We start from the raw sequence: 576,716 nt of genomic DNA on the forward strand, positions 1-576,716 counted from the left end.
CTGTAATAGTAAAGTTGCGTTGATTAAGACAGTGGAATAGTAAAGCCATTTTTATATAGACTCTAAACTATGTGGATTGTGGTGATTTGGATCCTGAATACGCTTAGGAAAATTTAGCCAATCTCATTAATTATCAGGGAAATGCAATAAGAACACCAATAAGATCAATTTAATTTGTAGAAATTAAAAATGTTTATAACATCCCATGTTATATATATATATATATAACATCCCATTATATATATATAAAATGTTGAAGGAGAGTACATTTATATAGTCTTTTTTTTCCATGCATGGAATTTGACATTATTGATTAAAATATAAAATGTGCAAATGGTATGACAGGCACTTCCATTTTAATTATCTACTCTAATAAAATGTATTCTTTTGCAAAACATTTGTGTTAAGAATGTTGAATGCATCAATTCTTTGTCAATAACTGGAAACAATTGAAGTGGGGAATGGTTAAACAAACCCTAAGACTTACATAATATAAAATTTATATCCTATCGAGGAAGGTCTATGTATCAGACATGGGAAAGTCTTTACAACACATTGTTCAAGTGAAGGACAGGAAGACGACAGTTTGGTCTGGTTCCAAAACTTTTCTTTCTTTCTCCTTCAAAATTAAAATAGATTATGGAATTTTAAGGAATGCCAAAAAGAATAGAGTATACTACAGCAAGCCTCCATGTACCCACCACCCAACTTGAAATAAATTGAACCTTACCAACTTTGTTTTCACTTCCTGTTCATCTTTCTCTCCTCTAGGAGTACTTACTACCTCAATTTTAGCCATCATCCTTTCCATGCATTGCTTCACACCTTTAGTACCTGTGTATTTTTATCTAAACAGCTATATAACATTGTTTTGCTTGCTTGTAAGCTTTACTTAAAATTTTGAACTTTACATCAAGTTAAATAATATTATACTGTATGTGTTCTTCAACTTGGTTTTTCCACTCATAATGGTGCTAGTATGACATCCATTTTGATACATGTAGCCTCCAATTTCTTCAGTTTCACTGCCGTATAGAGTTTCATCTCATTGATTTATTATGAATTAATGATCGATTCTCTTACTGATGGACACTTAGACTGTCTCCACTTTTTACTATTACTAACCACGCCAGAATTTATATTTTTAATCTCCTATGGTACATTTCAAGAGTTTCTGTAGGGCGACAGATGGCAAACTATAGGCCTCAGGTCAAATCAAGCCCCCAGTCCAAGAATCATTTTTCCATTTTTAAATGGTTAGAATAGAATCAAAAGAAGAATACTATTTTATGACAAGTAAAAATTATATGAAGGGCGGGCCAAGGCAGCTCAGTAGGCAGAGCTCTCTCCCCTCTGTGCTGGAGACCCGGATTCGATTCCTGGTGCCTTCCCCTGCAAAAAAAATAATATATATGTGTGTGTGTGTGTGTATTCCAATTTCAGTGTCCATAAATACTGTTTATTGGTATGCTACCACATTATTTATGTATTGTCTAGGGCTGCTTTTGCCCTAAAACAACTGAGTTTGGTAGTTGTAACAGAGACCATGTGGCCTATGTGATGGCTTAAAGTATGTACTCCAATTCAGACCTGCTCTTGATCTTGATCATGTTCCTGTGGGTGTAAACCCACTAGGTGGGATCTCTTGAAGTTGTTATTTTAGTTAAAATGTGGTTCAAATGAATGAGGGTGGGCCTTAATCCAGATTACTGATGTCCTTTATAAGCAAATGAAATTCAGACGTAGAAAAAGCTATGGGGGGGAGCCAGGAGCCAGAAGGTGAAAGTCAATAGAACCCAGAGGAAAGAAGAGAGGACATCACTATGCAGGCCAAGGAACACCAAGGACTGCTGGCAGCCAGGACCAGAATCTTACACACTTTGGGGAGAAAACACCACCTTGCTGATGCCTTGATTTTGGACATCTAGCCTCAAAACTATGAGCTGATAAATTCCCATTGTGTAAGCCAACCCATTGTGTGGCATTTTTCATAACAGAATACACAGCCTCCCAAACATAAAATATTTACCATCTAACCCTTTATGGGAAAAGGGCTATCTCTGCTCTAAGGATCTAAGTAGAAGAGAAATTGTTAGACCATAAAATAAGCAAATCCTTAGCTTTACTAGATTTAGACAAATTATTTTTCAAAGAGGTTTTTAATATAGTATGTGAATTCCATCCTTGCTGTTAAGGATGGGCAACTGATAGCCATCACTTGGTATTCTTAGATTTTTCAGTGCTTACTTATCTAATTAGCATGCAAAGATATCTTTTCTGGTCAAATTTCCATTTATCTCCTTACTGTTAATATTGAGCACCTTTTCATATGTTTATAGCCTGTTTTAGTTCACAAGCTACCACAATGCAATGTACCTGAAACAGAATGGGTTTTAAAAAAGTGGAATTTATTAAATTGCAAGTTTACAGTTCTAAAGCCATGAAAATGTCCAAATTAAGGCAAGACTATAAAAATATCCAAATTAAGGCATCCAGGGGAATATACTTTGGTTCAAGAAGGCCAGTGATGTTCGGGGTTTCTCTCTTAACTGGAAAGGCACATGGCTACATCTGCTAGCTTTCCCTCCAGGCTTCTTCAATGGCTTCCCCATTCCCAATGGACAGAAGGGCTTCTGTCCATTGTTTTGGTTCTGTCAGTTCTAAAGCTTTTTCCAAAATGGTCTCCTCTTAAAGGGCTCCAATAAGCAACCCCACCTTGAATGGGTGGAGACACGTCTCCTTGGAAATCATCTAATCAAAGTCTACCAACCTACAATTGGGTGAGTCACATCTCCATGGAAACAATAAAAAAGAACCCCCCAGCAATGTTGAATGAGGATTAGAGGACATGGCTTTTCTGGGGTACATAATAACTTCAAACCAGCAGATAGGCTATTAAGATTTCCTCTTTTCTGAATTGTCTATTCATGTCTTTTTCTCAGTTTTCTATTGAATTATTTATACTTTTCTTTTTGATATGTAGAAGCTTTTTATAAAATTGAGTTACTTAACTTAATATCAGTTATCTCCTAATGTGTGGCTTGCCTTTTCACTTTTATGATTTTTTAATGTCTTTTAAGTTTTTTGTTGTTGTTGTTGTTGTCTTTAAGTTTTAACAGATTGACTTTATCAATCTTTTCCCTTCCCTGTCCTGAGCATCACAAACATCTTTTCTTATATTATTTTCTCAAAGTTCTTAAGTTTTCCTTTTTACATTTAAATTTTAGGTGACCTGGAGTTGATTTTTCTGTATGATGTAAAGCAGGAATCACAATACTTTAAGCTATTTAGCTAGAAGGTATTGCTGATGTTATCAGGGCCTCTTGAAAAGGAAACTCTTATCTTTCGAGATGGAATAATAGTCCCACAAGTCATTTTGCTTCTTTTTCTCTTAATAAGGAACCTACTTAGAAGATTTAATTAAATTGCTTGGGGGGGAAATGAAATGAGAATGTCCTTTGGTTAATAAGCATCTATAAATTCTCCTGGTTCTTTTTTTTAATAGTAGCAACTAACATTTATTGAACATCATATTAGTTTTCAACGTAGTACAAATCTGATGGCTGAAAACAACACAAATTTATTATTTTATAGTTCCAGAGATCAGAAATCTGAAATGGGTTTCACTGGGTTAAAATCAAGGTGTCAGCAAGGCTGTAATACTCGGGAGTCTTTAGGGAGGGCTCCACTTCCTTGCCTTTTTCACATTCTAAATGCTGCCTGCATTCCTTGGTGCATGGCCCTTTTCCATCTTCAAGGCCAGCAATGGCCAGTCAAGCCTTTCTCATGCTGCATCATCTGACACTTCTCTTCTATAGGCAAATCTCCATCTTTCACATTCTCCGCCTCACCTCCCTTTTCTAGTTCTGAGGACCTATTTCCTTTTTGTTACCCCATACACTTAAGGCATCAACTTTAAGTTGTCTGATAAATGTATATATTACTTTCCTTCATTAACCTGATATGGAGGAAAGAGTACCAGACTAAAAATTAGGAACACCTGGATCCAAATCCCAGTTCTAATATTTTCTAGCTGTCTGATCTTAAGCAAGTAACTTAATTTGTCTCTATTTCCAATGTGTGAAAGGTGAATTAAAATACCTATGTCGTGGCAGCTTCTGCCACATTGCCATCACTCTCTAATGCCAGCACCACCTCTAGCTTACTGAGTTTCAGCTTGCGAAAGCTGCTGGAATGCAATATATCAGAAATGGGTTGGCCTTTACAATGGGGATTTATTAGTTTATTAATTTACAGTCCTTAGGCCATGTAAATATCTAACTCAAGGCATCAACAGGATGATACCTGGACTCTGAAGGTAGGCTGCTGGCATCTGGGACACTTCTGTCACATGGTAAGGCACATGGCCAGCATCTGCTAGTCCTTCACTCCTGGGTTTTGTTGCTTTCAGCTTCTGGTTCCAGTGGCTTCCTCTCTGAGCTCTCATGGGTCCTGTCTTAGCTTCTCCAGGGCTTCTTCTCTATGAACTTCTCTTAATTTCATGTCTTATAAAGAACTCCAGTAAAAGGATTAAGACCCACCATGGGACAACTGCTCAACTGAAATAACCTAATCAAAAGATCCCACCTGCTTGCAGACACTGCCACCCACTGCCACAGTCCCCAGCCTGTAGCCGTGGTCAGTCCCACCATGTTCCTTGACATTGCCTTTGACCGCATCTCCTTTGAGCTGTTTGGAGACAAAGTTCCAAAGACACAGAAACTTTTCATGCTCTGAGCACTGGAGAGAAAGGATTTGATTGTAAAAGTTCCTGCTTTCACAGAATTATTCCTGGTATTATGTACCAGAGTGGTGACTTCATATGCCATATTGGCACTGATGACAAGCCCATCCTCTATGGGGAGAAGTTTAATGATGAGAACTTCATCCTGAAGTATATCGGTCCTGGCATCTTGTCCATGGCCAATGCTGGACCCAACACAAACGGTTCCCAGTTTTTCATCTGCACTGCTAAGACTGCGTGGCTAGAGGCAAGCACGTGGTCTTTGGCAAGGTGAAAGAGGGGGCATAGATATTGCAGAAGTCATGAAGCACTTTGGGTCCAGGAATGGCCAGACCAGCAAGAGGATCACCATTGCTGACTGTGAACAAATCTAATAAAATTGATTTGTGTTTTGTCTTAACCTCCAGACCCATTCTTTCTGTAGCTCAGGAGAGCATCCCACCTCCCCTGGTCTGCCTCAGGAGCCTATCATTGTGCTCTCATTGCAGTTCTTTGGGTTCTACATTATCCTCCCCTCCCAAATCTAGCTGGATTGCAAAGTTATGTTTATGATTATGAAATAAAAACTTTAAACAAACAAAAGATCCCACCTGCACCTGAACCCACAGGAATGGATTAAAATAACGTGGACTTTTCTGGGGTACATAACAGCTTCAAACCACCACACAGCGAAATAAGGTGGGTAAGGAAGGAGGTCTTTATACTGTAGCCTGTACAAAGCTGACTGCCACAATCAACCAGTGCTAAAGCACTCAGAAAACAACTGGCTACCACAGTGGCTTGTTAGAGTGCACCCTCTACTGGGAGGGTGGTAGTGAACAAACCTCATTGTGACAAGCCTGGTACTGTGATACTCCCTGAAATTAGTTATCAAAAGTCCACTGAACTTCTGGTTCGCAAACTTTCCTTCCAGTATCTGGTGTGAGAAATTACTCAAGACTTCAAAATGGAGCCGCGCTTCCAGAGTGCAGCTATTGGTGCTTTGCAGGAGGCAAGTGAAGCCTATCTGGTGAGTCATTTTGTTTTGAAGACACTAATCTACATGCTATCTAAACCAAATGTGTAAGGATCATGACAAAAGACATCCGGCTAAAGGAATGTAAATAGATTAGTGGTTATGTAGGGTTGGGGAGGGATGGAGGGATTGAGAGGTGACAGCTAAAGGATATGGTTAGAAACTATAGCACAATGTTAATAGAAGTGGCAAGAGTGAATTTTCTTGTTTTGTTCTTGATCTTATGGGGAAGCATAGAGTCATTCTCCATTAAGTATGTTGTTGGCTGTAGGGTTTTGGTACCTTTGTTAAAGGTAACAAGGAGAGGAAAGTTGCTGAGTTTTTGCTTTTCTTTTTAACCCTGAATAAATGTTAGAATTTTTCAGGTGTTTTTCCTGTATCTACTGAGATACTTATATGGTTTGTTTTTATTTTTTAATCTAATGTGGTGAATTATATGGCTTGATTTCTTAATGTTAAAGCAACTTTGCATTGCTTGATAAATCCCAACTGGTCATGACATTATTATTTTTATATGTAATTATATTTGAATTGCTAACATTGTGTTAAGAATTTTGGCATCTATGTTCTTGAGGGATATTGATCTTTAGTTTTCTTGTAATGTCTTTGTTTTTGACATCAGGATAATTCTGGATTTACAAGAAGAGTTAGGAAGTACTGCTACTTTCTTGATTTTCTGGAAGAGTTTGTGTAGAAACTTTATTCCTTAAAAACTTAAACTTTATTCCTTAAAAACTTTATTCCTTAAAGTTTTGTTGTTGTTGTTGTTGTTTTGCTTGGGCAGGCACCGGGAATCAAACCCCAGTCTCCGGCATGCAGCAAGAATTCTGCCACTGAGCTACCATTGCACCCCTCTGCTCCTTAAAGTTTTGATAGAATTCACCAATGAAGTTGTCTGGGACTGGAGTTTTCTTTGTAAGAAGGTTAACTACAAATTCAATTTTAAAATTGATACAGGCTAAGCAAGGTATCATTTCTTCTTGAGATGGGTTCTGGTAGTTTTTATCCTTTAAGAAAATTACCCATTTCATATAAATTGTTTAACTTATTGCCAAAAAGTTTTACATTACTCTTTTATTATCCTTGTAGTATTTGTAGGATTTGTAATATGCCTCTTTTCTCATTCCTAATATTGATAATTTTTGACATGTCTCTTTTTTCTTTAATCAATCTGGCTAGAGTTTTATCAACTTTATTGATTTTCATAAAGAACCACCTTGTGGTTTCATTGATTTTCTCTATTGTTTTTTTTTTTGTTTGTTTGTTTGTTTGCTGTTTCACTGATTTCTACTCTAATTACTACTATTTCCTGTTGTCTTTTTCTAGTTTTTTAAGGTGGAAGCTGAGGTTGTCGATTTGAGACTTCTTTTCTAACAGGCATTCAATGCTATTCATTTCCCTTTAAGCACTGCTTTAGATGCATCCCACAAATTTCCATATACTATTTTCATTCAGTTCAACATACTTCGTAATTTCACTTTTGACCTTTTTGGCCAATGTGTATTACTAATTTTCAAAAATCTGTAGATTTTTCCCAATATATTTCTGTTACTGATTTCTAATTTAAATCCAGCGTGCTCAGAAAATATATTTTACATCACTTAAATCTTTACATCACATAAACTTGTTTTATGGTCCAGAATATGCTCTATATTGTTAAATCTTCTTTGTCCATTTGTAAAAGTATACTCTATTCTTGCTGGATATAGTATGCTATATATGTCAATTAAGTCAAATAGGTTGATATTGTTGTTCAGGTCTTCTACATCTTTATTGATTTCCTGTCCATTTAGTCTATTAATTATTAAGACAGGGTGCTGTAATATCCTACTATAGTTAAGGACTTTTTCATATCTTGTTGCAATTTTGTCAGTTTTTGCTTCTTCTGTTTTGAAGCACTATTATGTTTTAACAGGATGTAAGAAAGAAAGCCAGAAAAAATCTTGGGGCATATAATAACATAGATCCTGGGTAAATTTGATAATACACCTTGGGATTATTTTATATTCTAGTATTGGGAACATCTGGCCCACATGCTGACTCTTATTAGAGTGATTTATGGTTCTATATAGGTTACAGCATTTTTTTTTATTAATTAACGGAAAAAAAGAAATTAACCCAACATTTAGAAATCATACCATTCTACGTATGCAATCAGTAATTCTTAACATCATCACATACATGCATGATCATCGTTTCTTAGTACATTTGCATCAGTTTAGAAGAACTAGAAACACAACAGAAAAAGATATAGAATGTTAATATAGAGAAAAGAAATAAAAGTAATAATAACAGTAAAAAAACAAACAAACAAACAAAAAAAACCTATAGCTCAGATGCAGCTTCATTCAGTGTTTTAACATGATTACTTTACAATTAGGTATTATCGTGCTGTCCATTTTTGAGTTTTTGTATCTAGTACTGTTGCACAGTCTGTATCCCTTCAGCTTCAATTACCCATTGTCTTACCCTGTTTCTAACTCCTGCTGGACTCTGTTACCAAAGACATATTCCAAGTTTATTCTCAAATGTCTGTTCACATCAGTGGGACCATACAGTATATGTCCTTTAGTTTTTGGCTGGACTCACTCAGCATAATGTTCTCTAGGTCCATCCATGTTATTACATGCTTCATAAGTTTATCCTGTCTTAAAGCTGCATAATATTCCATCATATGTATATACCATAGTTTGTTTAGCCATTCTTCTGTTGATGGACATTTTGGCTGTTTCCATCTCTTTGCAATTGTAAATAACGCTGCTATAAACATTGGTGTGCAAATGTCCGTTTGTGTCTTTGCCCTTAAGTCCTTTGAATAGATACCCAGCAATGGTATTGCTGGGTCGTATGGTAATTCTATATTCAGCTTTTTGAGGAACCACCAAACTGCCTTCCACAGTTTTGACATTCCCACCAACAGTGGATAAGTGTGCCTCTTTCTCCGCATCTTCTCCAGCACTTGTCATTTTCTGTTTTGTTGATAATGGCCATTCTGGTGGGTGTGAGATGATATCTCATTGTGGTTTTGATTTGCATTTCTCTAATGGCCAGGGACATTGAGCATCTCTTCATGTGCCTTTTGGTCATTTGTATTTCCTCTTCTGGTAGGTGTCTGTTCAAGTCTTTTTCCCATTTTGTAATTGGGTTGGCTGTCTTTTTGTTGTTGAGTTGAACAATCTCTTTATAAATTCTGGATACTAGACCTTTATCTGATATGTCATTTCCAAATATTGTCTCCCATTGTGTACTGTGTCTTTCTACTTTCTTGATGAAGTCCTTTGATGCACAAAAGTGTTTAATTTTGAGGAGCTCCCATTTATTTATTTCCTTCTTCAGTGCTCTTGCTTTAGGTTTAAGGTCCATAAAACTGCCTCCAGTTGTAAGTTTCATAAGATATCTCCCTACATTTTCCTCTAACTGTTTTATGGTCTTAGACCTAATGTTTAGATCTTTGATCCATTTTGAGTTAACTTTTGTATAGGGTGTGAGATACGGGTCTTCTTTCATTCTTTTGCATATGGATATCCAGTTCTCTAGGCACCATTTATTGAAGAGACTGTTCTGTCCCAGGTGAGTTGGCTTGACTGCCTTATCAAAGATCAAATGTCCATAGATAAGAGGGTCTATATCTGAGCACTCTATTCAATTCCATTGGTCGATATATCTATCTTTATGCCAATACCATGCTGTTTTGACCACTGTGGCTTCATAATATGCCTTAAAGTCAGGCAGCGCGAGACCTCCAGCTTCGTTTTTTTCCCTCAAGATGTTTTTAGCAATTCAGGGCATCCTGCCCTTCCAGATAAATTTGCTTATTGGTTTTTCTATTTCTGAAAAATAAGTTGTTGGGATTTTGATTGGCATTGCATTGAATCTGTAGATCAATTTAGGTAGGATTGACATCTTAACTATATTTAGTCTTCCAATCCATGAACACGGTATGCCCTTCCATCTATTTAGTTCTTCTGTGATTTCTTTTAACAGTTTTTTGTAGTTTTCTTTATATAGGTTTTTTGTCTCTTTAGTTAAATTTATTCCTAGGTATTTTATTCTTTTAGTTGCAATTGTAAATGGGATTCATTTCTTGATTTCCCCCTCAGCTTCTTCATTACTAGTGTATAGAAATGCTACAGATTTTTGAATGTTGATCTTGTAACCTGCTACTCTGCTGTACTCATTTATTAGCTCTAGTAGTTTTGTTGTGGATTTTTCCGGGTTTTCGACGTATAGTATCATATCGTCTGCAAACAGTGATAGTTTTACTTCTTCCTTTCCAATTTTGATGCCTTGTATTTCTTTTCTTGTCTAATTGCTCTGGCTAGAACCTCCAACACAATGTTGAATAATAGTGGTGATAATGAACATCCTTGTCTTGTTCCTGATCTTAGGGGGAAAGTTTTCAATTTTTCCCCATTGAGGATGATATTAGCTGTGGGTTTTTCGGGTATTCCCTCTATCATTTTAAGGAAGTTCCCTTGTATTCCTATCTTTTGAAGTGTTTTCAACAGGAAAGGATGTTGAATCTTGTCAAATGCCTTCTCTGCATCAATTGAGATGATCATGTGATTTTTCTGCTTTGATTTGTTGATATGGTGTATTACATTAATTGATTTTCTTATGTTGAACCATCCTTGCATACCTGGGATGAATCCTACTTGGTCATGATGTATAATTCTTTTAATGTGTTGTTGGATACGATTTGCTAGAATTTTGTTGAGGATTTTTGCCTCTATATTCATTAGAGCGATTGATCTGTAGTTTTCTTTTTTTGTAATATCTTTGCCTGGTTTTGGTATGAGGGTGATGTTGGCTTCATAGAATGAATTAGGTAGTTTTCCCTCCACTTCGATTTATTTGAAGAGTTTGAGGAGAGTTGGTACTAATTCTTTCTGGAATGTTTGATAAAATTCACATGTGAAGCCGTCTGGTCATGGACTTTTCTTTTTAGGAAGCTTTTGAATGACTAATTCAATATCTTTACTTGTGATTGGTTTGTTGAGGTCACCTATTTGTTCTTGAGTCAAAGTTGGTTGTTCATGTCTTTCCAGGAACCCGTCCATTTCATCTAAATTGTTGTATTTATTAGCATAAAGTTGTTCATAGTATCCTGTTATTACCTCCTTTATTTCTGTGAGGTCAGTGGTTATGTCTCCTCTTCCATTTCTGATCTTATTTATTTGCATCCTCTCTCTTCTTCTTTTTGTCAATCTTGCAAGGGCCCATAAATCTTATTGATTTTCTCATAGAACCAACTTCTGGTCTTATTGATTTTCTCTATTGTTTTCATGTTTTCAATTTCATTTATTTCTGCTCTAATCTTTGTTATTTCTTTCCTTTTGCTTGCTTTGGGATTAGTTTGCTGTTCTTTCTCCAGTTCTTCCAAGTGGACAGTTAATTCCTGAATTTTTGCCTTTTCTTCTTTTCTGATATATGTATTTAGGGCAATAAATTTCCCTCTTAGCACTGCCTTTGCTGAGTCCCATAAGTTTTGATATGTTGTGGTTTCATTTTCATTCGCCTCGAGATATTTACTAATTTCTCTTGCAATTTCTTCTTTGACCCACTCATTGTTTAAGAGTGTGTTGTTGAGCCTCCATGTATTTGTGAATTTTCTGACACTCTGCCTATTATTGATTTCCAACTTCATTCCTTTATGATCCGAGAAAGTGTTGTGTATGATTTCAATCTTTAAAAATTTTTTAAGACTTGCTTTGTGGCCCAGCATGTGGTCTATCTTTGAGAATGATCCATGAGCCCTTGAGAAAAAGGTGTATCCTGCTGTTGCGGGATGTAATGTCCTATAAATGTCTGTTAAGTCTAGCTCATTTATAGTAATATTCAGATTCTCTATTTCTTTATTGATCCTCTGTCTAGATGTTCTGTCCATTGATGAGAGTGGCGAATTGAAGTCTCCAACTATTATGGTATATGTGTCTATTTCCCTTTTCAGTGTTTGCAGTGTATTCCTCACGTATTTTGGGGCATTCTGGTTTGGTGCATAAATATTTATGATTGTTATGTCTTCTTGTTTAATTGTTCCTTTTATTAGTAGATAGTGTCCTTCTTTGTCTCTTTTAACTGTTTTACATTTGAAGTCTAATTTGTTGGATATTAGTATAGCCACTCCTGCTCTTTTCTGGTTTGTTTGCATGAAATATCTTTTCCAAACCTTTCACTTTCAACCTATGTTTATCTTTGGGTCTAAGATGTGTTTCCTGTAGACAGCATATAGAAGGATCCTTTTTTTAATCCATTCTGCCAGTCTATGTCTTTTGATTGGGGAATTCAGTCCATTAACATTTAGTGTTATTACTGTTTGGATAATATTTTCCTCTACCATTTTGCCTTTTGTATTATATATATCATATCTGACTTTCCTTCTTTCTACACTCTTCTCCATACCTCTCTCTTCTGTCTTTTCGTATCTGACTCTAGTGCTCCCTTTAGTATTTCTTGCAGAGCTGGTCTCTTGGTCACAAATTCTCTCAATGACTTTTTGTCTGAGAATGTTTTAATTTCTCCCTCATTTTTGAAGGACAATTTTGCTGGATATAGGAGTCTTGGTTGGCAGTTTTTCTCTTTTAATAATTTAAATATATCATCCCACTGTCTTCTAGCTTCCATGGCTTCTGCTGAGAAATCTACACATAGTCTTATTGGGTTTCTCTTGTATGTGATGGATTGTTTTTCTCTTGCTGCTTTTAAGATCCTCTCTTTCTCTTTGACCTCTGACATTCTAACTGTAAGTGTCTTGGAGAGTGCCTATTTGGGTCTAATGTCTTTGTGGTGCACTGTACTTCTTGGATCTGTAATTTTAGGTCTTTCATAAGAGTTGGGAAATTTTCAGTGATAATTTCTTCCATTAGTTTTTCTCCTCCTTTTCCCTTCTCTTCTCCTTCTGGGACACCCACAACACGTATATTTGTGCGCTTCATATTGTCATTCAGTTCCCTGATCCCCTGCTCAAGTTTTTCCATTCTTTTCCCTATAGTTTCTGTTTCTTTTTGGAATTCAGATGTTCCATCCTCCAAATCACTAATTCTATCTTCTGTCTCTTTAAATCTATCATTGTACGTATCCATTGTTTTTTCCATCTTTTCTACTTTACCCTTCACTCCCATAAGTTCTGTGATTTGTTTTTTCAGATTTTCTATTTCTTCTTTTTGTTCAGCCCATGTCTTCTTCATGTCCTCCCTCAATTTATCGATTTGGTTTTTGAAGAGGTTTTCCATTTCTGTTCGTATATTCAGCATTAGTTGTCTCAGCTCCTGTATCTCATTTGAACTATTGGTTTGTTCCTTTGACTGGGCCATATTTTCAATTTTCTGAGCATGACCCGTTATCTTCTGCTGGCGTCTGGGCATTTAGTCAGATTTCCCTGGGTGTTGTACCCAACAGGTTGAAAGATTTTTCTGTGAAATCTCTGGGTTCTGTTTTTCTTATCCTGCCCAGTAGGTGGCGCTCGTGGCACACGTTTGTCTGCAGGTTCCACCAGTAAAAGCTGGTGTGGGTCCTTTAACTTTGGAAAACTCTCGCCTGGGGGAGGTTCGCCAGCCGAAGCGGCTTGGAAGATTGCCAGCCGGCCCGGGGGTCCGAACGCGGGGAGCGTCGCCGGCCGCCACAGCCCGGGAGAGCGCCCAACCGAATTTCCTAGTCAGCCCAGGGTGCCAAGTGTGGCGGGCGGGCGCCAGCCACCGCAGCCCGGGAGAGTGCACCATTCCCAGCCGGACCGGGGAGTCACGTGTTTGGAAGGGACCCCCCCGGTCACCGTTCTCCGCGGTCTGGGGATTTCCGACCCAACTCTCTCAGTTGGTCCGGGGGCCTCTCGTAGTGGGGGCGCCAGCCGCCACGGCCCAAGGGGACCGCCTTCCCAATTCTGCCAGCTGGCCTGGGAACGAGGAAGGGAGGGACTCTGGCCGCTTGCCGTCCCGCCCAGGAAAGCCCGCACCCCTCAGCGATCTCACCGGAGCTGATTCTCCCAGACAGTCAGCCATTCCAGGATGGGGTACACCGTCCCTTTGATCTCCGTCGTGACTCTGGGAGCTGCTCTGTATCATCTCCACTCCCCCAGTAGCTGTTCTGGCGGAGGAAAGGTGAGGGTGGAAAGGCTGTGAGGCCGGTGGCGGAGGAGCCGGTGAAGGTGGAAGAGGGCACGGTGGTGGTTGGAGAGCCGCCAGAGCAGGAAGAGGAAAGGAAGGATAAGATGGCGGATGGAGCGCCGCCGGAGCAGAAGGGGAAAGAGAAGGGCAAGATGGTGGCAGGAGCGCCGCCGGTGGAGAAAGAGGGAGAGGAGGTCTGGCTGGCGGTGGGAGCGCCGCCGGCGGAGAAAGAGGGAGAGGAGGTCTGGCTGGCGGTGGGAGCGCCGCCGGCGGAGAAAGAGGGAGAGGAGTGCTGGCTGGCGGCGGGAGCACCGCCGACGGAGAAAGAGCATACAGCATCTATTTATATAAAAATATAATGCATCAGGACAAAAAAAATCAAAAAAATTTTCAAAAATATTAGGTTCACTCACATAGAGTTGTTGATATTTGCCTATGACCTGCAAAAACGGTCATTTCTTATGAAGCAAGGATGTTAGTTCATTATCGTATTGTTCAGAACAGTGAAACATTTGGACCTCTCTAGATTTTTTTCATTTTAGCATTGTTCAGAATAGTGACCAATTGGGGACAATCTAAAGGCCAAACAATCAGGTTACATCCAAATCATGGAATAATTGCAGGCATTAAAATAAACTTTGGGTGAGATTTTTAAAGAACTCCTTCCTTCTGTTCTCATCCAGTCTCGTGGTATTAACTTCTATTTATATAGGCTAGCAAATCTAAAATTAATATCTGAAGTTCTGATATTGCTCTCAAAATCCATATTTGGACACTCATGTCCCTATTTATTATCTCCCCTTGGATATTTAATCAAAGTTTGAAATTCAACATGTCTTCTGACTATCTCTAAAACCCATTCTCTCCACGCTCTTCTCCATTTCAGTTCATGACAATTCTAACTTCATCCCTGTGGTTGCTCAGGCCCAAATCCTTGGAGTCATACTTGTCTCTTCCTTTGCTAATGCCCCACATTCATTCTATCAGCAAATCCTCTGACTCTACCTTCAAAATATAGCCAGCATGCAACACTTTTGACATTCTCCATTGCTGTTAATGTTGTGATCTTCTTTCCCTTACAGTACAACTTCCTTCTAATTTTATTAACTACTATTAATATTTCAAAGGATGGTGATGAAAATTGCACACATCTGGGCCAAATTCAATTGAACATGCTAGATAATACCTGCTCAAAAACAATGCATCATGAAGTTTGGAGACGTCTACCTTATCTCCTCATCATTTATTCTTTTTTCCTGCTCTCCCCTCCTTTGCTTCCTCCTTAACTGACTATAAGAAACTAGACCTTTTGGCAGTTATCAACTGCTTCACAGCTTCAATTCTACTCTTCATTGCCTACTCCGCAATAATGGAGCTAGACATCGTAAATATATTTTTCTTTGCCAGCTGGCAACAATGTTTACCTTTGTCAGTAGAATATACTGGAGAAGCACTGGAGGAAGAAGGCATGTCTCTGGTTCTGCTGTTCTCCAATCAGTCAAGCAAGTTGCTGTTGGCAGTATGCAGCTCCTGCAGCAACTAGCTCTCATGGTACTCAGCAGCCAGTGGTATGTGGCACCCCTATTAGGTGACATTGCAGACAAGTTTCACTAGTGTAGCACCTCTCCATGGAAGACCTCACTGGCAACCCTTTCAAGGACTTCCCAGCAAGTTCTGGTGTATAGTACCTCCTCATGGATGCTTTCGCTTGCACCCTGGAGAGCAGATTCCAAACAAGCACCACAGATGCAACTGTTCAGTAAACTTCTTTGCCATCTGTCATGGTTACGTTCATGTGTCAACTTAGCCAAGTGGTGGTACCTGTTTGTCTGGTTGAACAAGTGCTGGCCTGTGTTGCGATGAGGACATTTCATAGAATTAAATCATGATCATGTCAGCTACATCCACAGCTGATTCCATTTGTAATCAGCCAAAGGGGAGTGTCTTCTGCAATGAGTAATGCTTAATCTGATCACTGGAAGCCTTTTAAGGAGGATTCAGAAGAGACAGGCTCCTTCTGTTTTGGCTGGCGAGCTTCTCCTGTGGAGTTAGTCCAGACCCTCCATTGGAATTGTCGGCTTCACAGCCTGCCCTGTGGATTTTGGACTCTGCGCTCCTGTGATCACGTGAGACACTTTTATAAATTTTATATTTGTGAGTGTTCCCTGTTGATTCTGTTTCTCCACAGAACCCTAACTAATACACCATCTAATGAGCCATGGTTGTACCTTCTTCAAGTTTGGATCCCAGCCTTAGAGAGGAGGGGACATTTCCAGATTTGTCTTGCCTCAGCCCTAGATTGGTGACTGTTTTTTTGTTTTTGTTTTGTGCTTGTTCTTAATATATGCTATTACTGTATTCCTTAGGGTTCTTTTTATTCCTTAGTAGCCAATCCTCCTTGACTTCTATTTCTCCTATTTGTTATTATGCAATATAACATACATACAAAAAAGCAATAAATATCCAAGTACATTTTAACGAAAGTTATAAACAGATTTTAAAGTTTGGTATGGATTACAGTTCCATGATTTTTCAGTTTTTCTTCTAGCTGCTCCAAGACAGTAGAGACCAAAAGAAAAATCAACATAATGATTCAGCAGTCATACCCATTTCTTAAATCCTATTTTATCTATTATACTCTTCCTTCTCTTTAAATAACATATATACATAAAAGCCATAAATTTCAAAGTACATTGCAACAATTAGTTGTAGAACAGATTTCAGAGTTTGGTATGGGTTACAATTCTACAATTTTAGGTTTTTATTTTTAGCTGCTCTAAGGTACTGAAGGCTAAAAGAAATATCAGCATAATAATGATTCAGCACTTATACTCCAACATCAATTTGATCTTTCTCCCACTCTTTAGGGGTATTTGGGCTATGCCTATTCTAACTTTTTCATGTTGAAAGGGGCTGTCAATAATATGGGGTAGGGGATGAATTCATTGATGTTCAAAAAGGCTGGCCCCTCTGCATTTCAGGACTTATCTGGCTCAGGGACCCATTTGGAGGTTGTAGGTTTCTGGAAAGTTACCCTAGTGCATGGGACCTTTGTAGAGTCTTATATAATGTACTAGGCATTCTTTAGGATTGGCAGGAATGGTTTTGGTTGGGGTTTGACAAGTTATAATAGGTAGAAATGTCTAACTGAAGCATGCATAAGAGTGATCTCCAGAGTAGCCTTTCAACTGTATTTGAACTCTCTCAGCCACTGATACCTTATTTGTCACACTTCTTTTCCCTCTTTTGGTCAGGATGGTATTGTTGATCCCACGGTGCCAGAGACAGGCTTATCCTTGGGGGTCATCTTCCACACCACATGGGAGACTTTCACCCCTAGATGTCATGTCTCATGTAGTGGGGAGGGCACTGGTTTCACTTGCAGATTTGGGCTTAGGGAGAGAAAGGCCACATCTGAGCAACAAAAGAGGTCCTCCAGAGGTGACTGTTAGGCATAGGTAGGCTAAGCTTCTCTGCTACATAAATAAGCTTCACAAGAGCAAGTCTCAAGATCAAGGGCTTGGTCTATTGATTTGGGTTTCCCTAATGGTTGACACAATAGCTGGGGTTTCCCTGGTGGTAAAGTTTAATAGTTCTATAATTTCTCTCCCATCCTTCAAGGGACTTTGCCAATACTTTTTGATGATCTGCTTAATATACTCTGGGATGTATCCAGGCATTTCATTAAGCTGTTCAGGATTAAAGGCTCTCATTCTTATTCTGGGCTCCCTGTGTTTAAATTGTTTAAACGATCTATCCAGACAAGTTGAGTTAAATTATGTGCTTCAGGAAACCTAGGTTCTGGACATAATAAAACTTTGTTCCTTTGGCCTCAAAGAGTAGGTGAAGTTCTAAAATACAGGCAATGTCTTCCTTATCCCTGTATTCCAAATTACCTTAATCCTGATCTGATCAACTTCATTCTTATCTCTAAATACCAGGTTATACATATACATTACATTATACATTGGCTCCTCAAAATTCAGAGATGACAATTATCACTCTGGACCGAATGTGACTGCTCTAAGAGATTGCAATCTAGGCCCAGTGTTCTTATCAGTATTTTCCAAATGAGATCATACAATATTTGCTCTTTTGTTTCTGGCTTATTTTGTCTCACCAAATACCCCACAGGTTCATTCACATCATTGCATGCCCCACAACTTCGTTTCTTTTTGTAGCAGCACCTTGTTCAATCTGATGTTTACATCATAGTTTGCCAATCTACTTCTCAGTCAGTGCATCTTTCAGCCACCTCTATCTACTGGGTCCAATTTCTTATAGTTAATTCTTTATATTAAACCACCCCTGTTCAAACTGCTGTACGGTTTTTGCCACCTGATTGGACCCTGATGGATATATCATTACATAGTGAAAAAAAAGATATATTTATTTAATGCTTACTGAGTAATGGTTATATTCAAGGTTATCTTAAAACCAGGTATGCTGTTTTAAGAATATTTACATTTTTCTGTGGATGCATACACACGTGCATGTGCACATATTCACATAAAATGTTTACTGCTCATATGTGGTTCTCAACTGATTTGTTCTGTGGGAGAGCAGTCTCAAAAAAAAATCCCTTTACTTCTTCTGATGGCAACAATTCATAATCTGATTAATTATGGGGTTTAAAGAGTATGGGTACATCAGGCAGAGAATGCTAGGAGGCCTTTCCCAATTAGGGCCACCCAGCAGTAAGGAAAAGTTTTAGCTAAGATAACATAGTAGCTGAAACATACAGCCACAGATTTAGCTAAAGCATCTGGAGATGACTTAAGATCTAGAGAGGGACAAATTAGTATTAACTGCATTGCGGGAAGTTCAGGAGCCATTATATCATCAAATGGCATGCAAATGAATTAGGATGCTGTCTGGAAAATCAATCTGGACATTCCCCACAAACAACAAGCACATTAACCAGTAACCCTTTCCTTTCATGGAGGAAACTTCAATCCAATCCTTGCAATGAGAAGATAGCTTCAATAAACACATTATGCATCTGTACTTAACTCCAACTCCTGCTTTTGATCAGACTTTCAGATAAGACCATGCTGACAGATCTCTTTAAAATTAAAAAAAATTATGATCGCTTATTTCAAGTGGGCCTTAAGTACTGCCTAGCAATCGTACTGTGTTTCCTTAGTTCACTCACTCTTACATGGCAATTTCATATTTTTTTCCTTTCTCTTCAAATCTCCAGCCTCTTCTCCCTGATGCTCAGGTGATGAATTTTTGTGCTCCCCAGAGAAAAAGGAAAAAATTCCAAGAGGACTTCCATAACCTTCCACCACTGCCTGTGCTCTCATACTCTGTTTCTCTTCTATAACCATGGCTGCTGTGTCTGTACCACTAGCTAAGCCAACCTTCCAATTCTGCAATAAATCCCATCTCCTCAGGGCTGCTGCTTTAAAAATTTTCCTCTTTTGGATCATTCCCAACAGTATCTAAGCATTCTGCTAGTCCTCATCTTAAACCTCAAACCCCCTTTTCTTCAAATATCTCCTCATTTCTCTCTTTTATTTATTTATTTTTAACATTTTTTATTGTGAAATACATATACAAAAAACTGATAAATTTCAAAGTACAATTTAACAAGTAGTTGTAGAACAAATTTCAATGTATGGTTATTGGTTACAGTTCCACTATATTAGGAATTTCCTTCTAGCTGCTTTAAGACACTGGGGACTATAAATAAATATCAATATGATTCAGTAGTCATAATCATTTGTTAAATTCTATCTTCTCTGACCCCTCCTTCTCTTTTGATCTCTCTCTTAATCTTCAGGAATATTTGGTCAATGACCATTTTAACTTCTTCATGTTGAAAAGGCGTGTTGACGTTATGGGGTGGGGGGATGCAACTGGTTGATGCTTTTGGAGATACTGGTAACTCTGGGTTTCAGGGCTTATCTGGCCTAGGAACCCTCTGGAGGTTTTAGGTTTCTGAAAAATAAACTTAGTGAGTGAAACTTTTTATAGAGTCTCAGATAGAGCTCAGGGTATTCTTTAGGGTTTACAGGAAAACTGTTGGTTGGGGTGTGGCATACCATGGGAATTAGCAATATCTCACTGGAGCTTGCGTAAGAGTAACCTCCAGAATAGCCTCTTCACACTATTTGAAATCTCTTAGCCAATGATAGTTTATTTGGTTACATTTCTTTTCTTCCTTTTGGTAGATAGGCATTGTTGATCCTATGGTGCCAGGGCCAGGCTCATCCTTGGAAGTCATGTCCCACATTGCCAGGGAGACTTACACCCCAGGACATCATGTCCTATTTAGTGTCTCTCCTTAATTTGTAACAAAAATCTTCAAAGGAATTGTCTACACTCATTATCTCTAGTTTCCCTTTTCCAATTCTCTAGTGAATCCATTTCAATCAGGTTTTCACTCTTACTATTCCATTGAAACTACTCTTATTAAGGTTACCAGTGATCTCCATAATCCAAAAGTAATTTCTCATACCACATCTTACTTGATCAGGAATATTTGACAGTTGATCTCTTTCTTCTCCTTGAAACACTTTCTTCACTTGACTGCCTGAAAATCACCATTCAGATTCCCTTCCTACCACACTGGCCATTTTTACTGTTTACTTTTCCTTCATCTCCCACCTCTACCGACAATTTCATTAAAGGCAACTCAATTTTCAGGAAGTCTTACCTGGATAATCAATTTATAATTTCAGTCCACTACCAGTAGCCCCAAATATATTTTCAATCCCTCTTTTTTGCTTATCTTATTATCTAACTAACTATATTGCTTATCATGCTTATTGAGTATTTCCTCCTTATATTAGCATATAAATTTCATGAGGGCTGAAATTAGATTTGTGCGTGTTTGAACAGCAATTTGACCAGCACCTAAAACAACAGTTAACTCACACTGGATAATTAATCCATGTTCATTTGTTGAATGAATCTTTGCCTTTGACTTTTACTATAGGGAATATAATGTAATTACTTCATACTGTGCCAGTTTGAAGCTATTACGTGCCCCAGAAAAATTATGTCCTTTAATCCTCATTCAGTAATGCTGAGTGAGGTGGCTTGCTGGAGCCCTTTAAGAGGGAACCATTTTGGAAAAAGCTTTAGAGCCAGTGGAGCCCACAGGAGGTTGTACTGGTTAGTAAGCTGCTGGAATGCAATATACCAGAACTGGAACAGCTTTTAAAAAGGCTAATTTATTAAGTTGCAAGTTTACAGTTCTAAGGCCATGAGAATATCCTAATTAAGGCAAAGCTTTAAAAATGTCCAAACTAAGGCATCCAGGTAAAGATTCCTTGGTTTTTCCAAAATGATTCCCTCTTAAAAGACTCCAGTAAGCAACCCCACCTTGAAGGGGTGGAGACACATCTCCATGGAAACAATAAAAAAGACCCCACCCAGCAAGATTGAAAGAGGATTAAAGGACATGGCTTTTCTGGGGTACACAAAAGATTAAAAATGGTAGAGTTGAAAAAAGAAAACTTCCCTGTGGAAAATGTTTGAAACAAGGAGCTGGGAGAGAAAACTAGCAGATGTTGTTACATGCCCTCTGAGCCAAGAGAAAAATCCCGAATATCATGTCTTCTTGAGCCAAGGTATTTTTCCCTGGTTGTCTTAGTTTGGACATTTTGACAACCTTAGAACTGTAAACTTGCAACCTAATATATTCCCCTTTTAAAAGCCATTCCATTTCTGGCATATTGCATTCTGGCAGCCTTCACAAACTAAAACAGATTTTGGTACTGGAAAAGTGGGGTGCTGTTGCAGTTTGCAAATATCAAATATGTTGGAATGGTTTTTTAAATGGATAAGGGGAAGATTTGGAAGAGGTATGAGGAACTTGATAGGGAAGGCCTAGAATGCTTTGAAGAGACTGTTGGTAGAAAATGTAGGCTCTAAAGATACCTATATAAGGCCTTAGACAGAAATAATGCATGCGTTTTTGCAAATTGGAAGGGAGGTGACCCTTGTTTCAAAATGACAGATAATTTGGCCAAATTGAGTACTTTCTGTTGGATGAAAGTTAGATTTTTTTATTTATTAATTTTCAAATTTTTTAAAAATATAACAAACGCAAACATTCTTAACATATGATTATTCTGTTCTACATATATAATCAGCAATTCACAGTATCATGACATAGTTGTATATTTCTTATCATGATCATTTCTTAGAACATTTGCATCAATTCATAAAAAGAAATAAAAACAGGAAAAAATTCATACGTACCATACCCCTTACCCCTCCCTTTCATTGATCCTTAGCATTTGAATCTATTAATTTATTTTAACATTTGTTCTCCTATTATTTATTTTTATTCCGTATGTTTTACTCATCTGTCAATAAGGTAGATAAAAGGAACATCAGACACAAGGTTTTCACAATTACACAGTCACTTTGTGAAAGCTACATCATTGTACAATCATCTTCAAGAAAAATGGCTACTGGAACACAGCTCTACATTTTCAGGCAGTTCCCTCCAGCCTCTCTGTTATACCTTAATTAAAAAGGTGATATCTAATTAATGCATAAGAATAATCTCCAGGATAACCTCTCGACTCTGTTTGAAATCTCTCAGTCATTGACACTTTATTTTGTCTCATTTCTCTTTTGCCCCTTTTGGTTGAGAAGGTTTTCTCAATCCCTTGGTGCTGAGTCCCAGCTCATTCTAGGATTTCTATCCCACGTTGCCAGAAAGGTCCACACCTCTGGGTGTCATGTCGCACATAGAGAGGGGGAGGACAGTGAGTATTCTTGTTGTGTTGGCTGGAAGAGAGAGGCTACATGTGAGCAACAAATGAGGTTCTCTTGGGGGTGACTCAGACCTAATTTTAAGTAGGCTTGACCCATCCTTTGCGGGGTTAAGTTTCATGTGAACAAACCTGAGGATTGGGTACTCAGCCTATTGCTTTGGTTGTCCCCATTGCTTGTGAGAATATCAAGGATTCTCCACTTGGGGAAGTTGAATTTTCCCCCTCTCTCACCATTCCCCCAAGGGGACTTAGAAAATACTTTTTTATTCACTGTTCAAATCACTCTGGGATTTATTGGGGCATCACTCTGGAAAAATCTACAAAATCTTATGCTCTACTCAAGATTCCATGTACTTATGGTGTTCAATTAAGCTGTCCACATAAGTTATAATAGGAACTACCTAGTCAAAATATAAATTTTGAACCAAATAAACATTTTTTGCTTTAGTCTCACACATAAGTTAAAATTTTAAAATATTAATTGCCATCTATTTTCAACACCCTGCAGTATTGGCATTCCTTTGTTCTTCCTCATGCAAAAACATTTTTAAATTTGTACATTTAGTCACTATCGTTATACACTCTAGGCATTCCTATATTATACCAGTTCAGTCTCAAAGTTAGATTTTAAAGGTGATGAGCCAGGATACTTAGCTGAAGAAATTTCCAAACTAAATGTGAAAAAGGCAGCCTGGCTTCTCCTTGCAACTTATAGTAAAATGTGACAGGAAAAAGATAAGGTGAGCATTGAACTCTTGGTTAAAATGAAAACAGAAATTGATGGTCTCGAAAATTCTGGGCTTCCAGAAAGTGAGACCTCAGAGAATAGTGCCCCATATGAGACCAAACATGAGGCAGTCAGCCATTTAAAAATAAAAAACAAAAACCAGGATTTGAGATGGAGTTATCCACATTTGTGGAAAGTCCTTTTTTTTTTTTTTAATTTTTTTATTAATCAAAAAAAAGAAAAGAAATTAACACAACATTTAGAAATCATTCCATTCTACAAATGCACTCAGTAATTCTTAGTATCATCACATAGATGTATGAACATCATTTCTTAGTACATTTGCATCGATTTAGGAAAAGAACTAGCAAAACAGCAGAAAAAGATATAGAATGTTAATATAGAGAAGAGAATTAAAATAATAATACTAATAATAGATATATATATAAAAAGGAAAAAGAAAAAAACAAAAACAAAAGATACAAACACACAAACAAACAAACAAAAAACCATATTTCAGGTGCAGCTTCATTCAGTGTTCCAACCTAGTTACATTACACTTAGGTATTATTGTGCTGTCCATTTTTGAGTTTTTGTACCTAGTCCTGTTGCACAGTCTGTATCCCTTCAGCTCCAATTACCCATTATCTTACCCTGTTTGTAACTCCTGCTGGTCTCTGTTACCAATGATATATTCCAAGCTGATTCTCGAATGTCGGTTCACATCAGTGGGACCTTACAGTATTTGTCCTTTAGTTTTGGGCTAGACTCACTCAGCATAATGTTCTCTAGGTCCATCCATGTTATTACATGCTTCATAAATTTAGTCTGTCTTAAAGCTGCATAATATTCCATCGTAGGTATACGCCACAGTTTGTTTAGCCACTCGTCTGTTGATGAACATTTTGGCTGTTTCCATCTCTTTGCAATTGTAGATAATGCTGCTATAAACACTGGTGTGCAAATGTCTGTCTGTGTCTTTGCCCTTAAGTCCCTTGAGTAGATACCTAGCAGTGGTATTGCTGGGTCGTAATCCATTCTGCCATTCTATGTCTTTTGATTGGGAAATTCAGTCCATTAACTTTTAGTATTATTACTGTTTGGATAATATTTTTCTCTACCATTTTGGCTTTTGTATTATATATATCATATCTGATTTTCCTTCTTTCTACACTTTACTCCATACCTCTCTCTTCTGTCTTTTCGTATCTGACTCTAGTGCTCCCTTTAGTATTTCTTGCAGAGCTGGTCTCTTGGTCACAAATTCTCTCAGTAACTTTTTGTCTATAAATGTTTTAATTTCTCCTTCATTTTTGAAGGACAATTTTGCTGGATATAGGAGTCTTGGTTGGCAGTTTTTCTCTTTTAGTAATTTAAATATATCATCCCACTGTCTTCTAGCTTCCATGGTTTCTGCTGAGAAATCTACACATAGTCTTATTGGGTTTCCCTTGTATGTGACAGATTGTTTTTCTCTTGCTGCTTTCAAGATCCTCTCTTTCTCTTTGACCTCTGACATTCTAACTAGTAAGTGTCTTGGAGAACGCCTGTTTGGGTCTGTTCTCTTTGGGGTGCGCTGCACTTCTTGGATCTGCAAATTTAGGTCTTTCTTAAGAGTTGGGAAATTTTCAGTGATAATTTCTTCCATTAGTTTTTCTCCTCCTTTTCCCTTCTCTTCTCCTTCTGGGACACCCACAACACGTATATTTGTGCGCTTCATATTGTCATTCAGTTCCCTGATCCCCTGCTCAAGTTTTTCCATTCTTTTCCCTATAGTTTCTGTTTCTTTTTGGAATTCAGATGTTCCATCCTCCAAATCACTAATTCTATCTTCTGTCTCTTTAAATCTATCATTGTACATATCCATTGTTTTTTCCATCTTTTCTACTTTATCCTTCACTCCCATAAGTTCTGTGATTTGTTTTTTCAGATTTTCTATTTCTTCTTTTTGTTCAGCCCATGTCTTCTTCATGTCCTCCCTCAATTTATTGATTTGGTTTTTGAAGAGTTTTTCCATTTCTGTTCGTATATTCAGCATTAGTTGTCTCAGCTCCTGTATCTCATTTGAACTATTGGTTTGTTCCTTTGACTGGGCCATATCTTCAATTTTCCGAGCGTCATCCATTATTTTCTGCTGGTGTCTGGGCATTTGATCAGATTTCCCTGGGTGTGGGACCCAGCTGGTTGAAAGCTTTTTGTGAAATCTCTGGGCTCTGTTTTTCTTTTCCTGCCCAGTAGGTGGCGCTCGTGGTGCTCGTCTGTCTGCACAGCAGTCGGCTGGGAAACCGCATGTGGAGGCGGGGGTCGCTGGCCGCCGCGGCTTGGGAGAGTGCCGGTCCTAATTGCCCAGCTGGCCCGAAATGCCAAGCGTGACGGGAGGGCCCCGCTATCCAACGTTCCCAGTCAGACCGGGGAGCCACGTGCGTGGAGGGGACCCCAGTCACCAGCCGCCCGACCGGGAAAACGCGCGCCCCTCGGGTATCTCACCACAGCAGATTCTCCCTGCCCGTTCAGCTGTTCCAGAATGGGGTACGCTGTCTTTTTGGTCTCTGTCGTGACTCCGGGAGCTGTTTCGTATTGTTTCTGTTTCTTTAGTTGCTTTTCTGGAGGAGGAACTAAGACCCGCACGTCTTACTAAGCCGCCATCTTCTCCGGAAGTCCTGTGGAAAGTCCTTTTGTCTGATGGGCATGAATACTGGCATACTGCATAGAAAACTAATAAGAGTGTTGTGGGATTTGTATAAATGGAACCACTTTAAGTCTGGAATAAAAGGGGCAGAAGATGGACAAATTGGAGGAAAAAATAACTGGAGAGGCAGAACTATGGAAGCTAAGGTCTGAAGTCAAGAAACCTCGGGCCAGGAGAGTGAACACACCCAAGCACTTGGAGAGGGTGAGTTACCCTCAAAGGCAGAGGGTGGGCCTTCCATCTCATTGCAGTGGAAGAGTTTTGCTGCCTCAGGCCTTGGAGTGGGTGGAGCACATTCCTTGGGGTTTGGGGAGGGCCTGGCTGCCACCACACTTCAGGGTTGAGTTTGTGCCCTGGAGATGGCAGAGAGCCCAGGTGTGGCCCCAATGCTTGGAGAGGGTATAGCTGAGAAAAAGGTGGTCCCCCCAATGTTCCCTCAAGGTTGTATTTGGAGAGAGCTGGGCCACTGCTTAGGCCCTTGGAAGGGGTGGGACTGCTTCTTTCTAAAACCCTCAGGATAAATGACTTCCAGCCTTCGAAATCTAATACAATTTGCCCTGAAGGGTTTTGGAACTGTTTGGGTCCAATGACCCCTGTTTTCCTTCAAATTTCTCCTTGTAGAAATGGGAACATCTATCCTATGATTGTTCCTCCTTTGTAGGTTTGCAGCAGATAGCTTGTTCTGAGTTTTACAGGTCCACAGCCAGAGGAGAATTTTGCCTTAGGAAAAACCATGCCTGTAGCTGACTTTGATGAGATTTTGTACTGTTTCTGACTTGTATTTTATTTATATTATCACTGAAATGGCTTAAGGCTTTCTGATATTATATGGAATGAATGTATTTTTGCATTTGGTAATAACATGTCTTCCAAAGTTTGAATCTGTTGTACCCACGGAAAAGCCAAATTCTTTAATCCTCATTCAATATTGCTGGATGGAATCTTTTTTATTGTTTTCATGGAGATGTGACCTACCTAATTATGGGTGGTAACTTTTGACTAGATAGTTTCCACGGAGATGCATCTCTACCCATTCAAGGTGAGGTTGCTTACTGGGGCCCTTTAAGAGAGAACCATTTTGGCAGTGCATTACTTAATTTAAGTTGTATGAGCAGTTTAGTTGAACACCATAAGTACACGGAATCTTGAATAGGGCAAGAGATTTTGTTGGTTTGCTCAGGTTAATGTGATGCCCTGATATTTCCCAGAGTAATTTGGACAGTGAATAAAGAAGTATTTGCAAAGTCCCCTGTGGGGACTGGGGAGAAAGGAGGGAATTCAACTTACCCATTTGGAGAATTTTTGATACTCTCACAGGCAGTGGGGACAACCAAATCGATAGGCTGATCCCTCAATCTTGGGGATCACCCCTATGAAACTTATTCCTGCAAAGGATAGGGTAAGCATACTTAAAATTAGGCCAAGTGTCTCCCCCAGAGAACCTCTTTTGTGATTCAGATGTGACCTCTCTAAGCCAACTTGGCAAGTGAACTCACTCCTATGAGGGACATGACTCCCAGGAGTGTAAATTTCCCTGGCATCCTCTTAACATGAGCCAGGACCTGGTATCTTGACCAAAAGGCAGAGAGAAATGAGACAAAATAAAGTGCCAGTGGCTGACAGATTTCAAACAGAGTCAAGGGTTTATCCTGGAGGTTATTCTTGTGTATTATATAGATATTCCTTTTTAGTTTATGGGGAATGGCTGGAGGGAAGTACCCGAGACTGCTGAGCCGTGTTCCAGTAGCCTTGATTCTTGAAGATGATTGTATAAAGATAAAAGTTTTACAATATGACTGTGTTTGTGAGAACCTTGTGTCTAATGCTCCTTTTAACCAGGATATGGACAGATGAGTAAAAAAATATGGATAAAAAATAAATGAATAATGGGGGGATAAGGGGTAAAATAAATTGGGTAGATTGAAAAAAAAAAGACAGAGCCATTTTGGAAAAACCAGAGAGCCCACAGCCAGAGACCTTTGGAGATGAAGAAAGAAAATGGCCCCCAGGGAAAAATGTTTGAAACAAGAAGCGAAGAGAGAAAGCAAGTTGTTGTCACCATATGCCTTCCCAGCTGAGAGAGAAACCCTAAACATTATCGGTCATATTGAGCCAAGGTGACTTCCCCTGGATGCCTTAGTTTGGGCATTTTCTGGCCTTAGAACTGTAAACTTGCAACTTAATAAATTCCTCTAAGCCATTTCATTTTGGCAGCTTTTATAAACTAAAATACATACTGACTATCACTAATGGATTGAGAATATAAGTCTTTAGTTTGTCTTTTATTATGGTATCTTTGGATCGCAAGAAATTCTTAATTTTAACACAGATTTATCACACTTACCTTTATGAATTGAGTGCTTAAAGAAATCCTTCCCATTCCCCAGTTCATAAATTCACTGTATAGTTTCTTCTAAAAATCGTTTGCATTTCACATTTAAGTCATTTTAGTTTCACAGACTGCTCAAGCAAATGGGAATTTGCTTAAACAATGCAAATTTATTTGCTCAGTTTTGAGGCCAGGAAAATGGCCAAACAAGGCATCAACAAAGTGATGCTTTCTCCCTGAAGACTGTGGTGTTCTCGTGCTGGTTGTCACTAATTCTTCATTCCTTTGTCATATGGCAAGGCATATAGCGGGATCTTCTGGTCTCTTCCAGGTTCTGTGTCAGTTTCTTGCTGTCTATGGCTTTCTCCTCTCTCTCAGTATTCATTCTGTTTATAAAAGGACTCCAGTAATAGAGTCCTTTACTGATTGTGGTGGGTCACATCTTAACTGAAGTATCCTTGTCAAAAGGTCCTACTTAGAATGGTTTCACATCCCCAGGAATGGATTAAACTTAAGAATGTGTTTTTCTGGGGTACATACAGCTCCAAACCATCACTCCAACCTCTGGACATGTTCTTTCTACATGCAAAAATAATATTCATTCCATCATCCCCAAAGCCTTAAGTCATTTCAGTAAAAATGCTAGTTATGAGATCTCATCAAAATCAGTTATGAGTGTGGTCTGTCCTGGGGCACAATTCCTCTCTGTGGATCCTAGAAAACAAGTTATCTGCTTCAGTATACAAAAGAGGGAAAGGCATAAGATAAACATTCCCATTCCCATAGGGAGAAACTGGAAGGAAACAGGGGTCATGGGTTCCAAACAATTCTGAAAACTTGCAGGGCATAGCTTTCAAGATTTCAAGGTCTGAGTCATTTATGGAACCATGTTTTGTTTCAATTCACGCCATCAGATATCAAGGTCTGAGAGATATTTATGGACCATGTTTTGTTCTCCAAGCCTGGTAAAGCCTCATCCCTTCCAAGTGCTTGCACACTGGATATGCTCTCCCTGAAGGCTCCACCCTCTCCAAGCATCAGGATGGCGGCCAGACTCTCCACAATTCCCAGCGGTCCACACTCTGAGCACTGGGGTGCCAGCTCTTTTCCTGTCAGTAATCCTTTGTTCCTTTGCTCTGCCTTCCAGAGCAGAAGGCCCACCCTCTCCAAGTGCCAGGGCAGACTCAACCTCTCTATACACGTGGGTGGACTTGCTCTCTTGGCACAAGATGTCTTCGGTCCAGACCTCAGGCTCCATGGTTCGATGCTTGAAGTATTTTTTCCTTCAATTTGTTCCTTTTAATCCAGGTTGGCAGTGGCACCATTCATACAGATTACACACAAAAAACTTGCTTTACAGGTAGTACACAAGAATCCAAACCATCAGGCAAAAGAACTTTCTATATCTCTTTCCAGGATAACTACATTTCCAATTCTGACTTCCCCTGAAATGGCTGTCTGGAACCATGTTCAGTTAAACCCTCACACAGTGCATGATTCTCTGGTGATTCACTTTCAGATAGCTCAAAATTTCTCAAACCATCAATTTCTGGTTATTTGTGTGCAGGAGTTCAGTCTTCAACTCACCCCTTTCCTCTTGCATTTTACTACAAGCTGCCAGAAGCTAGGCTGCACTCTTTATACTTAGCTTAGATCTCCAAGTTCATCAACTTTCAAATTCTGCCTTCCATCAGACACCAGAACTCAATTTTGCCAAATTCTCTGTAAGTTTAAAATGAAGATTGCCTTTCCTACAGTTTTTAGTAACATGGTCACCATTTTCTTCTAAGGCCTCACTGGAAGTACCTTTACCATCCATATTTCTACCAATATTCTCTTCAAAGTAATCTAGGCCTTTCTATCAAGTGCCTCACAATTCTTCCAGCTTCTACCCATTACCCAATTCCAAAGGAGTTTCCACATTTTTTGGTATTTGCAATAGCATCCCATTCTCCTGATACCAAAATTGTTTAGTTTCTAGGCTGCTCAAGCAAATAACATGAAATGGTTCAGCTTACACAATGGAAACTTTTTTGCTCACAGACTTATCAAGGCAATGTATTCTCCGTTAAGACTGTGGTATCCTGGGATTGGCTGCTGTTGATTCTTGGCTCCTCTGTCAGATGGCAAGCACATAGCAGCATTTTCTGGTCTCTTCAGCTTCTTGCTTCCTGTGGCTTTTTCTCTCTCTGTGTTCATTTTGTTTAAATAGGATTCCATCCTGATTGAGGTGGATCACACTTTGTGATGGCTTGAAGCTGTATGTACTCCAGAAAAGATCATGTTCTTTTAATTCATTGCTGTGAGTATAGACCTATTGTGGGTGGGACCTTTTGATTATTTCAGCTGAGGAATACCCAAAGGTGGATCTTAATCTTCTTACTGGAGTCCTTAATAAGAGGTTAAAACACAGAGCTCAGAGAAGCACACAGAAAAACAAAACAAAACAAAACCAGAGAAGGTGAGAGGACACACAGAAAACAGAGAAGAAGCCACTGAAGCCAGAAGCTGAACAAACAAAACCCGGGAAAGAATGACCAACAGATGTTGGCTATGTGCATCACCATGTGACAGAGTAGTCCAGATATTGTCTGATGATGCCTTGATTTGGACATTCTCATAGTTCAGAACTGTAAACTTGTAAGTTAATAAATCCCCACTGTAAAAGCTAACCAATTTCTGGTATATTGCATTTCATCAGCTTTAGAAAACCAAAACACAACTTAAGTAGCCTTAATAAAAGGTCCTACTTACAATGGGTTTACACCCACAGGAATGGATTAACTTCAAGAACATGTTTTTCTGGGGGTACATACACTTACAAACCACCTCAGTCATTAAGCCACCAAGAACTGACCTTTGCTGTATGGTATGAAATAAAAGGACAAACATTTTTTTTTTACCCTTTTAGATAACCAGTTGCACAGAAAACTGTATTTTTACTACATAATGGATTTGATTTTATCTTTCTACTTTCTGAAGTTACTTGTCCTTGACCACTCAGAATTAAGATTCTACAATAATGAAGCAAAAACAAAGTATCAATCCCACGGTTTTATTTGTAAAGAACAAAGCATGAAAAGTCATATTTAAATGTACTCCAAAATCTGAAAAACCCACATCAGTTTTAATGATATGTATGTTAAAGTGCTTGATATCACAATACTCTTTAAAATTTATACTATGTTCAGATGAGGGGAAAAAAAATCCAGTTCAATGCATTTTGTTAACAATACAAAGAAAAACTATATAATTTAAATGTTTTTTAAAAAGATACACAGGGTACATTTGTACATGGTTCAAGCATAACATGGAAGATTTTTTTCTATATTTTTCACACCCTCATTTGAGTGACAACAGGAGCTACTTACCATACCTCTCCACTGTCAACAAGATTTGGTGTTTGGAGTGAAGACTGGATCCACACACAAAAGTTTTCATGTAACTGGACCAAGCATGATTCCCTCCCACATAACCCAAGGATACCTTGGATCCCTTCAAATGGGGAGAAATTTGATTTGATGAATTTTTTTTACTCTAGTATTAACAGTTCAATGTGATACTTCTGAAGCCAATCTTTAATTTGTCCTTGAATGGGCAAACAAACAGTCAAGCTCTAATGACTTTCTGGAGGATGAGATTCTCTTGGATTCTTCTGATCATACTGTATCAGCATTCAATCTCTCTTAAAAAATTTTGAATTCAATTTGATTCAGGAGATATATAAATATATATTAACAGGAATAAGGGACTTACTAGTTAATTATTCTTTTTTTTGTCTCCTATGTATGTTAAATTGTAATGTAACAAATACTATATAAGAGGGACTTCAAAAGACACAGACAACTTGGAAATAGAATTCATTTGAAAAAGGAAGAGAAGGGTTCAAGACACCATTCTCAATCAATAATACTGAAAAATAACTGGCTAAGGTTTGGATTGTCCTTTCAATGTGATGAAAAGGATAGACTAGTTTCTGTAAACCTCACAGAGAAAATACTCACAGTTACCTAAATGAAAATAATCTGAAAACATAGCAGAAAGAAGGTATTTTATTATGAAGAGCTACACTCCCAAAGTTGTTACATCAATATTTCCATGGGGATCTAAGGTTGTCCTCTTCATTGCCTGTTGCTTCATGTTTCAAAATTATCTTAGGGGGTCAACATATACTACATACAAACTGTCATGGTCTCAGCCCTTCTTTCACTTACATTCATATACAGCAGTCTTTTAGTGCTAAAAAAGGGAAATATTAGCAAGTTGGTATTTCCCCTATATCATTCATATGGTACGAAAGTGGTCCAGTAAAATGATTTGAAAAACAATAAAGACCTGTTAAAGGAAGTACCACAGAGTCACAAAAAGTATACAATGCATGAAACATTCAAAATGAATTTTAGAGGGAAATCACAAATATTTGCAAGTTTCAGGTTGTTTCTTATATCAAATTTTCATCTTAATAGGAACAAGGGTGGGGAGAGGTCAGAGGTTTTACTTTTGCTCCCCGTAGCCTATTTTTTTCCAGCTAGGTCCCCACTTTATTCTACTATCCCCAATACTGAGCCTCAGTCATTTTTAAGATGCTAATGACCCCCAACTAGGGCAAAACTTTAGGATCTCACACATAACACCAACATAAGTGTAATGCCACTGCGTTGTAAAGGTTGAGATTAGGGGTTTCAGGCCATCTGAAAAACACTTGTAAAATACATTTTTCAAGAGTTAGTATTTTTGGCAATTTAATCTTTAAACGATTTCTTCTCAAGCTATTATTATCTGAAAATACTAATCATGGTCCCGGGCATTTATTTTGAGAAAAAATGCTAATTAAAAATGGATTTTTATTTACTTTAAACTTATGAGTTGTAATTATAAAGCAATTACTAATGTTAAAATTTAACATAGCAGAACGGATACCTCTAAGTGGCTATGGTCCTTCCAAAAGTCACCTTGAAAGACCTTGTATGTTTATTCTAAGGATTCTGCTAGTGCTGCTCAAAATATTTTAGTATTGGTTTAGAGACAGTTTTAAGCCAGGAAAGAACTAAGTTTTATTTCTTTATATTCGTATCTCTTATGTGACCCCAACTCCATTATTCCTCAGTCTAAGCATCCTTTTTATTCATCAGACTTGGATCCTAGGATCTCATGCTTTTCCAAACACTGAATTTATTCTGAAAGGCCAAGATTTACCACCACTGGAAATATTCAAAAGAATGGGCTGTAAGCCATTCAAGTAGTTCACAGAGAGTTCCCCACAAGCTGAGAGAGTACTGAAGATATCACTGGAATAAAGTCTATGGGTTCCCAAGAAGACTATTTTACAGGGCCTTAGCTTGCAGGAGGATATGCCAATTCTGGTGTGTTTATTTCTTATAAAATCAGTCATTTCACTGTTAAAGTAAAACTACACAAAAATGGGATGATACTTTAGGTATAACTTTTTTTGTGTATTTGTTTTTAAAAGTAATGGTTTTATTTACAGGCTCCAAATCACCCAATTTTGCTCCCAGTTTTTAGAAGAGATGAAATTCTGAAAACTTGAAAGCAATGTTAAAAGTAGAATATTAATCCTTATTCCTACCTGTTCAGCTGACTTAGCATCTGTAGAGGTGAATGAATAAATATCTAAAGGATAAATTCTCCTGCAGCCTGGTATAAGAAAACATGAATTCTAGACTCTGTGTTGTCAATGACCAGCTGTGGGGATAGGGTAATAATCTCTCTGATATTAATTCCTCTCATCCATAAAACGAGAAAGTTGTACTTGATGACTTGACTCTAGCATACCAATCTGTTACCTCTCTGGTCCCCAGAGTTTATCAGAAGCATGGCCTTATGGAAAAGATAACAAGAACAAACTCTGGTTTGGATCATTCTATAGTTTCTGATCAATGAAACATAATAGAAGCCTGTTGTAAAACAGGTTCTGGAGCTCTCCATAACAGACTTCCCATGTCATTGGAATAGCTATACCACTGTAGACACACCTTAGTCTCAGGTAAACACATCTCTGGTAAACCTGGGTCACCCAGAATAGTCTTCTTAAACAACTCAACAGGTTTCTAATGCAGCTTTCAGCTCACCTTTCCCTCTTTGAGGTGTACTAAGTCACACAATGTTAAAGGCGGCTGTTTCTTGACTCTCCTGACTAAATTCAATGTTTGATAAAGGGAGTGAGGCACTTGTTTCATTAGTTTCTTTCTCCTGGAAAGGGAGACTACACTGTTGGCTAAAGCCCAGGACCCTAAGTTGCACAAAGATCTTGGGAGGCCATGGCTTTGCTTCTCAGCCACAACTGGGAATAAAACCCAGGAGCACTGTCGAAGCAATTTCACCATTAACAACGTGCAAATGCCGAATTAGAGTTACAGGATCTATAAAAGATGAAGACTTAAGTAACTAGCTAACACCACATTTATTTTAACCTCCTTTAAAAGAATACCAAACTGGAATGTTACTCACAGTTTTGGTCTTTCAGAATTGTTACCCATTGTTTTGCTTTTAGTTTGTGAGTTAGTGCTACAGTGGCTTTTAAATTCTATGGGCCAGTTGTTTTATATTATTACCCCTTCTCACAAAGGAACATATAAAGTGTGCGTTGAAATATCCAGAAAGAGTTTATTCTTTCTCTCTCCTTCTGTTATTTGCATTATCATGGTTAAATACTTTCACAAAAACATTAGAAGCCACACAGGGCTCTTTTCCTTCTTATGCATTCCTACTATTTCCTGAGAGGGGGATGGGCATGGGGCAGAGGGAGAGGTGACTAGAACCCAAGAAAGACAAGATGTAGGGTTATCCTTAAGAGGTACAGTACCACTGCAGAGTTTAGATGGCCAAACTGAAAGTGCAGAATCAAATTGCTTTGTGTTTGCAGCTCTTAGGACTATTAGGCCAACACTTTGAAATTCACATCTCCCCAAAGTACCTCAAATAATAAGAATAAAAATGCTGAGAATGAAGTTAGGCTAGGTTAATCCTTCCAAAGAATAAAGAAGTTATAATCCCACAATGTAACACACTTTGCAGGGCTCTGTGTGTTCTCTTTCCAGTTCTGTTAAGCTCCTGGGGTCCATATTCAAAATACTTGAATTATAGCTTCATCTTGTGGCAACTGAAAAATTTTCCAAGTCTTTTTCCAAAAGACCAGAAAAATGGCTGACAATTCAATGCATGAAACAATTTGTAACTGAAAAGATACCAATGAGGATGATCCCATACAGCAGGTAGAGCCGTTTACATTTACAACACAAAGGACCGGACACCAGGTTGAATGGCTACCACATAAAAATGCATTCTGGGTTCCTTTGTAACACCTGGAAGAAAAAAAGCCCGACTTGTATTTACATGTTTTCTGGCTTCTCCCTGACTAGCACCACTCTTTCTCCCCAACCCCCAGTGGTTTTAATCTACTTATTTTAAGTCATGGGAATATTCAATCTAAGAAAAGTATCTTATTAGAGTAATATAATTTCTTAAAGAAGATAGCATATTTACACACATCTAACACATGAAAATACTCTATTTTATACTAAATTCCAGGTTCAAATGAACTACAATACAGCATTTTGCCTTGTCTGTTGTGTGAGGATTGTCCAGATTGGGGGATATGGTGGGCTCCCCTGCAGTGACTCACTGCTGCATCAGACAAGTCCAATCAGGCCCCACACGCAGTTGTTTACTGGGGGCAGTCCAGGAGCAAGTGGGCTGGACTGAGTTTCTACCCAATCGGGCTACACATCTACTCCTTTGATAAGGGATCCTTCTAACACTATGGCGAAGTCCTGAATGGTCTGCAGGATACGGATGAGGGAGTTGACAGTCATGCGGTCTCGCAGGAGGGCGCTCTCCTCATACATTCGGGTAATGGCAGGACACTCGGCTAATAATGGAATCCACTGTGGCAGCAGGCGATCCCTACAGACACAAAGAGAAACAACTCCTGAGCACTGACTGCTGCACTGTAGAACAATGTTCATTTTGGTCTTTTCAACTGGGCCTAAGGCATGGGAAGATTTGGGGGCTGGATGGTGCAAACTCTAGCCAAGCTCTGTAAGCAGTAAAGAGCAAACCAAAGCCAAAAAGTTGGATTTTTACTACTTAAAACAGACAGTAATGAGACAGTCTAAGCTAATGGCAAAACTCATCAGATTTTAAAGGTAGGTCTCTACTTTGATTTTAAAAAGAGGCAGAAGGCCATTTTTTTTTTTAAATTTCTTTTTGTTCTTGGAGTGTTATTCAGATATCTGTGACAGCACATGCCAAAATATAATGAACTTTTGGGAAGAAAGACTACATTAAGTATTAGGGATTATCTGAAATCTGTTCTACAATTAATTGTGGTACTGTGCTTTGAAATTTATTGCTTTTTTATATATGTTATTTTTTATAAAAAAGAAAAAAGTCATTGTGATGATAAAAAATAATTATTCCTTCTAGCTTCCTATATTCTGGAGCAGCTAGAAGGAAAAATCTGAGAGGATGGTATGGTAGCCCATGACAAACACTGGGATCTGTCTTGTAACTATTTGTTGAAGAGTACTTTGAAAACTATTGCTTTTTTCTTTTTTTGCTTTGTATGTAAGTTATATTATACAATAAAAAAAGTTAAAAAACAAAACAAAACCCAAACATATGGATTAGCACTTTGCAGTGGAAACATATGCATCCCATGGGTCTCTCCTATGCAAGCTTCAGTTAGACATTGCTACCTAGCATAACCTGCCAAACCCCAACTAAAACCATTCCAGCCAATCCTAAAGAACACCTAGGATATAAGATTCTACAAAAGTTCCATGAACTAGGGTAACTTTCCAGAAACCTACAGCCTCCAGGTGGACCAGGTAAGTCCTGAAACTTAGAGGACCTAGCCTCTCCAAAACATCAGCTAGTTCCATCCCCCTACTCTATATCATTGACAGCCCCTTCCAACATGAAAAAGTTAGAATGGGCATAGTCCAAATATGCCTAAAGAGTGATGGAGGTAGGGTTTAACAAACAAGTATTACTGCTGAATCATTACATTGATATTTCTTTTAGTCTCCAATATCTTAGAGCAGCTAGAAGTAAAAACCTAAAATTGTGCAATTGTAACCCATACCAAACATAACCAGTTGTTGCAATATGCTTTGAAATTTACTGCTTTTTTGTATATATGTTATTTTTCACAAAAAAGAAAAAAAAAGTCAATTATGGTGATAAATGCACAGCTATCTGATGATATTGTGAACCACCAATTGTACACTTTGGATGAAACCTGGCATGTGAATATATATCAATAAAAATAAATAATTAAAAATATTAAGAATTAGCATTAAAAAAAAAAAAACCAAAACTCATACAACATTACAAGGTAAGGAACAAAACCAAAACAGAAAAACATTTTAAGTAGAATTTATAAACCAGAAGAGGGTCTGCAATGGTTTAATAAATCATAACAGTAAAGAGATAAGGTTCATGCTCAAAAGAACACCTGAAATTGTGTCTCTCTTAAGAAAAAATGTATAATTTAGTTCTGTAAACCAGCTATTTCATAAAATCTTGTACTTTCAATGTTCCTTGAATTAAACCCTGACAGAGTTATCGTCACTAACAATCTAAGACATTCTTATGGAGCAGCTTTGATATGCCTTTCATGAGGGCAGCCTTAACTAAGATATTCTGAATCTCACACTGGGACTCTAATGGCTTAGAAGAAAACAATCACTACATAGATAACTTTAAAAAAATCTTCTAAAGCTCTATGTTTTATTCCCTACAATTCTGAGGAATTGTTTTAAAAATTAATGATCTGTACACTCTCATTTGTCATTTAAAAAAATAAAGGGGTACTAAAGAGCACACTTATATAGCAAGAATTCCATGCTATTCAATTTAAAGCAATGCAGTGGTATCCATACACTATACAAAGTCTACACAGTAAATACATATGTGTTGGTCTGACTAATTAGCTACCAACTAACCTACCTCAGAAGCCGGTATAATGTCATTGTTGAGAGCTTAGGCTGCAGATTGAGAATGGATGTGAATCCTGGCTCTGTATCTTTCTAGTTCTGTGACCTTGGGGTAGTTTTGTAACTTATTTGTACCTTGATTCTTCTCAGCTATTAAATTGGGATATTGGTTGTTATTTCACGTAGTGGTAGTGGTGCTGTGGTAGGAGGATTAAATGGGATAATGTATGTGAAGTGTTTAGCACAGTGCCCAACACACAGCAAGTATCTTACAAAAATAGCTTCATAAAACTTGAAATGAAAGAAACCCAAGGGCAAACTTTGCAAGGGGTATGATCTAGCATAATTCTTTCTGAATTCTTGCTCTACATGTTACAAAGATAGGGAAAGTTAAGAATTGGTTTCATACCGTGTCCCAAGGCAAACTAAAATCTGGAATTTGCCATCCTTCCCAATGTTCCTGGGTGCAGTATTAATAGCATTTACATAGTGGCAGAAGGTTTTACAGGATGACTTCTGAATAAGGACATCATCTTCATTGTCTAATATCTGGTCAGTGGTTTCAAAATAAGCAACCGCTCTCTCTGGAAAAGGAAATCAGAATCACATTACAATACACAGCATCACTTCAAATATAGAAAGATTTGTCAATCTGTTTATTCTAGAAACACTATAATGGTGCTTTTCATTATATTCAGTCCTGAAGCCAAAAGCATTACTTTATCATTGGTTTCAGAATGAATTCCAGAGGTCCATGTTTCATGGTAGAATAATATGCTTTTCCAAGAGTTATTTGCTAATCTAGACTGCATTCTATTCTCTTTAAAATACCTTCATGAAATGGAAATTGGCCAAAACAAAGTAAGTAAATAATTAAAATAAAAATAAACTCTGTTAAACTTGGAACCTTCTAGGAGTAATTAGCAAAGAGAGGGTAACCACTGAGATGGTGGTCTCTGTTCTAGTTACAGAATAGCTGAGCAAAGCATTTCAACAAGATCAGGACAGTGGAAGTGAATCCGTAAAAAAAAAGAAGAAATACATATAACATATCAGAAGCACGGCAATAAGATGCTAGGCAGTCCAGAAGGAAAAAATAATCACTTCTGGGAGGCTAACCTTGTCAACTCTCCTCTCTTTACTGAAAAATTCTGGCTTAGCAGTCAATAGTAGTGCTGTCCAATAGAACATCCTGTGAGGAAGGAAATGTTCTATGTCCATTTGGCTACTGCACATTTGAAATGTGGGCCTGTGAGACTGAGGGAATAATTTTAAATGTAAACTTATTTAAATAGCCACATGTGGCTAGTGGCTAGCATAATGAACAGAATAGGGCTGGAGCAACCCTTTTTAACTTACTTTATATCATGCCACTGCTGAGCTCAAAGCCTTCCAATGTTTCCTATTTCACTTAGAATAAAAGCCAAAGTCCATCCAATGGCCTAGACAGTCCTATACAATTTGGCCCAGGAGCTAAATCTCCCCATTTCTTCCTGTTCTCTCTCTCCCTCACTCTACTCCAGTCACACTGGCCTCCCTGCTGTTCCATGAAAAGGCCAGACTTCCTACCTTGAAGTCTTCGCACTGGATATCCTCTTGGTCTTGAGTGCCTTCTCTCAGATATCCTCCTGGCTTACTCCCTCACCTCCTTAAGGTCTTTGCTCAAATATCACCTTCTCAACAAAGCCTATTCTAACTACCCTATTTAAAGGAGCACTACCTTAATAGGAGAACTCAATAACATTCTTTCATCAATTGTATAGAAGGTACCATGCTAATGCCAAGTGATAATAATAGGGAAAACTATGCGTGTGTCTGTGTGTGGGGGGTATATGGGAACACTGTTTTCTGCATGATTTTTCTGTAAATCTATAACTTCTCTAATAAAAACAGAAATAAATTTTAAAAAAGAACCTCCACTCCATTTCCCTTTACCTTGCTCTGATTTTTCCAAATCAGTGATCACCTTCTAACACACTATATAAATTGCATTTTTTGGTGTATTGTTTGCCCCCCATCCCTAATAAGAATGTAAATTTGTCAACCATAGGGATTTCTATCTGCTTTGTTTACTGAAATATATACTCTGAATCTAGAATAGTGTTTGGAATATCATGGATACTCTAAATTTGAGTAAGTAAAACCAAGGATGGTACTTATTTGACAGCTATTTTTAAAAACATACTTCCTTATCACTAATCTTTCTAATCTTTATTTACTCAAATTCGGTTTTTGACTTTTCTAAGAAACATTTCCGTGACCTTATATAATGTAGATCTGCTTTATTTACCTATAAAGTCCCAGATGAAGACATTCTTGTGAAAGATACGGGCAGATTTGAACCCATGGTGGAAAACTTGTTCAAGTGCTGCAACCAGGCCATTTTCTCCACACAGCAATACTGTTAGGCTTCCTCTCTGTGGGATATAATACAGTGCTGAAGAATAATCTGTTGTGTCTGTGTTTAAGAAAAACACTAGAGAAACAAGTACTGAGGATAAGCTATATGCAGCATGTTTTCAAAGTTATTAGAAGCTTACAAAAGAAGATTAAAGTACTCCTTATTGTCCTTGCATCACATATAAAATCAGCTTTAAAAGTACCACTACATAGCATTTTATGGCCCATTTTACCTCTTTTTCAGGTTTGTGAAAATGTTTCACAATATTGTTCACAGCTTCCCCAATTCCTTCTTGGATCTGTCCAGCATTGGGTTCTATAAGATAATGAACAGTGGCTGAATTATTATGCAAGGGAAATAAACCAAAGTACCTACAGGATATAAACTGTGTCTGCCTATGCAGGAAAACACTTTGCCAAAGGGCTCCATGAAACATGCCTCTGGCAAGTTTGGACAAATGGACTCCAAGAGACTCCCAGATTTAAGTCCAGCCTTATTACTTGCTATCTATACCCTTGGCCAAGAGCCTAACTTACTCAGAGTCTGAGTTTCCTCACCAGTAAGGGGGATATATGATGGGGTGACTAGGAAAAATGAACGAGGTATTAGGTATAAACCACCTGGTATGGGGCCTGCCACAAAGTGCTCCACCTGCAGCATCTCTCCTCAGATGCCTTCTTATCCTACCCATGTGTGAGCCCCTGAAAGGACATAGGCCAAGGCTTCTGAGGCTCTGAACTGCCAACCTGGACTTTGAGCTGTTGCTGTTTTGTTTAAAATGAAAAGGAAAATGACAGGTTTAGTGGAGGAAACCTGGCCCAGGACTCCTCCCCTTCCAAGCCGGTCAGTCATTTTCAGCACTAGCTTAACCAGGCTCCCTTCCTGAGGGAGAGCTTTGTGGGTTGCCTGAATGGGACCCAAACCACCTTGCCCCTAAACCCCAAGGATAGCTAAAAAAAAAAAGATGGCAAACTCAGGTTTCCTCTAAGGCCAGAAATAAGTTACATGAGAAAAACAATAAATTTTGTTATTTTCTTGTGACCAAATATTAATCTTCTTCACATATCACACTATTTATGTCTAATTATACATACTAGTTGTGGTAGTTAGATTCAGTTGTCAGCTTGGCCAGGTGAAGGCACCTAGTTCTGCTGCTGTGGACATAAGCCAAAGATACGTGAACCCCATCTGTTGCTCATTACATCTGCGGTCAGCTAGGAGGTGTGCCTGCCACAATGAATGATGTTTGATTTAATTGGCTGGTGCTAAAATGAGAGAGGTCAATGTAGCACAGCCCAAGCATACCTCATTTCAACACTCGCAGGTCAGCCCAGGCCTTTGGAGGTGAGGAAAGAAAATACGCTGGGAAAATTGTTGGAACCCAGAAGCCTGGAGAGAAGGCCAGCAGAGATCACCCTGAGCCTGCCCACGTAAGAAAGAACCTCAGGACTTCCGGAGAAGATGGCAGCTTAGTAAGACGCGCGGGTTTTAGTTCCTCCTCCAGAACAGCTACTAGAGAAGTAGAAACGATTCAGAACAGCTCCCGGAGCCACGACAGAGACCAAGAAGACAGCGTACCCCATTCTGGAACGGCTGACTGGCTGGGAGAAACCGCTGCAGTGAGATCGCCAAGGGGTGCGGGCTTCCCCGGTCCGGGGCGGCAGGCGGCCGGGGTCCCTCCCTCCCTCCTTCCCGGGCTGGCTGGGAGAATTGGACAGGCGATTCCCTCAAGCCTTGGTGGCTGGTGCCCCACCCCCCCACGCGCGGCCCCCTGGATCAGCTGGGAGAATTGGATCGGAGATCCCCAAGCCGCGGAGAACGGCGACCGGGGTGCCTTCCAAACACGTGGCTTCCTGGTCCGGCTGGGAATGGTGGATAGACACTTCCCCAAGCCGCGGCGGCTGGCGCCTCCCCGCCAAGCTTGGTGCCACGGGCCGGCTGGGAAATTTGGACAGGCGCTCCCCCAAGCCACGGAGGCCGGCGACCCTCACCGCACGGGGATCCCCAGGGTGGCTGGGAGATTCAGACTGGCACTCCCCCAAGCCGCTTCCGCTGGCGAACCCCCCTACAGCGAGAGTTTTCCAAAGTTAAAGGGGCCACAGCATCTTTTACTGGTGGAACCCGCAGAGAGATGAGCACCACAAACGCCAACTACTGGGCAGGATAAGAAAAACAGAGCCCAGAGATTTCACAGAAAAATCTTTCAAACGGCGGGGTCTTACACCGAGGGAAGTCTGAGTAAATGCCCAGACGCCAGCAGAAGATAACGGATCACACTCAGAAAATTGAAAATATGGCCCAGTCAAAGGAACAAACCAATAGTTCAAATGAGATACAGGAGCTGAGACAACTAATGCTGAATATACGAACAGAAATGGAAAACCTCTTCAAAAACCAAATCGATAAATTGAGGGAGGACATGAAGAAGACATGGACTGTACAAAAAGAAGAAACAGAAAAACTGAAAAAACAAATCACAGAACTTATGGGAGTGAAGGACAAAGTAGAAAAGCTGGAAAAAACAATGGATACCTACAATGGTAGATTAAAGAGACAGAAGCTAGAATTAGTGAATTAGAGGATGGAACATCTGAATTCCAAAAAGAAACAGAAACTATAGGGAAAAGAATGGAAAAATTTGAACAGAGGATCAGGGAACTGGATGACAATATGAAGCGCACAAATATACGTGTTGTGGGTGTCCCAGAAGGAGAAGAGAAGGGAAAAGGAGGAGAAAAACTAATGGAAGAAATTATCACTGAAAATTTCCCAACTCTTATGAAAGACCTAAAATTACAGATCCAAGAAGTACAGCGCACCGCAAAGAGAACAGACCCAAATAGGCGCTCTCCAAGACACTTACTAGTTAGAATGTCAGAGGTCAAAGAGAAAGAGAGGATCTTGAAAGTAGCAAGAGAAAAACAATCCATCACATACAATGGAAACCCATTAAGACTATATGTAGATTTCTAGCAGAAACCATGGAAGCTAGAAGACAGTGGGATGATATATTTAAATTACTAAAAGAGAAAAACTGCCAACCAAGACTCCTATATCCTGCAAAATTGTCCTTCAAAAATGAGGGAGAAATTAAAACATTCTCAGACAAAAAGTCACTGAGAGAATTTGTGACCAAGAGACCAGCTCTGCAAGAAATACTAACGGGAGCACTAGAGTCAGATACGAAAAGACAGAAGAGAGAGGTGTGGAGAAGAGTGTAGAAAGAAGGAAAGTCAGATATGATATATATAATACAAAAGGCAAAATGGTAGAGGAAAATATTATCCAAACAGTAATAACAATAAATGTTAATGGACTGAACTCCCCAATCAAAAGACATAGACTGGCAGAATGGATTAAAAAACAGGATCTTTCTATATGCTGTCTACAGGAAACACATCTTAGACCCAAAGATAAACATAGGTTGAAAGTGAAAGGTTGGGAAAAGATATTTCATGCAAATAACAACCAGAAAAGAGCAGGAGTAGCTATACTAATATCCAACAAATTAGACTTCAAATGTAAAAGAGTTAAAAGAGACAAAGAAGGATACTATATACTAATAAAAGGAAAAATTAAACAAGAAGACATAACAATCATAAATATTTATGCACCGAACCAGAATGCCCCAAAATACGTGAGGAATACACTGCAAACACTGAAAAGGGAAATAGACACATATACCATAATAGTTGTAGACTTCAATTCCCCACTCTCATCAATGGACAGAACATCTAGACAGAGGATCAATAAAGAAATAGAGAATCTGAATATTACTATAAATGAGCTAGATTTTAACAGACATTTATAGGACATTACATTCCACAACAGCAGGATACACCTTTTTCTCAAGGGCTCATGGATCATTCTCAAAGATAGACCATATGCTGGGTCACAAAGCAAGTCTTAACAAATTTAAACAGACTGAAATCATACACAACACTTTCTCGGATCATAAAGGAATGAAGTTGGAAATCAATAATAGACGGAGTGCCAGAAAATTCACAAATACGTGGAGGCTTAACAACACACTCTTAAACAACGAGTGGGCCAAAGAAGAAATTGCAAGAGAAATTAGTAAATACCTTGAGGCGAATGAAAATGAAAACACAACATATCAAAACCTATGGGATGCAGCAAAGGCAGTGTTAAGAGGGAAATTTATTGCCCTAAATGCCTATATCAGAAAAGAAGAAAAGGCAAAAATTCAGGAATTAACTATCCACTTGGAAGAACTGGAGAAAGAACAGCAAACTAACCCCAAAGCAAGCAAAAGGAAAGAAATAACAAAGATTAGAGCAGAAATAAATGAAATTGAAAACATGAAAACAATAGAGAAAATCAATAATACCAGAAGTTGGTTCTATGAGAAAATCAATAAGATTGATGGGCCCTTAGCAAGATTGACAAAAAGAAGAAGAGAGAGGACGCAAATAAATAAGATCAGAAATGGAAGAGGAGACATAACCACTGACCTCACAGAAATAAAGGAGGTAATAACAGGATACTATGAACAACTTTACGCTAATAAATACAACAATTTAGATTAAATGGACGGGTTCCTGGAACGACATGAACAACCAACTTTGACTCTAGAAGAAATAGATGACCTCAACAAACCAATCACAAGTAAAGAAACTGAATCAGTCATTCAAAAGCTTCCTAAAAAGAAAAGTCCAGGACCAGATGGCTTCACACGTGAATTTTATCAAACATTCCAGAAAGAATTAGTAACAACTCTCCTCAAACTCTTCAAAAAAATCGAAGCGGAGGGAAAGCTACCTAATTCATTCTATGAAGCCAACATCACCCTCATACCAAAACCTCAAAAAGCTGAATATAGAATTGCCATATGACCCAGCAATACCATTGCTAGGTATCTACTCAAAGGACTTAAGGGCAAAGACACAAACGGACATTTGTACACCAATGTTTATAGCAGCGTTATTTACAATTGCAAAGAGATGGAAACAGCCAAAATGTCCATCAACAGACGAGTGGCTAAACAACTGTGGTATATACATACGATGGAATATTATGCAGCTTTAAGACAGAATAAACTTATGAAGCATGTAATAACATGGATGGACCTAGAGAACATTATGCTGAGTGAGTCTAGTCAAAAACTAAAGGACAAATACTGTATAGTTCCACTGATGTGAACCGACATTCGAGAATAAACTTGGAATATGTCATTGGTAACAGAGACCAGCAGGAATTAGAAACAGGGTAAGATAATGGGTAATTGGAGCTGAAGGGATACAGACTGTGCAACAGGACTAGATACAAAAACTCAAAAACGGACAGCACAATAATACCTAATTGTAAAGTAATCATGTTAAAACACTGAATGAAGCTTCATCTGAGCTATAGGTTTTTTTTTGTTTGTTTGTCTGTTTGTTTGTGTCTTTTTTTCACTATTATTATTATTTTCATTTTTTTCTCTATATTAACATTCTATATCTTTTTCTGTTGTTTTGCTAGTTCTTTTCCTAAATCGATGCAAATTTACTAAGAAATGATGATCATGCATATATGTGATGATGTTAAGAATTACTGATTGCATATGTAGAATGGAATGATTTCTAAATATTGTGTTAATTTCTTTTTAAAAAAAAGAAAGAACCTCAGATGAAAGTTAGCCACCTTTCCTCTGAAGAACTAATGAAATAAATCCCCTCTTATTAAAAGCCAATCCATCTCTGGTGTGTTGCTTTCTGGCACCTAGCAAACTAGAACACTAGTGTTTATAAGAATCTATGATTCATACTGGTGGAGAATTTCTTACACAAAACAATTCTTCAGATAAAACTCAAGTAAGTTTTTCCTATACTGAGGTATACAAATTGTTAAAATGGAAACCTCTTATGACTGATGTTAAGACCTCTTCTGTTCCTAGTAGCTTCTTTATTTCACTTTTACCTTTTTCTGAATGTTATTTTTTCTTTTAAACATGAAGATCTATTTTGAAAACTTTTATTCATTCTGAAAGATCCCTGTACTGATGAACAATATTTTGAAAATGACTTAAAACTTTTAGTTCTCTGAAAATGACCTGGCACACACAGTGAGAAAATACTGTTATCCATCCCTGGGTCCTAGATTATTTGACATTTTCTGCTTATTGAGTAAGGAAAGAAAATATGAGCAAAAATGGGGGATAAGGCCTCTCAAAATAGTAATACTTCAAGAAATTGGACTGATTGGAAAGTTGTAATAATTTGGATGACTGAGCTAAAATCTACTTTAAGTCAGCATAACTAATGTAATAATTTACATAAAATGAAACTCACCAATTTAAAAATTATATTTATTTTTTTAACTTATGAAACATAACCACACACAAACATAAACATTCTTACCATATGATCATTCCATTCTTGTTACATAATCAGTAATTCACAATATCATCACATAGCTGTATATTCCTTATCATAATCATTTCTTAGAACATTTGCATCAATTCAGAAAAAGAAATAAAAAGAAAACAGAAAAAAATTCATATATACCATACCCCTTATCCCTCCCTTTCATTGATCACTAGCATTTCAATCTACTAAATTTGTTTTAACAATTGTTCCCCCTATTATTTATTTATTTTTAATCCATATGTTTTACTCATCTGTCCATAAGGTAGATAAAAGGAGCATCAGACACAAGATTTTCACAATCACACAATCACATTGTGAAAGCTATATCATTATACAATCATCTTCAAGAAACATGGCTACTAGAACACAGCTGTACAGTTTCAGGCACTTTAGCCTGTCTAATAACACCTTAAACTAAAAAGGGGATATCTATATAATGCATAAGAATAGCCTCCAGGATAACTTTTTGACTCTGAAATCTCTCAGTCACCGACATTTTATTTTGTCTCATTTCTCTCTTCCCCCTTTTGATCGACAAGGTTTTCTCAATTCGTTGATGCTGAGTCCAGGCTCATTCTAGGATTTCTGTTCCACATTGCCAGGGAGGTTTACACCCCTGGCAGTCATGTCCCATGAACAGAGGGGGAGGGCAGTGAGTTTGCTTGCTGTGTAGGCTGAGAGATAGGCCACGTCTGAGCAACAAAAGAGGTTCTCTGGGGGTGACTCAGGCCTAATTTTAAGTAGGCTGAGCCTATCCTTTGTGGAGTTAAAAACACTAATTTTTTTTTTCACACATCTAAGAATACTTTTAATTTCATTTTCTTGAAATATATACGATCCACAAAGCCCCACTCAAATGTCACCCATCTTGATAGCTCTTTCTGCGTCTCTTTCCCCAGAAGAATTGTTTGCCCCCTCTGTGTATTTTTTTTTATTAATTAAAGAAAAAAAGAAATTAACACAACATTTAGAAATCATTCCATTCTACATATGCAATCAGTAATTCTTAACATCACATAGATGCATGATCATCATTTCTTAGTACATTTGCATCGATTTAGGAAAAGAACTAGCAAAATAACAGAAAAAGATATAGAATGTTAATATAGAGAAAAAAATGAAAATAATAATAAAAGTGAAAAAAAAAGACACAAACAAACAGACAAACAAAAAAAAAACCTATAGCTCAGATGAAGCTTCATTCAGTGTTTTAACATGATTACTTTACAATTAGGTATTATTGTGCTGTCCATTTTTGAGTTTTTGTATCTAGTCCTATTGCACAGTCTGTATCCCTTCAGCTCCAATTACCCATTATCTTACCCTGTTTCTAATTCCTGCTGGTCTCTGTTACCAATGACATATTCTAAGTTTATTCTCGAATGTCGGTTCACAACAGTGGGACCATACAGTATTTGTCCTTTAGTTTTTGGCTGGACTCACTCAGCATAATGTTCTCTAGGTTCATCCATGTTATTACATGCTTCATAAGTTTATTCTGTCTTAAAGCTGCACAATATTCCATCGTATGTATATACCACAGTTTGTTTAGCCACTCGTCTGTTGATAGACATTTTGGCTGTTTCCATCTCTTTGCAATTGTAAATAACGCTGCTATAAACATTGGTGTACAAATGTCCGTTTGTGTCTTTGCCCTTAAGTCCTTTGAGTAGATACCTAGCAATGGTATTGCTGGGTCGTATGGCAATTCTATATTCAGCTCTTTGAGAAACCGCCAAACTGCCTTTCACAGTGGTTGCACCATTTGACATTCCCACCAACAGTGGATAAGTGTGCCTCTTTCACCGCATCCTCTCCAGCACTTGTCATTTTCTGTTTTGTTGATAATGGCCATTCTGATGGGCATGAGATGATATCTCATTGTGGTTTTGATTTGCATTTCTCTAATGGCCAGGGACATTGAGCATCTCTTCATGTGCCTTTTGGTCATTTGTATTTCCTCTTCTGAGAGGTGTCTGTTCAAGTCTTTTTCCCATTTTGTAATTGGGTTGGCTGTCTTTTTGTTGTTGAGTTGGACAATCTCTTTATAAATTCTGGATACTAGACCTTTATCTGATGTGTCGTTTCCAAATATTGTCTCCCATTGTGTAGGCTGTCTTTCTACTTTCTTTCTTTTTTTTTTTATTAATTAAAAAAATCAACTAACACAACATTTAGAAATCATTCCATCCTACATATGCAATCAGTAATTCTTAATATCATCACATAGATGTATGATCATCATTTCTTAGTACATATGCATCGATTTAGAAAAAGAAATAGCAAGACAACATAAAAAAATAAAATGATAATATAGAGAAAAAATAAAAATAAAAATAAGAATACAAAAATATATAAGAAAAAAACAAAAAAAACTATAGCTCAGATGCAGTTGCATTCAGTGTTTTAACATAATTACATTACAATTAGGTAGTATTGTGCTGTCCATTTTTTTTTTTTTTTTAGAAATCATACCATTCTACATATGCAATCAGTAATTCTTAACATCATCACATAGATGCATGATCATCGTTTCTTAGTACATTTGCATCGGTTTAGAAGAACTAGCAATATAACCGAAAAAGATATAGAATGTTAATATAGAGAAAAAAAATAAAAGTAATAATAGTAAGAACAAAACAAAACAAAACAAAAACCTATAGCTCAGATGCAGCTTCATTCAGTGTTTTAACATGATTACTTTACAATTAGGTATTATTGTGCTGTCCATTTTTGAGTTTTTGTATCTAGTCCTATTGCACAGTCTGTATCCCATCAGCTCCAATTACCCATTATCTTACCCTGTTTCTAACTCCTGCTGAACTCTGTTACCAATGACATATTCCAAGTTTATTCTCGAGTGTCGATTCACATCATTGGAACCATACAGTATTTGTCTTTTAGTTTCTGGCTAGACTCACTCAGCATAATGTTCTCTAGGTCCATCCATGTTATTACATGCTTCATAAGTTTATCCTGCCTTAAAGCTGCATAATATTCCATCGTATGAATATACCACAGTTTGTTTAGCCACTCGTCTGTTGATGGACATTCTGGCTGTTTCCATCTCTTTGCAATTGTAAATAACGCTGCTATAAACATTGGTGTGCAAATGTCTGTTTGAGTTTTTGCCCTTAATTCCTTTGAGTAGATTCCCAGCAATGGTATTGCTGGGTCGTATGGCAATTCTATATTCAGCTTTTTGAGGAACCGCCAAACTGCCTTCCATAGTGGTTGCACCATTTGACATTCCCACCAACAGTGGATAAGTGTGCCTCTTTCTCCGCATCTTCTCCAGCACTTGTCATTTTCTGTTTTGTTGATAATGGCCATTCTGGTGGGTGTGAGATGATATCTCATTGTGGTTTTGATTTGCATTTCTCTAATGGCCAGGGACATTGAGCATCTCTTCATGTGCCTTTTGGTCATTTGTATTTCCTCTTCTGGTAGGTGTCTGTTCAAGTCTTTTCCCCATTTTGTAATTGGGTTGGCTGTCTTTTTGTTGTTGAGTTGAACAATCTCTTTATAAATTCTGGACACTAGACCTTTATCTGATATGTCATTTCCAAATATTGTCTCCCATTGTGTACTGTGTCTTTCTACTTTCTTGATGAAGTCCTTTGATGCACAAAAGTGTTTAATTGTGAGGAGCTCCCATTTATTTATTTCCTTCTTCAGTGCTCTTGCTTTAGGTTTAAGGTCCATAAAACCGCCTCCAATTGTAAATTTCATAAGATATCTCCCTACATTTTCCTCTAACTGTTTTATGGTCTTAGACCTAATGTTTAGATCTTTGATCCATTTTGAGTTAACTTTTGTATAGGGTGTGAGATACGGGTCTTCTTTCATTCTTTTGCATATGGATATCCAGTTCTCTAGGCACCATTTATTGAAGAGACTGTTCTGTCCCAGGTGAGTTGGCTTGACTGCCTTATCAAAGATCAAATGTCCATAGTTGAGAGGGTCTATATCTGAGCACTCTATTCGATTCCATTGGTCGATATATCTATCTTTATGCCAATACCATGCTGTTTTGACCACTGTGGCTTCATAATATGCCTTAAAGTCAGGCAGTGCGAGACCTCCAGCTTCGTTTTTTTCCTCAAGATGTTTTTAGCAATTCGGGGCACCCTGCCCTTCCAGATAAATTTGCTTATTGGTTTTTCTATTTCTGAAAAATAAGTTGTTGGGATTTTGATTGGTATTGCATTGAATCTGTAAATAAATTTAGGTAGGATTGACATCTTAACTAAATTTAGTGTTCCAATCCATGAGCACGGTATGCCCTTCCATCTATTTAGGTCTTCTGTGATTTCTTTTAACAGTTTTTTGTAGGTTTCTTTATATAGGTTTTTTGTCTCTTTAGTTAAATTTATTCCTAGGTGTTTTATTCTTTTAGTTGCAATTGTAAATGGGATTCGTTTCTTGATTTCCCCCTCCGCTTGTTCATTGCTAGTGTATAGAAATGCTACAGATTTTTGAATGTTGATCTTGTAACCTGCTACTTTGCTGTACTCATTTATTAGCTCTAGTAGTTTTGTTGTGGATTTTTCCAGGTTTTCGACGTATAGTATCATATCGTCTGCAAATAGTGATAGTTTTACTTCTTCCTTTCCAATTTTGATGCCTTGTATTTCTTTTTCTTGTCTAATTGCTCTGGCTAGAACCTCCTACACAATGTTGAATAACAGTGGTGATAATGGACATCCTTGTCTTGTTCCTGATCTTAGGGGGAAAGTTTTCAATTTTTCCCGATTGAGGATGATATTAGCTGTGGGTTTTTCAGATATTCCCTCTATCATTTTAAGGAAGTTCCCTTGTATTCCTATCTTTTGAAGTGTTTTCAACAGGAAAGGATGTGGAATCTTTTCAAATGCCTTTCTGCATCAATTGAGATGATCATGTGATTTTTCTGCTTTGATTTGTTGATATGGTGTATTACATTAATTGATTTTCGTATGTTGAACTATCCTTGCACACCTGGGATGAATCCTACTTGGTCATGATGTATAATTCTTTTAATGTGTTGTTGGATACGATTTGTAGAATTTTACTGCGGATTTTTGCATGTATATTCATTAGAGAGATTGGCCTTTAGTTTTCTTTTTTTTGTAATATCTTTGCCTGGTTTTGGTATGAGGGTGATGTTGGCTTCATAGAATGAATTAGGTAGCTTTCCCTTCGCTTCGATTTTTTTGAAGAGTTTGAGGAGAGTTGTTACTAATTCTTTCTGGAATGTTTGATAAAATTCACATGTGAAGCCGTCTGGTCCTGGACTTTTCTTTTTAGGAAGCTTTTGAATGACTGATTCAATTTCTTTACTTGCGATTGGTTTGTTGAGGTCATCTATTTCTTCTAGAGTCAAAGTTGGTTGTTCATGTCTTTCCAGGAACCCGTCCATAATCTAAATTGTTGTATTTATTAGCGTAAAGTTGTTCATAGTATCCTGTTATTACCTCCTTTATTTCTGTGAGGTCAGTGGTTATGTCTCCTCTTCCATTTCTGATCTTATTTATTTGCGTCCTCTCTCTTCTTCTTTTTGTCAATCTTGCTAAGGGCCCATCAATCTTATTGATTTTCTCATAGAACCAGCTTCTGGTATTATTGATTTTCTCTATTGTTTTCATGTTTTCAATTTCATTTATTTCTGCTCTAATCTTTGTTATTTCTTTCCTTTTGCTTGCTTTGGGGATTGTTTGCTGTTCTTTCTCCAGTTCTTCCAAGTGGACATTTAATTCCTGAATTTTTGCCTTTTCTTCTTTTCTGATATAGGCATTTAGGGCAATAAATTTCCCTCTTAGCACTGCCTTTGCTGCGTCCCATAGGGTTTGATATGTTGTGTTTTCGTTTTCATTCGCCTCGAGGTATTTACTAATTTCTCTTGCAATTTCTTCTTTGACCCACTCATTGTTTAAGAGTGTGTTGTTGAGCCTCCACGTATTTGTGAATTTTCTGGCACTCCGTCTATTATTGATTTCCAACTTCATTCCTTTATGATCCGAGAAAGTGTTGTGTATGATTTCAATCTGTTTAAATTTGTTAAGACTTGCTTTGTGACCCAGCATATGGTCTATCTTTGAGAATGATCCATGAGCCCTTGAGAAAAAGGTGTATCCTGCTGTTGTGGAATGTAATGTCCTATAAATGTCTGTTAAGTCTAGCTCAATTATAGTAATATTCACATTCTCTATTTCTTTATTGATCCTCTGTCTAGATGTTCTGTCCATTGATGAGAGTGGCGAATTGAAGTCTACAACTATTATGGTATATGTGTCTATTTCCCTTTTCAGTGTTTGCAGTGTATTCCTTACGTATTTTGGGGCATTCTGGTTCGGTGCATAAATATTTATGATTGTTATGTCTTCTTGTTTAATTGTTCCTTTTATTAGTATATAGTATCCTTCTTTGTCTCTTTTAACTCTTTTACATTTGAAGTCTAATTTGTTGGATATTAATATAGCTACTCCTACTCTTTTCTGGTTGTTATTTGCATGAAATATCTTTTCCCAACCTTTCACTTTCAACCTATGTTCATCTTTGGGTCTAAGATGTGTTTCCTGTAGACAGCATATAGAAGGATCCTTTTTTTAATCCATTCTGCCAGTCTATGTCTTTTGATTGGGGAATTCAGTCATTAACATTTAGTGTTATTACTGTTTGGATAATATTTTCTTCTACCATTTTGTCTTTTGTATTATGTACATCATATCTGATTTTCCTTCTTTCTACACTCTTCTCCATACCTCTCTCTTCTGTCTTTTCGTAACTGACTCTAGTGCTCCGTTTAATATTTCTTGCAGAGCTGGTCTCTTGGTCACAAATTCTCTCAGTGACTTTTTGTCTGAGAATGTTTTAATTTCTCCCTCATTTTTGAAGGACAATTTTTCTGGATATAGGAGTCTTGGTTGGCAGTTTTTCTCTTTTAGTAATTTAAATATATCATCCCACTGTCTTCTAGCTTCCATGGTTTCTGCTGAGAAATCTACTCATAGTCTTAATGGGTTTCCCTTGTATGTGATGGATTGTTTTTCTCTTGCTGCTTTCAAGATCCTCTCTTTCTCTTTGACCTCTGACATTCTAACTAGTAAGTGTCTTGGAGAGCGCCTATTTGGGTCTATTCTCTTTGTGGTGCACTGTACTTCTTGGATTTGTAATTTTAGGTCTTTCATAAGAGTTGGGAAATTTTCAGTGATAATTTCTTCCATTAGTTTTTCTCCTCCTTTTCCCTTCTCTTCTCCTTCTGGGATACCCACAACACGTATATTTGTGCGCTTCATATTGTCATCCAGTTCCCTGATCCTCTGTTCAAATTTTTCCATTCTTTTCCCGATAGTTTCTGTTTCTTTTTGGAATTCAGATATTCCATCCTCCAAATCACTAATTCTATCTTCTGTCTCTTTAAATCTATCATTGTAGGTATCCATTGTTTTTTCCAGCTTTTCTACTTTGTCCTTCACTCCCATAAGTTCTGTGATTTGTTTTTTCAGTTTTTCTGTTTCTTCTTTTTGTACAGCCCATGTCTTCTTCATGTCCTCCCTGAATTTATCGATTTGGTTTTTGAAGAGGTTTTCCATTTCTGTTCGTATATTCAGCATTAGTTGTCTCAGCTCCTGTATCTCATTTGAACTATTGGTTTGTTCCTTTGACTGGGCCATATTTTCAATTTTCTGAGCGTGATCCGTTATCTTCTGCTGGCGTCTGGGCATTTAGTTAGATTTCCCTGGGTGTTGGACCCAACAGGTTGAAAGATTTTTCTGTGAAATCTCTGGGTTCTGTTTTTCTATCCTGCCCAGTAGGTGGCGCCCGTGGCACTCGTTTGTCTGCGGGTCCCACCAGTAAAAGGTGCTGTGGGTCCTTTAACTTTGGAAAACTCTCGCTGTGGGGGGGGGTTCGCCAGCCGAAGCGGCTTGGTGGAGTGCCAATCTGAATCTCCCAGCCGGCCTGGGGACCCCAACACGGGGAGGGTCGCTGGCCGCCGCAGCCCAGGTCAGCGCCTGTCCGAATCTCCTAGCCTGCCCAGGGCGCCAAGCGTGGCGGGAGGGCGCCAGCCGCCGCGGCCCTGGGGAATGCACTGTTCCCAGCCGAACCGGGAAGCCACGTGTTTGGAAGGGACCCCGGTCACCGTTCTCCGCGGCCTGGGGATCTCCCACCCAACTCTCTCAGTTGGTCAGGGGGGCCGCGTGTGGGGGGGGCACCAGCCGCTGCGGCTTTAGGGGACTGCCTGTCCAATTCTCCCAGCTGGCCCGGGAAGGAGGGAGGGAGGGGCTCCGGCTGCCTGCCGCCCCGGCCCGGGGAAGCCCATGCCCCTCGGCGATCTCACTGGAGCGGGTTCTCCCAGCCAGTCGGCCGTTCTAGAATGGGGTATGCTTTCTTCTTGATCTCTGTCGTGGCTCCGGGAGCTTTTCTGTATTGTTTCTACTCCCCTAGTAGCTGTTCTGGAGGAGGAACTAAGACCCGCGCGTCTTACTAAGCCGCCATCTTCTCCGGAAGTCCAAAAACACTAATTTTAAGGGTGCAATTTGTTAAACTTGCCAAATGTATAGTTAAGTAACTACCAGCACAATCATGATAGAGAACATTCATCAACCCAGCATGTTCCCTTATGCCCCTGCATTAGTCAATCCCTCAAACGAGTTCCCAATCCCTGGTAACCACTAATCTGCTTTCTATTATTATTCTTTTGTCTTTTCTAGAATTTAACATAAATGGAACCATACAGTATGTAGGCTTTTGTGTGTGGTTCTTTCACTTAGCATAATGAATGATCCAGTTTGTTCATTTTATGTGCTGCAATGATCCCATTGAAGAGAATATATCACAATCTGTTTATCCACTTACCAGTTGATGGGTATTTGGGTTGTTTCCATTTTTGGCTATTATGAATGAAGCTACTATGAATGTCTGAGACCAGTCCTTGAAACATAGCCATCCTATGTTTTCAATTCTTTTGAGTAAATAAATATCTAGAGTTAGGACTTCTGGGTCAAGTATATGTTAAGTGTACGTATATCTTTATAAGAAACTTCCACAGACCAATGAAATAGAATTGAAAATCCAGGAACAGACTCACCCATCTATGGCCAACTGATTTTCAACAAGGGTGACAAGAACATGCAATGGGGAAAGAAAAGTCTCTCCAACAATGGTGCTGGGAAAACTGGATGTCCACATACAAAGGAATGAAGCTGGGCTTTTACCTTGTAACCATATACTAAACTTTACTCTAAAAGGATATCAATGGCCTAAATACAAGTGCTGAATGATAAAACTCTTAGAAGATAATATAGGAGCTATCTTCATGACCTGGAATTTGGCAATGACACAAAAAGCATGAGCAATAACAAGAAACAATAGATAAATTGGACTCCATCAAAATTAAAAACTATTGTAGATCAAAGGACATTACTGAGAAAGTAAAAAGACAACCTACAGAAAGGGAAAAAATAGTTGCCATATACTAGATAAGGGCCTAATATCCAGTACTTATGAAGAATTCCTTAAAACTCAACAAGACAAACAACCCAGTTTAATAATGGATAAAGGACTTCAACAGATATTTTTTCCAAAAAGGATGTACAAATGGACAAAAAAAAAAAAAACACATGAAAGTATGCTCAACGTCATTAGCCATTAGGGAACTGAAACTCAAAAGGACAATGCCACTTCGCTCCCATAAGGGTGGCGATTGTTAAAGAAAAAAACAAAACTCCAAAACAGAAAACAACAAAAGCGTTGGTGAGGATGTGGAGAAATTGGAACCCTAGTGTACCACTGGTGGGAATATAAAATTGAAGAAAGCAATATGACGACTCCTTAAAAAGCTAAATATGAAATTACTGTACGATCTGGGAATTCTACTTTTACATATATACCAAAGAAAGTAAAAACAGGGACTATCAAAAGATAGTTGTAATCAAATTTCAAAGCAGCTTTATTCACAATTGTTAAGTGGTGGAAACAACCCAAGTGTCTATCAACAGATGAAAGGATAAACAACATGTGGCATATTCACACATTTAAATATTAACTGACTATAAGAAGGAATGAAGTGCTGAGGCAGGTTGAAACATGAATGAACCTTAAAAGCACTATGCTGAGTGAAATAAGCATGGCCCTTAAGGACAAATATTGCATGATGTCACTTATATGAGATGTCTAGAAGTAGCAAATTTGCAGAGACAGAAAGTAGATTGCAGGTTGCCGGGGGAAAAGGTGGAGTTTTTGCTTGGAGGGTAAAGAATATATTTAAACAAAAATTAACAAATAAAGGAGAGAAAATACACCTGCCAGACAGTTTTTTATTTTGCATCTCCACTAGCAATGTATGAGCATTCCACTGCTTGCCATCTTCACCAATATTTGGTATTACTAGTCTCCTTAATTTCCTGTGGGTATGTGGTGTGAAGTGTATTTCTGAATGTAGCAGGGATTATGAATTAGGGGAACAGTTTCAGGAAGAATGAAGAGGGATTTTTAGACTGTATCATCCTAACACTTACTATTACTGTATTATGAGCTGACAGATGGATAGAGACCAATAATTTTTAGAGAAACTGCTTTGTTAGTAAACTGACGGCCTCTATTAGGTAGGTTTTGTTATTCTTCTTATGGTTATTATCTGTATCTAAAATAAAACCACTTCTTTTGTAAATGTCCAGGATTTTTCACTATGGGAGCATTAATTTCTTATGGCTGCTATAACAAATGTCCACAAATCGGTGGTTTAGAACAACAGAAATTTATTCTCTCACAGTTCTAGGCCAGAAATCAGAAACCAGTATCATAGGCCAAACTCTGTCTGGACCAGGCTCAAGGGGAGAATCTGTTTCTTGCCTCTTTCATGGTGGCTGATGACATTCCTTGGCTTGTGGCTACATCACTCCAAACTCTGCCTCCACACTGCTTTCTACTTTGTGTGTGTGTCTAATCTCCCTCTGGGTCCCTCTTAAAAGGATATATGAGATTGCATATGGACAATTCACCTCAAGATCCTTAATTCAATCACATTTGCAAAGAACCCCCCTCCCCCTTTTCCAAATAAGGTAACATTAAAAGTTCCAGGAACTAGGACATGATAACTTGGAGAACATTATTCAGCCTACTAAAGCCCTCCTTGGTATGGATTAAAAGTTTATTGTACTATTAAAAATTGCATGAAAACATGTATTCTAGCCATAAAACTCACTCCTTTATATTATTTAGTTTTTTTGCTCCTTAGGAAGGGGTGGGGTAGGGTTTAAATCTCTTATAATCAGAGGCTCTGGATGGCCATATGTGGTTATCTGTGAGTATTATAAAATATAACTCCTATTCCTCCTCTAAATTCAGGCAAAATATTATTTATTCACATATTCATAGTTTAATTAAAATACAACACAGAATTTTTGAGATATTAACATAATTTTTCAGGCTTCTGATTATTTGCCTTTATTTTTTCCCTCCTTTATTCCTTCCTTACCTGAAAAAGTCACTTCTCCCAAATTAATTTCCCTCCGCTTTCTTCTTTTTAATCCTCTTACCTCAACTAATCAATGTAACAGTTCTGTAAAATGGCCACAAGAAGCTTGTAGCATTTGAGGAACAATTGAAAAATTTAAAAATCAACAACTTACTGGTAGCTTTTCCTGTCAGTGAAGTAATGCTTAATCTTCTGGCTGTGGTTGGTGATTTTTGTTGGGGTGGAGTACGACATTGCTTTACCAGATCCTCATCTGATGCTGATGTCATTAATTCTCCTATAAGAATTCTCTCCAGGCTTCCGTCATCAATGCCTTTTCCTAGCCACCGCCCACAAGGGAACCTGGGAAGACAGGAAGAAACGTGTAAATCACAATTTTTACTAGTTCTAATCAGAGTTTGAGAAATGGCTCTATGGGTGAAGCCCATCATTTTAGTACCTATAGGTGTTTAAATTAAGAACAATTTCATTTTAGTACCTATGAGGTGTTTTTAATTAAAAATTTCAAACATACAGAAAAATAGCAAGAACAATAAAGTAAACACCCATCTTCTTAACACGTAGATTTAACATTTTCTCTTGTTCTTCATTTTTACTAAAGTATTTTAAAGTCAGTCACAGACATCAGGACATTTCACCACTAAAAACACTTCAGATGACAATCTAAAAAATAAGGACTTTCTTCAATATAGCCAGAAATCATCACACCCAACAACATTAAAAACAATTCTTTAATATTTCTTTATACTTTGTCTTTATTAAAGTTACATGGCTAGTTTTGGAAAGAATATCTTCAAACTAGAAATTTCTGTGGGAGTTAAGTTAGAGGTGAAAAGAGGATAATGCTCCCATTAGGAGTGCTGGCTCTAACTAGTAGAATCCAAGAGATAATTTCTTACTGAAATTATTTTAAGGTTCCTTATCTTTTCTTTCTTTTTTTTGTCAGAGTTATATCTGAGTATTACAACACACGTGGACTTAAAAAACAGATTTTAACATTATATTTCTGGCAATTTTGTATTACATAAACAAAACAAACACAAAAAACAACCCCCAAACTATCATATATTTATTTTAGGCAATGAGAAAGCTTTAGAAGGAAAATAATTCTCAACCCTTTCTTTTTGTCTAAAGAGACTCAAAATTCTGAGCTTCCAAGGATATTTACTTACCTGTATGTATGTCCTGTGATCTCATTTCTGACCATGACACAATCCACTAGCCATTTGGCTAAGAGTCCTGAGTTATCATGACCAATCTGAACAGTGGTCAGCTTCCCCAAGTTCTGGCACTGTAAGAAAAGGACCACAGGTTAATGAATTGTGATCTCTTCTTTCTATGTTTCAGCTTTAGCAGGGGAATTCTGATTCTAATTTAACAACTGCAGAGGCCTGACTCTGAATAAAATATTCTATTCTGACTGAGAAATTTATCTACACGTATTTCTTGTTCTCAGGGAGCCCCCATCCAATGAGATAGGAGACATAGCAAATGAGTTAGACTGTACAAGGTGCTAGACTGACTAGAAACAAACAAGCGCTATAAGAATACTATGCTTGTTTTAAACTGGGGGACCAGGGCTTATCACAGAGACAGTGATCTGCACCTTGAAGGATGAAAAGAAATTCAAGAGGCGGGCAGAGGATGCTCTTTAGATTCCGTTACATAGAAGCCAAGAAAACAACTTAAGAAAGAAAAGAAATCCCACAGCCACTGATATTTTCTGTTTTTTAATAAAAACCTTAAGTAGAATTGACCTCAAACTTCACCTACAAGAAATCTTTGAAGCTATCTAAAATTAAATACAAAATTTAGTTATCACCGTCCTTGCTGGACCTTTTGTGGACAGTAAAGAAGACAATAATAAAGTAAAAAAATATTACTTAAATCTTGACTTTTAAATTCTGATAATTAAAAGATCACAGATTCCAACTACGTGACACTTGTGGATATGACACCAGAGCTATGAGTTCTTTATTTGTCCCCTTAAACTTTTTATTCTGAGATAATTTCAAATTTACAAGGGAAATTGCAAAAATAATATAAAACCCATTCAGAAAACTCCAATGTACCCAACATACCCAACCCCAACCCCAACCTCAAATAACCAGATGCACACGTTTTAACATTTTGCCACATTTGTTGTATCATTCTATCTATTCATCTATCTACTTTCCAAACACTTGAGAGTAGGTTGTGTACAGCATGCTCCCTTGAACACTTCCAAGCATATTTCCTAAGAACAAGGAAATTTACTCATGAAACCACCTTAAGTACAATTATCAAGTTCAAGAACTTTAACATTGCTATATGTTCCAATATATATATATATATATTTAACTATCTACATGAGTTATATTAGGAAATACTCTAGTCAAAATCTAAATTTTGTAACAAACATTTTTTGCTTTAGTCTCACACATAAGGTGACATTTTAAAGTATTAATTATCATCTATTTTCAGCACCCTGCAGTAATGACATTCCTTTGTTCTTTCTCATGCCAAAACATTTTTAAAATTTGTACATTGTACATTTCACTATTATTATACGCTCTAGGCATTCCTAGATTATACCATCTCGATCTTTAACATCTATCTTTCTTTCTGATTTCATTTATGTCCCCAGCCCTCCTCCCTCTATCATTCTCACATGCAGCTTCATTCAGTGTTTTAACATAATTACATTATAGTTAGGTAGTATTGTGCTGTCCATTTCTGAGTTTCTGCATCCAGTCCTGTTGCGCAGTCTGTATCCCTTCAGCTCCAATTACCCACTATCTTACCCTATTTCTATCTCCTGATGGTCTCTGTTACCAACGACATATTCCAAGTTTATTTACTAAAGTCGGTTCATATCAGTGAGACCATACAGTATTTGTCCTTTAGTTTTTGGCTAGTCTGACTCAGCCTAATGTTCTCTAGGTCCATCCATGTTGTTACATACTTCATAAGTTTATTCTGTCTTAGAGCTGCATAATATTCCATCATATGTATATACCACAGTTTGTTTAGCCACTCGTCTGCTGATGGACATTTTGGCTGTTTCCATCTCTTTGCAATTGTAAATAATGCTGCTATAAACACTGGAGTGCAAATGTCCGTTTCTGTCTTTGCCCTTAAGTCCTCTGAGTAGATACCTAGCAATGGTATTGCTGGGTCATATGGCAATTCTATATTCAGCTTTTTGAGGAACCGCCAAACTGCCTTCCACAGTGGTTGCACCATTTGACATAAACAGTGGATAAGTGTGCCTCTTTCTCCACATCCTCTCCAGCACCTGTCATTTTCTGTTTTGTTGATAATGGCCATTCTGGTGGGTGTGAGATGATATTTCATTGTGGTTTTGATTTGCATTTCTCTAATGGCCAGGGACATTGAGCATATCTTCATGTGCCTTTTGGCCATTTGTATTTCCTCTTCTGAGAGGTGTCTGTTCAAGTCTTTTTCCCATTTTGTAATTGGATTGGCTGTCTTTCCAGTATTTTTATATACCCCAATAATGTCCTGTTGGACAATTTCCTTTCCATCATTAGATATGGCACAGTACCATGTATTGCATTTAATTGTACTCTTTTTGTGGAAACATATATACAACATAAACTTTCCCATCTCAACCACTCTCAAGCATGCCAGTTAATGGAATTAATCACATTCATAATGTTGTATAAACCTTATCATCATCCGTTATCAGAACTTTCTCATTAACTCAAACAGAAACCCCACACCCATTTTGCATTGACTCCTTATTCTCCCTCCTCCTGGCCCCTGGTTTCCAGGAATTTCATCTACGTATATCATACAATATCTGTCACTTTGTGTCCGACATTTCACTCAACATGCTTTCTTCAAGGTTCATTCATGCTGTTGCATGTATCAGAACTTCATACCTCGTTTAAGGCTGAATAATATTGCATTGTATGTCTATACCATATTTTGTTGATCTACTCATCTGCTGATGGACATTGGGGGTACTTCCCTTTTGGTTACTGTGCATAATCATGCTATGAACATTGGTGTGCAAATATGGGTTTGAGTTCCTGCTTTCAATTCTTTGGGGTATATACTTAGTAGAGGGATTGCCAGGTCACATGGTAGTTCTATGCTTAACTTTTTGAGGAAATGCCAAACTGTTTTCCACAATGCCTGCACCATTTTACATTCTCACCAACAATGGACAAAGGTTCTTATTTTTCTGCATCCTTGTAAGCACTTATTTTCTATTTAAAAAAAATTTGAATAAGGATATTCACTTAAGTAATTATCTTATATACAGTTGTCAAGTTCAAGAAATTTAACATGGTTATAAAATTCACATTCTATGTTACAATTTTTTATGTCCCAATAATGTCCTTTTTAAAAAAAAATATTTTTATTGACAAAACAACATAAAACACATTCTTTTTTTTTTTCTCAGCCTTCCAATTTATTTAAAAATATTTAGGGTGGGCCATGGTGGCTCAGCAGGCAAGAACGCTTGCCTGCCATGCCAGAGGACCCGGGTTCAATTTCCGGTGCTTGCCCGTGTAAAAAAAAAAAAAAAAAAATTATTTGGCATTAGAATAGAGATGGATTTTAGGGAAAGAGTAAAACAGAAATTGTGTACAGTATGAACAAAGTAAAACCACTAACCACAGACATTCCCCAGTTTCTGAGTAGACCACGTTCATAAACACAAACATTATTAACATACAAATATTCCAGACATGGTGTACAATCCATGGCTCACAATATCATCACATAGTTGTATATTCATCACTACAATCATTTTTCAGAACATTTGTATCACTCCAGAAAAAGAAATAAAAAGAAAAATGAAAAAAACTCAAAGAAAAAAACTTATACATACAGTAATGTCCTTTCGCACCTTTTCTCCTCCAGTCTTAGATACCATCCACACTTATTACACAAGTTTTTTTATTTTTTAATTGGGGAAACATACATACAACTTAAATCTTCCCATTCCAACTTCTCCCAAGCATACCTACCATTCAGTGGAATTAATTGTATTCACAATACAGCAGTACCCTCACCACCATCCATTACTAGAACTTTCCCTTTACCCCAATATACAATCATTTTATATGAACTCACCATTGTCCCTGCCCCCCACCCCTGGCAACCTGTAATCTACCATCTATGTCTATGACTTTGCATATTCTCTAATGTTTTCTTTGTGGTTTCATGGGGCTTAAATTCATCATCCCAAATCTTTAACAATCTTATTTGCTTTGATATCAACTTATCCAATAGCATACATACGTTATGTTCCTATATCCTCTGTCCCCTACCTTATGAAGTTCTCATCACAAATTACATATTATTTATACATCATGAGTCCAAAACTACTGATTTACTATATTTTATGCATTTGCCTTTTAGATCCTGTAGGAAGTAAAATGAGGAGTTACAAATTAAAAATACAACAGAATTGATATTTACATCTATCCATTTCATTATCTTTACCAGAGATCTTTATTTCTTCATGTGGCTTCATTCAATTGTCCTGTGTCTTTTCCTTTCAACTTGCAGAACTCCCTTTAGTATTTCTTGTAGGGCCAGTCTGGTGGTGACAAGGCTTCAACTTTTGTTTATCTGGGAATTTCTTAATCCCTCCCTTACTTTTGAAACAATTTTGGTGGATATATAATTCTTGATTGGCAATTTTTTGCTTTCAGCACTTCTATTTGGTTTTATCCTGCCTAGAGTCTACTGTGCATCTTGAATGTGTATATTTGCGTTTTTCATTAAATTTGGGGTATTTTCACAGCCATTATTTCTTTGAATATTCTCTCTAATCCTTTCTCTTTCTTCTACTTCTGGGACTCTCACATTGTGTATACTGGTACTCTTAATGTTGTCCCACAGTTCCTCAAACTCTATTTACTTTTTTTGTCCTTTCTGCTCCTCAGGCTGAATGATTTCAATAGTCATATATTGAAGTTCACTGATTCTTTCTTCTGCTGGATCAATCTGCTGCTGAACCCCACTAAGGATTTTTTAATTTGTTACATGTGGTCTCCAGCTCTTTTTGGTTTCTTCTCACATTTTCCAACTCTCTATTGAGTACTCATTTATCATTTATGTGATATCCTTTAGTTCTTTCTTCATGCTTTTCTTTAGCTCCTTGAGCATATAGAGGATCATTAAAAAAACAACAACTTTGTCTGGTATGTCTCAGGTCTCGTCCTCCTTATCAATGGTTTCTAATGCTTTAATCTTTGCCTGGGTCATTGCCTCCTGTTTCTTTGTATGTTGTATAATCGTTTGCTGAAATATGGACATTTTGGTACTTTAATGTGTTATCTCTGGAATTTAGACTCTGAGGTATCTGTTCCTTAAACTTGTATCCAGATAGTGTGATGACAGAGATTTCCTTAAATGTCAGGAGTTAACCAAAAAAGGAAAAAAAGGGAAACTCTTTCTCCCTAGTCCTTGTATGTTGACCTGTGTGAGTGCTCTATTTCTGGGCAGTGCATTTGGCCCTAAGAATTCCCCAATTTGTCCCCTCTTCTCTAGGATAGTTTCCTCACAGTGTTGGTAACTGCACAGCATGACTTACAGCCAGCAATCTCTCTTGTCCCAGGCAGTCACTTGACTGCTCTCCCACAGAGAGAGAGCTCACCGGCTTTCTATAGGTAGGGCAAGCTCTGTGACAGTGAGTCCATCAGACCACTTCTGACAGACTGGGCCAGGCATACACACTTCTAACATGTACCTGAGATTTACTCTGCTTCCTCCACAACCAGGACCATGAATCTGTGCAGGTATGCAGGCCAATTCTGCACTGAGTGGGTAGGGAGTGGAGGCAGACAGTGTTCAAGGATATTCACTTTTAAGTGGCCTTTATCTTGATTCAGCACTTGTCCTATTACTACAATCCTTTAACTGTATTCGGGAGCTTTGAACAAGATGTTTCTGCTAGCTCTGGCTGGTTATTCAAAGCTTCGGTGGGGGATAGAGCTCTGAAACTTCTCACTCTTCCATCTTGATCGCCATTTTAAAGACAATAGCTATCCTAGTGGGTATGAAGTATAGCTCATTGCAGCTTTTTGGGTTTAAGTTTTGCAAGAATTTAATTTGTAAACAAATATAGAAAAATAAGCATTATAGCAACAAAATGCTTTTCTTGTTATAGAGCAATTTTAAAGACACTTCACAACAAGTATTCTTTTATATAAGGCTCTCAGCATTAAAGTTTATATTACTATGGAACTGAGATTTTAGTCTGGAGATTTAAGTGACAAATATTAAGATTCCTGCTGGTAAAGCACGACAAATTTCCGGTTGGTACTCGCTATTAGCCTAAATTACAATTGTAATTAGATCTTCCAAAGTGGTGATACAATGCATGCAAGGGAAACGACTGGGGTCTTCCCTGAATAAATCCTTACTATTAGCAGGGCTAAAATGGAAACAAAATGAAAGCTAGGAAAAGAACTACCATTGTCTTTAGTAGCCTGGTTATATGCAGATTTATAATAAAGCAAGTAAAGAGAACTGTAGAGATATTTTCTGAATTAAATGGTATTTGGCTAAGATGCTCAAGAAGAAGGAGAGTAAACACTTATGTTAATTATCAATTCTAAATAGCAATTTATTTGCCCATTACTACTGAAAACTTTATCTGAAGCTTCTACTCTAAGTGCAGTAGCTTGCTGCTTTAAAGTAGTTAATGTCTTCCATTTAGACTCATTTAAATTTTTGATAAGATCCTCTAAAGGAGAAATAATGCACATGAAATCAACACAACACTAACCTAGTAATGGTCTTCAAGCCCATCTTGAATTATCTGAGTAAGTACTGGCATTGAAAGTGATCTTTTTCCTAAGAAAGTCATATTACAAAATGGTACAAGACAATCTAAATTTTCTCCACCAAAATATAAGATGAAAAATCAGATTATAGCATATTTTCTGAGGAAAATTTTGTTCTGTTTCTTAGAGTTGTGTTTTTAGTCATTTTCCAAACTATAGTGTTTTAGAATATGAAGACTAAATTTAAATTTAAATTAAGAAGTAATGAGAATGAATGTATATGGTAAGTTTTAGTTGATGTTTAGCAATTTTTAGAGGAAATCATTTATAAGTGGAAAAATTAAGGCACAGAAAACTAAGCTCAGTTTTAAGACCGAGTCTAATAGTACAGGTAGAAAAAGAATCTAGGTCTCTGATTCTCATGGATGGCTGTAGTGTTTTCTTAAAACGGAAAAATAAACTTTATTTATTTTGATAGGCAATATTAATAAATAATTTTTGAAAAATATAACACAAGTTTCCCTGAAAATCTTTGGCATATGTCAGAGTTTATGCAGGCTGAGATCCTTAGGTATTTTCTCCCCCAAATACAAAAAGGCCAGGGGGCTAGCTTTTAAGTTAAACAAAAAAAGATAAATCTTAACTTCAAAATGACCTGGGTTTCATTCTGCTTTATTACATAAATTAATTATACAGCTTATAAGTTCTGTGAAACATAATAGAGGCCATTTCACCTCACAGATTCCACACACGCATTTCAGAGACATTTGTAAAATGACTAGAAGCTTACTCCACACTTTTGTAAAACACAACTTAAACTTTCTCAGTCTGATTTTTCATAATCCCAAATATTCAAAGATGGCAAATTTATTACAGTGGGTTGATTAATTCATATATCATATGTTATGAAGTTAGCTCCAAATTCAAGAATTTATCATATTCATAGTAGGTGAAAGTCATTTTTTACTGGCTGAGACATGAGCTGTGGAATTTATATAGCTCAGATTAGCATTTTTCCCTGTAAATTTGCTTTCAATAAAACTTCCAGTCTCAAAACTCTGTAAGAGCTCAGATAGGTTTGTGTAGTCATAATATACTAGTAGGGAACATAACATGAAAAAAAAGTTTTTTTACTGCTTGAATTCTAAGTGACAGTATGCCACTATAATTAAGGGGTTTCATCTAAATCTTTACTACACTGTAGGTACAGAAATATCTGGACATATTTTTGGAGAACTGACATTCTGCAAAATGCAGCAAACATTTTAGTTCATATATGAGAAAAGGAAGTATTCAAAAAAGTATTCGTTTCAAGTTATTGCAGGTTATTTGTAAGAATTTCTTCAAGTAAAATGTTTAAATTTAACCAACAGTAGTGTGTCAGTGTTTTTAAAATCATGATAAAGATCTCTCTGGTCATGTTGTCCATGGCAAATTACTATGATGGTGTATGTTTAAGGCAAGATGTGAATATATCATCAATCCCATGGCATTTTTTTTTTTTTTTTTACATGGGCAGGCACCGGGAATCGAACCCGGGTCCTCGGGCTTGGCAGGCAAGCAGTCTTACCTGCTGAGCCACCATGGCCTGCCCAATCCCATGGCATTTTGGTTTTCTTCTGGAGATTAAAGCTACTTTTCTTAGGATAAAAGCAGCAGCAAAACACAAACCAGTTGATCAAAAAGGCACTTCTGTCATAACTTCATTAATTTTCAGGACACATCAAGCAATAGTAGCTTTGCTATTCCTAGTTCTTTTAAGAATTACATCTCTATTCTTTGCCTTAAGTATGTCTGTAAAAGCTTGTTTTCTGTTAAGCCAGTTTACAAGCTACAGCTTGGTTGAGAGAATTTAATTGGTTGGTCCATTTATCAAGAGCAGTATATCGTGCACTACGCCTCTTCTGAGGAGCCAGTTCAAGGAGCTGGTTGACCTGATCAATTCAACAATGAATAGTGTTATCCAGTATGCACCGCATCAGCAAGTTTTCCACATCAATTACATCTATGTTTAACTCCTTAGAAATGAAAGGAATATGTATTCTTGTGTAATTAATTTTATGAGCACTTGTGTTCTGACGTTTTGCAAGTTATTCAATATGTTTCCTTATGAAAGGATGATCCATGATGTTGCTGTGATTTGTTTATAGAATCTTTCCAAATTCAGTGATGTCATTATTCTGATAGGCACTTACTACTTTTGTCACTGCTAGAATTTCCAGATCATTTTTTGCATGGCATGGCCTCCTGTGAGTCAAAATGGATTTATTCTCAATTTCATTAATATATTTGCTAAGACCAAATATTTTGAGTGCTTCGTCTGAGATTCCCTGATTCATCATAAATCTTGAACGCTTCATAAAAATCAGTGTGTGCCTTTTCAAATTCATTTCTCTCAAGGGTATTTTACCACCACATTCTCTGATGACTCCCATAATCAGTGAATGGATGAGGGATAGCAGACTTGATGTGAGGTGACTATTCATAGAGTGCTTTAAGTTTTTAATTATTTTTCTGTGCCATGTACATTTGAACTTCCAAAGCATATATTTCTAATAACTGCGTATCTTTTTTCAGACCATCTTCTCCATCATCAGTCTGGCAGGACTGATGTAATAGCATAACATTTTTTGAAGCTTTCCATATCCCCCTTGTTCTAAACATATTTTCCAACCTTTGTGTTTGTCTTAAACCATAGTCCATCATTAGCATCTTTCAAAGCTTCCAGTGTTGTTGCAGTAAATTCATCTATTTAAAAGTAGAGATATAATCAAGAGTAGAATTAATGGACTTTTTTCAGAATAATTTCTTGTGACTATGCTCTGAATATAGCATATAAACAATAGTTGTTTATATCTGTTTATCATTTCTGGAAAGTTTGTCAACTTAAAGTTAATCCTAATCATTTGTTTCAGTGCTTTAAATCCGCATTCTCCTTTCTCACCTTCAAGTTCCAAAACCTTTTGCAAACTGCTTAATGCTGCTTTTGGGTCATCTTTTTTCAATGCTTTGGAATCATAATACTGATTTTCCAAATCCACATTTGATTCAGTTACTATCTTCAGAATATTGCAGGCAGTAGTCCTCCTCCTCATCGCACATAAAATCATCCTCCATGTCAGATATCTTGGACAGGAAGCTTACCATGAAAAAAATTTTTAAAGCTATTTTCGAGTTTATTTGTTTAACTGCTCCATGTGCAGTATTAAGTCAAATTTCAGATTATAGAAATCCACTGTGATGACTAGTAATAGTATTACAAAAGATTAGCATTAAATAATAATTTGTTCAAGTACTAATGCATAGATTAAGAGATGCAAAGGCACTTTAGGCACATTCTAAACCAAACAATACCCTTAAAAGTCCACTTGAGAGCAGGCAACAGAGGCTCAGTGGTAGAATTCTCACCTGCCATGAGGGAGACCTGGCCCATGCACTTCCCAAAAAACAAACAAGTAAAACAAACAAACAAACAATTCAACAAATGGTGCTGCAATAACGGGATACTCACACGGAAGAACAATGAAATGTGACCCCCGCCATACAGCATACAAAAAAGAAAAAGTCCGCTTGAATACATAAAGGGATACCATGACAGAGGTGTCTGCAGGCACTGTCAGAGTGTCAGAGATTAATTTGCATGCCAACTAGTATGCAAACTCAAAGTGGTTCTGGAAGTTTTGTTAACAAATATTTGTCTGGTAAAACAAGAACAAAAATAGAATATTCATTCCTTAAAAATAAAATAGAATACAAGTCTGTCCAAATATTTAGAAGCCGCATCATAAAAATATTTTTTTAGAAATTTCATGGCTAATAGGTTGCTTCATCTATGCTGTCATGACTCTCTGAACCAAAAGTCCCTCCATCTTCAAAATATGAATAGTCATTTTCCTCTTCATCATACTTGTTCTGCAGTATTCTCTTCCTCCTCATTATCACCTTCTTTACTTTTCTCTTTGCTTCCTTCTTTTTCTTCATTTTCCTCATCTGATTTTTCGGCATCACCTCTCTTTTCCAATTCCTCAATTTTTTTCAACACATCTGCAAGATTAGTAAGTGAAGTGACTTTGCCTGTATCTTTGCTTTTTTGGATTTTGAGTCTTTTTTTGCATTTTTTCCTGGCATCATCTCTCTTGGGAGTCTCCTCCAATCTGCTCCTCAAGCTTCTTTGTATACCTTCATGTATCTTTTACTATATCTTTCAACACCTTGTTTTTCTTCAGGTGTTTCTATAAAAAAAGGCATATTGTTCATTGTTTCTTTCAACTCCTATTTCAAAGCCAGCATATAATCTTCACTTTCTCCTGTTTTTGGTAGCACTGGTATATAACCTGTATCAGGAAATAATGGGGGTGGTTTCAAAATTACATCAGGTAACTTTCTGCCTCTGGTAAATCCAATTGCCTCTATATTAAAGGTGTAAGCAGCACATCCTGTTTATTCCTAGCCTTCAGAACTGGTTACACCAGAGAAGTGGAAAATTCTGCTTACTATGTCTCCTGGCTCAGGCAAAACTGTGTAAACTAAAAAAGGCATATCTATAAAATGCATAAGAAGAACCTCCAGGATAATCTCTCGACTCTGAAATCTCTCAGCCACTGACACATTAATTTGTCTCGTTTCTCTCTTTCCCCTTTTGGTCGAGAAGATTTTCTCAATTCCTTGATGCTGAGTAAGCTCATTGTAAGATTTTAGGATTTCTGTCCCATGTTGTCAGGGAGGTTCACACCCTTGGGAGTCATGTCCCACTTAAGAGAGGGGAGGGTGGTGAGTTTACTTGCTGGGTTGGCTGAGAAAGAGATAGGCCACATGTGAGCAACAAATAAGGTTCTCTGGGGGTGACCCTTAGGCCTAATTTTAAGTAGGCTTGGTCTACCCTTTGCAGGAATAAGTTTCATATGAACAGACCCCAAGATTCAGGGCTTGGCCTATTGATTTAGTTGTTCCCACTGCTTGAGAGAATATCAGGAATTCTCTAAATGGGGAAGCTGAATTTTCTCCATTTCTCGCCATTCCTCCAAGAGGACTTTGCAAATACTTTTTTATTCACTGTTCAAATCAATTGTCTATCTTTCCTTCTGGTTTCATTTGTGCCCCCAGCCCTCCTCCCTCTATCATTCTCACATTCAGCTTCATTGAGTGTACTAACATTATTGTGTTTCAATTAGAAAGTATTGTGCTATCCATTTACGAATTTTTATAATCAGTCCTGTTGCACAATCTGCATCTCTTCAGCGCCAATTACCCAAACTCTACTCTATTTCTATCTCCTGATGGCCTCTGTTCTTAACTGACTCCTTGTAGTTTTGATTTGCATTTCCCTAATGGCTAATGATGGTGAACATCTTTGTATGTATTTATTGGTCATTTATGTATCTTCTTTGGAGAAATGTCTATTCAAATTCTTTGCCCATTTCAAAATTAGGTTGTCTTGTTGAGTTGTATTGATTCTTCATATATCCTGGATATTAAATCCTTATCAGACATACGGTTAGCACTTCTTTTCTCCTATTCTGTAGGTTGTCTTTTCACTTCCTTGATAACTTCCTTTGATGTGCAAAAGTTTTAAATTTGATGAAGTCCAGTATACCTACTTTTTCTTTTTTTGCTTATGCTTTTTAGTGTCTAGCTCAGAAATCTCTACTAAATCTAAGGTTATAAAGGATCCCCCTATGTTTTATTTTAAGTATTTTATAGTTTAAGCCTAATGTTTAGGCCCTTTGACCATCCAGAATTAATTTTTCTATATAGCATATGTACAAGTCCACTTTCATTCTTTTACATGTGGATACTCAGTTTTTCCCTAGCAACGTTTGTTGAAGAGACTGCTCTTCACCCAATGAAGGGACTTGGCATCCTCATAAAAATCAACTGGCCAAATGACTCTTGGAGATGAAACCAACCTTGGCATCATGGGGTTGAGAAAGCCTTCTTGACCAAAATGGGGATGAGAAATGAAACAAAGTTTCAGGAGCTGAAGAATTTCAAGAGTCAAGAGATTGTTCTGGAGGTTATTCTTAAACATCACATAAATATGTACACCCTTTTTCAGTTTTCGGTATATTGGAGTAGCTGAGGAAAATAACTGAAACTGTTGAACTATAATCCTTCAAGAATCCATGATTCTTAAAGATGATTGTATAACTATATAGCTTTTATGGTGTGACCATATGCTTGTGAAAATCTAGTTACTGACATTTCCTTTATCCAGTATATGGACAGATGAGGAAGAAAAGACAAAAAATAAACAATGTGGGGGGATGGGATGTGTGCTGGTTTGAAAGGATGTATGTCCCCTAGAAAAGCCTTGTTTTAATCTAAATCCCATTTCACAAAGGCAGAAAAATCCCTGTTCAATACTGTATGTTTGAAACTGATCAGATCATCTCCCTGGAGATGTGATTTAATCAAGTGTGGTTGTTAAACTGGATTAGGTGACGACCTGTCTCCACCCATTTGGGTGGGTCTTGATAAGTTTCTGGAGTCCTATAAAAGAGGAAACATTTTGGAGAATGAAGGAGATTCGGAGAGAGCAGAGAATGCTGCAGCAATAAGAGAGAAACTCTTACTGTGTTATGATGTCATATTTGCCATGTGCCCTTCCAGCAGAGAGAGAAACCCTGACTGTGTTCACCATGTGCCTTTCCACTTGAGAGAGAAACCCTGAACTTCATTGGCCTTTTTGAACCAAGGTATCTTTCCCTGGATGCCTTAAATTGAACATTTCTATAGACTTGTTTTAACTGGGACATTTTCTCAGCCTCAGAACTGTAAACTAGCAACTTACTAAATTCCCCTTTGTAAAAGCCATTCTGTTTCTGGTAATTTGCATTCTGGCAGCTAGCAAACTAGAACAGGATGTTTTGGATGTTCTTTCTCGCTTTTATTTTTATTGTTTTTGGAGTAATAAAATGTTCAAAAATCAATTGTGATGATGAACGCACAGATATTTGATGATACTGTGAACTAATGACTGTATGCTTTGGATTATTATATGGTATGTGAACATATAACTAAACAAAATTGCATTAAAAAATTCAATTGGACAGAGATATATGGGTTTATTTCTGTGTTCTCAACTTTATTCCACTGTCTATGGCTTTGGGTTATTTGGGGTTCCTTGTCCATCCATATGAATTTGATGATTAGCTCTTCCATTTCCACAAAAAAGGCTGTCAGAATTTTGATTGGGATTGTGTTAAATATATAATCACTTTTGGAAATACTGATATCTTAATGAGAATAACTCTTCCAATCCATAAGCATGTAATCTCTTTCCATTAATGTTAGGTTTTAGATGTCAGCTTGGCCAGATGAAGGTGCCTAGTTGTTCTGTTGCTGTGGACTTAAATCACCAGCATGTGAAATTAATCTATGGTTGATTGTATCTGCGGTCAACTAAGGGGAGTGCCTTCTGCAATGAGTGAAGTTTAATTTAATTAGTTGGTGGCTTAAAAGCAGAGGTCAGCACAGCTTGGAAAGACTCAGTACAGCCCCTCAGACTTCACCAGTAGCCCAGCAGACCTCATCTCAGAGCTCATAGGAGCTCAGAACCAGACATTTTGGAGATGCAGAAAGGAATCACCCTAGGGAAAGCTGTTTAAACCTAGAAACCAGGAAGAAGGCCTGCAGATGTCACTCTGCCTTCCCACGTGACAGAGGAACTCGGATGAAAGCTACCTGTCTTTCTTTTAAATTTGTAATTAAATCAATCCCCTTTATAAAAGCCAAATTCATCTCTGCTGTATTGTATTCCAGCAGCCTTGGCAAACTAACATAATTTATTTAGGTCTTCTTTAATTTCTTTCAGTAATGATTTGTAGTCATCTCCATGGTATTTATGTTCTCGGTTAAATTTATTCCTAGATATTTGTTCTTCTAGTTGCTATTATAAATGGAATAGATTTCCTCATTTCCTTTTTGGATTGTTTGTTGTTGGTGTATATAAACATCATGGACATCTGTCTATTAATCTTGTACCCCACAAGTTTGCTGAATTAATTAGCTCTAGTAGATTTCTTGTAAATTCCTCTGAATTTTCTCTATATGATCTTATCATCTGCAAATAGGCATATTTTACTCCCTTTCTAATTTGGATGCCTTTTTTTTTTTTTTTGCCTAACTGCTCTGGTTAGCACTCCCAGTACAATGCTGAACAGCAATGGTGATAGCAGGCATCTTTGCCTTGTTCCTGATCTTAGGGGCACATGGTGGTTTGAAGTTGTATGTGCCCCAGAAAATCATGTTCTTAAATCTAATTCATTCCTGTGGGTGTGGACCCACTTGTAAGTAGGACCTTTTGATGAAATTACTTCAGTTAAAGGGTGGTCCACCTCAATCGGGATTACTGGAATTACTATCCTATTACTGGAGTCCTCTATAAGTGGAATGAAATTCAGACACAGAGAGAGGAAGCCACAGAAAGAGAAGCCAGAAGCCGAATATCAGTGGAACCTGGAAGAGAAGGGAGAGACCAGAAGACTCCGACAGGTGCCTTGCCATTTGAAAAGCTAGGAACCAAGGATACCTGCAGCCAGCCCCAGAATGCCACAATCTTTGGGGAGAAAGCAATGCCTTGAGGATGTCTTGATTTTTTCCCCAGCCTAAACTGTGAGTGAATAAATTTCCACTGTTTAAATCAACCCATTTCATGGTATTTGCCTGAGGAGTCTAGGAAACTAAAACGGTAAAAGCTATAAATCTTTCATTTCTGAGCATGATGTTAGCTGTAGGTTTTTCATATACGCCTTCTGTTGTGTTAACGAACTATGAACTCTCAAATCGCTTGACTTCTTTGGATCTCAGTGAGAAGGTATCACAGGATCCAAATGAAGGAGGATGACATTTTGACTTAGTGATGGCAGCAAGATGAAAGAAGTAGGCATACTTAAGAGACAGTTTGTAAACAGCAGTCATGAGACTTATAGCCCAGTTTATATTCCATAATTTGTAGCCAAAGAAAAGACAAGGGTTTTAACATTTTATATCCAGGTGGCTGTGAGTCTGCTGGATAGATAAGGCCAAAATGGACTCTTGGGAGTATCATGACTCCGAGTGGAGATGACTATTCCTAGCCCCTCCAAGAAACAGGACAACAGGACATTCACTTAGTACCATCTTTCTCCTGAAACATGAGCAGGTATTTTCCTTCTTTCTGCATGCCAGGATCAAATGGCATGTCAGCTCAAACCACAGAAATGCTCCCCTAGGTGAGACCTGAAAACTGACTATAATGTTGAAAGGTATTTTTAAAAAACCATTCTATAAATGTCACCACGTTGTCTAAAAGCCATTAACCTGGGTGACAACTACAATTTCTTGTCCTTTTGCCAAAGGATGGCCAGGCTCAGGTAGGGAACATTTAAAAGTAAGAAGGAGAATCACTGTGGGGTAAGCATTTAATTGAACATTACTTACTTGCCAGATTCTGTGCTAGGTACTGGAATCATAGACTAGGGCCTGGCAAAGCCCAAAAGCACATCATTGTAAACAACAATTGAAACAACAATTAAAATATGAAACAAATTAGTACAGGCTTCTTAAGACAACTTGAGGCATGTAGTCACAAAAAAGATCTTGCATCTTTAGTGTTCCGTTATATTACTGATTCAAGGAAAAAAGAAAGAGTAAAATTGGAATCCCTCCATATAACTTATATATGACAATTTCTGCTAATAAAGTTATTACCTGAACCTACCTCAAAAGTCATTTCGAGGAGATTTTTGGGAATCTGCATCACTCCTGTGTCTCCTAGCTCTCCTGATACACAGATCCAAGGGTTAGATGTGATGATGGCATTGCTCAGTTTTTTGATTGGGATAATCACTGCCCTGTATGGAATCACTGAAAGAAAAATGCTTAAATTAATAAAAATTACAATAAAAATTTTCTGTTAATAAACCATTAATATATATGAAGGACTCTGTTGGCTTTCACAGATAATTTTTTTTATGATGTATGAAGATGTACTTACACAAAAAAGATGAGCAGATACCTCCTCCAGTTTAGAAAGATGAGGGTTAAAAAGCATAAGTTTACCCACACTTGTGATGATTTCCATGGCCTAAATTTCACCATTTATGTACAGAATGTATATCTGCATGGTGATATATGATATATTAAGTTTATAAGCAATTTCAGGCATCAGCACCAGAATACCTGAGGACATGTACATTTGCTATATAGTATTACTATTGCTTTAATGGCCACAATATACAAACTCAAGAATAATAAATTAGGGTACCTTCTTTCTGGGCACAAAAGGAAGTCTATAAACCACAACTTGGAAAGCTATTAAGTTGACTCATGTGCAAGAGGAACCCCAGAGAAAGGCTCAATATGTGGAAAGAAGCCCGTCTGAAACTTTTTGCCTCTGCAGGCTTTTCAAAAGGCACACCACTAGATGTCACTGTCTTACCACTGTCCTTTGCTCAAATGTGGAAGCACAATAAAATGAGATAATAAACATACCCTTTCTTTAAAAGAATGAGAATGATTCAAACATACTAGCACATTTTTATCCATCAGAGCCACACATTTTATTTATCAGGGTGGAATGAAAATCCTTTTTAGCATCTTAGGAATCTCACAAGAAGGGTATTGGAAGCTCTTCTTGAAAGACAGGATGAAAAACATTTACAGGACAGTGTGCCCAGACATAGCCTCACAACATGAACTCACAGTTCAGTGCGCTCTGAGATGAGGAAAATGAATAGGATTAATGATTCATTTCCCTAATTTTACATAAATAATTTTCTTTATGTTGGGTGACTAACCTTGCTTTCTGCTCTTTTATTTTGGCTGAAGGAAAGGAAAATGTCAGAGGAAAGGCCAAATATTCATGGTTTAGTAATCATCAGAATCAAATGGAAAACTGAAAGCAGAAGAGGTTAGTGTAAGACTATTTTAGATATCAGAGGCTTTTCTCATTTCTTGCATTGACAGGAATAGAAAAGCTACAGAAAAAGGTCTAGTTGGGGCCAGTAGTTCTGCGGCTGAAATGGTCCATAGATGCACAACAGTGATTTCATAAAGTAAAAAAAGAGCGATATTATTAATTCAGAATACTTCTTTTATTAAATTTCTGAATTCCTTAGTATAAAGAGTTGCTCAGAGGAGAGAAATCTGCACATAGGAAGAGGATCCTAGGACTCCTGAATTACTTTCCTTCTTTATTAAAATTGTATATATTTGAGACTCTTATAATTGCAGTGAACTAATAAAAGTAATAGTAGTTTGACAGGTATTGTAGGTCCACAGTAAATGAAGTATGGGAATGGGCACACGCTTATGGAATTCACTGGTCTTACCATGTTCCCCGTCATATTGAAGTGGCTAGATCGATGGAATGGTGGGATGGCCTTTTTTTTTCTTTTACTTTTTATTGAGATATATTATATATTCACATACCATATAATCATCCAAAGTTACAACCAGTGGTTTACAGTATTAACACATAGCTGTGATTCGCCATCACAATCTATTGTGTGATGAACATTTTCATTATTCAAAAAAAAAAAGAATAAAAATAGAAAAGAACACAAACATCCCATCCCCCTGTTGTCTATTTTTCTCATCTTTTTTTTTCTTACTCATTTGTCCATATATTGGATAAAGGGAGTGCCAGTCACAAGGTTTTCACAATCATAAGAACATACCTTAAAAGGTCTATAGTTATTTAATCTTCAAGAATCAAGGCGACTGGATTACAGTTCAGCAGTTTCAGGTATATCTCTCTAGCTACTCTGATATACCAAAAACCGAAAAGAGATATCCTTACATTGCATAAAAATATATTCTTATGTATATATTCTCAGAGAATGACCTCTCAACTCCATTTGAAATCTCTCAAGCCACTGAAACTTTATTTTGTTTCATTTCTCTTCTCCCTGGAATGGCCTTCTGAAGACTCAATTATGGTACCAAGTAAGTGGCAATACTTTGCTGGTGAGAGGCAGTGTTCTCCAGGAGGCTATATATGCTTGAAATCACCATCCATTTTATGGTGCTATTTCTCTCTGTAAGCTACGATTCATGGCTCCAGGAATCAATGAGTGGAAATGAGAGTGTCACCATTCATTACTACCCCTAGTGATCTAGTAAATTTTCTCTTCCTGTCTCTACCACCTTAGGCTTTGCTGGTCTACTAGTCTTAGTTACAAAAGGAGGAATGTTTCCAACAGGAGACACAACAATGATTCCATCAAGTTGTTATGACCACCATCTGACCACTGTGGGCTCCTCACACCTTTGAACCAACAGGCAAAGGATGGAGTGAATGATCCTGATTTTCAAGGGGAAATAGGACTGTAACTACATAACGAAGGTACAGAAGAGTCTGCCTGGAATACAGGAGATCCCTTAGGTTGTCTCCAGGTACTACCACTCTCTGTGATTGAAGTTAGTGGAAAACCGCAACAACCCAATCCAGGGAGGACTACTAATGAAGGTTTGGGTCACCCTACCACAAAAAACCATAACTAGCTGAGATGCTTGCTGAAAGTAAAGGGAATATGGAATGGGTAGTGGAAGTAGGGAGTCCAGGGAGGGCTACTAATGAAGGTTTGGGTCACCCTACCACAAAAAACCATAACTAGCTGAGATGCTTGCTGAAAGTAAAGGGAATATGGAATGGGTAGTGGAAGAAGATAATTCTAAATATGAGCTATAACCATGTGACCAGATACAGAAACAAGGACTGTTATGGTTATGTATATTTCTTCCTTGTTTTATTACAAATATGTCTGTATATATACATAAAGCAAATATTTTACTTTCTTCCCTATTTTATCCTTTACTATATGGCAAAAATTGTATTAACTTTATGTCATAGTATTAAAGAAACAATATATCAAGTTTAAGAGTGAATATTACCTAAGGACTCTTATCCTCTTCTGGGGAAAGAGTTAGTGTGTTTCTGGTTGTGTATAGGGCAGGTGAATTGTTAGGTGAAAGAATGACTAAGTTTTTTACTCAAAGATTAAGTATGGTTTAAAGAGATGTGTATGGCTGTGAAGCTGACAAGGGACAGATTGTGATAGTTAAGTTCTTGTGTCAACTTATCTGGGTTATGGTGTCCAGTTGTTTGCTCAAGCAAGCACCGGCCTGACTGTTACTGTGAAGGTATTCATGGATTTATTTACTGTTTTATTTATTTATTTTTGGTGTATGGGACCGGAATTGAACCTGAGTCCTCTGCATGGCAGGTGAGCATCCTAGCACTAAAACTACACGACACTAATGGATTTAAACATTAGTCAGTTGATTGCATCTGTGGCTGATTACATTTATAATCAACAATTGCCTTCAGCAATGAGAGGAGTCTCATCCAATCAGTTGAAGGCCTGAAAGGGAGACCTGATGATTTTAGCAGTTAGAAAGAAGAATTTCCATCTCTACTTCAGCCAGCCTGCTTCTCCTAGGCAATTCATTGAAATCTTCACTGGAGTTCCCAACTTGAGGCCTATCCTGTTGAATTTTGATTTGCCCATCCTCCTGGCTGCATGAGCCAATTTCTATAATAAACACCTTAAAATTTACATACATATAGACATATATAATTCTGTTGTTTGTTTCTCTAAAATAGCCCAATATCGATTCCAACTCCCCTTCTCCTTGTCTTCCTCTTATTACGGAGCCCACAAAGCTAAAACCTGCATAATTCTGGCAAGTGAAATGCTGGTGATTTTTTTTTTTGGATTTTGTAATATTATACTTTCCTAACATAGATGCTGTCCCTTTCTCTTTGGAGCTCCCTCCTTCTTCCTGCTGGAAGGCAGATTGAGGAGTGCAACCATCTTGTGACCGTGAGATGATCAGCAACTACTGAGGATAGTTGAGAGGAAAGGAACAAAGATCCTGGGTCTGGGCCGGCATTGTGGACTGCTTGCCTCCAGACTTCCGATCACATAAGAAAAATAAAACTACTAATTTGGTTAACACTGTTTTCAAATTTGTGATACTCGTGGCTGGACACAATATCTAAATGACACAAGTAAAAATTTTCCAAAGTAAGGAGGAAGGGCCTACTGCAAAAAAGAATTATTAATGGTGAAGAGAATAAATGTTATAAGTCAACAGTCTATCAATGATACATGATCATCATTTCTTCCCACTACAGACCAAAAATGCCCACCAAGATGCTGAATCAAGTTTTAAATGATGTTCAGCTATTTAAATTATTATATACTGAGTCATTGAATCTATTCATCTGAACGTCCTACTGGAATATTGGGTTTAATAAAATATTCCTTTCCATATTCATCCCAGGTAACATCTCCTATCACAGCTGGGTTTCCTGGGAAACTTGGAATCTCTGACCTTGAATCAGAGATTAGTGTGCAGAATATTTATTAGGGAGTGCTCCTAGGATTAGAATGTGGGGAAGGAAACAACATTGGTTGAGGGAGAAGTTTAGCTGTCATGCAGTCTCAATAAAATCCTCAGCTAACCTCTTGGAGAGCTTTGGGGCAGCCCTTTGATTACTTGTTGGATTCTGGCTTCCCTGGAAGAAGGCATCCCCTTGGGCAAGGTGGTCTGTTTTTGGTGAGACATTCTCAGCAAGGGTTGACTTCTGAGGGCTATCTGTTAACAGCACTCCCATCAGCTGGGGAATGTCCTTCACCAATAAATGGAGATCTGGGTTGCACACAGCCTCTATCTCACTGTACATCTCAATTTTAGAAATATAAACTCTTTTATTCCATTAGTCATCCGTGTAACTCTTTGCTTAAAAGTCAATTCTCCAGACTTACTGATAGTGGTGAAAACACTGGTGAAACAGAAATAGTCCACAGCATTGAGGGAAAGAAGATGGTAAAGAAACTGCTCTCTTTCTTCTTCACAACGTAGAAAAGCGTAACGCTTATAAAGTTTCCTAAGAAAGGGTAAGACAAGCACAAAAACCTTAGACACCTCCATTTAGACAAACTATGGATAGAAATGTTCATTTCAAAAGGATAGACAATTCACAAAATGAACAATAATTAGTACATAATACATGTATTCAGACTTGAGATCTTAAACTATTATGATATATAGAAATGTTTAGGGTAGAATGTTAAGGTAAAAAAAAGATGATGCTGAACTGCGAACACAATATAATCTTAACGAAGAGAATCTTCATAGAAGACAGTATAGAAGAAAATGTATATAATATTGAGTAAATATCTTTATGTAGTAGGACTATAAATGATTAACATTTTCTTCATTGTACTTGGGTCATAATGGGCATGGATCACTTTTTTTTTTGCGGGGGGGGGGGGGTGCATTGTCCGGGAATCGAACCTGGGTCTCCTGAATCGAAGGCAGGCATTCTAACCACTGAACTACAGGCATGGATCACTTTTATAGTCAGAAAAAGTAAAGTCAGTTTTAAGAGAACAAGGTCCATGATTACATTCTATATCAAACATACTCTTTGGACATTAATGCACCTCGTGTTAAGTAACCTAAGATGATATTTACAAATGGAAAACTGCACAAAGAATTGGGTTATAATGATTGGATTCCAATAGATTGTTTTATTAGTTTCCCAGGGCTGCCACAACAAAGTACTACAAATTTGGTGGCTCAAAACAATAGAAATTAATCTCTGGTAATTCTGGTAGTTCTGGAGGATAGAAGTCTGAACAAGGTGTCTGAGGATTTCAGAAGTCAGAAAGAAGAATTTCTGCCTCTATTTCAGCCTGCCACCTTTGCCTGGGAAATTCAATTTACCTTTATTGGAGTTTCCAGCTTGTAGTCTGCCCTACAGAATTTGGACTTGCCAGCCCCCACAGTCATGTAAACCAATAAATCTCATATGTATATACATATAATATAAACTTTTGGTTCTGCTTATCTGGAGAATCCTAATAGACTTTGGTGGGAAGAGTTACCCAACATTATCTGTTTCCTGGTAGAAGCACTCCTCTCCTTGGAACTAAGCAGAGCATAAGGTCACAGGGATAGGAAGCAAAAATTTTGTTCATGGATCACTAGCTTTTCCTTAGCTTCTGGTGACTTCTGGCAAATCCTGGCATTCCTTAGCCTGTTGCCCCATCATTCCAATCTCTGCCTCCCCCATCTTTACATGGCATTTTTTTTTTCTCTTTGAGCCTCCACTAGAACCTCCTTTAACTTTCATATATCTATACCACATATATATCTACCACATTAGAACTACTATTCTTAACATAAGCTCTTAGGCAACATTCTAAGATAAAGCATTTAACACTCATTCACTCTTTCAGACTTTATATGCCCTCAAAGATAACCATCTCTCAAAGATAATCTATGCTTTTTCTAGCAAGTGCCTCACTATTCTTCTCAGCCTCTCCTCATTACCCAAATCCAAAGCCACTTGCACATTTTAGGCATTCATTACACTCCCAGTACCAAAAACTGTATTAGCTTCCTAAGGCTGCCATAAACTTAGTGGTTAAAAAAATAGAAATTTATTCTGTTAGAAGTCTGTTAAAATATATTCTGCCAGAAGTCCAAAATCAAGGTGTTGGCAGGACCATATGATCTCTCTGAAGGCTTTAGGGGGGAATATCTTTCCCTGCCTCTTTCCAGCTTTTGGTGGTTGCTGGTAATCCTTGGTGTTCCTTGTTTTATAGACACATTGCTCCAATTTATGCCTCAGTCATCACTTGGTACTCTCACTGTGTGTGTGTCTGAGTCCAAATTTCCCTCTTCTAAGAATACCAGTCATTGGATTAGGACCCACCATAATGCAGTCTGATCTCATCTTAATTTCATCTGTAAAGACCTTTTTCCAAATAAGGTCACATTTACAGGTACTATGAGTTAGGATGTGGATGTACTGTATTGGAGGACACAATTCAATGCTGTTGTGGGTTACGTTGAGGCCTTTGTTAGATTTTCACTGGAGCTAAGGTTCTAGAGAAGTCCTTAGCCTTCAAATTAGCTCTAACGTACATATTATCTGGATCTTGCATTTCATCCAAGAGGGGTTTCTTGAGAGAGTGAAGGGAGACTAGCACAAGGTTAACAATTACTTGGAATTTACCTGATTTATTTTCTGGCACTAAGTTACTGAATGCAAGCACTGGCAAGACTCTCAGAAAAACCTGCTACTGTGGACCTTTTTTTTTTTTCCTTTTTGATCTTTACAACATGATATAAGGTAGTTCATTCTATTTTTCAGGTGCTACTGCCAGCTTGTATGGACTAGCTTTTTTTTTTTCTGATATGGGGAGCAATCTGGCCTTTGGCTGTGAAATTTCATGTGTCTTCCCAGACATGATCAACTATCATGTCAAGGCATATAGTTTCAAAGGCCCATGCCTTTTAGGAATGTAGAATGCATGTGCGCATGAATCAGTGATTCATGGCAAAGAAGCCAGTTCCTGTCAGCTTATGCAATTTGTTCTGGAAGTACATAGGTCATAGAAATAAAAATGCCTCAAGAGGAAATCTCTTACTTGGTGAGGAGCTGGTTAGAGAGCAACTGCTTGAGATGCTGGGATAAGAGCTTCTTTTCTAGAGACAATCTTATCCATGCACGAGCTCGTCCGACATCAGTCTTGATCTCACTCATATTTTGAATATGCCTACGGAATAGCAGCAACAGTAAAGATATAAATCCTAAGGATAACCATGAACTGGAAAAAAACTAAAGGGTTACAGTACTTGACATAGAAAAGTTATTTTATATACTTAAAGGCAACAATGGGTAATGCACAGTTTTGCTGATTAAATCTTCAAAGGTTCCATAGTAATCATGAGTTCAGTACCACATTAGAACTACTATTCTTAACATAAGCTCTTAGGCAACATCCTAAGATAAAGCATTTAACACTCATTCACTCTTTCAGACTTTATATGCCCTTGTTTTTAGCCCTACCAATATCTTTAAATTGGCACTAGGTTATTTCTGGTCCTCAGGAAGATAAAAGCAGAAAACAAGTTTTCTATTCTTTCAAGTTTTGCTCAATGTAATCGTTCTTCAGTTTAACTAGATACCTGCCACAACTGGATTAACAATTATTTTTAAATTTGCCACAGACAACAATATACAAAGTATAAAATCCTACTTTCTATGGCATTGATGAAGATAAGCTTTATTGCACTGATAAATTAAAAATTCTTAAAAATTTGCTTGACTTAGAAAACTGAATGGCCATAAAGAAAAATCATGTGGTCACACCACACTTGAATGTTACATACATGTGTAAATTAGTATCCAATGTAGAAGTCAATACTATACTCAGCAGGATTCAATTTATCTTCCTAAACGTTTCCTTCTTGAGGGAGGTGAGCAGGACTGAGAGGGCAAGCCTAAGAGACAGTAATTCTAAACTACTAAACTGAGTGATTGAAACGTCTTTATTTTTATGATTCACCATCTGTCCCTTCCTTTTTTTTTTTTTTATTATGCCCAGAAAGACCCATCGTGATAAATACTGTGATGAATCTTTTTCTCAGCTACTTCTATACATTCAAATAAGGAGTATCTTCCCTGCAATGTACACACATATTCTCTCCCTTTTCACACTGAAATCCTTGGATCTGAAGATGTATGCCTTCAACCCTCAGTGCTGATTTATGATCAAACTACCTTGAGAAATAAGATGTAAAGCATTATATTACATCACACAGATAAACTAAAACTGGGCTTAAAAATAAATCAGAATGAGGAAATAAAAGAAAATTTTGTTGATATTTTTATACAGCTTAGCCAACCTCACCTCACTTGTGGGAGTTTTTTTCGAAATTTAAGACAGACTTTTTATTTATTTTTTAAAATAATTTTATTGACAAATCTTCACAAACATATAGTCCATACATGGTATACAAAAAATGGATCACAATAACATGACATAGTTGCGTATTCTTCACCATAATCATTTTTTTTAATGAAACATAACCACATACAAACACAAACATTCTTATCATATGATCATTCCATTCTTGTTATATAATCAGTAACTCACAATATATCACATAGTTGTATATTCCCTCATCATGGTCATTTCTTAGAACATTTGCATCAATTCAGAAAAAGAAACAAAAAGAAAACAGAAAAAAATTCATATATACCATACCTCTTACCCCTCCGTTTCATTGATCACTAGCACTTTAAAAAAACATTTTTTAAACATTTTTATTGCGAAATATAACATGTATACAAAAACGTAATAAAAAAGAAAAAAGCGATACATTTCAAGGTATGTTTTAACAAGTAATTATAGAACAAATTTCAAAGTACGGTATCGGTTACAATTTCACCATTTAAAGTATTTCCTTTGAGCTGTGTTAAGACACTGGAGACTAAGAAGAAATATCAGTATAATGATTCAGTAGCTATACTCATTTGTTAAATCCTATCTTCTCTGTTGCAACTCCGCCTTCTCTTTTTTTTTAAATTTATTTTATTTAGTAAACATACCAACATACAAACACATTCTTACCATATGATCATACCATCTTACATATATGATCAGTCATTCACTATATCATCACGTAGTTCTCTATTCCTCATCATGACCATTTCTTAGAATATTTGCATCAATTCAGAAAAAGAAATAAAAAGAAAACAAAAAATTCATATATACCATACCCCTTACCCCTTCCTTTCACTGATCACTAGGATTTCAATCTACTAAATTTATTTTAACATTTGTTTCCCCTATTATTTATTTATTTTTAATCCATATGTTTTACTCATCTGTCCATAAGGTAGATAAAAGAAGCATCAGACACAAGGTTTTCGCAATCACACAGTCACACTGCGAAAGCTGCATCATTATACAATCATCTTAAAGAAACATGGCTACTGGAACACAGCTCTACATTTTCAGGCAGTTTCCTCCAGCCTCTCCATTACACCTTAACTAAAAAGGTGGTATCTATTTAATACGTAAGAATAACCCCCAGGATAAAGTTTTGACTCTGTTTGAAATCTCTCAGCCATTGACACTTTGTTTTGTCTCATTTTGCTCTTTCCCCTTTTGGTCGAGAAGGTTTTTTCAATCCCTTGGGGCTGAGTCCCAGCTCATTCTAGGATTTCTGTTCCACACTGCCAAGAAGGTCCACACCCCTGGGAGCCACGTCCCACGTAGACAGGAGGAGGGAAGTGAGTTTGCTTGTTGTGTTGGCTGAGAGATAGGTCACATCTGAGCAACAGAAGAGGTTCTCTTGGGAGTGACTCTTAGGCCTAATTTTCAGTAGGCTTAGTCTATTCTTTGCAGGGTTAAGTTTCATATGAACAAACCCCAAGATGGGGGCTCAGCCTATTGCTTTGGTTGTTCCCACTATTTGTGAGAATATCAAGAATTCTCCACTTGGGAAAGTTGAATTTTCCCCCTTCCTCACCATTCTCCCAAGGGGACTTTGCAAATACTTTTTAATTCACTGTTCAAATCACTCTGGGATTTATCAGGGCATCACTCTGGACAAACCAACAAAATCTCATGTCCTACTCAAGGTTCCATGTACTTATGATGTTCAATTAAGGTGTCTACATAAGTTATATTAGGAAATGCACTAGTCAAATATAAGTTTTGTAGCAAATACACATTTTTTGCCTTAGTCTCACACATAAGTTGAAATTTTAAAATATTAATTACCATCTATTTTCAGCACCCTGCAGTAATGACATTCCTTTGTTCTTCCTCATGCAAAAACATTTTTAAAATTTGTACATTTAGTCACTATCATTATACACTCTAGGCATTCCTAGATTATATTATCTCAGTCTTTATCGTCAATCTTTCCTTCTGATTTCATTTGTGCCCCCAGGTATCTGCCCTCTATCATTCTCACATTCAGCTTCATTCAGTGTTCTAACATTATTGTATTACAGTTAGGTAGTATTGTGCTATTTGTTTCTGAATTTTTACAATCAGTCCTGTTGTACAATCTGTATCCCTTCCACTCCAATTACCCAATATCTATCCTATTTCTAACTCCTGATGGTCTCTGTTACCAACTGAAATTCTCCAAGTTTATTCACTAATGTTAGTTCATATCAGTGAGACCATACAGTATTTGTCCTTTTGTTTTTGGCTAATCTCACTCAGCATAATGTCCTTAAGGTCTATTCATGTTGTTACAAACTTCATAACTTTTATTCTGTAAGACAGACTTTTTTTTTTTTTTTTACCTTTTTTTTTATTAATTAATGGAAAAAAGAAAAAAAGAAATTAACCCAACATTTAGAAATCATACCATTCTACATATGCAATCAGTAATTCTTAACATCATCACATAGATGCATGATCATCGTTTCTTAGTACATTTGCATTGGTTTAGAAGAACTAGCAACACAACAGAAAAAGATATAGAATGTTAATATAGAGAAAAAAAAATAAAAGTAATAGTAATAGTAAAAACAACAACAAAAAAATAACCAGACAGACAAAAACAAACAACAAACAAAACAACAACAACAACAAAAAAACCCTATAGCTCAGATGCAGCTTCATTCAGTGTTTTAACATGATTACTTTACAATTAGGTATTATTGTGTTGTCCATTTTAGAGTTTTTGTATCTAGTCCTGCTGCACAGTCTGTATCCCTTCAGCTCCAATTACCCATTATCTTACCCTGTTTCTAACTCCTGCTGGTCTCTGTTACCAATGACATATTCCAAGTTTATTCTCAAATATCGGTTCACATCAGTGGGACCATACAGTATTTGTCTTTTTGTTTTTGGCTAGACTCACTCAGCATAATGTTCTCTAGGTTCATCCATGTTATTACATGCTTCATAAGTTTATCCTGTCTTAAAGCTGCATAATATTCCATCGTATGTATATACCACAGTTTGTTTAGCCACTCATCTGTTGATGGACATTTTGGCTGTTTCCATCTCTTTGCAATTGTAAATAATGCTGCTATAAACATTGGTGTGCAAATGTCCGTTTGTGTCTTTGCCCTTAAGTCCTTTGAGTAGATACCTAGCAATGGTATTGCTGGGTCGTATGGCAATTCTATATTCAGCTTTTTGAGGAAACGCCAAACTGCCTTCCACAGTGGTTGCACCATTTGACATTCCCACCAACAGTGGATAAGTGTGCCTCTTTCTCCGCATCCTCTCCAGCACTTGTCATTTTCTGTTTTGTTGATAATGGCCATTCTGGTGGGTGTGAGATGATATCTCATTGTGGTTTTGATTTGCATTTCTCTAATGGCCAGGGACATTGAGCATCTCTTCATGTGCCTTTTGGCCATTTGTATTTCCTCTTCTGAGAGGTGTCTGTTCAAGTCTTTTTCCCATTTTGTAATTGGGTTGGCTGTTTTTTTGTTGTTGAGTTGAACAATCTCTCTATAAATTCTGGATACTAGACCTTTATCTGATATGTCATTTCCAAATATTGTGTAAGACAGACTTTTTACGTTGAAGGAATAATATCACTACATATGGTCCTGAGGGGAGAAAGCTGGTATCCATATGACACTCTTAAACTCTGGTTCTTACTGGCAGTGGTAGGGCACTTGACGAACCCAAGCTGACACATACCAGCATGAGCCTCTGATTCTTAACCCTACTGACATTTCACAAATGATGACACAGTCGACTGAAAGCAACAAGGGGAAAATGCTAAGTCATTAATCATTTCATTTTAAATAGTATTGACATGGTATCCCTGTGAGTGCAGTGCCAGGAATAATACCAAGTTGAATCAAAGTGTATTAACTGAAAATGAATCTAGATGAGGTTTAATAAATATTTATGGTGTATAATATTTCCCCTAAATATCCTTCCTACTCTCAAACATTAAAATCTACTGAAATTAGTTTTATCTTTGGACTCAAACAGTATCCTGAGACATGGTAGGTAAAGAATGGCAAAATGGAAAATAACTATAATTTGAAAACAGTAAGTAACAGAAACCAACATTCTCCCCCAAACAAACATCAAATCATCTGATTAAATATTTTTAAAGAAAATATCAAAGAAATCAGATAACCATCTTTTAAAAAATAGACAAAGTTGCAATTCTTCAGATCCACTTAAGAGGTGAAATTGTACCATGTTAACTTTAATGTCCTTTTTCATGTTTGTTCTTTTCTTCATTTCTAAAGGATACTTCCAATGGTTTAAGATACATTAAAGGTGGGGGTGGGGTGGGGGGAGAGAAGGCAGTGTGAAGTCAAATGAAATCACTTCAAACATTTGCCAAAAAAATTGGATAAAAATTCTTTAATTTTTTTGAGAAATAAAGTCTATAGTTTAAATTTACCTTTTCACTGAACTGAACCAACATATTTTGTTGAAATGAAACAAAGCCAAATTCATAAAGCAAACTGAAGTCATCAGCATTTCACATTTTGCTAACAGCTCTAAAAGTGGAGAGTTGCTCTCCTTAAGAATATGAGAGGTCGTCAGCTGGGAATCAGACGATTAATCCTTTCTTCTTCACATGAGAAATCAGAGTTTTATCATATGTTTTTTCAGTACTTTCCCTAAAATTCATGATCATTGTTAGGTTTTATTGTTTCTTCCATTATCACTCAAAGGAGGTATAGCAGTAAATCACTTCCATATTTAAGCTTTAAGTCTACCAATAACTGGGTTCACTGCCAACAACTATAAATATTCAATTCTTTATTAGTATACAAGTCATTCCAGTAGACTTAGGTTAGTACATGAATAACTACAACTAATTCAAATAAAGCAAATGAAAATGTTAGAGAGTCCTGATCAAGTGAAGCAGTATACAGCTTATATTTGAAAACCTGTAAAACTTACACACATACCTAATAGCACTAAGAGTAATATCAATTATTGAAAAAATAAGTGAGTGAATCACAGCCATAGAAATTATTTCATAAAATTATTAGTATGAATTTTTCCTTTATAGACAAATATTTATAATATACGCTTGTTTTTGTTTTTTTTTTTTTACCTCATATAACACTAAGCAGAAAACTAAACATTACTGCAGTTACTCCAAACACAGTACATTCTGTGCCCCAGGTAACCTGGCCCAAAATATTAAATTCTATAGATAGGCCAGGGTATTGAATATATGAACATATTAAAAGTTTTAAGAGAGGCAGATATTTCCACAAATGTATGTTAAATACACCAATATCAGTTCTATAAATCACAAGCAAAGTATCAGCAAAAATGGTTAGGTTATAACATTCCCAAATTTCCTAACACTTTAAACATTTCCAATTTATATTGTTTGATCAGTTAGTTTGGTTAGAATTTTAAACTAGTAAATGATTACCCTCCAGAGGATCTAATTTATAACATTGTGCAAATTCCCTAAGGAAGGTAACTTGAAAAATCTAAAATGCCATTCCAATTATTCTAATTAACATGAGATATTAAAAGAATCAGTTACTAAAGAAATACTCTAATATTATTCAATTTTTTCTTTATCATTTTTCTCTAAAACTATACACATAAATTTAAGATCCAAAATGCTTAAGAGTATGTCTTTGAAATAGGCTTATCACTAGAGTGCTTTTTGTATCAGAAGACATACCTTAAATGCTTCTGATAAGTAATTCTAACTTCAGATCACAATCCTTGGTTTGAAAATATGAAGCTCAATTTCAAAACATTTTACTGGTGCAGCTACTAAACAAAAAATAAAATCAGGGTGGAAACGTGTAGCAGCCGCAGCTATTAGAGTGGCAAAAAGATTCTATTTTTCCATAGAGACTCTGTGGCAATATAAAGCCAGAGTGAGTGACAACCAAAGTCCAGATAAAAAGATTGTTTAAAAATAGAATGTTCTCCAAAGCTCCTTGTGAGATGTCAATGAATCATTATAGTCTGAGTTAAGATCTTATAAATTTAAGGTTAAGTTAAGTAAGACAATGTTAGTTTACATACCTTCAACAGTCAGTGTTCAACTGATATCCATAATTTACAGAGATCCAAAGCTATGCTTACTACTCCATCATATCACCTCTCTCAATACCGGATATTCATTGTTTTACAGTTTTACTACTGTCAAGTAACAAGAAGCCTTTTCAGAGGAAGAGTTCAATCTTTTCTCATGATCCCTTGAAGTGCAGGTAAAAAAATATAAAATTAAACCAGACAGCTTTTCATGAAGATGGTGCCAAAAGTGAAGAAGAAAGTCCCTGCCCCTCTTAAAACCGAAGGCAAAGCAAAGGCTTTGAAAGCCGAGAAGGCAGTACTGAAAGGCATCCACAGCTACAGAAAAAAAAGATCCGCACTTCATCCATATTCTGCTGGCCCAAGATCCCGCGTTTCAAAAGACAAGCCAAATACCTTCGGAAGAGCGGCCCCTGGAGAAACAAGTTTGCCCACTATGCCATCATCAAGTCCCCCTGACGAATCAGTCGGCCATGAATAAGACTGAAGCCAACAACACACTTGTGTTCACTGTGGACATCAAAGCCAACAAGAATCAGATCAAACAGGCTGTGAAGGTTTATGACACTGACGTGGGGAAGCTCAACACTCTGATGAAGAGAAGAAGGCATATGTTCGACTGGCTCCTAACTACGACGCTTTGGATGTTGCTAACAAAATTGAGATCATCTGAACTGAGTCCAGCTGGCAAATTCAAAATATAAGTTTTTTGACCATAAAAAAAATTAAACAAAATATATTTTTGGTAAACTAACATAAATTACCAATGAAATAGTCATAGTGACAGCTTATAAACTAAGTCATCACAAAGTCTATAAAGTATATCCTCAGCATGTAAAAGAAATACAGATTATCTCAAGGTAAAAAAATACCGTGCTGGCTGCTAAAAAGCTCTTTGTTGCCTTAGGATGTAAAAATAATGCACAAAATCTTAGAAAACATTAATATGTTTCCCAAACTTTTAACATCATTTAAGCATGAATTGCACTGATGCAGCAGGATGCTTTTTCAGCGGCTTGGTTAAAGCTAAGAAATTAAAAAAAGGCAGAACATGTGAAAAATAAATGGGATAACCAAATTAATGCAAATGGAGATTAGCAATAAGAAGTGGGGAAGGTGACTATCCACTCCATTCTGATAATAATTCTGCTATATTTAAATATTAAGTTCTTTGCAGAAATGGAACTTTCATATTGGTATAAGATGATTTGTGAAAGCACACTGGAAAAAGTGGCCTCTGTGTGAACATCCAATGTTGAAGCCCCTTCCTGAAATGAGTGAACAAAGTTAATGACTTGTAGAGAGTTCTCTATTGGACTGTAAGGTTTTCAAGGCTGTCTCTTCTTCAAAAGCCATGTGTAGCAATTTTCTCACAAACTTTCCAGTTTAATTCAGAACTAAAATAGTGGAATTCCAAAGCACGATTCAAGAGGAACTCAATCTCCTTCTGTTGTGGCAACAGAGATTTACTTTGTTATGGAATCTGTAGCTGCTTCCTCAATGACTATATCAAATGACTCTGTGCTCTCATTTAAATCTGAGCCAGAAGCCAAATTGGGGTCCCTTGTTTCATCGAAAGCATCATTGAGTTTTCTGTTTGCAAGCTGACTAGAAGCATTCAACACGGTGACATATCAACAGAAAGGCTACAAGTCTACATTGTTCCTTAATATTTGCAATGTTTTATGAACACCCATATTGACATGAGTAGAAACTCAATGTAATTCTGTTTCATCAAATACATATGTTACATGGACAGTTTCTCCTATCTCATAGAAACCATATCTCTGAATTAAAACTGCAGAGTGTTTTAAAACATCATTCAACATTGTGGGCAAATCTGCAATAGGAACTACCCAAGGATCATGACCGCAAGATGTTTTTGGTAACCAATAATAACCTTGGAATATATCGGGAAGTTCCTGATATCTTGTATCTTTGTAAAAGTAAGAGAGATGGTGGGCCTTGTCCAGATATATGGTAAATTTACAGTTTAAACCAGACAGAAATGAATTCTGGATAGTAGGTCTAATATGTGGAGGGATGAAGCTGCTGATGGGCTGGATTTCACTGGTAAGAGAAGACACGGAAACAAGCAATATGCCATTTTTATCTAGACTTCTGAAAGTTGCACAGTCCAAACCAAGAAGGCTTTCATAACATGAGATCCAGAGAAAAACCTAACTGAGTTGGTCTGGCTTTGAAGTTTGCACAACTAGGTCTTTATTATGACTCAAAAACAATATTTGTTTTTCAGAATAAGTACATGATCAAATATGTCCATGCTTCTCTTTCATCAGTGTTCTGAACCTTTCCTAGTTCTATAAGAAAGCTGTTCAGAGAATCATATGACAATTTGTCAACTTCAAACATCAAGACCGCCTGACTTTTCAAGTTTGGTGAAAGATTTCCCATCATTAAAAGGGCAGTGAGAATTGAGTAAAAAAGGAATGTAATACACTTTGTATATCCTGCAGACAGGCTCAACTGCTTATCCGGGCTGTGTCAGCTGGATCTTCTTTATTATTCCTTTCGTTATCAGTTGCTGATAAAGCTTCTTGGCACAGGACTCCTACTTTCATCACCATTCCATGATAGGAACATCTTTTGTAGATCTAAAATATTCTTTAATCTGTTACAAATGGAACATTCTTCCATGATGAATGAAGTTGATTCAAATTTATTACTTGTCCCTTCTTATGGACAAAGCCCAATCGGCAATACACTAAAACAGCGCTCTTAACCAGTGTTAAGTCTCTCAAGGATATTCGCAAGCTCTGCAACATTAATATGCTCATCTATTGAAACAAATATTATATAGAATACCATTTCAAAATAATCACTTTGTACTTGATTCATCACAAAACCTTCAAGAGGAGGAATGATTATACAACTATTATCAGATACTGTACTTCCAGATAGATAAATCCTTTTGATACGTAAACTACCTACTACATTGTAATCTAGTGATCCAGAGAGTTGAAGACTTGAATCTATGATCTTATCATAGTGCATTTCCCTGGCAAAGTACATATCATTATGTTTTCTTCTGTGATTATCTAGTCTATACTACCCACCATGCCTCTAGGTGACTCCTAAGACTCAGAGTTTGTTGCTCTTTGCCTAGTTCCTCCAGGTGAGCAGTTTAGTCCTTGATTTCTACTTTCTTCTTTTTTAAACAGGTATTCAGGGCAATAAATTTCCCTTGCAGGACAGCCTTTGTCATATCCCATACATTCTTAAATGTTGCATTCTTTTTTTCATTTGTCTCCAGAGGTTTACTGATTTTCTAGCAATTTCTTCTTTGACTCACTGATTGTTTAAGAGGTTTTTGTTTAATCTCCATATATTTGTGAAAATTCTGGTTCTTGGTGATTACTGACTTCCAGTTTCATTCCACTGTGATCAGAGCAACTGCTTTGAATAATATCAGTATTTTAAAAGTTATAAAGACCTGTTTTGTGCCCCAGTATATGATCTATCCTGGAGAACATTCTATGAGCACTAGAGAAGAATGTATATCGTGGTGTTTTTGGGATATAATTATCTATATGTTTGTTAGTTCTAATTCATTTATCAAGTTGTTTTAGTTCTCTATTTCCTTGTTGATCCTCTGTCTGCTTGATTTATCTATAGAGAAGAGTGGTGTATTGAAATTTCCCACTATTATTATTGAAATGTCTATTGCTCCCTTTGGTTTTGCCAATGCTTGTCTCATGTACTTGGGAATTCCTTGACTGGGACTATAAACATTTACGATTGTTACTTCCTCTTGATGAATTGTCCCTTTTATTAATATATAATGTTCTTCCTTGTCTTTACATTTAAAGTTCTTCCTTGTCTTTACATTTACTTTACATTTAAAGTCTATTTTGTCTGATATTAGTATTAGTATAGCTACTCCTGCTTCTTTTAGTTACAGCTGGCATGGAGTATCTTTTTCCATCTTTACACTTTCAATCTATTTGTATTGTCTGGTTCTAAGTAAGTGTCTTCTAAGCAGCATATGGATGGATCATATTTTTTAATCTGTATTTTTTTAATTGGTGAGTTTAGTCCATTAACATTCTAAGTTATTACTGTTAAGGCATCTTACAGATTTTTTAAATCTACCATCTTATCCTCTGGTTTTTATTTGTCGTATCTATATATTCTTTTTACCTCTTTCTCTTTAAATCCTTTAAGTTCCCCTTTCTGATACTCTTCAATTCTGTGCCCTCCTCCAGACATCCCTAACCTGTCCTTTTTTTTTCAGCTGACAGAACTCCCTTTAGTATTTCTTGTAGGGGCTGGTCTTTTGTTGACAAGTTCTCTCAGCCTTCGTCTGTCTGGGAAAGTTTTAATCTCTCCCTCATTTTTAAAGGAGAACTTGGCTAGACAAATAATTCTCAGCCGGATGTTTTTCACTTTCAGGATCTTAAATATATCATACCATAGCCTTCTCACCTCTATGCTGTCTGTTGTTTAGTCTGAACTCAATCTTATATTGTTCCTCTTGTACGTGGTGAGTTGCTTTTCTCTTGCCTCTTTCAGGACTTTCTACTTCTCTTTAATATTTGACAGCTTGATTAGTATGTGCCTTGCAGTAGGACTATTTGGATTTATTCTGTGTGGGGTTTGTTAGGCTTCTTTGATTTGCATATTAATGTCTCTCATAAGGGTTGAGAGGTTTCCCCATTATCTCCTCAACTAATCCATCTAGCCCTTTACTTTTTGATTATCTTTCTGGGGCATCGATGATTCTTACATTTGTGTGCTTCATGTTGCCCATTATTTCCCTGAGATCCAATTAAAAATTTTCCATCTCTTTGGTCATTTGTTCTTTTGTGCATTCAAATTCAATTATCCTGTTTTCTAGTTTGCTTATTCTTTCTTCTGCCTCTTCAAATATGCTGTTGTGTAACTAATACATTTTTAATTTGGTCTATAGTATCCTTCATCTCTGCGATATCTGCTATTTTTCTATTTATTATTTCAAATTCTTCCTTATGCTCTTCTAGTGTCTTCATGAGCTCCTTTATTAGCCAACCCATTAAATTTATTTAGGAGAGTTGTAATAACATCTTTGATTAGTTGTTCCAAAGTCCTTGTCTCTTCAGGTGTGTTAATTTTGGTCATTTGGCTGGGCCATATCTGCCTGCATCTTCATATGCTTTGTGGTTTTCTGTTGGCTTTGAGGCATTTATCTTTTTCTTTTTAAATATGAATGATCATCTATTTTCAACACCCTGCAATATTGACATTCCTTTGTTCTTTCTCATACAGAAACATTTTTTAATTTGTATATTTAGTAGCTATCATTGTACACTCTAGGCATTCCTAGATTATACCATCTCAGTCTATACCATCTATCTTTCCTTCTAGTTTCATAAGTGCCCCTAGCCTTCCTCCTCTATCATTCTCAAATGATACATTCAGCTTCATTCAGTGTTCTTACATTATTGTGCTACCATCACGTAGTATCGTGCTAACCATTTCTGAATTTTTACAATGAGTCCTGTTGCACAATCTGTTTCCCTTCCGCTCCAATTACCCAATATCTACCCTATTTCTATCTCCTGATAACCTCTGTCCTTAACTGAAATTCTCCAAGTTCATTCATTAATATTAGTTCATATCAGTGAGACCATACAGTATTTGTCCTTTTGTTTCTGGCTACTCTCACTCAACATAACGTCCTCAAGGTCCATGCACGTTGTTACATGCTTCATGACTTTATTCTGTCTTACAGCTGCATAATATTCTATCGTATTTATATACCACAGCTTGTTTAGCCACTTGTCTGTTGACAGACATTTGGGCTGTTTCCATCTCTTGAAAATTGTAAGTAATGTTGCTTAAACATTGGTGTGCAAATGACATTTGTGTTCTTGTCCTCATGTCCTCTGAATAGATACCTGGCAATGGTATTGCTGGGCCATATGGCAATTCTATACTTAGCTTCCTGAGGAACCACCAAACTGCCTTCCACAGTGGTTGTACCATTTGCCATTCCCACCAACAGTGTTATCGATAAGTGTGTCTTTCTCCACATCCTCTCCAGCACTTGTCATTTTCTATTTATTGTTAATGGCCATTCTGGCGGATGTGACATGATATCTCATTGTGGTCTTGATTTGCATTTCCCTAATAGCCAGAGAAGTTGAGCATCTTTTCATATGCCTTTTAGCCATTCACATTTCCTCTTCTGAGAAGTGTGTGTTCATGTCTTTTGCACATTTTGTAACTGGGTTGTCTTTTTGTTGTTGAGATGAACAATCTCTTTATATATTCTGGATACTAGACTCTTATCTGATATGTTGTATTCAAATATTGTCTCTCAATGTGTAAGCTGCCTTTTTACTTTCTTGACAAAATTCTTTGATGCACAAAAGTTTTTAATTTTGAGGAATTCTCATTTATTAATTCCTTTCTTCAATGCTCATCCTTTGGGTGTATGATCTAGAAAAATCACCTCCTCTTACAAGTTTTATAAGACATTTTCCTACATTTTCTTCTAAAAGTTTAATGGTCTTCGATCTAATGTTTAGGTCTTTGATCCATTTTGAGTTAATTTTTGTATAGGGTGTGAGATATGGATCCTCTTTCATTCTTTTGCATGTGGATATCCAGTTCTCCAAGCATCGTTTGTTGAAGAGACTGTTCTGTTTCCAGGTGAATTGGCTTGACTGCCTTATCAAAGATCAAATGTCTATAGATGAGAGGATCTATATCTGAACATTCTATTTTATTCCATTGGTTAGTATATCTATCTTTAGGCTAGTAACTATGCTGTTTTGACCACAGTAGCTTTGTAATATGCTTTAAAGTCAGGTAGTGTGAGACGTCTGACTTCATTTTTCTTTCTCAGGATATTTTAAGCTATTCAGGGCACCCTGCCTTTCCAGATGATTTTGATTATTGGTTTTTCTATTTCTGCCAAGTAAGTTTTTGGGATTTTAATTGATATTGCATTGAAATTATAAATAAATTTAGGGAGAATTGTCATCTAAACTATATTTAGTCTTTCAATCCATGAACACGGTATGCCCTTCCATTTATTTAGGTCTTCTGTGATTTCTTTTAGCAATTTCTTGCAGTATTGTTTGTATAGGTCTTTTGTATCCTTAGTTAAATTTATTTCTAAATATTTTCTTCTTTTGGTTGCAATTGTAAATGGAATTTTTCTTCTTGATTTCCCCCTCAGATTGCACATTATTAGTGTATAGAAACAGTACAGATTTTTGAGTATCGATCTTGTAACCTGCCACTTTACTGTACTCATTTATTAGCTCTAGCAGTTCTGCTGTGGATTTTTCAGTGTTTTCAACATATAGTATCATATCATCTGCAAATAGTGGATGTTCTATTTTGATGCCTTGTATTTCTTTTTCTAGTCAACTGCTTTGGCTAGAACTTCCAACACAATGTTGAATAACAATGGTGACAGTGGACATCCTTGCCTTGTTCCAAATCTTAGAGGAAAGCTTTCAGCTTTTTCCCCATTGAGGATGATATTAGCTGTGGGTTTTTCATATATTCCCTTCATCATGTTGAGGAAGTTCCCTTCTATTCCTATCCTTTGAAGTGTTTCCAACAGGAAAGGAGGTTGAATTTTGTCAAATGCCTTTTTGGCATCAATCAAGATGTTATGTGGTTTTTCTGCTTTGATTTGTTGATATGGTGTATTACATTAATCGACCTTCTTATGTTGAACCATCCTTGCATACCTGGGATGACTCCTACTTGGTCATGATGTATAATTCTTTTAATGTGCTGCTGGATTCGATTTGCAAGAAATTTGTTGAGGATTTTTGCATCTATATTCATTAGAGAGATTGGACTGTAATTTTCTTTTCTTGCAGTAACTTTGTCTGGCTTTGGTATGAGGGTGATGTTGGCTTCATAGAATGAGTTAGGAAGCCTTCTCTCCTCTTCAATTCTTTTGAAGAGTTTGAGCAGGGTTGGTACTAATTCTTTCTGGAACGTTTGGTAGAATTCACATGTGAAGCCATCTGGTCCTGGACTTTTCTTTTTTGGGAGCTTCTTAATAACTGATTCAATTTCTTTACTTGTGATTTGTTTACTGACATTGTCTATTTCTTCTCAAGTCAGTGTTGGTTGTTCATGCCTTTCTAGGAAGTTGTCTACTTCATCTAGTTGTCTAGTTTATTAGCATAAAGTTGTTCATAGCATCCTGTCATTACTTCCTTTATTTCTGCGGGTCAGTGGTTGTCTCTTCTTCCATTTCTGATTTTATTTGCATCCTCTCTCTTTTTGTCAACCTTGCTAAGGGCCCATCAATTTTATTGATATTCCCATAGAACCAGCTTCTGGTCTTGCTGATTTTTCTCAACTGTTTTCATGTTCTCAGTTTCATTTACTTCTGCTCTAATCTTTGTTGTTTCTTTCCTTTTGCTTGCTTTGGGGTTAGTTTGCTGGTCTTTCTTTAGGTCTTCCGAGTGAACAGTTAGTTCTTCGATTTTTGCTTTCTTCTTTTTTTGAGATAGGCATTTAGGCAATAAATTTCCTTCTTAGCATTGCCTTTACTGCATCCCATAAATTTTGATATGTTGTTTTATTTTCATTTACCTTGAGAAATTTACTGATTTCTTTTGTAATTTCTTCCTTGACCCACTGATTGTTTAAGAGTGTGCTGCTGAGTCTCGATATATTTGTGAATTTTCTGGCCCTCTGCCTGTTATTGATTTCCAACTTCATTCCTTTAGGATTTGAGAAAGTGTTTTGTATGATTTCAATCTTAAAATTTATTGAGACTTCTTTTGTGACCCAGCATGTGTTCTATCCTTGAGAATGATCCATGAGTACTTGATAAAAAGGTGTATCCTGCCGTTGTGGGGCATAAGGTTCTATAAATGTTAAGTCTAGCACATTTATTGTATCATTCAAATTCTCTGTTTCCTTATTGATCCTCTGTCTAGATATTCTGGCCACTGATGAGAGCAGGGAATCGAAGTCTCCAATTATTATGGTAGATGTGTCTATTTCTCTTTTCAGTGTTTGCCTCATGTATTTTGGAGCACTCTGGCTTGGTGCAAAAATGCTTATGATTGTCATGTGTTCAATTGTTACTTTTATTAATACATAGTGTCTTTCTTTGTCTCCTTTAACTGTCTTACATTTGAAGTCTAATTTGTTGGATAATAGTATAGCTAATCCTGCTCTTTTCTGATTGTTTGCATGAAATATCTTTTCCCAACCTTTCACTTTTAACCTATGTTTGTCCTTGGGTCTAAAATGTATCTCCTGTAGACAGCATATAGATGGGTCCTGCTTTTTAATTCCTTCTGCCAATCTATGTCTTTTGATTGGGGAGTTTAAGTCATTAACATTTAGTGTTATTACTGTAAGGGTAGTACTTTCTTTACCATTTTGCCTTTTGGATTTTATATGTCAGATCTAATTTTTCTTCTTTTTACCTTTACTGATAGTCTTCATTTCTACACTCTTCTCCACAACTCTCTTCTGCTGTCTTTTCCTATTTGTCTCTAGTGCTCCCTTTAGTATTTCTTGCAGAGCTGGTTTCTTGGTCAAAATGTCTCAGTGACTTTTGTCTGAAAATGTTTTAACTTCTCCCTCATTTCTGAAGGACAATTTTGCTGGATATAGAATTCTTGGTTGGCAGTTTTTCTCTTTTAGTAATTTAAATACATCATCCCACCGTCTTCTTGCCTCCTATGCTTTCTGATAAGAAATCTATGCATTGTCTTATTGGCTGCCATTGTATGTGATGGATTGCTTTTCTCTTGCTGCTTTCAAAATTCTTTCTCTTTGACATCTGACATTCTGATTAGTAAGTGTCTTGGAGTATGTCTATTTGGACTATTCTGCTTGGGGTATGCTGCACTTCTTGGATCTGCAATTTTAAATCATAAGAGTTGGGAAATTTTCAGTGATAATATTCTCCATTAGTTTTCCTCCTCCTTTTCTCTTCTCTTCTCCTCTGGGATACCTACAACACGTATATTCATGTGCTTCATGTTGTCATTCAAGTCCCTGAGCCCCTGCTCATATTTTTCCATTTTTTCCCTGTATGTTCTTCTGCTTGTCGGACTTCAGATGTCCCATCCTCCAGTTCACTAATCCTATCTTCTGCCTCTGGAAATCTAACATTGTAGGTTGCCATTGTTTTTTTCATCTCTTCTACTGTGCCTTTCATTCCCATAAGCTCTGTGATTTGTTTTCTAGATTTTGATTTCTTCTTTTTGTTCATCCCTTGCCTTCTTTATAGCCTCCCTCAATTCACTGATTTGACTTTTTTTTTTTTTAAATGGGCAGGCACCGGGAATCAAACCCGGGTCCTCTGGCATGGCAGGCAAGCATTCGTGCCTGCTGAGCCACCGTGGCCTGCCCTCATTGATTTGATTTTTGATGAGATTTTCCATGTCTGTTCGAACATCCTGAATTAACTGTTTCAATTCCAGTATCTCATTTGAATTGTTGGTTTGGTCCTTAGACTGGCCCATATCTTCAATTTTCCTAGTATGATTCATTATTTTTGCTGGTGTCTAGGCATTTAATTTCCTTAATTAGTTTATTCTGGAGATTATTTTCACTTTTACCTAGGATTTTCTTGCTGGATGTCTTTGTCTTTTGTTTTTGACATTCAGTTCCGCTTATTCTAGACCTCTAGCTTAGGCTTTGTTTAACAGATCTTATTTTCTTGTTTCTTGCCCTGCCTGTATGGTGCCTTTTCTTTTTTTCCCTAGAGGGTCTACTTAGGTATTACAGAACCCAGTCAGATTTTCCCAGACCAGAGTGGCCTCCTCTCAGGAGGAAAGAGTCACCTGCATCAGTTTTCTCTGAGCATGAGACCTAACAGGTTGAGAGACTTTCCTATGAAGCCTCTAGACTCTGTGTTTTTCCTATCTTGCCTAGTATATGGTGCTTTTCTGCCTGAGGGTACCATCAGCATAAAGTGATGTGGTACCTTTAACTTCAGCAGACTCTCCCTGCTGGGGGTGTGGTTGAGACAGAGGAGAGTCTACAGGGTGGCTGTAGATGCTTCAATTTTCCAGTCCCTGGGGTCTGAATTCCTTGAGAGAGGGATTCCATCTGATATGCGCCCCACCCCCTCTTGGGGAAGGCACAGCCTCCAGGGAATTACCTTCTTTCATCTGACAAGCCTCTTGTCTCTCAGACAAGCTTAATACTGTACTTGCTTGGGCAGCTGGAACCTGAGAAGACTTGCAGTTATTAAAAAAAAAATTCTTTTCAGAGCAGGACCCCCATTTCTCAGGTTTTTTAATCAAGAGCTTAAGTTGGTATGTTGCTCTGTATATCTCCAGGTCCTATGTGTCCCCCCCGCCCCCACTTTTTTTAGGGTCCAGACCTTTTCAAGTATTTCGTGATGTCTGATCCAAAAAACTTGTTTTTTTTCTTTTTTCTTTTTTTCTCCATCAACCCCGCCCCCTCTGTACCGGGGCAAAAACTAAGTAACTTTAGCTTTTATTCGAGGTTTAGCTGAGCCGGGGGTTTATCTTTAGCAGTTAGGATTTGTTAATTAATCCCACAATTGGAGCTTGGTTGAGCTCAGCTCCCTGCAGTTAGTAAAGTCTCTTTTCTTTCCCCTCTGGGAACCGGCCTGGGGGGGAGGGGTGCTGGCCTCCATGGCTGGGGGAGTCACAATTCTGGGTGGGATTGTAGCTGGTCCAGTTTGTCTAGACTGGTGTATACTATGTGTCCGGTCACTGATGTGGCCCCAGCAGTTGTTCTGTACTGTTCCTGGCTATTTACTAGCTGCTCTGAAGGACGAACTAAATTCCACACCTTCTAAGCTGCCATCTTGGACTCTCTATCCATTTGAGTATCTTGATAGGATTATTTTGGTCATTGAAATCCCTCAGTTATCTAAGGTTTTGTAGTTGCTTGAGTTTGTGTTGAAGGTTTAGTTTCTGCACGTGCGGTTCATCAGGAATTACCCACCGAACCAAGGCCTGGACCTTATTCAAGTGATGTAACTCTACTTGAAAATCTGTTTTAAGCTAGACAGATAGCAGTTTGGCAGATAACACTTTCTGTTTCTTCCTAGTAGACGGAGTTTTTAGGCTTCCTCTTCTCCTGAGGCCTGTCTGGCCCTGACTGCTGCAGCTGGGTGAGCTGTACGGAGACCCAGTGCAACTAACTCCAGACAGGTCTGCTGGTGCCAGTGCGCACTGAAAGCTGCCAACCCCAAGGCTGGCCCAAGACTGGGGTGAGCAGTGTGTACCTCAATAGAGGTTTTTCTTGTGGGCCTGACATGTCTGACGACCCCCAGGCTCCTGCCTGGAATGATGCTGGGCTGTGGGACTAGGTATGTCAGCTGACCCTGTCCATAGCCAACATGGAAATTTTGGGGGAAGGTTTTGGGGATGCAGAGTGTGGGGTGTGGAGATGAAGTAGGCATGGTCAGGAGGTTGCATGGTGGTGCAGAGGTGGATTTCAGGTGTGCAGGGGTGTGGAACAGGTGGTACATGGGTGTGCTAGGCGGGCCGGGTCACAGGCACATGGTGGGGTGGGGTGTGCATGGGGACAGGGCATGGCGGGTGTGGTGCTTCCTCATGCCCACCTGTGTCCAGGTACCCTTACAACTCCAGGCCTCTATATGCAAAGGGGAGCATTAAATTCTGTGCACTAGTTAGATGATTTCTACAAGCAGGGAAAGCAAGTTTACTGGCTTCTGGGTTCCCCAAGAGAGCTTTGGACTGTGGAGCTTAGGGGCTGATATCCCAAGCTAGCTGTAGGGGCAGGAACTTTCCTGAGCACTGCCTCTTGTCCCTTGTGGAATCCTGACAGAGCCTATTCATCCCATTTTCTGTGTCTCAATTCCTCAGCTTTTTCATCCAGGACTTCCCTATACAGAGTAGAAGACCCTCTTAGGTCACCTGTAACCTGGAACTGATGACCTGGTTGTTTTTCTGTCACTTCTCTAGTTGCTCCTTGGAGAAGGGACTCAGCCCATATTATTCTGCCATTCCAAAGGTTTTTAATTTAGAAACATTTTTATGTACCTTGTCTTATCTGATCTCAAAATAACTGGTGAAAGAAAGATCATCATTATCTCACTTTTAAAGATGAGAAAACTGAGACTCATCCAGGCTAAGTGACTCACCTAAGGCAACACAGATAACATTATTTTAGAGATGTCATCATTTCTTACCAATCACTTCCTCTTGGCTCTCACATTCTCTTCTTAAAGAAGCCCCCCTTTTCATAGACCCAGAAAGAAACAATTCCAGGTACCACCATAACCTCAAAGCACAAGCCCCATCTATGCTCCTAATCTTTCAGCTAGAAGTGACTAGATTGAGAGAAACATATTTGATTTAAACTGACCAATGAGATTTTATCTCAGAAATTAGGAATTAGTACACTGGAAAACTGAGTTTGCTTTTGTTGAATGCTTGAAATAGAGGTGATGTTAAAGTCAGGGCTTGGGCAATCATGTGTACAATACAACAGAAAAGGAAAGAAAGAGAAAGAAAGGTTATTTCCTTCAAGTGAGACAGAAAGAGTAACTTTGGGACAAGACTGTTTCCAATCTAGTCTCAGTTCCTGTTCTTGGATTCTGGAAGATAACCTTATATACCTCTAATAAATTCAACCTTTTTGTTGAAGTTAGTATGAATGGGCTTCTGTAGCCTAAAACCAAAATGATTTTTGAGTAAGACAGTGGGAGTAACCTAAATTTGACTCCACAACTCTTGAATCCAAAACTGGTAATTACTTCATTGTATTACACTAATGATATTTATTAGAGGATTTAAGAAAGAGGCTACCGTTAAGTTCACATTATCTGCACAGACATAAAATTTCCTCAAACTATTTCTTCCTCAAACAAAGTCAGTTATAACTACTTAATTTTAGTGTAAAATAGAGATGCTTACAAGTAAATGTGCACACACTATTTATAAAAATATAAAAAGAGACTAGTCAATTTACTCTCAAGTAATTTATTCCAATCTTTAAATAGAACATTCCTGGGTCTGAGACATTCTATTCATTTGGTTACATATTTGGATGAGCTACTCACAATTTCCTAGCTCTTGTAATACTTCACTATGCCCCTCATAATTAATTACATTTTATCAATTTGAACAGCTACATGATATGTACATCACTACTCTGGAAAGAAACTGGTACTAACGATAACAACATCATGTCACTTCTCTTTTATAAATAGAGAACTAATTATGAAATACAACTATTACCGTCCCCAGCCTTTCTCTTTGGAAAAAAGGAAATCATTCTATAACTGAAAGTTTAGTGATACCTGGCATCTATGAAAGCATTGGGGAATTATCTGCGTGAGATACTAAGGCAAAGAGTATAGCCTTTAGACATGTCTGTCTTGAACTCATGTCAGCTGCTAAGTAATCCACTGTCAAGACTTTGACAACTAGTCGATTGTGATGATAGAAAAGTATTAAGCCCTCTAGCTTCCTATTTTCTGGAGAAGCTAGAAGGAAAAATATGAGAGGATTGTATGGTAGCCCATGACAAACTCTAGGATCTGTCCTGTAACCACTTGTTGAAGAGTACTTTGAAAACGATTGCTTTTTTATTCCTTTGCTTTGTATATATGTCATACTATACAATAAGAAAAGTTAAAATAATTAAATAACAAAGTAATGGGGATAAAGATGAAGGGTAAAATAAATTAGGTAGACTGAAATACTAGCAGTCAATAAGAGGGAGGGGTAAGGGGTATGGAATGTAGGAGTTTTTTCTTTTATTTCTGTTTTTGGAGTGATACAAATGTTCTAAAAATGATTATGGTGATGCATACACAATTATGTGATGATATTATGAGCCACTGATTATAAACTATGTATGGACTGTGCGTGTGTGAAGATTTGTCAATAATTTTTTTTTTAAATAATAAATAAATTGCTCTGGGCAAAACAAAACTGTTGTATTGCAGAGCCCAAAGTCTTTAACAATCTGCTATACTGCCTTTTACACACTGAAGAGAGTAAATCTAACCAGGAACCCCAAAACAATATTAAGGTAGGTAAAAGTAAAACAAGCAGGAAATTGGAAGGCACAGGGAAGCCTTACGTGATGTGACCACCTCCTAACTAGGTTTCAGATATCTGACCATTAGGAAACAGTTGTAAGGCTTTTTTAACAACCATAATCTGAAAGTGATGGCCACTGTGAAACCCCTGCAGGACATATGTGATTTCTAAGTTTCAGTTATTAAGAGAGGTGAAGATAATTTTCCCCTTATAGTTACAACTAGTCCTCTTATACTGACCATCAAGCTACACATGGACAACTACATTTCATCTATCAAAGAATAAAGACATTTAAGATATGAATATTTAAGCTGATTCAAGTAATAACAACCAGCAACACTTACTGAACTCCTTTTTAAAAAAATTTTTTATTAATTAAAAAAAAAAAATTACAGGAAGCACAAACATTCCCAACACATACACTCAGCAATCCACAATATCATCACATATTTGCATATTCATCATCATGATCATTTCCCACACATTTGCACCAATTCAGAAAAAGACATAAAAAGACAACAGAAAAATAAAACAAAAACAGGAAAAAAAATTTTACATACCGTACCCCTTACCCCTCGCTTTCATTGATCACTAGCATTTCAAACTAAATTTATTTTAACATTTGTTTCCCTATTATTTATTTTTATTCCATATATTCTACTCATCTGTTGACAAGGTAGATAAAAGGAGCATCAGACAAAAGGTTTTCACAATCACACAGTCACACTGTGAAAGCTATATCATTATACAATCATCATCAAGAAACATGGCTACTGGAACACAGCTCTACATTTTCAGGCAGTTCCCTCCAGCCTCTCCATTACATCTTGAATAACAAGACAACATCTACTTGATGCATAAGAATAAACTCCAGGATAACCTCTCGACTCTGTTTGGAATCTCTCAGCCATTGACACTTTGACTCATTTCCCTCTTCCCCCTTTTGGTCGAGAAGGTTTTCTCAATTCCTTAATGCTAAGTCTCAGCTCATTCTAGGGTTTTTCTCAATCCCTTGATGCTGAGTCTCCACTCATTCCAAGATCTCTGTCCCACATTGCCAGGAAGGTCCACACCCCAGGGAGTCATGTCCCACGTAGAGAGGGGTAGTAGGGTGGTGAGACTGCTCGTTGTGTTGGCTGGAGAGAGGGGCCACATCTGAGCAACAAAAGAGGCTCTCTTGGGGGTAACTCTTAGGCCTAAATTTTAAGTAGACTTGACCTATCCTTTGAGGGGTTAAGTTTCATATGAACAAACCCCAAGACTGGGGGCTCTGCTTAGAGCCTTGGTTGTCTGCACTGTTTGTGAGAATATCAAGAATTCAACATGGGGAAGTTGAATTTCTCCCCGTTCTCACCACTCCCTGAAGGGGGCCTTGCAGATATTTTTCCACTCCCTGATCAAATAACTCTGGGATTCATCGGGGCATCACTCTGGACAAACCAACAAAATCTCATGTCCTACCTGAGATTCCAAGGACTTACGGCATTCAATCAAACTATCTACATAAGTTATATTAGGAAATGTACTAGTCAAAATATTAACTTTGTAACAGATAAACATTTTTTGCTTTAGTCTCACACAGAAGGTGACATTTTAAAATATTACCATCTATTTTCAGTACCCTGCAATAATGACATTCCTTTGTTCTTCCTCATGCAAAAACATTTTTAAATTTGTACCTCGTACATTTCACTGTTGTTATACACTCCAGGCATTCCTAGATTATACCATCTCAATCCTTAACATCTATCTTTCTGATTTCAATATGTCCCCAGCCCTCCTCCCTCTATCATTCTCACATGCAGCTTCATTCAGTGTTTTGACATAATTATATTACAGTTAGGTAGTATTGTGCTGTCCATTTCTGAGTTTTTTTATCCAGTCCTGTTGCACAGTCTGTATCCCTTCAATTCCAATTACCCAATATCTTACCCTATTTCTATCTCCTGATGGTCTCTGTTACCAACAAAGTATTCCAAGTTTATTCACTAATGTCAGTTCATATCAAAGAGACCACACAGTATTTGTCCTTTAGTTTTTGGCTAGTCTCACTCAGCATAATGTTCTCAAGGTCCATACATGTTGTTACATACTTCATAAGTTTATTCTGTCTTAAAGCTGCATAATATTCCATCATATGTATATACCACAGTTTGTTTAGCCACTCATCTGTTGATGGACATTTTGGCTGTTTCCATCTCCTTGCAATTGTAAATAATGCTGCTATAAACATTGGTGTGCAAATGTCCGTTTGTGTCTTTGCCCTTATGTCCTCAGAGCAGATACCCAGCAATGGTATTGCTGGGTCACATGGCAATTCTATATTCAGCTTTTTGAGGAACCGCCAAACTGCCTTCCACAGTGGTTGCACCATTTGACATTCCCACCAACAGTGAATAAGTGTGCCGCTTTCTCCACATCCTCTCCAGCACTTGTCATTTTCTGTTTTGTTGATAATGGCCATTCCTGTGGGTGTGAGATGATATCTAATTGTGGTTTTGACTTGCATTTCTCTAATGGCCAGGGATGTTGATCATCTCTTCATGTGCCTTTTGGCCATTTGTATTTCCTCTTCTGAGAAGTGTCTGTTCAAGTCTTTTTCCCATTTTGTAATTGGATTGGCTGTCTTTTTGTTGTTGAGTTGAACAATCTCTTTATAAATTCTGGATACTAGACCTTTATCTGATATGTCGTTTCCAAATATTGTCTCCCATTTTGTAGGCTGTCTTTTTACTTTCTTGATGAAGTTCTTTGATGCACAAAAGTGTTTAATTTTGAGGAGCTCGCATTTATTTATTTCTTTCTTCAGTGCTCTTGCTTTAGGTTTAAGGTCCATAAAACCGCCTCCAATTGTAAGATTTATAAGATATTTCCCTACATTTTCCTCTAACTGTTTTATGGTCTTAGACCTGATGTTTAGATTTTTGATCCATTTTGAGTTAACTTTTGTATAGGGTGTGAGATACGGGTCCTCTTTCATTCTTTTGCATATGGATATCCAGTTCTCTAGGCACCATTTATTGAAGAGACTGTTCTGTCCCAAATGAGTTGGCTTGACTGCCTTATCAAAGATCAAATGTCCATAGATGAGAGGGTCTATATCTGAGCACTCTATTTGATTCCATTGGTTGATATACCTATCTTTATGCCAGTACCATGCTGTTTTGACCACTGTGGCTTCATAATATGCCTTAAAGTCAGGCAGCGTGAGACCTCCAGCTTTGTTTATTTTACTCAAGATACTTTTAGCAATTCGGGGCACCCTGCCCTTCCAGATAAATTTGCTTATTGGTTTTTCTATTTCTGAAAAGTTGTTGGGATTTTGATTGGTATTGTGTTGAATCTGTAAATCAATTTAGGTAGAATTGACATCTTAACTATATTTAGTCTTCCTATCCATGAACACGGTATGCCCTTCCATCTATTTAGGTCTTCTGTGATTTCTTATAACAGTTTCTTGTAGTTTTCTTTGTATAGGTCTTTTGTCTCCTTAGTTAAATTTATTCCTAAGTATTTAATCTTTTAGTTGCCATTGCAAATGGAATTTGTTTCTTGATTTCCCCCTCAGATTGTTCATTACTAGTGTATAGAAACACTACAGATTCTTGAATGTTGATCTTGTAACCTGCTCTAGTAGTTTTGCTGTGGATTTTTCAGGGTTTTCGACATATAGTATCATATCATCTGCAAACAGTGAGAGTTTTACTTCTTTCTTTCCAATTTTGATGCCTTGTATTTCTTTTTCTTGTCTAATTGCTCTGGCTAGAACTTCCAACACGATGTTGAATAACAGTGGTGATAGTGGACATCCTTGTCTTGTTCCTGATCTTAGGGGGAAAGTTTTCAGTTTTTCCCCATTGAGGACGATATTAGCTGTGGGTTTTTCATATATTCCCTTTATCATTTGAAGGAAATTCCCTTGTATTCCTATCCTTTGAAGTGTTTTCAACAGGAAAGCATGTTGAATTTTATCAAATGCTTTCTCAGCATCAATTGAGATGATCATGTGATTTTTCTGCTTTGATTTGTTGATATGGTGTATTACATTAATTGATTTTCTTATGTTGAATCATCCTTGCATACCTGGGATAAATCCTACTTGGTCATGATGTATAATTCTTTTAATGTGTTGCTGGATTCGATTTGCTAGAATTTTGTTGAGGATTTTTGCATCTACATTTATTAGAGAGATTGGTCTGTAGTTTTCCTTTTTTTGTAATATATTTGCCTGGTTTTGGTATGAGGGTGATGTTGGCTTCATAGAATGAATTAGGTAGGTTACCCTCCACTTCAAGTTTTTGGAAGAGTTTGAGCAGGACTGGTATTAATTCTTTCTGGAATGTTTGGTAGAATTCACATGTGAAGCCGTCTGGTCCTGGACTTTTCTTTTTGGGAAGCTTTTGAATGACTGATTCAATTTCTTTGCTTGTGATTGGTTTGTTGAGGTCATCTATTTGTTCTTGAGTCAAAGTTGGTTGTTCATGCCTTTCTAGGAAGTTCTCCATTTCATTTACACTGTTGTATTTATTAGCATAAAGTTGTTCATAGTATCCTGTTATTACCTTCTTTATTTCTGTGAGGTCAGTGGTTATGTCTCCTCTTCCATTTCTGATGTTATTTATTTGCATCCTCTCTCTTCTTCTTTTTGTCAGTCTTGCTAAGGGCCCATTAATCTTATTGATTTTCTCATAGAACCAACTTCCGGTTTTATTGATTTTCTCTACTGTTTTCATGTTCTCAATTTCATTTATTTCTGCTCTAATCTTTGTTATTTCTTTCCTTTTGCTTGCTTTGGGGTTAGTTTGCTGTTCTTTATCCAGTTCTTCCAAGTGGACAGATAATTCCTGAATTTTTGCCCTTTCTTCTTTTTTGATATAGGCATTTAGGGCAATAAATTTCCCTTTTAGCACTGCCTTTGCTGCGTCTCATAGGTTTTGATATGCTGTGTTTTCATTTTCATTTGCTTCGAGATATTTACTGATTTCTCTTGTAATTTCTTCCTTGACCCACAGGTTGTTTAAGAGTGTGCTGTTGAGCCTCCACGTATTTGTGAATTTTCTGGCACTCTGCCTATTACTGATTTCCAACTTCATTCCTTTATGATCTGAGAAAGTGTTGTGTATGATTTCAATCTTTTTAAATTTGTTGAGACTTGCTTTGTGGCCCAGTATATGGTCTATCTTTGAGAATGATCCATGAGCACTTGAGAAAAAGGTGTATCCTGCTGTTGTGGGGTGCAATGTCCTATAAATGTCTGTTAAGTCTAGCTCATTTATTCTAATATTCAAATTCTGTTTCTTTATTGATCTTCTGTCTAGATGTTCTGTCCATTGATGAGAGTAGGGAATTGAAGTCTCCAACTATTATGGTAGATGTGTCTATTTCCCTTTTCAGTGTTTGCAGTGTTTGCCTCACATATTTTGGGGCATTCTGATTCGGTGCATAAATATTTATGATTGTTATGTCTTCTTGTTTAATTGTTCCTTTTATTAGTAGATAGTATCCTATCCTTCTTTGTCTCTTTTAACTGTTTTACATTTGAAGTCTAATTTGTTGGATATTAGTATAGCTACTCCTGCTCTTTTCTGGTTGTTATTTGCATGAAATATCTTTTCCCAACCTTTCACTTTCAACCTATGTTTATCTTTGGGTCTAAGATGTGTTTCCTGTAGACAGCATATAGAACGATCCTCTTTTTTAACCCATTCTGCCAGTCTATGTCTTTTGATTGGGGAGTTCAGTCCATTAACATTTAGTGGTATTACTCTTTGGGTAGTACTTTCCTTTACCATTTTGCCTTTTGTATTTTATGTTGTATCTAATTTTCCTTCTTTCTACACTCTTCTCTACACCTCTCTCTTCTGTCTTTTCGTATCTGTCTGTAATGCTCCCTTTAGTATTTCTTGCAGAGCTGGTCTCTTGGTCACAAATTCTCTCAGTGATTTTTTGTCTGAAAATGTTTTAATTTCTCCCTCATTTTTGAAGGACAATTTTGCTGGGTATAGGATTCTTGGTTGGCAGTTTGTCTCCTTTAATAATTTAAATATATCATCCCACTGTCTTCTAGCTTCCATGGTTTCTGCTGAGAAATCTACACATAGTCTTATTGGGTTTCCCTTGTATGTGATGGATTGCTTTTCTCTTGCTGATTTCAAGATCCTCTCTTTCTCTTTGACCTCTGACATTCTGACTAGTAAATGTCTTGGAGAACGTCTATTTGGATCTATTCTCTTTGGGGTACACTGCACTTCTTGGATCTGTAATTTCAGGTCTTTGATAAGAGTTGGGAAATTTTCAGTGATAATTTCTTCCATTAGTTTGTCTCCTCCTTTTCACTTCTCTTCTCCTTCCGGGACACCCACAACACGTATATTTGTGCGCTTCATATTATCATTCAGTTCCCTGAGTCCCTGCTCATATTTTTCCATTTTTTTCCCTATAGTTTCTGTATCTTGTCGGATTTCAGAGGTTCCGTCCTCCAGTACACTAATCCTAACCTCTGTCTCTTGAAATCTACCATTGTAGGTTTCCATTGTTTTTTTCATCTCTTCTACTCTATCTTTCATCCCCATAAGTTCCGTGATTTGTTTTTCAGACTTCCCATTTCTTCTTTTTGTTCGTTCCTTGCCCTCTTCATATCCTCCCTCAGTTCACCGATTTAGTTTTTGATGAGGTTTTCCATGTCTGTTCGTATATTCTGAATTAGTTGTTTCAGCTCTTCTATCTCATTTTAACTATTGGTTTGTTCCTCTGACTGGGCCATATCTTCAATTTTCCTGGTGTGATTTGTTATTTTTTGCTGGCGTCTAGACATTTAATTACCTTAATTAGTTTTTTCTGGAAATCGCTTTCACTTCTCTTACCTAGGGTTTTCTTGCTAGATGAATTTGTTGTCTATCTGTTCTTTGACCTTCAGTTCAGCGTTTTCTGGACTTCAAGCTTAGGTTTTGTTTAACAGAGGATAATTTTTCAGTTCTTGTTTTCTTGTTTCTTGCCCCGCTTGTATGGTGCCTTTTCCCTCCCCACCCTTAGGAGGGTCTACATAGGTATTATAGACTCGAGCTGGGTTTTCCCAGACTAAACTGGCCTCCTATCAGGGGCAAGGAGTCACCTGCGTCAGTTTTCCCGGAGGGTGAGACCCAGCAAGTTAAAAGACTTTCCTTTGAAGTCTCTGGGCTCTGTTTTTCTTATCCTGCCCAGTATGTGGCGGTTGTCTGCCTGCGGGTTGCACCAGCAAAAGATGTTGCAGCACTTTTAACTTTGGAAGGCTCTCCCTGCTGGGGGAGTGGTGGAGACAGAGGAGAGATTGTAGGCTGGTTTTAATGGCTTCAAACTGCCAAGCCCTGGGATCTGAATTCCTTGAGAAAGGGATTCCACCTGAGTTGGGCTTCACCTCTCCTGGGGAAGACACAGGTGGGAGACAGCCCTGAAAACAGCCCGTTTCTGCCTATGCCTGGGGCAGTTGCAGCCCGAGAAGTCCTGCTGCTGAATCCAGAGGCTGCCAAGTCTCCGTAGAGACACAGCCACTAAAGCCTCCGTTTCCTCCCCTTTCCTCTTTTTCTGTGAGCCCAATGATTGACCTCTGCCTTGACCAGGTTTAGAGTCTCTTTCCTTTCCCTCTGGGACGCCGCCTGTGGGGGGAGCAGTGCTGGGCTCCGGCCACTGGCTGCCGTGGCTTGGGGAACTCACGGTTTTGGGGAGGCTTGCAGCTGGTCCCGACTGGGGTACGTGGTGTATCTGGTCACTGACGTGGCTCCGGGAGCTGTTCGGTACTGTTTCTGGTTATTTAGTGGTTGTTCTAGAGGACGAACTAAAACGCGCACATTGCTAAGCTGCCATCTTGGCCCCTCTTTACTGAAGTCTTATATGAGCCAAGTACTTCTCTAAATTTTTTACATGGAGTACATTCACTTAATTTTCAAAACTGTCCCATGAGATAGGCAGTTTCTATCTCTATTGGAAAAATGGAAAAAATGAGGCACAGAAGTTAGGAAAACTGTCTAAGCATCCACACCTAGTAAGTGGTGAAACCAGGATATGTTACCACTACACTGCACTATCCTGCCACTTATCAGAGGTATGCCTTTCAGCACCAAATACTTGACAAATCACATAAAAATCCATGATTCATATGAATAAAACACTCCATAAAATATAGTTATAAGTGTTATAGATGTTATGACATTTGCTTTAAACCCACACATTTTAAGAGTTGACTAAGTATCATACCTAATGTGTTTAAAATAAAAAGCCTCTGCATTCTTCATTCAGTAAATCTATTTTAGATATCTTGAAGCCTTGCAAAGATTTCTAAGACCAATAATTGAAAGTGAAAATTCTTAGATTTGTATTTGTTTTAAAATAAATCTCCCTGACAGCAATTTTTCTGCCAAGTAAACTGTCATTATTTTCATAAATATGTATTTTTTTTGGCTGTGAGCTGCAGGTATTTAAAGGCGCTCAGAAAAGCAGAAGAAAAGAAGTATTAAAACTCTTCTCAGCCTCATTTTCCCTTTGGATTGAATGTCAGGAAAAATATATATAATATTGTAAAAGTAAAATGAAATTATTCTAAAAATACTTTCTTCAGTATTCATAAGCAAAACACACACACAGCCATAATTATTTGAGCAATTTAGCTGAAAATCACAAATATTTCAAAGTTACACCACATGCTAATGCATACAACAAATACCTCATATCCTGGATAAGAGAGACCCTGAGTGTTGGCAGCATGACTCCTGAGTCAGATTTTCTTCTTTCTGGTCCGAGGGCAACTGTGCAGAAAAATATAAGCAAATATCAGAAAAATAACAGTAGGGATTTTAAAAATTGACAGGGTTCAGATTCTTTAAATAAATACTTCAAAATTACTTTGATGAGAACAAATTTTAAAGACAACAGAGAAGCTCAAGATTTTTCCCCCAATGTTGCTACTTTATTAATACAGTAAACCAGCTATTTTCCCTGTTGTTAATCTGGGACTGCATTTGGAAATTTAAAATGAATCATAAAAGCTGCATTAGAAATTAATGCAATACATGCAAATTCTGGCCATAAGGGTCAGTCAGTTTTTAAAATTATTCCTCCTAATATAGACAAATGCTAAAGCTCTGGATAATTACATGAAAGTAATACCTAAAAATCAAGTTACTATGTGAATCATCTCTGTGCTCATGAATCTCAATCACACTGTTTTACTATACTTTGGAAAGAGCATTTAAAAATCTAAGAGTTTGGGCTCTCTAGTCTGGTAAATTTCTACTTCAAAGCTCAGAATCCAAACTTTAGTATGTACGTTATGCAAATAAGTAACCTTCATTTGGAAACATAATGCCCACGAGTTATGGTTCTATGAAGTCTCAACAGTTAACATATGAAAGAAAGATTATTCTTTTATACAGCAATGGCTAAACAATTGTTATCAGCTAACATCGGAATGCACACTCTGACTTTAAATGAGAGTCTGTGGAGTTTTGTGCCCTTTCCTTATTTCCATTTTTTTCATCAATAAATGAAGACCAAATTGGAACAACACACTTCAATACACTGATATAATTAAAAATTAGGATATGTTTTTTGCTGGATATTAAACTTACTATTCTCTGTTTTTAGGGACATTCAACCTAGGGGGCTAGGAATCAATACTGGAGCACACAAATATATTTAGATGGCACTAAAGGAGGGATAGGCAGGGAACTTATTGGTGTATTAGGATCTGTATGTTCTCGGCACTTGGCTGAAAATGGCTAACCTAACACTTGGCAGGTGTAAGTACTGACTGCTCAAGTTAATAGATTGACATGGGGCTGCCAAGAGGAAGAGAATGTGGCCAGGCAGACCTAATGGTAATATTTTATTTTATTTTCAAAAAATAAAAAATATTTTAATTGGGATATCTTCATGCACATACAGTCCACCCAAAGTATACAACCAGTGGCTCACAATATCATCACATAGTTGTGTATTCATTACCATGATCATTTTTAGAACATTTGCATCACTCCAGAAAAAGAAATAAAAAGAAAAAAGAAAAAAACTCATACATCCCATACCCCTCTACCCCTCCCTCTCATTTACCACTAGTATTTTAATCTACGCAATTCTTTTCTACTCTTATTCTCTCCTTTTATTTATTTTTGTCTTTTTTTTTTTGGCGATTGTGAATGGTGCTGCTATAAACATCAGTGCTGCTATAAACATCAGTGTGAAAATCTGTTTGTGTCTGTCCTTATTTTCTTTCCTAATTTGTCTATACTCTAGATAAAGGGAGCATCAAACCTAGGTTTTCACAATCACATGGTAACATGTAAAAGCTATATAATTACACAATTGTCTTTAAGAATCAAGGCCATTGGAATACAATTCAACAGTTTCAGGTACTTCCCTCCAGCCATTACAATACACCATAAACTAAAAAGGGATAGCTATATAATGCATACAAATAACCTCCAGGATAATCTCTCAATGCTGAAATCTCTTAGCCACTGAAACTTTTTTTGTCTCACTTTTCTCTTCCCCCTTTTGGTCAAGAAGTCTTTCTCAATCCCATGATGCTGGATACTGGTTCATCCCTGAGAGTCCTGTCCCACAATGCCAAGGAGATTTACACCCCTGTAGTAGGGAGGGCAGTGAATTCATGTGCTGAGTTGGCTTGAAGAGAGGCCACATCTGAGCAACAAAAGAAGTTTGTTTTGTCGAGTTGACTCTTAGGCATAATTATAAGTAGCCTTAGCTTTTTCTTTGCAGGAATAAGCTTCATAGGGGGGCAAGTCCCAAGATTCAGCCTATTGAAGTGGTTGTCTCCACTGCTTGAGAGAAAATTAGGAATTCCTCAGGTAGAGAATTTTAATACTTATTCCTTTCACCCCAGTCCCTCCAAGGGACTTTGCAAATTAATGGCAGTACTTTTGAAAGTTTTCCATACCAGGTGGATAATAAACAGGCCATTTGCCTTGGCAATTTTGGAAGGGTGTTTGTTAGGACACTGAAAATACTGGTTGATTTTGATAACCATGGACACACACAAAATTGTTCCAGAGACTTGCAGAGAATGTGCTATGTTTGTCTTTCTGTCTGAGACTGTTACCACTTAAATTTTTTTTTTTTTTGGTACATGATTCAGGAATCAAACCTGAGTCTCCCACATGGAAGGTTAGCATTCTACCACTGAACTATTCATGTGCCCTTAAGTGTGCTATTAATAAAAGCACATCTCTCTTTATGTCGAGAAACTGAAACATGTCAGAGAATGGCTTTACACTCCAGATGATTAGACAGGGTAAAAGATGGCCACATAATGGTTAGATTGAGAAGGAAAAAAAAAAGATTATGAGGTGGTAGAAGGGAAATGAAACCATAAACAGCAAGTTAGCTAGAGGGAAACATAACAGAAGAAGGAACTGTGCCTCTGGACCAAGGAGCAGGTTAAGACTTTTAATAAAAAAGTTTCTGACATTTAAAGAGTCTGGAGAATCCACAAAAAGAGCATTCAAAGACATAAACATGTTCTGGGAATCCTGCTTTGGACTTGAGAAAAAGAGACTTGCACCGGGGGGTTAATATTGCTCCCAGCCCCGTGAACCTGTATTCTAGCCACACTTCACTGCTGTTTCTTAAATATGAGATCGTACTTTTTGGGGGAGGGGTGCATAGTCTGGGAATTGAACCCAGGTCTCCCGTAAGGAAGGGAGCATTCTACCGCTGAACCACCCGTGCACCCAGAATGTACTTGTGTCTCTATGCCTTTGTTAAAGCCTTCACCTCATTCTTTAATGCTTCTGTATATTTCACTCTGTTTATAGCCTATTTATCATTTTAGATTAAGAAGCAGTAGACTTTTGTTGCTCAGATGTGGCCTCACTCTCTCTAAGTCCAGCTCTGCAAGTGAAATCATTGCCCTTCCCACTACGTGGGACATGACATCCAGGGATGAAAGTCTCCCTAGCAGCGTGGGAGATAACTCCCAAGGATGAGTCTGGCCCTGGTACCATGAGATCAACAATGCCATCCTGACCAAAAGGGGGAAAAGAAGTGTAACAAAAAAAGTATTAGTGGCTGGGAGAGTTCAAATAGAACTGAGAGGCTACTCTGGAGGTTGTTCTTATGTAAATTTCAGTTAGACATTGCTACCTATCATAACTTGCCAACCCCCAACCAAAACCATTCCTGCCAATCCTAAGGAATATCTTGGGCATTATATAAGATTCTACAAAGGTTCTATGCACTAGGGTAACTTTTGAGAAAACTACAACTACCAGATGGGTCCCTGGATCAGACAAGTCTTGAAACCTAGAGGGGCTAGCCTTTCCAGAACATCAGCTAGTTCCATCTTCCTACCCTTATTATTATAATACAGTCCTTTCAACATGAAAAAGTTAGAATGGGCATAGACCAAATACCCCTAAAAAGTGGGAGAAAGATCAAAGGTGATGATGGAGTTTTACAGAGAAGGTAGGATTTAACAAACAAGTATGATTACTGAATCATTATACTGCTATTTCTTTTAGTCTCCAGTATCTTAGAGCAGTGAGGAGCTAAAACCTAAAACTGTGGAACTGTAACTCAGACCAAACTTTGAAATCTGTTCTACAACTAACTGTTGTGCTGTGCTTTGAAATTTATTGCTTTTTTGAATAGATGTTATTTTTCACACAAAAGAAAAAAAAAGTGATGATAAAAATATATATATATATTCCTTCTAGCCTCCAATGTTCTGGAGCATCCAGAAAGAAAAATCTGAGATAACGATATGGTAGCCAATGACAAACTCTGGGATCTGTCCTGTAACTACTTGTTTAAGAGTGCTTTGAAAACTATTGTCTTTTTCTTTCTTTGCTTTGTATATGTGTTATATAATAAAAAAAGTTAAAAGAAAAAAGAAGCAGTAGAGCTTAATGGATAAGAATTGGGGTTTTCTCAAACCCTACAGAAGTCAACAGAGCTCTCTGGCTTTGGGTGAATGACTGAACCTCTCTACAGTCTGTTTCATTATCTGTAAATAGGTGCAAGAAACAGCATGTACTTTATTATTATTATTTTGGTTCTTTATTTAATCAAGGTGACAAAGTTTGAAAGTAAACAGAGGAGTTCACATGATTTTAAAAAGACACTTTTTTAAAAGTGAGGAGGCATTGTCTAAAACAAGGAAGAAAATGGTCAACATACATATCAGTAAATATATTGGTCTGATAAGACAGAATCTTTGTCACCTAGGCAGATTACTTAGACGGTTAAAAACTTTTAAAGCTTCTCACTAAGAGCAAACAAATAATCATGTTGTGAACATTGTCATTTTAACAGAGTGAAAACCAAATTCTTGTTTTGCAAGAAGATACATCTGATAAGAAAACTTAAAAATCTTACAGAACTATAAAATCTTAGCCCAAGCACTCACAACCAATAAAATCCACTTCCAACAAGACTTCTGTAACTTTCTATATCCATTCATTTTGCCCTACACATTCCTGTTTCTCATTCTGCAACAATCAGTCATTTTATTTTAGGGGAAAAAGTTCTCTCTTTATACTTAAACATTTCTTGCATACTTTACATATTTAAATTACAAAAAAAGCTATTGAAATCAATCTTCAAGTCAACATCTTAAAAAACACAACACTTTTTTCCTTTTTGTGAAAAGTAACATATATACAAAAGCAATAAATTTCAAAACACAGCACAACAATTATCTGTAAAACAGATCTCAGAGTTTGGAATGGGTTACAATTCTACAACCGTAGATTTTACTTCTAACTGCTCCAAGATACTGGAAACTAAAAGAAATAGCACTACGATGATTCAGTAATCATATTCGTTTGTTAAGCCCTACCTTCTCTGCATAACTCTACCATAACTTCTGATTTTTCCCCACTCTTTAGGGGTATTTGGGCTATACGCATTCTAACTTTTTCATGTTGGAAGGGACTGTCAATAACATGGGATAGGGATAGAACCAGATGCTGCTCTGGAGAGGCTTGCCCCTCTGCATTTTAGGACTTGTCTGGTCCAGGGACCCATCTGGAGGTACTAGGTTTCTGGAAAGATACCCTAGTGCATGGAACTTTTGAAGAATCTTATATAATGCCCTAGATATTCCTTAGGATTGGCAGGAATGGTTTTGATTGGAGTTTGGCAAGTTATGATAGGTAGTAATGTCCAACTGAAGTTTGCCTAAGAGTGACCTCCAGAGTAGCTTCTTGACCCTTTTTGAATCCTCTTAGCCACTGATACATTATTTGTTTTACTTCTTTTCCCCCTTTATACCTTATTTTAATACAAAGCACTCAATAGTATCCAGCACAAAGTAAGTTCTCAATGAGTAAAATAAAACGAAATGAAGTGTAATTCAGCTTTAATTTTGCCTTTGTGTCCAGACTTTCCTTAATATCCTATCTTCCCTAGGCAAACTGTTGGATAAGTCATTCCCTCTCTCTAACAGGGCTTATAAAACTGATTTTTTTATCATATAACTTACTACTATTGAAGCTTGAATCATATCCTATTCTTGGAATATTAGAGGGCCTTGTAGACACCTCTCTTCCTCCCAGTAAGTGTATAGTCTATGGGCAGATATTTAATACTCCTTGTGGAAGATATATTAGGACCAGATGGTAGAACCTTAAATGCCACATTAGAACTAGAGAGAGGGTTGGGACTTTGAAAAGAAATTACATGCTTTTGATTGATTTTTAGTTATTAACTGGTGGGCAGTGTGGGAGTGTAGAAATGTGAGAAACAGAAATAGTGGAGATCAATTAGAAGCTATTCCTTATGAACAAAGAGCCAGCCAGAACAAAGAAGAGGAGAAATATGCAGTGGGAGAAACCACAGAACTTACTGGCTGATTGGATGCATGAGTGAACAAGATTGAAGAGTCAAAAATAATAGTATTATTGATAAAAATGTTTCAATATATATTATCAAATTATTATGACTTTCCATTGAATTTTTTAACCTCAACTTCACAAATGGAGAATCTGAGGCTTAAAGAGATTAACAAAACTGCCCAATCTTATTTATTTTAAGCAGCAGAGTGTTTATGTCATGTCCAATGGGTTTTCTACTATATTACAGATGACCTTCTAACCTCTAGCTTGACTGAGAGGAGGGTACTGATGTCATTAACATAAGTTGGTGAGAATGGAGAAAATTTGACAGGCACAAGAGGAAGAAGAGGTGTTGAGATAATGAGTTTGTTTTAGGACTGTAGAATTTGAGGTCCAAATGGGCCATCAAAGATGGACAGCTAGGAACTAGGGCTAGAGAGAGAGAGATTTGGAGATAGGCTGCTTATGTGATAGCTGGCTCATGGCATAGAATTAGGAAATGGTTTATTAGCGACTTTGGAGGAACAATTTAGAAGCCTGTGGGCAGAAAGTAGAGCAACGGTTAAGGAGTAAAGCCATTTCTTTCTATCTAGAGACCTAAAATCTAATATGTTTCTTTGGAGCCTACTCCAACTAGAAAAGACATCTATAAATTATTTAAAAGTATACTTCCATTACTATTCCTTAATTCAATACCTTCTATTACAATAGACCCCTTTCTCTTTCAATTTGGAGATCATGGTGTGCTGGTTTGAAATGATGTATGTCCCCTAGAAAAGCCATGTTTTAATCTAAATCCCATTTCATAAACGCAGAATAATCCCTATTCAACACTGTATGCCTGAATCTGTAATCTGATCATCTCCCTGGAGATGTGATTTAATCAAGAGTGGTTGTAAAACTGGATTAGGTGACTGACATGCCTCCACCCATTTGGATGGGTCTTGATAAGTTTCTGGAGTCCTATAAAAGAGGAAACATTTTGGAGAATGAAAAAGATTCAGAGAGAGCAGAGCAGAATGACACAGCCATGAGAAGCAGAGTCCACCAGCCAGCGACCTTTGGCGATGAAGGAGGAAAATGCTTCCTGGGGAGCTTCATGAAACAGGAAGCCAGGAGAGAAAGCTAGCAGATGACGCTGTGTTCGCCATGTGCCCTTCCAGATGAGAGAGGAACCCTCACTGTGTACTATGTGCCCTTCCACTTGAGAGAGAAACCCTGAACTTCATCAGCCTTTTTGAACCAAGGTATCTTTCCCTGGATGCCTTTGATTGGACATTTCTATAGACTTGTTTTAATTGGGACATTTTCTCGGCCTTAGAACTGTAAAGTAGCAACTTATTAAATTCCCCTTTTTTAAAAGCCATTCCATTTCTGGTATATTGCATTCTGGCAGCTAGCAAACTAGAACACATGGGATTAATACTTAGTCACAGGGATTCCCTTTGTATATCTGCCTGAGTCAATGTTATTACATAGACAGCAAGTTTATATAGGGTAGAGACTGTATACATTACTTTTATAGACTCCTGTACAGTCTATAGGCAGATATCTGATTAACAGAAAAATTTTGATGACGATAATGATGATTGAAGAATGACTCAAAACTCTTGGGCAACATTCAGAATAACATTTAAAGCAGTAGTTCTACCTTCTGCTCCCTTCCACCCAAAAACTCTTGCCCCCCACCAATTGATTAAAAAATCTATTTATGGTTTAATGGAACCTTGTTTGAAGGTTCAAGGATTAAGAACAAGACCTATCTCCAAGCTGGTCAACATTTTTCAAGGTAGAAACTTTTGGGTGATATGTCAAGAACGATTCTCTTTCTAGGACTAACAGCAGATTTTTTTTTTTTTATTTAGTACTGCATTAACATATACAACATAAAAATTCCTATTTTAACCACTTTTCAAGTATACAATTCAACGGCATCATTTACATTCACAATGTTGTACCACTATCATCATTCAATTCTAAAACAAAACTTTTTTTATTACCCCAAACAGACACTACACCCACAGAGTATTATTCTCCACTCACCCCACCACTCCTGGTAACTTGTAATCTACTTTCTGTCTTTATGAATTTGCATATTCTAGCTATTTCATATAATGAAATCATACAATATTTTTCTGTGTAGGACTAATAGCAGTCTGAGATATTTTCTCCACAATAGGTCTTCAAACTATTAGGTGCAGTGATTACCTAGGTCAAAATTAATACAATCTCTTCTGCTGTGGTCCTCTGAGACAGACCCTTTCCATTCCTCTGCAATCCTTAAAAATTTTAGACACTGACTCTAGTTTTGTGCTGCTTCTGAAATAGGTCAGTAATGATCTATCATCCAGTTATCTCATCTTGGTTCAATTCTAATATGAGCAGTGTTCAAACCCACTGTGACTATCTAAGGACTCTAAGCATCTTTCCTTATTATGGCAGTGCAGATCATATGGCCTTTAATTAGAAGCTTAATAATTGACAAACAAAAAAGTGTTCTTTGGGGGAAAAACATTTAAAAGCAGAAAAGTCAATGAACTGCTAATTTTGGCATAATTAGAAGACTGTATGGCTGCTCAAGAATTAACCTTTCATTTTTAAATGCTACATATTTTACCCTATTGTATTTATAAGTTCTAAACTTCCTGGGCTGAATCATCATAAGTGTTAGAGCAATTTTTTATAAAATTCATCCCTCAAAACAGACAATAAAATTTGATTTCAAAATGTCTATGGTTTATATTAACTCTAGTTAGGATCAATAAAGTATAACTTATGCTCATTCTTAATTCACTAGCCCTTCAATAACATTTGTCAGTGCAGCACAAATTGTGACTGTATAAGGCTCTGGCTCATTTTATATTTCTTAATCTTTACTTCAGAATTTTGCTGGTCCTATTACTGACTGATTGAAGGCTACTGCAAACAGTTGGGTCAAATGACCCACCACTCAACACTTGACCAGCCAAAGTTACCAAAGCTCATGCAACCCTAAGACTGAAGGCTGAACCTACTGAAATGGTTGTCCCCACTGCTTGCCGAGAACATCAGGAATTTTCCAGATGGGGAAATAAGACATTTTTACTTTTTCAGTAGGAAAAGGGGCAGAGAGAAACTGCTTTGAAGCTTTGTCTGAATCTTTATAACTATAGTTACAACCTGGGAAATGAGAACCTTCACATTCTAGTAAGAGGAGGCTCAGGGTAATGTACAATTAACAACTCATATTTCTTGCTGTCTCACTAAATGCATACATAAAGTTAGGTTCCCAATAACAAAAACCACATTTAAGGTAATGCTGCCCTCTGGGGAAAGTGAGGGACATGGAATTGGGGTGAGTACATAGTTACTTCAACTATATGCGCAATGCTTTGCTGGTGGTTAGTTTACAGTTTTTGAAAATATTATTCCTTATACATTTCTGAATGTCTGAAATAACCTATAATCTTAGAAAAGGTTCCTAAATTGCTGATTCAGTATAAAACTATATAAAACACTTTAACTCTATTAGGTGTCCACTGTTGCTTCTATTTTGAAAAGATGGTTATGTGACATAAAGAAAAGCAAGCTTCTTGTTATGAAAAATACACAGTAGGTTGAACATTAGCTTATAGAACCCTATATCACTTTAATTAGCTAAAGAATTATGATATTCCTAACATATAATGTCTCCTCATAAATTGAATAAATTTGTTTCTTGACAAATTTGAAGAATATTTGAGGAAATATTTCCCCTGAAAGATTATTAATGGTGGTCATAAGAAAAAAATCAGTATACACCACACCCTAATACTGATGACAGTAACATACTTGTATAGTCCTTTACAATTCATTGGGGGTTTTCACATCTATTATCTCATTTCATCACCATGACAGCCTTGACACAGTTAAACATGATTTTTTCTTTTTTATAGATAAGGAAGCTAAAGCTCAGAAAGGCTTGAATGAGTTTTCCTAGGTCTCATAGCTAGTAAATAGTATTGCTCCTTCTACTTTACTCCTCTACTGGCAAGATGGGTGAGTTTTAGCTTGAGAGAGAGAGAGAGAGAGAGACAGAGAGAGAGAGATAAGGCTATATAGTACTGTTACTTCACACAGTTCCACGGTGCCAGTTCTGTCGAAAATAATCAAAGAACTCTCACCTGGAGATTCTGCAAGGTGCTCTTGTTTCTCTTCTCTGTCCTGATATTGAATTAAATGTGACCACAAAGCTGACTTCCCCTGAAAGTATAAGGTAAATAAATTTTTCATTTCATAAGAAATAATAAAAGATAATTTCTCACCAAAACCATTCACATTAAATGGTCACAAGACCTGAGCGCTTCCATTCCTAGCTGTGTGACACTGTGAGTATCTCATTCCATGCTTTAGGAGGGTCATCCTCTGCCTCAGTGAGGATAATATGAGGCAATAGCCAGGGAACAAAAGGGAAGTAACTAAGCAAAAGGCCAGCAGTACAGGCACAAAGATTTCTGACTTCAGCTCAATCGTTACTTAGTTGTATGTAATTAGGCACTATCTCCACTGGTTGCATTAGTAAATGTAGAATTAAAAAGACTCTAAAAGCACAGGATATATTTGTGTATATCTATATGCAAAATATTTTAGATATATGGAATGATAATAAAAGAAGAAAAAAGGGCAAATGGACAAAGATAAAAAGAAGGGAAGAAATAAATATGCACATAACAGGAAAAATCAGATAGGAAGACTAGACAGACAAAAGCAAAGCATTTGAATTTTTCCATCTTTAATTACTAGATAACTTAAAATATAAAAGAACCGTTAATTCTGACTAATAGATTTTTCCCTGGACAGTAACAAAAGCAGACATTAAACAGAATCTATAGGAGATACAGCTTCTGCAACAAATGTAGCATTTTAACCTGTCCTGTTTATCAGGAAGGATCTCCAAACCACCTCCTGGTCATGGGCTGTTTTCTTTTTCTGTAATTAAAATGTTACAGAACATTTCTAGTCATCCTGTGACAAAAGAATATACCCTTTAATTTTTATATCTTTTTTTCTTATTGTATTTCTTAATAGGGATCCTACCCATTCATGTCACTAAGATCTCTTGAGATTATTACCTGCTTGATCTGTAAGCCATGGCTCCATATCCTTTCCAGTAAATCACAGAGGCTGGCAATCAAGGTGTTCTCCTCCAAGCCAGTTATGTTTGCTTCTCCATGGCCCAGCTCCACTGCTTCATGTCCCATCTTCTCCACCAACATACGCTTTGTCTGAAAACATCATGTGTGGTCACAGTGTTACCTCAGCAGTCAAACTAAAAACTAATATGTCAATTACTGGATTAGGAGACCTGGGTTCTTTCATTATAGTTCTAATGTAGATTTGCAATAATAGTAAGTACGTTTAGTATTTTAAATATTTTGTTAGAGAAATGGAGAGTAGCTAAAGAGAGAATAAGAAAATATTTGGAAAGTATATCCTTGTTGAAAAAAAAGTTACATACAATAGAATTTAGATTACTATCCTGAGCAATATTAGAGAATTATACCAGACCTAAAAATGTCCTGTCAGAACCCGGAACCCCATCCTGCCACTACAACTGTGCCCTCCCACTGCCTCCAGCCTGTTAACATATTAAAGATATTTGGGGTTAGTTGTGACTGCACTTAGGTAAAAACTACAATACAAACAGAAAGCTCTCTAATTTGTGCGTAAACCAGGACTCTTTTTTCCCTTTCTCCTTTCCTTCCTTCTCTCTTCAGGAACATGTACTAAAAAATGGAAAGGAAAAGGAAATCCATTTCAATTAATTCACATCACTTTTAGCAGCTCATAAAATATAAGGTGAGAGAATACCTAATTTCTTTAGGTAGGGGCCTTCTCTGTTTGACTCACCACTACATGCTGATGCTAAAAATCTTGCACTTCTTGACTATGCAGATAAGGAACTCAAGAAATAACTGTCAAATAAATTAATGAAATTGTTCGCTAAAATGATGCTTTGAGTTTCATCAAGGTGTTTGTAATGCTATCTCCAAAGAACACACATACCTGAAATGTATTATACACAAACCCACCACACAGCTAGTCTTCTTCCTTATTATATATATATATATATATATATATATATATATATACACACACACACATATATGTGTGTGAGCACAGATAAGGTTGCACACACACGTTGCCTTTCTAATAAGATGACATCATACCTAACACAATGGCTTAATATTTGCTCATGTTGGAGAGGAGGAGATTAATGAATGACTGAAAAGATAAGAAAAACTGTGCGGAGCTCTCATGTTACTAATTCTTTGGGCAACGGACAGCCCATGGAGGTCCAAGACCTAGGCACAGAGCACATGAGGTCTAGTCACAGAAGATTTCTTCTAGGGAAGCTACAGGTTCAAATGGGGGTTGGCTTTGCTCATCTTAGCCTCATATGTGGTGCTAAAATGAATAAACACTGCCTCACATCAGTGAGTATTACATACCTTCATTCTACATTCTTTTAATAAGCCTTCTACAAATTTCCAGTTGGTCTGTGCAATCACTGCAGGAGAAAGGTCTGACAATTTGGGTTGCCTCAGGTTTTTTCCTAAACTTCGTGCCTCTTGCATATATTTCTAAAAATAAGAGCATGTTAATGCATAAAAATAGATATTCTTCTCATTACATCAACCTTACACATACAAGTGCAGGGCAAAATAGGATGCAAAAAAAAAGCCATAAGTGTATATATGCAAAAGCAATTAAAAGTTTAGTATAAAAAAAGGTAGAAGATGTTCATACCACTCCTCAACTTGTCAACCCCTGTCAAAATAAGGGTGAAAGAAACCTACCAGGTTAAGTCTCATTCAAAATGAAATGTACATGATATATTTACAGTTAGTATTTCAAGTGCAGTTTCATCTAGTTTAGTTTTTTTAATGGGAATATCTGAGATCGTGATTAGTCAAGAGCATGGTTGGGATGAAAAAAATGTAGGTGTCTAGATTACAAGTCCAAGGTTCCGCAGAAACCTAGTGTTCTCAGATTTCTTGTTTTCTCCACCCTTTTTCCCACAGATCGAGACTCAAGGTACTTCTAGCCTCTTGGGCTGGATACCTTATATTTGCATCAGGACCAAAGGGCAGAACCTCCAAAATGTATAGGTATCTTAGGACCATTATCTAGAGGACCACTGCTCTAAATTATGTAGTAAAACTAGCAGTTTGTTGGGGAAGGAGAGATAGACCACAAGCAAGCACACCTTCCCACAGGCACATATGTGAATTACATCCTAACTATCTTAAGAGGAGACCTGATACTATAAGAAAAGATGCATAAAATCCTTTGCATTCTTTAAATGAAAGGAGTTCATACATGTAATATATTTCTCTTTTGGAAGAAAAGAAAAGTGCTAAATCTGGTATGAAAAAAAGAAAATATTACAGATTAGGGATTTGACAGATCAGTTTTACCTTCTGCTTCTCAACCATCCAGGTGAAAGGCAGCACTAGAAAACATCTTTCCAGTTAGTTATTTCTAAGGACACATTTACAAATCAAATGGACTCTTCATGCATTTAGTACCCATAGCAATTGTATAAACTTCTTTCTGCTTCTAATTTTTTTAAGAGGGGCAAGCAAAGAAGAGAAAACTGAGAATGAGATGACTATATCAAGAGAAATTAAATGCAATGAGATCTACAGAAACATCCTGGATGTTAGTTTTCAAATAAAAAAAAGCAGGAAATGAAAACAGTTTCAGAAAAATCCATCTGAGATATAGGGTAGGGGACCTATATAAGAATCATAATATTTGTATTTCCTGTAATTTCAGGTTATACTGATGTTATCTGTATATTACCAATCAGAGATAAAAGTCTGATAAAAATCTTAACTGTTAAATGTTAAAAGTGTTGTGTTTCTCCCCAAGACTCAACTCCACATCTTTAGAACTTCTGCTATGCAGAGAGAACTACTACAAGGCTCAGTTCTCAAGAAGAGCTGAATATCAAACTTGACTTAGGAAGAAACACACTCGCTAGAAGAAAAGGAGTGGTTAGGCAAAAGGCTGGGAAGAAAACTTTGGCATTTCTTTTTCTGAAAAAGATTTTTAAAAGTCAATAACTAGGGGCAATACTATGGTGGCTCAGTGGTAGAATTCTCGCCTTCCATGCCGGAGACCCAGGTTTGATTCCCGGTGCCTGTTCATGACAAAAAAAAAAAAAAAAAAAAAAGTCAATCACTGGATTCTGTTTTTTTTGTGGGGTGGAGGAGTTGCATGCACTGGGAATTGAATCCAGGTCTCCTGCATAGCAGGCAAGAATTCTACTGGATTTTGTTTTATAAACGAAAATAAGCTATAGTGGAGTTTCCTCTAACCATATTTATTGAGCACCCAGCACAGGTATTAATTAGCCAAGAGTAGGGCCACGTGAAAGTTCCTTTCTGAGCATCTCTGCTGGAGCCACCGAATCAGCAACATTCCATGCACATGCACAGAAAGGACACAGAGGGTTGCAACAGGTCAATCCTCACAGCAAGGAGTGAGGCCATGTCTACAAGTACAAAAACAGAGTAATATTTTTAAATTAAGAAGGTGGTAAAGATGTGATTTGCTTTGGGGCAATTGGAGGAAAAGGCCTAATTTAAGATGAAAAATGGACAAGAAAGAAAAATGTCCACGAAGAATGTTTTTTATAATAACATTTATCGTTTATAAGAGGAAGTAAACCCAATTTCTTCTAAAATGTCTGCTATACTCTTCTTTATTTCTTCAAAGGCAAAACAACAAACCATCAGGAGCCACCTATGAAAATATATCCTGTGATTCAATAAACAATGGCCCAATGCTCTTTAATACCAGGCTTTCTATGAGTTCTCTAATTAACACCCTATCCCTTTAACTGGGACCCAGTTTGCAAAGATAAGACCATAATAGAGTTAAATAAGTTTAAGCTAATGTGTCTAAAAGGGACAAATACGTAAGAAAGAGTCTTAAGTTACTTTTGCTGTCAGGTGAATAGCTGTTAAGTGCAACTGGATTGTGTGAAGAGTAGCTGGTTTAGTGTGCAGAGTACTGGCCTGGAAGTTAAGAGTCCTGGGCTTTATTTAGGTCCTTCTCAGTTCTCGTGTATCTTTTTACTTTGGGGAAGTCTCTCAGGCTTCAGTTACACCAAGTCAAACTAGAGAAGCTGACCTCTAAGGTCCTCTCAGCATTAAGATTCTATGTTTGATGACTCAGTTTTCGACCACCCACCTAAAATACAGATCGGGATGGATAAATTAAAATGTCTTGGAGATAGAACCCAGTAACAAAAAGCTGTATGACAATGGATCATTTCTGAAAAATGCTTTTTCTTTCTAACATGTGTCAGCACACACCATCATAAAGGTACCAAACACAAGAGGAAGAGGAGAGCAAAATGGAGAGGCTGAGAATTCACGTCACAAGGTGATGTGAGGCATTCTAGAGCTACATGCACTTACGCACGTGTAAAATTCAAGTAACACCAAAGACAGGATTTGGGAACATCTGTCAAAGCACTTTCGGGCAAAGGACATACCAGGCAGCACTCAGAGAAGGATTTTTTAGGAAGTCGTGCAGGAGGAGGTGGGCCCTGCTCCCACTCCCAGAAAGCCATGGAGTTCTGACAGACCAAAACTTCCCCGGAAGGCTAAGAGGATGGAGATGCGCCATTTACAAAACAGAAAAAAGAAAAAAAGGGGGGGGGGGGGGGATAGGGAAAAAGACACAAGCAAAACAAGCATGCATATAATAAAAGTTATGGCAAAAGGGAGGGGAAGAGAAGAAAATATGGTAACACAAATGAAAGCACGAAACAGGATATGCGTCAGTTCTTAAAAAAATGCTTAAAATCAGATATATATGAACATATTAACAAAAAAGCATTTCATTTTTGGAATGATGTTATTCTGCTGTATTGTGAGTTCAGAAAATAATCAACAGTACTCTAACTGCATTTTTCTTTTGATCCCAAGAAATAATAAAAACTTCCTTATAATTGTTCAAATGTGTAATTATGGTTTTATTTTCAAATAGTACAAATAAAGCAAGAGCATCTTAATTTAAAACAGATTTAAAATACTTTTTATTTTTTTCCCTTGGGCAGGCATTGGGAACTGAACCCAGGTCTCTGCAATGGCAGGCGAGAACTCTACCTGCTGAGCTACCATGGCCTGCCCTAAAATACTTCTAAAAACGGTGTTAGGAAGCCAAGGACAAAGCACAACCTAACACATCTTTACAAGAAATGGAAACATTTCTAAGTTTCAAGCATAATTTAAATGTAATGAATTCACCTAAATATTAGGTTAATGTTAATGCTTAAGTTTTTCTCTCTACAGGAAAATATACTGACCAAAAATTTATACTAAACTTAGCCTTTACTTGATGTGGTATACAGAAAGACTTGTTTTAAAACCTGATTTTAGAAGTACTGAAATTTAAAAAGCGGGGAAAAAAAAGTGCTTTCTGTTATAAGTCAGTACAAAAGGATTACTATTTTAAAACATAGCTGAACCATTTTTTTAAAGAACATGATGAACCTATACAACAACAGAACACCCGATGGGCTGAGTAAGCCTAATCACGGCTCTAGACAGACGGGCCTCCTGGGAAGCAGCCACATACCTCCCTCAAGTCATTGTCCAGTCCAATGTGCTCAGAATGCTGGCGAAGGCGTTCTTTCCTACGCTGTGAGGTGGCACTTCGACTTACCCAACGACTGAAAAAATAACCATACCCAAGATGGAGTAAGTTAAAATAAACAAACAAAACTGTGGTCATGAAAGGAGAAAGAATTAACTGTTCAACACAAAACTGACAACAGCTATTTTTCAGTCAATTCTTTGTTTATAAATATAAATATATAAATATAAAACAGCTTTATCGAGCTATAAACCATATACCATTCAAATTTACCCACTTAGGTACACAATTCACTAGTTTTTAGTATATTCAGAGTTGTGTACCATTACAATAGATACTTTTAAAAATCTGAGATTAAACCAATGTACAGTGTGAATTCACTGCTGACAAGTGTATATGTAATAATAAGATCTTAACTGAATCAGTCCTTGATTATACTAGACATACGTAGGAATGCCTTGACTTTCTCAAAATAAGTATGTGTGAAGAATTTTTAATATGGAAAATATGCTCAAAATCCATAAACATAGAACTTAAACAAAATTTCTTAAACTTAAAACAAAATTTAAGAAATTCCCAATTTCCTAAGGAAGAGCTTTCTAAACTTAAGATTCAAATTAAGTGAGTCCTCATCTGTAAACCATCAGGGTTGGACTAGATGACCACAAGGATTTCTTTGGCTCTAAAACTTTATGATCCTGTGGATGTAAAATGAGAGTCTATATTTATTTTTCAGTCTTTTGTAAAAACACTTACTACACAATTGTAATACAAAAATACAGAGAAAAAATAAATTTAAAATGAAGCCCAAACTCTTTTCCATAGTCTATAAAATTCTAAAATAACCAGGTCCCTGGTCTTCTCTCTTTGACTTCACCTGATAGCACTTTTCCCCTAACTGACCATGTACTAGCAAATGACCTCTATTCAGTTACTAAATGATTTCTTGACAAAATCCATACTGGTTTTATAAGGGGTTTCTCTGCTACTAAATTTTCTTCCCTGCTAAGGACAATAGAAGAGTATATGGATGACCTAGTCTTACAATTCTGGGATCCTCTGAACCCAAATAACCGCATCTCCACTCTATTCAGTCACAATCAGTCCCTGACATTGAATCAAGTGACCACAGAACTCCTCTACCTCACAAATCTTAAACTTAATCTTAAGCTGACTCCCATCTCTCATCACAATAGCTTTTCCATTCCTCAACTCGCACTTGAGACCCCTGGTACTTTCTTTCCTTACCCCTTGTGCTTTGCTTTTCCTTTTGAGGCTAAATCTGCGGAAAATCGCTTATTTATTTACTTTTTTTTTTGCATGGGCAGGCACCGGGAATTAAACCCAGGTCTCTGGCATAGTAGGCAAGAACTTTGCCACTGAGCCACCATGGCCCGCCCTGGAAAATCACTTATACCATTCCCAAACTAGTACCCTTTTCTCTTTCCTTCCTGTCTTATTTTTCCTACAAGGAACCTTTCCTTACTGCCTTCCCTGCCCCTACAAGGACCCAAACCTGGATCAATACTACCCTCTCAATTTCCGATTCTTAGAGCCACGTGGATTAGTTCTTGACTTCCCTCAAGATTACATGACTTTACCTGCCCTTTATCAATTCTCCCCCATTCCCCTCAAAGATTATTCCAAACCTTTCACTTAACTCAAATGCCTGTAATCAACCAATGACCTACCTACTTTCTGCCTTCTACCTAAATGATGCATACACTTAGACACTTTCATCTGAAACCAAAGAATAAAATTCATTAGTCACAACTCAGAACTATTCCTTCCACCTGTATGCCTAACCAAAAATCTGTTGCTTTTTTCAACCTGTTCCATTAGTCTCCCTATTTTCTGAATCTTCAATTTTTCTCTCTCAACCAAGTGTTTCCCTTCAGCTTACAAGAATGTTGGTCTCTCTCTTGACCCTCTGCAGTTATGTTTACATCTCTCTCTTCATTATTCTCACATGAAACTTAAAAAAAAAAGCTTAGATGGAAGGTATCTACTTACTTACCTTCAATTTTCAGTTCATCTCAAATCAGCAACTTTCCCTGAAAATACTCTTGATGAAGTCACTGATAGCTCTAACTACCAAATCCAATGGATATTAATCAATGTTTAGTTTACTCAAATTTTCTGCTGTGTTTAGTATGGCTGATTACTCATTCAGCCTTGAAACTCTAGCTGTTTTCGACTACTTCAATGTTTTTAGATAAATTTTTTCACCTTTGAGCCTTTGTAAGTGTCTACCCTTCTATTCATTTTTCAAATAGCTTACATGCCATTATCTTTCAGAAAGTATTCCACAACTCCTCCAAAACTAAATTAGCTAATCCTTTCGTATTCTGCAATTCCAGTACATATCATATTGTATTATAAGTACACAACTCTACTTTCAATGAAATCCTCTATCAAACAAACTCTTGAAAGACTGGCATCTTTGCAGAGTCTACCACAGCACCTGTCATTTCCATAAATTAAAAAAAGATTTTTTTTAAATACCAAAAAACACCAAATAAACGCAACCATTCTTATTTTGATCATTCCGTTCCACACATATAATCAGCAATTCACAATATTATCATATAGTTGCATATTCATTATCATGATCATTTCTTGGAAAATTTGCATCTATTCAGAAAAAGAAATAAAAGGAAAACAGATAAAAACTTATACATACCATACCCCTTACCCCTCCCTTTCATTGATCACTACCATTTCAAACTAAATTTATTTTAACACTTGTTCCCCCTATTATTTTTATTTCATATGTTATACTTGCTTGCTGACAAGGTAGATAAAAGGAGCATCAGATAAAAGGTTTTCACAATCACACAGTCACACTGTGAAAGCTATACCATCATTCAATCATCGTCAAGAAACATGGCTACTGGAACACAGCTCTACATTTTCAGGCAGTTCCCTCCAGCCTCTCCATTACATCTTGAATAACAAGGTGATAACTACTTAATGTGTAAGAATAACTTCCAGGATAACCTCTCACTCTGTTTGGAATCTCTCAGCCATTGACACTTTGTCTCATTTCACTTTTCCCCCTTTTGGTTGAGAAGGTTTTCTCAATCCCTTGATGCTGAGTCTCAGCTCATTCTAGGGTTTTTCTCAATCCCTTGATGCTGAGTCTCAGCTCATTCTAGGATTACTGTCCCATGTTGCCAGGAAGGTCCACACCCCTGGGAGTCATGTCCCATGTAGACAGGGGGAGGGTGGTGAGTTTGCTTGTTGTTTTGGCTGGAGAGAAAGACCACATCTGAGCAACAAAAGAGGTTCTCTTGGGGGTGACTCAGGCCAAATTTTAAGTAGCTTGATCTATCTTTTGTCGGGTTGTTTCATATGAACAAACCCCAATACTGGGTACTCAGCCAATAGTTATGTTGTTCACACTGCTTGTGAGAATATCAAGAATTCAACTTGGGGAAGTTGAATTTTTCCCCATTCTCACCATTCCCCGAAGGGGACTTTGCAAATACTTTTCCACTCACTGATTGAATCACTCTGGGATTCATTAGGACATCATTCTGGACAAATCAACAAAATCTCACGTCCTACCCAAGATTCCAAATACTTATGGTGTTCAATCAAGCTACCTACAGAAGTTATATTAGGAAATGCACTAGTCAAAATATAAATTTTGTACCAAATACACATTTTTTGCTTTAGTCTCATAAGTTGAAATTTTAAAATATTAATTACCATCTATTTTCAACACCCTGCAGTAATGACATTCCTTTGTTCTTCCTCATGCAAAAACATTTTTAAAATTCGTACGTTTAGTCACTATCATTATACACACTAGGCATTTCTAGATTATACCATCTCGGTCTTTATCATCTTTCTGATTTCATTTATGCCCCCAGCGCTCCTCCCTTGATGATTTTCACATTCAGCTTCACTCAGTGTTTTAACATAATTGTATGACAGTTAGGTAGCATTGTGCTGTTCCATTTCTGAGTTTTTATATTCAGTCCTGTTGCACAGTCTGTATCCCTTCAGCTCCAACTACCCAATATCTTACCCTATTTCTAACTTCTGATGGTCTCTGTTACCAATGAACTATTCCAAGTTTGTTCACTAATGTCAGTTCATATCAGTGAGACCATACAGTATTTGTCCTTTTGTTTTTGGCGAATCTCACTCAGCATAATGTCCTTAAGGTCCATCCATGTTGTTACACATTTCATAACTTTATTCTGTCTTATAACTGCATAATATACCATCGTATGTATATATAACAGTTTGTTTAGCCACTCATATGTTGATGGACATTTTGGCTGTTTCCATCTCCTTGCAATTGTAAATTATGCTGCTATAAACATTGCTGTGCAAATCTCCATTTGTGTCCTTACCCTCATGTCCTCTGAGTAGATACCTAGCAATGGTATGGCCGGGTCATATGGCAATTCTATATTTAGTTTTTTGAGGAACCGAAAACTGCCATCCATAGCAGTTGTACCATTTGACATTTCCACCAACAGTGGATAAGTGTGCCTCTTTCTCCACATCCTCTCCATCACTTGTCATTTTCTGTTTTATTGATAATGGCCATTCCTGTGGGTGTGGGATGATATCTCCTTGGGTTTTGATTTGCATTTCTCTAATAGCCAGGGAAGTTGAGCATCTCTTCATGTGCCTTTTGGTCATTTGTATTTCCTTTTCTGAAAAGTGTCTGTTCAAATCCTTTGCCCATTTTGTAATTGGGTTGGCTGTCTTTTTGTTGTTGAGTTGAACAATCACTTTACAAATTCTGGATACTAGACCTTTATCTGATATGTCGTTTCCAAATATTGTCTCCCATTGTGTAGGGAGACAAAGTCATCAAGACTTTGTTGATGAAGTTCTTTGATGCACAAAAAGTGTTTAATTTTGAGGAGTTCCCATCTATTTATTTTTTTCTTCAATGCTCTTGCTTTGGGCGTAAGGTCTAGAAACCCGCCTCCGAGTCTAAGATATTTCCCTACATTTTCTTCCAACAGTTTTACAGTCTTAGATATAATGTTTAGGTCTTTGATGCATTTTGAGTTAACTTTTGTATAGGATGTGAGATATGGGTCCTCTTTCATTCTCTTGCATATGGTTAACCAGTTCTCTAGGCACCATTTATTGAAGAGACTGTTCTGTCCCAGGTGAGTTGGCTTGACTCCCTTATTAAAGATCAATTGTCCATAGATGAAAGGGTCTATATCTGAACACTCTATTCAATTTCATTGGTCAACATATCTATCTTTATGCACGTACCATGCTGTTTTGGCCACTGTAGCTTCATAATATGCCTTAAAGTCAGGTAATGTGAGACCTCCGACTTCATTTTTTTTTTCTCAGGATACTTATAGCTATTCGGGGCACCCTGCCCTTCCAGATAAATTTGGTTATTGGTTTTTCTAGTTCTGAAAAGTAAGTTTTTGGGATTTTAATTGGTATTGTATTGAATTCGTATATCAATTTAGGTAGAATTGACATTTTACCCAAATTTAGTCTTCTAATCCATGAACACGGTATGCCCTTCCATCTATTTAGGTCTTCTGTGTTTTCTTTTAACAACTTCTTGTAGTTTTCTTTGTATAGGTCTTTTGTCTCTTTAGTTGAATTTATTCCTAAATATTTTCTTCTTTTGGTTGCAACTGTAAATGGAATTCATTTCTTGCTTTCTCCCTCAGACTATTCATTACCAGTGCAGAGAAACACTACAGATTTTTGAGTGTTGATCTTGTAACCTGCCACTTTGCTGTACTTATTAGCTCTAGTAGTTTTGTTGTGGAGTTTTCGACATATAGTATCATATCACCTGCAAACAGTTGAGAGTTTTACTTCTTCCTTTCCAATTTTGATGTCTTGTATTTCTTTCTCTTGTCTAATTGCTCTGGCACAATGTTGAACAACAGTGGTGATAGTGGACATCCTTGTCTTGTTCTTGATCTTAGGGGGAATGTTTTCAGTTTTTCTCCATTGAGGATGATGCTAGCTGTGGGTTTTTCATATACTCCTTTTATCATTTTGAGGAAGTTCCCTTCTATTCCTATCCTTTGAAGTGTTTTCAACAGGAAAGGATGTTGAATTTTGTCAAATGCCTTTTCTGTATCAATCAAGATGATCATGTGGCTCTTCTGCTTTGATTTGTTGATATGGTGTATTACATTAATTGATTTTTTTATGTTGAACCATCCTTGCATACCTGGGATGAATCCTACTTGGTCATGATGTATAATTCTTTTAATGTGTTGCTGGATTCGATTTGCTAGAATTTTGTTGAGCATTTTTGCATCTATATTCATTAGAGAGACTGGTCTGTAGTTTTCTTTCTTTGTAATATCTTTGTCTGGCTTCGGTATGAGTGTGATGTTGGCTTCTGTCATGGTTAGGGACGGGTGTCAACTTGGCCAAGTTGTGGTGCCTGTTCGTCTGGTTGGGCAAGCGCTGGCCTGTCTGTTGCAATGAGAACATTTCATAGGATTAGGTCATGATCACGTCAGCTACATCCATAGCTGATTCCATTTGTAATCAGCCGGGGGTGGGGGGTGGGAGTGTCTTCTGCAATTAGTGATGTTAAATGCAATCGTGGGAAGCCTTTTAGGGAGGACTTGGAGGAGACAGGTTCCATTCCTGCTTTGGCTGGTGAGCCTCTCCTGTGGAGTTCATCCAGGCCATCCATCGGAGTCATCGGCTTCGCAGCTTGCCCTGTGGATTTTGGACTCTGTGTTCCTACAGTCACGTGAGACACTTTCATAAATTTTATATTTGCAAGTGTTCCCTGTTGATTCTGTTTCTCTAGAGAACCCTAACTAATACATCTTGGTACCAGGAGTGGTTCTTAAGGAACAGAAACTTAAATATGGGTTTTTATGAATGGTTTTCTACTCTGACTGGACTCAGAGACACTAAGGACTCTGATTCCCGTAATCAGAATGACACTCCCAATCCATGGACTGAGTTGGCAAAGGAGATAGTCAAAATATCATCATTCGATTCTCCTAATGCTTCGCTTGTACGAAGCCAGACTCTGGGGGATAATGTTTTTGACACCTTACAGAGTTTTGTAGAAATAAGAGTTATAGAGATGTTGGTTGGTTGTTGTTAGATACACTGTCTACATTAAAGGGTGAAAGGGATGGGCTTAAGGCTTCAAACAAGAAGCTTAAGTGCCGTCTGAAAGACGTAGAGGTTTCTATGAGTATCCTGAAGGAAAATCTTATTTCCTGTAGCCGTAGACTTGAGATCTCTGAAAATCAGACTCAGAATCTTATTGGTAGAGTAGCAACTTTACAACGTAAACTGAAATCTCAGTCTTGTATGGTGTCTGCCGTTAAAGTGAGGGCATTGATTGGAAAGGAGTGGGACCCTGAAAAATGGGATGGTGACATATGGATTGATAATGATGTTGGGGGTGACGTTGAAACCCTAGACCATGCTGAGCCTTCTTTAGATAACCCTGTAATAGTCTGCCCTGAGGACATAGCCGCCCCACCTCCAGCCTGCCTTGAGGAATTGGCCACACAACCTCCTCCTGAAGGGATTAGCCCTAGAGTTATTAATCCTGTTTCACCAGATGAAACTGCAAATGAAAGCCCTGAAGAAAATGGCTTGGAAGATATTTCTAATTCTTTTCATGACCCACCCCTCATTTCTTCTAGACCGATAACTAGACTCAAGTCCCAACAGGCCCCTAAAGGTGAGGTACAAAGTATCACACATGAGGAGGTACATTATACTCCAAAAGAACTGTGTGAGTTTTCCAATTTATATAGACAGAAATGAGGGGAATATGTGTGGCAATGGATTTTAAGAGTGTGGGATAATGGTGGGAGGAATATAAGGCTGGATCAGGCTGAATTTATTGATATGGGCCCACTAAGCAGAGATTCTGCATTCAATGTTATAGCTAGAGCAGTTAGAAAAGATGTTAACAGCTTGTTTGGGTGGTTGGTTGAAACATGGATCAAAAGGTGGCCAACATTACCTGAGGTTGAAATGCCAGAACTGCCCTGGTATAATGTAGATGAGGGGATCCAGAGGCTTAGAGAGATTGGGATGTTCAAGTGGATTTATCATGCAAAGCCTGCTCTTACACCCCAGGAATGTCCAGAGGATGTACCTTTTACCAGAACAGTGAGAAATAAGTTTGTGAGACTAGCACCATCATCCCTCAAGAGCTCTGTGGTTGCACTTCTCTGTAGGTCAGATATTACTGTAGGAACTGCTGTCACTGAGCTGGAATCCTTAAACACAATGGGGATGACAGGATCCCAAGTTGGCAGAAGCCAGGTGGCAGCACTTAATCACCAAAGACAGGGTAGACGCGGCTATTATAATAGACAACAAACTCAAAGGAGGCATCAAAATTATATGACACGCAGAGATTTGTGGCATTGGCTAGTAAATCATGGGGTGCCTAGAAATACAATAGAAGGGCAGCCTACTAAATTCTTGTTGGAGCTGTATAAACAAAAGAGTTCTAGGTCAAGGGAACAGAAGTCTAACCTGAATTACAAAAACACAGAGTCATGGCCCCTTAATCAATTTCCAGACTTGAAACAGTTTACAGACCCTGAGCCCCTTGAATGAAGGGGAGGCCAGGTCCCTATGGGGGAGAAACCTGTTACACTGCCACAAATTTATACTGTTAACCTTCCTCTAAGTCTTCCCCAAGGAGACCGACGGCCTTTTACCAGGGTAACTGTGCATTGGGGAAAAGGAAATGATCAGATATTTCGGGGAGTATTAGACACTGGTTCAGAAGTGACATTAATTCCAGGGGACCCAAAACGTCACTCTGGACCACCAGTCAGAGTGGGGGCTTATGGAGGCCAAGTGATCAAAGGAGTTTTAGCTCAGGTCCGTCTCACAGTGGGTCCAGTGGGCCCCCGGACCCATCCTGTAGTTATTTCCCCAGTTCCAGAATGTATAATTGGCATAGACATACTGAGCAACTGGCAGAATCCCCACGTTGGTTCTCTAACTCGTGCAGTGAGGGCTATTATGGTGGGAAAGGCCAAGTGGAAGCCACTAGAACTGCCCCTACCAACCAAAATAGTAAATCAAAAGCAATACCGTATTCCTGGAGGGATTGCAGAGATTACTGCCACTCTTAAGGACTTGAAAGATGCAGGGGTGGTGATTTCCACCACATCTCCGTTCAACTCTCCTATTTGGCCTGTGCAGAAAACAGATGGGTCTTGGAGAATGACAGTGGATTATCGTAAACTCAACCAGTTGGTAACTCCAATTGCAGCTGCTGTTCCAGATGTAGTATCATTGCTTGAGCAAATCAATACATCCCCTGGTACCTGGTATGCAGCTATTGATCTGGCAAATGCTTTTTTCTCAATAGCTATTAGTAAGGACCACCAGAAACAGTTTGCTTTCAGCTGGCAAGGTCAGCAATATACTTTCACTGTCCTACCTCAGGGGTATATCAATTCTCCAGCCCTATGTCATAATCTTGTTCGCAGAGACCTTGATCGTTTCTCCCTCCCAAAAGACATCACACTGGTCCATTATATTGATGATATCATGTTGATTGGACCTAGTGAGCAAGAAGTAGCAACTACCCTAGATTTACTGGTAAGGCATTTGCATGTCAGAGGATGGGAGATAAATCCAACAAAAATACAGGGGCCTTCCACCTCAGTAAAATTTCTAGGTGTCCAGTGGTGTAGGGCATGTCGAGATATCCCTTCTAAGGTGAAGGATAAGTTGCTGCATCTGGCCCCTCCCACAACCAAAAAAGAGGCACAACACGTAGTTGGTCTTTTTGGATTTTGGCGACAACATATTCCTCATTTGGGTGTGCTACTCCGGCCCATTTATCGAGTGACCAGAAAAGCTGCTAATTTTGAGGGGGACCTGAACAAGAGGAGGCTCTGCGACAGGTCCAGGCTGCTGCGCAAGCTGCTCTGCCACTTGGGCCGTATGATCCACCAGATCCAATGGTGCTGGAAGTGTCAGTGGCAAATAGAGATGCTGTCTGGAGCCTTTGGCAGGCCCCTATAGGAGAATCACAATGCAGACCCTTAGGATTTTGGAACAAAGCCTTACCATCTGCTGAAGATAACTACTCTCCTTTTGAGAAACAGCTTTTGGCCTGCTACTGGGCCTTAGTAGAGACTGAACGCTTAACCATGGGCCACCAAGTTACCATGAGACCTGAGTTGCCTATCATGAGTTGGGTGTTGTCTGACCTACCAAGCCATAAAGTTGGGCGTACACAGCAGCACTCTTTTGTAAAGTGGAAATGGTATATACGAGATAGAGCCAGAGCAGGTCCTGAAGGCACAAGTAAGTTACATGAAGAAGTGGCACAAATGCCCATGGTTTCCACTCCTGCTGCCACATTACCTTCTCTTTCCCAGACCAGGGCTATGGCCTCTTGGGGAGTTCCTTACAGTGAATTGACTGAGGAAGAGAAAACTCGGGCCTGGTTTACAGATGGTTCAGCACGATATGCAGGTACCACCCGAAAGTGGACAGCTGCAGCATTACAACCCCTTTCTGGGGTGTCCTTGAAGGACAGTGGTGAGGGGAAATCCTCCCAGTGGGCAGAACTTCAAGCAGTGCACCTGGTTGTTCATTTTGCTTGGAAGGAAAACTGGCCAGAGGTGCGTTTGTATACTGACTCATGGGCTGTTGCTAATGGTTTGGCTGGATGGTCAGGGACTTGGAAAGACCATAATTGGAAAACTGGTGACAAAGAGGTCTGGGGAAGAAGTATGTGGATAGACCTTTCTGAGTGGGCCAAAAACATGAAGATATTTGTGTCCCATGTGAATGCACACCAGAGGGTAACTTCAGCAGAGGAAGATTTTAATAATCAAGTAGATAAGATGACCCGTTCTATGAATACCAGTCAGACTCTTTCCCCAGCAACTCCTGTTATTGCCCAATGGGCTCATGAACAAAGTGGCCATGGTGGTAGGGATGGAGGTTATGCATGGGCTCAGCAACATGGACTTCCACTCACCAAGGCTGACCTGGCTACAGCCACTGCTGAGTGCCCAATCTGCCAGCAGCAGAGACCCACACTCAGCCCCCGATATGGCACCATTCCCCGAGGTGACCAGCCAGCTACCTGGTGGCAGGTTGATTACATTGGACCACTCCCTTCATGGAAGGGGCAGCGATTTGTTCTAACTGGAATAGACACATACTCTGGATATGGGTTTGCTTTCCCTGCACGCAATGCTTCTGCCAAAACTACTATCCGTGGGCTTACAGAATGCCTTATCCATCGTCATGGTATTCCATATAGCATTGCTTCGGATCAAGGAACACTCTTCACAGCAAATGAAGTGCGGGAATGGGCACATGCTCATGGAATTCTCTGGTCTTACCATGTTCCCCATCATCCAGAAGCAGCTGGATTGATAGAACGGTGGAATGGCCTTTTGAAAACTCAATTACGGTGCCAACTAGGTGGCAAAAACTTGAAAGGCTGGGGTAATGTTCTCCAGGAAGCTGTGTATGCTCTGAATCAGCGTCCACTGTATGGTGCTGTTTCTCCCATAGCCAGGATCCATGGGTCCAGGAACCAAGGGGTGGAAATGGGTGTGGTGCCACTCACTATTACTCCTAGTGATCCACTAGGAAAATTTTTGCTTCCTGTCCCTGCTACCCTGAGTTCTGCTGGTCTACAGGTTTTAGTTCCAAAACGGGGTATGCTTTCTCCAGGAGAAACAACAGTGATACCACTGAACTGGAAGTTAAGATTGCCACCTGGTCACTTTGGGCTACTTATGCCTCTGGATCAACACACCAAGAAGGGGATTACATTATTGTTTGGGGTAACTGACCCTGACTATCAGAAGGAAGTAGGACTGCAACTACATAATGGAGGTAAAGAAGAGTTTTCTTGGAATATAGGAGATCCCCTGGGGCGTCTATTAGTACTACCATGCCCTGTGATTAAAATCAATGGAAAACTGCAACAACACAATCCAGGCAGGACCACTAATAGCTCTGAGACTTCAGGAATGAAGGTTTGCATCACCCCACCAGGCAAAGAACCACAGCCAGCTGAAGTGTTTGCTGAGGGGAAAGGGAACATGGAATGGGTAGTGGAAGAAGGTAGTGATAAATATGAACTTCGACCACGTGATCAGTTACAGAAACAAGGACTGTAATGCTGTTTTGTTCATGTTATACTGTTTAAGTTGTACGATATCAAGTTTAAGAGTGAATGTTGCCCAAGGATTTGCACCCTATTCTGGAGAGATTTAATGTGTTTCCAGTTGCATGCGGGACGGTTGAGTATTGTCAGGTCAAAGAAAAAATGTATGCTTATTTGTTTTCATTTGGAGATTGAGTATGGTCTAAGGTGATATATACATATATATATATATATAGGTGCCAAGTTGACAAGGGGTGGACTGTCATGGTTAGGGACGGGTGTCAACTTGGCCAAGTTGTGGTGCCTGTTCATCTGGTTGGGCAAGTGCTGGCCTGTCTGTTGCAATGAGGACATTTCATAGGATTAGGTCATGACCACGTCAGCTACATCCACAGCTGATTCCATTTGTAATCGGCCGGGGGGGGGGGGGGAGTGTCTTCTGCAATTAGTGATGTTAAATGCAATCGTGGGAAGTCTTTTAGGGAGGACTCGGAGGAGACAGGTTCCATTCCTGCTTTGGCTGGTGAGCCTCTACTGTGGAGTTCATCAGGCCATCCATCGGAGTCATCGGCTTCGCAGCTTGCCCTGTGGATTTTGGACTCTGCGTTCCTATGGTCACGTGAGACACTTTCATAAATTTTATATTTGCAAGTGTTCCCTGTTGATTCTGTTTCTCTAGAGAACCCTAACTAATACAGCTTCATAGAATGAGTTAGGTAGCTTTCTCTTCCTTCAATTTTTTTGAAGAGTTTGAGCAGGATTGGCATTAATTCTTTCTTGAATGTTTGGTAGAACTCACATGTGAAGCCATCTGGTTCTGGACTTTTCTTTTGGGGGAGCTTCTTAATGACTGATTCAATTTCTTTACTTGTGATTGGTTTGTTGAGGTCGTCTATTTCTTCTCAAGTCAAATTTGGCTGTTCATGCCTTTCTAGAAAGTTGTCCATTTCATCTATATTGTTGTATTTATTAGCATAAAGTTGTTCATAGTATCCTGTCATTACTTTCTTTATTTCTGTGGGGTCAGTGGTCATGTCTTCTCTTACATTTCTGATCTTATTTATTTGCATCCTCTCTCTTCTTCTTTTTGTCAATCTTGTTAAGGGTCTATCAATGTTACTGATTTTCTCATAGAACCAGCTTCTGGTTTTATTGATTTTCTCAATAGTTTTCACGTTCTCAATTTCATTTATTTCTGCTCTACTTTTGGTATTTCTTTTCTTTTGCTTGCTTTGGGGTTAGTTTGCTGTACTTTCTCTACTTCTTCCAAGTGGACAGTTAATTCCTCGATTTTTGTCCTTTTTTTTGATATAGGCATTTAGGGCAATAAATTTCCATCTTAGCACTGACTTTGTTGTGTCCCATAAGTTTTGATATGTTGTGTTTTCATTTTCATTTGCCTCAAGATATTTACCAATTTCTCTCGTAATTTCTTCCTTGACCCACTCGTTGTTAAAGAGTGTGTTGTTGAGCATCCACATATTTGTGAATTTTCTGGCACTCTGCCTATTATTGATTTCCAACTTCATTCCTTTATGATCTGAGAAAGTGTTTTGTATGATTTTAATCTTTTTAAATTTATTGAGACTTGCTTTGTGACCCAGCAAATGGTCTATCTTTGAGAATGATCCATGAGCGCTTGAGAAAAAGGCATATAGTGCTGTTGTGGGGTGTAATGTTCTATAAATGCCTGTTAAGTCTAGCTCATTTTTTGTATTATTCAAATTCTCTGTTTCTTTATTGGTCCTCTGTCTAGATGTTCTGGCCATTGATAAGAGAGGGGAATTGAAGTCTCCAACTGTTGTGGTAGATGTGTTTATTTCTCCTTTCAGTGTTTGCCACTTGTATTTTAGAGCATTTTGGTTCGGTGCATAAATATTTATGATTGTTATGCCTTCTTGCTGAACTGTTCCTGTTATTAATACATAGTATCCTTGTCTCTTTTAACTGTTTTACATTTGAAGTCTAATTTGCTGGATATTAGTATAGCTATTTCTGTTCTTTTCTGATTGTTATTTGCATGAAATATTTTTTCCCAACCTTTCACTTTCAACCTATGTTTATCCTTGGGTCCAAGATGTGTTTCCAGTAGGCAGCATATAGATGGGTCCTGTTTTTTAATGCATTCTGCCAGTCTATGTCTTCTGATTGGGGAGTTTAATCCATTAACAGTTAGTGTTATTACTATACGGATAGTACTTTCTTCTACCATTTTGGCTTTTGCATTTTATATGTCATGTCTAATTTTCCTTCTTTTTACCTTTACTAACAGTCTTCCTTTCTACACTTTTCTCCACACCTCTCTCTTCTGTCTTTTCGTATCTGTCTCTAGTCTAGTGCTCCCTTTAGTATTTCTTGCAGAGCTGGTCTCTTGGTCACAAATTCTCTCAGTGAGTTTTTTCCTGAAAATGTTTTAATTTCTCCCTCATTTTTGAAGGAAAATTTTGCTGGATATAGAATTCTTGGTTGGCAGCTTTTTTCTTTTAGTAAAATAAATATATCATCCCACTGTCTTCTCGTCTTCATGGTTTCTGTTGAGAAATCTATGCATAGCCTTATTGGGCTTCCCTTGTATGTGATGCGTTGCTTTTCTTTTGCTGCTTTCAAGATGCTCTTTCTCTTTGACCTCTGACATTCTGATTAGTAAGTGTCTTGGAGTACATCTATTTGGATCTATTCTCTTTGGGGAACACTGCACTTCTTGGATCTGTAATTTTAAGTCTTTCATACGAGTTGGGAAATTTTCAGTGATAATTTCCATCATTAGTTTTTCTCCTCCTTTTCCCTTCTCTTCACCTTTTGGGACACCTATAACATGTATATTTGTGCGCTTCATATTGTCATTCAGTTTCCTGAGTCCCTGCTCATATTTTTTCCATTTTTTCCCCTATATTTCTTTTGCTTGTCGGACTTCAGATGTTCCGTCCTCCAATTCACTAATCTTATCTTCTGCCTCTCGAAATCTAACATTGTATGTTTCCATTGTTTTTTTCATCTCTTCTACTGTGCCTTTCATTCCGATTAGTTCTGTGATTTGTTTTTTCAGACTTTTGATTTCTTCTTTTTGTTCATTCATTGCCTTCTTTATATCCTTCCTCAATTCATTGATTTGATTTTTAATGAGGTTTTCCATGTCTGTTCGTATATTCTGAATTAAGTGTTTCGACTCCTGTATCTCATTTGAATTGTTGGTTTGTTCCTTTGACTGGGTCATATCTTCAATTTTCCTAGTGTGATTTGTTTTTTTCTGCTGGTGTCTAGGCCATTAATTACCTTAATTAGTTTACTCTGGAGATTGTTTTCACTTCTTTTACCTAGGGTTTTCTTGTTGGGTGAATTTGTTGTCTGTCTGTTCTTTGACATTCAGTTCAGCTTTTTCTGGACCTCTAGCTTAGGTTTTGTTTGAAAGAGGAGAATTTTTCAGTTCTTATTTTCTTGTTTCTTGCCCTGCCTGCATGTTGCCTTTTTCTACCCACCCTTAGGAGGGTCTACTTAGGTATTATAGACCCCAGCCGGATTTTCCCAAACCAAACTGGCCTCCTGTCAGGAGGAAAGAGTCACCTGCATCAGTTTTCCCTGAGGGTGATACCCAGCAGGTTGACAGACTTTCCTGTGAAGTCTCTGGGCTCTGTTTTTCTTATCCTGCCCAGTATGTGGCACTTGTCTGCCTGCAGATCCCACCAGCATAAGATGATGCGGTACCTGTAACTCTGGCAGACTCTCCCTTCTGGGGGTGAGGTGGAGACAGAGGAGGGTTGTAGGCTGGTTTTAACGGCTTCAAAGTACCGAGCCCTGGTGTCTGAATTCCTTGAGGGAGGGATTCCACCTGATTTTGGCTTCACCCCTCCCCTGGCGAAGGCATAGGCTCCAGACAAGCCCTCAAACGAGCTTTTTTAATGCCTATGCCTGGGGTAGTTGCAGCCCGAGAAGCCCTGTAGCTCTATCCAAAGGCAGCCAAGCCTTTGTAGAAACACAACCACAAAAACCTCTGTTTCTTCACTTTTTTTTTCTTTTTCCATCAGCCCTGCCTCCTTGGCACCAGGGCAAAAATCAGTGACCTCTGCTTTGACCAGGTTCACCTGAGCTGGGGGGCCTATTTTTAGTTGCCAGAATTTCTTAATTAATTCCACAATTGGCATTTGGTTGTGCTCAGCCCCTACTGCTGGTGAAGTCACTTTCCTTTTCCCTCTGGGAAGCAACCTGTGGGAGAGGGGCGCCGGCTGCCATAGCTTGGAGAACTCACGGTTCTGGGAGGGCTCGTGCTGGTCCAGCTGGTCCAGACTGGGGTACGCTGTGTGTCCGGTCCCTGACGTGATCACAGGAGCTGTTCTGTACTGTTCTTGGTTATTTAGTAGCTATTCTGGAGGAGGAACTAAATTGCGCACTTGCTAAGCCATCTTGGCACCTCTCCCTCCATAAATGTTTTAAATAAATAGTGAGAGATACATTGTAACATTTTCAGTTATCACAGCACTTATGTAATAGTAAATTCTTTATTTCCTTTGTTTAAATACTCACATTTTGGCATATAAATGTTCCTAGATAGAAATGGATCTTTTATTCCATATGTATGTTTAGCGTATGACTTTTTCTAAAAAGCTTTTGAGTTAATAGCAGATTGTGCCAGTTTGAAAGTATTGCATATCCCTGAAAAGTCCTGTCCTTTAAGTCTGATTCAATGTTGTAGGGTGGAAACGATTTTGATTAAATTATCTCCGTAGAGATGGAGTGCTCTTATTTGTGGATGTGACCTCTTTTTTTTTTTTTTAATTTTTTTATTAATCAAAAAAAAGAAAAGAAATTAACACAACATTTAGAAATCATTCCATTCTACACATGCACTCAGTAATTCTTAGTATCATCACATAGATGTATGATCATCATTTCTTAGTACATTTGCATCGATTTAGGAAAAGAACTAGCAAAACAGCAGAAAAAGATATAGAATGCTAATATAGAGAAGAGAATTAAAATAATAATACTAATAAAAAATATATATATAAAAAGGAAAAAGAAAAAAAACAAAAAAAAAAGATACAAACAAACAAAAAACTATATTTCAGGTGCAGCTTCAGTGTTCCAACATAGTTACATTACACTTAGGTATTATTGTGCTGTCCATTTTTGAGTTTTTGTATTTAGTCCTGTTGCACAGTCTGTATCCCTTCAGCTCCAATTACCCATTATCTTACCCTGTTTCTAACTCCTGCTGGTCTCTGTTACCAATGATATATTCCAAGCTGATTCTCGAATGTCGGTTCACATCAGTGGGGCCATACAGTATTTGTCCTTTAGTTTTGGGCTAGACTCACTCAGCATAATGTTCTCTAGGTCCATGCATGTTATTACATGCTTCATAAGTTTAGTCTGTTTTAAAGCTGCATAATATTCCATTGTAGGTATACGCCACAGTTTGTTTAGCTACTCGTCTGTTGATGGACATTTTGGCTGTTTCCATCTCTTTGCAATTGTAGATAATGCTGCTATAAACAGTGGTGTGCAAATGTCCGTCTGTGTCTTTGCCCTTAAGTCCTTTGAGTAGATACCTAGCAGTGGTATTGCTGGGTCGTAATCCATTCTGCCAGTCTATGTCTTTTGATTGGGAAATTCGGTCCACTAACTTTTAGTGTTATTACTGTTTGGATAATATTTTCCTCTAACATTTTGCCTTTTGTATTATATATATCATATCTGATTTTCCTTCTTTCTACACTTTACTCCATACCTCTCTCTTCTGTCTTTTCGTATCTGAATCTAGTGCTCCCTTTAGTATTTCTTGCAGAACTGGTCTCTTGGTCACAAATTCTCTCAGTGACTTTTTGCTGAGAATGTTTTAATTTCTCCCTCATTTTTGAAGGACAATTTTGCTGGATATAGGAGTCTTGGTTGGCAGTTTTTCTCTTTTTGTAATTTAAATATATCATCCCACTGTCTTCTAGCTTCCATGGTTTCTGCTGAGAAATCTACACATAGTCTTACTGGGTTTTCCTTGTATGTGACAGATTGTTTTTCTCTTGCTGCTTTCAAGATCCTCCCTTTCTCTTTGACCTCTGACATTCTAACTAGTAAGTGTCTTGGAGAACACCTATTTGGGTCTATTCTCTTTGGGGTGCGCTGCACTTCTTGGATCTGTAAATTTAGGTCTTTCATAAGAGTTGGGAAATTTTCAGTGATAATTTCTTCCATTAGTTTTTCTCCTCCTTTTCCCTTCTCTTCTCCTTCTGGGACACCCACAACACGTATATTTGTGCGCTTCATATTGTCATTCAGTTCCCTGATCCCCTGCTCAAGTTTTTCCATCCTTTTCCCTATAGTTTCTGTTTCTTTTTGGAATTCAGATGTTCCATCCTCCAGTTCACTAATTGTAACTTCTGTCTCTTTAGATCTACCATTGTAGGTATCCATTGTTTTTTCCATTTTTTCTTCTTTGTCCTTCACTCCCATAAGTTCTGTGATTTGTTTTTTCAGATTTTCTATTTCTTCTTTTTGTTCAGCCCATGTCTTCTTCATGTCCTCCCTCAATTTATTGATTTGGTTTTTGAAGAGTTTTTCCATTTCTGTTCGTATATTCAGCATTAGTTGTCTCAGCTCCTGTATCTCATTTGAACTATTGGTTTGTTCCTTTGACTGGGCCATATCTTCAATTTTCCGAGCGTCATCCATTATTTTCTGCTGGTGTCTGGGCATTTCATCAGATTTCCCTGGGTGTGGGACCCGGTTGGTTGTAAGGTTTTTCTGTGAAATCTCTGGGCTTTGTTTTTCTTTTCCTGCCCAGTAGGTGGCGCTCGTGGCGCTCGTCTGTCTGCGGGTCCCACCACTAAAAGATGCTGTGGCTCCTTTAACTTGCCAATCCGAATCTCGCAGTCGACCCGGGAAACCGCGCGTGGGGGGGGGGTCGCCGGCCGCCGCAGCTTGGGGGAGTGCTGGTCCAAATTGCCCAGCTGGCCCGAGACGCCAAGCGTGGAGGGAGGGCCCCGCTATCCAACGTTTCCAGTCAGACCGGGGAGCCACGTGCGTGGAGGGGACCCCAGTCGCCAGCCGCCCCGGCCGGGAAAACACGCGCCCCTCGGGTATCTCACCGCAGCGGATTCTCCCTGCCCGTTCAGCCGTTCCAGAATGGGGTACGCTGTCTTTTTGTCTCTGTTGTGGCTCCGGGAGCTGTTTCGTATTGTTTCTGTTTCTTTAGTTGCTGTTCTGGAGGAGGAACTAAGACCCGCGCGTCTTACTAAGCCGCCATCTTCTCCGGAAGTCCGGATGTGACCTCTTGAGGAGATGGAGATATAACTTCACCCTTTCAGAGTGTGTCTTGATTAGTTTACTGGAGTCCTTTAAAAGAAGAAACATTTTGTAGCAAGCTCAAGAGAGCCAATGCAGATGTTTGGAGAACAGTTGCTTCAGAGCTGACAGAGACATGGGTATTTGGAGATGCTTGGAGTGCTGACAGAAAGAGCAGATGTCTATACACAGGCAGAGCCCAGCAGATGTTGCCATGTGCCTTCCCATGATATGCTAAGCAAGCCAGAACTCAGAGTTGCGTAGTGGAAGAACTAAATAAAGGCCCATAGATGCTTAAAGAGGAAACCACAGGAAACAGAGGCTGACAGCAACAGAGCCCAAAAGCAAGGGACCAGCAGATGCCAGCCAGATGTCTTCCCAGCTGACAGAAGTGTTTCAGATAGCATCAGCCTTTCTTGAAGGTAGGTAATTGTTGGTGCCTTAATTTGGACATTTTCACAGCCGTAGAATTCTAACTTGTGACATATTAAATTCCCTTTTTAAAAGCTGTTCCATTTCTGGGATATTGCATTCTGGCAGCTTAACAAACTAGTACACAGATCTTACAACTAACAGTGATTTAGAATCAAGGAAATGTACTAGGAACAAGCTAAATGCTCAATGACATGTGGTGCCAAACAGTGAAATATCATATAGTCATTAAAAAAGTCACATTTCTAAGAATATTAATAATATGACAGCGTGCTCATGACACAATAATGAATGAAAAAAGACGTAACACTGTATAAACAGTATTATACCTTTGTTAAAAAAAAAGTGTGGGTGCCCCTACCACCACCACCACTATAAATCCCAGGATCCATGCAATGGATGAATATAACAACAAATGTTAACATCTTATGGTGATGGGATAATAGGTGACTTTAAAATTACCCCATTTTCTAATACTCCAAATTTTCTAGTGAGCAGGTATTTTATATTAAGCTGTTTTAAAAAATTTCCCTTGTCTTGATCTATCATCCCCATGAATTATATATTCATGGATTATTGTAACAATATTTACTCTTGCATGTATCCTTGACAACACTGAGATAAACATAATTTCAAAATGAATCTATATTTTTGCCAGTCAGGAAAAGCTGCATTAAGTTATTGACAACAACTGCTATCCTTTTTCTTTATTTTTTATTTATAAAGTATCTAATTTACAAAAAGCTTAAAATGAGAAGGCTGCTTCTTTTATTGCTTTTTAAATAATTCATGCATGCCTTTGGTTTCAAGCTTCTGAATAATCTCATTTCAGTCTGCTGTTTAGAGGAACACTAAATAATTATAATAAAAATGGTGGCAAGGAAGATAGCTCCTCTTTAAAGTAGTTAAAAAAAAAAAGGAACAGGTTTATATCAGGAAAAAAATCTGCAAAGACCTAGTTACAGATCTTTTAAGCGGAATCCTTGGAAGTATCCCTAAGCAAAGGATCAATATAGACTGTCCAAAGTATACAAAGAGGATCAGGGTGACTGCAAAGGAGGATCCAGAAAAAATAAATTAAGAAGGTGAAACAGAATATAAACACCAGCTGATGAACTGATACAATAAATAAAGGGATGGAGCAGAATATAAATGGCAGAACATTTCCCTTGGCAAACAAAAGTAGAAAAGGCTTTAGGAAAAGAAAAGGACAAAGATTAACTTAATCTTTAGTTAAGTTAATTAGTTATTATCTAACATAATATAATTAGAATCTCACTATACACTCTGTGGGAAAAAACACCCTATTTGAATTTATTTTCAAAATAGAGAAAGGAGCAATTGCTTAAGAAAATTACTGTGAAGTCCATACAGTCTTGGTCTCATTAAGTAATTAATTTATTCTTTGCATTATTAAACCTGATTTACTGAACAAAATTTTCCAAAGATGACCACAGCTGCTGAAATACTAAAGACGGTTTATTTGCTTCTGCCTTCTAAACAGCATATTAAATTCTCTCTATCAGGATCATAGGGCAGCCCATGACAAACTGGTATCTGTCCTGTAACTACTTGTTGAAGAGTGCCTTGAAAACTATTGCTTTATTTCTTTGTTTTGTATACATGTAATACTATACAATAAAAAAAGTTAAAAAAAAAAAGTACTCCCCAAATAATCTTAAAGCAGGGACTGTGAAATGAGTTCTTAGCAATTATACTATTGATGGTAATATTTGTGGTGTTTTTTTTTGAAATGTTACATTTTATTGAATTCTAGAGCAGCTAATCTACCATGACCATCCCCTGCTGACCAATGACAGTAAAAATGGAAGAAAATATATGAAAGTTAAAGAGTCTACATCACTGTTAGCAATGTTGTAACTTTCATGTACTGGTGAGGCAGTTATAATACCCTAAAGAGTACAGTAACAAGTCATTCTTGTTCCAAACAACAAGAATGATTTCACTTGGCTTCTGAAGGGCATTTATTCACACTGATTGTACCCTCTGCTCTAGCAAGATTCTGGCCTACAGAGCCCTTGTCTCTTTCTCTAATGCTCAGCTTTGAAATACAGCAATCAACCTTAGAGGACAGGGAGGGCCGGCACTGGACAGCATGAGCCTCCACTGTGTGACCCACACTAGCAGATTCTACTCAGTTATGTAGTAATCTAAGAAGGGGGCTCCTTCTTTTCTGGGAGTAGGGCGTGTTTCTTTGCCCACTTGCAACTAAATTCTTTCTTCAGACTTATCATAGGTAAGAAAAAGATTACTTTTTTGGATAACAAATAAGCATTTGTGCCATCAACACAGACATGGTTGAAGTATTTTGCCTCCTAACATAATCCCTGCCAGCCCAGCCCTGAAGCCAGTGGAAACCATTCCTGCAGCCTTACCAGAGCCTGAGGCCCCTTACAGGCTTGTAAAGGGAAATCTGACCTCAACACAAGACTATACTTTATAATGGAAACAATATTATTTCTCCACTTATACACAATACTCTGTAATGTACCGGAAAAGTTGGATTTTGGAGTAACAGCACAATTTGTAACATTACAGCATTTTCAGATCATTTCACCTCACCATCTTCCTTGCTTTCATCTCATAGACCTTTACCACTGTTAGTGTACACAGATACACTAAGATGTACTGATGATGAAAAAAGACAAAGGAAAGAATCACAAGCCATAACAGAAGCCATCTGCATACAGTTCAGCCTGACTTTCCCCAAATAGACTCCATTACAATTTTAAACCACCTGCAAAGAGTGCAGATACACAAAACTAAAACAAGTATCCTTCTATGATTAGAATATTTAAGTATTCAGAATCTTTCCAGATGTTCCTTTGATGGAGTCCCTCTCCCCCACTAGAACTCAAACAGGAAGATTCTATGTTCCTGTGAATCCTGCAAGAATTTGTTTAATGGGTGTTCAGAGTTTTTGTTTTCTTATTATTCCTCTTCCTCCTCCTCCTCTTCATCATCATCTTCATCATGGCAGTGTGTAATTTCTTGGGGGGGCCAGTGGAAAGGGGTTGGGAGGTTAATCTCACTAATCGAGCTGTGTCAACTGGTGCCACTTATAGTCGGTGTCTTTGAAATCTACTGATGCGCAGTTCTGGGTGGCAAGGGGAGACTCCATCTCATTGATATCCACATGTGTGTGCTCCACAGTTGATTTGTGAGGTATCAAGACATGGGCAGCTCTGAAGAGGTAGCTGAATGGATAATGCAGCGGACTGATGAAAGATGCTGCATAGAGATCAGCATAGCATATCACCTGACTGGCAAAGAGGGTCTGCAGGGACCCAATGCGAAATAGGCTTCCCATCATCCCATAGCATATGTCCATGTCATGAGTTACTTTCTGAATATGTCTCTGGATAGAATTAATTTCGACGCTCACTGCTGCTGCTGTCAAGGTGCCTGTACAGTCCAGCCAAGAAAAAATCCAGGCTCTGAAGCTCCTCAAAAAGTGAACTCTAGTCAGTCCAGACATGCAGCTCCTGTGCAAGTTCAGGAATCACCAAGAAAGTTCGCCACCCTTGTCATTTCTTTGATTTAAAAATGTCCCCAAAAATGTGATCTCCGCTATACAAAATGTCCTTGCCTTTGGCTCCCAACAGATCACAGGGATTGTATCAGATGAACCTCCTGAGTAGACAATGCCATGCTGTAAGGGGCCTGTGTAGGTACCAATTTTCAGCCTGCCAGTTTTAGTATCCACTTGGCGTAATACTGCGCCTTCTCCAAAAAACAGTGGTTTCCATGCATCCACCAGGATCAAATCAAAGTAGGACTGCCATGGTTGATAGGAGCTCCCAGGCTTGGGGCCATGTAGGAAGTTAAACAGGTAAGTCATAATTTTATCTGTATATTTATAGTCACTGTTGGTGGCAAGAAATACTTTCCCTACTTCTTTCATCTGGCTCAGAAGCAAAGGCAGTTTTCTATCTTTCACTACATACTTCTCAAGATTTTCAACTGTCTTTCCCTTAAGGGAGCCCTTGTAATGAACCCAGTCAACAGCATCTCTTACATCCTGGAACATAAGTAGGACATGAGGAGGTCCCCATCTTTAAATCCTGTTTCACAGCCGGTATATCAAGGCCAATTAGTAAAAATCTACTAGGCAGGCCAACAGGTAGGTCTTTGGTAGAGTGAATAGTGTGTTCAGAATGTAAAATCTTTCAGTGTCATCTCGTTGGATAAATTTATTTGGATACTGCTCTCTAGTTTCTGGTCTCGTTTGAGCTGCTACCTGAGAACCCCTTATGAAGTTAAATCTGTGTGCACAGACCAAGAGGTTTCCATAGGCATCAACTTTCAGAAGATTTCCTATAATGTATATCAAAGACAAGCCCCCTGGTAGGGAATGTAGAATCATAAGCAAAGCTGAGTAGCTCTTGGGGATAGCCAATAGAAACTAATCTTTCCACAGTGAGTTCAAAGCCCAAGGACTCATACTCTGGGGACTTGTAAACAGCAAGTGTATAATCCATACTAAAACCAAAACACTATCTTTTCCATGGCTAAACTTTGGTTCACAAACACCCTTCATTCTCAAATGAAGAAGTCACAGTGATGGAAGAGGACGATGATAAGCTTCTCATTGATACTTTTTCAGGGCATGCTTATCTGTATTAGCAGGCATGTCTGCTGCAGTCTGTAACTGATCACTCCAGGAGGTTGTCATTTTATTTTAAATGTATGATGAATTCCGCACACTGCACCACAGCAATCCCAGTGCCAACTATATTTGTTGTTTTGAGACTATTGGTGTCTGTCTTATGGTACAAATAACTGGCTCTTTTAAGATTCAGATTCTTGGAGTGGTTTAGAAGCTCAATGAAGTTAAATAAAAACCCTGTGGTTTCCGCTGAAAAAAAAAATCTCTTTAGCAGGTGATCAACGATTTGCACAGTCTAGCTAGCATGGTTATAAAATTTACCTTGAAATTCATTTTAAGATCTTTTCTCTTTTAGATTATAATCTGCCTGAAAATATAAGGTTTGAGGCTTGGTATGGAAATGGGAAACTTTGAGATTTTATATAAGGTTTCAAGGTAAGAGGATATGATTGTAAGATTTTAAAATTCAAATAATCTCTCCCAAGTGTTCTCTACTTCCCTCCCCTGCTTTATTTTACATCATAAACTTTGATCTCTATCTGATTGCTACTTATTTTACATACTATATTTCTTTATTGTTTGTTTCCTTGTTTTTGAAAGCCGGGATTTTTGTTTTATTCATTACTAAGCTCTCAGTGGATAACAGTACAGTACCTCACATATTGATGGGGCTCCATAAATATCTTCTAATGAACGAATGAGTAATCTAATGCTATCAAAAGGAAATGGAAATTAGTAAAATCCAGCCTACTCACATCAAATATAGTCAAACAATCAGGATGCTTTACAGACGTAACAAAATATAAATAAGCTGATAATTAATCTGCTCTAATAGAAAATCCTCATCCATTTCTTGGGCAGAACATTGTGCCTTGCAAACTGGAAAGTTGGAGCCCCCATCATGGTCAACATTTCTTAGCACATTTTTTAAGTTCATGGTTTATAAAAGCAGGGACAGCTCTTCACCCAAGTGTTTTAGAAATACTGCAAATTGTTTAAGGTAAATGTTTCAGTCATTAGCTATTTCTTTCTGCCTGTAAGCAGCATATAATATTCTATCTGCCTTCCTCCTAAGATTTAACCACAAACACCTGCATTATTTAAATGGGGAGGTAGATTTCATTCTGAATACATAATTTTTCTATCTTTCTAGTGAATCATCCTTCACATATTGTTTTCACTGAAGATGAAACAGCGTATTTAAATAAAAGAGTTCAAAGTTTTTTTTTGAAACCTATTTTCTTTATTTATCGTAGTGTTCCTTTTCCAAATATTTAAAAGGATAATTGGTACTGGAAATTTCCAGACCTACAAAACAGTCTTTGAGAATGAAATGCTACGAAAGAACATGGTATAAAGTAATGAGTCCTAGGTTCTAATCCTAGCTCTGCCACTAACCCAAGCTCTGACTTCTACAGCATATAACAATAGCACAATCTTTCACGATTAGGCTAACTGATCTCAACCACTGCTTTATGTAGCTCTTCAAGAGGGAAGATAGCTCCTAAGCATGTATCTTGCTTCCCAAAGTATTAAACTATCTTCTTAATACTCTTTTTTAAAAACTTTTTTTATTAATTAAAAAAAATTAACAAACAAAATATTTAGATACCATTCCATTCTACATATACAATCAGTAATTCTTAATATCACATAGTTGCATATTCATCATTTCTTAGTACATTTGCATCGATTTAGAAAAAGAAATAAAAAGACAACAGAAAAAGAAACAAAATGATAACAGAGAAAAAAAAGACTATACATACCATACCTCTTACCCCTCGCTTTCATTTACCACTATTTCAAACTGAATTTATTTTTTTTTTTTTTTTTTTTTTTTTTTTTTTTTTTTAAAGGAAAGACAGAGAGAAGGAAGGAAGGATAGAAGGAAGGAAGGAAGGAAGAAAGGGAAACATCTTTAAACATTTTCTTGTTTTTATTGTATTCTGTTTCTCCGTATTTGTTACATGGGCTGGGGCCGGGAATCGAACCGAGGTCCTCCGGCATAGCAGGCAAGTACTTTGCCCGCTGAGCCACCGCGGCCCGCCCAAACTGAATTTATTTTAACATTTGTTCCCCCTATTATTTATTTTTATTCCATATGTTCTACTCTTCTGTTGATATAGTAGCTAAAGGGAGCATCAGACATAAGGTTTTCACATTCACAGACTCTCACTGTGAAAGCTATATCATTGTTCAATCATCATCAAGAAACATGGTTACTGGAACACAGCACTACATTTTCAGGCAATTCCCTCCAGCCTCTCTGCTACATCTTGAACAACAAGGTGATATTTACTTAATGCATAAGAATAACCTCCAGGATAACCTCTCAACTATGTTTGAAATCTCTCAGCCATTGACACTTTGTCTCATTTTACTCTTCCCCCTTTTGGTGGAGAAGTTTCTCTCAATCCCTTGATGTTAATTCTCGGCTCATTCTAGGTTTTTTCTCAGTCACTTGATGCTGAGTCTCAGCTCATTCCAGGATCTCTGTCCCACGTTGCCAGGAAGGTCCACACCCCTGGAAGTCATATCCCACGCAGAGAGGGGGAGGGTGGTGAGACTGCTTGTCGTGTTGGCTGGAGAGAGGGGCCACATCTGAGCAACAAAAGAGGCTCTCTTGGGGGTGACTCTTAGGCCTAAATTTTAAGTAGACTTGACCTATCCTGTGTGGGGTTAAGTTTCATGTGAACAAACCCCAAGACTGGGGGCTCAGCCTATAGCTTTGGTTGTCCACACTGCTTGTGAGGATATCAAGAATTCAACTTGGGGAAGTTGAATTTCTCCCCACTCTCACCATTCCCCGAAGGGGGCTTGCAAATACTTTTCCAGTCACTGGTCAAATCATTCTGGGATTCATTGGGGGATCACTCTGGACAAACCAACAAAATCTCATGTGCTACCTGATATTCCAAGTACTTATGACATTCAATCAAACTATCTACAAGAGTTATATTAGGAAATGCTCTAGTCAAAATCTAAATTTTGTAACAAATAAACATTTTTTGCTTTAATCTCACACATAAGGTGACATTTTAAAGTATTAATTATCATCTATTTTCAGCACCCTGCAGTAATGACATTCCTTTGTTCTTCCTCATGCCAAAACATTCTTAAAATTTGTACATTGTACATTTCACTATTATTATACACTCTAGGCATTCCTAGATTATACCATCTCGATCTTTAACATCTATCTTTCTTTCTGATTTCATTTATGTCCCCAGCTCTCCTCTCTCTATCATTCTCACATGCAGCTTCATTCAGTGTTTTAACATAATTACATTACAGTTAGGTAGTATTGTGCTGCCCATTTCTGAGTTTTTGTATCCAGTGCTGTTGCACAGTCTGTATCCCTTCAGCTCCAATTACCCACTATCTTACCCTATTTCTATCTCCTGATGGTCTCTGTTACCAACAAAGTATTCCAAGTTTATTCACTAATGTCAGTTCATATCAGTAAGACCATACAATATTTGTCCTTTAGTTTTTGGCTAGTCTCACTCAGTATAATGTTCTCAAGGTCCATTCATGTTGTTACATACTTCATAAGTTTATTCTGTCTTAGAGCTGCATAATATTCCATCATATGTATATACCACAGTTTGTTTAGCCACTCGTCTGCTGATGGACATTTTGGCTGTTTCCATCTCCTTGCAATTGTAAATAATGCTGCTATAAACATTGGTGTGCAAATGTCCATTTGTGTTTTTGTCCTTAAGTCCTCTGAGTAGATACCTAGCAATGGTATTGCTGGGTCATATGGCAATTCTATATTCAGCTTTTTGAGGAACCGCCAAACTGTCTTCCACAGTGGTTGCACCATTTGACATTCCCACCAACAGTGAATAAGTGTGCTTCTTTCTCCGCATCCTCTCCAGCACCTGTCATTTTCTGTTTTGTTGATAATGGCCATTCTGGTGGGTGTGAGATGATATCTCATTGTGGTTTTGACTTGCATTTCTCTAATGGCCAGGGATGTTGATCATCTCTTCATGTGCCTTTTGGCCATTTGTATTTCCTCTTCTGAGAAGTGTCTGTTCAAGTCTTTTTCCCATTTTGCAACTGGATTGGCTGTCTTTTTGTTGTTGAGTTGAACAATCTCTTTATAAATTCTGGATACTAGACCTTTATCTGCTATGTCGTTTCCAAATATTGTCTCCCATTGTGTAGGCTGTCTTTTTACTTTTTGGATGAAGTTCTTTGATGCACAAAAGTGTTCGATTTTGAGGAGCTCCCATTTATTTCTTTCTTTCTTCAGTGCTCTTGCTTTAGGTTTAAGGTCCATAAAACTGCCTCCAATTATAAGATTCATAAGATATCTCCCTACATTTTCCTCTAACTGTTTTATGGTCTTAGACCTAATGTTTAGATCTTTGATCCATTTTGAGTTAACTTTTGTATAGGGTGTGAGATACAGGTCCTCTTTCATTCTTTTGCATATGGATATCCAGTTCTCTAGGCACCATTTATTGAAGAGACTGTTCTGTCCCAGGTCAGTTGGTTTGACTGCCTTATCAAAGATCAAATGTCCATAGATGAGAGGGTCTATATCTGAGAACGCTATTTGATTCCATTGGTCGATATATCTATCTTTATGCCAGTACCATGTTGTTTTGACCATTGTGGCTTTATAATATGCCTTAAAGTCAGGCAGTGCGAGACCTCCAGCTTCGTTTTTTTTCCTCAAGATGTTTTTAGCAATTCGGGGCACCATGCCCTTCCAGATAAATTTGCTTATTGGTTCTTCTATTTCTGAAAAGTAAGTTGCTGGGATTTTGATTGGTATTACATTGAATCTACAAATCAATTTAGGTAGAATTGACATCTTAACTATATTTAGTCTTCCAATCCAAGAACACGGTATGCCTTCCATCTATTTAGGTCTTCTGTGATTTCTTTGAACAGTTTCTTGTAGTTTTCTTTGTATAGGTCTTTTGTCTCTTTAGTTAAATTTATTCCTAAGTATTTTATTCTTTTAGTTGCAATTGTAAATGGAATTCGTTTCTTGATTTTCCCCTCAGCTTGTTCATTACTAGTGTATAGAAACACTACAGATTTTTGAATGTTGATCTTGTAACCTGCCACTTTGCTGTACTCGTTTATTAGCTCTAGTAGTTTTGCTGTGGATTTTTCAGGGGTTTTGACGTATAGTATCATATCATCTGAAAACAGTGATAGTTTTACTTCTTTCTTTCCAATTTTGATGCCTTGTATTTCTTTTTCTTGCCTAATTGCTCTGGCTAGAACTTCCAACATGATGTTGAATAATAGTGGTGATAGTGGACATCCTTGTCTTGTTCCTCATCTTAGGGGGAAAGTTTTCAATTTTTCCCCATTGAGGATGATATTAGCTGTGGGTTTTTCATATATTCCCTCTATCATTTTAAGGAAGTTCCCTTGTATTCCTATCCTTTGAAGTGTTTTCAACAGGAGAGGATATTGAATGCCCTCTCTGCATCAATTGAGATAATCATGTGATTTTTCTGCTTTGATTTGTTGATATGGTGTATTACATTAATTGATTTTCTTATGTTGAATCATGCTTGCATACCTGGGATGAATCCTACTTGGTCATGATGTATAATTCTTTTAATGTGTTGCTGGATTCGATTTGCTAGAATTTTGTTGAGGAATTTTGCATGTATATTCGTTAGAGAGAGATTGGTCTGTAGCTTTCTTTTTTTGTAATATCTTTGCCTGGTTTTGGTATGAGGGTGATGTTGGCTTCATAGAATGAATTACGTAGCTTTCCCTCCACTTCAATTTTTTTTTAAGAGTTTGAGCATGGTTGGTACTAATTCTTTCTGTAATGTTTGGTAGAATTCACATGTGAAGCCATCTGGTCCTGGACTTTTCTTTTTGGGAAACTTTTTAATGACTGATTTAATTTCTTTACTTGTGATTGGTTTGTTGAGGTCATCTATTTCTTCTTGAGTTAAAGTTAGTTGTTCATGCCTTTCTAGGAACTTGTCCATTTCATCTAAATTGTTGTATTTGTTAGCATAAAGTTGTTCACAGTATCCTGTTATTACCTCCTTTATTTCTGTGAGGTCAGTGGTTATGTCTACTCTTCCATTTCTGATCTTATTTATTTGCATTCTCTCTCTTCTTATTTTTGTCAATCTTGCTAAGGGCCCATCAATCATTGATTTTCTCATAGAACCAACTTCTGGTCTTATTGATTTTCTCTATTGTTTTCATGTTCTCAATTTCATTTATTTCTGCTCTAATCTTTGTTATTTCTTTCCTTTTGCTTGCTTTGGGGTTAGTTTGCTGTTCTTTCTCCAGTTCTTCCAAGTGGACAGATAATTCACGAATTTTTGCCCTTTCTTCTTTTTTGATATAGGCATTTAGGGCAATAAATTTCCCTCTTAGCACTGCCTTTGCTGCATCTCATTAAGTTTTGATATGTTGTGTTTTCATTTTCATTCACCTCGAGATATTTACTGATTTCTCTTGTAATTTCTTCCTTGACCCACAGGTTGTTTAAGACTGTGTTGTTGAGCCTCCACGTATTTGTGAATTTTCTGGTACTCTGCCTATTACTGATTTCCAATTTCATTCCTTTATGATCTGAGAAAGTGTTGTGTATGATTTCAATCTTTCCAAATTTGTTGAGACTTGCTTTGTGGCCCAGCATATGGTCTATCTTTGAGAATGATCCATGAGCACTTGAGAAAAAAATGTATCCTGCTGTTCTGGGGTGTAATGTCCTATAAATGTCTGTTAAGTCTAGCTCATTTATTCTAATATTCAAATTCTCTGTTTCTTTATTGATCCTCTGGCTAGATGTTCTGTCCATTGATGAGAGTGGGGAATTGAAGTCTCCAACTATTATGGTAGATATGTCTATTTTCCTTTTCAGTATTTGCAGTGTTTGCTTCACGTATTTTGGGGCATTGTGGTTCGGTGTATAAATATTTATGATTGTTATGTCTTCTTGTTGAATTGTTCCTTTTATTAGTATATAGTATCCTTCTTTGTCTCTTTTAACTGTTTTACATTGAAGTCTAATTTGTTGGATATTAGTATAGCTACTCCTGCTCTTTTCTGGTTGTTATTTGCATGAAATATCTTTTCCCAACCTTTCACTTTCAACCTATGTTTATCTTTGGGTCTAAGATGTGTTTTCTGTAGACAGCATATAGAAGGATCCTGTTTTTTAATCCATTCTGCCAGTCTATGTCTTTTGATTGGGGAGTTCAGTCCATTAACATTTAGTGTTATTACTGTTTGGGTAGTACTTTCCTTTACCATTTTGCCTTTTGTATTTTGTATGTCATATCTAATTTTCCTTCTTTCTACACTCTTCTCTACACCTCTCTCTTCTGTTTTTTCGTATCTGTCTCTAGTGCTCCCTTTAATATTTCCTGCAGAGCTGGTCTCTTGGTCACAAATTCTCTCAGTGACTTTATGTCTGAAAATGTTTTAATTTCTCCCTCATTTTTGAAGGACAATTTTGCTGGATATAGAAGTCTTGGTTAGCAGTTTGTCTCTTTTAATAATTTAAATATATCATCCCACTGTCTTCTTGCCTCCATGGTTTCTTCTGAGAAATCTACACATAGTCTTATTGAGTTTCCCTTGTATGTGATGGATTGCTTTTCTCTTGCCGCTTTCAAGATCCTCTCTTTCTCTTTGACCTCTGACATTCTGACTAGTAAGTGTCTTGGAGAACGTCTCTTGGATCTATTCTCCTTGCAGTGCGCTGCACTTCTTGGATCTGTAATTTTAGGTCTTTCATTAAGAGTTGGGAAATTTTCAGTGATAATTTCTTCCATTATTTTTTCTCCCTCTTTTCCCTTCTCTTCTCCTTCCGGGACACCCACAACACGTATATTTGTGCGCTTCATATTATCAGTCAATTCCCTGAGTCCCTGCTCATATTTTTCCATTCTTTTCCTTATAGTTTCTGTTTCTTTTTGGATTTCTGAGGTTCCGTCCTCCAGTTCACTAATCCTAACCTCTGTCTCTTGAAATCTCCCATTGTAGGTTTCCATTGTTTTTTTCATCTCTTCTACTGTGTCTTTCATTCCCATAAATTCTGTGATTTGTTGTTTCAGACTTTCCATTTCTTCTTTTTGTTCATTCCTTGCCTTCTTCATGTCCTCCCTCAATTCATTGATTTGGTTTTTGATGAGGTTTTCCATTTCTGCTCGTATATTCTGAATTAGTTGTTTCAGCTCCTGTATCTCATTTGAATTATTGGTTTGTTCCTTTGACTGGGCCATATCTTCAATTTTCCTGGTGTCATTTGTTATTTTTTGCTGGCGTCTAGACATTTAATTACCTTAATTAGTTTATTCTGCAGATTGCTTTCACTTATCTTACCTAGGGTTTTCTTGCTAGATGAGTTTGTTGTCTAGCTGTTCTTTGACTTTCAGTTCAGCTTTTTCTGGGCCTCTAGCTTAAGTTTTGTTTAACAGAGGGTAATTTTTCAGTTCTTGTTTTCTTTTTCCTTGTCCTGCTTGTAAGGTGCCTTTTCCCTCCCCACCCTTAGGAGGGTCTAGGTAGGTATTACAGACTCCAGCTGGGTTTTCCCCGCTCTAAACTGGCCTCCTATCAGGGGGAAGGAGTCACCTGTGCCAGTTTTCCCTGAGGGTGAGACCCAATAGGTTGAAAGACTTTCCTGTGAAGTCTCTGGGCTCTGTTTTTCTTATCCTACCCAGTATGTGGCGCTTGTCTGTCTGCAGGTCCCACCAGCAAAAGATGTTGTGGCTCCTTTAACTTTGGAAGGCTCTCCCTGCTGGGGGCGTGGTGGAGACAGAGGAGAGGTTGTAGGCTGGTTTTAATGGCTTCAAATTGCCAAGCCCTGGGATATGAATTCCTTGAGAGAGGAATTCCATCTAAGTTGGGCTTCACCCTTCCCCTGGGGAAGGTAGAGATGGGAGATAGCCCTGAGAGCAGTCTGTTTCTGCCTATTCCTGGGGCAGTTGCAGCCCGAGTAGTCCCACCACTGAATGCAGAGGCAGCCAAGCCTCCATAGAAACAGCCACAAAAACCTATTTCGTCCCCTTTCCTCTTTTTCAGTTAGCCCAATAAGCGACCTCCACCTTGACCAGGTTCGCCTGAGCTGGGGGCCTATTTTTAGTAGTCAGAATTTGTTTATTAATGCCACAACTGGTGTTTGGTTGGACTCAGTCCCTGCTACTGTTAGAGTCTTTCTTCTTTCCCTCCGGGAAGCCACCTGTGGGGGAGGGGTGCCAGCCGCCATGGCTTGGGGAACTCACGGTTCTGGAGACTCGCAGCCAGTCCAGCTGGTCCAGACCAGGGTACGCTGTGTGTTTGGTCACTATCGTGGCTCCAGGAGCTGTTCTGTACTGTTTCTGGTTATTTAGCAGTTGTTCTGGAGGACGAACTAAAACGCGCACATTGCTAAGCCGCCATCTTGGCCCCTCCTCCCCTTCTTAATACTCTTTTTTTTTTTACATGGGCAGGCACCAGGAATCGAACCCAGGTCCTCTGGCATGGCAGGCATCTTCTTAATACTCTTAATACTTAAGAGTCTACTTGTTTAAGTCAGAGGTGAGGTCTCTGGGGACTCTTCCTTTCTGGAAGGATCTCATCAGATTGGTATAACAGGCTACTGCTAAACTACCTTATATTCAATGTTTCAGATTCTTCAAACTTTCTTGGGGACTACCAAGCACAATTTCTAACTCTGAAATTAACAAAAAGCATGTGTTATCCTGTGTATGTATATATTCAAGTGACAAGGACAAGTAGTATATGTGGTATAATAGTCCTAGGCTTGAATCCTTTTTACCACTTCCTAGCTATGTGACCTTGGTACAAAGTTGCTGAACCTCTCCAAACTTAATTTATAAAACGGGTATTACAATACATACTTGCATTAAGGATTAACAAGCTAATGTACTTAATGCTGTCATCAGAAAAGCAGGCACAGAGAATCAGTTTAATAATATTAGCTATTAATATTAGCAGCATTGTCTTCCTAACCAACTCTTTACTGGAACAGAAAAACCTCCACTGACAGGAAAGGTATATTTGAAGGCAGGAAAAAAAAAGGGCTAGAAGGGAGTGCAGTCATTACTTTCAATAAATCAGGATTAACTTTTCCAGATTTTTAAACTGAGATCTTATAAGGGGATGGAGATTTATAAATACAAGATTCTAAAAGGAAAATACAACCAATGTATACAGTGGTGTAACTGTTTTATGTAAATTCATAAATACTATTTTTTTCCCCTTTGATGTGCCTGCTATCATTAACTTTCTCACATTTGGATCTAAAATGAATCAATAATACCATTTCAAACATTTCAGAAACATATTTAAATAAATATCTTCAGCTAGTCTGCGAGAAAAATGGCAAGGGCTTCACTCCTTTCAGGTTGTTAAAAACACGACATTAACAAAACAAAACAAAAAACCTAAACTAAAAAATAACCAATTAAAAAAATTAAAATAAAAAGGAAAAATTGAAAAAAAATTACATTAACAATATAAACTTGAAAACAAGGATATAAATGCATCCCAAGAAATCAAGAATACCACTGCAGCTAGCTTAGTATAGTGCTTAATAAATTAAAAAAATCAAGCCTTAAAGATCACAAAGTAATCAGGGAAAGCAAGTTTAACATCACATATAAAAATAATTTTTTTTTCCCAATAGAATCCCAACAAGACTCTTGGGGAATAGTAACAAAAATTCTGTAACCATGTAGTTCAGATCATCTGGAAAGTAAAAACACTGTACCTTTGAGTCATCTTTCAAAAACCTTCATTCATATTACTTACATATTTAGTTTGGGCTATTTGGGTCAAAAGGCGTAATTCCACCTCTTTTATTCCCCTCACTGACTTTCTACTGCATTCTGAAAATTCAGATAAGTCAGTACCACTTCCATTTGGGGTACCAAGTTTCTTACTTCAGTCTATTCCATTTCTTTGTCATTGCCTGGCTTCTCTTCACTTCCTTTCCCTAAATCTCTTTAATAAGAATATCACAGATGTTGTTGAATGCCAGTTTTCTCTCATTTTCAAATGAGAAAATAGGCAAGTGATTCCAACTTCCTCAAGGTTCCTAAGCTGTTTAATGGTCAAGCATGAATTAAATTCCAGAACTTCTGACTTGAAATTCTAAGCTCTTTAATTCCAACTTATCATATTCCCTTTTAATACCCTCATTTGCTTCCTTCCTTGTAAACAACTTCATTATTCACTTGTTTATAAACACTTATAGACACCAAAAATCAAGAAACCCCTAAATTCTAATAATTTTGTTTTCAATTCTAACCTTATTCAGGAAGACAGTATTAACACTACATTTAAACAATTAATTTGAAGTGTGGTTATTTCCAACACCTGCTTATTTGAAAAAGAAAAAAAAAAGGCTACTAAAATATTTAGCCTTTAGATCTTTTTACAAGACAATTAAAAGTCAAATGCTCGAGAGTATTAAATTCATATTTCAAATGGATTAATTTGGTCTTTAAAAAATAGTAATTACATGGATGAGATATTTAATGGTTAAGCACTGCTCCATTAGAGTTGCAGGGCATCCCACTCTTCATTTAGTCCTCTAACCCACTACTCAAGTGAAGTATATGCTTACTTGTTATTGGTTGGTCCTGTTGCCAAGACATCAGACTGTAATTTTGGGAAGAACCCTTGCTCATATTTGCCTTGACCAATTTTCATATCAAGTAGATGAGGGTGAATTGCAGTGTGATCCATTTTCATCAGTCGTTGCTCAATTGATTGGGCTATAAATTAAATTTTTAACAAATCAGAGACATTTTATTGACTATAGCCTCCAAAAATAATGTTTCTACCACTCATGCACACACAGGGAACTCAATCTTTCTAATACTTGAAAATAGATTTTTACAAAGGCTCTTCAAAAAACAGCGTAATGAATAAGAATAAAAAGGTTAATTATAGCTAAATACTGGATGACTAATTTTTGTAAGTATTTTCTGCTGGGCAGTGGGATTAAAACAATCTATAATTCTGTATGAAACAGTTCTCTTTTAATGGTAAATTCAATATTCTTAAATAAAATAAGGTTCTAATTACAACATTAAAGAAAATGATGGCAAACCAAAATAGTTTCCTTGAGCTGAAACACAATGTAAAAGGACAGAAGCACACCTAGTAGTTTTATTACTTTATTTCTTTGTGCAAAGACCCATTGAATAGTCATGCTTCTATATCTGTAAAAGTAAGTAACTGTGAAATTTATTTTCCTACTTTTAGCAACTGTCACATTCTATTAGTAGGAGTTATTTAGGAATGTTTATTAGATCAAGTGGGGTAACAGAGAAAAATAAAATAAGCAGGCATTTAGAAAATTGTCCAGAGCATAAGAAGCTGGCCCTTTAAAGAATAAAACAGGTTAAAGATAAAAGATAGGAATTACTCAACATTTCTATTTTAAAATCACTAATAGTTAGGAATATTGAAGCACATAGAAACGTGAGCTATTTCTCTGGGAAAAAAACATGATCTTGAATGTTTTTATCGAAGAGAAAATATAATATGTGAGACTGTCTTTAATCCTTTGATTAGAGATTACTAAAAGGGGAGAACAAGCAGTAATTGTTGCTGTGTGATAAACAGAACACTGTGGGAACTTCTAATCTTGTGAATTAAAGGAATTAAAATGGGCTTTCCATAAATATTTCATGTCCCTTTTCAATACCAGTAGATGGAGTACTGTTGGTCATTCCCCATACATATTCTACACTTGGGGGGTAGGGTAGGGGTAGGAGGCAAGAGGTCTGTCCATGATATTCTCAATTCAGTCAAAAAAACATGCTTTATTCCATCTTATGTCAAATCAGTGATAATCCAAGCTAGCTGTGTTTGACAGCACTACTGAAGGATGTTTTGTAGAAGTCACTTTTGTCCTGTGTAAAGTTCCAAGTGCTAGATAGATACTTTGAATTTCCCTGATTCTTCTTCATAATCCACATGAATTAATCTAAACTTTCTTAAATTTTATTATATTTTTCATGTGTAACATCGTTTGCAACATAGTACATATGTTTTATGCTAGGCAAAGATGCCATGTTTTAATGTGAAATGATACTGGGTCTTTTAATTTTCAATGGATTCCCCCCCCCATCCCACCCCTGGCTCTCTACAATCCTACCTATACCATGTTTCTCAATATTTTAATCAACAGGTTGTTTAGGCAAAATAATGCCTAGGTTTCTGACATGAAATTTTCTGAAGTCCATGCGAATTTTAAGTTCTGCAAAATACAACAAAATTCCATCCCTGTCAACAGGTGCCTCTGTCTTCACCACAAAAAAAAAAGGAAAATTAGATTTGTTTTTTCGTTGGATTTAAATGACAGAGAAATCCACATGATATTGAGTTTTCATTTAGCTGACAGGCTTTTAAAAAAACACAAAAAACCATGATTCACCATGAATTACCCTAGAGTTATATTTAAAACTGCCATATGGAGCATAAAGAAACATTACACTTCAGTGATTTTATCACCAGTGAATAGTGAACATTCAGAAATTATTAAAGCCTCCTTCGAAAGGTCAGGGGCCCTGTGCTAACTTTTGGTAAGGAAAAAGAATCCTGAGTAACTATTAACTTGTCTTTCCTTACAGAAATCACAAGGTTCTGGTGCCACAATATCAATAGAAAATAGCCTGTGCCTAAAGAGGTCACTGGCAAATCAAAATTCTCATTGGTTAGAGGCTAAGCAAAAACAAAATAACCAAAGGAAAAAAACCACACAATAAAAATCCAATGTCAACAACAAACTCCAAACTGTTTTTTTTGGAGTGGGTAGGCGTAGTGTGTGGTGGAAGGACAACAATTTTATTAACTTGATAAAAGAAATAACCACATCATTAATGAGAAGTAGGCAGTCACAGCCAGCTGACTCCCTTTATTATTTTTTTTTAAAAGTCTTTGATAAATTCAGTTCTTTGGAGACTGCTATTTTAGTCTAATCTCATTTTCATATATGTTAAAACCACAATGATACATATTCAAGAGAATTACAGAATTTCTGTGATGACAGTACTCCAACTCAAACTCTCTGTGAGAGAGGCTGAAAGAAAATCCATTGCAACTGTAAAGATTTTTCTGGAGGCACATGTATAAATGGGCATAGCCAATTTCATTCATTCTACTAACATAGATAACTGCCCCTTCTGAAGAGGCTTCAAGGATCTACCTTATCTAAGAATACATGGGTGCATGGGTGGTTCAGTGGTAAAATGCTCACCTTACATGTGGGAGACCTGGGTTTGATTCCTGGACCATGTACCCCTGCCACCCCCCCCCCCCCCAAAAAAAAGGATACATGAAGAGGGTGATCCTGTAGAGTTAGGAGAGACCTTTAATGCTACATAAAAGACATCATTTATATATTACTTCTTTAAATATGCTAAACCTACAGCATGATCGTTCTTGGGGCTTTGATCTATTTGAGTGAAGTGCAAAAAGGCAAGTAAAAGTAACAGAGGCAGAGCAAAGAAGCTCCACATTTGCTGCCTTTTTCTGTAGAGAAAAATGTTTTCAAATAGCTTTTAAGTTTGAAGGAAAAGTAAACTAAAGGATGGGGTGCTCAGGTGATATCAGTTGCTTTGGCAACTAAAGAGTTAGGAACCAGGCATAAGTTAATAAAATTGTGTGGGTTGGTATATCTTTATGTTTCTTTATTGAATGAGCACTAACAAGATGCTAGGCTTCAAGTGCTGAAATTAGTCACATCTGAGTTCAAACCATGGCTTCATCTATCACTAGCTATGCAACCATAGGCAAGTAACTTAACTACAATTTTCTCAATGATAAAAAGAGGACAGTAATAAAAGAAAATAAATGTATGCCTCTGTTGTTGTTAAAGTCAAACGCATGCATAACACCTGGCAAAATATCTGGCACAAAATTAAGTATTCAGTAAATGTTGGCTTATTTAAGGGACTGTATTACACTGTCAGACAAGACTGGCAGACTCATAAAATTAACTGACAGAGGACAAAACTGGTGTTAGGGTTGGGAAAACTGCTAATATGATTGTAAGAATCCAGGAAATTAATTTCAATGGATGATGCTATTATAATTAATGGTATCACTAAGACAAAAATACTATTTGTGTTTGCTACTTTTTAATTTATATAAAGTACACAGCATCTCAGGTTTACTATTTTAAATGAATACTCACCTTTTATTGGATTAAGAGAAAAGAGGTGAGAAGTAAAAACGCAATGTAAATAGCAAGATAGGAAATTAACATTTTTTCATTAAGGGAATAAAAAGAATAAGACAAAAATCATAGCAACCTTCAACTTATTATTGCTTTCCTTCTTCTAACTAAGGAATAAGAAAGTCAAGAATGAGATGGACATTAATTCAGACACAGAAGGAAACAAACCAACAGAAAGCATCCCTAGATTTGGCACCAGGATTAACAAAGAAGTCTAACAACAATAATTAATTTTTTTTGGCATGTAAGGCCAACAATGTGTTAAAAAAAGAGATTACAGATTTTAATTTAATTTTAAAAGGTCTGGCAAACGTACCTGCTTCTTTCAAAGTGCTGCATTTCTGATATATAGATGTCCGCAAGGTGGGTGCCCTTACATTATACAGTCTTATTTTCTCAATCCGAGAGTCAAAGACCCGAAGCAAAGGATCTTTCTCTTCCCACTGAGACATAATTTTATTGTCAATAAAGGTGGCAAACATCTGTGTTTCAATGAAACGTGAAAGAAATGGCAGGTAAGGCTCAGGCTGGTCAGACAGAAAGGAAGCCTGTAATGAGATAATTAAGAAACTGTTAGTGCAAACAGACCAGCTCAATACTGTATGATGAATCTGAAAATTACATGTTGCTAAAATTATTCTTTTCTGAAACTTTAATCCTTAATTTTATAAAAAATTGATGCTTGAAATTAGGAAATCCTTAAAAATTCACTTTTCCTTCCCTCCTTCTAAATTTATGTACTGATCCTATCTTTCAAAATGGACTTAGATTTTGATCCTCATGACTATTATATAGAAAAGAGTGCATTAATGAAAGACGGTGGATAAATTGCTGTATGACCGTCAATCATCCACTTCACTTCCATTAAATTCTGATCCCTTTCCCCAGTGAGCTGTAATTTTTTCTGCCTTTTATTCCTGGTCTACGTGACATACCTCTAAGCTATAATGCAGAGAGGTGATTAAACGGTAATGATATATACATTGCCAATAACCTTAAAAAAACATGGAATTTGTGCTCGATGCGTATAACCTTTTGTTCTTCTTTCAAGCAGATGTTTTTGGAGGCCTCCACTCTTAGAGACTAACTGATGAGTATTAATTCAAGAGCAAACTCCTTTCAGACCTGTGCTGACACAATAGCCTGGGCTTTAACAACCAAAAAAAGAGAACTGCCTGAAAAACCATCAGCAAAGCTTTTGTAAAACACTGTATAAACCTGTTATAAGCTTGTCTGTGACATGGAATGGTTCAGTAAATTTAATCAGTTCCTAAACAAAAGTGCTCACTTTTCTCTCCCTTGTTCTCCAGGTCCTGTGTAGGAATTCTAGTCTCAGTTTGGCCCTAGTTGAAATTTAGAAGTTAATTACTATTTTGGTTGCTAGGGTTGGTTTAACTTTTTATTCTTTTAAGTAGGTGCAGTATGGCAAGTGGCTGGAAAGGGAAAGATGGAGGGGTAAGTTCTGATAAAGACTACTTTCCTTAATACTGATCAACTTTTTCCTAGCATGTATAGTTTTCATTCTGAAATTTCAGAGGCCTTTTAACTTTCTTAAGGAAATGACCTTATTCAATTTAAGTACCTCCATACTTTAAGTGTATTTATATAAATCGAAATAGCTAAAGAAAAATTTACAATATTCTCAAGAAATGAGCTCACCTTTTGAAAAGGCAATTCATAGATAAATGCTAATTTTTATTTTTATAGAACATTGCCCCATTTTTAATGGGTCAAATGTCTGGCTTTTGATATAGAGACCTTCATGGACTACAGCAAAGACTTGACTTGCAGGAATGATATGTTGATATTTCTGCAAAATTTCCTAGTGAAAAATAAGATTTTTACAAGCCCTCTGGAATCCAACATGAAATTTTCACTTCTCTTGGGGTTATATAAAAAGAATTCCATTTATAGTTTGAAGCTACATAAAGATTAAGTAGGAAGAAAGTACCAGTTCTCAATTTAGATAAGAATATGAACTGCCCTAAGGATAAATTGTGAGTATATACAGATTAGTTCCAAGTTAGATAAAACAAATGGAAAAAGGTCAAGCTTAGTAAGAAAGGAATTTAAGAGTAGTAATACATCTGGAGAAGTGAAAGATTCTTAATTTATTAAAGAAGTTTCCTCAAGCATAAAATGCATTAGCACTTAATTGCTCAAGGGGGTATATACCTTACACCAGAAAAAAATACCTGATGAAATCAGAAAACAGTTCTCTAGATTATCCAACTCTATATAAATTTTTAGTTAATACTTTTTTGTCAGATGTTCCAAGACTGTTAATTAGACTCCTAAGTGTATTAGACCCTTTGGGAGGTCTTTCGTGATAGAAAAATACAGTGAAAAGCCATAATTTGTTCTAACAGTAATATCATGCATAGGCAATCACAGAGGCAGGGGACTGAACTGTATCTTGGGGACCTGAAAGAGTTATGCATAACCCTAAATACCTTTGTCTGAAAAACAAATCTAGGGGTTACATCAAGAAAATCTGACCTGACAAAAAAAATACTCTATAGTGAACCTTACAAAAAAGCTTCAGGAAGGCAAGTGAAAGCTGGTGTCATGACTTTCTCTACCTAAAACTTTGGGAAAGAACTTGAGATTTACAGTCATAAAACCTAATTTATTTATTCATTCTGTCTTTTGATCCTAGAATGAGTTCAAAATTTGGATTCTGAATCTAAAGTTTTTGTTACTTTTACATGGACAGATTGTGACTTCAATTTAAGTTGAAGACAAGATATAAGGACAAGGATTTATTAGAAAAGGAACTGTCCTCATTTAACTAGAGACTTGATCATAATATAAGAGTAAAACCATTACAAGGTCAGATAGTGTTAATAGACTTGAAAAACTTGTAAAATCTGAGTGTTTCTATAATTTAAGCACCTTTGAAGTACTGAAAATTAAAAATGATATTAAAGGCAGTTTAACACACAATTCAATGGCTAGCTTAATGAATGGGTTGATTTGCCTTCTTGTGAAATTATTTTATCTAGTGCAAAATACTGGTAAAAAAAAATTCTTAATGGGAAGGAGAAATGTGTTTTTAAAAAGTTAGCAAAATTAATAACACAGCCCACTAAAAACCAAAATTAAAAAGGGAAATCACAGTTCTTTTTACTTTGTCAAAGTTCTGCATCTGTTCCCGGTTGGTGAGCCAGGATTCCATATCCTGGGCAGACTGAATCACAAAAGCTTCATAATCTGCAAACATCTGCGTAAAGCGGTTAGCAAAGACCTCTCGGAGCTGTACATTGAGCTTGTAGTCCCTTAGTTCTGCCTCTTCACACTGCACTTTTAAATCCTTTTCTTTTTCATCCAGAGAGGCAGAGAGGTCCATTTTTTCCACAGTCACACCGGTCCTCTTGGCTAAAGCCTGGAGGCGGGCTATGGTTTCATTGCCCTTCAGTAATTCATACATGCTGATGTTATTAGTGGAGACATTGCCATTTTTTTTGTCATTGACCAAGTCTTTCAGAACCAGATTCTTCAGTTTGGTGGCATTCTCACTGCAATGCAGGCTGCCCTCAGGAGGGATTCCAAATTGAAGAAGAACTTCAGAGAGTTCCTGGATAAAATCTAGCTTATTCGGGAATTGTGGAAATTCTTCAGGCAACTCAATAAAATGGTTGTCAATATCTACAAAACACAAATTAGCCTGAAAGAGAAAAAAGAAATGTAAAGGTTTTAAAATAAAGGAATTTTATATTCTATAATATTCTTGCCAGCTATTATAAACAAAAGCATAAATTATGATACTTTTTATGTTAACTATCTCAAGGATGAGAATATTTTACTTTTTAAAAATGAATCTCTTTCCTTTTTATTTTCATTTTTTAATGACTCTTTTTAAGGTATTTTTTCCTTTACTGATATTTCAATAGCATATTTAATATATATAAATAATCTTCTCTGGGTCTCAGCAATTTATTACAATCTAGACATAATTCTCTAATATTTGGTGCCATTAGGTATTCCTAAATGAGTAAAGACTCATAGTGCCTTTAAAAAAGAAGCCACCAGGTAAAATGCTAACTGAATGAGCATGAACTTTCTATGACATTTAAGTGTCCTAATATCATCTGTAATTTAGAATCAACAGTTCTAAATTTAGCAGTTGTAGCATTAAAAAACAATGGGATGAAATTGGCAATAATCAACCCAATTCAAAGATAATCCACAAATTTTCATTTTATCCAAAATTAACTTCAACCTCCTGGATAGCAAAACCACTTCAGAAGTCATTAGACAACAGCATGAGACAGAGAAAGGTTGTAGAAGCAAGTGCACGTAAGTAATGAACCAATGAATAATTAAGAGTTGACTCATAAGATATTTTTAGGTTGAGGAAAAGATGTGGCAGAAATCAGAGGAAAATTTTTTCTGTTTGCTTACATTCTAGATCTTGATCTACACCCATGGTGGCATAAAAAATGCTTAAATATTTGTCAAGTACTATATGGGAAATTCAAGGGGCCTGTATAAAGTTAGACTAACCCTCAGGTACTTCATTGTAGGTATAAAATCAATGGTTCACACTATCATTACATAGTTGTGTATTCATCACCATGATTATTTTTTGAACATATGCATCACTTCAGAAAAAGATATGAAAAGAAAAAAGAAAAAACTCAGATATCCTCTCATTGACCACTAGTATTTCAATCTACCCAACAGATTTTACTCCTTATGCTCTCTACTTTTTTAAACTGTAAAAAAAATTTTACTATTTTTTTTTAAATTGAGAAATCTTCACACACACACATTCTATACAAGGTGTACAATCGATGGCTCACAATATCATCACTTAGTTGTGTATTCATTACCGTAATCATTTTTTATAACATTTGCATCACTCCAGAAAAAGACCTAAGAAGAAAAAGAAAAAACTCATGCATTCCATACACCTTACCCCTCCCCTCTCATTGACCATTAGTGTTTCCATCTACTGAATTTATTTTACCCTTTGTCCTCCTATTATTTATTATCCATATTTGTTTACTCATCTCTCCGTACTCTGGATAAAAGGCGCATCAGACACAAGGTTTTCACAACACACAGTCACATTATAAAAGCTATATTGTTATGCAATTGTCTTCAACAATCAAGGCTACTAGAACACAGCTCAACAGTTTCAGGAATTCTATAGCCATACCCTCTTAATTAGAACAAGATTGTGAGTCAAAAGGAAGACTGGGTAGTTAGATTTTTTAGGGAAAAAGGTACAGCCCACCACATAAAATAATTCATATTACGTAAATGGCTGAACATGGGGCACTTTGGGTGTAGAAGTCAATAAGTAAAATAGATGCTTCACCCACTGCCCACACCCCTGTCCCCCAAGCCCACAAGGGCTGCCCACCCCCGTCCCCCAAGCCCACATTCATTCTATCCTTCTGATCCTAAATAGCAAGATGAGGTGAAATGGGGAGAGCACAGTTGGGTCTTTGCTTCTCCTTTAATCCTGCTTTGCATGCTAGATGTTGATGAACAAGTATATAGATTTTCCAAATAAAGCCAACCTAAAACTCCTCAAGGTTTCCCCAATTCCAAAATAGGTCATAAATGATTTTTAGAGCCTGAGTAACCTTGGAATTCAACTCTTTAATTTTGCAGATGAGGAAACCAAGGCCCAAGAATAATTAGATGACTTCCTGACACATGCTTTGGATGTGCATTCTGAAATGGCCTGGTGGCTTAAGGGATCCCCCCCAGCCCCATTTTCCTCATCTCTAATGGCAGTGGTTTTTCTTAAAAAAAGAACTGAAATAATTTTATCTTGTTGAAGACAGCAATGTTGCCTACAAGAGCTTTCTTTAAATTCACATCTTTATATATGTGTCTCTAGAAAGCAATATACTGAAAAGCTTAAAAAGAGAAAGTAGGTTGCCACTATTCAAATGGATAATGGATGATGCAGTATCTTTAAAAATGAAAGAAAAAAATTCATTAATTTGCTAATATGAATAAGTAACCAACAGTCCCTCAGCACTTAAATTATGCACTTTCTCTTTCATTAACACCTTCCTCCTGTTCTTTTCTATCCTTCTCCTCCTTCCCTCCAAAATGATACATTTTCTGAAATTTTAAAACATGTTATGATTATGTATTACTGCTGATGCTTCAGCACCACAGCTACTGGCCTGTCTTTGTGTTCCCATAAGAGCCTCTTATACCCTACGGTGACTACTTAGAGGGGGGTAAGTTGGGGCTCTGAGTATCATAAATTACATTAAGGAAATATGAATTTGTATTATGAAAATTTATTGTAGAAAACCAAAAATCCCTTTCTTTATAATAAGCAAAAACTCAATAAACTAAGACATTCTGATAAATCACCCCTTTAACACTATTAAATTTTAAAAATTATATTACAATGAAAAATATACCTGACATCTCAATTTTACATTGCTTTGGGATAAATATTTCAAATTTTCTATTGATCAATATTAATATTGCCCACAAGCATTCTTAATATGTAATTACTTTCAATTAAAAACAAAAAAACCTTCCTCAAAAATAAGGGAACATTAGAATGGGCTAGCCCAAATACCCCTAAAGACTGGGAGAAAGATCAAAGGTGATGGTGGAGTTATACTGAGAAGGTGGAGGTTAACAAATGAGTGATTGTTGAATCATTATATTGATTTTTTTTTTTTTTACTCTCCAGTATCTCAGAGCAGCTAGAAGTAAAAACCGAAAATTGGAGGATTTTAACCCATACCAAACTCTGAAATTTGTTCTACAACTAAGTGTTGTGATGTGCTTTGAAATTTATTGTTCTGTATATGTTATTTTTCATAAAAAAGAAAAAAAAAGTTGACTGTGATGATACAAAAAAGATAGTCCCCCCAAAAAAGGGAACAGGTGTGTGAAGTTTAACTCTGAGAAGCCTTCCTATGTCCCTACCCTAAAGTCGTTCTGATCTCCTCTGTATATTCTTAGTTAAGTCATTACTTTATTTTTTTTTCAGTTTTTAATGCAATTTTATTGAAATATATTCACATACCATTGAAACCTTCTGAAGTATACAATCACTGGTTCATAGTATCATATAATTATGCATACATCCCCATGATCAAATTTAGAACATTTTCATTAAACCAAAAAAGAAATAAAAATTAAAAAGAAAACCCTAATTCTCCCAGACTCTGGTGTGATGTATTTGTTACTTTGATAACAGAGTATTAGAATATTACTGCTAACTATAGTCCACAGTTTGCAACAGGTACATTTTTACCCATCTAACCCTCTATCATTAACTCCTTGTACAGTTTTAAATAATCACAGACGCTGTCCACTATAAGATTTACTATGTTATACATTCCCGTGCTTTATCCTACAACTTTTCTTCTGATGACATACATGACTCTAAACTTCCCCCTTCCACCACGCTCATACAAGACTCTGCACTGTTAATTATTCTCACAATAACACGCTATCCATTTTCAAACGTTTAAGTTCACCCTAGTTAAACATTCTGCACATATTATGCAACTGCTCCCCACTCTTTAGTCTTATTCTATCTCCTGGTAGCCTATATTCTGTATTTTATGTCTATAAGTTTACATATTATAATCAGCTCATATCCATGAGATCATATAATATTTGTACTTTTGTAACTGACATTTCACTTAACATAATATCCTCAAGGTTCATCCATATGGTTGCAAGCTTTGGGATTTCATTCCTTCTTACTGCTAAAAAATATTCCATTGTGTATATATATATGCTGTATTTTGCTTATCTATTCACCCATTGATGGACACTTGGAACTTTTCCATCTTTTGGAAATTGTGAATAATGCCACTATGAACAATGGTGTGCAAATGTCTGTTCACATCCCTGCTTTCAGATCTGAATATATCCTGAGTAGAGGCTTTGCCAGGTCATAAGGCAACTCTATACTTAGCTTCCTGCAGAAACTGCCAAACAAGTCATTACTCTTAACAACATATTTTTTTAAATCTGTATTACTAATATTTGTAAAAACTTTTTAGAAGGCTGGGATTATCTCTTATTTATCTTGATACCTCCCACTGTATTTGACCCAATAAGTAGTGCATGAGTCAACTATTTGGGGAATGAATAAATAAGGCTCACAGAGATAGTCATTTGGGGAGTCCTAAAAATGCAAGGAGGAAGAAGAAGAAGGGGACAAAGTAGCAGGGACAAAGTAGCCATGAATGTGAGGCCACGACAGCTTCTCTTCAGGCTTACTAAAGGATCTAGTTTCTCAGTGGCTAAAGTTAAGCCAGTGTGAGGGTAAGTGTGATGGTTAATTTTATCTGTTAACTTGGTAAGGCTATGGTGTCCAGATGCTTGGTCAAACACTAGTTTAGATGTTGCAGTGTAGGTATTTTGTAGATATGATTAACATCTACAGTCGGTTGACCTTATGTAAAGGACCGTACCTTTGATAATGTGGATGGGCCTCATCCAATCATTTGAAGGCCTTAAAAGCAGAAACTGAGATTTCCCAAAGAAAAGAAATTCTGCCTGAAGACTACATTAACTCTGCCTGAATTTCTAGCCTGCTGGCCTACATTACAAATTTCAGACTTACCAATCCCACAATTGAATGGGCCAATTTTGAAAAATAAGACACAAAGACATACACACACACACTATTGGTTCCCTATCACTGGACAACTCTGATACAGTAAGCCAGAGCTGAACATTTCAGACATTTCTTCACAATCTCAGGACAAGACAGATAGGAACCACCTATGCCTATGGAATTTTGGGGAAAATGAGAGGGTGGTTAATTTTAAGTCTATATAGTTACATGATTTAGCTAACTAAAATCATATCTTTTTAAAATAACCTTTTGTAAAGCTGTCATTTTTATAGCTATTCTAAAAGCTGTTACTATTTTTGACCATTATTTTATTTTAGAGTTTTCAGGTAAAGGGGGAGGGAAGTATCACTAGTGAGTGAATTTAAGTCACTTCTTAAAATTGGTATTTTGGTATTTTTATACCTACATGCCCCCTCCCAAATTATATGAAATAGATGATTTCATCTCACTGTAAATGATACCAGAGGTAGGTGATATATTGTTAGCTTTTGCTTCTAAAATAACAAGGTACTAATTTATAGCTTATACGCAGAACTATTTTCATAGCTGATTCAAGTATCTCATTATATATGTAATCTATGAGTTGATAAGTATATATTTATTAGTGTTTTTCATTTTATGAATGAAAAATTAAAAAATAAAAGATATTACTGTACGTATAAATTATACTGCATTTATAATTTTGTAATGATTTTCTAACTTTAGAGTCAGAGGAGGCACAAAGACATAGAGGCCCAAAAAGTTTCCTACTATGATATACCAACGTGGTGTTTAAAAAATTCTCAATAATTATTACTCATGCAAAAATGGAAAAACAGTATTTTTACACTGTTCTAGTTTGCTAGCTGTCAGAATGCAATATACCAGAAACAGAATGGCTTTTAAAAGGGGGAATTTAATAAGTTGCAAGTTACAGCTTTTAGGCCTATAAAAATGTCTAAACTAAAGCAAATCTCTAGAAATCTCCAATCTAAGGCATCCAGGGAAAGATACCTTGGTTCAAGAAGGCTGATGAAGCTAAGGGTTTCTTTCTCAAGTGGAAAGGCAGGTGGCAAACATAGTCAGGGTTTCTCTCTTGGCTGGAAGGGCCTATGATGAACATAGCTTCATCTGCTAGCTTTTTCTCCTGGTTTCCTGTTTCATGAAGCTTCCTGGGTGATATTTTCCTTCTTCATCTCCAAAGGTCACTGGCTGGTAGACTCTCTGCTTCTTGTGGTCATGTCGTTCTGCTCCCTCAGAATCTCTTGCTTTCTTAAAAATGTTTCCTCTTTCATAGGATTCCAGTAAACTAATCAAGACCCACCTAAAAAGGGTAGAGACACGTCTCTACCTAATCCTGTTTAAAACCACTCTTGATTGACTCACATCTCCAGGGAGGTAATCTAATTAAAGTTTCACACATACAGTACTGAATAGGGATTAGAAGAAACAGCTACTTTTACAAAATGGAATTAGCATCAAAATATGGCTTTTCTAGGGTACATACAGCCTTTCAAACTGGCACATTCTACCTTCTGGAGCCTAAAAAAGACATGTTTTTCTCATACACAAAATACATTAATTCCACCACAATATCAGAAATCCTTAAACCATTTCAGTAGCAACACAAATGAAATACAAAATTAGAAACACTATAATCTTCTATCAAAGTTAGTTACAGCATGGTCTGTTCTAAGACAAAATTATTCTCTGGCTCTGGACCTGTGAAACTCAGAACAAGTTATTTACTGCTAATATACAAAGGAGGAACAGTCATAGGATATATACACCCATTTCCATAAGGAGGAAGGAGCACAGGGGTCAACAGACCCAAACAGTTTCGAAAATCTGCAGGGCAAAGTCCATTAGATTTTGAAGTCTGAGAGTCATTTACTTTCGGGGCTTTAGAAAGCAGCATTCCCACCCTTTCCAAGGGCCTACGCGGAGGCCTGCCTCTCTCTGAACACAACCTTGAGGGACACTGGGAAGACCACCTTTTTCTCCACCCTCTTCAAGTATCGGGACTGCACCTGGGCTCTCTGCCATCTCCGGGGCACATGCTCAACCCTTCCATGTGGTGGCAGCCAGGCTCTCCCCAAACCCCAAGGAATGTGCTTCACCACTCCAAGACCTGAGGTGGCATGACTCTTAAACAGCAATGAGATGGAAGGGCCACCCTCTGCCTTCAGGGCAAACTCACCCTCTTCACGTGCTTGGACGGTCCACTCTCTTGGCCCGAGGCTTCTTTACTTCAGACACCAGCTTCCATGGTTTTTGCCTCTGAAGTTATTTTCCCTCCAGTGTGTCCCTTCTCTGTCCCTCTCAGTGCTGACTGGCAGTGGTTCTTTATACAGATTCCGCAACACTCTCATTGGCTTTCTTTGCAGTAGCTTCAGATTGTGCCCATCAGACATATGGAGTTTTCATAAATCCTTCCTGTATAACTCCATGTCCTATCCTGGCTTTCTCTGAAATGGCTGACTGGTTCTGCATTTGACCAAATCCTCACATGGGACACCACTCTCTGGGGTTTCCCCTCCTGAAAGCCCAGAATTTTCCAGAACATCAATTTCTGGTTTCTTTGTACTCAAGATTTCAGTTCTCAGCTTATCTCTTTCCTGTCACATTTCACCATAAGCTGTGAGGAGAAACCAGGCTGCACTTTCCACATTTAATTTGGAAATCTCTTCTGCTAAATATCCAAGTTCATGGCTTTTAATATCTGCTTTCTGGCCAAAGCCATTAGTCAATTTTGCAAGATTAGCTGCCATTTTAAAACAAGGATCACCTTCCTTCCAGTATGCAATAACATGTGCCTCATTTCTGTCTAAAGCCTCATCAATAGTATCTTTTGAGTCCACATTTCTACCAACAGTCCCTTCTAGGCTTTCTCTATGAAGCTCCTTACAACTCCTCCAAAATCTTCCCCTTATGCATTTAAAAAGCCATTCTAACATGTTTGGCATTTGCAAACCACAACAGCATCCCACTTCTGGTACCAAAATCTGTTTTAGTTTGCCAGCTGCCAGAATGCTATATACCAGAAACGGAATGGCTTTTAAAAGGGGGAATTTAATAAGTTGCAAGTTACAGCTTTTAGGCCTATAAAAATGTCCAAACTAAAGCAAGTCTCTAGAAATGTCCAACCTAAAAGATACCTTGGTTCAAGAAGGTCGATGAAGTTAAGGGCTTCTCTCTCAAGCAGAAAGGCACATGGCAAACACAGTCAGGGTTTCTGTCTCAGAAAGGGCCTATGGTGTACACAGTGTCATCTACTAGCTTTGTCTCCTGGCTTCCTGTTTCATGAAGCTCCCCGGGTGATGTTTTCCTTCTTCATCTCCAAAGGTCGCTGGCTGGTAGAGTCTCTGTTTCTCATGGCCATATTGTTCTGCTCTCTCAGAATCTCTTGTTTTCTTAAAAATGTTTCCTCTTTCATAGGATTCCAGTAAACTAATCAAGACCCACCTAAAATGGGTGGAGACACGTCTCTACCTAATCCTGTTTAACAACCACTCTTGATTGACTCACATCTCCAGGGAGATAATCTAGTTAAGGTTTCAAACATACAGTACTGAATAGGGATTAGAAGAAACAGCCGCCTTTACAAAATGGGATTAGGATTAAAACATGGCTTTTCTAGGGTACATACATCCTTTCAAACTGGAATATACACCTAAAGCAGATTGTCTTGTAAAATATCAACAAATTAGACTAGACACTCAACAAGAAAGGAAAACGTGTCAATGTTGAGAAAGCCTTCTTGACTAAAAGGGGAAAGAGAGAAATGAGACAAAACAAAGTTTCAGTGGCTAGAGAGATTTTAAACAGAGTCAAAATGTTAGCCTAGAGGTTATTCTTATGCATTATATAGATATCCCTTTTTAATTTATCGTGTATTGGAATGGCTAGAAGGAATACCTGAAACTGCTGAGATGTGTTCCAGTAGCCTTGATTCTTGAAGACGATTGTGTAAGGATATAGCTTTTATAATGTGACTGTGTAACTGTGGAAACCTTATGTCTGATGCTTCTTTTATCCAGGGTATGGACAGATGAGTAAAAAAAACATGGATAAAAATAAATAAATAGAGGGGATAAAGAGTAAAATTAATTGGGTAGATTGAAATACTAGTGGTCAATGAGGGGGAGGTGTAACAGATATGCGATGTATGAGTTTTCTCTTTTCTTTTTATTTTTTTCTGGAGTGATACAAATTTTCTAAAAATGATCATGGTGATGAATATACAATATATGATGATATTGTGACCCAAAGATTGTACACTATGTATGGACTGTATGTGTGTGAAGATTTGTCAATAAAAATATATTTTAAAAAAAAACAATGCTGAAGTCTTTAAAACAAAATGTATTGTTAGTCTATACTTTTCTATGAAAATTTAAAGGATTTATACTTCTTTGAACCAACCATATACTCAGACTAATTTAAAGAAAGATAAAACAAGAGAGTTCAAAGGAAAGAAAGGAGGTAAATCAGGGAGAAAAGAGCAGATCACGTACATAAACCCAAGAAAAGCAAGACAGTTTATACATATATTTTATATGACCTGAATAAAACTATTTCCCCATTAATAGAAATGTTAATTTTGGTAGTGGAAAACCTATCAGAATAAAAATAAGCAATGGATGACTACAGCAATCATTAATGGCTATAATATTCACATAGCTAAGGCTTAATATGTTATTTAAATTCACCTATTAAAATTAGAATCTCTATGGGAAACAAGAGCAAATAAAACGAAGCACAGCATGAGATATTTTACTAAGAAAGGTGCTAATTAAATAGCTAATCATGTAATGTAATTAACCACTTCATGTTTTTTAATAGACTGTGGTACACTCATCAATATTTAATTGGAAAGGTTTCACATTTTAATTGAGTATATTAACAACGGCTAAAATTTGGATTAAAAATATTTTCAAGAATTCTTTTTATTTTCCTCTTAAACAATATTTGAAAATACAGTATACAGAAAGCATAGTAACCTTATGATACCATATTAGCCAGTGGTTAGAATTTTTATCTCAACTACCTAGCCAAGTTTACATTTAGAACACAAGTTGAGAACTGGCCTTAGGTCTGAAAACAGGGATTATTAAAGTATTAGATATTTCCATTCTCCCTGGCTGATCGAAAGGAATTACTTCTTACTTGATGTCAAGATTTAGATTCACCTTAACTAATGCAATAATTTTACAGGTTGTTAAAATTTGAGCTGGCTTGTTTAAAAACAGAATTTATAACACAAGTGGGGAAAAGAAATGAATTGTTATTAGAGTAATAAAGGAGTGAAGTAATGTCACTAGTACTCCCTCTTCACAAATTTATACTTGTGAGAACTTGGCATTGTCCTGTTCTAAACCATGTTTAATTAATGGCCATGTGGTAGTCATCATCAGGAGTCAGGATCTGCATTCTATGGCTCAGGCTCTACTCTAGATTTGTTTGGGACATTCAGGACACTTGAAGGGACACAATTTGGACAGAAGCACTGCTAAAGAAAGTAGTAGCCTTGACCTATATCAATAAACAACAAATGCTTCATCATCCATTATAAATTTTACCTCTTGAGGAAGTTCTAGTTTGGAACGGTCAGTTCCTTCTTTTGACTGAAGGCCCATCAAATAAGGGACAGGAGCATCAAGAAAATGGAGCAGTGAAGCAGGGAGGATGGGTACATAAACATGCTGCCATTGAAACGGGAACAAAAGTGTGGTGATGCCTTCTGCCACAGTCATCAGGCGTTGATAATCTGTACAGAACAAGAAAAAATGGAGGGGGAGATTCCAAGTAAAAATATAAAGCACTGTATTAAGCTTAAACATATCAATCTCCAGAAAAAATTCCTGTATTAATAAATAAAATGTTCTTTATGAACATGCCAAAAACAGATCAGTTCTATTCCACCATAATTAAAAGTTATGTGGTTTCACTTGAATGGGTATGAAGTAAGTGGAAAACATCATCATATTCTTTGCTTCTTAGAATCACTGGTATGAGAACTTAATTCCCCTTAAAATGTAGAGGAATCAAGAACTAATAAAATTGTTCTTGGTAATTTTTGCTCTTACATTAAAAAATGTATAAGATGCAGTACATTGCTATTGATCACTTTTAGATACATGTATCTCGACATAATCCCTCAGTGCAGAGGCTCTTTTTTTTTTTTCTCTTGTATGTATGATCATGGCTATAAACTGCTGTTACACAGATTATATTTTCGTTAGTCTTCATTTTGTGGGCACAAAAAATCAAATAGATTTATGGATTCATAGTTAACACTTCCTATATTTAACCCCCAAAACAGAACTACCACCTCTAAGGACAAAGGGAAAATCCAGAAAATTAAAGGCTATGTTTCTTTGTTGGGTTTTATTTACATGAACTCATTTATTAAAACTAAAAACTAACCACAATATTAAAGTGTCCTCTAACACCACTCTGCCATGGATGCTTTCAACAAACATGTCTCAGACATATGTCTTAAATACTTAGAGGAAATTTGCCTCAGAATTTGGATTTTTAAAAAAATTTTGAAAGGCATTATTGTGCATATACCATGTATTATTTGTTTATTGGATTTGTTTGGACATTCAGGATACTTGAAGGGACACAATTTGGACTCATCCTAACTATGCATAAGTAAACCTCACAGCAATCAGAACTACTGTTTAGAAACAAAAATCACATTTATCATTTTATCCTCTCCACTAAAAATGTAAAGATTTTAAAGGCGAAACATAAGGCGGGGTTCCTAAGGCCCCTCAGAGTGGGCAAAACTTCCATAGCTTTTTGGAAGTGACAAGAGGATGAACATGCATTGTTGCCCCACAAGGAGGTTGTATTTCACATGTCACTACTGAAGTTTGAGGCGAAAAGAGCTTATTGAAAATTCAAAGAACATAACCTCTTACTCATTTAAATATTTTGTGATTTGACTGTATTCAAAATGCACACTATGTCCTATATGAGTGGGCTATGTAAGAAAATTAACTTATCTTTTCTTTGGTATATATTTGCTCATTTTTTACCATTATTAGTTTTACTGTGGGTATTTATAGGATTTTATTGTTGAAAAAATAGTCATATAAAAAACCATTAGGGTTTTTGGCTGGTACTGTCAATTAAAGATAGTTTTCTAAGACAATCTCTTCCTTTAAAAAGTCAATGTTTCTAACTCAGCTAGCTTCTTTAAACAAAAAAGAAAAACCTTAAAATTGAGGGGTTTTTGTTCGGTTTTGTTTTTTTTAAAGAGGACCTAGTCTGTATTTCAGAACTTCATCTACTGTATGAGACCAAAGGAAGAGAGGCTTATTTGTCCCAAACCTAAATTTTCTTAATATAATTGTAAACAGAGTACATGTCATTTTATTCATAGCATGGCATCTTAAAAGACTTCTACACAGAATATCTTTTGCCTCATACCACAACAATATAATGTAAATTGTATTGGTTGATTGACTGATTATTTAACAGGTAGTTTAAATTATGTTGTCAGGTACTTTTTTGGCACATGTAAAAGAGTTAGAAAATTCTTAAAATGCTGAAAAAAGAACAATAAACAAACAATAAATAAGAACTATGTTTTTAAAAACATTCAGTGGGAGAAAAAAATGACTTAATTGTCCTTAAATGATTTAAAGAAGAGGGGTATTCTTCCTCCTACCCCTTTCCCAACCCTGACCTGTGAATACCTTACTCAGGAATAAATTTTTAAGGAAAAGAAGGAATGACACTCACTCGATTAAGAAATAATCATTAGTCATTTGCTCTGCCAATGTCCTTCAGTCAAAATAGTATCAGGAACACTCCTACAGTTGAACAAGTTGGGTTAATTAATCACTGTAGTAAGGGAGAACACACGCCTTGGGCAATCATGGATTTTTTTTTTTATTAGAGAGTTGTGCATTTATAGAAGAATCATGCCTAAAATATAGATTTCCACACACACCACCGCTAATACCCTGCATTAGTGTGGATAATTTATTACAATTGATGGTAGCATATTTTTACAACTGCACTATTAAAGTCCGCAGTTTAACTTAGGAGTCATTGTTTGTGTACTGTAGTTCCACAGATATTTTTTTAACTGTACTATTACCATATGTATAATCTAAAATTTTTCCTTTTAATCATATTCGGGTATCTATTTCAGTACTGTTAACTGCATTCACAATGTTGTGCTACCACCACCATCATCCATTTCCAAAACATTCCATCATTCCAAACAGGAACCTGTACATTTTAAGCCTTAACTCCTGGTTCCCTATCCCCATCCCATTTCCTAGTAACCTATATCCTAGATTTTGACTCTGAGTTTGCTTACTCCAATTGTTTCAAATCAGTGAGATCATTCAGCATTTGTCCTTTTGTGTTGGGCTTATTTCACTCAACATGATGTCTTCAAGGTTTATCCATGCTGTCACGTTACCATGACTTCATTCCTTTTTTTAAAAATTTCTTTTATTGTATAATATAATATATATACAATGCAAAGAAAGAAAAATGCAACAGTTTTCAAAGCACTCTTCAACAAGTATTTACAGGACAGATCCCAGAGTCTGTCATGGGCTACCATATCAACCTCTCAGATTTTTCCTTCTAGCTGCTCCAGAACATAGGAGGCTAGAAGGCGTAAATATTTTTCTATCATCGCAATCAACTTTTTTCTTTTTTGTGAAAAATAACATATATACAAAAAAAGCGATAAATCTCAAAGCTCAGAACAACAATTACTTGTAGAATAGATTTCAGAGTTTGGTATGGGTTACAATTCCACAATTTTAGGTTTTTACTTCTAGCTGCTCTAAGATACTGAAAAGACTAAAAGAAATATCAATTTAAGATGCAGCAATCATATTCGCTTGTTAAACTCTACCTTCTCTATGTAACTCCACCATCACCTTTTGATCTTTCTATCCCACTCTTAAGGGGTATTTGGGCTATGCCCATTCTAACTTTTTCATGCTAGAAGGGGGATGTCAATAATATGGGGTAGGTAGATGGAACTAGCTGATGTTCTGGAGAGGCTGGGCCCTCTGCCATTTCAGGATATGTCTGGTCCAGGGACCCATCTGGAGGTTGTAGGTTTCTAGAAAGTTACCCTAGTACATGGAACCTTTGTAGAATCTTACGTATTGCCCTAGATGTTCTTTAGGATTGGCTGGAATGGTTTTGGTTGGGGTTTGGCAGGATTTCATTCCTTTTTATGGCTGAACAATATTCCACTGTATACACACCAATTTTTATTTATCCATTCTTCAGAGGATGAACACTGAGTTAATTCCATCTTTTGGCAATTGTGAATAATGACTCTGTGAACTTCAGTGTGCAAATAACAGTTTCAGTGCCTGCTTTCAATTCTTTTGGGCATATATCTAGTATTTGGAATTGCTGGGTCATATGGTAGTTGTATACTGAGTTGTCTGAGGAACCACCAGACCATCTTTTAGAGCAGCTGCACCATTTTACACTACCACCAGCAATGAAATAGGAACAGCAACGCTCCTATTTCTCTGCATCCTCTCCAACACTTGTTATTTTCCTTTTTTTTCAACAGCAGTCATTCTAATGGTTGTGAAATGGTATCTCATTGTGGTTTTATTGGGCAATCATGGAATTTTAAGTAAGAGGATTTAGGAAGAACTTATAATAGGATTTGGATTTTGGATGGGTAGTTTTGGGAAGGGTCTAAGGAAGTAAGACCTGCTTTGGATTGGGTGCCACTAGAAAGTGAGGTATCGCTGTAAGTCTGATATCCACAGAAAGCAGACTAAAGCAGAGATAGAGCTGTAACTGGTAAGGAAGTGACAGTCACTCATTTAGCCATGAAGGAGATTTTTTGGATTTTGTGGGTTGCACAGCGACTTTGATGGAAGTGGATTTTCTTGTGAAATTATGTATGTCCAATAGGAGAACATTATGTTTTACTTGTGAACATCAGATCAGTCTGCAATATCACTAAGGTCCAGCTGTGAGCGCCAAACCAATTCCTGGAACATCAGAATTTGCTTTTTTCCTTCCTCAGTTATAAGCTAGAACAGCTCAGGATTTTAAGCAGTCAATCCTGTGCCAGTTATCCATTTATTGCCTCTCAGATCTAAATTCACTCAGTGTTTACTCTACAGCAATGGATTGTACTCTTTTCTCTTGTAAGGTGAGAAAAATTCTACACTTTACCAGTAGAGGGCATTGGAGAGTTGCTTCAGGAGGAGGGGTCTTCTCTCCCTGGTTCTGCAGGATGGTGTTTTCCCTATTTTTGCTATTTCTTGCTCCTGCTGCATGGTTCGTCAGCAGTGTGGAGGTGTGAGAACATATGATGGAACACTGCTGTAGCCATATGCCCAGAGACAGAGCCCAGTAACCAAGTTCTCATGGCTCTCTAAACACAGACACTGCACACTCAGATCTTGCACCCAGTGTGATAACCCAACCACTTCTACATGCCTGCTCACAGCCAAGGCTTCCTTGTACCTGGGAGGTTTGTTTTCTGCTTGCCCAGTGACTGAGAAACATCTCTAGCCCAGGCAACATGGTGAACTTCTCCACCAGCCAAAAGGCTGTATCCACATTTTCTCCAATGAGGTATGAGCCCCAGCCTTGAGAAGCAGGCCCCCTTCCAAGTTTGTCCTTCTTTGGGTACCCTTTAGAGCTTTCTTTACATCTTCATGTTATTCTTCTGTCATATAGTCATTATTCTTTTTATTAAATTTCTCTGTTTAAATTACTGTGTGATTTCTGTCTTCTGAGTAGATTCAGACTGAAAGGTTTGGGGTTTTAATCAGCCAAATCCCCAAAAGCTTGGCTCCTTATATACTATCGATGGGGAAAATGTTCAGACTTAGAAAACACAGACATTCCTCAAGTAATAGAAACTGGCATCTCTGGCTCATTTCTTTCTTTGATTATGGAAAACAATACCATGTGAAGAGAAAATAAATTATACGTTTTAATTGCTTCTACTGGACACAAGCTGTGGGTATTCTATGTCTGTTTTTCCCAGTTCTAAACTCTCTTAGATTAGCTGAAATACCGCATAATTTTTAATAATCCAATTACTTAAGGAAACAAGTAAATTATTCTTAACTGAATCAAGAAAACAAAAGGTAGGGCTTTCTTCTTTAAACATGTTTTTTAATTAAGGAAAGTTTCCTTTGATACTCAAAGTAATAAATATTTAAAAGAAATTATTTCATATTTAAGATATGCCTTGGCATTGCCTATGAGGCTTTTCATGATTTGGCCCTTGCCTGTCTCATTTCTTACCACCCATTTGCAGTCTTATGATTTGCTTGCAGTTTTCACTGAATGTGGCATGTTTACACAGGACCCTGAACCTCTGAATATCCACCCTCTCCCTCTATACAGAATTTCCCTTTCCTACCCACTGCCTGGCTAAGTTCTAGTTTTTTCTTCAGGGAACTGTTCCATTGGAAAGTCATCCCTAAACACTTCTAACCATCACTAAAGTCCCTTCTACATACTTCTATAGTAGCCTACCTTTATGTCCGTCACAGCAACTAATAAATTACTATTATGTTATAATGATTTGCTTATGTGTCTCTTCTTCCTACAACACTGTCATTTCCTGGGCAGCAATGACTGTATTTTAAATATCAGCACTTGATACAGGGCCTATACACAATGGGTGGCCACTAAGTGTGTACTGAGGAGTTAAAATGTTAACATTGAAGGTGTGTAAAATTAAATAAAACTATTTGGACACTAAAAAATTACACTTGTCCACATTATACAATAAAACATACTGTAAAGGATTGGCATAAAGTTACAAATACACATCAGAAAAGGTGAAATACTAAGGCAAATTAAAAAAATTTTTTTACCATGAATGATGGGTAAAAAATGAGCTGCTTTTTGCTTATTGCACTGACAAATATTAAAAAAGAAAATCACAGAGTCATGGCCAGGTTCATGTGTCAGTGTGGCTAGGTGTTGGTGCCCATTTGTCTGGTTGGGCAAGTGCTGGCCTGTCTGTTGCTATGAAGACATTTCATAAAATTAAATCATGATCATGTCTTAAAAACCAAACCTAAGAACCACCCCATTCTTGGTACTAAACTGTACTAGCTAGGGTTCTCTAGAGAAACAGAATCAGCAGAAAATATCCGTAGATATAAAATTTATAAAAGTGTCTCACAACCATGGGAACGTAGAGTCCAAAATCCATAGGGCAGGCTGTGAAGCTGACGACTCGGATGAAGGGTCTGGATGAACTTCAAAGGAGAGTCTTCCTGGCCAAAGCAGGAAGAAAGACTGTCTCTTTTGAATCCTCCTTAAAAGCCTTTCAGTGATTAGATTAAACATCACTCATTGTAGAAGGCCCTCCCCTTTGCTGATTACAAATGCAATCAGCTGTGGATACAGCCGACATAATCATGATTTAATTCTAGGAAATGTCCTCATTGCAACAGACAGGCCAGCACGTGGCCAACCAGACAAATGGGCCCCCCAATCTGGCCAAGATGACACATGTACCTGACCATGACACACATTAAAGGTTTGGAGGAAAGGGCATCCTACTTTATGGCAGGATAAATTGTTAGAGCTTTTCTAGATAGTAATTTGGCAATATCTATCCAAAGCTTAAAAAGGTACAGATCACTTGACCTAACACTTCCAATTCTAGGAATTTATCAAGTAATATACAAAAACACATGTACATGGATACTTCTAAGTGCCATGTATAATAGTAAACTATTAGTAATGTGCTAAAATCTAACAAGCGGGATCAGATTAAAATAATTATGGCCAGTTATATAATGAAATATACTGCAGTTATTCAAAATAATACAAATCCACATTTATTAAAACAAAAATTTGCTTGCAGGCGGCAGGAAGCAGCTAGGTATCAAAAACTTGCGGAATCTTATCAATATGGAAATAATCTGTGGACAATGGAATAGTCTATAAGAATAAATAATTTGAATTTAACTTGCAAAGTTTTTTGAATTTGAAATTAGATGCCTTTTTTGTTTAGAAAAGTATATACATATGTTTCAAAGTCAAGTATGGCTTGCAAAATAGATAATGAACTAAATATTGTATAAACTGTTTTCTATATTAAAAGTTGTTTGATTTATAATTTTATAAGCAGTAAAAAGAACATTAATCACAACTGAGTGTCATGATATTCTGTAGAGCCTCCAAAAATCATTGGAAATAGAGAAAGGATGCATTTTGAATTTAAAAAAATATATAACCTCTATAGATAAAAGTATATATTTATAAGAATATAATTCTCTGACATCCATGACTACGTGTTAAAAGTAGTACTTCATTCATTTCATGAAGAGGTTAAGCTATTAACAAAATCTACTGCATTGTACATATCTATGCATGCATTAAGTATTTACATTATTTAAAGTAGATTAAATATAACAGGCAATTAAAAAAAAAAAACCCAGAAACATGAGTTTCATATTTTATATTATTAATAATAAAATTATTATGCTTAGCATTTGTCATATTCTGTAGTAACTGCCACAGTCAATCTGTTCATTTTTATTTTAGTTCAGTGATCTTTTTTAAAAAAATTTCTATTTATGGCAGTATGATGGTCTAGAGATCAGAAATTAAACTAAAATTTCTATATAAAATAATTCTAAAACACACTATTATGAGAATAGATGGATTTGTAAAATATAAAGAACAATATTAAAGGCCAGGAACAAAATGGAAACAATAGTCTAGTGCGTTAAAGCTGAAATTTCTGGCTGTTCTAGGGGCATTAACTGATCCAAGGTGGCTACAGCTTTGGTTTTATTCCCATACTTGCTGAAGATACAGGTGTAATATACATAAATTAAGTAAAAACTCTACAGTTCTAAATTAGAATTGAAAATAACAGAATGAATTCACAAATTATTTTACCTTAAGATTACATGTATGTGTGTGCTGTGATGAATATAAATATACACATCTATAAAAATACATATACACACATATGTCTATCCATACCTTAACTCTGCCAAATGAAGTACCTAGAGAAAATGGTGAATCCAGTAGCAGTAAGTACCAAGACTGTTGAAATATCATTTCCCAATCAAGAAATGTGGGCTTCTTGGAAAACTGGCTAATTCTAGGTCTGGGGCACAAAAAGAGCTTGGAATGTCCTGCCAACCAGATAGCAAGAAAGCTACTAATGAACATGACAGTCATATCAAAAGGATCAAGGAGCCAACTAGAAGAGGTTCCCAGTGGTCAAAGATGGGACAACTGGAGCTAAAATAAGGATACATACAATGAGGACACTTATAAAGTATGGCTAATTTCTTGAGTTCATAATGACATTCATTTTAAAAATGTCTAGCTTGTCACTTCCAGAGGATGACTGGGAACAAATTCATTATCTTGAAAATTAATAAATAAAAGGAAAGAATCAAGCATTCTCTTGCCTTTAACAAATAAACTGCACCACAGGGTAAACAAACAGATGAGTGCATCTCTACACAAAATTATTCCAGCTAATAAATGAAAAATAAATGATGGAATTAGAATGTCACCATTTTGAAAACTCCACTGTATGAATGGATCTACAGATTAAATATCAATGGCTGTTAACATAAAAAAAGAGAGACAATAAAAAAATATGTGCCTCTGCATGAAAGATCCAGACTGAATCTAAGTCTGATCAAGCATCTGGATCTAGCTGTCAAATCGTAAGAAATACAGAGAGCAAAGAACCATTTTGAATTGCTCTGTGAGTATGAAATCAACAAAACCCAGACTTTTTCGACAGATCAAATACTTGGGTTTTCTTATCGATAAAATTGATATGACATTACATAAATAGTAAGGAAAAAGAGTGAAGAGGGGAAAATCTGTAGATTAAAATAAACACAAAAGACGCATCATTTTTTTTTAATGGGCAAGAATAACTATCTCAGATTGCACATTTGAGTAATAAAACCATGAAGAAATATAAGAAAGTTTCTGTAAAAGTAAGGTCAGCTGTTTCTTTCAGAGGGAGGGAAGAGGCTGAATGTGGGAATGAACACAAAGAAGGGTGTCTAGGATGCTGTAAACTTCTATTTCTTGACCTGGGTTGTGGCTACAAGTACACAGACATACACTAAGTTATACACTTGTTTTGTGCGATTTTTGTATCTGGTTTATTTATAATGGAAATTTTTAAAATTAATATTTATACTAGTAATGAAAAATGTGAAGAACATAATAAACTGACAAGAGGTACAAGGCATTTATGAAAAAATTATAAAACTTTACTGAGACATTAAAGAAGAACCTGATAAATAGAGATTACCATTTTCAAGAAAAGGGAGACTCAATAGTTTATAGATGTCCATTCTCCCAAAGCTGGATTCAACTGAAACTCCAATAAAAGTAAGGTGAAAAGAATGGTCCTATCTGATATAAAGACTTATTTTAAAGCAATAGGAATTACAAAAATGTGGCTTAGTACAGGGACAGAAAATTAAGTCAGTAGAATAGTAGTGAGAAACCAGAAACAACCCCCCAACATTTCCGCCTGACACAGGTGGCACTGCAGAATGTTCTAACTGATGAACAGTACGAGGATTACAGGTTATATATATACATTTAAAAAAATAATAATCTGATTCCATCCTTACAACAAAAATTCTTACAGAGTTTTTATAGACTTAATGAAAACATTTTAAATGTTAGAACAAAATGTAGAATATTTTTATGATCTCAGAGTAGAGAAGGATTTCTTCAATATGACTGAAAGCTAAGTTATAAATGAAAATATTAGGTGTATTGTATTACATTAATAGTCAAAGTATTTGTTCATCATAAGACCCCAGAAGAAAATGAAGAGCCAGAAACCAGAAGGAAATATTTACTACACATTACTGACGGGATTAGTAGCTTGAATAAAAAGAAAAAGTAATAAGAAACATGTCTTAATAAGAAGATTCTGTTTCTATAAATTAAACACAGTAATATAAAAATATTGACCAAAGTTGGTTAAATTCTATAACGTTTAGGATACATGTCATGGAAACCCACTTTCTGTATCAAAATATCAGGTCTGCTTTTATGATTTACAAACTTCATAACCAAAAAGCCATGATGCTCACTTGAACATGAGTAACAGTTTGTGATTAGGACGCTGTAAACTATTTCAAGAAAATTTCAAATAGCTTCTACTTTCTGATACGGTTAATTAAATTCATGCAGACTTTTACAAAAGGGAGGGACAGAAAGGAGAGGAAGGAGGAGCAACGGAAAGGCATTTAGGAAGGCAGTGAGTAACTGTTTATTTCCATTGTGAAAAGCACAGGAGGTAAGCAAGGCCCCAGAATGTTCCTAAGACCTTAATTATTGGTATTAAAAGTTAGACCTTAGTGTTTAAATTTCCCTATCATTTATGCCTCTACTATTTCTTTGAAAAGAGGATCATACTCCAATCTTCATATTGCCCTCCTTTAGGTAATTTCAGTCTTCAGGAAAAAGTGCCTCTTTCTGATGTTGGGGTTACAGAAAACAGCTTTCACCTCCTGGGTGCATTCTCTACTTAAAGTTTTAGTTAATTACCACCGCAAAGTGACTATGATGCATATACTCTGTAAATAACAGACCAAATCTGTTTAAATGGGCTGTGAACCAGAATTTCAAATTAGTCTAGAAGAACATTTTCATAATTGAAATTCATCTACTTTGATTCACTTTGGATTATCATGATAATTGTTTGGCATTTGCAATGTTTTCAAACTTCAACAAGCAGATTCCGTAATAAAACAAGAAGTTCGAGCTAATCGAACACAGCAAAAAGAACCCAAAGGGCCTAGGGAAGATCATAAGCAGTGAGATCTACAGTACTATTTAAAAGAGGAAGTATGATAATAGAAGGTTTTTCCTTAAAAAAAAAAAAAAGCATGGCATACAGTACAACAGACCATTTTTTAGTTTCTTGACTGGGAACAAATGCCTTAACTACTTAATTTAACAAAGCTGTATGTGGACCCTCACAACTTAAGATAAGCATAACATGTAGAGGATTATGTGGGACTAAAAGAATTTTAATAATTACAATATCAGTTAGCATTTAATCGGGGCCAATTACACCCTGAATATTTTATACAGGCTTTCTTATTTAACCTTCACAATAAATCAGTTAAGGAAAAAGAAAAAACAGAAACAGTTATCCCCGATGAAGATGAGGAAATGGACAGTCAAGAAGGTTATGGAACACAATTACTAAGTGATAAGAGCAGAGATTTGAATCAAGGATTGTCATGACTTCAAAATCAACATTCTTTTGGGCCCAAAATACTTCTCTAGGCACAACATTAGGAAATTAAACTAAATGATCTTTGAGATCATAATAGTTAATATCAATCAATTAGTTAATAATACAACTGAGTGTATGAAGCGCCCAGCCCCTGTCTCTTCCATGAACTCCCTACCTCTAACCACTTCAGGGAAAAAAAGAAATAAGGAGAAAAAATTAAAGTTAAATCTTTCAGATACAAAAGGCAGAGCTACTGGTAATGATGAGCAGAAAATAAAAAATTTAGCCTGAATATTCAAGAAGAACCTCCTGAAAACAAATACCCAGTTACTGGAACATATTATCAAAGAATATCACACAGGATAAACTGAAGAAAATACAACTTCATGAAGGGCTGTCAACACACAAATAGTGTCAATATACACACAAGATGGGGAAGTACAAATATAGCCTACTTGGCTCAGCTTCACTTATAATTTAAAATAGAAGAAAACAAAAACAAAAAAGGAAAGTGGCAAAATAAGCTTGACAGTAGCAGCTGGAGATTGCACTACAATTCTGTCAGCCTAAACACAAGTTAGCAAACTGCCACTCAAAGAATCCATCGATATACAGGTATCATTTTGTATTTCCCTTTAACTGACTATCTATTAGGAGACAGCATCTCTATTTTCCCTGTGAATTCATATTCATTTTGGAACCAGTACTCTAGTAATAGGGACATTAGTACAGTAAATGAACAGGTAAAATTGAATCTATATTTTGATAATTTCTAAGTATGTGTTGGGAGAACTATGAAAGAAAGAGATCACAAAGATGACTTCTGGGATTAAACAAAATAAAACAAAACAAAACAAAAAAACCACACAGCACTGGCAGAAGTGTCAGACCTAGGAAAGTCATGTCTGTTTAGTGTCTGCATGTCTTTTCTCACTCAAATGAAATATTCCTGCAGGCAAAGATCCAAAGTTGACGGCTGCCTCAGGAAGCTGCAGAGCCAACAATTTTATTCACAGCTTTCCAATGTCAGCTGAGTTTTGATGTGAACCTTTACTAATCTGTAAAGAATGAGAGGTCTATATGTTCCTGGTAGTAATAGGATTCTCTCACTTTGTTTATGAAAAGAAATACATTTCTTTTGTGATAATTATGCATTATCGGGGGAAAAGGTGCCATTTCAATAAAAAATAAAAAAAAAAACCAAATTATCCAAGGTAGTGTGTTTATATTCCTTTCTGTTTTTCTCTACAGCCACAGACACCTTAAAGAGAAGCAATGTCTCAGCCTTTGGGCTCACTCATATATGCTCCTTTTACACAAAACAGAAAAGAACTCTGAACATTAATTATTTGGTTCTAACACTCCTGGAAATACAGGACTCAGAAGACAAGTTACCAGGAGCTTAAGCACCTGTTTTAAGAAAACTTAAATTCCAGGGAAGACCTACCTTGAGAATAGAGAAGGATCTGCATCTCTAAAAGAACACAGGTAAACACCTGTACCAGGTTCTCTAATCCCAGGAGCTCGCAGGCCTCCCGAAGAGGGTAATCAGAGAGGGGTAGTTCATTGGGCCCGGGTCTCTGGCAGATAACTGGTTCATAAACACCATAAAATTTCAGCGATCTCCCTGGAGGTGGAAGAGGAACTTCATAAAGGATATTATGTATGTAGCTCTCAAGTGGCAAGGGTGGTGGTTGCTGTGAGGTAACTGCCTTGTAAAGCTGGATGAGAAATTTCTTGCAGGCCTGCATGAAAGGCAGTGGTGTGATCAAGCATATACTCTTCGAAACATATAGGGTGTCTCTGCTGATGTCATAGGAGTTGTATCGCTGGAGTTTCAAAAGGGAAGTTGTATCTCCCTCATCAATACTGCTTGCCAGTGAGTCCATGCTGCAGGAGGATGAAGCATATACGTTGCTGTAGTGTTCAGCATTGTGCATCTGGTAGAGTGTTTGCATTGCCGTGCAGATTTGCTTACTGGTAACTTCTTCATAAAAAGTCAGAACAAAACCATAGGTACGAGAGCCATCTTCCCTGGTAATTATAAATGAGTGAAACTGAGGGTCTTTATTGTCAGTTTGTGTTCTGAAAGATAGCCCTTTAGGCATGCACAGCTGTGGAGGAAGTGAAAAAAGCATCAGAATGCAGCTCACAAATAACTTCAAACCAGAAAATTTTTAAAAAACATGTTTGTTTTTTAATGTAACAGGACTCAGAAGGACACATTTTATTTAGATTAAACATTATCAGCAGCCTTAAATTAGAAACATATTGTAAGTTCCTCATTTACATGTAAATAAATTTTTTCTTAATAGGGAACATACATACATGGAAAAAAAACCCTTTACTTTGTAGTATTTACTAGGAACAGGGAGATCCTGGATTTAGTCCCAGTATTCCTGTGACAACCTTGTGACTTTACCAAACCATGAAACTTCTCTGAGCTGCAGTTTCTTTATATACAAGTACTAAAATTAGTGACTTGAAGACAAACTGTACAAAGGCAATTTACATGTATTTAATATTTAAGAATTATTTTTATAGTAATAATGATAATGTTTTAGAAGAAAGGGTGACAGCTCATTTGATAAACGGGAAAAATGTTTAAGCCAAGAAAGTTAAATATCATCCCTGATATTTTGAACAATATATTTTATCCCAGAAAAATAAACGTTGAAAAAGGAAAGCTTTTTCAAATACTGAAGCAGAAGGGAAGAAATAAGACATTCTAGGTTATTCTCAGGAGAGACTATGCTCTGGTGTGAACTACACAGGATTAAGTCAAACTTGGGAACAAAATTATCTAAGGAGCTTAAGATGCCATATGTCAGACACTGAAAATACACACGAAATGTTTTAAATAAAAGAAATATTATAAATAAGGGAAAATATGAAGAATGCTGAGGAAAACAACTCATAATTCAACCATCCTCATAAAATAAGCATTAAATTTTACATACTCTTTCCAACTTCTCTATTGTATCTTATTATAATATAGAAATAATACTATTACTACATCACACAATGTACATTATTACATTACATTTTTCTATTTTTTCAGAGTTAAGAACCAATCTGGAACAAAATTTAGAAGCTCTTCCAAATACCTCTATTACCAAGAAAACACAATTTACCTTGAAAGTTACATGTACTTCATTCAAACCATCAACATGCATTTTAAGTGGCTATTATGAGCTCGGCCCCGCGATGGTGATATAATGGTGGGAACTGCAGGCAAGGCTCCTTTTACCCCTACAGAGCATCCAGCGCAGTGATGAAAACATGATTAAAAAATCATTAACCATAAAGTTTGGGAAGTGCTACAACAGGAAAAATACAAGCTGCTATGGAACAAATTTAATAAGAGGATGTAAGTTAGAAAAGAGGGTGCTACCAGAAAAAAATGAAGTCCAAGTTGAAACCTGAGGATGAGTTGGTGTTAGTGAGATGAACAGAAGGCAGAAGACGATTCCAGGCAGTGAAGACAACATGTGCAAAAGCCAAGAAGATAGAATACGAGAGTTTGAGGAAGTGAAAGAAATTCAATCTGGTTAGAGTACAGAATGGGTGTCCTGGCTGCGCCTCGTGGCCACTTTATACCACGGTCCTTCCCTCCTCTTTAAAATCCCTCAGCTTTGCAGCTCATGCCATAAGATTATTCCATCACACTTCGGATATTGTTTTTATCCAAATTTACTTCATGAGCAATTTCTTCCATGATTTTAAATATACACTGTCAACTACCAAATTTACTACTGCATGAACTTGACTCACTTTCTAAACTATTTTAAAGAACTATTTAACATTCCTTTCCTCAAAAATTACCACATCCCAAAGTGACATCCTAATCTCCTCCAAGCCTGCTTTTCCCCATATCGGTCTTCCCTGCAACTTCATCCATTTTGTTTTCTGAGGACAAAATTCTTTCAGTCATCTGTGACTTCTTTTTTTTCTCTTTCAACTCATTATCCCATCCATCAGCAAATATTATCAGTTCTACCTTCAAAAATATATTGAGAATCACATTACTTCTATCTTCACTCTTATCACCGTAATCTAAACCCCCTTCATCTCCTGCCCTGATGACTGTAATATCCTTCTAACCAGTCTCCCTGCTTTTGCCCTTGCCCCCGATAATCCATTCCCAGCATAGCAGCCAGAATGATTCTTCAAAAATAAGTTAGATCTTGTCGTATTTTTCAAAACTCTCAAACTGCCTCCCATCTCACTAAAAGTCAAAAGCTTTACAGTAGTCTCCTTGGTTTCAGCAACCTCTCTGCCCTTCTCTCCTATTAGTCTTTAGCTCACATACTCTGCTCCACCAATACCGGCCACAGTGCTGTCCACACCACTAACAAGCCTCTGCCAACATTTGTTACACCTCTGTCTAGAAGCATCTTCCTCCAGGTAGCCACATGGCTCACTACCGGTGGTAGACAGTATTTTCCAAAAGTGGCTCTAACAATAGTTTTAGCTCCACATGCTCTTCAAGACACCCCTCTTCCTGATCCTGGGTGGGCTTCTGAGAGTGCCTATACCAGGGGAGCAAACTTTTTTTGTAAAGAGCCCATATAGTAATATTAGGCTCAATAAGCCATATGTTCTTTGTCAAAACAACTCTGCCATTGTAGAAGGAAAGCAGCTGTGGATTACAAGTAAAAGAATGGGTATGGCAATGTTCACATAAAACAATATTTGAAAAAAATCAAGCAGTGAGCTGGATTTGGCTGGAGGGCCATAGTTACCTGGCCAAGGAAAAAGAATGTGATGGAAGTGACAATTGACATTTAGTGATTTCTGGGGCAAGGCGAAAAAGGCACTAACTAGAGCTTCCGCCTCTCTCTGGTCAGACATCCTGGGATCCCTCAGCAGCACATTAAGAAGTGTGGCTAACTGATGATATTTTATGGTCCTTGCGATGTAAGCTGTTTTTCCAATTCACATACCTTTTCTTGTGAAGCAAAACAGAGTACTGATGGCATTGTGAAATGCTTGGCTGGTAAATATCTCTCGGCATTTTGTCTCGCTCTCATCACCGAACTTAAAAATCCAGCATTTGATAAAGTAACTGACAGAAATTACTGTACCAACTGGTGTAGTAAGGAAAATGAAGGAAAGGAAAATATTCCTTCCTTCAATGATATGAGTTCATTTTTTAAAAAATAGCATGTATGTACATTAGAAAAACTATATATTAAAATTGGTAAGCTTTGACTGTTTCACCTGTTTTGATTTTTAGTTTATGAGGTGGGGTCAGAAAGAAGAGTAACAGATTTCAGTTTCGAAGTCTGATAAGTCAGAACATTTTATTTTTACATTCTAACATTGTGGATTACTGGGTATTCTATATGTATGAATACTGTGACATATTTTCCAACTTTGCCTAGGTACCATTGTACCTAAGAAAGGCCACCTGTTTTGATCTTCATTAGCATTGCCCTCACCTGGAAATTTGGAACAGTTCACAAAAAACTTCAGCAGTTTGCAAACTCAGTACCTGCAGAAATCATAGCTATTCACCAAAATACACAGATTAAGTGCAGGTGCATGATATTATGGAAACTGTTTGGTAAAACAAAACATAATTTACGCACAACTCCATTTTAAATAATCTTTATAGATGCAGCTTTGACTTTGAATGGAATTCCAGATAATGTGCTGTTGTACAATCACAAGATTCTAGAAAATGTGAATTACAGTAATTGTTTCTGCAAAAAAAAAAAAGAAGTTTGGCTAAACTGAGGATGCCATTCTGGAGTGACCACATGGAGAGATGGCACAGAGAAAGCCCCAGCTGAGCTCATCCACGAGATAAACATGAATGAGCAAGCCTTCAGATGTCTCTAGTTCTCAGCCTTCAAATTGCTCTAAATGGCACCAAACAGATTAGAAAGGGGTTGCCCCACCAATCCACACCCAAATCACAGATGTATAAGGAAAATAAAATAATTTTGTTTTAAATCAAGAGTCAGCAAACTACATCCTTGGATTAAATCAGTCTGCTACTTTTTTTTTAAGTCCTAGGAATGCAAGGTTGACTGAATATTTGAAAATAAATTAAGGTAGTATACTGTATCAACCAACCAAGGAAGAAAAACAGCATGATCACCTCAACAGATGCAGAAATGGCACTGACAAACTAACATCCTCTCATGACAATAAACAACAATGATGACACAGCAGCCAAGATTTATTGAGTACTAACCCCATGCCATTCTGTGCAAATGCTTTGCATTAGGAAAACTGCTTGAAAAAGTCACAGGTGAAAAATGGCAATTAGGAAGTGGACCTAGATGAATCTGCCACTGGAGCCCATGATTTTAAATGCTACATTCTGCTGAAACTGCAAGGTGTTTTCAGGGTTAAAATCTGGTAAAGTTCCCAAAACTCACTGCCGATAGTCAGATGAAATTTGTAAATTGTAAAGACTTTATTCATAGTCCAGTTCATTAAGCTTCTATCAAAAAGATGGAAAAGTAGGCATTTACTGAGAAACTGTCCTAATAAAAATTATCCTAAAAGAATACATGAAAAATATTTCTTAAGAACTGGACAGCTTGAACATATCACCTTGAACAATATTACAGAATTCTAGAAGTATTGAACTCACAATTAAATTATTTCTTATTTGGAAGTAATTGTGTCTGCAGTACTCTTTATGATGCCAGTATAACATAAGGCTGATAGAAATGACAATGGTCACTTTAATCCGAACCCATTCCTTAACTGGCTTGTCTGCCCCCTTGAAAGTTCTCATCTTAACAGTTACCTCCAGAAACCTTCCTTGTGGATTCCTGCAGCACTTGAACTTTAATATTATCATAGCATTTATTACATTGTACCATAATTGTAAGAATTGTTCCCATCTTCCACTAGACTATGCCTCGTTCAGCTCTGTATCTCCAGCATGCATTCTACCACTAAGCACAGAACTGGTAGTGTATGGATGAATAAATAAATGTACACGAGACTATGGTTTTATACTCTTGAAAAATGTGTACAGGATTTAGATGATCATATAATAACCCAGGTGTTTTCAATCTTTATTAAGCAAATCAATTACCCTGTTCATAACAAAATGTATGCAAATACCCAATATGTCAGAAAAAGATGTGAAGCTACTCTGGAGGAACGAGAGGTTAGCAGGGCCACCTGAGGGGAATGGATGAACCACAAGAAGAACTCTTGGAAATCCTCAGACTTCATAAAACAAGTTTCAAAACCACAGTTTTAATTTATTACAGAAGGAAGAAAGATAGTCAATGAAAATGAATATAGGAAAGAGACAATGTGTATTTTACACTTTCCGTGTTGGTTATTGTGTTGATTTTTCTTTTAATTAAGTCTTTGAGAGGCTCCTGACTTTGGATATGTTGATTAAAGACCTTCGGGGATGGGAAGGGGGTTGGGAGGAGAGTCTTCTCTGAACAAGAACAACTTGGATTAAATTTGAAAACACTGAGGCCCTTCTGAAATTCTATTGTTCACACAGCCTAATATATAAAACCTGTACAAGAACTGATCAGAAATGTCATCTGTAATGCCAGAGATTTAAGATGTCAAATATTTGAGTATGATAGTTTCACGTAACTAAAACATCCCTGGGTAACATCACTATTCTTATCATGATAGTTTACAGAGATGGGCTTCCGCAGATGAGTAAGCAACTTAAGCCCGGGAAGGGATCGGTTGTGCTTCTCCTGGCCTCACTGGTGAGGAAGTCTGCCACTTGTTTTTGTAAACAGTTTTACTGGAACACAGCTACATTCATTCAGTTATGCATTATCTATGGCTGCTTTTGCACTGCAAACAGCAGAGCTATGTAATTGTGACAAAAATCATATAGCCCACAATGCCTAAACTATTTACTATTTCTAGCACTTTTTTTGGGAAAAATTATAACCCTTGTTTGAAGCCACTAAATATTGGAGTGGCTTGTTATGCAACAAGAGATAACCAAAACCATTCCCTCACTTTCCTTAAGTGTCCATATAAATGCCAACTTGGGGAGGCTTTCCTTAACCTTTCTATAAAAAATGTTTTCTCCGCCTTTAAATATCACTAAAATGTCACTTTTCCTCTAAAAAGGCTTTATGGAATGTGGAAGCAATTAAAGTATTGTATTACTGTATACATACCTGCATGATATTTAGAGGACATTACTAGTATTCTTTAATTTTGTTACATCTCTAGATTGTAAACTATCCAAGGACTAGTACTACATTTAAATAACCTTAGACAGTCAAGAGTATCACATATGGAACTATCTGGGGCCATAATAAATGGTGATTGACAACAAGGCTATAAAACAAACTGTGAAGGTGAGCATTAGTCTCACAATGAAAATTCCTTTACAGTTCACATGACAATATAAGACTTGTTAGGAACTAAGGTAGCCTTACTTAATTTTTTTTCTATATGTTGACAAGCAAGTTATATATATTTGAGTAGATTAAGATACAGGCTTTGGTAAAACCCATGAACATGAACACTGGACTTGCTGGGGGAAAAATTACTTATTCCTATATTTTGGGGATAACTGCATAGGGAAAGGCATGTCAGGACTTTTTCAAAATTATACCTATAAATCAAAGCTGCTTTCATCACAAGAACAAGTCAATGAGATTCTCTGCTGATATTATGAATGACAATGTATCTGACACATTTACTATAGTCAGTAAAGACTGCAGAAGGGATGATTTGTGTCACCCTTGCTCCAAGCTAAGCTCAAATCTGTTTACCATAATGCATGGCACTTAAGTATTTGTTGAATAAATGAAAAAATGAAGGAACAAGGACACACACAAAAAAACAGCTAGAGTCGAGTGCCAGATTTAGTTCATCTCTTAATCTAGCCTCTAGTTCTTCTTTTACATCAAGTAGTCAATATAGCAATATAGTGCCCTTTCAACTCAATGGATTTCCTGATTAACTTGCCTAAAGCCACACACTCTCTACCCTCACACACTCTTGACCACTAACTTCTTTCACTTCCTTCATAGTGCTTAACAATACTTGGAATTATTTGTTTATATTTTTATTGTCTCCTACCTCTAAAATCGAAGAACACTGAAAGAGGCACTCTGGTTCTGTTTCCTGATGTACCCAAACACCTAAAACACTGCCTGATATAAAATATAAAATTAGAGATTATCTGTTCCTACAGTTCTCCAATCATGGCTATTCACTCCTCAATCACTAACTTTCACCAACGTCCCCCAACTACCAAACATTACAAATTTTCAATCACCCTTCTCCATAAGTATCCAATCACTGACCCGTACAGTCTACCACCTCTAAATCCTCTAATCCCTGCAAACCCCTGACTCATTCAGGCTTTTAGTCACAAAATCTTAAGAAGATCTGTCTCTGTAGATCTTTCTAAATACTGATTTCCTAAAACTATGGCACTCACCCACCTCACATATTCCCGCATTGTTATTCCACATAATCCTCCAAACACAACCTCCAGAGGTGTGGCATTAACCTCACCAATTCCCAAACCCCTGAAAAGAAAGGGGGGGAATATATATATATACACATAGTGCCCTGCAAAGTCAAGGTACAGACTTAATTTAACTGATAGGTTTTCCTGACACCATAAACCACAGAATTACAGCTCAAGCTGCTTTTGAATAGCCACTACATATTTCCTTAAGGGTCTGTATCTTTCTAGAGCACATACTCAAACACTTACAGGAAAAGCTTGCCAAAAATTGTACTCGAAGAGAAAAGTGACTTTCCATGCTATAGATAGCAGATGCACAAATTCTCCCTAAATTATCTTCCTGCAAAAAATAAAAAAATAAAAATAAAAAAACTTGAGAATTACATCTCTAATCCGGTAACCAAGAATTGGAAAATGCTATTGTTTTTTCATGTTTAAAAGAGAATTGTTATGTGAATTATTAGGAATTAAAAGTTCATTTTTCAGAAAACTTGAGATATATAGATCAAGATGTGCTCACACTGGCATTTAACAATATCTCGCTATCCCCTCACATTGCTATTTACTAGCAATATCTTCTCCCATCTCACCCTCCTACAACAAAACAATTAAAAATGAGAGTTATCATTGGTGACCAGATCATCTTGGCCAAAGTAGGCTCACTAACACTGTGTATCTCTCTAGGGTTAACTGATCAAATGTCTTTATAAACTCTGGTCTCCTTCAGTCAGTTTGGTTAGAATTTTAATAATTCTGTTTTCTATTTTCTATAGGTGTAAGACTATCCTGGCCTCTCCCTGATTATACACATAAAAATTATTCAGAAAACTCACAAACATTTGGTTAGTTTGTCAATCTGTCCATTCTTCATTACTATTCTCCCCTTCTTCCTTCCATCTATCTCTTCTCTCCTTTCTTCCTTCCTTTAATAAACATTTATTTTATGCTATGCACTGGATTACCTCTTGGGAACTCAAAAGACAAATATCACAAAAATCCCTTCTTTTGGGGAGCACACAGTAGGAAATACACACACATAAACCAATGGTTATGAAGTTATATGATTAGTGCTGCTCTGGAGTGTATTCAAGACGCTATAGAAATAGAGAAGAGAGAGCACCTAATTACTCTTGCTTAAGATACTTTAACAATGGAGGTGTCACTTGAACAGAAAGAAAACAGGACAGGGAGTATAGCTAGCAAGCATTTATTCAACAATTTGAGCCTCTACTATGTGCAAAACTAAGTATACAGTAATGAATAAGAGTGGCTGTTCATAGTCTTATGGTTCTTACTTTATAGAGGAGAGGTGATAACTAGCTGCATAATTATTTAATTGCAAATATAATAAGTACTACAGAAGGTATAAGATGTTAGAGAACCTAAGGGAACCTGAGTCTTGGGAGGATGGTGACAGGTGGTGGTCAAGGATGGTTTCATGGAGGAATTCATATTTAAAACGAAATCTGAGGGATCTACAAAAATCCACTTGGTGAAGGAGAAATGGAAGAGCCTTCTAGAAAGAAGAAACAGCAGAAAAAGAAGCTGTGAAAAATGGACTGAATAGGAGCAGGAGGCCAGTTAGATGATTACTGCAGGAGTCCACAGGTAAAAGAGACCACAACGGTCTAAACTAAAGTGAATATGTGGAAATAACAGAGAAGCAGATAGATAACTGATTGAATATAGGACAGTAAGAAAGTGAGAGCTTTCAAGAATGACATCCAAAATTGCTGCTTAGGCAACAGGGTGGAAGGTTGACTGAAGGAGGTGGGAAGACTATGAAATCAGATTTGGACATGCTGAGTTTGAGATGCTGTTGAAATATTCTAGATGTAATGTTAAGAAAGCAGGAATGCTTACTCAGCAATGGATAACAGCCTTATTCCTATATTTTATTGCAAACAATGAACTTGAAACTTGGATCAAAATAGGGGATTATTTTAATTCTATTATCAAATCTATTAATGTAACCCAGTAGTATCCATTTTAAATTCAACTGCTTGTTGAGTTTGCAAAAATTCTGCAGTTATTTTTTTCTTTGCATCTTGCAAGATGGGCACTGAATAGGTTTTTTTCAGTCAATCCTTCATCCTTTACTATTTGCTCATCATTCCACCCTACCTTCTTTTGTGATCAAAGTCAACAGTAAATTATATAAATTGTAAAGTTAGATTATAAAGAGCATTATAATTGTTAGTTATTATTCCTTTAACTACCTGGAATTTCATATATTAGAAGTTTCATTCAGGATAGATATACAAAATAGAATAATTGTATTTCGTATTGTTTATTTAAAAAGGGACCGATAATACTTTCTTCCTAACAATTTCTATGTTTAAGACATTATTAAGAATAAGATTATACAAAGTTATGAAACTAATGTACAGTTAGCCTAAAAGAGATCCCGAAAGATGGGGAAGGTGAGGGAACACAAGCTCTGTTTGCAATGTTTTGTTTTATTTAAGAGGAAAGACATAGATCTGAAGCAAACATGTCAGTGTTGACATGTAAGTTTAGGTGTGAGCATATGACTCCTTGTTGTACTGTTCTATTTTTTGGTACTTCAATTTCTTTTTTTCATAAAAACCTCTAAATCAGCAACCAGAAGTGACAGAAAAGTAACTGAGAGCCACTTTTGCCCATAACTTATATTTATTTTCTATTATATTTTCACTCATACAAATGGAATTTTTTTATTTAACAAAGTTCACTGCTTTGGGTGCTTAATTTGCATGTGAAAATACTGACCCTTATTTAAGGCTGGTTGTTAGAAGAAAGATTGATATTACAAAATGTGATGACTCAGAGAAGGTTTTTGCTAAAGGAAAGAACAAAGCTTTATACCTTTAGGTGGGAATAAACTGCAGCTTCATACAAATGTACTTACTAGTAAATAAAAGAAGAAACTAAGGGCTTTAAATCTCTGACTTAAATGCAGACTTGTTTAATGGGATGCTTTCCAGAAATTCTAATGGAGTGCCAGGAAATCCTTTTAGATTTGCAGCGATAAACAAACTGTTCTACAGTGCTCATGTGTTTATAGTTTCTGAGGGAAACTTTTGCTGCTGACATAAAATTACCTCAGAAGCAAGGGATGGAGAAAATATCAATGACAGATCAAGGAAGTTGATAATTGTCTTAAAGATTAATGTTCTGCAGATAAGGAAAAAGCTATTACCTATATCTTACTATTACTTCATTCAAATGATTAAAAAAAAAGAAAGGAAACTCATCAAGTGTAGTAGCATTGCTCCAAATGACTGTGGATTCACACTGTAGTAAGAATCTAATTTTGGAGATCATTCTGATTTTTTACTGATGAATTCATATTTTGAAATACCTTATTTAAGAAGATTAAGTATTATAATCTATTTATGTTCTTATCCATTTTCCATTGCTTCATTTAGACACTCTTTTCTTCAATCCCTTTCCATTAACTTGCTGGCATAAGCAGCTGATAATTTTTTTGTCTTTGCTGTTTGTTGACTATTTTAGTCAGTAGCTTGTTTGGGCTCCTCTAAGTCTCAGAAAGATAACTAACAGTTCTGTTCTAATTAATATCCATAGGGCTGTCTTCATCAAAGATGAAACAAGGTACCCACAACAGAAATTGGGATTTCTGATTATTTTGGTACAGTGTAACAATTTAGGAAGATAACTACCTGCCTGTGCTCTGGAAAGAATCAAAGTACTAACTGCCTCAAATATTTGTCCTCACAAAAAGTACCATGCTATTTTCTCCCTGATGCAAGCCACGACTGGAAAGAGTTTGCTGTGATGCAGAAATAACATGTAGGCTCTAAGGTGACTCACGTAATTTCTGGTATATGTCAAAACTGAGTTATCATAGTTTTTCTTTTGGGAAAGCAGCATGGTATGGGGAAAGAAATGAACTACAGAGTAAAAGTGATCTGGATTTAACCTCTAAGCTTTAGTGCATACCTCTGGCAAGCTATTTAACTTTTGTAAAATATGAGTACGAATCTTTACTGGGAACATATAAGTATATATATGAAAATTATACATGAAGTACCTAGCAGGCATTTACTAAATCTTACTTTCCTTCCCTTACAGTATCAGGTCAAAGTGGGTCCTTTGGCTCCACTTTTAAAATACTACTCAGAAAGATTTTATTCAAAAAAAGCATTATACCTGTCACAATGTTTCAGTTACCCTTTAATCACTTCTGGGTCAATCATGCCTGATTTCTGATCTGCTCATTTTGGGAACACCTGAGTTATATAATCACAGAGTTCATGGTGGTCCAAAACATTATCCAGCTTCTAAGCAGGACCCTTCTTAAAGATCTAAAAACTATGACCTACTTTATTTCTACAAACTCCTAAAGAGGATTTTAAATAAGCAATGGTAACTCATTATATTAATTCAAAATTTTATGAACAAGTTCCTACCATCTTACAGAATTATCTAGCTTATAGAATTGTTTAAAGGATTAAATTAAATGATAAAATGCAGACATCAAAATACAGTCACTTGCATTATCCTTCTAAAATAAAAGGGAGGGAAAAGAGTGAATGGAGAGAAAAGAAAGCACATACCATGTTCACTGCATCTTGATCAAAAGGGTTCCATTCTATATTCTGAGGATAGTGAGCCAGAACTTTGGATTTGAATGTTCTTCTCAAAGGACTCTGGTCAAAATTTTCACCTACAACAAGTAATTAATAATTAGTTACTATCTAGGATGCTTTCAAAAGCATGTCATGGTTTTGTTTTATTTTTTACACATATCGACTGATAATGTAGAAATCTGATTCAATTTCTACCTCCAAAAGTCTGAGTTTAAAAAGTAACAATGGACAATTGAAAAAAAACCATTAATAAGAGCTATGTATTTAAAACTTCAAAATCTTAATTGTAAAATCCTGGCTAGAAAATTGATACTAAAAATCAAAATATGCTAAAATATTCCCTCTTGTAATCTAATTATTAACCTAATTTCAATATGTGGCGATTAAAACATCTACACAGAAACATTTCATTCTTTAAATAAATTTATTTAATTAAGCCTGTATTTCATGTGAGCCTGAATTTTTACACATGGATAGAATACAATGAATGCTGTTATGCTAAAAAGGAAGCATTTTGCTTGAGTTTCCACAAAAATCTCTGATAAATGTAATTGCATCTCCAAGTTTTTACAGGCAACAGAATGAACAGAATTAGAAATATCATTGCTAAGTTATCTGGTTTAGTACAAAGAAAACATTAGATATACACCAACTTTTGTAAAGAAACAAGTTATTCTAAGCCAAATTCATTACCTGCCAAAACTTTTGAAAAATAAAATTAGGTTATACTTTTATTACTATATATAAGAAAGTTTAATAGTTGTCAGCTCTGTTTCTAACCTCTTGATAAAATTAATTCCCCCAAGTACTATTTTCCCAAAGGGTCTTAGTTTCATAAAATATTTTAATGTGGATGGACCTTAAATTCACAATGTTAAACATTGAGATTGAAAAATTAGAAGGTCTTAGGCCAATTTCATTGTTTCTTGCCTTTTCTACTTTTAAAATTCTAATCAAGTGCAAATAATAGGTGTTATATAAGAAGATAAATGTCATTTATCGGTATTTGTACAAGTAGGAACATCATAGAGAAACCTGATTTAACTACTCACACCAGTTTCCCATTTTGGACAAAAATAGAAAAAGATAGATGATAAAATGCCTTTAACTTGACAGGATCACAGAGGGAGGGAAAATTCGTCATTCTAAAATCTTGCTTAAGACTGTGCTATGAAACACACAGGTGCTTTCCTGAATAAAAGCACATAATTTAAATATACTTGCCAAACAACTAAACTACTATTTCTAATTAAAGCTCTGAGTTAATGATAATTTTTCTTTGGATTCCTCTTACTTATTTTGGCAAGTATTTTATATCTTTCTACTTCATACACTGATCTTATAAGACAGAGAGTCAAGTCCTTTTACCTCTAGAAGTAATCCCTGAGGAAAGTTTATAAATTTCTGCACCATACTCCTAGAGTACACAAATATAAAAAAAGTCAATGGAGTAACATGAAACTGTCCATGATAGCAGATTGAAAAACAGTCAGGGTTCAGAACTGTTAATTTTAGGGAGAGTAAATAATGTTCTCAAGCTGGTGGTAGATTCTCATGAGGACACTAAGAATACTTAGATTATTTACTTCTTTATTTAAAAATTTTCCAAAAAAAAGTTTTCACTTTATGTTGGAGAAGAAATAAAAATTGAAACAACAAAAATTACCTCCTGGTTCTAAAGGTCTATACTGGTGACTGTGCTATTTCCACAGTAACAGCGTATCCACAAAATAATACACAGCAATCAAGAAACCCTCTCCTTCATCTACCTTTAAATAACCGAAATGCTCATCTATTAATGTAAACAAAACATAAAACAAGGAGCAGGAAAAGCAGCACATGACCTAGAGTGTAACTTCTTTCAACTCTTACCTTTTAAGGAAGTCCTGCCTGTCTCTGGTTAAAAGAGTAATATTATCTTCATTCATAAATCAAGTTATTAATGCAAGAGGAGATAAATCAGAAAAGTCATGACTATGCCAGCCATTCTCATATAACTGTTGTGTTAACAAAGAACACCACCATTCTCCTGAGGCACAGGAAATCAATCAGAAGACAGAAAAGGAAAACCATATCCAGAGAGAAAGACTTTCACCAAAATCAAGACAAAACAAAAAAACCCAACAAAAATGATAACACAAATCTAACAAAACAAAAACAAAATCACCACCATCACTGCCAAAAAAAGGGGCAACAGGAAAGATCATTGCTATATATATATATATATATATATATATATACACACACACACACACACACATAGCTGTCTTGGCAAATATTATTTAGAGGAAAATTAGGAAAGAACCAACTATTTCAAAATTCTGATGCTACTGTTTAAGATTTTAGAATGAGTGGGGCCAGTGTTTAGGATTTAAAAATGTTGCAAGCACATATAGAGACTTAGTTTCAAGTAATATTGTCAAGTAACCTCCCAATTTAAGTTGAAACTAAGCTTTTCCTCTGAGAAACTAGGAACATCTGCCAAGAAAGCTAAAAGACAAATGAATAATTTCTGACAAGGCTTGAAGCAAATGACGTTTTTACAGAAATTAAGATCAGATTAGAGAACAGAAATAAAAATAATACCTTCAAATTTGTCCAAGATAAAATGAATAAAGAAACATTCACAATGGGCTTGGGGTGAATTAAAATAATAATTTCTAAACCCCCAACTTTTTCTTTCTTTGTTTTTTTTTTTTTTTACCTGAAGTCGTATTTGTAGCATCTTGGCTCTTGCCATGACGATCTGCTTCTAGCCATTGGTACAAAACTACATAATGTAACAGAAACAAAAAAGCTTTTATGAACAAAGAAACAAAAACAAACAAAAATGACTTTGAAGAATGGAAAATGAGAATAAAAAAATTAAAAGCCATTAAATGTGAGACATTAACACCAATGGAATGCACGTTAACAGCAATTAGTAATAAGAAAGCAAAGGTAATAGATAACTGTATTTTAATGTAATAAGTGAAGTATTTTAAAATATCTATAACAGTTTTTTGTATAGTAAAATACAAATGATTTTTTTCTTAATGCTAACTTTAAGGGAAACATCAGGAGAAAACTAATCCTTCTAAAGTCAGATACAACAAAGTATGATAGTAAGGCTAAATGACCAACCTTTAAAATTACATTCCAATCAATGCATATCTGTTAAAATGGCTAAAATCCAAACAATTGACTGTACAAAATGCTGACAAGGATTTGGAGCAATAACACTTCTAATTTATTGCTGGTGGGAATGCCAAATAGAACAGTCATTTTGAAGGACTGTTTGCCAATTTCTTACAAAGTGAAACATGATTTTTAGAGTCCAGGAGTAATGCTGTTACATATTTACCCAACTGCTTTGAAAACATGCTTACACAAAAACTTTCACATGAATGTTTATAGGAGCTTTATCCATAATTTTCAAACATTGGAAACAACTAAGATATCCTTTAACAGGTAAATGGATAAACTGTGGCACTTTTTTAAAAAGTGGTACTGGGTTATGTTTCAAACTATAAAATAAATATCCACGAACCCATACTGGTGGGAATATACATATATAATTTATAAATTACAAATGATAACTTATATTATACATAAATATAAATTCCAAATAATTTATGCACATACTCCACCCTCAAGAAGGTGAAAAGTAACTCCCTATTCTTCAGGTGTGGGCTGTGTATAGGGACTTTTTTCCAGAGTACACAACTGAAAAAGATGGGGGTGGGGCAGATTCACTTTACAGATGAGAAACCTGACAACCACACCTCAAATCCAGGTGATCAAGGTCACATTAACAGTCTTAAATCATATACACAGTATGTATCCTTGATCTGATGTAAAGGAAATGGTACTTTTCCTTAGTTATTTTCCTCTTAAAATCCATAATCCCTGTCTAATCATGAGAAAAAAATGAGACAAATTCCAACAGAAGGGAATTCTACAATATACCTGACCAGTAATCCTCAAAACTGCCAATGTCATCAAAAACAAGGAAAATCAGGCAGACTGAGAGAGCCAAAAGAAGCAGAGGGAGACATGACAACTAAATATACTGTAGTATCCTGGATGGGCTCTGTGATGGTTAGGTTCTGGTGTCAACTTAGCCAAATGATTATGTGCAGTTGTCTGGTCAGGTAAACAGGCCTGACCGTTGCTGCAAGGATATTTTGTGGCCGGTTGATTAAATCATCACCCAGCTGATTGCACCTGTGCTGATTACATCTGTGATCAACAAAGATGTGCCTCCCACAACAAGATAATCCAAATCCCCTGTGGAGTTCCTCCAGACCCTTCATTAAAGTCTCCAATCTCACAGTCTGCCTTACGGATTCTGGACTCTTCCATTCCCACAGTTGTGTGAGACACCTTTATAAATCTCATATTTACAGATCTCTCCTGTTGGTTTTATTTCTCTAGAGAGCCCTGACTAATACAGGATCCTAGATAGAAAAAGGACATTAGGTAAAAACTAAGAAAATCTAAATAAATTATGGACTTTAATAATGTATCAATATTGGTCCATTAATTATAATGAATGTACCATACTAATATGTTAATAACAGTGTGTGTGTTGGGGGTAGAGTATACAGTTAACTTTCATCTCAATTTTTCTATAAATCTAAAACTGCTCTAAAAAAATAAAGTCTATTAAACAAATTCTAATGTTTAAGTTAAAGATAAAAGCATTTATTATATTCAATCTTATATGTAATCTGCCTTTTGTAAATGTGCTCTATGCACAAATAAGCTGGAATTTGCTCGGCACTGAGCTCTCATTTAATGAACTCTCTTCTTAAGCACTACTAACTGGGAAGTGCCAACTCTTGGAGGAGCATTTACTACTGTAAGGACACAGTCTATAATTAAATTCACATTAGAGCTTTGTAACTTAGCAACTCAAAGGGTGTTATAACCTCTGGATATCTTTTTATAGGTTATTCAGATGCTTACATCTTTAAAGACACATCAGAGACTTTCCTTTATTGGTTAAAATAATGATAATGTAGAATACTGAGATGGTTTAGAGCTGTATGCAATCCCCAAAAAAACATGTTCTTAAACTTAATCTATTCTTATGTGTAGGAACCCACTGTAAGTATCATCTGCTGATGAGGCTACTTCAATTAAGGTGCAGCCCATCTCAATCAAGATGGGTCTTAATCCTATTACTGGAGTCCTTTATAAGCAGAATAAAATTCAGACAAGAGAGACAAACAATCAGAAGTTGAAAATCAACAGAACTAAAAGAGAAGGGTGAGGCCAGGAGAGGCTGCCACATGACAGAGGAGTCAAGAACCAAGAATACCACTCTTTTGTGAGAAAGCATCACCCAATGATGCCTTGATATGGGCTTTTTTCTGGCCTCAAAACCTGAGCCATTAAATTCCCACTGTTTAAGCCATCCCTTTTCATGGTATTTGCTTGAGCAGCTTATGAAACTAAAACAGGTAACAACAAGCCAGGGATCTTTCTTCTCCCCAAGGTTTGAATGATCCCAGGACAATAACAAGGCTACACTTGTATTTTATAGCTACATAGATACCGATATTGTGAAAGTTCTGTATCCCAAAGGAGGCTGTGAGGAGCTTTGCATGCTAACTCCCACCCCATTCCAAAGCAACAAGAACAAAAACAAGGGGCTGGGAAAATTGCCTACAGAACTCCTAAACCGGAACAGAGGAATTTATTCATTATAAATGCCCAAGGTCACCCCGAAATCATCCAGCAACCCCTAGAAATTATCTGGATTTCTAGGGACAGCCAGGCTGGTGAACGGATATACATTAAGGATGGATGGCTTAATATAGACCTTCTGAATAGACTCCAAACATAAATTCAGTATGTCCACAGTCAGTGCACTCCTCCGAAGACATACAGCAGTACAGAACACACTTCTGGGAAGCAAACTATTATTATCATTGGGACTAATATGAAATAACACCCATTAATACATAATACAAGTATCTTTTTCTTTATAGTAAAAAAGAGCATATTAGATCATGATACTAAAATCTCCCCATTTGGAAAAACAAGCATGAACTTTACAACTGACACTGACTGAGCATCACTCTTACCAAAATTAGACACAAAGTAATCCATTAACTAAGTATAAACTCTTAAATGTGTTCAGGGTTATCAATAGGCATAACTGTCAATAATTCAGATTATTTCTTATAGTCCTTGTTTCTGGTTCTATGAGAGAAAAATCAAACAGGAAAACAAGTATGAACACTATTGCAGGTCAATTTACTCCATTCGGTTACAGAGAATTTTATATAAGCAAAAATCATTTTAATAGATTTAGATGTTCATTATCTTATCTTTGCCTCTAGGTTACCAAAGCCAATTCACCACAGTTTAAATAATCCAGAGAGTTTCCAGTAAAATAAATGCATCTGTTTCATTCAAAGATATAATGTGAATCACCATTAGATAAAATATGGGTTTTAAAGTCTACTTTATAGCAAATATATTTTTAAAATAATGTATATGTAGACCAATATTTATAGCAGTGTTATTCATAACAGCCAAATTTCCATTAGCAGATGAATGGATAAACAAAATGTGATATATAAAATGGAACATTATTCTGCCTTAAAAAGGACACTACATGGATAAACTGTGAAGACATCATGTTGAGTGAAATAAATTAGAAACAAAGGCAAAGATATTATATGATTCCACTTATGTGAAATAGTAGCCTTGGCACTGCTCCAAAATGCAAAATATTCTTTGGAAAGGAGTCAGTCAATCAGTCCTGCTTTATTGTCTAGAGCCTGCACATATAACAAGTTTGAGTTTTTGCCAAATAACAGGAATAAGCAAAATGCTAAGAGTATTCCAGATCTTCTTCAATCTTCCTTGGTGTAAAATCCAGGAGCATGAGAGGCCAGAAGTTAGAAGTGGATTCTGTGAAAGCATTTCTATAAGAGACTTTTTGCACTTGAGCTGGAACTCAGTTCAATAACCCAGAGACTCTGTATCTGTGTGGCTTTCAGCCCCCATTCTGTGGAAGAGGTTGCATTTAAAATGAATCATGAATAACTAAAGGGCTCTAGACCAATTAGAATAACAAATGTATACAAAGTATAGGACTGGGAAATTAGAGTAGAAATGTAATCTGGCCTTGGATTAACTGGAGTTTTTAGGTCTAGGTTAAGGACTCTAGACGGAGCTCTTAAAGCATTGAAAGAATTCATTCATCAGCTCTAGTAGCTTAGTCATTAATTTTTCATGATTTTCTGTATGTAGGATCATGTCATTTGCAAACAGTGACAGTTTTACTTCTTCCTTTCCAATGTAGATGCCTTTTATTTATTTTTCTAGCCAAACCGCTCTGGCAAGAACTTCCAGTACAATGTTGTATAACAGTGTTGGCAGTGGGCATCCTTAGATCAGTATCCTTGTTCCTGATCTTAGTTTCTGATCTTAGAGGGAAAGCTTTCAGTCTTTTACCACTAAATAGAATGTTAGCTGTGGGCTTTTCATATATGCTGTTTATCATGTGGAGGAAGTTTCCTTCTATTCCTTGTTCTAAGTGTTTTTATCAAGTAGAGTTGCTGGATTTTGTCAAATGCCTTTTCTGCATCAACTGAGATGACAATGTTTTTTTTTTTCTTCATTGTGTTAATGTGGTGTATTAATTAATTTTTCTTATGTTGAACCAAGCTTGAATACCAGGATTAAACACCAACTGATCATGGAATATAATTCTCTTAATATGCTATTGGATTCAGTTTGCTAGTATTTTGTCAAAGATTTTTATATCTATATTCATAAAAGACATTGGTCTATAGTTTACTTGTGGTATCTTTATCTGGCTTTGACATGAGGGTGATGGTAGTACAACATTGTGAACATAATTAACAGCATTGAAATAGATATCTGAATATGATTAAATAAGGAAATGTTAGATTGTATATTTGGTAACAGAATAAAATGTAAAAAAAAACCATGTGTTACACTATACTGTGAACTCTAAGTTAAACCATGTTTATAGCTAAATAACAGTTAACAGTTAATAGTACAATTATAAAAATGTGCTATATCAATTGTGACAAACATTCTGCCTATGCAAGGGAGTAGTGGAGTCGTATATGAGAATCCTATACCTTATGCATGATTGTTCTGCAAACCCCATCTCTAATAAAGAATAAAAAAACCAAAAAATAAAATGAGGGGGAAAAAAAGGGAGAAGGACTTGGCAATACAGAAGTCACGAGTGACATTGGCAAAAGTGGCATGGATGAAAGTGTGATTGGAGTTGTCCCAAGAGAAAATGGAGAGGAAGAAGAGGCAAAACTCTTTTGAAGAGCTTTTGCTGGAAAGATAAGAGAAATGGACAGCATTAGGTACACAATCCAGGTAACCATATTTCCTATCACCAGTGCATCTTATCCTCTTTTATACATGGCACTGAAACTTTTCCAAACCATTCCTATCTTCTAAGTACCACTGGTTCTGTATCTGTAACAGACTGTGGGTGCTCACTGATATCAATGTTCTCCTCTCTGTTCCAGCCCCCCTGCATCTTGGAAGGGGCCATATGACTAGTTCTTGGTAAAGAAATGTGTACAGAAGTGATATGTGTCACCTCTTAGTTGAGACACATCAGGTGTCTTCTGCCATCCACCGGCTGAATACAAATGCAGATGAAGTCTTAGAAGATGAGATAGTCACACAATGTAAGAAGCGTGGGTTACTGAAGGACTGTAAAGTAGAGCCCTTACCCTCTGTAACAATTACCTATTTGTGTTTCTGCATTAACCTGAATTTTTTTCTATTAATTTTTAATTTTTTTTAAAAATAACAAACCAATGCAAACATTCTTAACTTTTGATCATCCCATTCTACATATATAATCAGTAATTCATAATATCATGACATAGTTGCATAATCATCATCATGATCATTTCTTAGAACATTTGCATCTATTCAGAAAAAGAAATAAAAAGAAAACAAAAAAATTCAACATACCAAACCCCTTACACTCCCTTTCATTGATCACCAGCATTTCAAACTAAATTTATTTTAACATTTGTTTCCCCTACTATTTATTTTTATTTCATGTTTTACTCGTCTGTCGAAAAGGTAGATAAAAGGAGCATCAGACACAAGGTTTTCACAATCACAGTCACACTGTGAAAGCTATATCATGAGACAATCATCTTCAAGAAACATGGCTACTCCATGTTTCTAGATGATGATTGAACAATGATATAGCTTTCACAATGAGACTCTGTAAATGTGAAAACCTTGTGTCTGATGTTCCTTTTAGCTACTATATCAACAGAAGAAAAAACATGGAATAAAAATAAATAATAGGGGGGAACAAATGTTAAAATAAATTTAGTTGGAAATGCTAGTGGTAAATGAAAGCGAGGGGTAAGGGGTATGGCATGTATAATCTTTTTTTTTCTCTATTATCGTTTTATTTCTTTTTCTGTTGTCTTTAATTCTTTTTCTGAATCGATGCAAATGTTCTAAGAAATGATGAATATGCAACTATGTCATGATATTAAGAATTACTGATTGTATATGTAGAATGGAATGATATGTTAATGTTTTGTTTGTTAATTTTTAATTAATAAAAAATAATAAAAAAAAAGAAACATGGCTACTGGAACACAGCTCTACATTTCAGGCAGTTCCCTGCAGCCTTTCCATTACATCTTGACTAACAAGGTGATATCTATTAAATGTGTAAGAATAACCTCCAGGATAACCTCTCAACTCTGTTTGGAATCTCTCAGCCACTGACACTTTATTTTGTCTCATTTCTCTCTTGCCCCTTTTGGTCGAGAAGGTTTTCTCATTCTCTTGATGCTGAATCTCAGCTCATTCTAGGATTTCTGTCCCACATTGCCAGGAAGGTCCACACCCCTGGGAGTCATGTCCCACATAGACAGGGGGAGGGTGGTGAGTTCGCTTGCTGTGTTCGCTGGAGAGAGAGGCCACATCTGAGCAACAAAAGAGGTTCTCTTGGGGGTGACTCGTAGGCCTAATTTTAAGTAGGCTTGACCTATCCTTCATGCCAGTACCATGCTGTTTTGACCACTGTAGCTTCATAATACGCCTTAAAGTCAGGTGGCCATGAGACCTCCGCTTTCATTTTTTTTCTCACGATACTTTTAGCTATTCAGGGCACCCTGCCCTTCCAGATGAATTTGGTTATTGGTTTTTCTATTTCTGAAAAGTAAGTTGTTGGGATTTTAATTGGTATTGCATTGAATCTGTAAATTAATTTAGGTAGAATTGACATCTTAACTATATTTAGTTCTCCAATTTCATTTTTTTTCTCAGGATACTTTTACTATTCAAGGCACCCTGCCCTTCCAGATGAATTTGGTTATTGGTTTTTCTATTTCTGAAAAGTAAGTGGTTGGGATTTTAATTGTTATTGTATTCAATCTGTAAATCAATTTAGGTAGAATTGACATCTCAACTATATTTAGTCTTCCAATCCATGAACACAGTATGCCCTTCCATCTATTTAGGTCTTCTGTGATTTCTTTTAACAATTTCTTGTAGTTTTCTTTGTATACGTCTTTCATATCTTTAGTTAAATTTATTCCTAAATATTTTATTCTTTTCATTGCAATTGTAAATGGAATTCTTTCCCTGATTTCCCCCTCAGACTGTTCATTACTAGTGTACAGAAACACGACAGATTTTTGAGTGTTAATCTTGTAACCTGCCACTTTGCTGTACTCATTTATTAGCTCTAGCAGTTCTGCTGTGGATTTTTCAGGTTTTTTGACAAATATCTGCAAACAGTGAGAGTTTTACTTCTTCCTTTCCAAATATGATGCCTTGTATTTCTTTCTTAGCTAATTGCTCTGGCTAGAAATTTGAACACAACGTTGAGTAACAATGGTGATACTGGACATCCTTGTCTTGTTTCTGATCTTATGGAGAAAGTTGCAGTTTTTCCCCATTGAGGATGATGTTAGCTATGGGCTGTTGATATATTCCCTTTATCATTCTGAGGAAGTTCCCTTCTATTCCTATCCTTTGAAGTGTTTTCAACAGGAAAGCATGCTGAATTTTGTCAAATGCCTTTTTTGCATCAATTGAGATGATCATGTGGTTTTTCTGCTTTGATTTGTTGATATGGTGTATTACATTAATTGATTTTCTTATGTTGAACCACCCTTTGCATACCTGGGATGAATCCTACTTGGTCATGATATATAATTCTTTTAATGTGTTGCTGGATTTGATTTGCTAGAATTTTGTTGAGGATTTTTGCATGTATATTCACTACAGAGATCGGTCTGTAGTTTTCTTTTTTTGCAATATCTTTGTCTGGCTTTGGTATGAGGGTGATGTTGGCTTCGTAGAATGAGTTAGGTAAGTTTTCCTCCTCTTCCATTTTTTTTGAAGAATTTGAGCAGTATTGGTACTAATTTTTCCTGGAATGTTTGGTAGAATTTCCATGTGAAGCCACCTGGTCCTGTAGTTTTCTTTTTGGCGAACTTCTTAATGACTGATTCAATTTCTTTACTTGTGATTGGTTTGTTAAGGTCGTCTATTTCTTCTCAAGTCAAAGTTGGCTGTTCATGCCTTTCTGGAAAGTTGTCCATTTCTACATTGTCATATTTATTAGCATAAAGTTGTTCATAGTATCCTCTCATTACTTCCTTTATTTCTGTGGGGTTAGTGGTTATGTCTCCTCTTCCATTTCTGATTTTATTTATTTCCATCTTCTCTCTTCTTTTTGTCAATATTGCTAAGGGTCCATCAATCTTACTGATTTTCTCACAGAACCAACTTCTGGTTTTGTTGATTGTCTGAATTGTTTTCATGCTCTCAAGTGCATTTATTTCTGCTCTAATCTTCATTATTTCTTCCCTTTTGCTTGCTTTGGGGTTAGTCTGTTGTTCTTTCTCTAGTTCTTCCAAGTGGACAGTTAATTCCTTGATTTTTGCTCTTTCCTCTTTTTGATATAGGTATTTAGGGCAATAAATTTCCCTCTAAGCACTGCCTTTGCTGCATCCCATAAGTTCTGATGTGTTTTCATTTTCATTTGCTTCAAGATATTTACTGATTTCTCTTGCAATTTCTTCCTTGACCCACTGGTTGTTTAAGGGTGTCTTGTTGAACCTCCATATATTTGGGAATTTTCTGGCAAAGAAAGTGTTTTGCATGATTTCAATCTTTTTAAATTTACTGAGACTTGCTTGGTGACCCAGCATATGGTCTATCCTTGAGAATGATCCCTGAGAAAAAGGTGTTGTTGTGAGTGTTGTGGGGTGTAATGTTCTATAAACATCCGTTAAGTGTAGCTCACTTATTGTAGTATTCAAATTCTCTGTTTCTGTATTGATCCTCTGTCTAGATGTTCTATCCATTGATGAGAGTGGGGAATTGAAGTCTCCAACTATTATGGAAGATGTGCCTATTTCTCTTTTCAGTGTTTGCCTCATGTATTTTGGGAGCATTCTGGCTGGGTGCATAAATACTTATGATTGCTATGTCTTCTGGTTGAACTGTTCCTTTTATTAATACATAGTATCCTTCTTTGTCTCTTTTAACCATTTTACATATGAAGTCTAATTTGTTGGACATTAGTATAGCTACTCTTGCTCTTTTCTGATTGTTATTTGCATGAAATATCTTTTCTCAACCTTTCACTTTCAACCTATTTTTATAACCTATGTTTATCCTTGGGTCTAAGATGTGTTTTCTGTAGACAGCATATAGATGGGTCCTGTTTTTTTTAATCAGTTCTGCCAGTGTATGTCTTTTGATAGGTGAGTTTAATCCATTACCATTTGGATTTTATGTCATATTTAATTTTTCTTCTTTTTACCCTTTACTCAGAGTCTTCATTTCTACACTCTTCTCCACACCTCTCTCTCCTGTCTTTTTGTTTCTGTCTCTAGTGCTCCCTTTAGTATTTCTTGCAGAGCCAGTCTCTTGGTCACAAATTCTCTCAGTGATTTTTTTGTCTGAAACTATTTTAATTTCTCCCTCATTTTTGAAGGACAATTTTGATGGATACAGAATTCTTGGTTGGCAGTTTTTCTCTTTTAGTAATTTAGATATATTATCCCACTATCTTCTTGCCTCCATGGTTTCTGCTGAGAAATCTACACATCGTCTTATTAGGTTTTCTTTGTATGTGACGGATTGCTTTTCTCTTGCTGCTTTCAAGATTGTCTCTTTCTCTTTGACCTCTGACATTCTGATTAGTAAGTGTCTTGGAGTATGTCTATTTGGTCTATTCTCTTTAGGGTACACTGTACTTCATGGATCTTTAATTTTAAGTCTTTCATAAGAGTTGGGAAATTTTCAGTGATAATTTCCTCCATTAGTTTGTCTCCTCCTCTTCCCTTCTCTTCTCCTTCTGGGACACCCACAACACGTATATTCATGCACTTCATATTGTAATTCAATTCCCTGAGTCCCTGCTCAGATTTTTTCATTCTTTTCCCTATATTTTCTTTTGCTTGTCGGATTTCAGATGTTCTGTTAACCTGAATTTTAATTTGTCATAGTTTTGACTATCTCATTATATTACCAACCTTTGACTAAATTGTCTTTCCTATTTTTTTGTAACTTTACACTTTACCTAGTATTGTGTTCAAATATAGTTCAAAGGAAGACTCTTCAATATAGAATAGAATTTGCTCCTTTTTAAAGGATGCTCTCTATCTTTCATAAAAAAGCCATGTACCAGCTACTAAGCTACTAGCAAAGCCACAATTCTAATACCATGACAGGACTGTCAGCTTTTCTAAACACATAACCTCCAAATTCAGTCAGCTATCATTGACATTATGCTGGTTCTATTAAAAAAGAAAAGCTAGGTTTTAATCCTGATTCGATTTTTGTTTGTGTTCTTTATCACCATCATGATATAATGTTAATCCTCTGCCTTCTGGATGTTTCTCTATCCCTTTCTGGGAATTTTACCTGTTTTTTTTTGTTGTTTATATGTTTTAAAGTAGTATTCATTCTGACTGTGTTAAGAGAGAATGCAAGTATAAATTAGTGAAACTTTGTTTACTGCCTATATGTTAACATTAAAAAATAAAACTATCTGACAATAGTCAAGATATAAGTATTATTGCTTTTCAGTCTATCTAGAATGATATTCTTCTTTTTTTAAAATGTTTTTATTGTTAAATATAACATATATACAAAGATAAGAAAGAAAAAGCAATGATTTTCAATGTATACTTCAACAAGTAGTTGCAGAACGGAATTCAGAGTTTCTTATGGATTACCATTCCACTATTTCAGATTTTCCCTTCTAGCTCCTCCAAAACACTGGAGCTAAAAGAAATGCATATTTTTAATTTTAGTGAAAAAAAAAAACAACTCATATATACAAAAAAAGCAATAAATTTCAAAGTACAGCACAACAATTAGTTGTAGACCAGATTTTAGAGTTTGGTATGGGTTACAATTCTGGAATTTAAGTTTTTACTTCTAACTTCTCCAAGATACTGGAGACTAAGATTTCACAATCACACTCTTTTGTTAAACCCTAAATTCTCTGCATAACTCCACCATCACCTTTGATCTTCCTCCCACCCTTTAGGGGCATTTGAGCTATGCCCATACTAACTTTTTCATGTTGGAAGGGGCTGTTAGTAATATGGGATGGGATCCATCTGGAGGTTGTAGGTTTCTGGAAAGTTACACTAGTGCATGGAACCTTTGTAGAACCTTATATAATGCCCTAGGTGTTCTTTAGGATTAGCAGGAATGGTTGTGGTTGTGGTTTGCCATGTTATGATAGGTAGCAATGTGTAACTAGAGCATGCATAAGAGTGACCTCCAGCATAGTATCTCGACTCTATTTGAACTCTCTCAGCCACTGATATCTTATTCGTTACACTTCTTTTACCCGTTTTGATTAGGATGGCATGGTGCCAGGGTCAGGTTCATCCCTGAGAGTTATCTCCCACACCACCAGGGAGACTTTCACCCTTGGATGTTATGTCCGATATAGGGGGAGGGCAATGATTTCACTTGCAGAGTTGGGCTTAGAGAGAGTGAAGCCACATCCGAGCAATGAAAGAAGTCCTCTGGAAGTAACTCTTAGGTATACCTATGAGTAGGCTAAGGTTCTCTGCTACATATACAAACTTCACAAGAGCAAGCCTCAAGATCAAGGGTTTGGTCTATTGATTTGGGTGTCCCTAATGTTTGACACAGTAATAGGGATTTCCCCTGAGGCAAAGTTTAATAGTTCCATATTTTTCTCCCATCGCTCAAAGTACTTTGTCAATAGCTTCTGATTATATGATTAATATACTCTGTGATGTATCTAGATATTATATTAAGCTATAGAGGATTAAAGGCCCTCATTCTTATTCTGGGTTCCCTGTGTTTGGACTGTTTAAATGATCTTGTCCAGACAGGTGAGTTAGATTATGTGCTATGGGAAATTAAGGTTCTGGACAAAATAAACCTTTCTTCCTTTGGTCTCAAAGAGTAGATGAAGTTCTAAAATGCAGACAATGTCTTCCTAACCCCTTTACAGAATGATATTCTTGCCCTTCTGTTCATAAAACATCAAATTCAGAAATACAGAAAACTCTACTGCAATTATTAGTCAAATCATTATCTATGATGGATAGATACAACGGACTACTGAGCAGTCACAAGAAGGAATGAAATGTGAGGCATGCAACTATATGAATGAACCTTAAGGACTCAGAAACAAAAAGACAAATATTATCATGCCTCACTCACATGGACTAACTATAACATAAAACTTGGTGAAATGAAGTCAGGAGCATGGGTTATCAGATTGGGGCCTACTGTAAAGGGTCCAAGATTGTAAGCTCTTACAGCAGTCACACATATTCAGGAGTTGTAACTGTTGTTTCTACATTCTGAGATACTGAGCTGTTTGTATTTAACCTGAAACTTCAGGTATGACATCTAAAACTCAAAGTTAGAGCTCTGAAGCTATGAAAGTCAAAAGTACCCCATACAGGAACTGTTTAAAAAGCTGAAAAGGGGATCAGACTTCAACTAGACATATGAAGAAAGATGATCTGATAGGACTAAGGTAGATTAGAATTCAGGGTAAAAAATACTACTGTCGATATTTTAAACTTCAACTTCTGTCTGAGCCCAAAGGGAGAAATGTTTATTTGGTGCAAAATTTATATTTGGGATAGTGCATTACCTAATTTAATTGTATGGTCAATTTAGCTGAACACCACAAGTACATGGAATTGTGAATAGGCGTGAGATTTGGTTGGGTTTCCAGGTAGTGCGATGCCTGGATATATCCCAGAGTGATCTGAACAATGAATAAAGTAGTATTTGCAAAGTCTCCTTAGGAGAATGGGGAGAAAAGAGGAAATATTCAACTTCCCCATTTGGAGAATTTCTGATAGGCTTGCAAGCAGCAGGGACAACTAGACCAATGGACCCCGCCCTCAATTTTGGGGTTCGCCCCTGTGAAACTTATTTCTACAAAGGAGAAGTTAAACCTAATTAAAATTATGTCTAAGAGCCACCTCCAGAGAACCTTGCTCAATGCGGTATATCTCTCTCTCTCTCTCAGCCAACAAGGCAAGTGAACTCATTGCCCTTCCCTCTAAGTAGGACATGACTCTCAGGGGTGTAAATCTCCCTGGCAATATGGGACAGAAATCCCGGGATATGCGGAGACCTGACATCAAGGGATTGGGAAAGCCTTCTTGACCAAAAGGGAGAAGAGAGAAATGAGACTACATAAAGTTTCAGTGGCTGAGAGATTTCAAACAGAGTCAAGAGGTTATCCTGTAGGTTATTCTTATGCAGTATATAGATATCCCTTTTTAATTTATGGTGTATTGGAGTAGCTGAAGGGAAGTATACGAAACTGCTGAACTGAAACTGTGTTCTAGTAGCCTTGATTCTTGAAGACTATTGTATAAGGACATAACTTTTACAATATGAATGTGTGATTGTGAAAACCTTGTGTCTGAAGTTCCTTTTATCCAGGGTATGGACAGATGAGTAAAAAAATAAGGATAAAAAAATAAATAATAGGGGGGATAAGGGATAAAATAAATTGGGTAGATGGAAAAAAAAAGAAAGCAGTTAATATTTAAGTGTGGATTTCAGAAGAAAGCTATGGACTAGAGATATAAAAATGGTAACAGCAGCCTATAAAATAACTGGGTGTCTGACATCAGAGCAGAAAAGAGTTACAGAAAATTTTATAACCTTGTCCATTCGAAGGTTAGATGAACCCATTATTTCTTTAAGGAAATAATAGGTCAAGAATCCCAAGATGTGCAGCTTTAGGACCACAATTTCACTTTAGTATTTCACTGGGGCATTCCAAGTTCCAAAAAAGAATGCAACAACCATCACACAAGAAAACACCCTACAAAAAATGCCCAATACAATATTATATGCATCTTATTAAGAATCTCTTGTATTACATTCTTTTTTTTTTTTTTTTTTTTTTTTTTTTTAAAGACAGAGAGAAGGAAGGAAGGATAGAAGGAAGGAAGGGAGGAAGAAAGGGAAACATCTTTTAAACATTTTCTTGTTTTATTGTATTTTGTTTCTCCGTTTTTGTTACATGGGCTGGGGCCGGGAATCGAACCGAGGTCCTCCGGCATAGCAGGCAAGCACTTTGCCCGCTGAGCCACCGCGGCCCGCCCTTGTATTACATTCTTAAAAGTAAAGAGATTAAAAACAGATATAGCCATATTTGCAATATTAATAGCTACTACTTTGAATTTTACCTACTGCCACCCATTAGTACATCTGTCCTTTATTCTATTATTGTCTACAAATAGAGGATCAATTGTAGATCTCTGCATTGTGGAAAACTAAACAACATAATAACTTAATTCCGTTTTAAAGGGATCTGAATACAGAGTAGAATTATACTAGTAATGCATCTGAGGAGAAACATAAAAAAATAATAATATATGGGTAAATTGCAGGATATCTGTGAAAAGCCTGAAATTGTATACATTTTGCATGTGCATACATTTTTCTAGAAAGAAGGTTCAAGACATTTTTTTTTTATTCTCAGTAGGATTTATGATCCCCAAATAGTCTAAACCTCTCAGGTTAAGGTAACATTGCTGAAGACCTGAAAATCAAAATAAACCACAATTCAGTGTGTCGGAACTGAGCAATTACTGGATTTTTAAAATATAACACACCGTCATGCCCTGTAAAAGCAACTTCACTGAAGGAGGAAATTTGTCAAGTTCAAGCCACATTCATACAAGATGAAAACTTTCTAGTGAAAATAAGCTCCAAATAATTTCTTCAACAAAATAAGTACACTTGAGCTTTAAACTTTAGGGGAAACCAAGCCTGGGATCTCAAGTTTAAGTTACCTCTGTCAAAGTCATCAGTGAGATCAATGACTAACTCCTGGGTTTCTAGTAATCGGCCAAAATTCAGTTCCTATTTTACTGAAGGCAACTAAAACAGTCATTTAAGTTATGAGAAATGGAAGAAAGATCTTAACCTATTAAGGGAAGAAGAGGCAGCTTAATCATTATTTTCAATTTCATTCAGTTTTATGCAGTCTTCAAAGAAATTCATGCTTTCCTGAGTTAAAAAGCTCCTAATACATTTAATATTAGACATAAAAGTTAGCTCAAAGTCTCTGCAGCTCCACACACACTACCAAACAAATACATAGTTCTTACTATGTGCTAAGAACTGTTTTTAGCATTTTATTTTTTAACTCATTTAATCTGTGCGTGTGTATGTACACACGTGCATGTGTGTGTTTTGGCTCTTAATGACCATGGTAAATTGATTTTTTTAAAAAAATTGAAACTAATGCTTATTTTCTGTCAGCCTCATTTCAGTTTTCTACTTATGAGCCTGCAAAAGAACAGCTAAAGCCCAAACAGAAGTCTGTACTTACTTATCAGTACCCGGAGCAGTGGGAGCTACAGACCGGTCTTCAGTTGCAAGCTGAGCCTCCCAATCTTCAGCCAGAAGTGGCTGAATGGGCACTAAAGGGCACCTATCCTCCTTCACATCAGCCTATGATCTGGGGTTAAAAAGCAGTGCATTCAGGAGCTAGAGCAGTACATTCATCCTAAAATTCCTCCTTGGCTTCAGCTTTTTCAGCAGCGGTCTGCTCTTCCTTTTCGTACTCCTCAGGATCTCTGGAGAAGTAGAGATCAAGTATGACTCCCATGGCTGTCATGAGAGGTAGTGTCACACCAGCATACAAAGTCCTGGGCCAGCATCTCTATCAGACACGCTGTGTGAGCTCCCTTCCGTTGCATGGGATGGCAATGTCGACACAGAGCAAAGGTGGGCAGGTTAACATAAGACATCTCTGTAAGAGGTCAACAGTCAGTCCTGGGATCAGTAGCCACCAGGTGATGTGGCTCAGGAAGGTTGCTTGGATCTGGTTAGTGAAGGTTCCAGAGATGAAGGGCCTGCATATAGGAGTAGCTCCCATGGCTGCAGCACACTTCAGCACAGCCCCCCTGCCCAATATTCCTGGAGGATATGACACTGACATCAGCCAGGATTTCAATGACAAAAATGGCATAAGCCATCAGCAGAAACTTCTCTCAGATTCCCTTCAGCTCTATGATGTAGATGCCATGAATTTTCCTTTTGTAGATGTATTGTTTCACCTGGAAGTCAAGATTAGTGCCACCTAAGTAGGGTCCTGCTGCAAGGAATGTGAGTACATCTTTCTCCATCTGCAGGGCATCAAGGGCTCTGGACATGGTGAAAGTTTCTCTTTAAGTTACACCGGGAACTCAGGACAGTGTCGTATGGACCCCTTTATGGGTGGTGTGGAAAGCAATAACTTGATTTTTGCTAATACTTGAACTCCCTCAACTGACAAGAATTACTAAGATCACATTTCAATTAACTAGATAGGTTTGCTTTGGGGTGATATCTGGAAGTACGACTCCATAAAAAGAGCCTTGGAATTCTAGAATTAGAGATACTATAGCTCTAAACAGCCTATTGTGGCTTTAATGAACCATGATTCTATTCTTTCCAGGATAAACTTAAGAATCTCATTCAATTCAAACTCTCTCAAATACTGAATGGACCCTGCAAATGCTTTGATGTTTCTAGCAGAAACTAACCTTGTATCTCCATTCCATAAACTATATTAGACAACTTGGAACTGGCCTGGAAATAAGACAGAGTAAGAAGTTAATTTTAAACTATCCACATTTGGAGACCATAAAGGTCTTCACACAAAGCTAACAGACAATTATTTCTCTCACTTAGGTAATATTTATAGAGTCACTTACTGCGCTGTATACTGGAAATAGAACAGAGGATAAAAAAAAACATGTCTACTCTTACAGAGAGTTTACAGTTTAGGGATAATACTAACATTAATCAAACACTGCAATTATGATGCATGGCTATAAACTGAGATAATGCTCAGACGAAAATAAAAACAGTGCAATTAATACTTATTAAAATAAATGGGGGCATGGTCTATCCTGAGTGAAAAAGTTCTTTGAGTGAGGGATGCTTAAACCAGGCCTTGAAGAAAATTAGGCATGACTAGGCATTAACTAATGAGGCAAAGACCAGTAGGGTGGGGGGTGGGGTGGATGGGAGGAGAAGGCAAGAAGCATTCCAGAAAGCAGAAACAGTAGATACAAGGCCATATAGTGGAACAGGCAGGAAGACTCCAGAAACAGAAATAAGCCCAATGTGTCTGTAATGTAAAGACAGAAGAAGGTGAAGTTCAAGGCTGGAGAGGTTGACATGGCTCTTGCAGAGCTGGTGAGCATGCTTAGGATAACATATTTCATCCCGATAAAAATGGGAAACCATTGAGTCAAGAAGAAAAAAGCAAAGGGGAGAGAGGTATGTGCCGATCTGAAAATATTGCATACCCCGGAAAAGCCATGTTCTTTAATCCTTATTCAATACTGCTGGATGGGATCTTTTCTATTGTCTCCATGGAGATGTGCCCCATCCAATTGTCGATGGTACATTTTAATTAGGTGGTTGCTATGGAGATGTGTCTCCACCCATTCAAGGTGGGGTCACTTACTAGCACCCTTTAAGAGGGAATCATTTTGGAAAAAACTTCAGAGCTAAGAAATCCCATACAGCCAGAGACCTCTGGAGATGTAGAAGGAAAATGCCCCCGGAGAAGCCTTATGAAATTTAGGAGAGAAAGCTAGCAGACGTCGCCACGTGCCTTCCCAGCTGACTGAAGTATCCAGAAGCCAAAGAACCCAGCAGATGCCAGCAATGTGCCTTCCCAGCTGACAGAGGTGTTCCAGATGATGTCAGCCTTTCTTGAGGGAAGGTAACCTCTTGTTGGTGCCTTAATTTGGAATTTTTCACAGTCTTAGAATTGTAAACTTGCAACTTAGTAAATTACCTTTCTAAAAGCTGTTCTGTTTCTGGTATATTGTATTCTGGCAGATTAACAAACTAAAACAGGTATAAAAAAATCCCACTTTGAAAAACTCATTCTGGCTACAGTGTGAAGAACAAATTGTAGTAGTGCCAGAATAGATATGGGAGACAATGAATTAGTAGGTTATGGTAGTACTGCACTAGGGAGGTGGAAAAGAGAGAGGGAGAGAAATGGATGGACTTGAAATCTATTTAGGAGATAAAATTGATGGGATTTCATGATAAAATTAGATAGAGGGATAGGGAAAAATGAGATATTCATGATGATTTATAGGTTTCTGGCTTTAACAACTAGCTAGATTATTGTACTAATTTAAAAGGAAACACTGAAAGAGGATCTCAGGTTATAATTTCCTTGGGTCTCAGTTTTCTGAGGCTTAATTCATGGATTGAGCTACATCACCTCCAAAATTCTTTCCTAAAGATTCTGAGCCTTGAAACTTCAATAAACCTTTGGATAATTATCCTCATGACCTGGATAAAGAAATGACATATGAATAACTCTATAGTAATTGTTAAATAATATTAAAATTTGAATGCATCAATTTACCCTTCTTCTCTGACATAAGAAACAGATTCGGTCTAGATAGGGAATAGAATCACCTTTCTAAAGAGAATAAACTGAGGACTGAAAAAGGACTTTTAGTACATAACACACAGATAACATTACAAATTCTGATTCATAAAGGTGCTAAAATACTATATAACGGTTCCATGCATTTTACCATAGAAAAAGGTAGTAGTTAGATAAGAAACATCTTAGTTTGCCAAGGCTGCTGTGACAAAAATTACACAATGGGTTAGCTAAAATAGCACGGTTTTAGAGACCAGATATTAGCCAGGCACACATTTTCCCTGAAGTCTGTAGCATTCTGGTCTGGCTCCTTGCGGTCCTTGGTGTTTCTTGGGTGCATCTCTGCCTCCTGTCACAAGGTAATGTCTCTCTCCTTGTGTCTGCTCCTCGGGTTTCCACTGACTTCTGCCTTCTATCTCTGGCTTTCTCTAGCTTCTGGCTAGTATATTTTTCCAGTTTCTGATTTCTACTGACTGTGTCCAAATACCTCCTATTTATAAGATAGCCAGTCATTTGGATTAAGACCCAATCCCGAGAGTGGGGCAAGATGGTGGCACAGTGAATTATGAAATTTAGTTTGTCCTCCAGAGCAGTTAGTACGTAGCCAAGAACTGTATAGAACAATTGTTAGGGCACCATCAGTGACCAGACATACATTGTATACCACTCTGGAATGGGGCAAACAGCTGAGATTCCACAGAGAACTGTAAGTCTCCCAAGCCACGGGCATGGCAGGCTGGTTCCCCAATGGGAAAGGAAACAGACTTTACTAGTAGCAAGGACTTAGTCCAACTAAGTTCCTACTGTGGAATTAACAAATTCCAACTGCTGAAAACTGGCTCTACACACAGATAAACCTGGAATAAGAACTAAAGGAATGGGGAGTTTCCTCACTGGCAGAGAGTGGACAGGGTTGACACAAAAAAAAGAGGTTTGTTGATTTGGATAGCACAAAATACTAGAAAACAACTAGACCCCAAGAAAAGGGGACACTTCAGGGACACATAGAGCCTGGAGACACAGAGTCATGCATCAATGCCAGCTCTTAACTGGCAAACCTGGGGAGCTGGGGTCCAGCTCTGAAAAGCCCCCTCCCCTTTTTGTTTACTTCTTAACAGTTCATTATATAGAACTGTAACCACTCTCAGACTATAGCACTGCCCATGGAAGGCTGGAATTAAGGCATGTCTGAGAGAAAACATAAATAGTCAAGTAAATGGGGAGGTGTATCTTCCTCCCAAAAAGGGGAGAGGAGCCAGCTCAAGTGGCAGCCCTATTTCAGGGAATTCAGGCCTCAGGGGGTGGAAAATAGAAGTGACCTAAGTCCTCCTTCTAGGCTTCTGTCTCAACCAAGCTTCTAGCAGGGAAAGGCTGCTGAAATTAAAGGCACCACATTACTTTATGTGAGTGGGACGCTGCAGGCAGACAAGCACCACAGGGTGGGCAGGATAGGAAAAGCAGATAGAGTCTAGAGGCTTCATAGGAAAGTCTGACAATCTGCTGGGTCTCTCCCTCAGGGAAACCTGATACTGGCTATTTATTCCTCCTGAGACGTGGACCTGTCTGCTCTGGAAAAATCTGACTGGAGTCAATCATAGGTGAGAAGACCCTCCTCAAAATAAGGTTCCATATGGTCAGGGTAAGAATCAGAAAAACAAGAGCTGAAAAATTGTGATCAAATAGAAGCTATGCTAGGGGTCCAGAATAAGTTAAATTGAATGACAGAGAAGAGATAGAGAAAAAAGCTAAGTACAAAACTGTATGTATAAAAGAGTGAAAATGACCTCTAGAATAAAGTAATTAAAGAAATCAAATACTTAGATGCCAACAAAAAATAACAAGTCATACTAGGAAAACCGAAGATATGGCCCAAAAGAACAAACCAACATTTCAAAGGAGATACAGGAGTTGAAACAACTAATTAAGGATGTTCAGAGAGACGTGCAAAATTGCATTAAAAAAATCAAATCAATGAGTTAAGGAAGATATGGCAAAGAGGTGAAGGACATAAAGACATTTGGTGAGCATAAGAACTCAGAAGTTTACAAAATCATAGAACTTAGGGGGAAAGAAAGGCACAATAGAAGAAATTTTAAAAAAACCAACAGAGACCTACAACATGAGATTTGAAGAGGCAGAAGAAAGGATTACTGAACCAGGGGATAGGACATCTGAAATCCTACACACAAAATAAAGACAGAGAATAGAATAGAAAAATATGAGCAGGATCACAGAGAACTGAATGACAACATGAAGCACATGAATATACATGTTATGGGTCTCCCAGAAGAAGAGACAGGAAGAGGGGAAGAAAAACTAATGGAGGAAATAATCACCGAAATTTTCCCATTCTTAAAAAGACATAAAATTACAAATTCAAGAAGTGCAGCATACCCTATATTCTATATTATAAGCTTCTGATTTTACCTTTACCGTGGTCATAAAAGTAGAATTATACAGTATCTATCTTTTTGTGTCTGGCTTATTTCACTCAGCATTATGTCCTCAGGGGTCATTCCATCTTGTCATGTGCTTCTTTAAGTCATTTTGTCTTACTGTTACATAATATTACATCGTGCGTACAGACCATATTTTGTTAATCCACTTGTCTGTTAATGGGCACTTGGATTGTTTCCATCTTTTGGCGATTGTGAATAATGCTGCTATGAGCATCAGTATGAAAATGTCTGTATCATGGCTTTCAGCTCTTCTGGGTATATACCAAGTAGTGGTATTGTCAGGTCATAGAGATATTTTTACAGACCTAGAACATGTAAACTTGCAACTTAATAAATTCCCCCTTTTAAAAGGCATTCCATTTCTGGTATATCACATTCCAGCAGCTAGCAAACTAGCATACCTACCAACACAGGTATACCTCTCTCTTCTCCACATGTTCTCTACCACTTGAATCCATTTATTTATTTATTTTTAATGTGCAGAATTCATATAGCATATAGTCTATCAAAACTGAACAATGTTTCACAGTATGCTCACTTAGCTGTAAAATCATCACTCTCAATTTTAGACAATTTTCACTGCTCCAAAGAGAAAAATAATAAATAAACATACTCACACAAAAGAGAAATCCAAAAATCCCCTTAACTTTTGTCACTCCCCAATTATTTACCCCTAGTATTGTTATGGTACCAGTGATGTATTCCTATCAAATATTGATCTGAGCATGCAATAGTTTCTCCCATATACCCCTTTTATTATTAACCCTTTGTACAAGTCTCATACTTTTGAAGTAGTTCATGCAAGAACTTATTTATAATTATACTAATTGGTAATATACATGGCTCTAAGCAACCTTTCAGTCATGTTCACTTTCAATATGGCACTATTACTCATAAATCCCCTAATGAACTATCATTACCTCTATCCATTCCTGTACTTTTAAGTCCAATCTCGTTAACTAGTCTGTACACATTAGGTAACTGTTCCCCCTTCTATAGCTCCTGTTTATTTCTAGATCCTCTATTTTCAACATGTTAAAACTCCTGAGCTTACATTTTTGAGGGGGTTCATATGAGTGAAACCATACACTATCCTTTTGTGTCTGACTTATTTCACTCAACATTATGTCCTCAAGATTCATCCATGTTGTCATATGTTTCACGACCTCATTTAATCTTACAGCTGCATAATATTCCATACATGTATATACAACAACATTTTGTTTATCCACTCATCTGTTGATGGACACTCGGGTTGTCTCTATCTTTTGGCAACTGTGGATAATGCTACTATGAACACGGTGTGCAAATGTCTGTTCATGACACTGCTTTCAGCATTTCTGAGTATGTACCGAGTAGTGGTACTGCCAAGGTCGTAGGGCAATGCAATTTTTAGTTTTCTGAGGAACTGCCCCTGCCTCCCACAGTGGCTATACACATAATACATTCCCACCAGCAGTGTATTAAGTGTTACAATTTCTCTACATTCTCTCCAACATTTGTAGTGTCCTCCTTTTTTAATGGTAGCTATACTTATAGGTGTAAGATGCTATTTCATTGTGGCTTTGATTTGCATTTCCTTTATAGATAATGAAGATGAGCATCTTTTCACGTGCTTTTTAGCCATTTGTATTTCCTCTTCGAAAAAATGTCTATTTATATCTTTTGCCATTTTATAACTGGTTGTTTGTTCTTTTGTTGCTTAGTTTTATGATTTCTCTATAAATACTAGATATCAAACCCTTATCAGATATATGTTTTCCAAATATGTTCTCTGATTGAGTTGGCTGTCTCCACCTTTTTAACAAAGTTCTTTGAGGCACAGAAGCTTTTGATTTTGAGGATTTCCCACTTACTTATTTTTTCTTTTGTTGCTTATGCTTTGGGTATAAGGCCTAAGAAGCTAATTCCTATTATAGGTCTTTCAGATGTTTCCTTATATTTTTTTCTAGAAGTTTTATGGTACTGATTCTTATATTTAGTTCTTTGTTCATTTTAATTTTTGTAAAGGGTTTGAGGTATGGGTTCTCTTTCATTCCTTTGGGTATGGTTATCCAGTTCTCCCAGTCCCATTTACTGAAAAGACTATTCTGTCCCAGTTCAATGGATTTGGGGGCCTTGTTGAAGATCAAACTGACCATTGATCTAGGAGTCTATTTACAAACTCTCACTGTGATTCCATTGATCAATAATTCTTTGTGCCAGTACCATGCTGTTTTGACCATTCTGGCTTTATAATGAGCTTTAAAATCAGGAAGTGTGAGTCCTCTCACTTCATTCTTTTTCTTTCAGTATATTTCTGGCTATTTGGGGTCTCTTTCCCTTCCAAATAAATTTGATAACTAGCTTTTCCAAGTCTACAAAGTAGGTTTTTTGAATTTTGATTGGTATTGTGTTGAATCTATAGATCAATTAGGGTAGAACTGACATCTTAAAGATATTTAGCCTTCTTATCATGAACACAGAATGTCTTTCACCTATTTAGAGCTTTGATTTCTTTTAGCAATGTTTTGTAGTTTTCAATGCACAGGCCCTTTACATTTCTTATTACATTTATTCCTAGATATTTGACTCTTTAGTTGCTATTGTGAGTGGTATTTTTTTCTTGATTGTCTCCTTAGGTCATTATTTGTGTACTGAAACATTACTGATCTTAGTGCATGCATTAATCTTGTTTCCTGCCACTTTGCCGAATTTATTAGCTCAAGAAACTTTGTATTAGATTTCTCAGGATTTTCCATGCACAGGATCATACCACCTGCAAATAATGAAAGGTTTACTTCTTCCTTTATGATTTGGGTGCCTTTTATTTCTTTCTCTTGCCTGACTGCTCTAGCTAGAAGTTCAAGTAAAATATTGAATAATAGTGTTGACAGTGTGCATCCTTGTCTCATTCCCAATCTCAAGGGAAAGGCTTTCAGCCTCTCACTGCTGAGTATTATGCTGGCTGTGGGTTTTTATCATATTGAGGAAGTCTCCTTCGATTCCTATCCATTGAAGCATTTTTATCAGAAAAGGATGCTGAACTCTGTCAAATGCTTTTTCAACATTCATCAAGATAATCATGATTTTTCTCTTTGGATTTGTTAATACGTTGTACTATTTTCATATGTTGAACCACCCTTGCATGCTGGGAATAAACCCCATATTGAATTCTTTTTAATATGCGGTTAGACTCAATTTGCAAGTATTGTATTGATAATTTTTGCATCTATATTCATTAGGGAGATTGGCCCGTAATTTTCCTTTCTTGTAGTATCTTTATCTGGTTTTGGTACTAGAGTGATGTTAGCTTCAAAGAATGAGTTACAAAGTGTTTCTTTTTCCTCAATCTTTTGGAAGAGTTTGGGTACACATGGTATTCTCTGTGGAATGTCTGGTAAAATTCCCCTGTGAAGCCATTTGGCCTGAGCTTTCCTTTGTAGGAAGACTTTTTTTTTTTTAAATCATTATTGATAAACGTAACATACAAACATACAAACATTCTGAACATACAAACATTCCATACATGGTGTACAATCAATGGCTCAAAATATTATCACATAGATGTACATTCATTACCATATTACATTTGTATCACTCCAGAAAAATAAAAAAAAACCTCATACATACCATACCCCTTACCCCTCCCTCTCATTGACCACCAGTATTTCAATCTACTCAATTTAAACCTTTATTTCCCCTATTATTTGTTTATTTTTGTCCCTATTTTTTACTCATCTGTCCATACCCTAGATAAAAGAAGCATCAGACACAAGGTTTGCACAATCACACAGTCACATCGTAAAAGCTGTATCATTATACAATTAACTTCAAGAAACAAGACTACTATAACACAGCTCTACGGTTTCAGGTGCTTCCCTCTAGCCACTCCAAATACACCATAAACTAAAAAGGGGATATCTAAATAATGTGTAAGAATAAACTCCAGGATAACCTCTTGATTCTTCCAATCATTGACATTTTATTTTTTCTCATTTTTTCTTCCCCCTTTTGGTCAAAAAGGTTTTCTCAACACCTTGATGCCAGGTCCCAGCTCATTTGATTTCTGTCCCACGCTGCCAGGGAGATGTATCCCCTGGGAGTCTTGTCCCACATGGGGGGAAGGGGGAGAGGGGCAGGGAAGGCAGTGATTTTACTAGCCGTGTAGGCTTACAGAGAGAAGACATATTTGAACAATAAAAGAAGTTCTCTGGGGGTGACTCTTAGGCCTAATTTTAAATAGGCTTAGCCTAACTGCAGAAAGACTTTTGATAACTGATTGATCTCTTTACTTACAATTGATTTGTTGAGGTCTTCTATTTCTTCAGTGTAGTTTGTTTGTGTATTTCTAGGAATGTGTCCATTTCATCTAAGTTGTCTAGTTTGTTGGCATATAGTTATTCATAGTATTCTCTTATGCTTCTATTTATTTCTTCAGGGTCCATGGTAATGACCCCCTCACCTTTCTGATTTTATTTGTATCCTCTTTCTTTTCTTCGATGTTAGCCTACCTAAGGGCCCATCAATTTTATTGATTTTCTCAAAGAACGAACTTTTGGTTTTATTGATTCTTTCTATTATTTTTTTCTTCTCCAATTCATTTCTTTCTGCTTTAGTCTTTATTATTTCTCTCCTTCTATTTGATTTGGGGTAGGTTTGCTCTCTGTCTAGCTCCTCCAGGTGAGCAGTTAAGTTCTGGATTTTTGTTCTTTTTTTCTTTTTTAAAAAAGGAATTTAGGGCAATAAATTTTTCCCTCACAGTTCTGCCTTCGCCGCATCCCACAGTCCTGATATGTTGTATTTTCATTTTCATTCATTTCCAGATAAATACTGATTTCTCTTACAATTCCTTCTTTGATCCACTGATTGTTTAAAGAGTGTGCTATTTAATCTTCATATTTTTATGATATTTGTTTCTTTGGTGGATATTGATTTGCAGCTTCATTCTACTGTGATCAAAAAAAGTGTTTTCAATAATTTCAATATTTTAAAATTTGCTAAGACCTGTTCTGTGCCCCAGCATATGATCTATCCTACAGAATGTTATATGAGTACTAGAAAAGAATGTACATCCTGCTGTTTTGGGGCACAACAATTTATATATGTCTGTTGGGTCTAGTTCCTTTAATACATTTTCGGTTCTCTATTTTCTTATTGCTCCTCTGTTTGGTTGTTCTATCTATAGAAGAGAGTAGTGTATTGAAGTCTGCCACTATTATTGTTGAAATGTCTATGGCTCCCTTCAGTTTTTTTTTGTTGTTGTTCCATCACATAGTTGTACATTCATCATCATGATCATTTCTTAGAACATTTGCATCAATTAAGAAAAAGATATAAAAAAGAAAACAGAAAAAAAATCATACATACCATATCCCTTACCCCTCCCTTTCATTGATGACTAGCATTTCAATCTACTAAATTTATTTTAACATTTGTTCCCCTTATTATTTATTTATTTTTAACCCGTATGATTTACTCATCTCTCCATAAGGTAGATAAAAGGAGCATCAGGCACAAGGTTTTCACAGGCACACAGTCACACTGAGAAAGCTATATTACTATGCAATCATCTTCAAGAAACATGGCTACCGGAACACAGCTCTACATTTTCAGGCACTTCCCTCCAGCCTCTCCATCACACCTTAACTAAACAGGTGATATCTATTTAATGCATAAGAATAACCTCTAGGACAACCTCTCCATTCTGTTTGGAATCTCCCAGTCATTGACACTGTATTTTGTCTCATTTCTCTCTTCCCCCTTCTGGTAGAGAAGGTTTTCTCAATTCCTTGATGTTGAGTCCCAGCTCACTCTAGGATTTCTGTCATATGTAGCCAGGAAGGTCCACACCTCTGGGAGTCATGTCACATGTAGAGAGGGGGAGGGCAATGAGTTTGCTTGTTGTGTAGGCTGAGAGGGAGAGGTCACATCTGAGCAACAGAAGAAGTTCTCTTGCCCTACTCAAGGTTCTAAATATTACGGTGTTCAATTAAGGTGTCCACATAAGTTACATTAGGAAATGCACTAGATAAAATGTATTTTTTGTACCAAATAAACATTTTTTGCTTAGTCTTACAAATGAGTTAACGTTTGAAAATATTAGTCACCATCTATTTTCAACACCCTGAAGTACTGACATTCCTTTGTTCTTCCTCATGCAAAAACACTTAATTTGTACATTTAGTCACTATCATTATACACTCTAGGCATTCCTAGATTATACCATCTCAGTCTTTATTGTCTATCTTTCTTCTGATTTCATTTGTGCCCCCAGACTTCCTCCCTCTATCATTCTCAGCTTCACTCAGTGTTCTAACATTACTGTATTACAGTTTGATTGCATTGTGCTATCCGTTTCTGAATTTTTACATTCAGTCCTGTTGCACAATCTGTATCCCTTCAGCTCCAATTGCCCAATATCTACTCTATTTCTATATTCTGTGGTCTCTGTTACCAACTGAAATTCTGCAAGTTCATTCACTAATGTCAGTTCATATCAGTGAGATCATACAGTATTTGTCCTTTTCTTTCAGGCTAATCTCACTCAGCATAATGTCCTTAAGGTCCATCCATATTGTTACATACTTCATAACTTGATTCTGTCTTACAGTTGCATAATATTCTATCATATGTATATACCACAGCTTGTGTAGCCATTCGTCTGTTGATGGACATTTGGGCTGTTTCCATCTCTTGGCAATTGTAAATAATGCTGCTATAAACATTGGTGTGCAAATGTCCATTTGCATTCTTGCCCTTGTGTCCTCTGAGTAGATACCTAGCAATGGTATTGCTGGGTCATATGGCAATTCTATACTTAGCTTCCTGAGGAACCATCAAACGGCCTTCCACAGTGGTTGTACCATGACATTCCCACCAACAGTGGATAAGTGCGCCTCTTTCTCCACATCCTCTCCAGCACTGTCATTTCTGTTTTACTGATAATGGTCACTGTGGTGGGTGTGAGATGATATCTCATTGTGGTTTTGATTTGCATTTCCCTAATAGCCAGGGAAGATGAGCATTGTTTCATGTGCCTTTTGGCCATTTGTATTTTCTCTTTTTGAGAACTGTCTGTTCAAGTCCTTTGCCCATTTTGTAATCGGGTTGTATGTCTTTTTGTTGTTGAGTTGAACAATCTCTTTATATATTCTAGATACTAGAACTTTATCTGATACATTGTTCCCAAATATTTTCTCCCATTGTGTAGGCAATCTTTTTTACTTTCTTGATGAAGTTCTTTGATGTGCAAAAGTGTTTAATTTTGAGGCGTTCCCATCTCTTTCTTTCTTCAGTACTCGTGCTTTGGGTGTAAGGTCTAGGAAACTATCTCCTATTATAAGATATCTCCCTACATTTTCTTCTAACACGTTTATGGTCTTAGATCTAATGTTTAGGTCTTTGATCCATTTTGAGTTATTTTTTGTATAGGGTGTGAGATATGGATCCTCTTTCATTCTTTTGCATGTGGATAGCCAGTTCTCTAGGCACCATTTATTGAAGAGACTGTTCTGTCCTGGTAAGTTGTCTTGACTGCGTTATCAAAAATCAATTGTCTATAGATGAGAGGGTCTATAGCTGAGTACTCTATCCATTGGTCAGTATATCTATCTTTATACCAGTACCATGCTGTTTTGACCACTGTAGTTTTGTAATATGCCTCAAAGTCAGGTAGCATGAGACCTCCAGGTTCACTTTTCTTTCTCAGGATATTTTTAGCTATTTGGGACACCCTGCCCTTCCAGATAAATTTGGTTATTGGTTTTTCTATTTCTGCAAAGTAAGTTTTGGGGATTTTAATTGGTATTGCATTGAATCTGTAAATCAATTTGGGTAGAACTGACTTAATATCTTAACTATATTTAGTCTTGCAATCCATGAACATGGTATGCCCTTCCATCTATTTAAGTCTTCTGTGATTTCTTTTAACAATTTCTTGTAGTTTTCTTTGTATACGTCTTTTGTCTCTTTAGTTAAATTTATTCCTAAGTATTTTATTCTTTTCATTGTAATTATAAATGGAATTTTTCTCTTGATTTCCCCCTCAGATTGTTCATTACTAGTGTATAGAAATGCTACAGATTTTTGAGTGTTGATCTTGTAACCTGTCACTTTGCTGTACTCATTTATTAGATCCAGTACTTTTTCCTGGGGATTTTTGGGGGTTTTTAACATATAGTATCATATCATCTGCAAACAGTGAGAGTTTTACTTCTTCCTTTCCAAATATGATGCCTTATATTTTTCTTTTGTCTAATTGCTCTGGCTAGAAATTTGAACACAACAGTGAATAACAATGGTGATAGTGGATATCCTTGTCTTGTTACTGATCTTAGGGGGAAAGTTTCAGTTTTTTCCCATTGTGGATGATGTTAGCTGCAGGTTTTTCATATATTCCCTTTGACATGTTGAGGAAGTTCCCTTCTATTCCTAACCTTTGAAGTGTTTTCAGCAAGAAAGGATGTGAATTTTGTCAAATGCCTTTTTTGGCATTGATCGAGATGATCATGTGGTTTGTCTGCTTTGATTTGTTGATATGATGCATTACATTAATTGATTTTCTTATGTTGAATCATCCTTGCATGCCTGGGATGAATCCTTCTTGGTCATCGTATGTAATTCTTTTAATGTGCTGCTGGATTCAATTTGCAAGAATTTTGTCGAGGATTTTTGCATCTATATTTATTAGAGAGATTGGTCTGTAGTTTTCTTTTTTCATAATATCTTTGTGTTGCTTTGATATGAGGGTGATGTTGGCTTCATAGAACGAGGTAGGTAGCTTTCCCTCATCTTCAATTCTTTTTTTTGAAGAGTGTGAGCAGGGTTTGTACTAATTCTTTCTTGAATGTTTGGTAGAGTTCACATGTGAAGCCATCTGGTCCTTGACTTTTCTTTTGGAGGAGCTTCTTAATGACTGATTCAATTTCTTTACTTGTGATTGGTTTGTTGAGGTCGTCTATTTCTTCTTGAGTCAATGTTGGTTGCTCATGCCTTTCTAGGAAGTTGTTCATTTCATCTACGTTGTCTAGTTTATTAGCATAAAGTTGTTCATAGTATTCTCTCATTACTTCCTATATTTCTGCGACGTCTGTGGGTATGTCTCCTCTTCCATTTCTGATTTTATTTATTTGCATCCTCTTTCTCCTTTTTGTCAACCTTGCTAAGGGTCTATCAATCTTACTGATTTTCTCATAAAACCAACTTCTGGTTTTGTTGATTTTATTGATTGTTTTCAGGATCTCAATTTCATTTATTTCTGCTCTTATCTTCATTATTTATTCCCTTTTGCTTGCTTTGGGGTTAGTTTGTTGTTCTTCTCTAGTTCTTCCAAGTGGACAGTTAATTCCTCGAATTCTGCTCTTTCTTCTTGTTGATATAGGCATTCAGGGCAATAAATTTCCCTCTTAGCACTGCCTTTGCTGCATCCTATAAATGCTGATGTGTTTTCATTTTCATTTGCCTCAAGATATTTACTGATTTCTCTTGTAATTTCTTCCTTGACCCTCTGGTTGAAGAGTGTGTTGTTGAGCCTCCACATACCTGGGAATTTTCTGGCACTCTGCCTATTATTGATTTCCAACTTCATTCCTTTATGATCTGAGAAAGTGTTTTGTATGATTTCAATCTTTTAAAATTTATTGAGACTTGCTTTATGACCCAGTTTGTAGTCTATCCTTGAGAATGATCCATGAACACTGAGAAAAAGGTGTATCCTGCTATTGTGGGGGTAATGTTCTATAAATGTCTGTCAAATCTAGCTCATTTATTGTATTATTGAAATTCTCTGTTTCTGTATTGATCCTCTGTCTAGATGTTCTGGCCATTGATGAGAGTGGGGAATTGAAGTCTCTAACTATTATGGTAGATGTGTCTATTTTTCTTTTCATTGTTTGCCCCATGTATTTTGGAGCATTTTGGCTCAGTGCATAAATATTTATGATTGTTACATCTTTTTGTTGAGTTGTTCCTTTTATTAATACACAGTGTCCTTCTTTGTCTCTTTTAACTGTTTTACATTTGATGTCTAATTTGTTGGATATTAGTATAGCGACTCCTGCTCTTTTCTGATTGTTATTTGCATGAAATATCTTTTCCCAACCTTTCACTTTCAACCTATGTTTATCCTTGGTTCTAAGATGCATTTCCTGTAGATAGCATATAGATGGGTCCTGTTTTTTAATCCATAATGCCAGTCTATTTCTTTTGGTTGGGGAATTTAATCCATTAACATTTAGTGTTATTACCGTATGGGCAACATTTTCTTCTATCATTTTGCCTTTTGAATTTTATATGTGATATCTAATGCTTCTTCTTAGCGAAATCTAATGTTTCTTCTTAGCTTTACTTATAGTCTTCATTTCTACACTCTTCTCCACACCTCTCTCTTCTGTCTTTTCCTGCCTTTCTCTAGTGCTCCCTTTAGTGTTTCTTGCAGAGCTGGTCTCTTGGTCACATATTCTCTCAGTGATTTTTTTGTCTGAAAATGTTTTAATTTCCCCCCCATTTTTGAAGGACAATTTTGCTGGATATAGAATTCTTGGTTGGCAGTTTTTCTCTTTTAGTAACTTAAATATATCACCCCACTGTCTTCTCGCCTCCATGGTTCTTGCTGAGAAATCTACACATAGTCTTATTGGGCTTCCCTTATATGTGATAGATTGCTGTTCTCCTGCTGAGAACAAAAAGAAAGATTCTCTCTTTCTTTTTGACATCTGACATTCTGATTAGTAAATGTCTCGGAGTATATCTATTTGGATCTATTCTGTTTGGGGTATGCTGTGCTTCTTGGATCTGTAATTTTAGGTCATTCATAAGAGTTGGAAAATTTTCAGTAATAATTTACTCCATCAGTTTTTCTCCTCCTTTTCCCTTCTCTTCACCTTCTGGGACACCCACAATACGTATATTTGTGCACTTCATGCTGTCATTCAATCCCCTGAGTTCCTGCTCATATTTTTCCATCCATGATTGTTGGATTTCATATGTTCTGTCCTCCAATTCACTAATCCTAACTTCTGCCTCTCGAAATCTAACATTGTAGGTTTCTACTGGGTTTTTTTTTTTTCATGTCTTCTATTGTGTCTTTCATTCCCATAAGTTATGTGATTTCTTTTTTCAGACTTTAGATTTCTTCTTTTTGGTCATTCCTTGCCTCTATATACCCTCCTTCAAATCATTTATTTGATTTTTGATGAGGTTTTCCATGCCTGCTTGAACATTCTGAATTGTTTCAACTCCTGTATCTAATCTGAATTGTTGGTTTGTTCCTTTGACTGGGCCATATCTTCAATTTTCCTAGTATGACTTATTATTTTTTTGCTGGCCTCTAGGCATTTAATTACCTCAATTAGTTTATTTTAGAGATTGTTTTCACTTTTTTTACCTAGGATTTTCTTGCTGGATGACTTTGTTGTCTATCTGTTCTTTGACATTCAGTTCAGCTTATTCTAGTCCTCTAAAACTTAGGTTTTGTTTAGCAGATCAGAATTTTTCAGTTCTTGTTTTTTTGTTTCTTGCCCTGCCTGTATAGTGCCTTCCCTACCCAACCCCTCTTTGGAGGGTCTAGTTAGATATAGACCCCAGGTAGATTTTCCCAGACCAAACCTGTCCTCCTCTCAGTAGGAAAGAGTTACCTGCATCAGTTTCCGAGGGTGAGGCCCAGTAGTTTGAAAGGCTTTCCTATGAAATCTCTCGACTGCGTTTTCCCTATCCTGCCCAGTATGTGGCATTTTCTGCCTGCAGGTCCCAGCAGCATAAGGTGATGCAGTACCTTTAATTTCAGCAGACTCTTCCTGCTGGGGGCGTGGCTGAGACAGAGGAGAGGTTGTAGGCTGGCTTTAATTGCTTCACTTTTTCCAGGCCCTGGGGTCTGAATTCCTTGAGGGAGGGATTCCAGGTTAGCTGGGCCCCACCCCTCTCCTGGGGAAGGCACAGGCTCTAGACACACTCTCAGACAAGTTCAATTCTGCCTATGCCTGGGGCAGTTGGAGCCTGAGAAGCCTTGCAACCGTATCCAAACAGCAGTCAAGCTGTAGAAACACAGCTCCAAAAAAGAAAAAGAAAAATCCTTTTCAGAGCAGGAACCCCGTTCCTCAGGTTTGCCAATCAAGAGCAAAATTGGTATGTTGCTCTGTGTTATCTCCAGGTCCTATGTGCCCCTCCTTTCCTTTAGGGCCCAGACTTTCTCAGATAAATAAAAAACCTCTGTGTTTTGTTTTTTTTTTTTCCTTTTTCTGTCAGCCCTGCCCCCTCTGTGCTGGGGCAAAAACCAGTGACCTCCACTTTTACTCCAGGTTGAGCTGGGGGTCTATTTTAAGTAGTCAGAATATGTTAATTAATTCCACAATTGGAGCTTGGTTTTCTCAGCCCCTGCTGCTGGCAAAGTCTCTTTCCTTTCCCCTCCGGGAAGCAGCCTTTGGTGCCTGCCACTGCAGCTTGGGGAACTCACAGTTCTGGGCGGGCTCGCAGCTGGTCCAGCTGGTCCAGACTGATGTACATTCTGCGTCCGGTCAGTGACAAGGCCCCAGCAGTTGTTCTCTACTGTTCCTGGCTATTAGCTGCTCTGAAAGATGAACTAAATCCCACACCTCGCTAAGCCACCATCTTGGCTCCCAATCTGCTCCCTTCAGTTTCACCAGTGTCTGCCTCATGTACTCTGGAGCTTGTTTATTGGGAGCATAAAAATTTGACTGTCATTTTTTCTTGGTGAATTGTCCTTTTTATTGATATGTAGTGCCTTTTTTGTCTTTTATGACATCTTTGCATTTAAAGTCTACTTTGTCTGATATTAGTATAGCTATTTCTACATTCTTTTGGTTATAACTTGTGTAGAACATCTTTTTCCATTCTTTTTTTCACTTTCAATCTATTCTTCCCTGGGATCAAAGAAGAGTCTCTTGTAAACAGCATATAGTTCATATTTTTAATACACTCTGCCAATCTGCAGCTTTTAATTGGTGAGTTTAGTCCTTTTACATTCAAAGTTATCACTGTAAAGGCACTCTATCATCTTATTCTTTGGTCTTTATTTGTTAGATATGTATATTTTCCCTCTTTCTCATTATCTTTTAAGCTATCCTAACTGATATTCTTCAGTTTTGTGCCCTCCTCCAGAACTTTCTCCTGTCTTTTTTTTTTTTTTTTTTTTTTCAGCCTACAGGCCTGCCTTTAGTATTTCTTGCAGGGCAGGTCTCTTGTTAACAGTTTCTCTCGGCATTTGTTTGTCTGTGAAAATATTAATCTCTCACTAAGTTTTGAAGGGCAACTTTGCTGGATACAGAATTCTCGGCTGGATTTTTTTCTCTTTCTGAATCTTAAATATACCACGCCACTGCTTTCTTGCCTCCATGGTGCCTGTTAAGAAGTCTGAATTTAATCTTACATGATCCCTTGTGTGTGGTGAATTGCTTTTCTCTTGATGTTTTCAGGACTTTGTGCTTCTCTTCAGCATTTGTCAGTCTGATTAGTATGTGTCTTGGAGTGGGTCTGTTTGGATTTATTCTATTTAGAGTTTGTTTGGCTTCTTTGATTTGCATATTTATGGCTTAATAAGTGTTGAGAAGTTTTTACCAATGCTGTCATCAGATAATCGTCCTAGCCATTTACTTCTTCCGGGGCACAAATGATTCTTATATTTGTGTGCCTGCTCCTGGCATTCTTGTCCTCCTTGTTTACCTTAGGGCAAAAGAGCAACGGGGAGTGCAAAGAGGCACTAGCAAAGTCCAAGATGAATGTACTTCCCAACTTCACTGCAGAAACACCCATCCAGAATGCTTTATACAAGCATCACATTTACTAGCTGTCATTAACATTCATGTATTAAATAATAAAGATCTTCAGAAGGTTGCTGAGTACAAGAACGAGCCTGTGGTGGAACACCCAGATTGTTTCCCATGTCAGGAATGCAGCAGCAAAGCCAATTTATCAGGTAGCACTTGGAGAGATAACATCAACATGGCTCTCTTGTTGACACATACTATGATGACCAACTCATTAGCTATTGGTAGTATCAACAGAGGAATCTGCCAGCAGTAGATCCTTCCACCCAATAATACTGCTGACATATATTGCTGGAGATTCGTTGTATGTATTCCCCACAGTCAGATGAAGAGCCCAGCCAATGTTCCACCTGTATGGTGAGCTCCCTGGGTACCAAAGACCTACTGATCGAAAAGGACCAGTTCATCAAATTCTTTGTGGGTAATACCATAAATTCTTCTTACCTTGAAGATCATTTGTTGCATTCAATATCAGTGAGAAAGCTCAAGGAAACACAGGATGGTTTTAAGTTTCTGACAGACATCCTATATTGATGTTTTACCTGAGTTCTAAGATTCTTATCACATTAAGTATGTCCATACCTTTAAAAGCAACCACTTTATTTACTTTTCTGGCGGTCCAAAGGGAAACTCTAGATTTTAAGACTTTTTATACAAGAATAATCAGACTTTGTTCTGTAGACTTCAGGTTGGATTCCTACATGGAAATACCTCTTGAGTGCATTTTCACTGAAAAGAGAAGAAAGAGATCCACAAGACAGGAATTATTGAATATTCTTCAGGCTGCATATGTCAGTAAGTCTGGGACCCATCTTGCTAAGCAGATAGGTGCCAGCCCCAACGAAGACATTCTCTACACGGTGTCTGCAAGAAGCAAGGTAGATTCTGCTGAATCAATGAATCGATCCACTGTCTTTGCATTCCCTATCAAACCTGTCAAGGAATTCTTTAACAAGATCGTCAGCAAAAACAATGTGAGATACCGCCAGCATTTTTTCTTTTGAGCCAACCATGAACACTGCTTTAATAGGACACTTCTGAGAAATTCATCAGGCTGTTAAGTGCGTAGTGATGAATATCAAAGAGTTTACCACAGCTTTGCAGCACAGTGACTTACTCATTGGCCAATTCAACCCAGTCCTCTTAACATCTATATCTACCTTCATTAAAGGAGACCTCATTATTGCTAATCTTGGGACTTAGAGAGTCATTTCATGCAGGTTGTGTTTTCTCACTGGGATTGTCAACCCCTCATGTGAATTTTCACCTGGATTCCCATCCTGTGTCTCTGGAAGCAACTGTGGAGGAGCCATTAAACTGAAACAGCTACATGATGGTTCTAATTGGGAAGAAAATAACAAAGATTCTGTTGAGTACTTGGGCTGTGGTTACTCCCAGTACTGCAGTAAGTGTCTCTCCATCCCTGCCTTTGTACAGTATGGCTGGTGCCAGGATAAATGTGTACAAGCAGAGGAATGTCCCAGTGGCACATGGACCCAAGATCTGTCTGCCTACAATTTATGAGATTTTCCAAAACATTGCATCCCTTCCCTTGATGGAGGGACAAGGGTGACTGTCTGTAGCTGGGACTATGGATTCAAAAGGAGTAATACATTTGATTTAGAGATAACCAGAGTTCTTGTTGGGAATGGGAGCTGTACCTTGACCTTAAGTGAGAGCACAACAAATGCGCTGCAATGCATGGCTGGTCATACAATGAATGAACATTTTAATGCGCCCATAATAATTTCAAATGGTTGAGGGACAGTGCACATTAACAAATCAAAAGGGAAAAATCACATGATCATCTCAACTGACGCTGAAAAAGCATTTGATAAAATTCGACATCCTTTTCTGATAAAAACACTTCAAAAGATAGGAATCAAAGGTAATTTCCCCACTATGATAAAGGGCATAAAAGAAAAACTGATAGCCAGCATTGTAGTCAATGGAGAGACACTGAAAGTTTTCACCCTAAGATTAGGAATGAGATAAGGATGCCTTCTGTCACCACTATTATTCAGTATTGTACTAGAAGTTCTAGCTAGAGCAATCAGGCAGGAAAAAGAAATAAAAGCATCCAAATCGGAAAGGAAGAAGTAAAACTTTCATTATTTGCAGATGACATGATTCTATACTTGGAAAATCCTGAGAAATCTACAAGAAAGTTACTTGAAATAATAAATTCAGCAAGGTGGTGGGATATAAAGTTAATATACAAAAATTAGTAATGTTTCTATGCATAAGCAATGGTCTAACTGAGGAGCCAATTACGGAGAAAATTCCATTCAAAACAGCAAATAAAAGAATCACGTATCTAGGAATGAACTTAACTAGGGACCTAAAGGACTTGTACACAGAAAACAGCAAACACTGCTAAAAGACATCAAAGAAGATCCAAATAGGTGGAAAGATAATCCCTACTCATGGATAGGAAGGGTAAATATAGTTAAGATGTCAATTCTACTAAAATTGATGTACAGATTCAATGCAGTACCAATAAAAATTCTAACAATCTACTTTGAAGACTTGGAAAAGCTAGTTACCAAATTCATCTGGAAGGAAAGAGACCCCTGAATAGCTAAAAGCATCCTAAAAAAGAACGAAACAGGAGGATTAACACTTCATGATTTTAAAACTTATTATAAAGCCACAGTGGTGAAAACAGCATGGTACTGGCACAAAGATAGAAGTATTGACGAATTGAATCAAATCGAGAGTACAGAAATAGATCACCAAATCTATGGTCAACTGATTTTTGACAAGGCCCCCAAATCCACTGAATTGGGACAAAATAGTTTTTTCAATAAATGAGCATGGGAGAACTGGATATCAATAGCAAAAAGAATGAAAGAGGACCCTTACTTTGCACCCTATATAAAAATTAACTCAAAATGGATCAAACACCTAAATATAAGAACTAATACCATAAAGCTTCTAGAAGAAAATGTAGGGAAACACCTTCAACACCTAGTAATAGGAGGTAACTTCCTAAATTTTACACCCAAAGCACAAACAACAAAAGTAAAAATAGACAAATGGGAACTCCTCAAAATTAAATGCTTCTGCACCTCAAAAGACTTCGCCAAAAAGGTGAAGAGGCAGCCAACTCAATGGGAAAAATATTTGGAAATCACACATTGGATAATGGTTTGACATCTGTATACATAAAGAAACCACACAACTCAACAACAAAAGAACAAACGCCCAATTATAAAATGGGTTAAACATACGAATAGGCATTTTTCTAAAGAGCAAATACAGATGGCTATAAAGCACATGAAGAGATGTTCATTTTCATTAGCTATAAGGGAAATGCAGATCAAGACTACAAGGAGATATCAGTAACCTCATACCTGTAAGAATGGCTGCTATTAAACAAACAGGAAACTACAAATGTTGGAGAGGATGTGGAGAAACTGGGACACTTACGCACTGCTGGTGGGAATGTATAATGGTACAGCTGCTATGAAAGACAGTCTGATGGTTCCTTAGGAAACTAAATATCAAGTTGCCCTATGACCCGGCAATAGCACTACTTGGTATATGTACCCAGTAGAGCTGAAAGCAATGACACAAACAAATATTTGCACACCAATATTCACAGCAGCATTATTCATGATTGCCGAAAGATGGAGACAATTCAAACGTTCATGAACAGAAAAGTGGATTAACAAAATGTGGTATATACATATGATGGAATATCATGCAGCAGTAAGACAAAATGATGTCCTGAGGCACGTGACAAGACAGATTAGTCTTGAGGACATAACGCTGAGTGAAATAAGCCAGACACAAAAGGATAGATACGGTATGATTCTACTTTTATGACTATAGTAAAGGTAAAATCAGAGGCTTATAATAGAGAATATAGACTTCGAGATACACAGAAACTAGAGATAGGTGAATGGTTAACTAATGAGGTTGAACTCAAATGTAAGGGGATAGACAGAAGTGAAGGCGGTTCACTAGTGGGTCTATAAGTAATATTATCATATTGAAAGTGAACATGATTGAAAGGGGCTGTATAGACCTATGCGTCCAACTACTCAACACTACCAATATAAGCTCTTATATGAAAAAAAATCATATTAAGTGAAAGAAGCCAGACACAAAAGACTACATATTGTATGATTTCATTTATATAAAAGGTCCAGGCAAACCTAAAGAGACAGAAAGCAGATTATTGGTTGTTTAAGGGGGGGAGGGTAGATGGGTGGAAACGGGTAGTGACTGCTGTTGGTTATGGCGTTCTTTTGGGGTGATGAAAACATTATAAAGTTGGTTGTGGTGACGGTTGCACAACTGTGTGAATATACAAAAATCCATTTTAAATAGACAGATTATATGTTGTGTCAATTATAACTCAATAAAACTGTTATAGTAAAAAAAAAGAGTACACACTCCTCATTCAGATAAGCTTCTAAGTGCCCAAAGCATAAGCCCAACTACAGAAATGGTTTCAAATGAATCTGTAGACTATCAAGCTACTTTTCCAGAAGACCAATTTCCTAACTCTTCTCAGAATCGATCATGCAGACAAGTGTAGTATCCTCTGACTCATCTCTCCCCCATTCTAACTAGTGGGGACTCTGATGTATCTGGTCCATTACTGCAAAATCCTATCCTCAGTATTCTAAATACAGAGTTGGTCCAAGAAGTCAGACATGTAGGGATTGGGTCCAGTAGCCTGTTTATGCATTTCAATGAAGTCAATGGAAGAGGACATTTTGGGTATGTATATCACGGGAATATGTTGGACAAGAATGAGAAGAAAATTCACTGGACTGTGAAATCTTTGAATAGAAACACTCATACAGAAGTTTCCCAGTTTCCAACCAAATGGATCATCATGAAAGACTTTGGTCACTTCAGTGTTCTCTCACTCTTGGGAATCTGCCTTCCAAGTGAGGAGTCTCCTCTGGTGGTCCTATCATTCATGAAACACGGAGATCTTTGAAATTTCATTAGAAATGAGATTCATAGTAACCAAACTAAAGGATCTCATTGACTTTGGTCTTCAAGTGCCAAAGGCACGAAATATCTCACAAGCAAAAAGTCTGTCCACAGAGATTTGACTGCAAGTAACTGTATGCTCGATGAAAAATTCACTGTTAAGGTAGCAGACTTTGGTCTTAGCAGAGATATATATGATAAAGTATATTAGGGTGTACACAACAAAACAAGTGCCAAACTGTCAGTGAAGTGGATGGCTTTGGAAAATCTGCAAACTCAGAAGTTTACCACCAAGTCAGATGTGTGGTCCTTTGGTGTGCTTCTCTGGGAACTGATGATAAGAGAAGTGCTACCTTATTCTGATGTAAACACCTTTTGATATCACAGTTTACTTACCAAGGCAGAAGGCTCTTACAGCCTGAATACTACCCAGATCCCTTTATGAAACGTGCTAAAAGGCTGGCACCCTAAAGCTGAAATGCATCCATCATTTCCTGAACTGGTCTCCAGGATATCAGCAATATTCTCCACTTTCATTGGGGAGCATTATGTAGATATGAATACTACGTATGTGAACGTAAAATGCATTGCTCCATATCCTTCTTTCTTGCCATAAGATGACACTGATGGTAAGGTGGACACATGAAGAATGCACCACCAACCTTCTTCTGAGAAACAGCATTGTCATAATTCAAACAACAGCCCACATTTTGTCCAATATATTTTTCACTGTCCAGCTTTTGAAAGGCCATCCAACATTTTTCACTTTTGCCAAAATTGTACTATGACAGGATTTTACATTGTTATTTAAAATGACTAGAATTTCTCATATGACAAAGCATTTGAGTTAACTCATGGAACCAGAGGCCTGGTCTTCCAAGCCAGTGCCCATCAGCAATGCTTCATATTATAATGACACTTGTGTTATACTGGAGGCCAAAACCTGAATTTCAGGTTGACATGTAAAAAAAATCAGGGTCTCAGCCGAATTCATACAGGGAACAGAGGCGATGAAGTTTGAGGGCTTACTGATCACAGGAAATTCAGAGGAGATGGCAATGTCCAAGATGAACAGGCAGCTCCAGGACCAAGCCACTCATTTAGAATTCCAGTATTTCAAAGAATATTTGTATGTTGTATGATCACTAGCATTTTTCATTTCTAATATTGTCATTCACCCCCTTGGCAAACATTCCCCTTTGCTTGTTTTTGTTTTAATGTTTTTTACTGTGAAATATATACCAAAAAGCAGTAAATTTCCAAGTACATTTTAACAAGTAGTTATAGAACAGATTTTAAAGTTTGGTATGGGTTATAGTTGCATGAAACATTTCCTTTTAAATGTTTGTATACACATCCCTTTTATTGAAGGAACTTCTGTAGACAAAGTAGCTAAAGTTTCAAAATAGCATGACACAAAACGTGTTTACAAATTTATAGGGATATTTACATATTGTACATACATGACATTAAGAAGATCTTTGATTAAAATAGATTAGTCATGATGGAATATTCAGTTACCATTTAAAAATCAACTGCTTAAGAAATAATACTGTTGTCTGATCGAAGGAATATGGACATTTACATATTTCATCTGTATTTTCTCCTAAAAATGATGATTCTGAAAAATAAAACAAGTAATTAGTTATGATAAAGATTTTTAAAGGTGACTCAGCACTTTTTTACAGCAAAATGCATCTGACTGAGAAGTTTACTGGTTTCAATTACTGTCCATATGTAAAGCAGAGGAAGGATTTGATGGACTGGAAATACTAGTCTCTCTTTCAGGTGGCAACTTCCACCCACCAAACTACTGGAGACAACAGAACTTTTGATGAATCCACTTTTGCATTAGGACATGTTTTGTATTAAGCAAAACATTAAGAAATGAACAAAACAAAAAAGGCAATTGAAAGCTCTGTCCATTTCACTAGGACATATGGTTATTTTGGGCAAGATTTTGTGGTATTTTCTTCTATGAATTCTGGGCTTAGTAAGTGCAGTGCAAGTGGCGTAGGATACTCTGGCTTTGTAGATGCAAACATTTAAAGTACTATATTTTATAAAAATGTTTATTTTTAATGATACAAGCAAAGTTTTGTTAGGTCACAATACCGTGACCATTTCAAAGAAGGTATTTAGATTTGGATTAATAACAGTATGTTTTTAAATGACTGTAAATAGTGATAAGGAAACATACTGATTACTAGTACACCCCACCCTCATTACATCACCATGACTTGAAGCCAGGGATTAACACAGCAAACTAAAAAGAGGGTGTGTTACACTGAAACGGAATAGCAGAGTTTGACTGTTGTCCGAAGAGAATGCTCACAACTAAAAGCTCTTTGATAGTGCTTGGATTTATCAGAAGACACAAGGAAATGTGCTGTAGAGACATTTCATTTCAAATATTACCATTTTGTAACTGTAAGAAGAAATACTAATTCAGAGTATATTTTAAGTTGTGGATGATACCCCCTGCCCCCCCAAAAAATATATATATAAACAAATGTATATTATATATATATATATATATATATATATATATATATATATGTTTGCATCAAGGACAGAAAGAGCTTGTGGAAAGCCATCAAAAGGACTATACGCCTGTATATACATGCTTGATAAAGCTACAATGTGAAAAACTGTGTTTGCTGTTCATAAACTTGTCCTTAGGTTAATGTATCTAGAGAGATCGTGGTAGTAATTCTTCTAAGAATTATATACTTGTCACAGCCTAAACCTGCAGTTGAACTGAATGGTACTTTGTATATTAATAGTTGTTCTGATAAATCATACAATTAAAACAAAGTGATATTAAAAAAAGAAGAAAGAGCTAAAATAAAAAACGTAACTGCATACTGGGAAGAATGAGAAAAAGAAGAGTAAACTAATCCCAAAGCAAACAAAGGGAAAGAAGGAAAGATTAGAGGAGAAATAAATGAAATTGAGAATTAAAAAATAAAACAAAAGAATCAACAAAATCAAAAGTTGGTTCTTTGAGAATAAAATTAACAAATTAATTAATTACTTAATCAATAAAATGAACAAAACCTTAGCTAGATTGACCAAAAAAAAAAAAAAAGAAGTCTCAAATAAAATTAAAAATGAAGAAGGGATATTACTACTGACACCAAAGAAATAAAATGATCATAAAAGGAAACTATAAACAATCTTATGTAAAAAATTTGAAAAAATGAAATGCATAATTTCCTACAAACACATGAACAACCTACATTGACTTGAGAAGATACTGAAGACTTCAACAAACCAATCACAAGAGGTTGAATCAGTCATCAAAACCCTCCCCCAAAAGAAAAGCCTAGGAAGGGATGAATTCTATTAATCATTACAAGAATCAATTTCAATCCTGCTCAAACTCTTCCAAAGAACTGAAAAGGGAACCCTACCTATCATTGTACGAAGCCAACAAAACTTTTAAAACCAGAGGCAGACAAAGATATTTCAAGAAAAGAAAATTACAGATCAATCTCTCTAAGGAGTATAGACGCAAAAATCTTCAACAAAATACTCACAAATCGAATCCAACAGCACAGTATAAGCACAATTAATGCACGTTTTTCACGTTGCAGCTTTCACTACTATACCAGTAAATTAAAGGGAAAACTCACATGATCATCTCAACTAACACAGAAAAGGCATCTGACAAAGTGCAGCATCTTTTCTTGATAAAAACTCAGAAAATTAGGAAAAGTAAGGAAACTTCCTCATCATGATAAAGGGCATGTAAAACCCCACAGCTAACATTATATGTAATGGTGACAAAATGAAAGCTTTTCTTCTAAGATCAGTGTGCTGGTTTGAAGCAATTATGAACCCCAGAAAAGCCATGTCCTTCAGTCCTCATTCAATATTGCAGGGTAGGATCTTTTCTATTGTTTCCATGGAGATGTGACCCACCAAATTGTGAGTAGTAACCTTTGATTAGATGGTTTCACACAGATGCATCTTCACCCATGGAAGGTGGGGTTGCTTACTCTTTAAGAGGGCACCATTTTGGAAAAAGCTTTAGAGCCACCAGAACCAACAGAGCCAACAGAATGGACAGAGCCCCAAGGAAGCCACTGAAGAAGCCTGAAGAGAAGCTAGCAGACATTGCCATGTGCCTTGCCAGTTGAGAGAGAAATCCTGAATATCATCAGCCTTCTTGAACCAAGGTATCTTTCCCTGGATGCCTTAATTTGGACACTTTTATAGTCTTGCCTTAATTTGGACATTTTCACAGCCTTAGTATTGCTAACTTGCAACTTGATAAATTCTTTTTAAAAGCCGTGCTGTTTCTGGTATATTGCATTTTAGACAGCTTTTACTAACTAAAACAACTGGCAACAAGACAAAGGATGCCCACCATCAACACTGTTATTCAACACTGTACTGGAAGTTCTTGCCAGAGTAATCAGGCAAGAAAAAGAAATAAAAGGTATCCAAATTGGAAAGGAAAAAGTAAAACTTTTCACTATTTACAGATGATATAATCCTATATTTAGAAAGTCCTGAAAATTCTACAACAAAGATACTAGACCTAATAAACAAGTTTAGCAAAGAGGTGGGATACAAGATATATGCAAAAATCAGCAATGTTCCTGTACACTAATAATGCACAATCTGAGGAGGAAATAAAGAAAAATTCTATTTACAATAGCAACTGAAAGAATCAAATATCTAGGATTTTTTAATTAGGCTGATTGCAAATGTTTGGAAATGGATACAGATGATGGTAGTACATTACTGTGAATGCAATGAATAGAACTAAATTGTGTGTGTTACTGTGGTTGAAAGGAAAAGTTAAGAGTCACATATGTCACTAGAAGGAAAGCCAGAGGATGAAACATGGGACTATATAACAGTGTACTTTGTTGGGGATGATGAATGTGGTTAGTAGTACGAATATAAGTATGTTCTTTCAAGAACTAGGATAAATGTACATCACTATTACAAGGTATTAATAACAAGATGATTGATATATGGGAAAAAATACACCCAATGCAAACTACGGAATTAAGCAGTTTTATTGAGATATATTCACCCATTGTAAAACTATGGACTACAGTTAACAGTAATACATTAATATTCTTTCACCAATTGTAACAAAGGTAATATACCATTGCTAAATGGCAATATAAGTAGGTTTAAGGGTTATGGGGTTTTTCTTTTGGGACAATGAAAATGTTCTAAAATTGTGGTGATGAATGCACAACTCTATAATTATACTGAGAGCCACTGATTTATACTTTGTATGAACTGCATAATATGTGAATAAAACTGCTACCTCATTAGTAGTTTCAAGGTTTTCATCATGCAAAAAAAAAAAAGCAATAGAAAAAAGGAAAATAATAATTTAACTATAAAAGGATTTAAATCTTCAGTACATCAAAATGAAAACTATTGCAATGTGAAAGGCAAATATCAACTGGGGGAAATATCTGCAATGTGAGATAACTGGACATTATGTACCTATTAATAGGCTACAACATGCATTAGATAACACCACTAATAAAATATTCTTGCTAACCCCCACAAAAAAAGTTGGGCCTAAGTCAAATTAAGAACAAACATTATTGGAAATTCAGGGGAGAGGAACAAGGTAACTATCTAGTGGCAGTAAACAAAAAAAGTCCAGGAGATGGGCAATAACCACGGCAATCAACTAAGTTTTTTCAAAAAATCAAGAAAGTGTAGAAATACACGGAGAGGGAAATCTTTTTTGGATCCTTATTCGAGCAAGTGAACTCTGAAAAGCCCGTTTTGAGACCCATACCCCTTCTCAGAGCATTCAAAATAAAATTAAAAATCCTCATTAGGCCTACTGTCCCTGGGATCTTAACCTTTGAAAAAGAACCCAAAAGAACCCAACCAGAGACCCAGGTTTGATTCCCATTGTATGCCCATGTTAAAAAAAAAAAATGAAAGGAAAAAGTAAATGAAAATCTAACTCAACCTATTTGGATAGATATTTAAACAACCCAAACACAGGGAGGGAGCCTTATTGGGTTCTTTTTCACAGGTAAAAAGGATATGGTTTCCCTTCAGATTGTATAAATCTTTCGCCTTTTACTGCTTCAGCATTATTATTATTACTTTTATTTCAGCATTATTTTTACATTTAACATTAGAAATGACAAATGATTAAGCAAGTTAAGGCACATCAAGAACATATTATATGGTCCTAAAACGTTTTAATAATGAAAAGAAAGTATGTTAATGCAAAGTGCATGTTCAGTGAAAAATCAGGATAAGAGGATATATAATGTAAGGGGAAAACTATATAAAACACAGTAAAGATTAAAAGGAAATAGAGTGAATTATAAACAAAGGTTGTGGCTAGGGTTTGGGCTTCTGAACTAGTTCATTTTTCTGTGTTTTCTAATTTTCTTTAATAATTTGGCACTAATTTATAACTTAAAAATTATTCTCAAATTAGAGATAATTTAGCTTTATGTTATAGCATATAGACTTACCCCATAACAAAATGCTATTTTTCAAACAGGGTGTCATTTTATAGTCTTTATCTGATTATTTCTCAAATTCAAAACAAAGCTCAACTGGCTATATACATTCTCCATTTTATTTGTTGTCAACTCCTCCTTTGAAAAATACACATTTAGTCACATTTCTTTTGTTTATGCTTTTTTTTTAATGTACATATTCAAACACACACCATAAAACAGAGAATAAGGAAAGTATGTAGTGAACTTTTATGCACCCATAATCCAGCTTCAATAATCATCAAATTATCAGTATTTTGCCATTCTTGTTTTATTTATTCCACTCTTGACTTTTTGGGGGAGGGGGCAGGAACAGGAGTATTTCATATGATCAGATAACTATTTCTGGCTAGCAAACTTAAAAAGAGCCTGTCTTATTATTACGCTTAAAATTTAAGATATGAAAATATTAAGGATTATTAAACTTAATATCTAGCATAGCATAAATTATAATCACTTTGAGTGCTAGAAGGAAACAAATAGCTTGTAATTCCTTACTATTCAAATCGTGATACTTGGACCAACAGCACCAACATCACCCAGGAGATTGTTAAATATGAGAACCTCAGGCTCAGTCCAGATCTATAGAACCAGACTCTGCATTTCAACAAGATATTGAGGAGATTCATATGCACATAAAAGTTAGAAAGAATCGATCTAGTCTACTCAGTTCAGTTAAAGAAACTTGAGGCGTACAGGTTAAATAACTTGCCCATTACATTAGAACCCAGAGTTACCTAATACCCAGACCAGAATTTTCTCCCCATGAAAGCCTCTTGGTAAACTTAATTTCCGTCACAAGATCTTCTTGGACCCATACATAATTCTGGAACCAATTCAATTAAAAAATAAATGAAAATTAGGTGGACAACGGTGGCTCAGCAGACAGAGTTCTCGCCTGCCATGCCGGAGACCCAGGTTCAATTCCTGTTGTATGCCCATGTTAAAAAAAAAAAAGGAAAGGAAAAAGTAAATGAAAATATAACTCAACCCATTTGGATAGACATTCAAACAACCCAAACACAGGGAGCCCAGAATGGGAATGAGGGCCTATAATTCTGTATGGCTTAATGTAATACATCCCAGAGTATGTTGAACAGATAATTAAAAAGTATTGGCAAAGTCCCTTAAGGGATGAGAGAAAAAATATGGAATCATTAAACTTAATCTGGGAAACCCTGATACTCTCTCAAACATTAAGGACTCCCAAGTGCTTGATCTTGAAGCTTGCTCTTGTGAAGCTTATTTAGGTAGTGGAGAAGCTAATACTACCTATAGTTATGCCTAAGAGTTACTTCCAGAGGACCTTTTACTCCTCAGATGTGGCCTCTCTCTCTCAGAGCCCAAAACTGGAAGTGAAATTATTACCCTCCCTGCTGTGTGGGACATGACATCTAGGGGTAAAAGTCTTACTGGCAATGTGGGATATGACTCCCAGGGATAAGCCTGACCCTCGCACTGTTGGATCAACAATGCCTTCCTGACCAAAAGGGGGAAAAGAGTTGTAACAAATAAGGTTATCAGTGACTGAAAGAATTCAAGTAGAGTTGAGAGGCTACTCTGAGACTACTCTTATGCAAGCTTCAGTTAGACATTGCTATTTATCAGAGTCCATGTGCTGTGATCACTTTCTAGAAACCTACAACCTCTAGATGGGTTCCTAGGCCAGGTAAGTTCTGAAACCCAGAGGGGCCAGCCTCTCCAGAATATCAGTTGATTCTATCTCCCTATTCCATATGAAAAAGTTAGAGTAGGCATAGCCCAAATTGGGAGAAAGATCAAAGGAGAAGATGGAATTATAACAGAGAAGATAGGATTTAACAAATAAGTATGACTGCTGAATCATTATATTGATATTTCTTTTAGTCTCCAGTATATTGGAGCAGTTAGAAGGGAAAAACCTAAAATTATGGAACTGTAGCCCACACTGTGTTAGTTTGCTAGCTGCCGGAATGCAATATTCCAGAATGTGAATGGCTTTTACAAAAGGGGAATTTAATAAGCTACAAATTTACAGTTCCAAGGAAGCCAATGTATCCAAATTAAGGCACCAACAAGAGGGTTACCTTCACTCAAGAAAGGCTGTTGGGTCAGGAGCACCTCTATCAGCTGGGTAGTCACATGGCTGACATCTGCTGGTCTCTTGCTCCTGGAGTCCCTTGACTTCAGCCAATGTTCCTGCAAAGGCTCCTCACTTTACTTCTTCAGGGCTGGCTCTCATCTCTTGGTTTCCATTGGCTCTCTCCAGGTTCTGGTTTGCTTAAGATCTCATGGTGAGGTCTGCTGTGCTCTAAGCATCTCCAAACATCTGTGTCTGTTCTCCAGGAGTTGGCTTCTCTATCAGCTGTGCTCTGAAGTTTCTGTTGGCTCTGTTGTTTCGGAGGCTTCTGTCATTTCTGTCAGCTATGAAGTTTCTCTCCAAAATGTTTCTTCTTTTAAATGATTCCAGGAAACTAATCAAGACCTACTTGGAATGGGTGGAGTCACATCTCTACCTAATCAAAGGTTAAAACCCACATTTGGGTGTGCCACCTTTCCAACCTCCAGTGCTGAATAGGGATTAAAAGACATGGCTATTTTTACAACATTGGATCAGAAGAACTAAAACATGGCTTTTCTAGGGTATATAATACTTTCAAACTGGCACACATACCAAACTCTGAAATCTGTTCTGTAACTAATTGTTGTGGTGAGCTTTGAAATTTATTGCCTTTTTGTATACATTTTATTTTTCACAATAAAAAAAACCAAAATTAAATTTTTAAAAAAGTAAATGAACTTCCCTTATGATGGTTGTTTTTGTTTCAACTCATGAAGACTTGACATTTTTCAAAAAACTAAATGCTAGAGCAGAATATATAAATTAATTAAAGTTCTTATTTTAGTAAAAGGACAGACCTTTTCAGAAAGAGTGCCTTTCAAGGGGATGAATTTAATTAATTAATGGCTATGCATTCTTTCAACGGTCAGCAGTATATTCTCCTTATGTTGAGAATATATTATTGCATGTAGTTGAAAACTGGGGCCTTTTAGTATAGAATCAATAAACTACAGTACTGAAAGCTAAGCTCATTTTCTAATTGTGCTTTTAGTAATAATGCTCAGAAAGGAATGTGAAAATGTTCCATCCCCTCCCATCAGCCATGATTAAACATTTCTTATTACTCTAAGAACACATTGCTCTTTCGTTCCTTAATTCTAAGAAGAGAAATTATGATTTTTAGAGAAAAATTGTGAATGAAAGCTAACATTAAGATTTTTTTTTTTTTTTTACCAAAACTAGCTTTAATTTGTCCAAAGCCATACTGAGCAGTTAAGATTTTTAAAATTATTTTAAAAGGTAAATTTAACTATGATAAATATGTATTCTCTAGAAAATAATTCTTGCTTTGGACATTTCTGTTTTCATTAGAGGCCATTCTTAATTTTCAGAAGAGAATTTTATTACAACTGGGGAATCTAAAGGCTTTACAGAACATTAAGAGACCTATTATTTATGGGATAATAAAGACGCTCTTAATCTTTCAGTGGGGTCTGTTTTCTTAACAAAATACCAGGTGGTGGGTAAAAAAAAATGCCCAAATCAATAATATTCCTCAAAGAATATTGGCAGAAGTATAAATTGGTACAGTGTCTGGGAGGTACTTTGCTAAGTGTATTAAAAAGGAAACATGCTTGTCTCCTGACCCAGCAGTTCCCCTGAGGAATGTAACCGAAGGAAATCATCAAAAATGCGTGCAAAGATTTTCTCACCAGGAAGTTCTTTGCAATACTTTTTGTAGAAATAAAAAATGTGAAATAATCTAAGAACCTACATTAAGAGTTTCTGTAAATAAATAAGGTGTAACCATAAAATACATGTTCTACCATTAAAAAGTACAACATAGGTCCTAAAGTGGAATCATCTCCAGAATGTAATATTGAAATTAAAAAGGTTAAGACAGCAGTTATAAACTGATTTCATTATATACAATTATTAAAATACATTAAGTATAAATAATAAAATTTATATCACATAAATATTAGTTACATATTAAATAAATGTGTAAAAAAACAAACAAAAAAATAAATGCGTAATATATTTATACAGAGTAGACAGAGATACAATGTACACTAAAACATATCAGTGTTTTCTGTGAACATCTGGGTTGTTGATTTTTATTTTCTCTATAGTTTTCTGCATTACTTGACTTTCCTACAAAATCACATACATATCTTCACATCAGAACTGTAAAACAAAATTATAACCTTTTTTTTCAAAGGCTAAATATAGAAGTCCAAATCCTCTTTGAGTAAAGAATCTTAGCAATGAGAAAAAAAATCTACCCACCTGACTTAAGTTTTTTGATAAAAGGGGAAGAGAAAAACAAAAGGCTGAGAGAGTTAAGGACAATCTGTAACCTGTTAAAACCACCAAAACATTACACCACTTTAGCCACATCAAAAATAGTGCAGTGTATGATCTCACTGATAAGAAATAATGAGAATAAGCAAATTCAGAGTCAGAAACTAGAACACAGGTTGTACAACATTGTGAATGTATTTAACAGCACTGAGTCATATATGTGAATGTGGTTAAAAGGGGAAATTTTAGATTGTACATGTTACTTGAATAAAATTTTTTTAAAAAAAGACAAAGGACTGTATGACAGTGAACCCTAATATAAAATAAGGTCTGTAGTTAATAGTATAATTGCAATAATATTCTTTCATCAATTATTACAAAGAAAACACACTAACGCAAGGTGTTAATAATGAAGAAGGTGTTATATGGGAACTCTATTTTCTACATGATTTATCTGTAAAACTACAACTTCTCTAGTTAAAAAAATTCTGAATATGGTTAATAGGATGTGTTTGCACATATGGTACAAAAAATAATAAATTTTTTAAAAATCCATGGATCTGCACAATACAAACTGTGAACCCTAATTTAAACCATGAACTGTGTTTAACGGTACATTTATAAAAACATGCTTTCATCAATTGTAACAAATGTACCATGCCAGTGTGAGGTGCTAATAATAGGGTGATGCATGATTGTTTCGTAAACCCACAACTTCTCTCTTTCTCTAGCTCTCTCTCTCCCCACACTTATATATATATGCAAAACAAAACAGTACAGTAGAGAAGATGCTTTAAAGTCTCTAAGCCCTCAAAGAAACGAAACACACAGACCATGATCCTGATAATTTGGCTCTAGCCATATATATACTGAGCCCATTCTAAAGTAATATGGAGGTATACCACTGACCACAAAGGTTTACTATTCTTTTTAGTAACTCCTTCTAGTAGGCACTTATAAATCTCCTTATAAACGATGTATCACTATGGATCAGAGCTTCCCCTCTCCTTTATTTCTTTTTCTTGGGCTTAGAACAAGAGGCAATTGCACGTGACTCTTCGCAGTGACAAGATCCTCAGTTTTCCCATCCAAAATTATTGGAATACTACCCAAAGAATTTAAGGTTAAACATAGTACCAATTAAAATTCCAACAACCTTCTTCACAAAAAATGAAAAGGCTGATTATTAAATTCACATGGCATGGGAAAGGATTCCAAATAACCAAAACCACTGTACCAGTTTGAAATAGTTGTGTACTCCAGAAAAGCCATGTTCTTTAATCTTGATTTAATACTGTAGGGTGGGATCTTTTTTATTGGATTGTTTCCATGGAGATGTGACATAACTAGTTGTGGGTGTGACCATTTGATGAGATGGAGATATGACTCCACCCATTTAAGGTGGGTCTTGATTAGTTTACTGGAGTCCTTTAAAGGGGGAATATTTTGGAGGAAGCTCAGATGCTTGGAGAACAGTTGCTAGAGAGCCAACAGATACAGATCTCTGAAGATGTTTGGAGGGCCAAAAGAGAGAGCTGTTGCCCAGACATGGAAGTTTGAAGATGCAGAGTCCAGAAGATGCTACCACGTACCTTCCCATGGGATGCTAAGCAAGCAAGAATCCAGAGTTGTGTCCCAGAGAAGCTAAGTGAAGACCCACAGATGCTTAGAGAGGAAACCACTGGTATCAGAAGCTGGAAGCAATGGAACTGGGACCAAGGTCCATTGGCCTTCCTTGAGTTAAGGTATCTGTCTCTGCATGCCTTAGTTTGGACATATTTATGGTTGTAGAATGGTAAACCTGCAACTTAATAGATTTCCTTTATAAAAACCAACCCACTTCTGGTATATTACATTCCAGCAGCTTTAGAAAACCAGAACAACCATTCTGAAAAAGAACAAAGTTGGAGGACTCACACTTCCTAATTTCAAAACTTATTACAAAAACTACAGTAATCAAAACAATGTGATACTAGCACTACAACAGACACACATACCAATGGGAAAGAATTAAGAGCCCAAAGTCTAAAATTAAGAGACCAGAAATAACCTCACACTTCTATAATCAATTTTTTGACAAGGGTGCCAAGTATACTCAATAGGGAAAGAATCTGCTCTTCAACAAATGGTGCTAGGAAAACTGGCTATCTACATGAAAAAGATTAAAAATTGATCCCTTCCTCACACCATGTACAAAAATCAACTCTTAAACTGCCAATCTAAATATAAGACCTAAAATTATAAAACTCTGTGGAGCTTGGAGATATGTACCCCAGAACAGCATGTTCTTAATCCATTCTTGTGAGTGTGAACCTACTGTAATAGGAGGACCCTTTGAGGAAGTTACTTCAGTTATGGTATGGTCCAACTGAATCAGATGGGCTTCAATCCTATTCCTGGAGGCCTTATAGAGAAGGCCACAGAGAAAGCCTCAGGGAGCATCCAGAAGCTGCAAATCAACAAAACCCAGAAGAGAAAGGGGAAAACTCCATGATGTGCATTGCCATGTGACAGAAAAGCTAAGGGCCAAGGATCACCAGCAGCTAGTCTCTAAATGCTACTCTTTGGGGAGACAGGATTGCCTTGCTCATGCCTCAAATTTGGACTTCTAGCCTCAAAACCATGAGCCAATAAATTCCTGTTATATAAGCCAACCTATTTTATGGCACTTGTTTTAGCAGCTAGAAAACTAAAGCAAACTCTTAGAAGAAAACTTAGGGAAATATCTTCAGAACCTTAAGTAGGGCAGTGTATTCTTACACTTTACATAAAAACATGAACAAGAAAAGAAAAAAAATAGACGAATTGGATTTCATAAACTTAAAAACTTTTGTGCATTAAAGGACATTACCAAGAAAGTGAAAAGACAACCAACAGAATGAGAAAAAATATTTGGAAACCATATATCAAATAAAGGTTTTATATCCAGAATATATGAAGAACTCCTACAATTCAACAGCAAAAAGACCAACAAGCCAATTTTAAAATGGGCAGAGGATATGAACAGACATTTTCCCAAAGATACACAAATAGCTAATAAGCAAATAAAAAGATACTCAATAAAATTAACCACTAGAGAAATTCATACCAAACCACAATGAGATACCACTGAAAATAACAAGTTCTGGTGAGGATAAAGAGAAATAGGAAACTGAGTACATTTAGGTAGGAAGGTAAAATGGTGCAACCACTGTGTTAAACAGTTCGGTGGTTCCTCAAAATGTTAAACATAGAATTACCACATGACCCAGCAATCCTACTTCTAAGCAGATACACAAGAGAAATGAAAACAGGAAGTCAGGCAGATATTTGTTTAACAATGGTCAGTGCAGCATTATCACAATGGCTAAAATGGAAGCAACTCAACTGTCCATCAGAAGACTGGATAAACAAAATGTTGTATATACATACAATGGAATATTTTATTCATTCTTAAAAAGAAATGAAGTTCTGATACAATGCTGATGAATCTTAAAGACATCACGCTTAATGAAATAACTGAGACACAAGGGACAGATACTGTATGACTCCACTTATCTGAAATACCTAGACTAGGCAAATTTAAAGAGACAGAAAGCAGAGTATAGGTTACCAGGGAATGGGGGAGGGGACCAGGGGAATGGGCAGTTAAAGCATAATGGATTGATTTAAGGTTTCTATTTGGGGTGACAGGAAAGTTCTGATAATGGATGGTGGTAAGGGTAGTACAATATTTTAAATTTGATAAACTCAATGAATGATAGTAGCTGAGATGGGAAAGTTTATGTTATCTCCATGTTTACACAATTTAAAAAAAGAGAGAGTCTGAAGAGACAATGACAACCAAACATAATGGATGGTTCTGGACTGGATCTAATGTAGGAGGAAACGCCCAAAAGTACATTATTGGGAAATGAAAAAATTGGAAAATGGGCTGTAAACTTTTAATGCATGTTAAATTTCTTGAACTTGATAGCTGTACTATGGTTACCAAGTAAACATTATTGTCCTTAGAAAATGTACATGGAAATATTAAGTATTCAAGGTTCATGATGAATACAACACATTTGCAAATATTTAGGAAGAAAGATGGATAGACAGATGGATGGACAGATACACAGAATGATATGGCAATGTGGCAAAATGTTAAAAGCTTGTCGATCTGGGTATGTGATGGGGATATGTTGGCATTCTCTCTTTGAGCTCTGAATTATTTTTGTAAATGTCCCATGAGTCTGAAAAGTATTTCAAAATAAAAAGTTTAAAAAAAATTATTAAAAGTGAAACAAAAAACAGCAAAATATGAAAACTGAACCCCAGTTCTTTGCTTTATGGAGAATTGTAGACCGCCAGGTTATTACAGAAAGCATTTTCTAAAACTAAAATTCAAACATGAGATCCAAATAATTTGCATTCCTAGTCTTTTAGTTTGTACCTAAGTAACACATTTCTTTATTTAGATGGTTTATTCTGACACATGCAAATAAAATTGGACAACTTATTAAAATTTTCCTGAAGTCATTCATGAATAAAATAAGAAAAATACTTGTAATGACAGACAAAAATACATCTGAACAAGACTCTAAATTAACTCTCCCTTGTTTCCCCTTACAAAGGATTGCCATAATTATATTAGTAAAACCTTAACATGAATTGAGCTCATGACTAATAATTTACCATGCATCCATTTAGCAACTGAAAGTTTATTTTAATATTTGAAACTCTGTGGTTTTCCAAACTAGAAACCTCATGAATATAGTCTGATATTGATATTTATTAACAAATGCAACTAACAAAATTCCATCCCCTCACTAGGAGTGGTTAAAGAACACTGACTTCCATTTAATCAGAACTGTTAAAGCATTATCTGCATAGAAAAAAGAAAATACGCTTGTACATTCTAATATCCGTAAACCGATCATCGAATGCACTTTAATGCAATGGTGAACATGTCATGTGCAATATAAATTTTAAGAACAGATGAAAAACGAAAAGCAAACATCCTACCATCCTAGTATAACAAGTAATCCTTATTACTAGCGGGAGGGAAAATAATCAGTCTACAACCTACCTTAGCCAAACATTTACATTATTAGAAGAAACAAACTGAAGGCAATCAAACTACTTGCCATAAGTTATTTTTCTTCAACAAATCAAATTCAAGCATAAGCTGACGAACTGGGGGCACAATGAAAGAAAAGAGAGGAAAGGAGAACACTGTCATCTACTGTATATTATAGTTCAAAACCAGAGCCATTACTCTAATTCAAAGTATCAACAAAGATTTTCTATCAGCTAGATCAAGCTACCTTCTATCATTCACTATGCACAGAAAGTAGCTAAAACAAAAATATTTTGGAATTATCATCAGGCAAGGAATAAAAACAAAACAAAAAATTTTAAACCTACTATGTCCAATTGTTGATCATTTTCAGAATCAACAGCATTAATGTATTGTTAGCAGTAGGGTTAGACTGCTGACATTCTTCTTCATTGTTTAGCTTAAAGTATAGTAGAAATCTAAGAATCTGACAGCATTTATTATGTTTAGCAATTAAATATTGAAGTTAATCAAGGATTTAAGAAGTTCAATGAAGGAGTGAAAGAACAGAATCAAGACATTAACCCACCAGTGTTCACTCGGACCCTGATCTTAGTATCAAATGAAAAAAATTAATAGTTGTATAAAGGAAGGAAAAGGGGGCAGGAAAAGGAGATACTCTGACTGCTGTCATCATTCTTTACTGTCCTATTCTTCATTCCTTTAAAGTATCAGTTAATATAGCAGGTTTATCGCTCTTGTTTTAAATGTGTTTACTGATACAATCTTTTTTTTTTTTTTGGCTTTTTTTTTTTTTTATTAATTAAAAAAAGAATTAACAAAACAATTAGAAATCATTCCAATCTACATGTACAATCAGTAATTCTTAATAACATCACATAGTTGCATATTCATCATTTCTTAGTACATTTGCATCGATTTAGAAAAAGAAATAAAAAGACAACAGAATAAGAATTAAAACAATAATAGAAAGAAAAAAAAACAAAAACAAAAAACCTTTACCTCACATGCAGCTTCATTCAGTGTTTTAACATAATTGCATTACAATTGGGTAGTATTGTGCTGTCCATTTCTGAGTTTTTATATCCAGTCCCGTTGTACAGTCTGTATCCCTTCATCTCCAATTATCCCTTCTCTCTTTTTTTTTTTTTTAATTAACGGAAAAAAAGAAATTAACCCAACATTTAGAGATCATACCATTCTACACATGCAATCATTAATTCTTAACATCATCACATAGATGCATGATCATCATTTCTTAGTACATTTGCATTGGTTTAGAAGAACTAGCAACATAACCGAAAAAGATATAGAATGTTAATATAGAGAAAAAAATAAAAGTAATAATAGTAAAATCAAAACAAAACAAAACAAAACAAAACAAAAACCTATAGCTCAGATGCAGCTTCATTCAGTGTTTTAACATGATTACTTTACAATTAGGTATTACTGTGCTGTCCATTTTTGAGTTTTTGTATCTAGTCCTGTTGCACAGTCTGTATCCCTTCAGCTTCAATTACCCATTGTCTTACCCTGTTTCTAACTCCTGCTGAACTCTGTTACCAATGACATATTTCAAGTTTATTCTCGAATGTCCGTTCACATCAGTGGGACCATACAGTATTTGTCCTTTGGTTTTTGGCTGGATTCACTCAGCATAATATTCTCTAGGTCCATTACTGATACAATCTTAATGTTAGAGTATTCATAAGTTATTTTTGGCCTTTATCCCCTTCTCAATCTAAATTCTCTCCCTTGGTGATCTCTTCCAGTCTCAAGTATTTAAATACATCCATAAATGTACAATACCTGCTCAGTCTCCCCTAACTCCAGATTCACACATTTATCTAACTGCCTACTTTACCAGCATATCTAGCAGGCATCTCAAACATGTTGACATGGTGGTCCCTGATCTGGGCCACCCCACCTCCAATCCATGCAACCCATAGTCTTTCCCATCTAAAAACTGAGAGCAATTCCATACTTCAAGTTGCTCAAATCAAAATCTTTGGAGTTATCCTTGGTTCCTCCCTTTCTCTCACAATCTACCATTGGTAATGTAGTACTATTGCTTCAATTTTCCAAATATATCCAGAAATTTACTGCATTTCACCAACTAGCACTTTTACCTACAACACTGCAATAACTTGCTAACAGGTCTGCCTGTTTTTACTCTTTGTACTTGTACAGCATCCAGATTGATTCTTTTAACACTAAGTTAGTCATATAAACAAATTTTTAATGGTTGTTGAGTTTTTGTTAATTGTAATAACCAAATAAATGTTAATTTGTATTAAAAACAAAACAAAAAACTAAACCAGATGTCCTTCCTCTGTTGAAACCCTGCAATGGCTCCCTATCTCCATAGAGTAAATGCCAAAGTCTTTTCAATGACACAAGGCGACCCTTTAAAATTTGGCCTTAGGTGACCCTTCTGACCTCCCCACTCCTATTACCCTTCCTCCTTGGTCACTCCACTGGGCTCCTTAGGGTTTCTCAAACTCAGACAACCACCAACCTCCCCCTGTCAGCCCCACCCCAGGGCCTCTGCCTTAGCTATACTCTTTACCTGCAAGGCACTTACCCCAAATAGCTATTTGGTTAATTCCCTTACTGCTTTCAAATTTTTGTTTAAAACTCACTTCTCAGTGAGGCCTATCCTGTCAACCCTGTTAATACTGCAACCAGCACCTTTCTCACACACATATACAAAAAAAATGTAAGTAAAGTGAGTTATGTACCCTTTATTACCCAACAATGTATAAGTTAAAAATATCCCTGTATTAAAGGTTAAATGTTAAAAATTAAACATTTTTTAATGTGCAAAATTAACAAACGGCAGAGCTGGGATTTCTTCCTAGGCACTATGTCTCCAAAACTCACATTCTTAACTACCATGCTAAACTATTTCTTTCAAGTAGCTTCAAGTCTAGAGGACTGTGTTGGTTTGAAAGGATATATGTCCCCTAGAATAATCATGTTTTAATCTAAATCCCATTTCGTAAAAGCAGAATAATCCCTATTCAATACTGTATGTTTAAACCTGTAATTAGATCATCTTCCTGGAGATGTAACCCAGTCAAGAGTGGTTGTTAAACTGGATTGCGGGAAATGTGTCTCTACCCATTTTGGTGGGTCTTGATTAGTTTCTCAAGTCCTATAAAAGAAGGAACATTTAGGAGAATGAGAGAGATTCGGAGAGAGCAGAGAATGCTGCAACACCACAAAGCAGAGTCCACAAGCCAGCAACCTTTTGGAGATGTAGAAGGAAAATGTCTCCCAGGGAGCTTCATGAAACAGGAAGCCAGGAGAGAAAGCTAGCAGATGATGCCGTGTTCACCATGTGCCCTTCCAGATGAGAGAGAAACCCTGACCCTGTTCACCATATGCCTTTCCAGATGAGAGAGAAACTCTGACTGTGTTCACCATGTGCCCCTCTCACTTGACAGAGAAACCCTGAACTTCACTGGCTTTCTTGAACCAAGGTATCTTTCCCTGGATGCCTTAGGTTGACATTTCTTAGATTTGCTTTAACTGGGGCATTTTCTCAGCCTTAGAACTGTAACCTAGCAACTTATTAAATTCCCCTTTTTAAAAGCCATTCCATTTCTGGTATATTGCATTCCAGCAGCTAGCAAACTAGAACAAGGACAGAAGAATAAGTTTAGAAATAAGGTTAATACAGCAGTCCAGTCTACCTCCTTAGTGCCTTAAAGTCTGCTTGACAAATAAAAATGGCAAATTAAGTAGCCAAAGGTAAAGAGGGCACAGATTTTATACTACAGAATTACTTCCTAAAAGACAAATTTAATTTTAAACAAATAGATGGCTTGTGGTTGTAATGATTTCTGCAATGATAGTGGTTTTACTAGGAAAAAAATGAATAAAAATAATGTGATGAAAACAAAATTTTTAGTTTATTCTTTTTTTACTCTGAGAAAAGCTGCTCTGTAATAACTTCTATTTTATTACTTCATTGACAAGACCTTTAACTATGTCCAATGTACACTCCCGACATAGGAGAACAAAATCAGAAGGCCCATAATACAGTATAAAACTAAATACCACTTTTAAGTACTTACCTAAAAAAAATTTTTAAACCAATTCTAAATACTTATGTAGAAAAGGCTCCCTTCTGCCCCAAAGTAAACTTTCCGCACATTAGCTGCACCAAGCTTTGTAAGACAGATGGGCGGGCTGCAAGGCCTCCAAATCCTTTGTTTCTAAGGTGGCAAATGGATTCTATTGGCCGTCAAAGTCAGCCAGAATTCTGCAAAGCCCTGACCCCAATAAAGACATTGTGTTTCTTCAGCTAGCAAAGCCAGAACAGACAAAGAAGCTGAAGCTAAGAGAGGAATGGCCAAAGGAAGACTAGGCAAATACTAAAACCCATACCACAAAAAGTTATGACACAAAGAGCCCATAAATTTTCAACACTGTCATCACAAAACTACCTACGGAAAGGAAAAGACTGACACAGAATATTCTATTTTTTAAATCTTTTTTTTTTGCATGGGCAGGCACCAGGAATCGAACCCAGGTCTCCGTCAGGGCAGGCGAGAAGTCTGCTTGCTGAACCACCATGGCCCGCCCTATTTTTAAAATCTTAACCTATCACTCAACTAGGTAAAATCTCAGCAGTAGGTATGAATGCAAACTGCCAATCCCTTTTTAAAACAATTATATGAGGGCTCCCTCCATGTAAAACAGGCAGTCAATGTAAGAAAATCTTAACGTTGAGGATAGTCCTATATAATGGCACAATTTTGTCTTAAAATAGAATTAGAAACAACTAGGTAAATCTCAACTTACTGTACAGTACAAAAAGCAGTCTCATGGGCAGTGCAACAGTGGCTCAGCAGGCAGAGTTCTTGCCTGCCATGCCAGAGACCCAGGTTCGATTCCTGGTGACTGCCCAACGTGAGGGTGATGGGGTGGAGGTGGGGGTGTCACATGAGCTTTGTGAGGACTTTGTAAGATCAATATTCAAAATCTTTTTCTGAATGCTAAATCATAAGTCTAGCATCATCAGTTTAAGGTAAGAGAAGTTAATTTTAAAAATTAAAGGATTACTTATGATCTCTCTTGATGTACATTCTAAATGATCTAAAGAAATTGCTGGAAAATTAATAAGAAATGTGTAAATTACATTTCTAAATAAAATTTTTAAAGTCCACTTTATCAATCATATGCTCTTAATCAAAAATAAAATTTCTGTAGTGAAAATGAAAGGTAATATATTTAAAGATCAGGATAGGATTCATAATTCAGAGATGTGTTAAAATATTATAGATACTTTAAAACATAATAAATTATAATGAATTTTAGTCATTGTTGTTCTCAAATACTATATCAATTAATTTGATCCTTAATTTATTTTGCAAGAAAATTTTTTGAATATTCACAAGCTTTTCCTTAAGTGTCTATACTTTATTGATTACAGCCACAGCAACAAGGAAACAAAACAAGAGCAAAGTACTACAACTTCAGATTGGCTACTGGAAATGAGAATATGTGCAGGTCTAATGGAGACAAGGCAGGGACTGTTGGAGACCATGAATATTTCAGAAGAATAATGAAAAAGCATGTCAGATGGATTTGCTTACAGCTGGCTAACAAATTTCCAACTGAAGCCAAAAGCTTCCTTGCATAATTTATCAAGCACTCTGCAGCAACCTTCTACCACCACCATTTTCTTTTCATTCTTTTTTTCTTTTTCTTTTTTAAAGAGACATACCACCATCATTTCTTTTTCAAGTTGGGTCTTCATAAAAAAAGAAAAGAACACCTGCACACCCCACAAAACACCTGCACGCCTTACACAGCTAAGTCTGAAGCGGAAATCCAAGTGTTATTACTGAAGCAAAACTGGACAAAGGAAGTGCTACAAAAGCCTAACCATTCTTTCTTAAACAAAGTACTTTAAAATAATCTCTAGTTGTCTGTTAGCAGCAGAATAAAAGATTAACTCTGCTTCCAAGTCCAAGGTGAAGGCTCATCATTTCCATGGCATGCTGCTCCCTGATGACCCTTGAGCCTCATCTTCCACCATTCTAACCTATATTTCAGATATAAAGCAATCAGAAGTTCACCAGTCTACCCAAGATCTTTTAACAACAACAATAATAAAAATAACATTTAGGCACTTACTGTATGCCAAGTACTATTCTAAGCATTTGACATGCACTTAACTCTTGCAACAATCCCAAGAGGCAAAAGTACTATTACTGTAAGGTAAAATATGCTAAGTAATTTACCCAAGTCAGTCTGGCTTTGAAGTACCTGTTCTAAAACGCTGCTATACTATCTCTCTAAAGGTAGTAATCATTATTTAATTCAGGAGCAGATTGCTTCATACTTGTACATCACAGCAGCATTTCTGCACAGTAGCTCGAAGGTATAAACAAACCAAATGTTCATCAACTTGTGAAGGATAAACAAAATGCGGTTGTGCCAGTTTAAAACTGTGTGTACCCCAGAAAAGCCATGTTCTTTAATCCTCATTCAATATTGCTGGGTGGGATCTTTTTGATTAGGTGGTTTCCATGGAGATGTGTCTCCACCCATTCAAAGTGGGGTTGCTTATTAGAGTCCTTTAAGAGGGAATCATTTTGGAAAGAGCTTCAGAGCCCACGCAACCTTTGGAGATGCAGAAATAAAACACTGCTGGGGAAGCTTTATGGAACTAGAAGCCAGGAGAGAAAGCTAGCAGACATAGCCATGAGCCTTCCCAGGTGACAGAGGTGTCCAGAAACCAAAGACCCCAGAAGACGCCAGAAGCCAAAACCTCAGCAGACACCAGCCATGTACCCTCCCAGCTGACAGAGGTGTTCTAGACAGCACAAATCCTTCCTAAGCAAAGGTAACCTCTTATTGGTGCCTTGATTTGGATATTTTCATGGCCTTAGAACAGTAAACTTGTAATGCAATAAATCCCCTTTTTAGAAGCCATTGTACTTCTGGTAGACTGCGTTCCAGCAGATTTAGCAAACCAATACGGTGGCATGTATACACAATGAGCTATTATTCAGCCATAATAAAAAAAATACTGCTCTGATACATGCTTCAACATAGATGAACCTTGAAGACATCATGGTGAATGAAATAACCCAAACACAAAAAGAGAGATACTTGTTCTAGTTTGCAAGCTGCCAGCATGTGACATACCAGATATGGAACGTATTTTAAATAGAAGAAATTTATTATGTTGCAAGTTCACAGTTCTAAAACCATGAAAACATCCAAATTAAAGCAAGCTATAGAAATGTCTAATCTAAGGCATCCAAGGAAAGATACCTTGGTTCAAGAAGGGCAATGATGTTCAGGCTTTCTCTCTCAACTGGAAAGGTACATGGAGAACATGGTGATGTCTGCTAGTTATCTCTCCAGGCTTCTTATTTCATGAAGCTCCCTGGGGTGTTTTCCTTTTTCATCTCCAAAGATGGCTGCCTAGGCTCTCGTGGTTTCGAAGCTTCTTCCAAAATACTTTCTCTTTTAAAGAATTCCAGTAAACTAATCAAGACCCACATGGAATAGGTGGAACCCCATCTCTATGGAGATATTCTCTCCAAGTGTCCAACCTACAGTGCTGAATAGGGATTAAAAGAAATGTCTGCCTCCACAAGATGGATCAGGATTAAAACATGGCTTTTCTAGGGTACATAATCCTTTCAAACCAACACAATGCTGTATGAGTCCTCTTTATATGAAATATCCAGAATAAGCAAATTCATAGAAACAGAAAGCAAAGGTTACCAGAAACTGGGGTAGGGGTATGGGATAAGGAGTTACTGCCTAATAGATACAGAACTTCTGTTTGGGGTGAGGAAAAAGTTTCATAATAGATGGTGGTGGAGGTAGCACAAAATTGTTACGATAATTAACGTCACTGAATTTTACACTTAGAAATGGTCAAAATGGGCCATGGTGGCTCAGCAGGCAATGTTCTCACTTGCCATGCCAGAAACCTAGGTTAGTTTCCTGGTGCCTGCCCATGTAAACAAACAAACAAACGTCAAAATGGTAAAAATCCTATTATATATATGTTATGTTACTACAATAAAAAATTAATTTAAAGATTCATATGATAAAGGGTATGGGATTTATTTCCTTTGGAAGAAATAAGACCACTCTCATATCAACTGAGAATTAATAAATATGTGATTATGCCAAGAGTCAGTGATTGTACCCTTAGGATGGATTGTATGATGTGTGAATAAAACTGTTAAAAAATAATAATGGGGGCAAGGTATCTCAGATGTCTGGGGTTTCCTTTTTTTTAATTTCTTCTTTTTTGGGGGAATAATGTAAATGTTCTAAAATTGATTGTGCCTGATGAATGTACAACTATGCAATGATACTGTGAGCCACTGCTTGTATACTTTGGATGGATATGGTGTGTGACTATATCTAAATTAAAATTGCATTTAAAAAGTCTAAAAAAAAAAAGATTCATATGAGGGGCGCATGGCTGGTTCAGTGGTGGAATGCTCATCTGCCATGTGGGAGACCCAGGTTCAATTTCCAGCCCATGCCCTACCACCTACCACCACCCATCAAAAAAAGAGTCACATGGGCATCAGCAGTGGGAAATATTTCTTTTACGGTAAAGATCACAAAGAATAAAATAAGGTTTGTGATTGCTAAAAGCTGGAGCAAAAAACCCAGATTGCTTCAAAATCCTGCACATTACTACAGATTTGGTATATTCATTTAAAACCAAAGCTGAAGATTATAAAACCTAAATAACAGATTTAAAAGCTGTAACACGGCCAAAATCAGTGTGGTAGCCAGCCTTCAAGATGGCTCCCAATGAGCCCAGCCTCCTGGTGTTTGCACCAGTGTGTAGACCCTCCCACACTCTAACAGGGGTCTTCCTGTGACCAACAGCATAAGGCAGAAATGATGGTATGTCACTTCTGAGATATAAAATACTGCAGCTCCTGTCTCAAATTCCCTCTCTCCCTCCCACACTTTGCCCCTTTCTTTTGTTGATGGATAAGTCTAAGTCATCAAGAACAGAGGCCTGCTAAAAACCATACAAGCGAACTTGAAAGCAGACTCTTCTGTCACAGTCAGGCTCTGAGTTACAGAAGCCCCAGCCAACAGTTTGACTGCAACCTCATGAGAAAACTGTAAGCCAGAAGCACCTAAGTAAACTGCTCCTGGACTCCCTCAAACTCTGAGAGATAATAAATGCTTTAAAAAGCAAAAAAACACTTTTTATTGTAGTAACATATATACAACTCAAATTTGCCCATTTTAACCACTTTTAAGTATATAATTCAGCAGTATTAATTACATTCCCAATATTATGCTACCATCACCAATATCCATTATTCCAACATGATGTCTTCAAGGTTCATTCATGTGCACCAGAACTTCAATCTTTTTTATGGCTGAATGTTCCTTGATTCTTGAAAATGATTGTATAACTATATAGCTTCTACAATGTGACTGTGTAATTGTGAAAACCTTATGTCTGATGTCATCCTTTTATCCAGATTATAGACAGATGAGTAAAAATAAATAAATAAGGATAAAAATAAATAGATAATAGGGGGAGATAAAGGGTAAAAATCGGGTAGATTGGGGGGGGGGAAAAAAGAATGGGATTACCAGATCATAAGTTAATTCTATTTTCAACTTTCTGAGGAATTCCCAAACTGATTTCCACAGTGGCTACACCATTTTACAATGCCAACAGCAATGTATAGACATTTCTATTTCTCTAGATCCTTGGCAACAATTTTTTTTTTTTTAAATAGCGATCCTAGTGGGTGAAGTGATATGTCGCTGAGCTTTGATTTGTACTTTCCTGAAGACCAACATCAGCTAAGCATCTTTTCTTCTTGTTTTAGAGCTGCTAAGTTTTGAGGTCATTTGTTCTATAGCAATAATTAATCAATACAATCAAGCAGTGTAATTGACAAAGTATTAAAAGAAAGGGCACTGGCGGGCCGCGGTGGCTCAGCGGGCAAAGTGCTTGCCTGCTATGCCGGAGGACCTCGGTTCGATTCCCGGCCCCAGCCCATGTAACAAAAACGGAGAAACAAAATACAATAAAACAAGAAAATGTTTCCCTTTCTTCCTCCCTTCCTTCCTTCTATCCTTCCTTCCTTCTCTCTGTCTTTCCTTTAAAAAAAAAAAAAAAAAAAAAAAAAAAAGAAAGGGCACCCTAAGATTTCTAAATTAAAAGCTGGAGTAACAACATTGACACTTTTAAAAATTGTTTGCTTCCTCAAAATTCACATAGAAACATAAACTTCAGAAATATTAAACATATGTTTAAGATTTACTTCTTCAATGAACTGGTGCATTTAATTAATGAATTAAAATATGCTGTATTATTGTATTATTATTTATAATAATTAATATATTTATATGATTATTAATTGCATGTAACTGAGATCTGATGATTAAGCCGATAATCAAAAGTCATTCTTTTAAAAGTATAGATAAAAGAGTCCTTAGAGATAAAACCTGAACTATTATAGATAAAATGACATAAAATCTGAGTTATGCTCCTATCAATTCTTTAATGTTATGGAGGAGTAAAGGGGTGGGAGATAAAATAATGTTGATAATTAATGAGTACATGTAGTTTACTCTACTATTCTCTCTACTTTTCTATATGTCTGGCATGTTCCTGAATAAGAGTATAAAAAATTTAAAGCAGACAAAACAAACCATAATCCACACTGATAATTCCTTCTCTACCATCATAAATCATCAAAATTTCCACTTAGCATAGAGAGACCCCATAAAGTCGAGAAGATTACACACAGATTGCAGAAACGTATCTGTTTTGGTTTGCTAAAGCTGCTGGAATGCAATATACCAGAAATGGATTGGCTTTTATGAAAGGGATTTATTTAGTTATAATTCTAAGCCCTTGAAAATGTCCAAATTAAGGTACCAACAAGAGGATACCTTCTTGGAGGAAAGGCAGCTGACATCTGGGTTCCTCTGCCACACCGGAAGGCACATGGCAATGTCTGCTGTCCTCTCCTGGCTGCTGGTTTCAAATGGCTCTCTCAGCTCCTGGGGGTCTTTCTGGCGTTTCCTGGCAACTAGAAGCTTTCTTCCAAAATCTTTGGCTCTTAAAGGACTCCAGTAAGCTAATTAAGACCCATCTTGGATGGGCAGGGTCACATCTCCATGAAAACAACCTAATAAAAAGATCCCATCCATAATAAGACTGCACCCACAAGACTGGATTAAAAGAGCACAACTTTTCTGGGATATATAATAGCTTCAAACGAGCAGAGTACCATATTAAAGAAAAAGGTCATTAAATCAAAACATGAGCTCTGTACGTCTTTAGATAAAAACTTTTTAAAAAGTAAAATTTTTAATAATCAAACATGAGTTATAGACAGAATCATAGATACTTGTGGATGATTTTCAATTATCTACTAAAAGAAAGGATTATTTCTACATTGAATCCTTTTTAACTTCTGTTGTGTAACCCTCTTGACCGACTTACATGTCTTGTTTATGTTTCTAAAACAGATGGGCAAACAACAAAATCTGTAATTCCCATGTGTAAAAAGTCCAGAGTAATTTCTATTTTCATTCAAAATATGATTTAGGTGACCATGTAATGGGTTTATGATTGTTCTTTGTAAGTAAAAAGGTCCTGTTTTCCATCAGATTAACAATGTCCTGTTTTCCTCTCTTACACTTGAGAATCATTAACCTCCTCTGTAGTCAACAGGGCCTGCATTTGGAACCAGAAGAAACTGCATTCTGGTTCTAACTCTGACACTAGCAATGCAAACTTAGGCAATTCATTTAGCATCTCTAAACATGGCTCCCTATTTCAAACTAGAAATTGTATTTGAACTGCTATAAACAATAAAAAATATTATAATGGACACTTAAGTTTTTAATGCTCCTAAGTAAATTAAGATAAAAAGGCAAAAACTGTGGTGTAAGAGAAAGCTATCTCCTAAATGAAAGTTAAGAGTACCTTCTACCGTCTATAAAAAAATATCATGGAACACAGAAAGTACTTCTAGAAGCATACACAATAAAGTATAACTGTGGTTGTCTCTGGGGAAAAGAACTGGAAGGCTAGAGAGAGAGATAAAATACATTCTTTATTGAAATCTTTTTGTATCTTCCTGAGACTGGTACCATATGAATGCATTATCAATTTTAGGATAAAATCAACCTACAGTTAAAAAAACAAAAGAAGGGTGGTGCGATGGTGGCTCAGTGGCAGAATTCTTGCCTGCCATGCTGAGGACCCAGGTTCAATTCCTGGTGCCTGCCCATGCAAAAAAGAAAAAAAGAAGAAGGCATCCTTTGGTTGTTTGAAGGAGAGTTCTGGGCACACATTAAATCCCATCAAAGTGACTGAGGCTTAACCCAATCAAAGATAATGAATGAGATGTCTGAAGTTTATTGAGCAATTATATCCTGCTAGACTCTGTAGGAGGCACTATTCATGAATTATCAGCCAATACTAGATCTTTCAACATCAGAATCTTCTACATAATCAACTGACATACACACTTTGGGGGTAGTATCAGATGACCTAAATATTCTAGGTAGGAAGGCTTAGAACCCAGCACAAGCACCTGCAAGACATGTTTAAAGATGGTTCTATTCTATAGAAAACTACAAAATGTTAAAGTGCATAAGGGTGACTGAGTCAGAGTTGCAGATTACAGATGGATTCTGAATTCACTACAAAAACAAATGTGCATATTAAGTACAAACTGAAACACTCCAAAAAAAGGGGTAAATTATTTACTAATAAATGCATAGCAAATTTTCCTAAATAGAAAAAAAAAGTCTTGCTCCCAAGGTAGTTTCTGCATATTTTTAAATTATGGTACTTTTATGTTTCATGTTTAAAAACACATATTTAAATTAATATACAAACATACTTGGTACCTTTAAAAAAAAGAAAGCAAGGTAGAACAGAGGGAGGTAGGCAGGGAGAAAGAATATATGATCTATGTCTAGAAATAGAGTGTGACATTATATGTCTAGAAACAGAGTGTGACATTATAGAAAAAAACATTGAAATTGTGGTTTGAAGCCTTGAATTCAAGTTCTGGCTTGAACGAACCACCTACTGTAATACACAGTTAACATTATCTTAATAAGATATGGAGAAAATGGCTTTAATTCTCCCTACTGTAAAGGAAAATAAAGTCACATCAGCAGCCTCCAAAACTGGCCTCACCATCCATCCTCTGAAACTCCTGTTTTCTTCTTCTACAAATGTCACCATCATATCCCTGGGGCCTAGACCGGAAATCTCAGTCCTGTTTGTCTCACCTCCCCTTTAACCCCACATCAATAAAAATGCCATTTGCAGTTCAACCTACATTTATCTTCTCTCTCATATCCAACTCCTCTTCTTTACTCCCACTGTCACTATCCTAGTTTGGGTCATCCTTCCTCTCCAGCTTGTCTTATTAGAACAGCCTCATTATTGGTGTCCCCACTTCAAGTGTCTTCCCACTTTAATTCCATTCTACACCCCTCATCCAAGGTGATCTTTTCAGAGCATACCATTCCCTTACTCAAAACTCTTCAGGAAATCAGCATTACGTCATACAACAACTATTAAAGGAAGCTGAAAGAGATCAGACTTCAATTAGAGATATGAATAAAACAGATGTGGTTAGGACTAAGATAAATCAGAATATAGGGTAATGGATGATACTGACAGTAGTTCAAAACTTCAACATCTGTGTGAAACCAAAGGAAGAGATGGTTATTTGGTACAAATTTTATATTTTCTGTAGTACGCTATCTAATTTAACCTGTATAGTCAGTTTATTTAAACAACATAATTACTTAGAACCTAAAATAGGGAACGAGAGCTTGTTATTCTGTACAGGTTAATATAATACCTGGATACATCCCAGGGTATTTTGGGCAGAAAATAAGAAGGTATTTGTAAAGGCCGCTTGAGGGATTTGGGAAAAATGTGAAAATATTAAGCTTCACCACCTTAGGAATTTCTGATATTCTTGCAAGCATTAGGGACTTAAAGTTAAGCCCTTGATCTTGGGGCCTGCCCTTATGAAACTTATTCCTGCAAAAAAGCTAAGCCTATTTATAATTATGCCTAAGAGTCACCCTCAGAGAACCTCTTTTGTTGCTCAGATATGGCTTCTCTATTTCAGCCAACTTTGCAAATAAACTCGCTACCTTCTCCCTTACCTGCGACATGACTCCAGGGGCTTAAGTCTCCCTCACAACATGGGACGTGACTCCTAGAGATGAGCCTGGCCCTAGTATTGTGGGATTGAGAGTGCATTCTTGACCAAAAGTGGGAAAAGAAACAGAGTTTCAATGGTTGAGAGATTTCAGAGTCGAGAGATCATTGTGGAGCTTATGTATAAATATAGATTTTCCTTTTCAATTTCTAGTGTATTATAATAGCTAGAAGGAAATAACTGAAACTGTTAAACTGTAATCCTGCAGACTGGATTCTTGAAGATGATTGTACAACTATATAGCTTTTGTGACCATGTGATTGTGAAAATCTTATAAATGACAGTGCTTTATCCAGTGTATAGGCAGATGAGTAATAAAATAATGCCAAAAAAAACAAAAGAACTAACTAGGAGAAGTCTAAGACCTGAGGCCCCTGGAGATATTGGGGGACTGGGTACCAGAAAGCAAGACTTCCTTATTTTTTTTCTATTAGAGGCATGGGAACTGTGGTCGAAATTTGCTAAGTTTACTTGCTTTGCATTTTTGTTCAGATATACACCTCTTCCTCACTAGGCTCACATACTTTGTGGAAAACCAGCTCTGCCCTGGGTTTAAGGAATAGGGAACATGCTTCAAGCCAAAGACAGCCAGCGATGGAGCCAAAGTGGGGCATAAGACTCTGCTTACTAATGAGAATAAAGTCCAAGACCATTGGCTCCATGACTAGGGAAAGAAACAATCAGTTTCATGGTGATATATCTCTGTAAGGGAAAATCCAGGAGTTATCTTCAGCCATCTGGAGAATTATGGGGCAGGGAGTTGTCTGGAAATGGAGCCAACACAATGAAGCAGAACTAAGAGTTGGATACTAATTATGGCATATCAGCCCTAGACCAAGCTGCATCTGAAGTATCTACTATTAGACAGTTCAGTTATATGAGCCAATTAATTCTCCATTATGGGTTGATAATTCTGCTACTTAAGAACCAAGATGACATCTACAGTCAGATGATATTGTTGTATAAAGCACCCAAAACTGTATTATATATTACTTAAAATTTCCTTTTTACATTGTTGTTTCTGTTAGATGTTTATAAAAAGGGACCTAAAAATTCCTGAAAATTAAAAAAAGAACCAAAAACCTTTCAGGGCTTCTTTTCTGTCTTCCAAAGAAAAGGCCCTCTTCATAGCCAAGCATTCGAAGGGTAGGGAATATTAGGATTGCTTCCCAGCAGCCACGTGAGTTTTGGCCCAAACTGACCTCAAAGCAATCAGTTTAATCTCATTAAGTATGAGACGCATGACCTAAAGTGGTCTATTCACAGCAAAGACGCACATTTTTGTTTCATGACAGGAGTGGGAGTGCACGAGGAAAGTTAAAGCTCCTCTAAGGAAGGTGTGATGTGCAAATGGGAAACCTAGAACAATGTTCACCTTTTTATTACCTTGAGGGAAGCCACCCTAAAAGAGGATGCCAACACTAGAAAAAGCCTAAAGAACTACAGTGAAAGGAAGTTGGAGCCTAGTTCAAATTATACCTGAACATGTGCTCCCCAGGCCCCCTCAGTTACAAAAATAAATATACACAAAAAAACTTAAGTTACATGAGCCAGCCAAATTCCTTTACTTCTTAGCCCCTCTTAGATTTAAGTTTTCTATTACCACAAGCATTTTAACCAATTAAAAAAAAAAATCTTCCAAAAATTGAAGATAGAGTCAACCTATCTTCCCAACTTGTTTCCCACTCTACAAAATGTTTAAAGCAGGCTAGTCCACATCCTCTTTTAAGCAAGTAACATTCACATCTGGTTCTACAAACAAAAAAATGGAGTAGAAAAGATCTGGGCATAAATAGTATATTCTCCCCTACCCTCATCCAACCTATGGTTTGCTCCCCTACATTCATTCTTGACTGTGTTATATTCTCCAAAAACCTTTTAAAGAACCAATGCCAGTAACATTCACCTCAATTCAACCCATTCTAAAAAACGAAACAGGGAGAGCAGGAGAGGGGGAACAATGCAAATAAACAATATCTCCCCAGATAAGCACCTACAGGAGTGTGTTCCTTCTCTCTTCCTCTCCCTCCCTTCCCCCACCCTGCCTCTCTCTCAGTTTTCAGGCCTTTCTTTCCTTTTTTGGAAGAGGAATTTTGTTTTGTTTCATTTAATTTAAAAATTCAGGAGGGACTGTTATTATAACAAAAATTGCATTCATGTCAGTTAATTAACAGGTTTAAAGAAAATGAAAGAAACACATCTGACCTTGTATATGTTTTCCCCATTACTATGACAAATACCTTTTTGGTATTTTAACTCTGGTTGGTTTTAACATATGAAACTCATAAGGGCGCTTTAGGAGGAAAGTCATTTATTAAAGAGGATAGGAATCCTAACTTCTTTATAGCCACACAATCTGGGAATTTGTAAAGCATTGACAAGCAAAGCATAACAAGACAATCAAGACTGTTCCTATTAGAATAATTCTACTGCATGCAATGGGAAGGTGCAGGCATTCACATTCTGTGCAGCTAGTGCCACCACTGATCATAACACACTTATACAACCCTTACACGGGAGACAGAAAAAGTGCCATATGGGACAAGCACCAGATCTGCTGCTACTTCTAGATTCAGTCTCCCTTCAGTTTTATTCTCTCCTAGGCACCTAAGGGAGACACCAGATTTTCCAGTAGGGATTCCTTAAATCATTTAAACATATTTCCCTTCTCTAGGTGACAACAAATAAATCAGATATCCAATAATATTGAGACCAAGAGTTTATCTTGTCACTGAATTGTTTTTTGCTTACAGCTTCGCCCTCGTTTCCCCTCTCATTTATCATTTCACTAGTGCCTTTCCCTTTCTTTTCCATAATGAAAAAAAGAGACTATTTTAGCATAATCTCCTCAGAATCAGAGCTATTCTTTTTCCATTTCACTTAATGATGGTACAGAGGATTTTGGTTTTTTTTTTTTAAAAAAAGCTGCAAGTAGAAAGGATTTAATTTTTATGCCATAAAGTAAGTACCTGAAGTAGACAACTACATTTTATTTATTCATTCACTTTTTCAACCAACAGTTATTTATTGAGGTCTTTGCAAATACCACACACCAATTCAAAGGCAAAGACCTGGATGAAAAAAATTCTTACTGGGTTTCTTGGATTATTGCTCAGCTCATTTAATCACAACACCTCAGTAAAATAGTTATTCTGGCTTCTATTTAGTGACTAGAAATCAGAACTTCTATTTATATTTCAAATCCCACTCCTGTAGAGTAACAGGTAGTTGTTATTTTTTTTCTTTATGCAGTCTTGTATTCACCACAGTTTTTAAACTAAGGATATATTACTTCTAAAATTTAAATGCCACAATTTTTTAAAAAGGCACTTATTGCCTTTTGTTATTTCAAAGCTATTATTTTATTTATTCTCCCTCCTGGCAAAGTGCCATGTAAACGAAAGTACTAAAATTTCATTAGTATAAATCTGTTTAAAAAAGACATTCATCAGAAAGTGCTATCAAAATGTCTGAAACAGAGCATATGCACAGTGTTCTAGGTAAGTTTGAATATCGGATGAAAAGATAATAATAAAATACAAAGATGAACTCCATGCCCTTATTTTTGTCACTAATGCTATCTTCTTTTGCAAAAAATCTCTTATATGAGCTACCAACAAGTGGTAAAACAAAATAAGTTCATCTTTTCTCCATCTCTGTTTTTCTTCCTACTTATTTTGCCTGATAGGAGTCTAAAGAGCATTAGTTTGCTTATTACAAGAAAAGCAGGTTAAAGTGCTGATTCTTGAAAAATAATAAACCTAAAAATATTCAATCTGCTGTTTTTGTCTGACATCCTGTGAACCCAGATTTTAATTTCTCATACTTAAAGAGATAATAATAGGGAGTAAACAGTCGATTTTCTCTTAGGCTTCTTACTCCACAAAGCTCTCATTTTCAACTTCTCTCTAAATAAGCAATTTCACTGGAAGAAATGAAAATGCACACACATACAGACAATTAAAACTCTAAAATTCCTATTAGAAAATCTAATTAAATGCACACTTTGGGATGGAGAAGCGTAATAGTAAGGAAGTAAAAAACCTTTAAGAAAAAATTATTTACAAAATTCATGCCCATAATATTCTCACTGGTTTTCTAAGAATATCTTTTAAGAAAGCTTAAAGCTATATTATATTGCTGGATAAGGAAACCTAGATAGAATGCAGAAAAGTTCAAAGACCTATAATCTCAACCCAAAGCATCAGGGGTCAGAAGGGAGAGGTCAGGGGAAAAGGGTGCAAAATGGTTCCCACACTTGAGAGGAGACTATAATCTCATTATTTCAGAACACGTTAAAAAACTATTCAGTTTTGTTTACCAAAATAATACAACCATTTATAATTCCTTTTAAGTCCCAAGATAAACCTGATTTTTACTTAAGAACTTCTTATCTTTAAGAGCAAAGAATTTAAGAAGTTACTTCTTTCTTTCCCCTACATTAAAAGAAAAACAAAAATACTGACTAATCTCTCTTTCAGGGCACACCAGTGCTTCAGCCCTCAGAGTGACTTTTAGATAAAAGCTGTCACCTAATCTATTCAAAACCAAGTTCAAAAGGGCACAGGAATAACTACTAAGTGTGCATGTTTCAACATGGCCTCAGCCCCCTAATAATTCAAGAAAGTATATTCACTTTTTAGCCTTATGTCCACATTTGGAAAATCCTAAATTTTTACTCCGACTTCAAGGAGATTTCATTCTAGAGAATGATAAATATAATTTTTGAAACTTTCATAGGCTCAACATTTGTGCAGGACATTCTTTGTCTCTGTGACTTCCTGGAGGGAAAGTTAAACCCTTGGGGGCCCAGAGGCATTTTTCTGGATATCTCTGTGTTATATTTTGCACTCTAACTATAAAATTTGTGTTCCAAGTGGAAGAGGGGGTAAGAGATAGCAAAGAGATCAGGAGGGTTTTGGACTAAAAGGTGTGCCTTTTAAATTTTTGTTTTCTCTCATCCCCTAACCTCCATACACCCATACTGTAATGCTCTCTCTAATATTCTGTTACATCATCAAAGATAAGATGATTTACAAGAGGGTGCACAGTAAATGGAAGAATACTTAAGTTTTTACATTCGAGTACACATATCTTTCAGACATTTAATTAAAAAAGATCATGGTTAGGGCTGCCAATGAAGAAATAAGCACCACCAGAGGAGTGAGAACAACCAAACAACCTATTTTGGTATAATCCACCTCAGTGGTACCAATGCATGCTGTTTCAATAAACTGTAAAATCACAGTCATTGTTCTTGTGAACAATAGCACAATGCAAACGAAGTCATTTCCCTGGAGCTGAGTCAGAATATTTTGAAATCTAGACAAAAGTTTATCTATTAAAAAAAAAGAATACACGTGAGACAAGAGATGGGAAATATTTTTAAACAGTCTGTTATCTTGTTTCCCCAGCCATTTAAATTTCCTTAAAGGGTGGGGTCAAACTTAAAGTGAATACAGATTAATCTAGAAAGCAAAAGCACTGTGGTCCTGGAAGCAAATCATCCACAATCCACAAGCATCAAACCGATAACCAGTCCTAAATTCTTACTGCCCAACCTATTCTTATTAAAGTCAACATCTCATTCTCATGAAATTCTAGTTGATATGCTGTTGCTGACTTTTATGACAGGGAGGACTTTCAGGTCAGGAAATTGTACACTAGCAAAAGAATCCTCCCACTCCCACCTCATTCATGTCTCAGCTAACAAGGAGGAAACAATCCTTCCTTGCTATTTTAGCCCTCATCTACAAGGGGGAAAAAGATACAAATTTAACATACAGAAACAATAACTGTTGGTCTAGCAGATTGTCTCTGTTTTCTCCAAGGACTCTGGGAAAAGAAGGAAAGCATGAAGGGAGGCTAAAGAATTAAATCTGCAAAGAAACTCTTCCCAGTTTCTGCTGGAGATGGGACTAACTGGAAGATTTAATTAGACACTGGAAAGACTTTGTTCACTATGAGAAGTGCAAAAGATGGTCTATGAGCAAATCTGTGCCAAGTTGTACTAAATAATTATGACTATGGGAAGGGAAGCTAATGTTTCTTCAAACTCTAGAAAAATTTTCTGTTAAATAAATGACAGTGAGACTGTGTTGTGCTAGAAAAAAGGATGATAAGGGAGTGGCAAAAAGCCCTGCTACAAGAAAAATGGTCTTCAAAGCAGAAGTCTTGATTCCCTGTGCTGGTCTGAAACTATGTACCCCAGAAAACTCACATTCTTTTAATTCAATCTTGTGGGAGCAGACCTATTGTTGTGTGGGACCTTTTGATTAGGTTTTTTCCATGGAAATGCATCTATTCAAGGTAGGTCTTAATTTCACTTACTGGAGTCCTTTAAGAGGGAGACATTTGGGAAATCAGAACACAGACTCTTGAGGACAGAAAATGCCCCAGTGATGCTAAGAGATGAAATGCAGAGTTTGCCCCAGAGAAGCTAAGAGAGGATCCACAAATGCCTACAGAGAGAAGCACCCCAAAAATGCTAAGAGAAGACTCACAGGACATACAGAGGAAGCCACTGGAATCAGAAGCTGAAAGCAATGAACCAGGAATAAGGACCAGCAGATGCCAGCCATGTGCCTTCTCCGCTGACAGAGGTGTTCAGATGCTGGCAGCCTTTCTTCAGAGTTCAGGTATCATCTTGTTGGTGCCTTAATCAAGACATCTGCATGGCTTCAGAAGTGTAAATTTGTACCCTAATAAGCCCCCTTTGTAAAAGTCAATCCGTTTCTGGTAAATTGCATTCTGGTAGCTTTAGCAAACAAAACATGCCCTTAGCATGGGCAAGAGAAAATTACAAAAAGGAATGGGAAACAGGTGGATTTTCATTATGAGGCTGTGCTGGTCTGAATCTGTGGTGGACCCCAGAAAAGCCATGCCTTTTCATCCTCATTCAATATTGCTGAGTGGGAGCATTTTGACTGTTTCCATGAAGATGTGACCCACCTAATTGTGGGTGGTAACTTCTGATTAGATGATTTCCATGGAGGTGTGTCTCCACCCACTGCAGGTGGAGTTGCTTGCTGGAATCCTTTAAAAGAGGAAACATTTTGGAGAGGGTCCCCTTTTGGTAGAGCCACGTGAAAGCCAGCAGACACCGCCATGTTCGCCATGTGCCCGTCCAGCTGAGAGAAACGTTGAATGTTGGCCTTCTTGAACCAAGGTTTCTTTTCTCAGATGCCTTAAATTGGACATTTCTATAGACTTGTTTTAATTGGACATTTTCTCGGCCTTAGAATTATAAACTAGCAACTTATTAAACTGCCCTTTTTAAAAGCCATTTTGTTTCTGGTATATTGCATTCCAGCAGCTGACAAACTAGAACAGAGGCCTTCTGGGATCTAGAAAATAGACTACTTAAAAAATATTTTAAAACTGGGCTTCACAGTTTAAATCCTAGAGGTCCACAAACTATATCCAAGGATTCATTACACTAGTCCTCACAGCAGGACTGTACTTACAAGAGTCTACAATTCTAAAATTATAATTTCATTTCACATTTTTACTGTACTCATAGTTTAAGTCCTTTCCAAAACACCATCACATTAAGTATCCTGAAACAATCTAGATGAGCAGTGTTGAGAAACTTGCATCTATAGGTGTCCTCAAATTATGAATAAAAATTTTTAAAAGTGTGCAGGAGGGTGCACAGGTGGTTCAGTGGTAGAATGCTCACCCTCTATGTGGGAGACCTAGTTTGATTCCTAGCCCATGTAACTTCCCCCTCCCCTACCAAAAAAATAAGTCTACAGGGGAACAGAAGCAATGGTATTCTTAAAAGACTTTAAGAATATGTGGAAACTAGTCACAGCTCACCAGTAACAGGAGCTTAGCCACAAACACCAGCAAGACAGACTTTCCATTATATATAGGGGCTATGAACAATGCCTCACATGATGCACACAATGCTACCTCTTTCTCTCCTATCCAATAAAAATACATAGGAATGGAACTGAGTGAAAATGACATTAAAGGAAAGACCTTGAATCCATTCCACTCATTTAAGTTTGAATATTATTTCCATTCTCAGTATTTCAATTATTGTTAACTAAAAATTACAGTGCTACAGCTCACTAAGAGCAGACCCATTAACGTATCATCATCCAGCAGTTGACAGCTGGTCTGGAGAGACAGCAGGACATAGCAGAAGACACTTTGGAGACACATAGGCTAGGACAGAAATTACGGCTCTGGCCTTTACTGTCTATATAACTTTGGGCAACAACTTGGGAACCTCAGTCTCCTCTATAAAATCAAGACAGCAAGTTCTTCAAGATATTGTTAGGAACATAATTACTCAATTGGTCCTCATGGCACATGTAGTAGTTTTAGCTGCTGGAATGCAACACATCAGAGACAGATTGGCTTTCAATAAAAGGGGATTTATTTAGTTATAGCTCTTCAGAGAAAAGGCAGCTAACTTTCAACTGAGGTTCTATGCTGGTCTGAGAGTTCTATGCTGGTTTGGTTGCCAAACCTCAACCAAAACCATTCCAATCAATCCTAAAGAACACTTAAGGCAATATATAAGACTCTACAAAGGTTCCATGCACTAGGGTAACTTTCCAGAAACCTACAACCTCCAGATGGGTCCTGAAATGCAGACAGGCCAGCCTTTCCAGAACATCAATTAGTTCCATTCCTTTATACCATATTATCAACAGCCCCTTCCAACATGAAAAAGTTAGAATGGGCATAGCCCAAATACCCCTAAGGAGTGGGAGAAAAATCAAAGGTGATGGTGAGTCTTACAGAGAAGGTAGAGCTTAACAAATGTGTATGAGTGCTGAATCATTATATTGATATTTCTTTTAGTCTCCAGTACCTTAGAGCAGCTAGAAGTAAAAACCTAAAATTGTGGAATTATAACCCATGCCAAAGTTTGAAATCTGTTCTACGACTAACTGTTGTGATGTACTTTGAAATTTATTGCTTTTTTGTATATATGTTACACTTCACACACACATACACACACACACAAAATGTTAAAAAAAAAAAAAAAACAATTTGAAAACAGGGAAGCTTTAAAGGACGGGGAACCCACGGAGTTGGGGAAGGAGGGAGGGAGAGGAGAAGGGTAGTTTGGGAATCATTCATCTCATTTACTTTTTTTTACATGGGGAGGCTTCGGGAATCGAACCCGAACCCGGGTCCTCGGGCATGGCAGGCAAGCATTCTTACCTGCTAAGCCACCGTGGCCAACCCTATTCATCTCATTTAAACCATTTTAGATGAGAACACTGAGCCCCAGAGCTGTTCTAAGTCATCCAAGAACAGTGGCTGACCAGGACTGGAATTCCAAATTATGATTGAGCATCAGCTCTAACCATTATAACTCACTGCCCTGCCAGCTTTACAATGCCTTCATTCCATGGTTTTACAAGCAGTTATGCATTTCTTTTAAAAACTATTAATTTAACCGAGGACAAACAGCAGTTTTTGCTAAGAAAAGATACATAATAAACCTACTAAGAGAAGCAAAGAGGCTTAAAAAATGCTGAAAGTGGTGATTTTACATAGTAAAAAATCTTATTTTTATACACTAATATCTAATATTTATAAATATTTATCACTAAAAACAAAAATACTAACAAATAAAACATTATGCATTTTTTGATGAATACATGAAGGGAATATATATGCAAGAGACATTATTAGCACTAGATCTAAGAATAGACAAGCAAGATCAGGTCATAAAAGGGCTGACTAGTGGCCTCCTTTTTAATATCTTTTCCAGATAAGGGCGTTAAAAGGTAATCTTATTTGATTAATAAGGTTATCCATGTGGGGTCAATATCCTGGTAGAGATTACAAACCGTGTGATACACTTTATGCTCTAAAGAGGAAGCAAATGTAGTAGTTGTGGGCACAGATGGATTATAATCAGATCATCTATGAATCTAGATTTTTCACTATTATATGAACCTGGGTAAATTACTTAAACTTTCTCACCTCAGTCTCCTCACATATGAAACAGAAGGCACCTATTGTTATCAGGACTAAATAGATAATGAATGAGTATGAAGTATTTAGCACAGTCCTTAGCACAGGGAAAGCACTGAAAAATTATTAGCTATAATTTTTACTGCATTGTAAAGTCTTTAAAAATGATGAATATCTATACACTCTACAACTTAGCATACTGTAAGTAGTTAACATTAAATAATAAATAAAAAATTTTTAAGTTTTGGCTATTTATAAAATTTAATTTTCTGGCTTTACCAAATACAAAACTTAGGTCATTATAAGCAAAAAATGTTAAAGATGTGGGCATATGGGACTTGTTTTTGAAGCAACTTAAATGGGAACTGTCCCTTTCCTCAGTAAATTATAGAAGGATTTGATCACCTAAAAATTCTAAAATGTTCTTCATAGAATTTCTGACTAACAATGCATTATATTATAAACATTTATTTTTGTTACTCCAAGAGGGTCTGTAACCAGCAGTGGCAATATAAGCAAAAAACTTTTCTGATATGATCAGAAATTTCAAAAACATGTGTTAACACCTTGGCAGCAGACACAGCTTGCTCTCCACCAGCCTCCTTTCTCTCTCCCTGTCCCGATTCTTTCTATTACCATTTTCTCCTTCCCTAAAGACACTTATGTTCCTCCATCCTCCTCTCTTCCTTCTTTGTTCTTCTCTTTTCTCTCTGCAGATATACCCTACATTAACAAAATGGGACCAGATGTCTGAGCCCTGGGGTTATCCTAGGGAATTCAGTTGCACACATTATTGGGCCAATTTCATTACAGAGTTTATTCCCAGTGGATTTTAAAAATCAAGGTCCCATTATACCACAGCAACCAGATCTTGAGTTTTTTTAGGCTTCATGAGAATAGAAGCTGATCCTTGTATTACTCCTTCCCCCAACCGCCTTGTACCAGACCAGAACTTCTGAACTCTCAGCCATAATCTTACGGGTCAAGGATATCAGCAAAGCTAATAACCGAGTCAGATGAGGGCAGCTCCCATCCCACCTGAGCCTGTACACATGGACACTGCTTTTAAAAGACACACTTAGGAACAGACATGACTATAACATTCAAGTCTGAAACAAGGCAAGTTTGAAATCCTTGCTGAAACTGTGTCAAGCTCATCTTTTTACTGAGCTTAAGTAAAATTATGAGGCATATGGTACTAGAAAAATTCTTGAATGAAGCTCTAGTCTGCTTTCTGTTGCTGGTCAAATGTAATCTCCAAGAGGTCCCTTAATCTCTCAGCTTCTCCACTGTAAATGATGTCTAAGGTCTTTTTCAGAACTATTATGGCACGATATATATATACTAAATTTTATATATGAATTTAGATGATAGTCCCCACAACCTTAAACTCTTCTGGAAACCACACCTGTGGTAGTTAGGGTCAGGTGTCAACTTGGCCAGATGAAGATACCTAGTTCTATTGCTGGGAACATGAGTCAATGGCATGTGACTGATTACATCTGCAGTCAGCTAGGAGGCGTGCCTGATGCAATGAATGATGTTTGATTTAATTGGCTGGAAGTTTAAATGAGAGAGCTCAACGTAGCACAGCCAAAGCAGCTCAGCATACCTCATCTCAGCATACCTCATCTCAGCACTCACAGCTCAGCCCAGGCCTTTGGAGATGCAGAAAGGAATCACCCCAGGGAAAGTCGTTGGAACCCAGAGGCCTGGAGAGAAGGCCAGCAGAGATCGCCCTGTGCCTTCCACGTAAGAAAGAACATCAGTTGAAAGTTAGCTGCCTTTCCTCTGAAGAGTTATACGTTAACTAAGTAAATCCTCTTTTATTAAAGGCCAATCCGTCTTTGGTGTGTTGCTAGCAAAACAGCAGCTAGCAAACTAGAACAATATCCAAGACCACAAAACTAAAAACAGCTAGAGACACCAGGAAAGAGATCTGTACCAAGACCCGTGGCAGAGTGTCCCCCATCAAGATTCAACAGGTATCACCAAAATCAACTCTAGGCTATCATGGGAAAGGTTTTAAGAGTATTCTGGTCATCATACAAATTGTACATTCATATTTAAACTTCATATTCATTCATTTATTAAAAGTTGTGTACAATGTGCAATGGTCTGTTGTAAGCTCTCTTGGGGCCTACACATTTATATTACTTAAATTAAGACCTAATTATGCCCTTCATTCTCCCACTCCCGAAGAGATTCGTCACTGTAACTAAAACAATATATACCTGTATGCATATATGGTCTTAAAGGAAATGAGAGCCATAAAAGAAATTTCCAGAATAACATCTGGATATGTTCACATCAACAAATTGCAAGATTTACCTCCATTCATACCTCTTTTCTTCTTTAAGCAATAAAGAATCCAGTTTTGAAACCTTTTTCTTATCTTTATTATTAAAAGGAACTTTAAACACTTCTGCTTTAGCATTTAAACAAAATTTTTCTTTCTGGATATAGTGTATATTGAAAATTATAGTGAGTAAAAGGAGAGTCACAGGAACAGCTAAATGGGGTAGAAAAAGGACCATAGGTAACACCTATACATACACATATATTCCCACAAAACTTCTAGATCATCAATTCTAAAATATATTTTTATTGACATATTTATACTATTTTCAGCTATTAAGAAGATAACTTATTTGTGATGGAAGAAGCATTTTCCACTGTTGTTAAAACTGGATTTTACTGGGGAAGGAATGTCTAAAAAATAAACTGAAACCTTGAAAACTGTTATTATAAAGTCGTCTTTTAGTCTATTTATTGTGGTACTTTATTATGTTATTTGTCTTTAATTTGATTTCAAATTTCCATTACTGCCAGTGTGTGAATTTGAGGAACATACATACATTAAGCAAGACTATAAAGCGACGAGTAGAAATTATGTTTAAGAGAAGTCAATTATGATCTTCTACAGGTAGGGGTGATAATTTACTGAGAAACAGTGTGATAAAAATACATCAGTTCCAGAAAAGCAAAACAGAAACTTATCTACCATTAACTTTGAAATTAACACAGCAAAACAGAAACAAGCCTCTGACTAATTTGCCTAATACACTGGCCTTGTTTCCTTCTCCCTAAATCAAGCTCTATGTAAATAAGTAAAAAAGATTGTAATTGGGAATATTATAGCTACATTCTCCTGTTTTCCTCCCATCTCCCTGGCTATACTCTTTAATTTTCTGGGTTGGTTTTCTCCTCATCCTTCCCACTTCTAAATGCTGGAGTGTTCCAGGACTCTATCCTTGAGTCTCTTTTCTCTCTACATTCAATCCCTAGGTGATTTCACCCAATTTCAAGGCTTTATATTTAAATCTATAGCCCAGATCTCTTCCCTGAGAGGTGTCTTGTCTACCTTACATCTCATCCCAATGTCTAAAGGGCACCCAAAACTTAACATGTCAATTACTGGACTCCTGATCTTCTCCAGCCTGCTTCTTCTTCGGTCTTCCCTATTTCAGTAAACAGAGTTCTTATGTTTATTAAGACTAAAAATTTTAGACTCATCTTCCATTCCTTTCTTTGAATATGAATACCACAAATCAGCAACTCCCATTGGCGCTTTCTTCAAAAAATACCAAGAATCTGACTGCTTCTCACCACTTCCACTGCTACTGCCTTAGTCTAAGCCACCAACATCTCATCTCAAATACTGAAACAGCCTCCTACCTGATCTCCTACTTCCATCTGTGCCCCTGAAATAGTCTACTCAGCATGGCCAGGGCAATTATTTTAAAAGGTACATCAGATCTTGTCATAACTCCACTCAAAATTGGCTTCCCTTCTCACTGAAAGTCTAACAATTTACTGAGGAGTCCCACACAATCTCCCCTATTCTTTCTCTCTGATATTATCTAATTACTTTTCTTCTCACTCAGCTCTAGCCACACTGGCCTCATCGCTATTACCTGAGCTAGGCACTCTGCATTTGCTATTTCCTCTGCCTAGAATGCTGTTCCCCTGACAATTCCTATGATTTGTTTCCTCACCTCTTTCAGGTCTCTGTGCAAATGTCACCTTCTCCATGAGGACCTCTCTGACCACCTTACTTAAAATGACAGCCCTGCCATCTCACCACACTGCTGGCACTCCTTTAATCCCAATTCCCTGCTTTATTTTTCCCCATAGGACATATTAACGACTGGAAAACTACATATTTTCATTATTTGTTCATTTATGTGTCTTATTCCATTAGAACATAAGTTTCATGATGGCTGGGATTTTTGACTGTTTTGTCCACAGCTGTTCTCAGTGCCTGGAACACAGTCTACACATAGAAGGCTGTCACAGCTATTTGCTGAATGAATGAATGATAGCAAAATATTAACAATGCAAAACCAATTATTGCCTCAGATACCTAGTATCATATGAAGCAAAAATCCCAATCACCCATATTCAAGATAGTAATGCAAAGAGAAACTACAGTTTCTAAAAAATGCATTAAAAATTTATTTTTAAATTAATTCTAATTGTGTTATACATTGTGGCTAGGAGTCCCAGACCACACCTACAGGGCTGTTTTAACTTTACTAGACATACAGACTGGATATATAGACTAGAGATAGAGAAGAAAAACTTTTCCTTTCATCTCTTACCACTGACAGAAGGCCTCTAAAGTGACCCTGGTACAGCAAATGTTTCAGCTATTTAGAGAAGGGATCCCAGAAAAATGAGATAATCCCTTTACCAATCCCAAAAGAGGAATCTGTCCAAATCCCTCCGCAGACATTTTTCCCTAACTAGCCATGTTAACACAGTCACTCTTAATATACACATGACCAAAGAAGCAAAATCTCAGTTAAAGAAACATGATTAAATAGTTTTGCATACTAAAAAACCTGGTAGTCTATTATTCCTCTTCTATTTTTTTACTTTATTAAAACTAGACATAATTTTGATCGTTGAAAATGCTTTGCTGTGAAGCTAACAATAAAGATACTCACTTAACTAAGATGTGGATTGATGGGTACTGTATCTTATAAGAATTAACAGTTTTGTTTACTCTTGTTCATTATTTAATACTTTCTTCCCAGTCCTCTCAAAAGGAAATGCAAAAAAACGCACACTGGTGCAATCATAAGGAATGCTATGTCCAAAGGAAGCTATGACCTAAGTGTCTGACTCTGTGACACAGATAAAGTTCACAAGGTGAATGTCACTTGTCTCACTCATTAAAAAATAAAGTCGAGATTCAGACCCCATGGAGACAAGCAAAAGGAAACAGGCAAGAAAATAAAATCAGCATTTCTCTCTGGTCTCTTCTCGACACTGTATATTCACCCCCGCCCCCCCCCCCCCCCCCCCCGTCCTTTAACTGCCCCTTTTCTCAGCATTGGTTCCCCAGCTCAGCCCTGCACTGCGCCATCAAATGAGTCAAGAGAAGGGACCTATATCCCTCCAGGCACTATCACACGGTGCACCCAACTGAGCGGAAAATATCCAACTCCTTAAACTGGAGAACAGTGTAGACAGTGTCAACAAAGCGTCGTGCCGGGTCTCGAGTGGCCAAAGGTCCCGGCCAGCTCGCGTGACGCTGCCAAACGGACAGGATTCCAAAAGGTGACTAGACCTCATTGCAGAACCTGAAAGGGAGGTGGGGGCCGGGGGAGAGCCGCAGATTGGACTCCAACTAATCTCCGAGTGTGCGCTCACCCCGCGGGGTCATCACTCGCCTCGGTGGAAGCGAATCCCGTGGCCTAGCGGTCTCCGACACCCCCTCACCCGAAAATGCCTAAGTGACGCGTCACGTGCCGGGAATGAAACTTCGCGGCCCCGGCGGGCAAGGGCGAAGGATGGGATAAACAGAATCACTGCAAGGCCCGGGAATTAAGGCGCCCTGTGAGTCATTTGCCACCTCCGCGTGCAACTGCGGGCGAAGGGGCCTGCGTGCCCGGTGCGGGCCGTGCCCTCAGGGCCGCCCCCGCCCCTGCCCGCGCGCCCGTTATTAATAACCCCGTGCCCCAAAGGCGAAGCCCCAGGCGGACGCTCTTGGCTGCTCGGCGCCCGGGACTCAGCCGCGCACCCTGCACGCGGAATAAATAACAATGTCATTAAATCGCCACCCGAGCTCCCGTCCCGCCCCACGGCGGCGGCGGGGGACGCAGCCGGGAGCTGACTTTGTTTGGAGCCCGCTCCCCACCCCCCCGCCTCCCGCGCGTCTCCGCAGCGTTCGCTGCGCGCCCGAGGGGACCCCGCGCCGCCGGCCTCCCTGCCTCTCAGCGCCGCAGCCTGGCCTTACCCGCCAGTTCGTCCGGCTCCAGCCCGCTGTCCGCGTCGATCCCGCACAGCACGAAGTAGTGCGCGAAGCGGCAGGCGGCCGGGGAGGAGCCCGACCCGGGCGCCGCGCCGCTCCCGCTCATCCCGGCCGCGCTGCTCCTGCAGCCGCCGTCGCTCAGGTAGGCTAATCGCCAAGGCCGCTACCGGTGCTCCAGCTGAGGTATCCGCGCGCCCGTCCTAGGGCGACACCAGCGTGCCCATGGCCGCGCGGCCGCCGCTCGCCACCGCTCGCCACCGCAACCTGGCTTCTCGCTCGGCGCCGGGGAACCCGCCGCGGGCTCGCGTCCTGTCGGTCCCGATCCCGGAGTGGGGGAGGGGCGCGCAGGGGGCGTGTCAGCGCGAGAGCGCGGCGTGAGAGACTCGCGCCGCCGCAGCTGCGCTAGCGAGCTGGGAGCCGCGACGTCTGGCGCCCGCGGGTCAGCTGAGAGGCGCTGGGCTCTGTGAGTGCTGGGCGGACGGGGGCGCCAGGACCAGCGCACCGGGATGTGGGGTGGAAGGCGGGGGCGCGCGCTCACGCCGTGCGCGCACACTTCTAGCGGGCTCCGAGGGAGCGCCGGGCGCTGTGGGGATTCGCCCCCAACCGCGGGGGCTGCGGCGCAGTGAACGGTCCCACATACGCCACCTAGCCGCAGCCAACCGATGGGAGCGATGCTCGCTGAGCGAGATTCTGTCTTCTAAAGGGGATATTATCCAACCTCGTTTATTTAAAAAAAAAAAAAATGTAGCTTTGGGAAAGGTTAGTAGCAGCTCTGAGAAGTTTCCCACAACGGTCTGGACCATTGACATCTTTAAACTGTGAATTGTTAGACGCTTATCTCATTTTTAGATCTTTGAATCATTCCATCGGCCCTCACCCCCATTCACAAGCCAACCTTCCTCAGTGAGTTAGTGGCAACTCAACGCTGAGGAGGAAAAAAAAACTAAACAAAACCTTCACTATCCACAAATGTTGAGACTTCTGAAATCGCCACCACTCCCACCGCCCTTTCCGTAATTTATCCTGACATTTTTCAGGTCAGTGTAAAATAGCCTCCTCAGCACTGTACTCATTTGATATTATCAGCTCTCCCTGCAGGTACAATTGGAGGCTGATAAGGCAGCAGGAATTAGACCCTGAACTCTGCTCTTCACATGGGCGTGTCTTACCTCTCCTTTTCCTAGGATTTTTCCGTTCTTCATAAGGAGCTCATCAACCAGGTCTTAGTGTTTTGAAAGGTGAAACACTGAGTTCATACCATTTCCTTATGGCCATGCCTTCCACGTCACTTTGTATTCTCTTCCTTCGGGATTTGGGAATAAGGATGAGGATAGGGCATCATAAACATCCTTGGTAGACACAGGCAAACCTTCTAGATGGGCTGAGAAAACATCATTGTTCTACTTAAGGTTCTTCCTGGGAGATATATATGCATGCATAGCATCTTTTACTGTAGCTCCACCTCTTTCTCTTTCTCTCTCTCTCCTGTTTCAATTTTGGAATATAAGAAGCATCAGGAAATCAGGGTAAGCCACAGCTCCAATAATTAGCTTCTATGGCACCTTGCACTTATCCTTCAACACACTTGTAATGACTTCTGTGTCTGTCTTCTTAGCTAGATTGTAAGCTCCAGGAGAACAGGAGTCATGCTCTCTTGTTCATTTTATTTCTAGTATCTAGCAGGACCTTGGTACCATCTAGCTCCTCAATTTATTTGTATTGAATAAATGAAGGAAAGTTTCTACGTGCTAACAGGTTTTATTTGTTGATGGTACCAGGAAAATACAGACTTTAATATCTGTAACATATTTTGAACATATGCTAAATTATTATATAATTATTGCTTTTTCCTCATATATAGGGTACTGAAATGAGCAGAACAAATTCAGCATGAGGAGGGGAGTAGTAGTGGAGTGTGTATGTGTCTCCCTTGTCTTTCATGGTGGCTTCTTGCGCAGTTCTTGTTAGACTGTAGTGTAAGCAAAGAACAATAAAAAATTGATTTACTGTTTACACAACTCAAGAGACATATCACTGTTTGTTAGTTTGGACAGTAAGATTTTAAGCCCTGTATTAATGTTTTTAAGAGAGAAAAGTAGGAATCCAAGCTAACAGATGCATACAATTATAATATATAAATCTCATTAAAATAGACAAAATCCTTAAGATCTTTCCTGAAGAGAGTAGTCACACATTGTAAGGTTAAACACTAACATCACAAGGTTAAAGTACCTGAGAACTTTCCTGATTATCACTTCACAATGACACCGTGTAGGTATATTCTACATAAAGGTGCAATGAAACAAAGTCAAAAAAAAGATAATCAAACAGTAACCATGTATCATTGCAGGGATGTTTTCCTCTAAAATAATGACATAGAAGTAAATTAGTTAGGTAAACAATTGACTTGAAATCCTAGAATGAGCAAATACTTAGAAACAGAGAGTGCATTATAGGTTACCAGGCGCTGGAGGGTGGGCATTGGGAATGGGGAGTTATCGCTCAATGGGTACAGACTTTCTGTTTGGGGTAATGAAAAAGTTTTGTTTCATTATTTTGTTTCACTATATGTATTGTGAATATAACTAATATCACTGAATTGCTCACATAATAGTGGTTAAAGTGGGAAATTTTGTGCTGCATGTGTGTTACCACAATAGTTTTTTAAATGACTTGAGACAAATCTTCCAAAATATTAAAATTGTGTCGGGGAAGGGCACATCATGTCCTTCTTCCCATACAAAGACAACCCTTGTCAACCCATACACACACACACACATACCAAGGGAGAAGGGATTGCTAATGTAACTATTCAAAGCACAGGAATAATCAACTATTCATTGATATTCATCTAACAGTTTACTAGCAGTTAGAGTCACCAAATGCCACCAGCTCAGCAGAGTTCCATCTCTCACTCTGCTGCTTCCCACCACAGACATTGGCAGGCCCAAATCTTCTTAGCCTAAATCGCTGCTTTTGAGTTTTGCCAGAGAATCCTGCATTAGAGGTAGCAGATCATTGTTCAGATACTTAAGGCATTGTCTTCCTTTCCACTGTTGTTTATTATAACTTTATGACCTGAATTGAGAACTTGCAGAGAAGACAATGATCCCAACTGTAATCTGTAACTAAGTAGCCCAAAAAGAAGCCAAAACTATCACAGTTTCAACAAGGGATATCTTTTTTTATTATTAATTTTATTTTTTTTTAAAATATAATACCAAACAAACACAAACATTCTTAACTTTTGATCATTCCATTCTACATATATAATCAGTAATTCACAATATCATCACATAGTTGCATATTCATCATCATGATCATTTCTTGAAACATTTGCATTATTCAGAAAAAGAAATAAAAACAAAATGGAAAAAAATTCATACCTACCATACCCCTTACCCCTCCCTTTCATTGATCACTAGCATTTCAATCTAAATTTATTTTAACATTTGTTCCCCCTATTATTTATTTTTATTCCATATGTTTTACTCGTCTGTTGATAAGGTAGGTAAAAGGAGCATCAGACACAAGGTTTTCAGAAGCACACAGTCACATTGTGAAAGCTTTATCATTATACAATCATCTTCAAGAAACATGGCTGCTGGAACACAGCTCTGCATTTTCAGGCAGTTCCCTGCAGCCTCTCCATTACATCTTAACTTACAAGGTGATATCTATTTAATGTGTAAGAATAACCTCCAGGATAACCTCTTGACTCTGTTTGGAATTCTCTCAGCCATTGACATTTTATTTTGTCTCATTTCACTCTCCCCCCTTTTGGTCGAGAAGATTTTCTCAATCTGTTGATGCTGAGTCTCAGCTCATTCTAGGGTTTTTCTCAATTCCTTCATGCTGAGTCTCAGCTCATTCTAGGATTACTGTCCCACATTGCCAGGAAGGTCCACACCCCTGGGAGTCATGTCCCACGTAGACAGGGGGAGGGTGGTGAGTTTGCTTGTTGTGTTGACTGGAAAGAGAGACCACATCTGAGCAACAAAAGAAGTTCCTTGGGGGTGACTCTTAGGCCTAATTTTAAGTAGGCTTGACCTATCCTTTGTGAGGTTAAGTTTCATATGAAGAAACCCCAAGATTGGGGGCTCAGCCTATAACTTTGGTTGTCCTCACTGCTTGTGAGAATATCAAGAATTCAACTTGGGAAAGTTGAATATTCCCCCTTTCTCACCATTCCCTGAAAGGGACTTCGCAAATACTTTTTTATTCGCTGTTCAAATCACTCTGAGATTTATTGGGGCGTCATTCTGGACAAACCAACAAAATCTCATGCCCTACTAAAGGTTCCATGTACTTATGGTGTTCAATTAAGCTGTCTACATAAGTTATATTAGGAAATGCACTAGTCAAAATATGAATTTTGCACCAAATAAACATTTTTTTGCTTTTGTCTCACACATAAGTTAAAATTTTAAAATAGTAATTACCATCTATTTTCAGCACCCTGCAGTACTGACATTCCTTTGTTCTTCCTCATGCAAAAACACTTTTTTAATTTGTACATTTAGTCACTATCATTATACGCTCTAGGAATTCCTAGATTATACCATCTCAGTCTTTATTGTCTATCTTTCTGATTTCATATATGCCCCCAGCCATCCTCCCTCTATCATTCTCACATTCAACTTCATTCAGTGTTTTAATGTAATTCAACAAGGGATTATCTTTAGTGACATTTTATTCTGCCAAGGTTTTTGCTTTCTGGTAAAATCTTATCATAACAAGTTTATTTGGAAATTCAATAACCATGTTCCCTCATCATAGTTTCAGAAAAGGATTAGTTTGTCACAAAAAGAGGCAACAAAATAGCTGACTCACAATTTCACTTAAATCTTGCACAACGAGTCCAATATTATCAAGCATCTCCTAAGTGTAAATCATTGTGATAAAGTTTTGGAAAATATTGAATTAAATATGACAGTCCATCTCTTTTAGGAGCTTATGGTCTACTATTAAGGAACACATATTTTTAAAAAAATAATTAAAATACCAAAAACAATAAGTTAAATGTGGTATATGCTATGTGACAAGTTTAAAAAGTGATATACAGAGAGGTCATGTTTGGTTAAGGATTCTGGTAAGATAAATGAAAGTGGTAATATATGAGATGGACTTTACAGGAGGAATAGAATTTCACCAGGTAGAGATAGAAAGGAAGATATTCCAGGCTCAGAAGAAATGACTGTGGTACAGTGTGTAAAGGACAGTAGTTCAGTTGGGGCCAGAGCACGAAGAATCTTGGATTCACTTTCTCATACTGCCTACCCCGCTGACATTTGAAAGTTAGATATGCTGGTTTTTATGAATTCAACAGAATATTTGAGATTAGCTAAGCCAGACCCTTCATTTTACAAATGGAAATATCTAACACTCACAGAAATGTGATGCTTTATCCAAACACACACCTTGTTAGTGACAAAACTAGGAGACTGGCTTGTAGGATATCTTAAAGACCCTTTCAGTTTTAATGTCTGTTAGTCTAATCTGTTTATTGGGCTGACTAATGTTTCTCCTATATGCTGCTCACAACTTCTTTTCAGAGATCCTCTTTGAAATTGATTATTATTTTCTTTTTATAATGGAAAAATTTCAAATATATAGAAAGAAAGAATAGAATAATGAACACCTTCATACCCATATAATAATTATCTAGTTTTAATATTAATATTTTGACTTTTTCGCTTCATCTCTTTGTTTTTTATTGGAGCATTTTAATTACATGAGAGAGTATAACATCTCATAACATTTGTCAACTTTTTTTTTTTTTTTAACATGGGCAGGCACTGGGAAACGAACCCGGGTCCTCTGGCATGGCAGGCGAGCATTCTTGCCTGATGAGCCACCATGGCCCATTTGTCAACATTTCGATTATATCTCTGTTTATCTTGTCTAGTTTACCTTTCATTGAAATCTCCAAATCTTCTTTTCTCCCTTTTCCTTATACAAAATGTCCAACATTAGCTCCTACTCACCATCTAGTCCTATTCTCTCACATTCTTTTTTTCAGCAATACTATAGTAGATTCATATGTAGCTGTTTTCTCAGGACTGCCTCCCTTCTTCTGAGAACTTTTCCCTTCATTCCTTTAAAGTTTTCTCTCAGGAGCTGCCATGAGATACAACCTTCATTAGCCCTGTCTCTCTCTCTCTGACAGAGCTGATTCTGTGTCCTATATATGTGAATACATAAAATCTATATAAACTATTTGTACCTTATCCATCTACTTATTGAAATAATAGCAAGGCTATGTTAAAGATATCATAAACTTATTTTTTTCTCCTGTTGGTAAATTATACTTTATGTTCAAAAATTTATGTTAAAATGTTTCCAATACATATATCTTGCAAAGGACTTATTTCCAGAATATTTAAATTCTTCCTACTCAATAAGAAGACAAACCAATTTTCAAATACACAAAATATTTGAACACTTCCCAAATGATGATATATGAATGACTGGTAAGCACATGAAAAATGTCCAACATCACTTTCTTAACAGGCAGAGATGTAAAAGATCAGGGATGGGGTGGGCCACGGTGGCTCAGCAGGAGGAGTTCTTGCCTGCCATGCCAGAGACCCAGGTTCGATTCCCAGTGCCTGCCCGTACTAAAAAAAAGGTCAGGGATGACTAAAATGATAAATCCACAAAAACATACTACTTCAAAAAAAAAAAATGCCGCTTCGTAGGCCAAATATATTGCTGATGGGAATGCAAAATGAAACAACTTGGAAAACAGATTTGCAGTTTCTTATAGAGTTTTACGTCTTAGCAAATTCCACTCCTATGTATTTCCCAAAAGAAATAAAAACAAATCACCACAAAAGATGCCACTCACAGAAGATCTATAGTGCATTTTTAAACGAAATTCTAGATTTGGCAAACTTAATCTATAATGACAGAAAGAAAATCAGTGGGCTATTATAGATGGACTATAGTTAATAATACAATTGTTAAAATGTTCTTTCATGAATTATAACAATTGTGTGACACTAATGCAAGGTGTAAGTAATAGGGTGGTATATGGGGAAAAACATACCCTTATGTAAACTGTGCAGTACAGTTAATAGTACAATTATAATATCTTTCATTAGTTGGGAACACTGTATTTCCTACATGATTTTTCTGTAAACCTTAACTTCTCTAATTAAAAAAAACATTTAGGGCCATGGTGGCTCAGCAGGCAGAGTTCTTGCTTGCCATACTGGAGACCCGGGTTTAATTCCACAGTGCCTGCCCATGCAAAAAGAAAAAAAAACAAAAAAGAAAAAAAAATTTTTTTTTAATTTAGAGATTAAAAAAAATTGGTTTTAAAAGGAGGAAAAAAAAAAGAGCCAAAAGATTTATATCAGTTTTAATTATGTCTTAGGTTTCAAAGTTTTATACTTCTTAAGGCTCTACTCATTTCAGCTGATTGGCAAGACTATTCAAATTCTTAAAAAAATCTTGTTCAACATTTACTTTTTCAGCTAGCATGCCTCGAGGCAGTTGGTATGCTGTTAAAAAGGACAGCCTCCAGAGCCACACTGTATGTGTTCAGATCTCTCTTGTGCCTTAGTACCTATAAGACCTTGGACAATTTGCTTCATTTTACTAAGATTTAATTTCATTTATTTGTACAATGGGGACAAAAATAGCAATATGATGCTCAAATACATATAATCCATGTGATTGTTTATTTCATGTGTCAAGTTGACTAAGTTTTGGTGTCCAGTTGTTTGGTCTGGGCCCCACTGGCCTAAAGTGGGGTTATTTCCAGGTTGGCTCTGCATCTATAATCAGTTGATTTTGTCTACGATCAACTAAAGAGATTTCCCTCAGCCATGTGGGGAGTCTCCTCATCCAATCAGCTGGAGGTCTTAAAAGCCAGAATTGAGGATTTCAGAAACCAGAAAGAGGAATTTGGATTCAATTTCAGCATTGGCTCCTTCTGGAACTTCCAGCCAGCCAGCTTCCCCTGGAGACTTTGGACTGAAGACTTCAGTATCACCTTTATTGGAGCTTCCAGCTTCCAGCTTACAGCCTACCCTACAGAATTCAAACTTGCCAGCCCCCATGGTCACATGAGCCAGTTTCTTAAAATCTCTTATGCTATTCCACCTATCAAGGGAAAGAGAGAGGATGAGGCTCAGTACCTAGTACCAGGTTCAGAAGCAACAGTAATATCCAGAAGACCAACTGGAGAGTAGAGTTCAACCATGCATGATAAGGAACAATTCCTTTGCACAGCTATAGCACAAGTGCAGTTTCCACCACGGTCACTTTGTGCCTGCTTATGGAAAATGTACCAAAAATAAATAGCTTGATGCTCTGAATTTTCATCAGGGTAGAAATAAGTTCAATTATTTTTCCCAGGAACAATGCATCCCTCTTTTACAAATGGTGAGAAAGAACACATCAAAAATATAAAACTGCTCTTTAAGAATCCAAATACTATGGAAGCATCTTCATTTTTACTATTTAGGAAAAGTACATTCAATTGGCTTCTCTCTCAAATGTATCATTTTTCAACTCAAAGAACAGGAAAATGCAAAATTAGGAGGACTGATAAAAAATACTATTGCCATTGAGACAAATACTATTAAAATTCTGTTTCAAAATTTAAAAATAAATCTATAAATAATATATATATTTTATATATATATATGCTGTTAGTTCTGTTTCTCTGGAGAACTCTAATAGACTAATACATCTAGAATGCAGCATATGATAAAGTATTCAGCTGGTGCCTGACACACCAAAATCACTCACTAAATATGTTATTTTTTTCTCTGTTCCAGGTACTCAGCCAAATACTTTATCTTACAATATCTCATCATGTGACTTTTAGCAAAAGTTACAGGATCTAAATATCAGTTTTGCTATATTATAAATATCTGAAATTCTTAATGGAAATTCCAAGAAGTACAGTGCTTATGTAGTATTTATGAATATTTATTAATTTAAGGGTGTACTGGTTTGAAAGGATTATGTACCCTAGAAAAGCCACGTTTTAATTCTGATCCAATCTTATGGAAGCAACCATTTATTTTAATCCCTATTCAATAATGTAGGTTGGAATCCTTTGAATAGATTATCTCCATGGAGATGTGACTCCACCCATTCTGGGTGGGTCCTGATTAATTTACTGGAATCCTTTAAAACAGGAGGCGTTTTGGAAAGAGAGCACAGAGCCACAAGAGAGAGCGCCACGAGAACTGCCAGATCCCACACAGGCAGAGACCTTTGGAGATGAAGAAGGAAAAGGCCCCTGGGGGAACTTCATGAAACATGAAGCCCGGAAAAAAGGCTAGCAGATGTCACTGTGCCTTTCCAGTTGAGAAAGAAACCCTGTGTGTTTGCCCTGTGCCTTTCCAGTTGAGAAAGAAACCCTGAACATCATTGGCCTTTCTTGGGTGAAGTTAACCTCTTTTTGGTGCCTTAATTTGGACATTTCTATAGAATCGCTTTAATTTGGACATTCTCACAGCCTTAGAACTGTAAACTAGCAATTTATTAAATTCCCCTTTTTAAAAGCCATTCCATTTCTGGTATATTGCATTCCAGCAGCTAGCAAACTAGAACAAAGGGTATAAACAGTTTTGCCATTTAATTTTTCTTATCTGCAGTTTCCTACCACAGAATGCAGCAGCACATGACCACTTATAATCAGACAGGGTCAGTGGGGTTTGCCAGACACTTGCCCTAGGCCTACTCAGTGAGGTGTGACAAACCCTTTGTGGTGCTGAGTGTGTGCTGGTAGTGATGTCAGAGGTTGAGTTTCACATTGAACTTGATTGCCAAGGTGAGCCACAGTCTCTAGATAAGTCAGAACAGTCAGCAAAAGGGATCTAAGATTAAATTAGTTGTCCAAGATGATAGAAGGAGGGATCCAAAGCAGGTGGTATTCAGAAGTCGAGATAAGTAGTCAGCATCAGGAAGTCTGTTGGGAAGTCACAGTCTCAAGTTGAATTAACAAGTTAATAGGGGAACTGACAAGGTCCTAGTCTGAGAAAAGATCTGGAGTCCTAGTAGGTTATGAATGTGAGACCCAGGGAACTAATAACATGGGACTGATAGGAGAAAGACTGAGGTTTGTATTTAAGGTAGGAACCCAATTCCAAAAACTGAGGTACAATAGAAAATACAGGGGTACTAGACTTGGTAGATGGTATAAATTTGGAGCAGAAAATGGAGCAGGGATAGGTCTGCAGGCCAACATCAAGTACCTCCATCTGATTTTTTTAGGGGAAGAAAAAATCCCTAAAAAGTCCAGAACTTGAAACAGTGCAGTGTTGAGTTTTAAATGGTCAGTGAACAAAACTTCGTTTTTCTCCCCTAAGATTGGAATCAAGTGAGAAATAAGACATAGGACACCAGTTGATGAAGAAAAAAATACAGACTTTATTACTGATAAAGGTGATATGAACAGACAGCTTTAGATTTGTGGCCAAAAAGATTTGCTGCATTCATTACTACCTGCCCCTCCAACCTCCCCCTCCCTGGGCCGGACTCTGGCAAAGCCCTCAGAAGGGGATATTTTAGTTCACATTTATTTAGTTCTGCATTTATCCTGGTGTTTTTACTCTGCATGACCCCTAGATGGAGAGAAAATAAGAGTTGAGTTCTTAGTTCTTGCAAAGTTTAATTAGATTAGCTTCATCTGTGGGAAAATGAGGTCCTTAGGAAGTCAGACTGCTGCCCACCAGCAGAGGCAAGATAGTGAGGGAGGTACCAAGAGTGCTACTGTAGTAGAAGTCCCTTCGTATGGAAACGTAAGGCAAGAAGAAATGGGGTTCCTCCCTAAAAGGTGGTTGTTTACCCAGGATCCATTGCCCTCCTCCTTCATTGTATAGCATTCAGGTTGATTGAATGGGATTTGCCTTACTCCTAGCTCAAGGTTGGGGTATTATGAACCTATGTCCCTAGTAAGAGTTATTGGTTCAAGGATGATCAACTTCTACTCTGGTCTAAGTAGTGTGAAGTTTGGGACTTTTATGAGATAGTTGGAGGAAGAAACATCCTCTTCTCTCCTTGGGTGTAAATAAGGAAGTATACAGTCCTGACAATTGCTGGTCGTCCTACAAGGAAAGCTAGGTTAAGGATGAAGCTAACATACAGAATGACTGAAGAGCAGATTATATTATGAACTGTAGATGAAATCACACCGGATGCCTGTCCAGTATCTAGAATCTGTCAGTAATTCCTTTTATTGTTTGAGTTGTTTTCTTTTACTTGCAACATAAAATACACCCCCAAAATAATGGAACTGACCTGACGTGAACCCTAAATTCTGTCCCAGTTAAAAAAACTGATATTCTAAATATAAAGTTAATAAATATATCATTCCATCTTTTGGAAAAAAATCTCAGGACTTTGTCTTATTAAGGATATGGCAATAATATGTCACTAGACCCTCAGGGGCCAGGGTGGGCTTCCTTTGAAAATCAGCACCCTTAGGACAAGTGAAGAAATCTCTTTTTAGTAGTCTTCCGTAGAAGATATTTTCTGTGGTGGGACAGGTTTCTTCTCATTAAGCCAATATTGAGGACATAGGAATAGCAATTAACATGCAGATTTTCTATAAAAATTTAGAATATTCATCCCCTTTGATTCATCAGTTCTGCTCCTCAGGATCTATTCTGCAGAAATACAGAATATGAATATTCTGTACGTGTGAAGAATATGTGTACAATGTTGTTCCTTGAAATAGTCTTCATAATATTAAAAAAGCAAAGACAATCTTATTTTTATCAATGACAAAAGGTTAAATAAATTCTGGTATCTATATACAATGCAATGCTAAGAATAAGGGTACACTGATGGAAAAAATCATCTAATATAGTTTGTGGTTAAATAGAAAAAACGAACAAGAAAAAATATATACTACCATCTTTTTTGGGGGTGTTAAAAATAAACTGTAGAGGTGCACAGGTAGTTCAGTGGTAAAATACTCACCTTCCATGCAGGAGGCTTGGGTTTGTTTCCCAGACCATGCACCCAAAATATAAAAAATAAAAAAATAATAAAGTGTACACATGTGTTTATTCATAAGAATCATCTGAAAGGCTTCCACTTTTTTTCATATTTATATATGGTTAAAAATTTAAAAACAGGCTTCTATTACCTTTGTAATTCAAAACCTTGTATAAGAAAAAACTTTTTATAAGTATTTTTTTCTGTGAGTTAAGATTATCAACATTGAGAGTCATGGTTATTCTTATATAAACTTTTAACCATTTTGAAACAAATTTGTATGACTGTATACATTCATTTTTATGCATATACACTCATATATGCTTAATCATTATTTCACTTATTCAATAAGAATTATTGAATGCCTACCATATGCCAGGCAGTGCTCTAAAGATACATCAGTGAATAAAAGCCCTATTGGTATTTAGTGCTGTACATATATAGATCAAAATAGTTTCAAGAAAATAAATAACTATATTGAAGTGAAGCAAAACACATAAATAAATAAACTATTTATTTATTCAGTGATGAGCTTGATTCCATGTTATAAATTTGCAATCTTTCTCAATTTCATCTAAATATCTCAAGATTGGAAGGATTCAATTATATAGCCACTAAATTGGTGGCTATATTTTAGATCTAGCATCTTTAGACCCTTGCTGTGTGCCAGAACTTGAACCCGAGTTCTGTTTCAGACTTCACATACAATTTCTAACACTTCGTTTTAAATCACACAAACTCATTCATCACAAACTCACTCTCACTTTGAACTCAGAGGCACTTATAATTAGTCCCACACAGTTTAGTTTTCATTATTAATTATTTCAGGTACATTAATCTTTTCTTCCCAACTTGTGCAGCTAGGAGCTTCTGGAGGTCATAAACTGTTTTTCCTTTCCTCACATCCACAACATGGCACCGTTTACACTTTCAGAATATTGATTAACTAAGTGCATCCTTCCGCTTCCGTGACAAACGGCATGCATTTAAACTAAAAATAGAATACAGATCTGTGCTTTTCAGTCATAATCAATATGACTATTCATAAGGCAATTATTTTAAGCTTAGCAATTTAACCATAATCCCATCATTGAATTAAGCTTTAAATCATAGAGAGAAATTTCAGGATGTTTATTTGCCTTAGCTTCCTGCTAAGCAACTATCGTTCCCCAAGCTTAAGCCTCCTCCAGAGGCATCATTAATAGGAGGAAATTCTAGCTTTCATATTAGCTTTTGGAAAATGTTTTGGAAAGTACCCATTATGTGTTAGAAAAACTGTGGACACGTTTTGTTGTTTGTTTTTTTAATTCTCAGACAAGCCAATTCCATTGTAATTGGGCTTTCCCGAATAATTGTTTCTGACTTCCAGCATTCCCACTGTGTATGTGTGTGTTTACTGAAAAAAAAATTAATGTTAGGCCCCAATAATCTTCAAACAAGTAAAAATTATATCTGGTGAGGGTCTGTTTAAAGTAACAGACTGCAAAGCAACTAGAGAGACTAAATTTGAGGTCTGCATTTTATTAACTAAGAGTAGGAGAGCACATCATTAGTAGAGAAGATTCAGGAGTATGAGCCAACCATTTTAGATTCATATTTCCATTTCTTCAGGGTTTGAGATGAATAAAATAATTTAAACTCTATATATTTAGCTTTCCTATCCTTAAACTATAAAAAAACTCTTTATTACTTCACAAAGCTGTTGACTATCTAAGATTATAAAACACCAAGCTCCTCACAGATTTGTAAATAAATGATCAACCACAAAATTGTAATTTTAATTTAAATTGGCGTGCTAGGTCTTGAAATTCGGGCAGTCATACTTTTCAAAAGTGAAATCTTATTCTCAAAGTATGTTTGTAATTCAAGTCATAAAATTAGTGTTTCTTTCCTTGCACTAGTACTGCCATTTGAGAGGATTTAAGAAAATTAAACAAATTTTACATCTCTTTGCTTTAATAAATATTACTGATTTGTGACTATTTGCATTTAAATTCTTAATATATGAAATATATTATTTTAAAAATCACAAAAAGAATAGAATATTTCAGCCTTTTAGAAATGAGTACAAGAAGTGATAAATAATTTCCAGATGTACATGTTTTGAAGCTTTGGATTATCAAAACTCAATCTTAGAGCACCATAAATTCCTTTTTTCTGTAAACCCATTAGAGTTATCCATGAACTGAATCTATATAATAATTATTACTATCAGTGAAAAGAGTTAAGAATACCTTCTTTACAGCTATATAATTTATAATTTAGAGCTAGAAATTTAAAAATATTTTGGAGCCACTTTTTCAACATTATTGTGTAAAAAGTGAGTTCTGAAGACCCCTCTAAGGCAAAATATGGCTGGAATATAATAAAGAACTAAGTCAATAACAGAATTAAACATTTTTAACTTAAAAAATGTTGAAAAACAGAAAGCTTGCTGCATTAACATCTAAATTCAGAGACTAAAATGTCTAGCTTCTCTAGTAATGTATTTTAAAATGTTATTACTGGCTACAGACAGGCAGTAGCTACATAAAAGTAGTAATTAATGTGACATCAGTTGACTGTTGAGGCCAAATTAGGGAGAATTATTTACTCTTGTTGCTAAGATTGGAGTGTTTAGGAGGCATCCAGAAGCTACTATAAAGGAGGTTATGGGTAAATATACACTACTTTTTATATTCATCTTGAAATGTACAATTTCACAAACATGCTTTCATGAAAAAAATAACCCTAAACCAAGTGAAATAGGGAAAACAGTTTGCTCTCTTACATCCTGTATATCTATTTTTGGAACAGCAGCCATAGTCTCCAACATTGGATCAATATTGAACTTTTTTTCAAGACTTTTTGTTATGGAAATTTTCGAACATACAGAAAAGTAGAAATAATAAAATAATAAGTCTCCCACACATCTATTATACAGATTCAGCATTTATCAACAGATAGCCAATCTTGATTCATTTATTATCCTACTCCCTCTTCTCCCCAGCCACTCACAATGGATTATGGGCATCACATCATATAATTTCACCAGAAAATACTGTGGTTTGTATCTCTAAGCAATAAGAGATACAAAATCTTTTTGTATTTTTTTTTTAAAAAAAGCACAATTATAATGCCATTTATAATATAAAACATTTAACATCACCTCCTTAGTACCACATAATATACAGTCAGTAGTATTTAAAGTCTTATTTATAGTCACATAGTTCAAGCCATATTTGGTAGTAGTGCAAATATTTTTTGGACTGAAGTTTATAGGAATCTGACTTTTTAAGTTTAGCAATTTCCATACAATATTTGAATTGTTTTATTGGGTTGAATTTACATTAAAATATATTTATCTTATAAATCACATTCTGACATTTGGAAGAGTCATTGATTGACTAATTTCATCTAGGGACTAGAGATTGAGTGAGTTGACTGTATGACAAGAAATAGCAAAACTGAAATCTCACCTCTATGCTTTTGAAAATAATTTCTCTGAATCCAGAGAAGAAAAAGCAAAATCTTGTTTTCTTACTAAAGCCATGGCTGACTCAGCTGGTTTGCATTGCTGTGGTTGTGCCTAGAGTTAAAATAGTAAACTTGTGTAAAGCTTGGTAACACCTGCTGCCCTGAGGGTCCACCATTCTCTCTCTGCTGCCTCACACACCCTGGCTTCTCTAGCCCAGGGATAGAACAGGCCTGGGCACTGGTGGGGAGTCCTTGCCTCTGGCAACTGTGCTGGCATCTAGCAGTGCCTGGTGCCCTTTTGGTCCCCAAAGGCCTGCGAGCCTACAAGCCCACAGACAGTCTTCTGTGGGAACTACAGCCTTCACAGGGTACCAAACTGGTTGTTACATGTTTTAAGTATCACTTTTACCTAAATCTCATTATTTCCTCTTGTTTGGGACAAACAAAAAATCGTGACTGTTGAAAGGAATGTGGACTTCAGAGTCTGACCTGGTTCAGGTCTGGCTCCCTCTCCTGTGTTGTTTGGCAAGGTGGGAGGCAGTTTCTTCATCAGTAAGATGGAGATAATAATACCTATCTGATAGGATTGGTAGGAGAATTAAAAGGGACAATCCTTCAATGCCCAAACATCTAAATTTCTGATACAGAATTCTCAGTTTTTTCTACCAAACCTCCTTCTCACGCAGGTTTCCCCATTTAACTTCATGGCCCCACCATTCACATTTCCTTAGGCACTGAATCTAGAAGTCATTCTTGATTCTTTTCTTTCCCTTGCTACTAACATCTACACCCTAGCCCTCCAACCCAGCAATGGGATTTACCTTCAGAACAGTTCTTAAATGCAACCACTTCACACCACCACAATTGCTATCATTCTAACTCAGCAATCTTCAAAGTTTTGGTCTCTGGATCTCTTTATACTCTTAGAAACTATTAAGGATTCCAAATACTTTTTGTCTATATGAGTCATATTAGTATTTTAAAAACAGACATGTTTTAAATATTTATTTATTTAAATAGTAATTCAATATTATGTTAGCATAACTAAAGTATATTTTGAAAATTACACATACTTTAAAAATAAAATTTAATGAGAAGATTGATATTACTTTACTTTTTGCCAATCTCTTTTGCCAATGTCTGACTTAATAAAATACAACTGGATTTTCATATCTACTTCTGTATTCACTCTGTTGCAATATCACATGTCATGTAACCTCTGGAAAACTCTATTGTATCATCATGAGATAATGAGACTGAAAAAGGCAAATAATGTCATTAATATTATGGAAATAGCTTTGACCTTGTAGATCTGCTAGTAAGTCTCAGGAATTCCTCGGGGTTGCCAGATAAGGTTTTTTTAATGTATATTTTTAACTGAGGCATGATTCACTTATCCTAAAATTCACCCTTTTAAAGTGTACAAATCGGTGGTTTCATGAGTTGTGCAATCATCACCGTTATCTAATTCCAGAGCATGTCATCACCCCAAAAAGAAGCTCTCCGTTCCCTCCCTCCACCTAGTCCTGGCAACCACTGATCTACTTTCTGTCTCTATGGATTTGCCTATTCTGGATATTACACATAAATGAAATCATACAATATCTGACCGTTTGTGTCTGCCTTCTTTGAATTAGCATAATGTTTTCAAAGTTCATCCATAGCATATTTCAGTACTTCAGTCTTTTTTATGGCTGGATAACATTCCAGTACATGGATATATCACATTTTCTTTAGCCATTCATCAATTGATGGACATTTGGGTTGTTTCCACATTGGGCTATTATGAATAATGTTGCTATGAACATTCATGTACAAGTTTTTTGTGTGGACTATGTTTTCAGTTCTCTCGTGTATATACCTAGGAGTGGTATTGCTGAGTCATATGGTAATTCTATGTTTAACTTTTTGAGGAAATGCCAAACTGCACAGACCACACTTTGAGAATTACTTCCCAAGTCTGAGCCACTGTCGCCTACTGCCTGGATTCTTGCAAGAGGTATCTAGTTTTCCTGATCCCACCCAGGTGCTACTACACTGTACTTCAAAAAGCTGCCAGAGCAGTCTTTTTAAAAGCTCATATTAGAGCATATCACTCCTTGTGTAGAATGCTCCAGTGGTTCCCACACAGAAGGTCCAAGATGGGCTAGTCTCTGCTTACCTTCTTGACTGCATTTCCTCACCACTCTACTCCTCACTCACTGTGGTCTGGCCTCTGGCCTTCTGCTTTTCGAAAATGCCAAGCTCCTTCTCACCCCAAGGCCTTTGTTGTTCCCTCTCTCTGGAACATGCTTCCTTCTAATCTTTGCATGGTTGACTTCTCATCATTCAGATCTCTACTTGAAAGTTACCCTCCTAGAGAGGTCTTCCATGACCATCTAAAACAATCACTCCCTCCAACCTTTCTTTATGCCTTTATCTAGCTGTATTTTATTCAGACCATTTGTATTGTTTACTTACTCATTTATTTTCAGCAGTATATCCAATTTCTGAAACTGGCACACTGAAGGCCAAAATAGACATCTTGGAATAAATGAATATATAAAGGACAAAGATAACTAGTGCTCTAGTTGGGGTAACAAATTATCCCAAAACTTAGTGATTTAAAGCAACTATTTATTAGGGCTGGACTCAGCAGTGTGCTTCTTCTGTTGGTATTGGTTGTGGTTACTTGTGTGACTGCCATCAGATGGCCAGTTGACTCAGGGCTAGGCTCACCTGGGCCTCTCCCCTTGTCCCTCTGCAATGCTTCTGTAGGTGGTGTGCACAGTAAGATAGTTAGACTTCTTATATGACAACTCAGGGCTCCCAAAAGCAGAACATGGACGCTACAGTCCTTTTTTTACTTTGTATGCTATATGGTGGGAGTCACATTTCATTATTTTTCCATGTGACTGTCCCATTATTGCAGCACCATTTGTTGAATTTTTTTTTTTTTAAAGTACATGAGCCGGGAATCGATCCCAGATCTCCTGCATGGCAGGCAGGAATTCTACCACTGAACTACCTTTGCACCCCTACCAGTCCTTTTTAAGACGTAGGCCTGGAACTAGCACAGAATCATTTTGGCCATATTCTGTTGGTGGCCCAGATTCAAAGAGACTACACAGGGGCATGAATACCAGTAGCAGTGGTTCATGGGTGGGCCACCAATGAAGGAGACAAGCACACCATACAAAGACCCAGTATATTTTAGCTATTATTATTATGATTATCTGGTAGGATGGGAGGGGTGGAATCCTCTAAAGGGCACAGCTGTATTGCAAATTATAGCATCTTTCCTAATGTATTCGTATCAACTAGAGCAAAAGAAAACTTATGAATTACTTTAACTATAGGGATTTGCAACTTCATCAAAAACTCATACCTAGATATGGAAAGATTTTATTATATGTACTCTTTGTAGTGCTATTCCTTATAATGGAATTCTATTCTCATACCCAGGCAGCCTAGTGTAGTAGTTGAGCAGAGGAGTCTTGAACCTTATGCCTGGGTTTATATCTTGGCTGGGCTGCTTAGTAACTGGTGATCTTGCACAAGTTTCTTAACCTCCTCCTATTTCAGTTTCTTCATTTGTAAAATCAGAGCAGTCATCATAGTCATCCATAATACCTTATGGATTATTGAAAGTTAAATTAGTTAATATCTGTAAAGTGGCTAAGATAGTGCTATTTAAGCATTTGTTAAATAAAACTACAATTTCAAGTAAAAATAAATACTGGGATCTTACCTTCAAGAACATCAGTAGTTGCACTGTCAACCAATATATAAGCCTTTTTGTTTAACTTGCCAAAAGTTAATCTAATGAAATGAAAATAATTTATCAGAATGTAGTCTAAATTTTACCCTTGCCCAGGTTTTCTCCAATCATTAACTATGTGAACAACTAGTGGTCCTGCCAGCCAATCAGATATGGGTTTTGTTTTATTTATTTTTTTGCAATTATTTGATTAGACTTTCTTAAGACTTTGACCTTTATTGCATTTTCATTCACCTTCTGTAATAAATCTTCCAAAAGCCCTTACCAAAAACAACAACTAGGGAGTAGGGGATGTTTTGGGTTTGGGGTGTTATTTTTCACTTTTATTCTTATTTTTATTTTTTTCTTTTGGAGTAGTAAAAATGTCCAAACATTGATTGTGATGATGAATTCACAGCCATGTGATGATACTGTAAGCCACTGATTGTACAATTTTGATGATTATATGGTACGTGAATATGTAATATAGTTCAATAAAATTACATTTAAAAAAAAACAATGCAGTAATGACTGGCAAGTTTAGGTAATATTAGAAAGCTGTGCATGCTCAAAGGTTGGGTTTGATTGTGAAGGGTTGGAGGTCACCTACAGATATGCATGTCAAAGTCCCAGGAAGGCCGGTCTCTGAGACCTGAGTTAAATGCAGGGCTTCTCCTGAAACTGATTTGCAGTTGGTTAGCATAGCCTATTTCAGACACCTCAACCACTTCATCTACAAAACCCTGAAGCTCAAGGCAAAGAGTTTTCTAGAATCAGTTCTCTGGCTAAATTGCCACTGCTGAGTTTAGAAACCCTGAATAAGATGGGTTCATTGTGATAAAGACTAAAAATTACCTTATATTTATGTCTATTTACATGCCATAGTAGCATTTTAAAGCACCTTCAGTCTTATCACAATCAACCTTAGGAACATAGCAAGACTAATACAGTCATCATTGCTTCAGTGACAATCAGCATTCCAAAGGTGAGGGTTCAAAACAGAAGGTTAATTATAAATAAGAATACCTGTGGATCCTCTGACTTGGAAGTTGGTCTGAACCTGAGTGAATGCCAGGGAGAACTGTGGGTTCTTTTTGCCCTCCCTGTACTTCTTCAGCAATATCTGCCAAGTACTGAGCATTGACAATTAAAATTTCAGTTGTCTTCTTCTAATTTTCTTTTTTTGCGTGTATAAAGCTATAACAATAAAAAGAAAAATGTAGGGCATGCATAACCCTACCACCTCAGTGCAATTATCTTAATTTCCACATATTTCCTTCCAAGCTTTGTCCAGATGCATACAGGTTTTTACATAATTGTCATAATCCATGTGCTTTTTAAATTTTACTTTTTCTCCTTTTTTAAAGTCAGTTCTGTTTTAGCTTGTAAATTGCTGAAATGCAATATACCAGAAACAGAAAGGCTTTTAAAAAAGGGAATTTATTAAGTTGCAAGTTTATAGTTCTAAGGCAATAAAAATGTCTAAATTAAGGCATCCAGAGAAAGAAACCTTAAGTCCAAAGAAAGGGCAATTGTTCAGGATTTTTCTCTCAGCTCGGAGGGCACATGGTGAAGTCTGCTAGCTTTCTTTCCTTATATCATAAGGCTTCCCCAGGGGCATTTTCCTTCTGCTCCAAAGGTTTCTGCCTGTGTAGGCTCTGGTGGCTCTAAAGCTTTTTCCAAAATGGTTCCCTCTTAAAAGGCTCCAGTAAGCAACAGGACCTTGAATGGGTGGAGATGCATATCCATGGAAACCATCTAATAAAAAATTACCACACACAATTGGGTGGGTCACATCTCCATGGAAACGATTGGAAAGATCCCACCCAGTAATATGGAATGAGGATTAAAGGTCATGGCTTTTCTGGGTACATAATGGCTTCAAACCAGCACAATTTGTTCATGTTGTTTCATAGTCTTCTTAATTACTACAGTTTGATATTCCTTTTACTTGGAACATGATAATTTATTCAGCCATTTATCTATTAATAGATGTTTCTGTTTGCTAGTGCTGCTGAAATGCAATACACTAGAAATGGATTGCCTTGTGTAAAGGGGATTTATTAAGTTACAAGTTACAATGCAAAGGCCATGAAAATGTTCAAATTAAGGCACCAAAAAGAGGATACCTTCTCTCAAGAAAGGCTGTTCGTGACTGGGGTTTCTGTGTCACATGGGAAGGCACATAGCAATGTCTGCTGTCCTTCTCTCCCAGCTTCTGGGTTCAAATGACCCTTTTAGGTCCTGCATCTCGAAAAGTCTGTGTCTTTGTTTCATCTCTCTGCTCTCTCAGTCAGCTCTGAGTTCTCTCTCATAAAGGGCTCCAGGATTAAGACCCACCTTGAATGGGCAGGGTCACATCTCCATGGAAACAACCTAATCAAAAGGTCCCACCCAAGAAACGAATTCCATTTAGAATTGCAACTAAAAGAATAAAATACTTAGGAATAAATTTAACTAAAGAGACAAAAGACCCATACAAAGAAAAGATAAGAGAAATCACAGAAGACCTAAATAGATGGAAGGGTGTGCTGGTTTGAAAGGAAGTATGCCCCCTAAGAAAAGCCATGTTTTAATATAAATCTCATTTCTTAAAGGTAGAATAATCCCTATTCAATACTGTATATTTAAAACTGTAATGAGATCATCTCCCTGGTTGATGTGATTTAGTCAAGAGTGGTTGCTAAACTGGATTAGGGGATGACATGTCTCCACCCATTTGAGTGGGTCTTGATTAGTTTCTGAAGTCCTATAAAAGAGGAGAATGAGAGATTCAGAAAGATTCGGAGAGAGCAGAGAATGCTGCAGCACCATGAAGCGGAGAGTCCATTGGAGATGAAGAAGGAAAACGCCTCCCGGGGAGCTTCAGGAAACCAGAAGCCAGGAGAGTAAGCTAGCAGATGACACTGTATTCGCCATGTGCCCTTCCAGCCGAGAGAGAGGAGCCCTGACTGTGTTCGCCATGTGCCTTCTCACTTGAGAGAGAAACCCTGAACTCCATCGGCCTTCTTGAACCAAGGTGTCTTTCCCTGGATGCCTTTGATTGGACATTTCTAATTGGGACATTTTCTCGGCCTTAGAACTGTAAACTAGCAACTCATTAAATTCCCCCTTCTTAAAAGCCATTCCATTTCTGGTATATTGCATTCCGACAGCTAGCAAACTAGAACAAAGGGCATACCATGTTCATGGATTGGAAGAATAAATATAGTTAAGATGTCAATTCTACCTAAATTGATTTACAGATTCAATGCAATACCAATCAAAATCCCAACAACTTACTTTTCAGAAATAGAAAAACCAATAAGCAAATTTATCTGGAAGGGCAGGGTGCCCCAAATTGCTAAAAGTATCTTGAGGAAAAAAAACGAAGCTGGAGGTCTCACGCTGCCTGACTTTAAGGCATACTATGAAGCCACAGAGGTGGTACTGGCATAAACATAGATACATTGACCAATGAAATCGAATAGAGTGCTCAGATATAGACCCTCTCATCTATGGACATTTGATCTTTGAAAGGTAGTCAAGCCAATTCATTTGGGACAGAACAGTCTCTTCAATAAATGGTGCCTAGAGAACTGGATATCCATATGCAAAAGAATGAAAGAGGACCCGTATCTCACACCCTATACAAAAGTTAACTCAAAATGGATCAAAGATCTAAACATCAGGTCTAAGACCATAAGACAGTTAGAGGAAAATGTAGGGAGATATCTTATCAATATTATAATTGGAGGCAGTTTTATGGACCTTACACCTAAAGCAAGAGCACTGAATAAATAAATAAATAAATAAATAAATAAATAAATAAATAAATAAATGGGAGCTCTTCAAAATTAAACACTTTTGTGCATCAAAGAACTTCATCAAGAAAGTAGAAAGACAGCCTACACAATGGGAGACAATATTTGGAAACAACATATCAGATAGAGCTCTAGTATCCAGAATTTATAAAGAGATTGTTCAATTCAACAACAAAAAGACAGCCAATCCAATTACAAAATGGGAAAAAGACTTGAACAGACACTTCTCAGAAGAGGAAATACAAATGGCCAAAAGGCACATGAAGAGATGCTCAATGTCCCTGGCCATTAGAGAAATGCAAATCAAAACCACAATGAGATATCATCTCACACCCACCAGAATGGCCATTATCAACAAAACAGAAAATGACAAGTGCTGGAGAGGATGCGGAGAAAGAGGCACACTTATCCACTGTTGGTGGGAATGTCAAATGGTGCAACCACTGTGGAAGGCAGTTTGGTGGTTCCTCGAAAAGCTGAATATAGAATTGCCATATGACCCAGCAATACCATTGCTAGGTATCTACTCAGAGGACTTAAGGGCAAAGACACAAACAGACATTTGCACACCAATGTTTATAGCAGCATTATTTACAATCACAAGGAGATGGAAACAGCCAAAATGTCCATCAACAGACGAGTGGCTAAACAAACTGGTATATACATACGATGGAATATTATGCAGCTTTAAGACAGAATAAACTTATGAAGTATGTAACAACATGGATGGACCTAGAGAACATTATGCTGAGTGAGACTAGCCAAAAACTAAAGGACAAATACTGTATGGTCTCACTGATATGAACTGAATAAACTTGGAATATGGCGTTGGTAACAGGGACCATCAGGAGATAGAAATAGGGTAAGATATTGGGTAATTGGAGCTGAAGGGATACAGACTGTGCAACAGGACTGGATACAAAAACTCAGAAATGGACAGGACAATACTACCTAACTGTAATATAATTATGTTAAAACACTGAATGAAGCTGCATGTGAGAATGATAGAGGGAGGAGGGCTGTGGACATAAATGAAATCAGAAAGAAAGATAGATGTTAAAGATCGAGATGGTATAATCTAGGAATGCCCAGAGTGTATAATAATAGTGAAATGTACAATGTACAAATTTTAAAAATGTTTTGGCATGAGGAAGAACAAAGGAATGTTATTATTGCAGGGTGCTGAAAATAGATGATAATTAATACTTTAAAATGTCACCTTCTGTGTGAGACTAAAGCAAAAAATGTTTATTTGTTACAAAATTTGTATTTTGACTAGAGCATTTCCTAATATAACTCATGTAGATAGTTTGATTGAATGTCATAAGTACTTGGAATCTCAGGTAGGACATGAGATTTTGTTGGTTTGTCCAGAGTGATGCCCCGATGAATCCCAGAGTGATTTGACCAGTGACTGGAAAAGTATTTGCAAGCCCCCTTTGGGGAATGGTGAGAGGGGGGGAGAAATTCAACTTCCCCAAGTTGAATTCTTGATATTCTTACAAGCAGTATGGATAACCAAAGCTATAGGCTGAGCCCCCAGTCTTGAACTCATTAAGTTCATATGAAACTTAATCCCACAAGGGATAGGTCAAGTCTACTTAAAATTTAGGCCTAAGAGTCACCCCCAAGAGAGCCTCTTTTGTTGCTCAGATGTGGCCTCTCTCTCCAGCCAATATGATGAGCAGTCTCACCACCCTCCCCCTCTCTGCATGGGACATGACTCCCAGGGATGTGGACCTTCCTGACAACATGGGACAGAGATCCTGGAATGAGCTGAGAATTAACATCAAGGGATTGAGAGAACCTTCTCGACCAAAGGGGGAAGAGTAAAATGAGACTAAGTGTTAATGGCTGAGAGATTCCAAGCAGAGTTGAGAGGTTATCCTGGAGGTTATTCTTATGCATTAAGTAGATATCACCTTGTTGTTCAAGATGTAGCGGAGAGGCTGGAGGAAACTGCCTGAAAATGTAGAGCTGTGTTCCAGTAGCCACGTTTCTTGATGATGATTGAACAATGATATAGCTTTCACAATGAGACTCTGTGAATGTGAAAACCTTGTGCCTGATGCTCCTTTTAGCTACTATATCAACAGAAGAGTAGAACATATGGAATAAAAATAAATAATAGGGGGAACAAATGTTAAAATAAAAATAGTTTGAAATGCTATTGGTAAATGAAAGCGAGGGGTAAGGGGTATGGTATGTATGATCTTTTTTTTCTCTGTTATCGTTTTATTTCTTTTTCTGTTGTCTTTATTTCTTTTTCTAAATCGATGCAAATGTTCTAAGAAATGATGAATATGCAACTATGTGATGATATTAAGAATTACTGATTGTATATGTAAAATGGAATGATATCTTAATGTTTTGTTTGTTAATTTTTTTTAATTAATAAAAAAAGTTAAAAAAAAAAAAAAAGATCAACTTAAAAGAGCATGGCTTTTATAGGGTACTATAGAGCTTCAAACCGGCACAGTAGACGGGTTATTTCTAGAGTTTCTTTTGGCTCCAAAAACTCTCATGAGCTTCTCTGTTTTTATACCTCCTTTGGCATTATATCCTTTTGATAAATTCCTAAAAATGAGGTTTTGGGTTATGGCAGAATGTATTTTCTAAAGGTGGCCACAACAGTACCTCCCAATCCCACTGCTCTTCTGAATGCGACCTTGACCCTCACCCTTGAATCTGTTAGGGTCCTGTGACTGCTTTGACCAATAGAATATGGCAGTAGTGAAGATATCCCTGTTCCAGGCATAGCCCTTAATTGGCCTGGTAAAATCTATTTCCTGCTTCTAGGAGGTGAGACTAACCTGAGACCATTGTGCTCTAAGAAACCCAAGCAGTTTCCAAATTCCTAAGCCACAGAACCAAGTGAAGAATAAATAATTGTATTAAGTCACTAAATTTATGGCAGTTAGTTACATGGTAATAGGTCTTTGAAACATGGATCAAAAGAAACTTTATTTTGCAAGGCCTGGCAAAACACTTTCTAACTGGATGGAACCAGTTTACACAATTTGCAATCCCTTTAAAAATACAAGCTTTAGAAGGATTTTGTTGTCTGTACTGTTTCTGAGTGTTTTTTTTTTTTTTTCTTTTTTAACATGGGCAGGCACCGGGAATCGAACCCAGGTCCTCTGGCATCACAGGCATGCATTCTTGCCTGCTGAGCCAGTGTGGCCGGCCCCTGAGTTTCTTCATTTAAGTTGAACAATAGTACCCAACTTGTTTCAGGGATTCTAATTTTGCTCCTCTTCTGAGAAGATAACAACTCACTTTGGAAATCCTCCAGATTTTCTTATCTTCACTTGTTTCCTTCCTTCTCCATTTTCGTTTACCCCACCTTAAGCCCTAATCATCTTCAAACAAAAATAATACCTACTGTCCACCTACTTTAAATTTAAACACATGAAGCCCCTTGAACTCACTTGAAGAAAGGATCTGAAGAGGGCTGAAGTGTGAGTACATAACTGCCTGGTACACTAAAGACAGACAAATATTTGATTAATAAATTTCATTCAAAAAACACTTTTGAGCACCTACTTCATTAGCATATTGAATGCAGAAATTAGTGTATTATTTAATGTAGTGGTTCACAACCTTCGTTGATTAAATACTCAGCCCGACTACTGCCAACACCTTTTTTCCTATTTAATCACTGTCTCAATTTAAAAAATTCCCATGGCTTCAGATTTCTTTTAGTGCACTCAGCACAAAGATATTCCTAAATGTTTTACTGCTTCTTTTAGGTGCCACAAATTTTGCTTCTCTTTTTAGGTGTCACAAAACACCCTTCTCTAGTAGGGGAAGCAGTCTCCAGGGGAAGGAAGGAGACAGCTAGCCAAAAACTGCTTCATTCCTTCCACCCCTAGGAAAAAACATAATTGGTACTTTCCAAGATGTGCAAAAAAGGGCTAGCGTTACGTTTCCAAATCTAGAGTGACAAATATTTTACATAATGAAGGAGTTGGACTAGGTAATTCGCTAAAGTTCCTTCTAACCATTTGATTCTATAATTCATGTTCTTTGTTTTAATACAGAAGGTTTTAGTTTAGTTTAGTTTTTTGATAACAGGAGAGGGCATTGGCTCTGAAGTAACAGGGAGGAGGAGCAGGAGAGGCGTCACTTCAGGAAAGAGGGGTGAATGGGGACTAAAAGACAAACTTCACCCATTTCCCAGTTTTAGTAGTCTGACAGCTGCTCCTAGCGCTCTACTTGGATTTCGACCATTTTCACAAATCCTCAGAATTAGTTCAAATCATCAGTTTGAACTTGACAGATTTATCCCCTCAGCTCTTGAAAGGGAAAGTAAATCAGAGCTTCATTGCTCAGAACCTGGCAGGATCTTTTAATAAAGACTTAAGGACTCCACTGTCATCTTTCAGGGACTACTCTAGATTCAGGCTGGTTTCCAAGAAGTAAGGCAAGTAGTAGGAATCACAAGATTGCCCAACTCTACCTCAGGATGAATTAGCAGCCCTGAAGCTATGTCACTGCAGAACAAAAGGAAAGGAAGGAAGGATAGGGGAGATGTTGCAGGAGCAAAGTGGTATAGAAAGTCCTGCAACGCAAGCAATATGTCTGAATTCTTACAAGAGGCAACGTAAGCACAACAGGAAGGCAAGCAGAGGTCTATGGCCTGCAGAGGGGACTCTGCAGGGAAAGTTTGTCAGTGAGCAGCATTTCAATGCTGAGCTAAAGGCAGAAGCTTGGCCAAAGCCCCTTGAAAAAGAGCTGTCCCCTCACTGGCTGCAGAACCAAAATGCATTGAACTAAAGTACAGTTTTGGCATTTGTACTTACGTTGCCTCATTTTAAGTTTTATTTGCCGTTAACCTATCTGCAGGTCAGAGAGAAATGCCAGCTGCCCCTCTAAGTAACGATTCAGAAATCTCTCAGGTTAAAGCCTAAATTTGATCCTTTAGCTGTAATATGGGTAATTTGAAAAATAAGAAACAAGTAATTTACAACCAGAAATGGAAAACACCCTTCTAATCTCTTTCTGTCCAAAGATGCTTCATAGACATGAAATACTGTTTGATTCTTTAGCTCATGGATGGGTTTAGAGTGCAGTAAGGCCTGCAAAGAAAATGTGACCTTAGAAAATGATTGTAAGGGCAGTTAATGTAAGCTAAATCCTTATCATGTGCTAGGCACTGTTTTAAGGGTTTACTTGTTACCGCATTTAATTTTCCAAAATTCTATAACAGGTAGGTACTATTTTGGGCTCTATTTTACAAATGAGGAAACAGAGACACAGAGAAGTTAAACTTTTTACTCAAGATCACACAGCCACTGAGTGGAAGAGCTGGGATGCAAAGTCAGATCGGTCTAAATGCCACTACTTGGGCAATGAACAAGCATGCCATTGACTTTCTAAGGTATTGCTTCCTAAGAATGCCTTTTGATGGCTGGTACCCCTGTAGATAGAAAGCATATGAAAAAGGAAAAAAATAATTCCTGACAACTGTCAGCTGTTAACTGTCCTGGTACACGCTGCTAGGCTGTGATATTCACACTAAACGTAAACAGTTTCACAGAAGAGCAATGTCATGTGAGACCACTCTGTGACTGATGGAATGAGACAAAAGAGACCACCCATAATCACGTCTTTGACACGGATCAAAGCAAGAACACGGTGTAAACTGCAGAAACAGCCAAACATCCCCATCTCCTGGCTAAAAGGAGGAACTGCTACTTCTTTACCAACCCTTTTAGCCATGTCCTGTTCCTGCTACCTTCTAAATAAAAATTAAGTGCTTTGGGAGATTGAGTTATACACCCAAGGAAAAAAAAAAGTGTTCTTAATCTTAATCCATTTCTGAATGAGTGAGCCCACTGTAGTTAGGACCTTTTAAAGATGTTAAGGTGTGGCCAACTGAAAGAAATTGGCCATAATCCTATTACTGAAGGTTTTATGAAGAGAGCCAAAAGGAGGAGAGAAAACTGGAGGTCAGAAGAAAACATCATTATGTGACAGAAAAGCCAAGGATCCTAGGATCCCCAGCAGCCAGCCCCAGAATGCCACAGTCTTTGCCGACGCCCAGATTTTGGACTTCTCTTAGCCTCAAAACCAAGAGCCAATAAATTCCCGTTGTTTTTAAGCCAACCCATTTTGTGGTGTTTGTTTTAGTAGCTGGAAAGCTAAGACAGATGCCCAATCACTAAATTGCCCCTGCTTTTTGACAGTGCTCAATCGAGAGCAATCCTTACTCTGTTGAACCCTTCCCAGAATCATTTAACACAAACTCAAGTCCTATTACAAGACTTTCTTAATTCCCTCTTATCCAGATGCCACACAGTTCGCCAAGCCTTGCAGTCTCCCTTGCTGCAGCAAGTAATAACCCAATTTTATCTGGCTGCAGATGAGAACCTGGTGGTGCTTGGCTAGTGGTCTTTCAACACAGGGTGATTCCATCTGTGCTTTCCCTTGCGCCCCCTGGTGGTATCCAGTTTGTGACAACAGGAGTGCAACCCAGTCTGATTCTGGAAAGACCACTGCTGGACTTGCTTCACTCTTTCTGCTTAGCACTTCTCCTTCTTCTCTCTTTTTAACTCCTCTCTCCCCTCCCCACAACTGCTATCCTTTGTAGAAGGCTTTATTTCCTTTGGGATGGTGTAAATGGTTTACCATACTGAAAAGATCCAACATCATTTTCTTTAACTCAGTTTCACCAAGTCTTGGCCTGGTCTCTGTGGTGTCTTAAAATACCTGAAAATGGAGGGGAAGGGTGAGCAGAGACCCCTGTTGGTTAATTTAGAAACAGTGGGAATCGGAACTCTGGAAGCCTCTGGACCACAGCTCCTCCTTTCAAAGTTTACTTTTTATGTTGCTGTTTCGGCCCTTGAGATGAAAAATGCAACTGTTCAAAACAGTTAAATGATTGCTCATACTAATATTCCCAAGTAATAATCCCCCACATCACACAGAAAAATCTTGATTGGTAAGCAGAACATTGGCTCTAAGTTAACGAGTTTATTTTTGCTGTAACCTGTTATTATCTATGGAAAAGTGTCCTACTCAACAACTGATGGACATGGCCTAGTGAGGCAATGACAGCAGCACACATCTGGGACATTTTTGCACATGAATATAAGTTTATGAAGTGGAAACTCATATATATATATATGGTGTGAACAGCATACCACAGGAAATAACCACTCGACACTAAAACATGGTAGTGAAAAGGAATGACATTATCATGGACTTAACTCCTGTTACAATTGCAGGATGGGAGCATTCTAAGATAGTGTGATTGGAGCACATTAACATGGATTTCTGTGGCACCATTTTAGTTTTTTCCTAGAGCAATAACATTCTATGATAAAACCGAGGTGATGTTTTTTATCAGATCTGTTATGAGTATTTTAGAAAATGCAAAATCTGCATTACTCAGTGAAATGATAGGTATTTTTAGAACATAGTGGGATATTTTCTAATAGTGCTGCAGTGAACATTCATGTCTATACATTACTTTTTTTTTTCTTGCATGAGCAGGCACCAGGAATCAAACCCACGTCTGGCAAGGCTCTGCCTGCTGAGCCACCATGGCCCGCCCTATACATTACTTTTTAAGTTACACGAATAATAAATCATTGATAATCTCTCATAAAAATTAAAATTCAGAGTAAATGGTAAAAGTCCCCTGTCATTCTTAATTCCTCCGTCCCAAAATCTCACTCCTCTTCCTTATAATAACCACCATTAGTCATTTTTCATGCTTCCTTCCAAATCATTTTCCTTGCATTTACTTTCCTATATATGTATACATTTAGTAGATAATAACAGTAAATTTCTTCAGTATTAATATGTTTCAGGTACATTATAATCTTATTTAATCCTTACAACAACCCTCGGAGGTCGGGACCATTATTTTTCCATTTGCACATGAAGAAACTGAAACACAGGGAAGATAACTTAATTGTTCAAGTTGCACCATTTGCAGATGAGGAAGCCAGAGTTCCAGCTGGAATTCCAGCTGTCTATCCCAAACTCACCACCACACTGCACCACTTCCCAATGGTAATCTCAGTAAACCCCAGCTGCCTTTTGGCTTGCTTACCACAGGAAGTGACCCTGACTACATACAGGCGCTACGTAGGTGATGCTCCAACAAGGCTGAACCGCTGGTCACTGTGGCTATTTGGTACAGCTGAATCTGGGCTGTTACAAAGCTTCCCCTTGGTAACAAGCACAGCAGGAACCCAGTGTGAAGTACTGCCAACTTAAAGCTCAAGATGCAGCCAGTCTAAGCCTGGGGCAGATTTCTCAATGAAATGGCAAGATTTATTTAGTTTTCTTATTTTATCAATTGATTAAATTAAATTCAGGGATATTTCATCACAATAAGTTTCTTGCCATATTCCTGACCCCCAGCTGGGTTTTCCAAATACTCTTCCAGTTCATCAAGAACTGGCCTTCTTCCTTCAGAGATTTGTGAGGGTTCCATTAGAGGACATGTAAGTGAAGCACTTTGCAAATAGGAAAGCCCTCCATGGATGTTGGGCTGTTCCTACCATCTTTGAGGTGTGCCGCATGCATTCGTCTCTGGGCTACAGTGGGTACATTAGTTCTTGGCATCAATAATGAAAGTGCTCAGACATGATTAGTGCTCTCTAAAGAATGTTCAAACAGCACGGAACCATGTGCACATGTAACCTGTGGTTATGAATATCTGGTTGAAATATCATAACAGTAGAGTGCTATTCTTTTCTGCTAATATAAGTGCATTCCCTCCTAGGGAGTACAGGAGCAATGTAATAAATGCTGTATTAAGTGCCTGGCACGTAGTAGCCACTCAAATATCTGTTCAAAGAGTTAAAGGGAAACACCAATCCCAGTTTAGCCCTGTTAAACATCGAGACTTATGTACTTTCCATATGCATCGATTTTTCTAATCTTAAAATGGCTGTCATCTTCTTAGCCTCTCAGAGATGTTATGAGATGTGAAATATTTTATGTCAAAAAACATCTTTAGGGGTGGGCTACGGTGGCTCAGGTAGGCAGAGTTCTTGCCTGCCGTGCCGGAGACCAGGTTTCAATTCCCAGTTTCTACCCATGTGAAAAAAAAAAGAAAAGAAAAATATATATATTTAGGATAATGTTTTTCTATATGCACTTGCCATTAAGGCCCACATAGGTTAAGTGAGTGATCGACTTCAATACGTCACCCACCAAATGGTAAAAAAGTATCTGCTAGCCTAGACCGAGTGTCTGCTGCTGCTACTGAGGTAGTATGTCAAGGCCAGGGAGAGCCCCTCAGTGTGAAGAGGATCAACTAGAAATCTTGACAGGGAAGCAGCATTCAGATGTTGGGAGGTCTCAAAGTAAATAGGGACTAGTCAGTATTGGGAAAAGGATAAAAGGCAAAGAGCTCTTCTAAGGTCAGGCACAGAGAGCAGGAGCATGGCAATCAATAACAGCAAGCTAGCAAGCAGGTTATTTATTATTGTCATTCCTGGTACAAGAGTTAGTTATAGTTGCCTTAATTTAGTGTATCCATGCATGAATTCCTTTCCAGCATTTCTCAGGAAGATTATATATTTTTCTGAATCCCAAATCCTGAGAAAAATCTGTTGAGAAAACAGGAAAAGAGGGGAAAGTATAATACTTCTCCTGTAAGAATTAAAGCTTAGCAATCAACATAGAGATGTTACCGGTTCGAAGGAATCCACTGATGTCATGGCGAATACAAGCTCAGGAAATGCTGACACGTGGAGTTGAAGGTTAAGGTCAATGTTTCTGACAACCAGGCAGGACAGAAGCACTTAGATAAAAAGCTGTCGCTTTCTAATCAGTTGGTCTTCTTTGTAGCTGTTGCCATGTTATGTGTGTATCCGTGACTCCATCTGCTGCTAACAGTCATTCTTGCAAATAAAATAAATATTAATAAGTTTATATGCATGGTACACTTTGTACAAATCCTATTAATGGTGTGTCAAGGAATAACAAGTGTGGAAAGCAAAATACATCCTCACACTGGGCAATTTCTGCATGTGATTCTCTATAGTACTTGTTAAACTTGCAAGGAGATCTGAATGTTACATTATTCAAATAATCATACTAATGTTTGCTGATGTTTATTTCATCCCAGGTTTGAATATTCATTATAGGCTACAGTTCTTTGTAAACACTACTGAACTTAATATTTCTTAATTATTAGCGAACTTGTCTCATATATCCATAATAATGAATAAAGAGTAAGAAAATGTTAGTTGTATTTTAAGAAGAACTTATGGTATCTGGAATTCCTGAGAATTTCTAGGAATTGTGATTTCTCATTTCTGAATCACCAAGATTAATATCTGTCAGGAATTTGGAGACATTAAGCTCCAAACTTTAATGTTCTTTGCTGTTTATGAGAGGGTTTGTAACTGCAGAGAAGCAAGACCCTACAAATGATTGTAGGTCCTAATTGAAGCATGGGCTGAAGCCTGAAGGTGGGAATGATGGGGTGAAGGGGAGTGGGGTCAGCAACTACCTATATGTTTCTCCAGCAGTGGAGCTGGGCTGAGCTGCCCGGGTAATCCTGCCTGCTTCTCCTGCCCGTGCCCCCAGAGCTGGACACTGGGACTCACTCGTAGCAAAACCCTCTGGATAAAAGCAGCACAGGGAAGGCAGGCTTCCAAGGGCCAGTGCTATTCTTTTATTTATGGAAGGTGGTCTATGATGAGAGGTTAAGTACGATCTTCCATGAATGAAGTTAAAATGCTTTTGATAGTGCCACAAGGATCTGAATGTTTAATTTCATTTCTCCATATGTTATTAATAATTATACAGAATCCAAGAAGGTGGGTTTGAAAGGGAAAGGTGAAATTGATATATACAGACAGTTACTTTGTTAGGATAATGATCAGTGATATCAGAGACAATTCTATGTGTTCACTAAACCTTTTCATTTTCCCTTTAAGCACAGAGGAAGACGCCCGTGCATAAAACACCTCACACAATCTCTCTTGGTGGTGGTGCACTCTCCATCTCTGCCTAGTTTTTGTTTATTTTTTACATGGGCAGGCATGGGGAATTGAACCCAGACTCCGACATGGCAGGTGAGAACTCTGCCTGCTGAACCACCATGGTCTGCCCTCTGCCTGGTTGCTTTTGTTTTTTTTTTTTAATACCAAAAAACACGTAACAAATGCAAACACTCCTCTTTTGCTCATTCTGTTCTACATATATAATCAGCAATTTACAATATCATCACGTAGTTGCATATTCATCATCATGATCATTTCTTGGAACATTTGCATCAATTCAGAAAAAGAAATAAAAAGACAACAGAAAAAAAAAATTTATACATACCATACCTCTTACCCCTCCCTTTCATTGATCACTAGCATTTCAAACTAAATTTATTTTAACATTTGTTTCCCCTATTATTTATTTTTATTCCATATGTTTTACTCATCTGTTGACAAGGTAGATAAAAGGAGCATCAGACACAAGGTTTTCACAATCACACAGTCACATTGTGAAAGCTATATCATTATTCAGTCATCATCAAGAAACATGGCTACTGGAACACAGCTCTATACTTTTAGGCAGTTCCTTCCAGCCTCTCCATTACATCTTGAATAACAAGGTGATATCTACTTACTGCGTAAGAATAACCTCCAGGATAACCTCTCGACTCTGTTTGGAATCTCTCAGCCGTTGACACTTTGTCTCATTTCACTCTTCCCCCTTTTGGTTGAGAAGGTTTTCTCAATCCGTTGATGCTGAGTATAAGCTCATTCTAGGATTACCGTCCCACGTTGCCAGGAAGGTCCACACCCCTGGGAGTCATGTCCCACATAGACGGGGAGGGTGGCCTCTGCTAGGTTTTAAGTGAAGGCTCCGAGAAGCTGAGGCTCACTGTGGAAGGAACCACAATCCCTGAATTTGCTAGTGGAGAAGAGCTGCTCAGGTGAGCCTCTGACCAAGAACATCAGCATGAATAAACAAACATTTATAATGTTAGGCCAGTGAGAGTCCTGGGTTTATTTGTTACCACAGCATAGACTATCTATCCTAATACTATGCCATGATCTTCCTTGAGTGGAGGAAGGACACAGTATGGGATATACCTAAGTGTGTGGAGAGTAACTACAAAACAAAGCACATTTATTTTGTAATATAAGGGATACAAGGAAAGTACACACACACACACATACCTGGAAATAATGCATTCAAAAAGAAATCAACCAGTGAAACTCACATTTAATGGATTAGGCTAGCCATATGTCAAAATAACTGCAGTAACTCAAAAGCTCTTTACAGTAAGCCATGTGCTTCCATCATTACACCTATACCTTATTTGTTTGTTATGATTTAATATGTTGCAGTTGTCCTTTTTACAACAATCTCTTGGGAGTGTGATACTTTAAGACTCAATTACCATGCCCTGCCAATGTTGGGTTTTGGTATGTGTTATAAAGGACCAGCTGGAGGTCCCCACCAGCTTTCTGTATCTCAGGAAGGACTTCTTTAGCCACCAGCTGGGCTAACCAGCCAAATTTTCTAGTTGCAGCCCAAATTGTCTTTTAAATGCTGTAAAGTAACTTAAGTCTTTTAAAGAGCAGATTCAGCCAGCAAGAGGAAACATGCAAAAGGAAAAAGTAAGCTGCTTGACAGCATCAAAAGCAGGAGAAACGGCCCCTTTACAGCTGTAGGCAGCAAGTAATCTTATGGGTCCTTAGCAGGAACAGAGAGGGTCATTGGAACTGAGTGGGGCTGCTGTTTTCTTGACTGAGGATTCAGCTTAATCTGGAACCTGACTCCTGTCTTGACGTAAGAGCACTTAATGCAGAGCTATGTAAGTGCAGCAGTTTATCTAATTTAAAGACATAAAAATCTAAGGTCAGATTCTTACTTAGATTTGGTGTTTTTGACTTCAGAGAGATAAAATCATCATCTGCTTCAGCAGATAAAAGCTACTGGGGCCATGTGGAACTAAAATAGTTCTGCAGGCTCTCAGAGAAAAAGGGAAAATGAGAGTCAGTATCCCCAAGACTATATTAAGAAGCATTAATACAAAGTATGTTGGTGAGGTAGCAAAAACCTCATGAGGTCCTGATATCTCTAGCAGGCTTTAGATTACAAATACCTGATTTATAAAAGTCTCTGCTGAATGAACAGCAGGTTGCTTTTCTCTTTTCAAACCTCACTGAAAATGCCCCTTCCCCATTCCCAGCTCCAGTAGTCAGGCTGTTATGAGCCAATGGTGCCCCTGGTGACCAACCTGGGGAACCACCTGGCCCAAATGGTTTTCTAACTGTAGAGACCATCCTTTTACTCCTGTATACGTGCACAGCATTTCTGAAATCAAAAGGGAAAAAAGTTGCATGTAATGCTATGTATGAGTGTATATGTTATGGTATTTCCATTCCAAAAAAACTAAAATGGATAATTAAAATATTAAATTTTTTCACAGTCTTCAACCATGTATTTCTAATAGTTTGCACACATTTCATTCTTTAATGTTATTTTTAATTTCTTTAATTTTCATATTTCCTTCACGGTTGATCAGTGTTAATTGACTGAGACTTAAAATGTGCTCCTTTGAGAGTTATCGCTGCCTCAGTTGTTTTCTAGGTATGTGTATTACATATTATCTTTATGTTTTCATTTTCTTTCATAAAATAAAATATTAAAGAAAATCAGAATAAAGTATGAAATCACATGGAAAAACAGTACCAAACAAATTTGGCATGCTCTCCTACTGGCTTGCAGGAGGCTCAGTACAGATGTTCAGTTTGATCTTTTGCCAGATACCTGTGTTTACCATGTAACAGTACTGGTAGTTCAATGGTTGACATTATTTTGAAAATAAAGATCTGCTTATCATGTTTTATTTTTCTTTTTGAAGATTCTCCACTGTGGTGGTTTGGAACTGTATGGACTCCAGAAAATCATGCTCGTAAAGGTAATCCATTCTTGTGAGTGTAAACCCATTGTTAAGTAGGACCTTTTGATGAGTTACTTTGGTTAAGGTGTGGCCCAGGGTGGGACTTAATCTGCCAACTTGGAGTCCTTTATAAACGGGATGAATACAGAGAGAGAGAAAGAGAGAGATAAAGCCAGGGAAGCCAGAAGCTGAAAGCAACAAAACCCGAGAGAGAAGGGAGAGCCCGCAGATACTGCCATGGGCCCTGCCATGAAAGAGGAGGCAAGGATCTCTGGCAGCCGGTCTTTGGGAAGAAAACATCACTTTGGGGATGCCTTGATTTAGACATTTTCCTCAGCCTCAAAACTGTCAGTTAAACCTACCATTTCATGGTACCTGCTTTCAGTAGCCTAGGAAACTAAGATATCCATCCTGCTCTTTTTTTTCTTGATGCTGAATTAATTTTATTCCAGACAGGTTTTTTTGTTTTGTTTCCTTTGTCCACATGTATGCACATCCTTTTTAAGGAAAAGATATCTTCCTTTTGTCTTCTCTGTGTTTGTCTTTCAATTCTGTGTACAAGTGCAAACTCACCTATAGTAATGGCTGGGGTAAAAAGCCATATAAATCCTGGAGTGAAATAAGACCTTAAAAATTAGAGCAACAACCTCTAAAACCTTTCAAGTACCCAGATGTTTCTTCTTATGTCACAAATTTTTATATTCCTCTTCATTCTTTTTATTCTACTCTGCTTTTCTTTAAGTGCCAACTTCTAAGATAAATAAAAAGCTACTGACATTTTAATCACTGTTCTCTTTTATTTTCTGTTACAATTGCATGGTCTTAAATTTGCTTTAAACTGCAAACATGTTAATCTTAAGTGATAGCATGGCTTAAAAGAGCCTTTTGTTTGAGAGCCTAAGAATTAAGCATCTCTTACAATGTTTCTTGTAAAAATATACTCCAATTCCTGAACTAACCAACAGAGGGGAACTTCTGTGCTAACTTTATGAAAATTGTAGCCTATTTAACTCATGCAGGGATATAATAATATTTGTTGATAGTTTTAATAATAATAGCTACTTATTCAATGTTTTCTGTGTTTCTGGTACTACTTTAAGAAGGTTATATGCATTGACTCATTTAATCCCCACCACAGCACTCTCAAGTAGGGATTTTACATAATCCCATTTTACAGGCAGGTTTACTGAAGCACAGAGAGGTTAAGTCACTTAATGAAGCTCCCAGAGCTATTAAGTTGCAGAATATTTGACTTTAGGGTGACTGTATATGATTGTCTCTTTACAGAGTTTATTTTTTAACAGGTATAGTTTGAAATCTAAGGTAACTGCTGAGATTCATATGAAGGCTATCCTTGAAGGCAGGCAGCAAGTTATATTCTCTCTATATATATTTTAATTTTAAAAGTCTACATGTTTAATTTTTTAAAATACATAGTTTAGAGATTTTTTATATAAAGTTGATCTGGACCCAAACTAAGAGAAAGTTTGTCCTCTTACAATTCAATTTAATACAGGGAATTAATTTTTTTCTTGAAGTTTGTTTCCATAGAAACTATGATGTAAATTCATAGTTAGATAATTTGTTCAACTACTGGCAGGGGGAAAAATAGAAAGAGAACACTCCTTGATTTTTTAGAATATGCTTGAATATTAAAGTCAGTAAGAGTTTAATAGTTATTTTTGTGAAAGGAAGAGAGAGAATTGGTTTTGAGCTGTTTCAGGCTATGTCTGAAGGTTTTACTGAACTTAGGGTCCAGTCTATATTCTATAGTTTTTTGTTTCTCCTGTAATGTCAGCCCCTAACAGATTCTCAATAGGTGGCTATTGAAATTACTGGAGCAAGTTGGCAATACCTCTGTCTAATTGTTACCATTATATATCATACACAGGGTTTCTGTGGTCCTAATGTGCCCCTGGGAGGCATGCCTTAGAAAATGTGAAAAATGTCAGGGCTATAAATGTTGATTTCACCAGAAGAGCTGAAACGTGGCTAGGAGCTTGGGCATGGGGTGAGACAGCCCATGCAGCCAAGGTAGTGCTTGGCCAGGCCACTTTGTACCTGAGCAGCAGCTACATTCAGCCAGCAACCTTCATGTCCATGTTCTAAAGCCTTAGGTTCTACCTTCCTATCACTGCAAAATTGGTGGGGCCAGGCACACTGTGCATATTAAGAGTTCTTGTTGAAATAGCCTAACAAAAATAGTGGAGCAAAGTTCTTAGAGTTTTTTACTATAGGATGGGATGGGAGCAACTTTTGTGGAAGATTTTTCTAGACACTGTCTCAAATGTGTAGGCTTATGCTTATTTCCTCCCTGGCATGCTCAAGGCATTATTTGTTGAAACCAGAAACTGTACAAGCAGGCTGTTGAGGGAGAGCAAATTTAATGAAAAATTAAATTAAATTACTATGACAAGTAAGTAAGAAGCACATTTTAGAAAAGGAAGTCTTTAGAGTTGGTCAGACCTGGATTGGAATTCCAAGTTTGGCCACTTATAGGTCTTTGTGAATTTAGGCAAAGTTCCTATATGTTGTATTAAGTGGGAAAAATAATGCTGTTGTGAGAATTTAATGAGATAATGTGAATAAAAAATCTACCATACAGTAGCACTGAGTAAATATTGCTTTACTTCCCCCTGAATTCCCTTCCTGTGCTTCTGGCATATGAGAAAACAATTATGTAGAAATATGCTGGTCTAGGAGGGGAAAATAAACTAAACTTTCCTGTATTACCTTTTTATATGGATAAATATTTTTGCACTGCAAACATAAGCAGCACTTTAAAGACCTTTGAGACATTAATGATGTTTTCTCCAATGTATTTTTATTTCCTGAGCTCACTGCTAAAGGATGTGGAATGCTGCCCAATTCCCCTGCTCAGAGGCAAGCATGACTCAAAAGGAAGAACTCTAGAGATCTTCAAATGTTGTAGAGAAAATTCATTCATTAAATGAGAGTTAATGTGGGTCACATTCTTTTCCATTTTAACCGTCTATGATTCTAAAAAAAAGTTAAAGGACTTAGCATCCCCCCAGCTTGCCTTCCCCACCCCCAGCATCAGTTTCTTTCTCTGAACAACAGGTTGCTGTGCAGATTAAATTACTGCATATAAGCAATATAACACACAGTACACAAGTAAGACATGAGATTGTTACTATATCAATCGCCTTCAACAAGAGCTGATTATAGACTTGGACATCCACATATGTCTGATGGAAACAGGGAAAGTTATTGAAAATAACTGGTTATCTTTCCATCTTTTTATCATATATAATGATAATACATTGTGGTTTGTGCTTGGTGATGAGAAAGATTTTCTCTCACTGTTCCAGCACCCCCTAACTATGTGTGCTTTATTTTTGAAGGCCATTAACATGTTGAGAGCTACCAAAATGCTATTTCTATTTTATTACTCCTCTGATCACACATCTACCATAACTTTCAATTAAAATTCCTAATGGCATCCAAACTTCTAAGCCTAGTACTCAAGACCTTCCACCTGCTGATCCCAAACTATCCTTCTAATTTCATCTCCCACTCCTTTCCTCCCATGAATTCTCCTCTGTATCCAGTCTGGGCTCTTGATTCTCTTCTAAACAATCTTGTAAATTCTTGCCTTTGACTCTGCTTGAAATATCTTTCTCTTTCTCTCTACTGAGCCTGAATCCTTAAAAGCAGTATAGCTTAGTGGTTAGGTGCACAGCTCTGGAAGACACTATCTGGCTATGTCATCGCAGTTACACTGCTAATTGTTGATAAGTCCTTGGGCCGGTGACTTAACTTCCCTGGGCCTTAATTTCTTTGCCTGGAAAACAGAAGTCATAATAGTATCTATATTCTAGGCTTATTTAGAAGCTTTAAAGATAATTTATGTTAAGTATTTGAAACAATTCCTAGTGGATAGTGTGTGCCCAATAAATGCTAGTGTACTTTGTTCATTGCCTTTTCAGACCCGAGTCTTTTCTGACACCCAGTTTCACAATATTGACTCCTTTATCTAAACTCATATACTCTCCCTGCCACTCCTTTGGCACACATTCATTCATTCCACAAATATTTATTGAGAGACTACTGTGTGACACATGATGTTCTCAATGCTGTAAACAAAACAAGGTCACTGTCTTCATGGAGCTCTTATTCTAGCAGGGGGAGATAGTGAACAATTAAATAAGTAAAACATACAGTATGTCAGAGGGCAATAAATATGATAAGAAAAAATTACACAGGAGCTTAGGAATGCCAGGGTGGACATAGCCGTGTTGTGATTTAATGTAGGGTGGTCAGGGAAGCTCCTTGAAAAGGTGACCATGAGTAGAAACCCGAAGGAAGCACTGGAGAGCCATAGATAACTGGGGAAGAGTAAAAGGAGCAATGCCAAAGCTCAGCTAGCTCCTTGGAGGAGCACAAGGAGGTCAGGGTGACTAAAGCCTCACAAAAGCAAGGGAAGTGTGTTGGGGATGAGATCAAAGAGGTAGCAAGGGCTTTGAAGGTCATTGAAAGAGCTTTAGTTTTTTCTTTCCTGAGAAGGGAAACTGTTCGTACATAAGTGTCTTTTCCCCCTGGGTTCATTATCCGTCAATTGCATTCTCCTTCCACTTCCACCACAAGCTCCTTAAAGAGTTGTGGTAATACACTTTAACTCTTCCCACACCGCTCTGCTAAACCACCCTTGCCAAAGTCACCGCTGGACACTTTCAAGCCCTTTTCTTACTTGGCAGTTGGAACTGTTGACTCCTTCTTCTTGGTTTCTAGATCATAACTCTTTCCTAATTTTCTTGCCAACTATTATGGGTTGAATTATGCCCCACAAAAAAGATGTGGAAGTCCTAATTCCCAGCACCTCAGAATTTGATCTTATTAGAAAATAGGGTTGTTGCAGATGGAATGAGTTAAATTAAGATGAGGTCATACTGGAGTAGGATTGGCCCTTAATCCAATATAACTGGTCTCCTTATGAGAAGAGAAGAGACAGAGCAGAGGAGAAGGCCAGGTGACGATGGAGGACGAGGTTGAAGGGCTGCAGCTACAAGCCAGGGCACACCATGGATTGTCAGCAAACCCCTAGAAACACGGAGGAGGCAAGAAAGGATTCTTTCTCACAGCATTCAAAGGGAGCATGGCCCTGCTGACACCTTGATTTCAGACTTCCTGCCTCTAGAACTGAGACAATAAATTTCTGTTGTTTTAAACCACCCAGTTTGTGGTGCTTTGTGACAGCAGCCCCAGGAAACTAAGACATCACCATTTTGTCCTTCCTTTTCCAACCCTGTATCAGTTAGGATGGGTTTTGAATGCTCAGTAGTATTGTCAAGGATCCAGGCTCTTTCCCTCTGACCTGGTTCACTGATACATTACCTCCCTCCATGGTACAAGTGGTTCTGAAACCCCTGGTAGGTGATATTTGTATCTACTAGGACAGAGTCCCATACATTTCATGCCATTTCACCAGAAAGGCCTGCCCTGATCACTCTAAATAAAATATTATTGTACCTCAACCCATTATTCCTTATTTTCCATACTCAGCTTTCTCTTTTTAGGAATTATCAATATCTAACAAATATCTTTCTTTATTATCTGTCCCCTGCTACTATAATCTTCTTGAAAGCAAGAATTTTGTGCCCTGCTGTTTCCTCTGCTGAGCCTTGGCACTAGGTAGGAAATCAGTTGATGTTTGCTGAAGTTACACGAGTCTCATTTGCCAGGATTGGGTCACATACCCACTCTTAGTCCCGCAACTGGCAGAGGGGGAAGGGATTGCCATGCCTGGCTTCAACCAGTCATGATTCATCCTCAGAACTGAGTACATTGCTACTCAAAATTAAAGAATGAAGAATGGCTATTGGCGTGGGCAACCAACAGTGCCAAACAACTTTGGCCAGATTTTATTTCTCTACCTTTTCATCAGTGTTAACATTCCTCAGTATTCCTTCCTTGGCATTTTTCTCTTTACACCACAAACATTCTTCTTGGGTGATTCCATGTACTCCCTGCTATCACTTGTAGGCTGATGGTGCCCAAATGTATACCTCTAACAAAATTTCTCTTGGGCCCCAGACCTATACTAAGGTGACCAACTGTCTGGGTTTTCCCAGGACTCTCCTAGTTTTAGTCCTGAAAATCCTACATCTCAGGAAAACCCTAAGTCCCAGGTAAACTTAGACAGTTTGTCATCTTGCATCTGACTGTACAATATCTGACCTAGAATTCTCTTGAACTCCAGAGATATCTACATCTGCCTCTAAAAAGTCCCACAATTCCATAGACCCGTAGTCACCTCAAACTCAAAATGAACTGAATTTATCTTCTTCTACCCAAAATATATTCCTTTTCTTGAATTTCTTTAAGTGATAATATTACCACTACTTTTATAGTTCTTCAAATCAGAAACCTGGCATGCTGGTTTGAATCTGTTGTGTACCCCAGAAAAGCCAAGATCTTTAACCCTCATTAAATATTGTTGGGTGGGATCTTTTTGTTTCCATGGAGATGTGATCCATCCATTTGTGGATAGTAACCTTTTTTTTTTGTTTTTTTTTCTGTTTTTTTTTTTTGCATGGGCAAGCACCAGGAATTGAACTTGGGTCTCTGGCATGGCAGGCAAGAATTCTGTCACTGAGCCACTGTTGCACTGCCCTGTGGATGGTAACTTTTGATTAGATGGTTTCCATGGAGTTGTGTCTCCACTCATTCAAGGTGGGATTGTTTACTGGAGGCCTATAAGAGGGAATCATTTTGGTAAAAGCCGACACAGCTGATACAGCCAGAGACCTTTGGAGATGCATAAAGAAAATGCCCCTGGAGAAGCCATTGAAGAAGCCTCAAGAGAAAGCTAGAAGATGTCATATGCCTGTCCAGCTGAGAGAGAAATCTCGAATGTCTTTAGCCTTCTTGAGCCAGGGTATCATTCCCTGGTTTCCTTAGTTTAGACATTTTTATAGCCTTGCCTTAATTTGGACATTTTCATGGCTTTAAAACTGTAAACTTGCAACTTAATAAATTCCTTTTTTAAAAGCCGTTCCATTTCTGGTGTACTGCATTCCAGCAGCTTACAAACTAAAACACATGGTTGTCTACTGTTTCAGTTTGCTAAAGCTGACAGAATGCAATATACCAGAAATGGGTTGGCTTTTACAATGGGGATTTATTAAAATTTACAGTTCTTAGACAATGAAAATGTCCAACTCAAGGCCGCAATGGGATGATCCCTGGACTCTGAAGACAGGCTGCTGGTATACAGGGTACCTCTGTCACATGGAAAGACACAGGGCTAGTGTCTATTGGTCCTTCTCTCTGGGGTTTCAATGCTTTCAGCTTCTGATTTCAGTGGCTTCCTCTGTTTCCTGTGGATCCACTCTTAGCTTCTTTGGAGCTTTTCTCCGTAGGTTTCTCTTAAATTCATCTCTTAGCTTCACAAGGAGGCATATGCCTAGCAAGCCTAGGACACTAGCAATTAGGGTTTTGAACCCTCTGAACATGGAGAACCATGCTCCAAACAGATCACTTGGGTTCCACCCTATCCATGTTTATATGGGGACATGGGCTAGTTTTCTCATTTCATTGGTTATTTCTCTAATAGCTTTTCCTTGTTTGTCTGTTTGGAGGCAACAGTCAGTCCAGTTGAATTTTCCAGACTCCTCCCTCATCCGCTAAGAGATAATCTAGGGCCACCCAGTTTTGGTAAATGGCTGCCCGGATTTGTCCTACTTACTGGCTAGGGCTTCTAGGTTCTGTGAAGTTCTATTAGTTATTAGTTCCAGAACTGCTTGGAGGTGGATGATATTGTTGAGCATGTAGATGGGGGTTTGGTATCCCCACAGCCCATCCTGAGCCCAGGTGGTGGGCCCGTAATATTGGATTATTCATTCCGGGGGCCACTCATTATCTCCCAACTCCCTATGTGGATGTTGTCTGCCACTCCCTGTTTTTCTCTGAGTGCCCATAGGGGGTACCCGAGCTGGCTACCCCAGAACAGGGGGCCAAGAAGAAAGCTGGGCTAATGGTCCCGATTGTGCAGGACCCCATCCACCCAGCGGGCAGCTGGTTGTAGGCCGTTTTCCTGCATATCCAGTAAAATCCAGCCAGGGCTTGCCAAGGGCCGGGGGTATTTACATTGTTCCAATGCTTGGTCGCGTTAAGCATTTTATAAGGGATAGCTTGGCTGGCATTTTTATCCCCTTCTCAGACTGTCTGGCCTGCACCCTCATGAAGTACTCGCCTTCCTGAGCACACCAGTTCCCCCATGGGGACAGAGAATAATCGGCGCCATTGCGCCACACAGCGTTTTCCTATTATCACCATTGCCAGGCTCCACCAGCTGCCCTGGGGCTCTGGAAGGTCTGGAAAAGTAAGGTTTAGAGGGTTGGATTCCCCCCAGGGCTATCTAAGTCCACTGATCCCCGATCCCCATACCCCCACAAATATAACATGACATTACATTGAGGGAAGAGGCAATCTGCTCCAGTAGTTCAATGAACAGATTTTCTGCAGGTCTAGCTCTGGGGTAACTGGGGGGAGTTGGAACCTTTGTGCTTTGCTCTGGGGCTTCTGTGCTTTGTTTTGAATGACTGTGAATGTAGTAGGGGCTCCATCCGGATTTCGTGAGGGGTTTTAGATATTTGTGTAATGTAAAGAAACTCTCAGCTACTAGTCCCTGGCAGCTCCGCAATGTTCTGTCATAGTGGGAATATTGGGGTACTGCAAGAGCCACGACTGACTCCCCAGTGTATTTGGTAGGGTCAAAGGAGTCGCTATAGTGACTACAAGGTGGGGGGATAGCCTGGTGAAGTTTGGCTGTGACTGGAGGCGCTCTCCTATCCTTAGGGAAGAGATACCGATGATGACATAGTATCCTCAGGACATGCACATGCTATAGCTTAGAGTGACCGTTGCACAGGGAGAAGTGCTACATGATACAGGCTCTCCTTGCCAACAGAGGGAATTCTGCCACTGTACTTGGCAACTGGGAGTCCAGGCACTTTGAGGTGCCTAGGCAGAGAGTGTATTTTATGGTGTTAAACACGCATGTCAAAGTCTGACCCAGGCAGGTGGCATGGTGATAGCACACCACGGTGGTTTTCACCTCTTCCCCAGAATAAACAGTTTGGAGACATGCTTGGCATGCATTATCTCCTCCTGAAGGGACCAGAGGGACAGTGAGCAAACTTATGAGAGTGAGAAACATGATGACAGTTACAGAGTACCTGGGTAGAAAGGATCCCACCAGATTAAAGTGAAATTGGTCTCGGAGAAGAATTCCAGGCATCCTGCTTCCAGGAGAGCTAAGACTGGTAAATGAAGAACAAATGCAAAGAGCGAGAAAAAGGCAGTAAGTCAAAGACCCAGCAGGCCGGGATATCCATGTGTCGATTCCTCAATCTTCAGCCTTATGTCGATCAGTCAGCTTCCAGGGGGTACTGAAATAGGCCTTGGAGATCTCCTCAAGCTTTGGCCATGCATTGACTAGCTGCTTCGGGTGAGCTAGAGCAGGGCAGTGATGGTTATTCAGGCCTCAGTCGTGGGCTGGTCAGCTGATCTCAGCTGCGATGGAGAAGGGTGCCATGCGGTATGTTTCTACCCAACCTGAGAAGGTGTCGATGAATACCAGGAGATAGTGATACCCCTGGGCCCGCGGCAACTCTCTAAAGCCTACCTATAGGTTTTCAAATGGACTTAGTCCTGCTAGTAGGTTATGCAGGCCTCCAAATCTAGCACTAGGCTGCTTGGCGTTGTTCTTTTAGCAGGTAACACATCTCTTGCATGCTAGCTTTACCCAGGAAGGAAGCTTAGGTATGTAGAGGTGAGCGTTTAGACTGGGGGTGAGGGCCTTCTCTCCAAAGTGAGTCTGGCACTGGACATGCTATACTAGGGGACACACTAAGTTCCTGGGGATTAATTACAATGTGCCTATTGTGCAATACCCACCATCCCTCACGGCATTCCTTCCCTTCCTCGTGTAGTCAGTCACTCTCTGACTTGGAATATGTTGGCTGAATCTTCCACCACTGCAGTGGATGGGGAATGAAAGGAGCGATGAGCGGTTTGACTTTTGGGGGGAATACTAACTGCCCTAATGCTGCATATTTGGCAACCAAATCTGCCTCCTGGTTGCCCTTTGCCATTAAGGAGTTTCCCTTCTAGTGACCGTGGCAATGGATGATAGCCATGGCAGAGGGGGCCCAGACTGGGGGGACCAGGATTTCTGGCCCATGCTTGATGTGCTTTCCCCCTGCCGTTATTAGCCCTCACTCTTTGTATAACACCCCGTGCACATGTAGGGTTGTAAACACAACTTTGAGTTGGTGTAGATACTGATTTCTTGTCCTGTCGCCAACTGTAGCCCCCAGGTGAGGGCTATGAGCTCGGCCTTTGGGGCAGATGTTCCTGAGGGCAGGGCCTCTGCCTCTAGTATGTCTACTAGGGTGACAACTGCAAAGCCAGCATAACGTCTCCCATCTTTTACCATGCTGCTTCCATCAGTGACCAGTTCAATGCTGGGACATTTTAACAGTTGGTTTTTCAGGTCTGGGTAACTGAAGTAGACTTTGTCCATAGTCTCTATTTAGTCATGTTTTGGAGGCCCCAACCCGACAGGCAGCAGGGTGGTGGGGTTCAGGGCAGACACTGAGGTGCAAGTTTTGGGTTTCACACAAGGTGGCCTAGTACTTGGTAAGGCCTTGCATTTGACAACCAGAGGTGCCCCTTTTGCTCCATAAGATTGTTGACTGAATGGGGAGCCAGCACAGTCAGTTCCTGCCCAAATGTGACCTTTCCGGCCTCGTGGACTAGGAGGGTGGTGGCAGTGACAGCTCTTTGGCAGGAAGGTCAGCCTTGTGCTACATTCATTGTCCAGTTGCCTGGAGAGGTAGGCTACAGGCCTTTTCCATGACCCAAGGGTCTGGGTTAAGATCCTGATGACCGTCTCTTCCCGCTTATGAACAAACAGGGTTGAAGGGTTTATCCAAGTCCAGGAGGCCTAGACTTGGGGCCTGTGTGAGTGCCGCCCTTAGATGCTGGAAAGCATGCTCTTGTTCAGTCCCCCACTGGAATGGGTCCTTGCTGCCCCACTTTGTGACTTCATAGAGGGGTCTTGTTAAGAGCCCATAATTCAGAATCCAGACTCTGCAGAACCTTGTTGCCCCTTAAAACTCCCTGACTTGTTTCCTGGAAGTTGGTGTGGGAATGGCACAGACTACCTGCTTACGTTCGGGCCCCTTACTGTAGGTAAAAACCCAGTGTATTAGTTAGGGTTCACTAGAGAAACAGAATCAACAGGGAACACTCGCAAATATAAAATTTATAAAAGTGTCTCATGTGACCATGGGAAGCAGAGTCCAAAATCCGCAGGGCAGGCTATGAAGCCGACGATTCCAATGGAGGGTCTGGACAAACTCCACAGGAGAGGCTCACCAGCCAAGACAGGAAGCGCCTGTCTCTTCTGAATCTTCCTTAAAAGGCTTCCAGTGATCAGTTAAGCATTACGCATTGCAGAAGACACTCCCCTTTGGCTGATTACAAATGTAATTACAAATGTAATCAGCTGTGGATGCAGCTGACATGATCATCATTTAATTCTATGAAATGTCCTCATTGCAACAGACAGGCCAGCACTTGCCCAACCAGACAAACAGGTACCACCACTTAGCCAAGTTGACACATGCCCCTGACCATGACACCCAGATATCTGACTTGCTGCTGGCAAATTTGGGCCTTTTTCCAGGACACGCGGTATCTTGCCTAGTCCAGGTGACAGAGAAGGCGCTCCATCCCTCGCTTGCAGTCACTGAGGGATTCATCAGGAGGTCATATACATAATTGTAGGACAGTGCAGTTGTAATCTTCAGCTGGGAATGATTGTGGATCCCTCTCTAGTGCTTGCCCAAAAATAGTGGAGGAGTTATAGAGTCCAACTATGCTGTCTTTTGGTTCCCATGGAGGGTCTTTCCCACTCAAAGGTGAATATTTCCTGGCTGACTGGGGCTACCAGGATGCAGAAAAAGGCGTCCTTCAATCCAAGCATGAGAACCATCTGCCTTTCCCTGGGACCAGGCTGAGGAGGGTATATGGGTAAGGAACCATGGAGTGTATGGTTTCCGCAGCCATGTTGACTGCTTGCAGGTCTTGGACCATGCGAAATTTCCCTGTTTGAGCTTTCTTCACGGGTAGTGCCATGGCATGGTATTCCATGGGGAGTTGCAGGGCCAGATGATCTGGTGGGATTCCAGCCATGCTAAATGGCTTTGGATCCCTTCAAGGGCCCTCTGAGGGATTGGGTACTGTTGCACTGCCACAGGGCATGCCATGGGCTTCAGGGCAGTTACCACTGGGGGGCAGTGTTTGGCTAGGCCTGGTGGGTTGTGCTCAGCCCAGACACTTGGGATGTCTGGAAATGGCAGGTTAGGGCAGACCTCACCTCCTGCTTTAGGCCCTTCGTGCAACCGCCACTCTGCCCACTGGTGTGGTCAGAAACAGGATTTTCTGTGGGCCTTCAATTTTTAGAGAGTCTTCTCCCTCTGGGCCAAAAGTAATTTGGGCATACAGTTTTCTGAGGAGGTCCCATCCCAGTAGGGGCAGTGGGCACTCAGGCATGTACAGAAACTGGTGTGACAAGGAGTGGCCCCCAATGCTGCACTTTCTGGCCTTCAGGAATGGCTTCTTCCACACTATACTAGTGGCACCCACTGCATCTATTGTCCAGCTGGAAAATGGGCAAGCATCTCTCAGGGGCTGGGTTATCACTGAGTTTTGGCGCTGAAATCTACCATAAAGTCCATTGTTCGGCCCCTCAATTTTACTCTGACCATGGAGTCCCAGGGGCCTAAAAATATGGAACCTGGTCTGTCCTAATCACAGAGCTCATCGACAGCTACAGCAATGGTGTTGGGATCTGGATGAGGTCGGGGGCCAATTTCCCGTCTTCCCCTGGCCATTGATGAGGTGGTCTTTTTGGGACACTCATTTCTCCAGTGCCCCTCTTCCTTGAAGTAAGCATACTGGTTCCGTCTCAAGGGCGCTTGGGCTTACTGGGTTGTTCCTGACTGGGGCCCTTGGTCCCACTTTTCAAAGGCGGCAGCAATTATCTGTGCTTTTTATTTGAATTCTTGTTTCTTTTCTTTGGCCCCTACTTGATCCCAGTTGATGAACACCCTCATGGCCACTTCTATCAGCTGGCTCATGTTCATGTCTGCGAATCCCCCTAGTTTCTGGAGCTTATGCCAAATGTCGGGGGCTGCTTGTCCCACAAAGGCAGCATTTATCAATATTTGACTCTCTGGGGCCTCAGGATCGAACAGTGTATATTGGCAGAAGTTTCCATCAATTGCTCAAGGGCTCATCTGGCTTCTGCAAGACCTCTTTGACCTTGGTCATGTCCGGGTCCCACTTTGGACTGTCTTCCAGAAAACCGCAGGCAGAGTATTTGGACTGGGACTAAGGTGCCATCAGGGGCGCTCTCCTCCAGGTGCTTTTGTGCTGCTACTACCATGTGCTGGTGTTCTTTAGTGCTGAGGAGAGTTACAAGTAGCTGGTTGCACTCGGGCCAGGTGGGTTGGTGAGTCCGGACAATGGACTGAAACAGGTCAATCATTGCCTGGAGCCTCTCAGTGTAGGACGGCATATGATTCTTCCAGTTCAGCAGGTCAGTAGAAGTGTACATGAAGGTTCTTCTCCCCTCCTGAATGTCCCCCAGGGCATTGATATAGGGAGATCCTTGGGCTTCTTTCAGGGGCATTATGGGTGTGGCTGCGGATGGAGTGGTCACACCTGGCCAGGACCACAGTTGCCATGGCTCAGGGAATTCAAGAACAGCTGGACTCAGTAGGGCCTCAGGCAATGTTTTGGGGCTGTGGGAGGAGTCTGGGGTCACCACGGAGGAACTTGGCAGAGCCACAGGTGGAGACAACACAAAATAAGGCGGTGGGGGGCGGGGGTTCCCTTCTTCTTCTGGTGTACTGGATAGAACTGGGACCTTAGGCTTGCCAATTGGTTCCTTGTGGGATTTTTCCACTACTTGGGTGAGAAACACCTGGCACTGCCCATCAAAGCAAGTCTTCTTTTTTGCAACTTCCAGCCAGGTGATGATGTAGGGAAATTGATCTGGGTTTCAGGTGTCCCTGAAACTACAGTGACAGGCATCCCCATCACTACACTATAAACTGCCTTCACCTTTTCTAACTCAGAAGTTCCTTCAGATGGCCAATCTACCCCAAAGGTTGTTCACTATAGCTCACACAACTTCCTAAGTTGCCCAGGAGTCAGCTTGACTCCCCAGTCATCAGTAAAAGCCTTCTTAAAGTTGGACATCATGCACTGCAATGGTGTCTTACTGGCTTCTCCTCCCATATCGGTGGCACCAACGATTAGGGAGAGGGCTTACAAACAAACAACAGAAAAGTTTTGGACACACTGTTGCTTCATTTGGTCTGGCCTGGCCCTTAGCAAGGTCGCAGGAACCACAGGGTCTGAACTCACTTGCGGCCTGGTGCGTGGCTTCTATGGCCCAGGACTTCCTTTTACTCACACAGTCACACACACTTAACCGATACCACTCTTCCCAGAACCAGACCTGAAGACTTCCATTTCACTTGGTCATCTGAGCAGAGACCAAGGGGACTCAGGTAGTCTTGGGAGGCAATCAGGTTTCCCTTTCACTCAGGCTCCTTCGCCTTTTACGAGTGGTCTGATACCTAACATACCCTGGTGCTTACCAGTCAGATGGGCAGTGCTCCCAGAAACCTGGTTCCAGAAACTGTCCCGGATTCATCGCTCCTCTGGTGGTGACAGGTGCTCCACCTGGAGAGGTCAGGAATCTGGAAGATGGGGAAAACCCCAGTGCTGACATTGGATTCCGTCGGGTCTCCAGTCCAGGTGACACCGCCTCCATGTGTGAGGGAGGTGAGAATATCACCAGCCTCTCAATCCTGGACAGCCCCCAGAAATGTTGCATGAAACCAGGGAAAAGGCTGCAAGCCTCCGGGAAGTTATGTGAAACACTGGAAGAACCAGGATCGAGGCTCTGAAGTTTCAGGAAGCTCTCTTAGTCCATGAGCACAGGGCTCAGCCGAGTCACCTCTGAAAGTCTGAGCCCCCCAACAGGGGTTGTCACAGGGTTTTAAGGGAGGCACTTGGCTACGTGCCAATGTGCAGAAGGGGAGGGGTCTCTACAGGAATTTTTCTTATCCTGCCTACATGCAGTTTCAACTGTTCCTGGGCGAGTGTCCTGTCTACTTACAGTTTCAGTCGTCATCGGGACCTGGGAGACTTCTCAAAGGGGAAATGACCTGAGTAAATAGGGGCCTGTTGCTGTGAGAGGAAATGGCCTGGGCAAACAGGGGCTCCCTGCTACAGTTCCTCTTCGTAATAAGAGTTCTATCTGCCTGTTCATCTTTTTTCTCCGAGCATTTCCCACTTGCCCTATTGATCCAACCATCCTGAACTACTTCAGTTCTTGGAACATATCCTGTACTCTTATCATGCCACCTTTTCTCATCCTGACTGCTTTTGCTTAAGTCCTTTTTTCTCATTCCAGCTTACCTACCAGTCATCTGTCATGTTGCACTGTGGTTAAAGGTAGTTACAACTGGCTATGCCTAGTTATGGCAGCTCAGTTCTACCACTTCAGAGCTGTGTGACCTTTGGCAAGTCACTGAATTTCAGTGGAGCTCAGCTTCCTCTTCTGTAAAATGGGAATTTATTTTTTTTATTTTTTTAAACTTTTTTTATTAATTAAAAAAAATTAACAAACAAAACATTTAGCTATCATTCCATTCTACATATACAATCAGTAATTCTTAATATCATCACATAGCTGCACATTCATCATTTCTTAGTACATTTGCATCGATTTAGAAAAAGAAGTAAAAAGACAACAGAAAAAGAAATAAAATGATAATAGAGGAAAAAAAGACTATATATATACCATGCCCCTTACCCCTCACTTTCATTTACCACTATTTCAAACTGAATTTATTTTAACATTTGTTCCCCCTATTATTTATTTTTATTCCATATGTTCTACTCTTCTGTTGATATAGTAGCTAAAGGGAGCATCAGACATAAGGTTTTCACATTCACACAGTCTCATTGTGAAAGCTATATCATTGTTCAATCAAGAAACATGGCTACTGGAACACAGCTCTACATTTTCAGGCAATTCCCTCCAGCCTCTCCACTACATCTTGAACAATAAGGTGATATCTACTTAATGCATAAGAATAACCTCCAGGATAACCTCTTGACTCTGTTTGGAATCTCTCAGCCATTGCCACTTTGTCTCATTTTACTCTTCCCCCTTTTGGTGGAGAAGTTTCTCTCAATCCCTTGATGTTAATTCTCAGCTCATTCTAGAGTTTTTCTCAGTCCCTTGATGCTGAGTCTCAGCTCATTCCAGGATCTTTGTCCCACGTTGCCAGGAAGGTCCACACCCCTGGGAGTCATGTCCCCGGCAGAGAGGAGGAGGGTGGTGAGACTGCTCCTCACGTTGGCTGGAGAGAGAGGCCACATCTGAGCAACAAAAGAGGCTCTCTTGGGGGTGACTCTTAGGCCTAAATTTTAAGTAGACTTGACCTATCCTTTGTGGGGTTAAGTTTCAGATGAACAAACCCCAAGTCTGGGGGCTTAGCCTATAGCTTTGGTTGTCCACACTGCTTGTGAGAATATCAAGAATTCAACTTGGGCAAGTTGAATTTCTCCCCACTCTCACCATTCCCTGAAGGGGGCTTGCAAATACTTTTCTAGTCACTGATCAAATCATTCTGGGATTCATCGGGGGAGTAAAATGGGAATTTTATTGGCACCTACCATATAGGGTTGTAGAGAGGATGAAATGAGGTAGTAATCTCTCAATAATGTTAGCAATTATTACTACCAAGAATCAGTTTAGGCTTCTCTTCTTTTCTCCAAATCTTTTATTGAACCTCCTTCCCCGACCCTGACTTTGAATTGGAAAGACCTCCTCTGAGTTCCTGCAGCACCACTTAATTCAAGTATTGATCAAACTAATATAATGGGCCTTCTACTAATCTTTTCCATGAGGTGATCATCTTCATGGTGGTGGGGACTGTGACTTTATTATCTTTAACTCTCAGGGACTACCTTATGACCTGGACACAAGAACTCCCTTTTGCTCTATTTCTTTCCTGTTATTTCCCTGAAGGTAAAAACTGTGTTTTTATTGGATACATCATGGCTCTCTCTGCACCTCCTGTACATTTCATTTGATGGGACACATGTTCACTGTCAGCTCCCAGGAGTTGGCCTCTCTCCGAGTTTGGCTACCTCTCCTAGGCCATCAGAACCAGGAGGCAGGGTCCCCTAGTAGTAATCACACTGGCAACTGCCCAAGCCTTGAGATCAGAAGGAGGAGGATTGTAAACTGAGGGGCCCCCTGGGGCCCATATCTCTGTTAATAATACTTGTCTAAAAGTTATTTCTTGGTTAAAAAATATCACGTGCAGAAGGATTCCAAATAATTTATGTAGATGCTCCACCCTCAAGGAAGTGTGGGCTGTAGACAGTGTATATAGAGTAGAAAGTGTCAGGTTTCTCCATCTTTACAGTGGAGAAACCTGACAAACACCACCTCATCCAGATGATCAAAGTCAACATCAACAGTCATAAATCATGTTTATAGAATATACCCTTGATGTGATGAGATGAAAATGGCACTTTTCTTCTGTGCTCTTCCTTTCAAAACCCATAAGTAAGGTCTAATTATGAGAAAAATGCGAGGCAATTCCTGGGAAAACTAAAGATGGAATAGCCATGTGAGTCAAGCCCTTAGGCCTTTTTAAACTTCTACAAATGGATTTAATTCACTTACTTCCTTATGAGATATAAATATGTTCTTACTACTCTGTAACTGTTTTCTGGTTGGGTAGATACCTTTCATTGCTGTAAAGCAACTGCTCTGACAGTAGCAAAGAAATGTTTAGACTTCATGTTTCCCACTTAGGGAGAACCTACTTAATTTGCCCAGTGATAGAAGTACCCATTTTACAGGAAATGTAATTAAGGAACTCTTTAAGACTCTGTTGAATGAAGCTTTTCTGCCCCTACCACTCCCAGTCATCTGAGAAAATAGAATGGATTAATGGTAACTTGTACAATATCAGAGGGAACATTAGGTGCCGTGGCCAAAAGCTTTCCCTTAACTCTCATGGCCTTTAGGGTTGTTCTAACAAGAACTCAGAGACTATCCTAGTGTGAGCTAGTCACTGAGTATCCCATATATCCATGGGTCTCATCCCCTTCCTTGACTCTGCTCTTTTACCTTCCAATATTGTAATTGAGAAATCAGGATTTAAGGTATGATTTTGATTACTGAATCATTATATAGATATTCCTTTTTACTTTCTGGAATATTGGAGTAGACAGAGAGGAATACCTAAATTCTTAAACTATAAATCAGCTGCCCTGCTATCTGAAAAGATTGTCAAAGCCCTTATCTTGTGCCTTTGTGACTGTAAGAGCTGTTACTCCTTTACCTGGTCATTTTCTTGTAGGGCAAAGGCCCTAATGCTAATGAAGTCAGCCATTAACTATTCTCAGCCCCAGACATTTGGAAATTATATTGGCTAGACTCTGCTATTGAAAGATAACCGTCTCCCTTCCTTTTAGCGCACACCTTCAGTACTGAAGTGGTAGCTCTGTCTCTCTTCCTTTCAACTTATGTTAATACTGTTTCCTTCCCTGCTTTAAACTTACTACCTGAAATGACTTCATCTCCTTTGCTGAAGTGATAGCTCCACCTCCTCTCCTTTCAACTTATGTTCTCCTATTGAAATGATAATGATAACCCTGTATCCTTTTCTGCTTTGAACTTACTATCCAAAATGACCTCATCTCCTCTTGCTAAAAACCTTAAAAGTCTTGAACCCCCCCGCCCTGTTCTAGTTTGCTAGCTGCCGGAATGCAATATACCAGAAATGGAATGGCTTTTAAAAAGGGGAATTTAATAAGTTGCTAGTTTACAGTTCTAAGACTGAGAAAATATCCCAATTAAAACAAGTCTATAGAAATGTCCAGTCAAAGGAAAGATTCAGGGAAAGATACCTTGGTTCAAGAAGGCTGATGAAGTTCAGGGTTTCTCTCTCAAGGCAGAAGGCACATGGTAAACACAGTCAAGGTTTCTCCCTCAGCTGGAAGGGCACGTGGCGAGCACAGTGTCATCTGCTAGCTTTCTCTCTTGGCTTCCTGTTTCATGAAGCTCCCCGGGAGGTGTTTTCCTTCTTCATCTCCAAAGCACTGGCTAGTGGACTCTCTGCTTCATGGTGCTGCAGCATTCTCTGCTCTATCTGAATCTGTTTCATTCTCCAGAATGTTTCCTCTTTTATAGGACTCCAGAAACTAATCAAGACCCACCCAAATGGGTGGAGACATGCCTCTACCTAATCCATTTAACAACCACTCTTGATCAAATCACATCTCCAGGGAGATGATCTAATTACAGTTTCAAACATACAATACTAAATAGGGATTAGAAGAAACGGCTGCCTTTACAAAATGGAATTAGGATTAAAATATGGCTTTTCTAGGGTACATACATCATTTCAAACCAGCACACCCCTTAAACTCGGGGAGACAGATTCTGGGCCGTTAGGCTGTCTGCTCTCCTACTACATGCATAGTAATAAACTCTTTCTCTTTTTGAAACCCTGGGGTCTCAGGAATTGGTTATTGAGCACATCGGGCAAAAGAATCCATGGCCTTTGTCCAGTAATAATATGACAAAATGATAGAGGATTAATGCAGAACATCCAAGTTTATCAACTCGTCCAGGCAGGATAAACCTCAGGACCCCCTGCATACCTTCAGTCTAGAGAACTGGCTTATTATAAATGATACCAATGAAAGACTGCTCTGGAACATCCTTGGGAGGGACTTTATAAAAAGGCAGAAAGCATCATGAAGACAATCACTTTCCCAAGAAACTCAGTCGATACCAGGCAGCTAGTTGTAAGCAGTTTCTACCCAAGACTTGGAATCAGGATTCAGAAGGCTAGGAGTCATTGACTGTCATGCTTTTCTTGTCTCTTTCTTTTCCTTTTATTGGCTGTCTTACCTCTCTCTGTTTAATGTTTTTAATTGCTAAAATGAGGTTCTAAAAGTTCCTCCCTGTAATCTTTTTTACTTTGGCTAAATAAGAGGACCAACAAAGAAAGTGCTACCTAACCTACAAATATCAGACCCTTTCTCTACAGACTCAGGGTGAGGATGGGATTTGTTTTCCCTGCTAATCCCAAGTGAGGCATTATGAAAACAACTAAGCAATATTGTTCCAGACCTTATCATTCTCATGCTAATATTTGTTTCCACAATCACTGTCTTCTCCACTGTTCAACCACTCGATTGACAAATGACCAGAATTCAACTACAAATGCAAAAGTTATAGGAAGTCCTGGTTCCTGTTATTACTAGAATCTCAGACAGCTATTGTCAGAAGTTGTATAAACCCAGAGCACTGAACAAACCAAGATATGGCCAAATCATGGTATTGGACTCAGTTTCCCTGACCAAGATGAGAGATTGTGACACCCTGAAGAGCTAGAATTTTCCACTGTGATCTTAGCCTACATTTGTTCCCCACAGCTCTACCACTCCATCCCCTTGCACAGAACTTTAGCCCCCATCTGTTCCTCTCCATCCCTTTGTTTGGGTAATGCAGATTACCCAAACAATGACTGCTAATCCTAATGAACGATTCCTCTGTTCCCCAAACCAGCTGAACTTTGACAGACTCTTCCTGCTAAAGCTGCATGAAACATTCTGCCTTCTATCCCTAAATTGGCCTCCCCTTCTGAGATTTCCTTTGCCAGGCACTCTCTAACAGAAGGTTTATGCTAAGGGGCTACAGTAAATTTTTTTCCACATAAGTAATAATTAAACTTTCTAAAATACCCTTTGGGGAATACCTACAGTCCTTTCAGAATCACTGTGGGAAACAGATTAAGATAAATGTGAAGAAACAGAGTTTTGGGGAGACCTGAAGAAGACAATTCAGAAATTAACCTTAAAGTCACATGAATGAAAGAATGAAGAAATCTTGGAGCTGTAACAGAATAGAGCGATTCAAATTGTGTTTGAAGGGCATCATCTGCCAAACTTCTGTACGGGTCCCCCTCAAACCTAATAAATTTGCATTTCCCAGGCAAACTGGGAAATTGGAATGTGATTGGTTTTGTTTGTTTTTGCTTTTTTTTGGTACCAAAATCCTGGATGTGAGTGGTTTTTATCATTAGGGGGGTTTGGAATACACTGTTTTCAGGCTGTCTTCTTATGTGAAGCATTTTAACAAGGTCCTCAGGTAACTGGTTTGCAAATCTTTGTTTGAGAAGCACTGGCTTAGGGTACCTGAAACTGCAAATGTTTGATTCCCAATGTTTGAACAGAACAACTGTTGGTCTCTTCCAGAGGGCAGTTGCCAAAGCCCATGGAAGTGGGCCCCCATCCTCTTATGTCATAGGTTATATATATATATACATACACAAACATTTTTTACATGGGAGGCACTGGAAATTGAACCTGAGTCTCAGGCATGGCAGGTGGGAACTCTGCCACTGAGCCCCCATTGCCCACCCCATAGGTAATATTTTATTGGAAAAAGTTTTTACAGATGAGAAAATTGGAAACCTGGAGAAGTATAGTGTAGCTGTGGAAAGAAAACTGAAGTAGGATTAAGCAAGTTTGAGCTCCAGAGTTTAGGGGTTGCAGTTTGCCTAGAAGGGAGTGTTGGGGAACTTGTCTTGAAACTGCATTTGCAAACAATTTTTCCTTGAATTGAATCTTTTTTGAAGCTGCTAGGAGAGGGGGCTCATGGCCAAAGATACCTTGGCTACCTTTGGAGTATCAAAGAAAAATGTACACTGGACAATGTGAAACAGGTATGGATGACTTTATTCATAGCTCCCATGGTAGAGTAGAGAGAGTAGAACACTGAAGTAGAGAATAGAGCTCTGTTCGAAACCAAGGACAGTAAGCTTTGTAAAGGCTGGGAGTGGGTTGAAGACGTGGGTGGAAGGGTGAAAGGTTGATCACTGAGATGGGGTGATGAAGTTACTGAGGTTGCAATTAGGAACACTTGGGCCCCATGAGGGAAGAAAAGGCAAATAAGGAACCACCTAATTAGGGGCCTCTCAGGTGTCTGGATACTGTAAGAGCAGAGGGAGAGGGAGGTCAGGGACCTGGAGTCACGGAGAAAACTGTCTAAATTTTAGTCCAGCTAAAGGGAAGCTAAGGCCATCTTGGTCAGGGGCCTCCACTGCTCTTGGACAGACCACCTTATCTTATTAGACCTTAAGTTTTACTCCTGTAAAAAATGAGGACTTAGAAAGGGACAAGGTTCCTTTCATCTTTAAGATTTTTGAAAACTGGAAATGGGCTTTTTTTCACTACTGAAAATTAAAGACAAGTTCACTTGTAATGTTTCATTAGTAATACTATTTTAAAACAAAACTCATTGGCCTCTGACTTTACACAAGTCTTTCATTCACTGCTCTGTAATGTCTCTGTATGATTTCATATCAGTAATATTGTAAGTAAGGAGCTTTTAACTACTTGGTGATCTCCAGGAAGAATATAACTGGTGGGAATGTTAAAACAGTACATCCATTTTGGAAAACTATTTGGCAGTTTCTTATAACATTAAACATGTACTTACCCTATGTTCTGGTTTGAAACTGTTGTATACCCCAGAAAGGCCACGTTGTTTAATCTGAATTCAACATTGCTATGTGGGATCTTTTTGATTAACTTGCTTCCATGGAGATGTGTTTCTACCTGTTCTAGTTTGCTAGCTGCCAGAATGCAACACACCAGAGATGGATTGGCTTTTAATAAAAGGGGACTTTTTTCGTCAGTTCTTCAGAGGAAAGGAAGCTAACTTTTTACTGAAGCTCCTTCTTACGTGGGAAGGCACAGGATGGTCTCTGCTGGCCGTCTCTCCAGGCCCCTGGGTTCCAACAACTTTCCCCGGGGTGACTTCTTTCTGTATCTCCAAAGGCCTAGGCTGAGCTGCAAGTGCTGAGATGAGAAATGCTGAGCTGTTTAGGCTGTGCGACCTTGTGCTCTCTCATTTAAGCACCAGCCAATTAAGTCAAACATCATTCATTGCATCAGGCACGCCTCCTAAGCTGCAGATATAATTAGCAACAGATGAGGTTCACGTATCATTGGCTCATGGCCACAGCAACAGAACTAGGTGCCTTCACCTGGCCAAGTTGACAACTGAATCTAACTACCACACTACCCATTCAAGGTACGGTTGCTTACTAGAGTCGTTTAAGAGGGAACTATTTTGGAAAAAGTTTTAGAGCTAAGAGGAGACCCAAATGTTTGAAGATACAGAAAGAAAACACCCCTGGAGAAGCTGTGTGAAATGAAAAACCAAAGGAACAGCAGAAGCCAGCCATGTACCTTCCCAGATTGGCCTTTCTTGAGTCAAGGTATCTTTCTTTGGATGCCTTAGTTTGGACATTTTCATGGCCTAAGAACTATAAAATCATAACTTAATAAATTCCCATTATAAAAGCCAACCCATTTATTGTATACTGCATTTCTAGCACCATTTAACAAACCAATACACCCTATGACCCAGCAATTCTACTCCTAGGTACAACTCAAGAGTTGTATCAGAATGCTCATAACAACTTTATAGTTTTATCAATAATGGCCCCAAACTGGAAATAATCCAGTATCAATAAACAGGAAAATGGATAAGCAAAATTGAAGCATGTTCATACAATGGAATACTACTGAACAATAACAAGGAGCAAATCACCAATATATGCAAGAACAAGGGTGAATCTCAAAAGCATGTTGAGCAAAGGAAGCCAGGTACAAAGGAGTTCATACTGTATAATTCTATTTACATGAAACTCTAGAACAGGTAAACTAATCTGTGGAGACAGAAATTAGAACAGGGGTTACCTGGAGTACGGAGTGGATGGGAGAGGCTGACTGCAAAGGGGCAGGAAAGAAGTTTCTGGGGTGACAGGTATTCTTTATCTTGGTAGGTGTGGCTTACCTGGCATATGTATTCATGAAACTGTTTGCTTAAGATTTGTGCCATTTCCCTGTGTGTAAACTATACCTCAAACATTTTTTTTTTTAAAGGAAAAGAGATCCCTACCCTCATAGAAAGTCCCTGTCTTCATGGTGTTGCTGCATTTCAGCTTCCAGGTCCTTGGCTGTACCATGAGAAAGAATTTGAGTGCACAGCACAGATAGAGCAAGTAGGTAAGAAAGTTATCAGGTACACATGTAAGAGGACATGTGAGCACTCTCACAAAGAGGTGAGAAAGATGAGAGGCAATAGGCAATGTGAGACCATTTGCCTTTATAGATTAGCTTTACTTATTCTCCCTCCTCCCTTCCTTGATCAGGGCTTTCTCCTGATTTCTTCTCCCCTCCCTTCTCTTAAGGGTGGTGCCTGGTGGTAGATAGTGCGTTTGACTCTACCCTTCTCTGTAGTGATCCACTCAGGTGAGGGTCATTTGCCTTCAGCTGGGTTGTCTGTTCCCAGGTGTTTCTTATAAGCAGGTAGCCTCTGGGCAGGTTGTCTATGGGGACACAGAACTTCTTGACCTTGATAAACTGTCCTTGCTCAAGGACTTCTCTCCCCTCTCCAGGTCCCGATCTAGCCTGCCTCAACTTTCCCATCAGAGAGTTCTTGACCCTTAATCTTAAGGGTTGCTGAGGGACAAGGTTCCATCTTCTGTAGCTCCTTCTGTCTTATGCGGGGGTGTGAGTGGGGGGGGGGTGGGGTGGGTATAGGCCTTACCTGAGTGGGGGTAGAACTTTCTGCCTATCTCATTTAAACCGAGAGGGGAGGAGACCAGAGGGATGGTAGGAACGACTGAAAATCCTCACATCAGCATTAGTTTGTTGTGAAAGGCTTCTGGTCTGGAGGAAATAAAGTTGGTGAGAAGCCTAAAAATGCAGGGTCAATTAATAGCAAGAGGATAGAAGTGAGTGGGCCTAGGAGAGGCATTAGCTAAGTGAGAATGGGGAAGAGGGAAGGAAATGATTATTTTTCATGTCCAGGAGTGAATTCCAGCTAGGCAGCTCATTTCTGCTTAAGTGGGGAATAAGAGGGTGCACGTACCAAGTTAAGAGGTGTGGGGATGAGGCTTAGAAGGGGCTTGATTGATTGGGCTGCAGCTTTGGCTGCCTTGTCATCCCAGTTATTAGAGAGATGTTATAATTTTTTTTGATGGCCAGGGCAATGAATTAACTTCTGTTTTTCTGTTGGTAAGAGAATTGGGGTTTTACCTTTTGTCAAAAATGCTTGCTCTTTTTCACACTGCTGCATGAGCATGCAGGACCAGGAAAGCATATTTGGTATTTATTTTAGTTTATAAATGCTGCTGGAATGCAATATACCAGAAATGGAATAGCTTTTAAAAAGGGAATTTATTAAGTTGTTATAAAAATGTTCAAACTAAAGTATCCAGGCAAAGATACCTTGGCTCAAGAAGGCCAATGAGTCCTGAACACCTCTGTGAGCTGGGAAGGCATGTTGCTGACATCTGCTAGGGTCTTTGGCTTCTCCTTTCAAAATGCCCCCAGCTTCCCTGGGGGGCATTTTCTTTCTGCATCTCCAAATGTCTGAGTCTACTGTTGGCTTTGAAGCGTTTTCCGAAATGGTTCCCTCTTAAAGGACTCCAGGAAGCAACCACACCTTGAATGGGTAGAAACACATCCGTATGGAAACCACCTAATCAGAAGGTCCCACCCACAACTGGGTGGGTCATATCTCCAAGGAAGCAAGTTAATAAAAAAGATCCCACCCAGCATTACTGAATGAGGATTAAAAAACATGGCCTTTTGGGGAGTACACAACAGTTTAAAACCAGCACAGTAATTGTGTAGAGATTTTTCCTTTTTTTTAGTTTTAGTGCTCAGGTGAGGGCAATTAGTTTTGCTTTTTGAGCTAAAGTCCCTGGGGGATAGGGCTTTGGCTTATTAAATTGGGAGCCTTCATTGCTTAACAGAATAGAAGGAATTCCCTAAGTGGAGAAGTTTAATAGTTTTATAGGGATTTTGCTGTTGTTGTTTAAGTTTAAGGGAATTTGCAAATATATATATTTTAATTTGTTTTGCTTAAAATACTCTGGCTCTTTTTTGGTCTCACACAGAAGTTAATGTTTTAAAATATAGACAATATTATATTTATTTTAGTCTTAACTAGATTGGTATTATTTACATGTTGCTGTATGGAGTAATGCTGACTTCAAAACTGGAAAACTTTAACTTTGGGTCTTGGGTGCTAATCAGATACTTAAATTTTTAGGGAACTACTAGGTTATACAAAGAACAAAGCATCTCATAATTTAGAAATAATAGTTCAATCTTAGAAGTAAATGTTATTACTAACAGCTGATAGTTCAAGCTTTAATTTAAAAAAAATTTTTTTTTTTTAATTTTTTTATTTTTTGGCATGGGCAGTGTCATGGTTAGGGACAGGTGTCAACTTGGCCAAGTTGTGATACCTGTTCATCTGATTGGGCAAGCGCTAGCCTGTCTGTTGCAATGAGGACATTTCATAGGATTAGGTCATGATCATGTCAGCTACATCCACAGCTGATTCCATTTGTAATCAGCCAAAGGGGAGTGTCTTCTGCAATTAGTGATGCTAAATCCAATCATGGGAAGCCTTTTAAGGAAGACTCAGAGGAGACAGGTTGCATTCCTGCTTTGGCTGGTGAGCCTCTCTCCTGTGGAGTTCATCCAGGCCATCCATTGGAGTCATCGGCTTCGCAGCCTGCCCTGTGGATTTCGGACTCTGCATTCCTACGGTCACATGAGACACCTTCATAAATTTTATATTTGCAAGTGTTCCCTGTTGATTCTGTTTCTCTAGAGAACCCTAACTAATACATCTTGGTACCAGGAGTGGTTCTTAAGGAACAGAATCTTAAAAATGGGTTTTTATGAATGGTTTTCTACTCTGACTGGGCTCAGAGACACTAAGAACTCTGATTCCCGTAATCAGAATGACACTCCCAATCCATGGACTGAGTTGGCAAAGGAGATAGTCAAAATATCATCATTCGATTCTCCTAATGCTTCGCTTGTACGAAGCCAGACTCTGGGGGATAATGTTTTTGACACCTTTACAGAGTTTTGTAGAAATAAGAGTTATAGAGATGTTGGTTGGTTGTTGTTAGATACACTGTCTACATTAAAGGATGAAAGGGATGGGCTTAAGGCTTCAAACAAGAAGCTTAAGTGCCGTCTGAAAGATGTAGAGGCTTCTATGAGTATCCTGAAGGAAAATTTTATTTCCTGTAGCCGTAGACTTGAGATCTCTGAAAATCAGACTCAGAATCTTATTGTTAGAGTAGCAACTTTACAACGTAAACTGAAATCTCAGTCTTGCATGGCGTCTGCCGTTAAAGTGAGGGCATTGATTGGAAAGGAGTGGGACCCTGAAAAATGGGATGGTGACATATGGATTGATAATGATGTTGGGGGTGAGGTTGAAACCCTAGACCATGCTGAGCCTTCTTTAGATAACCCTGTAATAGTCTGCCCTGAGGACATAGCCACCCCACCTCCAGCCTGCCTTGAGGAATTGGCTACCCAACCTCCTCCTGAAGGGATTAGCCCTAGAGTTATTAATCCTGTTTCACCAGATGAAACTGCAAATGAAAGCCCTGAAGCAAATGGCTTGGAAGATATTTCTAATTCTTTTCATGACCCACCCCCACCACCCCTCATTTCTTCTAGACCTATAACTAGACTCAAGTCCCAACAGGCCCCTAAAGGTGAGGTACAAAGTATCACACATGAGGAGGTACGTTATGCTCCAAAAGAACTGTGTGAGTTTTCCAATTTATATAGACAGAAATCAGGGGAATATGTGTGGCAATGGATTTTAAGAGTGTGGGATAATGGTGGGAGGAATATAAGGCTGGATCAGGCTGAATTTATTGATATGGGCCCACTAAGCAAAGATTCTGCATTCAATGTTATAGCTAGAGCAGTTAGAAAAGGTGTTAACAGCTTGTTTGGGTGGTTGGTTGAAACATGGATCAAAAGGTGGCCAACATTACCTGAGGTTGAAATGCCAGAACTGCCCTGGTATAATGTAGATGAGGGGATCCAGAGGCTTAGAGAGATTGGGATGTTCGAGTGGATTTATCATGCAAAGCCTGCTCTTACACCCCAGGAATGTCCAGAGGATGCACCTTTTACCAGAACAGTGAGAAATAAATTTGTGAGACTAGCACCATCATCCTTCAAGAGCTCTGTGGTTGCACTTCTCTGTAGGTCAGATATTACTGTAGGAACTGCTGTCACTGAGCTGGAATCCTTAAACACTATGGGAATGACAGGATCCCGAGTTGGCAGAAGCCAGGTGGCAGCACTTAATCACCAAAGACAGGGTAGACGTGGGTATTATAATAGACAACAAACTCAAAGGAGGCATCAAAATTATATGACACGCAGAGATTTGTGGCATTGGCTAGTAAATCATGGGGTGCCTAGAAATACAATAGAAGGGCAGTCTACTAAATTCTTGTTGGAGCTGTATAAACAAAAGAGTTCTAGGTCAAGGGAACAGAAGTCTAACCTGAATTACAAAAACACAGAGTCACGGCCCCTTAACCAATTTCCAGACTTGAAACAGTTTACAGACCCTGAGCCCCTTGAATGAAGGGGAGGCCAGGTCCCTATGGGGGAGAAACCTGTTACACTGCCACAAATTTATACTGTTAACCTTCCTCTAAGTCTTCCCCAAGGGGACCGACGGCCTTTTACCAGGGTAACTGTGCATTGGGGAAAAGGAAATGATCAGATATTTCGGGGATTATTAGACACTGGTTCAGAAGTGACATTAATTCCAGGGGACCCAAAACGTCACTCTGGACCACCAGTCAGAGTGGGGGCTTATGGAGGCCAGGTGATCAATGGAGTTTTAGCTCAGGTCCGTCTTACAGTGGGTCCAGTGGGCCCCTGGACCCATCCTGTAGTTATTTCCCCAGTTCCGGAATGTATAATTGGCATAGACATACTGAGCAACTGGCAGAATCCCCACGTTGGTTCTCTAACTCGTGCAGTGAGGGCTATTATGGTGGGAAAGGCCAAGTGGAAGCCACTAGAACTGCCCCTACCAACCAAAATAGTAAATCAAAAGCAATACCGTATTCCTGGAGGGATTGCAGAGATTACTGCCACTCTTAAGGACTTGAAAGATGCAGGGGTGGTGATTCCCACCACATCCCCGTTCAACTCTCCTATTTGGCCTGTGCAGAAAACAGATGGGTCTTGGAGAATGACAGTGGATTATCGTAAACTCAACCAGGTGGTAACTCCAATTGCAGCTGCTGTTCCAGATGTAGTATCATTGCTTGAGCAAATCAATACATCCCCTGGTACCTGGTATGCAGCTATTGATCTGGCAAATGCTTTTTTTCTCAATAGCTATTAGTAAGGACCACCAAAAACAGTTTGCTTTCAGCTGGCAAGGTCAGCAATATACTTTCACTGTCCTACCTCAGGGGTATATCAACTCTCCAGCCCTATGTCATAATCTTGTTCGCAGAGACCTTGATCGTTTCTCCCTCCCACAAGACATCACACTGGTCCATTATATTGATGATATCATGTTGATTGGACCTAGTGAGCAAGAAGTAGCAACTACTCTAGATTTACTGGTAAGGCATTTGCGTGTCAGAGGATGGGAGATAAATCCAACAAAAATACAGGGGCCTTCCACCTCAGTAAAATTTTTAGGTGTCCAGTGGTGTGGGGCATGTCGAGATATCCCTTCTAAGGTGAAGGATAAATTGCTGCATCTGGCCCCTCCCACATCCAAAAAAGAGGCACAACGCCTAGTTGGTCTTTTTGGATTTTGGCAACAACATATTCCTCATTTGGGTGTGCTACTCCGGCCCATTTATCGAGCGACCAGAAAAGCTGCTAATTTTGAGTGGGGACCTGAACAAGAGGAGGCTCTGAGACAGGTCCAGGCTGCTGTGCAAGCTGCTCTGCCACTTGGGCCGTATGATCCAGCAGATCCAATGGTGCTAGAAGTGTCAGTGGCAAATAGAGATGCTGTCTGGAGCCTTTGGCAGGCCCCTATAGGAGAATCACAACGCAGACCCTTAGGATTTTGGAGCAAAGCCTTACCATCTGCTGCAGATAACTACTCTCCTTTTGAGAAACAGCTTTTGGCCTGCTACTGGGCCTTAGTAGAGACTGAACGCTTAACCATGGGCCACCAAGTTACCATGAGACCTGAGTTGCCTATCATGAGTTGGGTGTTGTCTGACCCACCAAGCCATAAAGTTGGGCGTGCACAGCAGTACTCTATTGTAAAGTGGAAATGGTATATACGAGATAGAGCCAGAGCAGGTCCTGAAGGCACAAGTAAGTTACATGAAGAAGTGGCACAAGCCCATGGTTTCCACTCCTGCTGCCACATTACCTTCTCTTTCCCAGACCAGAGCTATGGCCTCTTGGGGAGTTCCTTACAGTGAATTGACTGAGGAAGAGAAAACTCGGGCCTGGTTTACAGACGGTTCAGCACGATATGCAGGTACGACCCGAAAGTGGACAGCTGCAGCATTACAACCCCTTTCTGGGGTGTCCTTGAAGGACAGTGGTGAGGGGAAATCCTCCCAGTGGGCAGAACTTCGAGCAGTGCACCTGGTTGTTCATTTTGCTTGGAAGGAAAACTGGCCAGAGGTGCGTTTGTATACTGACTCATGGGCTGTTGCTAATGGTTTGGCTGGATGGTCAGGGACTCGGAAAGACCATAATTGGAAAATTGGTGACAAAGAGGTCTGGGGAAGAAGTATGTGGATAGACCTTTCTGAGTGGGCTAAAAACATGAAGATATTTGTGTCCCATGTGAATGCACACCAGAGGGTGACTTCAGCAGAGGAAGATTTTAATAATCAAGTGGATAAGATGACCCGTTCTATGGATACCAGTCAGCCTCCTTCCCCAGCAACTCCTGTTATTGCCCAATGGGCTCATGAGCAAAGTGGTCATGGTGGTAGGGATGGAGGTTATGCATGGGCTCAGCAACACGGACTTCCACTCACCAAGGCTGACCTGGCTACAGCCACTGCTGAGTGCCCAATCTGCCAGCAGCAGAGACCCACACTCAGCCCCCGATATGGCACCATTCCCCGAGGTGACCAGCCAGCTACATGGACCACTCCCTTCATGGAAGGGGCAGCGATTTGTTCTAACTGGAATAGACACATACTCTGGATATGGGTTTGCTTTCCCTGCACGCAATGCTTCTGCCAAAACTACTATCCGTGGGCTTACAGAATGCCTTATCCATCGTCATGGTATTCCACATAGCATTGCTTCGGATCAAGGAACACACTTCACGGCAAATGAAGTGCGGGAATGGGCACATGCTCATGGAATTCTCTGGTCTTACCATGTTCCCCATCATCCAGAAGCAGCTGGATTGATAGAACGGTGGAATGGCCTTTTGAAAACTCAATTACGGTGCCAACTAGGTGGCAAAAACTTGAAAGGCTGGGGTAATGTTCTCCAGGAAGCTGTGTATGCTCTGAATCAGCGTCCGCTGTATGGTGCTGTTTCTCCCATAGCCAGGATCCATGGTTCCAGGAACCAAGGGGTGGAAATGGGTGTGGTGCCACTCACTATTACTCCTAGTGATCCACTAGGAAAATTTTTGCTTCCTGTCCCTGCTACCCTGAGTTCTGCTGGTCTACAGGTTTTAGTTACAAAACGGGGTGTGCTTTCTCCAGGAGAAACAACAGTGATACCACTGAACTGGAAGTTAAGATTGCCACCTGGCCACTTTGGGCTACTTATGCCTCTGGATCAACACACCAAGAAGGGGATTACATTATTGTCTGGGGTAATTGACCCTGACTATCAGAAAGAAGTAGGACTGCAACTACATAATGGAGGTAAAGAAGAGTTTTCTTGGAATATAGGAGATCCCCTGGGGCGTCTATTAGTACTACCATGCCCTGTGATTAAAATCAATGGAAAACTGCAACAACACAATCCAGGCAGGACTACTAATGGCTCTGAGACTTCAGGAATGAAGGTTTGGGTCACCCCACCAGGCAAAGAACCACAGCCAGCTGAAGTGCTTGCTGAGGGGAAAGGGAACATGGAATGGGTAGTGGAAGAAGGTAGTGATAAATATGAACTTCGACCACGTGATCAGTTACAGAAACGAGGACTGTAATGCTGTTTTGTTTGTGTTATACAATTTAAGTTGTAAGATATCAAGTTTAAGAATGAATGTTGCCCAAGGATTTGCACGCTATTCTGGAGAGATTTAATGTGTTTCCAGTTATATGCAGGACAGTTGAGTATTGTCAGGTAAAAGAAAAAATGTGTGCTTATTTGTTTTCATTTGGAAATTAAGTATGGTCTAAGGTGATATATATATATACATATATATATATGTATATATATATGTGCCAAGTTGACAAGGGGTGGACTGTCATGGTTAGGGACAGGTGTCAACTTGGCCAAGTTGTGATACCTGTTCATCTGATTGGGCAAGCGCTAGCCTGTCTGTTGCAATGAGGACATTTCATAGGATTAGGTCATGATCATGTCAGCTACATCCACAGCTGATTCCATTTGTAATCAGCCAAAGGGGAGTGTCTTCTGCAATTAGTGATGCTAAATCCAATCATGGGAAGCCTTTTAAGGAAGACTCAGAGGAGACAGGTTTGCATTCCTGCTTTGGCTGGTGAGCCTCTCTCCTGTGGAGTTCATCCAGGCCATCCATTGGAGTCATCGGCTTCGCAGCCTGCCCTGTGGATTTTGGACTCTGCATTCCTACGGTCACGTGAGACACCTTCATAAATTTTATATTTGCAAGTGTTCCCTGTTGATTCTGTTTCTCTAGAGAACCCTAACTAATACAGGCAGGCTCCAGGAATTGAACCCAGGTCTCTCGCATGGCAGGTGAGAATTCTGTCACTGAGCCACCATTGCACTGCCCAAGCTTTAACTTTTTACAAACATTTTTTAATGAATTTACTTTCAGTAATAAAAACATTTGACAGTTGTTGTAGGTTGTAGGTTGTCAACTACAAACTATTGTGGAAGTTTTGTCCTGTTTTACTTTTACACATTTACCAGGGATATGTGTAATTAACAGGTAGAACATAATTTTTATGCTTGCCTTGTTGCTCTTTAAAGTCCTTTTTGTTGAAGATAAAGTTCTGACTTATAGCTGACTACATAATATTTTATAAAAACTTTAAGGCGAAATAGTGTAACTGACAAGCAAATCTGGTTATTATACAGATTAGTATTAGGATATAACATGAACAGTGAGAATACTGTTAAATTTTTAGGAATTTTAAACAATTTTTAAGTATATGAATAACATTCTGCCCATGCAAATTTAGTTACAGAAGGACAGAAATTTTTGCTAATTATTGTAATACCTTAAAAAAATTTTTATTATTGTATAATATAACATATACAAAGCAAAGAAAAACAAAAAGCAATAATTTTCAAAGGACACTTCAACAAGTAGTTACAGAACTGATCCCAGAGTTTGTCACTGGCTACCATTCCATCATCTCAGATTTCTCCTTTTAGCTGGTCCAAAACACTGGAGGCTAGAAGGAATATTAATATACTGTTTAGTAGCCATACTCATTTGTTAAATCCTACCTTCTCTTTTATACCTCCTCCCTCTCCTCTGATTCTTCTCCCAATCTATAGGGTACTCTAGGCAGTGTCTGTTCTGACTTTTCCATGTTGAGAAGGGGTGTCCACACTAAAGAAGAGGGGGATGTAATTAATTGGTAATCCTGGAGAGGCTGGTCACTCTGGGTTTCAGGATTTACCTGACCTAGGAACCCTCTGGGAATTATAGGTTCCAGGAAGGCAAACCTAGTGGTGAAACCTTTATAAGAGTCTCAGTTGAAACACTAGATGTTTTCAAGAGTCAACAGGAGTGATGTTGATTGGGGTTTAGCAAACCATGGCAATTAGCACTATCTAACTGAAGCTTGCATAAGAATAGCCTCCAGAATAGTCTCTTGACTCCATTTGATCTCTCTTGGCCACTGATGCCTTATCTTATTACACTTCTTTTTCCCTTTTGGCCAGGAAGGCATTGTCAATCCCATGGTACCAGGGCCGTACACATCCCTCAGGGAGGTTTTCACCCCTGAATGACTTGTACCACATAGTGGGGAGGGCAGTGATTTTCCTTGCAGAGTTGGGCTGAGAGAGAGAGAAGCCACATCTAAGCAACAAAGAGGAAGCAACTCTTAGGCTCACTATGGGTAGTCTTAGCTTCTCCCCTACAGAAATAAGTTTCATGAGGACAAGCCTCAAAATCCAGTGCTTGGCCTATTTTCTTGGGAATCCCCAATGGTTGAGAGGGTACCCACAGTTTCCCAGATGGGAAAGTTTAATAGTTACATATATATATATTTCCCCCCTTCAGATCCTCGAGGGACTCTATCAATACTTTTTTGGTTTTTTGTTTTCCCTTTATTGAAAAACTTAAGACTTGGGTACATCAAATAAAACCAACTTCTGGGGGGAAAGATCAAAACTCACAATAATAAAAAAAAAATAGTTAACACTGTCTGTGGCCGTAGCAGAACCCAGAGAATATATTCATATAATTGAAAAATTCTAGGTACATCATAATCGACCTTTGATACAAAATGACCTATTAAGTTTGCATTTTGTGGTTCTTGGTGTTGAAGTCCAAGGACAAGGTAGGAAGTCTTCCAACTCTGAGCTGAAATTCATGAGGGGTTATTAGGCTTTTGACTCCTTCTGGGAAGCTTCCTTCTTGGCATGATGAACCTGCAGAACCACCACAGCTTCATCCACCTTGGAGCGGAGGGACTCGGGAGACTCCAGCATGTGCAGCAGTTCTGAGTTGTCGATCTCCAGCATCGCCCCCATAATCTTTCCAGCCAGGTTTGAATACATTGTTTGGATAAGTGGGAACAAGTGTTCTCCTAGCATCTGCTTCTGTTCCTGAGGGGTGCTGCAGCCAGCATGGAGGTGGTCAGGAGCTCCTGGCCCCCCACCAGGGACTGCAGGCTGTGGTACCTGCAGAGGCTGTCATGCCTGCAGAGGCTGTCATGCCTGCAGAGGCTGTATTGCAGGATGACGGCTGTGGACACTAGAGGCATATTTGTATGGTACAACAGCATGAGAAGCAGCAGCAGCAACGGCATCATGAGGTGCCAAGTTCTGTACAGCTGTGGGAACACCTCCAGACTGGCAGCTATCAGTCAGTCCTTGCTGGGTGGCACCAGCCCCACCAAAGTCCATAGCCAAGTGGTCCAGGTACTCAGACCCGAGGCCACTGAGAGGCTGGAGCATTACCAGTTGGAGTCAGGTGGTGAAGAGCTGTATGAGGCCCAGACTGGGTGTAAAGTACTTGGCAGTCCTTGGAAGCCTTGAGGTCTCCCACCTTCTTGCCAGCATGGATTAGGCCTCATCTGTGCTACCTGGTTAGGCATATAATATGGAGGTCTTCCCTGAGCCTGTGGAACTGCCAACACAAAGTAGCCACCAGCTGCAGGCCGAAACTGATTTGAGATGGCACCGGGAGAGCGCTCGCATTCCTGCTCACCTGCTGCATATACTGGTTGGTAAGGTGAGCCTTTCTCTCTTCCTTTCTCTGGGCCAGGGCAATGTACAGTGGCTTGGAGCCCACAATGCATCCATTCTTTTCAGTGTCTGCTTTGGTTGCCTCTCTGGGAGATGAGAAGCAGACAAAGACAAACCCTTTGCTTCTCCCATCCTCCAGCATCACCTTATAGCACAGGTAGTTGATCCAAAAGGAGAAAATTCTTTCCTTAACTTATCATCAATGGTGTCATCCAAGTTCTTTCTATTTTTTCTTTTTTGCATGGGCAGGCACCAGGAATTGAACCCAGGTCTCTGGCATGGCAGGTGAGAACTCTGCCTGCTGACCCACTGTGGCCTGCCCCATCCAAGTTCTTAATGTAAAGATTCATCCCCTGATACCGAATAATTCTCCTCTGTTTCAGCTACTCAAATTTTCGTTTTAACTCAGCCCACCATTCAACTTTCTTTTGTACATGTCCTACAAATATGACTTTCCCACTGATTTCTTTTCCATTCATCTCTTCCATGGCCTTATTGGCATCCTTGGGTTTTTTGTAACTCACAAAGCCAAAGCCTTTGGATTTCCCCCTGGGATCTCGCATCACCTTGACACTTAGAATTTTACCAAACTGGCTGAGTAGCTCTTTCAGACTCTCAGCATCCACCTCTTCCCCAAAGATTCTGACATACACATTGGTGAATTCCTTGGCTTTGGCTCCAAGCTCAGCATCCCAAGCTCTTTGTGAGACTTAAATCTGCCCACACTTTGTGGTCATTGAGGCACATGCCCTTCATCTTCTCAATGGCCTTGTCCACAGCCTTTTGAGTCATGAAGCCGACAAAGGCATAACCCTTAGAAGCCATTCTCATCACACACTACCTTACAGGACAGAATGTTTCCAAAAGCAGAAAAAGTATCATAAAATGCTTTATTACCTATGGATTTGTCCACATTCTTAATGGAGATGTTTCCAATACCAGATTTTCTCAAAAACAGATCCCTCTGAGACCACATGATTTGGATTGGCTTTCCCTCAATCACATCAAAGTTCACGGTGTCCAGGGTCCGCTCAGCATCAGCCGGCTACTGGAAGTTGAGGTAGGCATAGCCCAGGGAGCGGCCGGGGATCAGTCAAGTCGCCAGAGCCCCATATAGGCAGCACTGGCCCCACAGGACTGAACTTTATGACCTCGGGGACGTCGGAGTGCCAGTGACCCACGTACAGGGAGGTCATGGGGCCTCTGGAGCGTTCATCGCCCCCCAAGCCCTGCCAGGGGGATTCCTTATAGGCAGAAGAGGCTCTTCTCTGAGGCGTAGTCGGTGCCGTGGCTCCCAGGTGGCAAGTTAAGAAGTTGGTGTAGCTCAGACACACAGGAGCTCTGGGACAGCTGGTAGGAGAGACTCTGCAAAACATCAGACAAAAGGTTCTCAAAAACAATATGACCGACTTCCGGAGAAGATGGCGGCTTAGTAAGACACGCGGGTCTTAGTTCCTCCTCCAGAACAGCTACTAAAGAAATAGAAACAGTACAGAACAACTCCCGGAGCCACAACAGAGACCAAAAAGACAGCGTACCCCATTCTGGAATGGCTGAACTGGTAGGGAGAATCCGCTGCTGTGAGATACCCGAGGGGCGCACGCTTCCCCGGGCCGGGGCAGCTGGTGGCCGGAGTCCCTCCCTCCCTCCTTCCCGGGCCGGCTGGGAGAATTGGACAGGCGGTCCCCTCAAGCCGTGGCAGCCAGCACCCCCCCCAACGCATGGCCTCCCGGGCCAGCTGGGAGAATTGGATAGGAGGTCCTCCAAGCCGCGGAGGTCGGCCACCCCCCGATGCGGACTCCCGGGCCGGCGAGGAGATTTGAATCGGAACTCCCCCAAGCCGCTTTGGCCGGCAACCCCCCCGCACAGCGAGAGTTTTCCAAAGTTAAAGGAGCCACAGCATCTTTTACTAGTGGGACCCGCAGACAGACGAGCGCCATGAGCGCCACATACTGGGCAGGATAAGAAAAACAGCCCAGAGATTTCACAGGAAAATCTTTCAACCTGCTGGGTCCCACACCCAGGGAAATCTGATTAAATGCCCAGATGCCAGCAGAAAATAATGGATCACGCTAGGAAAATTGAAGATAAGGCCCAGTCAAAGGAACAAACCAGTAGTTCAAATTTGATTTGAAATAGTTCAAATTAGCTGAGACAACTAATTCTGAATATACGAACAGAAATGGAAAACCTCTTCAAAAACCAAATCAATAAATTGAGGGAGGACATGAAGAAGAAATGGGCTGAACAAAAAAGAAGAAATAGAAAGTCTGAAAAAACAAATCACAGAACTTATGGGATTGAAGGACAAAGTAGAAAAGATGGAAAAAACAATGGATACCTACAATGGTAGATTTAAAGAGACAGAAGATAGAATTAGTGAACTGGAGGATGGAACATCTGAATTCCAAAAAGAAACAGAAACTATAGGGAAAAGAATGGAAAAATTTGAGCAGGGGATCAGGGAAGTGAATGACAATATGAAGCGCACAAATATACGTGTTGTGGGTGTCCCAGAAGGAGAAGAGAAGGGAAAAGGAGGAGAAAAACTAATGGAAGAAATTATCACTGAAAATTTCCCAACTCTTATGAAAGACCTAAAATTACAGATCCAAGAAGTGCAGCGCACCCCAAAGAGAATAGACCCAAACAGGCATTCTCCAAGACACTTACTAGTTAGAATGTCAGAGGTCAAAGAGAAAGAGAGGATCTTGAAAGCAGCAAGAGAAAAACAATCCATCACATACAAGGGAAACCCAATAAGACTATGTGTAGATTTCTCAGCAGAAACCATGGAAGCTAGAAGACAGTGGGATGATATATTTAAATTACTAAAAGAGAAAAACTGCCAACCAAGACTCCTATATCCAGAAAAATTGCCCTTCAAAAATGAGGAAGAAATTAAAACATTCTCAGACAAAAAGTCACTGAGAGAATTTGTGACCAAAAGACCAGCTCTGCAAGAAATCCTAAAGGGAGCACTAGAGTCAGACACGAAAAGACAGAAGACAGAGGTATGAAGAAGAGTGTAGAAAGAAGGAAAATCACATATGATATATATAATACAAAAGGCAAAATGTTAGAGGAAAATATTATCCAAACAGTAATAACACTAACTGTTAATGGACTGAATTCCCCAATCAAAAGACATAGACTGGCAGAATGGATTAAAAAACAGGATCCTTCTATATGCTGTCTACAGGAAACACATCTTAGACCCAAAGATAAACATAGGTTGAAAGTGAAAGGTTGGGAAAAGATATTTCATGGAAATAACAACCAGAAAAGAGCAGGAGTAGCTATACTGATATCCAACAAATTAGACTTCAAATGTCAAACAGTTAAAAGAGACAAAGAAGGACACTATCTACTAATAAAAGGAACAATTAAACAAGAAGACATAACAATCATAAATATTTATGCACCGAACCAGAATGCCCCAAAATATGTGAAGAATACACTGCAAACACTGAAAAGGGAAATAGACACATATACCATAATAGTTGGAGACTTCAATTCGCCACTCTCATCAATGGACAGAACATCTAGACAGAGGATCAATAAAGAAATAGAGAATTTGAATATTACAATAAATGAGCTAGACTTAACAGACATTTATAGGACATTACATCCCACAACAGCAGGATACACCTTTTTCTCAAGTGCTCATGGATCATTCTCAAAGATAGACCATATACTGGGTCACAAGGCAAGTCTTAACAAATTTAAAAAGATTGAAATCATACACAACACTTTCTCGGATCATAAAGGAATGAAGTTGGAAATCAATAATAGGTGGAGTGCCAGAAAATTCACAAATACGTGGAGGCTCCACAACACACTCTTAAACAACGAGTGGGTCAAGGAAGAAATTGCAGGAGAAATTCGTAAATATCTCGAGGTGAATGAAAACGAAAACACAACATATCAAAACCTATGGGACACAGCAAAGGCAGTGCTAAGAGGGAAATTTATTGCCCTAAATGCCTATATCAGAAAAGAAGAGAAGGCAAAAATTCAGGAATTAACTGTCCACTTGGAAGAATTGGAGAAAGAACAGCAAACTAACCCCAAAGCAAGCAAAAGCAAAGAAATAACAAAGATTAGAGCAGAAATAAATGAAATTGAAAACATGAAAACAATAGAGAAAATCAGTAAGACCAGAAGTTGGTTCTATGAGAAAATCAATAAGATTGATGGGCCCTTAGCAAGACTGACAAAAAGAAGAAGAGAGAGGATGCAAATAAATAAGATCAGAAATGGAAGAGGAGACATAACCACTGACCTCACAGAAATAAAGGAGGTAATAACAGGATACTATAAACAACTTTACGCTAATAAATGCAACAATTTAGATGAAATGGACAGGTTCCTGGAAAGACATGAACAACCAACTTTGACTCAAGAAGAAATAGATGACCTCAACAAACCAATCACAAGTAAAGAAATTGAATCAGTCATTCAAAAGCTTCCTAAAAAGAAAAGTCCAGGACCAGACAGCTTCACATGTGAATTCTACCAAACATTCCAGAAAGAATTAGTACCAACTCTGCTCAAACTCTTCAAAAACATCGAAGCGGAGGGAAAGCTACCTAATTCATTCTATGAAGCCAACATCACCCTCATACCAAAACCAGGCAAAGATATTACAAAAAAAGAAAACTACAGACCAATCTCTCTAATGAATATAGATACAAAAATCCTCAACAAAATTCTAGCAAATCGAATCCAACAACACATTAAAAGAATTATACATCATGACCAAGTAGGATTCATCCCAGGTATGCAAGGATGGTTCAACATAAGAAAATCAATTAATGTAATACACCATATCAACAAATCAAAGCAGAAAAATCACAGGATCATCTCAATTGATGCAGAGAAGGCATTTGACAAGATTCAACATCCTTTCCTGTTGAAAACACTTCAAAAGATAGGAATACAAGGGAACTTCCTTAAAATGATAGAGGGAATATATGAAAAACCCACAGCTAATATCATCCTCAATGGGGAAAAATTGAAAACTTTCCCCCTAAGATCAGGAACAAGACAAGGATGTCCATTATCACCACTATTATTCAACATCGTGTTGGAGGTTCTAGCCAGAGCAATTAGACAAGAAAAAGAAATACAAGGCATCAAAATTGGAAAGGAAGAAGTAAAACTATCACTGTTTGCAGACGATATGATACTATACGTCGAAAACCCAGAAAATCCACAACAAAACTACTGGAGCTAATAAATGAGTACAGCAAAGTAGCAGGTTACAAGATCAACATTCAAAAATCTGTAGCATTTCTATACACCAGCAATGAACAAGCTGAGGGGGAAATCAAGAAACGAATCCCATTTACAATTGCAACTAAAAGAATAAAATACCTAGGAATAAATTTAACTAAAGAGACAAAAAACCTATACAAAGAAAACTACAAGAAACTGTTAAAAGAAATCACAGAAGACCTAAATAGGTGGAAGAGCATACCGTGTTCATGGATTGGAAGACTAAATATAATTAAGATGTCAATCCTACCTAAATTGATTTACAGATTCAATGCAATACCAATCAAAATCCCAACAACTTATTTTTCAGAAATAGAAAAACCAATAAGCAAATTTATCTGGAAGGGCAGGGTGCCCCAAATTGCTAAAAGTATCTTGAGGAAAAAAATGAAGCTGGAGGTCTCACGCTGCCGGAGTTTAAGGCATATTACGAAGCCACAGTGGTCAAAACAGCATGGTATTGGCATAAAGATAGATGTATCGACCAATGGAATCGAATAGAGTGCTCAGATATAGACCCTCTCCTCTATGGACATTTGATCTTTGATAAGGCAGTCAAGCCAACTCACCTGGGACAGAACAGTCTCTTCAATAAATGGTGCCTAGAGAACTGGATATCCATATGCAAAAGAATGAAAGAGGACCCGTATCTCACACCCTATACAAAAGTTAACTCAAAATGGATCAAAGATCTAAACATTAGACCTAAGACCATAAAACAGTTAGAGGAAAATGTAGGGAGATATCTTATGAATCTTACAATTGGAGGTGGTTTTATGGACCTTAAACCTAAAGCAAGAGCACTGAAGAAAGAAAGAAAGAAATGGGAGCTCCTCAAAATTAAACACTTTTGTGCATCAAAGAACTTCATCAAGAAAGTAGAAAGACAGCCTACACAATGGGAGACAATATTTGGAAACGACATATCAGATAAAGGTCTAGTATCCAGAATTTGTAAAGAGATTGTTCAACTCAACAACAAAAAGACAGCCAACCCAATTACAAAATGGGAAAAAGACTTGAACAGACACCTCTCAGAAGAGGAAATACAAATGGCCAAAAGGCACATGAAGAGATGCTCAATGTCCCTGGCCATTAGAGAAATGCAAATCAAAACCACAATGAGATATCATCTCACACTCACCAGAATGGCCATTATCAACAAAACAGAAAATGGCAAGTGCTGGAGAGGATGCGGAGAAAGAGGCACACTTATCCACTGTTGGTGGGAATGTCAAATGGTACAACCACTGTGTTAGACAGTTTGGCGGTTCCTCAAAAAACTGAATATAGAATTGCCATACGACCCAGCAATACCATTGCTAGGTATCTACTCAGAGGACTTAAGGGCAAAGACACAAACGGACATTTGCACACCAATGTTTATAGCAGCAGTATTTACAATTGCAAAGAGATGGAAACAGCCAAAATGCCCATCAATAGACAAGTGGCTAAACAAACTGTGGTATATACATACGATGGAATATTATGCAGCTTTAAGACAGAATAAACTTATGAAGCATGTAATAACATGGATGGACCTAGAGAACATTATGCTGAGTGAGTCTAGCCAAAAACTAAAGGACAAATACTGTATGGTCCCACTGATGTGAACCGACATTCGAGAATAAACTTGGAATATGTCATTGGTAACAGAGTCCAGCAGGAGTTAGAAACAGGGTAAGATAATGGGTAATTGGAGCTGAAGGGATACAGACTGTGCAACAGGACTAGATACAAAAACTCAAAAATGGACAGCACAATACTACCTAATTGTAATGTAATTTTGTTAAAACACTGAATGAAGCTGCATCTGAGCTAGTTTTTTGTTTGTTTGTGTTTTTTGTTTTTTTTCCTTTTTTAATATATTTATTCATTTTTTAAAAATTTTTTTTATATTTTATTATTATTTTAATTTTTTCTCTATATTATCATTCTATATCTTTTTCTGTTGTTTTGCTAGTTCTTTTCCTAAATCGATGCAAATGTACTAAGAAATGATCATACATCTATGTGATGATATTAAGAATTACTGATTGCATATATAGAATGGAATGATTTCTAAATGTTGCATTAATTTTTTTTAATTAATAAAAAATAAAAAAATAAATGAATACTAGGGGGAACAAATGTTAAAAATAAATTTAGTTTGAAGTGCTAGTGGTAAATGAAAGCGAGGGGTAAGGGGTATGGCATGTATAATCTTTTTTTTCTGGTATCGTTTTATTTCTTTTTCTGTTGTCTTTTTTATTTTTTTCTAAATCGATGCAAATGTTCTAGAAATGATGAATATGCAACTATGTGATGATATTAAGAATTACTGATTGTATATGTAGAATGGAATGATATCAATGTTTTGTTTGTTAATTTTTTTTAATTAATAAAAAAATTTAAAAAAAAACAAAACAATACGACCCTCCCTAGGGGTGGTTGTGGTGTGGTGGTATTTTCAGCTGTTCTAGTTTGAACCTACAAATTTCAAAAAATATGAGGACAGGAATCTCCTGAATTACATAAATTCTTCAAGAGGCAATCAAACGCTGTGCATAGAGGCCTTCAGGACCCGCGTTTCTCTGTAAATATAGGCCTCGGGCTCCTGGCGGTTTAAAATTTACAACAGCCAGGGGAAGAGGGAAACAAAATATTCGGCCATGCGACTCCGTAAGTCCTAGGGGGGCACTGGGCGCAGTCGCCTCTCACGCGGGTTCCGGGAAGGGCAGCGCCCCCAACACGTGGTGCGCGGGGAGACAGAGTGCAGGGGTGGGTGAAGGCAGCAGGAGCGCCGTACAGCCGACCAACAGGGAGGCTGCCACGCGGTGCGTGTGGACAGGGAGGGAGGCGCGGCGCGCAGGACAAGACAGTCCCACGAGGATCACAGAGAGACGCGTAGAGTAGGGCGCGCCCACGGGGAGCGCAATGGCCTAGGCGGGCAGCAGATGGGACAGGCAGTCACCTCACCACCCTACCGACAGAGGCAAGGATGCAACGTCAGGGGCAGGTAGGAAGCGTGCAAAAGTGACTCCTACCAGGTTCTTGGAGAATGATTCCTTTTTTAAAGATTTTAAAGCGGGTTTTCTTTTCTTTTTTTTTTTTTTTTAAATCTTTTTCTCCAAGCTGCTGGGCCCGAAAGCAGCAGGGGCAGTGGAGACCCGAACTGGAAAGAGAGCCCACCATACTCTGAGATATATCCTGGCACTACACAAGCAATAAAGAATTACAAGTCCTCTTTTGTAATACCTTTTATATAAAGCTATTTTAACACCTTACTTTTTTTAGCACCATAGTTTTGCAAGGTGAAAGAACAAATTTTTGTTATAGTTTTTCTTTAAGAGAGAGACTTTTTTTTTTTAAATAAAGGATAAGGTCAACAAAAACATTAACGAGGATATACTGATATGATGTAAACTTTTTAATTTTTAGGCACAGTATTCAGATGGTTAAGAAAAACTTTATGATTTTTTCATTAAGAAGATACTGACAATCTACATTATTTTAATAGAAAACTAAACTTCAGTTTTGTGTGCATACATGGTGTTCTAGTTTGCAAGCTGTTGGAATGTGATAGAACAGAAACGGAAAAGCTTTTAAAAAGGAGACTTTTTTAAGTTGCTAGTTTACAGTTCTAAGGCCCAAAATGTCCAGATTAGGACAAGGCTATGGAAATGTCCAACCTAAGGCATGCAGGGAAAGATACCTTGGTTCAAGAAGGCCTGTTCGGCGTTTCTCTCTCAACTGGAAAGGCACATGGCAAACATGTTGATGTCTGCTAGCTGCGACATCTGCTAGGTTTCTCTCCAGAGTTCTTGTTTCATGAAATTTCCCTAGGGTTGTATTCCTTTTTAACCCCCAGAGGTCTCTGGCTGCAAGGGCTCTGTGATTCTTGTGACTCTCACTTTTTCCAAAATGTTTCCTCTTTTAAAGGAGTCCAGTCAACTAATCAAGACCCATCTGGGATGGGTGACGTCCCATCTCCCTCTAATCAAAGGTTAATACCCACAATTGGATGAGTCACATCTCCATGGAGATAATCTAATCAAGCTCCAACCTACTGGACTGAATAGGAGTTAAAAGAAATGGCCACCTCTGCAAAATGGATCAGGATCACAACATGTATTTCTAGGGTACATAATCCAGCACCCATGGTTTTACACAAAAGTGCTTTTTAAGAATATTATAAACAGGCCTGTCAAGGTTGGTTAGCATTGACTATGACAATTTACTTTCATAAGTCTTTTACAACTCTCTATATCCAGTCAGCAATGACTATAACAAACAAAATTCACTTTCATATTATGAATATGTTGATTCATAAAATTAATATATTGCAAGACTTGACTTTGAGGCAGTTGGAGGCCAGTAAGGTCTGCTGCTAAGGCACTCTTAAAGACATGGGGATTATTTTGAAATCTTTGGGGCATCACCCTCTTAAGTGAGTAGGGTGGGAATTTTATCCTTAAGTTTCTGCCATTTAAAAGCAAATAGGAATTGAGAATCAGGATGAAGAGGGATACAAAAGAATATGTCTTTTAAGATTCAGGACTGAATACTTGAACGCAGACAGGAACTATTTAGCGGGCTTGCCCTGGATGCCTGTATTCCATATAGACAGGTTTATTTGTGTAAGAACTTTTGGGGGGATGCCAAGGGGTCTTGATCTAGTAGATGTTTCAGAGCAAACAAGGGGTAAACACTGGCTGGGTTTACTAGTCTTAAGGTAGGCCCCAGAGAGTGAAGAAGATCCCTCACATTCATTGATAATGAGAAATTGATGGGACGCCAGAATGTTCTAAAGTCTATGAAAGAGAGGGATACTGAAGGTTTTAGTTTGGTTTTACCATCAGCTTCAAAACTTCAAGTCCGAGTGGAGGTAGGCCCAGAGTGGCAGTTCAGAACAGAGTGGCTGCAGTGTTAATTAAGAAATTAATAATCATACCTGTTTTGTTGCGTGTCACCTGGGACTCCTCTAAGTTGGTCCAATGTGAAGTTAACAGAGCTATAAGCAGCCTTGGGCACCCTCAGTCTTTTTCATTTGCATGAGCAGTGCTCAAGGGGCTGTCCTGGCCACCCCCCTTTGAGATGGTGCAATTCCTGGCCCAGTGCCCATGTTAGTGGCACATGGGGCAAGGTCCTGGTGGGTCTCTAGGTCAAGGTTTTCTCGAGGTTTCTTGTTCCCTGCCAGCAATAACCTTATCATTCGCCGTTGAAACAGGGCTCCTTGAGGTTTGGAGCCATGATTTGGGTGACCTTGAGAGGACTGAATGCTATTAGCAGCTACTGCAGTAAGCTGGGCTTGTTCTCTGGTCTTTTGTTTACCTCTCTTTGCCTTCTCCTCCTTGGCCTTTTTTCAGTTGTTAAAGACAGAAAAGGCAGTTTCTAAGAAGTCGGTAGTGGGAATTTGTGGGCCCATGCAGCTTTCTCCAAATGTCAAGGGCCGACTGGCTGATGAAACGTGTGCTCAGTAAAATCTGACCTTCCTGGGAATCCAGGCTTAGAGTAAACTTTAGGGCTTCTACTAACCTCCCCTGGAACAAAGCCAGGTTTTCCTTTTTCATGACCGATTTCCCTTAGTTTATTACAGTAAACTGGCTTGGTGGTCATTTTTTCATGCCTTTTAGTAAACAAGTATCTTCTCTTCTAATAGAAATTGGGACATGGGCATAACACAACACAAGTGTGCCAGTTTGAAAGTATTATGTACCCCAGAAAAGCCATGTTTTAATCCTGATCTAATATTGTGGAGGTAGATGTTTCTTTTAATCCTAATTTAATACTGTAGGTTGGAAGCTTTTTATTGGATTATCTCCACAGAGATGTGACACACCCAATTGTGGGTGTGACCTTTGATTAGAGGGAGATGTGACTCCAGCCATTCTAGGTAGGTATTGATTAGTTTACTGGAGTCCTTTAAAAGAAGAAACATTTTGGAGGGAGCCAGAAATGATAGAAGCCTCAGAGCTGAAAGAAACTTCACAGCAGCACTGACAGAAATGCAGATATGTGGAGAACAGAGAAACAATGTTTGGAGATGCTTGGAGTCCAGCAGACGTTGCTATGAGATGTTAAGCAAGCCAAACCTAGAAAGAGCCAAGGGAAGCCAAGAGATGAAAGCCAGCCCCAGAGAAGCAAAGTGAGGAACCCCCATAGGAACAGAGGTTGAAAGCAATGGACCACAGGAGCAGGGGACCAGCAGATGCCAGCCACGTGCCTTTCCAGCTGACAGAGATGTTCCAGATGGCATCAGCCTTTCTTGAGTGAAGGTAACCTCTTGTTAGTGCTTTAATTTGGACACTTTCACTTTCTTAGAACTGTAAACTTGTATTAAATTTCCCTTGTTAAAACCCATTCCAGTTCTGGTATATTGCATTCTGGCAGTTTGTAAACCAGAACAAGTGGCAAGTCAGGGCCCTCGACTTGATAGAGTGCTATAAATATATGAGGATAGGGAATTTCTGACTATTTTCCTTATTTTTTGTTTGTTTTGTTTTGTTTTCAGAATGGAGGATGGTATTGTAATTGAGAGTCCCATTGGAGGGGTATGCTTCCCATCTTTATATTGACTGTGCTGGTTTGAAAGGAAGTGTGTGCCCTAGAAAAGCCATGTTTTAATCAAAATATCATTTCATAAAGGTAGAATAATCTCTATTCAATACTGTATGTTTGAAACTGTAATTAGAACATCTCCCTGGATGATGTGATTTAGTCAAGAATGGTTGTTAAACTGGATTGGGGGACGACATGTCTCCACCCATTTGGGTGGGTCTTGATTGGTTTATTGGAGTTCTTATAGACGAGGAAATATTTTGGAGAATGAGAGATTCAGAGAGAGCAGAGAATGCTGCAGCACCACGAAGCGGAGAGTCCACCAGCCAGCGACCTTTGGAGATGAAGAAGGAAAATGCCTCCCGGGGAGCTTCATGAAACTGGAAGCCAGGAGAGAAAGCTAGCAAATGACGCGGTATTCGCCATGTGCCTTCTCATTTGAGAGAGAAACCCTGAAAAGGTATCTTTCCCTGGATGCCTTTGATTGGACATTTCTATAGACTTGTTTTAATTGGGACATTTTCTCGGCCTTAGAACTGTAAACTAGCAACTCATTAAATTCCCCCTTTTAAAAGCCGTTCCGTTTCTGGTATATTGCATTCCAGCAGCTAGCAAACTAGAACATTGACTGTTGGCATTTCCCATTTTCTCTGGAAAAGGAAAAAGAGGAGACCTTTCATCCTCTAAGTTTCCTGTTTCCTGAGGGCTGAAAGACAGCATAATTTAGGAGAGAGGCTTTATGTTAGAGTGCAGTGGGGTTTTAATAGAGACTAAATGAGGATGGGGTGGGGCAGAGCTATTTAAAAGAGCATTATTTAAAATATTTGACTCCTTCTGCAAAGACCCATGAGAAAGAAGTTCCTGACTGTTCTCTTGGGCATAATTTGCAGGAACCCTTCATGGGTTAATTCTGATATAAGGCCATACAAAGCTGTACGTAAGAAATTTTTTGTTGTTGTTGTTGCCACTTTACATCCTCTTACAAAAGAGATCTTATGGTAAAATAGGGTTATAGCTGATTTCGGCCATCCTCCAGGCAATATTGTGGCCAGGCAGTAAGCTATAGAAAATACTGGAGGTACCACCCATTTTTAAGAAAGAGAGAGAAAAAGGCATATTTCCATACCATACCTGGTGTCTCAGGTCACCACCTTGCCATCTGAGTCCTGATCCCTTAGGCCCATGGAATTAGGCTCCCTACCTGCAGGTGTCCCCAGGGTCCTTGAAAATTCGGGAGACAGATGGTCTGGTACCATCCTGAAGCTGCTGAGCTGACCCACTTGTCTTCCTGAGGTCTGTGGTCTTAACTTACTACCTAAAGTACTGCTTAAGAGAATAGAAAGGATTTACCACAAACAAGAAACTTTGGGTGCCAGCCCTGGGTGTTGCCATGATTGAGCTAGAAGGAAAGAGCATGCAGCAAGGAAATTGGACTCCTTTTAAAAACATGGCTTAGTATCCTTTTCAGGCAATCAGAGGGGTCTAGGTATGAACATATGGTAGGACAGGGCCAGGAGTGAGGCTTCTTCCATCCCTTACAGTGCGGCTATTTTAAGAAAGAGAGCACACACCCAACAGGCTATTCTCCCCAGTGAATGGTTTCTTCCTATACTGGGTGACACCCTCAGGTAGGCTAATAGCAGAACATGCTGGGATTTGAGGCATAGTAGCAGGTGAAGAGATGAAAAGACCAGGACAGAAGGATAGCTGGGGTTTTTATTTACCCTGCAAACCTCACTTCTGGCTTTCAGCAGGGAGACACTCCCAGTGGAAAGTACCCAATTCCCTTGGGTCCAAACCAGAGGGGACTCCCTAGAATGTCAAAGACAGTACCTTATTTGGACAAAGAATCCTTAGTCCAGAATTCTGTGTTATAAAAGATGGAATGTTTCAAAAGGCATAGAAAGCCACACAGAAGAGAAACGAGAGTCTCTGGGAGCAGAGAGGAGGATCTCTATAGAGATGGTCAAAGAAGGTCAGACTCACAGGATGGTCTGGGGTCCTCAGAGAGGAGGGAAACAGAGAATGGGAGACAATTCAGAGAGCTGAGGAGAGAGAGACAGAGACAGACATGGGGACTTGATTTGGCTTCCATTAGACTCTGGCTCAACATGGGGAGAAACCCCCCATGAGATGGTATCACCTGCTGCCCTGAGCCTTCTTGGATCTACATGGTGTGAAAACAGGGCTCCTGCCACCTCCAGGGAGGGACCCCATGGCAAAGGTGAACCAAGTTTATGTCCTGGGGTTGCTGCATCAGAGCCCTTAGATTTCTAGAGACTCAGAGTTGCATGAGGACCTAGAAAGGATAGCATTGATCCAAGAAAGAACTAAAATGTGAAAGCACGTGACCAAGCCTCCTGGTGCTTACCAGTCCAGATGGTCAAAGAGAAGTGTGTCCTGGCTGGCTCACCAAAAATGGGATGTGCAACAAGCAAAATAAGTGATGAGTGTCTATGGAGAAAAATGAAGCAGAGAAAGGAGGGGTTGCAATTTTAAATAGGGTGGTCAGAAAAGACTTCCCTGAGTGGTAACATTTGTGCAAAGGCTTAAAGGAGGTGAGGATTTAGCTGGGTATTTATCTAAGAGAAGAATGTACCAGACTGAAGGTGTGGCAAGTCTAGAGACCCTGAAGCAGTAATATGCCTAGTGTATTTGTGGAACTGTAAGATAGTCCAGTGTGTTTGGAAAGGAGTGAAAAGGGGAAAGTAGGAGGAGCTGAAATCAGAGAAAGGACCAGGCTCAGAGGCAAATATTAGGGGGAGATGGGGGCTACTAAAGAGTTTTGAACAGTGTTCAGGAGCCTTGGGTGGCAGAGTCCTCAGGGGTGATGTTTCCCCTTAGTTTGATCCATGTCAAAGATGAGTCTCAGGCATCACCCAATGCTTAAGCAGGTTTATTCTAGCAACACTCTTAATAGATCGATGGCAGATGCTCTCTGGTGTTGTGGGCAGCTCATGGTCATGAGGTCACGCAGCTAACTGGTCAGAAAGGGTCTCTTTCTGGAGACATCTCTCAAAATTTGGGGAATCTTTTCCCTCTTTTATATCTGCATTCAGTCCAGCTCAGTTTTCTTTCATAATGGGAATTTTATGCTATGCTTGTAAGGGCCAGCCTTATTTTAAGATTTTTGAAACTGATATGCTGACGGGGCCTTAGCTAATGAAGTCCCCTGGCTAGGATTGCATCATACTCTACGTGAGGCATGGTGTCTGTGGAGCAAGTTGCAACACGTTGTATCATGAGAACACAGGTTCAGTGCACAATAGAAACTTTCATCAAATGGTTGCTTTAATACTTATATAGCCCAAAGGGTCCAAAAGGGCAGGGGAAGAGATCCCATCATGATCAGTCCCCGGCCAAGGCCAACTGCTTGTGTCAGGGTCAGTGGCTGGCAGCTCCACATACCTCACTTCATGTCAGAGAACAGAGGCCAGTCTCTTTCGTTTGAGTATGGTGTTGAGTACGGTGTTTATCCACCTGGGGAGAGAGGAACCTGCCACCTTGATTAGTATCTGGGGCTGCTTGTTTCTGGTTCCGGGTTTAGTGTCTGGTAGAGCCTTTTCCATAGATGTAGCATGTCCCCCAGCTTGTAGAATGGTTGCACAATCTATTGTGCAAGGACTAAGAGACAGTGGTAGGCAAGGACTAAGAGACAGTGCCTGAGCATGTGTCGTGACTTCCCCAGCAGTGTCAGCACTGCAAGATATTTTATTTTGGCATATTGACTATTAAGTTTATAGCCAACATCTATTCTCAGAGTATACTATGTGAATGAAGGTTCACATGATCTGACTTTGTTTTTAAAGGATCATCTGGCTTCCTTGTTGCAAACAGATGAAAGGAAACAAGGCGGGTGGTGGTGGTGGTGGAATTGGGAGATAAATTAGGAGACTATTGCAATAATCCAGGCTAGACATGCTGGTGGCTTATGCTAGAGGAAAGCAGTGGAGATGATGAGAAGTAACCAGGTCTGGATATATTTTGAAGGCATGGCCCACAGACTTTGCTGGTGGATTGGTTGTGGAGTATGTGTATGAGAGAGAGAAAGATAGAAAAAGTCAAGGATGACACCAGATCAAACTTCAGGTCTTAATAATTGCTAGTGATAAATATTTCTGCCACATTTCACAAATAAATAAGCATGCCAGTGTGTGGTGACATTGTGGTGAGAATCTTTGCTCTTTGTATATAACTAAGGCCATTGCAGTTTCAGTTTTGTTTTTCAACTTTTCTTGGCCAATATTAAGCTAAATTATCACTAGATGGCACCAAAGCCTTTTTTAGCGGCGATTTCCCAGCTTCTCTGAGAGAGCCCTACCCCTTTTGTAGCAAACTGGTCTTAAGGACCCCTATCAGAAGGAACTTGAGGAGTGATTTGTTGGCTTGTGTTTGAAAGTTTGCCTAGTGACCTACTGAAAGAGTAAAAACTGCAAGCTGCAGATAAGGAACTGAGAAGAGGAAACATATAAATTCACAGAGACATGGGGCTATAAATTTATTGTGAGGATGCTCTGGTGGAGAGAGAAGTTGGAAGGAAGCTTAAGCTCTGGAAAACCTCAGACATCAAACTCCTCCACTGTGAAGTCTGAGGAGAAACGCATTTTAGGGAGAAGCACATTCTGGGATTGTAGACGCAAATCATACTTGCTTGGGGACAACTTATCTTTGCATTTTGAAGCTGATTTATAACTGAGGTGACAATATTTTATTAGAAATATACTTACAGGTTTACTGAAAATTAATATTAATAAGCATTTATAAACTATGTTATATTTATAAATAATATTATGGTGTATTGAAATGACATTAAATCATTAATTCTTGAATCCCCAAAACTTATAAACATATGGACCACAGAATAGAATGTAAGCAAATTGAGAAAACAAAAGACAATGTAGACAAATTGAGGAAACACCTATAGTTGTTGTAAATAGATGTAAACAAATTGAGAAAAACATATTTTGCAGCAAGTGATAACCAGACATTTGTGCAAAGAAATGATATGGAATGGCTTAATGCCAGACAAATTGTACTCCTTATAAAAATCTAGAGAAGGTGCCACTCCTGCGAGCATCAGGTTGAGGCAGATAGATTTCAGACTGGATGCCAATTTGCTGCAGTTCTTGCTGTTGCCCTGTGGTCAGATCAGTGCCTAGTGCTGATGGCTTTGCATCATCCACTGACACACCATCGAGTTTGCTCAGTTTGCTTCTTAAAAGATATTCACCTGGGGTGGTGCATTAGTAGCTCAGTGGTAGAATTTTCACCTGCCATGCCAGAGACCAGGGTTCAATTCCCGGAGCCTGCCTGTTCTAGTTTGTTAGCTGCCGGAATGCAACACACCAGAAACAGATTGGCTTTTAATAAAAGGGGATTTATTTTGTTAGTTCTTCAGAGGAAAGGCAGCTAACTTTCCACTGAGGTTCTTTCTTACATGGGAAGGCACAGGATGGTCTCTGCTGGCCTTCTCTCCAGGCCCCTGGGTTCCAACAACTTTCCCCGGGGTGACTTCTTTCTGCATCTCCAAAGGCCTGGGCTGAGCTGCAAGTGCTGAGATGAGGAATGCTGAGCTGCTTAGCTGTGCTACCTTGTGCTCTCTCATTTAAGCACCAGCCAATTAAGTCAAACGTCATTCATTGCAGCAGGCACGCCTCCTACCTCCTAGCGGACTGCAGATGTAATTAGCAACAGATGAGGTTCACGTACCATTGACTCAAGTCCACAGCAACAGAACAAGGTGCCTTCACCTGGCCAAGTTGACAACTGAATCTATCACACTGCCCATGCAAAAAAAAAAATTCACCTGTACATTGTTCATATTGGAAGCAATTAAACGAGCAAATAGCACTGAGCATTCAAACTGAAGTGCTTTCAACTGATAAGTTTACTTTTGATTTCCGTCTGCTTTCATTTCGTTAAAACTACTACATTTACATGACAAATATTATACTCCAAAAAATAACAAGAGAGGCTATTATTTTTTCTTGTCATTCCAGATAATTCCATTAGCTAATGGCACTGAGAAAAAACAACACAAAGGCCCTACTTTTTTTTTTTAACTGGTTATTATTTTATTTAAAATACATTCATACAGAGCTTATTATGTGCCAGACATTTTTCCAGAAGCTTTAAATGTTAACTTAGTTTTCAGAACACCCCTAGAGATTGGTTCACTTATTATCTGCACGTCACAAACAGGAAGCTGAGGCTTAGAGATGCTAAATTGTGCAGGTCATGCAGTAAGAAGATATGCGGGTAAGAGAGGGAAGTAGCTGGATAGACTAAACAGCACTCAGAGATCCAAATGGCCATCTCAGACTTTTGCCAAATTGCATGAGAGGAAACCCTGAGGCATCCCACCACCAGCTCTAAGTGTCTAGGGCATTGATTAATTTTGAAACAGGGTTCAGCGCAAAGCAGATAGAAGGGTGCCTGGCACATAGTAGGTTTGCAATGGATATTGTTGAAGGAAAAATGAATGTATAGTAACCATTGCATCAAGAGAGGAGAGAATTTTTTAACAGCTTCATATAGCATACATTGCATACATAAAGTTCATCTATTTTAAGATTTGAAAGGTATGCAATTTTACAACCTGCACTACAATCAGGTTTAGAGCCCAGTACCTTCACAATTTCTCTGCAATCTCTGTCCTACTGAAGTCATAGCCTGTAACAGATGTTTTCTGTCACTGTAGTGCTACCTTTTCTAGAATACCCTATATATGAAATCAGAGCATATGTAATATTTTCTGTGTGACTAATCTCACTTAGTATATTTTTAAGATTCATCCATGTTGTTTCTGGTTTCCATATTTAATTCCATTTTATTGCCAAGTAGCATTCCATTGTATGTATATATTACTTTTTTCTTTCCATTCATAGGTTGATGGACATTTAGATATTTTTCCACTTGGGGATATTTTGAGAAGCATGGCTTTCACAACTCATGTACAAATTTTCATATGTTTTTATATCTTCTGGTAAATAAGCAGGAATGGAATTTCTGGGTCATAAATATTTAGCTTCTTTAGTAACTATAAAACCCTTTGCAAAACTAGCTGAGGTGGGCAGGCCACAGTGGCTCAGCAGGCAAGAATGCTCGCCTGCCATGCCAGAGGACCTGGGTTCAATTCCCGGTGCCTGCCCATGTCAAAAAAAAAAAATAAATAAAATAAAATAAACTAGCTGAGGAAAGCTACATGTAGAACCACCATATGACCCAGTAATCCCACTTGCACACCAATGTCCATAAAGTATTATTCACAATTGCCAATATATCGAAGCAACCAATCAACTGATTAATGAGTAAACAAAATGTGGTATATTCATGCAATAGAATATTATTCAGCTGTAAAAATGAGTGAAGTTGTGATACAGGTGACAACATGTGAAATTATCGTGTTGAGTGAAATAAGCCAGCCACAAAAGGACAAATATTGTATGATCTCACCAACATGAAGTAATTGACATAAGCAAACTCACAGAGTCAGACTCTAGAAAATGGCTTTTGAGGGGATGGGTGGGGATAAGGAATAGGAAGTAAGGTGTAAATTGTGTGGGGTTTTTATTAGGAATGATAGAAATGTTTTCGGCATGGGTGGTGGTCATAGTAACACAGCATCATGAATATAATTAACAGCTCTAAAATATATATCTGAATATGTTTAAAAAGGGAAACGTTAGGTTGTATATATGGTACTAGAATGAAAGTTTTAAAAGAACAAATCCCTGGAACTGCATAACACACATAGTGAACCCTAAGTTAAACCTTGGACAAAAGTTAATAATACAGTTATTAGGATGTGCTTTCATCAATTGTAACAAATGTAACAATTATAACACAATGCAAGGTGTTAATAGTAGGTTAGTGTATGGGAATCTTGTATTTTATGCATGATTGTTCTGTAAACTCACAACCTCTCTAGTAAAAAAAATAACAAAAGAGATAGGAATAACTTTACAGCAAAGGAGGCTGGCAGACACCATGCAGTCAAGTGATTAACGTGAACATCACTAGTAAGTGGACATGTTGAAACCTGGGATGCCATGAGAAGACCACAGCGTCACTTGTGATATTCCTGCCCAAAATATCTAACTTGAATATCATATAAGGAAAGAATATAACCTCAAATTGAAGGATATTCCACCAATTCCTATAGTCTGAAAAGTCACAAGGCCATGGAACTGAAGAAACACGTTAGAACATGAGCAGTTTGAAAGACATTAAAGCAACATAACAAGATAGAATGGGTCATGTCTGTACTGCATCCTTCTGCTAATAGGACACTGTTGGAGGAATAAGTGAAACTGGAATAGTATCTGAGGATGACAGGGTAGTCATGTATCATTGTTTATCTCCTGACATTGACAGTTGTCTTGTGATATACAGGAGAATATTCTTATTTGTAGGAAATGCATATTAAAGTATCTGGTGCTGATGGGTCGTCATGTCAACAACTTACTCTCAAATGCATCTGTGAAGGCACAGCTTGCACATCATCCACAGAGGCACTGGCTATGGTGAGGTTCTCCCCAGTCTGGCTCTGGTCCTTGGGGCCACACTGATCAAAGAACAACGTCCTACTTTTAATTACCTGAATTGTGTAAAATCAGAAAAACAATGCCACAATTTGGATTTAAAACGAGACACATTCTGGATACTTTACCAAAGAATATATATGTATGGCAAACAGGCATATGAAAAGATGTGCAACATTGTTAGCCAATGGGAAATGCAAATTAAAAGCACAATAAGATGCCACTATATACAGGCTAGAATGTCTAAAATGGAATGGACTGTCAATATCAGATGCTCGTTAGGATGTGGAACAACTGGAAGTCTCACACTGCTGGTGGGAATGTAAAATTATATGACAACTTTGGAAACAGTTTGAAGTTAATCATAAACCTACCTTATGATCCAGCCTACGTATTTACCCAATAGAAAATAGAGCATGTGCTCATAGAAAGACAGGTACAAAGATGTTCACAACAGCTTTATTTGTAATTGCCAAAAACTAGAAGCAGCCTAAACATGGATTAACATGTAAATGGATAAACGTATTTTAAATATGCATACAACGGAACACTACTTAATAATAAAAAGGAGTGACTTATTGATACACAAAACAACATGAGTGAACTGCAAAATAACTATAAGTGAAAGAAGTGAGACAAAAGTATATATTGTATGACTGAATTTATATAAAAATGTAGAAAATGCAAACTAATCTACAATGACAGAAAAGCAGATAAATTTGAGCATGAAATAAATATTTTTATTTGTAATTGCAAATGATAGCAGATACTATAGAACTAACTGTATGAGTAAAAATGCAGGTGTGTATTTAAAGGTAAAGGTCAGGTCAGAAGGTTGCTCAAATTGTTATTAGATCATTGACATTTCTATCCCCTCCACTCACCCAAATTCATGTTCACCTAGAACTTCAGAATGCAGCCTTTTGTGGAACTAAGGTCTTTGCAGATGTATTTATTAAGATAAGGTCATACTGGATTGGGTCCTTTGTCCAATGACTGGTGTACTTATAAGGAGAGGGAGATTCAGAGACACAGACCAGGAAGGAGGCCTCAGGAAGAGAAGGCAGAGATCGGAGTTACGCTGCCACAAGTCAAGGACTGCCAAGCAACACCAAGGATTCCCGGCAATGACCAGAAGCTGGAAGAGACAAGGGAGGATTCTTCCCTGGAGCCTTTGGAAGCCGCATGACCCTGCCAACTGCTTGATTTCGGACTTTTGGCCTCCAGAATTGTGAGAAAAATACACTTCTATTTTTTAAGCCACTCATTTGTGGCAAGTTGTTTCATCAGCTTACGAAAGCAATACAACCAACCATCCACATCAGGAAAAAAAATCCAAAAATCCTGTCCCTCTTTTTCACGGCTTTGTGGTACCATAGGAATATAATTCCTTTTCTCAACTGTGCAGTTCAACTTTCAGAAAAATCATTTAAGCTCAGTATAAAGAATAGGAATCCAGACAAGCCATCATAAGGTCTAACTAAGGGAGGGATGAAAGAAGTAGACACATTTGAAAACTATTAAGGAGGGGAATGCACATGCAGTAATCCCATTAGTTTAGGTCCAGGTTTTGGTTATGGTGTTTTAGCAATATGTAAATCCATCTTCAACAATGACCTTCAAGATCTTCACCAGACCCTCTCTCTTTTTTTTTTTTTTTTTTTGTCATTGGCAGGCTGCAGGGATTGAACCTGAGTCTCCAGCATGCAGACCCCCTCTTTTGCAGAAATATTGGGTTCTCTGGTTTCTGGGTTGGGCAACTGTTGTGATGTTCATGCTTTTATCTAGGTTGGAGAACGCAGGAGCTGGTTAAACATATTTCTTAGACAAATTGATCTTGAAATTGTATCAAGTTTTATTGCTAGGAAAGGAACCAGAGAAGGTATGGAAATGAGAGGTGGTTATGGCTGAGAAAACAGGATTACATCAGAAACTAAATTTTTTAAATGTAAACAGTGAATAAGATAAAGAATCATATTTATTCATGGGAATTGTTAAGTATAATAAATCAGTTACCTGCCTTGGCAGTGTGGGCAGCCTTTCTGAGAGGTGACAGAACCTGTCAAAATTTAGAAATAAAAGCAAGGCTTTGTGGAAAAAATGGAATATAACTCTGCAAAAGTTGCAGTTTAAGCAACAATTGGAAATACGTTGGTTTCAATCCAATAGAGATAATCTATCAGAAATAAACAAGTATAATAATCAACTTATGATCATTCCCCACTTAATGAAATCCTCCTTTATAATAAGAAATCTATATGTCAACTAATTACTGTAACTTCCCCTTTAGAAATTCCCTAATTGCCTTTATAAGCCAATGTATCTTACCAATCATTTGAAACTCTTACGTTTGAGATCTCCCTGTTCAGTTTCTCTTTCAGTAAACCCATTATATTGATTATTACTGGTGATTCAGTTTATTTTGACAGCATAAAACATCATATTGGTTATTACAGAGGATATCTAAGTTGGAATACTTGGAAACATCCGGTGTGTTGTCTTTCAATCACGAATAAATATGCCATTAATCTAAGAAGCAAATAACAGGGATACATCTGGGACTGCTAGCTGGAATTACAAACTGGAATTACACTTAATAGTGTTCTTGCAGTTCCAGCTGTTACCAGACAAAAGTCATGGATTCTTTTGCTCCATGCGCTCAATAACCAATTCCTGAGATGCCGGAGTTTCAAAGAGAGAAAGAGTTTATTACTTCTCGCTTAATAGGAGAGCAGACAGTCTAGAGGCCCAAAAATTTGTCTCCCCAAGTTTAGGGGGTTCAGGGTTTTAAGGATTTTAGCAAGGGGAGATGAGGTCGTTTTGTTGTTGTTGTTTTTTACATGGGCAGGCACCAGGAACCGAACCCAGGTCTCTAACATGGCAGGCGAGAACTCTGCCACTGAGCCCGCCCTAGCTGAGGTCATTTTGAATACGAATTTCAAAGCAGAAAAGGAGACAGTATTATCGTTATTTCAATAGAAGAACATAATCTGAAAGGAGGGGAGGTAGAGCTGGCACTTAAGTACTAAAGGTATAAGCCAAAAGGAAGTAGTTAATGGCCGATTTCAGTAGCATTAGGGCCTCTGCTCTACAAGAGAATGAGCAGATAAAGGGCGCAGCAGCTCTTACCCTCACAAAGGCCCAGGATATGGGCTTTTACACTCCTTTCAGATATCAGGGCAGCTGAATTATAGTTTAGGGCTTTCAGATATTCCCCTGTCTACTCCAATATTCCAGAAAGCAAAAAGGTTTATGATTCAGTAACCAAAATCATTAGTTAAATCCTAATTTTTCGGTTACACAGTTTACACAGATAGAAAACCTGAAACCTCTCAGGGGTAGTGCAGAAGCAGAGAACCTAAGAGACAAGCTCTGATTCAGCAGCTTACACTTCACTTCTCAAACTGCAAACTAAGATGCAGAAGCATGATTTCCCCATTTTTTTTTCTTTGACATGCTAGAGCAGGGTTTAATTGTTGTCAGGCAAGATTGTCAGTTAGCTTTGGACTGTGTTGAGTTCAGGGGCCAGTGAGACATCTGAGTTTACTTGGAAAATGGATCCAGAACTTGAGAGATATGAGCTGCAAATGGATTTAGATTGTGCACTTATGAAATATCATAAAAGGGAGGACATACAGTATAATTTAATCATGCTTGACTAAGTGCAACTAAATTGTGTATAATTTGCTCTCCATTCTATGCCCAGTGCCTAGTAGCGTGCCTCGTGCAAACTAGATGCTCCAGAAATAGTTTCACGACGAATTTTTAAAATTGAAAATTTGACCAAGTACTGCCCTCGATTTAACGCTCCCTGGCTTTCCAAGCGAGGTAACGGGTACCCTTTGGTTTCGCGTCTTCTGTCTCTTTAAGAAAGTACAGGAAAAAAAAGAAAAGAAAGCGCTTCTGGGAAGGCAGGAGCGGGCGGAGCTGAGCGCGCCGGGGCCGGCCTCTTCCGCTCTGCGGCGGGTCTTGGGAACCCGGAGCCGGAGGCGCGGAGGTGAAGGACGCGTGGAGAGATTACCTTACTCTAGGTACTTGAGTGAATATGAGACTATTTATGCAGAACAGATCAGAGGCTCCATACAACTGAGTGTATAATTTTAATGTTTTAGCTGCTTCTCATTTTTATCATGGTGTTTTCCTGCTGGAGCAAGTCTTGTCTGCTCAGGCCAGATCATCAGAGAGATTTACAGAAAGAGATCTGGGAGTCGATATCTTATCCTTTGTTACTATTAAATTCTTTAAGTTTTGTGTTTTTCAAAGAAACAAAATCTGAATCTTGATTATATTGTTTTATGACAAATCTTTGAAATAGTATCTTTAGTATAATTTGTATACATCTGCCTCCGAGACAATTACTGGTTTGTAACCTCTTGGCTAGACTCCATAAAGGCAAGAACTGTTTGCGTTGTTAACTGCTGTATCCTATCACTAGAAAATAAGCTTCTAGAGGACAGTGACTTCTGCTTATTTTGTTTGCAGTTGCCAAGCACAGTGCTTCTTAAAGGTAAGTTAAATATATGAAAGGACTCTAAAGGTATTCCTTATTTTATGCAACAGACATGTTCCTGAGGATTTAATCTGAAATGGATTTGTACTTGTGATTTGTCTGATAGAGTCTGTAATGATTCCTTTTTATGTAATAGGATCTGGAAATGTCAGTCAGCCTTGGAGTTTTCTGTATTATTTTTGTTTCTATCCAGAGATTCAGCTGTTATCAAGTTGGGAGGCAGACCCTGTTCTTTCCCCATGGACAGCAACTCTTATCAACAGCAACACTGACAGAACCCGTGTCCTGGAAAAAGCTTGATGGCTTTGAGCCTAGGTTGGAAAGTATTTGTACTATTTCCCACAAACTGCTGTAGTTTCCTTCAAAAGACTGCAAGAAACAGTGTTTTTTCTTTGTCTGCTTGGGGCCACTGCCCCTGGAGAGGAGCTGGAAGCTTTTTGGAGACTGAGATGAAAGCATTCCTAGAAGAGAACACTGAAGTCACCAGCAGTGGCAGCCTCACTCCTGAAATCCAGTTGCGACTTTTGACCCCTAGATGCAGGTTCTGGCGGGAAAGAGCTGACCTGTGGCCCTACAGTGATCCTTACTGGGCAATCTACTGGCCAGGAGGCCAAGCCCTGTCTAGGTACTGTCCTAAATAAAATGGGAACCTTTTAGGCTACTACATCTCCTTTATCTTTTCAGCTCCCTCTAACTCCCCATTCTTACCTCCCCCCCCCAAAAAAAACCAGGGAAAAATCCCAGATTCCTCATTTCCTTATTTAGAGCAGTTGAACAATCTTTTTTTGACTGTTGCTTTGGTGCATAGTTTCACCTTCTTTCTACCCAAAGCTTATAAGGGTATTTTCGCCAGATATAGTTTCTTCCCCAAGAGAAATTCTAGGCTTAGCTATCAAGACCAGAATGCTATATATGGTCCAGTAATCTTACACTTTTCCCAGTTCATGGTTCACAGAGTATGCCCAGTGTAGAGTTCCCAACATCTTCTTCCCAAGATAGAACCTTAAGACCCAGTCCTTCAGCTTACCTTATTTTAGTCCTGTGAATACTGTTTCTTAAGCCTCACACCTCCTTCCATCTTTGCCTCCTCTGAATCTCCCATAAAAGAATAGATGTATGTGAGTGGGTCATTCAAGGATTCTTTCTCCTCTGGTGGTTTAATGACATCTTAGGGGAACTATGGACTTGATCTGTATTTTAAAGACCCCTTCTTCCCACTCTCCATACTACAGAAATCCTCTTAGGGCATTTTCTTACAGATTCACACTTATGTTTTTCATTTAAATCACTGTTTCTGAAATAAAGCATTTCAATTTAGTCTCTGTTCTTGGATTGACAAATTATGTAATCAGTTTATGCCTTGAAGTTACAGTGCTATGAAACTAAAAGGATGATAAAGACTTCTCTTTCCTAAGAACGGTTTGGCCTACAGAACTGATGTATGTATTTTTAAAAGCAAAGTATATAAATGCAAACATAAAGCTTTTTAGGCAGTCCTGAGGACTGGAAAGCTTTCCAAGTTATACCCAACAATTGCAGTTTTCTGGTTGCTGTGTTGCCAAATTTCCAAGCTTTATTTAGTTGCATCATATTAAATGCTGACATTTTAAATGATGTCTATTAAAGCAAGTATTGATAAAGTCTAACTATAAATACAGTAAATTTAGTTACGATTCTGTCTGAATCAGAGGTCACAAAATGGTGACCCACAGATGTGTTTTATTTGGCCTGTACTTGGTTGTAAATTAAAAAAACTATTTGTTGCTAACATTTAAATATTTAAAATTTGAGAAATTTATGTACAAGTCAACTTGTTTTTGAAAAACTAATATTTGGTAACACTGAATTTCTGGATAGGCAACAACCAAATAAGATGGGTAGTAGCTGTCCCTGTTGACAGGTTAGTACTCCTTACTTTGCCATAGTCTTCACTACTCCCTACTAATCCTACTGAGGTCAACTGTCAGTTCCATTTATTATTTCAGTGTTACCATATCCATCTTCACTTACTTGGTTACTACTTAAGCTTGGTCCAGATTCTTTGGACTTGGCTTGTAGCTTACCAGAAAGGTCATAATAAAACTCAAGCAACAGATAAAATTGTTCTATGATAAACAGTCCAAAGGAGGCAGTGAATTCTGGATCTGGCATGGTTAGTCCTGATAACGACAATATTTTATCAGTCTATATTCCTGGCACTTATTAGTCTCTGGATCATAGTAATGTGCTCAACACATTTTTTATTATTTATTTATTTTTGTTTTTGTTTGCTGTTCTTTGTTTGTTTTGGGAAGTGCATGGTCAATACATTTTTAAAAATTGACTTGAAGAGCTTGATTAGTCCGTTGTGAGGAAGAGAAAGATAACCAGTGTTTCTCTCCCAGAACCTCAGCCCAACTCCAAAGATTGATATTTGGTCTCACATTAGCCAGGCCAAACTTGTCAAGTTGGACCAAGTTCTTCTGCTAAATTCTACGACTTCCTTGTTTATTAATCCCAATTTTTTTTTTTGATACTTCTGACCTTCTCCCATCTCTGTTTTTTTTTTTTTTTTTTTTGCTTTCTTTCAAATTTAGGTACCTTTTAGATCATCCTGACACCATCAGAGGAAAATCTGTGTTAGATCTTGGGAGTGGATGTGGAGCAACAGCTATTGCTGCTAAAATGAGTGGGGCATCAAGGATCTTAGCCAATGACATAGACCCTCGTAAGGACTTTATATTTAAAAATATTTAAAGTTCATCTTTTTTCCCCTCCAGGATAAATCTGTACAGTTGCCTCAACATGGTCGCTTATTGTCCGTGTATATTTTATAATCTGAGATTGTGAGCCAGCGTTCAGTGGGGCATTACCTGTGGGAATCCTCGGGGGTCTGAATTGAAGGTACATTTTCCCCAAGGATTTGTATTTGTTTTGTCTGACCTCCCGGAATGATACCAACCTGGGACTACTTCCTATTCATTTCTGGACTAGGAGTTTCCTGAAATAAGTAGGTACTATTTATTGGATCTAAAACCCATGTGGGGGATAGGCCTCTATATTTGGGGGGAGAGTTTTATTCATTAAAAAACCCAAGCTGAGACAGGTAAGTTTTTATTTCGTCTAATTTTCTTCTAGTCTCCCCTTTTACTGAGGGTATAGCTCTTTGGAGATCCTGATTTTATACTGGAGTTTCAGTTCTAATTTACCGTCTTGCTTAAATCCAAAGCTTGTTCCCTTGTTTCTTGTACAACTGTAAAAAGCCAACTTTCTTAGTTTAGATCCACAAATGTTCCTAAGATTTCAACATTTCTAGGTATTTTGTATTTTTTTTTTATAGGATATACAGTCTGTCATTTTTGGAAATGGCATGGCACATAGCTTATATTGGCATAACGTTGAGATTTATTTATATAGAAATAGCTTTCAAACAAAAGGGAAAAATATATTGTTACATCTTTTTTAATTAGTCAAATTAATCAATAGGGAATTAAAATGGCCCAGCAATATAACTTCATTATGTGCTTTTTTTAAAGTTGCAGGAATGGCTATTACACTAAATTGTGAATTGAACCAACTGAATCCTTTTCCCATTTTAACCCAAAACATTTTGGATTTAGAACAAGGTAAGTGGGACCTTGTTCTTCTTGGAGATATGTTTTATGAGGAAAACCTTGCAGATGGTCTTCATCAATGGCTGAAGAAATGCTTTTGGACCTACAAAACTCGAGTACTGATTGGTGACCCTGGGCGACCCCAATTCACTGGACACAGCATTCAGAATCAACTGCACAAAGTGGTAGAATATTCACTTCCAGAGCCTACAAGACAGGAAAACAATGGACTGACAACAAGCATTGTGTGGGAATTTCAGCCATAAATTCTCAAATGCTTTCAAGTATGGATATAGCTATGTTTGGGTTTAACCGTAAGAGAGTTTTTCCCGTAAGGAAAACTTTATCGTCCAGTTGAAAAACTATAATTACTATTAAATGGCAAATCTCATTTCCGAAATATGAAACTTTAAAATTTTGTCAGCTTTTGTCATGTAACTAGTTTTGTAATTCTATTCATACCGATTATACAAATCTATATTTGCAATTTTTTTTCTAGTTTTACTGGTGCAGTAATATGATTACATAAGCCAATACATTAATGGTGCTAACATGTAATTTAGGTAGTGTAGAGGAACTAGATATTGTAGCAGAAACTGTTTCTGTACTTGAGAACAACTGTGAATTGAAGAAAGTACAAAGAACATGTGAACAAAATATAAAATACAGATCATTCTGATTTAAAAAAATTATATGTAAAGATCAAAGATGCAGTTAATTCTATAGGCAGTATATGGGCTTTGGAGTCAGGAAACTATCACTTCTTAGCTAGGATTTAAAAACATTTTTTTTTTTTTGCATGGGCAGGCACCAGAAATCGAACCCAGGTCTCTAGCATGGCAGATGAGAACTCTGCATGCTGAGCCCCTGTGGTCCGTCCTTTAGCTAGGATTTTGAAAGCTAGTTAAAGCTCTTTGAGCTTTTATTTCCCAATCATAAAATGATTTAAAAAAAAAAAACCCTCAGTAAACCTCACCAAAGGGTTTTGTGTTAAATGAAAGAATATGTAAGGTGCTTAATATAGTATTTAGCACAGTAGGGCATCAGTTGACATATAATGGTGAGCTGTGAAATGACTTCAGAGTTTAACAAACAGGTTTATTATAGGAAAGTGTATGTCTTTGCTTTGCTATTGAAAATATTTTTAGGAAACAGAATTTGACTATTTAAATGTTAAACTTTCAAGGTTTGTGTTAATTAGCACACTCTGTGTGTGTACTCAGTATAAGAGATTTTCTTGTAAAATACTGGGCTTTTTTCTTGCTTCAAATAAATAGTGTCTTTACCAGAGTCTGAACGGATAAAAAGGCAAAGTTTGATTTCTTCCACACTACTGGTCCAGATGGTGCACATTCTATAGTGTAGAAGGGATTTATTAATTGGCAATATAGATTAATAGGTAAACTGATAATGCTTATATAACAGATAAATGTGGAACATTGACTGAAGTCTCCTTTCTTTATTTCAATTAAAAATAATACATTATACATACAGAGACACAGACACACACATTCACTTGGTTGGGGTCAGGGAGAACAAATGGTAGGGAAAGGGCCAGAGTTCAATGTGGACATTTTTATTTAATTGTTGTGAAGCAGGATAAAATAGGACAACTGTAAGTCCCTGGTCTTCTATTCAGCTCTGAAAGAGTTAACAGACAACTGCAGATTCCTTGTTTCTTATCTTGCTCCAAATGAACTAATACAGAGCTGCAAGCTTGACTTGCAAACTTTAGCTGCAGACTTCCGGGACAAAAATTCTCCTAATGTCTCCCCAAACCATTGAAACCTCTCCAAATCATAAAAGCTTATAAAATTCTGGGCCCAAAGCAAACTCTTAGTTAATCATAGTAAGCACAGGGTCAGAAAGATTGTTAACCATTTGCCCAAAGACAAAATTTAGGTACGTGATAGCAAACCAGGAATTCTGCTAGCTATCTTCTCCTGGAATAAAGAAGACACCTAGTATTCAAAGGTTGATACAGAAACGTGCTACCAACAAAACTTTCCTATAAAACAAGCTAACCCATTCCACTCAGTGTATGTCCCTCCCTTGGGCACATCCATGTTAACCTCTAACCTGTATGCTCTTTTTTAAATAAACTTTACTACTTATTCTTACTAGCCCTCTTGTCTTTAAATTCTTTTAGTTTCAAGACTAAGGTACCTGGATCAGGACTCATTTGGCACCATTGCTAGCCAGGCACAAGTTACAGTCACTTGATTTTTCTCCTGTAAAGCAAAAGCATTTTTACCCTTAGTCTTTAATATTTGGAATTTTTAATTTGCCATAAATAACAAAAACTGTCTATGCACAGTATCAAATTGCCAAACAAGCATCAAGTATACATGAACTATCCTTAAACACTATATGTGATAGTTAGGTTCAGATGTCGACTTGGCCAGATGATGATAACCCGTAGTTGTGTTGTTGTGTACTTAATGCATTAGCATGTGACATGCATCTAAGTCTGATTACATCTGCAGTCAGCTAAGGGGAGTGCCTTCTGCATTGAGTGATGTTTAATTTAATTAGCTGGAGGCTTAAAAGAGCTCAATGCAGCACAGCCCAAGCAGCACTTGCAGCTCAGCCAGACTTTGGGGGATACAGGAAGAAATTGCCCAGGAAAGCCGTTGGAACTCAGAAGCCAGGAGAGAAGGCCAGCAGATTTTGCTGTGTGCCTTCCCCGTAACAACTTCAGCTGAAAGTTAGTTGCCTTTCCTCTGAAGAACTAGTTTTTTTTTATGGCGCTGAATGCACCTTAATTACTTTTTATTTTATTATGCATTACAGAAAAACATACGTTTAAATAAAACAGTCTATAAAAGAATAATCTCACTTAAATTTCAGCATCCCAATGGTCCTCCCATCACACTCATCCGCCTCCAGCACCCCTGACCCATAAGCTGGACAGTCTCTCCACGCTGCTCTGGAGACAACCAAAATGTGTACCTCTCTGCACAAGGCAGATCCAAAGCAATGACATCATACAAACAAAACAGGTGACTTAAAGTTTAAGAAAAGCAGTACATTGTACAGTAGACTGCCAACTGAAGTGGCCAGTAGTATAAGTTTCAGGCACTGTCTGCTATATAGTACATAAAAAAGGACTTTGAGGCACACCAGATTACTGGACTGCAGACGAGTCACTGAGGTCCCCCCAACTGCACAGCTCTATTAGAATAAGCATTGTACATGAGATTCCCTTTTAAATTTCTCTATTTCCACTTAACACTCTTAATCAACCTAGGATGTTAAATTTATTTAAATAAGAATTAAACTACCAATGTGCTTATTTTCATATCATAAAAAAACATTTTAAATCACAACTTCCTGGTGGTATACTGGATACACTGACTCTTTAAACAATAGGAACAAGTGTATTTTTAAAAACATATTTTCATCTATAGGACAGGTAAAGCTTTATTAAATGGTAAACACATTTAACAGTGCAGAAATACAAGTTTCAAAAACAAATACATTCAGGGTGCATGGGTGGTTCAGTGACAGAAAACTTGCCTTTCATGTGGGAGATCCAGGTTTGATTCCCAGACCATGCACCGAAATAAACAAGAATATTAAGAAGATCTGCTGTTCAAATAATATTTTTTCAAAACAATATTTTTTCAAAACGAGGTGGAGGAGTGTGATTAAAATTCACTGAACTGGCAACCCAAAATTGCACTGTCATAAACACTGTTGCTTGTATATCTTATGCTGGACAATGCCTATATTTTCCATTCAAATATACATTTAGTTCTACATGGTCATATGTAATAATACCCACCATATCTCCCTCCTGGGGGAGGCTATTTGCAGGCAGCCTGTTTTTCTCCTCCTTGTTGTGGTACAGGGATCTGTCAGGCCGTGCACATCTCGGCCAAGAGGAATCTGATTCAAGATAACTTTCCCAGCTGCAACTCCAATACCCCAGATTCCTGTGTCCTGGATTTTGAATTCAAAGTAGCTTTTGTTTTGATGTAAAGGTGCACTGGCTAAACAACCTCCTGTTCCACATATTCTTCTTTCATTTTTCCCAATGACAACATCTGTGCCCATGCGCTTCGTGTCCAGCTGCACTGCCCGTATCTCCTTCAGTGGGATGTGGCCTGCCCCGCTGTCTCGGTAGCACCGCAGGCAGCAGAACACTGAGGCAGCCATGGTGCCTGGCCACCGACTACAACACCCCTAGGCCCAGAGACCACGGCCATGCCCGTCCCTACCCCGCCTCCCTGCCTTGAACTGCAGGTTTTTTAACTAAACAAATTCCCTTTTATTAAAAGCCAATCCATCTCTGGTGTATTGCCTTCTGGAAGCTTTAGCAGACTAAAACTATATTCTTCAGAAGGTGTTACTTTTCAACTCTCCCTCCCTCCCTTGCTCCATCATTCATTCAACAAATATTTGGCGCTTATTATGTACCGGGCACTGTTCTAGGTACTGGGGATACAATAGAGAATAAAAGGGACAAAAATCCCTGTCCTCAAAGAGCTTATGTTCTAGCATGGGGAGGCAGATAATAAATAAAAAATACAGCAGAGGTCAGGTGATAAATGTTAAGAAGAAAAATAAAGCAGGCAAGAGAGATATGGAGTACTGGGTGGGGAAAGCATACTGAAATTTTAAACAAGATGATGAGGAATAGCAAATACAGTCAGCAAGGAAAAATCCAGACTATCAAAATGCTTACTGCTTTACAAAGATAAATCCTTTACACACTCTAAGAAGTTTAAACTTTAGATCTTGAAACTAATTTCTCAGAAAGAGGAAAAAGTAACTTGGTGAGATAATCAATATTGAATTTTATTGAGTTTGTTTTTAGAACAACCTCATAGATGAAACAGGTCTTACCCATTTTAAACATATATACATATATTACCTTTACAAGCAGTCACATACATATATCCACAGTATAAATGTACTGTATAAAGTAATTAATATGGGCAACAAATAGAGTTGAATATGTACAGTAAACTTACCATAGCATAATCTATTTGTTTTTCACTACATCAGAGGTAAAACAGGAAATCCTCAAGAAAGTCCCAAAGAGATAGGTTCATGGTACAGGGAATATACTGAGCTCAGGGGTAGTCTAAGCACAGTCTATTGTTATATTTTAGATAATATGATTACAGAAGAGTATTCCATTTCATTTGAACAACAAAGACCTGGCTGTTTATTTCACGATGTGAAACCATACAGTTTCAGGATATAGTCTCTGTGATGATATTTTGTATTTACTCATTTTTACACTTTTCTGAATACAATTTTGCCAAGGAAGAAAGTTCGAGGATGAATATCAAATATTTGGGAAGAGCAGTCATGAAGATAAATGAACTAAGCAGCTAGGCAAGGGTGTCAGTAACATGTACATGCTGAATGGCTAAAGTGTAGGATGTTCTGAATTATGACATTAAACTATTATGTTTATTTTATTGAAATAATAAATTCTGGGAATAATTTGCATGCCTCATGATCAGCTTTGCTTTTTGGCAAACGGGCATTTAAATACTTTCGGAAGGTAAGAACCAGAAAACTGGTAGGAAGGTAATCATGCTTTTAGAATTACCTTTACTTAGAAATCTCCTGAAGTCCATATTCTTAAATTTCTCTTATAACAGCTAAAATACCTAGAAGGAGAAGGAAATCTCCTGGGAAAACAGATAATTTAAACTTTGTCACTTAAGAAAAAAACACCTCCTCCCCCAAATAGATCAGAAGTCATGCGAGGATTACCATTTCAAAAACAATGACTCATCAAATAAATACAGAATAATAGCACTATTAAAATGTTTAAGAGTCTGGTTAACTTCAAAACACAAACCATATATAGTTTAGCTGGTTTTCTGAGGTTATAACTTAAAATAAGACATTATATTAATAGGGTAGTGTTAAATGAATTGGAAAGCCAATCTCTATGGATCATCTGTCATTTCCTGGGAAAGCAGTATGAAGATCATAGCTTTGATAAGCTTTAATAAGCATCAATAAACAGTCCATGTCACTTGCTTTAGTTTGTTTGGGCCTACTAATTGCTCCAAGACTTCTCGTGAATGATCTACAAAAGAAAACATTGATAATATATAATTTACAGTAGTCAAAGATTAGTAATGTTTCCTCATTTGTAAATTGGGGATAACTATTACGTCATAGGGTATTTAAAGGATTACATAAAATAATATATAAAAAATAGTTTTCAACTGAATAGAGCATTTAATTAATATAGCCTCAGTATATGAGTATATGTATTATCATGATACTTTTAAAGAGAGGCATTTATTGTTTTCTCATAATTTTATCAGTAATTTCACCAATGAGAGAATAACGGTGTAACTTCATCACTAACTTTCCCGCTATTATTTTCTTCAGGATCCTGGCAGGAAACAGATAACACACTGTTGAAGAGGGCTTAATAAGGAACCTTTTGCAAAGGCGTGAGCAGGATTAAAAGAAAACAACAGAGATGGTACAGCATTTTAGAAGCTGCAGTTTGCCCAAAGGGGTTAGAGAAGGGAGCAGTAGCCAGAGCATGACAGGTTGACCTGTGTTTGAACATTTTTCCATGTGATACAATACTTTCATAAAGCATAATTTAATTGATAGCTATTATATGAATGCACTGTAATTTCTTTTAACTTTGAAACTTGAAATCTTTAACTCTTTCAAACAGTTCAATCACATTCACATGAGAATCCAAAACAAGAAGATGGATTATGCCAGTATCAGCTTATGTCATACAGCAACTTCATCATATCTTTGACAATTTGTAAATAATTTCTCATTTCACCAAAAGTTATCAAAGTTTCCAGTTTCCTTTAGCAAGCTGAAGCTCACTCGTCACTTGTCAATATGCAAAAAAGCTGCCTATAGCATAGCATGGCATAAGCTATTTTTAAGGAATAAATGGTTCGAGCCATCTATTTTGTCCTGCATTGCTCTGTAGTTAATGGCATTGCTTATAAATGGCCATAGTAAATTCAGCACGAAAGAGAATATTACAGAAAAGACAGCAGCAGAAGCATTAACATTATCTACTATTTATATATGTTACAACATAACACAGCAGTAGAAGTATTTTTATTTATTTATTTTTTACATGGGCAGGCACCAGGAATTGAACCCAGGTCCTCGGGCTTGGCAAGCCAGCATTCTTACCTGCTGAGCCACCGTGGCCCACTCACAGTAGAAGTTTTAAAAGCCTATCAATGGGTGCCATATCTAAAAATTAGATATTTTTATATCTAACTTTAATGTATTGAATTTTTTAGGAGTGCTTGCAGTATCTAGAACAACATAATATGTGATTTACTAAGTTAATTCTTATTGATAAAATAATGTTTCATGTACTGAAGGAAGTAAAGGAAACAGATATCTTTGTTTCATTGTGATTCCAGATTTAACATTTAAATGAAGATCCCAAAGGTCCATGACATGTCATTATTTAAGTGAATCGGGCTTCCGAAATATTTAACACACAGTATGATTTGTATCTGAACAGCAAGGTGGCACCAGATACAAGTAATGCGATTGACTTCTGACTCAGTTTGGAGACAGAGTTCAAAATTGTGCTCCTCATTTAAAGTTGAATAAACTGAGTGATTACTCAATTTCAGAGAGGATTGCCTATTTTATGGTTATTCTCTGAGAGTCATCTATAAAGTAAAGCAAAACAAAAAACAGCAAATGCAACCTCTGAATAGCTTTTACAAGAGGTGTAAAAACAGTCATTTTTAATTAAACTGCCATTTACAATAGGTTTTTTTTTTTTGTATACCTGCAAAAACTCAAAAATGATGGGGAAAATGCCCAAGGCATATTGCTTGGTAGTCTCCAAGTGGATATTTACACAATGTGAAATAATTGTACCATAGATGGCCATAGAGAAGAAACATTATCTTATGCTGTTATGAAATCAAACATGATTCCACTTCATTATAACTTAAAACCTGTAGGACAGGTAAAAAGTAATCCCCAAATACCCGACCCTTTCACCCTTTATCTTCCTATAATACAGCATAAATGCTTAGATTACTCCCACTCACCCTCAAATAAAGTATGCAATCCATTGCAGACAGTAGAGTAATATAAAAGGAAAAGCCCCTTTTTGTGTATAATTTGTATTATTCAGGGTTCTCTAGGGAAATAGAACCAACAGGAGATACCTATAATGATTAGATTTTATAAAAGTATCTCATGCAACTGTGGGGATGAATGAGTCCAAATTCTGTAGGGCAGGCCATGAGCTGACAGCTCCGATGAAGGTCTTTAAGGAATTCTCCAGGAAAGGCTGGCTAGCTGAAGAGTCTCTCTTCTGATTTCTCCTTTAAAGCCTTCAATTGATTAGACTGATTAGATTAGATGTTTCTAATTGCAGAAGACACTCCTCTTGGCCAATTGCAGATGTGATCACCCATGGATGCAATCAACATGTTGATGATTTAATAAACCAACCTTCAGGTTTATTAACCAGCCACGAAGTGTTCTTGCAGTAATGTAAAGGACAGTGCTTAATTGACCAGACAACAGCACCATCACCTGGTCAAGCTGCCACATGAACCTAACCATAACATTATTTAAAACCAAAATACAAAAAGAAAACAAAGATTGAAGAGAATTCAGTGCATCTCTACATCTTGCAAAAAGAAGAAAGAATGAGGCTGCCCTGCTTGACTGTCACTTGCGTTAGTTAATACACATTGCTTTCATTGTAGGGGTGGGGACTGCAGCAGCCACCTTCCAGTATATAGGCCATACTCTCATCAAGGTGTAACAGAGGCACACTGTCCTCTTCACTTGATGTGACATTCTATGTTCAACTTCAGCAGTGGGTGCTGATATTCTTTGGCATGATTCCCTTTCAAGATAACAGCGAAGTGAATGGCTAACCTTATCATGGTTCACAGCTGGCCTGTTTTTCTGAATCCCTTAATGCCTAACCACCTCTCCAGGCTCAATCAGTTTAAATTCGATGCCTCGAAGGGCATCCAGAAGAGCTACCAAAAACTTCCAAAGCTGAAGGGATCTCTGATACAGGTAAGTGTGTTCTTACCAATACATTCCCAGCTCTTGTTTGATGTCTGCATCAAATTTCTCTGGGACAACAAAGGTGTCTTTCAGAAAATGGCCTGGGACGCTTTTCAAACATATAGTCTTCTATTCTGCTGGGATGAGCCAGGAAACCTTCTTGGCCTCATATAAAAAGAATAGTAAATAGGCACTTCTGAATCATATGCAAAATCTCTGGGTTCCTGTTTAATCATCAAAGAAGGGGGAAAGCTTTGGCTGGCCACACCATCAACTATGGGTTGACAACTGAGTCATGGTGCTCCTGCTTAAAGCCTTGAGGATGGAGGGGGATGCTGGCTCAGACATGTGGCATTGGTATAAAGGACATCCTTCCCTTGGCATTGGTAGTAAAAGAGAAAAGGAATTATTGGGTTCAGAAAGCTGGCAGTGAATCTGTGATCCATGGGGTAGCTGTTATCTTGTATAACTGTGAGGGTGGGGGGTGAGCAGAGGAGGTCAGGTCAGGTTTGGGAGTGTGAGTTAAGTTTGGAGATGCATGATGCATTGGGGACACAGGAGTGCTGGATGGTGTGTGTGTCTGGTGGGGGGGGGTGAGGGTTGGAGGATCTCTTTCCCATTTATGGCTTCTGATCATAGGCACTGACATTGTACAGGCACTTTTCTCCACAGCAGAATTTAAAAGGCTGTTCTTGCCTGCAGGCAGAAACAAGTTCTGAACATGGACTATAGGGTTCTTTCCTGATTTTCAGTGGTAGGCCATGAAAAGCCAAACACTCAGTCTGGTAGTCTGGCACAAGCTACTCATCACTGTCATGCCATGTTACCTGTAATTGACTTAGATCTCGAAAGTGTTCTTCTTAATCATGAGCCGGATCTCTGTTAATGAATTCTCTTTTCCTGACATTTGTTGGTTTCTCATTACAATTTCTCCTATGCTGACTTCACTTTCTGCATTCCTTTGATAGAGAAAGCTTATGCTAAGAATTCAACAGCCCAGGAGTTGCTGACAGATGCCGATCCTGACACTTTGCACTGTAATTTTTTTTAATGCAAATTTATTGAGATATATTATATATTCACATACCACATAATCATCCAAAGTCTACAATCAGTGGTTCAAAGTGTCATCATATAGCTGTGCAATCAGAATCACAATTGATTTTTGAACATTTTCATTATTCCAAAAAAAAAGATAAAAATAAAATTACAATAGAATACCGAAAGCATCCTAGACCCCTATTATTTGTCTTTTTTTTAAACACATCTGTCCATACACTGCATAAAGGGAGCATCAGTTCCAAAGTTTTCATAATCACATGGACACACCTTAAAAGCTTTATAGTTATTCAGTCATCTGCAAGAATCAAGGCTATTGGATTACATTGAACAGTTTCAGGTATTTCCTTTTAGCTATTCCAGATACACCAAAAAATGAAAAGGGGTATCTATATACTGCATCAGAACAACCTCCAGAGTGACCTCTGAACTCTATTTGAAATCTCTCAGCCACTGAAACTTTATTTTGTCTTATTTCTTCTTCCCCTTTTTGGTCAAGAAGGTTTTCTTACTCCCATGAGCCAGGGCCAGGCTCATCCCCGGAAGTCATGTAATACATTGCCAGGGAGATTTATAACCCCCAGGAGTCATGTTCTACATAGGGAGGAAGGGCAGAGAGCTGACCTGAACAGCCGGCTTAGAGAGAGAGGCCACATCTGAGCAACAAAAGAGGTGCTCTGAGGGTCAATGTTAGACATAATTATAAGTAAGCTTAGCTTCTCCTTTGCAGGATTAAGTTTCATAAGGGCAAGTCCCATGATTGAGGGCCCAGCAAATTGGCAGCCCCCAATGATTGCATGAGTATCAGATCTTCCCCAAGTGGGGAAGTTAAATATTTTCACTTTTCCCCAAGCTCTCAAGGGAACTTTACAGATACTTTTTAATCTTCTGCCCAGAACCAACCTGTACAAACAAACACTCACTGCCTACTCAAGGTTCCATGTAATTAAGGTGATTGAATAAGCTGACCATACAAATTCGATTAGATAGTGTACTACAGAAAATAAAAATTTTGCACCAGATAAACATCTCTTCTTTTGGTCTCACACAGAAGTTGAAGTTTCAAAATACATTCAATATCATCCTTCACACTTTAGTCTGATTTACCTTAGTCCTACCCAGATCAGCTTCATTCATATCTCTAACTGAAGTCTGATCACTTTTTCAGTATTTTTATGGGTTGCTGTATGGGGTAACGCTGACTTTCATAGCTGCAGAACTCCAGCTCTGACTCTCAGGTGTCACACATTTGTGTTCCCGGGAATGATCAGGTTATACACAAAGAGCTCAGTATCTGAGAATTTAGAAATAACAATTACAACTCTGGAACCGAAGTGACAGCTGTAAGAGCTTACACTCTAGGAACCTTTACAATTGGCCCTCACGTGATAGCCTATGCTCTCAAATTCAATACTCAGAGTTTGCACACTATAGTTAATCCATATTAGTGAGAGATTAAAATATTTGTCTTTTAGTTTCTGGCTTATTTCAGTAAATTACTAGTCCTAAAGTTTCATTCATCTAGCTGTATTTGCACTGTAATTTAACTAATCGTTATAATGGAGATTTAAATGGATTCCAATTTTTCACAACATGGAAGAAGTGATTTTGATATGGCGTCCCACTCTTTTGGCAAAGTCAGTTTTATAATCGTCATTTACAAATATGAATTAAACAAAGCAAAAGTATTTATAACATTTTATTACTTTAAAATTATTCATAAACTTAATAAATGTGCTCCTTAAATACAACCCATGTCGTATGTACAACATATCTCTAACTTAGTCTTGGAAATTCTCTAGTTTAGTGGTTCATAGACTCACAGATTTCACAAACCAGTTTAGAAAAAAAAGGGGGGTACCCAACATATTGGTAAATCTCATTTCAAGCAACACAAACAAACAAATACCAACTAACGTTACCAGATCACTACCGTCCTTACACAAAATAAATGGCATTTTAACATCAAATTAACAGGAATATATATACTATGATGTAGGGGTTCAATTTCATTCTTTCCCGAGTGGATATCCAGTTTTCCCAGCACCATTTGTTGAAGGGACTTTTCTTTCCCCAATTAATGTATCTGGTATCCTTGTGAAGGGTTAAAAGAAAAAGAATCTTCAATGTCCCTGCAGTGACCTTTTATAGCTATGTGACTAAAACAGTCAAGTATGTTGTTTATGCGCATTCCTTATCGGAGAGTTGGCTCCCTTCCCAGAAGATGTATTTATTAAAGATGTTTAGGCTCCAAGAAATATCCTCGGAAGCCGAGCCAACTCCCTGGGGTTGAGTACTGGGTCATAGAGGGCATTGGCAATTGGCTACCTTTGTTCCAAATGGTATTTAAGCCCCTGAGCATGAAATAGATACTGGAATCTCATCCGAGAGAAGGATGCTTCACTCAGGACTTTGCCAGTCGGACCCCAAATGCTGTATCCAGGATTCCCCAGTGCTCCTCTTCAGGTATTGGTGCTGTCCTGCCTAATGATGTAACTATGTCTTATTTCTAACTATCTTTTAAGTACTTTCTTAATAAATTCTGTTTTTATATCACTTAAGTCTGTGTTGTCCATGTATTTGAGACTCTAAATTAAATGGCCACTAAATTAAGCCTAAATTAAGTTGCCTTTCCTGCAACACCCTGTTAAATATGATTTGGCTACAGTTAAGGTTCCAAGATGGTGGCTTAGTGAGGTGTGGAATTTATTTTATTTATTTATTTATTTTTACATGGGCAGGCACTGGAAATCGAACCTGGGTCCTCTGGCATGGCAGGTGAGCATTCTTGCCTGCTGAGCCACCGTGGCCCGCCCAAGGTGTGGAATTGAGTTCATTCTCCAGAGCAGCTAGTAAATAGCCAGGAAATGTACAGGACAACTTCTGGGGCCACATCAGTGACCAGAAACACAACATAACACCAGTCTGGACAAGCTGGACCAGTTGTGAGTCCATACAGAACTGTAAGTCCCCCAAGCTATGGAGGCAAGGGCCCCTCCCACGTGGGTACAACAGCCTGGTTCCCTGAGGGGAAACAAAACAGACTTTACTAGCAGTTGGGGCTTAGCCTCAACCAAGCTCCAATTATGGAATTAATCAACACAATTTAACTACTGAAAATAGGCCCCCAGCTCAGATAAACCTCATATAGGAGCTAAAGGTACTAGGAGTTTTTGCCCTGGCAGAGAGGGGGCAGGGCTGATGGGGTTGGGGTTAGTGGGGAACAAAACAGAGGCTTTTTGGATCAGGCAGCACAAAATACTTGAAAAGGGCTGGACCCTAAGAAAAAAGGGGGGCACATAGATACATAGAGCAATGTATGTATGCCTAGAGATACATAGAGCAATGTACCAATTTAAGGTATTGATGAATAAACCTGAGGAATGGGGGTACTGCTCTGAAAAGGATTTTTTTTTTTTTTTTTTGCTTTGTTTTCACCACTTAATAACTCACTAGATAGAACTGCAAGGCTTCTCAGGCTCCAACTGCCCCAGGGAAGGGTGCAATTAAGCTTGTCTGAGAGACAAAGGCCAGGTCAGGTGAAAGGAGTTAAGAGAATTAACTCCTTTTTTTTAACTCCTGTATTAACCACTGTAGCTTCCTAATATGCCTTAAAGTCAGGTAGTGTGAGACCTCAGACTTTATTTTTCTTTCTCAGGGTATTTTTAGCTAATTGGGGTATCCTGCCTTTCCAGATAAATTTGGTTATTGTATTTTCTATTTCTGAAAGTAAGTTTTTGGGATTTTAACTGGTACTGTATTAAATCTACAAAGCAATTTGGGTAGAATTGACATCTTAACTATATTCAGTCTTCCAATTCATGAACATGGTATGCCTTTCCATTTACTTAGGTCTTCTGTGATTTCTTTTAGCACTTTCTTGTAGTTTACTTTGTATAGATCTTTTGTATCCTTAGTTAAATTTATTCCTAAATATTTTACTCTTTTGGTTGCAATTGTAAATGGAATCTTTTTCTTGATTTCCCCCTCAAAATCAAGAAAATGTGCTCATTACTAGGGTACAGAAACACAACAGATTTTTGAGTGTTGATCTTGTATTCTGCCACTCTGCTATACTCATTTATTAGCACTAGTAGTTTTGTTGTGGATTTTTCAGGGTTTTCAACAAATAGTATCATATAATCTGCAAATAGTGAGAGTTTTACTTCTTCCTTTCCAATTCTGATGTCCTGTTTTTTTCCTATCTAATTGCTCTGGTAAGAATGTCCAACACAATGTTGAATAACAATGGTGATAGTGGACATCCTTGTCTTGTTCCTGATCTTTGGATTTGAGGATGATGTCAGCTGTGGTTTTTTCATATATTCCCTTTATCATGTTGAGGAAGTTCCCTTCTATTCCTATCTTTTGAAGTGTTTTCAACAGGAAAGGATGTCGAATTTTGTCAAATGCCTTTTTTGCATCAATAGAGATGATCATGTGGTTTTTCTGTTTTGATTTGTGGATATGGTGTATTACATTAATTGATTTTCTTATGTTGAGCCATCGTTGCATACCTGGGATGAATCCTACTTGGTTGTGGTACGATTTTTTTAACGTGCTGCTGGATTCAATTTGCAAGAGTTTTGTTAAGGATTTTTGTATCTATATTCATTAAGAATGATTGATCTGTAATTTTCTTTTCTTCTAGTGTTTGTCTGACTTTGGTATGAAGATGATGTTCGCTTCATAGAATGAGTTAGGTAGCCTTCTTTCCTCTTAAATGTTTTTGAAGAGTTTGAGCAGGATTGGTACTAATTCTTTCTTGAATGTTTGGTAGAATTCACAAGTGAAGCCATCTGGTCCTGGACTTTTCTTTTTTGGGAGCTTCTTAATAACTGATTCAATTTCTTTACCTGTGATTGGTTTGTAGGGGTTGTCTATTTCTTCTTGAGTCATTGTTGGTTGTTCATATCTTTCTAGGAAGTTGTCCATTTCATCTACGTTGTCTAGTTTATTAGCATAAAGTTGTTCATAGTATTTTCTCAATCCCGCCTTTATTTTTTGCAGGGTCAGTGGTTATGTCTCCTCTTCCATTTCTGATTTTATTTATTTGCATCCCCTCTCTTCTTCTTTTTTGTCAGCCTTGCTAAGGGTCCATCAATCTTATCCATTTTTCTATAGAACCAGCTTCTGGTTTTGTTGATCTTCTCAACTGTTTTCAATTTCATTTATTTCTGCTCTAATCTTCATTACTTCTCTCCTTTTGCTTACTTTGGGGTTAGTTTGTTGTTCTTTCTCTACTTCTTCCAAGTGGACAGTTATTTCCTCGATTTTTGCTCTTTCTTCTTTTTTTATATAGGCATTTAGGGTATAAATTTCCCTCTTAGCACTGCCTTTGCTGCATCCCATAAGTTTTGATATGTTGTGTTTTCATTTTCATATGCCTTGAGATATTTATTGATTTCTCTTGTAATTTCTTCCTTGACCCACTGGTTGTTTAAGAGTGTGTTGTTGAGCATCCACATATTTGGGGATTTTCTGGCTCTCTGCCTATTATTGATTTCCAACTTCATTCCTTTATGATCTGAGAATGTGTTTTGCATGATTTCAATCTTTTTAAATTTATTGAGACTTCCTTTGTGACCCAGCATATAGTCTATCCTTGAGAATGATCCATGGGCACTTGAGAAAAAGGTGTATCCTGCTGTTGCAGGGTGAAATGTTCTATAAATGTCTGTTAAGTCTAGCTCATTTATTGTATTATTCAAATTCTGTTTCTTTATTGATCCTCCATCTAGATGTTCTGTCCATTGATGAGAGTGGTGAATTGAAGTCTTCAACTGTTATGGTAGATGTGTCTATTACTCTTTTCAGTGTTTACTGCATGTATTTTGGAGCATTCTGGCTCAGTTCATAAATATTTATGATTGTTGTGTCTTCTTGCTGAATTGTTCCTTTTATTAATATGTAGTATCCTTCTTTTTGTCTTTTAACTGTCTTACATTTAAAGTCTAATTTGTTGGATATTAGTATAGCTACTCCTGCTCTTTTCTGATTATTATTTGCATGAAATATCTTTTCCCAACCTTTCACTTTCAACCTATGTTTATCCTTGGGTCTAAGATGTGTTTCCTATAGACAGCATATAGATGGGTCCTGTTTTTGAATCCATTCTGCCAGTCTATGTCTTTTGATTGGGGAGTTTAATCCATTGACATTTAGTGTTATTACTGTATGGGTAGTACTTTCTTCTACTATTTTGCCTCTTGGATTTCATACATCATATTTAATTTTCCTTCTTTTTATCTTTACTCATAGTCTTCCTTTCTACACTCTTCTCCACACCTCTCTCTTCTGTCTTTTCATATCTACCTATAGTGCTCCCTTTAGTATTTCTTACAGAGCTGTTCTCTTGGTCACAAATTCTTTCAGTGATTTTTTGTCTGAAAATATTTTAATCCCTCCCTCATTTTTGAAGGACAATTTTGCTGGATATAGAATTCTTGGTTGGCAGTTTTTCTCTTTTAGTAATTTAAATATATCATCCCACTGTCTTCTGGCCTCCATGGTTTCTTCTGAGAAATCTACACATAGTCTTATTGGGCTTCCCTTGTATGTGATGGATTGCTTTTCGTTTGCTGCTTTCAAGATTCTCTCTTTCTCTTTGACCTCTGACATTCTGATCAGTAAGTGTCTTGGAGTACGTCTATTTGGATCTGTTCTCTTTGGGGTACGCTGCACTTCTTGGATCTGTAATTTTAAATCTTTCATAAGAGTTGGGAAATTTTCAGTGATAATTTCCTCCATTAGTTTTTCTCCTCCTTTTCCCTTCTCTTCTCCTTCTGGGATACCCACAACATGTATATTCATGTGCTTCATACTGTCATTCAATTCCCTGAGTCCCTGCTCATATTTTCCATTTTTTCCCCTATATATTTTTTTGCCTGTCAGATTTCAGATGTTCCATCCTCCAGTTCACTAATCCTATCCTCTGTCTCTTGAAATCTAACATTGTAGGTTTCCATTGTTTTCTTCATCTCTTCTACTGTGCCTTTCATTCCCATAAGTTCTGTGATTTGTTTTTTCAGACTTTCAGTTTCTTCTTTTTGTTCATTCCTTGCCTTCTTTATATCCTCCCTCAATTCAGTGATTTGAATTTTGATCTGGTTTTCCATGTCTGTTCGTATATTCTGAATTAATTGTTTCAACTCCTGTATCTCATTTGAATTGTTGGTTTGTTTCTTTGACTGGGCCATATCTTCAGTTTGCTTAGTGTGGTTTATTATTTTTTGCTGGTGTCTAGGCATTTAATTAATTAGTTTATTCTGGAGATTTTTTTCACTTCTTTTACCTAGGGTCTTTTTGCTGGATGAATTTGTTGTCTGTATGTTCTTTGACATTCAGTTTAGCTTTTTCTGGACATTTAGCTTAGGTTTTGTTTAACAGAGGAGAATTTTTCAGTTCTTGTTTTCTTGTTTCTTGCCCTGCCTGTATGGTGCCTCCCCCCTCCCCCCACCTTAGGAGGTTTTACTTAGGTATTACAGACCCCAGCTGGATTTTCCCAGACCAAACTGGCGTCCTGACAGGAGGAAAGAGTCACCTGCTTCAGTTTTCCCTGAGGGTGAGACCCAGCAGATTGAAAGACTTTCCTGTGAAGTCTCTGAACTCTGTTTTTCTTATCCCGCTTAGTATGTGGCGCTTGTCTGCCTGCAGGTCCCATCAGCATAAGATGATGTGGTACCTTTAACTTTGGCAGACTCTCCCTGCTGGGAGCATGGTGGAGAGAGAGGAGAGGTTGTAGGCTGGTTTTAGTGGTTTCAAATTGCCAAGCCCTGGGGTCTGAATTCCTTGAGGGAGGGATTCCACCTGAGTTGGGCTTCACCCCTCCCCTGGGGAAGGTACAGGCTTCAGACAAGCCCTCAAAGAAGCTTGTTTCTACCTATGCCTGGGGCAGTTTCAGCCTGAGAAGTCCTACCGCTGTATTCAAAGGCAGTCAAGCCTTTGTAGAAACACAGCCACAAAAACCTCTGTTTCTTTTTTTTTTTTTTCCGTTAGCCCTGCCCCATTGGCGCCAGGGCAAAAATGAGCGACCTCTGCTTTGACCAGGTTCACCTGAGCTGGGGGTCTATTTTTAGTATTCAGAATTTGTTAATTAATTCCACAATTGGTGTTTGGTTGTGCTCAGCCCCTGCTGCTGGTAAAGTCTCTTTCCTTTCCCCTCTGGGAAGCAGCCTGTGGGGGAGGGGTTGGGGAGCTCACAGTTCTGGGGGTGCTCGCAGATGGTCCAGCTGGTCCAGACTGGGGTATGCTGTGTTCCGGTCACTGATTTGTCCCCAGGAGCTGTTCTTTACTGTTCCTGGTTATATACCTGTTCTGGAGGACGAACTAAATCACGTACCTTGCTAAGCCACCATCTTGGCCTCCAAATTCTGTTTCTTTATTGATCCTCTATGTAGATGTTTTGTCCACTGATGAGCATGGGGAACTGAAGTCTCCAATTATTATGGTAGATGTGTCTATTTCTCTTTTCAGTGTTTGCCTCATGTATTTTGGAGCACTCTGTCTTGGTGCATAAATATTTATGATTGTTATGTCTTCTTGTTGAATTGTTCCTTTTATTTATATAGAGTGTCCTTCTTTGTCTCTTTAATTGTTTTACATTTGAAGTCTAATTTGTTGGATATTAGTATAGCTACTTGTGCTCTTTTATGGTTGTTGTTTGCATGAAATATCTTTTCCCAACCTTTCACTTTCAACCTATGTTTTTCCTTGGTCTAAAATGCATCTCCTGTAGACAGGTCCTGTTTTTTAATCCATTCTGCCAGTCTACATCTTTTGATTGGGGAGTTTAATCCATTAACATTTAGTGTTATTAGTTTAAGGACAGTACTTTCTTCCACCATTTTGCCTTTTGAATTTTATATGTCATATGTAATTTTTCTTCTTTTCACCTTTACGGATAGTCTTCACTTCTACACTCTTCTCCACACCTCTTACGGCTGTCTTTTCCTATCTGTCTCTAATGCTACCTTTAGTATTTCTTGCAGAGCCAGTTTCTTGGTCACAAATTCTCAGGGATTTTTTGTCTGAAAATGTTTTAATTTCCTTATTATTTTTGAAGGACAATTTTGCTGGATATAGAATTCTTGGCTGGCAGTTTTTTTCTTTTAGAAACTTAAATATATCATACCACTGTCTTCTCACCTCTATGGTTTCTGCTGAGAAATCTATGCATTGTCTTATTGGGCTTTCCTTGTATGGATGGATTGCTTTTCTCTTGCTGCTTTCAAAATTCTCTCTTTTTCTTTGACATATGACATTCTGATTAGTAAATGTCTTAGAGTATGTCTACTTGGATCTATTCTGTTGGGGTATGCTTCACTTCTTGGATCTGTAATTTTAAGTATTTCACAAGAGTTGGGAAATTTTCAGTGATAATTTCCTCCATTAGCTTTTCTCCTCTTTTTTCCTTCTCTTCTTTCTGGGACACCCACAACATGTGTATTTGTGCACTTCATGTTGTCATTCAATTTCCTGAGTCCCTATTCATATTTTTCCATTCTCTTCCCTGTGTTTTCTTTTGCTTGTCAGATTTCAGATGTCCCATCCTCCAGTTCATTAATCCTATATTCTGCCTCTTGAAATCTAACATTGTAGGTTTCTATTGTTTTCTCATCTCTTGTACTGTGCCTTTCATTCCCATAAGTTCTGCGATTTGTTTTTTCAGACTTTCAATTTCTTCTTTTTGTTCATCCCTTGCATTCTTTATATCCTCCCTCAATTCACTGATTTGATTTTTGATGAGATTTTCCATGTCTGTTCAAACATCCTGAATTAACTGTTTCAAGTCCTGTATGTCACTTGAATTGTTAGTTCCTTCCTTTGACTGGGCCATATCTTCAATTTTCATGGTATGATTCATTATTTTCTGCTGGTGTCTAGACATTTAATTTCCTTAATTAGTTCATTCTGGAGCTTGTTTTCACTTTTTTTACCTAGGATTTTCTTGCTGAATGACTTTGTTGTCTATCTGTTCTTTGACATTCAGTTCAGCATATTCTAGACCTGTAGTTTAGGTTTTATTCAACAGATCAGAATTTTTCAGTTCTTTTTTTCTTTGTTTCTTGCCCTGCCTGTATGGTGCCTTTTATTTTTATTCCCTTAGGAGAGTCTACTAAGGTATTATAGACCCCAGTCTGATTTTCCCAGACCAGACTGGTCTCCTCTTAGGAGGGAAGAGTCACCTACATCAGTTTTCCCTGAGGATGAGACCCAGCAGGTTGAGATTTTCCTATGAAGCCTCTAGACTCTGTGCTTTTCCTATCCTGCCCACTATGTGGCATTTGTCTGCCTGTGGGTCCCACCAGCATAAAGTGATGCAGTACCTTTAACTTCAGCAAACTGTTCCTGCTGGGGCATCATTGAGACAGAGGAGGGGTTATACGCTAGCTCTAATTGCTTCAGTTTTTCCAGGCCCTGGGGTCTGAATTCCATGAGGGAGGGATTCCACCTGAGCTGGGCCCCACCCCTCTCCTGGAGAAGGCACAGCCTCCCAGGAATTACTTCCCCTGACCAGCCTCTTTGCATCTCAGATAACCTTAATTTCACCCTTGCCTGGGGCAGTTGGAACCTGAGAAGCCTTGCAGTTGTATGCAAAGAGCAGTCAAGCCATAGACACACAGCCACAAAAGAGAAAAGAAAAATAATCCTTTTCAGAGCAGGGCCTCCATTCTTCAGGTTTGCCAATAAGAGCTTACGTTGGTACACTGCTCTATGTACCCCCAGGTCCTGCTGCCCCTTCCTTTCTTTCAGGGCCCAGACCTTTTCAAGTATTTTGTGCTGTCCGATCTGTCCTTTTTCCCTCAGCCCTGCCCCCTCTGCACCAGGGCAAAACCCAGCAAGTTCAGCTTTTACTCAAGGTTCAGGTGAGCTTGGGGTCTATTTTCAGTAGTCAGAATTTGTTAATTAATTCCACAATTGGAGCTAGGTTGAGCTCAGCCCCTTGCTATTAATAAAGCCTCTTTCCTTTCCCCTCTGGAAGCAGCCTGTGGAGGAGAGGTGCCAGCCTCCATGACTTGAGGGACTCATGGTTTTGGGTGGGATTACATCTGGTCCAGCTTGTCCAGACTCAAGTATGCTGTTTGTCTGGTCACTTATGTGGCCCCAGCAGTTGTTCCATACTGCTCCTGGCTATTTACTAGCTGCTCTAGAGGATGAACTAAATTCCACACCTCACTAAGCTGCCATCTTGGACCCACCTCTATATTTTGCTCTTGAAAGTAACAAGTATAAGCTAGGAAGCCTTTATGGATAAAGGTATATTGCCAGATGCCTACGGTCAGGGGATGGTGTTTTAGTTTCTCAGCTGCTAAAATAAATACTATACAATGGGTTTGTTTAACAACCCGCCATTTATTGGCTCAAGGTTTCAGAGGCTAGAAGGCTTCCTTACTCCCAGGATAGATACCTTCTGGCTGGCGGGCAATTTGGGGAGTATCTTGGCTTTTCAACATATGGCAAAGCACATGGCAGTGTCTTCTTTCTCTTCTGAGTTCTGTTGACTTCTAGCTTATTGCTTCTCTCACGGTTTTTCTTTCTGTGTCCAATTTCCTTTGCTTATAAAGACTGCAGCCATACTAGACTAAGGCCTCACCCTCATTTAATTTGGGTACACCTTAATTAATAACACCTTCAAAGGTTCTATTTACAAATGGGTTCATACCCATAGGACTAGGGATTGCGACATGAATATGTGTTTTGTGGGGGACATGATTCAATCTCCAACAGAAAGAAACATGGGTCACTATCCAGAAGAGATGCATTTGCTTGAATCAAGGGAACTGCAGCTGGGAGATACATGAAATGATGAGGGGGATGTGACTAGAAGTGGGATTTGAAAAACATCCAAACTTCTCTATGAGTATATAGACCATAAGCTTTATATCAATGTTAAGTTTCTTAAACTTGATAACTGTACTTAAGGTGGTTATATAAGTGAATATCGTTGTTCTTAGGATGTACATATACATTTAAGCAGTACATATACTTATATATATGCATTATATGTACAAATATATATACAATTATTAAGATGATACATACAAACTACTTTCAAGTGTTTTAGAAAATAGATAAGTAGATAGATAAGTGGATGAATGGATGGAAAGATAGAATGGTATGGCAAAATGTTAAAAGTTGGTGGATATGAGTATTTGGGTGGGGGGTATGATGGAATTCTCTGAGTGAGTTTTGTATTATTTTTGCAACATTTTGTAAGTTTGAAATTATTTCAAACTATCAAGTTAAAAAAAAGTGCTCCAGAACACAGCCTACAGAGCCCAGAGTACAGACACTAGATCATAATAATAGTCATGTAGGACTTTTTCCCCTACATCTCCTCCTGCCCACCTCATTCCCACCCTGCATTGGCACAGTGGAGTCAGAAAAAATGGTGGGAAATTTGGGTGAGGAAGGGAAGAAACACAATGTGATAAAAGAGAGAAACTCAGGATATTCTTTACCTATTGCAGGCTTTCCACCTAAAGCAAACCTGAGCTGGAGGAGCAAAAAAACTTTAGCTTGAAATCATTTGGAGTATTACATGCATCTAAGACATTTTAATTACTCAAATGAGAAGGTTTCAGTGACCTGAAATGACATTTTAACTACCTAAGAATAATAAGAAAAGGTAATATCACCTATCTCAGAATTCATCTAACAGTAGAGAAAAAATGAGACCCTTATGTGAAGATTCCCCTTAAATGTGATTCCCTTTAAATGGTCATTTTATGAAGAAACTAGAGGTCTGTAGTTAGAATAATGGGAGGAAAATAGGCTTTTTTTTTTGTTATCCTTGCTTGTTTAGTGTATTGGTTAAACACACATATGGCTCTAGGGGAGATACATATATTTTTAGCAGATGTCCTGATGATCTATCATCAAATGTTGTTGTTAATACATTTTATATATTGTGATCTCTTCCCTCACAAACAAAAAAAATCGCCTACCTATTTGAATACAATTTTCTGCCTTGTTTGATGATCAGAGACAGTTTGCCTGACTTCTCACAATCCCTCCATAGTGTACATGTGTGCTAAGTTTCAGTCCCATGAATTTTTCTGGTTCTAGATTATCTTCTAAAAATTATTATTAATTTTTAATTGGAAAAATCATGAACATGATGCAAAATTCAAAAAGTATAAGAGGGTACCACACTAATGCAAAATGTTAATTATAGGGAAAACTGTATATATGTGAGGGGGGTATATATAGGAACTCTGTGTTTTGTGCATGATTTTTCTGTAAACCCATTAACTGTTCTAATGAAAACAAAACAAAACAAACTGGTATAAACGGGTATAGAGTTGCACTGGGTTGACCTGTCCCCCCCCCCCAAATTCATGTCCACCTGGAACTTCAGAATGTAACCTTATTTGCAAATAGGATTTTTCAGATGTAATTAGTTAAGTTGAGGTCATATTAGATTAGGCTGGGCTCTAAATCCAAAGACTGGATCTATATTAGAAGAGATGATGATGATACAGAGAAATATTTAAAGTGAAAAAGACCATGTGAACACAGAGACACTCAAAGAGAAGATGACTAGTTGAAGAAATTGGAGTGATGGAGCTACAAGTCAAAGAGCACCAAGGATTGTAAGCACCACCCAAAGCTAGGGAAGAGGCATAGAACAGTTTCTTCCTCAGAGCCTCCAGAAGGAACCAACCCTGATAGTATCTTGATTTTGGACTTGTAACCTCTAGAACTGTAAGAATAAATTTCTATTGTTTTAAGCCACCAGTTTGAGCTAATTTGATATGGGCTCCCTAACTAAAATGTTGAAAAGTCTTTTTCCCACTCTTGTTCCACTACAACTTTCCCTAGAGGTAAACACTGTTATCAGTTTATGTATCCCTGTTGGCTCTAGTTTCTTGAGCAATATCTTTGCCTAAAATAAGATTTAGTGAAATTGTCACTGATATCTAAATATAGTCCAAGGTTAGAGACTTGATTTGAACTGGCAGTCCAAACATAAGAAAAGGAATCAAGACAGAGTAACTGTCCAAAGGACTTCCACGATGGTAACTCAACCTAGAAAATAACTGCTAGACTGCAATTAGAGAGATGGGCTGAATGGACTTGGCATAAATTCTGATTTACAAGTGAGATCCAGATTACATTATGGTATGGGAACCATTATAAGGGCAATATAAAAGGGATGGATTGTGGTGGTTTTGGGGCCAAGGTAATAATATATGGTATTATGGTTCCTCTATAAGCCAAATGAGCTGTGATTATTTTGATCTTCATCAATGAAGCATCACATTAGCCTAAGAGTCCAAATTACTTTGTCAGTGGCTAAAGCTTGATGAAATAACAGTTAAGAGGTCATTCAACATATCTGATATATGTCATATTATAAACTTTAAATTTCCTATCATCTTCATAAAAGAGTATATTTAATATCATAACTGTCACTACCACCATCATCTTCCTCATCATAGGTTCTGATGAACACTTAGCATCACACCATCACCATCATCATCATAACTAAATTTTATTGAGCCCTAACTATGCACTAGGTATCATATAAGAGTTATTTTATAATCATGCTGATGAAGCCTATGAGGTAGCATTACCATTACACCCATTTTATAGATGAGAAAACTGAGTAATGGAATGGATTAAGTAATTTATTTGAGGTCATCCAATAAAAGATGAAGCCAGGACTTCAACCCAAGCATTCTGTCAGACTAACCTGTTATCCGAGGGCATCCATGGAAGAGTAAAATATGTATCTGAGGACAGTAAGTAAGTACAGCTTCCACAGCCTCATCAGTGAGATTCACACAATGTCCCATATGAATCTCCTTTATTTAAAAGAAAAGAAAAAGAAAAAAAAATGTATGAAAAAGTTTGAGAAATACTGATATATAAGGAACCAAATGTTTCCTCACAAGAAAACTATATAATAAGGATCAATATTAGTTTACAGTAATTCGGAAGGTATAGTAACTTTAAAAGTTAAATGCCCAACCATTTTATAAAGCAATTTGGCAATATCTATTAAAACTGAAGATAAGCATACTCCAAAACCCAGAAATCTTAATGGTATATATGTCCACTATAGAGAAACTCTTGGACATATGCACAAAGAAACTATTTATAAATATATCCATTGTAATATTATTAGTAATAGTTATTAATATAATGAAATAAAAAGAAACAATTAAAATGAACAAGATCTACTTGTATAAAAAGACATAAATCTTAAAGATGTTAGTTCAGCCATTTTGGAAAACCATATGGTAGTATCTTTTAAAGCTGAACATGCACTTACTACATAACTGAGAAATGCCACTTCTAGGTGTTTACCCAAGAAAAATGCAAACATATGTTTAAACAAAGATTTGTATGCAAATGTCCATAGCAGTATTATCATAGTCCAAAACTGGGACAACTTAATGCCTATCAAATGGTAACTATATAAACAAATTGCAGCATAATCATAGTATGGAATACTAATCAACAATAAAAAGGAATTAAATATTAACATGCACAACACTGATGAATATCAAAAATACTATGCAAAGTGAATGAAGTAAAGTAAAATAAAGAAACAAAAAACAAAAGACTATTACTCTATGACTCCATTTGCATGAAATTCTAGACAAGGAAAAACTGCAATGACAGAAAGAAAATCAGTGATTTCCTCAGATGAGGTTAAGCAGGACGGAGGTGGGAATAGCTATAAAGGTACAGGGAAAAGCTTTTCAGAGTGATGGAAATGTTCTATATTTTGATTGTGGTGATGATTATATGACTGTTAATTACTACAAGTCATTTATAAAAAGTCATTTATGTGTACACGTAGAATGGCTAGATTTCACTGTATGTAAATTATACCTCAGTAAAGATTGAAAAAATTTTAAAAACATAGTTTTGAATAAAAAAGCAAACTGTAAAAGGACATATACATTATGAAACTATTATGTAAAATTAAAAAACATAAAACAATATCATATCTTGTTTATGAATCTATACATACATAAAGAAAATATCAAACAGTAAAAAAAACACACACATATTTATGATAGTAGTTACCGCTACTATCTGAAGGAAAGGGGAATAAATGGGGTGGGAAGCTGTAAATTTAACTGTGATGGTTAGGTTCTGGTGTCAACTTGGCCAGGTGATGGTGCCCAGTTGTCTGGTTAGGCAAACACTGGTATAACCATTACTGCAAGGATATTTCATGGCTGTTTGATAAACCAGAAGGCTGGTTTATTAAATTATCAGATATCTGATTGCAGCTGTGGCTGATCACATCTACAATCAATTAAATGCACACCTTTCCCAAACAAGATAATCCAATCAGTTTGGATTTGGCCCAATCAGTTGATGACTTTTCAGGTAGAAGAGAGAATTTTCACTGCTTCTTCAGCCAGCAAGCCTCTCCTGTGGAGTTCACCGAGACTTTTCATCAGAGCTGCCAACTTCACAGTCTGCTCTAAGGATTCTGGACTCTTGCATTCCCACAGTTGTGTGAGATACTTTTATAGATCCCATATTTACAGATATTTCCCATTGGTTCTTTTTCTCTAGGGAGCCCTGATTAATACAGTAACATTTTATTTTAGAAAAAGAATTGAAGTAAAAATAGAAAATGTTAAAACTGAAGTGGTGGTTCCACAGGTCTCTGTACTTTTCTGTATGTTTGAAATATTATATATCCTTTTCTCGATAAACTAAATTTTTAATTAGTTTAAAACTGGGGAAATGTCATTTTCTAGTTTAAGTAACTACAATGATATGAAGCAGAAAACTAGAACTAATCAATAAACTCAGACAAAAAATGAAAGTGGCCTTTATCAATTAACATTAAAACCTCAAAGGTGAGCCAGCAGATCAACATGGTAATGTACACAGCTACTGAAACTATCTTCCCAAGCAGTCAATGAAAAAAAAAGACAGTTCTGAATTTTCCAGAACTCTTACAGACTGAAGAAGAACCCTACAAATGCTGAGTTGAACAGAGAATATCAGGTAGGAAACCTCCATACCAGACCAGCTGCCCTCCGCCCCTCTCCCCCACTGGGTCTTGCACACAATGCAGGAGGGACACAAAAACCCGCCGGGAACCCTTTCATCAGGTACACAGTCTAAACTTTACACACCAGTGAGAAAGACCCCATTTGGAGACCCAGGGGACAGGAGTGGGCATTTCAAGGCCCAGGTCAGTGAAGGATAAAGAGTCTGAGAAAAGATTTGTATTTCCAGCCCTGGGTCCAAAACTCCTTTCCTCATCCCTGAGGGAAATAGCAGTGGTTGAACCCCCTGCTTAGGAGTCAGCTGGGGGGAGTACTCTGCAACAAATAAAGTGGGGGGCATGGCCCCACAATAAGCCAGACTTTGGTGAAGTGAGGGCATAGGAACCCTGCAGTTTCAGCCCTCCATCAGATGTAACCTGGGTTATGAGACAATCAATATCTGAGGGTAATTAAGTTATCAAACAGCACCATCTGCTGGGTATATCAGAAAAGTGCAACAGAATTGAAGGTGTTTTTCAGAGATGCTCCCGAAAAATATTTAAGTACCATTGGAGCTGGTCTTTACCCACTGCATGGGAACATGTCCCTGTTTGGGCTGAGAAATACGGACAACACAAATGTTAAAACAACAGAATTTACAAGCCAACAAAAAAACAGAGCACAACTCGAAGCCAGCAGACCTGTTTTACCCAGAGACTCTGCTGTGGTCCTTAGGGCTTACCACCTATCCCTGACGGAGGCCACTATGTGCATCTGGTTTGTAAGGGGGACTGGGGGCAGACCTAATAAGACAGCTGGCTGGCAAGAGAGACAAAGAACAAACCAACCAAGAAGAAGCCCTAGGCAAAAGAGAGAAAACAACCTTCAGAATAAACTAAGCAAGAAAATCGAAGCCTACACATTAGCAGAAAATCACAACTCATACTACCAGGAAGTTTGAGGATATGACTGAATAAAAAGAACAAACTAACACCTCAACTGAGATACAGGAATTGAAACAACAAATTAAAGATGTTCTGATATATCTTCTAAATTAAATGAAAAATCAAATCAAGGAGGTGAAGTAAAGTATGGTAAAAGAGATGAAGGATGTAAAGAAGACACTGGGGGATAATACAGAAGAACTTGAAAGCTTGAAAAAACAAGTGGCAGAACTTATGGGAATGAAAGGCACAATAAAAGAGAGGAAAAACACAATGGAGACATGCTACAACAGATTTGATGAGGGGATTAGTAAATGAGAGGACAGGACATCTGAAATCCTATGTACAAAAAAAACAGATATGGAAAAGAATGGAAAAATATGAGCAGCATTATAGGGAAGTGAGTAACAACATGAAGTGCATGAATATTCGTATTACAGGTGTCCCAGGAGAAGGGGAAAGGGGCAGAAAGGATAATGGAGAATATAATCACTGAAAATTTCCAAACTCTTATGAAAGACAAAAATTACTGATCCAAGAAGCTCAGCATACCTGGAACAGAATAGATCCAAGCAGACCTACTCCAAGACACTTACTAACTGGATTGTCAAATGTCAAAGAGAGAACTCTGAAAGCAGCAAGAGAAAAGCAATCCACCACATACAAGGGAAGCTTGAGAAGACTAAGTGTGTTATCTTTCAGCAAAAACCATGGAGGCAAGAAGACAGTGGTATGATATATTTAAGATACTGAAAGAGAAAAACTGCCAACAAAGAATCCTATATCCAGCAAAACTGTCCTTCAAAAGTAAGGGAGAGTTTAAAATATTTACAGAGCAAGTTTGTGAACAAGAGACCTGTTCTACAAGAAATACTAAAGGGAATGCTACAGGCAGTTTGGAAAAGACAGGAGAAAGATATCTGTAAAAGAGTGTAGAAATAAAGATTAGCAGCAAGGGAAACTAATAGGTTAAAAACAGAAAGAGAAAAAAATACGACAGGTAAAATCCAAAAGACAAAATCATTGAAGAGAGTACAGGTTAACAGTAATAACATTAAATGTTAATTGATTAAATTCCCCAATCAAAAGACAAAGATTTGCAGAATGGATTAAAACATAGGATTCATTTATATGTTTAAGACACTCACTTAAGACCCAAGGATAAAAGCAGGTTGAAAGTAAAAGGTTGGAAAAAGATATTTCATGCAAACAATAACCAGAAAAGAGTGGGGGTAGCTTTATTAATATCAGACATATTAGACTTCAGATGTAAAACAAAAGAGACAAAGAAGGACATTGTGTATTAATAAAAGGGACAATTCATTAGGAAGACATAAAAATCATAAATATCTATACACCAACCCAGAGTGCCTCAAATTACATTGGCAAACAATGACAACACTAAAGGGAGAAGTAGACACTTCTACAATAATAGTTGGAAACTTTAATACACCACTTTCATCAATAGATAGAACATTTAGACAGAGGATGAATAAAGATCTTGATCAGAAATCTTGAAAAATATAATAAATGAACTAGACTTAACAGACATTTACAGAGCATTACAACCCACAACAGGATGATACACATTCTTCTCAAGTGTACAGGGATCATTCTTCAGGATAGACCACATGTTGGGGTACAAAGCAGGTTTCAACAAATTTTAAAACATCGAAATTATATAAAACACTTTCTTGGATCACAATGGAATGAAATTGGAAATCAATAACAGGTAGAAGACTGGAAAATTCACAAATAGATGAAGGCTAAACAACACACTCTTAAACAACCATTGGGTTAAGGAAGAAATTGCAAGAGAAATCAGTATATATATAGAGGCAAATGAAAATGAGAACACAATATAGCAAAACTTATAGGATGCAGCAAAGGCAGTGGTGAAAGGGAAATTTATTGCTCTAAATGCCTATGTTAAAAAAGAAAGCAAAAATCAAGGCCTTAACTGCTCACCTGGAGGAACCAGAGAGAGGATAAGAAGCTAACACCAAAGCAAATAGAAGGAAATAAACAACAAAGATTAGAGCAGAAATAAATGAAATTGAGAATATGAAAACAATAGAGAGAATAAATGAAACCAGAAATTGATTTTTTGAGAAAATCAATAAAATCAAGGGACCCTTAGCTAGGCTGACAAAGAAAGAAAAAAGAGAAGATACAAATAAACACAATCAGAAATGGGAGGGGGGGCCTAACTACTGAAGTAAAGGAAAAATGGAGAAAATAAATAAATTTGCAGAAATAAAGGAGATGAACAATTATATGCTAAAAGACTAGACAATTTAGATGAAATGGACTTCACAGAAATGCATGAACAACCAGCACTGACTTGAGAAGAAACAGAATACAACAGACCAATCTCAAGTAAAGAATTTGAATCAGTCATCAGAAAACTTCCCCAAAAAGAGAAGTCCAGGACCATATGGCTTCACATATGAATTCTATGAAAAGTTCAGAAAGAAATAGTACCAATGCTGTTCAAACTCTTCAAAAAAAACTGAAGAGAAGGAAACCTACCTAACTCATTCTATGAAACTACCATCACCCTAATAGCAAAGCCAGGAAAGATACTACAAGAAAAGAAATTATAGATCAATCTTTTTAATGAATATAGATGCAAAAATCCTCAACAAAATACCTGTAAATCGAATCCAGTAGGCACATTAAAAGAACTATACACCATGATCAAGTGGATTTTATCCCAGGTATGCAACACAAGAAAATCAATTAATGTAATGCATCACATCAATAAGTTAAAAAGGAAAAACTCATGTTGATTGATGCAGGAAAGGCATTTGACAAAATTCAGCATCCTTTCCTGAGGAAAACGTTTCAAAGACTAGGAATGGAAGGAACTTCCTCATCATGATAAAGGGAACATATGAAAAATCCACAGCTAACCTAATCCTCAGTGGAAAAAAGACTGAAAGCTTTCCCTCTAAGATCAGGAACAAGACAATGATGCCACTGTCACCAGTGTTATACTGTTATTCAACACTGTGCTGGAAGTTCTAGCTAATATTTGGGAAGAAAAACAGATAAAAGGCACCCAAATTGGAAAGGAAGAAGTGAAACTTCCACCGTTTGCAGATGGCATACTCCGATATGTAGAAAATCCTGAAAAAATATACAGCAAAGCTACTAGAATTAATAAACAAGTCCAGTAAAGGAAGGATACAGGATCAACATGCAAAAATCAGTTGTGTTTCTATACACCAGCAATGAACAATCTGAGGAAGAAATCAAGAAAAAGAATTCCATTTACAATACCAACCAAAATAATAAACTATTCAGAAATAAATTTAACAATATATAAATTTATATATTATATAACAATTATAAATGACTGTTCTAGTTTGCTAGCTGCCGGAATGCAATATACCAAAAACGGAATGGCTTTTAACAAGGGGAATTTAATAAGTTGCTCATTTACAGTTCTAAGGGCGAGAAAATGTCCCAATCAAAACAAGTCTATAGAAATGTCCAATCAAAGGCATCCAGGGAAAGATACCTTGGTTCAAGAAGGCCGATGAAGTTCAGGGTCTCTCTCTCAAGTGAGATGGCACATGGCGAACACAGTCAGGGCTTCTCTCTCGGCTGGACAGGCACATGGTGAATACGGTGTCATCTGCTAGCTTGGTCTCCTGGCTTCCTGTTTCATGAAGCTCCCCGGGAGGCGTTTTCCTTCTTCATCTCCAAAGGTCACTGGCTGGTGGACTCTCTGCTTCATGGTGCTACAGCATTCTCTGCTCTCTCTCTGAGTCTCTCTGAATCTCCAAAATGTTTCCTCTTTTATAGGACTTCGGAAACTAATCAAGACCCACTCAAATGGGTGGAGACATGTCATCCCCTAATCCAGTTTAACAACCATTCTTAACTAAATCACATCAACCAGGGAGATGATCTCATTACAGCTTCAAATATACAGTATTGAATAGAGATTATTCTACCTTTATGAAATGGGACTTATATTAAAACATGGCTTTTCTTAGGGGACATGCTTCCTTTCAAACCAGCACATTCCACCCTCTGGCCCCTAAAAAAGACATGTTTTCAACATATACAAAATACATTAATTTCATAACAACATCAGAAATCCTTAAACCTATCAGTAGCAATACAATGAAGTACAAAATTAGAGACAGTATAAAATCTCATCAAGTCAGTTACAGACATGATCTGTCCTAAGGCAAAATTTTCTCCACTTGCTCTGGACCTTTGAAAACTCATAGCAAGTTATTTGCTGCCAACATATAAAGGAGGAACATTCACAGGATACATAGACACATTTCCATAGGGAGGAAGGAAAACAGGGGTCACCGGACCCATACAGTTTCAAAAACCCGCAGGGCAAAGTCCATTAGATTTCAAAGTCTGCGACTCATTTATCCTCAAGGCTTTAGAAAGTGGCAGTCCCACCCTTTCCAAATGCCTATGCCTGCCTCTCTCTGAATGCAACCTTGGGGGATATTGGGGAGACCACCTTTCTCTCGGCTACACCCTCTCCAAGCATTGGGGCCGCACCCAGGCTCTCTGCCATCTCCGGGGCACACGCTCAGCCCCTCCATGTGGTGGCAGCCAGGCTCTCCCCCAACCCCAAGAAACGTGCTTCACCCTCTCCAAGGCCTGAGGCGGCATGACTCTTCCACTGCAATGAGGTGGAAGGCCCATTCTCTGCCTTTGGGGCAAAGTCACCCTCTCCATGGGCTTGGGTCGGTCCACTCGCCTGGCCCGAGGCTTCCTGACTTCAGACCTCAGCCTCCACGGTTTTGCCTCTGAAGTTATTTTTCCTCCAATGTGTCCCTTCTCTGAACCCCTCAGTCCAGACTGGCAGCAGCTCTGTTTATACAGGTCCCACAGCACTCTCGTTGGCTTTCTATGCAGTAGTGTTGAATCATGCCCATCAGACATAAGGAGTTTCCACATATCTTTCCTGGATAACGCCATGTCCGATCCTGACTTTCTCTGAAATGGCTGGCTGGTTCCACATTTGGTTAAATCCACACTATACTCTGGAGTCTCCCTTTCTGTAGGCCCAGAATTTTCCAGGACCTCAGTTTCTGGTTTCTTTTTACTCAAGAGTTCAGTTCCCAGCTTATCTCTTTCCTTTCGCATTTCACTATAAGCTGTGAGGAGAAACCAGGCTGCACTTTCGACACTTAATTTGGAAATCTCTTCTGCTAAATATCCAAGTTCATGGCTTTTAAAATCTACCTTCCAGCCAAAGCCACTAGTCAATTTTGCCAGATTATCTGCCATTTTAAAACAAGGCTCACTTTCCTTCCAGTCTACAATAACACGGACCTCATTTCTGTCTAAGGCCCCATCAGAAGTATCTTCAGAGTCTACATTTCTACCAACAGTCTTTCCAAAGCATTCTAGGCCTTCTCTATCAAGCTTCTCACAACTCTTCCAGAATCTTCCCTTTATCCATTTAAAAAGCCATTCCAACATGTTTGGTGTTTGCAAACGGCAGCAGCAGCACCCCACTCTCTGGTACCAAAATCTGTTCTAGTTTGCTAGCTGCCAGAATGCAATATACCAGAAATGGAATGGCTTTTCAAAAGGGAAATTTAATAAGTTGCTCGTTTACAGTTCTAAGGCTGAGAAAATGTCCCAATTAAAACAAGTCTATAGAAATGTCTAATCAAAGGCATCCAGGGAAAGATACCTTGGTTCAAGAAGGCCGATGAAGTTCTGGGTTTCTCTCTCAAGTGAGAAGGCACATGGCGAACACAGTCAGGGCTTCCCTCTCGGCTGGACAGGCGCATGGCGAATACGGTGTCATCTGCTAGCTTGGTCTCCTGGCTTCCTGTTTCATGAAGCTCCCTGGGAGGCGTCTTCCTTCTTCATCTCCAAAGGTCGCTGGCTGGTGGACTCTCTGCTTCATGGTGCTGCAGCATTCTCTGCTCTCTGAGTCTCTCTACCCTCTTTTTGTCTCCTGATAACCTGTGTTCTTAACTTTAACTGTCTGAGTTTGGTCATTGTCATTAGTACATGTTAGACTGTACAGTATTTGTCCTTTTGTTTCTGGCTAATTTTACTGATCATAATGTCCTCAAGGTTCATTCACGTTGTTGCATGCGTCATGACTTTATTCCATCTTACCACTGTGTAATATTCCATCATATGCAGATGCTACAATTTGTTCATTCGCTCATCCATTGATGAACATCTGGACTGTTTCCATCTCTTGGCAATCATGAACAATGCCACTATAAACATTGGTGTAGAAGTGTCCATTTGTGTTCTCCACGTATATACCTAGTAATGGAATTGCTGGATCATACGGCAATTCTATACTTAGCTTCCTGAGGAACTGCCAAACTGCCTTCCAGAGCAGTTGCACCATTCTGTATTCCCACCACCAATGTATAAGTGTGTTTCATTTTCCACATCCTCTCCACACTTGTGGTTTTGTGGGTTTTTTTTTTTTTTTTTTTTTTGGTATGTATGAGTTTTTTCTTTTTATTTCTTTTTCGGGAGTGATGTAAACATTCATAAAAATGATCATGGTGAATATACTACTATGTGATGATATTGTGAGCCACTGATTGTATATCATATATGGAATGTTTGTATATTAAGAATACTCCAGTTTGTATGTTGTTTTGGTTTGTCAATAAAAATAAAAAATAAAGTATGCCCTGAGAAAGCAGGGAAAAGTTGGTCACCCTACTATGTCCAAAACTTAGGCTCTTTGTAAATCACCACACAGCAGATTTTTAAAAGAATATACTTTAAAGCCATCATTTTGACAGCTTATGATCTGTAACGGGATTTTGAAATATCACCTATTAAAATGAAAACCAAAAACCTTTCTAGACTTTACCAATCTCACAGTACTGAGAGAGACTAATTTTTTTTTTATTTTCTGTGAAAGAGTAAAACACTTGATATCCTTATGATACATACCAGCATGGAAACTTTTCAGCTTACGAGTTTCCACAAACTTTTGTTTCAGACCTGAAACCCTGGGCCCCAGCAAACAGTCCAATGTGACTCAAGGGGCTGACTGAGTGACTGGATGTGCTCCTCAGGAACTTAACACAAAGTGTGAGATCTGCAGTTAAACAGTTTTCTCTTCCAAAGAAGCCCAGAGACAGACAACTAACACCAATGAAAACTTCAGCAACAGTGCTCCTGTGGTGATCTTTTTTTTTTTTTTATTAATTAAAAAAATTAACTAACACAACAATAGAAATCAATCCATTCTACATATGCAATCAGTAATTCTTAATATCATCACATAGGTGTATGGTCATCATTTCTCAGTACATATGCATCGATTTAGAGAAAGAAATAGCACTACAACAGAAAAAGAAATAAAGTGATAACACAGAGAGAAAACACAAATAAAAATAAAAAGTACAAAAATATATAAGAGAAAAAAACAAACAAACAAAAAAAAAACTATAGATCAGATGCAGCTTCATTCAGCGTTCCAAGATAATTACATTACAATTAGGCAGTATTGTGCTGACCATTTTTTTTTTTTTTAGACGTCATACCATTCTACATATGCAATCAGTAATTCTTAACATCATCACATAGATGCATGATCATCGTTTCTTAGTACATTTGAATCGGTTTAAAAGAACTAGCATAATAACAGAAAAAGATATAGAATGTTAATATAGAGAAAAAAAATAAAAGTAATAATAATAAGAACAAAACAAACAAAACAAAACAAAACAAAAACCTATAGCTCGGATGCAGCTTCGTTCAGTATTTTAACATGATTACTTTACAATTAGGTATTATTGTACTGTCCATTTTTGAGTTTTTGTATCTAGTCCTATTGCACCGTCTGTATTCCATCAGCTCCGATTACCCATTATCTTACCCTGTTTCTAACTCCTGCTGAACTCTGTTACCAATGACATATTCCAAGTTTATTCTCGAGTGTCGATTCACATCATTGGGACCATACAGTATTTGTCTTTTAGCTTTTGGCTAGACTCACTCAGCATAATGTTTTCTAGGTCCATCCATGTTATTACATGCTTCATAAGTTTATCCTGTCTTAACGCTGCATAATATTCCATCGTACGTATATACCACAGTTTGTTTAGCCACTCGTCTGTTGATGGGCATTTTGGCTGTTTCCATCTCTTTGCAATTGTAAATAACGCTGCTATAAACATTGGTGTGCATATGTCTGTTTGAGTTTTTGCCCTTAATTCCTTTGAGTAGATTCCCAGCAATGGTATTGCTGGATCGTATGGCAATTCTATATTCAGCTTTTTGAGGAACCGCCAAACTGCTTTCCACAGTGGTTGCACCATTTGACATTCCCACCAACAGTGGTTAAGTGTGCCTCTTTCTCCGCATCCTCTCCAGCACTTGTCATTTTCTGTTTTGTTGATAATGGACATTCTGGTGGGTGTGAGATGATATCTCATTGTGGTTTTGATTTGCATTTCTCTAATGGCCAGGGACATTGAGCATCTCTTCATGTGTCTTTTGGCCATTTGTATTTCCTTCTCTGAGAGGTGTCTATTCAAGTCTTTTTCCCATTTTGTAATTGGGTTGGCTATCTTTTTGTTGTTGAGTTGAACAATCTCATTATAAATTCTGGATACTAGACCTTTATCTGATATGTCATTTCCAAATATTGATTCCCATTGTGTAGGCTGTCTTTCTACTTTCTTGATGAAGTTCTTTGATGCACAAAAGTGTTTAATTTTGAGGAGTTCCCATTTATTTATTTCCTTCTTCAGTGCTCTTGCTTTAGGTGTAAGGTCCATAAAACCGCCTCCAATTGTAAGATTCATAAGATATCTCCCTACATTTTCCTCTAACTGTTCTATGGTCTTAGACCTAAGGTTTAGATCTTTGATCCATTTTGAGTTAACTTTTGTATAGGGTGTGAGATATGGGTCTTCTTTCATTCTTTTGCATATGGATATCCAGTTCTCTAGGCACCATTTATTGAGGAGACTGTTCTGTCCCAGGTGAGTTGGCTTGACTCCCTTATCAAAGATCAAATGACCATAGATGAGAGGGTCTATATCTGAGCACTCTATTCGATTCCATTGGTCGATATATCTATCTTTATGCCAATACCATGCTGTTTTGACCACTGTGGCTTCATAATATGCCTTAAAGTCTGGCAGCGCAAGACCTCCAGCTTCGTTTTTTTTCCTCAAGATGTTTTTAGCAATTCGGGGCACCCTGCCCTTCCAGATAAATTTGCTTATTGGTTTTTCTATTTCTGAAAAATAAGTTGTTGGGATTTTGATTGGTATTGCATTGAATCTGTAAATCAATTTAGGTAGGATTGACATCTTAACTATATTTAGTCTTCCAATCCATGAACACGGTATGCCCTTCCATCTGTTTAGGTCTTCTGTGATTTCTTTTAGCAGTTTTTTGTAGTTTTCTTTGTATAGGTCTTTTGTCTCTTTAGTTAAATTTATTCCTAGGTATTTTATTCTTTTAGTTGCAATTGTAAATGGGATTCGTTTCTTGATTTCCCCCTCAGCTTGTTCATTGCTAGTGTATAGAAATGCTACAGATTTTTGAATGTTGATCTTGTAACCTGCTACTTTGCTGTACTCATTTATTAGCTCTAGTAGTTTTGTTGTGGATTTTTCCGGGTTTTCGACGTATAGTATCATATCGTCTGCAAACAGTGATAGTTTTACTTCTTCCTTTCCAATTTTGATGCCTTGTATTTCTTTTTCTTGTCTAATTGCTCTGGCTAGAACCTCCAACACAATGTTGAATAATAGTGGTGATAGTGGACATCCTTGTCTTGTTCCTGATCTTAGGGGGAACGTTTTCAATTTTTCCCCATTAAGGATGATATTAGCTGTGGGTTTTTCATATATTCCCTCTATCATTTTAAGGAAGTTCCCTTGTATTCCTATCCTTTGAAGTGTTTTCAACAGGAAAGGATGTTGAATCTTGTCAAATGCCTTCTCTGCATCAATTGAGATGATCATGTGATTTTTCTGCTTTAATTTGTTGATATGGTGTATTACATTAATTGATTTTCTTATGTTGAACCATCCTTGCATACCTGGGATGAATCCTACTTGGTCATGATGAATAATTCTTTTAATGTGTTGTTGGATACGATTTGCTAGAATTTTATTGAGGATTTTTGCATCAATATTCATTAGAGAGATCGGCCTGTAGTTTTCTTTTCTTGCAATATCTTTGCCTGGTTTTGGTATGAGGGTAATGTTGGCTTCATAGAATGAGTTAGGTAGTTTTCCCTCCACTTCGATTTTTTTGAAGAGTTTGAGGAGAGTTGGTACTAATTCTTTCTGGAATGTTTGATAGAATTCACATGTGAAGCCGTCTGGTCCTGGACTTTTCTTTTTAGGAAGCTTTTGAATGACTGCTTCGATTTCTTTACTTGTGATTGGTTTGTTGAGATCATCTATCTCTTCTTGAGTCAAAGCTGGTTGTTCATGTCTTTCCAGGAACCCGTCCATTTCCTCTAAATTGTTGTATTTATTAGCGTAAAGTTGTTCATAGTATCCTGTTATTACCTCCTTTATTTCTGTGAGGTCAGTAGTTATGTCTCCTCTTCCATTTCTGATCTTATTTATTTGCATCCTCTCTCTTCTTCTTTTTGTCAATCTTGCTAAGGGCCCATCAATCTTATTGATTTTCTCATAGAACCAACTTCTGGCCTTATTGATTTTCTCTATTGTTTTCATGTTTTCAATTTCATTTATTTGTGCTCTAATCTTTGTTATTTCTTTCCTTTTGCTTGCTTTGGGGTTAGCTTGCTGTTCTTTCTCCAGTTCTTCCAAATGGATAGTTAATTCCTGAATTTTTGCCTTTTCTTCTTTTCTGATATAGGCATTTAGAGCAATAAATTTCCCTCTTAGCACTGCCTTTGCTGCGTCCCATAAGTTTTGATATGTTGTGTTTTCATTTTCATTCGCCTCGAGGTATTTGCTAATTTCTCTAGTAATTTCTTCTTTGACCCACTCGTTGTTTAGGAGTGTGTTGTTGAGCCTCCATGTATTTGTGAATTTCTGGCACTCTGCCTATTATTGATTTCCAACATCATTCCTTTATGGTCCGAGAAAGTGTTGTGTAAGATTTCAATCTTTTTAAATTTGTTAAGACTTGCTTTGTGACCCAGCATATGGTCTATTTTTGAGAATGATCCATGAGCACTTGAGAAAAAGGTGTATCCTGCTGTTGTGGGATGTAATGTTCTATAAATGTCTATTAAGTCTAGTTCATTTATAGTAATATTCAGATTCTCTATTTCTTTGTTGATCTTCTGTCTAGATGTTCTGTCCCTTGATGAGAGTGGTGAGTTGAAGTCTCCAACTATTATAGTATATGAGTCTATTTCCCTTTTCAGTGTTTGCAGTGTATTCCTCACGTATTTTGGGGCATTCTGGTTCGGTGCGTAAATATTTATGATTGTTATGTCTTCTTGTTTAATTGTTCCTTTTATTAGTATATAGTGTCCTTCTTTGTCTCTTTTAACTGCTTTACATTTGAAGTCTAATTTGTCGGATATTAGTATAGCCACTCCTGCTCTTTTCTGGTTGTTATTTGCATGAAATATCTTTTCCCAACCTTTCACTTTCAACCTATGTTTATCTTTGGGTCTAAGATGTGTTTCCTGTAGACAGCATATAGAAGGATCCTGTTTTTTAATCCATTCTGCCAATCTATGTCTTTTGATTGGGGAATTCAGTCCATTGACATTTAGTGTTATTACTGTTTGGATAATATTTTCCTCTACCATTTTGCCTTTTGTATTATATATATCATATCTGATTTTCCTTCTTTCTACACTCTTCTCCATACCTCTCTCTTCTGTCTTTTCGTATCTGACTCTAGTGCTCCCTTTAGTATTTCTTGCAGAGCTGGTCTCTTGGTCACAAATTCTCTCAGTGACTTTTTGTCTGAGAATGTTTTAATTTCTCCCTTATTTTTGAAGGGCAATTTTGCTGGATATAGGAGTCTTGGTTGGCAGTTTTTCTCTTTTAGTATTTTAAATATATCATCCCACTGTCTTCTAGCTTCCATGGTTTCTGCTGAGAAATCTACACATAGTCTTATTGGGTTTCCCTTGTATGTGATGGATTGTTTTTCTCTTGCTGCTTTCAAGATCCTCTCTTTCTCATTGACCTCTGACATTCTAACTAGTAAGTGTCTTGGAGAACGCCTATTTGGGTCTAATCTCTTTGGGGTGCGCTGCACTTCTTGGATCTGTAATTTTAGGTCTTTCATAAGAGTTGGGAAATTTTCAGTGAAAATTTCTTCCATTAGTTTTTCTCCTCCTTTTCCCTTCTCTTCTCCTTCTGGGACACCCACAACACGTATATTTGTGCGGTTCATATTGTCCTTGAGTTCCCTGATACCCTGTTCAAATTTCTCCATTCTTTTCCCTATAGTTTCTGTTTCTTTTTGGAATTCAGATGTTCCATCCTCCAAATCACTAATTCTATCTTCTGTCTCTTTAAATCTATCATTGTAGCTATCCATTATTTTTTCTATGTTTGCTACTTTATCCTTCACTTCCATAAGTTCTGCGATTTGTTTTTTCAGTTTTTCTATTTCTTCTTTATGTTCAGCCCATGTCCTCTTCATGTCCTCCCTCAATTTATCGATTTCATTTTTGAAGAGGTTTTCCATTTCTGTTCGTATATTCAGGATTAGTTGTCTCAGCTCTTGTGTCTCAGTTGAGCTATTGGTTTGTTCCTTTGACTGGGCCATATTCTCAATCTTTTGAGCGTGGACAGTTATCTTCTGCTGCTGGCGTCTGGGCATTTATTCAGATTTCTCTGGGTGTTGGACCCAGCAAGGTTGTAAGATTTTTCTGTGAAAGCTCTGGGATCTGTTTTTCTTATCTTGCCCAGTACGTGGCGCACGTGGCACACGTTTGTCTCAAGTGTTTGGAATGGGTCTCCCCCAGTCACCGATCTCCGTGGCCTGGGGCTTTCGGATCCAAATCTCTCCGTTGGTTCAGGGGCCGCGCGTGGTGGGGGCGTCAGCTGCCGCGGCTTGAGGGAACCCTGTGGCTGGTTGCGGGCCGCAGCGGGCCTGGGGGATTCCCCACCGGACCAGGAAGCCTCCCGTGGGGGGGGGGCTTCCGCGGCTTGGATAGCCCTCCTATCTGAGACTCGTATCCGCGGACTCGAAGCAGAGACTCGAAGCCGCCCGCAAAAGAGGGGTGCCACCTGCCTTGGCTTGGAAAACTTGCTTCTCCAATACTCTCAGCCGGCCCAGAAAGGGGGGAGGGAGTAGCTCGGACCACCGCAGCTGCCGCTGATCGGGAGATCGCACGCCGCTCGGGGGTCTCACTGCAGCCGAGTCTCTAGTCTCGCAGTCAGTCTAGCCAGCCCAGACTTTGGATAGCCCTCTGATCCGGGACTCGTAGCCGCGGACTTAAAGCCAAGACTCGAAGCCACCCGCAAAAGAAGGGCGCCGCCTGCCTCGGCTTGGGGAACTTACTTCTCCGATACTCTCAGCCGGCCCGGGAAGGAGGGAGGGATTAGCTCGGACCGCCGCAGCTGCGGCCGCTCGGGGGTCTCGCCGCAGCCAAGACTCGGAATCAGACTTGCCAGCCCAGACTTTGGATAGCCCTCTGATCCGAGACTTGTAGTCGCGGACTCGGAGCCGCCCGCAAAAGTGTGGCGCCGGCCGCCTTGGCTGGGAAGCTTGTCTCTCCGAGTCTCTCAACCAGCCCCGGAAGGAGGGAGGGATTAGCTCGGACCGCCGCAGCTGCGGCTGCTCGGGAAATCGCCCGCCGCTCGGGGATCTCACTCACCGCAGCTGAGTTTCGCAGTCAGACTAGCCAGCCCAGACTTGGTTACGCTGTGTGTCCATTCCCTGCTGTAGCCCCGGGAGTTGTTTTGTACTGTTTCTGTTCACCTATTAGTTGATTTGGAGTCGGAGGAACTAAGACGCATGTACCTTACTAAGACGCCATCTTCTCCTGTCTGTGTTTTTTTTTAATAATGGCCATTCTAGTGTGAGATGATACCTCATTATGGTTTTGATTTAGGTTTGCCTAATTGCTAGTGAAGTTGAGCATCTTTTCATTTGGAAAAGTGTCTGTCCATGTCTTTTGTCCATTTTTTAATTGGTTCATTTGTCTTTTTTTTTTTGTTTATATATTGTGGGTATTAAACCCTTATCTGATATGTGGTTACCAAGTATTGTCTCCCATTGCATAGACTGCCTTTTTACTTTCCTAGCAAAGTCCTTTGATGTGCAAAAGTGTTCAGTTTTGAGGAGGTCCCATTTATCTGTTTCTTTCATTGCTCCTGTAATGAAATGTAAAGTCTAGGAAACCATCTCCTATCACAAGATCCTTAGGATTTCCCTACATTTTTTTCTAAATGTTTTATGGTTTTAATTCTAATGTTTAGGTCTTTGATCCATTTTGAGTTATTTTTTGTATAAGGTGTGGGATAGAGGTCCTCTTTCATTCTTTTGGATATGGATATCTAGTTCTCCAAGGACCATTTTTTGAAGGGGCTTCTCTGTCCCATTTGAGTTGACTTGGCCACTTTATCAAAGATCATTTGGCCATAGATAAGGGTCCATCTCTGACACTCAGTTCTACTCCACTGGTCAGTACATTTGTCTTTATTCCAGTACCATGCTGTTTTGACCACAGTGACTTTATAATATGCTTCAAAGTCAGGTAACAAAAGACCTCCAACTTCATTTTTCTTTCTCAAGATATTTTTAGGTATTTGGGACACCCTGCCCTTCCAAATAAATTTTATTACTGGTTTTTCTATTTCAGCAAAGTAAATTGTTGGGATTTTAGTTGGTATTGCATTGAATCTATAAATGAATTTGGGTAGAATTGACATCTTAACTATATTTAGTTGTCCAGTCCATGAACATGGTTATGTCCTTCCATTTATTTAGATCTTCCTTGATTTCTTTTAGCAGTGTTTTGTAGTTTTCTGTGTATAGGTCTTTGTGCTGGTTTGAAAGGAAGCATGTCCCCTAAGAAAAGCCATGTTTTAATATAAGTCCCATTTCATAAAGGTAGAATAATCCCTATTCAATACTGTATATTTGAAACTGTAATGAGATCATCTCCCTGGTTGATGTGATTTAGTTAAGAACGGTTGTTAAACTGGATTAGGGGATGACATGTCTCCACCCATTTGAGTGGGTCTTGATTAGTTTCTGAAGTCCTATAAAAGAGGAAACATTTTGGAGATTCAGAGAGACTCAGAGAGAGAGCAGAGAATGCTGTAGCACCATGAAGCAGAGAGTCCACCAGCCAGCGACCTTTGGAGATGAAGAAGGAAAACGCCTCCCGGGGAGCTTCATGAAACAGGAAGCCAGGAGACCAAGCTAGCAGATGACACCATATTCACCATGTGCCTGTCCAGCCAAGAGGGAAGCCCTGACTGTGTTCGTCATGTGCCATTTCACTTGAGAGAGAGACCCTGAACTTCATCGGCCTTCTTGAACCAAGGTATCTCCCTGGATGCCTTTGATTGGACATTTCTATAGACTTGCTTTGATTGGGACATTTTCTCAGCCTTAGAACTATAAACGAGCAACTTATTAAATTCCCCTTGTTAAAAGCCATTCCATTTTTGGTATATTGCATTCTGGCAGCTAGCAAACTAGAACAGATTTTGGTACCAGAGAGTGGGGTGCTGCTGCTGCCGTTTGCAAACACCAAACATGTTGGAATGGCTTTTTAAATGGATAAAGGGAAGATTCTGGAAGAGTTGTGAGAAGCTTGATAGAGAAGGCCTAGAATGCTTTGGAAAGACTGTTGGTAGAAATGTAGACTCTGAAGATACTTCTGATGGGGCCTTAGACAGAAATGAGGTCCGTGTTATTGTAGACTGGAAGGAAAGTGAGCCTTGTTTTAAAATGGCAGATAATCTGGCAAAATTGACTAGTGGCTTTGGCTGGAAGGTAGATTTTAAAAGCCATGAACTTGGATATTTAGCAGAAGAGATTTCCAAATTAAGTGTCGAAAGTGCAGCCTGGTTTCTCCTCACAGCTTATAGTGAAATGCGAAAGGAAAGAGATAAGCTGGGAACTGAACTCTTGAGTAAAAAGAAACCAGAAACTGAGGTCCTGGAAAATTCTGGGCCTACAGAAAGGGAGACTCCAGAGTATAGTGTGGATTTAACCAAATGTGGAACCAGCCAGCCATTTCAGAGAAAGTCAGGATCGGACATGGCGTTATCCAGGAAAGATATGTGGAAACTCCTTATGTCTGATGGGCATGATTCAACACTACTGCATAGAAAGCCAACGAGAGTGCTGTGGGACCTGTATAAACAGAGCTGCTGCCAGTCTGGACTGAGGGGTTCAGAGAAGGGACACATTGGAGGAAAAATAACTTCAGAGGCAAAACCGTGGAGGCTGAGGTCTGAAGTCAGGAAGCCTCGGGCCAGGCGAGTGGACCGACCCAAGCCCATGGAGAGGGTGACTTTGCCCCAAAGGCAGAGAATGGGCCTTCCACCTCATTGCAGTGGAAGAGTCATGCCGCCTCAGGCCTTGGAGAGGGTGAAGCACGTTTCTTGGGGTTGGGGGAGAGCCTGGCTGCCACCACATGGAGGGGCTGAGCGTGTGCCCCGGAGATGGCAGAGAGCCTGGGCGGCCCCAATGCTTGGAGAGGGTGTAGCCGAGAGAAAGGCGGTCTCCCCAATATCCCCCAAGGTTGCATTCAGAGAGAGGCAGGCATAGGCATTTGGAAAGGGTGGGACTGCCACTTTCTAAAGCCTTGAGGATAAATGAGTCTCAGACTTTGAAATCTAATGGACTTTGCCCTGCGGGTTTTTGAAACTGTATGGGTCCGGTGACCCCTGTTTTCCTTCCTCCCTATGGAAATGTGTCTATGTATCCTGTGAATGTTCCTCCTTTATATGTTGGCAGCAAATAACTTGCTATGAGTTTTCAAAGGTCCAGAGCAAATGGAGAAAATTTTGCCTTAGGACAGATCATGTCTGTAACTGACTTGATGAGATTTTATACTGTCTCTAATTTTGTACTTCATTGTATTGCTACTGATAGGTTTAAGGATTTCTGATGTTGTTATGAAATTAATGTATTTTGTATATGTTGAAAACATGTCTTTTTTAGGGGCCAGAGGGTGGAATGTGCTGGTTTGAAAGGAAGTATGCCCCCTAAGAAAAACTATGTTTTAATATAAATCTCATTTCTTAAAGGTAGAATAATCCCTATTCAATACTGTATATTTGAAACTGTAATGAGATCATCTCCCTGGTTGATGTGATTTAGTTAAGAACAGTTGTTAAACTGGATTAGGGGATGACATGTCTCCACCCATTTGAGTGGGTCTTGATTAGTTTCTGAAGTCCTGTAAAAGAGGAAACATTTTGGAGATTCAGAGAGACTCAGAGAGAGAGCAGAGAATGCTGCAGCACCATGAAGCAGAGTCCACCAGCCAGCGACCTTTGGAGATGAAGAAGGAAAATGCCTCCCAGGGAGCTTCATGAAACAGGAAACCAGAAGACGAAGCTAGCAGATGACACTGTATTCGCCATGTGCCTGTCCAGCCGAGAGAGAAGCCCTGAGTGTGTTCGCCATGTGCCTTCTCACTTGAGAGAGAAACCCTGAACTTCATCGGCCTTCTTGAACCAAGGTATCTTTCCCTGGATGCCTTTGATTAAACATTTCTACAGACTTGTTTTAATTGGGACATTTTCTCAGCCTTAGAACTGTAAACGAGCAGCTTATTAAATTCCCCTTTTGAAAAGCCAAAAAAAAAAAAAAAAAAGAGGGTAGAGATAGGGCATTTGATATGAAGGAGTACAAAATGTTCAACACAATTGACTGTAAGGATCCAGAAATGGAGTGCACATTACTATCGGATGGTAACACAATACTGTAAGTATAACAGGCAAAGCTGAATATAAGTATGTGTGATAGAGGAAGGTTAGGAGTATATATGACACCAGAAGTAAAGATACAGGATAAAAATGGAATGTATAGCTTGGAAAAACCTAGAGCAGACAATAATGGTGATTAAATGCACAAATACAAGAAAGTTTTTACATGCAAGGTGTTGAAAATGGAATCGTGTTATGCTTTGCTAAAGTTGCTGTAATGGAATATACCAAAATTTGAACAGCTTTTAAAAAGGGAATTTATTAAGTTGCAAGTTTATAGTTCTAAGGCCACAAAAAATGTACAAACTAAGGCATCCAGAGAAAGATACCTTGACTCAAGAAAGGACCAATGACATTCAGAATTTCTCTGTCAGCTAAGAAGGCATGTGGCTTGTATCTGCTGGTCCTTTGGCTTAAAGCTTTTAGAAAGCTTCCCTGGGAGCGTCTCTCTCTGTGTTGGCTCTGAAGTTTTTTCCAAAATGGTTCTCTATTAAAGGATTCCAATAAGCAACCACCTTGAATGGGTGGAGACACATCTCCATGGAGACAACATAATAAAAAAGACCCCACCCCACAATATTGAATGAGGATTAAAAGACATGTCTTTTCTGGGGTACACAACATTTTCAAACCAGCCCAGATGCTAAATGGAAAAAAATACAATCAGTGCAAACTAGGGTCTATAGTTAACAGTAACACTGTAATATTCTTCTATTAATTGCAACAAAGGCATTTACCAAAGCTAAGTTATCAATAAGAGCGGGATATAAGGGAGGGGCATGGGATTCTTGTTGTTGTCTCTCCTTTTTATTTTTTAATTCTGTATTCTTTTTAATTTTTTAAAATTATTTTTGATTTTTTCCTCTTCTACTTTCTATGCGGAAGAAATGGAAATGTTCTCATGTGGTGAATGCGTAGCTATGTGATTATATCAGGAGCCATTGATTGTTCACTTAGGACAGATTGGATGGTGTGTGAATAAAACTGTTTAAAAAGTTAACAGAAAGATACAAGTATTGGAGAAGATGTGGAAAAAGATATATGGCTATTCACTGTTGGTTGGGAAGTCGAATGGTGCAGCCCCTCTGGAGGGCAGTGTGGTGGCTCCATAGGAGGCTAAGTATCAGGTTGCTATATGATCCTCAAGCCAGTTATTTGGTATACACCTGGAAGAACTGAAAGCATGGACACAAATAGGCATTTGCACACTGGTGTTTATGGCAGCATTATTTATGATTTCCAGTGAATGGAAGTGGCCTAAGGGTGCATCGTCAGATGAACAGAAAGGCAAACTGTGGTGTACACACAGAACGGAATGTTGAGCATTTGCAAGAAGGAATGCAGTTGTGAAGCATGTAACTAGGTAAATGGGACTTGAGGATATTATGTTCAGTGAAAAAAAAAACAGAAACAAAAGGACAAATATTGTAAGGCCTCATCAATATAAACTAACATAACAAGCAAACTGAGAATTGAATTAGAGAGCATAGATTATCAGGGGATAGAATATAGGCAGAGATTGGGAAATTGACGAATATAGAATGTTCAATATGGTTTATTGTAAATGTTTCTAGTATGTAAAATCTTATAGCAGATATATGTATTCCTGAGTTTTAACTGTCATTTCTTAATTCTGAGATGCTGAGATCTTTGTGTATAACCTGGTAAGATTCTAGGAACTCTAGATATCTGTGTGACACCTGAGACTCAGAATAAGAGTTCTGTAGCTCTGAAAGTCAGCATTACTCTATACAGCAACTGTCAAAGAAGCTGAAAAAAAGATCAGACTTTAGAGATATGAATGAAATAGTCTTGGTTAAGAGTAGGTAAATCAGAATACAGGGTAAAAGAGGATATTGGCTATAGTTTAAAACTTCAACTTCTGTGTGAGATCAAAGGAAGAAAGGTTTCTTTGGTACAAAATTTATATGTCCTGTAGCACACTATCTAATTTAACCGGTATGGTCAGTTTATTCAAACAACATAATTACATGGAACCTAGAATAGGGAATGGAACCTTGTTAGTCTGTATAGGTTAATAACCTGGATACATTCCAGAGTATTTTGGGCAGAAAATATAAAAGTACTTGCATAGGCCGCTTGAGGGACTGGGGAAATATGTGGAAATATTATACCTCTACACCTTGGAAATCCCTGATATTCTCTCTAGTATTAGGGACTCTCAATTTAATAAGTCAAGACCTTGACTTTGGGGACTGCCTTTGTGACATTTATTTCTGCAAAGGAGAAACTAAGCCTATTTATAATTATGCTTAAGAGTCACCCCCAGAAAACTTCTTTTGTTGCTCAGATGTGGCCTCTCTCAGCCAACTCTTCAAATAAACTCACTATCCTTCCCCCTACATGGGACATGACTCCCAGGGGTATAAGTCTCCCTGGAAAAGTGGGACATGATCCTAGGGATGAGCCTGGCCCTGGCACTGTGGGATTGTGAATGACCAAAAGGCAGAAAAGAAATGGAACAAAAAAGTTTCAGTGGCTAACAGATTTCAAATAGAGCCAAGAGGTCATTCTTGAGGTTACTTTAATGCAAGCTTTAGCCAGATATTTCAAATCACAGTATGCCATACCCTAACCAACAGAAGTCCTGAAAACCTAGGGAGTACTCTGGGCTCTATCTAAATCTCTATAAAAGTTTAACTTAGTAAGTTTATTTTCTAAGAAACTTAAGGTTTCCAGATTGAGCCTAGGCCAGGTAAGTCCTGAAACCCAGAGTTACCAGTCTCTTCAAGAATGTCCCCCAGGTTCATTTTTCGACCCTAGAAAGTCAACATCCCTTTACAGCAGAAGGAAGTTAAAATGGTTATTGCCCAGGTATACCTGAAGAGGGAAAGAGTAAATGAGAAGAAAGAGGTATAACTGAGAAATTATGATTTAACAAATGACTACGATTACTGACTCATTATACGGCTATTTCTTTTTAGGGTCTAGGGTTTTAGAATAGCCAGAAGGAAATAACTGAAGTTGTTGAATTATAATCCTGTAGCACTGATCTTTGATAATCACTATATAGTGTTGCAAAAAAAAACTCAGTTGCCCATGTTTGTTTGGATCTACATCTGAATGTTTTGTTTTGTTCCACTGATATATAGATTTATATATATCTGAAAATAGCACACTGAATTAGTTACCCTACCTCTACTGTAAGTCTTAAAATTGGGTAGATTGAAACACTTGCACTCAATAATAGGGAGGGGTAAGGGGTATGGGATGTATGGGGTTTTCCTTTTTTCCTTTTATTTCTTTACCTGGAGTAATGCAGATGTTCTAAAAATGATCTTGGTGATGAGCACACAACTAAGTGATGATAATGTGAACCACTGATTGTTTACTTTAGATGTATTGTATGGTGTGTGACAGTATCTCAATAAAAATACATTTAACAAAAGTTCAAAGATGATATTTTCTAAAAAACTACTTTGGACCCCTTTTCTCATAAGGTTTTCCCCAGGCCTTATTCATGCTAACTAAAGTACTCCAGTTAGCCTTAAATTAGAGCTAAGTTACGAAGAAATAACTACCTGCCCTATTTCAAGAAAACTGTTAAGAGGCCCTATGGTTCCTGCTCATCCCCATGGATATCCTGTTTCACTGAAATCTGCATGCCAGAGTGCTTAACCAAAACTATGCAGTTCTCAGAACCTCTACTATTTTTTTCTCAAAGTTGCTTCATCCCCCCAAATTTTACAAAATTGCTACCAAAAAATCCCACTCTTGCTTAACCACTCAAAGACATTTTCTTGATGGTTGCATATTACCTAATAAAGAGAAACCTTTCTTTCCTTATCTTGCAATAAATTCTTGAAAACAGTCCAACTTTCTTTTTTTTTTTCCAGATGCAGCTTCATTCAGTGTTTTACCATGATTACTTTACAATTACGTATTATTGTGCTCTCCATTTTTGAGTTTTTGTATCTAGTCCTGTTGCACAGTCTGTATCCCTTCAGCTCCAATTACCCATTATCTTACCCTGTTTCTAAGTCCTGTTGGTCTCTGTTACCAATGACATATTCCAAGTTTATTCTCAAATGTCGGTTTACATCAGTGGGACCATACAGTATTTGTCCTTTAGTTTTTGGCTAGACTCACTCAGTATAATGTTCTCTAGGTCCATCCATGTTATTACATGCTTCATAAGTTTATTCTGTCTTAAAGCTGCATAATATTCCATCATATGTATATACCACAGTTTGTTTAGCCACTAGTCTGTTGATGGACATTTTGGCTGTTTCCATCTCTTTGCAATTGTAAATAACGCTGCTATAAACATCGGTGTGCAAATGTCCATTTGTGTCTTTGCCCTTAAATCCTTTGAGTAGATACCTAGCAATGGTATTGCTGGGTCGTATGGCAATTCTATATTCAGTTTTTTGAGGAACCGCCAAACTGCCTTCCACAGTGGTTGCAACATTTGACATTCCCACCAACAGTGGATAAGTGTGCCTCTTTCTCCGCATCCTCTCCAGCACTTGTCATTTTCTGTTTTGTTGATAATGGCCATTCTGGTGGGTGTGAGATGATATCTCATTGTGGTTTTGATTTGCATTTCTCTAGTGGCCAGGGACATTGAGCATCTTTTCATGTGCCTTTTGGCCATTTGTATTTCCTCTTCTGAGAGGTGTCTGTTCAAGTCTTTTTCCCATTTTGTAATTGGGTTGGCTGTCTTTTTGTTGTTGAGTTGGACAATCTCTTTATAAATTCTGGATACTAGACCTTTATCTGATATGTCGTTTCCAAATATTGTCTCCCATTGTGTAGGCTGTCTTTCTACTTTCTTGATGAAGTTCTTTGATGCACAAAAGTATTTAATTTTGAGGAGCTCCCATTTATTTATTTCTTTCTTCAGTGCTCTTGCTTTAGGTTTAAGGTCCATAAAACCGCCTCCAATTGTAAGTTTCATAAGGTATCTCCCTACATTTTCCTCTAACTGTTTTATGGTCTTAGACCTAAGTTTAGATCTTTGATCCATTTTGAGTTAACTTTTGTATAGGGTGTGAGATACGGGTCTTCTTTCATTCTTTTGCATATGGATATCCAGTTCTCTAGGCACCATTTATTGAAGAGACTGTTCTGTCCCAGGTGACTTGGCTTGACTGCCTTATCAAAGATCAAATGTCCATAGATGAGAGGGTCTATATCTGAGCACTCTATTCAATTCCATTGGTCGATATATCTATCTTTATGCCAAATACCATGCTGTTTTGACCACTGTGGCTTCATAATATGCCTTAAAGTCCGGCAGCGTGAGACCTCCAGCTTCATTTTTTTCCCTCAAGATACTATTAGCAATTTGGGGCACCCTGCCCTTCCAGATAAATTTGCTTATTGGTTTTTCTATTTCTGAAAAATAAGTTGTTGGGATTTTGATTGGTATTGCATTGAATCTGTAAATCAATTTAGGTAGGATTGACATCTTAACTATATTTAGTCTTCCAATCCATGAACATGGTATGCCCTTCCAACTATTTAGGTCTTCTGTGATTTCTTTTAACAGTTTTTTGTAGTTTTCTTTGTATAGGTTTTTTGTCTCTTTAGTTAAATTTATTCCTAGGTATTTTATTCTTTTAGTTGCAATTGTAAATGGGATTCGTTTCTTGATTTCCCCCTCAGCTTGTTCATTGCTGGTGTATAGAAATGCTACAGATTTTTGAATGTTGATCTTGTAACCTGCTACTTTGCTGTACTCATTTATTAGCTCCAGTAGTTTTGTTGTGGAATTTTCCGGGTTTTCGACGTATAGTATCATATCGTCTGCAAACAGTGATAGTTTTACTTCTTCCTTTCCAATTTTGATGCCTTGTATTTCTTTTTCTTGTCTAATTGCTCTGGCTAGAACCTCCAACATGATGTTGAATAATAGTGGTGATAATGGACATCCTTGTCTTGTTCCTGATCTTAGGGGGAAAGTTTTCAATTTTTCCCCATTGAGGATGATATTAGCTGTGGGTTTTTCATATATTCCCTCTATCATTTTAAGGGAGTTCCCTTGTATTCCTATCTTTTGAAGTGTTTTCAACAGGAAAGGATGTTGAATCTTGTCAAATGCCTTCTCTGCATCAATTGAGATGATCATGTGATTTTTCTGCTTTGATTTGTTGATGTGGTGTATTACATTAATTGATTTTCTTATGTTGAACCATCCTTGCATACCTGGGATGAATCCTACTTGGTCATGATGTATAATTCTTTTAATGTGTTGTTGGATTCAATTTGCTAGAATTTTGTTGAGGATTTTTGCATCTATATTCATTAGAGAGATTGGTCTGTAGTTTTCTTTTTTTGTAATATCTTTGCCTGGTTTTGGTATGAGGGTGATGTTGGCTTCATAGAATGAATTAGGTAGCTTTCCCTCCGCTTCAATATTTTTGAAGAGTTTGAGGAGAGTTGGTACTAATTTTTTCTGGAATTTTTGGTAGAATTCACATGTGAAGCCGTCTGGTCCTGGACTTTTCTTTTTAGGAAGCTTTTGAATGACTGATTCAATTTCTTTACTTGTGATTGGTTTGTTGAGGTCATCTATTTCTTCTTGAGTCAAAGTTGGTTGTTCATATCTTTCCAGGAACCCATCCATTTCATCTAAATTGTATTTATTAGCGTAAAGTTGTTCATCGTATCCTGTTATTACCTCCTATTTCTGTGAGGTCAGTGGTTATGTCTCCTCTTCCATTTCTGATCTTATTTATTTGCATCCTCTCTCTTCTTCTTTTTGTCAGTCTTGCTAAGGGCCCATCAATCTTATTGATTTTCTCATAGAACCAACTTCTGGTCTTATTGATTTTCTCTATTGTTTTCATGTTCTCAATTTCATTTATTTCTGCTCTAATCTTTGTTATTTCTTTCCTTTTGCTTGCTTTGGGGTTAGTTTGCTGTTCTTTCTCCAGTTCTTCCAAGTGGACAGTTAATTCCTGAATTTTTGCCTTTTCTTCTTTTCTGATATAGGCATTTAGGGCAATAAATTTCCCTCTTAGCACTGCCTTTGCTGCGTCCCATAGGTTTTGATATGTTGTGTTTTCGTTTTCATTCGCCTCGAGGTATTTACTAATTTCTCTTGCAATTTCTTCCTTGACCCACTCGTTGTTTAAGAGTGTGTTGTTGAGCCTCCATGTATTTGTGAATTTTCTGGCATTCCATCTATTATTGATTTCCAACTTCATTCCTTTATGATCCGAGAAAGTGTTGTGTATGATTTCAATCTGTTTAAATTTGTTAAGACTTGCTTTGTGACCCAGTATATGGTCTATCTTTGAGAATGATCCATGAGCACTTGAGAAAAAGGTGTATCCTGCTGTTGTGGGATGTAATGTCCTATAAATGTCTGTTAAGTCTAGCTCATTTATAATAATATTCAGATTCTCTATTTCTTTATTGATCCTCTGTTCTAGGTGTTCTGTCCATTGATGAGAGTGGCGAATTGAAGTCTCCAACTATTATGGTATATGCGTCTATTTCCCTTTTCAGTGTTTGCAGTATATTCCTCACGTATTTTGGGGCATTCTGGTTCGGTGCATAAATATTTATGATTGTTATGTCTTCTTGTTTAATTGTTCCTTTTATTAGTAGATAGTGTCCTTCTTTGTCTCTTTTAACTGTTTTACATTTGAAGTCTAATTTGTTGGATATTAGTATAGCTACTCCTGCTCTTTTCTGGTTGTTATTTGCGTGAAATATTTTTTCCCAACCTTTCACTTTCAACCTATGTTTATCTTTGGGTCTAAGATGTGCTTCCTGTAGACAGCATATAGAAGGATCCTGTTTTTTAATCCATTCTGCCAATCTATGTCTTTTGATTGGGGAATTCAGTCCATTGACATTTAGTGTTATTACTGTTTGGATAATATTTTCCTCTACCATTTTGCCTTTTGTATTATATATATCATATCTGATTTTCCTTCTTTCTACACTCTTCTCCATACCTCTCTCTTCTGTCTTTTCGTATCTGACTCTAGTGCTCCCTTTAGTATTTCTTGCAGAGCTGGTCTCTTGGTCACAAATTCTCTCAGTGACTTTTTGTCTGAGAATGTTTTAATTTCTCCCTTATTTTTGAAGGGCAATTTTGCTGGATATAGGAGTCTTGGTTGGCAGTTTTTCTCTTTTAGTAATTTAAATATGTCATCCCACTGTCTTCTAGCTTCCATGGTTTCTGCTGAGAAATCTACACATAGTCTTATTGGGTTTCCCTTGTATGTGATGGATTGTTTTTCTCTTGCTGCTTACAAGATCCTCTCTTTCTCTTTGACCTCTGACATTCTTACTAGTAAGTATCTTGGAGAACGCCTATTTGGGTCTATTCTCTTTGGGGTGTGCTGCACTTCTTGGATCTGTAATTTTAGGTCTTTCATAAGAGTTGGGAAATTTTCAGCGATAATTTCTTCCATTAGTTTTTCTCCTCCTTTTCCGTTCTCTTCTCCTTCTGGGACACCCACAACACGTATATTTGTGCGCTTCATGTTATCATTCAATTCCCTGATCCCCTGTTCAAATTTTTCCATTCTTTTCCCTATAGTTTCTGTTTCTTTTTGGAATTCAGATGTTCCATCCTCCAATTCACTAATTCTAGCTTCTGTCTCTTTAAATCTACCATTGTAGGTATCCGTTGTTTTTTCCAGCTTTTCTACTTTGTCCTTCACTCCCATAAGTTCTGTGATTTGTTTTTTCAGTTTTTCTATTTCTTCTTTTTGTTCAGCCCATGTCTTCTTCATGTCCTCCCTCAATTTATCGATTTGGTTTTTGAAGAGGTTTTCCATTTCTGTTCGTATATTCAGCATTAGTTTTCTCAGCTTCTGTATCTCATTTGAACTATTGGTTTGTTCCTTTGACTGGGCCATATTTTCAATTTTCTGAGCATGATCCGTTATCTTCTGCTGGCGTCTGGGCATTTAATCAGATTTCCCTGGGTGTAAGACCCCGCCGGTTGAAAGATTTTTCTGTGAAATCTCTGGGCTCTGTTTTTCTTATCCTGCCCAGTAGGTGGCGCTCATCTGTCTGCGGGTCCCACCAGTAAAAGATGCTGTGGCTCCTTTAACTGGAACACTCTCGCTGTAGGGGGGGTGTCACCAGCTGAAGCGGCTTGGGGGAGCCAATCTGAATCTCCCAGCCAGCCTGGGGATCTGCGCTCAGGGAGGGTCGCTGGCCTCCGTGGCTTGGGGGAACGCCTGTCCAAAATTTCCCAGCCAGCCCGGAGTGCCAAGTGTGGCGGGGGGGCGCCAGCCGCCGCAGCTTGGGGAATTGTCTATCCACCTTTCCCAGCCGGACCAGGAAGCCACGTGTTTGGAAGGGACCCTGGTCGCCATTCTCCACGGCTTGGGGATCTCCGATCCAATTCTCCCAGCTGGTCCGGGGGGCTGTGCGTGGGGGAGGCGCCAGTCGCCGCGGCTTGAGGGGACCGCTTGTCCAATTCTCCCAGCCGGCCTGGGAAGGAGGGAGGGAGGGACTCCGGCCGTCTGCCGCCCCAGCCCGGGGAAGCCCGCGTCCCTCGGCGATCTCACCGGAGTGGGTTCTCCCAGCCAGTCAGCCGTTCCAGAATGGGGTACGCTGTCTTCTTGGTCTCTGTCGTGGCTCCGGGAGCTGTTCTGAATCGTTTCTACTTCTCTAGTAGCTGTTCTGGAGGAGGAACTAAGACCCGCGCGTCTTACTAAGCCGCCATCTTCTCCGGAAGCCCCAACTTTCTTTTACATATAGGAAATTGATGCAAGGCAACACTAAATGGCTGACCGTAAATCTGCCCTCCGCCCTAGCAACAACGGTAGGGTTCAAGTCCCTGTTCGGATGCCTTCCACTCACCCCTGAGGGTTGTCTCCTGAGTCGTGTGCTGTGTGCTCTGTGTCTGTGTGACTGACTCAGTACAGCCACTTACCCCCAGCCATCAGCTAACCAGCCATCAGCTACCCAACAGGAAATAAATTATTTCCCTTTTGAGATTGTCATTTTCAGGTTAAATAAAAATCATAGGAGTATAGCTTAATGTAATGTCTGGATACATCCCAGAGTACATAATGCAGATAATCAAAAAGTATAGGCAAAGTCCCTTGAGGGATGGGAGAAAATATATGGAACTATTAAACTTTACCACTGGGGAAACTCCTAATACTGTATCAAACATTAGAGACACCCAAACCAATAGGCCAAGCCCTTGATCTTGAGGCTTGCTCTAAGTGGATAAGCTTAGCCTAATGTGCCAGTTTGAAAGTATTATGTACCCCAAAAAAGCCATATTTTAATCCTGATTCAATCTTGTGGAGGCAGCCATTTCTTTTAACCCTAAATCAATATTATAGGTGGAAACTTCTAATCAGATTATCTCCATGGTGATATGACACATCCAATTGTGGGTATGACCTTTGATTAGATGAAGATTTGATGCCACTCATTCCAGGTGGGTCTTGATTAATTTACTGGAATCCTATAAAAGAGGAAACATTTGGGAGAGAGCCAGAAATGAAAGAAACCTCAGTCAACAGAAAGCTGACTGAAATTTCAGAGCAGAGCTGACACAGAGGCTGACATTTGGAGAACAGAGACACAGATGTTTGGAGGTGCTTGGAGTCCAGCAGACATTGCCATGAGATGTTAAGCAAGCCAAGGAAAGTGCCAAGGAAAGTCAAAAGATGAACGCCAACCCTGGAGAAACAAAGTGAGGAATTCCCATAGGAACAGAGGCTGAAAGCATGGAGGCCAGGAGCAAGGGACTAGCAAGGAATGAGTGCGCCTTCCCAGATGACAGAGGTGTTCAAGATGCATCAGCCTTTTTTGAATTAAGGTACCTGTTCCTGGATGCCTTAGTTTGGACATTTCCATAGGCTTAGAACTGTAAACTTGTAACTTATTAAATTCCTCTTTTTAAAAGCTGTTCCAGTTCTGGTATATCACATTCTGACAGCTTGCAAACTTACACACCTACCTATAGTTATGCCTAAGAGTTACTTCTGGTGGACCTCTTTTGTTGCCAGATGTGGCCTCTCTCTCTCTCTCTCTAAGCCCAACTTGGCAAGTGAAATCATTGCCCTCCCCCCTATGTGGGATATGACATCCAGGGATGAAAGTCTCCATGGTGGCATGGGATATGACTTCCAGGGATGAGTCTGGCCCTAGTACTGTGGGATCAACAATGCCATCCTGACTAAAAGGGGCAAAAAAAAAGTGGAACAAATAAGGTATCAGTGGCTGAGAGAGTTCAAATAGAGTTGAGTGACTACTCTGGAGGTCACTCTTATACAAGCTTTAGTTAGACATTGCTACCTGTCATAGCTTGCCAAACCCCAACCAAAACCATTCCTGCCAAACCTAAAGAACACACAGGGTGTTATATAAGACTCTACAAAGGTTCCATGCACTAGGGTAACTTTCCAGAAACCTACAACCTCCAGATGAGTCCTTGAACCAGATAAATTCTGAAATGCAGAGGGGCCAGCCTCTCCAGAACATTAACTAATTCCATCCCCTTATCCCATATTATCAACAGCCCCTTCAAACACTAAAAAGTTAGAATGGGCATAGTCCAAATACCCCTAAAGAGGGGGAGAAAGATCAAAGGTAATGGTGGAATTATACAGAAAAGGTAGGGTTTAAAAAATGAGTATGATTGCTGAATCATTATATTGATATTTCTTTTAGTCTCCAGCACCTAAGAGCAGCTAGAAGTAAAAACCTAAAATTGTGGAATTGTAACCATACCAAACTCTGAAATCTGTTCTACACTAATTGTTGTGATAGATGTGCTTTGAAATTTATTGCTTTTTTGTATTTATGTTATTATTCACAAAAAAGAAAAAAAGTTGACTGTGATGATAAATGCATAGCTATGTGAGGACTTTGTGAACCACTGATTGCACACTTTGGATGAATTACCTGGTATGTGAATACATATTTTAATTAAAAAAAAGAAGTAAAAAAACAACAGGAGATAATCATGAGTATTGTTGTGGTTGACCTATTTCCCTAAGCAACACATTTAATTCTCTAACATGATAAAACAGAAAGTTTATTGACCTCTTTCCCTAATTAGAAAAGTAATAATTGGAATTGTGTAAATTTAGCAATTACCAAAAATCACTGTGCTGGTTTGAAGCTGTTATGTACCCCAGAAAAGCCATGTCTTTTTTCATGATCTAATCTTGGGGGGGGAGGGTAGCTATGTTTCTTTTAATCCTGATTCAACATTATAGGGTGGAAACCCTTTAATAGAATTGTTTTCATGGAGATGTGACACATTCAATTGTGGGTGTGGCCTTTTGATGGGATGGAGATGTAACTTGTCCCATTCAAGGTGAGCCTTGATTAGTTTACTGGAGTCCTTTAAAAGCGGAAACATTTTAGAGAAAGCTTAGACGCTTTGGGTGCCCACAGAGAGAGTCAACACAAGACCTAGATATTTGGAGATACAGTAAGTAAAGGCCTCCAGGGAAGCTGTTTGGAACCAGAAGTCAAAGACCCCAGCAGATGTCAGTCATGTGCCTTCCAGCTTAGAGAGGTGTTGGGGACCCATCAGCCTTTCTTGAGTCAAGGCAGCTTTCAATGGATGCCTTAGTTTGGACATTTTTATGGTTTTAGAACTTTAAACTTGCAACTTAATAAATTCTCTTTATAAAAGCTAACCTATTTCTGGAATATTGCATCCCAGAAGCATTAACAAACCATTACAATCATAAAGATAAAAATAAACATTACTAATAATACTACCACTGAGAGACAATCACTTTGAAATATTTCTTTGCAATCTTTCTTTCTCTACATATGTTCATTAATAATTTTACTCGTGAATAGTTGCACTGATTTTCTTTAAAATGTGACCTTTGCTCTAGCTATTTTCCATTGATGAAACTAACGAAAATTATTTTAATTAAGAGATGTACAATTTTGTACAACACTATTTGTAACTGAGGGGGACTAATATACATGGTTTTTCTCTCTCTGGAGAAATTCGTTATCTGTTCATGCATGTTTTCCATCTTCCCCCTTAGATCTTTTAATGTATTATCATGGTTATTTTAATGTCCTTGCTGGGATAATTCTAAGATCTGGCCATCTCTGGATCTGGTTCTATCGAATATTTTATCTCTTATTTTGGGTCATAATTTCTTGCTTTTTTGTGTGTCCTATAATTTTTTATTGAATGACAGATATTAAGTGTAAAAGAATAGCAGAAACTGAGGTAAATAATATTTATGCCCAGAAATGAGGACACTTCATGAGAGTGAAAGAATTAGGCAGGCAGGAGAGGAGCTCTTCCAGCTCTCCTACCCTCCTCTTACTAACAGAACTCCCTATTGCCTTGTACTCATTGCAGGGAATAGAGAATGGAAGGGTTTCCCACCCCTTCTCCATTGTCAGACAACAGCTATCTTGTATTCAAGCAGGGTTCAGAGTTCAGAAAAGTGTTTTTCAATTATCTTGTGTAATCTACTATCCCTCTCAGGCTATTCTAATGATCAGATAGATTTGTGAACTACTGGTCATATGCAAGAACATGTTTCTTGTTGTATCTAGATTCTCAGACTACATACTCACCCCAACTTGGATACTTACTGAAGTATATTATAGCTAAATAATTATAATTGCTTGTTTCCTTATATTGTCTACACAAAATTTTGAGGAACAATAACTAGGTTTTACAAATCTTTGTAGCTCAGCTCCCACAAAATTATATGGTACATAGTAAATATTCAACAAATGTTTTACTGAATTAAGTTGATTGACTTTTGAAACAGCATAAACAATATTTGGTAAAATCATTTCAGGAGCAGTAGTCACACAGCTTGTCTCTGACTCCATATGCATTCCTTAGTAAGGGTGAGTCAAACAAGTCAGAATCCATGTTCCTGGTAATGTCTTAAGAATTATATCAAACAGCAAAGACTAAAGCAAATTAGGTCTGTAGACTTTCAGGTGTTTTTATTGACTGTGTGACAAATGCAGCATACCAAAATTAGGTAAAATGATGTTTCAGCTGAAAATCTGAAATAATCCATGCTTTTAGATTGGCAATTAACAGCCTACAGTAACATAGTAACCTCTGTACTGGAAGATCAAATCCATATATGTGCTTTCCAAAATCCAATGTCAATGCATAAAGAGAAGATAAGTACTGAAATTACATAGTCAATATAGCAGTTATGGGAAAGGTAAAGAATTTCAAATGTAAACATAACCTAATCACAATAGGAGACAGATCTTTGGAGCCAATCTTGAGCAAAGGACTCTATATTTAAAGTCTTATCAACACATGCCTATCAATCATCATCATAGGTTTTTCTCCATCATCAGCATTTAAGGTAACTGAGATATTACTCAACATGTAATTAAAAACATTAAAGATAATAAAAGGAAGGCATAGCCAAAACTAAGGTAAAGGTAAATCTTCAGTACTTTAGACCACTATTGAAACAAATAAAAAAGTTTCAATGAAATAAGTTAGAAGTATCTCACAACTACGGAGCAATAGATTCTGAAAACCTTCTATAATTAAAGTAGAATTAAAACTATGCACTATCCATTATTTCTAATTTAAGAAGTATAAAATGTTAAACATGATATTTTTAATTATTATGCTTTGATACATTTTATTTTATTTTATTTTATTTTATTTTTGGGTTCATGGGCCATGAATCAAACCTGAGTCTCCTGCATGGCAGGCAAGCATTCTACCACTGAACCACCCATGCACCCTTATATATTTTATTTTAGTCAATATAAATATATTTATAAAGAATTCCATAAGTTCAAGGAATCATAGTGCCCTCAAACCCTATTTTTCTATAAGGTATTTTCTCAACCATGACCTCATATCATGGGAATTTTCAAGGAAGAAATGCCATAGACAATGCAGAAAAATAGAAAACTCAAATTATGTATGAAGAGTTGACAGATGATAAATTAAGAGCTCACAGATATTTAAACAGTAGAAACAAAGATTATTAAATACATGGTTTTGGAATATCAGATAAAGAATCTGGAGAAAAATAATTTGCATCACCTTTTTTTGCCACCAAAATATATTTCAAGAGAATAAAAGCTATTTTAGAACTATGAGAAAGACTAGCTGAAAATATAATTGATCAAATCTTCAGAAGAATTAATTTTCAAAATTTGGAAGTTACAGAAAAAAAAATCACAAAAGGAAATACTGATATATTCACCTGCATAAAATTTTAAAATTTGATGTGACAAAAAATATGGAAACAATAGAGAAAAGATTTGCTGAAAATATGGCAGAAAATTATTAATATCTGTTATTTATCCTTGATGCACTTTTAAAACATTTTAACACATCTGGAATTAAGATTCATGTAATGACTGCTGTATAAATTTATGGTGATAAAGTTTCTTTTTTTCTGAAAGTTGACATTAGTGGTGTACACATTATATTCAATGACATCTTAGAAATAAAGGAAATCTGGATGTATTGGAAGTCCACAAAAATTGAAGGAAAAGCTTTCTATGAAACAAATTGGCAAAGGCTACAGCAGACAATTGCCCCAAGAAGAACTACAATTTGAGAAAAACTCATGGAAAAGTGTTCAACTCAGGTACCATTTAAAGTATTTTAAGTTTAGGCATTTTAAAAAAAGAAAATACCAAATTCTGGCAAGTTGGGGAACCAGCAAAACTGTGAATTGACAACATAACCCTTACGGAAAACAAGTAATATAAACTTGTTTTTTTTTAATTTTTTATTTCTATTGGTCCATTTGCTCCATTTTTTTTTTTTTTTGGAGTTCATCACAACGACAGAAGGAAAATGATATGCCCAAACATGATCATTTCTAATAGTTAGAAAATGGAAATAGTCTGAATTGCCAACAATAGAAAAATAAAGTACGATATATCAACTGGATAGATTGTGTCTTCTGCTATACCATTGCCTAGAACATAGCAAGTACTCATCAAATGTTAACATATTTTAAAATAGTAAAAATTATGGTAGAGTTTATTGTACCTACATATAGGATACAATTTGGAATGTTGACATTGGTATAAGAGAAATACGGTAATTTCTTAATAAAAAGATTTTTAATAAAATATATGTGAGCAATACAAGCAGGACTCAGATACAGGAATACCAAAAAATAATCTCTTTGGGCAATAATTCAAAGAGAAATATTCTATCAAAAAATATAGCATTGCCATTTATAGCACTTATTATTATGAACATTTATAATTAATTTATAGCCCCTTACTTCCAAAAAGGATTTGATGTGGCTTATTGTTAAAAAGCACAGTTGTATTAAATAAGAAAAAAACTGTCAGTTGGGAAAAAACAAAACTAAAATTCTGGGGTAAAAGACTTCTTAATAGATTCAGATACAGGTTATAGGCACTTCATCAGTCATTGAATTCAAGGGATGAACACTAGTTTATGATTTTTTAAAACTGGTTACTCAGTGTGGCTATCTAGAAAAATGTGATGGTAAGAAAATAAGTATTTCTGATAGAAATATCAGTCAAGCATGGAAATCCTAAAGAACATCACTGTGCATTTATAAACTTGCACACTCTTCATCCATATTATGACTATCTTTAAATTTGTTAGAAGCTAATACTTCTGAAAATAAGGACTCTCAATGAAAGTAAAATGGGATTTTATTTTAAAGTACTCATTATTCCTCCAATTTTACCAGCTTTTCTTTACTGTGGAAATAAAGAGGTGGAAGAAAAATAAAAGAGCCCACAGAAATACCTGATAATTAAGCAGTTTTGATGACTAGTTCTGAAAAATAATTCCTGAGGGTAATATAAAAATATAGTTAGCACTATCTTTATAAATATTCTTTAATTACCTCTAATTTCTTGGCACAAGGTCCACCAACAAGTGCGACCACACCATTGTCAGACACCTAAGCAAAGGGAAAAATAAATAGAGCATAAATGAAGATGATGGAAGTAAAATTTTTTAAAATTTAAAAATCATTTAGAATATAGTTTAATACCTCCCCTTCTGTAAATATGTTTTAGCCATACATACTTTCTACCCTTGATACTAAAAAAATTGAGGAGAATGTGGCAAACTATATTGTAATTATTTAACCACCAAAGCATGAAGTGGTCAACAATTTCAACAACAAAAAGAGTTCAAGTTCTTGTGATTACTCATGGAAATACACTGGACAAACACATACAGTCTATCTGTTTGAAGCCTATTTTTGCATTTACCTGAGTAGCTGAAAAGTCAACACACTGCAAAAATGGGCAGTTTTCTCCTAAGGCATGTAAAGACACATCTGTAATACCTAAGCAGCCACCCAAATCAATGATCTTTAGCAGCCGGCAATTGAGGGCAAGAGCAAGGACTCCTTCATCAGTGAGATTGCAGCATCTTTTCAAAGAAGCTTCATGCAGGTATGAACAAGATGAAGCCACAGCTTTTATTCCTAGGGAGACATATAGGTATATATCAATGAGAAACATATGTGTATATATATATATATATATATATATATATATATATGAGAAATGTGACTGATTTTCTTTTTAACAATCACTAATACTAATAATTCCTCTAAACTGTATGTTAGCCTTTCTCAAAATAGTCCATCTATGAGGATATACTTATTTTCCAGTGATGCTGTGATATGTACTTTAGAATATGTGCATTGATGGCAAGCCTTTATTGTTTAAGATTAGATTTGCTTTTAGGAAATAGCCAAAAATTGTTCCCATTCAATTAGGTAACTAAATCATGGATGATTCTCCTTGTTAAAACAAAAGTTTTAAAGTAATAAAATTAATTTTCTTGTGGATTCTGAAGGGAAACTGAAAGTTAAGTTCGTCCAACGTTTAAAGTAATGGTTTACTTATTTATCCCTAGGAATCATACTTATGCCTATTCATTCCTTTTTTCCCTTTTGACTCTGTCCTAAAACCTAGATTTCTTTCCTATCACCATGCTTCTTCTCTGTTAGCCTGGACCAATCTTATATTTTACTGAGGGCCAAGAAAAGGGATGTCCTTAAATCTAACTAAACTGATAAAAATACAGGTGGAAAACTGCCATATGACACTGTGCCCCATACATAAGAGAGTACTTAAGGGTTCCTGAGCCCTTCAATCGTGAACAGAAATTGCAGCACTACTAAAAGACACTTTTACAGGCAAAAATACACAAAAGGGAAGATGGTAAATTCATGAATAAGTCATTTTTATGGTTTTTATATCTTAAGAAAGAGCTGTTATTTTATTCATAAGAGTCCAGCCTAGAAATTCTTTTTAGTGACTCATTACTTTTGTAAACACTTAGAAACTTATACTTTCTGCAATATTATGAATTATCCTAATTTGCCAACCAAGATGACCACAAAGTTTAGCCAACTATTAACAAAGCTTTCTAGAAACAAGTTAGACAGCTTAAGTTCCCTCTCTTAATTTAACTGAAAGAATGGTATACATACCGAAAAAAAACTGGTAAAAGTCCACTAATTCAGGTAATAGTGATAATGAAAATTATAGTTTATTTGGTAAACCTATGCACTGCACAGATTGATAGGAAAGTGCCTGGTAAATTTAATCTGATGATTTACTCTCCGTTGTCACATTGCATCAAAAAAGCTTTAACTTATTGAAATGCTAGTGATAAATGAAAGCGAGGGGTAAGGGGTATGGTATGTATAATCTTTTTTTTCTCTGTTATCGTTTTATTTCTTTTTTTGTTGTCTTTTTATTGCTTTTTCTAAATTGATGCAAATGTTCTAAGAAATGATGAATATGCAACTATGTGATGATATTAAGAATTACTGATTATATATGTAGAATGGAATGATATCTTAATGTTTTGTTTGTTTGTTGTTAATTTTTTTTAATTAATAAAAAAAAAAGCCTTTACTTAAAATGTGAACTGGTCATTGCTTGTTTCAATATACCAGGAAAAATAAACATGGATGGAAAATTATATATTTTAAATATGATTAAAATGCAAGATAGCGACTTACCTAATGTATTTCTTAACTTTCAGCACTGATGGTAAAAATGAAACAGAAATTCTAATTTAGATTCTTTATCATAGTCTAAATATTTTTACTGATAAATATAATTTATATTTCTTTGACATATTCATACTATCTTTTCACATTTTTTTCTCCTTTTTTGTTCCAAAATTATACCAAGTGGGTGAACAGCAATCTACAAATTTATTCAGTGTTAGGTAAACATACCTTCTGAAGTTATGGACATTCTGTTTTCTTTTGAGGAACTTAAATTTAATTTCTTTAGTTTCCTGCAGTTCTGCAGATGCAGTAGAGCAGTATCTGAAATATCACAGCTCCGTAGATCTAAAGTTTGTACTCCAGGATGCAAAATCTGTAATATGAACAGGATTTTGAAAAATTCAGTTCTTTTATAAATATATGGTTCCCAAAATTCAGTGTTTTGGTGAGCATAACAGACAAGGGCCTAATGGAAAGTACAGCAAAGGGTATAGAAACACAACTGTGTGGAGACAGATAAATAAAGCAAGAAAAAAAACCAAACCTACCTCCAGCTTGAGGTACACATTCTGGTGCTCCCAAAGTCCTTATTGGAACACACACACACACACACCACTGATGAGACGGCTGGTGCAGAGTAAGGACCCATCAGACTTGAGAAGCAGAAACAAGGAGGCTATGGGTGCTTATTCTCTTCCAGGATTTCCTGACTGTTATTACAGACCCTAGCTAAGCTCTTCTTCCCTAAGCAGGTCTGAGTCTTAATCACTTATATATCAGATGCTTATAGGATACTTGTATTGCTTATTTAGAACAATTACATTTTTCATTCCTGTTTTTGGGAGTTAATACAAACAAATCCAGTACTTCTGAGGGTTTACCTGAGACCAACAAATAGATCAATTTCCAAGTATCCCAGCTTTAACCATTCCTGGGCTACCTTTCCTTTCTTTTACTTTATTTCTTCCAAAATAGAACTGGTTTTACTTTTCTGAATATAAAAGTTATATATTATTATAGTAAAATATTCAGATAATATAGAAAAAAGTAAGGAGTAAAATAACTAAAATAGTGATAAGAATAACTATTTCTATCTTGAGGACCTATGCCAAAAAGGTATTCTGCATTATATACATTATACATTTAATGAACATGGAAAACATACACATAACCCTGAGAGATTGGTCACTGCCATTTTATAAATAAGGGACCTGAGACACCAAGACCTTAAGTTGTCAACATAGCCTTAAATAGTCAAAAAGTAACAGAGCTGGGATTTGAAGCTAGGTCTTTCTAATTGCAAAGGCCCATGCTTATTGTTGTTGTGGGGGTGATGGCAAGTCTGTGGTTTTTAGACTCTTCCATCCTGACATGTCTTTTTATTTTTATTTATTTATTTTTAACATGGGCAGGTACTGGGAATCGAACCCGGTTTCTGGCTAGCAGGCAAGAACTCTGCTACCGAGCCACCATGGCCCGCCCCTGGCATGTCTTTTTAAATAAATTTTATTGTGGTGAAAATATATATAACATCTATCATATTAACCATTTTTAAATGTATAATTCAGAGGCATTGATTATATTCCAAATGTCGTGCAATCATCACCACTATTTTCTTCCAAAATTTTTTCAATACCCCAATAGAAACTCTTTACCTAGTAAGCAATTTAACTCCCCATTTTCCCTTTCCCCAACCACTGATAACCTCTGATCTACTTTATATCTCTATGAATTTGCTATTTTAGATATTTCATAAAATTGGAACAATTCATATTTGTCCTTTTGTGTCTTGCTTACTTTACTTAGCATAGTGTTTTCAAGGTTCACCCATGTTGTAGCATGTATCTGAACTTCATTCCTTTTTATGCCCAAACCTTTGCTTTTAAATACTACAATTAAACTTACTCATAATATCAACACCCAGAGATGATCATTATATTAATTTTGATGGTTTTTTTCCAATTTAATAAATCTTTATTAAGCTCCCACAGGGTGCGTTAATTTCTGATCTGTTTTTTATATAGGTAGAAAAGTGTCACTTTAGCCCATGTTAAAAAAGCCAATTACAATTTCTCTATGTTTTTCAAGCTAATCATTTAATGTGACTGAGGCTCAATTTGATGTTACCATAAATACCAACAGTAGTAAATGGGAAAGTATAAACATTTTCCTTTCTACCAAAAAGCGTTTGGTGTCAGTATAAACTTAGCCTGCTTGTCTAAAAATAGCTGATCAAAAAGACTACAGAATCTGGGAAAAAGATGTGCTTGGAAGCACTGTCCTCAGAAGACTCAAGCCACTAATGGCAACAAAATGTTACAGAAAATAACTGGCTCAAAAACTATACTGAGAGATCAAGAAAGGAATTAGTCACAGCTTGCGGGAAAAAAAACTCAAGAACAGAAGACACTAAATGTAGCTAGATGCTAGATTAATAAATCTGGGATTTGAACCTAGGTTCAAATATCTGGAGTTATGATAGCACTCTGAACTAAATAAGGGGGGCTATAACATGCCCCTTTGAATAAAGTGGTTTAAAATGATAGATTCTCCAGTGCACCAACTGTATTTTCAAGTATAATTCTGGTATTTGTACTGAGTAATACAGAATAGAAAGCAGTAAAGAAAAAGTGTCGAGTATAGGACATAAAATGATTTGGCAGGCTTAGAACTCTCAGTTTAAGTTTTTTCATTAGGAAAGGCAAATTCCGGCTCAGTCCAAGGTAGCACTGGAGGCACTGCTGTTGATGGCTTGTTGTAAACAGGAGACAACAGTGACAGTATTGAATCCTGGCTCTGCTCTTTCATCTGTTTGAAGAATACATGGTACAATAAACTGCTGGCTGGTGGCCTTTTCTCAGGACCTTGTTGCAGAGTTGTACTATGCTGAAGAAGGCAGGAGAGAGAGTTTTTGAGGATAGTGTTTGCAGTCTGTCACTATTTACTGTGCACATTCCACTGGACACAAGTACACTTTCTCCAATTCCAGAGTCTACACCTGATTGGGGATTTTCCATTCTGGAATGTGATTGAAGAAAAATACTGATATCCAATGGGCTATAAGGAGGACCTTCTAGTTTCTGTAACAGCACCTGAGTCCTGTGCATGTCCTAGAAAAGGTACTTGCCAATTGGCTGATTCACTGGCTGTAATCCCAACACTAATTATCTGACTTAACATTATATCCATGTAGATCGTGCAAATATAGCCATTTTGGCACAGATAGTTCAACCCTCTCACTGCTCCAAAAAGAATGTTTCTTATTAAAGTTTCACTCATTCCTTCAGGAAATAGTCTTCAAGAGCTGACTTGCTGAACCATAGGCCACAAATGGAGAAATAATCCAAAACAAGCTGCCAAAAGTGAACACTGTCCAATAAATTATGATATTGGGGTACCGGAAAAAGAGGAATAGTATCACTGCTTTCTGTAAAGCTTTCAGGCATTCTTCAGTGCAGTTTTCCAGGTCTGTAATTTTTAAAGTCACCAATGTTCCTGTATGAGTATGCTGTGTGAGGTGGATAGAAGTCAAGTTGTCAAATCCTCTTCCTATTTCCACTTGAAGTTCATAGTGAGAAATGGTGGTAGAGCATATCATGTCACTGGCTCTAGTAGAAGGAGGAGGAAACCATGAAAGGGTTGGCTCATCAACCAAGTATTGATGGATACTGGCATCTGACTGCTTTTCAGGTCTGAGTGATTCAACTTGTGTTCGTGAAGTGTAGAAACAATCACAAAAAATCACTGAATTACTTTAGAAAGTGACAAAAATTCATCTATTCCAAAACAGAAGATTTTTGTTTTATCTTCAAGATGTAGAAATATCCCTGGCAGTGACCACGGCCAGTGACTCTTCTCAGGTGGGCCCAGAAGCCTGGCCCACAGAGGGGCAAAGCAAGTATGTTAGGCCTGCTCCCTAAATGGGATGTGGGGCACTGAAGGACGGCATGACCATGACAAGGGCTGTCCGCCTAGGACTCTAGTTTTGATGTTTTTGAGTTAAAAAAAACCCTTTGAAGAAAAACGATATCAGATCTATTTAGTATTAGATGAGTACTTTTTTCTTTACAAAAACAATTTATTGTAGGACTTACAGGAACATGGCAGAATAGAATAGAGTGAGTTCACCCCTGCTCCAAGGAACATCTAGAGAAGTGACAGAAAAATGACTGGGACAGTGGTTCCAGGGTATGTATGACCTGAGAAGGTCTTCTACACTATACAGGCAGGTCGATGAAAAAGCTGAGAAATTGAAATGCACAGAACTAGGTGAGTAGGCTCCATTGGGTTCCACCAGGAACAAGAGTTTGTGCCCAGGAAAGTGGCTGCCACTACAGCTAACTTGGGGTAACAGTCTCCTCAGATCCATAAAACAGAGCTCCCATGGGGAGCCTGGAAGCCAGTAAACAACCTTCCTCTGCTCATAGAGACCATCTAACCAGTGCACTGAGACTACTGTGCACCTTTCTAAATGAAGTCTCAGAGCCCTCAGGAGTGCACAGACAGTGCACCTTTCTAAATGAAGTCTTAGAGCCCTCAGGAGTGCACAGACAGTGAGGTGGGGATGAGGAAACAAGTCAAGCCATACCCTTTGACTGCCCCACGCCCATATGTGCCACCCCTGTAAACCCACCCGCACTCTACACACCTGAGCTCCAACCCCCACGCTCTAAGCACTTGTGCCCCACACACCCAAGACCCACCCCATCCCTGTGCGTAAACACCTGCACTCCCCCCAGTACCCCACTGACCTGGCATGTGTGCACACCCCTGTTCTGTACATCCTGCACCTGTGCCTTACCCTCTAGCGACCTTTTTCCCGCCCCACCTCCTGGCACCACACCATGTACATATGCACACACATCCCTTGGCACCTCTACACTCCTTCCCCATCCCAACCTGCCACCCTGCTTCTATGCCCCCCATTCTGCACCATGCCCCTGTGATTGAAGTCTGCCTGTGCTGCACCCTGCACCATGCCCCCAGCACCTCCTCCCATGACCCCACACCTTATATCCCACACCCGAGACCAGTGTAGCACCCCCACCTTGCACCTAGACCAGTGCCATACCCCACCACCAAGTCACCACTTGCCACTCCATGTTCACACCCTACTCCACACACATTCTGCAAATACAAAACCTTAGATGATAGAGGGAAATCAACTTTCAAAGTAACCTTATTAAGATAATTAAATGCCTCAAAGTCAAAAGAAAATCACAAAGTACTTGAAGATTCAGACAGATGTAGCCAAGTCTAATGACCAAATTAAAACACTGGAGGAGATACAGACTTTGGAACAACAAATCAAAGATGTTTCTACAACTCTACTAAATAAATTCACTGGGTTGGCTAATGACATGAAGAAGACAGTGGAGAGCATAAAAGAAGAATTTGAAAGGATAAGTAGAAAAATAGCAGATATGACAGAGATGAAAGATACTGTCGAAAAAATAAAAAATATACTAGAGGCACACAACAGAAGGTTCAAAGAGGCAAAAGAAAGAATAAATGAACTAGAGAACAGGACAATTGAATTAGAATGTACAAGAGAATGAATGGGAAAAATGATGGAAAAATTTGAATTGGATCTCAGAGAAATGATGGACAACATGAATGTGGTAGTTAAGATTTAGGTGTCAACTAGGCTAGGTGAAGGTGCCTAGTTCTACTGCTGTGGACATGAGCCAATAGCACGTGAACCTCATCTGTTCCTGATTACACCTGCAGTTGGCTAGGAGGCGTGCCTGCTGTAATGAATGATGTTTGATTTAACTGGCTGGTGCTTAAATGAGAAAGTTCAACGTAGCACAGCCCAAGCAGCTCAGCATTCCTTATCTCAGCACTTGCAGCTCAGTCCAGGTCTTTGGAGATGCAGAAATGAATCACCCCGGGGAAAGTTGTTGGAACCCAGAGGCCCGGAGAGAAGGCCAGCAGAGATCGCCCTGTGCCATCCCACATAAGAAAGAACCTCAGTTGAAAGGTAGCTACCTTTCCTCTGAAGAACTATATGTTAACTAAATAAATCCCCGTTTACTGAATGCCAATCCATCTCTGGTGTGTTGCATTCCAGCAGCTAGCAAACTAGAACAATGAAGCACACAAATAAAAGAATCATCAGTGTCCCAGAAGGAGAAAAGCATAGTTAAGGGCTTGGAAGATTAGCTGAGGATCTAGTAGGGGAAAACATCCCAGCCTGTATAAAAGACATAAATATACAAATCAGAGAAGCCCAATGAACCCCAAATGGAATAAATCCAAATAGGCCTACTCCAAGACACATACTAATCATTCTATAAAATTTTGAAGAGAAGCAGAAAATCTTAAAAGCAACAAGAGAAAAGCGACTCATCACACACATGGGAAAACACATAAAAGACTGAATTTGGACTACTCAACACGGACCATGGAGGCAAGAAGGCAGTGCTATGATATATTTAAGATACTGAAAGAGAAAGATTTCCAACGAAGAATTCTGTATCTAGCCAAGTTGTTCTTCAAAACTGAGGGAGAGATTAAAATGTCCATGGACAGACAAAGGCTGAGACAATTTTTCAACAGGAGACCAGCCCGACAAGAAATATTAAAGGAGTTCTATCAGCTAAAAAAAAAAAGAAAGGAGAGGGAAGTCTGGAAGACAGCACAGAATTGAAGAGTACTAGTAAGGGTAACTTAAAGGATAAAAAGAGAAAGAGGGAAAAGAATATGTAGATATGACATATAAAAATCAAAGGATAAGATGGTAGATTCAATATCTACTTTTTACAGTAATCATTTTGAATGCTAATGGACTAAACTCACCAATTAAAAGATACAGATTGGCAGAATGGATCAAGAAACATGATCCATCTATATGCTGCTTACATGAGACTCATCTTAGACCAAGGATACAAATAGATTGTAAGTGAAAGGATGGAAACAGATGTTCCACGCAAGCTGTAACTAAAAGAAACCAGGAGTAGCTGTACTAATACAAGACAAAATAGACTTTAAATGTAAAGATGCCATAAGAGACAAAGAAGGACACTACAAATTAACAAAAGGGACAATTTGCCAAGAAGAAATAACAATCATAAATGTTTATGTTCCCACTCAAGGAGTTCCAAAGTACGAGGCAAAGATTGGCAAAACTGAAGGGAAAAAAACATGTTTCAACAATAATACTGGGAGACTTCAATACACCATTCTCCTCTGTAGATAGAACAACCAGAGAGATGATCAACAAGGAAACAGAAAACTTAAATTATTAAATGAATTAGACCTAAAAGACATATACAGTTCATTATACCCCCAAAGAGCAGGATATATGTTCTTTTCTAGTGCTCATCATATGCTGGGGCACAAAAAGGTCTTTATACATTTAAAAACACTGAAATTATTCAAAGCACTTTCTCTGATCACAATGAGATGAAGCTGGAAATCAATAACCACCAAAGAACCATAAATTTCACAAATATATGGAGATTAAATAACGTACTCTTAAACAAGCAGTGGGTCAAAAAAGAAATTGCTGGAGAAATTGGTAAGTATCTGGAGACAAATGAAAATGAGAATACAAAATATCAGAACTTACGCAATATGGCAAAGGCAGTGCTGAGAGGCAAATTAATTGCCCTAAATGTCTATAATAAAAAAGAAGAAAATGCAAAAATCAAGGACTTAACTGCTCATCTGGAGGAACTTGAGAAAGAAGAGCAAACTAACCCTAAATAGAAGAAGAGAAATAACAAAGATTAAAGCAGAATTAAACAAACTGGCAAACAAAAGAATAGAAAGAATCAAACTAAAAGTTGGTTCTTTGAGAAAATCAATAAAATTGATGGATCCTTAACCAGGCTGATAAATAAAGAAAGAGAGGCTGCAAATAAACAAAATCAGAAATGAGAAGGGGTCAATATCATGCACTGTGAAGAAATAAAAACAATCATAAGAGGATAATATGAACAACTATACACCAATAAATTAGACAACTTAAAGGAAATGGATAAATTCCTAGAAGCACGTGAACAAGCTACACTGATTTAAGAAGCAACAGAAGATCTCCACAAACCAATCATAAGTAAAGAGATTCAATGAGTCATCAAAAATCTTCCTACAAGGAAAAGCCAAGGGCCAGATGACTTCATAGGGGAATTTAATCAAACATTCAAAAAAAAGAACTAACGCCAATCTTGATCAAACTCTTCAAAAAAAATTGAGGAAACAGAACACAACCCAACTCATTTTATGAAATTAACACCACTCTAATACCAAAACTGGGTAAAGATGCTATAAGAAAGGAAAACTACAGGCCAATCTCCCTAGTGAATACAGATGCAAAAATTCATCCTTTAATGAATTAAGACAGTATAGGTTTAATAGAAAGTATTAAACCATACTGCACAGTATTACACTTGTCTGTTTGTGCACTGGGGTCATGATTAATAGGTATTTTTTACTGATCAAAACGTTTTAAACATTTTTGAAGAGATGGAAATCAAGAGTGCTGGTGTCCTGGAGACAAGGGCAGTACCTGAAGAATGGCAGGAGAAGGTATTTTAGGAATTATTACTTATGGACATTTTGGCTTATATGGAAGAAAAACAAATCCCTGAATCTCTACTATATATATATATAATATATGTATATACAGTAGAAAAATATATTTATATATATAATTAAAATATTTATATATTTTTTGTATGCTGTGTGGTGGGGTCACATTTCATTATTTTTTCCATGTGAGTATCCCATTACTGCAGTACCATTTGTTGAATTTTTGTTTGTTTGTTTTTTGGGAAGTGCATGGACTGGGAATCAAACCTGGGTCTCCCACATGGCAGGCAAGAATTCTACCACTGAACTACCTTTGCACACCCCCTATTATATTTAAAAATGATTACTAATTCTACTATATACTAATCACACTACATTTGGATTGCTCTAAAAACCTGAAACCATATCTAAATAGTAAAATCTAAAATGCTTGATTAAGGTTATACATTCTCTTACCTCACTTATATTTGAATCTGTTATCCGTCCCTGCATGCTCATTATTTTTATCAGTCTATCTTTTATGTTGGGAGGCAAAGGCTTAATGTCTGCAAAATATCTGGAAATATTCTTCATAAAGCACCAAAGGCACCTGAAATACAAATATAATATAGTAAATTACACTTTACTGATTCCTAACACGTTTAACATTATTTGTTAGCACTTAGCCCTTTCATAAAGGGTAACATTATGTACATAATTCAGATGCTCTTTCTCTACATTTTACATTTTACCTCAACATACCTTATTAAAGTGCATTTTAATGACAAAAAAAAAAGTGTTTTCTAAGTCAATCTCTCCAACTCCTATGATACACAGACCACCAGGACTTCTCATATATTCCTAAGTAAACATAAAATTGTGGCCCTCAAATTAAAAAAAATTTTATTTGTTAGTCCTGCCAGCTTATTTTCACTATCTTTCTTCAAAATATTGTTGGTGTATTAGCTTCTTGGGACTGCTATAACAAATGACCACAAACTTGGCGGCTTAAAACAACAGAAATTTATTCTCTGATAGTTCTGGAGGCCACACCAAAGGCCTAGATCTTAGCAGGGCTACCCTTCTATGGAAAGCTCTAGGAGTAGGATCATTTCTTGACTCTTGTTGTTTCCAGTGGCTTGAGGTGTTCTTTGGTTTGTGGCAGCATAATTCTAATCTTTGCTTCAATCTTCCCTTCACCTGGTCTTCTGCTGTGGCTTCTCTTCTTCTCATCTCTTCTAAGGATATTTGTCATTGGATTTAGAGCCCACCTTAATGCAGGATGTTCTTATTTCCAGATCCTTAACTTAATTACATCTGCAAAGACCATTTTCCAAATAAGACTGTATTCACAGGTTCCAGGTGGACATATACCCTCTACAGCCAGTAATTAAATTGCTAGAGAAAGAATTATAACCATAAAAATTCCTCATATAGTACAAACCAGTTAGATCAAGCTCAGGGTTTATTATTATTTTTTTTGGTATGCTATATGGTGGGGGTCACAATTTCATTCTTTTTCCATGAGACTATTCTATGACTGCAGAACCATTTGTTGAATTTTACTTTTGGGGAGGAAAGCATGGGAATCGAACCCAGGTTTCCCACATGGCAGACAAGAATTCTACCACTGAACTACCCTTGCACTCCACCCCCACCCCCGAACTCAGCGTTTTATATGCAATAAGGAGAGAAGGCAGAGCAGACAATAACCAAAAAGAAGTGATTTAGGAATTGTTAAGACTCATCTGAATAACATTTTTCATATGGGACCTGAATTCCAACCATCTGAGAAACTCATACTTTAGACAAAGAAACAAAAATATATCTTATTTAATTTCTGTATACAAAATCCCTTACATATACAAAATATTAATGAATACATGTTATCATATTCTTGAATTTTTTGGTGAAATCTTAATTTTTTTCTTTTCCTCTTCTGGTTGTCTTCCCCTTTTCCTCTCCTAAACCCTTCTTCCTCCACTCTAAACTAGTGTATATTCTTTCCTATTTTTCCTCCTTTTACACACACACACATATAGTCACACTCACATTTACAGGGTTGGGGGGAGGTGATTGTTTAAGAAAATGGAATCATAGTATACACTTTCCTGCATCTTCTTTCACTCAGTAATACCTTAGAGTTATACCTAAGGATTTCCTGGTGGAAATCCCTCTAAGGCATCAAGTATAGTTCTAATTTTTCTTTAATGGCTACATGATATGTCATACAGTACACGATTTGTTTAGTTATTCCTTCTAATGATGAGTATTACTACTGTTTGTAGGATACATTAATATGTGTTAACAGATTGTTTTCCAGAAAATCTAATCTTCACATTTCTTTCAGTAACATTGGAGGGTAATTTTGCCCCCACATCTTTCCAACAGTAGGTACAATAATTCTTATTTATATATATATTATTTTCTAATTTTTTTTATTTACCTCCATTCCCTAGTCCTATCATCAACCTCTCCAGGAAACCATTCTAATGCTTAATGTATATTCTTTTTTATATATCCTTTTAACATGCGTGTTGTATGCATGTATTTCTAATTTATGTTTATGGTGTTTTGTTGTAGATTTAATTCTGTTTAGTATTTCACTCAACACTGTTCTTAAGATCTACCTATTCTTTGGAATTTTGGAAGTTCTGATAGATGAACAGTGGTATCTGATTAATATTTTAATTTGCTTTTCTCCAATCACTGTAGATTTAATTTCATCTTTTTATGAATTTGGCTATCTGGATATGCTTTACTATACATTGTTCATTTTCATTGCTCATTTTGTCATTTTCTGACAATTTATAAGAGCTATTTGTATGCTATTGGTAATATTAGCCTTTTTTTTTTTTTGCCATTAGAACTACAAATATTTTCCCCAGATTTATCATTTATTTATTTGCTTTCCTCAGGTTCTATTTTGCAATTCAAAATTTAACAACTTTTATATAATTGTTCTAGTTTGCAAGCTGCTGGAATGCAATATACCAGAAATGGAACAGCTTTTAAAAAGGGGAATTTATTAAGTTGCAAGTTTACATGGTCAAAGGATGTGAAAATGTCCAGATTAAAGCAAGGCTATAGAAATGTCCAATCTAAGGCATCCAGGGACAGATACCGTGGTTCAAGTACTCCGATGATGGGTTTCTCTCTCAACTGGAAAGGCACGTGGGGAACATGGCGAAGTCTGCTAGCTTTTCCTCCAGGCTTCTTGTTTCATGAAGCTCCCCTGGGGCGTTTTCCTTTTTCATCTCCAAAGATCTCTGGATGTGTGGGCACTTGTGGCTCTGAAGCTTTTTCCAAAATGTTTCCTCTTTTAAAGAATTCCAGTAAACTAATCACCTGGAATGGGTGGAGATACATCTCCCTCTAATCAAAGGTTAATATCCACAATTGGGTGTGTCACATCTCCATGGAGATAATCTAATCGAGTGTCCAACCTACAGTGCTGAATAGGGATTAAAAGAAACAGCTGCCTCCACAAACTGGATCAGGATTAAAATATGGCATTTCTGGTGTACATAATCCTTTCAAACTAGCACAATAATCAAATATATTTAATCTTTACTTTTAAAGCTCCTAAGATTCTAGTTTTGATTAAAAAGGGCTTCCAGTCTAGATAACACAGTATCAATGATTTTCTGAGTTCACATTTAAGTGATATAAAACAGGGTTCCATTCACATTTTCTTTCAGTTGAATATCCAGTTGCACTACACAAATTTATTAAACAGTATATTATATATTAGAAGTTAACACATGCCTTATTTTGTAATGCTTTTCTTGGCAATTTGCAGATTTTTTTTCTTTTATACAAGTTTTAAGCCCATTTTATCCAATTCTAAGAAAAATCTTGTTGAAATTCTAATTAGGAATGTATTAATTTTCATAGTGTAGTAGAAACCATTCAAATGTAACCTTAAAACTGTAAGCAAGCTGCTAATGAACTGAATTATAGTAGGAGCCTTTCAAATGGAACCTTATAACTGTAAGCAAGCTGTGAGGTTGAGCTCTTAGTCTCACAGAGAAGCAATATATAAATGTAAAGTCTGCACCCAGATATGAATAAGCTTTCATCTATTGTCCCAGATCTTTCAGATATGACTGAATATATAATTGGTATTCTTTTGAAAAAAGAATGAATATATAATTGGTATATTTGTGTTACATGCTTATGTTTCCCCTGCCCATGTCAGAACAGATTCTCCTGTTCTAGGATTGCCATATGCAGAGAGAGGTAATAGTGAACATGCAGCTTGCTCCCCAACCTGCCGCTCTGTCCTCTCCCAAAGAGTCCAAAAACAATATAGAATGTCAAAAGAAGAAAGGGACATCATAGATTCAAGGGCTTAATGGCTGCCAGAGTACTCAGACAAGCCATTTTCAATTACACTATTTACTACCATCATATACATTAAAAAAAGAAATCTATAAACCCACTACAAAACTTCTGTTGAAACTGAATACCTCAGTGATGGAGGCCTGTGACTCTACACCCTGATATCCTCATTTTGCCGTGGGCCAACTTGGTCAACTTGGACCCAAGGGTTCATTTCAAATTGAAATGAAAAAATTACAATCAGTGCAAATTAGGGTCTACAATTAACAGTAACATTATAATATTCTTTCATAATGGTAACAAAGGCAATATACCAGAGCTAAATGTCAATAAGAGGAGGATTTAAGGGAGGGGGTATGGGATTCTTGTTGTTACTGTCTCTCTTTTTTATTTTTTATATCATTTTTTTCCTTTTCTTCATTCTTTGTGGAAGCAATGGCAATGGTCTCATAAAGATTGAGGTGGTGAATACATAACTATGTGATCAATCCAGGAACCACTGATTTTTTACTTAGGATGAATTGTATGGTGCATGAATAAAACTGATTTTAAAATAAAGAGAAAGATACAAGTGCTGTAGAAGACATGAAGAGACAGATATACCTATTCATGGTTGGTAGGGAAGTAGACAGGTGCAGCCCCTCTGGAGGGCACAAGAGGATAAGTATAGGATTACCGCATGATCCTGCAACCCCGTTATTAGGTATATACTGGGAAGAACTGAAAGCAGGGAAATGAATGGACATTTGCACACTGGTTTTTATGGTGCTATCAGTCACAGTTTGCAATGGATGGAGGTGGCCTAATAAACTGACTGATAGCCTACTGATAAAAAGAAGGGCAAACTGTGGTGTACACATACAATGGAATACTGGACGGATGCAAGAAAGAATGCAGTTGTGAGGCAAGTAACCAGGTGAATGAACCTTGAGGACACTATGTTGAGTGAAATAAGCCAGAAACGAAAGGACAAATACTGTAAGGCCTCACAAATATGCACCAGCTACAATGAGCAAACTCAGAATTGAATTAAAGAGCATAGATTATAGGGAGAGAATATGGGTAGAGATTGGGCAATTGACAAAGAGTGCAGAATGTTTAACAATGCTTATTGTAAAGGTTCATACTTTGTAAGCTCTTCAGGCAGCCACATTTATTTCGGAGTTGTAATGGTTTGTGCTGGTTTGATTCTATTATGTTCCCCAGAAAAGTCATGTTTTAATCCTGATCCAATCTTGTGCTACTGGCCCTTTCTTTTAATCCTGATTTAATATTGTAGGGCTGTTACTTTGATTAGATTATCTCCACAGAGCTGTAATGTGGTCAATTGTGATTGTGACCTTTTGATTAGATGAAGATGTGACTTCACCCATACAACGTGGGGCTTGAATAGTTTACTGGAGTCCTTTAAAAGAGAAACCATTTTGTAGAGAGCTCAGAACAGAGACACAGATGTATGGGGATGCTTCAAGCCCAGCAGATGTTGCTGTGTGCCTTCCCACAACTTGTTAAGCAAGCTAGAACCCGGTGAGAGCTAAGGGAAGCCAAGAGATGAAAGTCAGCCCCAGAGAAGCAAAGTTAGGAACCCCCACAGGAAAAGAGGTTGAAAGCAAAAAAGCCCAGGAGCAAGGGACCAGTCAATGTCAGACATGGGCCTTTCCAGCTGACAGAGGTGTTCCAGACCCATTGGCTTTCATTGAATTAAGGTATATTTTCCTGAATGCCTTAGTTTAGACATTCTTATAGGCTTAGAACTGTAACCATGCAACTTATTAAATTCCCTTTATAAAAGTCGTTCCATTTCTGGTATATTGCAATCTGGTTAGCTAAACAAACTAATACACAGTTATTTCTAAATTCTGAGATGCTGAGCTCTTTGCGTAGAACTGGTAGTTCCCTCAAACTTTGGTTATCTGTGTGACACCTGAGACTCAGAGTTAGAGTTCTGCAGCTCTGACAGTCAGCATTTCTCCTTACAACAACTGTTAAAGAAGCTGAAAAAGAGATTAGACTTCAATTAAAGAAATGAATAAAACTGACTTGGTTAGGACCAAGGTAAATCGGAATACAGGGTAAAGGATGATACTGATTGAGAGATTTCAATAGAGTTGAGAGGTCATTCTGGAGATTATCCTTATGCATTATATATATATGTATCTTTTTAGTTTATAGTGCATTAGAATAGGTAGAAGGAAATACTGAAACTGTTGAACTGTAATCCAGTAGCCTTGATTCTCTAGATAACTGTATAACTGTATAGTTTTTATGGTGTGACCATGTGATTGTGAAAACCTTGTGACTGACACTCCTTTCATCCAGTGTATGGGCATATGAGTAAGAAAATAAAGACTCAATAAATAAATGAATGACTAAATAAACAAATGGGGGCGATAAGGGGTGTAGGATATATTGGGTGTTCTTTTTTATTTTTATTTTTCTGAATAATGAAAATGTTCAAAAATTGACTATGGTGACAAATGCAAAACTATATGATGATAATGTGAGCCACTGATTGTATAATCTGGAGATTACATGGTATATGACTATATCTCAATAAAACTGCATTAAAAAGAAAAAAAAGCAGTTGGTATCCACTTTGTAAAAGCAGATTTTCAGCTCAAAATTACAACTTTAGAAGACTGACTGCATTATAGGCTGATCAGAACAATGGGTGATTGAAAGCTGTTACCCTTGTCTTAGACCAAGGGTTGAGAAACTCTTGGGCCAAGTCCCACTGGTCACCTGCTTTTGTAAATAAAGCTTTATTAAAATACAGCAATAACCATCCATTTATTTACTGTCTGTGGCTGCTTTTCACTACAGTGACCCTTTCTAACTTGTTAGACAATAATTAGGATCATAGGTTTGAGGCTCACCTTAGTCTTGTTTGACAGTCTGCTTAAGGGCATAGACTGTCCTGTTGGTTCAGTTGGCCATGAGATCTAGTCCACCTGACTCTGAATTTTGGTTCCTGTATATTTCCAATCCCTTTTCCCAGAGTATGCTTGTGCTGTTACAAAGCTGCTATTTCAAACCATTTGCCTAGGCTGAGACCATCTGAAAGTATGGTGAAATCTTGTAACAGGTAACTTTGAGAAATAGTAACAGTATTGAAGGTAAAAACCCACTAAATTATCTCTAAATAACTGATCATTGTTTACCAGTGAGTCTATGAAAAAGAATGATTTTTTTTTTCTGTAACCCTTCATAGGCACAATATAAATTAGATTCTGGGGGGAGAAGGTCAATAGTAGGAACTCTTAATTTTAAAACCATTTTACAACTAGAGTTATTCAGCAAAAGAGAAGAAAAATGGGATGACATCTCCTATATCCAATCACTTATGACATTATGTCTAAGTAAGAAGTTTCAGAAAAGGTGTCGTATTATGTCACAAAAATAGGATGAAGAACAGGGACAGAAAATAGGGAAAGATCAGGGTAAAACTTCAAGAATGTCCTCCTCAAAAGAAAGATTCTTACTCCAATGGAGATTTATGTCTTATGCATTTGAATGTCACTCTGCATCCCCACTTTCTTCTGTGGGGGAAGAAGGGGGAGGTAAGACCTCCTAGCCCCAGTCTGAATCATCATCAGGTTCTTCTTCTCCCAGCCAAAGATGTAATGATCTCCCCAAACCAAGGCAGGAAAATTTCCACTCAAACAGGTCTCTATTGGATTAGATGACCATGGGCATTTGAGAGGATTCATTTTTGTGCATACCCCTTTTTCTGCTTCAGACTGGTGTAACGGGAAAAATAATATTCCCTCATACGGAGATGTATGGCTTCGTATTTACTTGGAAAACTTTTTTTTTCCATTCAGTGTTTTAACAATTACATTACATTAGATAGTATTGTGCTGTCCATTTTTGAGTTTTTGTATCTAGTTCTGTTGCACAGTCTGTAACCCTTCAGCTCCAATTACCCATTGTCTTACCCTGTTTCTAACTCTTGATGGTCTCTGTTACCAATGACATATTCCAAGTTTATTCTCGAATGTCGGTTCACATCAGTGGGACCATACAGTATTTGTCCTTTAGTTTTTGGCTGGACTCACTCAGCATAATGTTCTCTAGGTCCATCCATGTTATTACATGCTTCATAAGTTTATTCTGTCTTAAAGCTGCATAATATTCCATTGTATGTATATACCACAGTTTCTTTAGCCACTCATCTGTTGATGGACATTTTGGCTGTTTCCATCTCTTTGCAATTGTAAATAATGGTGCTATAAACATTGGTGTGCAAATGTCCGTTTGTGTCTTTGCCCTTAAGTCCTTTGAGTAGATACCTAGCAATGGTATTGCTGGGTCGTATGGCAATTCTATATTCAGTTTTTTGAGGAAGCACCAAACTGCCTTCCACAGTGGTTGCACCATTTGACATTCCCACCAACAGTGGATAAGTGTGCCTCTTTCTCCACATCCTCTCCAGCACCTGTCATTTTCTGTTTTGTTGATAATGGCCATTCTGGTGGGTGTGAGATGATATCTCATTGTGGTTTTGATTTGCATTTCTCTAGTGGCCAGGGACATTGAGCATCTCTTCATGTGCCTTTTGGCCATTTGTATTTCCTCTTCTGAGAGGTGTCTGTTCAAGTCTTTTTCCCATTTTGTAATTGGGTTGGCTGTCTTTTTGTTGTTGAGTTGAACAATCTCTTTATAAATTCTGCATACAAGACCTTTATCCGATATGTCGTTTCCAAATATTGTCTCCCATTGTGTAGGCTGTCTTTCTACTTTCTTGATGAAGTTCTTTGATGCACAAAAGTGTTTAATTTTGAGGAGCTCCCATTTATTTATTTCTTTCTTCAGTGCTCTTGCTTTAGGTTTAAGGTCCATAAAACCACCTCCAATTGTAAGTTTCGTAAGGTATCTCCCTACATTTTCCTCTAACTGTTTTATGGTCTTAGACCTAATGTTTAGATCTTTGATCCATTTTGAGTTAACTTTTGTATAGGGTGTGAGATATGGGTCTTCTTTCATTCTTTTGCATATGGATATCCAGTTCTCTAGGCACCATTTATTGAAGAGACTGTTATGTCCCAGGTGACTTGGCTTGACTGCCTTATCAAAGATCAAATGTCCATAGATGAGAGGGTCTATATCTGAGCACTCTGCTCAATTCAATAGGTCGATATATCTATCTTTATGCCAAATACCATGCTGTTTTGACCACTGTGGCTTCATAATATGCCTTAAAGTCCGGCAGCATGAGACCTCCAGCTTCGTTTTTTTCCCTCAAGATACTTTTAGCAATTTGGGGCACCCTGCCCTTCCAGATAAATTTGCTTATTGGTTTTTCTATTTCCGAAAAATAAGTTGTTGGGATTTTGATTGGTATTGCACTGAATCTGTAAATCAATTTAGGTAGGACTGACATCTTAACTATATTTAGTCTTCCAATCCATGAACATGGTATGCCCTTTCATCTATTTAGGTCTTCTGTGATTTCTTTTAACAGTTTTTTGTAGTTTTCTTTGTATAGGTTTTTTGTCTCTTTAGTTAAATTTATTCCTAGGTATTTTATTCTTTTAGTTGCAATTGTAAATGGGATTCGTTTCTTGATTTCCCCCTCAGCTTGTTCATTGCTAGTGTATAGAAATACTACAGATTTTTGAATGTTGATCTTGTAACCTGCTACTTTGCTGTACTCATTTATTAGCTCTAGTAGTTTTGTTGTGGATTTTTCCGGGTTTTCGATGTATAGTATCATATCATCTGCAAACAGTGATAGTTTTACTTCTTCCTTTCCAATTTTGATGCCTTGTATTTCTTTTTCTTGTCTAATTGCTCTGGCTAGAACCTCCAACACAATGTTGAATAATAGTGGTGATAATGGGCATCCTTGTCTTGTTCCTGATCTTAGGGGGAAAGTTTTCAATTTTTCCCCATTGAGGATGATATTAGCTGTGGGTTTTTCATATATTCCCTCTATCATTTTAAGGAAGTTCCCTTGTATTCCTATCTTTTGAAGTGTTTTCAACAGGAAAGGATGTTGAATCTTGTCAAATGCCTTCTCTGCATCAATTGAGATGATCATGTGATATTTCTGCTTTGATTTGTTGATATGGTGTATTACATTAATTGATTTTCTTATGTTGAACCATCCTTGCATACCTGGGATGAATCCTACTTGGTCATGATGTATAATTCTTTTAATGTGTTGTTGGATTCAATTTGCTAGAATTTTGTTGAGGATTTTTGCATCTATATTCATTAGAGAGATTGGCCTGTAGTTTTCTTTTTTTGTAATATCTTTGCCTGGTTTTGGTATGAGGGTGATGTTGGCTTCATAGAATGAATTAGGTAGCTTTCCCTCCGCTTCGATTTTTTTGAAGAGTTTGAGCAGAGTTGGTACTAATTCTTTCTGGAATTTTTGGTAGAATTCACATGTGAAGCCGTCCGGTCCTGGACTTTTCTTTTTGGGAAGCTTTTGAATGACTGATTCAATTTCTTTACTTGTGATTGGTTTGTTGAGGTCATCTATTTCTTCTTGAGTCAAAGTTGGTTGTTCATGCCTTTCTAGGAACCCGTCCATTTCATCTAAATTGATGTATTTATTAGCGTAAAGTTGTTCATAGTATCCTGTTATTACCTCCTTTATTTCTGTGAGGTCAGTGGTTATGTCTCCTCTTCCATTTCTGATTTTATTTATTTGCATCCTCTCTCTTCTTCTTTTTGTCAATCTTGCTAAGGGCCCATCAATCTTATTGATTTTCTCATAGAACCAACTTCTGGTCTTATTGATTTTCTCTATTGTTTTCATGTTTTCAATTTCATTTATTTCTGCTCTAATCTTTGTTATTTCTTTGCTTTTGCTTGCTTTGGGGTTAGTTTGCTGTTCTTTCTCCAGTTCTTCCAAGTGGACAGTAATTCCTGAATTTTTGCCTTTTCTTCTTTTCTGATATAGGCATTTAGGGCAATAAATTTCCCTCTTCGCACTGCCTTTGCTGCGTCCCATAGGTTTTGATATGTTGTGTTTTCGTTTTCATTCGCCTCGAGGTATTTACTAATTTTTCTTGCAATTTCTTCCTTGACCCACTCGTTGTTTAAGAGTGTGTTGTTGAGCCTCCACGTATTTGTGAATTTTCTGGCATTCCATCTATTATTGATTTCCAACTTCATTCCTTTATGATCCAAGAAAGTGTTGTGTATGATTTCAATCTTTTTAAATTTGTTAAGACTTGCTTTGTGACCCAGCATATGGTTTATCTTTGAGAATGATCCATGAGCACTTGAGAAAAAGGTGTATCCTGCTGTTGTGGGGTGTAATGTCCTATAAATGTCTGTTAAGTCTAGCTCATTTATTCTAATATTCAAATTCTCTATTTCTTTACTGATCCTCTGTCTAGATGTTCTGTCCATTGATGACAGTGGCGAATTGAAGTCTCCAACTATTATGGTAGATGTGTCTATTTCCCTTTTCAGTGATTTAGTGTATTCCTCATGTATTTTGGGGCATTCCGGTTCGGTGCATAAATATTTATGATTGATATGTCTTCTTGTTTAATTGTTCCTTTTATTAGTAGATAGTGTCCTTCTTTGTCTCTTTTAACTGTTTTACATTTGAAGTCTAATCTGTGGGATATTCGTATAGCTACTCCTGCTCTTTTCTGGTTGTTATTTGCGTGAAATATTTTTTCCCAACCTTTCACTCTCAACCTATGTTTATCTTTGGGTCTAAGATGTGTTTCCTGTAGACAGCATATAGAAGGATCCTGTTTTTTAATTCATTCTGCCAGTCTATGTCTTTTGATTGGGGAATTCAGTCCATTAACATTTAGTGTTATTACTGTTTGGATAATATTTTCCTCTACCGTTTTGCCTTTTGTATTATATATATCATATCTGATTTTCCTTCTTTCTACACTCTTCTCCATACCTCTCTCCTCTGTCTTTTCGTATCTGACTCTAGTGCTCCCTTTAGTATTTCTTGCAGAGCTGGTCTCTTGGTCACAAATTCTCTCAGTGACTTTTTGTCTATAAATGTTTTAATTTCTCCTTCATTTTTGAAGGACAATTTTGCTGGATATAGGAGTCTTGGTTGGCAGTTTTTCTCTTTTAATAATTTAAATATATCATCCCACTGTCTTCTAGCTTCCATGGTTTCTGCTGAGAAATCTACACATAGTCTTATTGGGTTTCCCTTGTATGTGACAGATTGTTTTTCTCTTGCTGCTTTCAAGATCCTCTCTTTCTCTTTGACCTCTGACATTCTAACTAGTAAGTGTCTTGGAGAACGCCTATTTGGGTCTATTCTCTTTGGGGTGCGCTGCACTTCTTGGATCTGTAATTTTAGGTCTTTCATAAGAGTTGGGAAATTTTCAGTGATAATTTCTTCCATTAGTTTTTCTCCTCCTTTTCCCTTCTCTTCTCCTTCTGGGACACCCACAACACGTATATTTGTGCGCTTCATATTGTCATTCAGTTCCCTGATCCCCTGCTCAAGTTTTTCCATTCTTTTCCCTATAGTTTCTGTTTCTTTTTGGAATTCAGATGTTCCATCCTCCAGTTCACTAATTATAGCTTCTGTCTCTTTAGATCTACCATTGTAGGTATCCATTGTTTTTTCCATTTTTTCTTCGTTGTCCTTCACTCCCATAAGTTCTGTGATTTGTTTTTTTCAGATTTTCTATTTCTTCTTTTTGTTCAGCCCATGTCTTCTTCATGTCCTCCCTCAATTTATTGATTTGGTTTTTGAAGAGTTTTTCCATTTCTGTTCGTATATTCAGCATTAGTTGTCTCAGCTCCTGTATCTCATTTGAACTATTGGTTTGTTCCTTTGACTGGGCCATATCTTCAATTTTCCGAGTGTCATCCATTATTTTCTGCTGGTGTCTGGGCATTTGATCAGATTTCCCTGGGTGTGGGACCCAGCTGGTTGAAAGCTTTTTCTGTGAAATCTCTGGGCTCTGTTTTTCTTTTCCTGCCCAGTAGGTGGCGCTCGTGGCGCTCGTCTGTCTGCACAGCAGTCGGCCCGGGAAACCGCGCGTGGAGGCGGGGGTCGCTGGCCGCTGCGGCTTGGGAGAGTGCCGGTCCTAATTGCCCAGCTGGCCCGAAACGCCAAGCATGACGGGAGGGCCCCGCTATCCAACGTTCCCAGTCAGAGCAGGGAGCCACGTGCGTGGAGGGGACCCCAGTCACCAGCCGCCCCGGCCGGGAAAACGCGCGCCCCTCGGGTATCTCACCACAGCAGATTCTCCCTGCCCGTTCAGCTGTTCCAGAATGGGGTACGCTGTCTTTTTGGTCTCTGTCGTGACTCCGGGAGCTGTTTCATATTGTTTCTGTTTCTTTAGTTGCTTTTCTGGAGGAGGAACTAAGACCCGCGCGTCTTACTAAGCCGCCATCTTCTCCGGAAGTCCTAATGTTTATTAATGAATGGTCCTGGGTCAGCCCAGAACAAACCCACCCCAAGTCCAAAGTAATCTTGATAACAGACTTGATAACCAAAATGGCCCCACTGGACACACGCAGTAGCTTAGACTTTACCGTGCAATTCACCTATATCTCATTCTGCCATTTTCTTACACATGTTCTGTGACTAAACATGTAATGATTCTGTGCAGGCTCAATAATTAGATCACCTCTAATTACACATTTAGGGCACTGTGCTCATTATCCTAAACCCTGCCCATATTTTCTCTAATAAAACTCTCAGAATTACTGCAGTTTAAGAGAGAAAGATTTTGGGCCGCTAGGCATCTGCTCTCCTACTACACACCTAGTAATAAACTCTTTCTCTCTTTGAAACCTCAGTGTCTCAGGAATTGGTTACTGAGTGTGTTGGGCAAAAGAATCCACTGCCTTTGTCTGGTAATACTACCAGGCACAACCACCACCCAGAGCACTAATATAATGAGACAAACCAGATAGAACCAGGAGGAGCAACGAAAGCAAAGAACCCAAGGATCCCCAACTAAATCTAAAACTGACCACCCACCCCTAAGGCCACAGCAATGTGTCTAATGCAAAGAAGAAAGTCACCAGTAGTGGGAATGCCTGAATTGCCCCTAGAGAGGAGAGACTCCAGCACCCTGAAAAACCATGTACCAAATGCCTCAGTTAGAAGGGAATAAAAGCCGTCAAGGATGTGAGGCCCAGAGGCACCTTCCAACTTAAACCATCATGGGGTAGGGGGATGCAACTGATTGATTTTTTTTTTTTAACATGGGCAGGCACCGGGAATCAAACCCGGGTCCTCGGGCATGGCAGGCAAGCACTCTTACCTGCTGAGCCACCGTGGCCCGCCCTGATTGATATTCTTGGAGAGACTGGTACCTCTGATTTTCAGACCTTATCTGGTATAGGAACAGTTTCTGAAAAATAAACTTAGTGAATGGAACATAAAAGAGTCCCAGACAGAGCTCTGGTATTCTCCAGGGTTTGCAGGGACACTGATGGTTGAGGCTTGGCATACTGTGGCAATTTTTCAATATCTAACTAAGAATAACCTCCAGAATAGTCTCTTGACTCTATTTGAAATCTCTTAGCCATTGAAACTTTATTTTGTTACATTTCTTTTCCCCCCTTTTGGTAAAGAGGGCATTTTCAATTTCACAATGCCAATGCCAAGGCCAGGGCCGGGTCCCATTGGTACATCTCTTTCTCTGCATTTTCTCTAGCATTTGTTTCTCTCTGTTCTTTTTTTTTTTTTTTTTTTTACATGGGCAGGCACCGGGAATCGAACCCAGGTCCTCGGGCATGGCAGGCAAGCACTCTTACCTGCTGAGCCACCATGGCCCGCCCTCTCTCTGTTCATTTTTAAGTAGTTTTATTCACACATCATACAATCCAGCCTAAATGTACAGACATGCGTTCACCACCATACTGTATCTGAAGACATTTCCTTTTCTTCCACAAAGAATCCATACCCCTTTCCCAATCCCCCTAACTTCTGAGTTTAGGCATAATGCCTTTGTTACATTCAGTGGAAGCATATAACAATGTTATTGTTGACTACAGACCCTAGCTTACATTGATTGTACTTTTTTCCATATGCCATCTATTTTCAACACCTTGCAATAATGACATTCTTTTGTTCTTCCTCATGCAAAAACATTTTTTTAATTTGTATATTTAATCACCTTCATTGTACACTCTAGGCATTTCTAAATCATTCCTTAATCTTGAGGGATATCTGGATGATAACCATTCTAACTTCTTGATGAAAAGAGGCAAATATTATGGAGTTCAGAAATGAAATTGGTTATCATTCTTGGAGAGACAAGACATTCTTGGAAAGACAAGCAATTTCATTCATAGAAACAATCCAGAGACTTTAAGTCTCTGAAAAATAACTTAATAAATTGAAAGTAAGAGGTTTAAATAAAAAAGGAGTAGAAGAGGTGATTTATATCTGTTATATGGGGAAAATAGTTTTTTATAGATTTAAACAGAACCTGGGGAGTTCCTTAAGGTTTTCAGGAATAGTGTTGGCAATATATGGCTGAAACCTGCTTAAGAGTAATCTCCAGAATGCTCTCCCAACTCTATTTGAAATCTCTTAGCCACTGAAACTTGACTTATTTTCATTCTTTAGATCATAAATGAATTTCCAATCTCACAGTATCAGAAGTTACCCCTGGAAGTCATATCTCAATACATCAGGGAAATTTACCCCTGAATGTCAGGTCTCACATTGGGGGAAGGTAGTGAGTTTATTTGCAGAGTTTGTCATAGAGAGAACACATTTCAGCAACATAGAGACTTTCAGGGGGTGACTCTTAGACATTATGTCATTTCAGAAATAAGTTTTCATTTTATTAGACAGGTCTCATGCATTTTGGAGTAAATTGGGAAATCCAATTGTTGAGAGAGCAGTAGAAATTCCTGAGGTGGGGAAGTTTAATAGTTCCACACTTTCTTTCCTCAGTTCCTCAAAGGGCCTAGCAAACACTTTTTCATTTTATGGCCAAAACACTATAGAAAAGTTAAATTTTGGGCAAAATAAATATCTCTTTCTTTGGTCTCATACAGAAGTTAAAGTTTCAAAATACAGACAATATCATCTTTTACCCTGTATTCTGATTCGCCCTAGTCCTAACCAGATGAGCTTCAGAAGTCTGATTTCTTTTCAGTTTCTTTAACTGTTGCTTTATGAAATAATGCTGACTTTCAGAATCGATGAACTCTAACTCTGAGTTTCAGGTGTCACACAGATATCCAAAGTTCCAGGCAACCACCAGGTTATACACAAAGAGAAAAACACCTCAGAGTTGAGAAATAATAGTTAAAGCTTGGGAATAAATGTGACTGTAATAAGAGCCTACAATTTAGGCCCTGATTTTCTTAAAAGCCATTTTCTAAATGAAGCTATTTCCAGAAATAAAGACATCTAACAACTGACTTACTTATATTAGGACCATCAACCACAAACCATAGCAGAAATTTTGTCCTGTCTCACCTTTACACATTTACAGGGTTATGATAATTAACAGGTAGAACATAATTTGAATACTTGCCTTGCTTCTCTTCTTTGTTGTTGTTGTGGTTTTTTTGCTTATTTATTGGTATTAAATACACTTATGCATATACGTGTTTTGAACACTATGATAAATAGACGTTTTATCACTGTCATTAAAGTGGTAAGTTTCTAGTGTGGGTGTTTCTAAAACTCTTGTCACATAACCTTATGTCATACATATGTAAAAGTACTAGGAAATTAAGGTTGCAAACCTTAATAAACTTCAATAAAAATAGTATTTTTATTCAAAGTCAGAAGTCTGCTAAGTTCTAGTTTCTATCTATGAGTTATTTACAGGGTTAGCTCTGTTTTAATAATTGGTTTAATAACTCCTTTGTTAGGAATATTATTAAGTTACATCTTAAAGTCAGTTATTTCATTATAGCTGACTCTCTTAACAAAGATAGCAGTAGAGAGAAAAGATTGGATCTAAGAATTCCTCTAGAAGGTATAAACAAATATTGAGAACTTGAGACAATGCCTGAATAGAGTACTACTGTATCATATGGTTAGGTACAAAGTGACAAAAACTGCAAATTCAAGAACTTGGTAAACCATGTTACTTTCAAATTTTTGCCCATCTGAAAAGCTTAAGATATTTTAAAACTTCCAAAAGCTTAGTCTCTAGTATTCATTTATTCAAGAAATACTGAATAGAAACTATTTGCCCTTGGGCTCCAAGATCAGTCTGGTATAGAATCAGCGAGTTACGCAGTATATACACCAAGTATTTTAATTCTCTGCAGTCCACATGTTCCATAAATACATGCATGAGAAAGTTGGTTTGACTCTTGATTCCAACTTTCTCATACCCCAAAATAGAGAATTAAGTATTAAGAAAGCTAAACTGAAACTTCTAAAACCTTACCAAAATGACTTTTAATCATATGTGCTATCAATAAACAGTGACAATTCATGGCACTTTTATAATTTGTCTAGACAAGGAAGGTTTATGAAATCAGTATATGTCATTTTGAGAAGGGTCTTCTATCAGAAATAATTTACCAAATTCAAGACAGTCCTTTTAGCAAAATCCAATACTATTTCCTCAGTACTTTTATAAAAGAAATTTTCTTTACTTGTATCCATTTCCCAGGGCTTATGAACCCATTCATATTCTTCATATTTAGAATCTTAAGATTCCTTTCTGAAGAAATATTAATTGTAAGGTAAAACATGGTCCAAGTTCCTGAATTCCTACCTTCTTTTCACTCTTGAATATGTACTTATGAAATCTGAAGAAGATATACTCCCACTTATTGTGGAATATGGCAACCTGCCTTCCGCTAAACTGAGGATTATGTAGAAATAGAGATGCAAACATATGTCCTATGGGATGGCCCAGCTGTGCTGTAAAATTATTTAGAATTATTTCAGGAATTGCTCTGTGGAATCCTTGCCTCTTCTCAATGTCTTTACTCAGACGAACACTACTCATTTGTGTGTGTGTGTGTGTGTGTGTGTGTGTGTGTGTGTGTGTGTGAGCCACTGGACCATGTGGCAAGTGACTCAAAATAAATCTATTTGGTGTTTTACAATCTTCATTAATAATGATCAGATTAGTGAAGTCTCTAGAGATGCACTGTGGAATAATTTTTTTCAGAGCCAGTCCCCTTCTGTAATAAACATGTGAGTTTGGTATAACTGTAGAGAGCTGTTCATTGAGTCATACTGTTCTTCCATGAGGTCAGTCTGATGTTGTACTGAGAATCTTGGGAGAAGTTTTTCTGTTGAAGTAAGAAACATATTCATCTGTAGCTTCATCATAAGCAACCTCTTTGTCATTAGGGTCTACTACAGTTTCATCATGCACTCACTGGTTGTCAATGGTCTGTATAGGTTTTGGTGACGCCTTATCACCAAGAGCCTCTCTGTCCTTTTTAAGTATTTTCTTAGCTGCCAACTTCACCTTCCATTGCTGATGTTTCTACCGTGTAATATTAAATGTCACCACTGCTTATTCTTAACCTCTAAAATGTTGAAGCTTGGGGGAAAGGAAGCCATTTTCAGGGGAGAACCTCACTTTCTGCCACCCTATCCTCATGTAGTCTCATGAGGTTCTTTGGAAGTGGCTTTCCATTTCAGGCCTTTCTTTCCACAGCCTCTGCTCTTATTCTCCGCCTTTGTCATGGTGTTCACTCCTTTGCTCTTGCTTCTCTTTTAAGGTTTCTTTTGTTGAAGATGAAGTTCTGACTTATAGGTGACAACAGGTACTTTTTAAGAGACACCTTAGAGCAAAGCAGTGTAACTGGCAAGGAAACATGGTCATTTCCATGATCTGAAACATTTTTCTAAGAACATCATGCAGCTCAGTATCAGGATATAACATGGGCAGTGAGAAAACTGTCAAGTCTTTAGGAATTTTATACAATCTTTATATATATAAATAACATTTCACCCATATAAATTTAACCAACAGAAGGTTAGAAGATCCTCTTTAATTTTGACAACATTTTCTAAATACTTCTCATGTAATATATTCAACTATTTTTAGCATCTTTGCTTTTACAAGGTGGGATAACAAATTCTTTGCAACATTTTGAAATAAAAGACATATTTAGGGTTCAATTTTGGGAGGTCAAAATGTCAAAAGTTGTCAGGTTTGAGCACTATGTTAAACAGGAAAACAGGTTACTGTGAAACAATATTTGCTCCTTATTTAACCAAAGTGACGATAAAAAGTAAAATAGGAGTTAATATGATTGCTAAGGAAAAGATTTAGTTCCTTTAAAAGTGAGAAGACTTGTCTTCTAAAATAAAGGATGATAAAGACAGCATAAACATAAAGGATATTCTGATATACCAAGGAATCTTTGTCTTGTAGACAGAATACTCAGATGGTCAAGAAAAACTTTTTATAACCTTTCATTAAGAGCAAACCAACAATATGCATTAACAAAGAGAAAACTAAATCCCAATTTTGTATGAATACGGTCTGACACAAAAAGCTCTTACAAAATATTATAAACAAGCCTATAAAATTTTGGTCAGCATTGACCACTACAAACAGAATTCACTTTTACAACCCTTCTACAACTTCCATATCCATTCAGGTCTTGTCTTACACATTAAAACTAGTCATTTTACTTTAGGACACAACTACACTTTCTTAGACAAGCTCATCAAATTTTAGCAGCATTGACTACAAAAACAAAACTTATTTCCACAAACTTTCACAAATCTCCATATTCACCCAGGCTTTGTCCTACATATTCTCAAGGTAAAAACTACACACCTTTTTTTAAGCACATTCTGCATAATTTTACACACCTGTACCTTAAGTTTCCAAAAAGATCTGATACTGTCTTTAAACATCATACAAAACATACTCTTAAAACAGTTTGTCAAAGATGAAGGTAACATGTTCCAGTAGCCATGTTTCTTGATGATGATTGAACAATGATATAGCTTTCACAATGAGACTCTGTAAATGTGAAAACCTTATGTCTGATGCTCCTTTTAGCTACTATATCAACAGAAGAGTAGAACATATGGAATAAAAATAAATAATAGGGGGAACAAATGTTAAAATAAATTCAGTTTGAAATAGTGGTAAATGAAAGCGAGGGGTAAGGGGTATGGTATGTATAGTCTTTTCTCTATTATCATTTTATTTCTTTTTCTGTTGTCTTTTTATTTCTTTTTCTAAATTGATGCAAATGTACTAAGAAATGATGAATAGGCAACTACGTGATGATATTAAGAATTACTGATTGTATATGTAGAATGGAATGATATCTAAATGTTTTGTTTGTTAATTTTTTTAATTAATAAAAAAAAGTTTAAAAAAAATAAATAACATGGGAGCTTTTACACTGTCACGATGTCTCAACATCTTAGACCCTGTTGTTGTCAGGCCCCTTAGTGACCACGCCATACCTGCTTATACAAGGTAAACAGCTTCTCTCTTCTCCCTGTGTCCTACCTGAGATTGTACCTTCATGAAAGTCAAATACAAATTCCCCAGTTCTCCTCTTGCTTGACCAACTGCCACATCCCCCTCCATGTAACGTTATAAAGGCAGAGTCCAGGCCCACTGCAGGCTTTACTCTCCGTCTGATTGATTGAGCTGCACCCTTGATGTGTTTCCCTGTGTTACCCTATAAGACATACCACCCTTCTCTGTTCTAGGACCTGTGAATACCAATAAAAAAAAAAAAAACAGCTTGTCAAACTATTAATTTGATTTCATTAAACACAAACTTACATTTCTCACCATCTTAAAGACCTAATAAATATAATTTTATCAATAAACATGTACAAATTTAGGGAGAACCAAATTTACTCACATAGAATAAATCTGTGTTTGTTTGGTTCAAAAGTTATTAAAACAGGAATAGAACTGGACTTTGTTGCTGCTTTTTTTTTTCGCATGGGCAGGCACTGGTAATTGAACCCAGGTTTCTGGCATGGCAGGTGTTCTAGTTTGCTAGCTGCTGGAATGCAATATACCAGAAACGGAATGGCTTTTAAAAACGGGGAATGTAATAAGTCACTAGTTTACAATTCTAAGGCTGAGAAAGTGCCCCAATAAAAACAAGTCTATAGAAATGTCCAAACAAAGGCATCCAGGGAAAGACACCTTGGTTCAAGAAGACTGATGAAGTTCAGGGTTTCTCTCTCAAGTGAGAAGGCACATGGTGAACACAGTCACAGTTTCTCTCATGGCTGGAAGGGCACATGGCAAGCAAGGCATCATCTGTTAGCTTTCTCTCCTGGCTTCTTATTTCATGAAGCTCCCCAGGAGGGCTTTTCCTTTTTCATCTCCAAAGGTCACCGGCTTGTGGGTTCTCTGCTTCTCATGGCTATGTCATTCTTTTCTGCTCTCTCTGAGTCTCCTTCATGCTCCAGAATGTTTCCTCTTTTATAGGACTCTAGAAATTTATCAAGACCCACACAAACGGGTGGAGACATGTCGTCACGTAATCCAGCTTAACAACCACTTGATTAAATCACATATCTAATTACAGTTTCAAACACAATAAGGATTATTCTGAAGGAGACTTTGATTAAAACATGGCTTTTCTAGGGTCCATACATCCTTTCAAACTAGCACAGCAGGTGAGAACTCTACCTGCTGAGCCACTGTGGCCTGCCCTGTCACTGCATTTTTGCAGCTGTATTTACCTTTTTTTATTAGAGGTTAAAAGAAAATCTTTTTGTTTTCTGAATAGCCTAAAAGTATGAACAACTTCAAAAGAATCAAACTCTGGAATCCAAATGTACAACTGTTGAATTTCCCAGGCATACATCTAGGAAACTATTCCATAGCTCTCAAGGTCATTTTTTTTACTTACTGAAATTTGGCAATTAGATCTTATTCAATTACCCCTAACCCAAGGTTATTTATATTTTAATAATGATTTGTTTGTTGTGTTTACCGTTGCAAGGATATGACTGGAAAGAAAATTTTAACTGGGGATTCATTCAGAAAAAATACAGCCTATTCCACAATATTTCCTCTGTGCCACCATTTCTAATCTCCAGGCCCAGTAGAAAGAATTCTAAACCAAGCCTATTCTCCCCCATCTTTCTGTACCCAAATCTTTTCCCACAGCTGTCTTAGCTGATTTTAGTTATATTCTGCCAAAATTTAAGGGGCTCCGGGGAGAAGGGATAAGTGAGACAGAAAGAATGAGGCCTGGTTTTAAGTTTTAAATGAAGGCAGCGGGATTTAAGATCCCTAAGGTGGCCTTAGTGTTGATGAGAATTCCTATACCCTTTTATTTTTTATTTCATTTCTTTTTAAATTTATTAATTAAAAAAATTAACAAACCAAATGAAACATCAACACATATAATCAGTAATTCACAATATCATCACTTAGTTGCATATTCATCATTTCTTAGAACATTTGCATCGATTTAGAAAAAGAAATAAAAAGACAATAGAAAAAGAAAACGAACACAGAAAAGAAAAAAAAGATTATACCTACCATACCCCTTACCCCTCGCTTTCATTGATCACTAGCATTTCAAACTAAATTTATTTCAGCATTTGTTCCCCCTATTATTTATTTTTATTCCATATGTTCTACTCATCTGTCCACAAGGTAGATAAAAGGAGCATCAGACACAAGGTTTTCACATTCACAGAGTCTCATTGTGAAAGCTATATCATTATTCAATCATCCTCAAGAAACATGGCTACTGGAACACAGCTCTACATTTTCAGGCAGTTCCCTCCAGCCTCTCCATTACATCTTGAATAACAAGGTGATATCTACTTAATGCATAAGAATAACCTCCAGGATAACCTCTCAACTATGTTTGGAATCTCTCAGCCATTGACACTCTGTCTCATTTCACTCTTCCCCCTTTTGGTCGAGAAGGTTTTCTCAATCCCTTGATGCTAAGTCACAGCTCATTCTAGGGTTTTTCTCAATCCCTTGATGCTGAGTCTCTGCTCACTCTAGGATCTCTGTCCCACATTGCCAGAAAGGTTCACAACCCTGGGAGTCATGTCCCACATAGACCGGGGGAGGGTGCTAAGATTGCCTGTTGGTTGGCTGGAGAGAGAGGCCACATCTGAGCAATAAAAGAGGCACTCTTGGGGGTGACTCTTAGGCCTAAATTTTAAGTAGACTTGACCTATCCTTTGTGGGGTTAAGTTTCATATGAACAAACCCCAAGACTGGGGTCTCAGCCTATAGCTTTGGTTGTCCACACTGCTTGTGAGAATATCAAGAATTGAACTTGGGGAAGTTGAATTTCTCCCCGTTCTCATCATTCCCCGAAGGGGACTTTGCAAATACTTTTCCACTCACTGATCGAATCACTCTGGGATTCATAGGGACATCACTCTGGACAAACCAACAAAATTTCATGTCCTACCTGAGATTCCAAGTACTTATGGTGTTCAATCAAACTATCTACATAAGTTATATTAGGAAATGCACTAGTCAAAATATAAATTTTGTAACAAACATTTTTTGCTTTAGGCTCACACATAAGGTGACATTTTAAAATATTAATTACCATCTATTTTCAGCAGCTGCAATAATGACATTCCTTTGTTCTTCCTCATGCAAAAACATTTTTAAAATTTGTACATTTAGTCACTATTATTATTATACACTCTAGGCATTCCTAGATTATACCATCTCAATCTTTAACCTCTATCTTTCTTTCTGATTTCATTTATGTCCACAGCCCTCCTCCCTCTATCATTCTCACATGCAGCTTCATTCAGTGTTTTAACATAATTACATTACAGTTAGGTAGTATTGTGCTGTCCATTTTTGAGTTTTTGTATCCAGTCCTGTTGCACAGTCTGTATCCCTTCAGCTCCAATTACCCAATATCTTACCCTATTTCTATATCCTGATGGTCTCTGTTACAAACCAAAATATTCCAAGTTTGTTCACTAATGTCAGTTCATATCAGTGAGACCATACAGTATTTGTCCTTTTGTTTTTGGCTAGTCTCACTCAGCATAATGTTCTCAAGGTCCATCCATGTTGTTACATACTTCATAACTTTATTCTGTCTTAAAGCTGCATAATATTCCATCGTATGTATATACCACATTTTGTTTAGCCACTCATCTGGTGATGGACATTTTGGCTGTTTCCATCTCTTTGCAATTGTAAATAATGCTGCTATAAACACTGGTGTGCAAATGTCTGTTTGTGTCTTTGCCCTTATGTCCTCTGAGTAGATACCTAGCAATGGTATTGCCGGGTCATATGGCAATTCTATATTCAGCTTTTTGAGGAAGCGCCAAACTGCCTTCCACAGCGGTTGCACCATTTGACATTCCCACCAACAATGAATAAGTGTGCCTCTTTCTCCACATCCTCTCCTGCACTTGTCATTTTCTGTTTTGTTGATAATGGCCATTCTGGTGGGTGTGAGATGATATCTCATTGTGGTTTTGATTTGCATTTCTCTAATGGCCAGGGATGTTGATCATCTCTTCATGTGCCTTTTGGCCATTTGTATTTCCTCTTCTGAGAAGTGTCTGTTCAAGTCTTTTTCCCATTTTGTAATTGGATTGGCTGTCTTTTTGTTGTTGAGTTGAATAATCTCTTTTAAATTCTGGATACTAGACCTTTATCTGATTTGTCATTCCCAAATATTGTCTTTCATTGTGTAGGCTGTCTTTTTACTTTCTTGATGAAGTCCTTTGATGTGCAAAAGTGTTTAATTTTGAGGAGTTACCATTTATTTATTTATTTCTTCAGTGCTCTTGCTTTGGGTGTAAGGTCTATAAAACCGCCTCCAATTATAAGATTTATAAGATATTTCCCTATATTTTCCTCTGTTTTATGGTCTTAGACCTAATATTTAGATCTTTGATCCATTTTGAGTTAACTTTTCTATAGGGTGTGAGATATGGGTCCTCTTTCATTCTTTTGCATATGGATATCCAGTTCTCTAGGTATCATTTATTGAAGAGACTGTTCTGTCCCAGGTGAGTTGGCTTGACTACCTTATCAAAGATCAAATGTCCATAGATGAGAGGGTCTATATCTGAGCACTCTATTCGATTCCATTGGTCTATCTATCTATCTTTATGCCAGTACCATGCTGTTTTGACCACTGTGGCTTCATAATATGCCTTAAAGTCAGGCAGCGTGAGACCTCCAGCTTCATTTTTTTCCTCAAGATACTTTTAGCAATTTGGGGCACCCTGCCCTTCCAGATAAATTTCTTATTGGTTTTTCTATTTCTGAAAAGTAAGTTGTTGGGATTTTGATTGGTATTGTGTTGAATCTGTAAATCAATTTAGGTAGAATTGACATCTTTACTATATTTAGTCTTCCAATCCATAAAAATATGGACTACTTCACGAATTTGCATGTCATCCTTGTGCAGGGGCCATGCTAATCTTCTCTGTAACGTTCCAATTTTAGTATATGTGCTGCCGAAGCGAGCACCCCTTTTATTTTTTTTAATTTTTATTAATAAAACCAATCAACATACAATATGAACATTCTTTTTTTCATCACATAGTTGTATATTCATCATCATGATCATTTCTTAGAACATTTGCATCAATTCAGAAAAAGAAATAAAAAGAAAACAGAAAAAAATTCATACATATCATAACCCTTACCTCTCCCCTTCACTGACCACTAGCATTTCAATCTACTAAATTTATTTTAACATTTGTTCCCCCTATTATTTATTTATTTTTAATCCATATCCCATACCCTTCTTTTAATTATTTCCAATTATTAAATCTTTTTTGCCTAAAGCTGTGTCTCTGGCATTTCCTGAGGCAGTGGACCTTTGGGAAATTTCAGAAGGTGGTTTATTTTCAATGTCCAGGTTTGTTTACAGTCATTACAAAAACTAAGGCTTTGAACCCTGATGCCTAGAGGGTTTCTTTCTTTCTGGTTGTACAGGAGTACTAATTTATATATACTTACTTATGCTTATTTATTTATACTAATAGAGATATACTTATTTTTCTCTTTTAAGGGCTCTTTTAAGAATTTTTGTATTTCTATCCAGAGGTAGGAAAATACACAGACAGACACAAATAGAAAGTTAGACACACAAAAATATCAGAAACAGAAATATAAAACTCACTAATTTGAACTCTACTTTTCCATCCTTTTTGGTATGCTTGACTGTTACCCAATTTGGATTATAGGTTGAACTAAGCTTTCTATTTTCCTTGGGCTCTCTCTATAGAGTGGGGTATTATTTTCCCAATTACGTAAATCCAATGTGGAGAATGGGGTATGCACATATACAAATTCTTTCAGGTGTCCCTGTTCATCTACTCCGATAGGCTTGCTGGAGGGGTAGAAGTTTTGTCAGTGGCTCTGCTGCTGGTTTTAGAGAGAAGCACTAGACAAACAGAGTACCCAGGCAAATAGGGGAGGGGAAGACCATTTTCATCTTGGGCTCTTTTACCTCTGATAAAGAGGAATACAGAGGAGGAGTGGGAGGTAGGGGAATTTCCTCTTTTCCTGATCTATTGGCCCCTCAGTTACAATGTGTAGGCAGAGCAGACAAGAGAGTTAATAAAGGATCTAATAGATCCTCAGGATTTGAATCAAGGAGGATACTTTTCTTTCCTCTACTAATCTCTACAGTATAATTTTACATTTTCTCATTAACACTGATTGCTGGAAGAAACAAATAAAGGATTGAACATATATCATCTCATCCCATTTCTGCCGTCTCTGGCAGAACAACTCTAACTTTAATACAGTGTTCTTTTCTACAGAGCCATTCTCTCTTTTCTATAGCCATTCTCAGGCCATTTTTCTCCTGATTCTAAATCATGTTGAGGCCAGACTGTGTTACAGAAATAAACTATTTTTTGCTTATTTCATAGGCTCATAACTAAAATCTTTACACTTTTTCAAAACACAACCTAAAGGTCTATATTCAGGAATGGTACTAAAACTAAAATATCCAATTTTAAAGAATTTCCATAATCAGTAACCAATTAGGAACACTTGAACAATACAAATGCAGTCACACACCAACTAACAAATTCAAACACGTAACACTTATTATATATTTAAGTAATATACCAATTAATAACTAGACTATACATACCAATTAACAATTAAATAGGCATTAAACACCAACCATGTCTAAGTAACATACCAATTAGTTAAACAGACCACATACACTTATTTGATTTCATTAAATGCTAATTAATTGTTGTAGTAACGATTCTCTAGGAGTATACGCAACAAACTCAGGGCAGGGACTCCAACCCTGTACAGAATGGTACCCAGAAAACAGAAAGATGTAGAGGACAAAGCAAGGGGATTATTCTGGAAGTGCGACCCAGGGCCTCAAGTGCAGGTCTGAGGAGTCGATCAGCAGTATTAACTTCGCAATCCACTGCTAACTTGATGATCCACTCACCCAGTCAGGCGTCTGGACTTAGAACTGGAAACTACATCTCTCTCTGAAGTTGTTTAAGGCTCCAAGTGTCTGGAGTGTCCGCAGAATAGAGAAAAGCTCAGTTGCCAAGCTAGACTTTTTTAGCTTAGAGGCTGCAAAAGGCTGGATTACTATGTTTACCTATCCTGCTGGGGCTCTAGAACTTCAGGTACTCAGATTCCTTGCTTCTTAGGAACCTTTGTTCCATCTGGGTCATCAAATTGACACTGAACAAATGAAGGGTTCTGTGCCCAATGCACATAACAGCCAATCTATGACATACAGATTTCAAAGAGAGAAAGAGTTTATTGCTAAGCGCAAAGCAGGAAACCAGATGGCCTATTGGTCCAAAAATCTGTCAAGCCATCCTCAGTCTAAGGAGGCCTGGGTTTTTATGGATTCAAACAAGGAAAGATGGAGTTGTTACTATTACAATATCAAGTATAAACAGGGCTGAGACTAGGCTTGAATAATCATTAAAATACAAGTATACAAAGGGCTGAGACCAGGCTAGAATACCATTACAATGGTAAGTACACATGGGGCTAAGATTAGTTGAGTTTCAGTAATTTCAGGTATTAACTTCTGCCTACTCTACACTTCGGAAAGAAAAAAACCCATCTATATAATGATTCAGTAATCATAATCATCTGTTAGTTCTTAATTTCTCAGTTACAGTTCACATAGTGGTTTTTGTGCACACTGGGCCAGAAGAGCCCATTAGGGCAGCAATAAACCCATGTAGCCCATCTTCCTAGCTTGCACTTCAGCCATTACTCTAAACTGCCTTTACTATCAGAAATAAAACCCATCTGGACCAGGTATAAAATTTATGCCAAGAACTGAAACAAGATCTTTTTCTCAGGATTCTACAGTAGCTTCAGTCTACACAAAGGAAAGCCCATCAATTTTCCTTTTACTAAAAGTGACTATGGACTGAAAGGCCCAATATTTATTATATAAGTAAATATCAATTTTCCAGTTTCAGAAAGCCTTCAGTAGATTGGGCAGTTGTTCTCCTTAGCCTTTAGTTGTCTATTTTTCACATGGTAATATGACTGGACTGAAAGTTCTTGAGAAAAAAGAGATTGGCATTGTTACTGCAACTGTACTAATACAATTTCTGATGTGAAATAGTTACTGATAACAATAGCTAACACTTAAATGGTTACCTGTTTTTTTTCTTTTTTGGTTGGGGCGAAGGTGCACGGTCTGGGAATCCCGTATGGAAGGTGGGCATTCTAACCACTGAATTACCCATGCACCCTCGGTCTAAGAGTTTTACATGTTAAATTTATTCACTACAATGCAATGAGAAAGGTACTATTATTAATCTAGTTTTATAGATAAAGAATTTAGGCACAGCAAGAGGTTAAGTAATTTTTCCATGGTCACAGAGCTGGTGAATGGCAAAGCAGGGAGCTGAACCCCGCAATCTAAATCAAGGATCTCTGTTCTTAACCTCTGTGCTACTCATTACCTCAAAGAATGAATATTTATCCCAGTCAGCCTAACAAGAAAGACTCGAGTGAAATTTTGCTGAAGGCTTTTGAGAACCCCCATCTAGTGTTTCGTTTTGTTCTACAAGGGCTTTCAACTCCTGTCAGAAACAGCCACTGCCCTAACTACCGGGGCCTGAGTGAGGAGTTTGGACACACATCTGGAAGCGGAAAAGGCAAGGAATGCAGGCGCAAGCCTGCCTCATCCCATTTTGAACTGTCCTCAGTGGTGAGACGCCAAACGAGGGGCCCAGGAACAACAGCATCAGGAGAGCCTCTTCCTAGATCCGAAGAAGCGAATAGAGCAGGGAGGATGAGAGTGCAAGGTCCAGCCCTACATGGGAGGACACGGGCGCGCGAAAGGGAGGTGGGGCTGAGTGGACTCACAGATCCAGCAGCTGACTGACCCGCCGGGGGCGAGGCATCGTGACTACTGTCTGGCGCCTCTTCAGCAGCCCTGGAACGGCCAGAACCCAGCCAGGGAGCGTCCGCTAACTCCTGCCTCCCGCGCGACGCGTAAACACTCGTGATGTCATATGGATTCTTCCGGTGACGAGGGCGTGGTCACGCTCGGGACCACAGAGGAAGAGACCACAACTTCCAGCCGCAGAGCCACTGAAGAATGCGCTGAAGGGGCTCAGTATGATAAAGTGTAGAGCATCCCTAAGCGCCGGTGAAGCATATCGGGAGTTGTAGTCCGTTTCCCGCGGGCGTCAGAGTCCCAGCTCTGTGCACAGTCGTTTCCAGGGCGTCAGCCGCCATGGCCGAGATTTCGCGAGCGCAGAACTCCCTTCGACTGCAGAGAGCATTGAGAGGTAGCTGTTCTCATGAAAGGGATTCGTTTCACGGTGTGCCAGGCCCTAGGCGATGCATTCCAGCGACCTTGGATACCCACTCCATTAACATCAAACGGAACGTTTTACAGGATCAGAGAGGATTGCCGTTCACTGAGCGCATTCCACGGAGCAAACGCTGGACTACGTGTTTTCCAAGCTTTATTTCAGCAATTAACCATATTCACTGTTGTTGCGCTGTAGCTTCAAGGCCACCGCGTCTGGTCCTAGGGTGCCTGAAGAATGCTTCCTAATAGGCGGTTCATACAGTCGTCTGTTACAGGAAGGTTACTGACAAACTCGGTCCAAAGTGGCAGTTGAACCAAGTTAGAGCTCAACTAACAAGGAAGGTTTAACAGCAGTTTATATAAACAAAGAACAAAGTAGGTACATAGGCAGAGGGAAAGTAAATCATAATACTTGGGAGGTATCCTAAGGAACATATTCATTCTTTCTGAAGTTCTCTCATGGTCTGTGCGCAAAGACCTTCAGCGGTGACCAGAATGAGTTCCAACCAGCGCTTTCAATCTTGTGTACTGGCCATGCTCAGTGTCGCCAAAACTCCCTATTCTTGGAAGAGTTATGATGGGTTAGGTATTTCAGAGGAAGAAACAAGTAACAAGCAAGGGAGGCAAAGTTTGCACCAGAAGACTATTTACCCTGCGACTATGATCCTGTGAAGTTGGATTATTTATCCTTATTTTACAGATGAGAACATACATGCTGACAAACACAGTAAAAATCTCCTCATGTGGAGAGTTGATTTACTTTCAAATCAATGTGTACCTTTCCCAAGTAGAAGTCTCTCTCTGTGGTTGTACTGCAGATGCTTCCTATTTTTTCATTCCTCCTTGTAGGTTGATTTATCTCTGTCTTCCCTTTATAAGCTCCTTGAAAGGTGGGTGTCATAGTCAGGTTCATGCATCAACTTGACCAGGTGATGGTGCCTAGTTGTCTGGTCAGGCAAGCGCTGGCCTGTCTGTTGCTATGAGGGCATTTCATGGACTTAAATCATGACCACCTTGTGGCATCCACAGCTAATTACATTTACAATCAGCTAAGGGGAGTATCTTCTGCAATGAATGATGCTTAATCTAATCACTGGAAGGCTTTTAAGGAGGATTCAGAAGAGATCATCAGTCCTCCTGCTTCAGCCAGCCAGTGTCTCCTGAGAGTTCATTGAGGACCTTCATTGGAGCTGCCAGCTTGTGGCCTGACCTATAGATCTTGGACTCTTCCATCCTCATGGTTGCCCAGCCAGCCTCTCCTAAGAGTTTGTTGAGGACCATCATTGGAGCTTGACTCTACATTCCCACAGTTATGTGAGATATCTTAGTAAATTTTATATTAACAGATATCTCCTGCTGATTCTGTTTCTCTAGAAAACCCTAGCTAATACAGTGGACTCAGTCTTGTTCATCTCTTTAACACCTTCAGAATACTGCTTTTTCAATCAACATACATTTATTAAAGCATTCAGTGAAGGACTGGGTTTGTGTTGGGTGCTGAGGGTTCAGTGGTGAACACTTGCAATTTAATGGGGGATAGAGACAAGTAAAAAGACAATTAGAATATCAGTTTAAATGCTAAGATGGGGTTAGTTGTATGAAAGCACCCATAGGAGGCTTGGTGAGGAGAGCAGGCTGAAAAGTAAGAGGTGGTCTATTAGGGTCAGAAAGGTTAGACTGAAGAGTGATGAGAGATGAGTCTAGAGGAGGAACTGGCAAACGTTTTCTGGAAAGGGCCAGATTATAAATATTAAAAGTTTTGTGAGCCTTACTGTCTTGTTACCACTAGTCAACTTGTAGCTGGAAAGCAAACATAGATAATAGAAAGGGGTATGGCTGTATTCCAAAACTTTATTTATGGACACTGAAGTTCTAAATCGTCAAAAGGACCTGTCATGTTCCTTTTTTGTTTGTTTGTTTTTAAACAACTATTAAGTGCATAACAAGGTCAGATAACAAAGTCCTTGTTATTGTTAGCCAATTATTTTCAAGGTCAAAGATGTATAAGCAATCATGATAATAATGCTTTTTATAACTGATTTTACAATTATTTCCCCCAGATTTTAGGGCCTGTAGTATCTGCAAGGCTGGCCCCCAAATGCTTAGAACAACTAAATCAGGAATCCTCATCTTGAGTCTCTCACCACTGAATAAGTAGATCTGAAGAACATTGTGTTTACCTTGACACCATCGTTACATCTTTCTCTTATTTCATAGCAGCAATGTGGTTTGGGAAACTGACTCCCATGTTCAAGAGGTGGTCCATATGGTGGTTTGAAATTGTATGTACTCCAGAAAAACATGTTCTTAAATTTAATCCATTCCTCTGGGTGTGAACCCACTATAGGTAGGACCTTTTTTGAGGTTACTTCAGTTAAAATATAGCTCACCTCAGTAAGAATCGGTCTTAATACTATTACTAGAGTTTTTTAAATAAGAGAAACAAAACTCAGGCACAGAGAGAGAAAGCCACAGGAAGCAAGAAGCTGAAATGGAACCTGGACGAGAAGGAAGAAACCAAGGAACACCACCATGTGCCTTTCCATGTGACAGAGGAACCAAGGATCACTGGCAGCCAGCCCCAGAATGTCATTATTTTTGAGGAGAGAGCATTGCCTGGTGATGCCTTAATTTGAACATTTTCCAAGACTCAAAACTTTGAGCAAATAAATTCCCACTGCTTAGGCTGAAATATTTCATGGTATTTTCTTGAGCCTCCTAAAACTGTTTAGATCAAGGCTAATCAGTGATTACTATAGTGATTGATTCAGGCATTAGCAGGCCTAGGCCAATCAACAAATCATTACATTCCCTCAGTCACAGGAATTGATTAAAAAATGAGCACCTTGACCTGGGACTTGTTTGGGATCAGTAAGGAGCAAGAAAAGTTTTACTGGAGACTTCTAGGAAAGACATTTCCTCAAACTTAGGACAAGTCTTCACTAAACACTTTCTCTTTTCAACATTGTCAAGTTGAATGAAGTTAACAAACAGGAAGTCAGAGTAAAAGAATCAGAGGAGAACAGCTGGGGTACTGATTGAATCATGCCTGAGCACCATAGCACCTCTCTACTTTTTGTTTCATAATTCATTAAATCTTTTTTTTTTTTTTTTGGTAAAGAAAATCGGTTTAGCTGAATTTTCTGTTCTTGCTGTCAAAGGCATTCCTAACAAGTTGCATATTCTTAGCAGGAATAAATAGCATATAGGTAGTAATTGAAGCTATGAGAATGGATGAGTTCAACGAGCAACAATATGTAGAATGAGAATAATAGCAAAAAGTCCTTGTAGAGATAGCTGGAGAAAAGCAATTTTTAAGAAAAAGAGAAACTATCAGTTTGACTCTGAGAAGGAGCAGCCGTAGAGGTAAGGCAGAAACCAGAAAGTGGAGTGTTGCAGAAGAGAGATGTGATCAAACTTGTTACATGCTACAGTGTGGTCAAGTGAGATAAAAATTTGGAAGTGATTTAGCAACAAGAAAGTCATTGGAGGGCCAGTGAGAGCCTGATCATGTGGAATTAGTGAATGAGAAGCAAGGAAGTAAATGCAAGGATCCCGGTTCTCACTCACAATAAATATTTGTTGTAATGAATTGCTGCTTCTATTTAGACACATGTCAAGAAGAGAAGTAGATTGCATTAGGATATGGCTCTACTTCAAAAAGTTAAAATGATTTGTTCAGAACTGATTTATTCAGCATCTAGATATCAAACATGCTAATACATACATAATCTCGTAATCATCAAACAAGGCTGATATAACATGCTATTTTATAAATGAAAGTGAGAACTTTCCTAGTAAAAATGGCCTGTCAGACCCAAAAGTCAATGCTCTTTCTACTCTGTTTATAGTTTATGAAAAGTGGGGAGGAGGGACTTTTTATTCATTATAGTGCACTTAAATAGCCTCCTTAGTAGGGTACACAATGAAGTCTGAAACAACTGAGTTAATATTTGGGTGCCTAGAACAGAGATTGATGGTGCATCCAGGACCAGCAACAGATTGTGGGGTCCCTTTTTAAATTATTAAGAATTACAAGATAGTAACAGCAGGGCATGAAACCAAGTGTGGGTCCCTTCTAAGGGTGGATCCCTGTATGTCTGCACTGTCACCTGCCCATGAAGCTTGCTCTGGGTGCATTCAACCTCAGGACTTCCCAAGAAAATCAATTCCATCCAGAACTCTTTGTCAAAGAAAAATTCAGATGTGAGCACAGAGAAATATTTTTACTAGTAATGCAATCAGGCTTTTAGGATTAGTGGCTAATAAAAATAAGAGGAATTTATAGCTCAGATCATTATATGGAGTTAACAATTCAGATTGGATAAGGACACAATGTTCCCTCTCTCAATTAAGGAAAACAGGATGTTCTTGTTTTTGTGGCTTATCTCAGGAGGCATGGCTTTTAGGAGTTTCCTGTTATTCATGGTTTATTTTTGAACACAGGCTTTTAGGAATGCATAGTATAGTAAGTGATTTGTGGACAGAATATCATTTTCCCATTCTACCTTCTTTACTTACTGTGCCCACTTTACTGTGGTTTTCTCTAGCTCAGAACTTCACTTTCTGTCCTAAGTACCATATAAATAAAACATTATTTTTTTGCTTGGATAGGTTATATAAGAATAATATGCAATATTACTTTCCTTAAATCATGTTACTGATTCCTATTGTGTATGTATAATGCTTAGATGTATATAAAAATACATAACAAATGTATATAGATAAAAATGAGCTCTTATATCTCATATCATATTCCAGATCGGACACAATGGTGCCCATGCCCATGACTTCCTGTGTACTATTAAAATTTTCCATTGGCTAGAAACCCTTCGTGTAATTTGCTTCTAGGTTATAGAACACTGTCTTTCACATTCTCAGAAGTTTGAGGCGTGCAATTTGTGATTCAAAATCTAACGTACACATACATATATGAATCTTGAGAGGATAATGAGAACTGTTGAATACACCACAAGCAAATGGTAATAAGTTGTTCAAATCATCTTTACATGTCTCTAGGATATAAGAATAGGCTATGAGTTGTGTTCTTCACTCTTAAGTCATACTGTTTATTTTTTTTATTCAAAATTGCAATTGCTTTTCTAATATAAATTTTCAATTTAGTGTGTCATTACATCAAGGGAAGCTCATATAGGATGAACAGAAGCAAGTGAGGAAGTGTTTTGGTTGGCTGACCAGTTTCCATTTTATTTAAGGGTATCATATAAAGTGGGGAGCAGATATGCATGCTTGTTTTTCAGCAGTTGTTGTTTATCCTGCAATCCCGTGAGGTACATTCCATTGTTTCATTTTCTTAGAAAGCCCCTGCGGATCAACTGCTTTTGTCTTCTAGAGAAACTCTTCTCAGAAACAGGTCCCTCTGGGAAATGCCTAATGCATGCAGCTATTTTGTTTTACTTAACAATTTTCTTTCTCGTATCATACTCCAGTTTGGAAACAATGGTGCCCATGCCCATGAATTCCTGTGCGCTGCTTTTTTTTCCATTGGCTAGAAACCCTTCATGTAATTTGTTTCTAGGTTATAAAACACTGTCTTCATGTAATTTGTTTCTAGGTTATAGAACACAGAGGTATACACTGTGTGAATCAGAATCTAACAGGAAACAGATGAGCAAGTTTAAATAGGATAAGCAAAGCTAGAGTAATAAAGAGGCTGTTTATAAAGGCATGGGAAGAGTTAAGGGAAAGCAAGGGTACAGGTGGTTCTATACCTTAGAGCTGGCAAGAACAGGAAGTCTTTACCTCTTCTAGTTCCAAAAGAACAAGTATAGCGAGCAATTACCAAAATCTGGAGAGAGTGGCCATAGACGAGAACACCTAAAAAGAGCCGTGTCCTTTGGTAAAGGGATATAGCCAGACTGTGGCAACTCAGCAGGGAGGGAACTGAGAGAAAAAATACTCCAGCCTCATTCTCCATCCCAATTGTAATCCCCCAGAGTGAGCAGAGAAGGATAGAACGGAAAATCACCAACTCAGATCACTGATCTTTAGACAAATTATTTAAATATCACAAATTTCCAAAATACAAAGAGTAAAACATTTTAAAAATTAATCAGAATAACAGCTTAATATAAGTCGAAATAACAATTATAGCATTGTAACAGTGAGAGGAATGACATGGTCTGTCGTTAAGATGTAACCAGTCCAATGACAGCTTAAGCCACTGTCTTTTCTAATAAGATTCGCTTGTTATTCTTTATATTTACAAAGGTATAGAATTCCTAATTCACAATTATTGTCATCTGCAATGAGATCAGATGTTTCACATTTCTGTCATAGAGACTTCCCATTTGAAAAATTCAAGAGAAAGTTTCCCTTTAAAAACCCATTAATTCAAACAAATATTTTAATGTGTACTCTGAACCAGGCAGGATATATCAGTAAACAAACTTGTCCCCTAGGAGTTTGCATTCTAGTGCTAGAAATAGAAAATAAGCATAAAAACAAATGAAACAGTTTCATAATATGGAAATAAAGATATTATGAGAGAGAGAAAGAGAGGGACCTGGTAAGGTTTCATTTTGCTAAGGTGGTCAGGAAAGAGCTCCCTGAGATTATGACATTTTTGCTGAGACCTGAGGGATTAAAAAGGAGCTAGCCATGCAGAGAGCTGGAGTCAGAGGGAAGAGAAAGACCCTGAGGCAGAAATGTGCTTGGTGTAATTTGAAGGACAAATTATAGTTTGGTGTGGCCGAATGGAGGTAGGAAAAGCAGAAAATAGGATTGGAAAAGCCAGGGGCCAAATCAGGTAGAACCTTGATGATCAAGGACTGAATTTTAATGTTATTCAAAATGAAATATAAAACACTGAAGTTTTAAAAAGGGGGATTGATTGATTCTTTATGGCTGTGGCATAAAGAATGGAGGAGGCTATGGGGAGTGAATCAGACGCCTTGTACAGGGATGGGCCTAGTGGCAGCTTCCCCTGATACTACAACCCTCCCTACCCTCCCTAGAATCCTCAGTGAGGGAGAGGGATGGTAGATCATAAGGGTGGTAAGCAGCATGTACATTTATAGAACCTCCCTATCTGGGGCTCTGAGTCTTTCTCAGTCTTGGGTTGCTGTCTCAGGAGTGATAGTCCTTGGAATCTTAGCATAGTAAGCTCTTAAATCTTAGAAATTTGGAGACTGTGTATGGTTGAGAGGATGGGTTCCCAACCTCAGAATTTGAATGCTTATTTTAGATTGAGGGGAGAGATTAACTCCTCAGTGCCTCACTTGTAAAATGGTAGTAGTAAAATCTAATGCCAGTGAGGACATATGTGTTTCTGAATTCAAAATATTCAGGATTTAGAAAACAATCACAGTGCGTATACCAGATATTTTGTGCCATTCCCATGGAGTCTGGAGCATACTCATACATATTAAAATTTCTGTATTGAAAAGCATGTGGTAAACAGACTCTTTTTTTTCCCATGCATTTTATTTTATTACGTATCTACCATTACACTGGATAAAAGGAGCTATCAGTCACAAGGTCTTTACAAACATATGCTCACATGCTAAAAGCTTTATAGTTATGCAATCATTATTAAAGATCAAGGCTACCAGTAGCCTTCAACAATCTCAGATATTGTTATGAATGCAACACTTCTGCCTATTCTGTTACACGATTCTGATAGAAACTGAAAAGAAATGTTTGTATAATGAGTTAGTAGTCATAATCATTTACTAAATCCTAACTTCTCAGTTATGCTTCCTCCCTCTCATTTGATCATTCTCTCAATCTTCAGGTATATCTGGGCAATGACCATTTTAGCTTCATACTGGAAAGGGGTGTCAACCTTATAGGGTATAGGAATAAAACTGGTTGATGTTCTTGGAGAGGTTTCAGGGCATGTCTGGCCTGGGAACAATCTGGAGGGAGGCCTTAAGTTTCTGGAAAACAAACTCCTAAGTAAAACATTTATAGAATTCTTAGAGCCCAGGGTATTCTTTAGGGCTTTCAGGAGTACTGTTGGTTGGAGCTTGGCATACTGTGGCGATTTGCAATATCTGGCCGAAACTTGCATAAAAGTAACCTCCATAAATGACCTTTGACTCTATTAGAAATTTATTAGCCACTGAAACTTAATTATTTCATTTCTTTTCTCCCTTTTGGTCAGGAAGGCATTCTCTGTCCTCCCATTCCAGGGCCAGGCTCATCCCTGGGAATCATGGCTCATATAGGGGGAAATAGGCAGACTCTTAAAATCCTTACCTTGTGTTATCTCTTCCCCTTAAGTGTTGACAGGGCCTGTGACTTGCTTCTAACCGAAAGAATACAGTAAAGATTCAGGATACAGTAAAGATTCAGGATGTATCATTATCTGTATATGATGACTTAAGATTGTATCATAATGTTAGCATTTTAAATGTAACCTTAAAGTTGTAAGCAAACTGTATATTTAATTTTAATCTCACAAAAAAGCAGTATGTAAAGTATACATCCAGACTTGTGAGGCACCATGTACCAGGTATCTCAGAGAATGTAAATCCTAAAGGAAGTGGTAAATAACCGAGATAAGGAACTAATGAAGTTCTCCAAACCCCTGTTACTTGTTACCCAAGATGATTATCTTCCCTTGTTTCTACTGTGTATAAAAGCCATGGGAAAAATCACTGTGGGGAAGCAGATTTGGGACGTTTCCCCTGCTCTTCTGTTGGTATAAATGAACCCTCTTTTCCTTCAGTTGTCTCTTCAGAGTAGCACTCTCTCTGCCTTAGTGGCTTTGAGGAAGCAAGTGGCCATGTTAGGGAATTCCACATGGCAAGAAATGTGGAGAGACTCTAGATTCTGAAGGCAGCTTCTGTCCAACATGTAGCAAGAAACTGAAGCCCTCAGTACATTTGAATTCCACCAGTAAAAATGAGTAAGCTTGGATGCAGATCCTTTCCCCTTCAGTCCTCAGAGGAGACTCTCCCCTGACTGGCATCTTGATTGAAGTTTTGTGAAATCCCAAGCAGAGGACCCATCTAAGTCATGCCTGGACTCCTGATCAAAGGAAATTGAGGGATAGTAAATGTGTGTTGTTTTAAGCCACCGAGTTTGTGGTAATATTGTTACATAGCAATAGAAAACCAATAAAGTATGGCTATTCATACTGAGTGATTTCTTTAAATTATAAATTTAATTTAAAAAAACAACCTATTACTAGTGGTCAATGAGAGGGAGGTGTATGTATGAGTTTTTTCTTTTTATTTCTTTTTCTGGAGTGATACAAATGTTCTAAGAAATGATCATGGTGATGAATATACAACTATATGATGGTATTGTGAGCCATTGATTGTACACCAAGTATGGAATGTTCATATGTTGAGAATGTTTATGTTTGTATGTTGTTTTATCAGTAAAAATAAATAAGTAAAAAATAAACAAATAACCTTAATCTGTTCAGGACATATTTATCACTTGAAGAACTTGGACAACAAATATAATAGAAAAAGTCTTTTGGTCTTCAGAGTTTTGGGGACTTCTGAATTATAGATAAGGAATTATGAGCTTGTAGTGCATAACCTTACAGGGTAGCTGGGGGGCATCGAATGAGACACTGTGCAAAAGACTTGGAACAAGATTTGACATATAGGGAGTACTCAATGAACAGTGGCAATTATGATTAGCGTCAGAGCTTCTTGTCAGGTCTGCCTGACTGCTCTGCTATTCTGTGCAAGTAACTTCTCTTTTGTGGGCCTCAATTTTCCCATCTCTGACAGGAGGACCTCTTAGAGAGCCTTCAGGAGAGGGATTGGATTTAAAAAATCCTATTTATTGAGTCTCTATTCTGTGGGAGGCTCTGGGATGGGTGTTCAAGGGGCTGTACTGTGAATTGCTCCTGAACACAAAGGCCTTGGGTCTGCTTGTGGTCTTATTGCTGAAGAGGTGTGCGATCCTGGAGAGATGGCTTCTCTTTGTTCCTCTGTCATATAGGGCTGGCTGACCACTCCCACCCAACTACATGAAAGGAGAGGTATGACAGGATGAACTCACTCTGGACTGGGAGACTTGTTTTTTAAATCATTTGAGGGGAGCAGGTGCAAGAGTTTGCCTGGCCCCTCCTCCTATTCCCAAAAGAAATGCTCTCAATACTAATCTTAACCTCAATTCGCATCCCAGAATAGAGCTTAAAGAAGTTCCTTGTTTCTAGCCTAGTTTCTGAACAACTAGGGTGGAGGCTGAGGATCTCTAACCCTCACAACCACGTATCCACCTTTGCATTCCCCATTTTTTGTGCAGTAATCATCTGTGTCAGTGGCCCTCCCCCACTTCCTTCATTATACTGTGAATTCATAAAGACAGGCCCAGCACCCCGCACAAACTTCAGCAAATGTGGAATCAATGAACAAATGGAAAAGAAAAGCGAGGAGGAGTTTGTCTAGTAGACAGTGAGACAACACTTCTAAGCTTGGACATTGTTTTGATTTGCTAGAGCTGCTGGAATGTAATATATCAGAAATGGATTCGCTTTTATAAAAGGGATTTATTAGTTTACAAATTTATAGTTCTAAGGCCAGAAAAATGTCCAAATTAAGGTATCAACAAGAGGATACTTTCACTCAAAGACCAGGAGATTTATTTTGTCCAAAGCCTAAATTTTCCATAGCACATAATCGAATCTAACTCAACCTGTCTGGATAGATCATTTAAACAACCCAGACATATGGATCCCAGAATGGGGTTGAGGGTTTGTAAACTGTCTGGCTTAAGGTAATACCTGGATACACCACAGAGTATGTTGGGCTGATAATTTAAAAGTTATGGCAAAGTCCCTTGAAGGACAGGAGAAAAATATGGAACCATTAAGCTTCACCACTGAGGAAACCCCTGATACTGTCTCAAATATTAGGGACACCCAAGTCAATAGGCCATCCCTTTGATCTTGAGGCTTGCTCTTGTGAAACTTATTTCTGTACTAGAGAAGCTAAGCCTACCTATAATTATTCATGAGTTACTTCTAGAAAACCTCTTTTGTTGCTAAGATGGGGTCTTTCTCTCTAAGTTTAACTCTGCAAGTAAAATCATTATTCTTCCTCCTACATGGGACATGGCATCCAGGGGTAAAAGTCTCCCTGGCAACATGAGACATAACACCCAGGGATAAGCCTGCCCCCAGCACCATGGTATTGACAATGCCTCCCTGACAAAAAGGGGGAAGGGAAATGTAACAAAATAAGGTATCAGTGGCTACGAGAAATGAAGTAGAGTTGAGAGGCTATTCTGGAGGCTACCCTTACACAAGCTTCAGCTAGATAGTGCTAATTACCATGGTTTTACCAAACTAAAACCAAAACCATTCCTGTTAATCATAAAGAACATCTACGGCTCTATCTGGAAGTATATAAAAGTTTTATGCACTAAGATTACTTTCCAGAAACCTAGAACCTCCAGGTGGGTTCCTAGGCCAGGTAAGTCTTGAAACCCAGAGGGGCCAGCCTCTCCAAGAACATCAACTAGTTCCATCCCCCTATCCCATATTATTGACACCTCTTTCCAACAGAAAAAAGTTAGGATGGGTATAGTCTAAATACTACTAAAGATTGGGAGAAGGGTCAAAGGAGAAGGAGGAAGAATAATAGAAAAGAAAGGATTTGACAAATGAGTAGGACTGCTGAATCATTATATTGATATTTCTTTTAGTCTCCAGTGTTTTTGAACACTAGAAGGAAAACCTGAAGTTGTGGAACTGCAACCCATACCAAAATCTGAAATCTGTTCTATAACTGCTTGTTACAGTGTAATTTAGAATTTATTGTGTTTTTTTTGTATATATGTTACATTTACAATAAAAAAATTTAAAAAAATTTTTTTTAACTTTTTTTATTAATTAAAAAAATTAACAAACAAAACATTAAGAGATCATTCCATTCTACATATACAATCGGTAATTCTTAATATCATCACATAGTTGCATATTCATCATTTCTTAGAACATTTGCATCGATTTAGAAAAAGAAATAAAAAGACAACAGAAAAAGAAATAAAATGATAACAGAATAAAAAGATTATACATACCATACCCCTTACCCCTCACTTTCATTTACCACTAGCATTTCAAACTAAATTTATTTTAACATTTGTTCCCCCTATTATTTATTTTTATTCCATATGTTCTACTCTTCTGCTGATAGAGTAGCTAAAAGGAGCATCAGACACAAGGTTTTCACATTCGCAGAGTCTCATTGTGAAAGCTATATCATTGTTCAATCATCATCAAGAAACATGGCTGCTGGAACACAGCTCTACATTTTCAGGCAGTTCCCTCCAGCCTCTCCACTACATCTTGAACAACAAGGTGATATCTACTTGATGCATAAGAATAACCTCCAGGATAACCTCTCAACTATGTTTGGAATCTCTCAGCCATTGACACTTAGTCTCATTTCACTCTTCCCCCTTTAGTCGAGAAGGTTCTCTCAATCCCCTGATGTTAATTCTCAGCTCATTCTAGGTTTTTTCTCAGTCCCTTGACGCTGAGTCTCAGCTCATTCCAGGATCCCCGTCCCACGTTGCCAGGAAGGTCCACACCCGTGGGAGTCATGTCCCATGCAGAGAGGGGGAGGGTGGTGAGACTGCTCGTCATGTTGGCTGGAGAGAGAGGCCACATCTGAGCAACAAAAGAGGCTCTCTTGGGGGTGACTCTTAGGCCTAAATTTTAAGTAGACTTGACCTATCCTGTGTGGGGTTAAGTTTCATGTGAACAAACCCCAAGACTGGGGGCTCAGCCTATAGCTTTGGTTGTCCACACTGCTTGTGAGAATATCAAGAATTCAACTTGGGGAAGTTGAATTTCTCCCCACTCTCACCATTCCCTGAATGGGGCTTGCAAATACTTTTCCAGTCACTGATCAAATCACTCTGGGATTCATCGGGGCATCACTCTGGACAAACCAACAAAATCTCATGTGCTACCTGAGATTCCAAGTACTTATGACATTCAATCAAACTATCTACATGAGTTATATTAGGAAATGCTCTAGTCAAAATATAAATTTTGTAACAAATAAACATTTTTTGCTTTAGTCTCACACATAAGGAGACATTTTAAAGTATTAATTATCATCTATTTTCAACACCCTGCAATAATGACATTCCTTTGTTCTTCCTCAGGCAAAAACATTTCTTAAATTTGTACATTGTACATTTCACTACTATTATACACTCTAGGCATTCCTAGATTATACCATCTCGATCTTTACCATCTATCTTTCTTTCTGATTTCATTTATGTCCCCAGTCCTCCTCCCGCTATCATTCTCACATGCAGGTTCATTCAGTGTTTTAACATAATTACATTACTGTTAGGTAGTTATTGTGCTGTCCATATCTGAGATTTTATATTCAGTCCTGTTGCACAATCTGTATCCCTTCAGCTCCAATCACCCAATATCTCACTCTGTTTCTATCTCCTGATGGTCTCTGTTACCAAGGAAATATTCTAAGTTTATTCACTAACGTCAGTTCATGTCAGTGAGACCATACAGTATTTGTCCTTTTGTTTCTGGCTAATCACACTAAGCATAATGTCCTTATGCTTAATATTCCATCTTATGTAAATGTCACTGTTTAGTCAACTGTCTGTTGATGGACATTTTGGCTGTTTCCATCACTTGGTAATTGTTCACAATGCTGCTATAAACATGTAAATGTCCATTTGTGTCCTTGGCCTCGTGACCTTTGAGTAGAGACAGCATATACATGGGTCCTGTTTTTTAAACCATTCTGCCAGACTATGTCTTGATTGGAGAGTTTAATCCATTAACATTCAGTGTTATTACTGTATGGGTAGTACTTTCTTCTACTATTTTGCCTTCTGGATTTTATATGTCATATCTAATTTTCCTTCCTTTTACCTTTACTCATAGTCTTCCTTTCTACACTCTTCTCCCCACCTCTCTCTTCTGTCTTCGTATCTGTCGCTAGTATTCCCTTTAGTATTTCTTACAGAGCTTATCTCTTGGTCACAAATTCTCTCAGTGATTTTTTGTCTGAAAATGTTTTCATTTCTCCCTCGTTTTTGAAGGACAATTTTGCTGGATATAGAATTCTTGGTTGGCAGTTTTTCTCTTTTAATAATTTAAATATATTATCCCACTGTCTTCTCACCTCCATGGTTTCTGCTGAGAGATCTGCACATGGTCTTATTGGGCTTCCCTTGTATGTGATGGATTGCTTTTCTCTTGCTGCTTTCAAGATCCTCTCTTTCTCTTTGACCTTGGACATTCTGATTATTAAATGTCTTGGAGTATGTCTATTTGGATCTGTTCTCTTTGGGGTACGCTGCACTTCTTGGATCTGTAATTTTAAGTCTTTCATAAGAGTTGGGAAATTTTCAGTGATAATTTTCTCCATTAGTTTTTCTCCTCCTTTTCCATTCTCTTCTCTTTCTGGGACACCCACAACACGTATATTCATGCGCTTCATATTGTCTTTCAATTCCCTGAGTCCCTGCTCATATTTTTCCATTTTTTTCCTATAGTTTCTGTTTCTTGTTGGATTTCAGATGTTCTGTCCTCCGGTTCATTAATCCTATGTTCTGCCTCTCAAAATCTACCATTGTAGGTTTCCATTGTTTTTTTCATCTCTTCTACTGTGTCTTTCATTCCCATAAGTTCTGTGATTTGTTTTTTCAGACTTTCAGTTTCTTCTTTTTGTTCCTTTCTTGCCTTTTTATATCCTCCCTCAATTCATTGATTTGGTTTTTGATGAGATTTTCCATGTCTGTTCGTATATTCTGAATTAGTTGTTTCAACTCCTGTATGTCATTTGAATTGTTGGTTTGTTCCTTTGACTGGGCCATATCTTCAATTTCCTTAGTGTGATTTGTTATTTTTTGCTGGTGTTTAGGCATTTAATTACCTTAATTAGTTTATTCTGGAGATTGCTTTCACTTCTTTTATCTAGGGTTTTCTTGCTGGATGAATTCGTTGTCTATCTGTTCTTTGACATTCTGTTCAGCTTTATCTGAACCTTTAGCTTAAGTTTTGTTTAACAGAGGAGAATTTTTCAGTTCTTGTTTTCCTGTTTCTTGCCTTGCTTGTGTGGTACCTTTCCCCCACACACACTTAGGAGGGTCTGCTTAGATATTATAGACCCCAGCCAGATTTTCCCAGACCAAACTGGCCTCCTATCAGGAGGAAAGAGTCACCTGCGTCGGTTTTCCCTGAGGGTGAGACCCAGCAAGTTGAAAGACTTTCCTGTGAAGTCTCTGGACTCTGTTTTTCTTATCCTGCCCAGTGTGGCGCTTGTCTGACTGCAGGTCCCACCAGCATAAGATGATGCGGTACCTTTAACTTTGGCTGGGGGTTTGTTGGAGACAGAGGAGAGGTTGTAGGCTGGTTTTAATGGCTTCAAATGACCAAGCCCTGGTGTCTGAATTCCTTGATGGAGGGATTCCACCTGGGTGGGCCTTCACCCCTCCCCTGGGGAAGGCACAGGCTCCAGATAAGCCCCCAAACGAGCTCACTTCTGCCTATGCCTGGGGCAGTTGCAGCCTGAAAAGTCCTGCCGCTGTATCCAGAGGCAGTCAAGCATTTGTAGATACACAGCCACAAAAACCTGTTTCCTTCTTTTTTCCCCCTTTTTCTGTCAGTCCTGCCCCCTTGGTGCCGGGGCAAAAATCAGCAACCTCCACTTTGATCAGGTTCACCTAAGCTGGGGGCCTATTTTTAGTAGTCAGAATTTGTTAATTAGTTCCACAATTGACGTTTGATTGTGCCCAGTCACTGCTGCTGGTAAAATCCTTTCCTTTCCCCTCTGGGAAGCAGCCTGTGGGGGAGGGGCGCTGGTCGTCGCAGCTTTGGGAACTCACGGTTTTGGGGGGTGCTCGCAGCCGGTCCAGCTGGTCCAGACTGGGGTACGCTGTGTGTCTGGTCACTGATGTGGCCCCAGGAGCTGTTCTGTACTGTTTCTGGTTATCTAGCAGTTGTTCTGGAGGACGAACTAAAACGCACACGTTGTTAAGCTGCCATCTTGACCCAGAACTCCAAAAAAAATTTTTAAAGGCCAATCATGTCTGGGATTTCTCTGTCACATGGAAAGGTACATGATAAGGTCTGATGTCCTTCTCTCCCAGCTTCTGGTTTCAAATGGCTCCCTCTCTCTGTTTCCAATGCCTTTCTTTCTAAGCATCTGTGTTTCCTCACTGTTTTGGTTTGTTAATGCTGCTGGAATGCAATAAACCAGAAATTGATTGGCTTTTATAATGGGGATTTATTAAGTTACAAGATTATAGTTCTAAGGACATAAAAATGTCCAAACTAAGGCATCCAGAAAAAGATACCTTGACTCAGGAAAGGCCGATGGCATCCAGAACACCTCTGCCAGCTAGGAAAGCATGTGGCTATTCTTTGTGGGCCTCTGCTTCTGGTTTCAAACAGTTTTCCTGGAGATGTTTTCTATCTGCATTTCCAAACATCTATGTGCTGTCATTCAAGCTTTTTCCAAAGTGGTTCCCACTTAAGGGATTCCAGCTAGTGGATTAAAACTCACTTTTTTTGCTTGAATGGGTGGAAATACATCTCCATGGAAACCACCCAATCAAAAGGTCCCACCCACAATTGGTGGGTCACATTTCCATGGAAACACCTAATCAAAAGGTCCACCTCAAACAATAGATCTGCTCCACAAAATTGTTTTGGAAAAGAACATGGCTTTCTAGGGGTACACAACAGCTTCAAACCAGTGCACTCACTTAGGTTCTAGTGGAAAAACTCTGGGTTTCATCTTTTAGTTAGCATCTCCAATCAGTGTCTTGGTTTCATCTCTCTGCTTTCCAAACATCTGTGCTTTCTTCAAAATGTCTCCTTGTTAATGGAAGGATTCCAGTAGATTAAGAACCAGCTTGAATGGGTCTTAACATCTCCATGGAAACAACCTAATCAAAGGATCCCACCCACACTTGGGTGGCTAAAAAGCACATAAAGAAATGTTCATTTTCATCAGCTACAAGGGAAATGCAGATCAAGACTACAATGAGACATCATCTCACATCTATAAGAATGGCTACTATTAAGCAAACAGAAAAATTGCAAATGTTGGAGCATATGTGGACATTGTTCACTGCTGGTGGGAATATATAGTGGTAGAACTGCTTCAGAAGACAGTGTGGTGGATTCCTGAGAAAACTAAATATCAAATTGCCCTATGACCCAGCAATACCACTACTTGGTATATACCCATAAAAGCCGAAAGCAGTGACATGAACAGAGATTTGTACACTGATGTTCATAGCAGCACTATTCATATTTGCCAAAAGACAGAAACAATCCAAGTACCTGTTAACAGATGAGTGAATAAACAAAATTGTGATATATACATAAGATGGATTATTATGCATCAGTAAGATGAAATGAGGTCCCAAAGTGTTTGACAACACTGATGAACCTTGAAGACATAATGTCGAGTGAAATAAGGCAGACATGGAAGAACAGATACTGTATCATTTTGCTATTATGACTCTGGTAAAGTTAATCTCAGAGGTAACATTGTAGAATATAGCAGACCTAGAGGTACACAAAAGCTAGAGATGGAGGAAAGACTACCCAATGAGGTTGAACCTTTATGCAGGGGAATGGATAGAAGTCACGTTAAGTAATTAGTAGAATTATAAGTAAGATTACCATATTGAAGGTGGTGTTACTGAAAGGGAATGTATCATGTCATGCATCCCACTAATCAAATCTGCAATTATAAGTAAGTTCTTGCATGAGCTATTTCAAAAGTTTGAGAGTGGACAAAGAGTCAACAGTAGAGGGGTATGGGGGAAAATTAAAAATGCAAGCTATGGCCAGTAGTTAACAGGAAGACAGCAACAGTACTACAGCAATACCAGGGGTAAACAATTGCAGGGAAGGGAGAAGGGATTAGGGGAGGTTTTTATTTGATATTTGGTGAGGCTATGTTTATTGGTTCCTTGTCTCTTTGGACCAATGAAAATTGTATAAAATTGAGAGTTTTGCTGATTGTACAACCAAGTGAGGACACTGTAAGATACGGTTTGTTTATTTTGTAAATTATCCATGGTGTTCAATAGATGAAAGGGGCTGAAGAGTACAACAGCTGAGAAGCCAAAAGGCAAACTGTGATATATGTGTATATGAAGGAATACTGTGTGGCTCCAAAAAGGAATGGCATCATGAGGCATGTAACAACATGGAGTGAACCTTAGGGACAATGTACTCATGCAAAATAAGCCAGAAACAAAAGAACATATAAAATATGGTCTCTTTCAGAAAATACTTGTAAGAAAATTGAAGCCTAGATTGTAAGGTCTTATAGTAGCTGTGCCAGTTTGAAAGGATTTATGTATCCTAGAAAAGCCTTGTTTTAATCCTAATCAATCTTGTGGGAGCAGCTGTTTCTTCTAATCCCTATTCAGTACTATAGGTTGGATGCTTGGTTAGATTATCTTCACGGAGATGTGACTCAACCAATTGTGGGTTTGAAACTTGATTAGATGGAGATATATCTCCACTCATTCTACATGGGTCTTAATTAGTTTACTGGAATCCTATTAAAGAGGAGGCATTTAAAAATTTTTTTTTAATTTATTTATTTTTAATTAAAAAAATTAACAACAAACAAAAACATTAACATATGATAATTCCATTCTACATATATAATTAGTAATTCTCAATGTCATCACATAGTTGCATATTCATAATTTCTTAGAACATTTGCATCAATTCAGAAAAAGAAATAAAAAGACAACAGAAAAAGAAATAAAATGAAAACAGAAAAAAAAGATTATACCTACCATACCCCTTACCCCTTGCTTTCATTGGTTACTAGCATTTCAAACAATTTATTTTAACATTTGTTCCCCCAATTATTTATTTTATTCCATATGTTCTACTTGTCTGTTGACAAGATAGATAAAAGGAGCATCAGACACAAGGTTTTCACAACCACACAGTCACATTGTGAAAGCTATATCATTATTCAATCATCCTCAAGAAACATGGCTACTGGCACACAGCTCTACATTTTCAGGCAGTTCCCTCTAGCCTCTCCATTACATCTTGAATAACAAGGTGATATCTACTTAATGCGTAAGAATAACCTCCAGGATAACCTCTCAACTCTGTTTGGAATCTCTCAGCCATTGACACTTTGTCTCATTACACTCTTCCCCCTTTTGGTCGAGAAGATTTTCTCAATCCCTTGATGCTGGGTCTCAGCTCATTCTAGGGTTTTCCTCAATCCCTTGATGCTGAGTCTCAGCTCATTCTAGGATTTCTGTCCCACGTTGCTAGGAAGGTCTACACCCCTGGGAGTCATGTCCCACGTAGACAAGGGGAGGGTGGTGAGTCTGCTTGTTGTGTTGGCTGGAGAGAGAGGCCACATCTGAGCAACAAAAGGGGCTCTCTTGGGGGTGACTCTTAGGCCTAAATTGTAAGTAGACTTGACCTATCCTTTGTGGAGTTAAGTTTCATATGAACAAACCCCAAGACTAGGGCTCAGCCTATAGCTTTGGTTGTCCACACTACTTGTGAGAATATCAACAATTCAACTTGGGAAAGTTGAATTTCTCCCCATTCTCACCATTCCCCAGAGGGGACTTTGCAAATACTTTTCCACTCACTGATCGAATCACTCTGGGATTCATTGGGGCATCACTCTGGACAAACAAACAAAATCTCATGTCCTACCCAAGATTCCAAGTACTTATGGTGTTCAATCAAGCTATCTGCATAATTTATATTAGGAAATGCACTAATCAAAATATAAATTTTGTACCAAATAATCATTTAAAGAGGAGACATTTTGAAGAGAGTTCCTTTTGAGAATGAGGAGAGAGCCACAGAACCATGACAAAATGATAAAAAAAAAAAACAAAAAAAACCACAGAGTCCATCAGCCAGCTACCATTGGAGTTGAAGAAGGAGAACGCCCCTGGGGAGCTTCATGAAGCAAGAGGCCTGGAGAGGAAGCTAGTAGACATCACTGTGTTTGTCATATGCTTTCCCAGTTGAGAGAGAAATGCTGAATATCATTGGCCTTCTGGAACCAAGGTATCTTTCCCTGGATGCTTTAGTTTGGACATTTTTATAGACTTGCTTTAATTGGGACATTTTCTCAGCCTTAGAACTGTAAACTAGCAACTTATTAAATTTCCCTTTTTAAAAGCCATTCTGTTTCTGGTATACTGCATTCCAGCAGCTAGCAAACTAGAACAGCAGCCATACTTAGTCTGAGGTTGTAAGTGTCTTTCTAGATTCTAACACACTAAGCTATATATGTTTAAGCTGGTATTTCCCTGGAACTTTGAGTACCTCTGTGACACCTAAGATTCAGAGCTGGAGTTCTACAGCTCTGAAAGTCAGCATTGCTACATACAATAACGTTAAAGTAACCAAAAAAGAGATCAAGCTGCAATGAGATAAAAAAGAAGCCAATCTGGTTCAGTAAATCAGAATACAGAGCAAAAGATGATAGATAGTGGATGTACTCAGACCTTTACCTACTGATTGAGACCAAAGGCAGGGAGGTTTATTGAATTCAAAACCTAAATTTTCTGTTACACAACCTTAATCAACCTGTATAGATAGATCATTTAAACAACCTAAACACATGGAGCACAGAATGGGAAAGAGACCTTGTAATTCTGTATAGTTTAATGTAATACCCAAAGATATTGCAGATTATGGTGGACTAATCATTAAAAAGCATTGGTGGAGTCCCTTTAAGGACTGGAGAAAAATATGGAAATAATAAATTTTTCCATCTGGGAAACCCTGGTACTCTCTCACATATTCTCTCAAACATTAGGGTCTCCTAAGAAAATAGACAAGCCCTTGATTTTGAGCCTTGCCCTTATGAAACATATTTCTATTGGGGAGAAGCTAATAGTACCTAATCCCTAAGAGGTGCTTCCAGAAAACCTCTTTGTTTGCTTAGATATGGCCTCTCTCTCTCTGAGCCCAACTTAAAGAGAACCCATCTCTGCAAGAAAATTATTACCCTCCCCTGTGGGACATGACATTCAGAGGTGAAAGCATTCTGACAACAGAGACGTAACTCCTAGGGTTGAGCCTGGCCCTGCACTGTGGGATTGATGCCTTCCTGACCAAAAGGGGGAAAAGACATGTAACAAAATAACGTATCAGTGGTTAAGAGTTCAAATAGTGTCAAGAGGCTATTCTGGAGGCTACTCTTATATAAGCTTCAGCTAGATATTGCTTATTACCATGGTTTGCCAAACCCTAATAAAAACCATTCCTGTTAACCCTAAAGAACACCTGGGGCTCTATCTGAAATGCTACAAAAGTTTCATATGCTAAGATTGCTTTCCAGAAACTTATACCCTCCAGAGGCCAGATAAATCCTGAAACCCTGAGGGTCCAGCCTCTTCAAGAATATGAACTGATTCCATCCCCCTGTTCTATATTGTTGACACTCCTTTTCAATATGAAAGTTACAATGGGTATAGCCTATAGACCCCTATATACTGGAATTAGGATCAGAGGAGAAGGGGGAGTTATAGCAGAGAAGATAGGCTTTCACAAATGAGTATGACTCCTGAATCGCTGTAATGATTTTTCTTTTAGTCTCCAGTGTTTGGCAGCTAGAAGGAGAAACTTGAAAATGTGGAATTGTAACCCATACCAAACTTTGAAATCTGTTCTGTAACTACTTTTTAAAATGTACTTTGAAAATTATTGCTTTTTAAAGATATATATGTTAAATTTCATGATTAAAAAACATGTGTTTTTTTTTAAAGGGCCCACCCTGCAATAGGTCTGCTCCACATAATTGGATTTAAAGAACACAGGCTTTTCTGGGGCACTTAATAGTTTAAAACCAGCACAGACATTTACTAGGATAATAGCCCCAGAGATGGTCAAAAGTGTTCATATTTGAAAAAGATTGTGAAGATTGAGCCAAGACACTTGCTGAAGGATTGTATGGGGGTGGGGAAAAGTAAAAAGGATGAATCAAGGCTTTGTTTATTCACTTTTCAACTAGGTGCCAGGTATTGTTTAAGCTGTTTGGGTACAAGGAAAACAAGACAAGGTCCCTGTTCTTAAAGTTTGCATTCCAATTGGTGGAGATAAGCAATAAACAAATAAGATATTTCAGAGAGCGGTATGAGTTGAGAGGAAAATAAAACAATGTGATGTAATTGATTACTAGGTAGGATGCATTTGGCTGAAGACTCAATTCAAAATGGTTTTAACATAAAGGGTTTCATTTCACAATAAAATTTCACAGTAGGATGGTTCTGGGGTTGATTCCTTACTGGTTCATGTGATGGTTAGGTTCTGGTGTTAACTTGGCCAAATGATTATGGCCAATTGTCTGGTTAGGCAAGCACTGGCCTGTCCATTGCTGCAAGGATATTTTGTGGCTGGTTGATATACTGGAAGGCTATTGTATTAAATCACCAGTCAGTTGATTGCATATGTGGCTGGTTACATCTTCGATCGACTAAGGTGCATCTCCCACAGAGAGATAATCCAATCAGTTAAAGGCTTTTAAAATGGGTTTTTAACATTGGTTTCCTACTCTGATTAGACTCAGAGGCACTAATAACTCTGTTTCCAATAACCAAGAAGGCACTGACAGTCCATGGGTGAGTTGGTAAAAGAAATACTCAAATTTTCACCATTAGATTCTGTTAACTGTATGCTTATATGAGGCAAGGGTCTGGGTGAGAATGTTTTGGACACTGTTAGGGAGTTTTGTGGAATTATAATGATGTTGGCTGGTTGTTGTTAGATACTCTGAATATTGTGATGAGGGAAAGCAATGAGCTGAAGGCTTCAAATTTGCATCCTAAGGCTGTATGAATGATGTAAAAGTTTCCATGCATACCCTGAAAGAAAATATAGTAGTCACAGACTTGAGATCTCTGAAAATCATACACAAAGCCTTATTATGTGAATAGCAAATTTACAATGTAAACCAAAATCTCAACCTTGCAGGATGTCTACTGTGAAAGTAAGGACTTTGATTGGGAAATAATGGGATCCTGAAATGTGGATGGTGATAAATGGCTTGATAATGATGGTCATAGGGAGAAAGGATCCCTGGAATCTGCTGAGCCTTTGTTAGATAGACTTGTAATGGACTGCCCTGAGGAAAGAGCTTCCTGACCTCCAACCTGCTTTGAGAAAACAGCTTCTTGGCCTCCAGTGTCCTCAGAGGAGTCTGCCATCCAACCTCCACCTACCACGGTTAATCCTTCACTGCCTGCTAACCCTCTAGCCACCTCCCTTGGGGAAACAATCCTCACTAACCCTCTAGCCACCTCCCTTGGGGAAACAACCCTCACTCCTCTGTCTGGAGTCACTAATCCTGTTTCACCAGATGAAACTGCAACAGAATGCCCTGAGATAATTGGCTTGAAAGACACTTCTATTTCCTTCCATTACCCACCCCCACCACCCCTCTTTTCTTCAAAGCCTATGACTAGACTAAAGTCTCCACAGGCCCTGAAAGGTGAGGTACGAAGTGTGACCCATGAAGAAGTTTGCTGAACTCCAAAATAACTGCATGAGTTTTCCAGTCTATATAGATGGAAATCAGAGGAATATGTGTGGGAATGGATATAAATGGCATAAAGGTGGAAAGAATATAAAGTTGGATCAAGGTGAATTTATTGATATGGGCCCACTAAGCAGAGATTCTGCATTCACTGTTATAGCTTGAGAGGTGAGAAAGGGCATTAACTGTTTGTTTGGATGGTTGGCTGAAGCATGGATTAAAAGGCAACTGATATTACCTGAGGTAAAAATGGCAGAACTGCAATGGTATAATGTAGATGTGGGGATCCAGAGCCTTAGAGAGATGGGAATGTTAGAGTGGATTTATCATGAAAGATCTGCTCATACACCCCAGGAATGTCCAGAGGATACATCTTTCACCAGAACCTTGAGAAATAAATTTGTGAGACTAGCTCCATCATCACTGCAGAGCTCTGTAGTCACCCTTCTCTGTAGGTCAGATATTATTGTTGGAACTGCTGTTACTGAGCTGGAATCCTTAAAAACAGTGGGGATGATCAGATCCTAAGTTGGCAGAAGCCATGTGGTGATAGTTAATCACCATAGACAAGGCGAGCATGGCCATCATAATGGAGAGCAGACTCAAAGCAGTAGTCAAAATAAACTGACACAGAGACTTTGGCATTGACTAGTAGATTATGAAGTACCTAGAAGTAAAATAGATGGGCTGTCTACTAAATTCTTGTCTGTGCTGCATAAGCAGAAAATTCTAGATCAAGTGAACAGAAGTCTGACTTGAATTACAAAACAGAGTCATGGCCCTTCATCAATTCTGAGATTTGAGACAGTTTAGAGACCCAGAGTCCCTCAAATGAGGGGAGGATTGTGTCTTTGGGTAAGAACCCTTTTATATTGCCCAAAATTTAGACTGTTAACCTTCCTCCCAACCTTCTCCAAGGAGACCTACTGTCTCTTACTAGGATGACTGTGTACTAGGGAAAAGGAAATTATCAGATATTTGGGGGATTATTAGACACTGGCTCAGAAGTGACACTAATTCCAGGAGAGCCAAAACATCGCTCTGGTCCACTAGTTAGAGTAGGTGCTTATGAAACTCTGGTAATTGATGAAGTTTTAGCTCAGGTCCATCTCATGGTGGGTCCAGTGAGTCCATGGACCCATTTTATGGTCATTTTCCCAGTTCAATAATGCATAATTGGAATCCACATACTCAGAAACTGGCAGAATCCCCATGTTGGTTCTCTGAGTCATGGAGTAAGGGCTATTATGGTAGGGAAGGCCAAGTGGAAGCCACTAGAACTGTTCCTACCTAGCAAAATAGTGAATCAGAAGCAGTACCATATTCCTGGAGGAATTGCAGAGATTACTGCCACTCTTAAGGACTTGAAGGATGCAGGAGTGGTGATCCCCACCACACACCCATTCAACTTTCCTATCTGACCTGTGCAAGAAACAAATGGGACTTGGAGGATGACAGTGGATTATCATGAACTTAACCAGGTGGTGACTCAAATTGCCCCTTCTGTTCCAGATGTGGTATCATTGCTTGAGCAAATCAACACATCGCCTGGTACCTGGTATGCAGCTATTGATCTGGCTAGTGCTTTTTTCTCAATAACTGTCAGTAAAGACCACCAGAAACAGTTTGCACTCAGCTGGCAAGGCCAGCAGTATATATTCACTGTCCTGCCTCAGGGGTATACTAACTCTCCAGCCCTGTGTCAAAATCTTGTCCACAGAGACTTTTATTGTTTCTCTCTCCCACAAGGCAACACACTGGTCCATCATATTTATGATATCATGCTGATTGGACCTAGTGAGCAAGAAGTAGCAAGTACTCTAGATTTATTTCTAAGGCACTTGTGGGTAAGCGGATGGGAGATAAATCCAGCAAATATACTTGGGCCTTCCTCCTCAGAGAAATTTCTAGGTATCCAATGGTGTAGTGCATGTCAAGATATCCCTTCTAATGTGAAGAATACGCAGTTGCATCTGGTCCCTCCTATGACCAAAAAAATGTTGGCCTCTTAGGATTTTGGAGACAACATATTCCTCATTTGGGTGTGCTACCACCCCCACCCCCCCATTTACCGGGTGGCCAGAAATGCTGGTAGTTTTGAATGGGGTCCAGAACAAGAGGAGGTTCTGCAATAGGTCCAGACTGCTGTGAAAGCTACTCTGCCACTTGGACCATATGATCCAGCAGATCCAATGGTGTTGAAAGTGTCAGTGGAAAGTAGGGATGCTGTCTGTAGCCTTTGGCTTGCCCCTATAGGATAATCATAATGCAGACCCTTAGGATTTTGGAGTAAAGCCTTACCATTTGCTGCAGATAACTACTCTCCTTTTGAGAAACTTCTTTTAGCCTGCTACTGGGCCTCAATAAAGACTGAACACTTAACCATGGGCCACCAATTTACCATAAGACCTGAGTTGCCTATCATGAGCTGGGTATTGTTTGACCCAACAAGCCATAAAGTTGGGTGTGCACAGCAGCTCTCCATCATAAGATGGAAATGGTATACTAGAGATAGGGCCTGAGTAGCTCCTGGAGGAACAAGCAAATTACATGTGAGAGTGGCCCAAATGCCCATGGTCCCATTCTTGCCACATGGCCTTCTTTTTCCCACACCAGAGCTATGGCTTTTTGGGGAGTTCTTTACAGTCAGTTGACTGAGGAAGAGAAAACTCAGGCTTGGTTTACAGACGTTTCTGCACAATATGCAGGGACCACATGGAAGTGGATAGCTGCAGTACTACAACCCCATTCTGGGATGTTCTTATAGGACAATGGTGAGGAGAAGTCCTTCCAGAGGGCAGAACTTCAAGCAGTGCACCTGGTTGTTTATTGTGCTTGGAAGGAGAACTGGCCAGAAGTGCATTTGTATACTGACTCATAGACTGTTGTTAATGGCTTGGCTGGATGGTCAGGGACTTGGAAGGAACATGATTGGAAAATTAGTGACAAATCTGGGGAAAAGGTTCATAGATAGATCTTTCTGAGTGGGCAAAGAACTCGAAGATAATTGTGTCCTATGTGAATGCTCACCAGAGGGTGAATTCAGCAAAGGAAGGTTTTAATAATCAAGTGGATAATTGACCCATCTTGTGGATACAAGTCATCCTCTCTCCTCAGCCATTCCTGCCATTGCCCAATGGGCTCATGAAAAAACTGGGCATGTTGGTAGGGATAGAGGTTATGTATGGGCTCAGCATATGGACTTCCACTCACCAAGAGTGACCTGGTTATGGCCACTACTGAGGGCCCAATCTTCCAGTAGCAGAGACCCACCTCAGTCCCTGATATGGCACTATTCACTGAGGTGATCAGCCTGTTACCTGATGGCAGGTTGATTACATTGGACCAATTCCATCATGAAAGGGCAGCGATTTATTCTAATTGGAATAGACACTTACTCAGGATAAGGGTTTGCACTCCTGCATGCAATGCTTCTGCAAAAACTATGAAAGTATAACATGGACTTATAGAATGCTTTACCACATCATGGTATTCCAAACAGCATTGCTTCTGATCAAGAAACCCACATCACCACAAATGAAGTGTGGAAATGGGCACATGCTCATGGAATTCTCTGTTCTTACCATATTCTTATCATATTCTCCATCATCTAGAGGCAGATGATGGATTGATAGAATGGCCTTTTGAAGACACAATTACAGTGTCAAGTAGGTGGCAATATCTCGCAAGGCTGGGGCAATGTTCTCCAGGAGGCTATGTATGCTCTGAATCAGCATCCACTCTATGGTGCTGCTTCTCTCATAGCCAGGATTAACGGATCCAGGAATCAAGGGGTGGAAACACCACTCACTATCACCTTTAGTGATTCACTAGAAAATGTTTGCTTCCTGACCCTGAAACCTTAAGCTCTGCTGGTCTATAGGTCTTGTTTCCAAAAGCAGAAATGCTCCTTCCAGGAGACACAACAGTGATTCCATTGAACTGGAAATTATGACTGCCACCTGGTCACTTTGAGCTTCTCATGCCACTGAACCAACAGGCACCAAAGGGGATTATTGTTCTCTCTGGGGTGACTGATCCTGATTATCAAGGGAAACTAGGACTGCAACTACACAATGGAGGAAAAGAAGAGTTTTCCTGGAATATAGGAGATCCCCTAGAGTATCTCTTGGTACTACCATGCCCTGTGATTAAAGTCAATGGTAAAATACAGCTATTCAATTAGGGCAGGACAACCAGTGGCCCAGAAACTTCAAGAATGAAGGTCTGGGTCACCCCACCATGGCCAGTTGAAGTACTTGCTGAGGGTAAAGGGAACATGGAACGGGTAGTAGAGGAAGGTGGTGATAAATATGAGCTATGATTACGTGACCATTTACAAAAATGAGGCCGTGATTGTATGAATATTTTCTCCCTGTTTTGCTATGAGTATGTTTGCATTTGTACATAAGCAAATATCTTGTTTTCCTCTTCTCATATGAGAAGTTGTATTGTTCTTGTTATAGTATTTAAGTCATAGGATATGGAGTTTAAGAGTGAATGTTACGTAACGACTTGCACCTTATTCTAGAGAGATGTAGTGTGTTTCCAGTTGTATGCAGGACAATCAAGTATTGTTAGGTGAAATGTATGTCTGTTAATGTGTTCTATTTGGAAATTAAGCATGTTTCAAGGTGTTGTAATTAGCTGCCACGTAGAAAGGGTGGACTGTGATGGTTAGGTTCTGGTGTCAATTGGTCAAGTGATTATGCTCAGTTGTCTAGTCAACAAGCACAATCTGACAGTTTTTTTTTTTCAAGAACTAGAACCTTTAGTCATTGGTTTTCATCAGTGTTGACATAAGCATGTGCGTTTATTTATTTATAATGAAATGACACCAGCGTGCCAAGCCTCAGGAGCTTTGGCTCCTAGCACCTAACCTGAAGCTTATTCTGAGGATCTCAAAGGACAAGAGAAGCTTAATGACAAGAGTAAAGGCTTTAACTTCAGACAAGTTTATGTCCTATCTTTGCTAGTTAATTATATAGGTGAAGTACTGAATCCATCTCCTCAACCATAAAGTATGAGGATCCCAAGAATGCATGTGAAACACTCATTACAAAGGAGGCAGTCAATGGTTAATCATAGAGCAGATTTCTTTAGAGGCTTGTTTAGGTCGACTTAAATCTCTGTAAAGTGCTACTTTTTGCCATCCTGAGAGACTTCTTATTTCTTCCTTTTTAAATTCTCATTGGCAGTCTCTCAAAACCATTAGTATTTATATGCTAGGGACGGATAATTTGCTATATTTTAGATTGCATGGAAAAATGTCTAAAAATTAAGCAATTGATCATTGCTGCAAGTATATTTCACAGCTAGTTGATAAACTGGGATACTGGTGTATTAAATCATCAGTCAGTTGATTGCACCAGTGGCTGATCATTTCTGTGATCAACTAAGGTCTGTCTCTCACAATGAGATAATCTATTTGGTTAAAAGCTTTTAAGGAAGGCTCTCACTGCTTCTTCAGGCAGTGAGCCTCTCCTATCGAGTTCATCCAGACCCTTCATCAGAGCCACCAGCTTCACAACCATCCATATGGACTTTGGACTCTTCCATTCCCATGGTTGCATGAGACAGCTTTATAAGTCTCACATTTACAGATCTCTCCAGTTGATTCTGTTTCTCTAGAGAACCCTGACTAACGCAGCTCAATACCATCATAGCTCCAGTTCAGCATCTCTGTGATTATCTTGATTTCTTCCTCACAATGGTGAGATGGCTCAGAGGGTCAAGGCAGAATATCTTGCCCTAAGGTGTTAGGATGAAGGAAAAACATAACATGTTTTCTTCTTCCATATCTCTCTCTTTTAAAGCACAAAAGAAATCCCCGTAGCAGCACCTTCTATTTTATATCACAAGCCCATGACTAACCCAATCATTACCAAGGGGAATTACACTATCAGCTTTGGCTTAGATCAATCATGATTTATTACTGAAGGTTGAGGATGGGCCTAGAATCCCCTGAAGCCCGAGATCACCTGATACCTGACCAAAATCAATATTCCATTTAAAAGAAAGAGGACTTCTGGGAAGACAGCAGAATAAGATAGGCTGAGTTCAATCCCGCTTTAAGATATTTCTTATCTTAAATATCACTTTCTAGAGAAGTGACAGAAAAATGACTGGGACAGCAGTTCCAGGGTGCAAATGACCTTAGAGGGTCTTCCACACTATATAAGGAGGTCCTGTGTGGCATATTTCTCAGGGATTGGAGCCTAGCCATACTTTAAAAATCTTTTTAATCATTTCCGTATTCTCTCCCTGTCTCTCATGTCTGTAGCCTAACTCACTGTTCTCCCTTCCCCCTCTTGTCGGAAACCTCCCATCTCAGTAGCTTATCTCAAAACTACAAGCCTTCCTGTTATTCTGTCCTTGCCTCTAGCTATCTTCTGCCACCCTTGCCTAGCAACTACCTTTTAGCTTGTGCAATTGGCTCTCCGAACCCCCTACCCTCTCCCCTACTCCTCCCCCTGTGCAACTGTATATAACCTGAGCTCCCTGGAGCCTCAGGGTCTTTGGTGCACTTGAGCCCCCTCAGTACTTATAGCTCATACCATGTAACAATAAAGAAGCTTTGTGCTGATTAATTGGCCTCTGGCTCAAGTCCTTTAGACCCCTCGCCACACTAGGCGAGCAGGCCCGGCTTACCATAGGTTATATCCCAGCGAGCTCGCCCCCCGAACCACCCGAAGTCTGGAGCCGAAACAGCCCGGCTGCGCAACCGGCTGAAGCTATCCCCGCAATTGGCGCCCGAACAGGGACCGAGGAGCAGCCGCCATCTCGTTTGCACCCTCCAGACCTTCGGAGACACACTAGGACTATCCGAACCAAGGTAAGCACCAGACTCTCTCGCGAAATAAAGCCGTCCTAGTCCTTCTCTCAGAAAGCCCAGGGTTTAGTCCCTCTCTCTTTGAGAACGCGGAGCAGTCCTCCTAAATTTAGCATGGGACAATCGTTGTCTAAAAGTCAGGTCCCTCAAGTGCGAGCGCTAGCCGCTCTGCTAGATACCCATAGGTGCAAAGTTTCAGCCCGGCAGCTACAAGTTTATTGGGACCTTTTGCTGCCGTTTAACCCCTGGCTGTTGACGAGTCCACTTTGGGCCCCAGCTACCTATGATCAATTGATTGCCAGGGTCACCGACAAAATGGAGCATGAAAGCAAGCGTTTTCCTCCGGGGCTTCTCCCCACGCTCATCACCATCCGCTCTTGCCTTCAAGGCTCCTTGCCCCCCACTGATGGCCGGCCGAAACCAACTAAAAGCGTCACTACAGCAGCCGCTGCAGAGACGCCGTCCGGCTCTAAGTCGGAGTCCGACTCCGACGCTGAGTCCCTCCTCGAACAGCTTGAGGAACACCTCGAAAGGCACCCGCCCCTACAGGACTATGGCGGAGAGCCTCAGGGCAGATAAACTAACTCCACCCTTCCGCCTTCTTCCCCATCATCCAAACCGGAAAAGGGCCGTAGCCTTTATCCCGCCCTCCCGGAGGAAGTGGAGGCAGGACGTCCTGTCCCCTCCTCCCTACCCTCCAGCCCTCCCCCGGCTGCCTATCATCCTCCCCTTAGCAACACCAACCCCTTCTTCCCGAAAGCGCAGCCGCAGTTTTACGCACCCCCGCCACCACCTTACGCAGGGCCGTGCACAAAACTATCGCCATCTCGTTCACCCCGGCCGCCCTGTTACAATCCCACAGGCGGCAACCCCCCCTCGGGTCCAGGGCAGCTCTAGCCCTCGGTCCGGCCGCTGCCGCCGACACAGGCAGTGCTCTTCCCCATTGATCTCACCCCATCCCCGCAGCGCCCATTCCCGTGAGTTCCCCACAGTGAGGAAGATATAAAGCGACTGCTCAAAGCAGGCAAAGAGGATGGGCTTACCGGTCCCTATGCTACCCAGCAACAGTTGCTCCAAAGGATTGGAGCCTCTTCAAAAGAATCCTACTTGCCATAATTTTCCTGTGCATCATCGCGTTTTAACCTGCTCATTTTCTTCCTCTAGGTGCTAACCTGCTTATTATTTTCAGTAAAAATGTTTTTTCTAGCACACTCCTCCGGAATTTTCACCTGGCGACTCCTCCCTGTAACACTTCTACTTTCTCCACAGCCACTTCTGCAAAACCTCCTGAAAGCGAAGTGTGGGCCGCAATTTAATATCCCCCAGGATTACTGTTTCTCACTCCTAATTCCTCCACATTTCCACAACCTTTTGTTAATGATTGCTTACTAAATCTCCCATGCAATCCCAAAGTCCTCCCCGCTAGTGCGTCTCTCAACCTATCATCATTCCCCAATTTCTACCCCCCTCCTAAAACCCTAGCGATTAACCTTACCTTTTTACAGAATTCGTCAATGCAAGCCATCCCCGAAGTCTCCCAGCCAAACAACAAACTACTAAACCTCATATTAGCTAATCTTTCAGGGCAAGCAGAAAACGGGCTCCCGTGTTCTCCTCAATAGCCTAATTGCATCCACCTTATCTACTCCCGAACCATAAGCGCCGGTATACTCCGCGAGAACAAGCCAAAAGCCCTCCTTTTCACAGAACCTTAGCCAACTAGAGAAACTGCACCCGGATATAACCGAACTCGCCCGCACCCGCCGGTGCGGCCCCCAGTTCCCCTCTGCTCACCTGGCAGCTTTACACCCTCGACTTCCTTTACAGAAATCCCGTGGCTCCCGTGTCATTCTCCCCCTCGAACTCACAACTCCTCCAAATATAACTTCTTCGTTCCCTATAACCCCCCCTTTCTTAATGGTACCAGCAGTTTCACCCACCTCTCTCTCTGTAGAAACCTCAGCTGCCTAGACCTACGCCCCTTCCTCGGAGCAACCGAATCCCAATGACGCCTGGTCACCTTCAACAGCACCCAGCAGCCCCCAACTGAGGGTAACAGGGTTACCGGTCCGGACTACTATGCATTTAATGTTTTAGGTGGCAAAAACCTCACTTCCACGGTCTTTTTAAGTCCTCCATTCTATTTCTTTACCTGCTCAAACTATAGTCGCCCGGACACATGTCACCTACTTAACTACCTTAATGCCTCTTTCTCAGTAGTTTTCATAGTACTTCAACCTAGACTCCTGTAGATCCCGCTCAACGCGACCACGTGGGTCGCTCCTGCACTGCCCATGGACAGCTCCGTCACTCAGCTCAGCCCACACGCGAAGCGAAACTTCAAAATCACCGCCACCAGCTCTGCAGCCATCATTGCCTCTGTAGCAGCAGCCGTCACCGCAGCCATCACCCTCACCCAAACATCTACCACCGCTGAAGTGCCGTGCAGACCGGACTCAACACCCTTACTCCCCAAGCCATATCTGCCCTGCGGCAATAAATAGACTTACTAGCTTTATATGTCAAAGCACTGTATGAGGCAGCCGCCTCTACTTTTGATGGACGTTACCCCTTCTCCCGCCTCTGTATCACACCTGTCCTTGTCAATACCTCCTGGCCCCGTCTCACCCTGCGTGAGTGGACATTCTCTGCCTATAATAAATCTCTCTGGAACTAGGTGCACAGCCTACTAACTCAACTTCTAAACATAAAAGGCTTGTCTGTACCCAAACTCTCTAGCTCTATCCTTACAGATCTCCTCCACAAGTTTCCTCCTTCTGCCAACCCTCTAATCTCATCTTCTACAGCATTATGCTAATAATCCTCATCTGCATCTTCTTCCTATTCTAGTGCTTTTTCTCAAAAATACCTCACCATAAACGACAAACTCAACTCCTAGCCCTAGCTACTCTTAAGCTCCAAAGCCCATTCGCCAATGCAAATAACCGTCGGTAAGCGCAGGTTTGGCTGGCTAAGTCAACTCACCCTCAGGACTGACCACCCTGAGGTCTCAGTGCAGTTCCCGAGACTGGTCCTCTCGTGGAGCCTGCACCACGCTGCTGCCGCTCTGGCCATGCCTACCGTGTGCCTCTGCCACTTCCATACTCCCTCCATTCCCCTACGGGGGCTGCACGTAGTCAGAGTACGTGCATCTGGGGCCAAGTAGCTACCAGATGGGTACCGCTGGGTGCAAGGCGAAGCACTGCAGAAGACGGGCCACTCAAACAGGCCTCCTCTGGCTCTTCTGGGGCACATGAGATTTGCATAAGGGTCGGCTCAGCACATACCCTTCCCCTGAAACTCTGAGCCCCACGCACAAGGGGAATCTCATCCCTACCCCTCCCAGCAAAGGTTAATGCCCACCACCTGTCACACAGGTGAGCCTTTAAAAGAAAGAGGAGAGGAATTGTGGCATATTTCTCAGGGATTGGAGCCTAGCCATACTTTAAAAATCTTTTTAATCATTTCCGTATTCTCTCCCTGTCTCTCATGTCTGTAGCCTAACTCACTGTTCTCCCTTCCCCCTCTTGTCGGAAACCTCCCATCTCAGTAGCTTATCTCAAAACTACAAGCCTTCCTGTTATTCTGTCCTTGCCTCTAGCTATCTTCTGCCACCCTTGCCTAGCAACTACCTTTTAGCTTGTGCAATTGGCTCTCCGAACCCCCTACCCTCTCCCCTACTCCTCCCCCTGTGCAACTGTATATAACCTGAGCTCCCTGGAGCCTCAGGGTCTTTGGTGCACTTGAGCCCCCTCAGTACTTATAGCTCATACCATGTAACAATAAAGAAGCTTTGTGCTGATTAATTGGCCTCTGGCTCAAGTCCTTTAGACCCCTCGCCACACTAGGCGAGCAGGCCCGGCTTACCATAGGTTATATCCCAGCGAGCTCGCCCCCCGAACCACCCGAAGTCTGGAGCCGAAACAGCCCGGCTGCGCAACCGGCTGAAGCTATCCCCGCAGTCCTGGATAAAAAAGCTGTGGAATTGGGATACAGACAACAAGGTGAGTGGTCTAGGTCATGACTCCATCAGGCACAAGAAACCATGCCCAGAAACATGTCTGCCCATACAGCAAGCTTGGGAGACCTCAGCTCCACAGGCTGTTGCTCCCTTGGAGAACCCAGAAACCAGTAAACATGGTTTCCATGCTTATAGAGAGCATAAAGCTAGTATACAGCGCTTATAGCTCTCCTGTTCACATGGAGGCTTGGTGCCTTCAGGAGTGCACAGACAGTCAGGCAGTGATGAGGAAGCAAGCCTTGCTGCTCCTCACACCCATGCATTCCCATGCCACACTTAGGCAGCAGGCATTTCCAGTTGGTGTGGACAAGGACAGCTGAAAAACCCAGTTCTACAGCCCAAGGTCATTCTAAGCAGGAGCCTGGGGGCCACCAGACCCATCAGGCCCACAAACAGAATCTCCACTGAGGTGCACACTGCCCACTCCACCCCCCCCATTCCCAGGGTGGGTGACTTTCAGCATGCCCTAGGACTAGAAGACTTTCTGAAACTGCACCAGGTCTCCATCCAGCTCACTTAGCTGCCACAGCCAGGGAGATATGGGCTTGAAGTGATGAGGAGGTTCAAGGGGGCCACCTGCTGGGAAGAAACAGAAAATGTAGACTGGCAAACTGCCTATCTGTCTAGCTTCAAACAGATCCTCAAGTAGCAGTGCATCCCCTGCATGAGAAATGGTGGTAAATTACTGCCAAACCCAGTGCAAAAGAGACTTTCAATGCAAACCCAGGGAAATACAAAACCTTAGACAGCTGAGGGAAATCAACTCTCCACACAATCTCATCAAGATAATCAAATGCCTAAAGCCAACAAAATCACAAGCATATGAAATGTAGGCAAATATGGTCCAGTCAAATGACCAAATTAAAACATTGGAGGAGACACAGACTTTGGAACAACTAATCAAAGATGTTCATCAAATCTCCTAAATAAATTCAATGGGTTAGTTAGTGACATAAAGGATATCAAGAAGACACTAGAAGAGCATAAAGAAAAATTTGAAAGAATAAATAGAAAAGTAAAGAAATAAAAAATAAATAGCAGATAGCACAGAGATGAAAGAATCTTTAGATCAAGTTAAAAGCATACAAGTGATACACAACAGCAGATCTGAAGAGACAGAAGAAAAAATAAGCACATTACAAGAAAGGACAATTGATTTCAAACACACAAAAGAACAAATGGCAAAAAAAGATGGAAAATTTTGAATTGGACCTCAGGGAAAAGATGGACAAAATGAAGTGTACAAATATGAGATTCACTGATATCCCAGCAGGAGAAGAGAAGAGTAAAGACTAGAAAAGTTAGTTGAGGCGATAATGGGAGAAAACATTCCAATTCTTTTATCTCATCAATATATTAGCTATAATACTAGTTTTCTTGATGCATTTACACATCGTTTTTTGGCATGAGCAGGCACTGGGAAATGAACCTGGGTCTCAGGCATGTCAGGCAAGAACTCTGCCACTCTGCCAACATTGCCCGCTGCCCAATTCTTTTAAAAGACATAAAAATGCAAATCAAAGAGGTCCAATAAACCCTAAATAGTATAAATCCAAATAGTCCTCCTCCAAGACACATACAAATCAGTCTGTTAAATGTTGAAGAGAAGCAGAAAGTTCTGAAAGTGGCAAGAGAAAAATGGCTCACCACATACAAAGAGAACCACATAAAACTGAATTTGGACTACTCAACAGGCATCACAGAGATAAGAAGGCAGTGGTATGATATATTTAAGATACTGAAAGAGAAAGGCTCCAAGCCAAGAATTCTTTATCCAGCCAAGTTCTTCAAAAGTGGGGAAGAGATTAAAACTTTCACAGACAGACAAAAGCAGAGACAATTAGTCAACAAGAGAACTGCCCTGCAAAGAAATAATAAAGGGAATTCTGTTGGCTGGAAAAGAAAGAAAAAAGATGGGAGAGGGAGGTCTGGAGGAGCACACGGAATTGAAGAGTACCAGTAAAGGAAACTTAAAGGATAAAAAGAGAGAGAGGGAAGAAAATGTGTAGATCTGACAAATAAAAAACAAAGGATTAGATAGTAGATTCAAGAAATACCTTTACAGTAATAGCTTTGAATGTTAATGGACAAAACTCAACAATTAAAAGATACAGATTGGCAGAGTGGATTAAGAAATACGATCCATCTAAATGCTGCTTACAAGAGACTCATCTTAGACCCAAGAACACAAATAGTTTGAAAGTAAAGGATGGAAAAAGATGTTTCAAGCAAGCTGTAATCAAAAGAAACCAGAAGTAGCTACACTAATATTCAAAATAGACTTTAAATGTAAAGATGTCATAAGAGACAAGGAAGGACACTACATATTAATAAAAGGGACAATTCTCTAAGAAGAAATAACAATCATAAACTGTGCTGGTTTGAAGGGATGTATGTCCCCTAGAAAAGCCATGTTTTAATCTCAATCCCATTTCATAAAGGCAGAATAATCCCTATTCAGTACTGTACATTTGAAACTGTAATCAGATCATCTCCCTGGAGATGTGATTTAATCAAGAGTGGTTGTTAAACTGGATTAAGTGATGACATGTCTCCATCTTCACATCCAGTCTACACCCGCCCCCAGTTCATACAATTGTGCAGCCCCACCCCACCTCTCCTGAGCTCTGCGCACATGTACATCAGTTTACGGGTCCTACAAATCCATGTACAAGCACGTGTGTACCCCGTCATGCCTGCCAGCTCTGGGTAAGTGCTGACCTGCGCATTCTGGCCACAACTGCCCCCATCCCAGGCAAGCACAACCCTGGCCCATGCCCTTGAGCTCTGAGCACCCACACTCAGGCCCTGCCCCCTAGACCAGTGCACACTAGGGTCCCGCGTCCAAGGCCCATGCATATTCACTTCCACATCCACGCCCTCACCACCACCCAGTGTCCATGCATTCACGTACCCACCTCTTGACCTCTGCACACCAACCCCATGCCCCACGAATGTGCACCATTGCCCCACCCCCTGCTGTGGGCACCTTGCTCTCAAACCTGGGAGGTGCTTACTTGCACATCTGTGCTACATAGCCCCCTGCCCTGCACACACATGCACTGCTGCTTCAACACCCCCACACTTGCACACTCAAGCCAGGGCCCCTGCCCACCTAAGATTACCCACCTCTGACCCACATAGTGCAACCCCTGTGACCTGTGACCTGCCCCTACAAACTCCCACATCCACATCCCAGGCCTCCTGGACCCCTCCCCTTGTGCAAGGACACACCCAAACACTGCCCTCCCTGAGCCCCAACTTCTGCGCTATCTACCATACACCCTGATACTCACAACCCCACGCTCCCCATGCCCACCCCCCTCCTGCCTGCACATCAGCACCCATGCATCCACACAGCTCCTCCCATCTGCCTCCCACCATGCTCTCCCTCTGTGTCCCCCACACCACATGCTACTCCTATACTCCAAGTCCTGCCTGAGCTGCACCCTGCCCCCATTCCCCCCACAACACACCTCCAAAACCCTATGCCCCCTTCCCCATGCTCACAGTCACTAGCATAGTGTCCCCAACATGTTGTTATACCTGTGCTGCAACCCATCACTACAATGTGGTCCTGCTCCACATCCATCTCCAAATCCATCCCACAGATACAAAGCTTTAGGCTACTGAAGGAAATCAACTTCCCAAGTAACCCTACCAAGATATTTACATGCCTCTAAGGCAACAGAAGATCACTAAACATACCAAGGTGCAGACAGATAAAACCCAGCCTAACGGCCAAATTAAAACACTAGAGGAGACCCAGACCTTTGAACAACTAATCAAAGATATTCATATAACTCTACCAAACAAAATCACTGGGATGGCTAATGACATAAAAGAGACCAAGAAGACACTAGAAGAGTATTGAGGAATTTGAAAGAATAAAAAAAAATAGCAGTTATCACAGAAATTAAAGATGCTGTAGACCACATCAAAAATATATTAGAGACACACAAAGCAGATTTGAAGAGGCAGAAGAAAGACTAAGTGAACTAGAGGACAGGGCAACTGATTTCAAACACACAAAAGAGAAAATGGCAAAAAAGATGGAAAAAAATTGAATTTGATCTCATGGAAATGATGGACAATGCAAAATGTACAAATATAAGAATCATCAGTATCCCAGAAGGAGAAGTGAAGAGTAAAAGGCTAAGAAGATTTGTTGAGATATAACAGTGTGTTCTAGTTTAACTAGCTGCTGGAATGCAATATACCAGAAATGGAATGGCTTTTTAAAAAGAGGAATTTAATGTTGTTAGTGTACAGTTCTAAGGCTGAGAAAATGTCCCAATTAAACAAGTCTATAGAAATGTCTAATCACAGGCATCCTGGGAAAGATACCTTGATTCAAGAAGGCTGATGAAGTTCAGGGTTTCTCTCTCAAGAAAGAAGACACACAGTGGAAATGGTCAGGGTTTCTCTCTTGGCTGGAAGGACACATGGCAAACACAGCATTACCTGCTAGCTTCTTCTCCTGGTTTCCTGTTTCATGAAGCTCCTTGGGAGGCATTTTCCTTCTTCATCTCCAAAGGTCGCTGGCTGGTGGACTCTGCCTCATGCTGCAACAGCATTCTCTACTCTGTCCAAATCTTCTTCATTCTACAAAATGTTTCCTCTTTTATAGGACTTCAGAAGCTAATCAAGACCCACCCAAATGGATGGAGACACATTTCCCCCAATCCAGCTTAACAACCACTCTTGATTGGGTTATATCTCCAGGGAGATGATCTAATTACAGATTCAAACATACAGTATTGAATAGGGATTATTCTGCCTTTACGAAATGGGATTTAGATTAAAACATGGTTTTTCTAGGGGACATACACCCTTTCAAACCAGCATATAGGGCCAACCTTTATAAAGGACATAAATGTGCAAATCAAAGAAGCCCAACAGACTCCAAATAGAATAAATCTAAGTAGGCATTTTGCAATACACATGCTAATCAGTCTGTTAAATGTTGAAGAGAAGTAGAAAATCCTGAAAACAGCAAGAGAAAAATAATCTACTACACATAAGGGAAACCATATAAGATTGAGTTTGGACTACTCAACTGGCACTATGGAGGTGAGAAAGCAATGGGATGACTTATTCAAGATCCAGAAAGAGAAAGACTTCAAGGGAAGAATTCTGTACCCAAACAAATAGTCCTTCAAAACTGAGGAAGATGGGTGGTGCGACAGTGGCTCAGTGGCAGAATTCTCACCTGCTGTGCTGGAGACCCATGTGAAAAACAGTAGCAACAACAACAAACAAAATTGAGGGAAAGATTAACATTTTCACAGACAAACAAATGCTGAAAGCATCTGTCAATGAGACCAGTCCTACACACAATACTTAAGGGTGTTCTGATGGCTGAAAAAAACAAAAAACAAAAAACAGGAGAGGGAGGTCTTGAGGAGGGCACAGAAGTGAAGAATATCAGTAGGGGTAACTTAAAGGATAAAAAGAGAAAGGGAAGAGAATATATATATATCTCACAAATAAAATCCAAATGATAGGATGGTGGGTTCAAGAAACAACTTTATGGGCGGGCCGCGGTGGCTCAGCGGGCAAAGTGCTTGCCTGCTATGCCGGAGGACCTCGGTTCGATTCCCGGCCCCAGCCCATGTAACAAAAAACGGAAAAACAAAATACAATAAAACAAGAAAATGTTTAAAGATGTTTCCCTTTCTTCCTTCCTTCCTTCTATCCTTCCTTCCTTCTCTCTGTCTTTCCTTTAAAAAAAAAAAAAAAAAAAAAAGAAACAACTTTATGGTAAAAACTTTGAACATTACAGACTAAACTTACCAATTAAAAGAAAAGATACAGATTGGCAGAATGGGTTCAGAAATATAATCCAGCTATATACGGTTCTTACAAGAGACTCATCTTAGACACAAGGAAACAAAGAGATTGAAAGTTTGATCAAAAGAAAGCAGGAGTAGCTATACTAATATCAGACAAAACAGACTTTAAATGTAAAGACATCATAAGAAAAAAGAAAGACACTATATATTAATAGAAGGCACAATTCACCAAGAGGAAATAACATTCATAAATATTTATGCTCCCAATCATGGAGCATAAAGTACATGAGATAAATGTTGGCAAAACTGAAGGAAGAAACAGACATTTCAACAATAATAGTAGGAGACTTCAATACACCATTCCATCTATAGATGGAACAACCAGACAGGGGATCAGTGAGGAAATAAAGAAGTTAAACAATTTGGTAAATGAATTAGACCTAACAGGCACATATAGGTCATTTACATCCTAAAACACCATGGTATACATTTTTATCTAGTGCTCATGGAACATTCTCAAGGATAGAGCATATGCTGCACACAAACTGGTCTTTATAAATTTTAAAATATTGACATTATTCAAAGCACTTTCTCTGATCACAATGGGATGAAGCTAGTTCTCAATAACCACCAAAGATCAAGAACTTTCACAAATATATGGAGTTTAAATAATGCACCTTTAAACAACCAGTAAGTCAAAGCAGAAACTGCTAGAAAAATTGATAGCTATCTGGAGATGAATGAAAATGAGACTGTAACATATCAGAACTTATGAGATGTTGCAAAGAGTGTGCTGGGAGGGAAATTTATTGCCCCAAAATGCTTATATTAAAAAAGAAAAAAGAGCAAAAATTGAGGACTTAACTGCTCACCTGGAAGAACTAGAGAGAGAACAGTAAACTAACCTCAGAGTAAATAGAAGAAGAGATAGAACGAATATTAAAGCAGAATTAAATGAATAAGAGAACAAAAGAACAATAGAAAGAATCAATGAAACCAAAAGTTGGTTATTTGAGAAAATCAATAATATTGATGGACCACTAGCAAGGCTGACAAATACAAAAAGAGAGAGGATGCAAATAAACAAAATCAGAAATGAGAGGGGGATCATTACCACAGATCCTGAAGAAATAAAAAAAATCATAAGAGGATACTATGAAAAACTATATGCAAACCAACTAGACAACTTAGATGAAATGGACAAATTCCTGGAAACACATGAACAAGCTACACTGACTTGAGAAGAAACAGAAGATCGCAACAAGCCAATCACAAGAAAAGGGATTCAATAACTCATCAAAAACCTTCTTGCAAAAAAAAAAAGCCCAGGGCTAGATGGCTTCATGGGGGTGTTTTATCAAATATTCCAAAAAGAATTGAGGAAAGAGGAAAACTACCTAACTCATTTTATGAAGCTAACATCACTTTAATACCAAAACTATGTAAAGATGCTATAAAGAAGAAAAACTACAGGCCAATCTCCACCAATGAACATATATACAAAAATTCTCAACAAAAGACCAGCAAATCAAATCCAACAATGCATTAAAAGAATTATACACCATGACCAAATGGGGCATATACCAGGAATGCAAGGATGGCTTAACACAAGAAAATCAATTAATGTAATACAGCACATTAACAAATCGAAAAGGAAAAATAACATGATCATCTCAATTGATACTGAAAAAGCATTCAACAAAATTCAACATCCTTCTCTGATAAATACACTTCAAAAGGTAGGAATCAAAGGTAACTTCCTCAATATAATAAAGGGCAGATATGACAAACAGATAGCTAGCATCATTCTCAATGGAAAGAGACTTAAAGCTTTCCCCTTAAGATCAGGAATGAGAAAAGGATACCCTCTGTCACCACCATTATTCAACATTGTACTAGAAATCTAGCTAGAGCTAGAGCTATCAGGTAGGAAAAAGAAATAAAAGGCATCCAAATTGGAAAGGAAGAAGTAGAACTTTCATTATTTGCAGATGACATGATACTAGGGAAATCCTGAAAAATCTACAACAGAGTTACTGAGCTAATAAACAAATTCAGCAAGGTGGTGGGATATAAAATTAATGTGCAAAAATCAGTAACATTTCTATACACAAGCAATGACCTAACTGAGGATTCAGTTAAGGAAAAAATTTCATTCAAAATAGCAACTAAAAGAATCAAATACTTAGAAATGAACTTCACTAGGGACATAAAGGACTTGTACACAGAAAACTACATAACGATGCTAAAAGAAATCAAAGAAGATCTAAATAGGAAGAAAAACATTCCCTGCTCATGGATAGGAAGGTTATATTTAGTTAAGATGTCAGTTTTGCCCAAATTGATCTACAGATTCAATGCAATATGAATCAAAATTCCAATAACCTACCTTGAAGACTTGGAAAAGCTAGTTACTAAATTCAGCTGGAAGAGAAAGGGATCCTAAATAGCTAAAAGTATCTTAGAAAAGAAGGACAAAGTGGGAGGATTAACACTTGCTGAATTTAAAAGTTATAAAGCCAAAGTGGTCAAACAGCATGGTATTGGCACAAAGGCAGAAGTGACCGATGGAATTGAATTAAAAGAGCAGAAATAGACACCAAATCTATGGTCAGTTTATCTTCAACAATGTGCCCAAATCCACTGAACTGGGTCAGAATAGTCTTTTCAATAAATGGACATGGGAAAACTGAATATCAATAGCCAAAAGAATGAATGAGGACGCTTACCTTACACCCTATACAAAAGTTACTCAACTTGGATCAAACACCTAAATATAAGAACTAGTACTATAAAGTTCCTAGAAAAAAATGTAGGGAAATATTTCCAAGACCTAGTGATAGGACATAGCTTCCTAAACTTTACACCTAAAGCACAAGCTACAAAAGAAAAAATAGATAAATGGGACCTCCTCAGATCATATGCTTTTGTGCCTCAAAAAACTTTCTCAAAAAGGTAAAAAGGCAGCCAACTCAATGGGAGATAATATTTGGAAATCACACATCATATAGAGGTTTGATATCCTGTATACATAAAGAAATCATACAACTCAACAACAAAAGAAGAAACAACCCAATGATAAAATGGGCTAAATATATGAACAGGCATTTTTCTGAAGAACAAATACAGATGGCTCAAAAGCACATGAAGAAATGATGCTCATTTTCACTGACTATAAGGGAAATGCAGATCAAGACTACAATGAGATACTACCTCACACCTATAAGAATTGCTGCTATTAAACAAAAGAGGAAATATAAATGTTGAAGAGGATGTGGAGAAATTGGGACACTTATGCACTGCTTGTGGGAAGGTATAATGGTGCAGCCACTATGGAAGACAGTTTGGCAGTTCTTTAGGAAATGAAATATCGAGTTGCCCCATGACCTGGCAATAGCACTACTCACAGTATTCCCGGAATAGCTGAAAGCAGTGGACACAAACAAATTTGCACACCAATGTTCATAATGCTACTATTCACAATCACCAAGAGATGGAAACAATCCAAGTGCCCTTCAACAGCTGAATGGGATTAACAAAATATAGTCTATACATATGATGGAATATTATGCAGCAGTAAGATGAAATAATGTCCTGAAGCACATGACAAGATGGATGAGCCTTGAGGACTTTATGCTGAATGAAATAAGCCATTCACAAAAGGATAGATACTGTATGATTACACTTTTATGACCATGGTAAAAGGTAAAATCTGAGGCTTATAGTATAGAATATAGGAGACCTAGAGAGACGTGGAAGCTAGAGATGGTTGAACGGGCAGCTAATGAGGTTGAACTTAAATGTAAGAGAATGGATAGAAGTGAAGGCAGTTCATTATTGGGTCTATATGTAATGTTACTATATTGAAGGTGAACATGTGTCCTGCTGACAAACACGAGAAATATTGCATGAAGTACTTCAAAGGTACGAATCAGGTACAAAGAGTGTATAAGTTCAGGCTATAGTGGGGAAACTGCTATTGCATGCTATGGGCTCTGTTTAACAGGAAAACAGCTACAGTATCACAGCAACACCAGTGGTAAATAATGGGGGAAAGGATGAGAGTTAAGGGGAGGTTTAGATTTTCTATTTGTCAAGGGTATGTTTATTGGTTATCTTTCTTTTGGGAATAATGAAATTATCTAAAATTGAGAGTGTTGATGGACTGTTGACTTTGGACATTATGCATGCTGCCCAATGAATGGAGGTGGCTGAAGGATGCACTGACTGAGAAGTAGATTGGTGAATGACGGAATATACATATGATTGAATTTTGTGCTTCTACAATAAGTAACAAAGTTCTGAGGCCTGCAACATTGTGAATGAAGCTGTGGGACATTTGGTGAGGCAAAATAAGCCAGAAACAAAAGACCAATTATTGTTTGGTCTCATTTAGAAAGTGCTTATAAGAATATAGAGACATAGATTCTAAGCTCTTATAGTAGTCACATATAGTCTGGAGTAATAATAATTTTTATTTCTGAATTTCGAGAGGCTGTTTTATATATATATATAACCTGGCATTTAGAAATAAGAATGAAGCTGATCAGGTTGAGATTAAGGAAATTCAAAATTCAGGGGTAAGGAAGACATTGTGTATATTTTAGAACCTCATCTTCCTTTGATATCAAAGGAAGAAAGGTTTATTTTGTCCAGAACCTAAATTTTCTGTAGCACACAATCTAAATCAACCTGTTTGGATAGATCATTTAAACAATCCAAACACAGGGATCCCAGAAGAATGAGGACTTTTAATTCTGTATAGCTTAATACAATGCTTGGATACATCCTAGAATATATTATGAGATAATTTTAAAAGTATTGGCAAAGTCCTTTGAGGGATGGGAGAAAAAATATGGAACTATTAAACTTTTCCATTAGGGAATCCCCTGATACTGTGTCAAACATTAGGGACACCCAAATCAATAGGACAAGCCCTTTATCTTGAGGCTTACTCTTGTGAAGCTTATGTAGGTAACAGAGAAGCTTAGCCTACCTATAGGTATGCCTAAGAGCTACTTCTGGAGGACCTCTTCTGTTGCTCAGATGTGGCCTCACTCTCTCTAAGTGCAACTCTGTAGGTGAAATCATTACCCTCCCCACTATGTAGGACATGGCATCTAGGGGTGAAAGTCTACCTGAGGACATGGGAGATGACTCCCAGGGAGTCTGACCCTGGCACCATGGGGTCAACAATGCCATCCTGACCAAAAGGGGAAAAAGAAGTGTAACAAATAAGGTATCAGTGACTGAGAGAGTTCAAATGGAGTTGAGAGGCTACTCTGGAGGTCACTCTTAACACAAGCTTCAGTTAGACATTGTTACCTATCATAACTTGTCAAACCCCAAGCAAAACCATTCCAACCAATGCTAAAGGACGCCTAGGGCATTATATAAGATCCTACAAAGGTTCCATGCATTAGGGCAACTTTCCAGAAACCTACAACTTATCCTACAACTGGATAAATTCTGAAATGCAGAGGGGCCAGCCACTCCAGAACACCAACTAGTTCCATCCCCCATTCCATAATATTGACAGCCCCTTCCAACATGAAAAAGTTAGAATGGACATAGGCCAAATACCTATACAGAGTGAGATAAAGATGAAAGGTGATAGTGGAGTTATATCGAGAAGGTAGGGTTTAACAAATGAGTATTATTGCTGAATCATTACATTGATATTTATTTTAGTCTCCAGTATCATAGAGCAGTTTAAAGTAAAAATCTAAAATTGTGGAATTGTAACCTGTACCAAACTCTGAAATCTGTTCTACAATTAACTGTTGCTATGTGCTTTGAAATGTATTGCTTTTTTGTATATATGTTATTCCCCCCCCAAAAAAAGTTGACTGTGATGATTAATATATATATATATATATATATATATATATATATATATATATATATATATATATATATATTACTTCTAGCCACTAGTGTTCTGGACCAGCTAGAAGGAAAAATCTGAGATGATGAAATGGTAGCCCATGACAAACTCTGGGATATGTTCTGTAAGTACTTGTTGAAGAGTGCTTTGAAAATTAATTGCATTTTCCCTTTATATTATACAATAAAAAAGTTAAAAAAAAAAAAAAGAAATGAGCAAAAATCAAGGACTTAATTCCTCACCAGGAGGAACTAGAGAAAGAACAGCAAACTAACTCAAAAGCAAATAGAAGAAGAGAAATAGCAAATATTAAAGCAGAAATAAATGAATTGGAGGAAAAAACCACAATAGAATGGATCAATAAAACCAAGAGTTGCTTCTTTGAGAAAATCAGTAAAACCCATAGACCCTTAGCTAGTCTGACAAAGAAAAAAAGAGAGAAGATACAAATGAACAAAATCACGTGAGAGGGGAATTGTTACCATGGACCCTGTATAACTTTTAAAAAGAGGGGCAGGCAATGGTGACACAGTGGCAGAGTTCCTGCCTGCCATGCTGGAGACCCAGGTTCGCTTTCCTGGTGCCTGCCCATGTTAAAAAAAAAGAATCATAAGAGGATACTATAAACAACTATATACCAAAAAATTAGACAACATAGATGAAATGGACAAATTCACAAGTAGTGATTTGATAAGTCTTCATCAGAAAGGAAAGCCCAGGGCCAGATAGCTTCACAGCAGTATTTTATGAAATGTTCCAGAAGAACTAACATCAAGCCTGCTCAAACTCTTCCCAAAAAATGAGGATAAAGGAATGCTACGTAACTCATTTTATGAGTTGTACAACTAAGTTAAGATAATGTGAGACATGGATGGATACGGCTGAAGTATACATTGACTGAGAATTAGAATGGTGAACTGTGGTGTATACATATGACGGAATATTGTGTGGCTACAGAAGGAATAAAGTCATTAGGAATGCAATGAAGTGAATGAACCTTGGGTACACTATGCGGTACAAAATAAGCAGAAACAAAAGAACAAATACTTTATGGTCTCTTCTAGAAAATACTTATAAGAAATTGAGGACTAGATTGTAAGCTCTTATAACAGTTATATTTAATCTAGGGTTGTAAATGTTGTTTCTAGATATTGAGATGCTGTACTGTATATGTATACCCTGATATTTCCCTGTAACTTTGGATACCTGTGTGACACCTGAGATCCAGAGTAGGAGTTTTTCAGGTCTGAAAGTCAGCATTGCTACATACAACAGCTGTTAAAGAAACTGAAAAAGAGATCAGCCTTCAATTAGAGATAAGAATGAAGCCAATCTGTTTGGGACTAAGGTAAATCAGAATACAGGGTAAAGGATGATATGTTCCATATTTTAAAACCTCAAATTCTATGTGAGACAAAGTGAGATGTTTATTTAGTGCAAAATTTATACTTTGGGTAACTCATTACCTAATTTAATTTGTATGATTGGTTTAGTTGAACACTGTAAGTGCATGGAATCTCGAATAGACCATGAGATCTTGTTGGTTTGTACAGATTAGTGCCATGCCTCAATATATCCCAGAGTAATTTCGGCATTGAATAAAAAGTATTTGTAAAGCCCCTTTCTAGAGTTGAGAGATTATCCTGGAGGTTATTCTTATGCATTATATAGATATCCTTTTTTGGTTTATGGTGTTTTGGAGGGGCTGGAGGGAAGTACGTGAAACTGTTGAGCTGTGTTTCAGTAGCCTTGATTCTTGAATGTAATTGTATAATAATACGGATTTTGCAATGTGACTGTGTGTGCTGGTCTGAAAAGATGTATGCCCCCTAGAAAAGCCCCTGTTTTAATCAAAATCCCATTTCATAAAGGTAGAATAATCCATATTTAATACTGTATGTTTGAAACTGTAATCAGATCATCTCCTTGGATGGTGTAATTTAGTCAAGAGTGGTTGTTAAAATGGATTAGGTGATTGATTGGTTTGCTGGAGTCCTACAAAAGAGGAAACATTTTGGAGAATGGGAGATTCACAGAGAGCAGAGAAGGCTGCAGCACCACGAAGCAGAAAGTCCACCAACCAGCGACCTTTGGAGATGAAGAAGGAAAATGCCTCCCAGGGAGCTTCATGAAACTGGAAGCCAGGAGAAAAAGTTAGCAGATAACACCGTGTTCACCATGTGCCCTTCCAGCTGAAAGAGAAGCCCTGACTGTGTTCACCATGTGCCTTCTCACTTGAGAGAGAAACCCTGAACTTCTTTGGCCTTCTTGAACCAAGATATCTTTCCCCACATGGATGCCTTAGATTGGACATTTTTATAGACTTGTTTTAATTGAGACATTTTCTCAGCCTTAGAACTATAAACCAGCAACTTATCAAATTTCTCTTTTTAAAAGCATTCTGTTTCTGGTATATTTCATTCTAGCAGCTAGCAAACTAGAACACCATGTGATTGTGAAAATCTTGTGTCTGAGAAATCCTAGAATGAACTTGGACTCAGCATCAAGGGATTGAGAAAACCTTCTTGACTCAAGAAGATACCATATCTATAGTACGAACAGATCAGTAATACATATGGATTAAAAATAAATAAATAATAGGGGGAACAAATGTTGAAATGAAATTGAGTAGATTGAAATGCTAGCGATCAATGAAAGGGAGTGGTAAGGGGTATAGAAAAAATAGGGGGAACAAAGGTTAAAATGTATTGGGTAGATGGAAATACTAGAGGTCCATGGGGTAAGGGTTATGGTATGTATGAGTTCTTTCTTTTTCTGGAGTGATGCAAATGTTCTAAGACATTTAAGGCATCTAAGACATCACATACACAACTATGTGATGATATTGTAAGTCACTGATTATATAACAAGAATGGAATGCTCATATGTTGAGTGTCATGCTTGTATGTTGTTATGTTTTATCAATAAAAATATTTTTAAAAAACCCAACCTTGTGTCTGATAAATCTTCTATCCAGGGTATGGACAGATGAGTCAAAAAATATGGATAAAAATTAAATAACATGAGGAGGAAAAAGGGTAAAAAGTTGGGTAGATTGAAACAGTGGTGGCAAATGAGAGAAGGGGTAAGGAGTAAGGGATATATGAGTTTTTATTTTTTATTTTTTATTTCTTTTTCTGGAGTGATTCAAATGTTCTAAAAATGATCCTTGTGATGTATACACAACCATGTGATGATATTGTGAGCCATTGATTGTACACCATGTATAGGCTCAGTAAGAGGATTAAGACCCACCTGGGGCATGCTTCAACTGAAATAACATAATCAAAATTTCCCATCCACAATGTAATGGATTAGTTTTAAGAACATGTTCGTCTTGTGTCTATTCAGTTTCAAACTACCACAGTGCCAGCAAGCATTTGCCAAGAATTCACCCTTGTCCAAAGCTGTGCAAGAGAGGAAGCTCAAGTCTCTCATGCACATGACTAAGAAACAAAAAGGCAGCCAGTGTTGTTGGAACTTAGGAAAGAAGGAATAAGGACTGGGGATTATGGCAAATTTAGATTTTACAGCTAACTGAAGTAGGGAGCCATAGAAAAGCTTTAAACAAGAACATAACAGGATCTGATAGGCTTTTTAAAATATTAAAAAGAATTTTTTATCACGATTGACTTTTCTTTTGTAAAAATAACACATATATAAAAAGCAATAAATTTCAAAGCACATCACAACAATTAGTTGTAGAACAGATTTCAGAGTGTGAGATGGGTTACTATCCCACAATTTTAGGTTTCTACTTCTTGCTGCTCCCAGACACGGGATTAAAAGAAATATCAATATAATGATTCAGCAATCATGCTCATTTGTTAAACTCTATCTTCTCTGTATAACTCCACCAACAACAACTTTCTCCCACTCTTTAGGGGTATTTGGGCTACTCCCATTCTAACTTTTTCATATTGTAAGGGGCTGTCAATAATATGGGATGGGGGATGGAACTAGTCGATGTTCTGGAAAGGCTGGCCCCTCTGCATTTCAGGACTTTGTCCAGGGGCCAATCTCAAGGTTGTGGGTTTCTGGAAAGTTACCCTAGTGCATGGAACCTTTGTAGAATCTTATATAATACCGAAGGTGTTTTTTAGGATTGGTAGGAATGGTTTTGGTTGGGGTTTGGCAAGCTATGATAGGTAGTAATGACAAACTGAAGCTTGTGTAAGAGTGACCTCTCGATTCTATTTGAACTCTCTCAGCCACTGATACCTTATTTGTTACACTTCTTTCTCTCCTTTTGATCAGGATGGCATTGTTGATCCCATGGTGCCAGGGCCAAGCTCATCCCTGGAAGTCATATCCCACATGATAGGCATTTTTAACAGATCAATTGGGAGCCATAAACTTAGGAAAAATATTTGCAACACAGATAAATGAAAAGGATTAGTATCTTAAGTATAAAAAACACTCTTACAAGTCAATATGATAAAAGACAAATACAATTGGAAAATTGCCAAATACTTGAGCAGGCACCTCCCCAAAGAGGAAATCCAAATGGTCAATAAGCATATGAAAAATGTTCAACCTCATGCATCAATTAGAGACACCCTAAAACCACAATAAGCTACCCCTACAAGCCACTACATTGACAAACATGTATAAACATCTGAAAATATAATGAGAAACATTGACAATAGCAATGAAAACTCTCATCCTCTGGTGGTAAGATTATTAAATTGATATAACCATTTTGAAAAATTGAGAGTGCACACCTTTGCCTTTACAAGACAGTCCAAACTATATTCTCCTAGACATAAAACTTAGAGAAACTCTTTGTTTCAGTTTGCTAAAGCTGCTGGAATGCAATATGCCTGAAATGGGTTGGCTTTTACACTGGGTATTTTTTAGTTTACAAATTTACAGTTGTAAGACCATGAAAATGCCTATATTAAGGCATCAAGAAGAAATCTTCTGTGAAGAAAGGCTACTGGCATCTGGGTTCCTCTGTCACATGGGAAAGCACATGGCCAGGATCTGCTGTTTTTTCTCTCCTCAGTTTCCTTGCCTTCAAGTTCTGGTGTCAGTGTTTCTTTCTCTCAGCTCCTGTGGGTACTTCTTGTTTCTCTCTCTCCAAGCTCTCTTGGCTTTTCTGTCTTTTATCCTCTCATAAAGGGCTCCAGTAAATGATTAAGACCCACCTTGAATGGTGTATTAGCTAGGGTTCTCTAGAGAAAAGGAAAGAGCAGGAGATACCTGTAAATATAAAATTTATAAAAGTGTCTCACATAACTGTGGGGATGTAAGAGTTCAAAGACTGTAAGGCAGGCTGCAAGCTGGTAGCACCAATGAAGATCCTCAATGAACTCTCAGGAGAGGCTGGCTGGTCAACCATGAAGATGTAACAGTCCAAGATTTGTAGGGCAGAATGGAAGCTGGCACACCAATGAAGGTCCTTAATGAACTCTCAGGAGAGGCTGGCTGGCTGAAGCAGGAAGAATGATTATTTCTTCTGAATCCTCCCTAAAAGCCTTCCAGTGATTAGATTAAGTGTCACTCATTGAAGAAGACACTCCCCTCAGCTGATTGTAAATGCAATCAGCTGTGGATGCCATAAACGTGGTGATGATTTAAGTCCATGAAATGTCCTCATAGCAACAAACAGGCCAGCGCATGCCTAACTAGACAACTGGGCACCACCATTTGGCCAAGTTGACACATGAACCTGACTATCACAAATGGGCTAAGTCATATCTCAATTGAAACAGCTTAATCAAAAGGTTCCACCCACAAAACATCTGCCCCCCACCAGGGATGGATTAAAATAACATGGCCTTTTTTGAGGCACATAACAGTTTCAAACTAGCACACTCTTGCACACAGTATTAGGAGACATATAGGTCATTGAAGCAGTAGTCATGCCTAAAATAATCCAAAGTCTATAAATACCAAAAAGAATAATGGTATTAATTATGGGCTATTACATAATGAAATTCTATACACTGCATTCTATATGCATGAATGAAGCTCACAAAAACAATACTGAGCAAAAAAGGCAAGTGACGAAGAATGCATTGAGTGGGATTCTATTTATTTAACTTCAAAATGGGAAAAACAAAACTATATTGTTTAGGGACATATGCATATAAGATAAAACTAAGGTATGGGAATGATTATCACACACACAGACTGGTTATCTCTGTAGGAAGGAAGGAGATGTGAGAAGTAAGAGGCCTTATAAGGTCCTGGAAGCATTCCATTTCTAGGATGCAACAAGTTTATAAATTTAATGGAGTCCAAATTATCCATTTTTTTTTAATTTTTCAAGTACTTATTTTTTTAACTTTTTTTTATTAATTAAAAAAAATTAACAAACAAAACATTAAGATATCATTCCATTCTACATATACAATCAGTAATTCTTAATATCATCACATAGTTGCATATTCATAATTTCTTAGAGCATTTGCATCGATTTGGAAAAAAATAATAAGACAACAGAAAAAGAAATAAAATGATAATAGAGAAAAAAAGATTATACATACCATACCCCTTACCCCTCACTTTCATTTACCACTAGCATTTCAAACTAAATTTATTTTAACATTTGTTCCCCCTATTATTTATTTTTATTCCATATGTTCTACTCTTCTGTTGATAAAGTAGCTAAAAGGAGCATCACACACAAGGTTTTCACATTCACAGAGTCTCATTGTGAAAGGTATATCACTGTTCAATCATCATCAAGAAACATGGCTACTGGAACACAGCTCTACATTTTCAGGTGGTTCCCTCCAGTCTCTCCACTACATCTTGAACAACAAGGTGATATCTACTTAATGCATAAGAATAACCTCTCGACTCTGTTTGGAATCTCTCAGCCATTGACACTTAGTCTCATTTCACTCTTCCCACTTTGGTCAAGAAGGTTCTCTTAATCCCTTGATGTTAATTCTCAGCTCATTCTAGGGTTTTTCTCAGTCCCTTGATGCTGAGTCTCAGCTCATTCCAGGATCCCTGTCCCACATTGCCAAGAAGGTCCACATTCCTGGGAGTCATGTCCCATGCAGAGAGGGGTAGGGTGGTGAGACTGCTCCTCATGTTGGCTGGAGAGAGAGGCCACATCTGAGCAACAAAAGAGGCTCTCTTGGTGGTGACTCTTAGGCCTAAATTTTAAGTAGACTTGACCTATCCTTTGTGGGGTTAAGTTTCATATGAACAACCCCCAAGACTGGGGACTCAGCCTATAGCTTTGGTTGTCCACACTGCTTGTGAGAATATCAAGAATTCAACTTGGGGAAGTTGAGTTTTCCCCCATTCTCACCATTCCCTGAAGGGGGCTTGCAAATACTTTTCCAGTAACTGATCAAATCACTCTGGGATTCATCGGGGCATCACTCTGGACAAACCAACAAAATCTCATGTCCTACCTGAGATTCCAAGTTCTTATGACATTCAATCAAACTATTTACATGAGTTATATTAGAAAATGCTTTAGTCAAAATGTAAATTTTGTAACAAATAAACATTTTTTGCTTTAGTCTCACACATAAGGTGACATTTTAAAGTATTAATTATCATCTATTTTCAGCACCCTGCAATAATGACATTCCTTTGTTCTTCCTCATGCAAAAACATTTTTAAAGTTTGTACATTGTATATTTCACTATTAGTATACACTCTAGGCATTCCTAGATTATACCATCTCGATCTTTAACATCTATCTTTGTTTCTGATTTCATTTATGTCCCCAGCCCTCCTCCCTCTATCATTCTCACATGCAGCTTCATTCAGTGTTTTAACATAATTACGTTACAGTTAGGTAATATTGTGCTGTTCATTTCTGAGTTTTTGTATCCAGTCCTGTTGCACAGTCTGTATCCCTTCAGCTCCAATTACCTAATATCTTACCCTATTTCTATCTCCTGATGGTCTCTGTTACCAATGACATATTCCAAGTTTATTCACTAATGTCAGTTCATATCAGTGAGACCATACAGTATCTGTCCTTTAGTTTTTGGCTAGTCTCACTCAGCATAATGTTCTCAAAGTCCATCCATGTTGTTACATACTTCATAACTTTATTCTGTCTTAAAGCTGCATAATATTCCATCGTATGCATATACCACATTTTGTTTAGCCACTCGTCTGTTGATGGACATTTTGACTGTTTCCATCTCCTTGCAATTGTAAATAATGCTGCTATAAACATTGGTGTGCAAATGTCTGTTTGTGTCTTTGCCCTTATGTCCTCTGAGTAGATACCTAGCAATGGTATTGCCAGGTCATATGGTAATTCTATATTCAGCTTTTTGAGGAACCATCAAACTGCCTTCCACAGTGGTTGCACCATTTGACATTCCCACCAACAGTGGATAAGTGTGCCTCTTTCTCCACATCCTCTCCAGCACTTGTCATTTTCTGTTTTGTTGATAATGGCCATTCTGGTGGGTGTGAGATGATATCTCATTGTGGTTTTGATTTGCATTTCTCTAATGGCCAGGGATGTTGATCATCTCTTCATGTGCCTTTTGGCCATTTGTATTTCCTCTTCTGAGAAGTGTCTGTTCAAGTCTTTTTCCCATTTTGTAATTGGATTGGCTGTCTTTTTGTTGTTGAGTTGAATAATCTCTTTATAAATTCTGGATACTAGACCTTTATCTGATATGTCATTTCCAAATATTGTCTCCCATTGTGTAGACTGTCTTTTTACTTTCTTGATGAAGTTCTTTGATGCACAAAAGTGTTTAATTTTGAGGAGTTCCCATTTCTTTCTTTCTTTCTTCAGTGCTCTTGCTTTAGGTGTAAGGTCCATAAAACCGCCTCCAATTATAAGATTTATAAGATATCTCCGCACATTTTCCTCTAACTGTTTTATGGTCTTAGACCTAATGTTTAGATCTTTGATCCATTTTGAGTTAACTTTTGTATAGGGTGTGAGATATGGGTCCTCTTTCATTCTTTTGCATATGGATATTCAGTTCTCTAGGCACCATTTATTGAAGAGACTGTTCTGTCCCAGGTGAGTTGCCTTGACTGCCTTATCAAAGATCAAATGTCCATAGATGAGAGGGTCTATATCTGAGCACTCTATTCGATTCCATTGGTCAATATATCTATCTTTATGCCAGTACCATGCTGTTTTGACCACTGTGGCTTCATAATATGCCTTAAAGTCAGGCAGCGTGAGCCCTCCAGCTTTGTTTTTTTTTTTCCTCAAGATACTTTTAGCAATTTGGGGCACCCTGCCCTTCCAGATAAATTTGCTTATTGGTTTTTCTATTTCTGAAAAGTAAGTTGTTGGGATTTTGATTGGTATTGCATTGAATCTGTAAATCAATTTAAGTAGAATTGACATCTTAACTATATTTAATCTTCCAATCCATGAACACGGTATGCCTTTCCATCAATTTAGGTCTTCTGTGATTTCTTTTAAGTTTTTTGTAGTTTTCTTTGTATAGGTCTTTTGTCTCTTTAGTTAAATTTATTCCTAAGTATTTTATTATTTTAGTTGCAATTGTAAATGGAATTCGTTTCTTGATTTCCCCCTCAAATTGTTCATTACTAGTGTATAGAAACACTACCGATGTTTGAATGTTGATCTTGTAACCTGCTACTTTGCTGTACTCATTTATTAGCTCTAGTAGTTTTGCTGTGGATTTTTCAGGGTTTTTGACGTATAGAATCATATCATCTGCAAACAGTGATAGTTTTACTTATTCCTTTCCAATTTCGATGCCTTGTATTTTTTTTTTTCTTGTCTAATTGCTCTGGCTAGAACCTCCAACATGATGTTGAATAACAGTGGTGATGGTGGACAGCCTTGTCTTGTTCCTGATCTTAGGGGGAACGTTTTCAATTTTTCCCCATTGAGGATGATATTAGCTGTGGGTTTTTCATATATTCCCTTTATCATTTTAAGGAAGTTCCCTTGTATTCCTATCCTTTGAAGTGTTTTCAACAGGAAAGGATGTTGAATCTTGTCAAATGCCTTCTCTGCATCAATTGAGATGATCATGTGATTTTTCTGCTTTCATTTGTTGATATGGTGTATTACATTAATTGATTTTCTTATGTTGAACCATCCTTGCATACCTGGGATGAATCCTACTTGGTCATGATATATAATTCTTTTAATGTGTTGCTGGATTCAATTTGCTAGAATTTTGTTGAGGATTTTTGCATCTATATTCATTAGAGAGATTGGTCTGTAGTTTTCTTTTTTTGTAATATCTTTGCCTGGTTTTGGTATGAGGGTGATGTTGGCTTCATAGAATGAATTAGGTAGCTTTCCATCCACTTCAGTTTTTTTGAAGAGTTTGAGGAGAGTTGGTACTAATTCTTTCTGGAATGTTTGGTAGAATTCACATGTGAAGCCGTCTGGTCCTGGACTTTTCTTTCTGGGAAGCTTTTTAATGACTGATTCAATTTCTTTGCTTGTGATTGGTTTGTTGAGGTCATCTATTTCTTCTTGAGTCAAAGTTGGTTGTTCATGCCTTTCTAGGAAGTTTTCCATTTCATCTACATTGTTGTATTTATTAGCATGAAGTTGTTCATAGTATCCTGTTATTACCTCCTTTATTTCTGTGAGGTCAGTGGTTATGTCTCCTCTTCCATTTCTGATGTTATTTATTTGCATCCTCTCTCTTCTTCTTTTTGTCAGTCTTCCTAAGGGCCCATCAATCTTATTGATTTTCTCATAGAACCAACTTCCGGTTTTATTGATTTTCTCTACTGTTTTCATGTTCTCAATTTCATTTATTTCTGCTCTAATCTTTGTTATTTCCTTCCTTTTGCTTGCTTTGGGGTTAGTTTGCTGTTCTTTCTCCAGTTCTTCCAAGTGGACAGTTAATTCCTGAATTTTTGCCTTTTCTTCTTTTCTGATATAGGCATTTAGGGCAATAAATTTCCCTCTTAACACTGCCTTTGCTGCATCCCATAAGTTTTGATATGGTGTGTTTTCATTTTCATTTGCCTCGAGATATTTACTGATTTCTCTCGCAATTTCTTCCTTGACCCACTGGTTGTTTAAGAGTGTGTTGTTGAGCCTCTACGTATTTATGAATTTTCTGGCGCTCTGCCTATTATTGATTTCCAATTTCATTCCTTTATGATCTGAGAAAGTGTTGTGTATGATTTAAATCTTTTTAAATTTGTTGAGACTTGCTTTGTGATCCAGCATATGGTCTATCTTTGAGAATGATCCATGAACACTTGAGGAAAAGGTGTATACTGCTGTTGTGGGGTGTAATGTCCTATAAATGTCTGTTAAGTCTAGCTCATTTATTCTAATATTCAAATTCCCTGTTTCTTTATTGATCCTCTAGATGTTCTGTCCATTGATGAGAGTGGGGAATTGAAGTCTCCAACTATTATGGTAGATGTGTCTATTTTCCTTTTCAGTATTTGCAGTGTTTGCCTCACGTATTTTGGGGCATTCTGGTTCGGTGCATAAATATTTATGATTGTTATGTCTTCTTGTTTAATTGTTCCTTTTATTAGTAGATAGTGTCCTTCTTTGTCTCTTTTAACTGTTTTATATTTGAAGTCTAATTTGTTGGATATCAGTATAGCAACTCCTGCTCTTCTCTGATTTATTTGCATCCTCTCTCTTCTTCTTTTTGTCAGTCTTGCTAACAAAAAAATTGTTATTTGCATGAAATATCTTTTCCCAACCTTTCACTTTCAACCTATGTTTATCTTTGGGTCCAAGATGTGTTTCCTGCAGACAGCATATAGAAGGATCCTGTTTTTTTAACCCATTCTGCCAGTCTATGTCTTTTGATTGGGGAGTTTAATCCATTAACATTTAGTGTTATTACTGTTTGGATAATATTTTCCTCTACCATTTTGCCTTTTGTATTTTGTATGTCATATCTAATTTTCCTTCTTTCTACACTCTTCTCACACCTCTCTCTTCTGTCTTTTCGTATCTGACTCTTGTGCTCCCTTTAGTATTTCTTGCAGAGCTGGTCTCATGGTCACAAGTTCTCTCAGTGACTTTTTGTCTGAAAATATTTTAATTTCTCCCTCATTTTGAGGACGATTTTTCTGGGTATAGAATTCTTGGTTGGCAGTTTTTCACTTTTAGTAATTTAAATATATCATCCCACTGTCTTCTCACCTCCATGGTTTCTGCTGAGAAATCTACACATACTCTTATTGGGTTTCCTTTGCATGTGATGGATTGCTTTTGTCTTGCTGCTTTCAAGATCCTCTCTTTCTCTTTGACCTCTGACATTCTGACTAGTAAGTGTCTTAGAGAACGTCTATTGGGACCTATTCTCTTTGGGGTACTTCTTGGATCTGTAATTTTAGCTCTTTCATAAGAGTTGGGAAATTTTCAGTGATAATTTCTTCCATTAGTTTTTCTCCTCCTTTGCCCTTCTCTTCTCCTTCCAGGACACCCACAACACGTATATTTGTGCGCTTCATATTATCATTCAATTCCCTGAGCCCCTGCTCATATTTTTCCATTCTTTTCCCTCTAGTTTCTGTTTCTTTTTGGATTTCAGATGTTCCATCCTCCAGTTCACTAATCCTAACCTCTGTCTCTTTAAATCTACCATTGTAGGTTGCCATTGTTTTTTTCATCTCTTCTACTATAACTTTCATTCCCATAAGTTCTGTGATTCATTTTTTCAGACTTTCCATTTCTTCTTTTTGTTCATTCCTTGCCTTCTTCATGTCCTCCCTCAATTCATTGATTTGGTTTTTGATGAGGTTTTCCATTTCTGTTCGTATATTCTGAATTAGTTGTTTCAGCTCCTGTATCTCATTTGAACTATTGGTTTGTTCCTTTGACTGGGTCATGTCTTCAATTTTCCTGGTGTGATTTGTTATTTTTTGCTGGCATCTAGACATTTAATTACCTTAATTAGTTTATTCTGGAGATTGCTTTCACTTATCTTACCTAGGGTTTTCTTTCTAGTTGAGTTCGTTGTCTATCTCTTCTTTGACCTACAGTTCACTTTTTCTGGGTCTCTAGCTTAAGTTTTGTTTAACAGAGGGTAATTTTTCAGTTCTTTTTTTCTTGTTTCTTGTCCTGCTTGTAAGGTGCCTTTTCCCTCCCCACCCTTAGGAGGGTCTACATAGGTATTACAGAATCCAGCCGGGTTTTCCCAGACTAAACTGGCCTCCTATCAGGGGGAAGGAGTCCCCTGCATCAGTTTTCCCTGAGGGTGAGACCCAGCAGGTTGAAAGACTTTCCTGTGAAGTCTCTGGGCTCTGTTTTTCTTATCCTACACAGTATGTGGCACTTGTCTGCCTATGGGTCCCACCAGCAAAAGATGTTGTGGCTCCTTTAACTTTGGAAGGCTCTCCCTGCTGGGGGCATGGTGGAGACAGAGGACAGGTTGTAGGCTGATTTTAATGGCTTCAAATTGCCAAGTCCTGGTGTCTGAATTCCTTTAGAGGGGGGTTCCACCTAAGTGGGCTTCACCCTTCCCCTGGGGAAGGCACAGGTGGGAGACAGCCTTGAAAGCCATCTGTTTCTGCCTATGCCTGGGGCGGTTGCAGCCTGAGTAGTCCCACTGCTGAATCCAGAGGCAGCCAAGCCTCCATATAAACAGCCAAAAAAAACCTCTGTTTCATCCCCTTTCCTCTTTTTTGGTTAGCCCAATAAGCGACCTCCACCTTGACCAGGTTCTCCTGAGCTGGGGGCCTATTTTTAGTAGTCAGAATTTGTTTATTAATGCCACAATTGGTGTTTGGTTGGACTCAGTCCCTGCTACTGTTAAAGTCTCTTTCCTTTCCCTCCGGGAAGCCGCCTGTGGGGGAGGGGTGCTGGGCGCTGGCTGCCGCGGCTTGGCGAACTCATGGTTCCGGAGACTCACAGCCAGTCCAGCTGGTCCAGACTGGGGTACTCTGTGTGTTCGGTCACTATTGTGGCTCCGGGAGCTGTTCTGTACTGTTTCTGGTTATTTAGTAGTTGTTCTGAAGGTCGAACTAAAATGCGCACATTGCTAAGCCGCCATCTTGACCCCTCCCTTCAAATTATCCATTTTTAATTTGATTGCTTGTGCTTTGGTGTCATCTTGAATAAATCATTGCCAAATCCAAGCTCAGAAAGACTTACCTTTGTTTTGTCTAAGAGTTTTAGAGTTTTAGCTCTTGCATTTAGGTCTTTGAGCCATTTTGAGTTAATTTTGTATACGGTGTGAGGTAGGAAAACCAACTCCTTTTTTTTTTTTGCATAAGTGGTCCTTTTCTAAACCTTTGTATGAATACACAGTGCTGTATAATTCTTAAACTTGGCAGGACTTTATTTCCTGTTTCTGGAAATATGCTCTAAATCTTTGGAATTTCCTGTAATAGGAGTGTCTTTTGTTATCATGGTGCGTCGCAGACCATATCTGTTAGTTTCTGAAAGGAGATGATTCAAGATGGGGCCAGCCACACTAGTAGTCTTAGCATCAGGGGCTGGCCACAACTAATTTATTGACCAGCCACTGATTAGGGCATTGTGACTTTGATCCATGCAATATATGTTCCTCCAGGCAGAGAAGGGAGTCTGGAGACTGAGCTCACCCATGTGGGCATTGATTCACTCAATCATGCCTAAATATAAGACCCCAATAAAAATTCAAGACATCAAAGCTCTGGAGTGTTTCCCTAGTGAATAATATACATCTATGTGCTGGGAGAGTAACATATCCTGACTTCATATGGAGAAGACACTGGAGCTTCATATTTGGGGACCTTCCTAGACCTCATCTTATGTATCTCTTCTTATTTGTATCCTTTCCACTATAATTAAACCAATCATAGGTATAGTGCTTACTTGAGTTCCATGAGTCATTCTAGTAAATTATTGAAACTGAGGGGGTAGTGGAAATTTCCAAATTTGTAGCCCGTTGGGAACCTTGACACTTGTTGATAGTGACTGAAGGGAGAACAGTCTCATGGGAACTAAGCTCTTAATCTTGGAGTCTGATGTAACTCTGGGTAGTTAGAATCAGAAATTATTGCCATAGATATTTACTTTGTACTATAGTTTATATAATCTTCTGTATATATCTCATAAATTTCAAAGTATATAGAGGAAGAAATCCCTTTCATTTCAGTGTGACATGCCCTATCTATGGAGAATAAGTTATAGTGAAGCAAAAGTCAAATCAGGATGATGAGTTGGGACATCTCATAAGCTTTTTTTTTTTTTTTTTTTTTTTTCATATTTCAGGTGCAGCTTCATTCAGTGTTCCAACCTAGTTACATTACACTTAGGTATTATTGTGCTGTCCATTTTTGAGTTTTTGTATCTAGTCCTGTTGCACAGTCTGTATCCCTTCAGCTCCAATTACCCATTATCTTACCCTGTTTCTAACTCCTGCTGGTCTCTGTTACCAATGATATAGTCCAAGCTGATTCTCGAATGTCGGTTCACATCAGTGGGACCATACAGTATTTGTCCTTTAGTTTTTGGCTAGACTCACTCAGCATAATGTTCTCTAGGTCCATCTATGTTATTACATGCTTCATAAGTTTAGTCTGTCTTAAAGCTGCATAATATTCCATCGTAGGTATACGCCACAGTTTGTTTAGCCACTCGTCTGTTGATGGGCATTTTGGCTGTTTCCATCTCTTTGAAGTTGTAGATAATGCTGCTATAAACACTGGTGTGCAAATGTCCGTCTGTGTCTTTGCCCTTAAGTCCTTTGAGTAGATACCTAGCAGTGGTATTGCTGGGTTGTAATCCATTCTGCCATTCTATGTCTTTTGATTGGGAAATTCAGTCCATTAACTTTTAGTGTTATTACTGTTTGGATAATATTTTCCTCTACCATTTTGGCTTTTGTATTATATATATCATATCTGATTTTCCTTCTTTCTACACTTTACTCCATACCTCTCTCTTCTGTCTTTTCGTATCTGACTCTAGTGCTCCCTTTAGTATTTCTTGCAGAGCTGGTCTCTTGGTCACAAATTCTCTCAGTGACTTTTTGTCTATAAATGTTTTAATTTCTCCTTCATTTTTGAAGGACAATTTTGCTGGATATAGGAGTCTTGGTTGGCAGTTTTTCTCTTTTAGTGATTTAAATATATCATCCCACTGTCTTCTAGCTTCCATGGTTTCTGCTGAGAAATCTACACATAGTCTTATTGGGTTTCCCTTGTATGTGACAGATTGTTTTTCTCTTGCTGCTTTCAAGATCCTCTCTTTCTCTTTGACCTCTGACATTCTAACTAGTAAATGTCTTGGAGAACGCCTATTTGGGTCTATTCTCTTTGGGGTGCGCTGCACTTCTTGGATCTGTATATTTAGGTCTTTCATAAGAGTTGGGAAATTTTCAGTGATAATTTCTTCCATTAGTTTTTCTCCTCCTTTTCCCTTCTCTTCTCCTTCTGGGACACCCACAACACGTATATTTGTGCGCTTCATATTGTCATTCAGTTCCCTGATTCCCTGCTCAAGTTTTTCCATTCTTTTCCCTATAGTTTCTGTTTCTTTTTGGAATTCAGTTGTTCCATCCTCCAGTTCACTAATTGTAGCTTCTGTCTCTTTAGATCTACCATTGTAGGTATCCATTGTTTTTTCCATTTTTTCTTCTTTGTCCTTCACTCCCACAAGTTCTGTGATTTGTTTTTTCAGATTTTCTATTTCTTCTTTTTGTTCAGCCCATATCTTCTTCATGTCCTCCCTCAATTTATTGATTTGGTTTTTGAAGAGTTTTTCCATTTCTGTTCGTATATTCAGCATTAGTTGTCTCAGCTCCTGTATCTCATTTGAACTATTGGTTTGTTCCTTTGATTGGGCCATATCTTCAATTTTCCGAGCGTCATCCATTATTTTCTGCTGGTGTCTGGGCATTTGATCAGATCTCCCTGGGTGTGGGACCCAGCTGGTTGAAAGGTTTTTCTGTGGAATCTCTGGGCTCTGTTTTTCTTTTCCTGCCCAGTAGGTGGCGCTCGTGGCGGTCGTTTGTCTGCGGGGCAGTCGGCCCGGGAAACCGCGCGTGGAGGCGGGGGTCGCTGGCCGTGGCTTGGGGGAGTGCCGGTCCAAATTGCCCAGCTGGCCCGAGACGCCAAGCGTGACGGGAGGGCCCCGCTATCCAATGTTCCCAGTCAGACCGGGGAGCCACGTGCGTGGAGGGGACCCCAGACGCCAGCCCCCCCAGCGGGGAAAACGTGCACCCCTCGGGTATCTCACAGCAGTGGATTCTCCCTACCCGTTCAGCCGTTCCAGAATGGGGTACGCTGTCTTTTTTGGTCTCTGTCGTGACTCCGGGAGCTGTTTTGTATTGTTTCTGTTGCTTTAGTTGCTTTTCTGGAGGAGGAACTAAGACCCGCGCGTCTTACTAAGCCGCCATCTTCTCCGGAAGTCTCTCATAAGCTTTTTTAAAAATATTTTTTTATTGAGAAATCTCCTCACACATACAGTTCATACATAGTATACAATCAATGGCTTGCAATATCAACACATAGTTGTGTATTCATCACAATGACCATTTTTTAGAATATTTGCATCACTCCAGAAAAAAAATAAATAAAAGGAAAAAAGACAAACATCCCATAGCCCTCTCATTGATCACCTATTTCAATTTTTTACCCTTTATTCCCCCCATATTATTTATTTATTTATTTATTTATACTCATCTGTCTATACCTTGGACTAAAAGAGCATCAGACACAAGGTTTTCACAATCACAAGGTCACATCGTAAGAGCTATATTTTTATATAGTCATCTTCAAGAATCAAGGCTACTGGAACACAGCTCAACAGTTTCAGGTACTTCCCTCTAGCCACTCCAATACACCACAAACTAAAAAGGGATATCTATATAATACATAAGAATAACCTCTAGAATAACTTTTCAACTCTGAAATCTCTCAGCCATTTAAACTTTATTTATTTATCTATTTTTTATTTTTTTTCCCCTGGGCAGCAGGCAGCCCTGTGTAGAACCAACTTATGGACAAATGCTGGGGTATGCTTCAAGTGCAGGTGAATGATTTCTATTGTCAATGAACAGAATGAAATAACGAATCAGACAAAATAAAGTATGCCTTTTCTTGGGGGTGAAACCTCTCTTGCCAAGCCAGAATACCCAGACATCATGGGAGGTTGTGATGTGATTATTTGAGATCATAAAAATGAATGTTTCCCTGAGACTCCTGGAGTCAAATAAATTTGAGAAACTTTTTCAGCTATATCTTCTTAAAGATATAATACCTGTGAGTATATTTAACAGCTCTAAGACATTGGACTATAAAAAATTTATAAATCTTACTTAACCAAATATTTCTCCAAATTATTTGATCTTGCAATACTGTTTTTGCAGGATACTTAACACTTACTATAATTCTGCCTCAGGTAATATTTAAGAACTTATTTTATTTTTGGTATTTGTCACCTTAATGTTGATGTGAAGAGTCTTATTACCAAGACCTTGGGCACATGTCACAGGATGTTTAAAACACACAAGAAGAAGTTGAGATTGAGGATTAGCAATACAAAATTGTTAGAAGATCAACAGATATGGGATTCTATGTCACCATGTGGAATGTAGAATGTCTCATTTCTTTCTTCCCCTCTTTGGTCTAGAAGGCTTTCTCAATCCTATGAAACAGGTCCCAGTTCATCCTGGGAATACTGTCCCATGTTGCCAGGGAGATTTACACCCTTGGGAATCATGTCCCATGTAGTAGGGAGGGCAGTGAGTTCACCTGCAGAGTTGGTTTAGAGAAGCCACATTTGAACAACGGAAAAGGTTCTCTGGGGGGTAACTCTTAGGCATAATTTTTTTTTCAATTAAGAATTTTTTAATGCAAAAATATTCATCACTTCTCTTGACAGATAATTTCATAGGAGTATATAGATATGCTCTATTGATAAAGGTTTGAAATATAGTTCTCCAAACTGTGTCCTTTTTTGGTGTGCCTTAGAAAGGCATCAGTCTGGAAAGGAATTCCAAGAAATAAATGGAACATTTGAGGCACAGGTACACACATTTTAGCAAAAAAAGATACCTTTAAATCAAATTATTCCCATAATTAAGTCAGTGTCTGAGTTTTTATTTTTGAGACTACCCCTGAATTCTTTGTTTCCTTTTTCCTAACATACCTTAGTGAACTATGTATTTTCATATCTTGTCCAAAGATCACTTTTTGAGGGCTTACTGTTGCCTGGTACTGGACCTGGATGGGTAACAAGGCAGACCCTTGCATTAGGCATATTTTTAAGTAGGCTTGGCTTCTCTTTTGCAGGAATAAGTTTCATTGGGAAAAATCCCAAGATTGAGGGCTCAGACTATTGACTTAAAGTCTCTAATGCTTGCGAGAATATTAGGAATTTCCCTAATGGGGAAGTTGAATATTTTCTCCTTTCTCCCCAGTGCCCCAAGGGGACTTTGCAAATACTTTTTATTCATTGCTGTTGTAATTTGCAAAAGCTTCCAGAATGTAATATACCAGAAATGGAACAGCTTTTAAAAAGGGGAATTTATTAAGTTGCATGTTTAGTTCTAAGGCTGTGAAAATGTCCAAATTAAAGTAAGGCTATAGAAATGTCCAGTCTAAGACATCCAAGAAAAGATACCTTGATTCAAGATCCCAATGATGTTCAGGGTTTCTCTTTCAGTTGGAAAGGCGCATGGCAAGACCTGCTAGCTTTCTCCTCAAGGGCTTCCGCAGGGCTCTATCTGTTCTCTTGGCTCTGTTGGTTCTGGTGGCTCTCTAGCTTCTTTCAAAATGATCCCTTCTTAAAGGCTCCAGTGAGTAACCCCATACTTGAATGGGTGGACACATCTTCATAGAAACCATCTAATTAAAAGTTACCATCCACAATTGGGTGGGCCATATCTCCATGGGAATAATAAAAAAGATTCCACCCAGCAATATTGAATGAGGATTAAAGGACATGGCTTTTCTGGGGCACACAACAGAGTCAAACTGGTATAACTGCCCAAATTACTCAGGGATATATCAGGGCATCTCACTAACCTGTACAAACCAAAAAGATTTCATGGCCTAGTCAAGATTCCAGGTACTTATGGTGTTCAACTAAACTGACTATACAAGTTAAATTAGACTTCTGTTGTCTCCATCCATTCAAGGTGGGGTTGCTTACTGGAGCCCTTTAAGAGCGAACCATTTTGGAAAAAGTTTCAGTGGTGACAGAGTCCACACTGCCAGAAACCTTGAGAGACAAAGAAAGAAAAAATGCCCCTGGGGAAGATTTTTGAAATGAGAAGCCAGAGATCCCAGCAGATGCCAGCCTCATGCCTTCCCAGCTGACAGAGGAGTTCTGCACCAATCAGTCTTTCTTGAACCAAAGTATCTTTTCTGGATACCATAGTTTGGACATTTTTATAGCCTTACAACTGTAAACTTACAACTTAATAAATTCTCTTTTTAAAAGCTGTTCCGTTTCTGGTATGCTGCATTCTGGCAGCTTTTATAAAATAAAACAGTTGGCAACTTGGAGATGTTTTGTGGAGGAGACAGACAAAAGCCTGATCAGATTAATTCAGAGTCTTTATACAACATGCTGAGAAGCTGAACAAGTGGTGGCCACCATTTATTTTATTCACATATTTTCATGGCTTCCTTCAACACTGAAATAAGATCAGGAGACATATACATGACTACCCACTCCTCTCAGAATGAAGCAATGAATAGATTGACAGTAAGACACGCTGTTTATTGCTATACATGATTAGCTGGTGGGCCATCAGTGCTGAATCTAGTGCACCTTTTCCAGTCTATGTTAAGGTTCACAAAATAGTGATTATCTAAACAGAAAAATCTTTTCTCGTGAAGCACTGGGTTTTAGTACAGAACAGAACAAAAACTCCTTTAGCACATCTTCATGTATATCATACATATGCTAAGAGCTAATACATTTTCTGCATATTAGTGATTAGTGGCTTCCTCCAGCTTTAATCAGAAAATCTACTAGCATGTACACAGGACAGGGTAATTTCTCTTTCATGTTGAATGCCATTGATATTACACAATGTTAGATATATTATTTGACAACAGGATTTTGTTGGTAACTTACTTTACTTTCTCTCTGAGTATAGTTTCAGCAAATCTGCAAAAGCTTTTTATGGGCCTTTTGACATCAGTGAAAACCGTACCTATTTTAGCATATAAGGAGTGCAACTGTGATGAAATAGATATAGTTTTGGCTTCTTTCTGGCTTTAGCAAAATAATTACTTAATTTTGCACTAGTCCAGTGAAAGAAAAAAACTGAATCAGATCGGGTTACGGAACAATAAATCAACTCTACACTCTTCAAAAAAAAAGAAACCTAAAACTAAGAGATTCCAAAGAATAGAAAAGAAACAATGAACAGAAACAATGGGCATTCCTGCAACAGGCTAATGCAAACAAAAGTGGTTATGATATTAATTTCTGTGGAGGGCCAGGAGCAATAAATCAGGCCCAAGCAGGGAAAGTCCCCAAAGACCTGGGGCGGAATGTCCCCAAGAGTTAAACAATGACCAGTGTTAGGAAACTGAGGGAACGGGATGTGTTTTGGCAACAGCTAATGGCATTTTTCTGTTCTGTGATTAAGCTTGCTTGCTATTAACTGCAAACCAGAATGTGGTTTTAGCCTTTATAAGCTCACCTTGAAAACCTCTGGGGGATGCTCTCTGGATCTTCCTTCTTGGAGGTTTCTGAGGCAGTCACCGGCTGGCTAATAAAGACTCCAAATTGGCTTGCAGTTTTGAGTTGAGTGGTTTCTCTCTTTCGGTGCGGCCCACAACAGTTTCCAATATGATTGAGTTCTGTCCAAAATCAAAACATTAAAACAAAGAATGTTTGTTACTTCCTAATGCTAAGGGATGCAATTCAGAAATCTTTATGAATATCTATGTGCAAATAACATAGCATAAACATAGCTCTTGAAACAAAAACTTAAGGGCAACATAGAGAAATAGACAGAAACACATTAGCAGTAGGATACTTTAGATACTTGAACTCACCTCTCAGTCCATGACAGGTATAAGCATACCAAAAAAAAAAAAAAAAAAAAGATATAGTAGATTTAAATAACTTAAGGTAGAGCTAAATAATATATGCTAAATTCTGTGATTCTAAAAGCAGAGAATACACCGTCTTTTTATAGTCCCAAACAAAAAAGGAAACTTCAATAAATTCCAAAAGGTTGAAAGAGTACAGACAAATTTCCCTAGGAGCAATGCAATAAAACTAGAAGGCAATTACATAATAGGAAACAAAAGCCCTAACCTACTTGGAAATAAAATATACTGGACTAACAGTTCTCAGGTCCAAGAGAAAAATACAAATGGAATTGGGGACTATGTAAAAAATGCTGATTATAAAGACATTACATATCAGAATCTATGTGAGACTGCAAAAACAGTGTTCTGAGGAAACATTATATTTTATGTATTTTTCTAATAAACCAGAATAGCAGGTATGTAGACCTGGATTTATTCAGAATAGCTAGGGATTGTGCTGGGAATAAGATTCCAAAAACTACTACATAGGTAAACCATTTATACCATTTAATAAGCAAACAGCACTAGCAGCAAAATTACAATCCAAAGTCAATGGAGTTTTAGCAATGAGAGTGTCTTTCAAACGTTTCTGGTATCAAAGCAAAAATGTGAATCTGGATATTAGCAAAGGAAGACTTTATTAAAGTTAGCTATAGAGGGAAACACTGAAAGCCTAAACCAGAATCATCTTGTGGAAGGAGTAGACCAGCACAGCTCTTGCATGCAGAAAGCACCAGTCACCTGGCTGTGGAAAGAGGAAGTGGAGCTACCAAAACTACTAGGAGTTTTGAATTTAAGGAACTTATCAAATATTACAACAGGGGGCCAAGGAAGGAAGTGTTAGTTGGTGGTTAGGTGCATGGGGTGGGGTTTGGTTTTGAGATAGAGCAAACAAGTTATGGAGCAGGAAGCTTTCGTACAGCTCAGGGCTATGCTTCCGCCGCGGCAGCCATTGCAAGGGAGCAACCCTGGCTCTGCGCTCTCCATGGCTATGGGCTTCAACAAGGGCCATAACGTGACCAAGAACGTGAGCAAGCCGGGGCACAGTCGCCGCCACGGCGTCTCATCGAGCACAGCATGCTCGTGCGGGACATGATCCGGGAGATGTGTGGCTTCGCCTCCTAAGAGCGGCGCACCATGGAGCTGCTCCGGTCTCCCAGGTCAAGCGGACCCTTAAGTTCATTAAGAAGAGGGTGAGGACGCACATCCGTGTCAAGGGGAGGAGTGAAGGGCTGAGCAGCGTTCTGGCCACCCTGAGGAAAACAGCCCCAAGAAAGACTGAGCCCCTTCCATACGTGTAATAAAACCTTTGCAGACAAAAAAAAAAAGTTCAGGCCCTATTCAGTTTGACCAGTCTTGTCACTGGCTTATCAGCATCCACTTAAATAACTTTGATCTTTAAGTGGAACAAACCACATATTTTCTAGGTCAGCTGACAAAACACATCCTAGAAACTGAGTCTACAAATACTCCACACTAAGTCTTATTCAAGGTAAACATAAAGAGCATCAGGAAAATTTCACTGTATAATTCTTTTGTATATATAATTTATCTATAAAATTTTACAAATAAGAAAAAATGAAATCAAATGAAGTAAACATCCAAATAAAATTAAACAAAGATCAGCAAAATAAATCTAAGAAACATTTTATTCAACATTTTCCTAGGGGTTCTACCTAGGGAACTAAGGCAAGGAAATGAAATAAAAGGCATCCATGTCAGAAAACAAGAAGTAAAACTGCCTCTATTTGCAGATGACACACTTTATATACAGGTAACCCTAAAGAATCCACAAAAAATCCACTAGAGCTAAAAATTAGTTCAGCAAGGGTTCAGGATACAAGATCAATATACAAAAATCAGTTTTATTTCTCTATACTAGCAACAAACAATTCAAAAATGAAATTAAGAGAACAATTTCACTTATTATAGAATTATTATTATTACAGCATCAAAATTAATAAATACCTAGGAACAAATTTAACAAACGATCTGCAAGACTCACACAGTGAAAGCTACAAATCACTGTTAAAAGAAATTAAAGACCTAAATAAAAAGAAAGGACAATAGCAATTGTCAGCAAAAATATGGACGAAAGGGAAACCTCTTATACATCGCTGTTAGGAATATAAAATGACAGAAAACAGCTTGGCTGTTTCTTAAAGAGTTAGTTACCATACAACTCAACATTCATAGGTGTATATACAAGAGAATTGAAACATGTTCATCATAAACTTATACTTAAATGTTCATCACAGCAAAATAGCCCAAAATAGAAACAACCCAAATATCCATCAACTGATGAATGGATAACAAAGTGTGGTATATCTATCCATGAAAAGGAATATTTTTAGCTTTTAAAAAAAAATGAAGTACTGATAGATGCTACAACTTTCATGATAAATCTTGAGAATGTTACCCAAAGTAAATTAAGCCAGATACAAAAGGCCACATATTGTATGGTTCCATTTATATGAAATGTTTTGAAAAGGCAAATCCATATAGATGAAAAGTAGATTAATGGTTGCTAGAGGATGGGGGAGAGAGGACTGGGAAATGACTGCTAATGAGGAACTTTTCAGGATAATGAAAATGTTCTGGAATTGGGTAGTGTTGATGGTTGCTCAAACTTGTGAATATACTAAAAGCCACCGAAGTGTACACTTTAAAATGGTGAATTTAATGGCATGTGAATTGTATCTCAAATTATAACTATTGCTAAGTATTGTGTAATACTACATTGAAATTAAATATATCAATATATTATACAGAGGGTAAACTTTTCAAAAAAAGAAAAAATAATTTTTAAATTTTGGAAAGGGAGTGGTAAATTGTAAAGTATTTGAAGATGACATGATTATATACCTGAAAACCTGGGAGAAAAATACAAAATTTTACAGATCATCAGAGAATTCAGTTAAGTGGATTAGTATGAAATTAATATTCAGAAATCAGTCATTTATATAGCTTTTGCAATGTGACTATGTGATTGTGAAAACCTTGTGTCTGATGTCCTTTTAGCTACCTTTTCAAACAGACGAATAAAACATATGGATTAAAAATAAATAATAGGGGGAACAAATGTTAAAATAAATTTAGTAGATTGAAAAAAAGTAGTGACTGGCTTAAGGATAGACACTAATCTATCTATAGATTAGATTCTATAGAATAGAATGGAGAGTCCAGAAAGAGACCTACACTACTATGGCCAGTTTAATAATAATAATAATAATAATAATAATAATAATAAACGAAATCAGTCATTTTCATACATACAACAACACATAGTTAGAAAAGACCCACTTACAACAGCAGCGAAAAAAAAAAAGGAAAAATTCCTGGGAGTAATGGAACAAGAAATTGCAAAATCTAAATACAGAAAACTTGAAATAACTGGTAAGGGAAACAAAAGAAATGCTTGAACAAATGGAAAGATAGAACTTCACCTAGGATAGAATGACTCAACATCAAAAACTTAAAATCTTCCTAAATTAAACTGTAAAATAATCCCGCCTCCTAACAATTAATAAGGATTTTTTTTTTAACAGACAGGCTGATTCTAAAGCTAATACAGAACAATAAAAAAGGAAAGCTAGAACATGTCTAATAAAGAAGAGACAAGACAGAAAACTTATTCAACAAGACTAAAACCTATTTTATTATTTATTTATTAATTGATGATTGAGGAATACAGAATGTTTAATAAAATTCATCGTAAAGGTTCAGAAATGAATAACACAATATTGTGTGATGGTTGCACATTACTCTAAGTGTAATTAACAAAGCAGAGTGTGAGTGTGGTTGAAAAAAGAAGGCTAATATGTCACCAGAAGGTAAGCTAGAGGATAAAAATTGGCACTGTATAACTTAGCAAAACTCAGAGTGGACAATGATGGTGGTTAATTGTATGTAAGAGACTCCTTACATGAACTAGAACAAACATACATCACTGTTACAAGGTGTTAAT

At 38.1% G+C, this 576,716-nt stretch overlaps 4 protein-coding genes, 1 long non-coding RNA gene, 1 other non-coding gene and 11 pseudogenes across 14 annotated transcripts in view; 5 read left to right on the plus strand and 12 right to left on the minus strand.

Annotated features, from left to right (window-relative positions):
- Nucleotides 1-31,388: 31,388 nt before the first annotated feature.
- DENND5B (DENN domain containing 5B) lies at nt 31,389-300,855 on the minus strand. Of its 3 annotated transcripts, XM_077170450.1 has the most exons (22): nt 300,551-300,850; nt 213,798-213,863; nt 211,061-211,170; nt 198,498-199,164; nt 185,379-185,566; nt 174,358-174,894; nt 171,544-171,775; nt 167,604-167,754; nt 131,547-131,640; nt 127,400-127,531; nt 126,020-126,172; nt 125,072-125,150; nt 114,800-114,881; nt 83,720-83,848; nt 81,044-81,165; nt 75,988-76,133; nt 59,706-59,824; nt 58,688-58,875; nt 40,937-41,019; nt 40,594-40,720; nt 38,713-38,887; nt 31,389-36,267 (listed from the first exon to the last, which is right to left on the minus strand). In XM_077170450.1, the coding sequence occupies exons 1-22, from the start codon at nt 300,669-300,671 to the stop codon at nt 36,084-36,086; spliced, it is 3,885 nt and encodes a 1,294-aa protein (XP_077026565.1). In that variant the 5' UTR covers nt 300,672-300,850; the 3' UTR covers nt 31,389-36,083. The 3 variants fall into 3 exon arrangements, with proteins under 3 accessions (XP_077026565.1, XP_077026567.1, XP_077026568.1); XM_077170452.1 differs by lacking the exon at nt 213,798-213,863 and having other exon boundaries at nt 300,551-300,849; XM_077170453.1 differs by lacking the exons at nt 31,389-36,267; nt 38,713-38,887; nt 40,594-40,720; ... (9 more) ...; nt 127,400-127,531; nt 131,547-131,640 and adding an exon at nt 158,104-165,383 and having other exon boundaries at nt 300,551-300,855.
- LOC143691648 (COP9 signalosome complex subunit 2 pseudogene) lies at nt 68,102-69,434 on the minus strand (annotated as a pseudogene).
- LOC143691650 (DNA-directed RNA polymerase III subunit RPC7 pseudogene) lies at nt 70,101-70,727 on the minus strand (annotated as a pseudogene).
- Nucleotides 88,155-96,491, minus strand: LOC143691646 (protein FAM91A1 pseudogene; annotated as a pseudogene).
- Nucleotides 150,813-157,600, minus strand: LOC143691647 (cytosolic purine 5'-nucleotidase pseudogene; annotated as a pseudogene).
- LOC143689913 (hepatocyte growth factor receptor pseudogene) lies at nt 230,227-254,857 on the plus strand (annotated as a pseudogene).
- Nucleotides 300,856-300,950: 95 nt separating the features above from the next.
- LOC143691649 (uncharacterized) lies at nt 300,951-362,105 on the plus strand. Its single transcript, XM_077170454.1, has 4 exons — nt 300,951-301,028; nt 337,380-337,436; nt 359,207-359,293; nt 361,524-362,105. The coding sequence occupies exons 3-4, from the start codon at nt 359,269-359,271 to the stop codon at nt 361,847-361,849; spliced, it is 351 nt and encodes a 116-aa protein (XP_077026569.1). The 5' UTR covers nt 300,951-301,028; nt 337,380-337,436; nt 359,207-359,268; the 3' UTR covers nt 361,850-362,105.
- A 10,062-nt stretch (nt 362,106-372,167) lies between these two features.
- Nucleotides 372,168-374,230, minus strand: LOC143690540 (polyadenylate-binding protein 4 pseudogene; annotated as a pseudogene).
- Nucleotides 374,231-374,298: 68 nt separating this feature from the next.
- AMN1 (antagonist of mitotic exit network 1 homolog) lies at nt 374,299-504,587 on the minus strand. 6 transcript variants are annotated; one of them, XM_077170464.1, is made up of 8 exons: nt 504,354-504,587; nt 475,276-475,408; nt 466,513-466,657; nt 464,519-464,736; nt 464,146-464,202; nt 426,285-426,396; nt 403,667-403,731; nt 403,022-403,141 (listed from the first exon to the last, which is right to left on the minus strand). In XM_077170464.1, the coding sequence occupies exons 1-7, from the start codon at nt 504,389-504,391 to the stop codon at nt 403,679-403,681; spliced, it is 756 nt and encodes a 251-aa protein (XP_077026579.1). In that variant the 5' UTR covers nt 504,392-504,587; the 3' UTR covers nt 403,022-403,141; nt 403,667-403,678. The 6 variants fall into 6 exon arrangements, with proteins under 6 accessions (XP_077026580.1, XP_077026579.1, XP_077026582.1 ...); XM_077170465.1 differs by lacking the exons at nt 403,022-403,141; nt 403,667-403,731 and adding an exon at nt 374,299-374,399; XM_077170467.1 differs by lacking the exons at nt 403,022-403,141; nt 403,667-403,731 and adding an exon at nt 406,279-407,558 and having other exon boundaries at nt 504,374-504,584.
- ETFBKMT (electron transfer flavoprotein subunit beta lysine methyltransferase) lies at nt 397,312-402,797 on the plus strand. Of its 2 annotated transcripts, XM_077170462.1 has the most exons (5): nt 397,337-397,428; nt 397,880-397,904; nt 398,101-398,532; nt 400,484-400,614; nt 401,423-402,797. In XM_077170462.1, the coding sequence occupies exons 3-5, from the start codon at nt 398,207-398,209 to the stop codon at nt 401,764-401,766; spliced, it is 801 nt and encodes a 266-aa protein (XP_077026577.1). In that variant the 5' UTR covers nt 397,337-397,428; nt 397,880-397,904; nt 398,101-398,206; the 3' UTR covers nt 401,767-402,797. The 2 variants fall into 2 exon arrangements, with proteins under 2 accessions (XP_077026576.1, XP_077026577.1); XM_077170461.1 differs by lacking the exon at nt 397,880-397,904 and having other exon boundaries at nt 397,312-397,428.
- On the minus strand, nt 404,738-406,227 carry LOC143691656 (SPRY domain-containing protein 7 pseudogene; annotated as a pseudogene).
- Nucleotides 410,160-412,281, minus strand: LOC143689918 (ETS translocation variant 1 pseudogene; annotated as a pseudogene).
- The window catches only part of LOC143691657 (uncharacterized), a 186,390-nt gene continuing 23,438 nt past the window's right edge, over nt 413,765-576,716 (plus strand). Inside the window, exon 1 of the long non-coding RNA XR_013179629.1 lies at nt 413,765-414,049. This is a non-coding gene — a long non-coding RNA (uncharacterized LOC143691657). The remainder of the gene's footprint in view (nt 414,050-576,716) is intronic.
- LOC143689922 (STE20-related kinase adapter protein beta pseudogene) lies at nt 468,533-471,067 on the minus strand (annotated as a pseudogene).
- LOC143691651 (ribosome production factor 1 pseudogene) lies at nt 489,112-495,175 on the minus strand (annotated as a pseudogene).
- Nucleotides 500,383-500,489, minus strand: LOC143642910 (U6 spliceosomal RNA). Its single transcript, XR_013155969.1, has one exon. It is a non-coding gene; the product is annotated as a U6 spliceosomal RNA (small nuclear RNA).
- On the plus strand, nt 573,648-574,050 carry LOC143689925 (large ribosomal subunit protein eL36 pseudogene; annotated as a pseudogene).

This window comes from Tamandua tetradactyla, chromosome 7, assembly GCF_023851605.1.
Source record: "Tamandua tetradactyla isolate mTamTet1 chromosome 7, mTamTet1.pri, whole genome shotgun sequence".
Taxonomy (NCBI): Eukaryota; Metazoa; Chordata; class Mammalia; order Pilosa; family Myrmecophagidae; genus Tamandua; species Tamandua tetradactyla.

Bases quoted from the DNA above. Each gene is read 5' to 3' on its own strand.
- DENND5B (XM_077170450.1), bottom strand. From the start codon at position 300,671: ATGAGCGGGAGCGGCGCGGCGCCCGGGTCGGGCTCCTCCCCGGCCGCC. The intron at 199,165-211,060 runs GTATGTGCTTTC...CTTCCTCCACAG, and splicing joins ATCAAGATGCAGTGAACATG to CTGTGCATGCCTAAAGGGCT. The intron at 125,151-126,019 runs GTAATAATCTCA...TTATACTTTCAG, and splicing joins ATGGCTTACAGATCAAGCAG to GGGAAGTCAGCTTTGTGGTC.
- LOC143691649 (XM_077170454.1), top strand. From the start codon at position 359,269: ATGTACACTGGACAATGTGAAACAG. The intron at 359,294-361,523 runs GTATGGATGACT...TTTTTTTTAAAG, and splicing joins CACTGGACAATGTGAAACAG to GAAAAGAGATCCCTACCCTC.
- ETFBKMT (XM_077170461.1), top strand. From the start codon at position 398,207: ATGGCTTTGAGCCTAGGTTGGAAAGTATTTGTACTATTTCCCACAAAC. The intron at 398,533-400,483 runs GTACTGTCCTAA...TTTCAAATTTAG, and splicing joins GGAGGCCAAGCCCTGTCTAG to GTACCTTTTAGATCATCCTG. The intron at 400,615-401,422 runs GTAAGGACTTTA...CTTTTTTTAAAG, and splicing joins AGCCAATGACATAGACCCTC to TTGCAGGAATGGCTATTACA.
- AMN1 (XM_077170463.1), bottom strand. From the start codon at position 504,391: ATGCCTCGCCCCCGGCGGGTCAGTCAGCTGCTGGATCT. The intron at 466,658-475,275 runs GTAAGAGAATGT...TTCATATTACAG, and splicing joins CAGATTCAAATATAAGTGAG to ATTTTGCATCCTGGAGTACA. The intron at 464,203-464,518 runs GTAAATGCAAAA...CCCTTTGCTTAG, and splicing joins TTGACTTTTCAGCTACTCAG to GTGTCTGACAATGGTGTGGT.